Source organism: Cupressus sempervirens, chromosome 3, assembly GCF_028749045.1.
Source record: "Cupressus sempervirens isolate cs-2001-9-10 chromosome 3, ASM2874904v1, whole genome shotgun sequence".
NCBI classification, from domain to species: Eukaryota; Viridiplantae; Streptophyta; class Pinopsida; order Cupressales; family Cupressaceae; genus Cupressus; species Cupressus sempervirens.
In genome coordinates, this window is record NC_143120.1 from 1,047,555,385 (window position 1) to 1,048,132,100 (window position 576,716).

General features: G+C 36.5%; 3 protein-coding genes and 1 pseudogene across 11 annotated transcripts in view; 2 read left to right on the forward strand and 2 right to left on the reverse strand.

The window, feature by feature from the left end:
- Positions 1-1,709, reverse strand: part of LOC149570327 (uncharacterized) — a 56,781-nt gene extending 55,072 nt beyond the window's left edge. Inside the window, exon 1 of the mRNA XM_089817144.1 lies at positions 999-1,709. Coding sequence (XP_089673270.1) covers positions 999-1,709 — 711 coding nt within the window. The remainder of the gene's footprint in view (positions 1-998) is intronic.
- A 38,698-nt stretch (positions 1,710-40,407) lies between these two features.
- Positions 40,408-468,229, forward strand: ATM (Serine/Threonine-kinase ATM-like protein). 9 transcript variants are annotated; one of them, XM_089822957.1, is made up of 80 exons: positions 40,408-40,536; positions 40,753-40,874; positions 40,981-41,089; positions 57,179-57,322; positions 82,989-83,150; positions 83,401-83,596; positions 95,301-95,457; positions 95,542-95,681; positions 95,764-95,869; positions 96,272-96,375; positions 116,327-116,425; positions 116,520-116,576; positions 116,772-116,856; positions 133,411-133,485; positions 140,613-140,654; positions 141,078-141,148; positions 141,399-141,447; positions 141,935-142,006; positions 154,859-155,014; positions 155,142-155,246; positions 155,329-155,528; positions 178,377-179,028; positions 179,267-179,338; positions 179,546-179,719; positions 187,901-188,026; positions 188,125-188,252; positions 195,252-195,408; positions 213,230-213,276; positions 213,365-213,428; positions 213,582-213,656; positions 222,740-222,859; positions 237,756-237,944; positions 256,478-256,599; positions 256,716-256,785; positions 256,900-257,027; positions 257,562-257,703; positions 257,873-258,019; positions 258,141-258,239; positions 258,334-258,380; positions 258,553-258,751; positions 259,044-259,265; positions 284,185-284,256; positions 284,500-284,569; positions 319,942-320,059; positions 320,144-320,267; positions 335,312-335,455; positions 344,848-344,964; positions 364,025-364,072; positions 364,207-364,311; positions 364,601-364,684; positions 388,052-388,369; positions 389,026-389,147; positions 390,279-390,345; positions 390,492-390,566; positions 390,672-390,794; positions 392,131-392,295; positions 392,393-392,497; positions 392,881-393,032; positions 393,197-393,401; positions 393,507-393,554; positions 393,725-393,808; positions 418,334-418,417; positions 422,043-422,123; positions 422,256-422,345; positions 422,543-422,605; positions 422,861-423,001; positions 423,153-423,209; positions 423,292-423,348; positions 436,515-436,609; positions 436,713-436,821; positions 438,242-438,331; positions 463,319-463,398; positions 463,493-463,571; positions 465,151-465,197; positions 465,283-465,382; positions 466,616-466,747; positions 466,961-467,095; positions 467,194-467,259; positions 467,398-467,541; positions 467,654-468,229. In XM_089822957.1, exons 2-80 carry the CDS (start codon positions 40,806-40,808, stop codon positions 467,729-467,731), a joined length of 9,252 nt encoding a protein of 3,083 aa, XP_089679083.1. In that variant the 5' UTR covers positions 40,408-40,536; positions 40,753-40,805; the 3' UTR covers positions 467,732-468,229. The 9 variants fall into 9 exon arrangements, 6 of the variants coding, with proteins under 6 accessions (XP_089679083.1, XP_089679084.1, XP_089679085.1 ...); XM_089822958.1 differs by having other exon boundaries at positions 423,295-423,348; XM_089822959.1 differs by having other exon boundaries at positions 95,776-95,869.
- LOC149570329 (uncharacterized) lies at positions 189,859-191,778 on the forward strand. Its single transcript, XM_089822956.1, has 2 exons — positions 189,859-190,693; positions 190,832-191,778. Exons 1-2 carry the CDS (start codon positions 189,959-189,961, stop codon positions 191,186-191,188), a joined length of 1,092 nt encoding a protein of 363 aa, XP_089679082.1. The 5' UTR covers positions 189,859-189,958; the 3' UTR covers positions 191,189-191,778.
- On the reverse strand, positions 216,323-217,321 carry LOC149570330 (uncharacterized; annotated as a pseudogene).
- Positions 468,230-576,716: the final 108,487 nt, after the last annotated feature.

Below are 576,716 nucleotides of genomic sequence, written 5' to 3' on the forward strand. Positions count from 1 at the left end.
TAAAATAGTTAGGGATAGCAGCTAAAACTGATTTAATCAACAAAATTCTTCCCACCAGTGACAACCATCTAACTTTCCAAGATGCAATTTGACTTTGGATACGCTGAATAACTGAAGACCAATATGAAGATTTATTTGAACCCATGAAAAAAGGAATGCCCAAATAGACTGAAGGTAAGAAATCTTCTTAAAAGCCTAAGACCTGTTTAACTTTGTCAAAAACCAATTTGATAGTATTGAAAAAGTAAATCTTGGATTTCTGAGCATTAACCATCTGACCAGACGTTGTTGAATAAAGGTCAAGTGTATACAAAATTTGGCAAGCCTCCTATACATTTGACAAGCCAAACAAAAGAGTATCATCCGCAAAAAGATGAATGTGTAATGGCTATGTTTGTACCTCAAATGGGAACTCCTTTCCATTTATTAAGCAAGTGTTGATGTGAGATGGTCCTATTGAAAGCTTCAGCCATAATAATAAGTAGAACTAGAGATAAAGGGTCCCCCTATCGAATCCCTTGAGTAGAAGGAAAAAAACCCTCAAGCTTCCCATTAATGATCAATGAAAGTGAAGCTCCTGAAATACAAGCCTTAGTCCATTTGCAACAATTTTTTGAAAAGCCCATTTTGGCAAGTACTTGCAGTAAGAATTTCCAACAAACTCTATCATATGCTTTCATCATGTCCAGTTTGATGACAAAACTTGAAGTCTTGTTTGAATTAATAGAATGAAGAACTTCATGAGCCACAAGAGCCCTTTCCATGGTTTCCCTTCCCGGAACAAATCCACCTTGCTCTGGGGAAATAATACATGGAATAAGATGTTGAATCCTAAGATATATGGCTTTGGTAATAATCTTATAGGATAAGTTGCATAAGGAGATTGGTCTAAAATCTGCAAAAGTTTGGGGATCCCTCAATTTTGGAATGATAGAAATATTTGTAGTGTTAAAATATTTCAGCATAGATTTAGACCTTCTAGATTCTTCCACAACCACCCATAAATCCCAACTAATTATATTCCAACAACTTTGATAAAACAGTGCAGAAAAACCATCTGGCCCAGGAGCTTTGTCAGGCGGAAAAGAAAAGACAACTTTACGTATTTCTTGAATAGTAAAAGGAGCCATCAGAATATCATTATCCTGTTCTATAACCACTGTAGGAATGGAATCAAGGAGTTCATCAACCTGTGATGCAGTAGGGGAAGGGAAAACATCAAGAGCAAGAAGATTCTTGAAAAATTTGACGCCTTCATTCCTGATAAGATTTTCATTAGTCAGGAGGGTCCCAGAGGCATCTTTGATATGAAAAATTGTATTATTAGTTATTTTTTGCTTAGCTGAGTTGTGAAAGAACTTAGTATTTCTATCCCCATCCTGAAGCCATAATTCTCGAGATTTTTGTCTCCAGTACATCTCTTCTCTAGAACACAATTCCTCCCATTGTTCCTGCAAATTCTTTTGAAGAGAATATGTTTCTTCATTCATGCCCTCTTGGATAATCTGGTTATAAACTTCTTCAAGCTGATCTTTGACTATGACCTTTTGATGAAACACATTTTTGAAAATGTTTTGGTTCCAAAATCGAAATCGAGACTTAATATGTTTCAATTTCATTGCAAACTGATGCATTTTATGTCCTTCTAATGGAACTTCATTCCACCATTGTTGAATATTGTGTAAAAAACTTGGATTTCTGAGCCACATGCTTTCAAATTTGAAAGAAGAGTGAAAGCGTTCATCAGAACAATTGTTGTTGCAATTGAGATTTAATGAAATAGGAAAATGATCAGATCCTGGAAAAGTAAGGATGTCTGATGAAATATCTAAACAACTTAGCTGCCAATCTTTAGATAAAAGAAATCTATCTAGATGAGTAGCAATATTTGCAAAACCAAATCTCTTATTAGTCCAGGTAAAAACTCCATTATTTGGATTAACATCCATCAGATTGTTATTACCAACAAAAGCATTAAAATCTTGAAGAGTTTTTAATGGGGGGATAATTCCACCAGTTTTTTCTGATTGATCTAATAGAGCATTGAAATCACCACCAATAACTACTTGTTGTTGATCTTGCAGTTGAAGGGAATGTGTGATAGACTCCCAAAAACAAGCTTTCTCCAAGGTTGATGCAGGTCCATATACATCAATCAGGATAAAAGAAATATCAAATGCAGTTATTTGGATCAATTGCCAATTACTTTCTTATCGAAGAAGCTGAGAGTTAACTGTGAGAGGATTCCAAAAGACTGCTAAGCCTCCAGAAGCACCCAAACCTTGCATATGATATGCTTTCCATTTTTTCCAAGATGCAATGATTTTATCAAAATTATGTTGAGTCAACTTGGTTTTTTGTAATAAAATAATGTCAGCCTGCAAAGAATCAATAACTTGTCTGATTCTTTGTCTCTTGTCAGAGGCATTTAAGCCTCTGACATTCCATGAGATGATCTTCATTGATGACAAGGAGAACACCTAGTTCTCCTTGTCAATCTTCTAACAATAGTAAAACTATCACCCAATGTAGTTTGAATGCCTGCAGTGATTTCTTTCTTAATTTTGGAGCCCTTCTGTCTACCTCTAGCCTTTGGTAATTTAGTAGGAGGAGTTATTGTAGACGGTGTCTGCAAGATAGATAAAGGCTAAACTTTAAAATTATCTTGCATGGGAGAATCTTGAGATTGAGATTGTAGAGGAGACAAAATCATAGATTTCAGCACTAGTTGATAAATATTGGTCTCTAATCCCATGGAATCTCCAACCACTGAATTAATAATTCCTACATCAGAATCTTGAGAAAAATTGTTAAGAACTCTCTGATTGTCAGAATGTTTAATAACAGTCGATTTGTCAAGCATCTAATTAGGAATCAAATTGTTCCAAAATTGAAATTCTCGAAGTATATTATCAATCACAGGTGATTTATAGTCCTCATCCTGCAAGCCTTCTTCTTTTGCAATATCAAAATAATAGAAGTAGTAATCTCAGATAAAATTTGATCACAAATAAAATTCAATATTACAGGAGAAGGATAAATGGAAAGACACCATATGGGCTGCCTTAATATTAACAGTGGAAAACTTCTATTCTGAAAGGTGATCAAACTGAAAGGCTTTGAAGATACACATTGTTGAGGATTTGTCAATGGGTACAAATTTGATCACACACTAGTAAAGGAATCCAATAGAGAAGAAGGGGAATATTCCAACATGAGAGATTTACTATTGCAGTACACACTCTTGAGAAAAGCAAAGAGCCAAAAAAATTGATGGAGAAAGACTAGGAATGAGTTTGACATAACTTGAGCTGCAAGTGTATACTCTTCATAAATAGAGTTATCTATTGGATAATTTGGATCCTTTTGCATGATAACTACGTCAGAGATCTTGCTATTCTTCACTGAAATTTTCATAAGACAAGCCTTAGGATCTAAACAATGGTCTGGATAGACTTGTAACACATTATCTTGACCAATATGGCACATATAGCTGAAATGACCAAGATTATCTTGGAATTTTAGAACCATAGAAGAATCATGTACCTTAACTGATTGTATCCATTTTCCCCATTTAGATATGAGAACTATAGATTGAGGAAAAGATTTGCTACTCAATAAATACACCCTAACTTCCAAATGAGGGCATTCATATGGAATCAAATCATGTTTCAGAAAAATTCCCAACTTGTTAGCTATGATTTCCAATATCTCAGGATCATGGTACTCCAACGGCAAAGAAGGAAAAGAAATCCAATATAGAAATTTTTTGATATGGATATCTTTGGGATTAAAATTTGGTATCCACAACATAGTGTATAATCCGACACCCTGACAAAACCAACCCTTTTGCCTATTTACAGCATCTCTTTCTCCTTTCGAACTAAAGATAGCAATAAAGAAATTGGATTAAGAATCATGATAAAAAATATCTATAAGTCCAGACCAGAGCTTGAAAGCCCAATTTTTAATATCTAAAAAAGGTAATGAATCAGAGGAAAACTTACCTATGAGAGCTTTCTGCTGAAGAGTGGACACTGAATTTTCTAACATTTGGTTTGAAAAATTGACATGCACTTGATGGTGAGATGAGTGCAGATCTTGATCCAAATTTTGATCCACATTGTTCTGGGATTGCTCTTGACTATTATCCTGTAATGTAGATTTATGTACAACTTGTTGATGACCTTGATCTATCTTACCCTGATCATTTTTCCTCCAGATCTTATTTGGTTTGAGGGGGGCTCTATCTGAATTGGAATCTAGCTTTTGTCGAGCCAGACCATTTTGGATCTGAACACCTTGTATTTGAATAGAATGGCCAAGAGGAGCACCTTGACAGATATCAAATACTGGCTATTTTTTGAAATTTTTCCTATTATGATTCCTTTGTGCAAATGTAGATTTATGACGCACCTTTTCTGAATTACTAGGCCACTGAAATGAACAAGCTGTTGAAGGATTATTGAGCAATGGATTATCCCACCAAAGAAAATTTGAAAATTGAGGATGTTGATGATGATGAGATGATTTGCCCTTTTTAAAATAAGGAGAGAGCCCAGGTTTAGCAGCCACTGGATATTGAGATGTCGTTGGCGATCGACGATCATGAAATCTAGGGTTAAGGAAAAACAATTTTGCAGGTTGAACAATTGCTTTCCCTTTGGAGATTGACTTATGGGAAACGTTTAAAACCCTATTTGAATTAATATCTTTGAAAGAACATCTCTGAAGCGTAAAAGGATTTGATTTGGGATCGACTGGCTGCACAACTGGTGTAGCAGAGAAGATATGACTGAAATCATGATCCCCAACCGGTTGAACAAAAGGTGTGGGTGAAAATATGGAAGAGGGTTCCTGGAAAACATAATCAGAACCAGTTTGTCAAGGCCTGTTAAGCTCAAAATCCTTGCTCCTACTCGTGCCCTCGAAACCCTTCCCTATGTGCTAAAAACCCTTCCTCGTGCACTCCATTGCTTCCTCAACACATTACTTCTCTCTTTAGTTATACAAAGTTACCTTCATCTATGATTGCACTATTCAACTTCTCAATTTTAGGCTTCCAAGCCTTTCTACCTATCCTTGTAGCTTCTTCTTTCTTCTATGTTTGTGACTCAGGCTACCTACTATTTTCTTAATTTGACTATTTTCGCCATTAATTCACTATATATCTTACTAAAAAAATTCTAATTCTTGGGTCCTGAACTCCTCCCAATTTTGGAATTTTCTTGTTTTGTTCGTATCTAGATTATCCAAGCCTTATTTATTTGGTATTTCTTCTTGAGTTATCAATTTAGATTCCTTTAAAAATGTCTCCACCTCAATAGGAATATATCTACATTCATCTTCTCTTTTCTCTACTTTTTCTCGCAAAGGTGAATGAGATTTTAATTCCTTTTATTTTAGATTATAAAACTCTTTTATTGTTATTATATCTAATTATTTATCTTCCCCTATTCCTACTAAATAGCTTAAGACTACATTATTATCTAATATTGGTTCACTATTTCCCTTGGTGTTGGTTAAATTTTATTTTGATATATTATCCTCTAAATCTTCATTTTTAAATTCTTTCTTATCCTTTCTCCATGATTCTTTCAAATAACCATATTTTTTCCTTCATCGCTTCTACACTCTCTTCATCTTCTTCTTCAGCGTCTAGATCCTCAAGGAAGTTTTCTTAATCTAAGTCATATTTATCCATAGGAATGGGGGATTTGGGTCAATCCTCTACGCGTACTTTGTTCAGTGTTGTTTCCTTAACTTCTATCAATTGATTTTGAACATCTTTTGTTCTAATTTTACTCTTTTCAAAATTAAAAGTTAACTTTTTCTCCTCTAATCCTTCTATTCCTTGTTGATTTCCAAGCATATTTTCTTTTTCGAAGGGATGTATAAATCTTATTGGCATTTGCCATAACTTATATAACTTTTGATTCTTTTTTGATTTACCCTATTTCATATTAGTTGCCTTGGTATCTATTTTCCTTTCTATTTATCGAGTTTCCTTTTTTGCATTCTCTACTTCTGCATTTTTTGACATTGGATTGATATCTTCTACATTGATCTCTTATTCTTTCACCCTCGATTGTTTTCTCTTTTTTAGGATTTTTGTATCTTATTCTTTTCCCTCTTACCATCTCTATTTTGAAAAATCTTTGGTTTTACCCCTCCCCCCTATATTGTTTTCTTTTGTGCCTTCTTGGGTTGTTAGGTGCTCGGTATTCCTAATATCTGTATTTATACCTTCCTCTTGTTCTAGTGATTTTTACCGTGAGAGATAATGTGATAATGGTAAAGCCTTGGCCATTCTTGGCTCGAGATTAGTTTCAAGAGCAATTGATTTAGGGTTTATATCTTCCTTTCTAATTTCTGATACTATGATTTAATTAATTTTAGTAAAGTGCTCTTTGTGTGTTTTTCCCATTATATTAACTAATCAATTATATCATTTTGGATTAATATCATTTCCTCAACCAAATATCTATGGTAATTCAAATTTTTTCTAATGTTCCTTATGAATAGATTTTTCTTCATACAGTTTTCTCATTGTTGTAGTTTGTTGAGGTTTTCCTTAACTTTGCCAGTCTCAAATTTATTTTCTCCATCCTTATTTAGGTTTGAATCATGTCTTTCTATTTCTATGTTTACCAAAAGCTTGACATCATGTTAGAATATTGTAATTAGCTTCGAAACGTAGAAATTCTCCTATTAAGGACCCTATTCATCTTAAGATTTGATTACAAGGATCTACCTCTTTTTTAAGGCCAACTTGAGGTCCTATAGGTTTCTTCTTAACTTTAGCTTCCACCCTAGTTCCCATAGAGGTAATAATATTCTTAGGAATTTAGAGAGGATACATATCATTATGGGTTGGATTAGGTCTTCTTTTGTTTAGGCAGGAACTATCAGTTCTTCTATGAGGAAGAATATAAAGATTGCTAAATGAATTTCTATCATGTAGTTTGGGTTTGATTTCTTGCAGGGTAGGAATTAAAAAGGTTTCCTTACTTACCTCAAGATTTTTGACAGGCTTGAATTTAAAGGGATCTTTTTTGAGTTAGAGATATGGTTTGATTGGGCGGGGGGAATATTAGGGTTAAAGGAAGAAACTTTTGTATGATTCCTTTTGTTGGAGATTGTGTAACGCCCTACCAAGGAACCCAAAAGAAATTAACCTAAGGTTTCACTAAGTTTGCCAAATTTTTTTAAAGATAATAACATAACAACAATAATAGATATAAAATAGTGGAAGTAATAAAATACACATAAACATATACCATAAAACAGATTACAATTTTTAGGGGTCCCATGACATTGAATCACATTTAAGTTTAATTAATATTAAAACCAATACATATAACACATCCATTAAAGGATAACTACAAGAAGAAATCCATTTAAATAATAGACAGTTGTCTTGAATGCCACTTGGAAATAATCAAAATGCATAATCATCCACTGTACAGGTCACAGGGTATGAAAGGCTAAAAGAATATACATTATAAAATAGATTTCATAATCTCTTTAAGATCAATGAAATAAAATACAATACAATAGGTATTACCATCCATCATAGTACAGAAAAATAGAATGAAAGTAAATGTAGAAAAGGGAACTCTAGCCACAACATTGAACTAATGGATCTTAATGTTAATTTAAGTAAAAAGAACTACCACCCAACCTCATGGTAACCCAAAAAGGGTCCACTCCCACCACAATGAGGAGATTGTCTCAAGTCCCAAATAGGATAACAATCCCAAAAGTCAGCTCCATTAACAACAACATCATCTCTCTTATGGGCTGGATCAAAGATAGAGAAATGCAGGATGATGAGGACGAAAAAGACAGGGAAGAAGCTAGAACGAAGGACAACTCTGCAAAGGACAACACCATTCTTGATCAGGACTAGGGGGACCAAAGGGCACAACAGCTGGAAGCGGAGGAGAATCAACTGGCGTTCGAGGCTGCTCAGGTTATGCAAGAGTTGGAGCGAAAGAACAAGGAATAACTCTCGCCTATTCTTTTGTTTTTCTATGTCTTTTGGCTTTTGTTCTGGCTTTAGGCCATGGTAATACTTGTCTATTTTCCTAGTTTTTTCTCATAACTTTACTTTTTGGCTAGGCTTTATGCTTATTATCAACCTCTGAACTTATACTTTTTTGGTTGGGCTTTCACGCTTATTATCAGCCTTATATGTTTTAACTATTGGGTTTCAGGATCCCTATAAAACCTGTTTATCTAATCAAAAACAATCTCAAAAGTCAAAAGTAATATCTAGGTTGAGGGAAGATCCTAAAAGCAATCTAACTCAAGGTACAAGACACATGTGACATCTAAACCCAAAGTAAAATAAAGACACTTAGGGAATCGACTATGCAAGTGGACAAATGTCATCACATGAGCCAACTCTAACATTACCCTAATAGTCTTTAAATACTTCGCCCCCCTAATGACTCTATGTGGCACTAGTATTCTTTTGTATTGACAAGGCATACTAACTAAGCAAGTTTTTGATATAATTGATTAATTATGTGTTGTCTTTGATGTTACACAAATGTCATAATCATTATCAGTCAATATATGTCGAGCTCAATCAGGCAGTAAAGGCAGTTCTCAGTGTCTACTGATCATTCCTATATTTGCCTACTTCAGAAGGTAGTGTCTACCAAGTTCACTCAGGCATCAAAGGAAAAGTTGTAGAAAGCAAGTGTTAACCAAGCTTACTCAAGTAATGAAGGAAAGTTGAATGGAACCAGTGCTAACCAAGCTCACTCGGTTGCCAACGGATTTTCATAAGTTTGCAGTGTTAACCAAGCTTTTTTTGGTTAATGAAGAAAATCATTTCAGAGTTAGTTTCTACCGAGCAGGGTCGACTAAAAAAGGATTTTCTTATTTTGTTGTATTAAGCTCAATTGATTTATCTATTAATTCCAGCCGACTAAGGTGATGAATATTGATTATTCTAATTTGTATTTGAGCTGAATTGACAGAGTGAAAGACATAAATATAAGGTCAAGTTGCGATTTCAAAGTGCAAGTGTGCAAGTGTGTGAAAGAGAGTGCAAGAGAATGTGCAAATTATGGTGATGTGATTGAAGATCTATTGATGAGCAAAGGAAGCCAATTTGAAGGATAAGTATAATATCCTTGTGAGGTAGCAAAGCCATATTTTATTAGGAAGGATCAAGTACAAGCCATAACAGAGATCTGAAATCAACAAATTGGTTGCAGTAAAATCAGGTCATCTCATTGTTACTTTCTAACCATTGTAGTAGTGATTTGAATCTCTTAATAGAGTTGGCTTAACAACTATTTGCAAATCCTCTAACAAGGTGACAATTCCATTGAATTGTTCTCAAGACCTCTAATCAGGCCACTCCTAATAGGATGATTAAATCCTTTAATAGGATCACACCTAACAGTGTGTTTTGTAACCTTTAACAGGGTTGGCTCCTAACAAGGCTCACTTCAAAAGAGTGAAAATTAGTAACTAGTTACTATTGGTGGTTTTTCCCAAATTGGGTTTCCATGTTAAATCCTGGTGTCAAATGTGTTCATGTTATTTTCTTTATGTGTTTACAACTAAGTTGAAGTAATGGTAATCATAGATAACATCTAAAGGTTTATATGTTAATCATTTACCGAGCTAATCCAATTATTACCAAGTTACAATATTATGTGTGTTTACCAAGCTTCAACAATATTCAGTTATATGTTTGCATTTTGTACTAACATCTAAGGGATCTAGGATTTATTTCTGGAGTAACTAATTCACCCCTCCCCTCTCATTTACTCCTCTTATATTTCCAACAATTGGTATCAGAGCTTTTGGTGCTTGCAGAAAAGGTTTCAAGGACCTAAGCTAAAGATCAAGATGTCTTACAAAAGAGAGATTCCCAAGCTAAATAGAGACAATTTTGCAACATGGCAAGGACTTATGAGATTACATCTGGCTACCATCAGTGATTCAAGTTGCAAGTATCTTGATGTTGAATATAAGACTTCCACTAGAACATTATCAGTTGAAGATATTGTTGAAAAGAAGAATCACAATATCATGATGATTGATATTGCATCTTCTCTCAGTTATGTTGAATTTGATGAGGTAAAAGATTTCAAAATTGCTTTTGAAATGTGGAACAAACTAAAAGATATCTATGGAGGAGATGACAATGTAAGAAGAGCCAAAGCAGAAAGCCTTAAAGGACAATTTGATCAAATGAAAATGAGAGATGATGAAAAAATTGAAAAATATGTGGAAAGGATCAAGGCTAGTGTAAGTGCAATCAAAGCATCTGGAGGAGACATCAAGGAGGAAACTATTATATGTAAAGTACTCATAACTCTTCTTCCCATTTATGTAATTAGAGTATCTATTATTCAAGAAATGAGATGCGATCCAACTAACAAGATAAGGTTGGATGCTCTAGTTGGAAGATTAACAGCTTTTGAATTAGACAATTATGATAACTATGTTCCTGCTTCAAAGAATATTAAATCTACATTTAAATCTAAGCTTTCACTCAAAGAAGAGGGTAAAAAGTCAAAATTCAGTCAATCAGGAAGTGAAGAAAATGGATCATCAGAAGAAAGTTCAGACAGTGATCTTGAAGTTGTTGAAGCCTTGCTTGCAAGGAAGTATTTCAAAGGAAGAGGAAAGTACAAAGGTAAAGTTCCTCTGATCTATTTTTCTTGTGAAGAAATTGGTCACATTGCTACTAGGTGTCCAAATAAAGAAAACAAGGATGAGAAGAAAGGCAATAAGCATAAAAGCAAGAAGGACTCTAAGAACTACAAGAGCTTCAAGGACAAAGGTAAGAAATCTTGTTTCATAATTAAAGATTCTTATAACAATGAAGATGAAATGGTATATATAGCTATGCAAGATGAATCTGATAATGAAGGAGATAAGATGACACTTATCTCTTGTGTTAGCAAAAATGATATATGGATTATTGATAGTGGCTACTCACATCATATGACTGGTGACAAAATAAAATTTGAGCATATGGAATATTATGATGGACTAAAGAGCTTGTATGCGATAATTCCTATTGAGTTGAAGGACTAAAGCATAATCTACTGAGTGTGGCACAACTGAATAACATTGGATTCAAGGTAGAATTCATGAATGGATAGGCCAAGCTACTAGATGGAAAAGGAAATTTGGTTGGATCTGGAAAGCAAACAAAAGGTAATCTATTTTATCTTGATCTCAGTGATTGTTCATGTTTTATTGCTCAAGTAAAGGAAAGCTGGTTATGGCACAAAAGGCTATGTCATGTAAACTTTGATAAGCTGGTTAAGATAAGCAAACATAAAAGAGTATTCCTAGTTTGAAGAAGCCTGACATGGGTCTATGCAAGAATTGCCAAATTGGTAAGATGGGAAAGATAAGCTTCAAGAGCAAAGACTACCAGTTAGAAGAAGTATTGGAAATTGTTCATATATGAATTATGTGGACCTATTGGAATAGAAAGTTATAGTGGAGAAAAGTTTTTCATTCTCTTTGTTGATGACTACTCTAGAATGATGATAGTAATGTATCTAAAAGAAAAATCAGAACCCTTTCAAAAATTCAAATGGTATCTGGCAAGAGTAGAAAAAGAAATTGGAAAGAAGTTGAAATACCTAAGTTCAGACAGAGGTGGTGAATTCATCTCCCATGAATTCAACAATTTCTACATTGAAAGAGAAATCAAAAGACAAGTATCTGCCCCTAGTACACCAGAACATAATGGTATAGCAAAAAGAAGAAATAGATCTATCATGGATTGTGCAAGAACCCTGGTGATTGAAAAGAATGTTGCTCTTGAATATTGGAAGAAAGCTATCAGCACTGCAGTTCATACCTTGAATAGAATTCAGTTAAAGAAAGATTCAAACAAGACACCTTATCAGCTATGGTATGGCTACAAACCTAATGTAAGTTACTTGAAAGCATTTGGCAGAAAATGTTACATATTGAAAGAATCTAGAAAAGAGAAATTTGATGTAAAAGGTGATGAAGGCATATTTATAGGATACTCCTATAGAAATAAAGCATACAGATGTTTGAATTTATCTACTCACAAAATCATAGAAAGTGCACATGTCAAAATTGATGAATTTACAGAAAATAGTGAAGAAGAAAGCAACAAGGAACTTGAAGACTACAGAAGATTCATTTACTATGAACCTAATACCCTTCCTAATCTATCTAAAAGAAAAGAAGCTTCAACTCCCGAGTCCCTAGAAACTCCAATAGCTACCAAGTTACAGACAGCGCAACCCGAGCTAAAAGGACCTGAGTCACAATTAGAGGCGACCAAGCTAGTTTAAACTGAGCCTAATGGACCCAAGTCGTAGACAGAAGGACCCAAGCTTGAAACTAAAATTCAAGAAGAAGATGGTGGAACTAATTCAAAATTAAAAGAGCCTTTGTTAGCAAGATATGTCAGAATCATGCACCTGATCATATCATTGGAGACAAATCAGAAGGAATAATGACAAGAAGAAAATTAAAGGGTACATGTTTACTTGTTGAGTTTGAACCTAGAAGGGTTAAGGATGCTCCAGAAAGTGAAAGTTGGATTGAGGCAATGAAAGAAGAGATAGAACAAATAGAAAAGAACAAAACTTGGACTGTTTTTCCTAGACCCAAGAATAAAAATGTAATTGGTACAAAATGGGTATTTAGAAATAAGTTGAATGAAGATGGAAAAGTATCAAGAAACAAAGCAAGAATAGTATGCAAAGGTTATTCTCAAGAAGAAGGTATTGACTATGGTGAGACTTTTGCTCCAATAGCAAGACTTGAAGGTGTTAGAACTTTACTAGCATATAAAGCACATAAAGGATTTAAAGTATATCAAATGGATGTTAAATCTGCATTCTTGAATGGAATTCTTGATGAAGAAGTCTACATTGAACAACCAGAAGGTTTTGTAGATCCTAGCAAAGGAGACATGGTTTGCAAACTACACAAAGCTTTATATGGCCTCAAGCAAGCTCCCAGAGCATGGTATGAAAGACTCCATAATTACTTGGTACATATTGGTTTTCAAAGGACTAATGATAATAGTAGTCTGTATATGAAGGAAGGACCAGATAAGAAGATTATGTTAGCATAAATATTTGTTGATGACACTCTATTTACAAGAAATGATCATTTATGCAAAGCATTCTCAGAAGAAATGAGCAAAGAATTTGAAATGTCCATGTTTGGTGAAATAAAATTCTTTGTTGGATTGCAAATACAATAGAACAAGAGTGTAATCTACATCACTCAATCTAAGTATATCAAGGAGATATTGCAAAAAATTGGAATGAAAGACTCAAGACCAGTTGGAACACCTACGTCTACTGGACATAAGCTTTCCAAAAATGATGATTCCAAAGAAGTAGATAAGATCACTTACAGATTAATGATTGAAAAATTGCAGTATGTTGTACACGCAAGGCCTGATATTGCTCTAGCAGTTGGAATAGTGGCAAGATTCTCAGCAAATCCCAAAGAAAATCACATTATGGCAATCAAGAGGATCATGAGGTATCTAAAAGGTACTGAAGACTATGGTTTATGGTACAAACTTGGAGGCAATCTGGACTTGAAAGTATTTACTGATGTTGATTGGGCAGGAAGTCTTGATGGCAAAAAAAGCACTAGTGGTGGAGTATTCTTTCTTGGTAAAAGACTAGTATCTTGGACAAGCAAGAAAAAAAATTGTACTTCTCAATCCACAACAGAGGCAGAATATGTAGTAGAAGTAGTCAATTGTTCTAACATTATTTGGTTCAAACAACTATTGGAAGGAATGAAGGTAGAAATAAAAGATCCAGTTGTCATATACTATGATAACAACAATGCAATCAACATATCAAAGAATCCAGTAATGCATTCCAAAATAAAGCACATTGCTATAAAGTATCACTTCTTAAGAGAGTTGGTGTAAGATAAAGAACTCATATTGGAATATGCGAATACAAAGGAATAGATTGTAGACATATTCACCAAGCCATTACCTAAGGATGCATTTATGTATCTAAGAGGTAAGCTAGGGGTCATTCCCCTATCTAAAATTCACTAAATGACATTTAGTGAATGCATCAACTAGAACCTGTTGAAGATCAATTAGTTGATGCAGAATTGGCAAGGGCATATTACAGATGAATCAATAGTTAAGGTACATTGGTATTTACAGAGTTATTGTCTATGGTGTGTGTTGTCGAAGAGGGAGAAGTTTATTGTCATATCTTTGAGAAATTTTTGGAACCAAAATGAAGTTAGAAACAAGAGAGGGAGAAGTTTTCTAAAGATGAAAGAGGGAGGATGTTCTGAATGAACTTGGTAATAGTTGTTGTAGATAGAATTTAGTAAAAGGAAGAGCTCATACTGACAGAGGGAGTTTTCAAATCCAAAATTTCATTATGCTATGACATGTTGTGTTGCCATCAATGCCAAAGAGGGAGATTGTTGGATACAATTGATTAATTGTGTGTTGTCTTTGATGCTACAAAAATGTCATAATCACTATCAGTCAGTATATGCCAAGCTCACTCGGGCAATGAAGACAGTTCTCAGTGTCTACCAAGTGTTTCTATGTTTGCCTAGTTCAGAAGGCAGTGTCTACCGAGTTCACTTAGGTGTCGAAGGAAAAGTTGCAGAAAGCGAGTGTTAACTAAGCTCACTCGGGTAATGAAGGAAAGTTGAATGGAACTAGTGCTAATTGAGCTCACTCGGTTGCCAAAGGATTTTTGTAAGTTTGCAGTATTAACAAAGCTTCTGTTGATTAACAAAGGAAATCATTTCAGAGTTAGTTTCTATCGAGTAGGGTCGGCTAACGAAGGATTTTCTTATTTTGTTATATTAAGCTCAATTGATTTATCTATTGATTCCAGCCAACTAAGGTGATGGATATTGATTATTCTAAGTTGTATTTGAGCCGACTTGACAAAGTGAAAGATATAAGTATAAGGTCAAGTTGTGATTTAAAAGTGCAAGTGTGTAAGTGTGTGTAAGAGAGGGAAAGAGAATGTGTGAATTATGGTGATGTGATTGAAGATCTATTGATGAGCAGAGGAAGCGAATTTGAAGGACAAGTAGAATATCCTTGTGTTGCAACAAAGCCATATTTGATCAGGAAGGATCAAGCACAAGCCAGAACAGAGATCTAAAATTAGCAAATTGGTTGTAGTCAAATCAGGTCATCTCATTGTTACTCTCTAACCATTGTAGTAGTGATCTAAATCTCTTAATAGAGTTGGCTTAATAACTATTTGCAAATCCTCTAACAAGGTGACAATTCCATTGAATTGTTATCAAGACCTCTAACTAGGCCACTCCTAATAGGGTGATTAAATCCTTTAATAGGGTCACACCTAACAATGTGTTTTGTAACATTTAACAGGGTTGGCTCCTAATAGGGCTCAATTCATAGGAGTGAAAATTAGTAACTAGTTGCTATTGGTGTTTTTTCCCAAATTGGGTTTCCACATTAAATCTTGGTGTCAAAGTGTTCATGCTATTTTCTTTATATGTTTGCAACTAAGTTAAAGTAATGGTAATCACAGATAACATCTAAAGGTTTATATGTTAATCAATTACCGAGCTAATCCAGTTAGTACCAAGGTACAACATTCTATGTGTTTACTGAGCTTCAATAGTATTCAGTTATCTATTTGCATTTTGCATTGACATTTAAGGGATCTGAGATTTATTTTTGTAGTAACTGATTCACCCCTCCCCTCTCAATTACTCCTCTTATATTTCCAACAGCAAGGCCCAACCAAGCATCCTCTCGACTCCCATCCTAGTTTGTACTAGCACTCGAGGCATGGGCGAGGAAAGACAAAGACTCTTATTAGTTCATTTTACTCTCATTTAATGTAGTGTTATCACTTATTAAAATAACCTACAATGAGTTACCCATCAGCCTCTTTAGGGCCTCAAACTCCATTGCAAGCCACTTCCCAACATCAAATACAAATAACCTACCCTAGGCTTCAACAAAGTAGAAAGATCTCAAAAGATCACATACCACACATTAGTTCTTAAACAAGCAACTGACAAGTACTGAAATCATTGGTCAAAATACAAGCGTCACTAATATGATCATCGTAACAGGATTGATCCAAGAAAGTATACATAAACCAAATCATGACAACATATGTAATCATCAAAATAATAACTCTTGACCTTTGGTAGACATCCTGAAACTGGTCAACACTCCAAGTCAACCCCAAACCCAACACACAAGAAAGTGTACAACTACTAATGCAGTTTCATAGTTTTGTTTGATTTTGAAAATACATAGTTTGAGTTTACAGTAAGGTTCGAGATTTCTTTTCGTTGAAAGTTTTCGATGTAAGTTTTTTATTTGATAAAGTTCATAAAATCCCCATATAATTGAACCCATATCACTTTTAAATTCGATCACCTAATTATCACTAATACACAAAATCCAACGTCTCTATAAGGATCATAAGTTTAAATAATAATTAACTAGTAATCATTTGACAATATTAAATAAAAACATGAATTTCAATAATCAATTCCCTTTTAGCATCATATTAGCAAATTAATTAATAAATATAATTGTTAAAAGTATATCTTTTAAAAGAAAACACTTAATAAATTAACATACTTTAATAATTAAAAGAACACTATTAATAAAATATATATTAATAATTAAATTAAAATTTAAATGAATTAAATTTTTATATAACTTAAAATTTAAATAATTTAAAATTTAAACAATTAAAGTTTAAATAAAAGAAGAAAATAAAGTAAATGATAGTGTGTTTTAAGGCCCGTCGACCTGCCATTAAAGGGCACTGCCATGGGCAGTATTGCTGCATCAATAACAATACTTGCTATGTGCACATCTGTCTGCTGTCGTGACAGATATAGAGAGGGGGGTGGGGGTATGGTGGTCCCGCCTCAAACAATAAAAATTTATTTATACTTTTGTTTTGTTTTATATAAACAAAAACAAATGTGTCCCCCCCCCCCCCCCCCCCCCCCCATTTTTATAAAAACGTGATAATAAACTCTAATAGAAAAAATAGAAAAAACATTCGAATTTACATTCTAAAATTCAAATTTTAATCCAAAACCCATCTGTTTAAAATTTAAACCAACGAGGTTTTCAAAACTTCATTCCTCAAACACAGATAACTTCGATATGAATATAAATTAAAATTCACAACAGGATTTCATCAATGACATCAAACATATCTACAAATATTTGAGAATGGATCTATCCAAACACAAAGCAAACAGAAGATTGGAAAATGCAAATCTTATTTCATAAATTAATCACAAGATTCTACATGAATCTAATGCTAACACTCAAACATGCAATCCCACGAAGAACGTGAGAAAACCCCTTTCTTGTGAAAACTTCCTTCTTTGAAAATTGCTTCTCCAAAACCTGGTTATTGAAAAATGAGTTCTCAATCTCTGATAAAGAGTTCTCCCCTAAATTGGGGCTTTGATTGTGCAATCATGTGAGGGAACTCGCTAATCAAATTATTTTTAATAGTTTTATTAACTTTTACATTTTCATACACACTTTTTGCAATTTAAAATATCTTTATTAATTAATTTGCTTTCTCACTTCAATTTAATTTTCAAAGTGTTTTTTAATAGAAATATTCATTAACTTAAGTAATAATAATATTTAGCATTTATTTTTAAAATGATCTCCTAAATATATTATTATTAAATTAAATAAATATTATTACGCTCCAAAATTGGAATTATAACTTTATCTTTAAATTTAAGTCTTTTATTTAATTAATTTCTCACTTAATTAAATATAATTAAATATTGAATCTTCTTAATAAAATTCCCATTAAATTTAATCATTAAATATTCTTTTAATTCGATTAAATTATAACAAAAAAATAATCATAGACCCACAAGACAAAAAAGAAAACCCATAATAAAGTACAAAAAAACTAGATCAAAACTCAAGGGTTATAATCACAAATTTATGTCACTTGACAAATTTGAAAGGTGGAAAACTCAGATTCTTGCCCTGCTTTTTAGGAAAAATGGTTTAAGGTTAGAATTTAGACTCAGGAGTTCCCCTCTCTTACCATTGAGATATTGTGATAAGGTACGCTCATCCTGACAATTTAGGGAAGTGGATACCTGGTACCTACAATCTACATAAAATCCATGCATGTACATATACATATATTCTAAACTAAACAAGCAATGATAGGAAGTGGTACATCATGTAGATCCTTACTAGCAAGTGGCTACAACTCCCTCCCTTAACTATATTAGAAACATCATACATAAAATAAAACATAAATGTACACCATACACATGCAAGTATAGGGTAAGTATCCATAGAAAACACGTATAAATAATCCATCTAACTAACATCATGAAATAACTAAAATGAATGTAAGCAATCCTCATCATCAAGGAATAATCATGCATACATGCAATAACTAGTACCAAGTAATCTCATCATATAATCAACTGGGTAAGAAATAATATCCAACAACCTGAAAAGAAAATACTACTAATCATCAAACATAATCATAAAGCTGGCCTAAAAGAGTTCGACAATAATAACTGAAAAGTAAACTAGGGGTAGACACTACAGACTGTTATACATTCCCCTTTTTTTTGCTTTTATGTATTTTCTAAAATCTTAGGGTTTTATACCTAGAAGCACTCTTTTTTCCTATGATGATTACATTGTAGATTTTCCTTTTGTGCATTTTTTCAAGGACAAAGAAGCACTAGAGGATTTATTGGGTATCCTTATTCCTTGCTTAGGTATTTTTTTTTTTCAAAGAAATTATTTTGCTTCTCGATGGGGACTAGCTTATATGCCTTTTGCGAGCAAACTTTGTTGATTTCCAGTGAGGATTGCTCTCACCATTCTTCTTTGCCTACCAAAATAAGATCCAAAATAGTTTACAAAATTTCATATATGTCAGTTGTAGGAATATGGTTTGTGTTTGCATATTTTGTCTTCTCAGAATGTGTTGTAGATTTAGTCTTGTCAAGCAAAGCCATTTTTTATATTTCACAATTTTTTAAATTTTTATTGTTGTCTCTACTTGCCCTCTATTTGAAATTCAATTTGATTCAATGCACTGACTTTTAATTTGTATTTGCTGCAACCTGAATCTGAATAATCCTCCAATGCCCTCTTCATCCTTTCAACTAGGTGATTTTCCTCCATGTTGGTGTCTTTCAAAACCCTGATAGTTCTATAAAATGTGATGAAAATCGCCAATGATCATTACTCAACATATATCTTGTTTAATATTTTTTCTGCCTAACATTTTTGTTTGGTTATTATATGCTAACTAATGTTGTCTATTAAATCATTGCACAAGAAACTGTTCATATTTTTTGCTCTTCATATTCACTTGCTGAGTTGGAGGCTGACTTGGTGTTTCTTTTCCATGCTCGATGTGCAATTACTAAAGAAATATTGAGTGTGAACAAGACCTTATCCTCAATCGTAGAGATGAAGATAGAAAAACCTTCAATTTTGTTAAGGGGCAACAATGTGTTTTTAGAATCAATGAATGTATCTTATGCTTAGTGATTCACCTTGTTTGTGGTTGCCATTATCTACTACTATTTCTAATGTCCCTTTTTGACTTCACTGCTTTGCTCAATTCTTTGCAAAATAATGATCTTGCCTGGAATAAAATCTTTTTGCAATCTACTTTGAAATTTGAAGCTTACAAGGTTTACTTGTGGAACTGTTGTTGCTTCTAAGTGATGAATCTATTGCACTTTTTAGCTTACAACATCAAAGATAATAGTTATTGTAGTTTCATTATACGGATGTGTTTTTTTCCTTTTCAAGGAACTGTAGTTATGGTCTTGTGTTTTGTGTCTTATATTCATGCAAAGTGCTTGAAAGGGACCTAATCTTGAAACTGTAGACTTCTTGGTATTTGTATGGGTAGCTATCCACAATATATTGCAATCTTTTAGGTGGTTGCTCTTTGCTGCTCCATACAAATTTTTGTGTGATGATAGACTGAGAGAAGTTTGCTTCACAATGGCGCTTTATTCGAAAATGTTTCATTCCTGTTCCTCTTTTCGCTCTTGTTGCAGTTTGGTTCAGTACATACACACATAATTTGTTCACTTCTAGGCATTTATATGTATATTTACATTGGTGGTCTATGACTCTGTCCCAAGAGCTTGCATTCATATTCTTCTCCTTGACTGTCAAACTTTTACACATCGTATGATAAGTGATATTTATTAACTTTTGCAGATTTTATCTTCACAATCAATCTAATTTTTATTTTTGCAATGCTCACTCGCAATCACAAAAGACTTAATTGCTAACATGATAGTTACTTTTAAAATTGTTATATTTAGAAGTATAAAATTGAATGTGAAGGGAATTTATTAAATTTATTATTGAAAATATTTTAAATTAAATAATATTTAATACATTTAAGAATAATTTTTATTCTTTTCAATATTGTTTCAAAATGACATTTTGAGTAATACATAGAAAACAAATTGTTAAGTGATTGAAAATAATAATTATTTATAAAGATTAAATATATTAATATTTTCTTCTTCGCCTCTAAAATTTTGTAAAAATGTTAAAAAATATAATTTAGATATTGTCAAATAATTTTACAAGAAGTGATTATTAAAAATTGTAAATTTTTAGTCTATGTGACATTACATTATAAATGTTCTTATTATGCCTTTTAATAATAAGTCAATTGGTAAGGCATCAAATATTTTCTAGGTAAAAAAGACTTATTTATTAAGGAGAAAAAATCTCATATATATTATAATGTGAGAAAAATATATTTTCAACAGTACCATTCTATCTTTAAAAATTATCTAAAAAGTTGCTATTTATCTAAGATAATTCTTCTAAATAACTCTAAATAGAAAGTAACTCAATAAAACTTTTAAAATATTGAACATCAACACACTATTTTAAGAAACACACAACATTTACGAAATTATAAATTATTTATTCTCAATAGAACTTGTAGAAAATTTAAAATATAGATAAAGGAGTAAGCCAGAGAAATGTTGTAATTTGATAAAACTGGGGAATGCCCCTTTTATATATTTGCTATGTAAAGGACTAAGGTCCAAGGCAAGATTAAAGTTCTCCGTTCTTCCCTACCAATTATAACCTTATCTTTATTAATATAGTATATAAAACTTCAACCGTTTACCAATTTAAAAAAACTTGTAAAAAATTAAGAAAATAAAATATAATTATTATTGAACCTACTATAAAAAATTTTACACTCAATATTTATAAAGTATTTGATTAAAAGTTTAGCTTTCAAATTTAAAAAATATTTAATAAATGAAAATTCATCTCTTTGGCCTCATCCATCCAAATGTGGCCTTCCACTAAGACTCCACATTTGATAAACCAAAACTCATCTATTTAACCTCATCATTTCAAGAGTAGGATTCATAATTATTCAATGTCATCATAAGTTGATACTCATCATAAATTATATTCTTGTTGAATTTTCCTAATTAAATGGGTAATCTTCATACGAAATGTATCAAAGACAATTTTATTTGGAATGAAAATCTATAAAATTTGATGAAATGTACACTTTGTATGAAGGATAATTGCTTTCCTAAATATATTGAAATACAATTATCCTATATATATATATATATATATATATATATATATATATATATATATATATATATATATATATACATACATATATATATATATACATACATATATATATATATATACATATATATATACATACATATATGTAGATATATATACATACATATATGTATATATATATACATACATATATGTATATATATATACATATGTATGTATATATATATACATATATGTATGTATATATATCTACATATATGTATGTATATATATATATGTATGTATATATCTATATGTATAGATATATATATATATGTATATATGTATATATGTATGTATACATATATATATGTATATATATATGTATACATATATATATGTATATATATATGTATACATATATATATGTATATATATATATGTATACGTATATATATGTATGTATATATATATGTATACATATATATATATACATATATATATGTATAGATATATACATATATATATATATGTATACATATATATACGTATACATATATATATATATACATACATATATATATGTATACATATATATATGTATACATATATATATATATATCTACATATATATATACATATATATATATGTATATATATCTACATATATATATATATATATATATATATATATATATGTAGATATATATACATATATATGTATATATATGTATATACACATATATATGTATATGTATATACATATATATACATATATGTATATACATATATATACATGTATATACATATATGTATATACATGTATATATATGTATATACATATACATATATATGTGTATATACATATATATATATATACATGTATATACATATATATATGTATATATATGTATATATATGTATGTATATATATATATATTGAAATCTATTGTATCTTCAAGTTTTTTAAATTCGATAAGAATGAGTTTTATATAGAGATAGCCGCCTCCCTAAATATATAGAAATACAAATACATAGTTATAAAATAAACAAGTGCCAACACAATGCTTCTATTTGTCATTAACTATAGTTTAATTAATAGAGTTAAAAAATATAATATATTAAATAAATTTATTAACATCTTAGTATTTGATTAATTTTAACATTTTTGGATGGAACTTTTATAAAACAATAAATCTAATTTTGAATGAAATCATTCAATTTTAAATATTTAAGTATTTAAAATTAATTTTTTAATTAAAAAAAATAAATTAACTTATGTGGATGACAAAATATTTGTAAAGGATATTATTCATTTTAATTTATAATTTAGAAAGATTAAGAAGTTATCATTTTATTTTAAATATTAAATATTTGAAATTAATATATTTTAATATAAAAATCTTTATAATTAATTTGTGTGGAAATATTTTGTTATATAAATATTACTCTTTTAAAAATATAATCATTTAAGCATACTATAGTGACTTGATAATTTTTAACTAATAACTTATTCTTTTTAAATTTCAATTGTTTATGTCTACAGTAGTTCATAACATTAATTATTATCAAATTTAAAATGTTGTCGTGATCCATCTTTGCTAATATAAATAGTTGCTACATTTTAACTATACTATAGTGACTCATAATTGCATTTCTTATTAATAACTATTTTTTTAACCTTTTCACTTGTTTGTTTAATAATAAATACTTTATAGCATTAATAATTATTGAAGTTATTACTATTTTAAAAAAATGGCGAGCAGAAAGCGAACAACGAAACCAGGGAATAGCAAAATCTCGACAAAAAACCCTAAGCCCATCCATTTGAACAAAGCAATTAAAAACTCAGGGTTTTGTCAGCAATATTCAGATGGGTCTGGCTCGGCTCCGCGCTTCCCTCATGACCAGAGCAAGGAAGGAACCCTCGAAACTCATAATTCAAAGATGATCCCTACTTCTAATTTCTATTCACCTCTGGCAGAAAGGCAATTGGAGGAGACGAAAATATTGACAGGGAAACCATGTCTTATCCAAAACAAAATCTTCTCCGTTACAAGTCTAGACAAGCAAATCAAAATTTTCAACTCTACAAAATACGCCAGGGCAAACCGCTACTTGCTTTGCCGAGGGATTGAGGATCCGCCCCTCCCTCATATTACAACTTGGCAATCTCCTTTACTACCCAACTCCTCTCCAGCCACCCTATATTTCGCCGCACCGAAGAGCAAAGGATAACCACCATCCTAACCCTAAGTTTTCCTCTCCTGTCCTTCAACCCACAACTGACTTTAATGACAGGGTTCTCATCATCAGCGATCAAATTAGTGAAGAACAATGGATGGAATGCCAAGAGGTAGGACTATTCGTCTATTGGAATGGCCCTACTTCGGATATTTATAAATTGATCGACTGGCTTGAGGATTACTGTGGCTCCCAAGTATGTATCTCTAAATTTTCTGATAATATGCTCTTCCTTAGCTGTTATGATGACTTAATTAAGAAAGATTTTATTAACAGACCTGAATGTATGTTCAAAGGCCATGCGATTCATTTTTTTGAATGGATCCCTAACTGTAATGAAAATAATCTAGATTTCGCAATACCTTCATGGTATGTTGTTTATTCATTACCTCTAGAATTAAAGTATGAAGGGAAAATTCTGGATATCATCAAATTGGATGATGAAAGATATCAATCTTTCAACATGATGGATGTAACAACGAATCTTAGTAAGACCCTTCCTTTACTTAGAAGAAGAAAACAGAAAATGCTCCAAGAAGATCTATCAGATGAGGAATGCTTTACAAGAGCTGGATCAGACTGGCTTGATTCGTCTCCCTTCAAGGAATATCACAAGGAAAAGCAAAGGACAAAGTGTCACAAACACAGAGTAAAGAGTTCAAAATATATAGAAGACAACTTCCCTTCTTTGGATAAGAATTTAATCAGCAACAAGGATGAATTCATCCAAGAAATGGCTATCAAGGAAATTAATAGCAAGAGCAATCAGTATGTCAATTCTTCCATCAAGCCTAGGTTATTGAGCACCATTGTGGACAACTGGGAAAAGAAGAAGAAAAGAAGGTCAAATAAGAGTAAGAAATACAAAGACAGATCATTAGGGATATCTCAGGGTCAGGAGCATTCTGAAAATAGGTTAGTTATGCCAGAGGACAATCCCATAGTCTAAAAGAGGATTATAGATTCTGCCCATGAAAAGGGCCCAGAGTGCTTAAAAAGTAATGATCCTAACCCAGTCTTGCAACAAATAGATTCCCCAAAGGATTATCAAGGAAGTCAATTAGAGGAGTTTGAAAATTTGATGTTATTCACCACATGTGGGATAAATAGCAATATACAGTTGCATAAGGATCCATCATCGCCATAATCAAATCTGCATTGGGAAACAGACAATAAAGTAGTGTCCTTTGGTAAATCTAAAAGATTTTGGCAGACTCCAGCAGCCATCAGCAGTTCTCCTTTCACTCCAGGCAATAGTCTTCATCAGGAAGACACAGTCAGTGTATCAGCAGTTGAACCCCCAGTCAAGGAATTTCAAGAATTCTTGAACAAGGACTACTTAATAGAACCTGCAAATGCCGAACCAATTACAAAAGAGATAGAAAATCCGGAATTGGAACAACTTGCTGAGGAACTTGCCCAAGTATTTAGTCCAGACAATATTGAGGAATCGTCAATGAACCGAAAGGAAGAACTCATAAAGAGGGTTATCAAATTAGGAGGGGAAAACTACTCAGGTGAAGATCTTCGAAGAGATATATTAAAAATTCAAAGTGAAGATATAGCTTCAACACTCTCTTATCAATCAGGGCTAGCTAAACAGATTCTATCAGAAGTGGAGCTAAAGGACCAGGAACAGTCTCAATTAGAAAAAAATGGCAGTGTGAAAATAGCGGAAGGTAACCTGGATTAGTTAGGTATTTACATGTCTCAAGAAGGACCGAAATTTCCAAATTGCAGCAAAGTAAAAAGCAAAAGAGGGAGAAAATCTCTAAAGATACTTAGAGAAGCAGAGGGCCTCAGCAAGGAACAACAGAAGATTGACCAAATATTCCACAATGGGAAGGGGAAGTGCCTTCCCGATCAGGTATGAAGATCACTACTTGGAATGCTAGGGGTCTTAATGCCCCTAGCAAAAAAAAGTTATTAAAAAATAATCTAAATGTTTTTAACTCTGATATTGTCCTAATTCAAGAATCTAAATTAAATTCTATAGAAATAGATAAGTCAAGTAGGATGCTTGGAGTATGGTGGTCCATGTTTCAGAAATCTTCAAGGGCATCAAGGGGATTAGGAATCCTTTGAGACCCAAGAAAGGTTAGTTTCAATACCCTCAATAGTTCTTATAATTGGATGAGTGCTAAGGTTCAAAGTTTAAAATCAAACCTCAATTTCATTATCATTAATGTGTATGGTCCGATTAATAATACTGAAAAAAAAAACTAATCTGGGAAGAATTAGGTCAATTTTTGAATAGTTATGATAATGAATTCTTCCTATTAGGAGGAGACTTTAATACCATCCTTAACCTCAACGAAAAAATCGGTGGTATTTAGCTGCTATTGCAAGCATCTAAAACATTTAGAGAATGGTGTTCCATTCATAATCTAATTGACATTCCCACTAATAATGGAACTTATACATGGAACAATAGAAGAAAGGACTTTGCCTACATAGCAGAGAAACTCGACAGATTTATGATTAAAGGGGAGCTAGATTCCATCAATCTTGACATTCAGTCCTTAATTTTACCCATAGCTGGTTCAGATCATTTCCTGGTTAAATTTGAATTCATAGAGCCCCTTAAACTGGCCAAAAACCCTTTCAAGTGTGAGAAAATGTGGTTCCTAGATCCAAACTTTCTCAGCAATGTAAGATCCTGGTGGGACCAAGAGAGCTTTACAGGGTCTAAAATGTTTGTCTTCGTCAACAAATAAAAAATGCTTAAAGATAATATCCTTAGGTGGAATAAAGAACATTTTAACAACATTTTCAAAGAAAAATTGGAAATAGAAAACCAACTTAAAAATCTTAACTCAGAAGTGATGAGCAAAGGTATGGATAATAAGAGCTATCTCCTCGAAAAAGAACTGCTAGCCAAACAAGTAGATATTCTATCTAAAGAAGAGATATATTGGAGGCAGAAATCAAGAGAAAGATGGTTGGCAGAAGGTGACCGCAATACTAAATTCTTTCATAACTCCACCATATGTAATAGAGAAAAGAACAGAATCACAAGGGTCAAAGATCAACAAGGAATCTCAACAGAAAAACCAGGAGAAATCGCGGACATCTTTGTTAGTCGTTTCAAAAATTTATTAAATAATCATAAAGGTTCAAATTACTCAGTGCAAACAAGTCTATTGAAAGTCATTCCTAAAATTGTGGATCACCAGGATAACATTAATCTGATCAAACCTATAACCTTAGAAGAAGTTAAGAATGTGGTCTTCAATATGAACCCAGATAAATCCCCGGGTCCTGATGGATTCCAAGCATTCTTTTTCCAAAAATGCTGGGACATTATAGGTGTTGACCTTTGGAAAGCAATTGAGGCATCCAGAAATGGAGGCTCTCTCCTTGCTGAAATTAATTACTCCTTCATTACTTTGATCCCTAATAAGTCTGATCCTAATTCTCCAGGAGATTATAGACCAATAGCTTTATGCAACACAGTCTATAAAATTTTCTCCAAAATTATAGCAAACAGACTCAAAAAGATCCTCCCTACGATTATTTCGAAAGAACAAACTGGTTTCATGCCGGGTAGATCCATTCTAGACGGTATCATCACTATTCAAGAAACTATTCACTCTACAAGGCTCAATAAGGATGCATGTATGCTCATGAAACTAGATATTCAAAAAGCATATGATATGGTAGATTGGAGGTTCTTATGTAAAACATTAGAAGCCTTTGGGTTCTCACACCATTGGATTAATCTAATATTCAAGTTTATTTCAACTCTTAAAATTTCGGTGCTCATCAATGGAACTCCAGAAGGTTTCTTTGATATTTCTAGAGGAATTAGACAAGGGGACCCTCTATCCCCCTCACTGTTCATTATTATGGCAAAAGCATTTGGAAGAGCGGTTCAGGATGCATACTACAATCAGTGAATCTCAGGCATCACAGTCTCTAAAAATTTACCTAATATAACCCACCAACAATTTGCTGATGACACTATTCTACCCAGGAAAAGTACAATTGCAGAAGCTCGATCTCTTAAAAACATTATTAACCTATATATGGAAGCCTTGGGACAGAAGGTCAACAATCTCAAATCCGAAATTTTCTTTATTAATACCAAGAGAGAAATTGAGGAACAAATTTGTAGGTTCATGGGTTTTAAAAGAGGAACCTTCCCTTGCAAATATCTTGGTATAGCCATAGAAAAAGGTACTAAGTTGGGCAAAGTCTGGGATGATACTCTAAGGAATTTAGGTTCGTGGAAGGACAGATGGCTAACTAAGGTAGGCAAATGTACTAAAACTAGAGCAATACTATCAGCCATCCCTACCTACCCGCTTTCTTGCCTCCCTCTTTCTAAGCAAAATCTTAAGAAATTTGAAACTAAGATGAGAAATTTTCTCTAGAACGATAGGGATGGAGATAACAAGTGGGCTCTCATCAAGTGGAAGCACATCAGTAAACCAAAAGATTTAGGGGGATTAGGGGTTAAGAATCTTCAATGGCAAAATGAAGCTTTAGAAGCAAAACTTATTTGGCGTCTCTACAATGAATTTAATTGTAAATGGGCAAAGATACTCTATAATAAATATCTCATCGTAGAGGATTAGCTTTCAATTTTCAGAATTATCTCTCCTCCCAAAGGATCAAAATGTTGGAACTTCATGATCAAATGCCGTTGTCTGATTTGTAAATTTCTAACCTGGGATGTAGGCTCGGGTGATAAAGCCCTTTTCTGGGAGGATTCCTGGGATGGTAATCCTCCTCTCTCTCTCCATTTTGATAACCCAACCCTAATAAACAAATTAACGACCCTTTGGGGCAATAAGGTTAAAGATTACAAGACTCTGTCAGATAGAGAAGGTTCTCCAAAATGGTCTTGGAAATCACTCAAAGGACTAGGTTTTGAAAAAGAGATAAGTGAAAAATTTGATAAGCTGTTGGATGGTAGAAAAGTTAAACAAACTAACAGAGAGGATACTCTAATTTGGGTGGCTTCCAATGATGGGCAATATTCGGTCAGCAATGGCTATAGGACTATTGTCAAAGCTCAGCAAACAGAGTTTGTGGATATCCCATCACAACTATGCTGGGATTCCTCTTGTCTCCCAAAAGCTGGCTTCTTTCTTTGGCTAGCCATTCAAAAGAGGATCCTAACTATGGATAGATTACACATCCTTAGTTTTTAGGGTCCCTCCAGGTGTACCCTATGTCACTGCAATATTGAAAATGCTGATCATCTTTTGTTTAACTGCTCCTATTCTCAAAGTTGTTGGGAATGGCTCAGATGGATGTTGGGCTGGTCTACACCTTTCCCAAAATCATTGACTAAGCTGCTTTTTGGCTGGCCTACGAAAATAGTTAAGGGTGTCTATAGTAAGTTGTGGAACATCTCCCCTTCTATCATTATTTGGGAAATCTGGAAAGAAAGGAATCGACGTATATTTCAAAGCTTGGAACTCGAATCGACAGAGCTCATGATCAAAATTGAAGCTAGTATTGTAGAACTGGTCAACTTCCACTTAAATAAATTTAGGTTAGAAGAAGGTTCCTTTTCAAATTGGGATGGCCTTATGAAAAAATGCTGGTCTAACCTGATCAACCCCCCTCTTATCTATATGAAGAAAAATATAGAGGCTAGGAAAATATGCAAATGGGAGCCACCACCATTTGGATGGGTCAAATTGAATTTCGACAGAGCCGCGCGAGGTAACCCGGGTGTAGCGAGTATTGGCTGTATCATAAACAATGAGGCAGGATCTTGGATAGCTAAAAAATCAATGTCTATCCAACCTACCTCAAATAACATAGCAAAACTAGAGGCCCTTCATCAAGGATTAAGTTATGCCTTAAGCTTAATTTACCAAAATTATCATTGAAGGCGACTCTCAAATTATCCTTAACGCTGTTAGAAAAAGATCCACCCCCAATTGGGTCCTAAAATCACATTTAGTAGAGATTTTGTCCCTTTTGGATAAGCTGGAAGATTATAGGATCTATCATATATTTAGGGAAGGTAATACATTGGCGGATAAACTAGCAAATTTAGGAGCAGACGGAGTCAACTCTCTCCTAGTCAATAATAATTCTCTAACTCATTTTAATAACTGATCAAACTGAGTATATTCTTTAGTATGTTTAGTTTAATTATATCGTCCTAGTAGGATATAGTTATCTTCTTATTTAGTGACTTCACTAAATAAGAAGTTCTGGCCTCATTGTCCTTTAATTATATTCTCTCGGTAGATTTTCATGAGTTTTTCTGAGTGTGTGAAGTATATAGTCTGCAGGTTTTAGGTACTTTCCACATCATTATTTCGTAATCCGCAGTTTGTAGTAAGATTGCAATCTTGTTTAATGATTTCCATCTTAGATGACATTATGCGCCTTAAGTACTTAACTTAGGCCATCTTTGGTTATTTCATTTAGGTATCCCTCTAGTTTGTGTCTAGAAGTTTCCCTTAGATATCCATAAGAGAACTCCTCTGAGATATCTATCCCCAATTTCTTGGTTTAAACATGGAATCCAACATTTATCTATTCCACACCCATGAAAGTCGAACTATGGCGTTCTGTGGATTGGTGAAACCAGAAAGGTGGAACCGTATATTATATCCAGGGGATGAAATGATGCGTTTTGCTATCTGCAAAGCTCTGGGAGAGGAAGTGTTTGACTATCAATATACTTGGAGGACCAACAGTGACATTATCGGGTCCTTTATTGGATGCTTGGTAAGAGCTAAAGTAGAAGCGAATGACATTGTCAAGCTCTGTCGTGACCTATTTGTCCCGTCATGGAGAAAGGGTCTGGAAGAATCCGTGTTTAGCATCGATGAAAAATGGAGGATTCCCCTCCCAGAAAGGTATATAATGTCTTCCTATAGGGCATCTAGACTTAATTACCACTCCTCGCCGCCAGTCCCTGATCATCCGGGATAACCTAGCCTTCTATAGAGAATGGCCCAAAATGGAGGCCAGTCTGCATTTTCTCCTTCGTTGGCGAGGGATCATTTTAGAAGAAAACAAAGATTGGCTCCTCGAATATCTTCACGTATTCAACACCTATATCAAGCTGGGGGTGTCTTTCGACAATCCGAATGATCTCGTGTTCAGTACCCCAAATGCAGAGAAATCAAGTAGGGTGAAGCATGACTACGTGTTTCCTCCCAATTTCTGAGCGGAGCATCCAAATGACATGGCAGATGTGATCATTGTTTTTTGGAAGGAAGGAAAAGCCCTGGTTAGTTAGATTCAAGTTTTTGGTCATATTTAGCCCTATAGATATCTTTAGCGTGTAGTATGACAATGATTTTGTTATTACGCTTAATATAGCTTAGTTGAGTGTCCTTCGATTTTTAGCAGAAATATTTAGTCTGTAAATCGGTATGTTACATATAAAATGTGGGTCTGTAAATTGGTGATAAGTTCTTTGCTGCAAATGATGTGATAATACATTATGAAATATGATATAAGGTTATTTAGATGAAGTTTTGCGTATTTATTAATCTTAAAATGTTGTTAGGATCCTATCTAAATAGAGATGGATTTAATTCCTTACTTGTGATTCAAGTTAATATAGGGCAGTGTGAGGCCCAATGTTCTCTGTTTCTATTTAGTTAATAACTTTCTCAACTGTATATGCGATATTCTATGGTACGAATAATCCATGAAATTCCCATAAATTATACACTCAGAGCTTTAATAAATGTTTAATAACAGCTTTAGTTTTAGCTATAGTTCGTGATAATTCTTATGAGGATATCATGAACCAAATGGTGATTTGTATTTAGAGATTACATAGATCTAGTACTTGGTAATTTTTTAGCTTCCTCAAAATTGAGTATCGATTTCCATCCTTAGGAAACTCTTCAAATTGCATCCTGGGTGCAGTATCATTGCTTGGAATTCTATGTAATTCAATAGTAAGTAGTAAATCTGCAATATGGGTCGAACTCTGTTTCCCAATCAAGACTAATTTTAAGCCGGCCGGTTTTGCCCGGCTGATTTTTTGATAAGCCTTTCTCCTCACTTTGGCCACTGGTGCCAACTCCAGTAATGACTGGTTAGCATGTAGCCTCTCATTATGGGCCCTTTAAATCTATTAATTAATTAAGAAAACCTCCTCTATAAGCTTTAGCTGGGCAATCTCATAGAAAAGGCTCTTCTCTGTTATAGTTGGTTAAGTCAAAATTTTCTTTGAGTTTAGTAATGATTTTAGTAAAGCAATCATGGCTCAGGACTCCTTTCTTAAACTTTTTATGATGTGGAATTTGGCTCATATTGTCAATGATTATGAATACATTCAGATTTTTTCATTATGGTCTAGTAGAGTTAACTGCTATTCCTCTTATAGTTTAGTTCGTTGCCTTTGTTTCTCTTCTTTCCTTCTTAACTATTTTTAGTCAGTGTACATGTTTTAGCTCTTTATGTTGATAGGTATTTCTCGTTAACGACTAACCCTTTGTTCGAATATCTAGCATAAAAAATGGTTGAATGCAGGAAGTAAAATGAGAGATTATAATCAATCCCTTGATCGCTATCCTAGCATCACTCGACATAAATTATGGATTTCTTAAGTTGTAAATTATCAGGGGTATCCCCTATATTACATGTAATTATTAGGAAAATAATTTCACTGGGGCATATGCCCCTTTTGAAGTTGTAATAATTTAGGACATTTGTCCAGGGCAAGACTGGAGGTTTTCTTCTCCGTTCTTTCCTACCAGTGCCCGTTTCAACAGAGATATGCGTTGTAATTACTTTTAAATTAATAATATAGATCAAGGCCTTGGCCGTTTACCGATAAAAAATAAAAATAAAAAAAAAGTATTGAAGTTATTACTATTGTATGCTAAAATATATACAACTCAAAAAAAGGAAGCATGCTAAAATATCAGGTAGTGCTTGCTTAAAATCTGCTCTTATAACACCCCAACTATATGAGCCAATCAAGTTCAAGTAAATTAATTTTAAAAAAATTTAGAAATTAAAAATTTCACAGATAAACATTACAAAAATCAAAATTTTAAATTTTAATAAAATAATATTTATATGTGACAATTGTCATTGAAAGAATTAATCACTAGTTAAATATTGGTGATTGCAATAGTATATTGCCTATGGCAAATACAATAATTGAAATTCCCATAACTAGATAAAATAATAATAATATTAATAATTTTAATTATTACACCGACTGGTTGCAATGTTAAAAATGACGAAGCGAACACAATGAAACCTCAAAATTTACTGTCCATAAACCCTAAACCTCCGAGCATTTTATCAAAATTCTATCACGATAACTCAGTCGTTCTCTCCTAGTAAATTTTGCGAACTGAACCATATTTTTCCTGGCCATTAAATGTCTCCAAACTGATCAGGTAAGCTAAATATTTGCTCAATTTACCAGTTTGTCTAATTTATGTTGCAATATAACATTCAATAAATGTACATCTGCACTGCATTATGATGTACAAAGTTAGAGCATATTCAGTAAAATGAACATATAAACATCCTTAGCATTTAATGGGGAATTTTATAGATTTTATTTTATTCAGATGTTGTAATTTTACTGTTTTATTTTTACTAGCTTATATATATATATATATATATATATATATATATATATATATATATATAAAATGTCGAGAGTCATCCTTCTCAAGGCACCTATTTTAATTTAAACCGTAATGGTTATTTTGTGTTGGATATGATTTGAATTAAAATAGGTGCCTCGAGAAGGATGACTCTCGGCATTATATATATATATATATATATATATATATATATATATATATATATATATATATATATATATATATATATATATATATATATATATATATATATATATATATATATATATATATATATATATAAGCTAGTAGCAATCGCCGTGGATATGAAAGATATGATAATAATTTTAATATTATATATATATTCTAATTTTTTATTTTTGATAAAATTAGTATCGATATATTTGCTTATATTTATATATATATATATATATATATATATATATATATATATATATATATAAATATATATATAAAAGTATATATAAGCTAGTAGCAGTCGCCGTGGATATGAAAGATATGATAATAATTTTAATATTATATATATATTCTAATTTTTTATTTTTGATAAAATTAGTATCGATATATTTGCTTATATTTATATATATATATAGATAAGTATATATATCTAAGTTTAACCCTAACCCTAACTCTAACTCTAACTCTATCTCTAACTTTAATTCTCCCCCTAACCCTAACCTTAACCCTTTATAATCCTAAATCTAATGCTAATTCTAACCCTAACCCTAATTCTAGCCCTAACCCTAAGCCTTATTATAACTCTAATCCTAACTCTAAATCTAACCCTAATTTAAACCCATATTCTAACTCTAACCCTGACTCTAACTCCAACTCTATCTCTAACCCTAACCCTACCCCTACCCCTAATTCTAACCCTAACTCTAACTCTAACTCTAACCCTCACTATAATTGTAACTCTAACTCTAATTATAACCCTAACACTAACCCTAACTCTAACACTAACTCTAACCCTAATCATACTCATAATCCTAATCCTAACACTATATATAATGCTAATACTAACCTTAACACTATATGTAACTCTAACTCTAATACTAACCCTAATTCTAATCGTAAACCCAATCCTAATTCTAACCCTAACTCTAACTCTAAACCTAAATCTAACCCTAACTCCAGCCCTAACCCTAAATCTAACCCTAACCCCAACTCTATCTCCAACTTTAACTCTAACTTGATCCCTAACTCTAACTCTAATTCTAACCCTAACCCTAACCCTAACCCTAGCCTCAATTCTAGCCCCAATTATAACCCTAACACTAACACTAACACTAACACTAAAACTAACACTAATTATAACCCTAACCCTAATGCTAACCCTAACTCTAACCATAACCCTTATGCTAACCATAATCCTAGCCCTAATTCTAACCCTACCTCTAACTCCAACTCTTGTTCGAATTCTAATTCTATCTCTAAATCTAGCCCAAATCCTACCTTTAAATCTAACCCTAACCCTAACCCTAACTTTATTTGTAACCCTAATTCTAGCCCTAACCCTAATTATTACCCTTACCCTAACTCTAGCTCTAACTCAATCTGTAACCCTAATTATATTTGTAACCCTAATTCTAACTCTAACTCTAATTGTAACTCTAATTCTACCCCTAATCTTAACCCAAACCTATATAACCCTAACTCTAACCCTAATTCTAACCCTAACCCCAATTCTAGCTCTAACCCTAACCTAATTCTAACCCTAACTATAACTCTGTTCCTAACTCTAACCTTAACTATAACTCTAACTCTAATTCTTACCCTAACCCTAACCCTAACCCTAATTCTAACCCTAGCTCTAACTCTAATGCTAATTCTAATCCTAACCCTAATTCTTACCCTAAAACTAACTCTAACTCTAACTCTAACCCTAACTCCAACTCTAACTTTATCCCTAATTCTAACCCTAACCCTAATTCTAACCCTAACTCTAACTTTGACTCTTTTTGTAACCCTAACCCCAATATTAACCCTCACCCTAACTTTGACTATAAACCTACCCCTAATCCTAACCCTAACACTATATATAACTCTAACTCTAACACTAACCCTAATTCTAATCCTAACCCTAGCCCTAACTCTAACACTAACCCTAATTCTAATCCTAATCCTAGCCCTAACTCTTACCCTAACCCTAAATCTAATAAGGTAACTTTAACCCTAACCCTAATCTAACCCTGATCACAATTCGATCTCTAACTTTAACTCTAACTCTAACTTGAACCCTAACTCTAACTCTACTTCTAACTCTAACTCTTATGCTAACACTAACACTAACATTAATAGTACCTCTAATTTTAACTCTAACTCTAATTGTAACCCTAACCCTAATGCTAATCCTAACCATAACCCTAACACTAACCCTAACCCTAACCCTAATGCTAACCCTAACCATAACCCTAACACTAACCATAACCCTAACTCTAACACTAATTCTAATCCTAACCTTAATTCTAACCCTAAATATAACCCTAACTCTAACTCTAACTCTAACTCCAACCCTTATTCTAACTCTAATTCTAACTCTATCTCTAACCCTGACCCTAACTCTTATTCTAACCCTAACACTAACCCTAACTATATTTGTAACCCTAATTCTAATCCTCACCCTAATTCTTACCCTTACCCTAACCCTAACTCTATCTCTAATCCTAACTATATTTCTAACCCTAATTCTAACCCTAACCCTAACCCTAATCCCAACTCTAACTCTAATTTTAAACCTAACCCTAACCCTAGCTCTCTTTGTGCCTACTCTCTAGATACACCTCATAATCTCTTTTTCTCTCTCTCTACATAAAACATGCCTCTATAAGAAACATAATATGAGCTCCTTCTTGTCTACATATATGCTCTCTCTCTCTCTCTCTCTTTCTCTCTCTCTTTGGGTGTGTGTATATACATATTATCACTTATAAAAAGAAACATTATTTCTAGATACTTGTACGTATAGGGTTAGGCTAAGGTATATAATTTACTAAATGATTAGTACAATCATATATAGAGTAAGAGTTATAGTTAGGATCCAAGGTTTACAATTTCATTTATATGATACTTACTGTTATGGTTAGGGTTAATAAGTGGTTAAATGTTACACTAAAATAAGGGACAGGGTTAAGGGAAGTATGAGATTTAGGTGTAGTGTTGGAGTATTTGGAGTACAACTATGGTCAAATTTGGGATGTATGTTATACAAATGACTCAAATAGTGGAAAAATTAATTCATGAAAGGGAAGTTATAAGTCCCAACACAACAATTGAGATGATGTTAAAAGTGTGAAAGAATATATAAGAGTCAATTTGATGAAAATTATTTCTCCATGATGATCCCTAACTCTAACCCTAACGCCAACCCCAACTCTATCTCCAACTTTAACTCTAACTTGATCCCTAACTCTAACTCTAATTCTAACCCTAACCCTAACCCTAACCCTAGACTCAATTCTAGTCCCAATTATAACCCTAACACTAACACTAACACTAACACTAAAACTTACACTAATTATAACCCTAACCCTAATGCTAACCCTAACTATAACCATAACCCTTATGCTAACCATAGTCCTAGCCCTAATTCTAACCCTACCTCTAACTCCAACTCTTGTTCTAATTCTAATTCTATCTCTAAATCTAGCTCAAATCCTACCTCTAAATCTAACCCTAACCCTAACCCTAACTTTATTTGTAACCCTAATTCTAGCCCTAACCCTAATTATTACCCTTACCCTAACTCTAGCTCTAACTCAATCTGTAACCCTAATTCTAACCCTAACCCTTATTCTAACTCTAACTCTAACTCTAATTGTAACTCTAATTCTACCCCTAATCTTAACCCAAACCTATATAACCCTAACTCTAACCCTAATTCTAACCTAACCCCAATTCTAACTCTAACCCTAACTATAACCCTAACACTAACCATAACCCTAACTCCAAGACTAATTCTAATCCTAACCTTAATTCTAAACCTAAATATAACCCTAACTCTAACTCTAACTCTAACTCCAACCCTTATTCTAACTCTATCTCTAACCCTAACCCTAACTCTTATTCTAGCCCTAACCCGAACCCTAACTATATTTGTAACCCTAATTCTAACCCTCTCCCTAATTCTTACCCTTACCCTAACCCTAACTCTATCTTTAATCCTAACTATATTTCTAACCCTAATTCTAACCCTAACCCTAATCCCAACTCTAACTCTAATTTTAAACCTAACCCTAACCCTAACTCTCTTTGTGCCTACTCTCTAGATAGACCTCATAATCTCTTTTTCTCTCTCTCTACATAAAACATGCCTCTATAAGAAACATAATATGAGCTCCTTCTTGTCTACATATATGCTCTCTCTCTCTCTCTCTCTCTCTCTCTCTCTCTCTCTCTCTGGGTATATACATATTATCACTTATAAAAAATAAAATATTTCTAGATACTTATACATATAGGGTTAGGCTAAGGTATATAATTTACTAAATGATTAGTACAATCATATATAGAGTAAGAGTTATAGTTAGGATCCAAGGTTTACAATTTCATTTATATGACACTTAGTGATATGGTTAGGGTTAATAAGTGGTTAAATGTTATGCTAAAATAAGGGACAGGGTTAAGGGAAGTATGAGATTTAGGTGTAGTGTTGGAGTATTTGGAGTACAACTATGGTCAAATTTGGGATATATGTTATACAAATGACTCAAATAGTGGAAAAATTAATTCATGAAAGGGAAGTTATAAGTCCCAACACAACAATTTAGATGATGTTAAAAGTGTGAAAGAATATATAAGAGTCAATTTTATGAAAATTATTTCTCCATGATGATGTGAGAACATTATATATTGTTGAATTTTTAATAATGCTAATGCAATTTTTATTGCAATGATTAAGAATTGTAATCAATAAATCTCCCTATCATTAAAGAATCTATTTAGACTTATGATTTTCTTTCTTAATTAATATATTTAGTAGCCACATATATAATCTAATTAAATAATGACAATATAAACTAAATATATGATTTGTTTATTTTAAATTAATCACTAACTTTAATAAAATACAAGTTTTATTGATAAGGTGACCTTCTTGTCCGCATCAACGATTAAATTTAATTATGAAACATTAAAAATATAAATATTTTGAAACATGCAAATATAAAACTATTATGAAACATACAAATCTAAACATGGAAACCAAAAGTATTTTGAAATATGCAAATCTAAAACTAATGTAAAACATGCAAATGTAAAACTAAATTGAAACATGCACATTAAAAATCTAAAAAAGAAATGTATTATCAAATATCTAAATCAAAAAGTGTTTGAATCCTAAATCTAAATCAAACATACAAGGCTAAACTATATGAAACTTTAATCTACTCCTGTTAAAAAACTCTAATTGCTCCAATAATCTCCATCTCTTCCTCCCTGCAAAAACATAAAATGAAAATGAAATGAGGAGCATTTGTTTTATAATTTATGAGAAAACCCTCATATCCCCCAATAGATGTCTTTTGACATTCCATGAATTTGTTTCAAATTCCCCCACTCCTTACAAAAAATAAGCATGAATGTGCATGCAAAAATATATTTAACAAAAAGAAAATGTTTTATATTTAAAATTTTAATTAAGTTATTTCAACCCTATTTTCTTGCGTTCTATTTTTTTGGCCTTATTTTTTCAGGTTCTATTATTTCGGCATCCATTTGGCTTAAATATTATTTTGGCTAGCTATTATTTTGAAAATTTTATAGTTCAATAATGTTAAAATATATATTAAATATATGATTTATCTACTTTAAATAAATCATTAACTTTAATAAACTATAAATTGTATTGATATGGTGGCATTCTCATCCAAATTAATGATAAAATTATGCTTTGAAACATGAAAATATAAATACTTAGAAACATGTAAATGTAAAACTATTGTGAAACATTCAAATCTAAAACATGCAAACCAAAACTATTTTGAAATATGAAAATCTAAAACTAATATGAAACATGCAAATATAAAAGTAATTTGAAACATGCACTTTTAAAATATGTAAATGAAAAGTAATATAAAATATATAAATCAAATAGATTTTGAATATAAATCTAAATTTAAATCAAACATGCAAGACTAAACTATTAAATGCAAGCCTAAATAGTTATGAACAGAATTCTAAAGCTAAATGAAATTAATTAAAATTGAAATCTAAATCAAAGTAGAATATTATAACTAATTTTGAATTTCAATTTACATCTACATCTAAATCTAAATGAAAATGTAAATAAAAAATAGAAATCTCACCTGCAAAAATGTTACTCCAAAACTTCAATATGCTCCTATTCAAAAACTCCAATCTAATCCTCCAATAACCTCCACTTCTTCGTTTTTGCAAAAACATAAAATGAAAATGAAATGATGAGCCTTAGTTTTATAACTTCTGAGAGGCTCCTCATATCCCCCAAGAGACGTCTCTTCACATTCCACGAATTTGTTTCAAATTCTCCCACTCCCCACAAAAAATAATTATGAATGTGCATGCAAAATTATATTTAACAAAAAAAAAAATCATATTGAAATTATTTCGCCCCAATTTTTTCGGGCCCTACTTTTTTGGACCCTATTTTTTCGGGTCCTACTTTTTCGAGCCCTACTTTTTCGAACCCTACTTTTTCGGTCCTATTATTTCAGCCTCCATTTGGCTTCCTATTATTTCAGCCAGCTATTATTTTGTTTGTAACTCTCACCAAATCTTTTTTCCTTACACAAATTATTTCTTGAAATATTCTTTGTGCTGGGGAATTGTTTCTCCCATTGTATTAATCACTAGTTAAATATTGGTGATTGCAATAATATATTGCCTATGGCAAATACTATAATTGAAATTCCCATAACTAGATAAAATAATAATAATATTAATAATTTTAATTATTACACCGACTGGCTGCAATGTTAAAAATGACGAAGCGAACACAATGAAACCTCAAAATTTACTGTCCATAAACCCTAAACCTCCGAGCGTTTTATCAAATTTCTATCACGGTAACTCATTCGTTCTCTCCTAGGAAATTCTGCGAACTGAACCATATTTTTCCCGGCCATTAAATGTCTCCGAACTGATCAGGTAAGCTAAATATTTGCTCAATTTACCAGTTTGTCTAATTTATGTTGCAATATAGTATTCAATAAATGTACATCTGCACTGCATTATGATGTACAAAGTTAGAGCATATTCAGTAAAATGAACATATAAACATCCTTAGCATTTAATGGGGAACTTTACAGATTTTATTTTATTCAGATGTTGTAATTTTACTGTTTTATTTTTATGAATTTCAAGAATTTAAATGTTTTTACTACACGGGAACTGTTGATTGTAGGCATCTGTAAGTCATGGCCACGGTTCAAGACATAGATGACATTGTGACAAAATTAGCGTCGGACAAGGCTAAAACTCGCGAGGTATAGTGTTCTGGTAATAAATTTTCTAAAATTATATTAAAATACCTTGTCTTATATTTCATTAGTGCATGTTGTTTTGTCTAAAAGCAAATTTTGTTCAATGCAGGAAGGAATTAAGGTTTTAAACAGCTACTTGGATGGAGGAAGCTGTAGAAGCTTCTGTTTGCTGCTCGATCAACATACTGTGAAGCTTCGGCCTCAGGAGATACCTCGCAGTAAGTGTTGTATTTGGTTTTTCCTAATATTATTTACATCTCGACCTCTGAGCATGTCTGCCGCAAGTGCCTTATTTATAGTTTTGTTTTATTCCTTGCATCACAACCTTTCCATGTGTGCACCATAATTACTGCACGACAATCCTGAGGCTGTGTCACATTAATTATAATTATAATGCCAGTTTGTGAAAACTGCCACTTCCGATAGGAGTGGTCATGAGATGGCGTTCAATTTTGAATTTTTTTAATGGACTAGAGTTTTTCTGTAACGGCCAAATCAGACTTCAGGAAAATAGTTTTAGTTTTATTAGAAAAACTAAAATCTATTAATTGTCAATGGGCCCTTGGTCTATTGGTGAAGTTGAATGGCTTACAAAGAGCCTACCAGGGATTAAGTCTTGCTGAATGCAAGGCTCTAACATCATAAGGGATGAGGCTGGGATCGTGCCCCAGGTAATTTTGACGATGTGGATGACCCTCAGTCCTTGGCTCTAAGTTGAAGAGGTTTCAGGCACGAGTGGCCCCGTATCGGGTTCCTAAATCGTTTATTTGGTGGCCTTCACTGGTTGGTAGTTTGCAGGCTTCGTACCTTGCTGGGTTGCCTCACAGTTCTGAACGCTACATTAAAAAAAAAACAAAAAACCATTAACCAATATCCCATGCAAATTGCACCTAACGATTTAAAGTGATTACATTATAAAAAATTGAAATGTTAGTATATCTGTAGGCAGTTTGATAACAACTTAAAGGTGGACATTCTGAATGAACTTTTTGAGGAGGCAAGGCTTTAAGAAATGGCGAGTTTTTTACTCAAGAGTCATAATAGAAAAATTGGTATAGAAAAGAATTTGAAAATGAGTAATTTGTGATTTTTTGTCCCTTGATGGCTGGGCCTTGTCGTCATCGTTGAAATTCGTTCATTTGTTTTTTTGTAAAAACCGAGTCTATAATAGAAGTATTTCTACTTCATGAAATATTCTAATAGTTGTATAAAAATTTCCACTTAACCGTGGCCATGCTCTACTACTGACTTGCTAGAATGTTTGAAGGTTCCATAAGGTACTTGAATGCACATTTTATTTTCTGGGGTATATTGTAGAATTATTTATTTCTTGTATTATAAAGCTTCCAATGCCGAGTTATTATAAGTGGTCTTTAAGTGGATATTCAGAACTAGCAATTGCACCTTGCTGTGCTATGGGTACTTCGAAGATATGTGAAAGATCATTCTATAATTATTATTTTGTGTATTTTTATAAAACATTTGTGTAGTACATGATGTCAACTAGTAGGTCATTTTGCAAATTTTTTTGTGCAACAAATGTCTCAATATAGAAGTGATAGCTTCAAATGAATAACGAATCCACAAACATGGATCTAAAAAAACCAAAATAGAACCTTTGAATCATGGTGGAGAGGAATATATAGAGAAGGAGATGGAGGAGCATACTGCCAAACAATAGCTTGAAAAACTCTTGACATAGTTCTCCAAAGATGTCTACTGCTCACTCATGTTCATTGGTATGTTCATTTGTTGATAAATGTTTTGCAATTGTGCTCTTTATCTTGTTTGCAGTTGTTGCCCAATCAATTTACACCAACAAATTAGTTAATTGTCAAAGATAGTCTAATTTTGGTTCTTATACATCTTTCCAACTTCAAAGAAATTATACGATATTCTCTCCTTAATCCATTGGTTTGTTAATTTGTCAAGATTCTCTAATAGATTGATGGTATTGTTGAGGACCTTTCAAATGTGATTTCATATTTCACACCTTGACACTAAGGGGAAAAAGTTATTTATATTTCTTTCTTTTTTTGTGTGTTATGTCAGTAGCTCATCAACGAGCTACTTCTACATATAAATGGTACTAAGGGATGCTTTAAGGGGTTAAATTGTTGGAAGTAGATGCTTTTCTGAGAGGGGTGGGGGGGATGAATTAGAATATAGAGACTTTAAAACTATAAGCCTTTTAATTGGAATTGAAATGCATAGACAACTTTCATCCGCAACAGAATAATACGATCATAAAATTTGAAATGCAAGATATCAAAGCAAATGAATGCAACTCATAAAAGAGAGAGACACAAGATATGTGCTTAGTGGACCCTCAAAATCTTTCAGTTTTCTCATAGGGAAAAAACCACTCCGTTGGAACCTGTCATTTTATTGAGTCACAACTCTTCTTTACATCTGCAGCTGCAACTGCTCAGGGCTACAACCCTTTCTTCTTATCTTTCGGTTTTCTCATAGGGAAAAAACCACTCCGTTGGAACCTGTCATTTTATTGAGTCACAACTCTTCTTTACATCTGCAGCTGCAACTGCTCAGGGCTACAACCCTTTCTTCTTTTGTATTTTGTTTCCAAAATCGCAAATACATATAGCTGTATGCTTTTGAATTTCATATACCTATATGTACAAGTAATTATATAATACAGCTTTCAAAACAATTCAAATATTCCATAGATAAGGAAGAATAGATGTGTCTCTGTTACTTCATACTTATTTTACACGCGCACACCTACGCTCCCTTAAATAGGGATACATTTTTTAATATAACAATGAATCTGTTTCGAATATCAGTTACTTGACTGTAACTGCTACAATTTTTAATCAAAAAACAACCAAAACCCTCTGATAGGGTTAACTTCGAATGAGGAATGTTTTTAAATATTTCAAGTAATGAGTTAAACAAACTGATAATGCTTTATAACAATCGAACCCTTAACAGGGTATAAACCAAAATATGATCTCCATAACTGTAGAGGTTCACAACTGAACTTAAAAAAGAAATTTGTTCATTTCTTCTCTTGAAAAACAGCAAATGCAATTTGAATCACTTCAAACTTTGACAACTTCATAACTAAACAGAATCCATCAGTTAGGATTTGGAGAAATAGTTTAGAAACAATGTTTTGTGAACCAATACTGCTACCCACAAAAAAACATAAACATCTTTGTGTTTAGTTGCTCAGTGTGAATAATTACCGCAAGAACATTGTTAAAAAAAAACCAGAAAAAACCAAACTGTCAACTGAACCAAAACCCTTTTCAGAACAGCAGCTGGCAACAAAAATATCTCCATTTATTTTGCAAGAGGGAATGCGGAACTGCACAATAGACCTCTTATCAAAATAAAATGTTCTTTTGTTGGAACAAAAACCTTTTGCAATTATAACATTTGAATGCTCACACCATTTGTGTGATGTAGGCCGGGAATGAGACACAGAAACAACAAAAAACATTATTTCTTATTCCATGTAGATAGTGCAAAATAACCACAGTGCTGAAAGAAACAAATCTTTTACCTTCATAAGTTTTTACTTCCACGAACACCAAAAGAAACCCTTCAGATTTTCTTTTTACTTTATCTTTGACAAATTTACACATCTCAGAAATATCAGTGCCAAAAGAACCACGATACTTCACAAATCAGCATATCAAAAATCCAGATCAGACCTTGACCATTTTAGCTTTCAAAAGCACACAGAATGACTAGTGCGACAGCCTTAAGGCATCACAGAGAAAAACAATATTTCTTCACAAAATCCTTTCTTTTCTTTTCAAACTTTTAACCCAATTGAATTATTGTGATATTGCTATCAGGATAACTGTGTGATTTTTGAGTCAAACTCATTGACCCATGTTTCATGAGTAGTGATTCAACATGAATCCATCTCTCATGAGAATAAATGGAACACTTAGCACTCATTGGATCTAGGTGATGCTCACAGGGGTGAAGCAAATTGAAATAATTTGAATTGCAACCATATAATGTGACCACATGGAAGCATGGAGTCCATGGAGATGCTCCACAATGTTTATAATTACTTAACCACGAGTATGGTTATATATTGCCAACATTATAATAACACATTTTTTGCTTGTGACTAGTCAACGGAAGTACTTATGCCATCTTAGAACATTTTGCATTAAGGAACAAATAGTGTCAACAGAGTCCCCCATTTGTCCTCGAGGCAAAATTTATTTGTTCGATTTTATACATCACATAATGGTCAAATGAATCATACCTGTATACACAAATAAGTATATATATATATATATATATATATATATATATATATATACATATTTGGCCATATAACAATCACTCATATGCACATAAAAATGTGTGATATACAAAACAATACAAAATGTGCCATGAAGACAATGTCTGATATACCTGTTCACTGCTGTATGATACCTGTTACTGCTGTTGGTTACTACAACATCCCTTGTTACTGAAAACAAGATCAACATCATGAATAGCAATTAACATAGTGTCAACTAAGGTAAAACCCATAGGCGTACATGAAATGGATCTCTTTCTGTGGGAATAGACGTCATTGAGGTATATTGTAACAAACGAATTTTCTTAGCAGAAATGGAAAGAACTAAAATCTATTTTTAAGTAGAAATAGAAATAATACTTCAACTAACTTCCGAAAACATAACTTCTTATAATCCATTTCATGAGATATCAACTGAAATAACGATTAACTAAAATAACCATTTCCTAATCATTGTTTTGCATACAAGTAAAGTAATTTACTGCCATTATTTACTATAATGCAAGAGGAAATAAAAGCATAACAGGGATATAGAAAGAACATACTATAAGTAATTGGTGAGTCTTTAATTGGTTGTGCAAGCCTCAGCTTTTGGATAAGAGGAGAAGCATTGACTTAGGCTTACCTCTCAACTGCGGACGATATCCATCCCCACACAATCTTTTAAAAGGAAAGGCCCTTCCTACCTTGTGACTAGGCTTGGGGTACTACTAGTCCAGCCATCCGAGCAATACTGATGTTTAGAATGTCCGCATAGTTATGGATGGACATGTCTGAATAACTGACACTATTGACATCATGTGATCTTAAGAAGGCAAGCATGCCTTTGACGACCTTGGCCAAGGTTTTTGGATGGGTTTCTATTACTCGATCACCATCGCTCAGCTTGACAACAGGAAAACAAGAAATATGGACATGCATGAGCTATTAAATGATTTCATTTAAATTTAATAAATAATTGTTATGTCACATCTGATTTTGTTTCATGTTATTGCAGATTTCTCTCTCTTACCTCTTCACCCTTTTCCTTGGCCATACAGCTGGGTGAGTCCTAGGTGTTCAAATCTTAGAGTAATCCAACTCTTTCTGCTGAACCTTAGCTGGTGTAAGAATATTACATATTTCAGTATGTCATATCACAGTCTCTATGACTTGAAAAATTATCTAAATGGGCTTGCAAGGAAATATAATTTGATTTTGATATACCTCAGTAAAACAAAGATGTATGAACATGTCATCTACATTTGGTCTTGACTCAATATAGAGATTAGACTCATTGGATATCCATTCGGTTTTGCAATTCAAAAGTAATGTATGGAATTTTCATGGACACATTCCTTTCTGCTGTAAATTCGAAAACAGTTTAAAAACATATAGCAATCTAAAAATGGAAGGCTGACCACATAACCTGGTTTGAAATAGAAGACGTGAGCCTTGTCTTGATTCTAAGCAGCCGGTTCCTTAGACATGAGCAATTCGAATGCAAAACTCAGAGTAGATATGAATTGTGACTGGTCTGGTTCACTTGCAACAAAAGGGTAATATATGGAAATAACGTAGGAGAGCCGAGGTAAAATCATGGGAAAATGAATATATCTTTGTCCTCTCCCGACTTCCATAAATAAGGAGGCATTCAAAAATATTAAAGGCTTCTAAGAAGCTATAATTCTTGAGCAGTTTTAAAAAGAAGAATTGTCTTCTTGCATCATCGATAACATATGCCAAATGTATGTTTCCGCCTCTTATAAGGAACTAAATAAATAAATATGAAAGAGAACTCAAAGGTTACTAATCAAAAGGATAATTTATAAACATTTATATTTACTTGCACATATATATTTTATTAAGATGGCATCATATTTAATGTTTATCCAAGGTTGTACCTATTAAGTATGTATATCTAAATCCATGTTTCACCAGGAAGATTTTTTTATCTTCCTATCCACTCATGGTGTGCACGTATTTAAATGTACATATTTAAATAGATATAAGCTTGTATAAAATAATACTATGGTGTCACCTTACATTTATATCTATGTGCACGTACATAAATATGTATTATATTGAAGTGATGAAAAAAAAAATCAACCATAAGCCATTAAATGTATGTACTTAATTAAGTTGAAAATGATTAATATTTTTAATGTTTGTCTAATAGCTCATGCGTGTCCAATGATTGTATCCTGTTATACAAGTCACTAGATCCTTACCAAGATAGTTAAAGGTCATACTTGTCGACTAGATAAATGGACTAAGGTAGTACCCCATTTCGTAGATCCCATAAAGCAATGCTTCTCCCCTTTGTCTGCTCCTGCAATCACCCGTGCAACAATATTTCAGAATAACACCAGGTTCCATGATAAATCCATAATAATATTTAACATTGATATTAACAAGGAATTTAGTTAATAAGCATAATTCCAAAACCAAGCAATTGCTAACTACTATCATCATCATATGACAAATAACGGATAACGACCATCATCATTAAAAGTTAGACAGAATAATTGACGACAAACAATTTCATAGTATACAATGGTTATATTTAACTACCCTTTTCACATGAATAGGAAAGAAAAATCCATTCAACTCGACGGTTATAATAATTTAAATTAGGTCAAAATTTGGAATTTCATAAAGGATGACTCTATTGACATCTACTTCTCACATCAAATGTATCTTGTAACGAAAACGAGTTGTCATGGAAGCTACGAAGAGATTGTATTAAAGAGGGTGAATACCCTTGTTTTGACCCACTAGAATATGGAGCACTAACAATCTAAATGCATTGTGAAGTTCTCAGATGTTTTCATTAAAGGTGGTGATCGAATGTTAGGGCCGATGATATGAATCTCTCCTTACAAGACATGGATACCATCGAAGAGTGAGATTAGGATAAGCACACCTTATTAGTACAGAATCAAGGACCACAGCAATACACGTACACTTACCTATATATTATAGCAGCGGAACCAAATAAATGCAATGTTCCTTCCAAGTTGCAAGTCAAAACAGAGGGGCTTGATGTAAAGACCCTCACCTGGCCATAACTTGGGCAATTCCAATTTCTTGACAAATTCAGAAGTTCGGCTTTTTGTCATACACTTTGCAAGTGTTCGTTGTCCTTTGTTTCCAGATTGATAATGATGTCTTGAATTTGTATGTTGTCTTGATTTGTTAGTGCTTGGGATATAAATGCATTTAAAAGAAATGCTTGAATGAAATTCTGAAATTAATCATTCAAACTAACCACTGTACTGCATATTTTATTAATGCTGCAAAGTAATATTGAGATCAAACATACATGCAATTTTCCTAGCACTCTCCAGTTGAATATATATATTGGATTATGAATATATATATTGGATGTGCTGCAAGATATTTTATTTGGATTATGAATATATATATTGGATGTGCTGCAAGATATTTTATTTGAATATTTGCATTAAAACTAGAACCTGGTATATAGATTCCACCCACATGAAGTGCTAGGAAAGGATTTGCTGTTCCAAACGCAGCCTGATTATCTGCTGGAACCTCACGTCACCCCTGTTACAAAGACACCAACTTCTGATGCTTTCCGTGGGTATTAATATGCCCTGCGAATGATATTTGTGGCCATGTGAATGTGCTTAGATAGTAGACGCAGCTAATGGTGGACTGTGCCTTCCGAATTTGGAATCGCAGCCTGATTTCTTCCACACGCAGGCTCTTCTAAACTGTTCACAGGTAATGTATGCTTGCAAATCTCAATTCCAATTTCACGTTACATGCACAACAATAACTTCCACATGGATATGCAGGCCGGAAATAATTTAATAGTGCAAGATGATTTACTTGGGATGTGTCACAGGTGTTTAGAATTCAGAATTATATAATGCCAAACCCTTATCCATAAACTCCAAAAATGAACACATGCAGAATTACCAAACCTCTTCTCAGGTACAGACTGAAACAGTAGAGAAGACACGACCAATATTCAGAATACAAATGAATCATTATACCTCAGCAGTGATTTCCAAACGCCACCTTAATCTCAATTCTCTAGATCGAACCCTTGGCCAGATAATTCAAGAAGAAATATATAATTCCAAGATTATTCTCCTTAATCACAGCAAATATAGTAGGAGATGTTGGCCAATTTTATACTTCAACACAATTGCCAAGAATTTCTCAGACGAGACCCTTATACTTCAGCAAGGGCTCACAGGTTAGCAATCAGGAAAGCCACAAAGGTACAAAAGAAAAATACATTTTCAAGTGTGCTTTTCCCAATGAAATGAGCTCTTATTTATAAGCTCTCGTTGGCAGAAGTTTCCATAAAACTCCACTTCAGAAATTGTGGAAGTTCCCAAAAGAACTCAACACTAGAAACTTTCCAACTTGCTTTTTAGAAATATCACTTAAAGTCATTATAATAATATAAACATTATTATAATAACAACTCAATGAAAAATAACTAAATAAGAGCTCAAGCAACTATTAACTTGATCAATTGCAAGTGACGACCAACTGCCAGAGCCATCCACTGCACTGCCAAAAATAACAACTGCCAAAAATAGACTTACTAAAAATAGTAAGTTCACAACTGGGACCCCCAAAACACCCTATCAGCTGATGAGGGTCGCTATGATGAGCTAACTCCATCAATTGCATAGACTTGCCAAAAACGGGGACAATAGACTTGATGGAATACATCTTAGCGTGGTGGCGAGAGAGCATGTGTTTGCTTTGAATTTTTGTGATTGCCAAAAAGCCCGCTAACATTATGATATTTGCTAGAAGGTGAGACCATGGAAGAGTGAGATTAGGATAAGCACACCCGATTAGTACAGTATCAACGACCACAACAATACATGTACACTTACCTATATATTAGAGCAGTAGAACCAAATAAATGCAATGTTCCTTCCAAGTTGCAAGTCAAAACAAAGGGGCTTGATGGAATACATCCTATTGTGGTTGCAAGTGTGGTGGTGAGAGACCATTTGTTTGCATTGAATTTTTGTGATTGCCAAAACATCCGCTAACATTATGATATTTGCTAGAAGGTGATACGGGTTTGTTTGACGATAGACATATCAGTACATATTTATAGGAGTCAAATGGTAAAGAACTAGCATACCAATACAGTCGAGAGTATCAACTGAGGGCATAACATCCTTTAGAAGTAAAGGACACACACAAAAGGCATTGTTTGATATCTAGCATGCATAGACACATAAACAAACTCAAGGAGACCTAGCATATAAACTGCCAATACCGGGGACAGTTGCCCAAAGCCGTTATATGAAACTAGATTTTGTCTTCATAGAAATGGTTCGAACAACACAATTCAATCAAGTTCCACAGTGCCATTGAACTCCTAGGCTTTTCTTCAGGATAATGCTCAAGGTTCTTTAACCTAAGCACGAGAAGCATGGTGGATAGAAGACACTAGGATACTACGATGCTTGATGCAAATCACTAGAAAATAGATGATGAAAGAAGTTCACTTCTTACATATGGTGGAGTTGCTATAGGAATTAGACAAAATAAATCAGGAGACTGCAATGCTTGATTGTTGGATAGCTTAACCTATGGGAAATTACTTAACTCCAATGAGAATGTTTATTGATGGTAGCCACTATGGCCTAATCCATCCAATTATCTGAGCAATCTAGAAGGGTAGTTCAGTTTCGATCATTTTAAAGATCTAGGGTATGTATACAACATTGGTGGAGGAATCACTACAAAGTTTGGCAAATCTATTGTTTTGTGATGTATAATGTTCACTGCCAACATTCAGACCCCTGAATCTCCCAATGGCTATAAAAAATGACAAGAAAATCGAATTTCATGTGAGCATCTCTAGAATGCTGATTGATATCAAGAACACACACACATATGAATCTAGTCTTCCAACATGGTCATGGAGGGGTTGCATATTCAAGTTACAGTGATATACATCATAATCAATCAGTATCATATTAATATTGTAGATATTCTATCTAGGCGGCATAATCCTTTAACTAGCTTTTCCTGCCACCATATACAACAGATGTGCATTATGATTAAATGTTATTCCAAAATATTGTGGACTTTATGAGTACATATTACAATTTGGCATTTGCTTCTGTTACAAGATTCAAGAAGAGTTGGCAGATTAATGGATTTCCAGATGATTGATTGATTAACAGAGGAACAAATGTGTTCCTTATAAAGAATTACAAGGACGTTGTTGCTAAAAGAAACAACGTAGACTGAAGACGGAATTAGAAACAAAACTAGAGATAGGATAGGAAACATTCCTCTCCGGACTGAAGAAAAAAGAGACGGGATAGGAAACATTCCTATCTAGACTGAAAGACGGACTACAGACAAGTAGTTGACTATTATAGAAAGTATAAGATATTATCTTAATACCCTCCCTTAATGGTCAACGTACGAATGTCGGAACATTCTGTGATAACTGAGACCCTCCCTGGATCTACAGAATGCTGAAACCAAGAAGCTTTGCCAGAAGAGTGCTATGACTCAAAATAAGTTGCAATTACAAAACTTTGTTTTTGTGGAAAAAATGGTAAAACCCAGAATCTCATGCAACCTTGCGTATTACAGACAACTTGAAATGATTTTTGAGGAGAAAATCAACAAATCCATAAAAACAAAAACAGATTCAGAAGGCGAAAAATGCAGCTTTGCCTTGATTAGGAAGCTTGATAACTTGTGCTGTTGCTAGGTTCCATAATTGCGACCATTGAATTTGGAATTATGTTCGAGCAGAATATTTGTCAGAGATGCCATGGCACGTTTTTCAATGAAAAACTGTGAAAATCTGTGAAGGCACGTTCTTTGAGGCAAAAGTACGAAAGACCCAGAAGAATCAGAGAATGACCCAGAAGAGAGCTTGAAAAACTCAAAAGGAATTTGCTTTTTTTTTGGATCCACTGGCTCAAAAATCGAGGCACCTAGAAAAACAAATGACAACCTAGTTGAGCTCTCGAAAAACCCACCAAGAATCTGCAAACAAAATATTTTTTCGACCCCAAAAATTAGGGTTTCGAGCAAAATAGCAGTCGACGGCCATGGAGGACGAAAAATGCAGAAATAATGTTGTTTTGAGTAGAAACTGCCGTTTGAAGAGATGACCGATGTTGGAATGAAGTCAGAGCAGTTTGGAGGAGGAAAAAACGACACCTAGAGGTCACTCGAACAAAAGAAAAAACGACACAAAGTTCTCCATTTTCGGGTAAAAAACGACCTTCACTGTTTTCGAGTTGCATGCGAAGAACACCGGCAGAACTTGTCATTTGACCCTCCAAGAAAAAAAACACAATGTACAAAGATGCATGAACTGGAAGTCGTGATTCATTGCAGCAGATACCAATGTTTCTTCTCAAAAAAAAAAACTGCGATTCGTTGGCCAAATAGAAACCCTAGCTGTTGTGTGAACCAGCAATTATGAATCCAGCGTGAGCAGAGAAATAGCCATACAAAAAAGGGACACGATTTTGATAGATGATTTGCAAACAAACCTGAATTTGGGATTTTTCCTATAGGCCGAAAACCCTAGGCAGGTTTCTAAGAACGAGCACCAAGAAATGCACAAAAAAAAATTTCGAAAAATTATGCACTAATAATTTCAAAAGAAATTATAAGTTTTCAAAATAATGTACTAGCTCTAATACCATGTTACAAGATTCAAGAAGAGTTGGCAGATTAATGGATTTCCGGATGATTGATTGATTAACAGAGGAACAAATGTGTTCCTTATAAAGAATTACAAGGACGTTGCTAAAAGAAACAACGTAGACTGAAGACGGAATTAGAAACAAAACTAGAGACAGGATAGGAAACATTCCTATCTGGACTGAAGAAAAAAGAGACGGGATAGGAAACATTCCTATCTAGATTGAAAGACGGACTATAGACAAGTAGTTGACTATTATAGAAAGTATAAGATATTATCTTAATAGCTTCAACTTGAAGGTTGTTGCAGTCAAGAATGGTCTATTAATATTTATAAATTAGAGTTGTAAACTTGGAAGAATATGCCAAAATTAAACAAATATAAAAACTCTATAAAATTGAGTAAGTGGGAATTCAACATTGTGGGAGGGAATAGTAATCAATGGTCCAATCGCATTGTTTGACAAATGCTTATATGGAGATGTTTTTTGATTTGCTGTATATGGACCTTCATTGGAGCAACTTGTATCAAGGATTTTGATGTGCAAATAAGTATTTATTATTCTTTAGTATTACATTTATCTACTCATTGTAGTCTCTCTCTTAATTGGATTTCTATACATATTGTAAGAGTTATTTGCCTTGATCTTTTCCTTCGTCTCCAAGAATGCTCTTATAGGAAAAGAAGAATGTTACATTAGGCATGTTACCAAATATTGTGCAGGACTCATGACAGTAGCTCCAAAGATGTTTTAATGTAGGAGTCATCTGATAAAGTGAGGCTATTGGAGCAAGATATCTTCTATATAAGTATCCTTATTAAACAAGAGGGAGTATGGCACATCCGTTAGAGATAAACTTGGACTTTAAGTGGTTGATTTACTTGGAGGCTCACAAGGGTTCCGCATTAGCATGAATGTCGGGTATAGCTCAAGCGTAAGGATAAATCCACATTTAAGCACATTCATTCATATTATATGAATTAAGGTATGCTTTTGTTACAGAGGGAGTAGAAAGAGGATATGCTTCAGTCAACTTTCAAGGATCTTGGTCGTATTGATTTAGAGGGAGTAGACCATGTCAAGATGGATTCTTCAGTGATCAAGAAACTGTAGCAGTCAAAGGACTATGATTCATGAGATGTAGTTCCATATGTGTAGACTAAAGGTCTTAATGTGAATGCCTAAACCATAGATGGATACTTGGATTACTATTCATTCAAAGGACCTTACATTGAAAATTTATCAATCGATAGTTTCTCCAAGCCTTCTACCAAAGTGAAGTTTGTACATTATTAAAGACAAGCTTGGAGTTATGGACTAGAGCCTTTAGTGAGAGGGAGTCTTAGCATCAATGATTACTTGAGATGTACAATAATGCATCCTTCTCTGTGAGAGAGAAGTTTGAGGTGAAAGCCTTTGTTCCACCCTCTTTTTTATGGTGGATGTCATTTGAGTTACTACATGACTTTGTGGAAACATCATGGAGGGTGACGATCTTTCTTTGATGTTGTTTATGGTTACTACAGTAAGGTGATGATCTTTCATTGATGTTGTTTATGGTTACTATAGTAAGGTGACGATCTTACAATAGTCAAACCTTCTATCATGATGGATGGTTGATATATATGCAGATCATGCTAGATGATATCTTGTAAATCAATATCAACTAAGAGATAGATATCATCTAATAGATATCTATGAGTTGTATTGTATAGATATATCATGGTGGATTCAATATCCATGGACAGGCCATGAATTGTAATGTCCCTATGGTAAGTATCATATGAGTGATACATGTGCACATACCTTATGGACATTTGAGTACTTGGTGAATATCACGAGACTTGATATTTGTAGGCCATTACTCTTAATATCATTAGATAATGATGGATATGTTGTAATAAGATATTCGCAGATATGCCATACCATCTAATGATCTGTATGATGGATATCTTGTAGTAAGATATCCGTGGATATGCCATACACTATGGTGGATATCTTGCTGTAAGATATCCGTGGATATGCCATACATTATGGTGAATATCTCCTGATTGAAGATATTCGCGGACATGCTGATGCAGAGTGGTTAGCAAGAATTGTAGTTTCTAGACTTTGTCTTAGGAAGACCTCCAAATAAGGTTTCTAGGGCCCAAATTTTCCAAGTAGTTATAAAAGGTCCTAAGCCTTCCCAACAAGCAATTTTGACACCTACACAACAAGCAATTTTGACACACACAAGATCCCCCCAATCTCGTAGGGATCAAACTAAACTTCACTCAAAATCTTGCTTTAGGGACTCTTTCCCCAAATTTGAGCCACAAAGGGAAAACTAAGCAAACCCGTACACAAACTTGCTCTGATGCTTTGAATGATTTATTTGATGTTTGAGAATGGAGAAACAACCATTGATGGACTCATACCAACCCACAACTTACAAATCCCTATTTGGGCTAGCCCCAATCAGGTCACTTCAACTAGTTTTTTGGCATTAACTTAAAAAACTTCAAAGTGACCTACCAAAAAAATATAGATTCAGACACCCTTTTGGGAAATTACAAATGACTTCAAGAGATTAGGCCTCAATTCTGTTCCAGCACCCCCAAACTTCTACTTGGCTCACAGACCTAATAGGCCTAATTAGGCTTGGGTTTTCAAAGCAAGTGTAAGAAGATGGGTTCAAAGAATTACTCCAACCACATAGAGGTGTTCTCTTCTCCCCAAATGTTCACAATCCACAATCTATTTGGTAACTTTGATCATTCTCCTTGTCTAACTATTCAATTTCTCCTTTCAGCAGGTCAAAAACATGACAATATTTGACCTAGGGCTTGATGGGAAAGTACTTCCCTGCAAACTCCAGTACTGCGCTCTTGGTATCTGATAATATACATTCCTAACTGGTATTTCCCAGATGGCCGTTGAAATCCAACAATGGAAACACAAGTTAGGCCCCCATCTTTGAAACAAGGTCAGTTTTGCAAGGGTTTCCAACCAGTCTGAGAAGAAAAGTTAATATCTTGCAAACTACATAACCAAATGAATATAAACAAAATGTGAATAAAAACAAATTCACAACTTCAACCTTCCATACCAACTGATTAGTCATCCCAATCTGTACAGTACGGAATTTATATTCCACAACCCATCAAATCCGTACAATGACTTCCCCCCCCCACCCCTCATATGAGAGGTTCTACCTCCTAAATAGACCAAATCCAACGTCTACAACTGTTTTTCAAATAGTTATGACCGTTGGTTTGAAAGTTGCATTTTTCAAGCAACATTGCTATTTTACATCTTTTTTTTTTGCAACTTTTGCAAATTTCTATTTCTGATGGAACTATGACCATGAAATGGTCGAGTCTTATTCAAAACCACACTAAACAACTTAAAAACACCTACTCTACCCAAAATGCTAAGAAAATCCAAGAAAACCCATTTTGACTCAAGTGAGCGCAAGGCTTATAATGCACCTCTGGGATCCTTAGCCTTACAATTTGGGTTACATGTATTACATTGGGTTGATCCATAGGACCTAACCTCTTATTTGCCTAAACAATCTAGAAAATGACTAGGGTGCCCTGCACCACATGCTATACGATCTGATAGCGCATATCTCATGTATCTAGAGGTTACTCAGATATGGCTTGGTGTATGCTATGAGTCTTAGTATATGGAGACACCATGTGCAAATATTTTTCTGTAGTAAACATCTTGAGACATGATGTCAATTCACATACCAAGAAAATATAAGTATGATGAATATCATATGGTTGATATTCCTTGTTGAATTATACTTCTGATGTATGTGTGTGTGTATAAAACAATGTCTAATAATTACTAATCATAAAACTGTATGTGTTAATGAATAGACATGTCCCATAAAGGGACATGTCATTTCTTGTCTCATTCACAATATAAATATAAGAGAGATCGCTGCCTTTGGAACACACGTGTTACAGCGAGTGCTAATACATTTACAGTGATCATAATTTAACAATGCTCAATAGCATTTGTGCTTGTTTATTCTTCTATTTATTGAAGAATATATAACTCCAATTGTTTTAAATAAAAGTGATCTAGGCTAACTCTGTGACTATTCATTTAAACATTTTCTGGTTCATTATTTTTCACAAATGTTTCATTCTTCAAGTTGTACTGTATTTTAAGGCACCCACGCTCTCAAGGGATGTCATCAGTAACAGAAATTTATAGGGACAAACTGGATACTGATTATAAAAGGTTGTGAAGCCCATCACATAACAGAATAGAGCAATTTAATTATTTATGAGTATTCTTAACAACAATTGAGATAACATCTAATTAACATTCTTTTCCTGCAGGTGCTTCATGGCCTTTTCTTCTTGGGGTTCTTTACAAGTGCATTGTAACAGAGGTTTCATTGAGCAAGAAGAGAGGACCCAAGCTTATCTTGGCAAAAACTATTAGAAATTTTGTGCAACATGCAGAAGATGTTAAGCGTTCAGGTAATACATACATTACTTGTTGAATTCTTCATATAAAGATTTACCCTTAAATGTTACATGTAGGTGGCAAAGATGAAAGCATTGATTGACTATTTTGTATTATTAGTACTTTCATGTGACATATTGATGAGATCTCATTTCATGGTGGCAAAGAGAAGAGGAGTGAAGAGGTTATATCTGTTTTATGTTTATGCCATTCACATATTTTGAGAGTGTGAGAAGTTTGGTGGAAGTGCAGAATAGATCTACTTTGATTTTTGACTCTTGTCAAATTAAGTTGATATTGATGTTCCTTATCCTTCCAGAATATTTCTTAGCAATTTTTTTTTGTCCTTTATTGATTCTTCTCTTATGTATTTGCTATTATTTCTTAATCACAGGCTTGAATAACAGCTATATCTAAAATTTGACATAGTGTTCATTATTTCTTCAACAAGTCCTTTATCTTCTAAGACCTTCTGGGGTGATTATAAGACATGGATATTTTATTGATCTTATTTTATAAACTAATCATTATTAACTTTGAACTGAAGAGTAACAAGTTATTTGTTGAGTGCATGCTCTGACTGGGTTTGGGTATAGTCTAAAATGTTCTTCTTAAGTCTGAAGTTCTGCCCAAGGTTGACTGACTATAATGATTTGGTCATACTGGGTGAGATAAGTAACACATCTTCTTATTTTGGAATTTGCTTGTTTTTAGTTGAAATTTTATTATCTTTTCAATGTTCTCTTCTATAAAGTATAATGGTTCTGATGATAATTAGATTCTTAAGAAACTCAGAGAGTATACCATAAGCATTTAGTATAAGAATTATGAATGAATTCGAACAATGGAACCACATATATAAGCAACTTATTATATACTTAAAATGCTTATTTACATCAATATCGCTAGACCAAGGAAAATAGAATGAGAGTGATGGCCATTAGAAAAGTCCACATTTTACCACATATTACTTTGAACCTCTGTTTGAACATTGATCATCCATTTCCCAAGTCATTTGTGTCTCTGTGGTGTATATTGGTTGGATGGATAGAGACAGAGTGCCCAAGCACTAAATGGGTGGACCAAGCAATTTACTAAAAAAGAAATGAGTGCCAATCAAGGACTGTATACTAGAAAACATTTGGGCTCAACTGCTGCATAGAGAGAGATGCTTTCAGTATCTTATTTTGAATACTTACTAGCACAAAAGAGAGTTGTAGTGACTCTATATCCAAAGGGGTCTGGATTGTGTGCCACATTCCACCTATATTTGCATGTCTAGGGCTGGGTGAAGTCTAGGATGTGGATTGTAATGGTGGGAACCCTATAGTTACAAAAATAACACCTCATTGGAGGGGTTATTTAGCTTCTATGTTTGGGTGGTCATATAGGAAAGATGCATTTGTATAGCTTATGCTTAGAGGCTGCTGGCTACTCCATTGCCATATGTAATCACTATTGGTAGTATATAGATACTGTTTCCATTTCCATGTATATGTGTTTTGCACGTGTGCTTCAATTAGCTGTTTAGGCCCACTCAAGTTTCTAGATCAAAGCTTAACTTTGTAATTGTTGAAAGAAAGAATGTACAGAGTTTAAGAAAATTGGATGGATGCTTTCAGAGATTCCAGCTATTGCTTAGAATCATTACACAGATTGCTTGCTCTTCTTGTGATGTGTTAATGTCAAAGTAACGTGAATCGGAATCGTATCGTAATCGGCACAGCCGAATCGAATCGTGAATCGGGGGTGAATCGCCGGTGAATCGGCGATGAATCGGCAAATTTGAAAAAACCTTTTAAATGTAAAGATTTTAACAATTTAAGACTTATTTCATGCACCCTTTATTGAATATAACTTAAAAACACTATAACATCATCAAATAGAATCTAACATACATAAACATGAACATAAAATCCATCACATACGTAACTATGTTATCATTATGTACTAAAATGTAAATTGTATACTAGCTAAGTAAATAAAAATCAAATGATCATAATGATTCAAATCATAGAATCAGTAAGATGAAATCATGAAGATCTATAAGACATCAAATCATAAATGTATGTATAAATCTAAGATGAAGATCCATGAAAGTTTGAAACATATGTCTATTAGTGATTCAGTATCACTATCAATATCTATACAGTGTAAACAAAATATAAAAACAAGGCTCCAGCTCAAGCCTCATCATCCTCATCATCATCCTCTAGCTTTGCTGCAACCTCAACCTCAGCCTCTGAGTATCCAGTTTGCCTATGAGAAAGGCGTGTAAGGTAGGTCCTAGAGGACCACCGAGCCATGTCCCCTGCATGGGCAATGGGCTCATGAATAACGTCGCTAGGGCCTGCGTCTATGCGTACACGTGTGCGTCTACCAATGCCTGAACGTGCTCTAGCTGCCTCCTCTGCCCTGGCCACAGCCTCAGCCTCAGCCTCAGCCTCTACATCCACCTGGTTAACCCACGCGCGGTCTTCCTCAGTGAAGACTGGGTCCACGGTCTCTGTGATCCACTCTGATTCTGGATCAATCTCCTCTAGAATGATCGGAGAGGAGTTAGCGCCCAAAATCTGTCTGATCCTAAGACGAAGGTTGTAATGAACAAAGACAAGATCATTCAACCTCTGCACTGTCAACCTGTTTCTCCTCTTCGAGTGGATGTGCTTGAACATGGACCAACTGCGCTCACATCCAGAAGTGCTGCTCGGCTGACTTAGAATGCGGATGGCAGTTTTTTGAAGGTTTGGGGTTGTGGCCCCAAACATTTGCCACCATCTATTTGAAATAAGGAAAAATATAAAAAACAAAAACAATTAGTCTCATTTACAAATTACAACTCTAAAATTAATGCATTATATAATCAACTTTAAGTTTAGAATCTAGATTCATGAACATTGAATATATTATTTAATTTTTACTTGGCTGTAGTGTTGTCTGAGCATTTATGGCCATCCTACCAGAGAAAAGTGGCCCCTCCTTATTGTTGAACTGGTCTAGCTCAACAATTGCAGCAACGCTATTTTCATCGCTACTCAATCTCTGGATCACTGTGTATAAGCCAATGAGAACCTCCGCATCCGCCTTGAACTCTAGACGGAAACGAAATGCCGGATTCAGATAGTAAGCTGCTGCGTGGATGGGTCAATGGAGCTGATTCAGCCATCTCCTATCAATGATGTCCCAAATAGGGCCATACCTCTCCTGCACTCCTGCATATTGGGCTCTGATGGCCTCCTTGGCCCTATCCATGCCCTCATAAATGTAGCCCATAGAGGGCTTCTCCGCATCAGTAGTTCGTAGTAAAGCTACAAGGGGCTCAGTGACCTACATATAAAGTAAAACAAAAAAATTGAGTCAAAACTTAAATATAAAATAATATAACTTAAAGTAAAAGCAAAATACTAAATGTTAAATTGCAATAAATTTACCTTAAGGATTTCTCTAGCGGGTTTCCAAAAACCATCCTCATCAAATATGCAATCCACCACATCTAACCCTACAGTGGTCGTAGCATAGGAAGAGCAAATCCACTCCTGCCCAACAAACATGCTCCTCAATCCATCCCTTGATGTCAACAAGGACTGCAAGGTGATGAAATTCGAGGCAAACCTCGTGATACCTGGGCGAGCTAACTCTTTGCCTTTTGTGTATTTCCTCATTGTGCTAAGGACAAATGCATGATTATAAATGAATTTGCGTATGTTTTTTGCCCTTTCCACACATGACTTGACAAACTCAAGTTTGCCAATTTCCTCCAACATGAGGTCAATGTAGTGTGCCGCACAAGGGGACCAAAATATGGTGGGGTGCCTCTCCATCAAAAGTTTACCTACAACAATTTTAAGTCAAGTAGAAACTCAAATTTCAAAATTCAAATAAATTTATTTTCAAAACTTGCAAAGTTAAAAGTTTACCTGCTGCAACATAATTTGCTGCATTATCCGTCACCACTTGTATCACATTTTGTTCCCCCACCTCTGCTATAACTTCCTCAATAGCGTCACATAAATATGTGGCATTTTTCACATGTACGGAAGCATCAATAGATTTTATGAACATGGTATATCCTACAAGTAACAAAACAATGAATTATAATATTAAATGGATCATTAACGAATTAGCATTCAACAAATCAAAATTTACAATGTATGTAGGAAAGTAGAATGATCAATCACCTCCACAGGATACAAGAAAATTGAGGAGTGTTCTATTCCTCCTATCGGTCCAACCATCAGTCATGATGGTGCAACCCTTTGCAATCCATTCCTTTCGGTTCTCCTCGAGGTCAACCCTCATGTCCTCTACCATCTCATCTAGGAGGTATCCGCTCAACTCAGCCTCAGTTGGGGCTTTAAACCCCAGACCACAAATAGCAACCGCATCTATCATATTCTGCCAATAAGGAGCCCTGTCACAAATAAAAGTTTAGATGTCAAAGACTCAAATTATAAAACAAGTAGATATAATTAAAGTTTTACTTTTACTTTTAATTTTAACTTTAAAGAAAACAAAGAAAAAAAAATCAATTACCTGGCTGCAATAAATGAAATGTTGCAAAAGTACCAAAATTTGCATATCTCCTTTTTGGCAGCATTGTGAATCTCCTTGTTCAAACCCATGCCCTCAAGTGTGGGTTGGGAACCAGGAGTAGTGCGGGGCACAAAGTAACTATCCATTCTGTTTTTCCGCACTCTAGGCTGCAATAGGTTGGTGTGGGACTCTGTCTCAGTATGTGATCGACTAGCACTAGCACTAGCACGAGCAGAAGAACTAGGATAAAAAGGAGGCCTAGAAGAACCCTCACCCTCTCCAACAAAACTTACGGATGCGGAAGCTGATGCAGATGCAGATGTGGATGCGGCTGCGGATGCGAGAACATGGGAGCCAATACCCCTTAACCCTTCAACTTGCATTTTCCTATTTGCGTTGTCTTTTTCAATTTTTTCTAATGCCATTAAGCAAGTGCGTTTTGCCTCAGGAGTTTGGTGAGTGCAAACTATAACATCGTGTCTAGGTATAGCAGCAATGTGGAATTTCACTCTATAAATACCTCCGGAAATTTTTTTTTTTTTTACAAAACATGCATTTTGTTTGATATTTGGTTCTTCCAGGAAACTCTTCATTATATTTCCAACATTCATCTTTTTTACCCATTGGAATTTGCAAAAAATGAGAGTAAAGGCTGCTGCAATAATTTTTTTTATGTAAAATATCAAAGTTTGAAGCTAATAAAAATTAGAAAACAACAAACCCTAGCCTGCAACTTAGTAAAAATAAAGGACATTCAAGATTTACACTAAAATTCTTGAAAACTATAGAAATTTAACAAAAAACGCATAATACACTAAAAATTTAACAAAAAATGCATAATACACTAACATGCAAGAAAAAAATAAGCACTTACCTCTTGCAAATGAGTTGAGGAGTGTTGATATTGGCTCCTTAATGCTCCCAAAGCAATTGATGGGCTCCCCAAATGGCCTGTTGATCTCTTTGGTGCTCCTCCTTCTTGCCGGTTGGAAACCTATGGCTTTTCTTTTCTCTTCTTCTCTCTCACTTTTCTTCTTTTCTACTCATGCTTAACAAATAGAAGGCCCTCTAGGGTTATAACAAAGAGAATAGGTCAAAAACAAAGTGAAAAAAACAAGTAATTTTAAAAAAAAATTCAACTTCCTTTTTTACATGCCGCGGGCGATTCATGGCTGATTTTTAAAGGCGATTTTGGTGATTTTTACATGAATCGCCTGAATCGGCGATTCATGGCCCAGAAATCGGTGATACCGATTCACGATGCAAAAAAAATCGCCCAGCATGAATCTGGTTGCGGAATCGCCGATTCAGGCGATTTTTGGGCGATTCTCGTTACTATGGTTAATGTTGTGGTCTACATTAGATTCTCCTCTGTGGCAGACTCATATATATGTATAGGTTTGAATAAGAGTTTTGAAGGGCCTGATCCTTCTCTCAATGACACTGTTCTGTTCATACTCCTTTTTCTATAATATGCAATATTCATTCAAAGATGTTTGTTGTAGAATTGAGGAGTAAGGCGACAGAAATATGAAGCACTTCAGGATATTGAAACCAGAACATCATTCTGCCACCCATATCCAAGTATTAATTTGCCAACTATGTAAACACAACAATATTGTACTATAGTCTTCTTGCTATCTCCGCATATACTTCCTTAATCAGCTTGATAAGTCTGAGATATTGTACCAATTATAAATTTGAGTCAGTTAAAGTATGAGTATTCCATCTTCTCTTCTTAATAACCTTTCAAGGATTAATAATGTCTCCCAAACATTGAATTAGTCCTCATGAATCCCGTCTCTGAATCCTCCTATAATATAAGCAGGACTTCATAAGTTTTGCTCAATATGATGAGATATAAGCCATCATACTTTGGTGACTTTCATATCGGCATAATTAATTTTTAGTTTTCAATCACTGTAGTTTAACAACACCAATAAAAAGCCTAATGCTGGTCTTCTGATGGCAATTGTTAAATATTATGGAGTGCTGCACAAAGACAAGTTGCATTCAAATGATTAAACAACAATAATAATTTTCCCAAGAAGAGGTATCACCAATGATATTATTAGTTTCAACGGAATTGAAATCCCATGACATTAATCTTGTGCGGACCTTAGAGATACTATAATTCAAATAAAATATAGTTTTAATTCGCCTTTATGAACCTTGTGTTAGCATGAATGCTGATGGTATTCCTTTGGGGGAGTATCTTAAGCATTGCTAAAGCAGTTGAGGAGATTGACATGTTGCATTCATGATTGTGTTTGTCATTGATGTCAACATAGTATTGTTTCTGTAAAGACTGACAGAGTAGCACATAGAGAATGAGGTTGTACAGATTGTGTATTGCCGATGAGGTCAAGCGCAGTTCAGGATATGTTTTACATTGTCTTGATGGAGTGGACAAGTGCACATGCAGAGAGTCGAAGACATGTGAGAGTTATTCAAGAATTACAGAGGACAGTGTGTAGATAGAGTACTTGAGAAGTGGTTTTTGATGTTTGGATTGTATCTCTTAATAGGGATAGAATCGTGATGGGCAAAGTTAGATAGTAACAGTAGGCAGCCCGAGGATGACATCAGCGAGTGCGAGAGGTTAGAAGTCGCATGTGTGAGAAGTTGTATTTTCTGTGAGCCGACAATGTTTTGTAATTGCGAAAAGATGTAATGATTTGTAATATCTTAATGGGGTCCTATTATAATTAATTGGAAAAGCCTCAAGGCCGACTCAGTAAATTATTTTGAAGACATGGTATAAAAGAAGGTCATTTTCCTTGTGATGTAGTGTGTAAGAGATGTGAGTGAAAGTTGTGCAAGTAATATGCGAAGTTGGTAAATGCATGTAAGTGATCAAAGGGATCAATGTGATGCGAGTTTGAAGATTTGAAGAGGTTTGATCTGGTCAAGAGAACAAAAAAGGAGTTCAAGTTATTCTACATTCTATTATTTTGCATGAAATAATATAGAGACTAGTTAGAGAGTAAATTCGGTGGTCTTGCCCCTAAAGCTGTTTGGATAGTGGATCTATTTGTCTTCTACAACTCCTAACAAGGTTGGAATCTCTTAACAGGGATTCAAAGTCTCCTAATAGGGATTGAAATGTATTGAATGTATATCATTTGCTCCTAATAGAGTCCATCCTCTTACAATGAACTTTTATATTAGTACATCATTTTGTGGGTACCATCCCCACTGGGGTTTTCCCTCTTATCAAGGGTTTCCCTAGTTAACATATCTGATGTTATTCTGTATGTGTATCTTCTTATGGTTGCGGATTATATTGTTCACATGCTTAAGGGTTAGTAAGGTTGATAAAAGCTATATTGATCAAATAACTGATTCACCCCCCTCCCCTCTCTCTGTTATCTTGGTGGACTTTCTTTCTAATAATTGGTATCAGAGCATTAGAAAGTCCTAAGTTCGATGGAGTTAACTATGATAGTTGGAAAGAGAAGATGAAGACACATCTGCTATGTATGGCTCCAAGATATTGGCTAATGACGAAGAATGGAAAGAAGATTGTGGAAGAAAGCAAACTTGAAGAATGCAGTATAGTTGAAAGAGATCTATTTATGTGCAATATGCTTGCTAGAGAAGCATTATTGTCAGCTCTTCCTGAAAAAGAATATAGTTAGGTAAAATCCTTAAAAACATCTCATGCAATTTGGAAAGCTTTAGAATCTACCTTTGAAGGTGTGCATGCTAAGAGAATCAAATTACATAATTGGATATGTTTATTATAAGATGCTAAAATGATGGAAGATGAATCTGTAAGAAGCTATATTGGTAGAATATCAGAGATTGTGTTGGAATTAAGTCTTGCAATGGATCTAAAGATGATGATGAGATTATCTTGAAAACCTTGACACCACCATTCAAACAGACAATGCAAATGATTGAACAAGTGATACCTTGTACTGAGAAGTTTACAAGAGAGACTCTTCTTGGAAGATTGGAAGCAGTAGAAGTAAGCTTGAAGCAGTTTGGAGATTTGCCTAGAGTAGAAACCGCTTTTAGTCATAGTTACACCGCCCTAGGAGATGGGGGGACGGGGGGACAAGTTTTCGAGACAGGGGGATAGAGGGACCTTGATTTGGGGATGGCGAGGGGACGGTGGGGGACGGCGGCGGGGGACCGGGGGGTGGCGAAGGGAGCAGGGGTGTATATAGTATACATATGATACTTAAAATGCTAGTTATGAAAAGATGTACTACAATTATGCAAGATACACAGATGTAAAAAACTTAAACATTGAACATTGCACTGAAGTTTTCATCGAGAACGTCATGATTCATGATCAAATTAGTTATAACAAACAAACAATGAACATTGAACATCATAAAATATTCAAAATAATAAATATTAGTCTATATATTAGTCTTCAGATCAATAGTATGAGTATCTAGATTCTACTATCTAATAGTAATCACTAATCAATGATCATATGAGTCATGACTCATGACATAAAGATGATTACAATTAAGTATCATGTACCATGAATCATGATATCAAAATAAGTATATAATGCAAACAAAAACTACAAGTCTCCAAGAGTCCAAATCAAAATGCCAAATCAATGATCAATGATCATCCCCTGGAGGTTGAAACTCATCGTCACTGGAACTATTAGTCTCTCCAAGATCAAGAGCTGAAAAGGGAACACCAACTAGCCCTGTGGTTGGATCTAAAGCATCCTCATCAATCTGCGATGGCTCCTCAGGCTCTACATCCCATCGTGATGCTGGGCTTTCCTTGTACACACTTGTGGTGCGGTCATTGATACACAACACATTGTGTACAGCCACTAGCTTCTCTGCTATTTGAGAGGTAAGTCTATTCCTCTTAAGAGAGTGGATGAAGCTATATGTAGACCAATTCCTCTCAGAAGCTGAGGAACTAGAAACCTGAGATGAAAAATAATTGGCTAATGTAAGACTCGGAAATTAGAAATTGAACAATAAACAATGAAAAGTTAAAAGTTGAGGAACTAAGTACCTAGGACAGCAAACGAATAGCTAGTGTGGTGGTTGTAGATTTCGGTCCATAAGCTGACCACCACAAAATGGGATCCTCTTGTGCCATAGTCTTGATATCTGCCTTTGTCGCTTGTTTGTAACCCCTAAGAGTAGCAAATTTGGTCCACTCAATGCAAACTTTAGCTGCTGTCTTAGGGTCATACATCCTGTCTATGCACTTGAAGAACCTTTTCTTCACTTGAAAAAATTTAAGAAGTACAAATTATTAGCAAATAGAAAAATCAAGATACTAGTAATGTAAATGATTTTAATTTATAAAATGATAAGAATCTAAGTCTTAAAGTGTTATATAATAATAATATAAATCACCTCATCATCGTGAAGTGGTGTAACTCTACCAGGCCTAGTCATGTACCACCTTGGATTCAATGCATATGCAGCCATGTGTAAGGGTGTGTTAAATTTGTGCCATCTACGCTGAATAATAGGCCGAATGTGATCATTGCAAAAGGCCAATGTGGGGTCCTTCTCTCGCACAACTGCCCTCATCTTCCCAAGCATAGAATCAATGCACTCATACACCTCTCCAAGTGTGGGCGCATCCCCATCTCCATACCTGATCACCTCGAAGACTGGCCTAATAATAGAGACAATGTATTTTGCATCGCTCCAAAATACATCACTCTTAACTATATCCTTCACCCTCATCCCCTGCTCTGACCTGGAACCATCCGACCTATTCCATTCATTTGTCATAACCATTAGTTGCAGTGGCTCCTGCAAATCAAGCATTCTCTCCAAGAGAATGAAATAGGATGCATATCGTGTCTCAACTGGCTTCAGGAACTCCTTGTTGGCGAAGCTCCTAAATAGTGCATGGGAGGTGTGGTGGTTGCAGATATACATCTGCACATCTCTAGCATCACTCACCACTCCCTTTATCCAACTAATCTTCCCCATGTCCTTTAGAGCATTGTTCATAGCATGCACACAACAAGGAGTCCACCAAATATGCCGATATGTGGCCTCAATAAGCCTCCCTGCAGCTCTGCACACATGAGCTGCATCTGTCACTACTTGGACCACATTTTGTGGCCCAATCTCCTCAATGGCTTCCCGAAGAATCTGAAACTGAAAATCAGCATCTTTTCGATGCCCGAACAATCAACTGCCCTAAGAAAGAATGGGCCCTCTGTACATGTGACTATGACATTGATGAGTGGACGGTGTCTAATGTCCGTCCACACATCCATGACAACGTTGCACCCCGATTCCTCCCAAACAGCCCTCATGGTCTCCATGGACTCAACAATCTTGGCATACTCATCATCCAAGATTTTAGTCCTCAATTTGTGCTCACCTGGTGGCACATATGATGGTAATCCCGCCTTCGCTACTTTCTGAAATGCCTCCTTAAAATAAGGAGACTGAGCAATGTGAAGTGGAACGCCATTGGCAAATAACATTCTCCCAATGTATGCATCTAACTTCTCTCTCGTCTTGGCTGCAAACAATTCTGCTATAGGGTTGTTGTCACTAGACTGTGCCCTGCGTTTCCCCTTGCTCATCTCAGCTGCTGCTACACCTATAGAGCTATAAGTAGAGGAAGGTGCGGAGGCTGCCCCTAGCAATGAAGTAGATGAAACTCTATGCTGTGGTCTAGAAGAAGACATGCGTTGGTGTTGTTGCCCCTGTATTTGTTGCTCATGCACCTCCTGTATAGTTTGAATCTATTGCCTACCAGCCAAAGTAGTAGGCACTGGAAGGCCCAAGTCCTCTGGAACTCCCCAAAGCTTGTTGAATTCAATTCTAATCTTCAAGTTTTTGGATTCACCCAAAAACTTACATGGTTGGACACCTTTACCTGTCCAAAAGAGGAAGTGTACATTCACTCTAGTGATGCTACCATACCAATCTTCACCACAAATATTGCATCTCCACTTTCTTGTGCCACCTGTTCCTTGTCCGCTTGTTATTCTAGTGGCAAATTGTTTTAAAGGAGATTTTGGATCAAACTTACCCCTAGCCCACTGTGCCAAAGCTGGGGAGGGGCAATCAGTAGATGGAGTACCAGATAGTATAAAACCAGTACCCATGGAAGTGGAACTAGTTTGGGCCCCTTGTTGATTTGGCCCAACTGGAATCGCAATGTCACTCTCATGGTCACCCCTCGCAACAGTGTCATCATCATCCTCAACCCCAAGCTCAGGCTCAGGCTCATATTCTGATTCACTGCCACTATCTGAAAGAAATTCCATCTCATCATCACTATGAGTATTCATTGTGACACTACATTTCACAAAATGAAAGAACAAAAACTAATAAAGCTAAATTATTGAAATTTATAATTTATAAATCATAATCATAACCATAACAAAATGAAAGAATTTAGAACCAAAGAACAAAAAAATATTGTTTATTAATAATAATAATAATTAATAATTTAATAAACCAAAAAAAAAGGAAAAAAAAAAAAAAAACAGAGTATAAAACGAAAATTAACTTCCAATGGTTCCGTAGGATTTGGGATTTTTTGAGCTGATTTCAGTATGTAAGAATTAACAAAAAAAGTTATTTTTTTAAAAAAAAATTAAAATTTTCGATTCCCCCAAATATAGTTCAAAGAGAGTAGAAGTCATCGGTTTAAACAATCGAAAATAGACATTTCAAAGAGTCCAAAGATAACAGAGGTCATCTAAACAAACAAAAACATTCATAAACATGCATTTCAAAATCATACAAATACGTTAGAAACCCTACCTTTTGCTTTAAAAACTCCAACAAGATTCGATAAACCCAGAACCACCCTCCTCTTCTTCCTCTTGCTCCTAAGCTCTCTTTTTTCACTTGCAAACACTCTCTTCACTCTTGCACAAACCCTTATCTCAGCTCTTCACTCTTCTTCTTCTTGCTGTTGCAAACAATAAGAAATGCAAATGTGAATCAAAATGAAGAATAGAAGGGTTTTAAACAAAGGAGGAGGAATGGATGGGCCCCACAATCCAATACAATAAATAAGATACGCTAAAATATTTTAAAAATGAGTTCAACTTTTTTTTTTAATGTCTTTTTTGCTTGCCGCGGGAGACGTCCAGGCATCCCTCCACAACGAAGGAGACTCCTTGGCATCCCCCCGCACTTGTCTCGGAGACGTCTCACTTTGAGTGGCACCGCCCAAAACATCGAGACGCCGTCCCCCCGTCCCGGGGACGTCCTCGTCTCCAAGACGACCCAGATTTTGGGGGAGGACGCGTTCCCGTGTTACACTGCTTTTAGTGCATTAAGTGTTCTCCCTTCCTTATTAAGAAGTGCAAGCACTGGTGGAGACTATGCTAGTAGCAACAAATCTAGATCTGAGTAGGACAGAAGGATTGAAAAAAGAATTGCCTTACTTGTACGAAGAAAACCAAATGGTAAGAGAATCTTTAAATGTTGGACTTGCAATGAATTTGGTCATTATGCTTCTAAATGTCCTAAAAGAGAGAAAAAAATATAAGAATAATTTCAAGTCTAGAAGGCCTAGAGATTGTTTGTATGCAAATGAAGATGATGAATTTGATAAAAGAGTTCAGAGTGGAAGTGATGATAAGTTAGGATATGTAGTTATAAAAGAAGAAAATCCTGAAATAGAAGTTAGAGAAGAGAAAGCCCTAGTCTCACAGGTTAAAAAGAAAACTGATTGGATCATAGATAGTGGTGTCTACTAATACATATGATGTCTACTTTGTTGATGGATTAAAGCATAATGTACTGAGTGTTGGACAATTGATTGATAAGGGATATTAGTTACAATTCACAAAGAAGACTTGCATTATCATGGATAAAGATGGTAAGTTAATTGGCATCGGTACAAGATCTAGAGGTAATGTTTTTCAGCTAAACCCTACAGAGATGACGTGTTTGGTTGCAAAAGTGGATAATAGTTGGTTGTGGCACAGAAGGTTTTACCGTATAAACTTTGATAATATTGTGTAGGCTAGTAGTACATTTACTGTTAGAGATTTACCTTAAACTGTGAAGCCTACTTATGTTGTGTCCAAAGAATGTGTTTGGCTAAGTAGAAAAAAACTCCTTTCCTAGCAAGTACTTTACTACAACAATGAAATTGGAGATTGTTCATACAAATATGAGTGGTCCTACTAGTACAAGGGGATTCTATGGTGAAAGGTAATTTATGTTGATGACTTTATTAGGACGATGTAGCTATCGTTCCTTAAAGAAAAGTCTGAAGCATTTTAGGAGTTTAAATTGTTTAAGAATAGAGTTGAGAATTAGTCTGGAGTAAAGATTAAATGTGTAAGATCAAATAGAGGTGGAGAATTTACCTCGAATGAGTTTAACGCCTTTTGTGAAGTGAATGGCATTAAGAGACAGCTATCAACACCTAAGTCTTCTGAGCAAAATGGAATTGCTGAAAGAAGAAATAGGTCTGTAATAGAAGCAACGAGAACTATAATATTTGAGAATGATGTATCAAAGACATTTTGGAGAGAAGCAGTCAACACAACAATGTATACAATGAACATAGTATAGATCAAAAAAGGTACGAACAAGAGACCTTATGAACTTTGGTTTGGACATGCACCATCATTGAAGTATTTTAGAATTTTTGAAAGTGTTGCATAAAGAGAGATGATGACAGTGGTAAGTTTGATGTAAGAAGCGATGAAGTTATGTACCTTGGTTATTCATTGAAAAACAAAGCTTATAGATGTTTTAATCAAAGAACTAAGACTATTGTTGAGTGCACAAATTTAAAAGTGGATGAAAAGTTTGGAATTAAAGAATCAATGTTGGATTATAATTCTAATGAAGAAGATAATCCTAAGCCTATCATAGAAAATGTTGAAACTTTCTTTGAAACTAACAATGATTTGTAGAATGATGTTCAAGTTGTGGAACAAAGAGAAGAACCAAGAGTTGAACCTAGAGACAAAGTAAGAGTTGAGTTAGTAACGCCTACACCTAATAGGATTTTGACAAAGAATCACCTTGCTAATCAGATTATTGGAAGCAAAGAAAAAGAAGTTATGACAAGAAACACAATACATGAAGAATTGTGTTTGATTTCTCAAGTTGAACCAAAGAGTGCAGATGAGGCATGCAAGGATGATCATTGGATTCAAACAATTAAGGAAGAACTAGATCAGATTGTGAAGAATGAGACATGGGAATTGGTTCCTAGACCTAAAAATTAGAATGTGTATTTGTTGCATATGACATTGATGAATGTGGTTATAGGCTTTGGGATTTTGGAAATCATAAAATTGTAAGAAGTAGAGATGTCATATTCAATGAGAAAGTGTTGTACAAAGATCTGTTGCAGCAGCATGAGAAGAAACAAAAATGTTGTATTGGAGGATACTTCAAAAGGTGATGTTGTAGTAGTTTCTTATGCTCCACAACAACCACAACAAATACCACACACCCCCAATGAATGTTAGATGGTCAACAAGGCTAAGTAGACCTCTAGGAATATTTTCTCCTTTTTTGTACTCTATTTTATTAACAGATGTTGGTGAACTTGAATGTTTTGATGAAGTTGTGTAGGTGGATACAATGATTCAGTGGGAGTTTGCAATGACAAAAGAAATGGATTCCTTGCTGAAAAATCAGACTTGAGATTTATGTAAGTTGCCTACAGCTAAAAGGACTTTACAGAATAAATGGGTTTATAGGTTGAAGGAAGAGGATGGAGGTAAGAAAACACTTATAGCCAGGTTAGTTGTAAAAGGATTTGCATAGAAAAAGTGTTGCATCCCAAATTTTGCTTAATTTAAAAATGTATCTATAGCCGTTGAGACTTCATGTGAAGTTGGTTGATTGGTAAATTAGTTAAACATTAGGGTTTCATGTGAAATGGAAAAGTTGGTTATTTGTTATAGTATCATGGAAAGTGAAACGGTGGTTAATCTCTATGATGTTTTATGGAAATGATTACTCGTTATAGCAACTCTGATTTTATAATGAGGAATACTTTATTATCGTGGTAATTCTCTTTTTTTGCATGAGTGTGACGAAGAGGGGGAGGAAGCATTGTGTAACATACCATTTTTTACTAATGTTGAAAGAAAAGAACATATCTTAAGATTACAACTGAATATCATAATGGAATGATATGAAACAATTTAGAAAACAATACATCACAAAGAAATGAAACTATCTCTGAATTATACAAGCTATAAATCCAAATTGAAGTAACGACTATTCATTTCATAGGAAAGACAACTAAATTGAAGAGCACATGATTATACTGGGGGGGGGGGGGGGGGTGGTAAATCAGTATAATAAAAACTTTGCCAATTAAAATTTTTTATTCAAACAATTAACTTTAAATGCTGAAGTGAACAATTATGCACATGAACACAATGACACAATGATTTACGTTGGAAACCCCAAGCGGGAGAAAACCACGGCTAAATAATTGCATTTATATAACTTTGATCTTTTACAAATTGGTTTGTAGGCTCCAACCTACTAGAGGTTACGATCTCTATGTTTATGAGCATCGACTCACTGGAAGCTCCAACTCCCACACTTCGTAGGCGCTGACCCTACTGGAAGCACCAACTCCCCACTGTCGTCTTTGTGAGCACCAACCCACTGCACTTGAACTGCTTCACCACCTTTATACTGTTGCTAACTCAACTGATGATGGATATTTCGAGCACAATTTCTCTTCCTTAATCTGATGCTTATATCTATATAGATTCTTTTATTTAGCACATCCACATTCTTCTCTTCCCTTCCTTTGGACTCTGACTTATCACATACATCTTATTTTAATTTCTCATTTATATAAATATATATATTAGATATAAATCTTTATACATATATATATTTATTTTCTGCAGCCCTTTTTAATATTTATTTATTTTAAATATTTTCGCTTCAATGCCTTTCATTTTCTTCTTACATACTTCTCTCAAACTCCACTTCTTATTCCTTATTTTACATTCTGCACTTACTCTTTCTTATTTTCAGCACATTTCTTCAACACGCACACACCCTTCTTATTTCAACAGATTTTACTTCTATATATATTTTCATACTCTCCTGAATGATCATGTCTTTTAATGAAAAGATGTGTCAAATATAATTGCACCTTCTGTTTAATTTATTTTGATTCACCAACATAATAGTATTTTTGTTTTACTTTTTATGAGTATTAATCCTTCTCTGTCAATTGAACTTGTTTTTTTGGTTGATGGTAATGTCATACCCTTAGTTTTCTTTTGTCCATAAAACATCTCCTCTTACGTATTCAGTGTTGTTTAAAAACAATTATACATCTGAATCTTTTGCCATCATCAAACTGCAGATATTAAACATCTTTGAACAGATCACTGTCTCACTGGTGCAAGTCATCACTTATCATATCCATATTATTGTTGTCGCTACGTTCATCATTCCAAAAGGATCTCTGTTCAGCCGTCATCTCTGACTATCATCCACCATAGATATTTTCCACAGTAAGAATTTTGTTATTTGAATATAGATCGATCTAATTACTAATACTGCAAGCTCTAAAATGAATTTCAGATGCACTTATTTTCATCAACTTCCTGTCACTGCTCTTATTTTGAATCACCAATAAATTAAATAAGATAATTATCAGTATAAAGTCTTTATCGTTGACCTTCACAAATGACATCTCCCAGTTATATTTAGATTGCCGCTAATGTTCATGGTTGGGATGACATTCTATTTTCTCTATCTTAGATACTCCCGATGGCTTTATCTTCTCCGATGTGGAGTCCCTCTCAGCACATGTTAATTTGTTTATTTATTATTTGAACCTATTGTCTTCATTACATTCGTATTTTCAAAAATATCTGTCTTTTCTTTCCATACACAATATTGTCTTGGTGCCACATAGACTTCATAATTTGCTTTTTGATGCATACAGTTCACTAATGATAAACTATGTTTATTATTGTTTTAGCACTTTGCTTAACACTTCATTGTTTTAGCTTTTCTCCATTCTTTGCTGATGTAGTTGATCAATGCTACCATCTCTGACTGGAAACCCATGACTGTCTCTGTTTAATACGATGTTGCCAGGTCACTAATTTATAACATCATTTCTTAATACCTGGATTCATATGTTGCTATTGCTGCTATACCCATCAGTTTCTTTGTTTACTTCATATGCTGAGATCATTTTAAAATGGTTGCTGTAGAGGTCACTGCAACTAGACTTAGCATTTCACCGTTCTTGTATATAAGTTTGCAACTAAATCACTGTAAACAATTGTTTGTGCTTGACTCCATTTGATTATGTATGTATTAATACTATTTTGTTCATCCATTTATTGTAGCTGCTTCTTTGTTATATCCTTCTTACATTGGCTGATTCATTAGTTGCTCTGTTTTGACATGGTTTATGCTAACACTGGCAGTTTTATTCATTCTCATGAAATCCTTTGACATCAATGACGATACATTCATCAAAATTAACTACCATAACTGAAAGAAACAAAATCCATTTGACTATATTTACGACTATACACTTTAAGTAATATAAAGGTTACATAGAAGCAAAAGATTTAGGAATTGAAATTGAAATAACTGACAGTGTGTTGCGCAAGCCTCAGCATTTGGTAAAGAGGAGAAGCATTGACATAGGCTTAATCTCCCAATTGCGGACCTTAACATATCCCCACACAATCTCTTACAAAAAAGGTCCTCCCTACCCTAGGTTAGGCTTGGGACACCAGTCCTTCCATGCTGAGCATACTGGTGTTGTGTCGACTAAACAATAGACAAGGCTAAGGAATTCCTTCGTCAACCTTCCCTCTGTCAGTGAGCATTCCCGACCTCTAGTGATCATTTATGGAAAGCATGCCTCTATTCTACCTTGGCCAAGGATTTAGGTGGGTATTAAACAACCCGATCACCACCGCTCGACTTGACAACCGATTATATCTTGGACAACCATGAGCTGACTTGGACTTAACCAATTTCTTCCTTTAATTGATCATATAATCAAGACACTGAATAATAGTTTTATTTTTCTCTTGCAGGATTCCTCTCTTCTTCACCCATTTACATGGCTCTATTGGCCTTGGCTGCAACCTAGGAGATTGCTGATAATCACGAGATTCTTATCAATCAGAATTGTTTGTGAGAGCCATTTCAATTTAATCACAGCTAGTAGATATCAAATACCAAAGAAAATCATAAGATACTTCAAGCCAAAGATACAGCAGATTTTACACAACAGAAAAGTACTATGCGTTAACATTGGCTGAGTACATTTCCAAGGAATGTTAGCAATTCGGTTCCTACGGGCATACACCCGATGCGTATAGATAAGGACTTGTCAGAACATGAGAAAAGAGAGCAGAGCCAATGCTTCTCATAGACGAAATCGAGCTCAAGCTAATAGTGCATTTGGAAATGATGAATAGAAAAAGGAGCTTTCTTAAATTGTAAAGGCATTGCGTACAATGCGAATAATTTGCGAAAAATACATGACCTGAGAAAAGAGAGAAACAATGCAAATCGCTAATGCGGTAGCAACCACTCTGCATGTTATGGCTTGACCTGCGTGGCTCAGTATTGCAGTACTAGTGTGGTATTATAGTCCAGATTTCAGATGGAGAGATAAGACGATACTTGGTTCATAGAGAAATCGTATACTGAAATGAGAGAGACATGATTTTTAATTATGAAAAGTCAAGTCTCATATTGCATAGAATATACAAATAAGAAATGTTGCAAAAAGAAAAAAAAAGAGATGTGCAGTACAAATTGAAAAAGAAGAGGTCACTAGTAAGAGCAGAACGGCGGAAAGAATATAAAAATAAAGAGGAATATTTAAAGAGAAGTCAGATGTAATAAGTGGAGTTAAAGAAAAGTAAGTGGAAGAGGGCAGATTGTTAAATATATATAGAAAGTAAGAAGAGTAAACGAATATTAATAGAGTGTGAGCAATTGAAGAAATGTGCCGTGGTGAATGAAGAATAAAAGGAGTAAAGTACAGTAAAGAAGTATCCATATATATAAATCTGATTTATATAGATGTATAAATATATTAGAGTATTAAAGTAAGAAGTAAAATAAAGAAGAAAATATAATTTGATTTTAAATCTAATTTATATATTTATTATAGAGAAAAATAGAAAAGATGAAAGGAAGATAAAATACATATATTCAGATTTTTTTATATTAGAGAAATAAGTGCAAAAAGAAGAGTATAGATTTTGGTTAGCTTCAAATTGAGATATAGTGCATCCTTCATTAGTTGAGTTAGCAACATCATCAAGGTGGAAGAATGATTTGTATGCAGTGGGTTAGTGCTCATGAAGATAGCAGAGGGGGTTGGAGCTTCCGGTAGGTCAGAGCTTGCGAAGTGTGGGAATCGGAGCTTCCAGTGAATTGGTGCTCATAAACATAGAGGTTGTAGCCTCTAGTATGTTGGAGCTTACAAAATATTGTAAAAGATCAAAGTTTATATTAATAGTTAGGTTGGAGCTTATAAAATAGTAATTTTTTGAGCCTCTCAAAAATGGTTAGGGTTTCATTCGAAACTCTCAGGTTCTTGGTTGTGGTGAAAAGCTAATTGTAGTTTCTTGGTGGGTTTTTCGAGAGCTCAACTGGGTTGTCGTCTGTTTTTTTCTGGGTGCCTCAATTTTTTGTGATTTAGTTTTCGAGCCAACTGATCCAAAATTCGACAACATATTCTTTTTGGATTTTTTGAGCTCTCTTCTAGGTACCTCTTAACTAGTCTATCCTTGATGCTGATGGTGTTGAATAACTGGGTAGTCTGATAGAGGAAGCATAAGCGAAAGCAGTAAAAGAGACACTTTATTTGTAGATCTATAAGCCACGTAGAGAGCCCACTATGTTCTCAAGTGGCTCTTCTTCTTCAACATCAATAGGAGCACCATGAGTTTCAGCTATGGCTGCCCTCATAGCTAATCTTCCCCTCCCTATCCAACTTTTTTTCTTCATTAGGTGCAAGTAGGGCATTATTAAATCTTTTTATTTCTTTGGTTGCTTTGTCATAAGGATTTGAATCATGTTTCCTAATCCTTGCAATGTGGTGTTTGGGGTGGTTTATGCCTCTAGAAATTACTCTTTCACATCTTATTCATATCACCTTCTCTTTCATTTTTAGGTTGGGTGCCTATATATCCAGATGGGCATGATGTTAGTGGCTAGACTTCCTTTGAATTTTCCATGGCTATTTAATGCTTAATTGCTGCCCTACACATAGAAATTCAGTACACATTAATTTTTTTAGAAAAACAATTAAAGAAGGTTAGAAATAGAAACTATGTTAATTAGTTTGAATATTTTTAGACATCATTCAAAGTCGAGCAATAACTAGTTAGTACACAAATTGGTAGGGTTTGTTTTTTGAAAAAAATTACATGTTAAAAAAAAGCGGTAGATTAAAAAAAAAAACTTGTCAAAAATAATGTTGAATTGTCTTCAAATGACTCAAAACCAATTTTAACTACTTAGGAATGAATTTGAATTCATTTACATGCAACAAAACAAAATAGAATGTTTTTAAAAGCATAAAAACAAACTCAAGAAACCTACTTGAGAATGAGATTTTTCAATAGTTTGCAATCAGCTAGTAAGGGATTTGGAAGCCTTTTTTCTCCTGTAGACGAACCCCAAACTGCAGCAAATAACTATTGGCACAATATAAGTGTCATTTTTTTGCATTTAAACCATGTTATTGCTGTACAAACAGGTTTTTAAAACAAAATTCTTTTCTTGGGAAAACTTGGTGGTGAGTTTTCATCTATGAGAAGGATGATGCAGAATCTGAGTTTGATGATGTACTACTGAGTTTCCTCCGGAAGATTAGTAGGAGCGATGATGCAAAATCTGAATTTGATGATGCACTACCTGACTTTTCTCTAGATGATGCTAATCTTCCACTTGTTGCATATCTTGTTCTACCTCTAGTTCCAACTCCAATTATTCCTCCTCTTGATGTTGGCTTATCTACTCTCTGATCTAAATGATGGGCTAAGATAATTAGTGATTTTCATGTTGATGTGCTCATTGAGGGTAGATCTTCTAGAAATAAGGGCAAGCAACCATATATAGTTAACTTTTCTCTCATAGTCAACCTTCATAGCATTTATGAGCCTCAAACATTTAAAGAGGTCAAAGGGGTTTCAAAATGGGAATAGGCTATGGATGCAAAATACTAGAGTCTTATGAGGAATCACACTTGGATTCTCTCTGATCTTCTTCCAGGGAAGAAATCCATTTGCTGCAAATGGGTCTATAAGGTCAAGTATCATGTAGATGTTACCTGAGATAAGTAGAAGGCCAGATTAGTTGCTCGAGGGTTCATACAGCCGGAGGGCATTGATTATTAGGAGGCTTTTGCTCCTACTACCAAGATGATTACAGTCTTCTTCTCTCCATTGCAAGCAATTTGAATTGAAAGTCCATCAGATGGATGTTAAGAGTTCCTTTCTCAACGGTGAGTTACAGGATGAAGTCTACATGATGTAACCTATTGGTTTGAAGGTTGTTAGCAAAGAACACCAAATATGTAGACTCAAGAAAGACTTATGGACACAAATAGGCCCCTTGAATGTGCTACATCAAAATTGATCAATACTTGGTTGCTCATGGTTTCAACGTTGCCCTTCTGACAAAAAATTGTATATCATATGCTTGGGTGATGATATTCTCTTTCTAGTTGACTATGTGGATGACTTGATCATTGTTGGCAATTCAACACATTTGATTGTAGAAATTAAACAAAATTTGTGCAAGGATTTTCATATGACAGATTTGGGGTTTCTCCATTATCGTTTAGGTGTCGAGGTTTGGCTGGCTGATGGTAGCATCTTTATTTCTCAATTTAAGCATGATAGGAACTTACTTGTCATGTTCCATACGCAGGATTGTAAACTTGCTTCCACACCTAAGGAGAAAGGACTGATCTAGTGGGTAGTTTCATCTACCTCACTGCCGCTAGACCTGGTCTTAGTTTTGCAATGAGCTACATTTCACGCTTCATGATAGCCCCAAAGGCTGATCATTGGGTGGGAGCGAAGCGTGTGCTACATTATGTGAAGGGCACCTTTGATTATGGACTTCTTTACACTAGATTTCATGATTCCAGACTTAGTGGGTTCACAGATCTAGATTGGGTAGGTTCAATTGACGATAAGACATCAACTTCTAGATATGTGTTTAGTTTGGGATTTGGTGCAATCACTTGGACTGGTAAGAAGCAACATGCAGTCTCACTCTCCTCCATAAAAGCAGAGTATTACGGAGGTGTTAAGGCAGCTTGTGAGGCAATTTGGCTTAGCAGATACTTGTGGATATGCAATTGTTTCAAGTAGGGCCGACTCCCTTGCTAACTAATACTCCGGGAGCGCTCAAACTTGCCAAGGACCCAGTCTTCCATGAGAAAACCAAACATGTGAACATTCAATGTCATTACATTCGGCAATTGGTTGAAGACGAGACTGTTCACTTGCAGTATATTCCAACAACGGATCAGATTGCAGACATTCTCATCAAGCCTTTTGATTGAGAAAAGTTTTGTTCAATTTAGGGGACAACTTGGTGTTGTGGACAGATTGACCATTAAGGGAGGGTATTAGAATATTATTATACTATTGCTTTAATGGTCATTTATGTAGTATATTCAATTCAAGGGTGGATGGAGACAGGGGTACTTGGGTACTTAGGGTACTGTTATAACTAATTTTCAAAATAGGGGACAAGGGTAGGTACTTGGGTATGTCAAACCTCTTTTTAAAATATAATTTAATATTTATAGAAAATCTCAAAATGTAGGTCATGACAATGGTTTTTCAAAACAAGAACAGTGATAAAGTTTGCAAATGTAATATTATGTTTTGAGTTTCACATTTGCAATATGTTTGTAAACAATGGTAATAATATATGATAAATTTTTAGACAGTTAATTGAGAAGGTAAACTTTAAACATGAACAAGAAGATCGTAAATCATTTAAGTTATAACAATGACATATTGCAAATGATAAACTTCTGACTTGAACAGTGATAATTTATTGTTAATTAGTATTGTATCAAAGTTTCAAACTGATTATGTATTGAATTAAGCTTGATAAACAACAAGCTGATATGCAAACAAAAAACCGAAACAAAAATCAGAAATCTTAATCAAGATCCTTAGCAATGATGCTCTCCATAGAGTACTCGGTACTTGGGGTACGTTTACCCAGTACTTGGGTACATGGGTATGCCCCAGGGGTGTGGGTACACGTACCCATGCAACCTACATTTAATTCTTTGTAGATACGATCTTCTTAAGCTTCTTATTAGAAACTGTCTATTTTGTACATTTACAAATTCTTTAGAATGATCTCTTTGATCATTTGTTAATACAACAAATATTTTACCAATTACTTTGCATAATATTACAGAGATTTTGTATTTTTATATTGAGTCTTTTATCTGTAAGCTTGAAGGTTTTCTTGAAGATTTAATAAAACTCTAGGACATAAATGCTAGATGATTTGGTGATTTGGACGAAAATCCACATCAGCCCCCTTGGTGGCCCTTGGACAGAAATGGTAGAGGATTTGCTGATTTGGATAAAAACCTAGAACAACACCCTTGGTGGATTCGCTTCAAGATTCATAGGTGCATTACATTGTTTAGTTTTGTATGGTGCCATTGTGAGGGTGGATTCTCCTTGATGTTTGACCCTATTTGTAGGCGATTTTGTAGTAGCATCTTCTTCATTTTGGGCAGTGATCGTTTCTCATATTGCAGTGAGTATTTGTGGGTTTGGTTGATATTGATACCCTTGCATGTTTATATCAGAACATTGTTACAAGCTAGAGTTGCCGTTGCATCAAAAAATCGACCTGTTAATGCCCGATACAACCACTAGACTTATAGAACACAGGAGGCGGTTAAGCCATGTCATGAATCTCGAAGGGGACGGCTGGCGGTTAGTCCAACAATTCCCCCCTCAGCGTTATCCGAGGAGATTTGAACTTGTGACCAAGCTCTGATACCACTTGTTACAAGTTAGAGTTTCCCTTGCACCAAAAGATTGACTTGTTAATGCCCGATACAACCACTAGACTTATAGAACATAGGAGGCGGTTAAGCCATGTCAAGAATCTCGAAGGTGAAGGCTGGCGGTTAGTCCAACAAACACCTCTACAGCAGCTTCTCCACTTATGCATTCATCACTCTTCTTGCATGTCATTTAATGTTCTTCCATATGCTACAAAATCATATCTCATAGGGGTTTGATGATATTGAAGTGGAATCATGTTTGTATATTGCACATAAATTATATTCATGTTATAGCATTGTAACAACAATATATTTGATGTAATAGCCGTGCATGTTTTATATCAGAATCATTCTAATAGATTTGTCTTTGAAATCACTTATTTCCTTGGAAATCTATAATATTTCCTTTGCATGTTAGTTTGCAATGAAATGATGCAAAACATGCCAAGATTTGAATAGCCAAATAAGATGCATTAAAACAAGGACCTTCTGTGAAATATTCTTGTTTATTAAGATACATTAAAAAGAAATAAAAAATTATTTTAACTTACATTTTTGAGGTCCAATCTTTTTTCAGTGGTGCTGGGTTGGATGTTGGCTGATTGGAGAAACAATTTAATTGGGTGTGTAACTAGATTACAAATATTTGGAACTTCTGGTGGAAGTTGAAACAGCCAAGATTGATGCAGTATGAGTTATATCATTCAGAATAGCTGCTTATCATTTTTTATTTGTTCAACTGCTATATGTTCGTTACTTTTCAATTTGATTTCAGACTCATCAAGGCTTGGTTAATAATGCGAAGCCAATAATGGATGTGTTAATTGCGTATTTGGGCTTTTTAAAACTGGCTGAATTTTGATTGAGATGGAAAAAATAGCCCAGTAAACTAGTAGTTTAGAGCAGATATATGTGAATCTTCTCCAATGATTCTAAACTTGAAAATTTCTTGTTTTGTGTATTTTAAAGTTCAAACAGTATGTTGGCAATAGGAGCAGATGCATATATGTTATCTGTCCCAAGCTCAGATTTGTTTGAAAATTTTGGAGCATGTCTCTTGATTTGTCAAATCTGTTGTTGTTCTTGAGTACCAGCTTTAATGTTGATTGTAAATGCTAATTGGAAAGACCTTGTACTGGATTTTCCCAGGTAAAACACTCTTACTACTACGAGCAATCAAGGGATTTTTCAATCACATATGGGAAGTCATACGGGACGTACCAAGTTTTCAGTCTGAGTACAGTAACATGCTCAGACAATTATTGGCTGTATCAGAGTATTGTATGCAAATGAGGAAAAAGGTTTACTCAGGTGAAAAACTCCTTTCTTGAGCCTTGTTATATATTTTTTAACAATTTCTAGAATGGATTAATTATAAGAAAATTGTGGTGTCTGTAACTGATTTTCATGTGTATACAAACTGTTTCTGTCACCATTTTAATGTGGTGTCTGTAGCTGAGTTTCATGTCTATTCTAATTGGTGAGGTCACCATTTTAACTGTGGTCGTCTTAGTCCTGATTTGTCTTATGATATGTATGGACTTCACTGCTAGCCCTGCAGGTCTAGTGCTTTTCTACTTGGACAAGGTAAAGAAAGTTGTGTGCAATCCATTAGCTGAGCATTCTGTATCAAAGGAAGAGCTATTTCGCTATACATTGACGCTGCATTCTCTTTTAGAAAACTCTCCTGGTGACTTCCCAGTTGATCTACGGGGAGATCTGATACAGGGATTTATTGAGATATTTTCACATTTAAGGTATGAAGCATAGGAAATGAAATTATTCTCTCTTATTTTTGATGGAGGAGGAAATTATCTCGCAGTATCTCATAGATATAACCTGTTCTAAAACATTTTTTATGCATGCTTACCAAATCTTCCAGGAAACAGGCCAAATTGTTGGCCAAATTGTTGTATGTGTAAGATCATCATATAACATAAATATTATTAGAATAATATTTGCATATATAAATTAGTGCTTGATATTGTATTTTTTTGTAGATTAGATTTGTTTCTAATTTACTCTTCAATATTTGATTGTTTCTTTACGAAATATCAACAGTGTAATTGTCTCTCTCTCTATATATACATTTTCATTCTTTCAATTTATATCAGGCAATTACCGTAACGTGGTATCAGAGCAAGAGTAAAATTTTTGAATTTTTTTATAATCCTAAAAATTTCTTCATTGAATTTTTTTTTTGGTGATTTTTATGAAGGTTTTTAATCGTTAAGATTTTTTCATTAATTTATGAAGAAACTTGTTCAGTTCTGCTTTGTGTGAAAAATCTGAGTTTTGGGTGAATGCTTGTGAGTCTCAGGGTCTGCAAAATTGTGGGTTTTTTGTTCGCTCCCATCTTTTCTACTAATTGAGGGTTTTCGGGCATCTTCCTAGACTTTATTGAGATTGCTTCTGGGATCTCCCTCAATTTTCTTTTGACACTGGTTTTTATTCTAGCGTTTTATGCAACTCTGAGTTGTTCATATGTGGTCTAGCTTGAGGACTCTTTCTGCACATGCCATGGCCTTATGTGAAGATGCGAATTTCACATCTTTTTTGCATACAGCAAAAGAATTCATGGCCATGCCTATGAAAGCAGAGTTTCCTGCCTATGTTTTATTGCATGTGCGTAAGACATTTCTTGTACTTTCTATATTTTCCAATGCTGCTGTCAGCATCTTTGTGCGTTGTTTGTTTTGTGTCGTTTGTGAGCTTGTGATACAGTTTTCACTCTACAAAAGTTATTTGTGGTTAGGGTTTCTAAAATCCTTTTCTTTGTGTTTGGAGTTTGTGTCTGCCTTCTCAAACTAGAATTTGCAGACAATTTTTGGTTATTGAAATTTGTACCTTTGGTTTTGTGCATTCCAGAATTGTCTTTTCACCACTTTTAAGCTTCTTTTGTTTACTTCATTTTTGTGTCTCAAAAAGTGTGAAAGATAGCCTCTTTGACCAACATTATGTTGGAACACAGTTAGAAGCTCAACAGTTGTAACTATAACACTTGGAAGCAATGATTGATGACGATTTTTGAGTATTGGATCCTTGACCAGATTGTTTTGGGGAAGTCTACTCATCCTACAACGACAAGTCAAGATCAAGATAAATTTGGTGAGTGGAATCAAGAAGTCGTGATTCCTATCAAATTGTCAGTCACCAACGATCAGCTGACTTAGGTACCCTCAGGCAACATAGTTGCTGAACTATGGGAATATTTTAAAGGCCTACACGAAACTTTTGATATGAGCCGCATGTTCTTTTTGAAGAACATGCTTTTCTCAATTATAAGGGGATGAGAGGATTCCCAGCAGGAATAAGTCACAAAAAATAATGACGTCCACAATCAGTTGGATGTAATTGTTTATACAATGGAGGAAGAAGACATGGTAGTCTATCAAATTCTTATGAGCACTTTATTGAGACACTTAACATTACTTGAAGTAATGTTGACTTGAAGTTTCTAGATCTCTACACTTAACTTTTATAGTAGGATTGATGGAGGTAGCAATTTGGTAGCGGTGCTAGTTCGTTCTCCATAGGAAAAGCCTCCATAGAAAACTCCTTTGCTCAGGACAAAGGGAATAATTAGTTCTCTTATTAGAAAGGTCCAAGTCAATCCAAAACAACTCTAAGAAGACGAATATTCAATGCATGTATGGCTAGTATTATGGTCACTCGAAGAAAGTCTATTGGCACTATTTCGCTTCTGAATAGAAGCAAGGAGGGTCTCAACAACATGCCAATGTAGAAGAGCACACTCAACAGAACGAGTTTGCTTGCTATGCTTTTATGGAGTATATGCTCAATAGATCACATCAAATCGTATACCTGGTATGTTAACTCAAGTGCTTCTCGACACTTTGGTAAACTAACTACACACCGTTGATCGATTTGGTTATTTTTGGAGAAGAGTATACTGTAGTTTGAAAGGGCAATGTGTAGATTCAATTTGGAGGGAGGAATTCAACTTTCCTCAATGTACACTAGGTTCTATGCATGGATCTCAACATTCTCTTTGTTAGCTAGATTATGAGACACACTGCTTAGTTGAATGTGGTATTCTTAGTTCGCATAGATGTATTGTTGATTGAGAGTCGAGAACTATAGTACTGTGAGTATTGGGGATCATGGTCTATATAGAATCATCAATACTGGTGATTCTCAAGAGCATGCCATGGGAGCCAAAAGATTCTTCCATTAACAATCTCTAGTATCAATGATATGGGCATTTGAACATAAACTATCTCTCAACTAATATGGGAGTATCTAGTTGTTGGCGTGTTAGAGATTCAGACTCATAAACATGAACTTTGCAAAGCTTGTTTGACTACGAAGTAACATCGAACTCCTTCAAATGGCGATGCTTGGTGAGATTCCTAGGAATTACAATTGGTTCATGACAATGTATGTGGGCCAATGAACACACCTTCAGCTATTGGGTCTAGGTATTTTTTGTTATTTGTTAATGCTTTTAGTTGCAAAATGTGGGTGGATTTTCTTAAAGAAAAAATGAACGTGTTTAGCATGTTTCAACTGTTTTAAGGCATTGGTAGAACAAGGGTTAGGTCAACAAATAAAAACTTAGGTCAGACAATGGGTCTTGATTTTGTTCTTCTGATTTCTCCAACTTTTGTGCACATTGTAGTATCAAGCATCATCTTACCACACATTACACTCCTTAGTAGAACAATGTTATTGAGTGGAGAAACCACACAATCTCACGAATATGACATGGTCTACGCTGGAACATAGAAATGTTCCAAATAAATTTTGGGCATAATTAGTCTACACTGTTGTCTATCTTCTTAATAGGTTTCACACAGGCCATTAAGAAGAAGACTCTAGAGCAAGCCTTGTCTAACAGAAAGGGTAAAATTGAGTAGATGAAAGTAAGTTTGTGCTAGTCCTTTAATATGAAATGTTGGGAGTTCTGCATATAGATTTGTGATGATATTATACTATTGCTTAGGTGTTGAGGTTTGGTAAATAGATGAGGATATCTTTATATCTTAGTTGAATGTAATGTCCCCTTCTCCGCGCTAGGCCTATTGGTGCCTTGTTGGTCTATCTTTCCATTTGGATAGGCTAACGACATTAATCTTGAGGATGCCAGCTAGTCATAGGGATCTATTTGGTTTTGTTGGGGAGATATTCAAGTTGTGGAGCTTTTCTATAGTTAAGTCACTTTATTTTATAAAGTTACTTTATGACTTAAAGTCATTTTATAACAAAAATAACTTAAGTGACTAAAAGACAAAAATGACTTTTATCCCACATTGCCTAGTTGTTTGTATTTTCCCTCATATCGAGGTTATAAAAGCAAGGAGCTCCATTGGGATTGACACCATGACATATAATATTATGCAAATGAAAGGTTGCTTAAATGTGACCGGTTGCTCTTGAGGACGAAACCCCTTGAGGCAAATCTGAGAAGTTGGACCTAGCCCCAACATCTCATTGAAGTTTTAAGTTCAGATTCAAGCAGAGGTTTGGCAAGTAAAAGACTGTTTCGATTGACTCCCCACTTAGAAGTAAGTCGGTATTCGAACTCCAGCATTAATAAGATTTGGCAGTAGTTAGAAATTAGGTGTTGAACTTTCAACATGTCTGGGAATTAGTGGTAGAGAACCATTATAGTTGGCGGCTTGTTCCTAAGCTACAAACAACATGGCTCTTCTAGGATATAGCTAGACGTGAGCTTCAGCCGCCAGTTTCGGGCAGGGCTGAACTGTTAGGGATATCTAATCGCATTCACCTCTCCTTCACCACGACAGTCAGTGGTGGTGTATGTACGAGGCGCCGGGATTTCCACACCACTGTTAAAGCCATTTCACTTCGTGGATGATCAATGGAAGGTTGTGAGGGTAGACGACAATAGTCACAGGGACATGGGATATTGGAGACTACAACCCGTGCTTCACATGTCATGCAGTAGTTGAAGGAAAACATAAAGCTCATGTTGGTCATTAATGACCAGTCTGAGATTACGAGGATAGTTTTCCGAGTTGCTCTAGCTCTAGGCACTATATTGTGGGTGTAGTAAGATAACAATAGATTGCGGGAAGTTGTGGGTGGCCGCAGGGAATTGTGGGAGCTCTAAATCATTACATAGGTGCCGACAGAGTACACCAGTAGACATCCTCCACGACAAACAAGGGGACTCTCTCCCATGTGTACCTCCAGCTGTCATTGCTTAGAAGACTCACCGCATCTCTTCAATAATAGGTTCCCATATCTCATCGTTATACCTTTGGACTTAACGTTATTATGGTCATATGCTATATCCAAAACCATTGCACTGTTGTACGGCAAAAAGGGTAGTTAGATAGTTATCGATGCGGACACAGTTGTGTCGTTTCATTGGCACTGTTTCGGACATTATAAATGTCGTGAACACTTATGTATTTTGGCATCATTATCATTGTTTGGAATATCATTATTGTGTATGGAAAGCATTTGATAATGGATAATATTTTGCATTGATTATATGTTTCTTTCTTGTTCACCTACGGTCTGAACATTTGACGCCGTTGCATTTGGTGCATTCTATTGTTGCTGTTTTGATTTTTTTTTTGTTTTAGTGTTGTTTCCAGAACCTGTACGGCCCTGTACAACCTGGAAACCATGTAATATAGTAATGTATAGATAGAATGATGAATCCTCCTTCTCATGCTTTTGGTTTGGTTCAATTTTATAAAGAAATGAATAAGTTATGAGCATTTTGGTGAAAGTGGGTATTTGCAGATTTGAGATTCCCTGAATACAATCATGTTGCAGCATGTAGTACAGACACATTTTGGAGACTCAAGACCTCTAATAATATTCATTGGAAAGCTATGTGAATTATCTTTCATTTCCCTTTGGTTTGAGTTGGTTCTATGGAGATTTGTGAAGGTTATGCATATTTTAGTGGAAACTAGTTTTTAAAGATCTCAATTGGAGTTGCAGTCAGTGATTTGTGCTTGAAAAATTATTTATGATTGGGGAAAAAAAGTGGCTTACATATTATTAAACTAGATTCATAAGGTTTTCACATGGAATTGGTTTGGTATCATTTGGATTCGTTTTGATAAAGATATGGGATGCCCTAGGCAGGATTTGGTGTTTTAATTCTGAATTATGACAGGGATATGGACCAGAATTTGTAGTCTGAAACAATAATTGTTTGAGGAATCAAATGGGGTCCTTAGACCTCAAGATTTGGTGAGGTGATAGTTACTGTAGTTATCTACAAACTTTATTGTTTCCATAAATTTTGGTTTTGAGTTTTAGTGGGTCAAATAACTCAATTCTTGGAAATTGCAAAACCTGGGACAGTATTGAAGTTGTTTTTTAAAGGAAGCAAACAAGTGATATTTGCCTCTTTCAATTATTTCAATGATTAAATGAAGATTGGATCATCGATATCTTAGATGGTTGTTTGGTTTTTAAGATGCTCTGCATCAGATTGCATCAAAGTGGTATTAGAGCTTGAAGATCTTGAGTGTGTGGGTAGAGTGCCGAAGGAGGCAATCTACACCAGGACCTTGAAGATTTGGTTTTGATTTGTTAATGAGTTTTTGGTTGCAGGTGCTCATCCATCTTGTTGCTAAAGGAAGATGTTTTGTTGTGTTGACAGATATGGAAGTTCTGTCAAGGGCCATGGGAAGGTCCAATGGATGCCAAGAGACTAGGGAGAGAGGCAAAGAGGAGGACTCCTAGATGGAGAGTTGGTTTTGGTGAGTTTGAAGCAACATGGTAAAGGTGGTTCTCTGACTGATAAGGCACTGTGGGAGTTGCAGCTATTAATGCTCCACTGACAAGAGTATTTGAGAAGATGATTTTGAGGACAGTGTTGTGTCCTTAAGGGAAAAGATGATGGTGATAAAGGCATGAAGAGGAAAAGGCAAAGGAAGGTAAAGATGAAGATTTTTGTTATAATTTTTTTGCAGGTTATGGCACACCTTTCCAAGAGACTTGGAAAATTTTCAAGGCCGGTAGTATGGTGTAGGAGCACCTAATCCTAGAGGTCACTATGAGATATATAAGGTTTTTGAGTCATTTAAAGTCAATTATATGATGTATTGATTCATTTTGAATCCATTTGTAAAGGTGTTGACAAGAAATGTAAGCATGTGCGCAATTTTGCTCAAGTTGTCAAATAGGTCATGTTTAGGTTTACATGGTCAAATTTGTATAAAAGATCCATGGAAGGGTAAAAGAATTATAAAAGGTCGTAGATATTTCATTTGGATATGCATAGGGAGGTTTGACAAAGTTTTGAAGTCATTTTTTCAAAAATGTAAAAGTTGCATAAAAAGTCGTAAAATGCAACATTGAGGAAGTTGCTAACATTACAAAAATGATGTAGAAAGATAGATGGTTGGTCTTGGGGGTAGTTAAGAAGGTTTTTAACTGTCAAATGGATATAAATACCATTGTATGGTTGGACCAAATCAGATTGGAGAAGAGGAAATATTTTGGTACATTCTTATAAGTGTCTCACAGACGCATGTGGCCGTGGACACCATGTGTCCCATGGGCATGTGGCTGCGGACACCATGTGTCCCGCGGACGCATGTGGCCGTAGACACCATGTGTCCCGCGGAAACAAGGTGTCCCATGGGTGCATGTTTTCGCGGGGAGATGCAATTATAAGTCGTGGTAGTTATAAACTTCTGCCACGAAGAGTCTTTTTTTCTTTGCCAAGGTTAATCAATAGCAAGTAAAGCTGAGGGAGGAACAGAGAAGTTTATGCTGAGGATAGAGAAAGGCAGTCCATGGAAGCAATATTGGTGTTGAGATATAGGAAGAGCACCAGCAGGAAGCCATAAGAAGAGTATCTGCTGAAAGAGAAAAGGAAGAAGCTACGTTACGGGGGAAGGAAACCATATTTCAAAACATAGCGTCCACGGGAAGAAAAGAATATGCACAGGGAAGTAGAAGATAGCAAAGGCATTCAACGTGGGAATCATTGCCGTCGGAGAATCACTACTGCCGAAGACAAAAAGAGATAGAGAAACCCTAACTACTGCTTTTGGTTACATTAAGAGACAAAATAAGAGACCGTTATTATGGAGTCCCCAGGTAGTGGAAAAATCAGTTTGAAGGCAAATATGGAAAAGAATGTGAGAGTGTTGGCTTCTAGAGTCGGAGTTGCAGGACCAACAACATCCAGTAGTAAGAAGCAAAAAGTGAAGGCCGACCTCTCACACCTCTTAGTTTAGTTTGAAGGGTTGAATGGTAGTGAGTGCCAGAAATGGTGGCAAGAGTCTCCAGATACAGATTTAATCAAACAAATTTTGATACGCGTGCAAGTACATTGGGCAATACAACTTTTGGTATTTTCCATTCGGCTGTTTGAATCAATCTTAAGAACTATGATAGAATCGTACAACAAGAATAACAAAACAAGTACATTTGTTTACAAGAAGCACCATATGACAGTCTCTTTCAAATTGCAAGATTTTAGTAGGGTTTTTGGCATTCCTGGCCAAGGAGGTCGTAAAGTGGAGTCCAAGAATCACAAGTTGTCACAAGAACCTAAGGAGTATTGGGTGAAATTGGTGGGTCACGATTTCACACCAGAGGAAATGGAGTCTGTGGTGAATGGTGCCAAGAGCTGAGGACTACGGAGAGATTTCATTCAGGAGGGCCATTGGAGATGCATTATGGATGTAATTAAAAGCAGGTTGATGGGGGCAAGTAGGGCCTCAGATATAGCCTTGCCACAGATTACATTCACGAGCGACATTATGAATGGTACCATGTATGATTGGGCCACGATCCTCGCCAATAGGATGGAGGAGTTTATGACACTACAACATTAGACATTTTTCATGCCACATCATGCCATCGGCTTGTTTTTGGAGGCAGCCCTTCATTAAGTTTTAGTCGACAACTTTGAAGTTCCATTGAGGGGGAAGTTGGCGCCAGGAGAACCCCCAGTATTCTACTAGAGACATTTAGACACGGGTGGAACCGCCGCCGGTAAGAAGAAAGTATTGCAGGGATTGGAGGCATATAGGGACACAAACAGCAGAAGAGAAGAAACCATACAGAGCAGTGGGGCCGATTCTGAGGAAGAGAGTACCTCGGCAGAAGTTGGCAGTGACTCGGCAGTTAGGGGATCCACATTTTTCACCCCTCCCCAGTTGCCAACTTCGGCACACTTGATAGCTAGTACGTCGCTCATTCCTCCGTTTGGCTAGCGACATGTGTCGATAATCATGACTCCACCGACGGCTATGACAAATGTTATGACTCCATAGACGGCCACAATAGATGTTATGACTCCACAGAGTATTTCACCAGATTTAGTTCCACCAGCAACGCCAACCACAGAGATGGTAGAGATGCAAGCACTAGAGCCCGAACCTCAGGTTCGATTGGATGTGATTGGCTCTGACATTGTGGTCACCATATCTTCCTCCTTGTTGGTCGAGGCTCAACCACCCCAACCAGTACCGCTAGCACAACCAACACAGCTAGTTGAGAGCATTGAGCCAACACAGGCAGCGCAGTTCGAGAAGATTGAGGTGATGGACAGAGCTAGTGCATTCCTACGACAATAGTTCCGACTCATTCCTATAGAGGTTGGTCCTTTTATTCAGTCCTCGAGGCATGGAGAGGTATCCCCAGGAGTAGTTGCCATATTGGAGCCACAGGAGGTGGGAGTGCCACAGTTCGAGGATGCGCCCGGAGAGGAGGAGGCGGCATCGGATGTGGACGTGGCTGCTGCGGGAGAGGCAGAGATGGATACTGATGGGGAGTGGAATATTGACGATGTGGGAAAAGAGGATTATGGGTCGGATGAGGATAGATGCAAGGCATACTTCAAAGCTATGCAGGTTGTGATGGAGAAAGGATGCATCATTGCATATCAGGCTTTGACTCGTAGGAAGGAGTTACATTTGATCCGAGCTTATATTCGGGGGGTCTGTCCAGAGCATTTTCACTCCTGCTTTGGGGCCAGGGGATGGCCAGCAATGGAAACACTGGAGATGTTGGCTGATTGGGCTGCAGAGCCTGAGTTGGGACCGTGCAACACTCCTATGGAGAAGTTGGAACACGAGATAGTGGGGGTATATAAAGGCATCTCCTATGCTCATAGGCGTGCAGAAGCTGACAGGGCATCAGAGAGGATCGCACCTGAGAGGTCTATGACAGTTGAAAGGGAAACTAGGGATAAGTTAGCTGCTGAATTAGTTAGCCAGCAGGCAGCATGGGCAGCTGAGTGTGCAACGCTTTTGTGTGATAAGGAGATGGCCGAACAAAGAGTACAGGTAGCTGAGCAAGAATTGCAGATAGCTAAGGCCCAAGCCATGGATGAAGGAGGCAGTGGAGGTTAACACACAGACTCAGAAGGATTTACCTAAGTTGCCGATTCGGGTTCGGGGACGGGTTCGGGTTAGGGGTTCGGGTTCGTGGGTTCGGGCAAATTTTTTTTTCCCCATTTGGGTTCGTGGGTGGGTTCGTGAGTACACACACACACACACATAAAAGAGAAACATGCATAGTTGCAAAACAAAGTCATTTCACAATATGAACAATTGTTGCTTGATCATTGATCAATGCCAAATGCCAAAGGGTTTTGGGTCCCTTCAAAACCTATTTTTACCTGAATCTAAAAACATTAAATACTCGCTCATTAATCTATCTTCATGATTGTAAAGAAAATTATACATTGAATTACTAAATTGCAAAATGAAATTGCAAAACATAGACTAGTTCATCAAATAATACATTTAATTACTAAATTGCAAAATAAAGACTAGCTCATCAAATAATAAAGTTTGAAACATGATGATAGATGACAAATGTTTAGTAGTTTATCAATAATCATAGTATCAAATGCCCTTCAAGGGTCAAATGGATCATTATAAAATGAGGGATCAATGGCTTCATCCCCAACTGCAACTATATCTAGATCTTCATCATTGGAACCCAAACTGGTGCCACTAGTCCCATATGCTGTTATATCATTGTCGTCCTCCTTGACATAAGGGATTAGATGAGTGAAATGTTTTTTATTAAGTTCCTTTGAGAGTTACATAAGAAAACAATTAAAAAAACACACTCTTTAAAGTTGTTTTAGCCCTGGGTTCGTCTGGGTTCGCTCCAGCAAGGACTTGGACGAATCCACAGTCAAAACTAAGGACCTTGCCCAGACCCGCAGCGAACTCCGGGACGAATCCGGACTTTTGCAGACCTGGGACCGAATCCGGGCAGCAGGGGACGAATCCGGCAACATAGGGATTTACGCATCCGCACTGATCAAGTGTATGAGTTGCATCGACAACAGAGCACTTCAGGGACGCAACCTCCTCCCTAGTCTATATATATTTTTTATGTTGTATTTTGTTGTCTCCTATTGTTGTTAGTTTTTGAAGTTGCCAAGAGACAACTTTTCTTTTTGGAGGGGGATAATGCTCGGCAAAAAAGGTAGTTAGACAGTTACCGGTGCAGACATGGTTGTGTCATTTCATTGGCACCATTTCAAACATTATAAATGCCGTGCACACTTGTGTATTTTGGCATCATTATCATTGTTTGGAATATCATTGTCGTGTATGGAAAGCATTTGATAATGAATAGTAGTTTGCATTGATTATATGTTTCTTTCCTGTTCACCTACGGGCTGAACATGCACATCCATTAGGAGGTAGTAACATGGAAGAATGGAATACATGTTTTAATGTGTGTTGGTATGTTCTTTCTTGTACGAAGTTATCTATTTGAATATTCATAATCTGCATATTACCATTGCCATGTTTTGGAAAAAGATTTAAAAGCTGAGTTGGAACATTACATTGAAGTATGCTAGGAGTTTGCTAGAAAAATTTCTGATGCAAGATTGCAAATCTGCATCCATACCTATGCAGAAAGGGTTGAAGTTGTCTACCACTCAGATTGACCTATGGTAGATGAATCTGTGTTCAGGCAACTAGTGTGCATTCTCATGTACCTCAGTTTATCTGTGAGCTATATCTCTTGTTTAATGACATCCTTTGGAGTTCAACACTAGGTTGCAACAAAGTATGTGCTGAGGTATGTGGAGCATTTCTGACTTTAAAATTCTACATGGAAGAAGAAAAGATCCTAGACTCATTGGTTTCATAGACTTAAATCACGTAGCTTTTGTTGATGATGCATGTATATTTTAATGGTCAATGCTGTATATTTAGGTTGATTGGATTTGTTTCTAATTTTGTCTTGAGTATTCGTTTGTTTATTTAGGAAACATCAATGATGCAATTGCCTATATATGTACATATTCTTTCAATAATATCAAGCAATTACTGTAACGAATATATATAGAACTGAAACTTTACTTGTTTCTTTATTATACAACACATACGAACACATGCATTTTCATGAACTGGGGTTTTTAAACCTTTAGTGGTGTTTCCTGTTTTCTACCTGACTAAAATACTAAATACCTAACTTGCTAACTTTGTTTTCATGTTTTTGCTGCTGTTGCAGGGATGAAGGCAAGATTGCAAGAAAGCTTCTTGGTTCTTTAAATTCCTTCCTAGTGAAAGATGGCCCTAATATTGGGTTGTGTGTGCATGAAATTCATGCTGCTGCACAAGACTTCATGGTTCGCTGCTGGCTAACAACACATGACCGCTCATTGAAGGTATATAAAATGTTAGTGTTTTCTATTCATCTTAGTTAATCATAGAATGATAGAGATTATGATTCAAATCAACTTCTCTTGTAGGATGGGCTTTTTCTTTATGCAAGGATACAGCTAAAACTCAGAGGTATTCTTTCTGATGGAGGCACAGCCATTGAACAATTGTTAGACCTTATTGTGAAGGAATTGGACCAGAACAACATCACTGCACTTTCAGCTTTCCGGTATAGATTTGCATTTTGTGAAATCATTGATGCTATGTCTTGCATTGATAGCACATCCTAACATTATTATGTTTAACATTAGAAAACATGACAGCTGGAATTATGATGGAACAAGAGATGAAAAGCTTGGAATTACTACAAGGTCACAGCGTAACTTAATGGAACTTGCAGCCACAGTCTTGTACGAGGTTGTATTGTGGCTAAAGCATCCAACTTATGTTGCTGTTTACATGTTTTGATCTTAGAGGGGTTGGCGGTACATCTAAAAATTTACATGATTTGTCACTTGCATGCAATTATCCTTATTCACAACATAGTATGACTGATCCTGTAAAGAAAATATGCATTTCTAAGAAATTCAAACCTAATGCCTTTTACAATTAAGTACTTTCTGGACAATGTAGCGCTATCATTCTTTCCGTTTGTGTAGCTTTAACATTTGGATTTCCATAAAAAAATTGAATTTTTAATTTCTTTGGAGTCAGATTTGAGCAGTGAAAGGATTCATTGGAGCTCATTTTAAAATTTGTCTGTCATGTAGAGGCATAGAAGAATGATGTTTCTGATAGACTTAACTATCATGCTGGCAGGCTTGTGCCAAAGTTGATCACAGTTCATCTGCACCAAAACGACAAAGGAAGGAGAATATGGATTCAATTGTAAAGGATCGGCTTATTAAAGCAAGATGGCTTTGGTATGTTCTGATCCTTGGTGGATTGGAAGACATTACAAAACTCTTAGGAAAATAAGTGTCATATAAATTGTCATTTATTGACAATTTGTGATTGGATGCCCTAAGCACAGGTTTAAATGTATTTGGTAAGCTTAGTGATGGTATCTTGATTACTTTCTTTGTTTGTTTTTTTGGAAAATCCTGGAGCTGGTTGATATAATTTTTGACAATATTTATTTCGGGAATGGTTCAACCCAAGTTGTAATATCTGGTTGAAAATTATGGCACTCAGAAAAGTTGTTCCAGCTAATCCAAAAAGATCCTTTCACAATCATGCATACCATTGGCTAGCTTCACCTGTTAAGGGTTTCACAAATTTAACTTGTAATGAACTCTTTATATTTGTACCACCATTCTATTACATGTTCTCCATTGAAACTAGCATTTCTAAACTTTTGCCACATATCCAACTTTGATTGAGTTGTAATTCTTTCGCTTAAAAGATAAACATACAAGATAGTACAAACGTCTTTAATTTATCTAGCTTATAGGTGCCAACAGATAACAATTTGAATCTATTTGATTCACTTAAGAGTTATTTTATTTACTATAGAGGGGAGTACATAATTTTTAGTATATGTACATTATTTAAAATTTTATGTGTTTTCATCTATATTTTTAGTTTGGTTTTCTTTGTTTTTTTTAGTTTAAATCTCCATACAACTTGTGGCCATAAAAATGTCAACTGTAGTTATCATTTTCTTCAAAATTAGGGAATCAATTTTTTTTTTTTTTCTTTGACTCACTAGCTTTTTACAAAATTGAACAACCTTTAATTTTAAAGTTAAACAAAATATAGGTTTTTTCTATCTATCTATCTGTCTATCTTTATTTTACGTGCTACTTGTTTTACAAATATATATATATTTTTTCAAGGGGTAGTGTTGGAGCTAGCAACGAATGAGGTCACAAATGAGGGACCTCATCCCCGATTGAAAGATTCAACAATAACATTCCAGCAGGGTCTGAACTTTAGTGACAAGAAGGACAATACCACTAACTTATCCATCATGCTATGCCAATATTGGCTTATTTTGGAAACATTATGTTTATTTTGAACTCTTCTTATTTTGACTTGTAAAGGGTTGTTCATTTTAAGGTAAAATGTTGGAGTTTTTGCTAACATCCTAAACAATTGCTCTACCACTTGCTCTGTCATTGAAGAATACCTTTTGAAATCAATAGTAGATCCTTGATGAATTTTAGCAATTTTCTAGAAATTTGAGAAAATTCAGAAAAAATGTGTTTTGGTTTGGAGGATAGATTTGTGAAAATCCATAAAATGGCAATAAGTTATTCAATATTGATTACATAACTCTGATTATTGCATTTTGGCTTCGTGATACGATTATAGATGTTTAGAATAAAGTTAAGCCGTTTGGAAGATATAGATAGATTTTACAAAATGGGGGTTTCTTCATTACCGAAATTATAGCCATGATATAATACTTGGTAAGATCCACACATATAATAATGACAATAAGACAATGTAGAAGATATATTTCACACAAAACAAGAGTGTTTTAGAGCCAAGATGCTGTAATTCTGATACATTAGTAGTACGACAAACACTTTGAGGCAATGCAACATTGCTCTATACTCTTTATAGAAGAAGCCACGTCATGCTATATTTCCAAGTGATCCCAAACACAATATCATAATCAACACAATACCTTAAAATAATAATCAACTCCTTTCTATAAATATCTTCTTAATAATGAAATGGATGAGTAATTCCAATGAAGGTCTAGTGGTGACCTAATAGTATTAATAATACAAGTTATTGAAATAACCCAGTATAACTTGCCTAAGTATTATAAAATGACAAGTGAAATGTTTGAAGGGGATCAATAAAGATACTTCAGTTTTGGGAATTTAATGAAGTATTGAAAAGTGCAGGAATTCATAATGCCTTTCGTTTTCCTGGGGATATTATAAAATAAAGTTTTAAGTCTCATTTAGATGTGCTTTTTAGGATCCTAATTAGTGCCAACTTTTTTTTTTTGGACGACCTTTTTGCTGGTAATTTTGCCAGATAGATTTCTTGCAGTTGTATTATTTGCAGATTTTTAATGAGCATTGGCAAGTGTTTGTTCTGTGATTAAATTTTCTTTTAGTCAGAATTGAAAGTACAATCGTACTCTAAACAAATAGCAATGTCCTTTCCAAAGTTTTAAATTGACAGAAGGGAAGAACAGTTTATTCATTGAAAAATAAAATACAAGATAGAAGAATCATTTTTGACCTTTCTTCATAATGATTAGTTCTGAAATTATTCACTGTTGCATACAGGAAACTACATCAGCAACAGTAACACTAAACCACATTAAATCTGAAATACCACCATTGTTTCGTCCACATCCACTTTGTGCAAGGCAGATCATTAACGCCATGTTTAGATTAAAGTTCGAGCACACTGTGAAGTATTGTCCAACTGCCCAGGCTACGCTATAACTTCACCTTTTCCTTTCATCCTTTCACCAAATAAAAGATTGACACTGGAAATATAATGACTGTTACATAAAAGCTGTAATGTCCCTATTTTCAGGTTCTCTAGCAGTGTAGTTGGCAGTGACTTTCTGGGTTTGTGCTAGATTGTTTAGATGGGTAATATGATGCTACCAATGAGTTTAGAGGGTTTAGAGGAGTTATGTAAAGCCTTAAGATGTTATTACAAGCTTTCCTTTTGAGTTCCAAGATTTTTGGAGGGAGTGTCTATATTTAGTAAGTCACCCAATTTGGACCGTTTAGCATCTGTCATCATTGGGATCACTCCTATGCAGTCAAACTTCAATTCTGTTGCATTTTGACATTTGTTGTTGATTGGGTGTATAGTTGAGCTATGTTTGATTAATTTTACTAAGGATGCCATTTTAATTAAATGCAATTATCATTGACCTTAGTTTTATAGCTAGTTGTTAAGGAAATGGGAAATTATAAATTATGGGATGCTTAGAAGTGGCTTGAAGAGCTGAAATAAAAGGCTTAATAAAGTGTTTTTAAAAGGGAGATTTTAGAAAGTTCTTGAAAGGCTTATAAATAGGGGAAGTGAAGCCTCATTTGGTATACTGAGTGTATTATTTTTGATATTTCTCTTTGTGGAAACCCTATGTGGTTGTGAAGTTGGACATGGGTCAACTCAAGGTTTATGAAGATAAAACCCCTTATAGGCAACATTCTCTATGTTGTCGCGAGAAACAATCTGGAGAATATTTTGGTGATTTTGTTTTAGAGGTCACAGTTGAACATATTTGTGAAGTTTATTTAAATTTTGAAAGAGGCTTATTGTACATCACCTTGTTAGAGGTTGATGAAATTTGCAAAATATCACTCCTAAAATGGATGCCGAACTCTAGAAAGCTCCATCAATGATAAAGGAGATTATAACAATGTAGTTTCTCACTATAGGTGCCACTAAAATCCTAAGGAAGATACCAGAACCCAAGCTACCAGCTCTAGAAATCTTATGTCCCCTGTAATGGGCACCCTAGAAATGCCCAAGAACTAAACCAACTGCTGATGAAGATTCCAATGCTTTTGCATAAATTTTGAAACCATATAACATGAACAAGAATGTAATATCCCAATACAGGATATTTACTGGTTTCTCATTGAGCAATAAAATCAAAAATTAAACTTGGCAGATAATTTTCAGCAACACCGAAAATAGTAGCAAAACTAACCGGCACTTATCCAGTCTCTTTCAAAAATGGAATACTCAGATTCAATTACAAGAACATGCAATATGAGACAAAAATAAACCAACTGTTCTCCACAAGATAACCATTCGTTATTTCCACAATAACATTCAAGATGTTGAACATATAACCATGAGCTACAAACTGATAAGATGAAACCAGCAAACTCTTATAGTTTCTTAAACAACGTTATTGCCTTAGACAGCAACAATATAGCAACCAACAATTAAAATGTTATTGTATTATACAACAACAATACAATAACTAGTACATAAACCAATCCTAAATACAAATTTACAGTGGGATTGGAATGATAGGATAAAAACCTGTAAGCACGAATGAAACACCTGTAGAGATGTTTCCCGAGACAATGGGTTTGCGTCCACTGCCTGCTAGTAGGAGGGGTTACATCCTCCAACTAGCTGAAAGCTGAAGCTTTCTGAGCCCCCCCAATAGAGGAAACTGAATTGAATAATAAATCAAGCATATCAAAAGAATGAGTCTCATCTCCTTTTATCTTCACAACGGTGACTCGTCAACTTCTCCCTAATAGGTCTTCTTATTCCTCCTCGTCCTCTTGTGACTACATGAGATATTAATTTGACCTTTAATAATAAATCTCCATGTAACATAGTCAAATTTAATATTGAAAATTCGTTCCTTCTTAATAATTCTAATGTCCCCAAAGAAGGGACATTACAAATCTCCTCTCCTTGAGATTGCTTGCCCTTAAGCAATATGTACCAGGATCCCATATAAGTTTGTAGTTAATCCAGTAGCCCAAACTGTCGACAAACCTGGTCAAACTGCAAAGTACGGTACCACTTTGCAAAATACCTGTCAACCGAATTCTTGGATCCCATATTAATCTTAGAAGAAATGTTGCACACTGATCAATATCATGATCACAACAAAATCCTCGTCCAACCATAGATACAATCTGCCAACACCTGGATCCCAAACTCTGCTACTTTGCCCCTTTGCTATGATGAGGTAGAAATATATCCAGGGTCCATGTATAATCCAGTAGAATGTGAAGACCTGACCTAGGCAGATGATGTAAGAAATGAACTGCTCAAAAGCTGAAACTATCATCCCATGGACATCAAAGTTTGTACTGTTAGCATAAACTTGGTGAATTCTCAAACGCATAGGTGCTATGAGTATGAAAGATGCTGAAAATCTACCCACAAACCTCAAAAAAATACTCCATTGAGAATTGTTCAGAGGCAGATGAAGAAAATTCACCCAACTCCTGATTGGAAAGAAATCGGAAAATATGTTGGGACAAACAACAGAAGTTGATTCATCATTCCCTTGCTGAGATCCGATTTCACTGCTAGAATTTGAGCCAGGATCCCAAAGTCTGAAATCAGACTCTTCCTCTTCATGGTAAACAAGAGATGATCCTTCATTTAACATAAAAAGAGGATTGTCAGATTTCCAATCAGCAACAATTTCAAATAAAGGGTTGTCAACAAGCTGAAAGTGTTCTGAAGTTTTGCTACTTAACCGTTTGGGGCAGCTATCCAGGTCATACATCTGCTGAATGTTCTCAAGTTTGGCAATGATTTCCTGGAAGAACTCCTGCCTCATCCTATTCTCATGTTCTCGAGAGTGTTCCATGAGCTTGATTTGATTTTCTACTCACAGTAAAGATAATTGAGTTTCACTCAGTGCCTCCCGAACTTCCTTAAGCGTCCTATTGAGATCCTCAATCTCATCCTTTTCCCTATTTGACTGTGCTGCATAAATCTCAGCAACCTTAAGAATATAATCCCTGTCGGACAACAAATATATGTAATCTGATTTCATAGTCTCGAGGGCTGTTTTGACCTTCTGTAAATCGACCATATGCCAGTCACCTTCCCCTTCCCTTGGGACCTTCCTGTAGAGCTCCTCAACCAACTCGTGAGTACTGTCATACTGCACCAAGGACACCACAACCATGTCTTCACTAACCTTCAATTGATTCTGTAAGGCATGTATTTCATTATCTTCCTGCTGAAATTGTTCATTGTCTTGCAGTGTCATCCCCGGTTGTTCCTCTAACTTTCTGTCATGGATGTAGGAAATATATGGTTCATCTCCTAGAATTTCCAATTTTCTATTACCTCGTGTGCAACCTTCTATATCGACCTACTTGTCAAGGCTAATCTCCCATTCACCAACATAGAAACTTACACCCTGCGTAACATCACCTATGGAATCACGAGGAGGTTGTAAATCAATGGCAGTTGATAGTTCTTCTTTTTCAAGATTGTCAATTTGAAAATCTTGGGCTGCTGAAAATTCCTCATACACATTTTTGTCTTGGTCTTTTGTAAAGAGATCCTAAGCTAATTCAAAATACTTCTTTTTTGCCAAATCGGTCTTATCTTGGAACTTTGGATGGAAATCCATGAAATCACTGAAGGCTAATTCTTTTTGAATCTTTGGAGAGAGTTTTTGGTATTCAGCATACATATCGAGTATCTCTGCAGTCATACTTTGTATCCATCTTTAAAGTGGTGCATTCAGAATCTAATTATCTACCGATGACCCATGTTCAGTTTCTTCAATGGGTAATTTTTTGGAATAATTAATAATCAATTTGGCTTCTTTTAGTGAGATATTTGCAACATCTTTGACATTCACTTGACAATGCATCGGTTCATTGATTCCCTTTTCATGTATTGTCCTTGAGTGGTCCAAAATTGGTTGTGTAGTTGTGTCTGCAGGAAGCTCTACAATTTCAAGTACAGAACTCTGTGGCCTCAATTTTCATTATTTCGCGTATGCATTCCAGAATTAGTGGGACTAGAATTTGGAAGGACTCAATGATTAAGGTGTTAACAAGAGCCCCTTCATCAGAAGACATGCTACTAGCTTCTGAGGTGGTGAGACGAAGCCTTCCATACAATGCTCGGATTGCTAGAAAAGCTGATAACTTAACTTGCCATGAATTTCTAGGTTGAAGAGTACTATGAAATGCTGCAATTATATTCTTTCCCTGCTCAAGAATATCCTGTACCTTGGCAACATTGATACCAAAAGTTATGCGATCCAAGACCTTTTGATGGGTGATGGCGTATCTTGTTCATTTTCACTTGCATTATCATCCTTCCAGGATAGACCAGTGCGATCAGTTTTGTCCGAAGAATTTTTAATGCATATCTCTAATAAGAAAGGCATAACTATATTGAAGAATTCCAGTTTCCCGAATGCCTTAATTATCTTTTCTAAGCAAATAAATGCTGCATCATGGTACGACTTATTTTTCTTGGTGCAGGCAGAAGATATAGCAGTGACAATGGCATCTGGCCCAATGGGGTCATTCAGGGATATTGCATTATGGCATGCTTTACAAATAGCAGCAGTGGCATCCAAAACAACCTTTTGAATGAGTAGACTGATAAATCTTGCAACACCAACCCGTGTGTTTAGTTCCACTCCTGAATGAACAAGATGAACAATGTGAGGAACTAATAGTTCTAAAGTAGGAAGATCAACATATTTTAGACACAGATCAAGAGTCTCCCACATGGGGGAATCTTTTGCAATTGCAACACACAAGTTTTGAAACTTGTCTTTTTGAATACCAACACTTTCTGCATGTAACTCTGCGTAATTCAGCCTCTGATCTTCTAAACGTGAAAGGCTTTCTAACATATAGAAAACCAAATCTGGTAAATGAGGTCGAATTGCATCTTCAGCACCCTTGGAAAGCTTCATGATCATTTTAATTGAAATTTGCTGCACACTTGAAACTTTGCTCATCATACCCTGAGAAAGCATAAATGGCAAAACAATAGCCATTGTTGCACTTGCATCATTTCTGTCTGTTGATGAAGGTACGCTCTGATACCACTTGATAAAGGGCCACACCACTCTAACAACTCACAACCAAGAATGCAACAATATAGAGACCAAGAAAAAAAAATGCTTCACAAATAATTTTATTATACTTGAAAAATCCTTACAACACCCACAAGATGATATGACTTCTTCAACATAAGAGAAATCCTAAATAAGAGTCTTCACACCAAGAGCTTCACCAAGAATTTCTACTTTAAGAGCTACACCTTTAGAGCTTTCACATCTTGAAGTCTTCACGCCTTCTAGCTTCTACTTCTCGAACTTCCTCCTTGAGCTTCTACTCCTCAAGCTTCCCCCTTGAGCTTCTCCAAGCTTGATTAGGAATGTTCATATGCCTTGCTTAAATAGGCACTTACATGACTTATCCACAACCTTCTACACAATATCCACAATCTTCTAAAACTTCCATAACTTTCTAGAATTACAACTAAGCACCACCATGTGGCCCAATTACAAAATTACATTTCCTTTATGGATCACAACAAATATTAAATGCAAGATTTAAGAAACTTTCCACAAGCTTCTAAGATGCCACCTACACACCTCGATTAATGTAATGACAACTTTTTTTTTTATTTTTCTATTTATGCCACCTATGCACCTCGAAAATAAAAATCATCTCTTTCTTTCTTTTCTCCTTTTTATTTTTTTATTATTTCTCCTCTAATTTTCGTCACTTTTCTCTCTCCTCCAGAATTTTTTTTTTTTTTTTTTTTTGCCTTTTTTGCCTTTTTCCCTTTTTCAATTTTTTTTTTTTTTTTCTTCCAATAATTTTCCAATGCAAGATGCTCCTGCATCAGACTCCCCCGGTAGATAGAAAAGTGTGTCCCACACTTGGACGCCAAAAAGAAAATCTACAACCATCTTCATCTTCACCAAAGGTTTCCACCTCAACAGGGACAACAAAACCACCATGCAAATCTTCCACATCTGCATTACTCTATCAAACACTAGAATCTCAACCATCCAATCAACATGCTCATTCCCAGGAACAAACTGAACATAATGCTTCATTAGCAAACTCCCATTCACATCAATAACTAGTGAATCCACACCAGTAGCAACAAACCCCGCATCAGCAACAACAAACTCCATATCAGCACCAACATGTAGATCTCCATCAATACATGCCAAACTCTCAACACCAACAACCTCATTGCTCACAACAAGATGCTCAGCAATACATAACTCACCTCCAACAACTGGATCATCCACGACCGAGTGCTCTGCAACATACAAGTTACCACCAACACCAACTAGATCATCCACAACCAAATGCTCTGCAGTCTCCATGTCAGACTCAACCAACTGATCATGAAAACCAATCTCCATACCAACATCAGAAAGGTTAAGAATATCCTCAGCAACAACCTCTAGTTGCTCTGCAGGTTCTGCATCAGGCTCCACAAACTGATCAGCAAAACCATCCTCTTCCACCTTGACCTTCTTAGCTTTAGCATCCAACCGAGCAAACATCTTAGAAAAATTCCTCTCCACTATATCATGGATTTTTGCAATCATCTTAGGGTCCAATCCTCTTGGAGCCATCTTCCAAGATCTTCGTAAACCCTCTGCAACAAATCCTTCCCATGCTCCTTGTGACAACCAAATTGTTTGCAAGTCAGATCGCAACCTGCCACCTCACACGAACAATCAGGAACCACATCACAAGTCTAGGACAACAGATTTGCAGTCCACAAACTCTGATAAACTTTGCCCAACCAAGGTCCTGGTACAAATTGCCTCACACTTCGACGATCTGCTTGTACACTCAGGAACTCCCGCTCTGATACCATTGATGAAGGTACGCTCTGATACCACTTGATAAAGGGCCACACCACTCTAACAACTGACAACCAAGAATGCAACAATATAGAGACCAAGAAAAAAAAATGCTTCACAAATAATTTTATTATACTTGAAAAATCCTTACAACACCCACAAGATGATATGACTTCTTCAACATAAGAGAAATCCTAAATAAGAGTCTTCACACCAAGAGCTTCACCAAGAATTTCTACTTTAAGAGCTACACCTTTAGAGCTTTCACATCTTGAAGTCTTCACGCCTTCTAGCTTCTACTTCTCAAACTTCCCCCTTGAGCTTCTACTCCTCAAGCTTCCCCCTTGAGCTTCTCCAAGCTTGATTAGGAATGTTCATATGCCTTGCTTAAATAGGCACTTACATGACTTATCCACAACCTTCTACACAATATCCACAATCTTCTAAAACTTCCATAACTTTCTAGAATTACAACTAAGCACCACCATGTGGCCCAATTACAAAATTACATTTCCTTTATGGATCACAACAAATATTAAATGCAAGATTTAAGAAACTTTCCACAAGCTTCTAAGATGCCACCTACACACCTCGATTAATGTAATGACAACTATTTTTTTTTATTTTTCTATTTATGCCACCTATGCACCTCGAAAATAAAAATCATCTCTTTCTTTCTTTTCTCCTTTTTATTTTTTTATTATTTCTCCTCTAATTTTCGTCACTTTTCTCTCTCCTCCAGAATTTTTTTTTTTGCCTTTTTTGCCTTTTTCCCTTTTTCAAATTTTTTTTTTTTTTTTTTCCAATAATTTTCCAATGCAAGATGCTCCTGCATCATCTGTGAGGGATGTATCACATAGCCTTGTACTTAATGAGCTCATTGCTCGGCAGAGACTGTCGCCAGCATTTCAAACAGTTTCTTTTATGTCATCCATAGTACGAAAAGCTGTTATCCAGATTCTCTCGAGGTACTTTCCTACCTGATCAAATTTGCTCCCTTGGAGAAGATCTGCAAGAGCAATACATGAAGACTCACGAGAGCGCCACAGTCTTGACCCACTTTGAGCCAATATATCCTCAATAATGTCATCAAAGAATTCACAAATAGTCTTCTTTGGCTCAGCCACAAGTGATCTCCAGATATGCCCCATTGCATCCTGTAAGGTAAATGGCCGGACACGGCAATAAGAATGTGCACAGAACCTTTTGGAAAATAAGTTGATCAAAAGTAGTGACCCCAACTTCGATAATATCCCCTGCACATTATAGACCTTAGGCATGCTAAATCGCCATCAGGTTGCCACGCTCAACCACATGTCACTTGTCTTGCAATTTGGATCATCAAGCTTGTGGTTACACCTGCCCTGTCAGAAATTTCTCACTGACATGTTTGAGGTGCTCGATAGCATTTGTCCTTTCTTTTCTGTTCAAGAATCTTTCTCACACTATTCTCAAATGTGCGTTACAAATGGTGTTACAAGGAATAATTTAATACCATCAACGATTGTTGTAATGACTCAATCTAGTAAGGAGTTACGTTTCAAAACTTCCAACGAATATAAAAAGAATGGTGAAATTATTGGTGCCTCAACCCGTCGCGTCTTTTCTCTGTTGTTTCGTTTAGAGGATATTAATTTCCGCGACCTGGTATGACAACCCACATATAGCATATGATTGTGAATGTCGTCTGTAGTAACACTTCCCTTCAACCCAAATCCGTTGGAGAAATAGGGTGAATATCGACTAATATATTCAACCCGATAACCTACTGAAGCTTCACATGCATAAAATGATATCGGCCGCTTGACTGAGGTTACTTCCGGAAGTTCCCAGTATTGTGTGGGTGTTTCCAAAACCGCGTACTTCCAGTGCAAATCACGCCGCCTATTAAGACTTAACAACCCTTTCTGCTGGGAGATACTAGACACCGTCCCAGGGTGATAACTTCCCACAAACCCTTGCCAACGTGACGCTAAGTGAGTTCCACCAATTTCTAGCACTGAAATTTGGTTATTCCGGCCTTCTAAGTCTTGTTGACCAAAACGTTGAAGGGTAATATGCAGTCCACAGTATTTGAAGACCTTCAACAGTTTTTCTATAACACGTGCTTCACATTTCCACTTATCAAACTTCTACCTCCTGGACGTCTAAGGCTTCAACTTCAAAAAATGATAAAAAATTCTGCAACTGTTGCTGTGAACAATGATATCTTACCTTTACTGCATCTTTATCCAACCTTGTCGACTTCTGCCCATGCTACCAAATTCAGAAGAGACTTGGGGTGACGTCCAAATCTCTCACAAAATAACTCGAGGGGTTTCGTCCTCTAAGTTTTCAGACCAATCACTTTTAAGTAACCAGAACATGAAGTGCCTTGGTTTCATCAATTTCTCATGTGTTTCCACAGTATGACGGGATAACCTGGCTCTGATACCACTATAATATCCCAATACAGGACATTTACTGGTTTCTCATTGAGCAATAAAATCAGAAATTTAACTTGGCAGATAGTTTCTAGCAACACCGAAAATAGTAGCAAAACTAACCGACACTTATCCAGTCTCTTTTAGAAATGGAATACTCAGATTCAATTACAAGAACATGCAATACAAGACAAAAATAAACCAACTTATCTCCACAAGATAACCATTCGTTATTTCCACAATAACATTCAAGATGTCGAACATATAACCATGAGCTACAAATTGATGAGATCAAACCAACAAACTCTTATAGTTCCTTAAACAACGTTATTGCCTTAGACAACAGCAATATAGCAACCAACAACTAAAATGTTATTGTATTATACAACAACAATACAATAACCAGTACATAAACCAATCCTAAATGCAAATTTACAGTTGGATTGGAATGATAGGATAAAAACCTATAAGCGTGAATGAAACACTTGCAGAGACGTTTCTCGAGACAATGGGTTTGCGTCCATTGCTTGCTAGCACGAGGGGCTACGTCCTCCAACTAGCTAAAAGCTGAAGCTTTCTAAGACTCCCCCAAGAGAGGAAACTGAACTGAATAATAAATCAAGCATATCAAAAGAATGAGTCTCATCTCCTTTTATCTTCGCAATGGCGACTCTTCAACTTCTCCTTGATAGGTCGTCTTGTTCCTCCTCGTCCTCTTGTGACCACACGAGATATTAATTTGACCTTTAATAATAAATCTCTAGGTAACATAGTTAAATTTAATATTGAAAATTCTTTCCTTCTTAATAATTCTAATGTCCCCAAAGAAGGGACATTACAAATAAGGAATTTATGCAAACTAAAGATTAAACCACTGCTGAAATAATATTAGTGCTCAAACTAATAAAATCAAATACATAGCAATGAATTCCAAAGGCCAAACCCCGAGGGAATGACCTCTAGAAAGTCACAAAAGAGGATAGACATCCTCTAATGCCAAGAACAAATCTGTAACTCACAAATCCAAGCGCTTATCAAATGCAATTCGCAATAATCCGATGCTAAACAATGAAGCTCCCACCTCTATTTATACTTTTCCTTCAACCTTCTAGAAGGAAATAAAATATTAATTAATTGCATCTACTAGAAGCTTCCCCCTTCCAATAATTAATGCACTCTCTAGAAACTCCTCCCTTGCAATACAATAATTAATTGTGCTTCTAGAAAATTAAATTACTAGAGGCTTCCCCCTTTCCAATAATTAATGCACTGTCTACAAGCTTCTCCTTGCAATACAATAATTAATTAAATTAATTAAATATAAAGTCACCTTTTAATTTGAATTTATTTAATGACTTTATAAGAAATTAATTTAATCAATTTCTTTTTATTTTTCAACTTAGCCTTTGGAGAATGTAAAGGCTAACAACTCCATTGAGTTGCTTAAAGATGGGGACATTACAGTCCACCCTCCTTGGAATTGCTTGTCTTCAAGCAATCCAGCAACACAATAAACTCCAATCTCCTTCTGGATCCCACATGAAGTAGTATGTGATACGCCTGTGGACATTAGACCAACTGCAAACCAATATGATCAGGATCAACCACATGTCTTGCAACCTAGCACCCAAAACTTGTGCTGATGATGTAGAAGTCAAAATATCATCAGAAGGAAACTTTGTATGAAACCTCTTCTTCCCTTTATCGACCCACATTATATATATTGGATGGAATCCTGATCATCACCAACTTGCCAGCTGGGTGACTCTATACGTACCTTGGTCCCACTTGAGGAATCAACTACCTCCTGCACTGTAGCAACACCATGAGATCTCACTTACAAATCTCCAATAATAATCTTCTCCTTGAGAGAGTCGAAAGTATGAGTGGTAACAACTGCATCAACTAATTTTGCAAGAGCTCTAGGAACCTCAATCTGCTGAAGCTTGGTGCCATTATCCTCTGCTGCCACTGACACAACCACGTGTCCCTGTGAAGTAAGTCCATCGTCAATACTGCAGATAGGACTAGTAGGTGTCGTACTAAATATAGGTACATTTGCATTAGGGACTCCTTTTGCGGAAAACTTAAATTTCCTTCCCTGCAACCTTGATCTCTGCCTTCTAAAAGCATAAACCATATATCTTGCTGCACTTTCAATTGTCTCTGGATCCAAAAAGCTCTCCCTCAATTTCTATTGATGAAGCTCAAGTTTCTCCATACTCTCCCGCAAAGCTTTCAGCTTCACGCTAATTTCATCATTACTCCACTGACTTCTAGAGTGCGTTCTCCTATGTCTGTCCATCGCTAGAAAATACTAGAGTGCTGGTCACTCCAAATGTAATAGAAAATAATATAAATTTCCCACCACACAAGATTGCAGGGAAATCGCTCTAATACCGTTGTAATGGGCTCTGATACCATTGTAATGGGCACCCTGGAAATGCCCAAGAACTGAACCAACTGCTGATGAAGATTCTAATGCTTTTGCATAAATTTTGAAACCATATAACATGAACAAGAAGGAATTTATGCAAACTGAAGATTGAACCACTGTTGAAATAATATTAGTGCTCAAACTAATAAAATTAAATGCATAGCAATGAATTCCAAAGGCCAACCCCAAGGGGATGACATCTAGAAAGTCACGAGAGAGGATAGACGCCCTCTCATGCCAAGAACAAATCTATAACTCACATCCAAGCTCTTGTCAAATGCAATTAACAATAACCCAATGCTAAAAAATGAAGCTCCCACCTCTATTTATACTTTTCTTTCACCCTTCTAGAAGGAAATAAAATATTAATTAATTACATCTACTAGAAGCTTCCCCCTTCCAATAATTAATGCACTCTCTAGAAACTCCTCCCTTGCAATACAATAATTAATTGTGCTTTTAGAAAATTAAATTACTAGAGGCTTCTCCCTTTCCAATAATTAATGCACTGTCTAGAAGCTTCTCCTTGCAATACAATAATTAATTAAATTAATTAAATATAAAGTCACCTTTTAATTTGAATTTATTTAATGACTTTATAAGAAATTAATTTAATCAATTTCTCCTTATTTCTCTACTTAGCCTTTGGAGAACGTAAAGGCTAAGAAATCCACTGAGTTGCTAAAAGATGGGGACATTACATCCCTCCTCAATTTACGACCAGCAAAAGAGATCAATGAGCAACAAACCCTCCTATTATTCTTTTTTTGACTTCAGAAAAGTTTAGATGAGCCAAGTTCGATCTTGGGAAGCACAAGGGTTTTCTAGACAATGAGATACTAAACTTTATTACTATAAATGGTGGTATTCTTAAAAAATCAAAGAAAACACAATGTAAAAGAAACCCAAAAAGATCAGTGTCATGCAACCACTTACTATAAATAGTAGTGTTTTTTGGGCACCAAAGAGAATAAAACTTAAAAAAACTTGACTTATTGGCTCTATGCAAGCAATTACTATAAATAGTAGTGTTTTGCGAGGACTGAAGATAACAAATCTAAAAGAACTCAGAAAGTTTGGTGCCACTCAAGCTCTTCTAATAAATAGCAATTGCTGCCAAAACTTGCTGAAATTGAAAATTGAGCTCACTAAGAACATTGGAACACTCCCATCAAAACTGAAACCTCTGGGAAACCCTAAAAATTGACCCATGCTTGCAGAACAGGATGGCATAAAAATGGGGACATGACATGCGTGGATTATTTTATTCAACTTGTATTTTGGAGAGATTTTTGAGGAGTTGGAAACCCTAGGATGGGAAACTGTAATGGTGTTACTTTCAGTAGTGCAAGATTCTATCATAGTTGGTTGTTGGAGAGTTCACACAAATTTCTAACCAAAGCTTAAACGGTTGATTACAAAATTGGTGAAGTCATTTGCAAAGAGCAGTTTAAGTGTTGGACTCTTGGAAGAATTGTAGGATAAACACTTTGAGACACCAGTATAAAGTTTTGGTGACGGTAAATGAAATGAGGAAGGTAGTGGTTGATTGATTACCCTTTTTGAGTGCCTGGGATAAGTATTCAACAAGATAGTAAATGTTGTATATATTCTTTCATTGTGGAAAGATGTGGGAATGTATGAAGGGTGTCTAAGCTTGTTGTTGTCAGTAAAAACTATACTACAGTCGATGAGATTAGTTAGTGTCCGAAAGGTTGCACGACGGTTGAGTCACCTTTTCGAGATATATATACACATCATCCGAATGGAAGTAAGAATCATCATTGTACTCGTGATTGTATACTCTGCTTATATGAATAAAGTTCTATCTCATTTTGTGTTATATTCTAGTCTTTGAATGCAATAACTATCCGTTTACCCTGTACAATAAACATTTGGCGCCGTTGCCTGTCAAACCTGGTACCAAAGACATGTTCTAAAGATTAATGCTGAACTTGCTCAATAAAGATCGAAATAAAAGAAAAGAAAAGAAAAGAATGATGTGCGCACAACATGGGAAACATTAATCCTTATGCAACCGGCAGAACGAAGGCAAAAATTTCAATAGCTCGCCGACGGGCATCGAAGTGGTGAAGGAGCATTGACAGATGGAGTGCATTCACCTAATTGACCGAGAAGTGTCGAGGACTTGCTAGAAGAGATGCGACAAAGGTTAAATTTGGTTGAAGAGACAAGGGAGTTCCTAAATTTGTATACGCGAAGGGTAGAGAATCTAGATGGAAGAGAAGGAATCCGCACGACTCGAGGTGTCGAAGGAGCACAAGTGTGGGGTGAACTTTTTGTCCTCGATACACTAGACGAATGGATACAAGTTGAGAATTAAACAACCTCGATTCTAGATGACCTTTTCACAACACAGAGTAATGCGTTTGTCCGGAGTAACGTGGTTGTGCAGAACAACGTGAGTATGCAGAACAATGCGGGGTTCGCAAAACAACACGGGTGCCTAGAACAACGCAGGTGCGCAACATCTATAGACACAACAAACAAGGAAAAAGTTAACAATGGTAGGGCCAAAGAAAAAACTACCAAAATTTAATGGCAACAGGACAGTCGATCCAGTTCAACATTGTAAAACATGTGAAACAATATGGACTGCGAATGGCATAACAGACCAAGACGATTGGATCTGACAGTTTCCAGCTACCCTACAAGGTGTTGCAATCGATTGGTTTTTAGAAATTGACTAGAAAAAGCTAACTACATGGGCGGATGTCAAGAAAGAATTTATAGTAGAATTCCGACTACTCAGGGATGACAATGAGATCGTAGCAAAAATTTATAGTACAGAGCAGGGGAAGAATGAAATAGCTCGCATATACACGAGAAGATTGAAGGAGCTTGTAGGGAAGATGGAAAGCCCACCAACAAACAGATTGAAGAAAAGATGGTTTGTCGAAGGACTACAACCAACATTACTAAAAAAGATGAAAATAGTACCTCCGACATCATACATTGATGCATATAACCACGCAATGGACTTAGAGAGTGAACACAAATTTGGGAAAAAGAAGAAAGACAAATCTTCAGATTCAGAAGGCTCATCCTCTGAAAGCAGCGATGAGGAATCGAACAAAAAGGTCCGGGCATTACAGAAAGATATGCTACATATGATGAAAGAATAAAAAAACATGAAAAAGAACCTTGGTTAAAACAAAGAAGGGGAACTATGATGTACGGATTGCAAGAAGGAAGGCCACACAAAGGGCTCTTGCCCCAAGAACCAATTTTGCGATATCTGCCAAATTGCGGGACATTCCACCAAAGAATGCCCGTTCAATATGAAAACAAAAGGACACTAGCAAGTGCTACTAACGAGAGAAGTGTCCACCAAGGGAGCTACGAGAACAAATACAAACAATGACACGACAAATTTAGGAGGGTATCGAAACAACAATTGACTCGGAAGAGGTGGCAACAACAATAACGAGGGCCATAGCTAGATACAATACGATCCAACCAGACGACCATTGATACAATGTGACGCGTTCAACCTATGGGGCCACTTCGCTAGAGATTGTACTACCAAGGGAAAACCACAACTATTGCGTAGATGGTGTGGTCCTAGAGACCACGATGACTTAAAATGCCCTAAGCCTGGGGTGAACCAGTTGACCATGGAAAGATGTGAGGAAGAAATACTAGTAATCACTCGCGCACAAGAGAAAAAGGCAACATACCTAGATCCAGAAGAGGAAAAGAAAAGGATGCAACAGGCAAAAATAGAAATAGAAAAGAGATGGAGGCAGAAAGAACGCAAATGAAGGACGCTGTTGGCACCTCAAGGAGGAACCAGGCATAACAAAACATCATATGATAGGTAATGCAAGTTGAGGTTTGTATGAAACTAAATGACCTTCTTGCAATGCCTCAGTTACAGACAACAATCTTAAACATGACACCATCCCCAAAGGCGGGGGACTAGCCAGGGAAGAATACACACGATGGAAGCGGAACTACCATGGTAGACCCAATGCTACTCGCATTGAACATAGGAAGACACCTTGTAGTAGTTGAGATGGGTATTCTCGGAACCATCCTCACCAACACCATCGTAGATTGAGGGTCAGGCGTAAATGTATTGCTTGAGGAAATATGGAAGAAGTTGGGACAACCTACCTTATGGCTGCCTATATTCCAACTGCTTAGCGCCAATCAACACAGAATCAAACCCTAGGGAACTCTAATGGCACAAACTATAACGACTAGAACACAACCCTTCTTACTCGAATTTGTGGTCATTCTGTTGAAAAAGGAAGGTTACGACGCCATCCTCAGAAGGGGATGGCTAGTACAGGCAAAGGTAAAACATGATTGGAAAAGGGACACGGTTTCCATGGAAAGAGGAGGTTGTAGGCTCATAATTCACCAACACACGTAGGTGGTGGGAGAAGATGTGGCGTCATCAAAGTCTAAAGTTGAAGAAGGAGACGATAAAGGGAAGAAAAGGATGGAACCCAATGAAGGAGTCCTTAAACTAGAAGGAGGATTTGATGATGATGACTTGGACTCGCTGAATGGCCTACTACATTGGCAAATGGAGGACTATGAACTCTTTCCTAGTTGCCACATGTTAGGGGTGGAAGAAGGAAGTAAGGGAGAAGAAAAGAACGAATTTCTGACGGAATAAGAGAAGTCAAAGAAGGGGAGGCGCCGATAGGTGGCTACAATATGACTGAAGTGTCGAATGTGATCCTTCATCTAGCTGTTGGAATATGGCATGAGACATGCTTGAGGTGCATAGTGCATGCTTGGCTTGTGGGTAAGATTTGTGTCAATGCCAACATCTCAGGGCTATGCGTGGCTGTGAGATCAAGATAGCAGCAAATACATCATCTTGGTGTGGGAATATTCTTATTCTCGATCACAACAGATCCGTGAGACCTCGCAGTGGGTTCACGAGGCAGCGATACTCCACCACTAGTGGTACTCAAAGATGGTTCGGGAACCTTGGACGCTTCGAACCGCACCCTTTGGTTTTGGATTTCTTTCGGCCGAGGAAGGACGTGTAGTTTCCCTTGGTATTCTCTTTTGCTTTCCCGTCTTGCTCTTTCTAGGTTACCGTTTGGTGTTCTTGTGTTGGTGGTTTCGTAGTTTGTATGCTTTCAGTCCATTAGACCTTTTTGGTGGTCTCTTGTTGGACATTTATAAATTTATCCTAGCTTATCTTATCTTATTCATAAGCTAACAGTTAGGTGAACGTTTATCCAATTCCCTGCTATGTATATTCTTATTATTAATAGTATTAGTTGCTTGAGTGCATTTTCAGATCCAAGAATGCATGTCGTTTGCTTTATTTATTTATTTGGTTTCTTTTAGCTCTCTCCTTTTTTTTCACCCAGAATCTTGTTGCATGTGAAATAATCAAGGGTTGTAGCATAGTCTCTTTGAACAACGAGCACACTTGGTAATGCATTCAGAACATATCCACCTCTCACAAATATTGCATTGCATAATGAAATAATCAGAATTAATGTGTTTATAACATTACACACTTCTTAAGACTTGCTTTTTAGTTTGTTGAATAATTAGTATTAATATCAACATGATTCCACTATAACATGTTTGTATACCTTTTGGACCCCTTTTATGTGTATGTGATAAATTTATATATCTTCATTCTGTTAGTAACAATTTTAAAATTTGTCAGTTTCTGTGTTCTATTGGAAGCTAAAGATTTCTTCCTTAAACAGGCATGGAGCATTTTGTCTGTTGATTCGCAACCATTCTGCTGACATTCCTAAGCCTATTATACTTGACTGGATAAGTGGCATATCATTGAACTTGGAGAGGTCATAATGATTAACTGTTTTGAAAATGAGTTTTTGCTTTGAAATGGTTTTGAATGTGGAAGATTGTGATGTCGTAAAAGCACATTTTATGCAGGATACTGAGTGATGGTGTTAATGACCATGTATATGATGGGCCTTTGTGGACATTGAGGTAAGTTTTGTATTCACACCAGCTCTTTGTGAATCTTTCTTGTACTCATTTATGGCCTCACAGCGTTTTATCATCAGAAGTGTTTGCAGTTCCTTGAGGGTTTGTTTGGCTGCTGACAATTCTATAACATGGAACTATTTTGTTCTTCAATTGCATTTGTTATTCCAGTCCTAAGTTACTTTCAATGTTGTGCAGAAGCTTGCAGGAACTATGCATTACATGGCCATTCATTTTCCCAAGGGCAAAATCATGTCGTCGGTCAAGTATTATCACTATCGAGGTGATTGTTTATGCACAAATCAATGTCCAAACACGCGAAGTATGGAATGCATTTTACATTTTTGGAGAAGTCAATTTTTTGTTGTTGACATTGGACAATAGTCTTCTTCAATATTTTGTTTCTGTATGCTCTTGTTTCTTGTTCTATCTAAGTTTGTAATACCCGGATTCTTTGTTAATGCATACATGAATACAGGTTTACTTGCTCCATTGTTGTGCACTTTTTGGTTGTGTTTCTTGGTTAGTGCTATGCATAAAGGTGACTAATTTTAGAACAAGTGAATTAGAATTCTCTATCTGTCATGTATCCAGTGTGTGTCTGGTATTGTAGGCAATTAAGTTTGCAAGGACATTCTCCTCTATTTGAGTCCCCTTTCTTCTTGCCACACATTTCCATTGTTGTCAGCACTCCTGAATGCCTTCTACATATGCTGATTTGTAATCATATTGCAGTTTTCATTTTATGTGCACAAAGTGAGAAATATAGCCATAATTCACAATGGGTTAGTATAATTATGTTGAAGTAAATAACAAATCTTTATTTTTTATTGATTCATAGCTGAATATAGAAAACTGCTTATTTTAAGATTGTGTTTCATTCTTCTTGGATTGTTGATAGATTTGGAAAGCTACAATCTTAGATTGTGTTACAGTGGTGTTTTTCGAACCTCAATTTACTATTGCCTTCCGCAAATCATCCATTTTGTCGTTTTATTACTGTCTTTTTAATTTGTGTTCATTCTACTTGGATCATCGTTTGATTTGGTGATCTATAATATTTTTTTTTGATCAGTAAGGGCCGAAGCTGAGATAAATTTTTGCTAATAGTTATTATTATTTGTTAGGATTAATTATCATTATTTATTAAGTTCGAGTAGACTTGAACACAAGACCTCCCACATGAGAGGCTTACAACATACCGTTGTGTTCTAGGCTGTTGCCTTGGTGATCTACAATATGAGATTGTATTATAGTTGTGTTTTTGGAACCTTAATTTGCTATTTCTTTTCACAATTCTTCATTATTTTTTGATTTATGGCAATATTTGAAAACTGCTTATTTTTAGATTATGTTTCATTCTTCCCAGATCATCGATCGGTTTGGTGAGCTATAATCTTAGATTGTACTATTTTGTGTAATGTCAAGAAAGTGTTTAAAAAGGATTAAGTTTTCAGAAGACACGAATCAACAAGTTTGCTGTACTGTCCCCAAGATTTTGGAAGTGATTGAATCAATTTAATTAATTAAGTTGTCCAAAAATTAATTAATTAGTTTATTTTCACAATTAATTAATTAAATTATAAAAGAAAGTGAAGAATAAAATATTAAAATAAGTCACTTATTCTCTAGGCGACCTAATGTATGTTCTGGATGTTTCCTAGAGCTCTTTATAAGGAGGATCGCTGGGTGAAGTTAGGCATTATGGAATGTAGGAATCTCATTATTCTTTTGCTAAAGACATGTAAGTTAGAGGAATGTGCAGTTTCGGTGGTGAGGCTATCCACCCTAGTCTACAATTGGAGATATCACCTTTGATATCTCACAATGTATCTATTGAGTATTTTAATTTTGTGAAGTCTCTTTCATAGACAAAACTGTCAGAGTACTATCACTTGTTTCAGAAAGTAAAGGAAAATGGATTCTTTGCTAGGTGTTATTTTTCTTGAAGTATTATATGAATGCAGATCATTCTAATTTTTCTTGAAGTATTATGTAAATGTAGTTCATTCTTCCAGGGTTATATTTTTTTGAATACATTGTCAAAGTTTGGATGAGTCAATCAACTGAAGTAATATTCATTGTACATTAAAATAATTGCACTCTCTGTCAGGATCTTGACAAGGGACGGTTTGATTAAATAAAATAATTAAGTCGTGGGTTTTAGAGAAGGATAGAGTATTTATGGGTAGTTCACATAGTGTGGTAATACATAGAAGGTTTTTGGCCATTAATGTTTGAAACCATTATACTGCCATTCAATATTGGCATAACATTTCTTGTGGGGTACAATCTTGTTTCTAAGGAATAATATTGTTGTGGACCTTTTCGTAGTGGTACTTATTTAATATATTTCCCCAACGCTGATATGGTCTATGTTGGCAAAAGATTACATTTGAAGTTTTGTCCTACTTGGGCAAATGCAATTATCGAGCTTTAACTTTGGGATATATTGAGCATATAGATAGAAGTCACGAGCGATCATAGGATGACACTAACAGTTTTGGTCAAATAAAGTGTACCTATACCAAACTCTACAATTGTTGAAATATTAATGGGGGGAGCTTGATCCATGGTTCGAGTCTGGTACTTTAATTGTGCAGGATTCTTTGCAAGTCATGGGAACTGGAATAGATAAGTGCTTGAAATAGGTCCTCCTTGTTCAAGTGTGGTACATATGTGCACACGAGCCTTTAGAGGAATTTGATCCATCATGGCCGAATTTTTGTTATGTCCCCATTTTTAGCAGGTCTCTGCAGTTGGCTAGGTCAGCTCATCATCATGGTCCTCGTGAGTTGGCTGTGAGATTTGAGGGTCATAGTTGTGGACTTGCTATTTTTAGTAAGTCTATTTTGGGCAGTTGCCATATTTGGTAGACTAGTTGGTGGTGTTGGCAGTTGGCCACCATCTGCATTGGATGGAGCTATTTAATTGATGGGATTGTATTTATTAAATAATTAAATGAGGCTACATTATTATTAAGGCACAGTAAGTTATTTAATGTTATATAGTGGAATTGTGAAGGTGAAGCTTCTCAAGTGAAAAGTGTGAAGAAGTTGAGTGCCAATTTGTGTTATAAATTTGAGCACATTTGTGAGAGAAAAGCATCCTATTGTCTATTTGCTTTTTATTTTCTTTTGTGAGGGTTTCTGAGTTTGGTGATTTCAATTATCTTGCTGATTTATAAGGGTTTAATCTGAGGTTTCTGAAGATTGAGTTGTGCATTAATCCATTGCTGAAGTATAGTGGAATTGGTAATTGAGTTCTGAGAGATTGTTGTGACTACTTGCACTGTTTCTACTGTGGCTGATAAGCTATTGCTTGCTGAAGAATTTGGCAATTCAAGAGATTGTCATTGTGTGGGACTGCATTGATATTCTGAGCTGTAGATTGATAATAATTATCATTCGAAGTTGGGCACTCAACATTGTAGATTACAGGCATTGCAAATCCCTGATGAAGATGCGTAAGTAATATTGTTTTCAGCATGCAAAGACCCTATATCTGGACGTGATTTACCTGGCTTTGGGGATGCCACATTGTTGGAGGATTGGATGGCAATTAAACCCTGCTAACAGGTCTGCGATTTGGGGTTATAACTGGCCATTACAACCTGTAGTGTGTGTCTTCAATACGACAGCTAGCTGTCTGCCTGAAACATCATTATTAGTGTCACCTAGAGGTTGCATTTGAACCTGCGATTGACTGGTATCAAGCAGCGCCATCACCACAGGCCTGCATTTAAAGAAAATAGCTGTATGTGCATTAGCATATACAATGAGAGACTCCTGCTGGAAATCATGCAACATTACTCAGATAATCAGGTTTATTTCTCAATTGTGATTATTTAATACTGTTACGGCAATAGATTGGAAAACTCAGAAATTGTAAGAATTCAGTTTGGCTTTCTATATGGTTATTTTCCAGTAAATTTCAGTATTTTATATGTTCCAAAATCCAAAAGAAGCATATATATCAAAATACACGAGAATCAGAAAAACACAAAATTCAAAAACAAAAATCTTAGCATTTCACCGGCATAGCCTGTTGAGCCAACTTGGGCTCATTACAATTTTGCATACTTAGGAACCTGAAGATCGTACTGAAGTGGACTTCATTTTGTTTACTGATCTTTATTGACATTCTGGGTTGAATTGAGTGCAAGTACATTCATATAAGCGAGAAGTGGGAAGGAAATCTGAGTGTGAAGTCTGACTCAAGCTGAGGCTTCTGTTTAACTACTGTTCGTGGTTAATGATTCTTTATAATGGTGTAGAGCGCTCGACCCTTGATGTATGGCTTGCCTAATGGGTCGATGGGTGCCTGAAGGTCCTTATAGACAGCAAGGTGCCACGATAATGTGTTAAGAGTTCTCAGCCATCATACAAGATTAGAGTTCAGAGGTTTGCCGTATTGCTGTTATTGACATCACTGCTGGTTCTGATTCTTAGCTGAGTTGCTCAATGTTGTAAATAAGGTCATGTGTTTATATCAAAGTAACGAAAATCGGAATTGTATCGGAATCGGCACGGCCGAATCGAATTGTGAATTGGGGGTGAATCGCCAGTGAATCGGCGATGAATTGGCAAATTTGAAAAACCCTTTAAATGTAGAGATTTTAGCAATTTAAGACTTATTTCATGCACCCTTTATTGAATATAACTTAAACACACTATAACATCATCAAATAGAAGTTAAAACTTAACATACATAAACATGAAACATAAAATCCATCACATACGTAACTATGTTATCATTATGTACTAAAATGTAAATTGTAGGCTAGCTGAAGTAAATAAAAATCAAATGATCATAATAATTCAAATCATAGAATGTATGTAAGATGAAATCATGAAGATCTATAAGACATCAAATCATAAATGTATGTATAAATCTAAGATGAAGATCCATGAAAGTTTGAAACGTATGTCTATCAGTGATTTAGTATCACTATCAATATCTATACAGTGTAAACAAAATATAAAAACAAGGCTCCAGCTCAAGCCTCTTCTTCTCTCTCACTTTTCCTCTCTTCTACTCATGCTTAACAAATAGAAGGCCCTTTAGGGTTATAACAAAGAGAATAGGTCAAAAAGAAAGTAAAAAAAACAAGTTATTTTTTTTAAATTTACAACTCCATACTTTTCTGGCCACAGGGGATTTCTTGCCGATTTTTTCATCCGATTCATGCGATTTTTTTGATGAATCGCCGAAACTGGGGATTCATGCGATTCATCCAAAAAAATCGGGTGTGGCAATTCCCGACTGCAAAAAAATTGCCCACCTTGAATCTTATCGCTGAATCACCGATTCACGCGATTTTCGAGCGATTCTCGTTACTATGGTTTATATATTAACAAATTGATATCTAAATGATATTGTGATAATTAAGAGAGCTCAATCTTTGAATATTACATTTGCCAGTGCGCAGTACAAATTTATTAGCAATCAAATAATAAATTTATGTGTGGTGTGTGCAAAGAGTGAAGAAATCAAAATTGTAGTCAAATGTGTGCAGCTGACAAAGCGATTGAAAAATAAAATGTTTTAAATTTGAGTTTGGTGGTACTCAGCTGTAACATTTCCAAGCTCCCCAAAGAGCCACACTTCCCAAGGTGCATTTGAAGGAGTGATGCAAGTAAAAGTGTATTAAGCCAACAAGAAATCCAATACAGCATTAAAAAAACATGACTAAGTCGTACCATGGTCTTCGACAAAAGGAAATCATCTCCCAGAAATGCTACTGTACATTTCTCAGAGGGGCTGTACTCAGTAAAGGGTGTGCTATGTGGACAAAAAAGGAGGTAAAAGAAAATATTTTGATTGCTGATTGGTTGAAGTCAGCAGTCAATACGGTATCTTATGGTGTGAGTGGCTGTCATTTGGGTGTTTTGCCACCACAGCTTTAATAAGTTCATAAGTCTGTTTTTTACAAACACTGCAGAAATTCAGTCTAAATTATATATTACAGCAGTGTCTGTATTCACAGAGGATTTTATACTCAGACTGGCATTGTCAAGGTCAGTGTCTATTCAAATATATTTCAATTGTTCTTGGGTGTTGGCAAATGATTTTGTAACTATGCTTGTCTCATCAATTCACTTAATGGACAGCAGAAGAACTTTGCAACATTGGATAGACCATTATTGAAAGGATGATCTTCCTCTGCTTACAAAAAGATCAGCTTCCTCAAATGTATATGCTGTATTTAAATTAAGCTATCCTTTCGCAAATAAATAATTATAACCAAAACATAATATAAATGATTAGTAATAGCACAGAGACTATCAATATCTTGGTACAGTAATGAGAAATATGGAATAAATAATTGCACATAGAAAATATATATGAATATTAACAGCACACAGACTCTAACACAGTTTATCACTATCCTTCAAAAATGGTGGTACACAGCCCAGTGTCACTCTGAACAACATAGACTATTCCAGGAGTAAATTCACAAGGAGAGAGAATTTTTTACAAAGTATATATTTCAACTAAAATAAAATATTGAATTTCGGTTACAAACTCTGTTCTTTCCCGGAGATGATAGAGAGCCCCGTTACAATAAAATAATACCCTTTTAAGGAATTTACTAATAGCTGAACACCAAAATAGTTGGGTAATTGTTGTCAGTAAAACTATAGCTGATGGGTAGAGATGTATCCGAAAGGTTGCATGACGGTTGAGTCACCCTTTGGGGAAGTATATGTGCATCGTCCGAATGACTTATGAAGGATCATCATTGTAATTGGATTTGCATATCTGCTTATATGTAAAAAGTCTCTGTTTTGTATTGCATTCTAATCTATTAATGTGATAAGTATCCGTTTATCCTATACGGTAAATATTTGGCGCCATTGCTAGTCGAACCTGGTACAAAAGAGGTTTTATGAAGATTAATGTCGAATCTGCCTGAAGGAAAAACTTCTGAAGTTTAATGGTGATCGAATAGCCAATCTAGTCAGACGTTGTAAAACATGTGAAACAATTTGGACAACAAATGGTGTAATGGATCAGGATGATTGGGTCGAATAGTTTCTGGCAACCCTATGAGGTGTAGCGATTGTTGGTTTTCAGATGTCGATCCACAGAAGTTAACTTCATGGCCGAATGCCAAAAAAGAACTTATAGCAGAATTCCGACTACTTAGGGATGATATTGAGATAGTAGTGGAAATCTACAGTATTAAATAGGGCAAGAATGAAATAATCTGTGTATACGTAAGGAGGCTGAAAGAGCTGGTAGGAAAAATGGAAAGCGAACCAATAGACAGGTTGAAGAAAAAGCGGTCCGTCAAAGGGCTACGACCAACACTAAAGAAGAAGATGAAAAAATTGTACCTCCAACACCATACATCAACGCGTATAATTGCGCAGTGGACTTGGAGAGTGAACAGAAGACGAGCAAAAAAGAAAGATCATCGGATTTGGAAGATTCATCCTCCAGAAGTAGCAGCGATGAGGAATCAAGTAAAAAGTTTCAGGCACTACAAAAGGACATGTTACATATGATGAAGTTCAAAAACATGAAAAAGAATCTTGGCCAAGAAAGAGAAGGGGAACTATGGTGTACGGATTGCAAAGAGGAGGGTCACACAAAGGGCCCTTGTCTGAAGAAACAATTTTGTGATATTTGCCAAATTGCAGGACATTCCACTAAGGAATGCTCATTCAATATGAAAACGAAGGGACACCAACAAGTATTGCTAACAATACAAACAATGACGTAAGCTTAGGAGGGTACCGAAACAACCGATGCGCACGAGGCGGCAACAACAACAACAACAACAATAATGGAGGCCGAAGCCGGATACAGTACGATCTGAGTGGACGACCAATGATACAAAGCCGTTTGTGCAACCTTTGGGGACACTTCGCCAAAGACTATACCACGAAGGGAACACCACAGTTGTGCAGATGGTGTGGCCTTGGAGACCATGAAGATTCGAAATGCCCTAATCAAGGGTTGAACCTGTTAAGTATAGAAACATGTGATGAATAGACATTAGCTATCACTCGCGCACAAGCGAAAACGTATCAAGATCCAAAAGAGGAAAAGAAAAGGTTGCAACAAGCGCGAGTACAACTAGAAAAAGAAATGGGGGCTGAAAAATCAAGGACACTGCCTGCACCTCAAGGAGGTACTTGGCAGAACAAAATATCATACGATAAGTAATGCAAACTGAGGTTCCCATGAAGCTGAATGACCTTACAATGCTTCAGCTACGGATTGCAATCCTGAACATGGCACCATCTCTGACGATGATAGAAGAGCTAGGAAGAGCCGCACAAAGTGGAAGCGGAAGGACCGTGGCAGATCCAATGCTACTTGCGCTCACCACAGGAAGACACCCTGTAGTAGTAGATATGGGTATTCTTGGAGCCATCCTCACGGGCACTATCGTAGATGGAGGATCAGGAGTGAATGGACTATTGGAAGATATATGGAAGAAGTTGGGGCAACCTACGTTATGGCCACCTACATTCAACTGCTCACCATCGATCAGCACGGGATCAAGCCTATAGGGACTCTGATGGCGCAACTCGTAACTATCGGGATATTGCCATTCTTATTGGATTTCATAGTTATACCATTAAAAAGAAAAGGGTACAACGCCATCCTTGAATGGGGCTAACTAGTACAGGCAAAAGTAAAACATGATTGAAAAAGGAATACTTTGTCCATGGAAGGCAGAGGTTGGAGATTTGTAATTGACCTACATACACAGATGGTAGGAGAGGAGGCGACATCGTCAGATTCCGAAGGCGAAGGAGACGATGAAGGGAAAAAAATCAATGGAACCCAATGAAGAAGGTATCCTCAGACTGGAAGGAGGGTCCAACAATGAGGACCTAGATTCAGTAAACGACCTACTTCATTGGCAAATGGAGGACTACGAGCTCTTTTTGAGCTGCCACATGTTAGGGGTTGAGGATGAAAATAAGAGAGGAAAATGAATTTTCGAAGGAATACCAAGAAGTGAAGGAAGGAGAGACACGGATAGACGAAACACCGACACACATTTAGTGAGGAAAAGCCTATTAAATACGAAGAACCCATAGTAAAGACGACGAACTTAGGTGAAGAGGCGAACCCGAAAAATATATTTGTAGGAGACGATTGGAATCCAGTTCTAAAAGCAACAATGTTTAAAATATTTATGAAATATAAGGATGTTTTTGCATGGACATATAAAGACCTAAAAGGTGTACCGCCAGAATTATGCGTCCACCGCATCCCATTGATAGTAGGTGCAGAACCCGAACAGAAGCAACCATACCGGATGAACAAAAATTATGCCGCATGGTTTATAGATGAGATTAATCAGATGCTCGAAGCAGGCATTATTTTTAGGGTACAAACGAGTGAGTGGGTGTGGACTTTCGATGCTTGAATGCAGTAGCAATTAAGGATCCGTTTCCGATATTGTTCACGGATAGTATTTTGGAAGGAGTGGTGGGGCATGAAATTTATTCATTCATGATGGGTTTTATAGATACAATTAGATATCCATCGCGGAAAAAGATAGGCTGAAAATAACCTTCATAGTAGAAGATGGGGTATACACCTACAACATAATGTCATTCGGCCTGTGCAACGCTCCGACAATGTTTCAAAGAATTATTTTTCACATTGTTGACAAGATGTTAGCCAGAAACTTCAAGACATCTTTGGACGATTGGTCAATTTTTAGCATAGAGGACAAGCATCTGACTGCACTCAGAGAATGGATGGAAAGATGTAGACGAACAAGATTGACACTGAACTTGAAGAAGTGCAGATTCATGGTACCGCAGGGGAAACTATTGGGACACATCGTGTGCAAAGCAGGATTAAAGACGGATCTTGACAAACTCTGGGTAATCTTAGAAATGCTACCTTCGACAGATGTGACGGAGGTAAAATCATTCCTCGATCACATAGGATATTATTGAAGGTTCGTTAAGAATTTTGTGAAAATATCTTACCCGCTTGACAAACTAACTTGCAAGAGAAAACCCTACAAATGGGAAATTGAGCAAAATAAAGCTTTTGAGGGACTGAAAACAAGATTAGCCACAACACCTATCCTGGCTTATTTGAACTGGGATAAGGAGTTCCATGTAGATGTCGACGCATCAAATTACGCAATTAGAGCAATGTTGGCATAGACAAGTGATCACGGATTGGATCATCTGGTGTACTTTGCGAGTAGATTACTGTTTAAAGCAGAAAATAGTTATAGTACAACAGAGTGGAAGGCTCTCAGAATGGTGTACGTTGTATAGAAGTTTAGACACTATCTACTGGTGGCTCCATTCATATTTTACATAGATCATCAAGCCCTGTTATATCTTGTAAACAAATCGATCATCCAAGGACGGATAAGCTAATGGCTACTATTGTTGCAAGAATTTACATTTAAAATTGTGGTATGACTTGGGAAAAGCCATGTAAGTGTGAATCATTTATCAAGGATTAAATTGGGAGAAACTTCAGAGGGAGTCAATGATGATTTTCTTGACGCACAACTATTCTAGATCGTCGTACTTCCATCCTAGTACGCAAGTATCGGGGAATATCTTTTGATGGGGCAATTTTCGAGGGAAATGCCGCCAAGCGAAAGGAGGAAACTGGTGCTGAGAAGTCGGATGTTCAAATTGATTAATGGGTTGCTGTATAAGATGAGATTCGATCAAACTTTACAACGATGTGTTCTAGAGGAAGAAATACCAAAGGTATTGAAGGAAGCTCATTAAGGACCCATAGGAGGAAATATGGGGCTAGATACAATTGCACGAAAGATACTTTTGGCAGGGTTATGGTGGCCAACCATACACAACGACGTGAGGGAGTGGGTCTTTGCGTGCGATACATGTCAGAGGGTCGGGAAACCACTAAAGAGGGATTTCATGCCTCTGCACCCTTCACATGCATAGGAATTATTCGAATGTTGGGGGTTGGACTTTTTCGGATCCCTCAAGGTGAGTAAAACTTAGAGATGTAGGTACATTGTAGCAACAATGGAGTACCTTACCAAGTGGGTAGAGGTGCGAGCCCTATGAGACAATTCTATAGTTGGCACGACGAGATTCATATACGAGCAAATCATCACAAGGTACGAAATCCGGCTATAGTTGACAAGCGACCATGGACGACATTTTGTCAATTACATCATTCGGCTACTGACCACAAAATCTAAAATATACCACTCTATCGAGCCCAGAACAAAATCTTGGTTGCAGAAATATACAAGTCCTTCACAGTTGAAGGTCAGGATTGGGAGGAAAAGCTGCCATCGGCATAATGGGCACATTGAACCTTGTACAAAGTCACTATAGGACACACTGCATTCCAACTAATGTATGGTTAGGAAGCTATAGTACACACAGAGTTCATGGTACCAAATTTGCGAATAATGATCAAAAACAAGTTGGGAGATATGGAAAGTCTTAGGGAAAGATTGCACAACCTGAATAAACTTGACGAATGACGATTACAAGCACAATGGGCTATCGAAGTTTCACAGTGTAGACGCAAGGTATGACATGACAAGCATTTAAAACTCAACAAGTTTCAATTGGGCCAACTAGTATTGAAGTACAATGGGCATAATGAAATCAAACTAGGAAAATTCAAAGTGAAATGGGTTGGGCCATATAAAATTCGTGAAGTGGGCGATAACAGAGCAATAAAGCTATGGACACTGGACGAAAAGGAGGTGAAAAATATAGCAAATGGGTCAAAATAAAAAAATCTACCATGAATGAAAGGTTCCTGGAGAAAAAGAGACTCCCTCGAATGAATAACTCAAAGACGGTATAAAAATATAATAAATAATAGTAAACTATACATATATATATATATATATATATATAAAAGAATAATAAATAAATAAAAATAGTTATTATAAATAAAAAATAAAAGAAAAACTACGGAAAGATGAGTAACGAGGAGTAATAAAATACCGTATGACCAAAAACAAGAGGAAGATATCGTACGAGTAAAAGGGTTGTTAATGGGTATCAAAACATATCGTACAACCACGGGAAAGGGAAACATTAAGGATATCATACAACTCGACTTAGGTAACTTGAACACGGGCCACCTTTGCAAGATACTGTACAGCTAAAACAAAAGATCACTAGGGCATAAACTTACGGTACGACTATAGGAAAAGTGTTGTAGGAATACAGAGCAGATTGGGGGTGACCGTACAACTGTACGACAATAATGAAAGCACAATGATGAAACAAGTTTTGGATACCGTACATAAGGATAAACATAAGTAGGAGTTCCATACCGTATGACCAAGGCGACTACCATATGGTCAAGGCAATAACAACACAAAAGCCTTAATACCATACCGTACTGTTAGAAAATAACATGACGTATGGATCACTTGAAAAGAGAAGTATTAAGAGGACCATATGACAAGCATCAATAGGGTTCCACACCGTACAACCCCACAGGAAGATAAAGTGAACAACTAAATTAAATTGTGCACCGTACGGACCTACAACACATAAAAGCCAATCCAAAGAGGTCATACAGCCATACCTAGCACAAGTAAAAGGCATCGTAAAGAGCAGAGGAGAGATAGGGAAGGAGAAATAATCACCGTACGACCTAGGAAAGAGAGAGTAGAGACCACCTGGAGGCACTGTATGGTCTTGGGAGAATTGAAGTGCAGTCGTACGGTTTGACAAGAGAGCACATCCGTACGACCACGCATTAGAGTTCACCTAGGTATAAAATCACCATATGGTGAGAAGGGACAAGGGTAACCTCACTTACAGTACATCACCGAAGATAGTGAGAAAGGTCCGTACAACATTGAGGGCAACGGGGAAGATGAAAACAAAGATAGAAGGAGAAGACTGTGTCGGTATCGTACATGCTAGAATCACATAACGTTAGTACAAAGGCACATTGAGACAACTTCGAGGAAATAGTACAGACGTTATACAAACAATAGCAAGAGCTTCTACAAAAAGTTGTACGGAGGAGTGTGAACAATTGACCTATCTGTTCTCTATCCTCTTCACACAAAAAGACAAAGGAGGTGACAGTTATAAAGTCAGTCGTAAAGAGGGCTTGGAAAAAGAAGTTAGAAGAAGAATCAACAACCAGCGCAACCATGAATAGAAATGTGAAGACCTTGTCTTTAGGAGTGCGTGTGGCAAGCGGCACAAGCCAAGACACAAGTAAAAAGAAGGGCAAGCAAGCAGCATAGCCAATTGCAACCGATCACCTCACAACACAAAATATCTCTTTTGAGGGCTTGAATGGAGCAGAATGTAGAAAATGGTGACAGGAGACACCTGAGAACCATCTTGTGAAAAACAACATTCGAAAAGCATAGGTGGAATGGGCAATACAAATATCGGTATTTTGCATTCGAGATTACGAAGGCTTCCCGCACATGATGATAGAGACTTACGATAGGTTCTCTCAAACCAGTTCGTTCGCCTATCTTGGGCGTGACCTTGTAATTTCATTCAGAGCACCAGATTTCTCACGGGTATTTGGAATACTTGGTCATGCACAGGGTGGGAGGAAAATTGACAAGAAGCCGAAAAAATTAAGTCGAGAGGTGAAGGCGCAACTGATATAGCTGGTATGTGGGGATCTGTTGCAAACAGAGAAATAAGCCCTCATGGACACTGCGAAGGTTAGAGGACTGAAGAAGTCCAATACTCAGGAAGGGCAATGGCGTTGTCTTATGTACTTAGTAAAGAGTCGACTCACAGGATCAAGCTGCACATCAAACATCTCATTTTCGCAGGTTGCGACAATGAATGGGATCCTGAATGGGAGAGTCTATGATTGGGCTGCACTATTGGCAGAAAGAATGTATGAATTCATAACACTGCAGCATAAGACATTCTACATGGCTCACTATGCAGTTGGGTTATTCTTGGAGGCGACAATGCGGATGATTCCTCACTACAGGTTGGAGGCCAAGCTTGGGCCACTCGCGCTAGGCAAGCCCCCTATCATGTAGTGGAGACACCTAGACAAACTTGGCAGCAAGACCACGGTTGGGTAAAAGTGACCAAGACAGGATATAGGAGATATTGATAGTGGTCGGCAGGAGACTTCTTCCGATGATAGTAGGACCGACAGAGAGGAGGAAGAAGATGACGAGTAGGTGGAAGTGATTACGGCAACACCACTACTATTTTTGCAACCTACACTTTCAGCGACAACACATTTGGTTCCGGTGGGTATGGACAACGCATATATCTTAGGGTTTGGACAGTTCCGCAGCCAGGGATGATGACCCCGGTCATCTTAGCGGCTTAGCCCTCGACCATTTGGGAGGCTGCGGCCATAGTTGGGCCAGAGTCATCACTGGCGACAGCTGTATCGGAGGAAGTGATGGAGTTACCAGAGGAGGCAATGGACTTACTTCCTGAGAACTCGGGAACACCACACGTCAGACTGGAGGTAGTAGGATCTAACGTAGTGGTCACCATAGATGATGCATTACTAGCCACCAATGAAGAGGCTGCAATCGAGGACTAAAGTGAGCAGGAGCTGAGTGGGTATTTGGGTAGCAGGTTCAGCATTAGACCGGTAGTATCAACACTTATCACTATCTCAAACATGATAGTACCTGAGGTAACAGATCTTCCAGCCCCAACAGTGAGTCATCATCCTACCGTGGAGCCACCACCACCCCCACCACTGACAGGGAGCACGATTGAGAGGATGTTGGAAGCCATAGAGACAACAATGGCCACAGAACTCACCACATCATTTGACCTTCTGACAACTATAGAGGAGGAGGATATGGAGACATACTTAGCAGATGTATTGACTTGAGGTAGACGAGTAGTACTCTCAGCACAGAGACGCGCCTTGGAGTTTGTCGTACGAGAGTTAGAGCCGTCTTGGCATTTATGAGAGTTTGTTGTCCAACGACGTTCTCTATATGTTTTGAGGTGAGAGGATGGGCGAGCATAGAGACCCCAGAGATGCGAGAGGAGAGAAATACCTAGGAGCCTGTGGTGGAGAGCAAAGTTGAGCAACTGACGCGAGGGATAGTACAGGTGTATCAGGAGGCATACTATGCTTTGTGCAGGAATAAGGTAGATCTGGTAGGATCGGGAGGAGACAACTACTAGATTGGCCTCAGTAGAAGCAAGTTTGGCCACCCAGTAGGCGGCTTGGGAAAAGGAGTGCGCAACACTCATCGCTGAGAAGGTAGCAGTTGTATCTCAGTTGGGGGATGCAAAGAAAGAATCAGATACAAAAGAAGTAGAGCTTCGAAAGATACTTGGCATGATGAAGAGGGCATTGGAACTGCAGATGCAAGTCAAACTGAATTTGGACGCTCATACGCAGTAGGTGCACGAGTTGTGGGTGCAACTAAATGAGCTTAGGGCACAAAAGGTGTCTACCACGCCAGTTGGACCAGGGACACGACCCTCTACTTCTTCATTGTTTTTGATGTAATTAGTAGTTAGTTGTCTCTATTTTGTCATCCAGAGACAACTTTTCTTTTTGGGGGTGATGATGTTGTCGTTAAAACTATAGCCGATGGGTAGAGTTGTATCCAAAAGGTTGCATGACAGTTGAGTCACCCCTTTGGTAAGTATATGTACATCGTCCGAATGACTTATGAAGGATCATCATTGTAATTGGACTTGCATATCTACTTATATGAATAAAGTCTCTGTTCTGTGTTACATTCTAATCTATTAATGCAATAAATATCTGTTTACCCTGTACGGTAAACAATAACTACTTGTAAATTCCCTTTGCCCAAGTGCTTTTTCTATTGTTTTCTCCCGATGCTAATTTGTCCACTCATACCTCTTTTCACTTTCGCGGGCATTTTATTAGTTCTTTACAGAATGAATTCATTTGATAGGTAAAAATTTAATTACTATGTATAATAAATTATATTTAGTTCTTTAAAAGAATTAAATACAAGAGTTCATGCAAAAATAATTTATAAATGTTCAAAATGATAATATCATTATAGTTTATGCAGATCACCTGTTTTACTTGGTAATTGACGAAGCTGAAAGAGTTTCCTAGGGTTCTATCGAACCATAAGGTAACCTTTGGCATTACATTTGTAAACAAAGATTATATCATGTTTATTCGGCTCAATCAAGTCAAATCAGATTTAGCAATACAGAGATAAATTTGAACAATGTTTGCCAAGTGTTGACAAAAATCTCTCTTTAAAAACATTTGAACATTGGCATGGTTAGGTGATGCATACATGATTCAGAATTTTAGCTACAGCTCTTTCTATTTTTTTCAGAAATTCTTCATATATTGTTGTATGCAAACTGTTTAACAAAATGACAATAATTTAAAAGTTAGAAACATTGGACGTTTGGAACAAATAATCCTAGTAGAGGCTCTTACATATAGACCCTGGATAGTTATCCTCCCTAATTGGTGCACGATCTCACATTTCGGATGTAGGAGGTGAGGGGACCATCATTGAGAAACTTGTTAGGTAATATATTGTCCACAAATATACTCTGTAAATTCAGTGAGGCCTCAGAAGCTCTTTTAGTCTGAGCTTCCGACAATGTTACCTGTTTTTCATGCTTTCATCTTCAATGAATTGATCAGAGGTTTCAAAAAGAGATTATCGAGAGCATATATCAATTTCCTTTGACAAATTTTACCTGAATTTGGCTTTTATTTATATAGAGATTCTTAGGATTGGAATATTATTGTACAAATTTTGAAATTCTTTTCATCTTTTATGCCTTTACATTGAGCATAGTTAATCTGTTTGAAGTACGCCTGTGTTCCACAGACTCTTAAAGCTGATTTTTTTTAGAATGCTATCATAACATTCCTAAGAAATGTATTGCAGGCTAAAGATTGTTGGCAGATGATATGGAACAGTTTGATTCACTGGTTACCATCATTCAGCAACATGGGTATAATGGTAAGTTTTTATTTTCTGGTATTGCTATATAATCAAAAGGCTACATCTTAGGTTTTGCAGCTGTTGTTGTAATTGACAAGATTTGATGCAGGAGGTACACTTGGTTTTTGGGGAATTATTCAATTTGCCTGCTGATCACACCAGTGAACTGAGTTTAATCCTAGTAACTTTATTGAATGTACTCATAGTTGCATTCCATTTGCATAGCATAGACAATAGCATTATAAAAGTGTAGAGGGCAACTCATGCGGTATCTCATAAGAAATGTGCTGCAAATCTGTAACCACCACTGTATCAACACATTTTATTCTTTGAAAAAGTGATATCATGCTCTGCTCAAATCTGGGATTTGAAATCAGTAGGATCATCCGTTTGTGATTTTGATTCAACTCATTTACTAACACATTCAACAGTTTTAGAATACCACATTGTATCACAGGTTCTTCATCCCTGAGTGGTGAACTATGCTCTCTCCAGGTATAATGTCTACCTAGAATGAATGTCTTGTCACTGTCTATGTCACTGAATATCAATCACTAAAATATTAACACTAATCAGATTGAGCTCAATTCCTGTAGGCTGACATGAAACCGATTTGATACCACTGTAATAACCCTTAGTTTGGTTATGGCTAATCAACCATAATTTATTCCTCAATTCATTGATTGGGAATTATGTCAAACACTTGGCTAGCTAAGTTTATATTGCTAATGAATTGTAATGTCCCCTTCTCTGCACTAGGCTAATGACATTTATTTTGAGGATGCCAACTAGTCACAAGATTCTATTTGGTTTCGTTGGGGAGATATTTAAGTGGGGGAGCTTCATATAGTTAAGCTACTTTATTTTATAAAGTTGATTTGTAAAGTTACCTCATGACTTAAAGTCATTTTATAATAGATGTAACTTAAGTGACTAAAAGAAGAAAATGACTTTTATCCCACATTACCTAGTTGTGGGTATCTCACCTCATATTGAGGTTGTAAAAGCAAGAGCTACATTGGGATTCACCCCATGAAATATATCAACATATTGTTATGAAAATCGGTTGCTTGAATGTGACTAGCTATCTGAAGGATGAAACCCCTTAAGACATTGGGAGATTGGACGTAGCCCGAGTAGCTCTTAGAGGTGTACAAATAGGTTTAGACATAAGTGGTAGTATAAGGCTCTTGCATCAAGTTGAACCTGTTGGCAGAAGTAAGTGTTACCCGTAGAAGTAATTGTGAGTTCTTGTACTGATTGGAAATACATATTATCTGTTTTGTATGCATTTAGAGTAAGAGGGAGTTTGCGTGGTATCAGGTGTGGGAAGTAATGTTATTGTCATAGACATCAATAGCAAGTCTGGAGGTCGGGTCACCGTCATAGCATATCAGAGGTTGCACTATAATCGGAACTTGTGAGGAGTGGGCAGAAGTGCAGACATGATGACTCCAACAGCAATCGGCGGCGGAGTAGTCATTACTGTCAGCCACACTAGGCAACGTTAGCAGTTGTAATAAACTGCAGACAGTGAGTAACTTCAGCGGCAACCAGTCTGAACCATCATTGCAATCAACACACAAGGCCTCATTAACAGTGAGAATACACAGCCAGCTAAGGACGCCATAAAGTCTAAATCATACAGAGAAGTGAGAAAGCCATAGTCCGAGGCATGACAAACTCCAGGTTCATCTTTACACTTAGTATTTCCTTTTTTTATGCGAGGAACTATACCTGTTATCAATGGGTTTTTGTAATCTGAATGTTTAAGACGTCCATTCACTGGACTTTTCATAATCTGTCTGGTTAATATGCGAAAGTGGTTGACTATATAAAGTGATGCAATTAATGTGATTCATGTGATTATCTTTACACATCTGGTTTTTGCACATGCGGTCACTGTTATAGCAGCAAGAGATTCAACTTGTCATTTGGTTCAATAGTACTCTTTTCATTACTTGTTATATTGCTGAGTGTTTTTGTCATCCCCCCGGCTTCGGATTCTTATAGTTGTATTAGAGCCACAAGACCTGTCAAATTGTGGGTAAGTTAGTAAGTTGCAGGCTGGTTTAAACAAGAAAAATGTTAGATAGGCATGAGTAGGAAACCTTATAAATTTAGTCACATCTGACCTAAACAGGCAGGGTCTTCAAATCAGATTAACATTGAGGACAGTTATACAATTGATGAGGAGCTAACCTTTGTGACAAGCTTACAGGTTGAACAGGGTGAATAGGTTGAATAGGTACAAGTCCTTCAAATGGCACACGAGGGGAATGAATAGGAATGACAAGTGAGAGAAACCTTGCGGGCCATTAGAGATGGACAAAATAACATCGCTACTGCACTTCAACAACTTACAAGTGCTATGCAACAATTAGCTCCGACTCACAGGAGAGCACCAAGTCATCACAGTGGAGGTGGCAGTGTGGCAGAATCACTCCAAGCTGCCTTTGCCGCAACACAGAACATCGACAGGGCACTAATGCCCATTTTTGCTGAGAATAATGTTGAGGAAGAAGTAGCACAACCCGCGACACTTGGCTTACTTCCGAGTAATGTTATGGCTATGTACGATGAATGGGATCTGTTCCCTGATTAGATTAAACAAAACTTGAGCTTTATTCAATACATGAATAAGAAAAGGGAGACAGAAAGACCACAATAGGACAGGAGGCCTAGGGCCTAGAAGAGGGACTTGAAGCACGACATGAACAAGTTATCTCTTCCCACTTTTGATGGCAGTAGTAAGACATCCGCTAGAGCTTGGATATACCTAACACTTAAGCCCATGTTGGAGATAGAAGCCATTAGGTTCGCCACAATGTAGTTAGAGGGAGCAACATATAATTGGTGGCATCATGGGTTGTTCACCCACGATCATGTTCTCATTACATTTTACAAGATTTTCAGCTCTAAGCTGATCACCCGTTTTGATAGGAAGAACATTGAGGTCTACTATAGGGATTTGGCGCAGTTGCGACAGGGTTGATCTCTAGATGACTTCATTGATGAGTTTTAGCGGATCTCGGAAATGGTTTCGGATATGACAAAACAACATAAGGTAATGCTATTCACTGAGGGCTTACAGGACAAATTTTGAGGTTTGGTCAAGGTCCTTAAACTAAACACTTTGGATGATGCCATTGTGATTGCACATGATCTAGATTCACCTTCCTTGATACTACAACCTCCTAAGAAACCTTATAAGGGGTCTACTTCGTTCCAAAAGAACAAGAACCAGCATAAGACTACCCCTCCTAGATTGGACTTTGAGACACAGAATGAACTCAGGAGGAAGAAGCTATGCTTCACTTGTAGGGAGCCATGGACATCCGATCATAGATGCCTTGGCAAAGGTAAAATACGTTATGTCGAGGTCCTGTCGGAAGAGGAGGATGAGCAGTAGGGGGGTAACGATGTTGATGGCAGTGATGAGGAAGAAAGTGAAGAGCAACCTCCTAAAGAGAGGAAGAAGGAATCCACTCCAGAACAGTCTCCTATCATAGCTTCCCTTTCTAGCAATCCCACAGGTCACCTCTTTCGCTTGAAGGGTGTAGTTAGAGGGCAGCGTTTTGTGTGTCTTTTAGATACAGGTGCATCACATAACTTCATAAGCACATGCTGGGTTTCAAAGATGAAGTTTCAGGTTGATGATATACCTGAAGAAAGTGAAGAGCAACCTTTTAAAGATTGGAAGAGGAAATCCACTCCGCAACAGTCTCCTATCATTGCTTCCCTTTCTAGCGATCCCACGGGTCACCCCTTTCACTTGAAGTGTATAGTTAGAGGGCAGTGTATTGTGTGTCTTTTAGATATAGGTGCATCACATAACTTCATAAGCACGCGTTGGGTTTCAAAGAGGAAGTTATAGGTTGATGATATACTCGAGGCTGAAGTTAGAGTGGTAGGAGGCGACAGATTGAGGTGCACAGGGAAAGTGCTAGGGCTATCGATTCACTTTGATGACTTTCTTCTAGAGCCAGATTTTTATATTTTTGATTTGGATGGATTAGACTCCATGTTGGGAAGACAGTGGTTGCAGACTATTAGCAGGTACACAGTTGATCATGATAAGATGCAGCTAGAATTCTTATAGGATGGTCGACAGGTGATTCTCAAGGCCATGCCAGAGAGTGAACCCGGGTTGATTTTAGCTTGAAGGATGGACGCTATTATGAGGCATGATGACATGGATTGGGCAACACATTGTTTCATTTCCTCTAAGGCTACATTAGGTTCAAGACAACAGCTTCATGTTAACATTCAGCCGGTGCTTGATAAGCACAAAGGGGTTTTTGAGGACATACCCCTGGGCATTCCCCCAGATAGAGGGTTTGAGCATATCATTGAGTTGGAGGAGGGCGTGAAACTTGTCATTACCACTCCTTCTCATTATCTCAGGCACTATAAAGAGGAAATAGAAAGGATGGTTAAGAAACTCTTGGACATGGGACACATTAGACCTAGCTCCAACCCCTTTGCTTCTTCGGTAGTTTTGGTGAAGAAGAAGGATGGCACTCTTTACATGTGTTTTGATTACTGTGCTCTCAACAAGAGGACCATTAAGAACATGTACCCTATTCCTCGCATTGATGAGTTACTAGATGAATTACATGGGGCAGTCTATTTCTCGAAGATAGATCTTAGATCTGGATACCATTAGATATGGGTTCATGAGGAGGATGTGCATAAGACAACTTTCCAATGTCACTATGGACACTATGAGTTCTTGGTTATGCCATTTGGGCTCACCAATGGACCAGCCACGTTTCAGTCATGTATGAACCATAATTTTAGAAAACAGTTGCGCTAGAGCGTGTTGGTATCTTTTGATGATATCCTAGTTTTTAGCAGAACTTGGGAGGTGCATTTGCAGCACCTAGATGAGGTACTTAGCATTATGGAGGAGCATTCATTGTTTGCGAAGGAATCAAAGTGTGAGTTTGGATTGATTGAGATTCTTTACCTTGGACATGTGATTGGTGTAGATGGGGTGAAGGTACATTGAGAAAAGATACAAGCAATCCTAGATTGACCACCACCGAGGGACGTGTCGGATTTGAGGGGCTTCCTTGGTCTTTGCTCTTATTACAGGAGATTCGCTAGAGGTTTCTCTTAGACAGTAGCTCCCCTCACCGATCTCACATGGAAGGGGGCATTCAGGTGGACAGATGATGCAGAGGTGACCTTTGATAAGATCAAGAAGGTGATGGACACATGCTTGGTTTTGGCACTTCCCGACTTCTTTCGTCCTTTTGTCTTAGAGTGTGATGCTTCAGGGAGTGGAATTAGCGTAGTTCTGAATTAGAATAGGCATCCAATAGCTTATGAGAGCCGGAATCTCAAGGACAATGAGAGATTGTACTCCACATATGACAAGAAAATGCTAGCCATTATGCACGCTATGGGACCAGGTGAAGGATTTTTGCATCTTCAAACTTTCCCTTGTCCTTGGAGGAATGACACCGATAGGCGCATATTTAGCCTTGCAATGGATTTTTACCTTTGCTGAAAGTTACTCGCCTTTCCTGATTTAGTGCTCTTGGCACTAACCTTTTTCCTAGGTCTCATTGTAGGATTTTAAATCATTTAGTGTGCAGACCCTAGACTTGATTACACAAGTGGTCCCACAATTTTCACTTTGGTTCGTCAAGCAATATTGTTATACACTTTTCATCCTCAGCCCCCTCAAGGGTAAAATCAACAAGGGTTTGGCATAAAATGTGATACTAATAAGAATTGTGTTGTATGAATACAACATACTTATCTCCCTTCCGGTTTTAGCTTCTGCTACTTTCTTCTCTCTCTTTAGATTGTACTTTTTATTAGCTCATACCATTGGACAACAGCGATCACCTCATGCATCTTGACAGTCATTAAAATTCTGCATCTGTTCTTTTGACAAAGATCAGTGGCAAATTTTCTGCCAATACAGAAATCCATTCAGCCGGCCATTTCTCACACATTGAGATTACTATCCATTTTCTACTGACTGGAATATATATATGACAATTTGAATGGTCTCCTCAAAGCAGTGGAATTCGCACGCACCAAGCGAAAAGTTAAACAAAAATTCATGTTTGCTGATAACAAATCTTCAAGGTGATAAGTAGTGTGTGACAATAATTGTGCAGTCAAGCAGGATGAAGCCATTTTCTAGGGCATGGTTATTATAGTTTCCTCAACACAACTGAAGAAATTGAAAATAAATGCTCAAAGCAGAGAAACTAAGGAGAGATGGGTCTTGGACCAATTGGTACTTTCAATGATTCCCAACACCCAAAATAGCAAAACGCTGTTAAGCATAAAAAGAGTGTATTTCAACTACTTCACAAGCTTTCCTAAATAGTGAAATACACAGTTAGGAGGCTAGAGAGAGGGTCCCATAGGATTGGTGCCTGATTAGCGAAATGCGAATATCTCTTGATCCAGACTTCACACTATGGAAGACACTGCCTCACAATTGGAACTGGGCATGAAGATAAGGGTTACTTCCTTGTTCACATGGTTTTGCTTATCATGCTATCTGTTGATTTCTATATTTAATGGTAGCAAGATGACATCTAATTAAACTATTCATTTTCTCAAATAAAGTTTAGCCTTTGTTCTGTCTAGAGTCGTTTAGTTGTCTGTCTTTGTTACCTTTACATTGTTGTTTTGTAGTCATCCTTAAAAAGTGTTTGATATGTACAAATATTATTTTTTATCAATTGAAATGGCAATTTTTCAAAATGAAACAAAATCATCTTCAATTTGGTGTCTTCTTTGCAAGACCTAAATGATGATAGGATCAAGCTGCTATTCTAGAGGTGGCTGTGTATCAGTATTTTCACCCTTAACAAGTTTCTATTTATATGAAATTTGATATTAGGAAACAATATTGATTGTTTTGTTAGGGATCTTATACCTTCAAATGCGATCCCTTGGGTCATATTTTACATGCTCTCTTAAATACCATGTCATCTTTTTTAGCATTGCTGATGATTGCTGACTTTGCCACTTGTCATTGTGTTCTCTTCATATTTTCCGGTTCTTTTCTCAAATATATGTCAAATCTGATATATCATTATTTGTTATTTACATTCGTGATAGTTGTTTACAATGTTACTTCTAATATATTTTTAACTTATGTATGGCAGATAGATGCTACTTTCAAGCTGCTTGGTCATTTAATATCCCAGGTAGCAATTCTGAATGTCTTCTATTTTGGTTTATGAAATTTGTATTACGATCTAATAAAAGATTGTGGGAATCAAATGAAATAATAGCATGGCTATTCTGCTGATAGTGGGTGGACTTAATATCTAGGCCATGTGCTTCTGTGATGGGATTCAGGGTAGGTATAATCACCTCCTGTTCACCAGTGAAGTCATAAATATAGAAAAAATAGATATGCTTGACAGAAATAACTTATATTAATAGCAGTATAACAAGGGAATGTAATGTATTGGCCTTGTTTTGTGTGACCAGTATTGTAGGCCAGGGATGAAGGATGAAAATATAATGAAAATGAAGTGGTCTTCATGGTATAGGTGTCATGGGGTTCTATAATATTAACTTTTCTGGCAAAATCAATGTTTAACATTATCCTGATTACTTTTCAGAATCTTTTGCCTTTATATTCTGTGCCTCCAGACTTTTGGGACTTTCGGCTATTTTCTGAAGAGCCTTCAGGGTATGTCCCTGATATATTCTGGCTGCTTTATGTCTGATTTGTTTTTCATGATATTTTACAACTTAGAAATACTAAAATGGTCAATTGGTAATGTTGTGGTTTAACGTAGCTGCATACAATTGTCCAGTGGGAAAGAAACATAGAGTAATTAATTAATATTGTAAATAATAACTTTTTTAGTTGGTTGTTTATTAGCTGCATGATTTGTTGTTTTGAACTTCAAGTCTCACAGACTCTTAATAAATCACAGGAGCCTTTTGTATTTCACTGCATCATTCTTCTCCTGTGCAAGTTGTCAGGTATGGTTTGTTGATATTAATATTTGCTTAGATATCTGTATTGTTGTTGATTAATATTTGCTGAAAAATCTATATAAAAGAATGAGAGGCACACTTTTCTTACCTGCCATTATTTGTATTTTCCTGAATGCCTTTCTCTAAAATGTGGTATATGTATGAGCTTGTTATCATATGGTGCCTTGAAATTTTTTATTAACTCTTTTGACTATTTCTGAGAGGTGTTTAGCTAATAATCTTAGCACCGTTTTAAGGACCATGTCATATGGTAAATTTTCAAACTTAGAGTGCTGTGCTGAACGCTGGCAAGTTAGATTTTTTTGATTACTGATAATTGTTGTGAGCTTCTAATTAATAACAAGTTTCTTTATATTATTATTGTAATAGAAATCGTTGATTGTCTCAAAGAGAGGCAATAGTAAGAGAAAAACTGAAAATTTTCAGACCTTCCTATATATTTAGAAATGATATGTAATTCATGTTTTGACAGGTTACCCATGGAGATGTTCTGCATCTCCGTAGGAAGCTCTTGAAGTGGATTTCAAAGGTTTTAAACTCTTTGGTAAGTGTTTTTTTGGGTGATAAAATGTTGTCATTCATTTTTTGTTTACAGTTATAGAAGAGAATCATTTTCAATATTAAATTTTCAATTATTATATTTTGTTTATGTTTTTTATTATATTTTCTTTGGCATTGGTGCCTGTTTGGATCTGATTATGTAGAAAGATCCATGATTCTTCTTATGTTTAATTTATAAGTTGCAAGAGTATCTTGCGTTCTAAACATAGCCTCACGAGGATGTGCTTCTTGGTTGGAACCCATACACAAGATAAGGACGTGTGCCTGCTATGCCCCTAACCTGATAACCCGTTTCAGGACATGTGTATGCAGATGATAAATAGCCTCCTTGTTTGGTAGATGTTTGACAGCCTCTGCTTAGTCCAGTTGAAAATGTTTTGTTAATTTGCGACTTCCTCATGCTCGCTCAAACAATTATGCAATGGTTGGCTTGATTAAGTAAAGCTATCTAGATTGAAGTTTCATTTGAGTGGGAGTTTCCTGCAAAGGTAGCTTTGCCATGTGATCTTGGTTATCAGTGGTCGTGTTATGCTCTGTGATCCCTCCATGGTGGTATTTCAAGTGGTATTTGCTTCCACTAATTACTTTTTCACACTCTATGCAAATCGCTGTATTGATTTCGGGTCCTTCAGAGCCATACTTCTAAGCCTTGCTTTTATCCCCTTAGGTCGTGTGCCTACAATTCTCAGATGGACGTGTGTCTACTGAGGCACGGACAGACCTTGTAGCTGTCCTAGTTGTGGACGAATCTCTATTTGTCATTTTAATTAAATTTCAACCTACACATAAAAATTTAAACATCAAATTAATATATTGTATTTTAATAAAGAAATTCAGCGGACAAACTAAATTAGTTTAAATAATTTTAAACATAGTTGAAACATGAAAAACAAAAAAACAAAAAAAGCTGTTAGGGTTTGAATTTTTTAAGAGAATGTTCAATTCTTGAGAAAACTATGAAAAATTCTACAAAAATTGTGTAATGTCCCCTTTATAGGAGACAGGAGATGAGTTGTTGGCTTATCGTCTGAATTCCCATGGGCCAATGGGTTGATAAGGCGACTCACAGGTTGAATTTGAGTGAGGTTCCAGTTTGCCTTCGGTTAAACAGTACCAGGGATCTAAGAGCTTAAGACAAAATTTGGTTTTGAGCCCTAGATTGCATTTTAATGAATAAATGAGGAAAGATATTAATATTTTCTAAGTCTCTTTTATAATAAAATAATAATAACAAAGTTACATGATATATACTTTTTATTAAAATAATAAAAACTTGATATTATAATCACTTTTTAATGACGTCCTAAAGTAATATTATGATAATAAAATAAGAGGGTGACTTTATAAATAAGTCATTAAACAAAGTAAAATATAATAGAGTGGGTAAACTCTAATCAGGGTCTGAATGGCTTGGAGGAGAAGATAAAAGAGCTTTGGGGGGTTCATTTTGAAGGCATCCAGGTTAATGAAATTAAAGGCATTTTTGTGAAGAAAATTCTGTATGACAGGGTTTTCTGCAATCTGAGCCCAAGAACAAAACCTTTTGAGCTTTCCAGGCTGGACATTAGCCCAATGCATTTACAAGACCAAACAATTGCACTTGTACTATGGTTCTTTGCTTCGACATCTTAGTAACTATTTGAAAGCATTTTAAATCACATTTAACATGAACTCAGGGAATCATTATCAGACTGAAACATTGAAACAACAAGTAAAGAGATTGTTTGCAAAGTTTTTGATGAAATTCCTTGATCCTCTAATCAGCATTGTGAGGTCGGAATTGGCAAGGAATCTTTCAAATTGCTAAAAATTTGTGTTAGTTTTTATTTGTTATCCTCTTAAACAATTTAGGGTACATTGGAAGTGCTATTATAGAATTTCTCTAAAATTAGATGCGATAAAGACAAGACAAAATGATTTTAAAAAAAGAAAAAGATGAAAATTTACCCGTGAATCTGATATAGCTCAAAAAATCTCTTCAAATCCACCAAAAATTGCTCTAGATCCCTGCAAATCACTTTCTTTTCCTTAGAACCCTTTTTTCTCCCCAGACAACAGTTTAGAACTCACAAAATGGATTTGTGTTTGGCTGACAGTTCCTATTGGGTGGCTGTGGCTGAGAAATAGCTGGCTTATGGTTGTTTTCTCGGCAATAAGTTGCAGTTTTATCTGTGATAAAGTTCTAACTTTTCGGTGGTCAAGTGTTGGATTTTAGCGCAGTAAAAAGCTTATTGCTGATAAGTGCAATTATGTTCAAAACAATGTATTGAATATAAATATGAATTCCTAATTTTCTTCCACAAGCATACAAATTTATCCATAGAATTCACAAATTTAAGCATTAAGGTCAATCTCAAGCAATAAAAATGGATTTTGAACAAGGATTGATGAGAAAGTCAAGCAAATCTTTTTAAGCCCAAGAAATCACTGAACACTTTGCCAAATCCACAAATATCGACCAAAACAAATCAAACTTCTTGGGGAAGGAGTAATGACATGCAGGAATCTAAAGATCAAACGTCCATAAAAAAATTGTCCAACAAGCCCAAGCTCGAATTTCACAAGTTCTTCTTTAGGAAAAACCCCTAATTTATTACGAAAACAAGCTCATCCAAAATGAGATAAAAGTTTCTTTTTAATAAAATTCCCCAAAGACTATAAACCCCAAAAAAAATATAAAACCATCATATCCATAATATTTTATCAACAATTAAATAGATACAAAAGCCCCCAAGATAACATGTTAAAATACCAATACAATAATGTTCTTAAAAAAAAATAGTCAGCTACGACAATTATGCCCAAGCACATCAACTGGTTACATTGAACACCATGGGCAAATGATGTAATGTTCCCAACTTTAATTAATGTGGGTCCAAGTTATTAATGTTTGTATTTGTGGTTCCGACTGATTTAATATATCTCGAACCCATTTTTATTTTGTTTTTGTAGTTTGTGTCACCGTTAGCTATCTTTGTACACCCTCGGAAAGTTTCCTGACGGGTATTTAAGCACTGCTTGTAGGTAGTCTTTGGGTATGCAATTTGGATTATTTCTTGTATTGCGAATTCTAGTTGGGATTCTTTGTTGTTTGCCATTTCAGAAGTGAAAGATCTTCCCTATTTGGCTCTTTTGGTTTCGGTGAGATCCAACCCTCACCCTATTCTGTCGCCTATAGCACTTCGCTGCAATCTGGCAAATCGGAGCACTATGATCTTGCGAATTAATGAAGTCATGATTATCAATTTCTCTTGTGTTGAATGAATAAGGTATTTCATATGCATTCTGTGTTTTTTCCTTGCATTTTACTGTCCCATCTATTATTTGCAAGTTCCACATTACATCTCGTGTGACATTCACCCTCCTCCTATGCGGTATCCATTGACCGTACGACCCTCTTCAGCCTAACCGTACGACCTCCTTGTATGGCTTCCCACACCCCTTGTATCCATCGTACAACCACATAACTTCTATTGTACAACTATCTTGTTTGCATCGTATGGCCACCATGTTGCCATCGTATGACCACTTTATCTTCCATTGTACGACCTCCAACATCGTCCGTACTCCCCTCCATAACCAAGATTATTGTACGACCCCAGTTCTAGTGTATCCGTACTTCATTGTTACACACACAACATAAATCAGGAACCTTCTACTTGTTTGTCGCATCCCATAGAGGTCAAGAACATTATAGTGGTATCAGAGCAGAAACTGTCAGGAGCATCTCTAGAACCGTTTGGGAAAGTGGTCGCGCAACATAGGTAGTAGTTTTGTAGCACGAGCTGTGACTGCGCAACACGTGAGCATCTCCAAAACTATTCGAGAACATTACCGAAACTGTTCAGGAACATTACAAATGAAAAGGGAAATGATTAAGATACAACCCTGGAATACACCAAACTTCATCCAAACCAAACATACCATCCATGGTTGTATGTTGCCTCATTGCAACTGGTGAGTATAAGCATCTTGGGGAAACCTGTTGTCCAAAAGGCGGAGTGACAATCTTGGCTAACACATAATGACCACATGAAAATCTCCACATATGACCATTGTTGGGGTTATAATATATATCTTTTTGGGCATGCTCATCCCTGCCAATTTAGGGGAAGTCAATGTGTGCTACCTATCCATATTAGTATAATAACCGAAGCACATGTACATATGTAATGCCAAATAACAAAGGGCATAGAGCCATCATGTGGATCTTATGAACGAGTAACTTTGATTTTGTCCCTCTTTGTACGAACACATTAGATTAGATCCATATGACAATAATACAATCCTAACAATAAATAGCCATCAAAACTCATAGCATAAAAGTAAGCATTGTCATGTGTCATACCATATGAAATATGTATACTGATCATCTAACATGAACATGTCCTTCACATCATACATTCAGTAAAATATCTTATCTCTAAGATATAGTCATATCATTAATCCCATGTAATGAAATGCATGTGATAATAAATAAATCTATCCATGAACACAAATGATAGTATACTGGGTGACAAAATTTGAATAATTTAGTTTCGGAGCCAAAACATCATTGTGAAATATAAATGTATCCAATTGCCATCATACAACATCATGACATCCATTGACATGCACATTATGCATATATGAACTCTATAGAATCATGTCAATAATCAACTACTCACATTTGCAATGATATCAGATGGACAAAAGAATAGACCAGGAATCAAAAGTATCACACAAGCATATTTAGAGTCTAGCTTGATCGAAAGAATGAACATATAACAAGGTGCCCACACAGTAGGCACTACATATATGATTTTATACGATTGATATTTGTATTTGAAAACCTCAAAATTTATGAACTTATTGGCTACTGAATTTAGTCCAAACAAACTTGAAATGGATGCTTGTGAAAAGCTTATCATCTCTGCACCATTTCCACCTTACATTTTTCTTATCTATACACTATGCCTTAGGGCAAAAACCTCGAGAAGTTGGCATCAAGGAAGACACACCACTAGTTTTCCAAAGTCCAACATCCAAGTATTGAGCAAAGAAGAATGAGTCTATCTTTTCCTATGCTAGTTCTCAAATAGAGATCATCTAGTGACTATTACATTGACATATCTACTTCCCTCCCAAGCTGTCAATTATCTTGGTCGATAAACTTTTTGGGGCATGTACATTTGCACGTCTTTTTGATGGCCAAGGAAACTGAAAGAGCAAGTTCTCATCAAGCTCTCACTTGGAAGTAGATGGTTAACTGGTTAAATGGCTCATTTATTTTATCATAGAGACTTAGGGTTTTTCTCAAAAAGTTAGGGTTTTACAATACTATGTTATTGGACTTGATTTCACCTTGAATTCAAGTTATAGTAGCAATTACAATTTCAAAGAATTCAATTTTATAAACTTTAACTAGATTTAAGCACACATTGACCACTTATTCGTTGATTAGAGAAAACCCTAGTTTTGTTGTAAACTATGGAGAGAGCTCAAATGAGTTGAAATTTTGAATGCAATGGAAAGTAATTGTTATGGTGATTAAGATTCTGTTTTTACTTTATTCAGACAGTCAAGAATTCTAAGAGTAAGAGTCGCCTTACTATTATTGCTTGCATGCTTGAACACGATTGCAACTGTTTGTTTAGAAGTTTAAATGTGGGCTATTGATTATAGTTGGTGACGAAAAGATTAGTTGTTTTGATTGTTTTGACTAGGTTTCGAAAATGTTTTGCATGCATTGGGAGATGTGGACATATCATAACACAACATCAAGGAATGCTCTTTACCTTGCAACGAATAGTCAGCTCTACGCGTTGACAGTCTGCAGTCTTGCACTTGAAATTGGATCACACCATCTTGATACTGTGGGCTTGTGTTAAGCTTTGCCTTTGCTCGATAGATTGCGGCAGCCCCAGGAGACGTGGCATCATATTGCCGTAGCGCACCATTGAGTCACTTTTATATCTACACTACTTTGCAACCAATTAAATGATGGAACACTGGACAATGTGCTCACTTCACCTTTGAAAGGGATGAGATCCGTGTGACAACCACTTTTTTCGGGTGTTAACTATCAACTAACATATCAAAGAAATGTAGTTATTACTTTATTTTCATATGAAAACAATTATGTTAGTCATGTTCATGTGAATGAGATTTATGGCTAAAAATAGTTAAACAAAATTTCTTAACTAAGAATTGAAAAACACCATCAAAGAATTTACCATGGAATTTAAAATCTACATACCATGGAATTTGAGATCGAAATAAATCTAGGAATGCTTCTGCAACCACCCAGGTTAGTCCACGAATACCACTATAACAATATCAAATGACGACTACCATCCAGTAGCGCTATATCAAAATTAAATGACAGTTACCGTTAAATACCACTATATCAATTAGGGCATCACATACCACTGTATCAATTAGGGTATCGATTACCATTGGATCATTTAGGGCATCAGATACCACTCTATCACTTAGGGCTTCAAATACCATAGTATCATTTAGGGCTTCAGATACCATTGTATCATTCCTTTCCTTCCAATTGCTAAACTGTGGCATTAACATAAGATTAGAAGATAAGCTCATAATCATTATGAAAATCTAAAATAACAATCATATAGATATATTTCATGTTTAGTTAGAAGATCAACCAATCTAACTGGTTACCAATTATATTGACGAAAATAATTGCTTTCATTTAAAGAAATAACTGTAATGATGATACAACCTAATTAATCTTACCTTTTATTTGAACATCATAAAAGTAAAAATACCTGTTTTTCAACAAACGTTTGAAGTATAGCTTATCTTTATCTGATGCATGTTTGACATCTTGTGGAGAGGTGAAACATTGTCAGGGGCTTAACCACCCAACCTCATACCATAACTTATCCCCACACAATCTCTGAGGAGAAAAGCCCTTCCTACTCGGAATAGAGAGGGAACATCTTGTCATCCACTGAGCATCTTGGTATCTAATATCACCACTCGACTTGACAACAAGAATTACAATAACATGATCATGCATGAGCCATTAAATGATATTATTCCAGATTTAATGTATCATATCTGATTTTTTAAATTTTCTATGTCATTGCAAACCCCATCTCACCTCTTTACCTTTTCCATGGCTATACAACCAGTGAATCCCAGGTGCTTGGATCTCAGAGCAATCAGTTCTGTTTGATGATTCTCAACTAATTCATGAACATTATATATATATATATATATATATATGTATATATATATATATATGTATTTATATATATATATATATGTATGTATATATATATATATATGTATGTATATATATATATATGTATATATATATATATTCCAACTTATCACAATCCGTGATTTGGAAAGGACGTTCTTAATGATTGTAGAAATTATTGTTTAATTCTAATCTCCATTGACATAATGATTTATGGATTCATATTATGGTTACTTGGCTCTCACTTGCCATGAACAAATCTAAATTAAGAGAATCAAATCTGTAAAATCAAAAAAGATATCATCATGATAAATACTGTAGCTTACTGCTATGAAATTCGATATTATTACACCCTTTGTTCATGAAAAAGAGATTGTAAAACATTGGATTCGGGTGTTCCACATAACTTGGATAATCTGATCTGGAATGGTTTTTCACATGACCTAATATAAGTTTGGGTCTGTCCTGAAGTATTTGCAATTCGACTTGATATCCAGCTCTCCTTCAGTTGCTGTGTTAGCATAAAAAATGCAGAGATACTTAGTTTTCAGTGATGATCGAATCACATATGGCAGAGTTCTAAGGCGCTGCTTATGAATGGAAAGTGCAGATTGATATAACAGTGGATTCGGCACATGAAATATCTGGAAGTCGGGTGTTATGGAGGGCGGAGAGAAGACTGAAAACGTAGCAGAAGATAGTCAGGTGCATGAAACATATAAAAGTCAGGTGTCTGGATCTTGCTAAATGTTTTTGTATCTGCACTTCTTTGGTTTTCCTTTAGGCGTAACCACAGTGCGTATATGAAACTATCAACTCCAGCAAGGAAGAACAATATATATAACAGACTTGAAGCAAGAAAGAGGCTGCTATAAATTGCAGAGTTTTCGGATGGAGTTTGCAGAGATTTACTGGTGAATGAAGCCGAAACTATGAGCAAAAGAAGACGGAGTTAATGGAGAAGTCGGAATAATAAAGGAAGCCAATCTTTGAGAAAGGTAATTGGGTGTATTTAAAAGGATATCCACCTCTATAAACAGCTTCAAATTAAAAGGAATAGTTGTGACTTCTTGGCTTTCGTAACTTAAAAGATTATTTGTCAATTTATTTTGCCAAGTGTTTAATCGGTTACAATCAAGAAGAAAAATAAAAGGATGGAAGAAAAGTTGGAAAGTTATAATTCGATTATTGTTATAATCTATATTTACATACGTTTATGTAAATATATTAATGTGGTGACATCATTTTATTGTATTATTATAATATAATGGTGCCATTTCATTTTTATATCTATATGTACGTATAAACATACATATTATAATAATATGGTGAAAGATCATTTAAAATCTTTTGAGGTACATTTTAAATTTTAATTAGATTATTTTAATTAAATTATTTATTTAATAGCTCATGCGGTTTCATCGATTGCATCCTGATGTTCAAGTCGCTAGGTCCTTAACCCATTTGCCCAGTGATGGTGATGCTCCTGTGCCCAATTCTTTTTTGACAATGCTTCCACCCCTTTGACGTGCTTCCAACAAAGAAATTCCCCGCAGTTAAATCATATTATTATAACAAGTTATAAATAATCATAACGGCTAACCGCCTTTTCAATTCCATGAATTCATGATAAATAATCAACTAGCATGTTATCTTCACATGAAATTATAACGACTAACCATCTTACCATTTCACAAGATTATAACAAATTAACTCTCAGTTGACTTCATGTGAACCTCAATGGCTATATTTTAAATTAGGTCAAAAATTGGGATGTAACAATCCTCTAGACAAATGTTGCCAATGTGCAAGAACGTGAGTTTGACGGAGAGCAAACCTCTAAGCCTGTGAGTGCACACTATGCCATGTAATTCACCCATCCTTTTCACATCATGACAATTAAGTACTTAAATTTTGTGAAGTCTCTCAGAGATACAACCTTTTAAAGTGTTCGAAAGATCCATTACTATAGACGTTTGAAGTAAGGAAAGAGAACTGAAGAAGATATAATTAACTATGAAACCAACAAATATGTTACAAGCAGATTGTATGAGGTGAACTATGGGAAGAAGAAATAAGATTGATAACTACCAATCATAAAATGTTTGATAAGCACTGGTTAATACTAAGAAGCATTAGATTTATGCATGCATGATGATCATAAGTCATGAACCTACTCAAGAGCACCGGTAGAACAATCGTAATGGTAATACAAATGCCCCATGTATGTACTTGATACCTCTAAAGGATATAGCAACCATATTATGCTAGGATTGAAGACCATTTATGAATAAAGTCTTATCGGGATTTCCAAGCGCTAAACAAGATTACAAGTGGCCAGCAATCGACACCATTAATGAACAACATTGATGGTGATAGTCCCTGAAATTAAATAATGATCTCTATGAAGGGATAAATATCGAACTCAAACAATTAATGATCAACAAATGTTAGAAAGAGTTATTGGATATGATCATAAAATACACTTATCATTAACATTGAAAGATTAAAGGATAGTCTAATCGGTAGTTAGACAAGATAAAATATTTATTGATGATAAAATAATGGATATCTTATAAAATGGCATACCAATGATTTATTGAAGACAAGCCCATTGATATGGGCAACTGCGAGTGTCAAGCATCCTTAATTGATAATCTAAAAGTTGATATTATATTTTGAAGAGTCATATGTAAAGTCAGCAAGGATAAATGATAGGGATTAAGTAGACTACCCAAAGGATGCTAAAGGATATGAGATACAAACTGATCTGAATGTAGTAGGATGTAATTAGCGGACAAGCCTAATTGATAATCACAAAGGTCTTTGCTAGCCGACTTGCCTTGAAGGAAATAAAAATAATTTTTTTGCTGTTTTGGCTGATCTAGAAGGGCGAAGGGTTGAAATAAAGGGTTTTTTAAATGCTTAGGTCGATGGGGTTAGGCGCCCTATTTTAGAGGAAATAAAATAAAATAAACCATTTTGTTCTCACTAAATAGGGCTGAGTCCTCTTGGAACAAGAATTCTCAAAGCAATACAAGTCAAATTTTATTTGTTGATCCAGCCAACTTAGGGAATTTGTGCGCCCCAATTGATGAGGGTGTTTTTAATTTAAAATAAATACTTTCCCCTGCCTTGGTTGACCTCTTTTAGGAGGCATGTCTTTTGGGGAATGACTGTCTGGGAAGGGTATAAATATAGGAGCTTTGGGTTCATTTGTTGGATATTATTCGAATGAAAAACAGATTTTAAAGAGATTTCATAGCAGAATAAAAAAGACTAATTTGCATCAGATGTTAATCAGACTTAAGGACCCCTTGTGAGTAGATTTTTAAGGCTTATTTCAGACATAATGAGCAGACCTAAGGTTGAAATTTGTGAAGGTATTTTCCAGATTTGAGAGCTATTGAAAAACATTATTGCAGATCTGAGCGGAGTTTTCAGAAGCTTAAAGCAGATTTTGTTGAATTCCTTGAAGGGGATCTAAGGCAGATCCAACTACACAATGAACACTTTGCATTTTAAAGGTGCCTTCTATTTTAAGTTTTGCAAGATCTGGTGTTAGAGCCTTATTCGGGAGATTGGAGTCTCTTGTCAAGTTTGTGCTAAGTGGAGGGGATTGATGTCTGGTGAGGTTTGGTGCCTATGAAGTTGTACAAAAGCTCTTTACAAAAGCAATATGTTTCCATGGTTTTCTTGCAAAGGTTTCCATGTAAAATCATGTGCGCATCCCATGTTCTCTTTTGTTGGATCTAAAGTGGTTCAATACTTAATGATTGTAAATATTTTCACTGATTTGAATACTACTAGAGTCCCTTCATTTACCTCCTGTAGATCATCTTCTCCGTTCTCGTTGCTTTACCAACCTTAGAGATCATTTGATCTTTTGGTCCTAATGACTGGCCGCGTCTTGGCTTTGTTGAAGCTTTAAAGCATGAATTATCTTAAATCAAACCAAACTTCTTTAAGACAACAATGCTAGTGTTGCCTCTTAATTTTGATTAAACTAGAACTAGAAATAATGAAAAGAAATGCATAGGCATATGAGATAACATTATCAAAGTATACCTTTATTCTCATGAAGTTCTTGTAGTAGATCAACAATGATCAATCAAAAATCAGTTTGCTTTCATTGACTTGCAAAGTCTTTATAAAGCACACTTGATAATTGCCAAAGAGATACAACTGTTCATAAGTACTAAAAACTAACATCCAACTAGTCAAAGCTAAGTGAATAATGCATGGGCTATACATAATATAAGGCGTGCCAGGATAATTAGAGATGCAGTATATATCTAATATGAAAAACATGTTTTGGGTCTCTAATGGATGCATTATAGGTCAAGGGGATTGCATATGATATCTAGTGAGATAATTGACCATTTTTTTAAGTGGACCTTTCCCAGTGAGGGTGATCTAGAGAAAGAAGCTTGACATGGAGAACAAGTTGAGATAGTCAATCTTGACCTTGACCTCAACAAAGGTGTTGGAGCTGACTACTGAGGCCTTTGTCAAACTAGAATGGGTTTCTAACCTAGTCCAGTGGTTATGGAGCCACGCAGGACGCCGTCAATGGATGATCCTGATGGATGAGATGGCTAAGATGTTCTATGTGTGAATATTTTGCTTTTTTTGTTTTACATGTGGCTTTTACTTCATCCAGTTTGTTTTTTCTGTTTCACTTATGCCTGCTTGGCTGCCTTGTCACAGAACGAATCTTTTGAATTTAAAGAGAAAGCTAAAGTAAATGTAGATGATGGGTAAAAGAGTCAATGCAGAGACAAAACAAACTATACAGTGGTGTTATTATTATTAAATTAAAAAACATCAATTGTATTCATAAGTATATAATTATTAAATTTAATATATTTAAATCAGGTTTTGATTTTAAAATTTATTTCAATCTTACTATTTCTAATTTTATTAATATCCTAAATTTACTCAAGTGTAGTTATCTTATTTAAATTAAAAGGAAATGTGATTTATTATTCAAATTCAATCTTAAGTTATTTCCCACTTATTTAAGTTTGATGAGTTTGTTCCTAAATTGTTCTTTGCTAAATTCAATCACAAACATGAACCTTGTCGCATACCTTATATCTATACTGAAAATGAACCCATTTTACTTGATGTTTATTATGAAAGCATATGTTAAGATATTAAATGCTGAAATGCTTTTCCGTATCACTTGATGAGATTGTGGAGTGAAAGCTATTTATGTGATTGTAAGGAACTTGTAGGAACAGAATATGCTCTGTATGTTATATTTGGAATGGAATTTTCTCATTATACAGAGTCTTTACCATGCTTGCTGTTTTTAAGAAAGCTAATGCTTTGTGTAGAGGTGAGCGATATTTTTGGTGATTGTAAATAACTTTTAGAAATAGTATTTGTTTTGTATGTGATCTCTGGAATGAAAATTTCTTTTATTATCTGAGTCTTGACTATGCTTGCTGTCTGTAATAAGGCAAATACTTCATGTAAAGGGTGAACTGTATTTTAGTTATATACATTTTAGTAAACCTTCCATCTTCTATACGTTAGTTCTCTTAGTATCATATTTACTTCACTTATCAAATCTGTTTACACACAAATATATGTTTGATCTGATTTCATTGACAGGATCAACTTGGGACAAGTAAAGAATTGGCTGTAATGTTTTTTAGTGCGATCTTTTCTGTTTGTGTTGGTCGTGTCCCTTCTTTCTCATTTTCAGAACACGATCCTGTCAAGCTGGTGAAAATGCATATTTTCAGAAAAATGGAAGACTGGGCAGAGGTACATTTTCAGTTCATTTTACAGGATGTAAATATAATTTTGATGAGTTGTTTCCAAATTTGTCCAAAATATGAATGTTGATGCTTATGCAAAGCTTGTTAAGATCAGTAATTCTATATATTTGTAGCTAGATGAGGAAGAGAAAGCCCAAGAAGATCAGTTGCTTGTATTAGACCATTCTGAGCAATTATTAGCAGCTTCTGGGATTCACAATTCCATTCAGATATATGAGGTATGCAAAGTAATGGTACTGTGATTTGAGCATTGTCTTACATATGGGTATTTACTAATTTGATCAGTGATTTATTTCCTAGGAGTCAAATGAGATACTTACCTCGAGCATTCTACTTCCTGAATCATTGAGGGATCCCCTTTTAATTGAGATGGAATCCTGTTTACTTGGAAAGCTATCTTCAGATGTTTCAGAGAAGCAGATATCCCTTACATCATTGCTCAATATTTGTACAGTTATATCAGCTTTGATGTGTGGATCATTACATATGAATTTCTACAGGTATATGAAAATGATAGAGTTGTACTTTAAGCATCTAAATCATCATAGTCATAATTAGGCTTGTTCTCAAATTTTAATTTATAGGATACGGTCTGTTAATATGTTGTTTTCTTATATTTATTGGAATTAGGAATCTGATATCGTGAACATTTAGTGCCTTTTGAAGCAAATCTATACAAACAATGCATTAAGTTTTATGGTACAGTTGACTTTCTTGCCTACAGCCCAAGTCCTTACCTATCTCATCTTCAAGTCAGCCACAATTTCTCCCTGAACCATACAGATCTGTATTGCATAAGAGCTGACTTGATAGCTCACAAAAATACTATGTTCTCCCAAGTTTCTGGGACGGGGACAGGTTTCCCGGACGGCAGTTTTTTTTGCCAATTTTGGGGACGGCGGGGGACGGCAAAAGTGACATTTTAAAAAGTTTTTGTGTGTTAAAAAATTGGGGACGGATGCAAGTCCCCAATGAAGTTTCTGGGACGGGGACGTCCCCGTCCCTGAAACGCTGGTTTTTTGGGGGGGACGCGTCCCCGGGGAACATAGCAAAAATAGCTTGTAGAGGAGCTGGAGGCCATGGCTTCCTTCTTATGCTCAGATTTGAGAGAAGTGGTCTTTCAAGATACAGGCCTAATTTACAGTTAAGATTTACAGAGAATATCCTATTATCACACCAAATGAAAATTGCGAGGCACAAAATTTCAGCAGCAAAAGAAAATGGATGTTATGCCAGGCTTGAAATTTCCTACTTATCAATTTTCTTAATAGTTTTTTTGTTTTTCACAACAAATGAGTTGAATATAAACTCTATCTAATTGATCTCTTAGAATATGGTGGAAAGAGAGTTGGAAACCGACAGGATCTTTGGAAGCTTTATGGTTGGTGTACGTTACAGGGCACATGATGGTGGCATGGTGGATAACCAAATAATGTAGCTGCTAAAGTAATGAGTTATAACATGCAACAAAATACAATACATCTTATAAATTATAAGCCAATTCGCCTGCCTAGAATTTTAGTGAGTATATGCCTAAAGATATCAGAGGCCAAGTACATTTTTATAGGCAAATACTATATGAGAGATGTTGTTACAGTTATGAGCTATCAATTAAACTTTTTCTTGTCTTTGAATGGTTGATGATTTAATTTCTTGTTGATTTACCAAAATGGTTTCAAATATGTGACGCGTGGTGTCTTTGGATGAGCTGCCAACCATCATAATGCTGACATGTGTGGCATTGTTTGTTGTGAGGCCTGCTCGTGAGCCTAACCTGTGCCACAGCCTTGTGCACAGTATATTGACTGTGATCAGTGGATATTGACTGAACCACTGGCTTGCATGCTGATTGGAAAATTGGTGGTCCATATAGATGGCAGTGTTGGGGTTTAGTGCCACATTGTTTGGCTTCAACCTGCTTGGAGCTGTTATGTGACCAAGATTAGAGTACAGACTAAGAGTTGGATCAAATCAGTGATGCCTAAAAGTTTCTTCATCACACCTTCAAAGCACAAAAGAGGTCAAGCTTTCCAAGGATGTCACTAGTTCCTAAAAAACATTGGCTTCTTTGAAGAAAAAATTGGTATCCACAATTTTATCTCAATAAAAGTTTTCCACACCTTTGTGTGGATTGGATAGTTGTTGTCAATGAATATTGGCGAGGCTAGTCTAAGAGTTACCAATGAAGAATAGTTTTCTACTTCCTTCTTCACTAGTGTCCAAGGGGTATAAATCTATGCAAACCTATGCGAAATTGTGTATGTGGACAAACCTCTTTAATCCAATAATAATCAAAGGATTCAATAAAGGTTTATTCAACCACATAACCAAGTATGCAAATACTGATGCAAGTGGAAAGTTCCCTGGCTACAATCAACACAATATATATTGCAATACAATAAAATCTTGATTATATTTGATTCAAATCAACACAAAAAATATAAAAAGTCTGCATCACAATATTTCAAATTTAATTTAAACATTGGCCTTCACATGGTCTCTCATCTTTACAGGAAAATTCTTTTAAATCTACAACATTGTCCTCTTGGTGGTCCTAATGTTTCACTATCATTATATCTTTCCTTTATATTCTCACCCAATTTTTCACACTATTCTTTAGATACCCCAAACTGTTTTCACAAAATTATTCAGTTCAATTCCTCCCTCTTTTTTGCATACACTACTCCAAAATCTGCATACATTCCAATAATTATATGCTAGTCGATGTTTCTCTCTGGGAAGGATGCAATTGTTGATAAGTGTTTAGCATATCCCCTTGGGATCAGTGACATGATTTTAGAGCGTCATGTGAGGTCCTTAAATGGGATAGTAGTGGTTTCCTAGACATATGCATCTTTTGGGAGAAATGGCCAGCTCAACTCCCTTAAAGTAGTATCAGAGTGGGGTCATAGGCATAGGTACAAGACTTAGACTTGTCTCATACTCGGCAAGCTGGTTTTGGACTTGGACTCAAACTCAACGTCCAAACTCGACAAATTGAAAAACCTAAGAAATTCAAAGATTTTCAAGGATTTAAACTATTTTCATGCATCATTTAGTCAACTAACATCAAAGACGCAATAATTGAGATAAATAGAAGCTACTTTGCACATATACTTAAGTTTACATTGATCACATATGTATAAATGCAAATTTCTGAAGGAAATATGTTAAACTAAAATGTGAACTAAACTAGGTGAGGTGTGCTGCAACTTTGGGATTGGAATAGTCAGTATTGCAAGAAAGAGGTTTGATGCCCTAAGTTTTGTTGGAGGTTGGTTTGAGTTTGATAGCCCTTTGATCGTTTAGAGTTACATGAATGAATAGGTTGGAACAAGATAATTGGGCATTATTGTTATAAAATGGGCCAAGCTCGAGATTATAGATGTAACATGCCCAATTCTATATGAAACAATAATTTGCTATTATTGTTTTAATAGAGTCTTATCCATTTGATCTGATTGTAGAATTCCGGCCTCGCGCTTTTACTTCACCAACTCTCCTCGCACCAACCCTAGGGGCCCACTCCAATTATCTCCTCCCCTACCCTGGATGAATGTGAAATAAATAAATAGAAAATGTCTACAATATTCATGGAATATGAAATCCATGGAATCAAAAGTTAAAAATATATATCAAAGTAAAAGCTAGAGCCTAGAATACTAAGGCTCAAAGTAGCTTATATCTTCCTATTTGTATGCCTAAGATAGGTCATTGAAGATTAGGCAACCATCTTCTCTTCCTGTGTCTGAAGCAACAATGGGGAAACTTAACTCTTCTTTTACTCCATTAGTATCAATATTTAAGGAGATAGATATACTAAATCAATTTGAATAAGAGAGAGAGATTTAAATATAAGCAACATGTCGGATTGCTATAAGGCTAAGTTGTCGGTTCGTGGTTCGGTTCCGGGTTCGGGTTCGAGAACCGGTTCGCTGGTTTGACGAAATTTTGGAAAGGGGTTTGGGTTCGTTTGGGTTCGTTAGTACAAAAACATGTAAAAATTATAAATATATATATATATATATATTTTTATGAAGCATGAGTTAAAATTAGAATGTAGCATAGTACCATAAACACATTTAAAACTTTAAAACAGCATAAACAATAACATATCAATGTATCATGGTGAGCATACCATCATATAGTAACATAATTCAATCAACTTCAACATCAAAGATGAAAGATTCAAAACATTTAAAATATCAAGTTCAAGTGTCATTGTTTCACGTTCAATGTTTAACAGTAACTAATAGAATGAAAATCTATTAAAATTCTGAATTTCTAGTTCTAAGTTCTTCATTCTTCATCTTCATCTTCTTCATATTCATCTTCTTCTTCTTCATCTTCTTCTTCATCTCCTCCTTCTTCGCCTACGCTATTACTTGCACCAAGGCCAATGGGATCAGCAGCAGAATCAACAATGGTATTGGCATCAAAGTTATCAAAATCATCAATTGTAAGCGCAGCAGTGGAAGCATCCAAGTCCGCAATCTCTGCATCTACATCCCACTTCTTTGTCTCCCCTTCTTTGTATTCTTGACTCTTGTGTGAAAGAAGGCGCAAGTTGTTATGCACAAATACTAGGTTCTCGGCTTTTTTTGATTGCAACCTATTGCGCTTCACCGAGTGGATGAAAGAATAGGTGCTCCAATTTCTTTCTGATGCAGAAGAACTAGCAACCTATAAAGACAACATAGGGTAGGCAATTAAAAAGGAATTAATTCAATCTTATTAAAAAATTCTTTTGAAGATAAAGTGAGCTAATTTAAAAAAAAATAAAACTTACTTGTGATATAACTTTGATTGCAAGGGGTTGCAATGTTCGGAATTTTTGGCCATGGAGGTACCACCAACCATGAGCATGCTTCTTGAACCGATGATGAAGAGCATCATTACTTAGACCTGTAGCATTGACAAATGCTATGAACTCATCCATGATTACATCTCTTATATCATCATCAGGAAATATTCTTCTAAATGCTGCCTGGTACCCGTCAGACACTTCCATATCTCTGTATGGTGGCAACCTTCCTGGTAGATCACAATATTGTGAGTTATAGTATTTGGGGGTCAAGGCATAGGCAAGCAAATGTAATGGAGTGGTCATTTTGTTCCATCTTTCATCAATAATTTTTTGCATTTGTTTGAAAAAGGTCTCTTGTGGATCTTGCTCCTGCTCATTTATAACTTGCCTGATCTTCTCAATCATTGAGTCTATGCCATCATAGATCTCTCCAAGGCAAGGCCTATCCATGTCAGTGTACCTAAGCATGCTCATAATGGGCTCGATGATCTTAAGGAGATATTCCACACGTTCCCACCATGAGTCAGCCAATAGCCTATCCTTTATTTTGTTTGCCCTTTCAGTGTTCTTTTGCTTCCATACACCCCAATTGTTGCTGATTACCATACCTTGAAGTGCATCTTTCACTTGCACAAGTCGTCTTAAGATGATTATATGTGATGCAAAACGGGTCTCAACAACCTGTGACATAAATTAGAGCAAAAAACAACTATTAGATACATATTTTAGAAAACTAAGAAAAGTATACACATTGGCAATTGCACAAGTAAAATATGAAAAATCAGAAATTGTCAAATATTAAAAATTAAATTACTAATTTGAGTTCAAGTTCATTTACCTTCAATAGCTCCAATTTTGAGTAGTTCCTGAAAAGAGATTGAGTCATGTGGTGGTTTGTGACAAACATTTGTATGTCCTCAGCCTCTTCATACACTGTTTTGATCCACTCAATTTGGTTCCCAATCTTTTGTAGCATAAGATTGAGTGAATGGATTGCACAAGGTGTCCAAAAGATATGTGGATATCATGATTCAACCAACAAACCTGCTGCTCTACAATTCTTTGCGTTGTCTGTTATGACTTGGACAACGTTTCTTGCACCCACTTGTTCAATGGCCTCAATTAAGATATCAACAATAAATGGCCCATCTTTTACTTTGCCTTCACAATCCACCGCTTTCAGAAACATTGCCCCTTTAGGGGACACCGCAAGGACATTGATCAAGGGACGGTTCCTAGAATCCTTCCAGCCATCTGAAACAATTGTCACCCCTGTCTCAACCCATGAGTCCCTTATGGGCTTCAATTGATTTTCAACCCGTTGGACCTCATCATCCAACAAGGTGGTGCGCACTTTCTCATAACCGGGGCCACAATACCCTTTTGGAGCTTCATTGGCACCCCTCAACATGTCCTTCCAAAACGGAGAGCGGACAACATTAAAAGACAACCCATTTGCATAGAGGCATCTTCCCACCTTAATGTCAGCAATATCCCGGGCCTTGTTTTGAAAAGAAGTTTCTATTGGCCCCTTTCTTTTGTGTACAATGGGGACAGATTCAGTGTCAGTGTCCATTGTAGTATTGAAGAAGGGATGGTCTTGTACAATAACATCTGAGGGGGGCTGCATTCCCTTAGCTTTTTTACTTTTATTGCTACTACTACCGAGTTCTATTGCCCTGTGTCCTTCTCTCTCTTCTGCTGCCTCATGCTCTTCAATATATTTTAACACGGTGTGATTTGGTATAGGGACACCATTTTTGCCAGGGCATTTCTTGACTCCTCTTCCAGTATAACCACATAGATGGCCTACCACACGATAATAAGAACTATTTCTTTCTACATCACATCCTCGACATCTCCAACGGAATGCACCACCTCCTGGAGTGGGTTTTACAATGTCTACATACTTCCATAGAGGAGAATCAGAGTTGGTTTCCATTCTTTGTTCGGTGTTGCCTATTGATGAAGAGGTAGATGACATTACTTTCGAACCTTTCCCTATGGCAATAAATTAATAATTAGATATATGTTCATAATCTATATGCAAGAAAATGACGAATTTTGAAATAATGGAAAAGATTCAAGAACTTAGAACATATGAAGATTGAAAGAGAAATGAAAAAAATTTGGAAAAACTAGAACAAAACAATAGTAAATGGAATAAGATCTTACCTCTTGGTCCTTTTCCAGCCATTGCAAGTTTGCAAATGTGTATAAATGATGCACAAACACTTCAGGAACACTAACAAGTCAATCTTCAAACTCCTCCTTGCACAACCGGATGCTTGCTCAAAAACTTATGTGCTCTCCTTCAAGGCAAAACAACCTATTTAGAAACAACAAATGACTATGAGAGAGCAAAAAACCAATTCATAACACCTTTTTAGTGTACGTGGACCCCAAAAATTATTAAAAAATGCAAATAAATAACTTTATTTCCACGTCCGTGGGCGGGTTCTTGGCTGGGTTCGAACCTGGTTCGATTTTCCCAGCCTGGTCCGTTCGGGTTCGAACCAGGATTCGAAAATCGAACCCTGGGCGAACCTTGGTTGAACTGGACCAGAATCTCGAACCGGTTCGAACCAGGTCGAGGTCCGGAGGGGGGGGAGGGGTACCCGTGTAACTTAGCTATAAGGCAAACAACATACTTATATATTGATATGATGCTTAATGATTTTTCTGACTATGATTGGTATCTCATTTGTTCGGAAGTAGAATATTACACATTACTACTGGTCTATATATTCCATAATATAGGAGATATTCAAAATTTAGAATACTCTAGCCTATACTTTCTATTTAGTGATTACTTACCATCTAGAAGCACGTACTCTCCCCTGTTTGTGTTAGAGGTAGTGATTTTAGTGTCTGCATAGATAATGTAGTTATCTAAAACACCGTCGCAGATGTGGTAAGAATGGTAGTACTAATATTTTTAGGCTCATCTATGTCACCCACCTCTCATATCTCCAGGGTGATTGTAGCCATGCATTTGCTTGCAGAGGACACCTCAATGGGGTTTGTGTCATCTTCATGTTATTGTTAGATGACTTCTACTAGCACATCTCCTAACATGGTCGCTTTCATGTCGATTGATAACCTCCTATGAATATGTCCAGGTGGGTTCAATTAAAGATAGTCAACATACCATTCTCCATTGGACTAAGCTGCAAATAATCTCCCCATCCCTTTGCATCCACTTGCACTTGTACTGCATCTCGTATTATATCAAATAATATTGTTTTCCATTTGTATCTCTTGCTTGTGTCTCCCTATGATGAGCTTAACTTGCCATACTACCATGTATGTTGCATTGCCAGCTCCTAAAAGACGACTTTTGATCACTTCAAGATTACACTTCTAGGCTATGATAGAGGAACATTTTTTCATGCCTCGAGAACTACTATTATTCCACATACTTCTCCAATTCTGCTAAGTCTTTTCTACACACTAAGTCTAACAAGTACCCTTTTCGTTCAACGATTATCTTGTTAGGCTTTTTTGGTATCACTACTCTTTTACATGATATATCGAGCACTTCGGTAAATTCGGCTCCCTAAAATGATGTAGTAATGAATTGCTATGCACTATGAGGAATACAAGTTTGGTAAGCATGGTAGTCATAACATGTCACCATTATCCTTAGCACCTGCTCAATATCTCTAATACGGAGTATTGACATTTGTGTCTGATGTTGAGTTGGGGCTTAGATTCCTTCAACCAACTCAATCAAGCACTCACAATTTAATTTTGTCATGCTTCACTGCTAGTTAGCTCAAAACTAGGCCTCTTTCCTAGTAGCCCTCCAAAAGGGTCTTTAGGAGCACAACTTTTAATATTTGTGACAGAAAAACTAAAAATAGATTCAGATTTGCATTTGACTTTAACAAAAGATACTCTAACATTAGGTAGAGTTTCTTTGTATGAAAAGGGTCAAAATTTGATTATCCTCTGTTCTATTTGGCCTAAAAAGTGTAGTAAATCAATCTTTTTGGCCATAAACTTTGTTGAGAAGTGATCTAAAAGATATAAGCGGATTTTTGGATCTCCATCTAGATATAATGAAATAGTCTAAAATGAGATAGAGTCACTTTGTAAGGATTGGGTCAAATCTTGACTTTCGTTACTGGAATTAGGCCAATCTGGCTAGAAGGTTTATAGCAAGTTGAAATTTAGGCATTCAATTGCTTCAAAATGGGCATTCAATTAATGTGAGGGCTTGGTTGGGGTGTCCTACATCCTTTAGCCTTCCACAACTCTTCCATACCTCTCTCAATCGATACATGCAGTTTTATGCTTCTCAGGTATGGAATCTAGCCTGTTACATCGAGATAACATGTCTAGTGCATCATCAAAACATGAGAAAATTTTCTCCACTGCCTTTGCAACATTGGAATCTTGAAATAAATACTATCATAGACCATTCCACCAATTTACAAGGATTTTCATTGTTCGAATGGTTATTTATAGTTTTCTTCTTTGGCATTGTTTACCCTATGAAGGGTTTTAATCTGTCTAGAGGAAAAATGCAATACCTCACTCAAATCTTAATGAAATTGAGTTCCACCAAAAGCAATTGCAAGGTTATTCAAAGTGATTCCCAACTGCTGCCCCAATATTATCTATTTGTACAAACACATGACAAGCAAAGAAACAAGACTGTTATACCCAGATTTGCAGAAGAATAGAGATTATATTGCTTCCATTTGCCAAAAACAAAACAAAACTCAGCAATCCCCTTGGGTCAACATTGCACGAGCCTTTATATGTTGCTCAACCATTTCAGACTGTTCTCAATCAATTTTAAAAGTACAAACTGATTTTAACATCATTATTGACTTTTATGTCAAAATACGCAACATTGACAACTTTCACATTTTGATATATTTTGCATTTTTATGTCCTACAACCAAAGAATCCAAACTTTGACTCCTATCAACCTAAAATGGTCATAAAAGACCCTATTACATGAAATCTAACCAAAATGACCACAATAGCCTCTTGGAGGTATGAAACTCATGGGTGCTCCTACACCATAATCCCTGAGGGAAAACATTCTCAAGTTCCACTTGAGGACAAGTCGGCAATTGTGTGTCAATATTTGAGAACATCATCATCTGTCATCCAAGTGGCATCTTCCTTTGGAAGGCCTTGACAATTAATCAAGAATTTATAGTAGACTTGGTTTCTAGTTCACATGAGTTCCTTGTCCAAAATGCACCCCAGCTTCAATAGTTGGCATGGTGGTAGATCTCTGACCCGATCCTGAATTGAGCTCACTAATGAACCTGTGCTTTCACTTGCAACAACATCCCCTTTGAAAGGGTAAAGGTCAGAAACATTAAAAATAGGAGAAATGACAACATAGGAGGTAGTTCAATCTAATAGGCATTTTCCCAAAAGAATTGTGCACCACTTTGCATGGTCCTATCTTCTTCATATGGAGTTTAGAGTAGTGTCCTCTAGGGAACCTCTTATTCCTCAAATGAGCCAAGTCCTATCTTCTTCATCTAGAGTTCAGAGTAGTGTCCTCTAAGGAACCTCTTTGGTCCAAAGCACCTAAGCATGTAGATACTTCACTAGGGTCATGAAGGATAGGAATAAGTAGGGAGAATAACACATGGCTCTAAAATCCAAAATTGTAAGACCTAGGTATTTATTAGTGCTTTGTAAACCATGAATCACCTTGGGTCACCTTGGGGATTTTGAGCATTTCTTGTTTATTTTGGTAGAATAGATGTTTTAAAGTCATCTTAGGAGGTTTTAGATGAGTCTTGACCATTCCAAGGTCATAGGTTAATAAGCAACTCCAAAATGCAAAAGTTGTCAAGTTACTAATGCAAAAGCTGCATTTTAGTAAGCAATTTTTTAAATGTTGGTTGTAACTTGTTTTGATCGGTTGTGGCTGTTGGGGGAGCAGTATTTGAACATGTTTGGCATCTTTAAAGGTTAGGGACACAAATTGTGATCTTTTGGAGTATTGAAATGAATAAAGTTCTGAGATTTTGCCTTCATATCTGCTGTTCCTTGTGATTGTATGACCGTTTACAGATTGGAGAAGTACTTTACATGGTAGGGTAGAGGAATGAAATAGCTTTCTGTTGCGCTCTGTTTAGTATTGATTGAGGTTTCCTAGCGAAAGTTATACCCATTTTTGTACAGATTGTGCTGAAACCCTCATCATACAAGGGTGGTCATTCAAAATGAAGCCCTAACTTGGGTTTTCACCTGTGGAATCTTACGGCCACTTGGGGAAAACAAGTTAGGGATGTGTACTATAGGACTCTAGAGTTTGGAGGCAGGATCTAATGGTTTACTATTTTTAATGGTCAGCCCTAGGTCAAATATCCCCATGTATTTGATCTCTTGATTTGTAGCAACTTGCATTTGATTGCATGAATGTTATTAGCGACCCATGAAATCAGAGATTTGGTGTAATTTGGAGTATCTGAACACATCCTGGGGATTGAGTTGGTCTTATGTATCCATTGCCATATACTTGCTTTGTAAACTAATCCTAATTAGGCTTATTAGGTCCGTGCGCAAGGTAAGGGTTTGGGAGTGTTGGAGTAGGATCACATCTTGATCTCTTGGAATCTAGTGTAAAGTTCAGAAGGGTATTTGAATCTACATTTTGTTTGATGGGTCACTTGGGAGTTTGAAGAGTTAAGTAGGGAGAACTTGTTGTCTAGACCTAATTGGTCTACTAGCCCAAGTAGAGATCTTGGCATTGTGTGATTGTGGGAATCAAATAAATGATTGATTCACCATATTTGTGCATCTAGGACACCATTCAAGTCATTTGTGGGAGTTAGCAGAAGCGACAAGGTCAAGTTCCTTGAAATACTCAAACTTAGACTTAGTCCGAAAAGACAAAATTGCATTGAGTTCGTGTTTGAACCCTAGGTGATTGGTAGACTTGGAAAGGGTGGAGTTATGTGTTAGGGTAGCCTTGAGACCCTAGAGGCCATTAGAGAAAGTAGAGGGTTTGGAGCCCTACTAGGAGAGGTGGGTGTGGAAGAGTACCTAAACCACTTTTCTTGTTGTGCTCTCTGCATCACTCTTGTTCCTCAAATGAGCCAAAACTAAGTCTCCAACCATGAAGTGTATTTCTCTTCTCTTCAAATCTGTTCTTTTCTTATACTTGTCTACACTGTTTTGGAGAGTGCCCTTGACCTATTTGTGAATGTCTTGCTTAGCTAGAACAAACTCCTCACCCTCTGCACTTCTTTCCATTCCTCTATCTTGCCTCAACTCAAAGGTACTCCCTCAACTCAAAGGTACTCCTGGGCTGCAAACTAAATACAATCTGAAAAGGACATTTTCCTACAGTCTATTCGCAGTCATTATATGCAAACTCTTCTTGTACAAGGATCAGATCCCATTGGGTTGCATGCTCTTTTGTTAGGCATCTAAGAAGGTTTCCAAGGCTTCTATTTAGTATCCTTTTCCTTGGTGTCATTCTTTGCTTCTTTGTTGCTTTGTTCTTTCATGGGCATCGTTTGCTGTCCCTGCTGTGGTTGGTTTCCCCTGTTTGTAAACTTTCAGTCACTTGGACCCTTGTTGGTCTCTTGTTGGACATTAATAAATTAATCATATCTTGGTTTGCCCATCTGGTTTAGGGTGATAGGAAGAGCACAAGCCTAAATTTTGACCCAACTTTTTTACATAAGGTCCTAAAAAAACAACCTACAAAATTGCTATCCTGGTTTGAAACAATGATAAATGATAATCCATGGATCCTTGCCATTTTTTTAAACAAGAGACTTGCTATGTAGGTAGGCATTATTGGTACTCTTACAAGAAATGAAGTGAGGCATCTTAGAAAATTTGTCTACAACCACATAAACAAAGTCAATATCTCTTTGAGTCTTGGGAAAACCCATCACAAAGTCCATGCTTACTAAGACCCAAGGCTTACTGGCAATGGATGGATTTGATACAAATTTGTATTAGTACTATTTTCCTTGGCTCTTAGGCAAATGACACATTGTTCTACAAAGTTACTCACATTTGTTTGCATCCTAGGCCAATTATAGCACATCTTTACATGCTTCAAACTTTTGTGCAAACAAAAGTAACCTGCAAAGCTGCCACAATGCTTCTCTTTGTTCAATTTAGTCCTCACAGAACACTTGGTAATACATAATTGTGCCCCTTTAAACAATAAGCTATCTTTTATCAGAAAATCCATCCACTTTTTATTGCTACTACCGCAAGGCTGCAAACAATTTGCATAGATTTCCTTAAAATCATCATCATCCAAGTACGTACCCTTCATAGAATCAATACCAAAACCTATGTAATTGAACTTCTTGGACCATCAAAGCCTCTCTACTTAGTGCATCTACTACCTTATTATATTCTCCCTTATGCTTGATAGTGAGAGTTAAACTTTGGAGGTATTCTACCCTCCTTACATGTCTATGGCTAAGTTTTTCTTGGCTATGAAGAAATTATTATGCATGATTATAAGTAAACATAATGAATTGTTGAGGCAGTAAATAATGTCTCCATATTTTCAATGACTGTATTGTTGCATGCATCTCAAGGTCATAAGCGGAATCTTTTGTTTTGCTTCGTTAAACCTTTCATTGAAGAAAGGCAATAGGCCAATTTTCATGGCTCAAAACAACACATATAGAAAATCCACTTGCATCACAATCAATGGTGAAAATCCATAGTTAGATTTGTGAAACGAATCTGATTCGGGCACGTGAATCAGATCCGTGGATTCGTGATTTTTTTTCCCCAATTATGATTCATGGAGGATTCATGTATATATATGTGTGTATGTGTGCATTACATATACTAAAAGATGTGAGAAATGTACATAATTCTAAAACTAAATCATTTCAAAGTATGAATCTATGATTTTAAATAATTTCATAGTATGAATCTATGATTTGAGTATGAATATAAGAAAATAATCGAAAAGAAAACTCAAAAAAAAAAAGAATTTCAAATTTAAAAAAAAAAAAAAGAAAACCCGGATGAATCTGGATGAATCCAACCATGGATCCGGATCTGGATCCAACCTCTAGGGCACAAATCTGGTAACTAAGTGAAAACCTAATTAAAATCAGATAACACCAAGATGGGTTGCTCAGCTACTTTTTTTTTTTAAATTCTCAAAATTCCTATTAGCCTTATTGGACCTCTCAAACTTATTCCTTTTCTCACCTTTGATTGTGTCAGTCATTGGAGCATACACATGAGTAGAGTCCTTTATAAATTTCCTATGAAAACTTGCAAGGCCATGAAAACTTACCTCACCCTTAGATTTGGGAGTCGACCAACTTAGGATTGCCTTCACCTTGCTAGGATCAATCTTAAAAGTACCATTAGTCACCACAAAACCAAGATAAATTAACTCTATTTTAAGGAAATTACACTTCTTCAAATTGATCATTAGTTTTTCCTGGTGTAATCTCCTCAAAACCATGTGTAAGTGGTGCAAATGTTCTTGTCTAGTTGTACTAAATGCAAGCATATCATCAAGGTATACAACTACAAATTCACCCATGAAAGATTTGAGTACCTAGTTCATTAGATGCATAAAAGTGCTAAGATTACACGAGGATCTTTGAGTCAAATTCATTGGATCTTTGATAGGATTGATAAGTAGGAGATATTTTTCCATCGCAAGTCAAATTGTGATATTGTTATCAGGATTCGACTGTGTAGTTTTCAATTTAACTTATTGACCCATGTTTCACAAGTGGTGGTTCACACGGACCCATCTATCATGAGAATGAAAGGAACACATGAGAATAAATGGAATACTTAGGACTCATTGGACCTAGGTGATGCTCACAAAGATGAAGTAGTAGGACTTCCTAGGAGGTCACCCATCCTACTACTACTCTAGGTTGAGTGCGCTTAACTACGAAGTTTCTTCCATGGTTAAATCCACTCCTCTTGCAAGCTCATTTGCAAAACCTTAACCAAGTTTTGTGCCTTAAGGTACAACACTTGGTGAAGATTTTGCAAATGACATTGATGTAGTGTATTAAGGGGCTTTCTAATGAATGTTTCATAAGACACCTTGGTGAAGGTTCCTAAGCTTGTTTTCTATTGCAATTCTCAAGCTTGGTGCAGTGTTTTGTGCCAGTATCATGACCTCTTGCTTGTACATTATTTGGAAGGGTCTGCACCATGCCGTTGCTTTACACGTGGTACAGTATGCCTAGATTACAAAGGCCTCTCTGTCTCGTCTTCTTGTTCCACTCCGCATGTCTTGTATAAAACTGACACCAACACTTTGTTTATTGACTCAGGTTGCTTGTTTTCTATTGGGTAATTACAAACTTGACAAGTTTTGGAATATCTTGAACTTTGATGTTATTGTATATCACTTGGCTCACAAAGTGCACCTCTCGGTGCTTGTGATTTGTATTGGTATGGTTAATTGGGTCACAATTTGTTTGTATAGGAACTTCACCAAGAGCAGTGTTATCCGGTAGGGCCCTTGCCTCTACCGATTTTGTGAGGGACTTCATGACCACCACTATGTACGAACATTGGTGCATGCGACTTACTTTGAAAGTTCCCACAAAATTGGGACTCCACCTCTCAAACAACTCTTCACGTTAAGATGGAAATAAGGGCATGAAATTCAATTACAATGGTTTGTTTACCCTTTGACAGGTATCACAATGTAGTACTCAGTCATGAGCATTCGTATTCAAGGTTGGTCACTACAACCCTTTAGTACCTTGCATGGAGTGGGATCGATCCCTATGTAACCTCTTGCCAACCCATTTGTGCGATTCTTTCAGCAACCCTTTGTGTACTATTTGACATTGCAACTTGCCATCGGGTCTAGTTGTGACCTTCGACACCTCTCGATGCCCTTAGTGCTGTTAGGTGAGTCTCCTTCCCACTTTATAAATATTAATCGACGAGGAAGACCTTGGTTTTTCCAATTGACATCTTATCAAATATATGTAGTAATATTCTTCAAATAGTGATAGGGGCATTGCACAACCCTAAGGGCATCTCGTTTTACGTCTGCAAATGTGGCATTAAATTTGTTTTCCTAGGCAACACGATTTGATTGTAGCCTGAGAGATCGTCCATGAATGAGTACATCTCTCGCCTTGCCACTTTTTCCAATATGTTGTCAGTGAAAGGGGTGGGGATGGGGTCCTTAATGGTGATGACTTTAAGGCATTTGAAAAATTTAGGATCATCTATTTCTCTATGCTTGATTCTTTTGAGTTATAAATATAAAAGTGAAAGATGTTTACAATTTTATGTAGAAAAGGATTTTAATGATTAGATATCTTAGTAATATTGATGAGGAATATTAGATGTATTAAATAGAAGAAAATGTTTAAAGGAATTTAGCGGAAGGAAATGATAAATGATTCAATTAAATCAACTATAATATCCATATATAATTAATAGAAAAAATCTGATTAAAATGAGGGCATTTTTGATGTATCTACAAGGACTGTAACATCTGGTTTTCCCGGGGTCTAAATTAACATCTAACAACTCAAAGAATACAGATATTACTTCGTTTCATAGGAAGACAGTTATATCATTCATGTTCATGTGAATAAGATTTACCGTTAAAATCAGCTAGACAAAATTTCTTAACTAAAAACTTGAAATACCATCAAATGAAATTACTACAGAAATTGAAAACCACATACCTCGGAAAAATTGAGATCGAAATCAAACTAGGGATGCTTGTGCAACCACTCGGGATAGTCCACAAATACCTCTATGACAATATCACGCAGCAACTACTATCCAATATTGTTAAATCAAAATCAAATGACAATTATTATTAGATACCACTACGTAAAATTAGGGCATCACTTACCATTGAAATCATTAGGGCATTGATAACCATTAGAATCTTTTAGGGCTTCCGATACCATTGTATCATTTAGGGCTTTCGATACCACTGATTCAAATAGGACTTTCGATACCATGGATTCAATTAGGGCTTCCAATACCACTGATTCAAATAGGGCTTCCAATACCATAGATTCAATTAGGGCTTCCAATACCATTGATTCAAATAAAGCTTTCGATAGCATGGATTCAATTAGGGCTTCCGATACCATGGATTCAACTAGGGCTTCCGATACCGCTGAATCATTTAGGGTTCTAGCTATCACTCAATCAATTAGGACTTTAGATTCCTTTCCTTTCAATTACTTAACTGTGACAGTATCTCAAGATTAGAAATATACTTATATTCGATATTTATATAAATGAAAAGCAATCCATGAATCTATCTCTTATATCTAGGTGTAAAATAATAGTAATAATGAAATAATGAAATTACTCAATTTTTATCTTATCTCTTCATAAATAAAAGTGATAATACTTGTTTCTGATAACAATTGAATGCAAAGCTTATCTCTGTTTGACACACGTTTGACATCTTGGGGAGAGGTGAAACATTGTCATGGGCTTTACCACCTAACCTCAGACCAAATCTTATCCCATCACAATCTCTAACGAGAAAGGCCCTCCCTACCTAGAATAGACAGGGAACATCTTGCCATCCATTGGGCTTCCTGGTAATTAACTCACCATACGACTTGGCAGCAGAAGATTACATTAAACGGAATCATACATGAGCTATTAAATATTTCATATTTAAATGATAAACATTGATTTGTCACAACTGACTACTACTTCAGGTTATTGCAGATTCCTTTCTCTCACCTCATCACCCTTTTCCTCGGTTACACAACTGGGTGAGTCCCAGGTGTTTGGAATTCTTAGAGTAGACGGCTTTGTCAATTATTCAAGAAGATTACATGCATCCAGCATCTCACACTTTATGATTAAAAAAAATATTCCAAAATTTAATTGTTTAATCCTAATATCTATCAGTAAAAAGGCTATGGATCCATACTATGTTTTCTTGGCTTCTCTTGCCATGCACAGGGCTGGATTAAAGAAATTCAAATTTGCATATTCAAACAAGATATCAAACTAGATATCATCATGATGAATGCTGAAACCTGCTGCAACTACTTTATGCTTAGATTCGTTGATTAGTATGCTTATCACAACTGTGACCCGAAAAATAATGTTCTTGAGACTATATGGAAATTATCATTGGATAGTATATTTCATTTCCAATTTATTAGACTTGGAAGAACACCTTTGTAAGGGTTATATCTACATCATTCTGAAGGTTAATGGAAGAGGACTAATAACAAGGAACAAGAAGTATGCAGCGAACTCATATTGCTGCTCTGAGATAAATCTGGAAAAGAAAGAATCTTGTGAATCTATTTGACCATAATAAAATGACATAGGTGTGGCATACATGACTCGATGAAGTGCGGAGTTGTCTGAGACTTATAATGTGATCTAAAACCATTTTCCCATCAGTTGATTGTAGGCGTCACCTTCAGCAGCATATACTTCTGATCTCCTAGCCAGAAATACATGTACGACATAGGTTAAATCGCATTATCTCAATCAAGGTTAAGATTGGATGATTGCAGGGGTGTTGATGGAAATTAAAAACTGGCAATGAGAATAGGGTTTGGCAATATATAGATAAGGAGGTATTAAAGCAATAACAGTATAAACAAATCTGAAAAATGTAAAAGAACGGCTTCCAAAGAATAGTCTAGCCGAGACTAATAAAAAGAAGTCGGGTGCTTAAAAATGATTACCCTCCATCCTAATTCAATTCCATAATATAATAAAGTGGTAGAGATAGTAAAAAAAAATCATGGCCGAGTGGAAGAAGAATAAATCCGACTCCTCTCTAGGTTCACATAAAAGGAACGAGCCGTGACTCCTCACTTCCAACAGTTTCCAAGAAGTCTATTCGAATGCCAATCAAATCGAATTTTTAAAAGAAAATAAAGTTGAAAAATTATACAATTCAAATTGTCAAAAATTAAATCGATTTCCATGCCAAGTGTTAATCGGTTAAAAGTAAGAAATTATAATTCGAAATTTATAATTCAAACATTATTATATTTTGAACATTATTATAATCACTTATTTAAATTATTAAATTACAATAATGCCAAATCATTTTTATATTTAAATGCACGTATATAAATATTTATTAAAATAATATGATGAAAGATAAATTAAAATCCTTTCAAATATGTTTTATATTTTAACTCAATTATTTTAATTAAATTATTTATTTAAATAACTCATGCGGGTCCTGTAGATGTATCTTGTTTCAAGTCGCCAGGTCCTCAACCCATTTCCTCAGTGATAGTGATGCTCCTGCCTAATTCTTTTCTGACAATGCTTCCACCCCTTCGACATGTTTCCTGTAAGGAATTTCTCCGTAATTAAATTATAAATTATTTAATCATAATAATCATAACGGTTAACGTTCATCTCAATTCCATGAATTCGTGATTAACGATCAATTAGCATGTTATCTTCACTTGAAATCATAACGACTAACTATCTTACCATTTCGCTAGATTATAACAAATTAAATTGCCAACTGACTTCATGTGAACCTCAACGGCTATATTTCAATTTAGGTCAAAAATTGGAATGTAACAAGGACTATCAATTGTCTTTTTGATACGTCCATCGCGGACCTAAAATTCTCTGGAATGCCATGATGTAATCTTCAATCAATCCCGTCTGTTTGATTTCAGGTAGCTCTTTGAAGTGTAGTTTGGAGTCATTAATAAACCTTTTTGCGAGTCTTTTTTTGTAAACTTCACATAAGATGGTATCCTTACATGCCCCATGTCGGTCATCCTATGCTACCATGACTCATGGGGTTATATTTGCACATTTGATGGCTTCTTCATTGGTCATAGGGTTTAAATGAAAGTAGGCATCTATCGTTCTTTGATCTGTCAAAGCACGAAATGCTTAACTTGCCCACTTTCCTCTAAAGTTCAGAATAACTCTCTTTGTTTCCTTGTTGGGGTTGATTCTTCATTCTTAGGTCCATATATTCTTTTAAGGACATTTTGGTTTGAAATCTACTATCCAACCAATTTGCAAGTCCACCAATGTTGGTTTTGCCTTCCGAAAATGTTCACTTCGAGAAGTGAAAGTTGGGCTCATTGATCTTGAGCTAGTGGTAGTTGTCTTGCTTTTTGGGCTTCTGTTAATTGGTTGTCCATCTGGCCCTCCTTTACTCAAATTGTTGTTGTTGGTGATGGTTATTTTGGTGTATGTGAGTATATCGAACAATTAAACCATCTTATTTTGTGTGTCTCTTTGTTTTGCCAAGAATTGCTTCATCTTTCTATCAAGGTCTCCCTCTTCGCCCATTTCTTGTTTGTCTTTGGAAGTTTGTCCTAACTCCTTGAGAAAGCCTTGAATTCCTTATTTCTCATTAACTTTATAGGTTGGCAGGATTATAAGCTCTAATACCACTTGTAATGTCCCTTTTTTGGATAACTTGGAATATCGGTGCAATTACTTGAATTTCTCACACACACTCGATCTAATACTTGCCCTTGAATATATATTATGCACAAATCACTTGCTGTTTCTGATTTAATCTATTATTTAAATGGAAAATGATTTGATATATAACATATAGCTATATCGACTAGTAGCAATATCTATTGTATCACAATGCAGTATGCTACAGAGTATGATTTCTCATCACTTATAGTCTAGGTTACCGATGCTGATGCGGGTGCGAGGTGCTGATGCGTGGATGCGCAAATTTGTTTTTTGAGGGATTTTGGATGCGTCCATATATATATATATATATATTTATTTTTAAATATATATATTTTTAATTGAGAGAGAGAGAGAGAGAGAGAGAGAGAGAGAGAGAGAGAGAGAGAGAGAGAGAGAGAGAGATCAACATTGACATAAGAAGAGAGCCCAACTGCAAACAAAATGAGAAGAATGAGCAATGTATGGCCTCTTTTAGGGCTGTTTTAGGATTTAGGAGCAAAAATAGAATTAAAAAAAATCAATTAACACATGCTTTTTAAAGTCACTTAAGTGTCTGGGCATTGAAAAGTCACTGGTACTCTCCAAATGCACCTGAATGTTGTCTGCGCGCTCTTTGGGAGCTCTTCGAAGTATCCCGACCACATCCACAGACGCTGGCCACACTTCTTGAGAGCACCGGTCCAGCATCCAAAAGCACTGGCGCATCCTAACGCACCAGCATCAGCACCCTGGGTTTATGGGAGAGAATTGGTATCTTAGTTGTTGTTGGTTCCAATATGAATATAGATAAGTATATACAGACAGACAGACAGGCAAATAGTAGAGAGCCCAGCTGCAAACAAAATAAGAAGAATGAGCAATGTATGGCCTCTTTTAGGGCTGTTTTAGGATTTAGGAGCAAAAATAGAATTAAAAAAAATCACTTAACACATGCTTGTTAAAGTCACTTAAGTGACTGGGCATTGAAAGAGTGACTTGTGCTCTCTAAATGCAACTGGATGTTGTCTGGGTGCTCTTTGGGAGCTCTTTGAAGCATCCCATTCACATCCATGGACGCTTGTCATGCTTCTTGAGAGCACCAGTGCAGCATCCAAAAGCACTGGTGCATCCTAACGCACCAGCATCAGCACCCTGGGTTTTTGGGAGAGAATCGTCATCTTAGCTTTTGTTGCTTCCGATATGAATATAGATAAGTATATACAATGATACATTTGTGATATAGCGGCGTGTTTATGCAACTGATATGGTCTTCCTTGCAGCAATATATTTTGATGTTTCTAAACTGTAATATTACAGTATGATTATGCAAATGTCAGGATATCATCTTGAGCGATGTTCTGCTGTTTCTGGTCTTTATTGTACGCTTGCAACTACAGTGTTGTCTCTCAAGTGCTGAAATGATCAGATCCAAACTGGATGTAAAAGAGATAAAAAGGTTTCTGAAATGTAGCTGTCTGAAGTGAGATTGAACATCTTCTTATATCTTGCCAAAATGCAATGATAAGTTATATCTCATGTCCATTCATATTTGTCGTCCTTCATAACTTTTACTAATTGCACCTCTTGAGTTTATACTCTTACAGATCTTGTGTAATGATAATCAAATCCTTTCATAATAATTACACTGGTAGTTCTTTTTGTATGTTGCTGTCTTGATGTGCCTTTTAAGATCTTGATTATAATATTTTCCTTAATTTATAGTGGTGGTAATATTCTTAACTAATCAGTGTGGACTAGTGAGTATGATAATATTGATATTGTAGTTAGTTGCCTTCTCTTTTAATCATTATCATATCATAATTGCTATTCCTCAATATCCGTATTGGTTATGATCGCTGTATCAGTATTGCTGCTCAGTCATATTTTGATAGCTACCATAGTGATTATTGTCTCCAACATAAATTTATTGATACTTCTTCTGCTGATCTGCATATCATTGCTTTGACCATCATAGGATATCTGCATGATCAATGATCATTGATTAAATATTGCTTGGCCTTCTGTTGTCTTGGGACTATCCATTACTGAGTCCTCATTCATTGATTGCTGTTCCATAACATTCTACATCGATCTTGCCTTAATAGTAATTGGTTGTTTAACCAGTCACTTCCTCTCATGGTATTAATGTGTATTGATTAGTATTAGTGATTCTTGTGTTCAACTTCTTCGTTGATCTTTTGATCCATTCCTCATTGTGATAGATAATGCAGATTGTAATTGGTCTTGTCATGGGATAGCGATTTCTGATATTTGTGCCTTCCAAATAGCAGTTCTTAATGATGATTAATCCATGTTCGATCTATGATTATCTGATATGATTATTTTCATACACTTATGGACGATTGCTCAGTTCTAGATTCCATGCTGAGCTTTCATAACCTGCTTTGCAATTAGATCATCGATGATTTTGTTACGTTTATTGCTTCACTTGAAGACTAACTTGAAGATGTTATGCTGACTGTCCTTATTAATGGTTGACCAATTGATATATGAAGATGTATATTTGGCATAAAGTTCACCATCTCTCTTGAAGGTGGATCATCAATTGGAACTAAGTGTTTTTTCTCCTAATGCAATTGCGAGAACCATCTTATTTATAAGACCACACTGTTTTTCTCCAACATCCTATTCTTCTATGAACATATATGTACAGAAACTTCTAACTCTTCTTACTAAGTTCTACTGGCTATTGGTATTCAAGGACTGCTACCCCTGGATCACAAAGAACTGAATCGCTTTGGTATTATTGGTCTAAGGATGGAGACATTATATATGGTTTTCGAGTTTCCTATAGCAGATGCACCATTTAGAGTTTTCTTGGCTAGAATTTGAATATTACTTTTTTTGTTAATTTTACTGCCCTAATGCAAAAAGGGGATACAACTTGGTGGTAAGTATATATAGCTATGAAAATTTTAATACAGTGATTGAGAATTTTGTTTGACAAACATGCCATTGTAGGTGATGAACGATGTATAGTTCTGTTTCTGTTTCAGTCATGTAGGTCAAGTGAATGATGGATGATGGGTGTCCTGCTATAATGACTTTTAAATCTTATAAGTCAAATACAGCTATAGGTTGTCTGTTTCTTTTTAACAAAATATTAAGAGTTGTTTCTTGATTCTATGATTTGAACTTGCAGGTCTAAAAGAGTTTGTGACTCCTCTCAGAAAATAATGCTAGAAACTTTGACTAAAGCTTTGGATAAATGTATTAACATGCTTGAGGCCTATGTGCATGCCCTTGAGGAAGACCGAGATTCTACAACTAGCTTTTCTTCTAGTCCATTTTCAGCAATAACACCTTCAACTCTTATTGCTGTACAGAAGTTCATGTCATATCTGTCTTCTTGCAAGTTGGAAAGTGTGGATGGTGTTTCTGTTTGTGGATCTGTTATTCCTTTTCTAGAGCAGTTCCTCCTCTCACTATCTAAGCTATTTGATGCGGCTTCTACTGTTCTACACACAAAAGAGTTTTTCCATAATTCTGTTGAAGGATTGGGCAGTGGAACAAATGATGAGTTGGGCAGTACTTCATGGAGAGAAGGAAGTGATAGAGCCAGAATTGTTGATGAGGAGTTGGACATGGACAAGGACCTGAAACCAGTGCCTGTGGGTGCTCAGAAAGATGGGGATCTCACTTTTGTTGGAGTAAAGAGTGTGCCTGGGATTTGTTTCTCCTCTTTGCGGTGGAAGACAAACATGCTTTCAATAATTTCAAGCTTTTCCCTGGTTCGTCCTGGTCGAACTTGTGATAGTTTGGCAAGTCTTCTTAGAAATGAAATGGATCCCGAGGTTGTTATCTTTTCTCTTCAATCTTTGTACATATAGCTATTTTTAAATCAAAATATTAGGTAACCAAATACTTTTGAGCATTTACAAAATTAAAACCAAAAACATCTGTCAAGCTTAGGTTTTTAAACTTTTTTTCAATTTTAATTATTATATTTTTAATATATGGTATTATGGATAATTAGGAATTTTTTTTGTGCTTATATGTCTGACCTATTTTTAATTTTTTTTTGTCTGCAAGGTTCATCGAGAAATACTTCTCTGTCTTTGTAAATCTATTTCAGAAAGTGCTTGCGAACATGTTCCCTCTGTGGTAAGTTTGTATATCCACTACATATAGTTAGTTCCTGAATAGCTTTTATAAAACAAAGATGTTATAGTGGGTAACAAATAGCTTTATTTATTAATTCAACAATATTGTTTTACTAAACAAAGCTAATGTAAAGGATCATTGTCCATTACTATTTCAGCTTGATAGCTATTTTTAATTGCATGAATAAACATTTGGCTTGTATTTCAGGTGAATGCAATGAATGACATAATTGAAGATTGTCGTTATTGTGAATCTAGCCGTCATTATATGCTTACTGCATTAGACTCTCTACTTCAGAGCTTGCTGTCTCTGAAAGAACGCAGAAATAGTGGAGACATGGAGCTTTTGAAAGAATCCACTAAGGTTAAAATTTCAGGAAAGGTATGCTTGAATTGTCATGGCTCATGACCATATTGATTAGTTGCTAATTCAGATCAGCTGAGATTACTTCCGTCATTGTTTATTTAATTATAATTGTGAAATTTATTCTCTGAAAGGCAAAGTTCAAACATACTAAATGCTTTGAATTTTGTAGAACTAGATACATGGTCAGGTCCAAGAAATTGGCATGTAAAAACTCTTAGATGCATACTCAATAAACTTAAACAATGCATGAGACACATAAATATTGGATTTATCAAAGTCTCTTTTGATTTTGATTTTTTCCATAAATAAATGATGTCATATGTCATTGATAGACTTTTCCCTCCCTTAGTACCAGCATTTTCTAGCCTCAAATTAGATAAAGATAATTTTTATTGATATCCAACAAGTGATCACAACTGGGTCAAAGGGACTGGAGGACCCAAGCAAACGAACCAACAGTAGGAAAACAAAACGTAACCAGAAAACCATGAACAAAAGAAAGAAAAACAAACCAAGACCTCGAGAAATATAGGAAGGATGGGAGGGGGTATGGAGAGCAAAGGTATCTACACTGGATGGAGATGATGGTAGAAAGAGGAGAGACCCAAGATAAGATGAGTACTTCATCTCGTACATGTACAAAAGCTGAACAAAACATTATGAGGCAAGTGTGTAGACAGAAGTGTTAGTTTAAATTAAAGACCTTTTGGAAACAATGCTGCAGTTGAGGGCGACAATACCGAGCACCATAGTGGCACCTACCTATATGACAAAGCACATAGAGGTTTAGGTCAATCCTGTGGTAGACCTAATGCTACTAGCCATGAATAGTGGCCAACACCCTGTCATAGTGGAGATGGGCATCCTTGGAACCTTCCAAATTGACACCATTGTCGGCGGAGGATCTGGGATGAATGCCCTACCTGAAGAAACTAAGGAAACCTATTGTGGCCATGGAACTTCAATTTAATGGGTGTTGACCAACCCGATATCTAGCTCATCGATACTCTTATTGGCGCAACTGGTAACAATTGGCACCCAATCCTTCCTTTTGGACTTTGTAGTGATTCCCATGAAGAAGAAATGGTCCTTCTTGCGAGTATATAGTACAATTCTATGGTATATATTATGAAGTATTGTTTTGTATTTAAAGTTCCTTTTTTCCTCCATTGCCTATACTCCTCACTATACTCCAGTAAATATATGTCTTAAAAAGGCACAAGGAGGTTTAGTGGTGTTTTATTTGCCTCCTTTTTGACAATGGGCCCCCGAACCGACGATGGTGATTGGTCTTGTTGATTAAGTACTATTATAAATATATAGTGATTATAACGATTTGTTAAGGTGTCGGTGTAATATTAACTTATTCTCTATTAATTTAATAATTAAGGTTGTTTATACCTATTTTTCTATTAATGTTAATTATTGTTATGTTTGGTCAACCAATAATATTTTTGACAAATTTATTAATATTTCCTTAAGAAAATATTAATAATCGTTTTGTATAATATTATAATTGTTATGAACAAAGATTAATATTATTGGCTATGAAAATATTGATTAATAACATTATTGCTATTAGATTATTAATATTGTTTCAACTGGTTTTTTTTGATCAGCAATTCTATTTTTATTCATTTCAAAAAAGTGTTAAGGTGTTGGTTTAATATTAATTTATTCTCCACTAATTTAATAATTAAGTTTGTTAATACCTTTTTTTTTTATTATTGTTAATTATTGTCAAATTTATTCTTCACACATTCATTAATATTTCCTAAAGGAAATATTAATTATTGTTTTGTTTAATATTATAATTGTGATGAACAAAGATCAATATAATTGGCTATGGAAATGTTGATTAAGAATATTATTAATATTAAATTATTAATATTGATTCGACTTGTAACAATGACATTTCAAATTGGCAGATTTGTACATTACATCCTTCAATCACTGGAGTCAAAACAACTTATCAAGCATCCATTTGAGCATGAAAGACCAAACATGAGATACTACCAAATTGGGCATGCCACAGAGAAGAAACCCAAACTACACCATCAGCCAAACTACCCAATTACCTCTTCCTGAGAGAAATTGAGAAAAGAACCCCTACCTGCAATGTTGCTAGAGCCCTCAACACCATTGCCGCTAGCTTGAGTGCCACATCTGCAAACATACCTTTTTGTAGGAATGCAACGAAGGAACTGGAATTCGATTATTTCCCTGTGGTGCTGTATATTTCATATGGTTAGTCTTCACCCTCTATTTTCCATCCACCAATTCCCTCTTTACCACCTTTGGATTTTGCATGATCCTTGACAAATCTCTTCAGCCTTTCCATACATCCAACAAATGGACTTGAATTGGGTGGGATGAAGATCGAATTACCAGAAGTTTCAAATTCCTATCACTGCCACCAATGAGTCACTAGGGACAACGAAGCATATGCAGGCCGACAACCAACTTTTCCCTTGCCACTATCTTTGCCAAACCAACAACCCATTTGGCCTCCAAACACTTCTAGGTAACTCGCAACACCTCATCCTTTGAGGAACCCACCATCAATGCCAAATCTAGAAACAATAAGGAAATATCCAGGTTGGTCCTGGGTCCCAAGTCTTTGTTCAAATACTCCTCTCCAAGCAATACATACACATCCTCCCAAAACTTTACATGGTCGAACTTGAAGACATTCTTCATCTGCTGAATTAAGATATCTCCCATGAAACCAGGTAACTGACATGGCGATTCCAACAAAAAGTTAGTCTCCATGGATACACCCATGTGAGCCAAAGACCAACATACTAGAGGGTACAATTGAAACACATCCCTTAACATTTCCCCACTCCATTTTAAAGATCAATGATCCTCTGGAAAGGACTCCCCATCACCTGTTATGATGACAAAATCAACACCATAGTAGATATGGGCTAGATTAAAACCAACCCAAACTTGAGCTCACACTGTCACAACACATCTGTATGTACCTTCTACCGATTAAAACATCCCATTACTATTGCTCTCGCTTCCAACTTCATAACTCGGCCAACTTTCCCTTGAAATGACACTAGATGATCGATTGATGCAATCATTCCCTATTGTAGGCCTTTCCTCTTCCTTACTACCCACAAATTGATAGTCTTCAAACAATTCAAATTTGTCCTCTAATGAACCATTCACCCCGACATTTGATAGTTTATCTGCCATAGTAGTAGCGTCCCTAAGGGCATGGGATACTTGAAAATCAACAAATTCTCCCAATAGGTTTCGAATCCTATATATTTGTTTGTTGAGGTACTACGTATCCATTTCCCCTTTCACTAAGCCATTCACAACAAGTTGCAAATATCCTTAAATTGAAACTTATAAAATTGATCACCAACAATTAAAACAATGAAGCACAACAATAAGAAATCATACACCATATAACACCAATTTTTGTTCTTCAGGAAAATGTTTGATTAGAGGGAAAAACCCTGATGGTTATAGTACCATGAAATAGTGTACTAAAATATAAGTTCCTTGTGAAAGGATGCGATCCTGTTAAGAGTCAAATACAGTGCATTTAGTACAACAGTCTTTGTTAAAGGACAAATCCATGTTAGAAGACTTTGAACCCTTGTTAGAAGGTTCTAATCCTATTAAAGGTTGATGAGAACCAAAAGGCACTCTTCATAAGCATACTGCCCAAAGGATGAAAGGTTAAACTACCTTTACAAATGGATAACGGATCTGACAATATGTATTGATTGGTCTGCAACTTACTTGCCAAAACGATTCCTTTGAAGTCCACTAGGAATGATAGATTCCACTCATATCTTCTCACAAGCATCCAAACAACTTATCTGCTCCGCTTTGATAATCCAACATCAATGCTCACATGTATACATCCCATACATACATCCCAAATGAGGAAAATAACTTTCCCTTATACCCATTACAAATAATTAATTAGGTCGGCGTATTAGGGCTTCCCTAATGTACACTTAATTACATAGGAGTAGGACCATGCTAAGGCATACACGCCTTCTCAACCATCTACACAAACATTATATGAAGTGTCCCATACGCTACACTAAGAAATTATCATTTGCCAATAATATTTCACACGTTACAATGACCCAATCGGCTGCCTGTGAAATCCATCGCACATTACTCAACAATGACCTTCCTGGAGTAAGCCAAATGACTCACTAATTCGAACATATGTGCACGAACAAGTCTTCTCTCATTTTCCATGCTTGCCAACATTAATTCCTGCTCGCCATGAAGATATAGCAAAAATACTGTAAATGTCTCTTATATTTTTTTTGTGCACTGGTCTGCTACGAGTCTTCACAAAGCAAACTATAACTCATCCAAATATCACATAAAGCACATTGAACATAGACATGATGTCTACACTCATTTTTCTACACGTGTAAGCTCACATATCCAAATCTATCAACCGCTGCTTACGTTGAACTGATTAACAACGTATGATATACAAAATCTGAGTCTGTCATGAACCAATGAACATATGTTGACGTTAATGACAAATGCTGTCATTAATACAGAATCTCTGCAACATTTCCAAGTGACAACAATATCTTCTATTTCCAACACGCTTAACCTACCTTTATCTACAAGATCAATGGTGTCAGGATTGGTTAGAAGGTCTTCAAGGTGATATATCGCTGGACGACTACTTAGAGATAAGGGTCTAGTATTCACCTAAGAAGCAACTAAGTCATCCCATGAACTTGTAAAGGGAAAGAAGACTACATGAACCTTTTGAAGAACAAACATTTAAGATTGCAATTTAAAAGTCTCACACCTCCTTTCCTTACATCAAAGGTTAGCAAAGACATTGGAAGTGACTACACGAAAAGGAGAAGGGACCACTCCCATAGGACCAGTCAACACAGAAGATGAACGTCCAGCCTCATAAGAAATAGTCAAATTTTCACATGATTCTATCACAGATAAGAATTCTCGGATCCATGAAGATCACAAGGTTACACTTACCCCACCTCCTAGATCATTTATCGAGGATAATGTATCCAGTGAAATCAGAGGACATAATGGCACCCACTAGTGTTCCCTACATCCTAATAAGTGCATAACATCCTCTACCAATTCAAGAAGTGAGAAAAAATATATAGTTTATCGAGAGAAATCAGAGGACATAATGGCACCCATTAGTGTTCCCTACATCCTATTAAGTGCATAATATCCTCTACCAAGTCAAGAAGTGAGAAAGAAGATATCTCCAATACAAGTAAATCAAGATCTACTTCATGGCTCCCACCAAATCAATTCAAGATAGATAGTGAAGAAAGTATGACATCAAAAATATGTAAAGCTGAAATACAATTGGCAAATAGGAATAGAGGAGTATCTACGAGTCTTGGAACTCCAATTTTTTACAAAGGAGAGGAAGAGACCTCACCATCAAGAAGAGAAGGCATGAGATTCATGCACATCAATGAATAAGGTGAAGGTGACTTGAAAGGTTACCCAAAATCAGAAAATGATTAATCTGAGTTTAGTGGCAAAAGAATTCTTTTTACCCATAACCCTTTGTTTGATGTGGACAAAACATATTACAATTTACATTCTAAGGTGTATGAAGAAGTTAGCTCGATGTTGCTCCAAAATGAAGATAAAAATTAGATTCTAGGATCCTGGTGCATCTTTAATCAAGAGAGCAGTAAGAGCCATTTGGAATAAAATGATAAGACCTAACAATGCAATTCCTAAACATTCCTTATTCAAACTTCCTGAGACTGCAATTCAAAATCAGAATTGATCTTTTGACATCTCGAGAAAAGATACAAAGATTTTGGTTTTTTGGTTGAATAAAATTCCCTTTCCTTCAATGAAATTGGAGTCAATGAGTTTTGAACACGTCTGAGTTTGGGGCTCAGAATTCATCATGAAAAATATGAGATGCTTGTGGGCAAGCATTTTTCAAGAGGGGAAGACTGTAATATTCCCCATTGGAGAGATACAAAATACGGTTAAAACTAAAGATTGAAAGATAAAAAATATTGTTAAAATTAAAGATTGAAATTTATATAAAAAATATCAACTGCATAGACATGGCACTCAGAGGAGAATATATTGGGAACTAGAAAGTCAAAAAATAGACAGCCAACATGTGCTTGATTGCATTACATCTACCACATGGGAGCCATCGTATTTGTAGGATAACATCGAGCACTAAAGCAATGATATAGAACAGTGACTGATTCATTTAAAGCCAGCAATTAAGGAGTTTTTGATAAGAAAGAGCGGTAATGATATAAATAGAGATTCTGAACATTGCGAAGGAGCGATCATTGTATCATCAGCTTAAGTTGCCACAGAATAATCAACACCGCTAAAGATTGAATTTGTCAATGTAATGAGCAAGGAATAAATAAAAGATAACATACACCTAAACAGCAATGAAGTGTATGCAAACATTAGATTAGCAACGGGATAGACAATAATCGCACATGGATTACATGGATGACCAATACAATTAGATATCGATAGCAGGATAACACGACAATCAAGCAAGCATGAATATTGATATGAAACAGCAATCCGGACAGTAACCATTAATCATGAAGAGGCCAATTACAAGAAAGAAAGGAGATTATGCGATGACTAAATTGAGAGAGGAGTTCGACTAACTACAAGGAGCGGTACTAGAAATAAATAATACTGACTATGCAGCAATACTTATGGTTAGTGATAGTGAATTGAATATGAAGAAGTGTGATGTTAAGGATTAATTGGTCATTATCAAATGTCATATATTCTCCAAAAGATGCAACCATTCAGTGTCTGCGATACTTAAGGAAGATTGGAACCATTCATTAGGCAGGTTAGAAGATCTAATAATATTTCCCTTGTAGGGTGCTGGGTTGAGCAATTCAATTGCTATAGCAATCAAACTGTGCAAGTAATTATATTCCGTATCACAGACGACATCATCCAGAACCACATTTTGCCAAGTAAAGATCGGAGACACCTTCATTACCAGAGAATCATAGCATATAAAAGAAAGAGGTATCAGACACAGCCTATATCTCTGCAGTTGAGACAACTCTTCAGCCTGTGTATGCAGTGTGAGTAAAACATTACATCAGAGACAGCCATTCAGGATGTGAAGTATATTTCATTTTGTCATATCAGAAACAACATTCATATTGTCTGCATGCAACCTTCTTTTTGAAGCATATGCATTTGCAATTAAAACATATTCAGCATTTGCATTTGGAATTACCAGTCATTTACATTATAACTTGTGTATGCATTTGAAATTGCTATTCATTTGAATCATTATTCAGTATAAACATTGTTCGTTTCATTGTATAAGTCTGTAAGTGGGATTATTAATCAGAATTATATAGTTGTTCAAGTTTGAATTGTGGAAATTTCGTAGTGTCTCATCTTGGAAAAAGGGGGACATTAAAAAGGCCTAGGATTGCAGGGTAGATTTTAGCAATTTGGAGGAAAAGCGGCAGGCATTGCTGCCATATCCATTGCTGCTTTTGGTGCTTTGTTTTGCTTCTGCATTTCCCCTTTTAAAGCCAGGCCTGAAGCTAATGTTTTGCATATGCAATGGTCTATGTGCCTGACCTGAGGTCTTTCTTGTGGATTTATATTTCTGGAAATCCTTTCTGAGCTATGTCTTCATATGCTTAAGGTTTCAGTACTTGTCAGACGGTTTCAACCACTTCTTCTTGGACCTGCTTCAGCAGGCATTTCCTACATATTGTGATGAGCTTTCAGAGGTTGTATAAGAGTTTTACAATCCTTTGTCCAGAAGCGCTGCAGCAGATTGTGAAATGTTTCTGGCAATTTTCTGGATTACATCCTTGTTTGATCTTTATATGTTTATTTGAGTTTGGTGAAGAAATATTTTCTAGCAAACTCATTTAGTGAAATTTGGAAACAAATCAGGGTTAACTTTTAATAACATAATTCTGCAAGTTTTATTTATATTGAAATGTCTTATATTATATTTGAAAATAGGAATTATATGAAAATTTCAATAAATGTAATATTGGCAGTATTTATTTCTCTTGAATGATTTGTTTAGCATACATTTTTCTTAATTTAGTGAATTACTTCAAGTGCACATTTATCTAAATGAATAATCACTACACTTCTTCGGAGTTTGTTTACATGATATAAACATGGTTGCAATTATTTTTGCAGGAGCTAAAATGTCTTGTAAGTATGGTTAGCACAGTTGCAGACATGGGGTTGTTGATGTGGACTACTCGTGCAAAGCTCATAGACTGTATTTGTGATTTTGTATTTTTTGATCCACATGTAGCTCAGGTGATCCTCTTGTTTATTAATTATGTTATCCTCTTTAATCACGTGATCACAAATAGTCTCTAGATCGGCTATTCATATGATTCTTTTGTTTCTAACAGCCCTTGACAGAGAGGCTCTTCCCAATGCTTAGCGATACTGACTACAGAGTGAGACTTAAAATTTCAAAAAGCTTGAGTGTGCTCTTCCAGACATGGAATGGGCATGAGGAGCTTTTTCAAGATGTTTGGTAAGTCAAGTAGTTTCATCCATCAGGTTCCTTTTTGACAATAAATGAGAAGGATATGTAAATGCAAAAGATAGACATTAGTGTGCCTATTTCAGCATAAATTGTCAAATAGAAATGTGGAACAATATTCAGACCATGGAAATCCATCCATCGTTGTCATTCGGTGTAGATATTCAAGATCTTATTGGGAAAGAGTCAGTTTGTTTGCACTATAGAAATTGATATTAAGAGCTGCACATTATTTTATAACAATTTGTCAGAAGTTTATGGGTTCATGTGGGGCAATCACATATTTGAGTAATGTATGTATTCATCTTTATTTTATAATTTCACGTTACCAGTGAAATAATCACTAACCATATTCCGTTGTATTCCACCTAACAGTGTTATTCATTGAAAACATTCTTTGAAGTGACATCATAAAGTACACTTTGGAGGACATTACATCTTTTTCTATATGCATCATGTTGATAAGACATTTTTGTTTTAAATAGTATGAGTTGGTGGCAAATATCTTAATCTTCTATTTTTTGATAGATAAGTTGTGGTTCTACTTCTAATTATTCCCCAATCCCTAACTGAAGCAAAAATATTATAAATTGTGATATTTTCTACATACCGAATTGGCCTATTTTACTAGAGTAGACATTGGAAAATTCCATTACATTCCTCTTATTATTTGCTCATGCCTCTTTTATAGATTCTGAAATATACTATACTATAAACCTAAGTTACCGGATTCGCACCCTGGAGCTCGGGTCCGGGTCCGGATCCGAGCCCGGGTCCGCGACCGGTCCGGGCAGGGTCCGCATTTTGGCCTGCGGGTCCTCCCGGGTCCGTGCAAGCACGGACCCGGGAGGACCCGCAGGCCAAAATGCGGACCCTGCCCGGACCGGTCGCGGACCCGGGCGGACCCGCGGCAGGTGGGGCCAAAAAGTGGCCCAAAAAAGCAATAAAATAATGTTTTTTTCATTATTTTTTTTGCCAAACCCTAAAGTAAGGCCTATTAGATGCATTTCATTCATCTAATCTCTCATTTGCTTTGTCATTTTGCTCTCTCATTTTGGTGTGGCCATTTTGCAAGTTTGAAGAGAAGGTTGTAGAGATTATTTGTGGAGTTTCAAATCCTTCAAATAATCAGTGTTGAGTGTTCCAGGTATGCATTTGATCCTTCCTTTTGCTTCTTTCATAGTTTGTTTTTAGTTTTTTAAATTTTTTATATTTATTGTTCTAAATTTTTATCAAGTTTTGTATAAGTTTTGAAATATTTTTTTAAATTTGTTTTTATAGATTGCAAGAATCCAAGAATGAGTAGTCAGGGTTCAGTGGGTGGGGTGGGATCCCAAAGATTTAAAATTGATAAAGGCTCTCCTTTGTGGAAGTATACAACAAGAATTGAGCAATGTGCTGGTGGGGGAGGGTATATATGGAAATGCAATTTTTGCCAAAACCAATATAGAAGCTCCTATTTCCGGGTTAAACATCATTTGATAGGTCCACCAGGTCAAGGGATTTCCATGTGTGAGGGGCCCCCAGAGGGAGGTAAAAAAGGGTTGTCAGCTCCTCAAATAGCACGCATGTTAAAAGAACAAGAAGAGGTTGATAGGTTAGTGTCAAAGGTAAAAAAAGATAAGTCAAAGCAAATACCACCAACACCACCCTCTCAAACAATTAGTAAACCACATCCCTTCCTACCTACCCCATCTATGGATGAAGATGAAATAGAAACACCCGCATCCCGCAAGAGAGGCCCATTAGATACGGCATTTGAAAATGACAAGAGAGAAATTGCTGACATAAAGGTTGGGCGTTGCCTCATTACAAATGGTGTTTCATTCAATCTAGTGAGATCCCCTTATTGGAGAGAGATGGTGAAAGCAATAAATGATGCACCTCATGGTTACCAATCCCCTGGATATGAAAAGTTGAGAACCACCATATTGCATAAGGAGAGAAAGAATGTAGAAAACCTCCTCAAACCAATAAGAGATTCTTGGATCCAAACGGGGGTGAGCATTGTCTCTGATGGATGGAAAGATTGCAAAAACCGTCCTTTAATATATGTGATTGCTGTTTGCCCCAAGGGGGCAATGTTTTTGAAGGCGGTTGATTGTGAAGGGCAAGTAAAGGATGCAAATTTTATTGCCCAACTTCTCATTGAATCCATAGAGTCCGTGGGAGTTGACAATGTTGTCCAAGTAATAACGGACAATGCTAAAGTTTGTAAGGCTGCAGGTGCTTTGGTAGAAGCACGATATGAGCATATCTTTTGGACACCATGCACTGTCCACACCTTGAACTTGGTGATGAAAACAATGGGCAGCCAAATTGAATGGATGAAAAATGTGTATGAGGAGGGTGAGCAGATCCAAATGTTTGTGACAAACCACCATATGTCACAAGCAATTTTCAGAACTTTCTCCCGCTTGGAATTATTGAAGGTAAATTTTAAACTTTATTTAGCTTCATTTATCATATTAATTTTTGTGTCATACTTTACAAAATTTAATACATATTCTTAAATTTTTGTGTTATCAACTTATCATATTAACTTACAATTTGAATTAACATGGTAATAGGTTGCTGAAACAAGGTTTGCTTCACACACAATCGTCCTTAGACGACTTGTGAGGGTGAAAGAGGCATTGGGTCAAATGGTTATTAGCAACAAATGGGGTGGATGGAAGCAAGCTGATACAGAAAAGGCCAAAACTGTAAAGGATTTGATCTTGAGTGATAATTTTTGGAATAGGGTGGAATATGCATTAGAACTCACCGAGCCCATCATGTCTATGCTTCGGTATGCCGACACGGATGAGCCTTGTTTGGGAAACATATATGATGCCATGGACTCTATGCTAGAAAGAATGAAATCAGTAAGTTTAAATTTTTATACAATACTTTATCCTTGTTTATTGAGAGATTTTGATTTTTGATTTTAATTAAGTTATTAACACTACATCAAGATAACTTACATGTACATCATTTGACATCCCAGGTCATTCAGAGGAGAGAGCAGCATCCTGATACCTTGTACACTAAGGTGGAGAAAATTGTTCTACATCGTTGGAACAAGATGACTACACCTTTGCACCTCTTGGCATATGCACTTTCTCCTAGATATTATAGCAGTGAGATACTTGCGATTCCTGGTAGAGTGGCACCATATAGAGATCCTGAAGTTGCTGCTGGGTATAAGAGGGCACTTAACAGGCTCTTTAGTGATCCTGATGTGGCATCAAATGTTAGGAGAGAGTTTGTTGATTTTGTCTCAAGCAAAAATGCAGAGCCTGATGCAATCAATGACCAAAGTAAATTGGATGCCATTGGATGGTGGTACTTACATGGGGAAAGTTACCTGTACCTCCAACCTCTTGCCATTAAGATCTTGTCACAAGTATGTATTTAAGTTTTTTTTCCTTTTCTTATGGCTACTTAGCTTGTCGAATTAGCACTCTTAAATTCCTATTGTATTGTAAAATTACTTAGCTAATTTTTTAAAATTTGTTGGTTGTCTCTCTAGGTTGCAAACTCTTCTGCTGCTGAGCGGAATTGGAGTACATACTCCTTTATCCACTCAGTGAAGCGTAACCGGTTGGGTTCAAAGAAAGCAGAGGACTTGGTATTTATTCACAACAACTGGCGCCTCTTATCACGCAAGGATCCAGGATATAAGAAGGGACCAGAGAAGTTGTGGGATGTACTACCTGAGACTTCTAACTTGGATATGACTGTCCAAGATATATCTAGAATTGCCTTGCTAGATGTTGAGGAGGACGAGGAGGAGGATGTGGCTGCATCTGGGGCTAGTGGAACCGGTTTGGGTTCCAATGATGTGGAAAATGTCAATGATATAGATGAGGATGAAGCCATTGATCCCTCATATTTTGATGACCCATTTGACCCTTGAAGGGCATTTGCATCTTTGATAAACTATGTTTAAACATTCGTCATTGACTCATTGAGTCATTTATGATTTATCACTATGTTTCACAGTTTCAAACTTTATTAAGTCATAATTTATTATCTATCAATCTGATGAAGTAGTCTATGTTTTGAAATTCCATTTTGCATTTTAGTAATTCAATGTATGATTTTATTTACAACATTAGCATAGATTAATGAGTGAGTATTTAATGTTTATCTTTGACATTTGGCATTGATCAATAATCAAGTAACATTGATATATTCATACTATGGAATGACTTAGTTTTACTTTTACAACTATATGAGTTTATATTTTTTTTGCATATATATATATATATATATACTAACGAACCCACCCACGAACCCAAATGGGGAAAAAAAAATTGCCCGAACCCACGAACCGAACCCCGAACCCGAACCCGTCCCCGAACCCGAATCGGCAACTTAGCTATAAACCCATGATACTTACTTGAACAACCTTAAACCTCATTGACATACAATTCATAACAAGACAAAACAAAACAAAGTCTAGGTATCAGCACTAGGTTATCTCATTGCGGACTTATATACAGTAAACACTTAGGTAGACCTTAGAATAATTGAAAATTTACAAAGTTAGGTCTCTTCATGTTTCGATTACTGTTGGTGACATCCTTATCCTGAGCTTGGCTGTCACTGATTGAAGATGTACTCTGCACGGATGAACCTGCCTTATCATCATAATGATACAGCTCATTCTTGGTCATTTATGGTGCTCTTTGGCGGGACTAACATGCCTTGAGCATTATCCTTCAACATATCTTAGCCGGTTACAGCTTGAATAACTTTGATTTTCTTTACTAATCAGAAGTTTGGCATTTTGTCAAACCCTTGGCAAGCAAATCAGATATGCAATTCCTGTGATCTCTCAACTAATTCAACTATCATCTCTAAATGTTATGATCAAATGCTCAGAATTTTAATAATTTTCTTGTGTTTTGGGAGAGTTGCAAAGCAAAATAAATAATTATAACTGTAATTATGATTACTGGAAATGATTGTGATCAACATACAGAAATAAGTTGTTGCTTTATTTAAAAGAGACTCAGGAATTACAATTGAAAGAGGGAAACCTGGATGTGATGAATTCCCTACTACGTGCTCTTGAAACTATGAACACCGAACTTGCTAGTTGGCTTTCAGTAAGACACCAAATTGGGATGGCGTTTGATATACCAGATTTCCACCCCACGTGAATGTGCTAATAACCATAGCGGTTGTCTTGAACTTCTGTCAAGTTGCAGAATGATGCCCACAACTGGTGTAATTAAATGCCACAGAATCAGATTAGAGAGTCCACAGTCAATAGGGGTAAAGCTCGCCAAACTTGAGTGTGATGTGGACATTGATTGGCCAACACCAACGCAATCGTGCACATGCCAAACTCCATGATATGTGATGAAATCAAGTGCCAATTCTTCTGTAAGTTCCTTGAGGAGAGAAACGCTGCCTATGCACTTTGATTACCCAACACACCTTGCTCAAGAAGCCCTCTGAATTACAGCAGGTGCCAAATGAAATCTCCAGTATACATGCCCAGGTCAGATTCTAATAGCAGCTAATTGTGGCACTACAACCCAGAAACAAAGTGACTGACGACCAGACCTAGTCAATTCAATACCAAAATGTATTCACGCCCAAACTCAGACTTAATTAATTCAATAAGAAAACGCCAGCTAGCAAGTACAATAGGCTCTCAAAAATCAGAATTTGCTAACTCTCAGCTTCCAACAGTAGAATCAGTCTCACTTTACATCAGCAGTAGATTGATGCTTCAGCTTAACATTCAGTTATCCAATCTCGTTAGACACAAACAATACAGTAGGAGATGTTGGCCAATTCTATACTCCAGCACAATTGCCAAGAACTTCTCAGAATCTTAGACTCAACCCTTATACTTCAGCAAGGGCCACAAAATATCAGACCTCAGAAAAAGCCACAAAGGCAAAAAAACACAAATAAATTATCCAAGCATGCTTTTCTCAACACATGGGTTTGTATTTATAACCTCCAGATTCCCTTTTGTTGCCAAAATGCAACTTTACTCAAGAAGCTTCACCACACAACATTAATTAGAAGCTTCCGTTAGATTCTTTCACTTCACTTGGGTTAACTAATTAATAAATGGTTCTTTCCAATGATAACTCAACTCTCAACTTAAGTGAAATTATAAAGGTAAATTGAATCACTTGCTTCCAAGTGAATGCCCCTGATATGATGTACAGCTCCACATCATTGTTCCAATAAACTTCCATACTTGAAAGTTTTTCCTTTCTGAGGTGCATGTCTTAGCTCCAAGCATGCATTTGATAAATGCGCTTGAATCTGTAGCATTTGAAAATGATCACTCATTTGATGAGATGCATCATCAGTCCCCTACAAGTCCATATTCTGTTTATACAGACATGCAGTTGGTCGCACCACACATGCCTGCGCGTTGTTCTCAAAATATGCTACCATGTATAGGTGTCTTTACAATACCCCCAATAAGCTTTTTGACTAATCTTTGACCCTTCAAAAGTGCCCTTGTCACCCACATGTAAGTAAATATGAAAATCAGATTTTCTTTGACAAGTGCACTTCTTGAGTAGGCTTTTTGATTTTGAGTTTTGACATTGAATCAAATAATTAAACAATTGTACCTTCTTCAATGTTTGCGACAATTGAGTGTGGAAATCAATTTTTGAAGATTGATTACCATCTCTTTCAGTGAAGTATGCTTCTGTGATTGCGAGCTCTTGTTTCGACTTCCTTATATCCAAGTGCATTGTTCATCTCAGCCTTAGGAAATTTCTCCACAATGAAATTCTTTCCTTTCCATGATCTTGCAATAATTATACACATGGTGAAGACAAAGAAAACCTTAAAGAACCTGAAATATGTTTGGTTTTTTGTTTGATTTGCAGTTAGGAAAATTACAATTTTAATTTTTTATTTGCAACTATGAAACTTGTGAATGGATATAACCTCTACAAAGTCAGTTAATTCATTGTATATTGGTTATGTTAGTTCATATTCATATTTTCTGTGCAGTTGTAATTTTGGAGTGAAGCTGGTTACTGCCAATAAAGAGAGAGTTGTCACGGCAAGGGAAGTTTTGGAGGCTGGAATTCAAGCAGAACCATTTATGGAAACAGCTCTGGTGACTCTTGGGCAGCTGGCACTGTCCAGTGAAAGGGTTGAGGAGGAGGTAATATTAAAAATGTTGACCAGGAAAGTAATGTTTACTGCAACAAATCTTGAGCATTTTACTTTTCTTTCTGTTTTTCTTCTCATGTTTTAAGGGATAGATAAATTTTGAACTTGTAAGATGAAATATCATGTGATGTCCCCTATCTAGACTATGATTGAATGATAACATATAATAATAAAATTTAAATAAATAAATGAACCAATAAATGTAATATAATAAATAATTAATATAATAATATAAAATATATATTACTCGTCCAATATATTATTAATATAACAAATATATTGTCATTGCATATATGATAATAATTTATACAATATTATTAATATTATAATATTTATATATAATATAATATAATGTTAATATTATAATCATCATATGAATATCTTATTAGTATTAATATAATAATAATTATATAATAATGTATATGATATTATTAATATTGTATCATTCATATATTATCATATCAATTGATATGAACTTAAAAGAACAATGTAAGCCGATGGCTTTTACTATCACCAACTACCAAAGGTTGAGACCTCTGGGTCACTCATCACCATATAAAGGAGGGAATCATTGCAAACATAACAATATCAAGTTGTAGTAAGCAACTAAGGGAAAAAGATACAGTCAACACAACAAACAATGCCTAGCGAATAAGTATATGATGACATTTCATAGAGGCAACAATGAGTGCAAAGTTATGACAATTACCGTCATTCTGAAAGGATCATAGGCGACTGGGTAGTGATTGATTGAGGTGCTCACAAGCAACCCATTAGCAAAACTATTATATATTAGAAGGCATCTTTTGCAACCATACAATTTAGTTTTGATGCGGAATATGGACTGTATCGTGGAATAATGAATTCAATTTAAAATATTGACATGATCCAAGTTGTGCTTGTGGAGCTTGAGATTGATATAATATCAAATGTCCGTGTGCATGTAAGATTGGCATAATCTCCATAGGAATGGTTGCCTGAGATTGATATAATCTCCATAGTGCTAGCATATGAGAGAATCATATAATCTCCATAGGACTGGCAGACCAAGATTGATATAATCTCTATAGTTTTAGTATATGAGAGATTGAAATAATCTCCATAGGAATGGCTGGCTGAGTTTGATATGATCTCCATAGTGCCAGTAAATGAGAGATTGATATAATATCCGTAGGAATGACTAATTGAGTTTGATATAATCTCCATGCTGCCATTATATACTGATGAATCAACATATGCTAATGTGAAGGGACCTAGATAGAGGATATCTCTTCTGAGGTTAGGATGGTGTCAGATATTGACCTTCCAAGAAACTTTGACGGGGGTGCTCCAGAGGAGATGGTGAAATAACCAACGATGGTTTTAGAATTGACCTTTTGTATTCAAAATCCTGAAGATCCTCGTAAGGTTTAAAATACCTGATTTGGTATTCTCGTAAGCATTTGTTAGAATGAGGAATGTGCTTGCAGCTAGAATATTGTATTTAAATTTGTTTATTCAGTTTGTTGTCTGTAATAATCCTCCAGAATTGTAGACAAAATATAACAAATATATATCATATTAATTATATTATATTAGTATCAATTTAATGAGCTAATATATAACAATCAATAAATAATGTTTGAATAAATAATAATAGTTATTAACAAAATTATTTATAATTAATAAATCAGTTTGGGTACTCTACAGGAATGGCAACTGATTGTTATTGTTTTAAAGCCATTTTTAGGAGAGAAGAAAGCATGCTTGAATAAGAAGTACACACGTTGTTGTGATTCAATACATAATCAAAATCCTTTCATTAGTTCTTAAACTGGTCTAGTCGAGAGCATATGCAGAGATATCTTAAGTTGATCAAACAGGGACGATTGTTTCATTGAGAAAATCGACTACATCATCAATCAGATTAACATTAGTGTGCCTTCATACATATGATTATTTATTATCTGGAAGGAAGAAAGTCAAAGTAGAATTGAAGGCAATTAGGTAGATGCGAATGATGACAAGATATTCCTTAAGCAGCAGAAGAAAGGGCCCAGACATCCTTTGTCTTATACAGCAGAAAAGAAGACCCTAAATGGCTACGTGGAAGTCTAGTGCTGGAATAAGGAAATTGGAGTTGTTGAAGGCAATGATAATCCGTGTCTCATTATGATAATCAACAATTTGTACAGCCGCATAGTCCAATAGGGACGTCAGAGACGGGTTGCGACCACATTGTATACGCACAAATCAACCAATCAGCAGTGGCTATCGGGTATCAGTTGCTCGCGCAGAAACGTTTAATTGGTTGTCTAAGCATTGTACATTCTCTGTTCTAAATTGCCAGTTCACTGCTCAGAATTCCAGCAAACGTGGTGTAAATTGTTACTGAAGATATACAGATGCATATTTAATTAATAACTTAAGTATTTTATGCAATTAATCTTAGCTAAATCAATGTTATTGCATACAGATCCTATTGCATATAATTCCAGATTGTTATTTTTGTGTTTTCACTACAATTCCAGTGGAGTTAGATTAAGATGTTCTCATAAATAATAATTATATGGAATATTTTTTGAGACTCCATTCATAATTGTTTTAAGAACTGGGCTTCTTACATTGGTATCAGAGCTGTCATTCCTGCCAACTTGTGGGGAAAATCACAGAGTCCAGACATATGCAAAAGGAACATTATAATTTTCGTAATACCCGAGCTAGAAAAAACAGGGATCCTAGCAGTTCAATAGAATCATCTAGTCATCCTTACATGTTGACATTGAGGATAGTCATACAGAAACAGATGAAGAAATAATCTTTGAACAAAACAATAACATGGGGGAAGCAGATGATACTAGGATATGCAGAACAATGTTGACCATATGACTAATTTGATAACTCAATTTATGACCCATAATCTTAATCAAAATAAAAATATTGTTTGGAGAAATGGGGGTCAGGAGGATCATTCATTAAATAACCAGCCTAAAGGTTCTACAACATCAAGGCCTTCGATGCCCACCTCCACACCTTGGAATCCACAGCCTGAAAGAGAACCTCCATTATAGAATTACAAGAAGAAATATATCAGGATTGGTTACAGCTAGGGGGGTGAATTTAGGTCATCAATGACTTTCAAAGAATACATGGAGTTAAGGATGAAACATAAGCGTAAGGGACAATGGGGTTACACCAATGAATTGCAAAGAAAAATTGGTAAGATGTCTATCCCTTATTTCGATGGATCAAGAAAAACAATAGCTAGAGCTTGGGTGCAAAAACTTGACACATATTTCTAATTGGATCCTATGATGTAAGATGAAGTAATAAAAAATGCAACCTTACATTTAGAAGGGGTGGCACATGAGTGGTGGCAGCATGGGCAAATAAATTTGGGTCATGATCAGATCAACATATATGCTACTGTCAATGAGAGACTGACGAACAAGTTTGATTCTAAAGATCTTAAACTTCATCTCAAGGATTTAACTCAGGTTAAACAAACAGGGACATAGGAACAATATATTTCTGAATCTGAAAAATTAGCAGTTCTAGTAACTAAGATTATAGAGAGGCAAAAAATTGTGATATTAATAAATGGGTTATCTGATGCTTTCAAAGGTTGGGTCAAATCTCTAAATCATCCTTTACAGACAACCATTAAAAGGGCAAGAGAATTGGAGCCTTCTTCTAAGGGAAAAACTTTTAATAGAGGACCGCCATTAAAATTGGAAAATGACAGAAAAACTTCCACGAATGACATACTTTTCTGAAATAAACTAGATAAAGAGGAATGAAATGAACATAGGAGAAAAAAGTTATGCTTCAATTGTAAAGAAGCTTGGGCATCGGGTCATAGATGTTTGGGAAAAGGGAAAATACATTATACTGAGGTAGTATTGGACAATGAAGACGAGGAAAATATATACCCGAATTTAGAACCTAGCCAGAAGACCATAGAACAGGCTCAAGAAAATACACAAGGGAAAGGTGAAGTAGTATCCATGACAAGGACTCCCAATTACGATATTTCAGAGTGGGAGGGGTTTTACAGGGACAATGAGTTGCTACTATGATAGATAGCGGTGCTACACATAATTTCATTGATACTGCTTTTGTTAAAAAATGTTGCTTACTTATAGAAAAGCATGAAGGATTTGATGTCCAAGTAGCAGGTGGTACTACTTTAGTAAGCACACATAAGTTACCTCACCTATGTATATACAAGGTTCCTCACCTAAGTATTTCTCTTGGTAATTATATAGCAATAGATGATTTTTATGTGGTTGATTTGGCTAACACTAATGCTATTTTGGGACTTCAATGGTTTGAGACTTTGGATAAATATTCGCAAAGTTTCAAGCGCACGGTGTTCTCCTTCAAAATTGATGGGAAAAAGGTAATTCTGAGGGGAATGTCAAATGGTGGACCCAGGATCATGTTTGCTAACAGGATGTAGGCTATATTCCGTCATGGTGATGTTGCTTGTCTCTGCACAATGTTTTATCTCCACCAAGGTAATAGGTTTTGAATCTAAACATTATCAAGATGACTTGTTGCAGATTTTAGATTCACATAGTTTGGTTTTCAGTGATATACCTCCAGGAGTACCTTCGGATACAGGTTTTGAACACACTATTGAATTGGAAGAAGGGGTGAATGTAAAGACCTCAGCTGGCTCCCCACTTGAATATTGATGCACAGTTTATTGTCTTTCCAATAATAATAGTTATCAATTTTTTTGAATGTTTTCTATGGAAATATAAACTGACAAATTGAAGAAATTTGAAATCAGACAATAACTAGGCACATTTCCCTAGCACTTTATTTTGGGAATTCATATGTCAGAATTACATAATATAAAATGGCACCTGAATTGCAAATTCAATTTGTTAAAACGTGACTCCAAATGCCTCCTTATTATTCACTGATCCTTATTTGCTTATGGGACTGCTGATTGCAGACTTGTCATTCCTCCTAATATCCATTTGCTGTTGGCACCTTCATTGCGAACTGCGGGTAAACAAACTAAATTGCAAGCTAAATCACTTTCTGTAGTTGTGACTTTGTCCCCCACAACACTCCAACAACAGGCGTCTCCAGTATGCAGTCTACATCCTTACCCACAGTTGCAGTCTGGTCATTCACATGGCCAACATCAAATGGAGGCCAGGTTAAATATCATGCTAGCTTCACACAGCTGCCACCACTTGAAACGAAAAGGCGAAGTGATGTGTGGGCTCTTTACTGATGTCGTCCCTCCACTTCCAGAAATCTACCACATCTACCAGCATTGGATAATTCGCATGCTTCAATATCAATTCAATTCACCAATATGCAATCTACTGGCTCCCCCAAGCAATCTGATATATTCACCAATATGCAATCTACTGGCTTCCCCAAGCAATTCAATATATTGCAAACTTTATTCTTCGTACCAATCTCCAGGCACAACAAGAACAGTAGAAGATTCCTGCAATTTCGTTATACCATAGCAATGTATTGCGATATTTCTCAAAACAATCCTCAGAGAACTTCTCAGAACCCTCAGCTGGAAAATCAATAAGAAATATATTTTCCAGACTATTCTCCTTAGCTACAGGAATACAATAGAAGAATGTTGGCCAATTGTATACTGTAGTACAATTGCCAAGAACTTTCAGTCGAGCCCTTATATTTCAGCAAAGGCTTACAAGTCAGGAAACATGATAAAGCCACAAAGGCACAAAAACCAAATATAAAATTCAAGCGTGCCTTTCCCAATGAAATGAGCTCTCATTTATAAGCTTTCGTTTGTAGAGTTTCATAAAACTCCACATCAAAAATTGTGGAAGTTTCCCAAAACAACTCAACACTAGAAATCTTTCAACTTGCTTTTTAGAAATATCTCTTAAAGTCATTATTATAATAATATAAACATTATTATAATAATGCAACTCAATGAATAATAAATAAATAAGAGCTCATGCAATTATTAACCTACTTAACTGCAGGTGACGACCAACTGCCAAGCCATCCACTGCACTGCCAAAAATAGCAACTACCCATAATAGACTTACTAAAAGTAGTAAGTAATCAACTGAGACCCCCAAAACACCCTGTCAGCTCACGAGGGTCGATGTGATGAGCTAACACCATCAACTACTCAGACTAGCCAAAAACGGGGACATTACAACAAAGCCAGTCATCACTACTCTATACAGACATCCTAAGGCATTCAGAGCTGAAATAGAAAAGACTATTAATGAGTTGGATATGGGACACATTAGACCTAGCTGAATTCCTTTTTCTTCATCTATAATATTGGTTAAAAAGAAAGATGAGACTCCACGCACGTGTATGTATTATGGATTACTGTGCCCTCAATAAAAAGACCATAAATAACATGAATCCGATTCCCCAAATTGATGAATTGTTAGATGAATTACATGGTGTTGTGCACTTTTCTAAAAAATATTTGAGGTTAGGGTATCATTAGATTAAATTAAGGGAACATGATATTCATAAAACTGCTTTCCGTCGTCATTATGGTCATTATGAATTTTTGGTCATGCTTTCGGATTGACAAATGCTCCGGCAACATTTCAGTCTTTTATGAATCATATTTCTAATAGTCAGTTGAGGAAATTTTGGTTGGTTTTCTTTGATGATATATATTGATTTACAGTAAGTCTTGGGAGGAACATTTGAGACATATTGATGAGATTTTGGGTATAATGGAATCAAAGTCCCTTTATGCAAAAACCTCTAAATGTGAGTTCGGTATGACATAGATTTTATACTTGGGTCACATGATCAGTGCTAAAGGTGTGCAGGTACATCAGGAGAAAATTAGAGCAATTTTCGACTGGCTACATCCACAAAATCTTTCAGATTTAAGGGTTTTTTTTGGCTTATGTAGTTATACAAGAGATTTGTTAGAGGATTTTCACAACTAGGAGCACCATTGATAGATCTGACCAAAAGGGGGGCATTCAGATGGATCGAGGAAGCAAAATAGGTATTTGATAAACTTAAAGAGGTAATGAGCTCTTGCACTTCTAGATTTCAATCAGCCTTTTGTATTAGAATGTGATGCTTCTGGTGAAGGAATAGGAGCAATTTTAATGCAAAATAAACACCCTTTAGCTTATGAAAGCAGGAAACTCAATAGTGTTGGAAAGGTTGTATTCAATAAATGATAAGGAAATGTTAGCAATAATGCATGCATTGGTTAAATGTCGACAATATTTGGTGGGTAAGTAGATTAATGGTTACAATTGGTCATAATAATTTGAAATATTTCTTGAACCAGAAGGATTGGAATGGCAGGCAAGATAAATGGATTAGGAAAACCAAGCTTATAATTTTGAAATCGAATATGTTAAAGGAAAGAACAATGTGGTTGCTGATGCTTTATCTAGGATACCTAAAATTAATGCTATATAAAGGGTAACAGTTGACTGGAAATCTCTTTTATTAGTGGAATACTCTAAGAATGCATTTGCATGTGACTTACTAGATGGGAATACTCAAGATGAGATACAAGATTGGAAATGATATTATTTTCTACAGAGATACGGTTTTGTTGGTACTGGGGTCTAAACGAAAGTGAGAATCATGTAGGCAGTTCATGATTTACCCTTGGTAGAACATCCAAGGTATTTTAAAACATACAGGAAAATCCGTGAACGGTTCTCATGGAAAGGGCTCAAGGGAGATGTGTTGCAGTATGTGAAGGACTGCATTACTTGTCTGCAGAATAAATCTTAACACATATCCAACATGATTATTACAGCTTTTACCTATTCCATAATAGAAGTGGGAAAGTATTTCCATGGATTTCATTACTCGATTACCCTCGGCACAAGGTAGAGACTACATTTTTGTAATAATTGACAGGTTAACAAAATTTGTGCATTTTTGCTATCACTATAGAGTTTACGGCTATTCAGATCGTTGAACTCTTTTCATAGAAATTTTTTGCGTACTTGGTTTAGCAAAGAATATAATTAGTGATCGAGACAGTAGGTTTAAGCATCTTTTGGGAGGAATTGTTCATGTTAACAAGTACAAAGTTGAATCACTACACAAGCTATCACCCACAAATAGATGGTCAGACTGAAATTGTAAACAAATGGGTTGAAGGGTACCTTCACAATTATGTCTCAGGGCACCAAAATGCTTGGGTCCGATGGTTACATTTGGGAGAATATTGTTATAATATGAGATATCATATGTCTATTGCTATGACCCCATTCAAGGCTTTGTATGGGTATGATGCTATACATAGTTTGCAAACTCTGCGAGTACTCTCATTTTTTTTGGCTGGGCGAGTACTCTCAAGTTTAACTCGCGTATTTATAGATGTTAAAAAATGTTAGTAAAAATGTTGATGCAAGGAAAACACTAGATAAGATGCATTTTTCACATGATGTTACTCCTATATAACTACGTGTTTTCTCTATTGAGATGTCAATTTCTAATTTAATACAAACTTGTAATTGAATTCTACAAAAAAAAGTATGTTTCTTTAAGAGATTTTAAATTATAGTACTTACCGAGTTGTCGAGTTTTTCCCGAGTTTTTGTTGAGTTTATGAAGAGTTTTTATCGAGATGAAAATTTTGGGCTTCCCGAGTACTCTTCGAGTCCGAGTTTGCAAACTATGATGCTATATATTTTGTTGATTTTTCTTTTGACCATAGTAATGTACCCAAATCAAAGGATTGGCTTCAGGAATGTCAAGATATTTTAAAGGCGCTAAAGGAAAACTTGCAAACTCTAGAGAATCAACAAAAAATCTATGTTGATAGGAAATGTATAGAGCACAGTCTTGAGGAAGGCAAATTGGTGTACCTTCGATTACAACCATATCATCAGTCTTTGCTCAAACGGAGTGGAGTAGAGAAATTGAAAGCTCGTTTGTATGGACCTTACCAGATGGTCAAGAAGATTGGTGCAATTGCTTATGAACTAAATTTACCAGAGGGCACTCGTATCCATAATATCTTTCATGTTTCTTGTCTCAACAAGGCACTACGCAACCAAATCATAGTCTCTCAGAAGAATTACCACCTTTGAATTTAGAGGGGAAATTAGAACCCATTCCCTAAAAAATTCTGGATATACGCGAAAGGCATTCACATAATTAGTCTATCAAGGAATATCTGATACAATAGAATAATTTCCCGCTGGATGATGCTACATGGGAAGGAGAAAGGTGTTACAATATCCTAATTTACATTTGCTTGTGGGAAAGCAACTTGGGGAAGGGGAGATTTGTAATAATCCTCCAGAATTGTAGAAAAAATATAATAAATATATAGCATATTAGTTATATTGTATTAGTATCAATTTTATGAGCTAATATATTATAGCAAATAAATAATGTTTGAATAAATAATAATAGTTATTAACAAAACTATTGTAAATTAATAAATCAATTTGGGTGATCTACAGGAATGGCAACTGATTATTATTGTTTTAAAGCCATTTTTGGTAGAAAAGAAGGCAGGCTTGAATAAGAAAGAACTACTCACATTGTTGTGACTCAATACATAATCAAAATCCTTTTGTTAGGTTTTAAACTGACCTAGTGGAGAGCATAGGCTGAGATATCTTAAGTTGATAAAACAGGGACAATTGTTTCATTGAGAAAAGCGATTGCTTCATCAATTGCCTTAACATCAGCGTGGCTTGGAGTAGAGTTGAAGTCAATCGGGAAGATGCGAATGATATCAAGGTATTCCTTGTCTTAAGCAACGAAAGAGAGGGCCCAAACATCCTTTGTCTTATATGGCATGAAAGAAGACCCTAGATAGCTACATGGAAGTCCAATGTTGGGGAATAAGGAAATTGGAGTTGTCAAAGGCAATGATATAACGTGTCTCATTCTGATATTCAATGATTGGAACGACATAATCCAGAAGGGATGTTAGAGACATTTGGGTTGTGAACACATTGTATACTCACAAAATTGGGTATTAGTTGCTTTTGTAGGAAGGTTTAATTGGTTGTCTAAGCATTGCACATACGGTATCCTGAATTTTTAGTTCACTACTTGATATTCCAACAGACATGGTGTAAATTGTTACTGAAGAAATACAGGTACATATTTAATTATTAACTTAAGTATTTTATGCAATTAATCATAGCCAAATCAATGTTATCACTACGTACATATCTTATTGCATATAATTCCATATTGTTATTTTTGTGCTTACACTACAATTCTAGTGGAGTTAGATTGAGATGTTCTCATAAATAATAATTAGTGGAATAATTATTGAGACGCCATTCAAAATTGTTTTGAGAACTGAGAATCTTACATTGGTATCAAAGCTATCATTACTGCTAGCCTATGGGGAAAATCAAATAGTCCAGATATATGCAAAAAGGACATTACAATTTCCGTAATACCCGAGTTAGGCAAAACAGGGATCCTAACACTTATATAGAATTATCTAGTTCATCCTTATAGGTTGACATTGAGGATAGTCATACATAAACAAATGAATAAATAATCTTTGAACAAAAGAATAACATGGGGGAAGTAGATGCTACTAGGGATCTTATTGCAACCTTGCTTAGGGGCAAACACGATATGCAGAGCAATGTTAATCATATGACTAATTTGATGACTCAATTTATGACCCATAATCTTAATCAAAGTTAGAATAACACAAGGAGAAATAAGGGTCGAGAGGATCATTCAGTAAATAACCAGCCTCAAGGTTCTACAACCTCAAGGCCTTCCATGCCCACCTTCACACCTAGGAATCCACAACCTGAAAGAGAACCTTCCATTATAGAATTACAAGAAGAAATATATTAGGATTGGTTATAGTCAAGGGATGAATTTAGGTCATCAATGACTTTTTGAGAATAGTTGGATGTCAGGATGAAACATAGGTCTAAGGGACAGGGGGTTACAACAATGAATTGCAAAGAAAAATTGGTAAGATGCGTATGCCTTATTTTGATATATTAGGAAAAACAACAGCTAGAGCTTGGGTGCAAAAACTTGACACATGTTTCCAATTGGATCCTATGATGGAAGATGAAGCAATCAAGTATGCAACCTTACATTTAGAAGGGGTGACACATGAGTAGTGGCACCATGGGCAAATAACTTTGGGTCATTATTTGATGAACACATATGCTACGTTCATTGGGAGACTTATAGACATGTTTGATTGTAAAGATCTTGAACTTTATCTTTAGGATTTAACACAACTTAAATAAACGGGGACAGTGGAACAATATTTTTGAATTTGAAAAGTTAGCAGTCCTAGTAACTGAGATTACAAAGAGACAAAAAACTTTAATATTCATAGATGGTTTATTTGATGCTCTTAAAGGTTGGGTCAAATCTCTAAATCCTCCTTTACAAACAACCCTTAAAAGGGCAAGAGAGTTGGAGCCTTCTTCCAAGGGAAAAACTTTTAACAGAGGACTGCCATCAAAATCAAAAAATCACTGAAAACCTTTCATGAACGACATACCTTTCCGAAATAAACTGGATAAAGGGGAACGAGATCAATTTATGAGAAAAAAGTTATGCTGCAATTGTAAAGAAGCTTGGGCACCGGTCATAGATGGTTGGGAAAAAGGAGAATACATTATATTAAGGTAGTATCGGACAATGACGGTGAGACAAATACAAACTTGAATCCAAAACCTAGCCAGAAGTCCATAGAACAGGCTCAAGAAAATACACAAGGGAAAGGTGAAATAACATCCATGACAGGGACTTTGCATTACAATATTTTAAGAGTAAGAGGGGTTTTATAGGGATGACGAGTTATTATTATGACAAATAGCTGTGCTACACATAATTTCATTGATACTGCTCTTGTTAAAAAATATGGGTTACTTACTGAAAAGCATGAAGGATTTGGTGTTGAAGTAGTAGGTGGTACTACTTTAGTAAGCACACATAAGGTTCCTCACCCAAGGCTTGGTCTTGGTAATTATATAGTAACAAATGATCTTTATGTGGTTGATTTGGCTAACACTAATGTTATTTTGGGAATTCAATAGTTGGAGGCTTTGGATAAATATTCGTAGTGTCTTAAGCGCATGGAGTTTATCTTTCAAAACTAACGGGAAAAAGGTAATTCGTAGGGGAATGTCAAATGGTGGACCCAAGATCGTGTTTGCTAACAGGATGGAGGCCATTTTCCATCATGGTGATGCTGCCTCGTCAACACAATGTTTTATATCCACGAAGGTAACACATTTTGAAGATAAACATTATCAAGAAGACTTGTTGCAGATTTTAGATTCACACAGTTTGGTTTTCGGTGATATACCTCCAAGAGTATCTTTGAATGGAGGATTTGAACACACTATTGAATTGGAAGAAGGGGTTAAGCCTGTTAGCACTACATACAGATATCCTAAGGCATTCAAAGATGAAATAGAAAAGGCTATTAAGGAGTTGTTGGACATGGGACACATTAGACCCAGTTTGAGTCCTTTTGCTTCATTTGTAGTATTGGTTAAAAAGAAAGATGAGACTCTATGCATGTGTATAGATTACCGTGCCCTTAATAAAAAGACCATAAAAAAAGGTATCCGATTCCCCGAATCGATGAATTACATGGTGTTGTTTATTTTTCTAAAATTTATTTGAGGTTAGGGTATAATCAGATTAAATTAAGGGAACATATATTGTGATAAACTAAAAGAGGTAATGAGCTCGGTTCAATTCTTGCACTTCCAGATTTTAAGCGGCCTTTTGTATTAGAATGCCAGTTAGAACTAATTATAACAGTTTGGAATATTTCTTGAACCAGAAAGATTTGAATGACAGGCATCAGAAATGGATCAGTAAGATCCAAGCTTATGATTTTGAAATAGAATATGTTAAAGGAAAGAACAATGTGGTTGCTGATGCTTTATCCAATATACCTGAATTTAATGCTATATCAAGGGTAACAACTAATTGGAAATCTCTTTTATTAGTGTAATAATCTAATAAGGCAATTGGGAAGATGCAAATGATATCAAGATATTCCTTGTCTTAACCGATGGAAGAGAGGGACCAAACATCCGTTGTCTTATACGACAGAAAAGAAGACCCTAAACGGCTACGTGGAAATCTAGCTCCAGGGAATAAGGAACTTGGAGTTGTTGAAGCAATGATATTCCGTCTCTCATTTTGATATCAAGATATTCCTTGTCTTGTTCTAGCTATTACAACATCGAAGGTATGGAAAGTACATTAGATGGATGTAAAAACAACATTTTTGAATGGAAAGATTAAATAAGAGGTATATTTGGAGCAAATTGAAGGATTTGAAACTCATAACCCTAAAGTTTTTGTCTACAGGCTCAAGAAAGCTCTCTATGGGTTTAAACAAGCTCCAAGGGCATGGTATGAAAGAATTTATAAGTATCTCACCAACTTAGGATTCTTCATGAATGACGCTGATCCAAATCTATATTATAAAAGGGATAAAGATGATATGGTAATTTTGATATCGTATGTTGATGATTCACTAATAACAAGTGATGATCATCTTATAGATCAATGTAAGAAAGATCTAATTAGAGAATTTGAGATGAAATATTTAGGACTCCTTCATTATTTCCTAGGACTAGAAGTATGGCAAAATTCTGATATCATACTTAATCAAGGAAAGTATACATTAGACATCAGAGATTTGGAATGTGGAACTGCAAGCCTTTGTCTTCTCTAATGGAGACTAATCTACATAAGCTTAAGGAAGCAGTAGCAAAATTGCCTTCCAAAGATTCTGCTCTTTACAGACAGATGATTGGGTTTCTTATGTACTTGGTAAATACAAGACCTGATATTTGCTATGATGTTAATGCCTAAAGTCAGTTTATGTGTGAGCCAAAGGAGATTCACCTAGTTGCAGTCAAACACATTATGAGATACTTACAAGGCACTCTTAATCTTGGGCTCATGTATGAGAAAGTTGACTTGGATTTACATGGTTACACAGACTCAAATTGGGCTAGAAGTGTTATTGATAGGAAAAGCACTTTGGGATGTTGCTTTAGTTTAGGCTTAGTGATGATATCTTGGATATGTAGAAAATAGGCATCAGTAACACAAAGTTCCATAGAAGCTGAATACATTGCCGCAACAATGGCCTATCGGGAAGCAGTTTGGCTTAGAAAGTTGCTTGTGGGATTATTTGGTCAACCCATGAATCCTACTATTATTCATTGTGATAATCAGAGTTCCATCAAGCTTTTTGTGCATCCAGTTTTTCATGACAGGTCCAAGCATATTGAAATTCTTTACCATTATCTAAGAGATATCGTAGATAGGAATACTGTAAAATTAGAATACATTTGCACTACAGGTTAGACAATAAATATTCTTATCAAACCTCTCTCTTGAGTGAAGATAGAGCACTTCAAGAAAAGACTTGGTATGGTTGAATTGTAATACATTTTTATTCTTTTATTATTAATACTTTTTAATTAAAATTATTATTGTTAGGCTATTGACTGTTATGGGCTTCACCATTTGTATTCATTATTTATTATATTTAAGAGGTGACGATCTTTGAGATAATGAACACTTGTATAAAAGACATTATGATAGATGACGATCTCTTTAGATAATGTGTTGAACAGTAGAGAACTACTGTCAAATCTAGATGAGTTAAAGATCACATTGTGATGTAGACATTTGTATGCCTATGAGTCACAACTTGGATCAAGGAAGAATTTAACTATTCTCTGGAGTTTATCCTGTGAACTGGTAGATCTTAAGTCAGGGTCATATTGTGGTATAGGTCTGCCAGTACCTATGAGTCAGAACTTGGATAAAGGAAAAATTTAATCATTCACCAGATTTTATCTTGTATGTTGCATTTCATGCAGTACTGTTATCACTAGTATGAGTGATAAGTCATATCACAAGATAGTAATATGACATAGTATCAAGTGTTCTATGATACCACATGCTTAGAAGATTCAGATAGATATAGAGTATCAATCTATGCTTATTCAGCTTGATTGATGTTGCTAGATATGTTATCTCTCAGTATGATTATTAAGTTAAGAGGGAGTGTTAATTCTATGTAACTTCAATAACATACTGATCTATACAGAAGATCGTACATGATCAGATAAAGCATGGACATCCTCATGTAGGATTTGCCTATTTATAACCTTTTATGAATTACCTTATTGGCGTGTCATTTAGGAGCATTAAATAATGTTTAGTTTGCATAGTTGTTAAACTTTGTTTGCTATCTAATTTGATCTTATAATAGACGCCGATCTTGGAGGATAATTATGTGTTTATTATAAGGGCCGACCTATAAATATAGGGTAAGTATGAGGATAGTGAGCACACAAAACAAAATAAAGTCTGCTTCTCTACATTACTACCTTATTCGAATTATTGCATAGTAAGAACATTTCTAGAATAGTATTTATACTATTGATAAACACTTCAAGTCTGAACTAAAGAAGACCATCTTCAGCAAGCAAGAAGAAGGTATTATCTCAGTCTGATTTATAGCAGAATTTGCAGAAACTTTACACTATTGACTTGATAAGTGCATTAAATGAATGTGATAATGTGGGGTCCTATTTATTTATTATTTCCCAAAGTCAACATGGGACATTAAAAAGGCATCAATAATGGCCATTAATGGAGTTATGCATTTAATTATGATTAAGGTATTATTTTAATAATAATTAATTATTTAAGGGGAATATAATATTGACTTCACTTGACTTTGTAATTAAAGTGGATTTAATAACATAAAGTCAAAATAGAAAGTTAGATCATTTAGTGACTTTATTATAAGAGGACATCGGTTGATTGTAAAGCCCAACTATTAAGAGGTACATTTAAGTTGGAATGAGCACCAAATTTATGAGATTTATTATAAAGTCTTATTAAAGCCGTTAAAGTGGATTGCAAAAAAGGGAGTTAAAGGCATCTAGGAGTTGAGAGGATATAAAGGGTTTTATAAAGCAAATCAAATTCATTAGGAGATGACTATTTGACTTTGCTTGATTGTTCTTGGTGTTTGTGCAATTATAGCAAGGGTTTTAGCTGTACCAGGGCACTGGAGATTGGCCAATCCTCTTTGTTTAGCAGTTTTGAGGCTGTGAAAGATCAACCAAATTATTGCTTAAGGAAAGGATTGATTCAGAGGTCTTCATTGTGCAGATTTGTGAAACAAATATCAAGGGTTTGTGCATATATGGGATTCTTGTTAGTTGCAGACCCGTGGTTATCATTGGCAGCCATTATTAATCAGGTTTCAAGCATTTATGAGCAGATTTGTGAAGTTTATTCAAGGGTTTCGAGAATATTAATGGAAATTTAAAAGATTACAAGGGTTTAAGTGCAGATTCTTAAAAGGTATTTCCAGAATCGATTGTGGCAGCCATTGCTACTATTACCAGCATTTAATATTTATTACCACCTATTATATACAGGTTCATACATTGCTGTCATACATTTCCAGATTTGACAGTAAATTCTTCGGACCTTCGGGTATGAATGGTTAATGAAAAGCATTATAAATATTTGTATATAATGCTCAATAAGAATCATTGCTGCTTTATTTCATTTGTAGGATATTTTATATTTCAATATTTGCAAATTTTTACAAAAGGGGACACTACAAAAGGGAACATTACATAAAGGGGAATGGTGATTACTACTATCTTAAGAAGAAAGGATCAATGTGGAAATATTATCAATTTCTATAAAACTAGTTTTTCCCTGAGCTTCAGATGCTGGTTCTGATGTTGATGTGGGTGCGGGTGCGGGGTGATGATGCACGATTTTTTATTTATTTAGGGGATTTTGGATGCGTTTGGGTGCGTCCGTATATATGTATATAAGTAGATATGTATGTATGCAAGGAAATGCAAGAAATATACAAAAAAAAAACCATACCATAGTATGATGCTTCACCATTGATAGTTCAACTTCAAATTCACTAATCAAATTCAGTCATTCAAAATCATAAGGATCTCAAAAAAATCCACATTGTCATCATCATCAATTAAATACATGCTAAAGTTGACGTCTAAAAGGCCTTTTGGCCGCGGTTGCTTTCTAGATGGCCCTGGATGCTTCCAGGAAGCACAGCTGCAGAGCATCCACCAAGAACCCACATTCCTAGGATGCACTTCCTGGGAGAATCCATGCAACATCCTAACACACCCAAGCATCCGCACGCATCAGAACCAGCATCTAGCCATTTCAGCAGAGAACTGGTATCTAAGGTTTTCTCATCAGTTATTTCAATTCTGTTAATGTGTCGAAACTATATTTTCATGGGACTGCTTGTCTATCCTACTCCAAATGGGAAGAAATCTGCATTGCTATGATCAGATTCAGTGCCGTGTTCTTCTTGACCAGTGTACACTGTATACAATATAGGCTTCTGGGAGGATAAGAAATGGTGGGGAATGATAATGTATTTGTGATTATCAAATTTTTAATTTGTTTCGGGATGGTTTTGTGTTGGATTCATTGCCAGTTTAATGAGGTTTTTTCCAAGATTATATGTGCTAGTTTGATAGCAATAGACTCGTTTTTGGTTAGCTTGATTGTGATCTAAAACAAGAAATCCTCAATAGTGTAATATTTATATACTTGTTAGGCAAGAGTCTACAACACAATAGTAAATTGTGAACTTCTTATCTGGAGGTCTTGGGTTCCAATCTACTTGAGCTTAGCAAATAATAATTAATTAATCTTTCTTTGGCCTATTACTCGTAAAAAAAATATGCTTGTTTTCTGGGAATTTGGTAGAGAATTTTTATTTTTTGCAGTGCTCCTCACTAAGGTAATATTTAATCTGACTTACATGGTTTTCTTTTCATCAGGCAGTTTTTATGATTTGTGCTGTGGCTGCAATAAATCCTTCACACAGGTATATATTTTTTGTTTCATAAACTGTTTTTTCGTTTTTATATTTACTCCTTGTTTTTAGGCTTTACATTGAGATTGTTTTCTGTTAGGTTATTGATATGTGCAATACTTGATCGTCTTGCTAAACAAATTAACTACGCTACGAGGTTCAAGGTGAGAATTCCAGTGTGAATTTCAATCAGTTTGAGCAATCGTCTTTTTTCTTTCAAAGATACAACTGAGAATTTATGATTGTTAAGGTAAAATTTTGAATTTCCTGCAACAAACATGCAATATAGAGATACAATGATGTGTATTTTTGTGTAGTATCTGGAGCAATTAATGAGGTCAATTCTCTCACGTTGGATAAAAGCACAATTGAACCTAGCAGCTTTAATTGAGGTAATACCAAGGCATATTCTCTACTTCCTGTTCAAATAGAAATGCTATTAAATAATTTCAAACTTCCAAACACATAGTTAATAGTACATCTGATCTATATTAACAACATGGGGATGTAATCCATTTTAAGATTGAAATGATCTTAAGAAATTGCAATACAATTTTTTTGTGTGCCATTCCCTAAAGGTACAACAAGGAGGTGCACACATGCGCCTAAAGCACAGAAGTACTGGACCAATGTTGGAATCCAATGTATGAGTCTCTATTAAAATGTAATATTAAATAAGTCGATGCGCTTCAGTTCATATATTCTCAAAAATTTCAAGATATCAAATATCTTGATGTCAGAAAGAAAATCAAGAGGACGAGACTGCATGGAATCTAACCCATAGCATCCTGCATCCATGATGGCAGTTAAATGTGAATTGGACTTTCATGACTTGAACATCTCCATCTTGAGATAGAATCTTTGTATCTAATTAGTTTGTATCATTAATTTTCAATGGATCTATGTCCTTCATTATGATCCTTATCAGTAGTTATAATAATCAATTTAAAGATAAATAATTTTCTGTTTCCACCTCAAGCAAGTTCAGTCATTGGCTAATTTATATAAAGAGAAGTTCACTTATTTAAGATTGTCAAATGATGCTTACGGAACCTTGTTAACAGAAACAGAGTTCCCTTAAATGTAAGATATTGAGGACTAACAGATCTCATAATAGAAGAGATCTCAAGTAATCCTCTTTAAAGGATAAATTACATTCTATGATTTTAATGTGAACAATACTCTTTGGCAACTAACTTTGTATCACTACGTTTAAACAATAATTTTTCTTCCTTCACTACCTGATTTCCTTTATTCAAAGTTAATCAATTGAAGGACCTGTTGGTTATCAAAATACCTATGAGCCTAGCTTGCTCGATGCTGGGTATCTAACTAATTTTGGCCAGCTTGACAGGATTGACTCCAATCCTCTGCGCTTTTGGTTCCGCTGGACCAAGGCCTGTTTACCTAAATCCTGGATGACAAAACTTAACTCCAAAATGATTTATAGCGGATTACAGCAATCAAAGAAATTTCTTAATTGGCAAGCATCAAGAAAGCATTCTGGACTATTTATCTTCAAACTTCAATTACTTTATTTAAGGTGTTATATGTTGCTGAAACAAAAATAGACGAATTACTAAATGAAATCAGATTGCCAAAGGAAAAGAATAAAAAAAAATGCCAGCATTGGGTTCAAAACTTATGAGTAATTTTATGATCAGTGCTGAATTCTATTTGGGTGATAGAGTCAAATATACATCCCTTATATACAACCTTACAGTATTGTTGATATGATATTTGTTAATTACTTAGCTAGTTTGATGCCACAAATTGTCACCACTTAACATATTCAGATCAGTCTATTATGATTTAACCATCACACGGGCATAATAGATACAAGTAATGAGGACAAGATGATAGCTTATACTATTTGTATTGATCAAATCTGAACAGCAGCGAACAATTTAATGTACTTATCAAATTAATAAATTAGAAACAAATGAACAACTCAACTATAAAGGACGAGTTATGTATGATTCAATTCTAGGGCAAATAAAATTTCTTACTGTTTTATTGCTGGACAAATCGTGATGAAGACACTCAAAATTTTGATGCTCAATCCAACACAACTGAATCCATACAATTTCTGGAAGCAATACTCGAAAAATCAAACTCCCCTTTGCTTTGTTCAAATCTCCAGTCTCTCCCTTAGACAGAAAGATCCCAACAATACTAATAGAAAGTTTATAGATTTCAAAGGAAGCAGTCTCCAAAAAAAATATATTTGTTGGCATTTTACATCTTATATATATAGACAATGAAGGGCATATTTTGAAAGGTTATGTCTTTTATGAAAAGTTGTGTTTTAATATCACACCTTTTCAAAATAAATGACTAACAGTTAGTGTTTATGAAATAATCAAAATACAATCCATTCTTTAACCGGCAGTTTGATTAACGTATTATATCTCTTCATATTTTCCTGCCTTTTACTCATGCATATCTGAACTTTGGCATCTGCATATATCAATTCATCCATGACTCTGCATAAAGTGTCGGTTTCCACAGTTGTGATGGCTCTTTGCTTATTACTCGCGTGCAACGTGAGACCCTCCTCCTGGGCATTTTACTTTTCATCTCTGCGTAACTCATGCGACTGGAACCCCTCACCACATGCCACTGCATAGCTGACTGAGTTGCCTTGTTCAATGTTTTGCTAAAGAAACTAAACTTATTCGAGACTTTGATGCCCTGATTACTTCCACATATATCCTTCAGAAGGAAAATCATTTGTCGTGCCGACCAGTTTAATCAAAATCCTGTGTGTGGGCAGCCTTGATGATATCTGTAAGCATTGTTCTTCATGATTCCCGTGAACAATTTTATCAGGAAAAATATCGCTCCTCCTCTTACTCCCGACTGTGTTATCTGTCCTTCCGCGCGCAAGGAAATCAGACCCAATCATCTTCAAAGCACTTTCGGCATGTGTTCAGACTTTATCAAAAATAAAAGATGAGTTTTGCGCTAGATTCTGTCACGCATTTCCTTCATCGAATTTTGCCATCTCTGTTTATCTCTGGAAACGCTGCAAGTCCATGCTCCACGTGGGTCCTCATTAACCTAGATAGGGTATTCCATTTTCACGAGCATACTTTGCTGCCAGTATTTTTCCTTATATACCACGATCACCAAATCCTCCTGGAACCAGAACGGCAGCTGCACTTTTCAGAGCATTTCATGCAGGTGTATGCACTTCTGGTGTCTCTTTTGCAGTTACATCTTCAAGATCAGAAGACGTGACCTATTCCACAGACAGTTTCAATGAACAAGCAATGCAAGCATGTAATAGAGCATTTAACACAGAAAGGTAGGAGTCCGACGGCCCAGAGTATTTCCCCACCATGGCAATTTTGATAGGCATTGTGAGGTTATCATAGCACTCTGCTCTTTCCGTCCTCTCCTCCAATGCTGGGGACTTAAAAATGCTTAACATATTCAGCTGTTTCAATATTGCCTCGTGAGACTTCTGATTCCTTAGCAACAAAGGCACATGCCAAATGTTTGGTACATCATGAATGTTAAGAACATTCCTTGATGGAACATGGCAAAACTGAGACAACTTCTCCTTTACATTCTCTAGCAAAGGCTGATAACTGCAACAAACAAGGAGGTGTGGTGTCAAGCCTAATGCTCTTAATTCTCGAACACAGTTCTGTGTTGGCTTTGTTTTCTGCTCTCCAACAACAACAATAACAGGCACAAGGCTAACATGGACTAAGCAAAAGTTTTCTGGTCCCACAGAACAGGAAAGTTGACGTAAAGACTCAATAAATGGCACTGATTCAATGTCACCTACTGTTCCTCCCAACTCAATGACACATACATCAGCTGGACCTTCTTTCCCATCCACAGGAGTTTGAGATACACCTTTTATCCAGCCCTGAATGGCATCTGTAATGTGTGGAATTACCTGTACAGTCTTTCCTAGGTAGTCTCACCTCCGTTCTTTTCCAATAACAGACTGATATATCTTTCCAGTGATAATATTGTTGTCCTTAGTCAATGTCACATCTAAAAAGCGTTCATAATTACCAAGGTCCAAATTCACCCCAAAGTATCAGGAAGTTCACCATGCTGCAAGGAGGAGCTCTGTTGAATCTTGGTAGTTTACTGTTTTGTCACCTGGTAAAAGTGCAGTATCCAAGTCTGCAGTACCCTTCTTCTTAACAAATATTCGATAAATGTCAGAAATTTTCTACTGCTTGATGCACAAAAACCATTTTATGGGAACATGCACAATTGTAGAAAAATGCTCATTTGTCATATTCTGAGCAGTTGCACCAATGACTATAACCTCTGCATAACACTAATCCTCAAAATCTGCTTTCATTGGAACAGGACAATCCTTCATTTCTTTTGATTTCAGACCTACTATTTCCATTGTGGCAATTCTCCTAAGAATTTTAATAATAACATCCATGCCAGATCCCTTTAAAGATGTAACATGCTGCATTAACTCCTCCATTTGTGATGTGCTGACCAAAAATCAATAACTTGCTTCTTTTACAAATCAATGCTTCATCAAAATATAAGAAAGAAACCTTTCCACAACATTGTTCACATAAATAGAATAACGAATTTTTGGGCCCCATCAGGACCTACTAATTTGTTATTAGTGTTAGTCATTTTAACATGAGCATTTAATTCTACTTTAGATGTTACATAGTCAAAACAAGTACTGATGATAGTTTAATCAAAATGTGCTACTCATGCTGTGACTTGAAAGAGATGATCTTCAGTTAGTCTGTGGTGTTGTCTCATTGCATGTACTAAGCAAGTTCGGCATGTGGAGTCACTACCTGCAGGCTATATAAATCAGAAGTGATGCATAGAAAAATGTGCACCCTGGCAGAATGGAACAATTGTGGCTGGAAATCAAATGAAGTGAGATAATCCTACACTCTCAAGTAAATGCTGGCAATTGCAAGGACTATACAAATGAAGCAGAGATAATTGGCTTTTATTTGAGTCCATCTTCTAAAATCAGCAAAACTTTCTAGGTGTTCAACCTTCTTCCATTACTTGTTACAATTGTAGTTCTAGGATTTGCCTAGACACTGCAAGTCGAAAGGCGAATCAGTTGAGCTGATTCCTAGAGACTTTGTACTCAGACTCTTTGATACTGGCTAGTCTTGGCAAACTCGTCAAGTCTTGCAAGCTAGACTCAGCCAAGAGTCAGGCAATAGTGAAAAAAGAAGATGTTTTTAAGAAAACAATAAAGCATTTATATAACTTTTAAGTTACTTTTTTAATAAGGACTTACAACCTTTGAGTGCTTGTTTCATTTTTGAGATGCCCCATTTAGGATTCTCCCCATATTTATCTTCAAGTTAGTCTCATTTTCTTAAATAAGTTAAGGAATATATACTTGAAACACTACATTTAACTTTTACGTGTAAGCGCATTTCAATGTGTTTTTCTTTTTGAAAAAGACATTGAAATGTGACTTAAGTTATATTTCATGCATATATTGGCAAGCTATTTGAGTGTGGTTTTAGATCTCTAAAATTACAACACAGATTTTACGTTCTAGAAAATCTTATTATTATTATTTTGATTAGTAATGATAATATTTTATTAATAACAAGATAGAAGATTGCATTTCAAAATTGCCTTTCTATGGCTATGAGAAGACACCCTTACATTACAATCCATCAATACCAAAAACATCCATTTATCCACGAGCAAAAGAACTCCAACCAAGCACAACCAAACTATTTAGATTTAGACCAAAATAGACATTAGGAAGTCCACAACCCATCACCGCTGGAACCATGTGGCTGCTTCCTCTTGGGAGAAATTGGGAAAGCTGTCCCTTTTGCTAGATATCGCCGTAGACACAACGCCACTTGGACTAGCACCACCCGAGCGCTTTGCCAACAAGGACACATCTATCGCTGCAACAACACCATGCCTCTTGGAAGCTACCCCACCACCCAACATCCTACCTATAGAAACACAACCTTCCCTTTGAGTGGACATGGGCAATTGAAGTTTAACCGCCAACCGCCCATTGTCCCCAATTGGGGTTGTGGACTTACAGGGAGTGGTCTTTCTTTTTCTCCCACCAGGTGGTAACCCTTGTGCCTAACATTGCTCCTAAGAGCTCAAAAATTCTAGCAGCCAATTCTACCCTCCTTTGCTTTCAGCAATTGCATGTTTTCTAGATTCACAGAGGATAACACCACCAGTGCTTGAAGTTCTTTGTCAGTTGCACCAATTAACCTCCAAGGTCCCATGCCCATTTGTAGGCCAACCCCAACCTTTGCTCTTGCAATAATGTCGTCCAACCCAATAGCCCATTTGGGCTCCAGACAAGCTCTCGCAACCCTCTGCACTTCCTCCTTGCTTGATCCCACCAACAAGCCAAGGCCCAAGAAAAGGGGTAAAATATCCAGGTTGAAGCATGGGCACCAATCTTTTTGTAGATACTCCTCTCCAAAAATCAAGCAAATAGCTCACTAAAAATCATCATTGCCAAATTTGAAGACATTGCCCAACCTCTTTACTAAGATCACCCCCGTAATGGCCAAAATTCGGCCTTCCGTTTTCTAAAAGAAATTAGCCTCCATCACCCTTCCCTATGACACCAAACAAACTCAACACAAAATCACCTCAATTGTGGAAACACCCTCCATTTAGCGAGCTCTGTGAACTCTCCAGAAGGTCACCACAATCAAGACATAAACACCCCATCATGAATTCACATGGCACAAAAAAGGCACACATGCCTAGGCCAAATGGGCTGTACGATTGCCTGCCTCCAAATTGGTTACCCTGCCCTCATTTAAACTCACAAAACTTCCAAAAAGCATTACAAATATGCCATTCAATCCCTTGAATATTTAAAATCCTAAGTCTGAAACATTAATTAATCTGAAGTCTTGAAAAAGCACGAATTTGTCTTTAAGTGACCTTGCCACCCTAACCTTAGACAACTTGACTGCTAGGTCATTGGTCTCCCTAAACACATGGGTGACCCAAAAATCATCTACTTTCTCTAGCAAGGTTATGCTTTTCTTTATCTATTTATTTAAATACGACACATCCAACTCTCCCTTAGTGATACCATTGAGCACTATTTGTGGATCACCTTCCAAATGAATGTTTCGATAGTGCAACTAAATCCCCATCAATGTTGCCTCAACTACCGCTGGATACTCTACCTAATTCTTGGTACCATTTGCTAAACGCTTAGTCCCTATGGCCAATATCTTACTAACCTCATCTCATGCTATGCCACCATTACCCGAAGGCTTATGGTTGCCTTGATCTGCTCCATCAAAGTTGATTTTAACTCACCCTATCTAGGGAGAACACCGCTTATATTTTCCCCTATCAGACTACAAAGGATTAACCCTTTGCAGCCCATTAACAGGCTTGGAATTCACCAAAGGCAAGCTACGTTGAGCTAGAACATCATGTTGGCTGAAAGGAGTTTTCTGTGGACTAATCCTTGAAGCAACATTCGAAACCAGCTTCGATACTGCCTTCTCCAACCTAATTAAAAATTTGGGAATACATTCTCCGCTATCTTGGAATATCCTTCAATTTCGTTCTTTCCAAAGTTCCCACAAAGTGGTAGGGGGAACAATGAACTGTATTGCAACAAAGGTGGAAGGCCGATGCTGAATAGGCCAAGATTGCAACCACTCTTTCGACTTAACCGGCATTGAGCTTTGCTAGTTTAGCTTCTGCAAGAGAACTGCCAGGCCTCTTGAGCAAACTCACACCCTAAGAAGAGATGGTCGAGAGTGTCCTGTTTATTGCACAATGCACATCTAAACGGGCCTGCACATCCCATTTTTAGTAGCCTGTCCCCTGTTAGGACACGGCCATTTCCAGCCAGCCATGTAAATGTTCTAGCCTTTGAAAGGCACACCACTTTGTGTTTGAGCTCTTTGTTCACACCTTCTTGGTGTCTCCCTTCATTTATCTTCACAAAATTCCCTAAATGATAGCACCTTATCTAATGTGAGGTTCTAGAGCTGCAAAAGGTCTTGCAATGTCTTCGGTTCTAGTCATTGGTGGTTCTATTCGTTCTTCTCTTGGTATCTAATCTCTTGATACAAAAGGGGGTTGAGGTATCCCAGCCTTGGAAGATGCATTATTATTTTCAGAGTGATTGGAGCTAGTGTCTCTCACATGGCTAGGATGACTTTTCAAATCAATGATTGAATTTTCCATACTTTGCAGTGCTTGGACAAGGGGCTGATTTGTTTTTTCCATTTGACTTATCAAAGTTTGGTTTGTCTTTTCCATATAGGATCTCATCTCATTGGTTAAGTCGTTCATTGTGGTTTTCATGGTTGTTCTCCCATAAGTTTGCATATGTTTCTCTCACAGGATGGCAGGATTATGCTCTGATACCACTGTAATGTCTCTTCATTGGATGTCTTCTAATACCAGAATGATAACTTCTAATTCTTGTACTTACCCCCTCTAAGTTTTACACTCAGCTTAAATAATGTGGATTAAATTCAAGCATTATAGCTAATTCAACTAATATCTACATATAATTAATATGTCAATATGGGGCCGTTTATGATGAACAATCTTTTATCACTTAGAGGGATAGAGATTGTTAGTTCTCGATATATAATCAGGAACAATGATGCTGTTTATATAGATAATAGGCCTGGATTTCTTGCAGCGATTAGTCCCCTTATGTCTGGTATAAAAATATAAATAATTGGATGGAACTATATCTCTTAAAATATTATATGGCTGTTGCAGATATGTACTTGTAGGTGTGTAAACTTAACTATGTCCTTGTTGTAAGTTGCCTATTTCATCAATTGCAATTATATTTATAGTCTGTAGTGTAACTTGTAACCAGAAGGTAATTCTTTTCCTTTGGGTGGATTTCTATGAATGGAATGAGAATCTGTTATTTCTCGCTATATATACCTATGTACAGAATGCCTGATATGATCAATTCCAATCAGGAAAATAATAAATCTTTGATTTCTTTGATTGAACTATAGGAATGTCTTATTATATCCATATTCTTGAGTGAAGCATCGTGACGTATGTCCCTACATAATAATTTTGTCCCTAACAAGGTTTATACATAGTAAGCAACAAGTGCCACCCAGCCTGCAACCAGACATGCATCCACTTTGAGACATTTCTGCATCTGGTGCAGGTCTACAGGAGGCGCATCCTGCAACTTAGCTTATTACGAAACATCCAATCATGTTTCTAAATAACAATGGAAGTAACATCAAAACACTAAATTAGTTATTAAAGATGGTAACACAAACACAGACACAAACAAACACACAGACACATTGGTGTTTAAGAATTAACTTAATGTTGCTGGCATATGGAATGTTTGTATGTTTGTTTTTCGTCCTGTACTACATTATTGCAATAATTGAATTTTTATTGTCTCTTATACAGCAATTAAACTCTTTGTTTTCAGAGGCTACTTGTACCTCTTTCATCACTTTCTTTTTGACTGTTTCAGATGAGGGATCTATTCAATGTTAAGGCAGAACCACAAGATTTTATACAATTGTGTTGTCCAATGCTGCTTCCTCCATTAATTTTGAAAGGAAACGAGTCTGATTTAAACTGGATTGCAATGGTAAGGAATATAGTTTGGTATATGCATATCTCTTTTTTTTAAAGCATTTTGACGTGTTCAGCACTTTATTGCCAGATTCATTTCCTCTTAGCAAAGATATTGTGAAGTTTAAAAAAAATTCATCTGGTATTGTATGGATTGTAAAAGCTCTTTTGATAACATGCATTGTAGAAAATGTATTCTCTGTATGGTTTGCAAAATTGGCAGTTCTGTTGAATTCTTCCTTGAGGGATTGGGATTTATACTTGAGGTGAAAACTATCTGACATAGATAAGTGTTCTAGACCACTAAATATTCTACACCATGATTGTGAGTGTAAATTGCTCTTCTAGGGAAAAGTTGATAACTTTAGGCTGCAGGCTTCTCTAATAGAAATATCTGTTATGGAATGTGAAATTCAATTTATGTGTCTCAACTTATGCATTCTTTTCAAAATAGGCGGTCCTTCCAGCTTCTTTCTCAATAGATAGGTCTAGTTATGCTCTTTAATTTTGCATAAATTATCTGTTAAATACTATAAAATGGAGATGAGTGTCCTTTAGAGAACAAAGGATGCTACGTCATGAAGTCTTCAATGTGCTCATTGTTGTTGTAGGGCACGCTTTGTGAGATTAAACCAAAGTCTTCTCAAGTATCTGTTTTGCAATGTGAATACTACAGTTCATCTCAAATGCCATTATTTTCTGACAAGACTACAATTTATCATAGTGCAAAGCATCGTGTAAAAAGAAAGCGCAGATTACAAGGATCTATTGCAGGATATCAATTTAAACATATGGTCTAAATACAGGACTATCATGTAGATATTACCATTTGGCATTCTCCCATCATAACATGCTGCATCTTGGCATGACCCTAGGGCACATGCTACAGAGATGTACTTTGAGGAATTCATATGTTAGGGTGCTAAGTGTAGTGAAATTGAAATCAAACTCCACCTCATGACATATTTGGGTGATATTTTTCACCCCTTGCATTAAAGAACCAACAAAATGTGCATAATGTGTAGTCATATTATGTAACTGTTAAGAAGTGAAGCACTTCTATTCACAAAATGAAACATTCTAATGGCCAACTAGAGATACCTTGATTGCAACAACAGGTTCAATAATTGATGTCTCTAAAGGAAAGTTGAATGCCTTTGTCTAGGATATTGAACAGTTTACATAGCTAATCCATTCAAACTTGCAAACAGGTTTTATTGCTTAATTTTAAGAAGCGCCTTTTATTTAAGAATGTAGGATGACTTCATAAAATGATAAAGATAGGGAAAAAAAGAGTAACTACATTGTCTCTTCTTAAATATAGATAATGGGGTACCAAGCTAAGTGGGTTTGATCCTTAGGGAAATATAATGGCCAAGTGTGCTTGAGTTGGAGTGGTCCTGAGATGGTCAACCTCTTAGGAAGTCATGATGCTTCACTTTTGTGAGCATTACCAAGATGCAATGAATTTAAGGTGGACCATCATGCTCATGAGCGATTGGTTTATGTCAACCATTAAGTTCGGGTCAATGAATTCGACTTAAAAAATGACAGTTGATTCATTATTTAAACATGATAATTTGACATGTTAATATACTTGAGATCCAAGATTACTGAAAGGGGGGGAAGTGGGTGAATCAGTAGTCTATTAGATTCAAAGATTTTACTAAATTATCAATATAGCTCAACCGAAAAAGATCTTAACCACTTAGTCATTCACCAGATGCATTCAATGTTAACTTGTGAAACTATAACTAAAACAACTCATAAAAACATCCACACAAGTAACACAACCACTACTATTTCTCACGTATGAACCCTTGGATAGTGGGAAAAACAATGGTGGATATTAGTACCCACAAATATTTGCACTCTTTTAGAATGCTCTTGTTAAAGGCCTAGCCTTATTAGGAGCTTATAACAATGCCTTGTTAGGATTAGATCCTATTAGGAGTCACCTAGTTAAGGGATTTGTTGCTAGCCTTGTTAGGAGCTTTATCCTATTAGGAGTAACCTCATTGGAGGATCTCTAACTTAAGCTAATTAGCCACCCGGTTAAGGGAATTAATCTTCAAGCCTGTTAAGATACTGCTCATCCTGTTAAGAGTGACCGAGTTAAGGGATTTATTCTTGGAGAAATTGTTAGGAATCGACAAGCAAAGTGATTAGGGTATAGCACTTCTCAATTGGTTGTACAGATCCAATTCAACTCAACTTCTATTTCTACTTACAAGATTTCAACTATTGGCTTGATCGCACACACAATTCATGATCTACACACTTATTACTGCAACATTCTGTCATATAAATACATACTTCAATCTCTAGGGTGGCCAACACCTTAACCAAAACATATTACACTTGAATTTTCCCTCTGGCCTGCCAAAACATTCAGAAAACCCTAATCCATCATTTACTAGATCCATTCATTCACCAAATTGAACTGCACATCGATTCAACAAAGAACATCTGATCTTCTTCACTTTTTCCAATGAACATGCATGATTCAAAGAAATTCGAGCACAACAACCAATGTATGATCAATTCGTTAAAACCTATTGATGTCACATCATTGCCACATCATCACACAACTTTGCATTGGGAAAAATCTACAAGAGTTGATCCAAACATTACCAGTTGAGGATCAAACATAAAGTGTTCCAAGTGTTCTCACACTTTCTCTTGAACATACTTTAATTGGTCCAAAACATGTCTTCTTGTAAACAAAATCATGCATAATCTGAACACTAATGACATAACTGAGTTTGGATCATAAATCTTAAATTACAACTTTTGAATTATCATAGATTTGATAGATCAATCAAATTATTCGTTGTCTGTCACTAATTGTTCAACCCGGTTGCTTTGTCATACTAAAATTCATTGTCAATGACGCAATCATTATTGTGATCTAACTCTAAGACTAAAGCTTTCTCACCTTCTACAGACTCTTCCTTGACAATAAACACACTCGTCCTTGACAACAATAAACACTACTTCCTCGTCATCACTATCCTATGATTCTGCATTAGTCACCCCTTCATCTATCGCAACATAACATTTCTTCTTTCCCATGTCCTTAAATCTTCTTGTCTTATCTATCTCATTAGTATTAGGACATCTATCAACAATGTGGCCAATTTTATTACATCAGAAGCTTTTTAGAGGTAATTTACCTTTATAGTTACTAGTGCCTCTAGGTAATTTCCTTGCAAGTAGAGCTTCAAATTCATCTTCCTTTTTCTCTTCATCGAATAATGAGTTAAGCTCCTAGTGATTACCAACTTCTTTGCCTTTACTTCCTAGAGCCAATGATAAGGAGAATTTGAAAGTTGCTTCAACCATGTGAACACTATTATAGTATTATCATAATGGTTCATTTCAAATGTAGTAAGCTTTCCTGGTTAGTCTATCAATGGAGAATTTATCAAAAGTCCGTAACTCTTGAATTGCAGAAACTCTAATGGCATAAGCAGTTATAAGGTTCTCAACATTTAACTTACCACTTCTTTATCTTCTATGGTTCCACCGGCACTTCTGATTGTAACAACCACTTCTTTCAACCTATGACCATACTGAACAACATTTTCAACTTCTACCATGTTCATGTCATCATATTTTTTCTTTTAAACTATCAACCCTAGCTCATTGAACATGAACATCTCCACCATAGAGTAGCTGAAGCTTTTGCCAAAGATCATGTGTAGTATTAAATCCACAAAAATCAACAAAATCAGTATCAGATAAAGCTTTTACAATGGTATCCAAGGCTTTTATGCTTTCTTTTTCCACCTTCAACTGATCTGCAATACACGTCCTAACAGGTCTGACATATTGGGTCTCAACATGTTTCCAAAACCATAAAATTCTAGGGCACGCACCCAAGGCCCCTATGTTGTCCCATTCCTCTGATATAGATCTCCATTCTATCACACCATATGGATAAATTTTCCTTAGATTTTGGACCTTCTCTCTTAATCATCTTGATCTTTTCCTCAAGTTATTAGGCTTTCCACCAAGAGGACCTAGGCTTTAATACCAATTGTTAATATGCTTAATGTCCAAAGTTATTATGAGAGCTGGGGGAGGGGGGAGGGGGTTGAATTAGTAATGTATTATATTCAAACTTTTTACCAACTTATTAATAAAGATCAACTGAAATAGATCTTAACCACTTAATCATTCACCGCATGCATCCGATGTTAATTTGTGAAACCATGACTAAAGAACTCAAGTAACAAATAGATGCCAATATTTTCATAGGGAAACCCTTGGTCAGAGAGAAAAACTATGGTAGGAATTAGTACACACAAATATTTGCATTCTTGTGAAATGCACCTAGTTAAAGGCCTAGCCCTGTTAGGAGCTTACAATAATGCTTTGTTAGGAGAAGACCCTATTAGGAGTCACTTTGTTAAGGGATTTGCCTTTGGCCTTGTTAGGAGCTTTGCCCTATTAGCAGTAACCTCGTAGGAGCATTTATAACTCAAGCTAATGAGCTACCCGATTAAGGAAATTAATCTTTGGACTTGTTAAGACCCTGCTTTCGCTATTAAGACTGACTTGGTTAAGGTATTTAGATTTGGAGAGCATGTTAGGATATATAAGGAAAGTGATCTAGGTATATCACTTCTCAATTATTTGTACAAATTTAATTCAGCTCAACATTTGCTTCTATTTGCACGAATTGAACTAGTGGCTTGATTGTACACACCATTCATGATGTAGACACTTGCAACCACAATGTTTTGTTATATAAATACATACTTTGACCTCTAGGGTGGCTACAACCTCAACCAAAATGTATTACATTTGAATTTCACCTCAGGCCTATTACAATGTATTAGCAAACCATAATTTGTCATTTACCAAATCCATTCATTCACTAGCTTTGGACCGCGCATTGATTCAACAAAGAACATCTGGGCTTCTATTTTCAAGAATTCAACTACTGGCTTGATCACACACCATTCACAATCTACACAGTTACAACTGCATCATTCTATCATATAAATACATACTTCAAACTTTAGGGCAGCTACTGCCTCAACCAAAATGTATTACATTTGAATTTCACCCGATGCCTACCAAAACATATTACCTAAATCCAAATCCATCATTTACAAGATCCACTCGATCACCAATTTGAATAGCACATCAATTTAACGAGGAACATCTGATCTTCTTTACTTTTTCCAATGGACATGCATGCCTCCAAGAAATTTGATCACAATGATTGATGTCTAACCAATTCATCAAGACTCTTTGATACTACATCATCTCACAACTTTATATTGTGAAGGATATATTGGTGTTGGCACAAATACTATTGGTTGAGGATCAAACACAAACTGCTCTAAGTGTTCTTTGTTTAGCTCATGGCGAACAGGCAAGAAAACATATATTCAATGCAAAATACTATTCATTATCAACTGCTTTTCCGTACATAACAATGATATTTTGAACAATGATAATGATGCCCAAATTCATAAGTGTCCACAATATTTATAATGTTCGAAACGGTGCTAATGAAACGACACAACCATCGCCGCACCAGTAATTGTCTAACTACCTGTTTTGATGGACAACATCATCCCCCCAAAAAAGAAAAGTTGTCTCCAGGCGACTTCAAAATTAACAAAATAGGGTACAACAACATACAACATAGAAAGAATATAAACTAGGGAGGAGTTTGCGTCCCTGAAGAGCTCTACTGTCGGCACAACTCGTACACTTGATCTGTGCGGATGCGTAAATCCTTCTGAGTTTGCGTATTAACCTCCATTGCTTCCTTCAAAAGAAGTGCTGCATCCATAGCCTGGGCCTTAGCTGTTTGTAATTCTTGCTCAGCCACCTGTAGTCTTTGTTCGACCATCTCCTTGTCTCGCAAAAGCGTTGCGCGCTCGGCTGCCCACGTTGCCTGCTGGCTAACCAAGTCAGTAGCTAGCTGCTCTCTAGTCTCCCTCTCAACCATCACAGATCTCTCAGCTGTGATCCTCTTCAATGCCCTGTTCGCCTCTGCACGCCTATGAGCATAATAGACGCCTTTATATAACCCTACTATCTCGTGTGCTAGCTTCTCCATCGGAGTGTTGCATGGTCCCAGCTCAGGCTCTGTGGCCCAATCAACCAACATCTCTGGTGTCTCAACTGTTGGCCATCACCTGTCCTCAAAGCAGGAGTGAAACTGCTTAGGGCAAACCCCTCAAATATAAGCTCAAATCAAATGCAACTCTTTCTTATGAGTCAAAGCCAAGCATGCAACGACGCATCCTTTTTCCATCACAACCCGCAGAGCTCTGAGGTATTCCTTGCATCTATCCTCATCCGACCCATAATCTCTTTTCCCATATCGTCGAGAGTCCACTCCCTGTCGGTATCCATCCCTGGCTCTCCTGTAGTAGCCACGTCCACATCCGGTGACATCTCCTCTTCGGGTGCATCCTCGGACTGTGATACTCCCACTTCTTGTGGCTCTAAAATGGCAGCTAGTCCAGGGGATACCCCTCCATGCCTCGGGGACTGAATGGAAGGACCAACCTCTGTAGGAATGAGTTGGAACTACTGTCATAGGAATGCACTAGCTTTGTCCATCACCTCAATCTTCTCGGGCTAAGTTGGCGTGTATCAGCTGAATGCTCTCATTGGGCTGTGCTGGCTGTACCGGTGAAACTGGTTGGGCTAGTTGGGTGTCAGCCAACAAAGAGGAAGAGACGGTGACCACAGCGTCAGAGCCAATCACATCTAATCGAACTTGAGGTTTAGACTCTAGCGCTGGCAACTCTACTGTCTCTGTGGCTAGCTCTGTTGACTCAACTGAGTCTGACGAAAAACTTTGTGAAGGCATAAATTTTGTTGTGTCCGTCGGTGGAATCACATCTGCCATGGCTGTTCATGGAATAACATCTACTGTGGTCAGCGGTGGAGGCATGACGACTGGTGCATGTCTCTGGCCAAATGGAGGAATGAGTGAAGTGGTGGAAGTCAAGTGCGCTGAAGTTGGCAACTAGGGAAGGGTGAAAAATGTGGACCTGCTGGCCGTCGCGTTGCTACCAACTTCCGCCAAAGTACTTTCTTCTTCGAAATTGGCCCCACTGCTCTCTGTGGTGTCCTCCCTTTCGTTGGTTGTGTTTATGTATGCCTCCAATCCTTGTAATACCTTCTTCTGCCCGGCCACAGTTCCACCTGTGTCTAAATGTCTCCAATAGAATATTGGGGGTTCTCCTGGCGCCAACTTCCCCCTCAGTGGAACTTAAAAATCGTTAAGTGGAACTTGATGAAAGGCGGCCTCCAAAAACAAGCCTATGGCATGATGCGGCATGAAGAATGCTCGATGCTTGAGTGTCATAAACTCCTCCATCCTGTTGGCGAGAACTGAGGCCCAATCTACACGGTACCATTCATGATGCTGTTCATGAATATAATCTACGGCAAAGCTATATCAGAGGCCCGACTTGCCCCCCGTCAATTTGCTTTTAATTACATCCATGATACACCTCCAGTGGCCCTCTCGAATAAAATCTCTCTACAGTCCTCGGCTCTTGGCACCCTTCACCACAAACTCCATTACCTCTGGTGTGAGGTCGCGACCCACTAATTTCACCCAATACTCTATACGTTCTTGTGACAACTTGCGTTTCTTGGTCTCCACTTTCTGGCCTCCTTGGCGAGGAATGCCAAAAACCCTAGTGAAATCCCGCAGTTTGAAAGAGACTGTCATACAATGCTTCTTATACACAAATGTACTGGTTCTGCTGTTCCTATTGTACAATTCTATCATAGTTCGTAAAATCAATTCAAACAGTCGAATGGAAAATACTGAAAGTTGTATTACCCAATGCACTTGTGCTCGTACCAAAATTTGTTTAATTACCTCTATATCTACAGTTTCTTGCCACCATTTCCGACACTCGTTGCCATTCAGTCCTTCAAACTGGACCGTGAGGTGTGATAAATCAGCCTTCACTTTTTACTTCTTACTATTGGATGCTATTGGCCCTGCAACTTAGATTCTAGAAGCCAACACTCGCATTCTTTTCCATATTTGCTTTCAATTGGTTTTTCCGCTGCTTTCTTTTTCTTGCGGATTCCATAATAATGGTTTCTTGCTTTGTCTTTTAATGTACCCAAAAAGAAACTGTTAGGGTTTCTCTCCCTCTTTTTGTCTTCCGTGGCAATGATTCTCCTGTGGCAATGGTTTCCACGCTGAATGCCTTTGTTGTCTTTCACTTGTCTACGGATATTCTTTTCTTCCCATGGATGACGTGCTTGTAATATGCTCCTTTCCGCCAGAACGTGGCTTCTTTTTTTCCTTCAACACTTATTCTTCTTCTGGCTTCCTTACCGACACCAATACTCTTACCACAGACTGCCCTTCTCCACGGTGGATGCTCTACACTTGGCAGCTCTCTTTATTCCCTTCTCTGCGGCTGCAATTTCCTTTACAACCCTCGGCTTATTACCCGACGAAACTTCTTTCAACAAGTGGCTGAATATAGCGGAACTTCTTTTTAACAACAACTGAATGTGGTGGAAATTCTTTTTTTAAAACTAGCTAAATGTGTAGTTTCTAATGATGTGTAGCGAAACCCTTGCCGCGGGACACAAGTGTTTGCGAGACAACTATCCACGGAACACACCATGTTCGTGGAACACTTTGCGTCTGCGGAACACACTCCAATTTTTTTTATTTTAAAATTATTATTATTATTATTTTTATGTCTACCTAAGCCCGAATTGGCAATTATTTCTTACTTCGCCTCCTTGTCGCTCCTAATAAATTTTAACTTTGATCCATTGATGGCCTCAAGAATCTCGCGCTTGTCCAAGGTCCACAGTTTTATGGATTCATTCTTGCTGACTTCCCTGACTTTATATGGTCCTAGCCACTTAACCTTGAACTTGCCAGGTTTTATCTCATTACAACCGTTGTACCGAAGCACGAGTTGGCCTGGTTGGAACCTCGTCCTTTTAAAATGTTTATCGTGCCACGCTTTCCGACGAGTCTGTGCCACTTATGTTGCCCATTGCGCTGTTAATCTACGTTCATCCAATTTGTTCAATTGGTATAGGCGTTTGTGTAGACTCTCCATATCTCCCAATCTATTGTCAATTGCAATTCTTAGGCTCAGGACCATAAATTCAGCCAGCAGCATTGCTTCTTGACCAAACATCAACTAGAATGGCGTTTGTCCCATTGTGACTTTGAATGTGGTAAGGTAGGCCCATAGCGCTGAAGGTAACTTGTCCTCCTAGTCAGCTTGTTCAACGCCACAGGATTTGTATATGATGCCCACCACAATTTTATTTGTGGCCTCTGCCTGGCCATTGGCTCGTGGATAGTAGGGACTTGACAAGGAATGAATTTTTTTGAATTGTGTTGTCAATAATTTGATCACGTGGTTGACGAAGTGACCTTCTATGTCACTCATTAACTGAATAGGTATACCATACTGGGTGATGATTTGTTTGTACAAGAACTCGGCTGTGTTGATTGCAGAATTATCAGGTAGTGCCCGTGCTTCTACCCACTTTGTTAGATACTTCGTGGCTACCATTATGTATTGGCAATGTTGGGCCCTACTTGGCTTAAGGGAACTAATGAAGTCTAATCCCCAATGTTCAAACAATTCCTGGGCATGGGACGAGTTTAATGGCATGAAGTCCCTCTTGAGTCGAGTCGTTTGCTGGCTCTTTGGCATGTGTCGCAGCTCAGCACCTATTCCCGTGCATTGTTGTAAAGTGTGGGCCCCCATAAGCCGACGAGAAGAACCTTCCATGCTGTTGTGTCAGGTCCCATATGGCCACCTGCTGGCCCTTCATGTGCCTCTCTTAGAACACTTTGCACTTCTTCCTCCATTACACATCGTTGTAGTATTTGATTAGGACCCATCTTATAGAGAAGACCATTTATTAGCTGAAAATTCTAGCTTCTTAGAATTAGTTTACGTCGTTTGCCTAGCAGCATTTCTCTCGAAAATTGGGACGTTGACAGATACTCCCCTATAGACTTGTACCATTCCGGGAGAATGGCGATTCTAAACAAGTGTACATCCGAAAAGTCATCATTGACCCCTTCTGGCAGCTCCCTGGACTTGATTCGGGAGAGTTGGTCAGCAATGACATGACTCTTCCCGGGTCTCACAATGATGGTGAAGGTAAATTCTTGAAGTAGCAACAACCGTCTGGTAATTCTGCCTTGGATGATTGGTGTGTTCACTAGGTACATCAACGCCTAGTGATCGACGTAAAAGGTAAATGGTGTGGCCAATAGGTAATGTCTGAACTTTTGTACCGAGTACAGCATCCCAAGAGCCTCCCTTTCAGTGGTACTATAACTCCTCTTGGCTTTTGATAGTAGCTGACTTGGAAAATACACTGGATGATCAAGACCATGATCACCAGTCTACGCCAGCGTGGCACTGATAGCGAAGTTTGATGCGTCCACGTGGACGTGGAATTCCCTGTCCTAGTTTGGATACGCCAGTATGGGCGCTCCCAACAATCTATTCTTCAATTCTGAAAAGGCAGTCTCCTGCTTGGAAGTCTAGATGCATGGTTCTCCTTTTCGTGTCAACTTGTCCAGGGGCAGAGCTATTCGAGCATAGTTCTTTAGAAATCGTCTGTAATACCCAATGTGTTCGAGAAAGGACTTGACTCCTGATACGTTCGTCGGGGCTTCCATTTCTGCTATCACCCTTACTTTATCCGGGTCAATCTTTAGTCCCGTCTTGCAAACAATATGTCCAAGTAGTTTTCCCTAAGGAACCATGAACCAACATTTCTTTGGATTTAATGCCAGCCTCACCCGTCGACACCTCTCCATACATTCTTCAAGTGCCTTTAAGTGGTTGTCTTGTCCAATGAAAATGGACCAATCATTCAGAATGTGCGGAAGTTGGCTACCGACATTTTTTCGAATATGTGCAAAATGATCTGCTGGAACGTGGCAAGTGTGTTACATATTCCGAAGGGCATTCAATTGTATGCATACACTCCATCCTCCACCACAAAATTAGTCTTTAGTTTGTCTTCCTCAGCAATGGAGATTTGGTTATAGCCAAAAAATCCATCAATGAAAGAATACATCTCGTGTCTGGCCACTTCTTCCAGAATCATGTCGGTGAATGGAATTGGAAAGGGATCTTTTATTGTTACCGCCTTGAGGCACCAGAAGTCCACACATATCCAGATTTGGATCCTATCCTTCTTCATCGATATTACAATTGGTGACACCCATTCGCTTGTTTGAACTTTGAATATTATGCTGGCCCCCAGCATGCGCTGTATTTCCTCATCTACGTAGGTGACGTAGTTTTTGTTCATCCAGTACGGGCGTTTCTGCACAAGAATGGCTTTGAGTAGCAACTGGATGCGGTGGACACACATTTCGGTGGGATTCCCTTTAAATCTTTGTAAGTCCATGCGAATACATCCTTTTATTCTAGAATTTTTTTGAATGCTGCGGCCTTCAAGACTGGGTTCCAATCATCTCGCACAAGTATGTTCCTTGGATTCTCTGCATCTCCATGATTAGTAACTTCTACGGAGGGCTCTTTATATCTTATCTCTTTTCCTTCGAAGCAATGGGTAGGACTCTCATTGATCTCTGCATTTCCCTCTCTGTACTCCATGAACTGTGGTGGAAATACCTCCTCATCTTCGGGTTCTTTGACGCCAAGCATGTATGTATGGAAGAGTTCATAGTCTTCCATCTGCTAATGAAAAAGTCCATTCAGTGAACTCGTCTTGTCTTCGGAACACTCCTCCAACTCTAAAACACCTTCATTGTTCGGATCCATTCTTCCCTGATTTGTCTGGTGCTTTTCGTCTAACTTGGATTCCGACGACGATGCCATCTCTTCACTTACCACTTGAGTTCGGAAATCAATCGCAAACTTCCGCCCTCCAATTTTCATTGACAAGATATTCTTCTTCCAGTTGTGATTTACTTTCGCCGCCACTAGCCATCCTCTGCCGAGAATGGCATCATATCCCTTTTTCTTTAATGGGTTTACTACGAAATCCAGCACAAATGGTTGCATGCCTATAGTTACTTGTTGAGCCACTAAGGTCCCTAGGGGTTTTATCCCCTGTTGGTCGGTGCCGAGTAGATTGAATGTAGACGGCCATAGGGTAGGCTTTTCCAATTTCCTCCACGTCTCCTCAGAAAGAACATTTACCCCGGACCCACCATCCACGATGGTGTCCGTCAGGATGGTTTCGAGAATTCCCATCTCGACTACCACTGGATGATGACTGTTGCTTACTGTCAGCAACGTGGGATTTGTCGTGGACCCTCCTAGCACGGTTGGCTGTCTTTTCATCTCCACCGTGTGTGTGTGGGTATTTAGCAATGCTATCCTTAGTTGCAGTACTACTTGTAAGAGGTCTTGAACTCTGATGGGCACCTCCATTTGTAGGATTTGACTGACCAAGTTGTTTTCTCCCTCTGATTGTCGAGGAACATCATCTTTCGTATCCTTCGCAGCCTTCATTGCTTTCTCTATGTCCTCCCGTGCCTCCTGCAACCTTTGCTTCTCCGTGCAGGGGTCAGTATAGGTGGCTTGTTTAACCTAGTTACGGGTAACAACTAGAACCTTTTCTTTGTCGATGTTGATGAGATTTACTTGTTTCGGGCAATTCGCATCTTTGTGGTCCCTTGGACCACACCATCGACATAATTTTTACGGAGTGTCATTCTTCGGACACTCTCTAGCGAAGTGGCCCCATTGGTTGCATGTCCGACATTCGATAATGGGCCTCCCTTTGGAATCATATTGTATTTGATTTCTATTGTCATTCCCGCCCTGTCCTCCTTGCTGGTTGTTTTGGTAGTCGTCGGATGTGGCAGTATTCTTGCCCTGGGTGTCATTGTTTGTGCCAGACGTGGATGGTTTTTCTTGTGTGAACAATATGTGTTGGCTTCTAGTCCTCATGTTGAATGGACATTCCTTTGTAGAATGCCCTAGGACTCTATAGATATCACAGATTGCCTTCTTGGGACACACTCCCTTTGAATGACCCTTCTCTTTGCAGTCTGTGCACCAGATTTCTCCTTCCTCTGTGTGGCTACTTGTTCCCATCACGGATTTGAATTCCTTGTGCATCTGCTCCAAGTCTTTTTGGAGTGCTTGCACTTTCTTGCTGGGCTCCTCCTTGCTATCGGCATTGCTTCCCTCGTCGGAGGATTCATCGCTCTTAGAAGATGATGAAGATTTACTTCTCCTCTTCTTCTTCTTCTTTGTTGTTTTGCTTTCATTTTCTAGATTTAGGGTATGGTCGTATGCATCGGTGTAGGACGTGGGCAGAACTATTTTCATCTTTCTTCCTAATGCTTCGCAGAGGCCTTCTACAAACCATCGTTTCTTTAGTTCGTCCGTTGGTTGAGTACCCATCCGGCTAAGAAGATCTTTAAGCCTTCGATTGTAGGCTCGAACGATGTCCTTCTTCCCTTGTTTGCAATTTTAGATTTCTGCTACGACCTCGTTATCATCTCGGAGCAATCGGAATTCTGCTTGGAATTCTTTCTTTAGATCATCCCATGTGGAGACCTTTGCCTTGTCCATGTCGGAGAACCAATCCACGACTACTCCCCATAAGCTGGTAGGAAATTGGTTTAGCCATTCATCTACATTCGTGATCACGTTGGCGATCCATATCGTTTCACACGTACGACAATGCCGTATGGGATCTTCCTTCCCATCGCTCGTGAACTTCGGGAGTTTTTGCTTTTGAGACATAGTGCTTCTTGCCCGTTGATTACCACAAGATCGTGTCATTGAACTATTAGAAGTTGATCCTGGTGGGTTACTTTGACCACTGTGCAGTGTCGCCTCAACACTTCCTTTCGCCCCGGTGTCCTCTGTCAGCCTCGCCTCTTCTCCACTTCTTCACAAGTTTACTTGTGTAGTGGTGTGTGTGATAAATGTAGAAATTGCTCCTTTGTCTCCTTAAGCACTGCTAATTGATGCCGTGTTTCCTCGAGCAACTCCTTGTTGCTCTGTCCCCTTCGTTCCAGCGAACTGAGACACTCTTCGTTGGTTCTTGTTAACCCCGCACTACCACCACACTAGGTGATTCCTCCAACTGCCCCTCAGTCCGTTCCCCGGTGAATTGTCTTATCCTTCGACGATGTTCGACTTCGCCACACACAATTTCTAATTTGTCGATTTCTTCCTTCCGATTCCTATTCTTATTCAAATTATTCACCAGTCAAATTATTCACTGTCTGTCACTATCTGTTCAACCTGGTTGCTCTGTCAGACTTAAAACCAACACAACTCTTGACCAACTTGTTTTCAGGTTGCACGATGGTAGACAATCCATTATGAGACATCCCTTAGTCATCCATAGCTGCTACACACCGTAGTTCCTATTGCGTCAACCCATTTCAAGATGATTTTCACTCTGCACATACTAGAACAATGCTCTTAGTATAAAGTCAACCAACAACCTTCAAGTTGACATCAATAACAACACAATAACTGATCAGTTGACCAGTAAACATGCACTGCTAAATGTCTTTCACTCAATCTACATCAGTTATGCCAACATGACATGCTGTGGAAATCATCCGCTTGTCAGTAGTACCACAGTTTTAGTTGACATATTTTGATATTTTCTAAGTAATAATTTGTGTATTGTATATAAAATATCTTGGCTAATTTATGTAGATATCATTCTCTGATGCTGTTTGTTTTAGAATCTCTAGTTGAATATGACAGTATGTGGCTTTCATCAGTTACTCTGAAGTAAAAGGGCAGATTTTGATTGGTATCTGTGACCTTGCATTGTCATATTTGAGGCAACATATCTTTAAGCTTCGATGAACTACTTTGTTTTACGTTATCTCTTCGTCATATGCATTCTTATATACTATAAAATTTACGTTCAATTTTTTTTGGATTCAGGTTGCTTCTGAACATGTGGTACCTCTGGTAAAGCGTCATTTTGCATCTATTTTTGCTGCGTGCTTACCTCTACATTGTGGTAACAAGAAAGGTGATCAGGAGAAGGCTGTAGCTGTTCTCCAGGGCTTCATCCTGCGAGTAACAATGATGTCTGAGGATGAGAGAGATGCTCTGATAAAGAAACAGATGGTGAGTAGTGAAACATTTTCAACCTGTTTCAATGTTGTATGGAACATAATTATTTTGCTAAAAGTGGTGGTGATTATTTTAACTTTTAAACCTTCTTTATTGCAATAATATGATCTGGAGAGATTTCATTTATTTTTTATACTGTTGGATAAAAAGAAATGGAACTCTAGCCCCAAAGTTGAAGCATGGAAACTTGATTTTCCCATGGGTCAGGTTGATCTGTGGAGAAAATCCATAAATCAATGGTATAGAATGTCTCATCTTTTGACAGTTCTTCATTTGCAGCCATGCATTCTAGATTATCTTATCCACCTCAAGAACTCTGAAGTAGAGCTTCAATTTTGTCACCAACTCATCAACCATTTTTTGGAACCCTTTTCTTTAACTCAAGATAATATGTTTAAGGTAAGAGATCAGCAAGCGAGCTAGAATGAATTTGAAACATCTTTGATGCAAATCAATAGAAGAACTGATTCATCTTCGGTTTGGATGCTCAGTTCTGCTATTCTTTCCTATATGGAATGACTTTCTCTGTAGCCAAGTAATCATTGCTATCTTGGTTCTATAATGACATTTTTGTTCCAATTGCAGCTGTTGTACAGTTCTTTTAGTGATTTGAATTATCACTTAGGACCTTATCTCCAGTCTATTTGGCCATGCCTTAGTCATCTTAGAGCCACATTGTTCCTGTGTACCTTTTAAATCTGATTCTATGCTTGCCTTACCCAATTTTGTCTTAATAAGGTTAAACGTATGACTTAAGACTCTTCTTTAGTCCAATGCCCTAAGAAGTACAACTAATCACCGTAATCAATTGAATTATGAATATTTTTAAGATTGATTTGGACAAATTTGCAATGGAAGGAAAGGAGAGTGGACAAAGAAACATTGGTATGTAATTGTTGTTAAAAGCAGTGTTACGAGATTCAAACTCGCCTTTGACTTGAAAAGTCAAAATGGTGCTCAGACTCAGACTTGACATGACTTGACAAGGGCTCAGAAAATCGAAACATGGAATTCAAAGATATTTAAGGATTTAAAGATTTTTTCATGCATCTTTTAGTCAATTAACATCAAATGCCCAATAATTGAAATAAATAGAAGCTATTTAACACACATACGCAATTTTGCATACATCGGATAACTATAAAGCGAATTTTTAAGGAAAAAAACTGAATAACGTAACATAAAGATAAACATAGTGACACTGTCAAATGTCTACAATATTCATGGATTATGAAATCCATGGAATCAAAAGTTCCCATGGAATCAAAAGTTCAAAACATATATCAAAATAACAACTAGAGTGTGGAAAACTAAGGTTCATAGTAGAGCCTATGTTGTCCTACAGATACCCTATGATAAGTCATGGAAGACTCTAGAGCCATCCTCTCTCCCTGTGTTTGAGGCTGAACCTCTGGGGCATCCTCATCCTCATCCTCATCTTCATCCTCATCCTCGTCCTCATCCTCACCCACATAATCCTCATCATCAGACTCAGATCCATCACGCCTAGCCTTAGGGTCCTGCACTCGGTCTCCTTGTGCTCTGGCCTCCTTGACTACCATTGCTATTGCCTCTGCCCCTTGATCCACCTGATCAACCCACTCTACGTCTTTATCACTAAAGAGAGGATCAACAATCTTTGTGTTCCACTCTTCATGTGGATCAATGGTCTCTAATACAAGTGGTGATGTATCAGTGCCCTAGATCTATCTATGGGGATGGCAAAGGCGGAGGTTGTAGCGAACAAAGGCAAGATCGCTCATTTTTTGCACAAACAATGGAAATGCAAGTAAAGGATACTTATAAGGAAGCTTATGTTTGCACAACCAATGGAAATTAGCAAACCGGTTTTTGCTAATTTCTCTCTCAAAACCACAATACTCTTCTCTAACTCTTTTCTCTCTATCACAAGCTTTAGCAAAGGATGGAATGACCTTTTTAGGTCAAAATAGATGTTATACAAGGTACAAACAATTTAGTTAACCCTTTTTTGTGTTGCTCTTTGTGAGTCCTGCTGTTGATGAGAATCCAAAGCTAGGGAGTCTATGAGTCAAGATAGTCCCTTCCATTATGACTCTGCCAAGACTCTATTGAGTTTGAGGCCAGAGGTAATTTGCCTCGTTTTGATGGACTCTGGCTTGGACTCAGAGAGTGTGCTTTAACTTGCAAAGTCCCAAAATTATGGTTAAAAGAGAGTTCTTGTGTCCAATGACACTTTGTCAATGTTTGAATTGGGAGGAGAGTAGAAAAGGGGAAAACCATCATACAAGAGATAGACTATACAATATGGCTATGCAAAATTAGACAATAAAAGATAATAGACAAAGTTGGCTTCAGATAAAATGTTAAGATGAGATTTATCATTTGACATTTGACTTTCAATGGACAGTAAAGTGAAAGGGAGACTAATGATAGTAATAATAAACTCCATGGTGTCCAAACAATGACAGCCAATTTTTGTTTTATTGGGTATACAAAAAATCATTGACGATTTCTATGTAGTAGGAATGGGTAAAATAAGTATGGTTTTAGGGGTACAATGGTTCCGTTCCCTTTGAGAATTCCCACATAATATGAGAACCGTCGAGGTGAAATTCTATCATGATGACAAGAAGATTGTACTTTGTGGTATGACAAATGATACCTACTTTCTCAAAAACTAAGGACATGGAGAGTGTCTTAAAAGGAAAAATGAAGTGAAAAACTAATGGTTATATTAGGGGTATATCTACATCGAATAATAAGCTATCTTCATAAAGATATTTAGCTAGTTGTAGACAAGCAACTAATGGATTATTTTGACCGATTTCAAGTATATTATATTTTTGAGAATCTTGTAGTGAAATCCAAGATTTTTTGTGCATAGTTGGACCAACAAGAGGATTGGGTGGAACTAGAGAAGGGATAACTATAGTGGTGAATTTCACTTATCGTGGACCCTAGATTTGGTTAAACAAATTGCACTTTTGGGGTTGCCAACACTTTATAAAAATTGGTCCTATGCTTAGACCAATCGCCAATGATGAAACATAATTATTTTTATTTTTGTAATGACTCTGCCAATGGAATTTAATCTTTCAACACAGTAAATGAATATTTTTGCCTACAATTTTCCCCAGGATTGCCTTATTTGATGGACACTTTTGCCAATTTGTGGCAAATCTTTTAGTTAGGTTATATGTTAAGTACACATACTTGACATGTGTCTCTATTTCAGAGACATTCCAAGTAAGTTTTATTCCTTTTAATCTTTGGCCCAAAATAGATTGATTGAGGACAGGTGTCATTATTTCGGAGACTCTCTAAAACTTGTTGTCCTTTAAATTTTTTGCTTGAAATAGGACTTATACCATTGATTTAGGGTCATCTATCAGTTATTGAAAGGGTTGTGTTTTAGGTGATATAAAACTATGGTTTCTAGTTATTTGTACTTGTAGTTGCAAGTTTATTCAATAATTAAAGATTCGCCAGGGTTTTACATAATTTTCATACAATGGACACAAAATCACCAATAGAAATTAATTTTTTGCCCCTAAAATAATGTTGGAATCACCATAATTTTATACTTTTTTCCAAAAGGGGGTTTCTTAAAGTTATCCCTGAACTAGAGTATAAAATTAATATGTATTCCTTTTTAGGCAGTTCACTTTGTGAGCTAGATATATAGAGATATCTTATCCCATCTACTACGAGATCATAGAGAGGTTTTACTTCATGTTCAGAGAAAGCAAATCCTTGCCAACATTTTTCAAATACACTTATCAGTGGTGCCTTGAGCTTTACCTCTTGGTGACCACGCAGCTTCGTGAACACACTTTGCAGCTCCTATTCCTCAAATCAGCTTATCACTGCCTTTTTCTTGTCTATGTCTCCTGCTTAGGGTGTGAAGCGGCCACCCAATACTCCTATCTCTCGCCACACCAGAGCTGTGAGACCGTGCAATGCACTCATTTGATACTGATACTCCATCTCTAGCGATACTTTGAGATGGATTGGGACTCTTGGTCGCCCCATACTGTACCCTTTAGTGCTGGACTTCTTCCCCCCAAGGAGGGACTTCAAGCTCTTTCCTTGGCAGTTCTCTTTCATTTTCTTGCTTGCTCTTTCTTGGACTCTTGTTATTGGTTGTTTCCTTGTTGTAGGCTTTAAGTCCTTTAGACCCTTTTGGTGGTTTCTTGTTGGACATTAATAATTTGATCTTATCTTATGATAATTCATTTCTTGAGCCAAATATAGATATTGTATGATAGTCCTCTTTTTGAAGTAGAGATCCAGGATAATCATATTGAGAAGGATGTTCATGAGAAAGGGAAAGGTGCCTCACCAAATTGTGATGATTGTTTGAGCTCATTGGTATAGTGCAGACCAGCAATTGATGGTAAGCCATTTGATCTTCTTCTAGATTATGATCTTTTTCATTTAGGGATTAGTTTTTGCTTGATGGGATAGTGGCATTGCTCTCCTTTTGTATTGATTCTAATTTTGTTTGATCTCTTGACATTGGTTATTGTAAGTAGCTGAATTGATATGGCTTTGATAGTATATTTTGGAGGAAATTTATTTATAGGTATACAACTTCTTGTGTGCTAGATTGATGTAGCCTGAGCATTGGTAAAAGTTCGGGCGTCCTTTGTTTCGATTTGCTGGTGTGTCGTGGTGATTGGGTTGATTAGGCTGGACGCTCGTATGTTTTTAGTGGTGGCTCTCTCATTTGGGGTCTATTATTCTGCTATTATTTTCCTTCGACTGTTCTCTCTCTCCCTCTCTCTCCCTCTCTCTCCCCATGATTGTTCCGGCCCTCATTTATCCTCCATAGTTGATTTGTTCCAGCCTCCTCCGTAGCTGATTTCTTCCGGGGTCTTGTCTTGTCTCGTCTCCTCTTCTTATCCTTTTTGTTCTCTGTGTGCGACCTGCATCTCTTTCACATTGCTGGAGGGTAAGATTTTGACTATCTCAGGGTCTAGTTATAGTTCAAAGATGATTGTTAGTGGAGATGTAGGTTCATCACAAACACAGCCAGTGACCTTCTAGAGGCTCTACGACAGGGTTACTAAGCTGGAAATGGACAATCAAATGCTCAGAGAGCAAATACTTTCATTGATTGAGACAATTATGGTACTCAAACATGCCATAGGCTCGAATACTTTTTAGATGAAAGGTTTTTTTTGATACTTTCACTTTTGAGACTGCAAGCTTAAAATCCCATGTGGAATCAATAATCAAGCAGTTTGATGGGTTAGATACCATCAAAGCACAACAATCTGAAATTGCAGCAAAACACTCTTCTTTGATTTATGAAACTAAACAGAAAGTAAAATCATGGGCCTTTGTTTGCAATACGCGGCTGCTACTGCACCTTTATCGAGTTTGGATAAGATTGTTTAGGGGAAGATAGAGGATAAGCACGAGACGTGTTCGTGAGCTCAATCTGCGAGTCTGTGGTCTCCCTCCCACTTCTGATCCTCTCTCTGCTGGACGTTCTTTCCTTATTGATTAGTTTGGTATTTTCGACATCATATTGGATAAATGCTGGATTGGTCAAGGTGACACCCTTTTCATTGGGTTTCTCACCTTTCTAGACAGGCTTCGTGCTCTTAGAGTGAAGAGCAAGTTCTTCTCTCTCCCCTCTATGATTTTTCTAGATAAAGATCTCACGAAGGCATAGGTAACAGAGCTGAACACGCTCGTGGTCTTGAGGCATAGGCCAGACGTGTTGGGAAATTGGCAGTTATCAGGAATCTTAAAGAAGTCATTCGTGATTCCCCCACGAATGGATGAGAAGCGAGGCAGGTGCCCAAGACCAAATGACGTCACATTAGTAGTTGGACAAGAGGCAGGCCTCCACTTTCTCTCTTCTTGTTAACTGCCAGAATGGTAATGGTTCTTTATGGTCATTGCCAGGTCTCTTCCATGATGCGGTGTGGTCCACTGATGTATTGGTCATCATTGAGACCCATGAGAGTCTTGTGGGTCCACTTCCGAGATATGTAGGCTATCAATGGTTAGCTGTTTTTATTGAGGAGGTTTGTGCTTTTGGTGGGGTCCGTGGCTCTGGAGGTGTTGCTTGTTTGATTAGAGATGATATTTTCAGCTTTAGTTCCGTTGTCCACTTTGACACGTATGCCAGATTTATGTGGGTCCCTATTGACCATAAGAGTCAGTGTTAGATATCTTCGTTGCTATATGTTACTTCCCATCGACTTCTTCGCCTTATGCTATTCATGGTATTGAGGATGGGGAGCCATTTGCTGACCTTTATGAGTGTCTCTCAGTTTGCCGCTTTGGGGGACATTATCATTCTCGGGGATTTCAATGCGCAAACCATAGAACTCTAGATTCCTCTTTATGACCTACGTTCTGATTCAATTTGCTCTTGAGAGATTGATCCGACCTGTTTGGGACTTCAGTGTATTTCTAATGATGTTCTTGGGCCGATTTCCTGCTATGGTCCTCATCTACTCCAGCTTTGCAAGTCCTCTAGACTTGTGATTTGAATGGTCTTTCACGCTTTTTGGGTTCTGCGCTCTTTACCTATTGGCCTCACTATGGGGGTGTGAGCATTGTGGACTATGCCCTCACCTCTCCCTCTTTCATCCCCTCTATTCATAGCTTCACCATCTCATGCCTTCCTCTTGCAGACCACACTCTCCTCAGTATTGCTCTTCGCATTTCTCCTCACTCATTGCCTTCTCTCTAGTCTTCTCACCTCTTGCTTGTCGCTACCCGCACCCTTGCTAGTTTCCGCTTCCTTGATGATGAAAAGTGAGCTCTTTTCCTCTCATCTTAAGAGGCTCCTTATTAGCAATGTACAAATTTCTCCATGGATCTCTTGCATGTTAAATTTAATCTTGATTTTGAAGGGTGCAACTCACTTGTTTCCTCTGTAGTGTCCCCAATTTTGGTGAATTAATTAATTAAATTGATTGTTTTTAAATTGTGGAAATTAAATTCAATATTAAAAGGGTGACTTTAGTTCTAAATACTTCAATTAAAAGTGAGTAAAGTAAAGATATGTTATAAAATTCACTTTATTTAATAGACTTCTCTTTCTTATTGCCTTTATGAAAGAAATTCCGGAAGATTCATTAAATTATTACTAGCACTTGCACCAACAAGAGGTGTTGGTGTAAAGGTTTAGTCGATAGAAAGATATATCTTGTATGATGTCTTAGGTCTAAATAATTGCATTGGAGCAATGATATCTTGAGCTATTTTTAATGTGTATAATTTTTTTTTTAATGAGGTATAGGCTAATAGTATTCCCCTTCCTATTTATCGACAAAAAGCCTTAAAACATGATAAGTAAATTTATTCAGGATTTTGCATAATTTTAATGTGTTGACAAGTAGCTTTATCCAAGATTTTACATAGATTTAAATGTATTCTCAGAGTAAGAAAAAAAAGGGCAAATCCTATTGAAGTAGAATTTCTTAACAAATTGAAAAATTGATTTTAGGTGCCTCAAGTTTTTTCCAACTAGAACATTTGGTGATCATGAGAATAACTTCACAATCACCTCACCTTATCTTTGAGAGTCTGTAGGTTTTATGTTAATTTGACTGCTGCTAAAGAAATAATATAGTGTGACAATAATTATAATCTAAAACCTAAAATATGTCAATATAGAAAATAAAATGTGATAAATAATACAAAATTGTTAATGTTAGTAAATTCTACCACGTCTATAATAATAATAGTACTATTAATCATTGCAAATCAGTCTTAACGGATTTTGAATTATTACAAGGAAAAGCTAAGCTGTTGGGGGCAGGTCTATGGTAAATTGCCCGGCAAAAATATAAGTTTCATATAACCCAATTCATTTTCAGAAGGTAGGGGATGCGAGCGATCAGAAGGCTGTAACAAACAAAGACAGCGAACAATATATTGCCCAATAAGCAGCGAAGCAACATACAATAAATCAGTAAATAAGATCACAAACTCAATGTTAAAAGGAAAGGGCGCAGTGATCAGCAGCATACAAAATGCAGGGAAAGACAAGAATAAAGTCAAAGGTTCCATGCTAAGACATTAGGAGGCAGCAGAAGTTATAATAAACTATCTCAGCGACTTCTAAGAAATAATTTTCTGTACATTGTATATAGCAGAGGAAAAAGATATAGTAAGAGGATAAGAGTTATAACAAGATCCGGCAAATAAAAATTACCGCATGAGCAATTTAAAGGTAGGTGGTAAATTGTAATAGAAGAAAGCAATACGGATGTGGTATTGGTAGATATGATCCAAAAGGAGGACTTGGTGAATGTAAAAAGCACTCCTCTCCCATCTGCGACACACAATAGGCAATTACTTACCAATTTTGCGCAGATAGACATCATCTCTGGTTGTGAAGAAAGGAGATTTGACAAGGCCGTTTAAATCACATTCTTAAAAACATAAAAGATTCTGAAAGCTCATCAGATACATTCTCTCTCATCATTGACCTGCCAGTAACTTTTATTTTGTCGCATTTTAACCTTTGTCACTTTCACCATTTTCTACCAGAGACAGTTATATTATCTGTTGGATTTCCTTTTTATAAATAGTGTCCAAGGGATCAGAATGGCAGGTGCATATCACAATGTCTATGTACTTTTGTTATTTTAGTTGGGCACTGTAATTTTTAAATTACACAATCTCTTTTTATTTTCAGTATTTTTGCAATTTCTTTATATATTTGTGTAATTTCACAAGATTTTGCAGGTTAATTTCACATGCTCCCTGCTTAGTACTAATGAATTGAAAATAGTGCATATGTAAGAAAAAAACAAAAATGAATTGCACGAACTCTGACATGCAAACTAGGCGGCTAGGGCAAAATTTGACAAACAATGTTTTATGTTTTGGCGCACAAAATATGCCCTCCCCTTTTACTGCAAATCGACTCCAGACTTGGTTCCTTGCAGTCTTTTTGAACCAGCGAAGAATGAATCTGAGGTTGAGAGTTGGATGACTTTAAAATCCTATGTTCCCCCGAGTTTTCGGGATGTGGATGGCAGGATGGGTTTCTGGGATGACAATTTTTTTGCTGATTGAGGGGGTGGGGTTGGGGGGAACAGGGACGACTATATAAATATAGGGAAAATATAAAATATTGTAATGTCCCCATTTTTGTCAGTATCAGAGTTTCGGGGATTAGCCTATTATTGTGATTCTCGTAGGCTAATTATCGTGGATAGAGGGTCTTTTGAGGCAGTGGCTTGGCTTGAGAGGGTCATATCTTCTCCACAATTGAATAAGCTACATGTTGGTCTTCGTTTGGCTCAGATTGGACTTCATTTGGGCTTAGTTTTGTGTACTTACTATTTGTGCTAAGTTGGGTGTTGATAGAGATGGACCCTTTCTATTTTTGGAAAGTGTACTTGGTCACATGGAGAAATAATAGGTATGACTCCTATTTCAGACGACATACTTAAATGATGAGTATTTGGGAGTTATTATATTTTTCGTGGCCAAATTCTTATTAATTATGAAATGGCTTATTATAAAGTTATAATTTAACTTTATAATGTCACTTAAGTTGAGAGTTGAGTTATCATTGGAAAGTGTCATTTATTAATTAGTTAAGCCAAGTGAGAGAATCTAAAAGAAACTTCTAATTAATGTTGTGTGGTGAAGCTTCTCGAGTGAAGTTACATTTTGGCAACAAAATGGAATTTGGAGGTTATAAATACAAGCCCATTTGTTGAGAAATACATACTTGAATATTTATTTTCTTTTGTTGCCTTTGTTGCTTTTTTGAGGTTCTGATTTCCAAATCCCTTGCTGAGGTATAAGGGTTTGCATTCTGAGTTGTTCCATTGGATCTACAGCTGAAATATTGTAGATTTGAATATGAGATTTTATTCTGGATTGTGTTGCAAATGGATGCTGAGGTTAAACTATTTGCTAATTTCTCCTACTGTTCTAACTGTATCTAAGGAGCGTTTGTTGCCGTGGGTAATCCATTGATCTTTTTGCTACTATGGAGAATTTATTGTTTGGTCTAGAAGGGAATTGGTGATCAATTTTGCAAGGCTGCGTCTGATCTAGAGGGTGCTGCTGCGATCACTTCCAGCATTGACATACTAATTCTGAAACTATCTGTGATAATTGGTGGGCTGCAATTTGCAATTGGGAGGGGCTGAACAATTTCTGAGGTCTGCCTGTAGCGATATCAAGAGAGGTTGGGGTCATGTTCTGAGGATGTCTATCTGCTGTTAATTAAATCATCTCCAGAATTTGCCAGGTTCTATTTACATTGTTGTAATGGACATCATAGTTGGAAATAAATAAATTGCAGCTAGTTGAATTTAATTGTGAAGCAAGTTATTATTTCATTTCAGAATATGTGTTTCCTTTTTGAATGAGAAAAGTTTCATGATGCAAATAAACAAGTACATTAATGGTAATGAAGTGAAGATTGTCATTAGATCTATCTCAATAATATCAAAGTTGGTTAGCAAAGTGTTTAACGAAATGTTAGGCAAATAAATTGGGCTTTGTTAAAGTCATTTCCAGCTAGGGATATTACAAATATATAGAGAAATGTGCATATATATATAGTACATTCATATGAAGACATGGATGAACCATGCCATTTAAACGTCATAGAACCTTAACATACAACATTTCAATAATCGAACTCAATGCTCAATATGCTATAATGCATTCATATTCTTGAATTATTGTCAATGTGCATATAATATTAAAATAATAACATAAAAATTTGAAATATACCCAAGAACATAATTTAGAATTCTTTTCAATAGCAACAGGAATAGTAACCTACCTTCCAAATTGAAACACACTACCATCATTTAATTTTGAAACTACACTTCCAATTCATTGTAAGTGGACTGACATTAATACAAAAAGGTCCTCTATACAATTTTGATCATGATATAGGTTTGTTACAGTAAGACGGTATCTTGATGCGACTTCTCGTATTCACCACATCTTCCACAAAGGACTCAGGTCAACCCAAGACCAACCATGCACTAATGTATTGTTAGAAAATGACATAAGGATGCATGTTCTAGGTCTATAATGTACTTTTTATACTTTCCCATCACCTTGCAAAAAATATGTTAGCATGAACTTGGAAGGAAGGGCCCACCCTAAAATTAAAAATGAAAATGTTTTATAAAAAGAAAAACATTTTGTAATTGTTGAAGTTGTCTTTAAAATCGAGGACACCCATTTGTCCTAGGGACTTCCAAAGCACCCCGAATGGTCCCCAAGACGTATGGACGTTCCCAATTTTTTTTCCGAAGTTCCCAAGTTTCCGAGACATTTCCTATAAATTTTCAGATAAGGGGGAAGGGGGAAAGGGGTAGGATGTCCCATATGTTTACCGTACGGGTAAAATAAATCAATGAATGCATACAGACAATGGAAAGATGAACAGCAAAACTTCTTATTTTATTCACATATGCCAGAACATTACATTATGCTTTTATGATAAGATGAATACAATGCTTCCCAAAGGGGTTATAAATACTTTCCGAAGAACTTTCCCGAAGGAGTCCGTCGGCCACATATAACATGTCACTACATAACAAAAACCTTTCCGAAGGGACTCGTCGGCTACATAACAAAAACCTTTTCGAAGGGACTCATCGGCTGATACACAATTTCCTTTCCGAAGGGACTCGTCGGCTGATACACAATTTCTACCGACGACATCATCCCCCCCAAAATGAAAAGTCGTCTCCTAACGACTATTACAAAATCTCTGAGACAAATCAACAATCAAAATACATTGACTGACTAACTGGTCTTCAACACTGTCACCTTAGCCAATCTGACATTTGACCCTGATAGCCACCTGTGCCACTTTCTGCCTTTCAATTCCGAGTACATTGAACTAAGTGTCGCTGTACTGCCTTCAACTGGATGATCAACTCCTCCCGAGCTCTCCCTGCATCCACTAAGACAGCTTCACGGCCAACACTTACTCCAAGTGTAACACCCCTCTCAAAATGCTTGTTCCGTAGATCTTTCCATCTCTAGCACACTATGCCTGTAGCAGCTCCAGGTTTCATCAACTGGTCACACTTCCCACGACTGATATTCGCAACGACTAGGGGTCCAAGGGGCAACGCCCCCGAGGGGTACTGCCACCCTCTGTTACATTACATCGTTAACCTTGTACGCCAATTCCTTATGCAATAACCTGTAATGTCATTCAAAATCTGAATGCAATAACATTTAGAAGCCGTATGCCCAAACCTTTAGAATCCATACACCACATTATGCAAAAACCTTGCACCACAATATGCAAAATCCGTATGACAGATCCCTTCAAAAAACTTTAGACTGCATTATTGTTATAAAATCTGTACATCACATATTAAAATCCGTACTGTTTAGAGTTCTAGCAAATCCGTACATTGCCTTCACTTCAGCTTCTTCCAAAATCCGTACGCCATACGAATACAGAAACTTGGTGGAATCCGTACAGCACAAAAAATTGTACACTTGACTGGGAAATCCGTACAGGAAAAGCCGTATGCTCTCAGACTTATGCAAAAAAAATCCATAACAAGATGCTAAACCTGGTGAAATCCGTATTGCACAAAAATCGTACTCTTCCTCCAACAACCGTACGGTGAACAGTTAAGAATCCGTAGAGTGGTGAGTATTCAAGAAGTCGTACGTTAGCTGGCTTTAAAATCCGTACGGTAGCTTTTTCGTCACTTTTTTTTTTTTTGAAACAATTATGTACAATATTTACATATATACAATACTTACAGTCTTCTCTCAGTTGTTCTTCCACGGAGGTGCATTATCATGTTAGACATTCAACTTTGACCTCTTCATTACGTCGGTGACTTCCTTTCCGTCTAGGATCCATAGTTTTATTGCTCCATTATCACCCACTTCCCGAAGTTGATACGGCTCGACCCATTTCATTTGAAACTTGCCTGGGTTGATCTCGTTCCATCCGTCATACCTCAATGCCCATTGTCCTGGTTGGAACTTGCTCAATTTCAAGTGTCTATAGTGCCATGGTTTGCACCTGTTCTGTGTCACCTCTGTAGCCCACTCCTGCAACTGTTGCTCATCAAGTTTATTTAAGGTACACGATCTCTCCATCCGGTTTTCCATATCGCCCGGTTTGTTTTTGAAGCTTGGTACCATGGACTCCATCAGCTGCCCCTTCTGGTTGTCAATAACACATCCACTCCGTACTGCTGCAACTTTTATTAAACCCTTCCGCTTTGTTTCCTATGCGGAACGTATGATGTGTCTTCCTTGCTGCTGGCACCTTTCTGCTATATCTGTGGTGTGACGTAATACTTTCTTCCTGCGTGGTCGTACAGTGGAATCTTTCCTCCTTTTGAGTTCGTACTATATGTTCTTTCCTTCAACTTCAATCATACGTGCGTTTCCTTCTTCGGCTTTTCTGTGTTGCTTCGAACATTCATTTCCTCCTTCAGCTTCTCCAAGTTCCTTCGGACATTCATTTCCTTCTTCGGCTTCTCTGTGTTCCTTCGGACATTCATTTCCTTCTTTCTTACCTTCGTCGACTCTTAACATGTTACAGCTCGGAAAGAGTTCGTAGTCCTCTATCTGCCAGTGGTAAAGACCGTTCACTGAATCTAGATCGTCGTCTGTCAATCCTCCTTCCAATCGCAGGACTCCCTCCTGATCTGGTTCCATATTCTGCCTCCTTTCATCCTCTTCTTCTTTGGAATCTGACGATAGAGCTTCTTCCCCGACCATTTGAGTGTGTAGATCGATGACGTACTTCCGCCCTTTGCTTTCAAGTGATAAAGTATTTTTCTTCCAATTGTGCTTCGCCTTGGCTTGTATCAACCACCCCTGACTCAGAATAGCATTGTATCCTCTCCGCTTCAGTGGGATCACGACAAAGTCCAACAAGAACGGTTGTGTTCCAATCGTCACTTGTTGCGCTGTGAGTACTCCCAATGGCTTGATTCCATGTTGATCGGTTGTTAACAACTGGAAGGTAGGCGGCCACAATGTCGGTTGTCCCAACTTTTTCCAAGTATCCTCTGGAAGGACATTGACCCGAGATCCTCCGTCTACGATCGTGTCTGTCAGCACAGTTCTGAGAATGCCCATTTCGACAACCGCCGGATAGTGTCCGGATGAAAGAGCTAACAGCATCGGGTCTTCTGCACTTGTGCTACTCTCCTTGTTTTTGTCCGCTGTACTTGCTCCACTTTCTTGCTCCCTTCCATGTTCTCCTGGGAGTTTAGTAGCGGGAACGATGTTTGTGAGTGCCGATCGGAGCTAATGCACAGTGAGCAACAGATCATTTATCTTGATGGGTACCTCAGCTTGCAATATTTGCTGTACAATGTTCTGTTTTGCGGAGGTACTCGGCGTTTCCTTCAGGTGTGCTGTTTCTATCTGCGTTGCTCTCTGGATCTCTGCCCGTGCTTCCTCTAGTCTCTTTTTTTCCTTCGTCGGATCGGGGTATAGCTTTGCCTGCTTCTGAGTGATTGCCAGAACTTCTTCCTCGTTCGTCCTGACGGTAATCAAGTTTACTCCAGACTTCGGGCATTTAGCATCGTCATGATCGCCAGGTCCACACCATCGGCATAGCAACTTCGGTGTGTTTTCCGTTGTGCACTCTCGGGCGAAGTGACCCCATAGATTGCATGCGTGGTATTGAACTATCGGCCGACCATTCGCATCATACTGAATTCGACTCCTTCCACCATTATTGTTGTTGTTGCTATTGTTGTTGTTTTGACCGTGTCGGTTGTTTCTATATCCACCCGATGTGGCACCTTCCATACTGGTGTTCTCGTTCCCTCCTGACAGGGATGCCTCCTGTGTTAGGAACACTTGCTACGGTGTTCTTGTTTTCAAATTGAAAGGGCATTCCTTTACAGAGTGTCCCATAATCTGGCAAATCTCACAAAATTGGTCTTTCGGGCATGATCCTTTCATATGGCCTTCTTTCTTGCACTCTGTGCACCATAGGTCATTGCCCTTAGGCTCCTTGTTCATGTTTTTGAACTCCTTCATCATCCGTAGAAAGTCCTTCTGAAGAGCACGAACTTTCTTGCTGCTGCCTTCATTGTCGCTGCTATCTTCTTCAGAAGGTTCGTCGTCATTTGAATCGGATGAGCTGGTCTTCTTCTTCTTCTTTGTCTTCTGTTCACTTTTGAGATTCAATGCCCAATTGTATGCTTCAATATATGTCGATGGTGGCACGATCTTCATCTTTTTCTGCAACTTTGAGTGAAGGCCTTCAATGAACCATCTTTTCTGGAGCCCATCTGCCGGCTTATTCTCCATTTTATTGACTAAGTCCTTCAACCTCCTGACAAAGACCCGTACTGTTTCATTCTTCTTCTTCTGCTTGGTATTGAATATCTCATTGACGATCTCATTATCATTGCGCGATATTTGAAATTTTGCACAAAACTCCTTAATGTTATCCCAAGTGTTTAATTTCTACAGATCTGTGTCAGTAAACTAGTCAATCGCAACTCCCCGTAGGGTGGCTGGAAACTGTCGGACCCATTCGTTCGCATCTGTTATGCCATTCGCTCTCCAGATCGTTTCACATGTTTTACAATGTCGAATGGGATTAGTTGCTTCATCACCATCAAATTTAGGCAACTTTTCTTTCAGACCTGCCATTATCATTGTATGTTGGGGGTTTTGTTGTGTACCTGCGTTGTTTTGAGCACCCGCGCTATTCTGCACACTCGCGCTGTTTCCAACACCCGCGTTATTTTGGACATCCGCATTGTTCTGCACACCCGCGCTATTTCCAACACCCACGCTGTTCTGAACACCCGCGCTGTTTGGTGAAGAAGAGGTTTCGTCAACTGAAGCTATCTGTTCCAGAAGTATATCTCGGACGAAGAGGTCACTCCACGCTCGTGCTCCCTCGGCACTCTGAGTTGTGCGAGTTGATCTCCTTCCGTCAGGATTCTGTTCTCGTGGCGTATGCAGGTTTAGAAACTCATCCCTCATTTCTTCCACCAAATCAAGCCGTTGTTGAGTCTCCTTCAACAATCCTTCCGCGCTCTTGTTTCCGTTGGCAATCTTTTGAAATCTCCTTCAACGCTCTGTTTGCTGTGCCAAAATTAAATTTTCCTGCGCGACGCATATGTCATCCTTTTCCTTTAGCTTATCCTTATTCTTGTTCAACTGATTCGGCATTTAATTTCCATTCGCTTGCCTGCGTACCAGGTCAATCGGGCAACGGCGCCAAATGTTTACCGTATGGGTAAAATAAATCAATGAATGCATACAGACAATGGAAAGACGAACAACAGAACTTCTTATTTTATTCACATATGCTAGAACATTACATTATGCTTTTATGATAAGATGAATACAATGCTTCCCGAAGGGGTTATAAATACTTTTCGAAGAACTTTCCTGAAGGAGTCCGTCGGCTGCATACAACATGTCGCTACATAACAAAAACCTTTCCGAAGGGACCCGTCGGCTACATAACAAGAACCTTTCCGAAAGGACTCGTCGGCTGATACACAATTTCTACCGACGACACCATACCCATTCCCCCGTCGCAAGGATGTCCCCATTTTCGAAACTTGGCCTTTTTGGGTGGGGGCATATCCTTGGGTTACGTAGGTAAAATCTAAACAATCCAAACAACAAGAAGCAACATTTAATCCTCCAAAAACTCGAGTTCTTTCCCACCCTTATCCTTAGAACTCACATAAAATCGCTATCTACAAGAAGACCAAAATCGACTCAGTCCAAACATTGTTTGGATTCTAATCCTTTCATTCCTCTATAATATCGGGTTTTGAGATCGCCCTTGCCTAAATTCAAATTAGATCCCATACTTGAACCAGCTAGGAAGGGAGCCCCAACAAGCCAATAGGAAGCAGTCGTCCCTAGTCCAACGACGACTATCATGGAGGAAATCCTTGCTCTAGATCTTCAAGGTTATCAAGTGAAATATACATAGGGACAATGCCAGAAGTACAGATTCTATGCCAGATGGATGAGAACAGGTACAGAGGTAGAATCTATTTTGAGATGGTTGAAAGAATTTTATGGTAAGGAATTAGAAGTAACTATCTTGGAAAATGATTTTCTTTATGTTGAGTGTTGTAGCTCCAGTTTGGAAAAAGAATTTTTATTTAAAAATCACCTAGTTTTCAAAGGCAAATCTTTTAGAGCCCTTGATTAGCTGCCTTTGTTTAATCCAAACAACCTAGGCTCCTTAATAATAGATTGTGCTATTAGTTTGCCTAATCTCCCTATTGAACTAATAACAAAAGAGACTCTTAAATTGATAGGTAACAAGTTGGGGAAATATGTAGGTTTTATAGAAACTAAACTGAGGTTCTTCAGTCCAATTATCATAGTCAGTATGGATGCCAAAATCAGCTTCTCCAATCCTGAATCGGAGCCCTTCTTAAGTTGATGATAATAAGTTAATTAAGTTGAAGAGTCGCATTAGGGAACCACTTGTAAGTTAATCACTTATCTGTTAAGCATTGTGAGGAGGTGCCATCTCTTGCAAAGGGATGGGCATGTCTTAATGGTGTGACCATTCAATGGTGAAGGATATATATATAATATATATAGTGGTTGAAGACCAACATTTCAAGGATCATTCAGAAGTTAACCTTTTTTATATCTTATCCATCAATGGATCACTTCATTGAGTATAAGCCTTTTTTGGCTATCTCAGTTGCATTGATCAAAACCGATTATCAGAAGCATTACCATTGTTGAAAGAAAATATTGCCAAGATTAGACACAGCATCATTACCATTGTTGCAAGAAAATAGATACATATCTGAAACAGAAGCACATCAATATAAGTGATATTATCGTCATTTACATTACATATAATTAAGGACTGAAATCAGAGATAGCAATGGCCTTGCTATATGCAATATTAGGAACATTTGCAAGTTTGTAAAGTTGGATCAGAGGTAGAATTCATTGCTATCTGCAATAGGAAGATACCATAGCACATGCTTCATTGTCAAATTAGAGAAGGCTAATATCTTTAGCATTGAATGCCCAGTTCATCTTGCACAATTATTATCAGTTATATCAGGTTTAGCAGTGAGCAGTTTCCTATCTACATATTGTTCTTTGAATAATGTTATTGTTATCCATATATCTATATCATCAAATTTGCATAATTTTAAGTTCCATAAGTAGTAATTAAAAATAATAACTGAGGTCTGAAGGAAAAATGTCTCTTGCAATCGTGTTTGCAAGGTAATTGTCCCTATTTAACGAGTTAATAAAAAAGAACACACTACATAGTGGAGTGTACACGAATCAATATGAAAAGATGTCAAGCTATAATGTGTGTCTTTTCCCAACAGCTCATCGAATTCAGAATATGATAATTTGATAGTACGATCTGCTTTGTTTTTATTTTGAATTCTGCATCCACTATACATATACTATACTCACATTTTATGACAATTACACCTCACTGCATATTATAAATGCATTAGTTTGGATATTGATATGCATCTTCAAATTTGATTTACAATTTATTTTGATAGAATCAGACAAGTGTCTAATCTCATAGGTCCATTTTGCAGATGGAAATTGTGAGCTCATTGCTTGATCTTTGCCATTCAGGATCTGAGCCTCAGTTTCCTTACTTTTCCAAGGATACCATTGTTTTGGCAATTCAAACTGTTGTTGATGGGTTTTTGGATAGGTATGTATCTTTCATTTATATTGTTATTTAAATTCTCATTATTTGTTTATGTTGCTGGCCTGTTTGACTTTTTTTGGTGTATCTGATCTGTTTGTTGTATTTGTGAGCATTCTCAGTGATCAGATTGCTTCTTACAGTGGTGTTGTAGATAAGATCAACATTTTCCGACCTGATAGAGTATTTATGGTGACTATTTTGTTTAGTTTGTGAATTTTAGGTGCTTTCTAATGTTAAATTATTTTCCTTAGTTTTTTAAATTCTTTTAAATTTATTGACTTCGCTTTCTATTTGTATCTGTAGTTTCTGTTACAGATACATTATCAAATTGATTCAGCTATTCATCCACGGCACCGTTGCCACATGTTAGCTAGACTTGGAGTCCTCATTGATGTGATCAAACACAGAACTTCTATTCCTAGCACTTGTCGGTAAGGGGGTGTATTATTGTATCACTGTTTGAAGTTGTTAAAAAGTTTTAAGATGCTTGTATGTGGTTACAGTGTTCTTTATAGTTTTCTTAACTGGTTCCCGAATTTTGTTTGTGAAGATTTGAAATTTAACTTATCTAATTAATTATATTAGTTAAAAAGTTATCTCATGTAGAGTTTACAGATTTTCTCTCCATTTAATAATTAGGGCAGTGCTATATGTTGGAGTTGAATATCATTGTAGTGAGAATTCGACGACTGTTTTATTCATTTGGGATCATAAATGATAATATAGCATGTGTCATTCCTTCCATAAGTTGTAATGTATGATGTTTTGCTACCATAAGGGTTTAATCTATTGGTGACTGTAAAGGATATCAGGCATCTTGGCCATCAAATAATTTTTGTGTTTTATGATCTCTTTCATATTCTGTGTATTGAAATCACTATTTAGTGACTTTTTTGGTTAGTTTCTATATAGATCATGACAACAATTGTGGTAGTGTAAGTGACAATGTTTGAATGCCTTTGCAGTTATCTATTTCACATTATACTTCAATCGCTAAGATTCCAACAGCTACAAGACCAATGCTGTCATTTGCTGTCATCTTTACTTGACATTTTTCAAAGACTTCCTTTGAAGGACATCTCTCATGTATTGGGTGATCAACTTAAGGTGCATTACAAAACACATTTGTTTTTGGTTTTTTGGCTTTTGTGTGGTTAGTTGAGACAACAATGCTTTCTTTTGATAATTGTTGAAATTATATATTATTGATGGATGGATGATGATAGACCCAACATGTACTCTAATGCTTTGCTTATGGATCTGTCTCTGGCTGCAGTGGATAATACCAAAACTTGTAGCATGCTGTGTTAGTTCTGATTTTAGTAAAGCTGGAGATGGTGGTTTAAATTTATCTGCTTGCTTATTGGCATTGGTTCATCGATTGACAGTGGACGCTGATCATTCATTGCACGATTATATTAGAGTACGTGAGCTTCTTCTTGTGTTTTACTACCTGGGGTAACAGTTATGTCAATATGGATCGTCCCTGCTTTGCTAATAAAATCCTTTGTCTTAATTCTGGTTTTTGAAATATCATTAATCAGGAACTAGATCCTTTTCCTGATTTGGAGTGCTTTGAACGCATAAGGAATTTCCATCAGGAGCTCTGTTTTGGACAGACATCGGCTAATGAGTTTATCAAGGTTGATTCTTAAGATTTGAAGGATTGTGAATATGAAATCAATACGTATTTTTATTCTCTCACTGTTGCATCCTAATTGTTCTATTTTATGCTAGTTTGTTGAACGTATTTCAAGTCTTCCTCAAGAGTTACGTCTCAGGAGGTACATCTTCCTAAGATTTAACTGTCAACTATTAGTAGATTCCTTAAAGGGCTGAAAGTTATTATTTTTATTTTCAAGTAGAAGTCTCTTGTATGTTTTTCTACCAAATCTGCTATATGATTTTTAGCATCCTAAGCACAGCTTATGCTTATTTGGCTCTTCATATTCTCAGTATGCAGAGACTTCACAGTAAATTGCAAGAAAGGGAAATAATTATGTTAAAGAAGGGAACCAATATGGAGTCTCACAAGTATGGAGAATGGCCATGTGACCCTGGTGTGGTCTCAGCTGTGTGGAGGCTAGTTGAATTATGTGATGGTGATGATGATGCTAGCGATATGAGAGAGTTGGCTGCAGATTTTATCGCTAGGGTATGCTGTATCTTATTCCAAGTAACACCCAATTGCAATTGAAGGTTTCAGAAGAGACGGTTTCTAGTAGAGTTGTATGTGGTTTGTGATTGTTTTACATAATAATTTTGAAATCCAATTGCTTATCTTAATAAATGCTAAGCAATAAGCACTTAATGGGAACATCATTTACAAGTAAAACGTAGTTCTATATTGCTAGCTTCTGTTAGTGTAGTGCAACCAACAATATTTTAACATCATATCTGCCAGCTATATGTATTTTGTTCTTATATATATAGTTTTATCCGTGCAGGTTGGTGTTGGTGATCCATATGCTGTTGTTTTCCACTTGCCAAATGATTGCAACAAGAACGTCTCTTGTTTGCTAGATGGAAAAAATGGTGATGCTTATGTAAGCATCAATCCTGATGAGGGTGTCTGTGAAGAACTTGTGAGAGACATCATTACACATCTACAGCAATACTTATTGGATGATTCAGTGAAGATAGTGGATCTCTCAGCAAAATGTCTTCGGGTAGGGTGTTTGAATACCTGATTAGTGTTGAAGTTTACTGCTTTGCATATTGCATTGGTAGTTTTACGTTCACATCTTGCAAATAGTTAGTTGTTATTGCAGAATGAGAACTTTGAGATATAGGGGGCCACTGTGTGTGCAAATCTAATGCATTTTCAAATTAGATGAAAAATTGATTCATTGTGATTACGGTCTGTATCTGTTATTATGGTGGTGAAATTTGTGGAAATGTTTGGTCATCTTCATAGCAGATTGAGTCAATGCATGTTGACCTGCTTCCTCATTGTTATTTTTTTTCTTTTAGTTTTTCTTTTTTTTGCATTTTGACTTATGTCTGTAATTTTCTTACATTTGAACGAACAGATTATAATATAATAAGCATTCCATTGTACAAAAATTAAAAATGTTAGAATGATTTAAAAGTATGTTCTTTTCAATGAATAAGAGTGAAATTATTTTGATTTTGAAGATAGTTACAAATTGCACACTGAAAATCACAGCCTTATTTTGGATATTCTCAATATCATAGCTCAAAAAATTGAACTCTACAAAAACTTACCAAGCCAAAATTTTGACTTTAGACATAAAGTTGGAAATTTAAAAAAATGGGTAAAATAAAATTTAATAATATTCAAACTACAACTCTGTTTTTGTAAGTTTGAAATGAGTGAATGAGGTGGGAGAGGTGGAGTGGGAGGAGATGGAGTTGCAGGTTGAGACTCTAAGGATGAGGTAGAGGATGCTGATTTGAGGCTTCTTTACTAGTTGTGCTTGGAGTTAGGACCATTCTACTTTCATTGTGGTGGTTCTTCGTAGCCTGTTGTGTTGGTCGTCAATTTAGGGGCCTGTATTGTTTTATGAATTGGTAGTTTCATTGAACCTGAAGGCCTTCCTCCTTTTGGCATTGGTGTGGCAGTGCTTGTAGTCTGTAATGTCCCAATTTTTGCAGCAATCAGAGTTTGAGAGATTAACATATTATTGTGATCCTTGTAGGCTAATTATTCTGGATAGAGGGTCTTTTGAAGCAGTGGCTTGATTTGGGAGGGTCTTGTCTTCTCCACAATTTATTAAGTTACGGGTTGTTTTTCGTTTGGCTCAGATTGGACTTTGTTTAGGCTTAGTTTTGTGTACTTACTATTTGTGGTAAGTTAGGTGTTGATTGAGATGGACCCTTTCTATTTTCAGAAAGTGTGTTTGGTCACATGGAGAAATAATAGGTGTGACTCCTATTTCAGACGACATATTTAAATGATGAGTATTTTGGGAGTTATTATATTTTTAGTGGCCAAATTATTATTAAATCTCTAAATGGCTTATTATAAAGTTATAATTTAACTATAGAATATCACTTAATTTGAGGGTTGAGTCATCATTAGAAAGGGCCATTTATTAATTAATTATAGCCTTCCACCCTTGACTTTCACTCCCTCGCGTTGCATACCATGGCTCTTTATGATATTCTTGGGCAGCTTTCCATTCACCCCCCCTCGCCTCCTTTCGTTTGCCTTTTCACCCCTTCCCACAATTACGAGGCTATCGGATCCATGAAATGTAGTAGAGCTGCTGATGAGGAAGGTTTTCAGGCTGAACTTTTCAAGTTCGGTGCCTCAGTTCTGGGTCCCTATCTCTCTATTCTTTTTAATAGAGTGATTCACACTGGGTTTCTGGCTTCCTGGTCTAGGCACTTGATTCATCCCATTCACAAGACTGGGCCTGTCTCTGATCCGGGGAACTACAGAACCATCATGATTGGGCACACTTTTGCCAAACTGTATGCTACTGCTCTTAATACTATGCTATCAGCAGAGCTCGACAGGATTGGTTGTAGGGCTAGAGGACAGGCGGGCTTTCGGACAGATTATCAGACTATGGACCACATCTTCACGCTACGGGCTATTATTGAGGAGGCCAGACACAGATCGAAAAAGGTGTACTGTTGCTTTGTTGATTTTCGCAAAGCTTTTGATTCTGTTCCTAGGGTGGCTCTGTTTGAGAGACTTAGGGAGATCGGTATTTTCGAGATGATACGTATTGCTATTATGAGATTATATGAGACTGTGGTCGGCAGATTTCAGACTCCTATTGGCTTCTCAGATTCGATCCATTGTACTATTGGGGTTAAGCAGGGTTGTCCTCTCTCTCCTACTTTATTTGGGTTATATATTGATGAGCTGGAGGACTTCCTCTTGGAGTCTTCGCTCTCGGGTGACGGTTGTTATCTTCATCAGGTTCTGATCTCGACCCTTCTCTTTGCGGATGATATTGTTCTCCTTGCTTCCTCTCCTGACAGGTTACAAAGACTTCTTGATAGATTGGCTTTATTTTGTGATCAGAGACAGCTGGTGGTTAACTTGGGTAAGACTCGGATCATGGTCTTTAATTGTTTAAAGACCTCTCATCTTCACTTCACATTTCGGGCCCAAGAGATTGAGATTACTTCATCCTATTTGTATCTAGGTGTTATGTTTTCCGGACCGCGTTTTAGCATGAGACCTGCTATTCAGCCCAGAGTGAATAAGGGCATGGGTTCTCTTGCTTTGCTTGAGAAATAGTGCTTCAGACATCATTTTCAGGATACCTCGTCTAAGCTATCTCTCCTAGATTCTCTTGTTCGACCGACTGTTCTTTATGGTTCTGTGGTTTGGGGTCCTTCTCTCCTTAGCTCTGATTGGGCCTCGATTGAGCGGGTCCAAACTTCGTTCTTGCGGCGCATTATCAGATGTCATAGATCTACTCCTCATGGTATCATTCTTGCTGAGTTCAGGGCTCATCCTTTCAGACTTGCGGCCATTTTTGACTTAGTTTGGTTTCTTCATCGCCTTCGTGGGTTTGCTGATATGGTTGGAGACCGTGATCGTTACTCCTATTTAGCTTATTGCTCTTCGATTTCCATGGCGGCTGCTGAGTCTGGTGCTCGTGTGCGGTGTTGGTATGCACAAGTCTCTTCTTTGCTGAGTTCGATTGGGATTGATATTGATCGTCTCCCCCTTTTTCAGTTTTCTTTGGATGCCCCTGCTCATCTTCTCCCTTCTCGGCAGGAGTTGAATGAGCATGTTCGTCTTGATATTTATAGATGTTACATTACTGCTACCTTGGTTAACCCTCCTGGTGGATTACGCCCGCGGATGTCGTTTTATGCGACACTTTTTGGAGATCTCAGATGGGATTATTGCCCGACCTAGCTATCTTTCACGGCGCTGGTCTCATGCCCTGCGGATCTCTTTAGGTTCTTTCAGAGTTGGTTCCCACCGTCTTCAGGCTCAGTTGGATCATCATATTGACAAGGAGGAGCGGACTTGTTTGGTCTGTTCTTTAGGGGAGGTGGAGGATGAGGCTCACTTTCTTTTTCGATGTCCTATTTATTATGAGATCAGAGGGAGGTTCTTTTGTTTGTTCAGATAGTGCTTCTCTCTCTATGATTTCTTCAGCTATTATGATCAGAGATGCCTTGCATTGTATCTGCGTGAGGCCACTATGCTCCGGGATAACATGATTCAGACTCTACTTCCACACCGGCACTCATCTACTCAGCTCATTACTGCCTTTTTTACACCTTTGCATGGTGTGAAAAGGCCCTCTAGCTCTCTTCGGCCTAGTGATCTTTGTAGATGTGTCAGATCCCGTTTTGCTTATAGGCACCAGCGACACTCTTCTGGGACAGGTCGGAGACAGTGTAGTACCTCTACGCATCGACACGTGTATCATTCTATGACTGATTTCTTCTCACCCAAGAAAGACTCCTAGTGCTTTCTGTTGCTTGTATTTGTTTGTTGTTGTTGCTTTTCTTCGGACACCTTTGTGTGCTCCTGCTGGCTTCAGCCCTGCTTTGTTGTAATCTTTCAGTCCCATAGACCTCTTTTTGGTCTTTTGTTGGACATTAATAACATTATCTTATCTTATCTTATCTTATCTTATCTAGATTCGATTGTGTTAAGATTTTTACCATCAAGAAGGTATAGTGCAAGGAGTTGTTATATTTAAAAGTTGAAGCTTTTTACGTGAAAAATGCCTTCATGAAGCCATGTGCTAGAAAAGATTATTTAATAAAAACATTTAGTGGAAGCTTCTAATTAATGGTGTGTTGGTGAAGGCAACTGCATTATAAAAGGTGGCTTCTTGAAGCAAATAGATTATCCAATTATCTCTTTGATATTATTTGTCTTTGAAGGGATTTCTGAATTTACAAATTATCAACTCTATTGCTGAAGTATAATGGTTTTGATATGAGATTGTGACTTCTCTTACTGTGATTTTTCTGACTGAGAAGTGAAATTATTTGTTTTATCCACTGCTGAGGTATAGTGTATTAAAATATTCTGATTTTGGCTGAAGGATTATCTCTGACTTCTAGGTTGATTAATTGCTGCTGAAGTATACTGATTTGGTGTTTAATTGGTGCAATTATTATCCAAGGGTTTTCTGATTCAAACGCCTCGTATTCAGCCTTCATTACTGTTGCTATTGTGGCATGAAGATGAATTGAAGATTGCTGCAAAATGACGTATATTATCTGCACAACATCATATTGTTGGGCAGCGTTGGCAATTAGTATTTGGGACTGTATAAATTCAGCCTGTGATCTCTTATAGGCCGATATGTATTCCTACCTTGGGCTGGATTTTATGGTTCTTACTCTTGGTGTGGAGTTTTCCTTGTCTGAACTACAACAAATCCAACGCCAAGGGCAATCCAGGTTCTCTATTTAATAAGTCAGATTGCTTGCTAACTGTTTGTAAAAATGTCTATTAGCTGTAGATTCACACTTAAAACACGTAAAAATCATATTTATGCATTCAAATGGTTAAAAAGAATTGCATTTGTGTTCCAATTCTTTACCTAGATTTCTTAGTAATCATTTGCAACCATTTAAGCTTCATTTAAAATCATTTCAAGCTAGCAAATACAATCTGAAAATAAAAGACAACGAGATAGAGGGTTCATGCAAAATGTCAAACATCTAAAAAGTGAGGGGAATTCAGCGTTTCTGGAGTTAGAACCGATTGGAGTTCCTACATAGTTCTTTTGACTTGGGGGTTGTGCTATGTTTTGTTTCTGTTGCCCCTGAAGCTTTCAATGTTGCTAAAGAAGATTTCGCTTTGTCAACAGGGTTTGGCCAAAGGGTGTTGTCTTTTTTGTTATGCTTTGGTGTTCAGTTCCTATCTCCCTATGATGTCTTTCTATAAAGGTTGCAAGGCCTCTTTGTTTCTATTATATACTGATCATTTGGCTGCTATTTTTGGTCTTCTTTTGCCTTTATTCTTAGAACTTTGTCTAGAAATGGTCCTCTGTTCCTGGCTTTGCCTTTCTCAAGTTTCACATTTTCCTCCTCTTGAGGGTGTTTCTTGGTTACTTCGAAGCCTATTGCTCTTTGGGCTTTGATGGAGGTTGTTGCTTCTGTTCTTGTCTGCAAGAATTCTCCTTTAGTTGGAGATGAGGCCTTGTTCACTTGCCTCTCTTCTCATTTCCTTCTTTTTGCACCTTTGAGATAGATTTGAATATTATGGGACTTTAGCATACCTCAGATGATGTTTCTAGACTGGTCTCTAGGTATGGTCGCCACCTCCTTTAGTTTTGTGAGTCTTATGGTTTGTTGACCCTGAACGGGTTATCTTTCTTTCCTGGGTCTGATCTTTTTACTTGCTGGCTGCACTATTGTGGTGCAAGTGTTGTAGACTATGTCATCACCTCATCTTCCTTCGTTCCCTCCATTCGTAGTTTCACCATTTCTCGTCTCTCCTTTTTTGACCATGCTCTTCTTAGCATTGTTATCCGCACTTCATCCCATCTGTTGCCTTATTTTATGCCCTCCCCCATCCCGCCTGGCATTGCCTGGCCTCCTACTCGTTTATGCTACCCCAAGGGTGATGGTGAGCTTTTTTCCTACTGTCTTAGGAGACTTCTAACACCAGCTAGTTTCAACGATTCACGTGAGGCCTCTACCATGTTTGATCTACTTGCGTTTGCCATTCAGGTGTCATCTCTCCTTTCTATTCCTCATTACTCCCCTCCCTCTCTCAAGTCTAAGCGTTGGAATACTTGCCCTATGAATCGATGGTTTGATGCCGATTGTAAAGCTTTCCACCACTCTGTTCGCTATGCTTTTGAGAGTCACTCCCTTGTCTTCACCCACCAGCATTTATCTTATCTCTGGTTTCTTTGCCACAAGAAGCGTTCCTTTGCTTGTTCTTAATGCAGATCCCTTTGCTCCACGCTTATTCAGAATCCCCAAATCTTCTGGCATACCCTTTTCCTTAAGTGCTCACCCCCGCCCTCCATCCTTGACTTCCACTCTTTGACCTCCCACACCATTACACTTTATGACATCCTAGGGCAGCCACCCCTTCACTCCATTCCCCCTCCTTTCTGTCATCTGTTCACCTCCTCTAGTATTTTTGAGGCCATTAGATCCATGAGATGTAGTAGAGCTATGGATGAGGATGGTTTCTAGGCAAAACTTTTCAAACTTGGTGCTTCGGTTCTTGGGTCCTACCTTCCTACACTCTTTAATAGAGTAATTTGTACTGGGTTTTCGGAGTCTTGGTTGCGGCATTTGATTTACCCTATTCATAAGTCTGGGTCTGCTTCTGAACTAGGAAACTACATGACTATCATGATCGGGCATACTTTTGCCAAACTTTATGCCATTGCTCTTAACACCATGTTATCTAAAGAGCTTGACAGAAAAGGTTGCAGGGCTAAGGGGTAGGCCGGTTTTCGTGCAAACTATCAGACTATGGATCATGTTTTTATGCTGAGGGCTATTATTGAGGAAGCTAGGCATCGCTCTGAGAAAGTCTACTGCTACTTTGTAGATTTTCGCAAGGCTTTTGATTTTGTTCCTAGGATGGCCTTATTTTAGAGACTAAGCGAGTTTGGGATCTCAGATATGATGTTGACTACTATCATGAGTTTGTATGAGAAGGTGATTCGTAGACTCAGGACCCCGGATGGCTTTTTTGTTCCAATTCAGAGCACCATTGGGGTGAAACAGGGTTGCCCTCTTTCTCCTACTCTGTTCGGATTGTATATTGATGAGCTCAAGAATTTCGTTGTGAACTCCTTGCAACTAAGTGATGGATGCTATTTACATTAGATTTTGATCTCCATTCTCCTTTTCGCAAATGATGATGTTCTCTTGGCCTCCTCTCCTGACACTTTACAAAGGCTTCTTGATGGCTTGGCTTCTTTTTGTAATCAGCGTTAACTCGTGGTCAATCTGGCTAAGACTCGGGTTATGATCTTTAACTGTTTAAAGACCTCTCATCTTCATTTCTTTTTTTAGGGATAGGAGGCTGAAATCACTTCTTCTTATATGTATCTCAAGATTAAGTTTTTGGGACCCTGCTTCAGTTTGAGACTGGCTATTCAGTTCAAGGTTAGCAAGGGCATGGGTTCTTTGGCCCTGCTCAAAAGATAGTGCTTCGGACATCATTTTCAGGACACTTCGTCTAAGCTATCCTTGGACTCCTTGGTTAGATCAACTGTTCTTTATGGCTCGGTGGTTTGGGGACCTTCTCTTCTTCTTGTTGATTGAGCCACTATTGAGCATGTTCAGACATTGCTTTTGCAATGTATTATCAAATGCCACAGACTCATCCCCCACAGCATTGTCTTAGCTGAGTTTGGAGTTCATCCTTTCAAACTTACAGCTATTTTTGACTTGATCTGGTTTCTCCATCAACTTCGTGGATTTTTGGATTCAGATGTCGATCGACATAGATATCCCCATTTGGCATATTGTTCTTCTATTGAGATTATGAGATTTGACACGAGCACTAGATCTCGCTATTGGTATGCCCAGGCCACCCCTCTATTGGGTTTGATCGGGATTGAGATTGATTGTCTTCCTCCATACCAGTTTTTGCTTGATGCTTTGGCTCACCTCCTCCCTTCACGTCAAGAGTTGAACGAGTATGTCAGACATGATATATATAGACAGTACATTGTCACTACCTGGAGTAATCCTCCTAGTGGATTATGTCCTAAGATGGCCTTCTATGCAAAGCATTTTCTTCAAATTTAGAATGGAGTTATCGTGTGTCCTGATTATCTTTATCGGCGCTGGTGTCAAGCCCTGCATTTCTCTTTGGGCTCCTTAAGAGTTGGCTCTCACCGTCTTCAAGTCTAGACTGACCACCATACCGATAGAGATGATCGGATTTGTAGATTGTGTACTTTGGCGGAAGTTGAGATCGAGACCCACTTCATATTTTGCTGTCCTATATACTATGAGATCAAAGGGAGATTTTACTGTTTATTCAGAGACTGTTTTTCTCTTTCAGCATTCTTCAGCTATGTTGATCAACGATGTCTTGCACTTTATTTACGAGAGGCTACCCAACTTCATGAATAGTCCCTACAGTCAGTCACACCTCAGGGCCATACCTCTGACTAGCTCATCACAACCTTTTTCTCCCCTTTGTCTCCTTCACGGGGCGCGAAAAGACCATCTAGTATCACTCCCTCCAGATCGGTTAGACACTGTACCAGTCTTTTTAGGCAACGACACTCCACCTGTGGTTCTTGGCAACGATCTATGACTCTAAATCATTCTTGGTTATATCCTTCTGTGACTGATTTCTTTGTATCAAGGAAGGATCCTTAGTCCTTACCTTGGTTTTCTTAGTTCTCCTTTTGTTTTGTTCTTCCTAGTGACCATTTGGTGCTGTTGGGTTGGCCAGCTTTTTTGTTTGTATGCTCAGTTCCATAAACCCTTTGTAGTTTTCAGTTTGACAATAATATTATTATCTTATCTTATCTTGCCTTTCCTGTATATTTGGAAAGGTTTAGTTGGTGTAACTTCTTTTGTTGGTCTTTTTTATTGTTAGAGAAGTTGAGATTGGGTCTCTTGTTGAGAGGGTTGCTATGGTTTTGTGGGTGAAACTTTTCTTTTTTTGGTTTTTGTCCCTAAGGTTGATTCTAGAGTGGTTTGTTCATGTTTTGGTTTCTTAGTTACTAGAATTGGTTTTAATGGTCTTGAAATGGAGTTGGGTAGACCCTTCTTGTATATGTTGGCGATTTGGCTAAGTAGGACAAGTTGGAATAAATTAAGAGTTGTCATTTATGGCAACATACACTTTGTATAGAGAAGGCATTGTGTACAGAGGAAGATTCTACAACTAGACATGGAAAATTGTCCAAGTACAAGTTAGTTATCTAGTAGAGCAGATAGAGATTTGATCAATGCAATTTATAGAGACATTATTGGAATGTGCGCAGTTGGGTACGGATAGTGCAGAGTGTCAGGATGACATATGCTAGAGCATGGGTCAGTACAGACAGTACGTAATAAGTTATGAATTAATTACCAGTAAAGGCAGTATATAGGCAGAACAAAGTATGACTGAAAAATGTGAATTATGGGTTAAGGAATTATTTTATTTACAAAATAATTACTTTACTAATTAGGGATGACATCTAGATGTTAACCCTAAGTGGGCAAGAAATAGTTTTGTATTTTGCAAATTTTGTAATGAGCAACAGTGACATATCAGATATTGAAGATATCATTAGCAAGCAGGAGGTTTTTGTATCTATCTCATTGTATCAAGGAACTATATTGTATATTGCATGTTTGGGCAGTGGGCTCATCCTGCATACATTTTGTAATTGTACATAACAACTCCTAACATGGTGGAGGCTTTTAATAGGGCCTAGTCTTCTAACAAGGACCGAGACACTATATGTATGTAATAGACTCTTAACAGAGTCAATATCCTTAACTGAATACTTTTGAATAGTGGATCATTTTGTGGGTACCATCTACACTAGGGTTAACCTAGTTAACAAAATATGGTGTTATGAGTTCTTTTTGTGTATGGTGATGTTTACTATTCAACATTAATAGTTTACTTTCTTATGCAAGTTACAAGGCAATTAATAATATCAACTTTTGAGCTAAAGTTTGTAGAATACTGAAATTAATGGTCTCCACATCCTCGTGGATCCATTCTAAATAAAATAGATGTCACCCAAGTCAACAACATGATTTGTCTCTTTTCCTTCCATTTTAATGTGAAGCTAAATGTTGCTTTATAAAACATTTGTAATGTCCCCATTTGTTTCAGTATCAGAGTTTCATGGATTAGCATGTTATTGTGATCCTTGTAGGCCAATTATTGTGGATAGGGGGTCTTTACTATTTAGAGGCAGTGGCTTAGCTTGGGAGGGTCCTATCTTCTCCACAATTTAGTAAGCTACAAGTTGGTCTTCATTTAGCTCAAATGGACTTTGTTTGGGCTTAGTTTTGTGTATTTACTATTTGTGGTAAGTTGGGCGTTGATTGAGATGGACCTTTTTTATTTTTGGAAAGTGCATTTGGTCACATGGAGAAATAATAAGTGTCATTCCTATTTTAGACGACATATTTAAATGATGAGTATTTTGGGAGTTATTATATTTTTAGTGGCTAAATTCTTATTAATCATCTTATTATAATGTTATAATTTAACTATGATTTTACTTGAGGGTCGAGTCATCATTGGAAGGGGCCATTTATTATATGCCTAAGCCAAGTATTAAATATTTAAAGTGATGTTGTGTTGCAAAGTTTCAAGAGTTGACTTCTTTTGGGAAACCTTCATAGTTTCTAAAGTTGAGTTCTTTTGGAAACTTTTGTCAACAAAGCATTATAAGTGTGAACTCATTTCATTGGGAAAAACACTCTTGGATATTTATTTGTGTTAGTTACCTTTGTGGCTTTTTTTGGGGTTCTAAATTTTAATGCCCTTGCTGAGCTATAAGGGCTTTGATGCTTAGAAGTGGTTTGTAATTCACAGTTGAGGTATTGTGAATTAGTTTATGATAATTGTTTTGAATCACTGTTGAAGTATAGTGATTTAATTATATTTTTGGGATATTGGTTGAATCTTCTCTACTATATTCTCCGTGGTTGAGAAGTAATCTACTAGGTGAAGTATTGTGGATTAAATTTTGAGACTTGTTCAAGGCTAAAAGTCTGAGTCTTCTTTATCTATATGTTGTTGCTAAGAAGACGTTGAGGAGTTGGGAGAAATTGGTAGAATCAATTACTGTGTATTACAATTGCGTCAAAGATACTTCTGGCAGGGTTATGGTGGCCAATCGTGCACAATGATGCTAGGGAGTGGGTCATTGCGTGTGATACATGTTAGAGGGTGGGGAAACCACTGAAAAGGGATTTCATGCCTTTGAACCCTTCACATGCACATGAATTATTTGAACGCTAGGGGTTGGACTTTGTTGGACCCCTCAAGGTGAGTAAAACCCGAAGGTTCAGGTATATTGTGGTAGCAATGGAGTACCTTACCAAGTGAGTAGAGGTGCAGGCCCTACCAGACAACTCTACGGTAAGCACGGTGAGATTCATCTACAAGTAGATCATCACAAGGTACCGAATAGTGCTACAATTGACAAGCAATCACGGGGGACATTTTGTCAATCACGTCATCTGACTACTGACCACAGAGTTCAAAATATACTATTCTCTATTGAGCCCATACTATCCTAGAGCAAACGGACAAGCGGAAGCCACGAAGAAAATCTTGGTTGTAGTAATCTACAAGTCCTACACATTTGAAGGTGAGGAGTGGGAGGAAAAGTTGCCGTCGGCATTATGGCCGCACCGTACTTTGTACCAAGTCACCACAGGACACTCTATTCTAGCTAATGTATGGGCAAGAAGCCATGGTACCAACAAAGTTCATGGTACCAAGTTTGCGAATAGCAATTGAAAACAAGTTGGGAGATGTGGAAAGTCTTAGGGAAAGATTGCACAACCTAAATAAACTTGACAAACGTCGGTTACAAGCACAATGGGCTACTGAAGTTTCACAGTACAGACACAAGTTGTGGCACGACAAGCACTTAAAATTGAACAAGTTCTAGCTTCGTCAATTAATCTTAAAATATAATAGCCACAACGAGATCGAACTAGGCAAATTCAAGATAAAGTGGGTTGGGCCATAAAAAATTTGTGAAGTGAGCGATAGTGGAGCAATAAAGCTAGGGATGTTGGACAAAAAGGAGGTAACGGATGCAGTAAATGGGTTGAAATTAAAGATATATCATGAAAGGAATAAGGTCTCGGGAGAAGGAAAAGAAAAGGTGAACACTGTATAGAAAGAAGAAAATCACTGAAGATGCCAATACAAAGAGGAGAAAACATACCGTACAGTCAAGGAGAGCTGCTAACACTCAAGAGTAAAGAGTACTGCACGACCAATTTAAAGTGGCCCAGGGAAAACAAAGTACACTTACCATACGACCAGCCAATATCAGAAAGAAAGAACATATACATACCGTGCGACCTAGGGAATATTATAGAGAGAGAACATATATACTGTACGGGTTAAGGGAAAAGAGCTCTTAGAGGACTAGGGAGACCGCATGGACAAAACAAGAGACCACTTGGAGACACTGTATGGGCAAGACAGAGTAGCACGAGAGCACAAACTAACTATACGGCCATAGATACAACACTAAGGGGAGACCGTACGACCATACAACTTTAATGAAATCACAGAGGTAATACAAGTATTAAACACAGTACGGTAAGGATAGATTGGAATTTACTGTATTGCCTCAGAAGCAAATAGAGAGGATACTGGACGACCTTTGGAGCAACTAGATAGAATACCGTACGACCAAATAGAAGACCATTCGAGGCACCATACGGCTAGGGTAGAGTGAAGGGAAAGTCCATACAAGGAGAAAACTATGACACGACAACTGTATGACAATCGTAAGGCAACTATATGGCACTGACACAACATAAGTAAACACTGTATGGACGTAGAAGTTTGTGTTGCCAACATGCACGAACAGGAACAAAATACCGTACGGGACCAGTAAAGGGATAAAGGAGTGATTGAATACCTTACCACTAGCAACAACAAAACATATCGTATGACCCAACAAATAAAAGACTCCAACAAAGAGATAAGGAACATTGTAATATTCTTTGTTGGATTTGGTAAACATTATGGGTTTTGAACTGATAGGAATTTTATCGAATAGTTGTTAAGAAAACAAGTTCTTAAGCAATTACCACCAAGATACCACTCTACTGTCTTAGCGTACAGATGTGAATTAAAGACATTAATCAATGAGGGCTTGGCTGCAAATAAGTGCAATAACACTTGGCATTTATAACAGTAAATTGAGATAGTATTCCCTATGTTGGAACTAATAATGTTTGCATTACAAATAAACTATGCATCAACATGCAGAAAGTTAATTAGCAAAATCTGGGTGAGTTTGATATAGACTTGATAATGTTATGGTGATGCCCTTGAAGGAACTTGACTATGTTGTCTACAAGTCCTATGTTATTCTCATAAAACTGGTATAGTGAATACTTGGTCGACTTTCCCTATAACTGGTTCCGACTGTACCTCCTATGACTTTCCAATCTTCTATTGCACACAGGTTATACTGACTGACGGCCCAATGATGTTTGCGAAAATCTCCTTACTACCGGCAACAATCCCCAATTCCTTTAGACACAATGCCACACTGCAACGCTTCCAACTCCCCGTGCTTCTTATTCTGATATGTCATAGGTCCTCTATTACTGTGATCGTACGTAGTTCCCACTAAAAGGAGTGACCAACTGACAACTAGTTTTGTCATATTCCAGAACTCTGTTCTTGTGCTAAAACAATATAGTATAAATCCAAACTGAAAGGATGCTGCTCACATGGTCTCTTACCTCTGCTTAGTATGGAGAGCCTCCCTGTTTGACATCCAACCTTGCTTAATCTATTGATATTCCTTGAGTTCTGTCACTCAACCCGTTGTCTTTCTCCAACTTTCCTTATACTTACAATACCTCCAGATTGAACTTTCAGCTCTGTAAATAAAATGTGAGTTACTAGGATTTTGTCTAGTCTCACCAATCTCCCATAAGGGGTTTCGTCCTTTGGGGGAAATCCAGTCACATTGAAGCAACCTGATTCATATTAGAATAATAGCATATATTCGTTTTGTCCTTCCCAAGACTGAGCCACTTATTTATAACCTCAAAGTGAGGGAAGAGTGTTGGAATAAGAGATGTGGGATAAAACACCAATTTCATCTTCTAGTCACTTAAGTCACTATATAAAGTGAAAGTCTTAATAAAACATAAAGTAACTTTATTAAAGTACTTTAGTACATTAAATGATGAACTTAAGATGGATCTTCCCTTGTGACTGGCAGGCATCCTTACTGGTAGTGCCGTTAATCTATCCAGATGTGGAGATAGATTAACCAAGTGCCAAAAGAACTAGCGTAAAAGAGGGGACATGACAGTCCTCCCCTCCTGAGATTGCTTGCCCTCAAGCAATTTGAATGTTGGATGCTGTAAAATAGACTCACCTTCCCAAGTGGCATCTTCATACGGTAAATCCTTCTAGCAGACTAGATATTCTCAGACAGATCTATTTTGCAACTTATTTTCCCTGGTCTCAATCACCTTTGTCGGCTCCAATACAAGTCTACCCTCCTCATCAAGTGGAGGCAAGCCCTTTGACGATGCAACTTGCTGACCAATTGCCTTCTTGAGGCACATTGTGGATTCGATTGTCTCCAAGTAAACCCAACTCATAAGCAACCTCACCAACCCTCTTGGTGATGCAATAAGGTTCGTAAAATCTTGGCTTAAGCTTTTCTAACCCACTTTTCTTCAGGGAGCTTTGTCTATATGGCTGGAGACGAAGATAAACCATGTCACCTATCTTGAAGCTCCGCTTTGTATGATGTCGATCAACATATAACTTCTATTTGGTTTTGTGCCTGTTGAATATTATCTCTAAGAGATCTGAGAATATCGTGCTATCCTGGACCCAATCTTTGGCTAAGGGAGCCCTGTTGTCCTGTAAAGCCAACTCAATGAAAGAGAGAGGTTTGTACCCATAAAGAGCGCAGAAAGGAGTCATCCAAATGGACATATGATATGTGGAGTTATAGCAATACTCCCCCAAATACAACCATTTAACCCAAGCTCTTTGCTGACCTGTGATGTAGTTTCTCAAATACCCTTCCCCCCATTTATTCACTATTTCGGTCTAACCATCCATCTGCAGGTGATAGCTAGTATTGGGTGTCAACTCGGTGCCTGCCAATCTAAAAACCTCCTGCCAAAAGGTGCTGAGAAATCTGCTGTCTCTATCACTCACGATAGTCCTAGGTAATCCGTGAAGATGAAAGACCTCTCGAAAGAACAACTTTGCCGCTTGAGAGGCTGACCAGTCTGTTGCAATAGCAAAAATGTGCGCAAACTTAGTCAATCTGTCTACTATCACAAAAATGCAATCCCTGCCTTAGACCCTTGGCAACCCTGTAATAAATTCCATGGAGATGCTCTCCCACCTCTGAACTGGAATAGGGAGAGGCTGAAGTAAACTTGCTGGGAAGCCCTGTTCTGACTTGTTCTACTAACAAGTCTGACACTCTCTAACATGCTGCAATACATCGTCTTTAAGCCACTTCCATGAGAATCTCTATCTAATCTGCTTGTAGGTTTCGAAAAAACCTGGGTGACCCACTGAAGGTGCATCATGTATAGTGTGCATAATATTCAACTTAAGTTTAGATTCTGGTACTAGGTAGATTCTATTCTTATAATATATGATATCATTTATTACCTTGTACCGATCATCCTAAAGTAGACCATCCATAATCTGACAAGTGTGAGTATTTTTAGAATGCTCAACTAATAGTTTGACCTCCAATCTATTGAAATCTTGAAAATGGCGCAACACTCCATCATTGGGGGTCTCCTAGAAAGTGCATCAGCAACTGTAATATTTTTATTTTTGACATATTTAATATCAAGATCATATGCTTGAACCTTGCTGACCCATTTTTGTTGCCTTTCATTCAACTCATTCTATTCCAAAATATAACCCAGGCTATTATGATCAGTCTTTACTGTGAACTTACTTCCTTCCAAGTACTGTCTAAACTTCGCTAAAGCATGCATTATGGCCAGCATTTCCTTGTCATAAGTAGAATATAATAGTTCGCTGCCCCTAAGTCAAAGCTATGGGATGTCGGTCTTGCATCAAAGCTGCCCTGATTCCGCTCCTCGATGCATCACACTCCAAAACAAAGGGTCTAGAAAAATCACGAACTGCCAAGACCAAACACGTGCTCATCACCTATTTTAGTCTATCAAAGACTGCCTCTGAATCCTATGTCCATCTAAATGCCCCTTTTCATGTCAGATCGGTAAAGGGGGTTGCTACCTAGGAAAACCCTTTAGCGAATCGCCTGTAATAAGAACAATCTCTCAATCTCTCACCTCCTGCCACCCTAACCTCAAGCTCAGGTATGTCATCAATTTGTAAATTCCTTTTGGTAACCAATCGTGAGCTTATGAAGTTATGCGAAGCAGTAGTATCCAAGAGACATATAATATGATGTCCCCTAACAATTCCTTTCAAACGAAAGGGGTGTCTTATGGGATTGCTAGAATGTGATGCTATGAAAGGAGGTTGCCCCTAGGAACTTGCCTTCTTCCTTATAGGTGGTCGATCCTCGTTCTCCTCCTCATCATTGCCCTTAACATCGCTGCCCTCCTGCTTCTCATCCTCCTCCAAAGTACCTCTACATAATGTATCTTGCCCTTGCCAAGGCATCTATGATCCGACAGCCATGGCTCTCTGCACGTGAAGCATAGCTTCTTCCTCCTAAGTTCATTCCGTGTCTCAAAGTCCATCTTGGGAGGTGTAGCCTGATGCTGGTTTTTGTTCTTTTGCAAAGAAGAGGTCCCCTTATAGGTCTTCTTAGGAGGTTGTAATATCGAAGAGGCTGACTTTAGATCATGTGCGATCTTAATAACATCATCTAGAGTGTTTGGTTTAAGTACCTTAAACAAACCTTTATACCTATCCTACAAACCCTCAGTGAACAACATTACCTTTCGTTGTTATGTCATGTCAGGAACCATCAACGAGATCTGCTAAAACTCGTCAATGAAATCATATAGAGATCCGCTCTGTCGTAGTTGTGCCAAATCCCTATAATAGACCTTTATATCTTTCCTATCGAAGCTAGTAATCAGCTTAGAGCTGAAAGTCTCATATGATGTAATGAGACCATGATCCTAGGTAACCAACTCGTGATGCCACCAATAATATGCTGCTCCCTTTAAGTGCATCGTAGCAAACTTGATGGCTTCTGTCTCTGCATAGGTTTAAGAGTTAGGTATGTGTCTAGCTTGTGAATCCAAGCTCTCGCAGATGTCTTACTGCTACCATCAAAAGTAGGGAGAGATAATTTGTTCATAGCATGCTTTAGGTCTCTGTTTGGTGCTCTAGGCCTCCTATCCTGTTGGTGTCTATCTGACTCCCTTTTTTGATTAAGGTATTGGACAAAGGAGATATTTTGTTTAATAAGATTAAGAAACAAATCCCATTCATCATACATTGCCATAACATTGTCCGGTAGTAAATTTGGTGTTGTTGGTGGTGTTGCCTCTTCTTCTGTATTAAACAGTGGCATTAAAGGCCTGCTAGTATTATGTGTGGTAGCTCTAATAGTTCGGGGTGATCCAGCTACACTATTACCTTGAGTGTGATGGCTTGGGGCTCTTCTATTAATAGGGGCTAATTGTTGTATATTAATTGCAAGTTGTTGAAGCGAATCAACGATGTTATTCTGCCCATCTGTAATAGCTTGGAATGTTTCCCTTCCTTCCTTGTCCTGTTCAGTTTCATTATGTGCCATTTGAATGTTGTTTACCTGTTTTGCCTGTTCAAAATGATCAAGTTGTTTAGTTTGTTCAGTTTGTTCACCTGTTCCAAAAATCAATTCCTCATCCACTGAGTAACTATCTTCAATTTCAATATGTTTTGAAGAATCTGCTTGTTCTGGCTATAGATGGTTGAATTTTAATGTCTTTTACTCATTCCCGACTGACATTTTTGGATAAAAATCAGTCTGCAAATATTTTGTTGTTGCAAAAGATGGCAGGTCTTGTGGCTTTGATACTATTGTAATATTCTTTGCTGGATTTGGTAAAAATTATGGGTTTTGAACCAACAGGAATTTTGTTGAATAGTTGTCAAGAAAACAAGTTCTTAAGCAATTACCACCAAGTTACCACTCTATTGTCTCAGCATACATATGTGAATTAAAGACATTAATGAATGAGGGCTTGGCTCCAAATGAGTGCAATAACACTTGGCATTTTTAATAGTAAATTGAGATAGTATTCCCTGTGCTGGAACTAATAATGTTTGCATTACAAATAAATTATGCTTTAACATAAAGAAAGTTAATTAGCAAAATTTGGGTGAGTTTGATACGAAACCGATAATGTTATGGTGATGCCCTTGAAGGAACCCAACTGTGCTGTTTGCAAGTCCTACGTTATTCTCATAAAATTGGTACAGTGAATACTTGGTTGACATTCCCTATAATTGGTTCCGACTGTACCTCTTGTGACTTTCCAATCTTCTGCCGTATATAGGTTATACTAATTGACGACCCAATGATGTTTGTGGAAATCTCCTTGCTATAGGCAACAATCCCCAACTCCTATCGACACAATGCTGCACTGCAACACTTCCAACTTCTCGTGCTTATTATTCTGATATGCCGCGGGTCCTCTATCACTATGATCGTACGTAGTTCCCACTGAAAGGAGTGACCGACTGATAACTAGTTCTGGCATATTCCAAAACTCTGTTCTTGTGCTAAAATAATATGGTTTAAATCTAGACTCAAAGGATGCTGCTCACGTGGTGTCTTACCTTTGCTTAGTATGGAGAGCCTCCTGGTTTGACATCCAACCTTGTTTAATCTTCTGATATTCCTTGAGTTTTGTCACTCTACCTGTTGTCTTTCTCCATCTTTCCTTATACTTGCAATATCTCCAGATCGAACTTTCAGCTCTGTAAATAAAATGTGAGTTACTAGGATTTCATCTAGTCTTACCAATCTCCCATAAGGGGTTTTGTCCTTTGGGGGAAATCCAATCACATTGAAGAAACCTAATTAATATTAGAATAATAGCATATTCATTGTGTCTTTCCCAAGATTGGGCCTCTTATTTATAACCTTGAAGTGAGGGAAGAGTGTTGGAATAAGGGATGTGGGATTAAACACCAATTTCGTCTTCTAGTCACTTAAGTCACTTTATAAAGTGAATGTCTTAATAAAACATAAAGTAACTTTATTAAAGTACTTTAATACATTAAATGACAAACTTAAGACAAATCTTCCCTTGTTACTGAGAGACATCCTTACTAGTAATGTCGTTAATCTATCCGGATGTGGAGATAGATTAACCAGGCACGAAAAGAACTAGCGTGAAAGAGGGGACATGACAAACATCTAACGTATGGTATGTCCATGTCTGAAGGTGTCAAGAGCAAGTCACCGCACAGGTAAGGTAAATGGTGTACCATACCATGCGGTTATAAAAGCTGTGTGTACCTACAGTAACTGTGTTAGTATAAAGGGAAACATGTGCTTGGTTGAAACTCAATATGGGGAGCCGTACCAAGTAGCAACAAGTTGTACGGTAAAGTAGTAGAGGCAACTGGCCTAAGCATTTTTGTTATATTCACACAAAAAGACAAAGGAAGTGATAGTTATGTAGTTATTCGGAAAGAGGGCTTGGAAAAAGAAGTTAGAGCAAGATTCGGCAACCAGCACAATGATGAACAAAAATGTGAAAATCTTGCCATCAGGAGTGTGTTGTAGGAGGCACGAGCATAGGCACAAGTAAAAAGAAAGGCAAGCAAGTAGCACAACCAGCTACACCCAATCACCTCACAGCACATAATATCTCATTTGAGGGCTTGAATGGAGCGGAATGTAGGAAATGGTGGCAGGAGATAGCTGAGAACCATCTTGTGAAAAAAAACATTCGAAAGGCACAGGTGGAATGGGCAATCCAGATGTTGGTATTTTGCATTCGAGATTATGATGGTTTCCTGTGCACGATGATAGAGATGTACAATAGGTTCTCTCGAACTAGTTCATTCACCTATTTTGGGCGCAACCTTGTAATTTCATTCAGAGCACCAGATTTTACACGGGTATTTGGAATACTTGGTCATGCACAAGGTGGCAAGAAAATTGCAACAAGCTGAAAAAATTAAGTTGAGAGGTGAAGGCGCAACTGATACAGCTGGTATGTGGGGATCTGTCACAAACAAAGAAAGAAGCCCTCATGGACACTATGAAGAGTAGAGGATTGAAGAAGTCCAATATTCAAGAAGGGCACTAGCGTTGTCTCATGGACTTAGTAAAGACTCAACTCACAGGATCAAGCTGCACATCGACATCTCATTTTTGTAGGTCGTGATGATGAACGAGATCCTGCATAGGATTGTATGATTGGGCTATACTATTGGTAGAAAGAATGTATGAATTCATGACACTGTAGTGTAAGACATTCTACATGCCACACTATGCAGTTGGGTTATTCTTAGAGGCGACAACGTAGATGATTCCTCATGACAAGCTGGAGGCCAAGCCTGAGCCACTCGCACCGAGCAAACCCCCTATCATTCAATGTAGACACCTAGACACACTTGGCAACTAGACCATGGTCAGGCAGAAGCGACCGAGATAGGATGCAACAGATACTAATAGTGGCCAGCAGTAGACTTTTTCTCATGAGAGTGAGACCGACAGAGAGGAGGAAGAAGATGACTAGGAGGTGGAAGTGATTATGGCGACACCACTACTATTCCCTCAACCTACACTATTTGCGACAACTCATTTGGTTCCGGTGGGTACACACGACACACATATCCTAGGGTTTGGTCAATTCAGGCAACTAGTGATGATGACCTCGGTTATTGTAGCGGTTCGGCCAGCTATTGAGACCCCGACCATTTCGGAGGTCGTAGCCGTAGTGGGGACAGAGTCACATCTGTCACTGAGGACAGCCGTACCAGAGGAAGAGATGGAGTTACAAGAAGGGGTTGTTCGAGAGAGTTTGCCAGCCGTACTAGGGGTACGGGCTGAGATACTTATACTTGATGATGAGGTAGGGACTCAGGAGGGTGATATTGATATAGGCAGAAACAAGTGAGGGATTGAGGATAACCGGTGTTCACTTAGATGTAGTGGGCTCAGACGCGGTGGTTGTAGTAGATGCAACATTGTTAGAAATGCTAGTGTTAGAGGAGCCGAGTAGAGCAAGCAAATCTTAGAAGTTGAGCACATATTTGAGCACGAGATTTAAACACACACCAGCACCACAAGCATCGGGCATTTTTTCACCTGAGCAGGAAGTAACCTCGGAAGGAGATCCTCTAGGCACGCAGACACAGGTAGAGGAGAGTCACCCAATACAGATCAATGAGATACCATACTCTCGACGGATAGCACTGCTAAGCGGATGGTAGAAGCAGTGAAGACAATTATGGGTACCCAACAGCCTACAGTGGGGCCAAAGACATCGATGGGAGAGGATGTGGAGACATTTCTCGTAGATGTGACTTGGGCTTGTCGAGTGGTCATCTATGCATAGACACATGCTTTGGATTCAGTGGTGTAGGAGATGAATCACGTTATATCCTTCATGAGAGTAGGGTGCTCAACTGCCTTCTCAGTCTGTTTTGCGGAGTGTGGGTTGCATAGAGTAGACACTTCATAGATGCGCGAGGATTGGGCCACTACCAAAGAGCTGGTTATGGAGAGCCACATAGAGACTCTGACTCAGGAGGTAGTCCAGATATATCGTGATGCTTATTATGCTCTTCGAAGGAGCCAGGTAGCGGCAGAGAGGGCTTGGGAGGAGTCAGCTACCAGGTTAGTAGTAGTGAAGGCGGATCTAGTTGCAGAGAAGGCAGAGCTTGGAGAGAAATCTAAGATGATGCAGATAGCCTTGGAGATTCAGATGGAGGGCAAAGCAAATTTGGAGATACGGACCAAGCAAGTGCGTGAGCTACGAGCACAACTGAACGAGCTTAGAGCATAGGGGGCATCTACTACACTAGGGACAAATCCCTCTTCTTCTTAGTTGTTTAAATCTTGATGTAATTAGTGGTTGAATTATATTTTGAGTTTTGATGTATAAGTTGTCTCTATTTTGTCGTCTAGAGACGACTTTACTTTTGGGGGGGATGATGTCGTTGGTAAAAACTATAGCCGACGGGTAGAGTTGTATCCGGAAGGTCATGTGATGGGTGAGTCACCCCTTCGGGAAGTATATGTACATCGTCTGAATAGGTTTATGGATCATCATTGTAATGGAATTGCATATTTCTTATATGAATAAAGTCTTTATTTTGTGTTAAATTCTAATCTATTAATGTGATGAGTTTGCATTTACCCTGTATGGTAAACACATACATCGTCAACTTGAGTAAGCAACTATATAAAGGTGGAATTTCATATTTTATGAATAGAGGGAATTGGTGCTACCAGTAGGTCGGTGCCTGTGAAGTGTGGGAGTTGGAGCTTTTAGTGAGTCAGTGCTCATAAACAAAAAGGTTGGAGTCTCTAGTACGTCAGAGTCTACAAATCATTGTAAAAGAATAAGTTTATATATAAAGCAATTATTTGTCGTAGTTTTCTTCCACATTGGGTTTCCACATAAATCTTGTATCATTGTGTCCATGTGCATAATTACTGATTTCAACATTAAAAGTTATTAGAGCATTGTTTGGACAAAATGTGCTAAATTGGCAAAGTTGTTATTATACTAGTTCACACCCCTCTCGGTATAATTGTGTGCTCTTTAGATTCTTCTAGGATCCAAACATCCTATTTTAGTTTTGGATCTTTATTTTGACCCACTATTCTCCCATTTTAAGTTTTGAACCAAAATAGTAGAGAACAAGAAGATATTAAACACAAAATATGCAAGAACGAATGACACAATTGAAGCTTCCCAGCTCACTGTAATATAAAATACTTATAAGATTTTAGAAATAGTCATTTACAAGAATCTTTGTCTGATACAATGCAGCCATATTTTTCTGTAGCTTATTTGTTATTACCTTTTTTGACACATTCATTAAATTGTTATCTAAAAGAGGCAAGAGCTTACAACACAATGGTAAATTGTGAGCCTCTTATCTGAGATGTCTTCGGTTTGACTCTCCACAAACTTAATAAATAATAATAATTAATCACATCACATAATAATAATGAATCTTGGCTTCGGGCTCTTACTGATTAAAAAAAACTAAAATAAAATTGTTATCTAAAAGACAAGCATATAGCTCTTTTAGCTTGCTTATCGAGTTTACTCTAATCTTCATCTAACATGTTACAATATTTTGTTGATTTAAATACTGCAAGCCATTGATCTCTTTTCACTCACACACGTTTGCATATATGTCTACTTTCTTTTAGTGTAATTGTTATGTGGTTTTCTTAAGTTTGATTTTTGGTTCTTTCAAATTTCTTAATTTTGTCACCTTGGTTCTTTTTTGGGGTTTTTTCTTCTTTTTTCCATTTATATATTTTATTCCTTTTTGTCCTTTATCTTTCATATCTTATTTTTATTTCATTGGTTGGTGCACTTTTTCGTTTATTGTTCTTTTATTCTTTGCATGATTGTGCATGCTCTACCCTTCTCTTCTTATAGCTCTTGAGAAAGGTTGAGTCTGCATATCTTTACTATCCTGCACTTTCTCATCTTGATGATGGATCATGTAGTATGATCCAAATGTTGATGGTAAAAAACACACACAATGGAATCCAGAAATTTTTTAATTTTATTTTAGAAATGGATTGTGGAAATCTGATAATGTTAATTAGTTCTTGTTAGTTTTTTTTGAGGGGTCGACAATTGGCCGACGATTGACACATCGACACTAAATATATAGCATTGTACTTATTTTTGGGTAACATGAGTATGACGTGATATTCTTATTGTATTTTTGTTGTGGTTTCTTTGAGATGTATTGTACTGCTGTTATCAATGAAAACATATCTATGAGTCCTCTATACATTGTGCATATATGTATTGTTATGTTTTACTTGCATTTATTTGTGTTCAGAATATTACACTATGGGGCAAATAAGTTCCACAGTTCAAATTTCTAAGCAGTAAAAGTTTTCAAAATCATATCTTGAGATGCTAGCTGTTATTGGATTACCATACATTAGAAACTCAATGAGTACTTCCTTTATAACCCAAAAAGCAAAAGTAAGAAAAGCTGTGCAGGTGTGCCCTTTCATTTTATCAAGCCATGTCCTATAGGATCCCATACCAAATGTTGAAAAATTTGAAGTTTTGATTATGATTGCAATGAACCATTAAATTTTGCAGTCAAATCGTTTTTTGAATTGATTTGAGTTGATGAATTATGCAATAAAATTTATGCAAATTAAAGAGAGCTCAGAATCAAACAACATCCATAATGCGTTAGTACTAACACTTCTACATTTTGAATTGGCCATAAGTTAAGGGCTTTTCCTTCTTGCCCATGCATCGTTCTTGTGCCAAACTCATTTTCCAATTTTGATTTTCGCTCGTTCTGGTGTTTCTCATGTTGTTTCTTAAACTTGTCTTGTGATTTCCTTAATCTCTTCTAAACTTTGAGATGTCTTTGCAAAATTCTATCTATTAACTTCCTAGCCTTATGGACATTTGGACCAATATTTCTACCTCTTTGTGTGACTGTTCCCACACATCCACGGGACCAGGTTGTAAAACCTGAAACCTGTCTCAATAGGTATGAAATCGCTGGGTACACCAACTGCCCGATTTGAGTGCTCAATCTATACTAAACCCTTGTCCTGTGTTCATTGATGCATCTGATTATTAATCTTTCTTAAGCTGGAATATTTTTCCATATGGTTCTACTTTTCTATGGGTTGAGAAATCAAATATGTATATGCAAGAGGTTATATTTTTTGTTTTGTTTACTTGTTTTACTGTTGAATGCCTTAAATCAATAATATGCCTTTTCAGCTTCCCTTTTTTTTTGTTGTTTAGATTTGTGTGTTTCAAGTCAAAAGTTTTGGTATTTTACAGGGTTTACTTTCAACTGAGAAAGGTCAGAAGGCTCTTCGGTCTCTTGGATCTATTGAAAGATCCTATATTGGGGTATGCGTTTCAGTTCTAGCCATTTGAAAAAATATAATTCAAGCTTTTTGAGATTTATGTATTCGTAAAATGATTAATAATTTTTAACATGTAATTTTGATCAACATTAAATTTCTCCAGTCGATGATAATTGATATCAAGAGTCGTCTTTTTGTATTGAATATCTCATGCACATTTCAGATGATGACATTGGTACTTGATCCAGTAAAGGTAATTATGATTTAAATTGTGTATGGTCTATAGGTGCAAACAAGAGGTGTTGATTTGAAGCTTGTAGAAAGCCTATTAGTTGAAATACGATCAAAATTAAGTGGTAAGTATGTCTTAAAGTTGGTTATGCGGCTCCTTATTACTTTTTCTTTTGCAGAATAGATGATCAGTATTATTTGGTCTCTTATGCAATGTCAACAATTTCCTCTCTTCTTGCATTACACATTGCGGCCTACTTAAGGTTTATTGTATTCATTCACATCATTTTCTGTTGTATAACTTATGTTTTTTGTAATAACCCCAACCGGTTATAACTTCAACAAACACCAAATTCTTTTATAATTCAGCTGTTTGACATTTTGTCAAACACTTTGCAAGCAAGCTTTGTTACCACTGTAATGAGCCTTGCTAGCTCTCAAAAATTTGTGATGAAGAATTGATTCCATTTTTTTGTTTTTGATGTTTTGCAATTTTCAATACAACAATATAGCTGCAAAATAAAGGATATTGCAATACCAATTTGAGCTCAAATATTTGGAAATTTAATAGGAATATACAGTAGAAAATTCTAAATTTTAATACCAATTTAGATACTGAGTATTTTACAAAATATCAACAACCCAGTTGATAAAATATTTACTGTTCTCTAAATCAATAATACCCAGAAAAATTAGAAGTTACAGTCCATGAACTTACATGTAGACATGCTTTGAAAACCTCTAAAATGAAGACTAGTAGCAGCAAACGAATTCTCAAACAAACAAATGCAACTACAGACATGTTGCTCCCAAAGTGGATATAGAAAATAATGCTCGACAACATATATAAACGGTGCCCAAGCAACTCCAAATTAACCAACACACAATTTGATATAACAATTCTAGCGAATGCCTTCACAAATTAAAAAACAATCTCCAACAAAAAGAAAAATTAAACGTCTATTTAGCAATAGTTAATACAGTAGGAGAAAAAGGCAATTGTATACCTCAACACAACTGCAAATGCAATTCTGAGAATGAAAACTCAGAATTGAATCTACAATACTTTAGTTGTAGATCCCAAACCCTTATACTTCAGCAAGGGCACAAAATTTCAGAACTTTAGAAGTGTCACAATGACAACAAAGAGAGATAAGATAATCAAATAATTGGATGCTTTTCTCATCAAATGTCCTCATATTTATAATCTCCAAATGACACATGTTTCCCAAATGAACTTCATTGAAGAAGCTTCCCACACAACATTAAAATATAATAAAGTGCCATTAATATAATTTATTAATTGCTTTTGGTTCCAAAAATTACCTTTTCCACCATAATTTAATATTTTGACATGCAAGGCCATTGTTTCTTATTCCCAAGATTTAAAATTTTTTGTTCTGGTTCCAACGAGCTATGATACTGAGGTGACCAACCAACAACACTAATAAAAATAGCAACCTCAACGCATTTAGATGAATAATAATAATAATTCACCCGTCTTGTGAAAATAACTAAAGAAGCATCGAAATCGAAATCTAACAACAATAAAGTGATCATGATGATGAAAGACGATGAATGAACCTGACAGGGTGACTATAAGTAGACGCTCCCTCCAAGATTCTTGGAGCCCAAACTAGAAGCCGGAACTAAAAACTGAGAGCATCACACACAACTCCTCTAACTCAACTAAGCGCATCGGAACCAACAGTTTGATTTACTATAAATAATAAGTCCCTCAAATAGAGCCAAAACACACCATAGACTACTGAAAAGCCTATAACGCCACAATTGAGACCCTCAAATCCCACTGTCAGCTCACAAGGGTTGCAATGGTGAACTGACCAAGCCAACTGCAGGAACCTACTAAAAATGGGGACATTACATTTTTATCATATGAAGTTGTAGCTATTGAGAGAAAATCTGATGAATGAAGTTGCAAATAATATTGCAAAAGATGATACACGCTTCTTCATAATTTTCAATCAAAACATACTACATATATAGAATTCTCATATTCTATTTCTGTAGGAAACTCGTACAAATGACTTTCCTATAAGTAGTGAGTTGATTTTAACAACTCAATCTATGCTACTATTATAATAACTTCTAAATAAACCTAATTATTATCTTATGCATCCTATGATGCAATATTGCTAACACCTATGTCAACACTAATTCCCAACTTCCCACTGCAATGGAAGCATAGGGAGAAAGTACAACTCAATATTTGATGACCACATTCGGTGGCTCACTAGAAATATAAGGTAAGAGTAGAGGTATACACATCTACTCATGTCAAGCAATAGTGGGATTGGTGATGGTACACGATGTATTTTCACCTAAAGATTGAGACAAACACATCTGCTTACAGAACTAGGATAGGAACTAACACATCTATCCAAGGGTTTACATCAAGTTTGGATAAAGAAAAACACAATTATCCAATAGAAAGGTTATGAATAGGGACACACACATCGCCTCCCAACAATTATGATTGGGGACAAACACATCCAATCATAATCACCAACTTCTTTGACTAGGGATAAACACTTCCAATTGCTTACATCATCGTGGGAATGGGAATAAAATCAGCCATTCACTAACAACCAACAATAGTAATTGGGGACAAACACATCCAATTACTTACGTAATAAGTTTGAACACTAAATCCTCATTTCACGTATGGAGGCACCATTATACATCATTGTCCTTTGATAACATATGATATGCTTCTTCCGTTCTCCTCCATGAATCCCCTTGAATAATCCACTATGGAATCTGTGTTCTTTTTAAATTCAACCTATATATTTCTTGATTCTCGATAATCTATTTTCTTCCTTGCATGAAGATGCCCAATTTCTGTATGTTCACAAATGTAATCTTTGATTCAATGTAATTGCTGATATCAATAGTTTGACAGATTAATCTCCCTATTTTTTTGAGATTGAATCATTGATTCTTATTAAATATCAATTGTTTGGGATTGACGCATCCTTTCGTCACACCTTTGAAGTCACAATGAGACACTTAGTTTGATGATTGCTATTACATTTTTTAATTATTGTACTCATACATTATAAGTATAATATCATTATTATTTCAATAATAAATTATAATAATTTTATATTGTCTAGTAGGAATATATGTGTATTTCTATGTCAACAACACTTGGAGATATTATATGAATTACGATGTTGGCTTGAGCTATTGTTGATAATCTATATGGGTTTTTTCTTAAATAGAATATCATTATTATTCTTAACAATAGATTGTTATCTTATGATAATAATTTCTGTTATATGGATTTCTATGATATTGATAATCTATAACTTGTTAATAATCTATCATTTTTTTTTTGTATATTGTTAATTATGTCGTGTCATTTATTCCTTTCTCAAATTTTCGTATTAATTTAATTAATAGCATTCTATTATTTTATTATTTATGTAAATGTAGATTAAATTTCTTTTAGATTAGTAGAATGTAATGTCCTCTTTTTTTGGGACATTAAAATCGATAGGCCAATCCAATAAATGACCTTTGAGGACTTAATATAGGATTATTAAGTCAATTTTAATTAAAGGAGAGTGAATAAGAGATGGGTTGGCATGAGGGATGGTGACAAGAATACAGAAGTTGAAGAGTCACAGGTTGGGTCTTTAAAAGGAGGAGAAGCTCATATCTTTATATGCTTGGTTTTTAATTCAAATTTCAGTTTCTCTCTTGAGAGTAAAGCTTTAGCTTTCATCTAGCTTGAGGACGTAAACTCTCGTGTCGGTAGACAGTGGATGCAAACCCATTGTCCGTGGAGATGTCACACTAGGTGTCTTACATGTGCTTATAGGTTCTTTTTTTAGTATTCCAATCTGACTATAAAAATGTGTTTAAGATGAGATTTGTGAATGCTAGTTATTGTATTACTGATGTATGATGCAGTAACATATTCTAAGGTATTTTATGAGAATGTACTAGTTTATATTGTGGTTTATAATGCATCTTCATATGTTTATGTTCTGAAAACTATTTTGAGATAAAATCGGGCAAATATCCATTTGGAATATTATAGTGGTATCAGAGCTTCGACCTTGCCATCCTGTCCAGTCTAATTAGATACATTTTGGCAGAAGGTGAAGGTCTATCTAAGTTGAAAAGATTATATTCTGGCAAAATCTCTACCTGTTGTCATGAAGGTGACTCACAAAGTTGGATATATATTCCCATGATAAGTCGTGGGCAATGGAAAACTAGCAAACTTTCTAGTAGCTTGGATATGTTGTATGGTATTGGACGCACCAACACAGATTATAGTGGCAAAAATATTTTGAGTCATGTTGCCATCAATACTGAAGTAGAAAATATTGATGGAGTATTGTCATTTCCTAATGTTAAGAATTAATTCAATAAAGCGAAGACATTGAGCAATCATGTTTCTGAAGTCTTGAGGAAATTTACGAGACACGATAAATATTCTTGGCCTTCTTGAGCACATGATATCATTATTAGTGTTTGAGGTCATGAATGAATTTATTTTATTTTATTTTGTGATAACTGGTAGGTTTCGATTTATAATATACTTAGACATTGATAATGTTTTGTGAAGCAAATTAATTTTTCAGTGTCTAACACGAGTAAAGGGTATGAAGAGAATGAGCACACTACAGGTGTTTGATTGTATTCAAGATACCACACAAAATGTTCCATGTTTGGATAATTACGGCAAAAAACATCTGAAGTGGAAGTGTGAAATAACAGTTTCCTAAGTGCGGGTGAACCTGCAGCTAGTTACATCCAAAGAATTCATCGTCTATCATTGGTCGGAGCAGTATACAACAAGTGGAGCAACGTGTCCAAAGGAATATGGAGTCGCTTCAGAAATGCTTTTGAGCAGTAAAGGCAATTGTGTCTAGATGACGGGTGTTTTAGTATATTGCGTAAGGGAAATATTAGAGTACATTTGTTGCTACGGACTGAAATGCTTCATGAAATATTTGAAGCAGTAATGTTCTTCTGAGTTCACTAGTTGGGGAATCGTCGCAGGGGGATTCTAGAACCATAAGATTTGAGAGTTGTTACAGACTTCAAGGTTGGAAGATGAATCTACTCCTAGAGCATTAATATCATCATTGTCGTATTGTGGTCACTAGGAAATTGCCATTACAACTTCATTGACATTTTTAGATGATTGACTTCATTGCATGTGGAAGAGGAGATATTGAATGAGTAGTGGTCAGAATAGTTTTCCTTAAGTTGTCAATATATATTTTGGTCAACCATTGTTCTCGAAAATATTGTGGAATCAATTCCAGGTGTTAGGAATGAGAGTTAGGATAATACTTTCTTCTTCTTGTGGTGAACATCCCTGATAAAGGTTGTCGCAGTAACATAGGAACTTTCATGTGAAGTATTCACGGGTTGATTGAGTCATGAGATTCCAGCTCTCCATGTGAAGGCTTTGTTGTCTCTGTGCTAAGAGAAGTTGAAGTCGTGAGTTTTACCTTCAAACTGGTGCTCTGCACCAACAAGAGTTGAAGAGGATTATACAAACTATTTTAACAAAGCTTGAATATTAATTCCTTGGAGTTACAAAGTAAGAGGCTTGTATTCATCGTATTGAACCGTTACAATCTTGAATAATATATTGTGGAGCACATTACGTCTGCATTTGATGTATTGCATTACATGCACGGGCGGCAATAAATATATATTGATTGTATATTAGAGCATATATATATCCAACTCTGAAAGTTCAGACACTGTTTAGCTAGTGTCCATGATGGAGGGTATAGCATCTCCAGTTGACAATGGCATTATTTTAGGGAATGATTTGCCACAACAAGCTCTAAACAGGTGTATTAATTAAATCATATTTGGACCTGCAGTTGTGGTATTTCTGTATAAGTTGGGCTCAAACAGAATCAGCATTTAGCATTTAAAAAATTCCTTTTTTGTCTTGCAAGGTATTTGATTGTTGCTTACAATCTTCTGAAGTTTTGAGCACTTCAGATTTGGTGATAATGGAACCAGTTAAAAACCATGGAAGATCTGAAAAGCAATGTTTTTCTAGAGGAATTTAACAACACATTCAATGGCCCTTCGCTAAGAAACTTGCGAAAAGAAAAACAATTGGGTTGGCTATATGTACTTGGGTTGCAACTACAACACATGGAGTCCTCAAATGATGTTCTCTACAAATTGGAAGAGATAGAAACATATTTGACCCATGCGGAGCAAGCAGATTGTAAGCTCGCAAATTGGGCTTTACAACCTTCAATGGTTACCTTGGTCCAACCCAAGTTTATCGAACATCGCTAACAGTTGCCTCTTTTCTCAATGAGATTATGCAAATAACATCTCCTAAAACATCCTACAACGATGTGGTGTTGAAGAAAGTTTTGCAGTTGATAGTGAATAATTTGGAGGGATTACATAATGGCAATGACCTTGCTTTTGAGGGTTCAAATTTTGGATATTATTGTAGAGATGAGATTATTTTATATTATGATTGACCTTGATTGCAATGATTTAATTCTTTCGCTGTTAGAATGCTTCTTGTTCGAAATTAGGAGCTACCATTCAAGAAGTATAAAGACTTTTATGCACACTATTATATCTTCAATTCTTGATGTAGATGTTGAAATTTGCAAGAGTTTGTAGTCAACCTTGTTAGCTTTTTGGAGGAAACATAGATATTGCAAAGACCCATTTAAGTTGATGATCTTGTCTGGAGCCTTTGAGCTTGTAGAGGAAGTAATTACGCATAGAATCAGCAGATTTCAAGATGGCATGATAGATAGTGACTTAATCTCCGTGGGTTTACAAGTTAAAGGAACTCCTATGAGGCAGGAAGAAATTTGCTTGACATGTGAGGACATTAGTACATCTGATCATATTTCTGGGAATCATAATAATGAAGAGGAGGCTAAAAAAATTCAGACTAGTGCTGGGAAAAATGTAGATAAGATGATTTCAATTGTGGATAAAGAACATACAAGTTTCTACATTGGTGATTTGGAGGTTAGCATTGACAAACATGTTAATGAGGCTGGTTGTACTCAAAGTAATAGCATGTTGGAATCTTTGTATGATGAGCCTTTGTGTGAAAATGATAACATAGCAACACTTTTGCCCTTGCATGCAAATCAAAAGAACAAGGAAATTGAGGCCTATGATTATGTTTTTGAGAGGTGTGATGAACCATGTGTTTCTTATACGCATGATATTAACTTCGAGGAACAGTCCAAGATGACATTACAAGACGATGAGTTGTATCAACATGACAATAGTGAGATGCATGCATTAAAAAAACAACTGAAGGTTAGTTAAGATATGGTTGTGGCATCTTTGGTACGTTATGACAGCACTCACGGGATGGTGAAGGATCTCTATAGGAAGGCTCAAAAGGGAGTGGAAGGAGATTTGCTTGTTGCTGATTTACAGGTAGTCAAAACAACTCTTGAATCTATGAAATTAGATTATTTATGTTTGCTTTCCGACAGGGATTATATTTTTAATTTTGTTGGAATATATGTTGATCAATTGAGTAAAGGAAAGAATGAGATTATAGAGCTCAACATGGAGCTTAAGTATGCTCATGAGGCATTCGATGATACACGGATTACTCTTCATGAAGTAGAAAACCAAGTTAGGGTCACAAATCATACTAGGGAGCATGAGAGTTTAGAGAGGTAGGAGTTTTTTCAATAAGTAATTAATGAACTTGATAGCATTCAGCAAGCTTACGACTTGAATAGTTGTCCCAAAAGACCAACTACCAAAATTTCAGATCACATTCAGCTTGTAGACAATGCCTTGTTTGAAGTAGATCTTGATTGGACTTCTGATAATCCCCTTTTTGAGATAAATGAGGAAACTCTTCTTGATTGTCATGAAGAGGATGATCTTGATTTCAGAATATTGGATCTAGATATAGTTCCTAGCAGTGAATCTTGGTCACAAGATTGGTGCAGTGAATTGACTATGGTTGCTCATCCTTTGATCAGCCCATATATGGTTCCCGATTCCAACCTATATATGAGTTGGATGGATTTCATACATCAACCATTGAATAGATCTTGGTGGAGGATTGATGAGAGTTATGTTTTGATCATAGGGGATGGTTTTTCTACCTCATTTTTACTCATATCACCTATGTACTTAGGGGTTCTCCAGATTAATGACGACAATATGGTATTTGATGTGCTTATGGTGTTGATTTCAGCATTTGAGCAGCTTGTTCTTTACATCAACAATTTAGGTCGGGTTGTCACCATCTACTGTGATATACATAGCTCCTTGATACATTTCTATCTCATCATATGTGATGCTCATGGCAACATGGTTTGGAATCTTGGCATTAGCATGTTTGATGTATTGTTAGCATGGGAAGATGATGAATGGCTTTGCAGTTCTTATTCCTTCGTTCATATCACAGAGTGCAACGGATTGTTAGAGCATTATTCATGATGTTGATATGGAACCCAAGTATTGTGGCCACATGCTTGCAGTTGTTTGAGGGCAAACAATCTCGAGAGGGGAGGACTGTAATGCCTTCTTTTTCTGGGACATTAAAACTGATACGCCAATCCAATATATGACCTTTGATGACTTAATATAGGATTATTAAGTCAGTTTTAATTAAAGGAGAGTGAATAAGAGATGGGTTGGCATGAGGGGTAGGGACAAGAATATAGAAGCTAAAGAGTCACAGGTTGGGTCTTTAAAAGGAGGAGGAGAAGCTCATTTCTTTATGCTTGGTTTATAATTCAGATTTTAGTTTCTCTCTTGAGAGAGTTATTTGGAAAGCTTCAGCTTTCATCCAATTTGAGGACGTAAACCCTTGTGCTCGTAGACTGTCGACACAAACCCGTTGTTTGTGGAGACGTCAAACCAGGTGTCTCACATGTGCTTACAAGTTATTTTCTTAGTATTCCAATTTGACTAAAATTTTGTTTAAGATGGGATTTGTGAAAGCTAGTTATTGTATTGCTGATGTATGATGCAATAACATATTCTAAGGTATTTTATGAAAATATACTGGTTTATAATGCATCTTCATATGTTTATGTTCTAAAAACTATTTGAGATAAAATCGGGCAAATATCCATTTGGGATATTACATAGAAGGGATGTCTTTTCTATTTCAGAATTTGATGATTACTACTCACAGATTTGTTGTCTGCAGATTTAAATCAGAAAATATGAATCTTGATTATATGCCGAGTATGGATGTACGGCAAATTCAATATTAATAAATACTGAATATTTGCAAGGTCTGAATTAATTTCTGGTTCTGCTCAATCTGCTCTAGATAGCACATTAGTTGATTTCAATATGTTCTAGGCAGATCGGGTGTAGTCATATGTATATTGCATTGAAGGGACATGTCCATGAATGGACAACTGTCCACACTCTGGAGGCATGTTCATTTAGGACATATCTCCTACTATGCACCAATCCATTAGTAATCAAATCTGATCACTAACCAGGGTTATTTATCACCTGTCCTTAACCAATAATAATGCATATGAAATTGCTGATTAGAGAGGAGAAGTCTGATTCAATACCTGCATTTAATCGACATGAAGAACATGAAATGAATACCATTAGTTTCTAATAATCTGCCTGAACAAATTCGACAATATACTTGGGACTTGATCATGATATCAAGATTTAATATATGAAAGATCAACATTATCAAGCAATATATATATATAATCATTTGTGTATCTGATCATAGCTATAATACTTAAAACATTCCCTCTTAGCTAGTGAAGATTAAGGATCTAACCAAGTATATATGTATCGCAGTAAACTTATCTATTGTCAGAAGGGATATCACCTAACTCGTCATATCAATGGATATAATATGCTAAAAAATATCAAGTCACATGACATTCTTCTTATATATCCAAGTTATAGTATGTGCATTGGCTTCAAGTCTCATGATGTCCACAATAACAAATCATGGCATGTCCATAGAAACACTTATCCACCATGATTATCTCATAAAGAACATAATGATCTGCAACTGATAAGTCTCATTATATCTATTAGCATGTTCAAGAGATAGTAACTATGATGACATGTTAGTTCACATGATAGCGAACTAACATTGTAAAGTCATCACCTTATGATGTTAAATACAAGTGTTCATTATTTGAAATATCGTCACCTTTCAATAATGTTCATAGGGAGCCCATAAAGTCATAGTCACACATGACAAAAGACTTTACATATTAAACATATATATATATATATATATATATTAGTACAAATAAACAATTTTGAGATTTAATCTCAACAACTTACATTCATCCACACCAAGTTTCTTTCTGAAGTGTTCTACTTGAACTCTTAAGAGAAGCTTGGTGAGAATGTCTGTTGTTTGATTGCTTGTACTAATTGTTGGATTTTATCCCTGAAATTGGATAAACAATAATAACAGATAATCAGAAAAGATGCAAAAGACACATAAATATTTTGGGAAACCCTTTGAGAATGAAGGGCAAAACTGCCACACAACAAAAGATAATTTTATTGATAATGAATTCAAGTGTATAATGTCTTTCACTAAATGCGATATATATAACTCATAGAGAGACTCTTCACATAAAAACTGAAGGTCTCTTAAGTTTATGAAAATATAATTCTTTATTTTAAATACAACTCTACGTAATTTCATGCCAGACACATGTCATTACATTTAATATTATAATTTAATTATAAATGTCCTTTTCAGTTGAAGGTGACCATAATGATATTAACGCCCATAGATAAAAATCTCTGTCGCAGCTACAAACTCCAACAATCCCTTGTAGCCAGAGAGAGATCTTTAGCTAAACAATCACTCTAGGCTGCAACCAAAATTTCATTAGTACAAATAAACAATTTTGAGATTTTAATCTCAACAACTAACATTCATCAATACCAAGTTTCTTTCTAAAGTGTTCTAATTGAACTCTTAAGAGAAGCTTGGTGAGAATGTTTGTTGTTTGATTGCTTGTACTAATTGTTGGATTTTATCCCTGAAATTGGATAAACAATAATAATTGAATAATCAGAAAAGATGCAAAAGACACAAATATTTTGGGAAAACCCTTCGAGAATGAAGGGAAAAACTGCCACACAACCAAAGATAATTTTATTGATAATGAATTCAAGTGTACAATGTCGTTTGCTAAATGCGATATATATAACTCATAGAGAGACTCTTAACATAACAACTGAAGGTCTCTTAAGTTTATGAAAATATAATTCTTTATTTTAAATACAACTCTACGTAATTTCATGCTAGACACATGTCATTACATTTATATTATAATTTAATTATAAATGTCCTTTTCAGTTGAAGGTGACCATAATGGTATTAACGCCCATAGATAAAGATCTCTGTCGTAGCTACAAACTCCAACAATCCCTTGTAGCCAGAGAGAGATCTTTAGCTAAACAATCACTCTAGGCTGCAACCAAAATTTAATTAGTACAAATAAACAATTTTGAGATTTAATCTCAACAACTTACATTCATCCATACCAAGTTTCTTTCTACTTGAACTCTTAAGAGAAGCTTGGTGAGAATGTCTATTGTTTGATTGCTTGTACTAATTGTTGGATTTTATCTCTGAAATTGGATAAACAATAATAATAGATAATCAGAAAAGATGCAAAAGACACAAATATTTTGGGAAAACCCTTCGAGAATGAAGGGAAAAACTGCCACACAACAAAAGATAATTTTATTGATAATGAATTCAAGTGTACAATGTCTTTCGCTAAATGTGATATATATAACTCATAGAGAGACTCTTCAAATAACAACTGAAGGTCTCTTAAGTTAATGAAAATATAATTCTTTATTTTAAATACAACTCTACGTAATTTCATGCCAGACACATGTCATTACATTTAATATTATAATTTAATTATAAATGTCCTTTTCAGTTGAAGGTGACCATAACGGTATTAACGCCCATAGATAAAGATCTCTGTTGCAGCTACAAACTCCAACAATCCCTTGTAGCCAGAGAGAGATCTTTAGCTAAACAATCACTCTAGGTTGCAACCAAAATTTCACTTTTAAAATCTAATCACATAGATCCGATAAAATTTCATAGAATCACTCAACTTGAAAATCTTGCAAGAAACACAACCAGATTCTCTTGTGACACTAAGAGGACAAATTGCTCATGGAATCACTCAACATGATATCAACTCTCATCACGGATTCTGTCCATGTGATATCGTCATGGATTCTCTTTACATGATGATCACTTCTAGAGTGAAAGAGTTATCATAGCTGATTCTTACAATCTTATTCATTCGCACAGAAATAGAAATAGGCATAAAAAACAATACTTAGTTTCATTCAAGTATCAAACTGTACAAGTACCACAAGCATTACAAGCATATATGAGAATGATGGGGATTCCATAAGCACTCCCTCCTTAATTATGAAGCCTCCCTCTCAAGCTAAAATCTCCCTCTAAAGCTCAACATCTCCTTTTAGAGCTATAATCCTTATCTTGTTACATCCTACAACCAAGAGAGATTAGGATCAATTTATCATAAAGAAATATATTTACATCAATCCCAAAAATATAAATGATTTTCCATGATATGACAACAAGCAATTATTCAAATATAAAACAAGGCTTATCTCATGATTGTCTTTTCAATTTTGATCTTCATAAAAATAATAGGGTACAAAGCCACTACTCAATATTCCAACTTTGCATGTTGCACCTAAATGCTGATCAAGCAGGGCCCTTTTCCCTTAGCAATATTGACTTAATAGTTTCTTTTGGGAAAGATTAACAAACTTTGAATCAGTCCTTGTGAATAGTAATGAAGGTTGCTTCCCAACAATCTTAAAGATTCTCTTGTTCCCAAATCTTTTGAGCAAGCTATAATCCTCCATACTCCACAAAGTAGTATACAAGTTTATAGCCCACTGTGAACTTTACCAAGTTGTAACGTCCCCACTTTAGCAGTTGACCAAGTGTGTGTGTGTTAGCCTAGTTCTACATGGTCCTCAGGGCTAATGAAGGGTTTAAAAGGGATCCTAGTGTATTTTGACCTAGTCATCTCCAGTTTGGGCCAAAATAGAATTGATTTACTCAGTCTCAAGCATGCTTACTATTTTTAGTAAGTCAGCAAAACATAGGGGATGCTAGTTTTGGTGATTGGATTTGATACTCTTCAGCGAGAGCTTTCCAACGAGCTATCACTCGTGCTGTTTGGAGTCTGATAGCTTATATATTTTTATGCCTGAAGTATTATTAAAGTAAAATTTAATCTAGTTGTAAAATATTAAAGTGTTACTTTGATATTTAATTTTATGGGAATGTGTGCAAATCAAAGGGGCACCTAAGGGAGACATAAGTGAATATTTTAATATGTTTTATATTGTACATCTTTTATCCCACATTGGTCATGAGAGTTGAGTCGGCCCTTGGAGGAAGTATAAAGGGGAGCATTGGTGGCTTCATTCGGCAAGGAATATGAGAAGAAAATTGACGTGTGAGTTGCAGATCCATTCTTGGCATTAGAGGATGTCTATCCTCTCTTGTGACATTCTAGACATCATTCCTTTGGGGTTTGGCCTTATTAAAATAACCTTCATGTTTCTTTTTAATGCTCACTATTGTATTTTATTATATCTCTGTAAATATTAGAATGTTTCTAATATTTAGGTGTAGTCTAGAATAGAATATTTCTATTCTATTCGACTCTCCTCTTTGTATATATAGATCAGTTTGATCTCTGATTAATTCATTCAAGTATTCCGCCATTTACATTTGTAACATGGTATCAGAGCTAGGGTTTAAACTCTCTGTGCAAATCGACTGAAAAATTGTGTCTTCAGCTACTGGTGTTCTTTGAAAATTGTGGATTTGTTTTCTGCCAATTTTTTTTCTTGGAAACCCGTGGCGTAGTCTGTAAATCACAAATTTGAAGGTCGTTTTTTTCAAATTTGGAGGTAGTTTTTTCAAATCTGTTCACACCCAGATCTCAAAAAGTGGGATTTTTTGGTTGTTTTTTTCAAAAACAGGTCTGTTTATTCCTGTTGGATATTCTACTCGTGTTTCTGCTACTGGGTTTTGTTGTTTTTTGTTTTTACCTGCAAACATCATTTTTCTGCTTTTTTGACCTCTTTGGCCGCCGACTGTTATTCTGCTCGAAAACCTAGTTTTTTGACTTCGGAAAAAATTTCATATCACATATTCTTGGTGGGTTTTTTGACATCTCAAATGGGTCTTCATTAGAATTTTGTGGGTGCCTCATTTTTTGTGCCTCAATTTTTGAGCCAGCGGATCCGAATTCAGACAACATTTTATTTCTGGGTTTTTCGAGCTCTTTTCTAGGTACTCCAATTTTTTTGGGTCTTTCATTTTCTCACCTCAAAGTTTGTGCCATTTGAAATATTCACATTATAAGCATCTGTATCAGCAGCATCAGAAGTCAGACTCAATTAAACAACAAGCCAATACTGCCCAACACTTAGAGCAGAAATAATCTATCTACCATGCCTTTATGGCCAGCATACCTGCAAATCATGTGAAATCTTCTGCCTGGTACATCGATTCTGGTGCCTTCCGACATTTCACTCATAGGCGTGATTGGTTTGTTGAATTCACTCCCTATTCTGACTCAGTAATCTTTGGAGGCGGCGAAGAATACAATATTGTCGACAAGGGCAATGTTCAAATGCAGTCTGGAGGAAGAAAACTCATGTTTCTCAATGTATGTTATGTTCCTGGCATGAAACATAATCTTCTGTCTGTTAGTCAGATTATGAAGCACTTTCCTCAGTTGGATGTCGTTTTTAGTGGAAATAAGTGTTCGATTATTGATCATGCTTCTCGCACTACCCTTGCTTTCGGTCTTGAGGATCATGGTATTTATAGGCTTGTAGATTCAGGCGATTCCCTTGAGCATGCCTTCATCGCCGAATCATCCGCTCTCAGCAGTCTCTGGCATAAACGATATGGTCATCTGAACATTCAATATCTAGCACAACTTGCTCGGGATAATTTAGTGCATGGCCTACCTAATATTCAGACCCAAAACCATCGCGTTTGCAGAGCTTGCCAAGCAAGGAAGCAACATAGGACACCATTTAAGAATGGTGAATCATGGCGGCCATCTAGAGTACTCTAGCTGGTCCATATTGATGTATGTGGTCCTATGAATACTCCTTCTATTATTGGGAATAAGTATTTTTTACTCTTTGTGGATGATTTCAGTCGCAAAATGTGGGTATATTTTCTTAAGCAAAAATCAGATGCCTTTCTTGTATTTCAACAGTTTAAAGCTCTAGTAGAAAAAGAGTCTGGTTCTTCCATCCGTACTCTTAGGATCGATAATGGGGGCGAATTCTGTTCTTCTGCTTTCTCTGCCTTTTGTACTACTCATGGCATTAGACGTCAGTTCACCACACCGCACACCCCTCAGCAAAATGGTGTTGTAGAACGTCGAAACCGTACCATCACAGAAATGGCTAGGGCTATGCTAGAACATAGAAATGTTCCCAGAAAATATTGGGTAGAAGCAGTATCCACAGCTGTCTACCTTCTTAACCGGTCACCCACTCTTGCAGTTAATCATAAGACTCCTGAGGAAGCTTGGTCTGTGATGGAGCCCACATTTTGGGGCCTCCATTTGATTAATATGCAGTGAACAACCGACACGAGAGAGGATTCCTGTCTCTGAATGGAATTTTGTTGCACAGCATGACACAATTATAATCAGGTCATTTGATGCAAATAAACTTGGTACTAAGGTTGACGGAATAAAAGTGGTGTTGCTGGTGAAAATGTGCTGAGGGGTGTTTTGAAATGAATTAAAAGGTTGAAACCTGTCCAGGCATTGCTGTTAAAATGAGAATGGCGATATACACCTTGATGGAGTCTAAGCTTTTTGCAAAATCTGAGTCTTCATAATTCATTTCACCAGCAGATACATATAAAGTCATAAATTCAATCATCGTATCAGGGTCATGATGTGTAAATTTTGAGGTATTTTGGACTGATTCATATGATAAAGATTAGCAAACTTCAGCTAGTCACCTTCATGACATGTATGAGCTATTCTCTGAGGCTTTTTGGTCCAGTACATGGAGAAGTGCATACTTGCTGAGTATCTGAAAATGTTCCCAAATAACTTCAAGAGTAGGGGTCAAAGAGCAAAATCAAATTTTTTTTTTTTTTTGCCAAAGAGGTGTCTGTTCCAGAAAAGGTAATTGCAAGCACTGAAGTAGGCTTGTCTACATTACCTACAGCACTAGGACCCTTATTTGGGGAGAATGAAGAGGAGTGTCAGGATTATTTGAAGGACTTTGCCTCCGTCATCTGGGCTTTATTCATGAACATTTCTACTACGCCCAGTCATGACTGGTTGGCTTTTACTGCTATCAAGTTTTTGACATTTGGGAAAGCAAAAAAAAAAATATAAATATCTGTATTGCAGGAGAAAGGATTGATGAAGAGCTTGAGTTCAGGAATCCTCTTGAGATCCCCCTCAATATTTCTTCTGTTTCCCTCATGTGTAACTATGTTCTTGAAACAATGGCAAACAGAGTTGATTGTGATGATGTTATGCATGGAAGTGAAAATGTATCTGAACATGCTCTGCCTAAGTTAGCAAAACATTGAGGTATTCAGAATTAGGCGTTGCAATTTGGAAGTTTATTCAATTTGCAGAAATAGTTCAGGACAATATTACATACCCTCTCGTATGCATTATACATGCGGTTGCAGTTGGCATAGAGTTAGAGATGATTCTGAGAAGTCGCTTGAGCAGGGAAACTCCACCAGATACTTAGCAGTTTGATGTTCTGCACGCTCATTTAGTTTTTGTTTGTTTGCAGGTCTGTGTGTTACATGTTGAGAGCAGGCGATGGGAGTGAGCGTAGAACATAAAGACTTCACGTGGACGACAGATCAATGCATCCGGTGTACAATCATGCATATAGAAAAATGCGAAGACTCCTCCAGAATGTTCGTGGAAGGAAAAGAAAGGCCTGTGAGCGTATGAGGAGAGAAAGAACCCATCACGATAAGGGGGCCCGATGAAATACGTAAGGAAGAATCATCAGATCGCCCACGGAAAAAGTTATAAAATATTCATCTTCTTCAAAGGTCTGTGTGCTGTACGGGTTTCACTATGATGAAATACTTCGCCTCAGGAATGGGAAATTATTTTCTCAAACTATAGTCCAGGCCGAAAATGTAATCATGTGTCAAGACAAATCATCGGGTGTTGATTGAAAAAAAAGATTTAACAGTTTATTTAAACACTAAATATTATACCTGTCGGTGATGTAGTTATTAGTCAAGTTGCTTATTAAGATTGCGATTAGTTGGTGTGAAAAGGTGTGCTGTTTTAGCAGGCACTCTTTCACTTTTTATAAATGTAAGGCTTGTGATGTAGCAAAGGACGAAAAGTTCTTTCTTTGAAAGACAGCACATATTATTGAAAACTCCCTACATATTTATTAAAAAGCGTACATATTATCAAATTTCTTCCAAGGAGAATTTTGAGGACTTGAACAAAGCCAAGGAAACATTGATTTTTGAGTTTAAATCTGGATGTCATGGGATTGATATGTATTGAATCGAATATCACAGGCCTGAAGTCTTCAGTACAATTTCTCCCACAAATAAACCAATAAGAGATTTATTTGTTGTAGAGTTAAATTGCATGTATTCTCGTCCTTTATGGTTCATCTATTTATTTGTCTTTAATTTATTAATTTGATTGGAACATTAAATTGTTTGATGCTGTTCAAATTCGATTAATACAAATAATACAGGATATCATCCCATCTCTATTATTTGTATCTACTGCATCCACATGATGGTTAAAAACGTAATAGACTAATTTGAATATGCTGAAATATAACAGTTTGTGGCATCAAATTAATTAAATTATTAGCAAGTATTCCATTAACACTATAAAGTTGTATGTAAGAAGTCTGCATTGACTCTATTACCCAACTAGAATTTCGCATTGGTCGTAACCTTGCTCTTAAATTCTGAACCCATGTTTGGCATTTATTCATCTTTTTCTTTGAGAATTTAATTTCGCTTTGTAACTCATTTTAATTTTATTTTATTTTTCATTTCAGCAAATTACGATCTTAATCAGCAATCCAAATTTGAAGATATTAATCTCAATTTAGAAGTTTTTCCTTGATACTTGCCAATTAAGGAATTTGTTTCCTTTAGTCCGCTATACACATTTTGCATCTGAGTTTTGGATTTGGGTAAACAGGCCTTGGTCTAGCGGAACCTAAAGCGCAGAGGATTTAATCCTGTCACATTGGCCAAAATCAATTAGATACCTAGCATCGAGCAAGCAAGGCTCGTAGGTTTCTAACTTGTGATTTTGATAACCAATAGTCTGGTCGCAAACCTAGGATCAACCATTTGAAAGTTTTTGGCTCTCTGGCATATGTATGGATTCCTGATGCCAAACGCACTAAGTTGGATTCCAAAAGCCAGAAACTTATGTTTACAGGATACAGTCACACACATAAGGCCTACAGACTGATTGATGAAAATACTGATCGTTTAATCTTCAGTCGTGATGTTGTGTTTGATGAGGAACTCAAACCATTTCCGCTCTCAGACTCCCCACCACATTCCAAGATTCAGTCTTCAACAATCTCTGACTTGGGTTCTTCTATTTTATATGAGTCATTTGATGCTACTGATACACCACCTCAGTCACTTCTGGATAATACAACTCTTGCTCTTGCTTCTCATCCAGCTATTCCGACAGCATCTGATATTGGCTCCTCGACTCTTCGGCCAAAATGGTGGGCTCAAACGATTAGTGATCTTTGTCCTGATGAACTCATTGAGGGTAGAACCTCCAGAAATAAGAGCCTTCAACACAACACAGTTAATATAGCTCTTATGGCCAACATCCATAGTATCCCTGAGCCCCAGATATATGCAGAGGCCAAAGGAATTCCAGAATGGGAACAAGCAATGGACGCTGAGCTTCAGAGTCTTCAAAAGAACCACACCTGGGTTCTTTCAGATCTCCCTCCTGGGAAGAAACCCATTAGCTGTAAATGGGTCTATAAGGTCAAGTACCATGCAGATGGTACCTTGGACAAATACAAAGCTAGACTTGTTGCTCGGGGATTCACCCAGCGCGAAGGCATTGATTATGAGGAGACATTTGCTCCGACAGCCAAGATGAGCACTATTCGCATTCTTCTTGCAATTGCAGCTCAGTATGGTTGGAAAGTTCATCAGATGAATGTGAAGAGCGCCTTTCTCAATGGTGAATTACAGGAAGAAGTCTACATGACGCAGCCCCCAGGTTTTAAGGTTGCCGGTTTAGAACACAAAGTATGTAGACTCCAAAAGGCCCTCTATGGTCTTAAACAGGCCCCTAGGGCTTGGTACATAAAGATTGATCATTACTTGGTTGCTCAAGGATTTCAGCGTAGTCCATCAAATAGTAATCTATATATTAAACACTCTGGTAATGATATTCTTTTTCTTGTTCTGTATGTGGATGATTTGATCATTACTGGAAATTCAGAACATTTGATTTCAGAAATCAAACAGGATCTATGCAGAACTTTTGATATGACAGATCTTGGATTGCTTCATTATTGTTTAGGTATTGAAGTTTGGCAGACTGACAACAGTATTTTTTTGTCTCAGTCCAAGTATGCCAGAAGTTTGCTTGATAGGTTTCGAATGCAGGATTGCAAATTTGCCTCCACTCCTATGGAGACTGGTCTGAAATTGTCCGCACAATCTGTTTCTCCTGCTGTAGATGAAACACTCTTCAGGCAGCTAGTAGGTAGTCTCATCTATTTATCTACTACTAGACCTGATCTCAGTTTTTCAGTTAGCTACATCTCACAGTTCATGAAAAATCCTAAGACTGATCATTGGATTGCAGCGAAACGTGTGTTATGCTATGTACATGGTACTTCAGATTATGGTCTTCTTTACACAAGGAGTACTACTCCTCAGCTCAGTGGATTCACCGATTCCGATTGGGCTGGCTCAGTTGATGATAGGAAATCTACTTCTGGCTATGTGTTTAGTATCGGATCTGCAGCAGTTACTTGGACCAGTAAGAAGCAACAGGCACATGCACTCTCCTCTATAGAAGCAAAATATAGAGGAGCTGTCAAGGCAGCTTGTGAAGCAGTTTGGCTCCGGCAGATGCTTCCAGATATGCATATTCCTCAAGCAGCTCCGACTTCTTTGTTTTCAGACAATCAGGGCGTACTCAAACTTGCCAAGAACCCAGTGTTTCATGAATGAACCAAGCACATAGAGCTTCATTGCCATTACATCCGACAATTAGTAGAAGATGGATCTATTCAGTTACGCTATGTCCCTACCTCAGAGCAATCAGCATATATTTTCACAAAACCCCTTGGTTCTGACAAGTTTGTTAAACTCGGGGGATCTATTGGTGTAGTAAATAGATTGAGCATTAAGGAGGGGTATTAAAATAACCTTAATGTTTCTTTTTAATGCTCACTATTGTATCTTATTATATCTCTGTAAATATTAGAATGTTTCTAATGTTTAGGTGTAGTCTAGAATAGAATGTTTCTATTCTATTCGACTGTCCTCTTTGTATATATAGATCAGTTTTTACATTTGTAACAGGCCTTTGGAATTTATTGCTATGAGCTTCATTAACAGGCAGATTGGGTGCATTTCCAGCTATAGGCAGGTTGGTGTTGGCTCATATTCTCCCCACTTCTTGTCCGATGCTTATGCCATTCTGAAGGGAAGATTTTATGAGGATCTTGGACTGATTGAAGACAAATTATACTGTAGCATGACACTATTCACGCCACTGTAGCGTGACACTATTCATGTCACTGTAGCACAACACTATTCATGTTACTATAGCAACAAGATGGGAAGTTATTACTGGAACATTATGTTATAATACTGGAGTAATTAGTGAGTTGAAAAGTCTGCTATGTGTTTGATTTTATTAGTTTGAAAAATAATATTATTTCAGCAGTAGTTCAATCTTCAGTTTACATATCACTATAAATTCCTTCTTTTTCATGTTATGTGATTTCAAATCTATGCAAAGACATAAAAACAAACAAGCATTTTATTTCTGGAGCCATAAAGGGGTTTAAACATTTAATGGAGAAATAAAGAGTTGGATGCAAATTATTTGACTAAATTCTTATAAGTAGTTGGTTTAGTTTTTGGGCATTTCTAGGGTGTCCATTACACAAGTGTAGCCAGTCCTTTTACAACAACTGCATATTCTTGATAATGCCTGAAATCAATATGTTGCTATAGTTATGTCCTGTGAGATCTCATATGATACTAGGGTTTTCCTAACCACCAATCAACTCCAGAAAAAAACTGCAAATCTTGCTGCCTTGAAATTTTTTTACTAATGTTTCAAACCTACTATCATACTGCTCAAAATAATGCACATATTTTGCATTCATGAAGACAGTTCTTGAAATTGCCATATTTTCCAAAATATGAGTGAGCACAATGCTCTACAATAATCAAAAGAAAGAGAATATGAACGATGGGTAAACTAGGAGAATGCCGTCTATAGCAAGAGGCATGAATATGACCTTATTTCCGATCAGACTTCGTCCAAAATAATATAACAGTAATTATCCTGGACAACTCCTCAACTATTCATGTATGGAAATGATTTCCTATCACACATTTGAACGAAGGTGATCCTGTATTCACATTCTTTGACATCAAAGCATTTTAAACATCACCTAAATCTCTCAATTCCCTTTGTTGACTTCAACCATAGTTTAGAATGACGGGCAGACTAGGAGAATGTCATCTATAGCAAGAGGCATGAATATGACCTTATTTCCAATCAGACTTCGCCCAAAATAATATAACAATAATTATCCTTGACAACTCTACTATTCATGCATGGCGATGCTTTCCTATCACACATTTGAACTAAGATGATCCTGTATTTACGTTCTTTGACATCAAAATAGTTTAAACACCGCCTAAATCTCTCGATTACCTTTGTTGACTTCAACGACTATGATATACAGTTGCAGTCCTCATTTTGAGTTATGCCTCCATCTTTCTATCATCTGTGAGATTGAGGATATTTGTTAAACATGCAGTGGCCAAAAGATTTCCAATTGTACTATACTTTGAAGAGGAGAAAGGGAGATATTAGTTACAAGGAATTGAACAATAATGCTCATACCAGCACAACCTGATAGGTCATAAAAATAAGAATATATGAAACAAAGAATTCACAGTTGTCGTCTATGTCACAAGATTCAACAAGAAAATACATCAAGAAATAAACAACAGGTTTTCGACAAAGAGGCAAAATGGCCATGAATCAAATATCCCCCACCGCTAACCCCTATTCGCATCAAACCAGCAATATACTTCGACTATATTTCGATACTTCTGGCAATACTCAATAATCACAGTGTGACCACTATGGGAAGTGTTACACAGATTCCATGAACTTCAATCATCGATGACACTGCAATCCTAAGAGTGTCTTATATATTGGAGATCAAAATAAAACAAAAATTTGCCGGCATCTTTCATATAGAAATTAGATTTGCTAACAAAGGAAACCTACGTGATAAAAAAAGATTAAACATGAATTTCAAATACTCTTGAAACCCTTAGTATTTGACCTATGCTCCCCTAATGACACTGAGAGATGCTCAAGGAAGATTAGAAGACAACTATTAGAAAGCCCAAACACTATCCTCATTAAATCTGAATAAAAGTAACATGAAGCGACGACGCCCCTAGAATATAAAAAATAAATTGATAGATTGTATGATATCATATCCATGAACCCATGGCATAGTATTTACGATTCTCCTCAAGGTTTCAGAAACACGACAAAGGATACAGCCCACAATTATAACTAATAGCCAAACAAAACTATGCCCCAAGAAGAAAAGAAATCAAGCAGCCAAAACAAATATATAGAGAAAATAGCTCTATTATTGATATCAACCTCGCTCTAATACCATGTTGGATTTTACCATAGAAATCAGAAAAACAACAATAACGAATAATTAGAAAAGATGCAAGAGACACAAAAATGTTCTAGGGAAACCCTTCAAGAATAAAGGGAAAAACCTAGCCACACACAACAAAAGATCATTCTATTGATAATGATTTGAAGTCTATAATGTCTTTCGCTAAATGCGATATATATAACTCATAGAGAGACTCTTCACATTACAACCAAAGGTCTCTTAAGTTTCTCAATATATGACTCTACATAATTCCATACCTCAACACATGTCATTACATTTAATATTATAATTTAATTATAAATGTCTTTTTCAAGTGGAGGTGACCATAACAGTATTAGCTCTTGGAGATAAATATCTCCATTACAGCTACAAACTCCAACACTAGTATACTGCAACTGGATCAAATTCCTTTCTACCATCTCTCACATAATGGTAAGGAATCTTTATATGCTTTCATCTGTCATGGAATACTGGATTTATTTGAAAGCTTAATACAACTTTGATTATCGTCGTGGATAGTAGTAGGTGTCAGGGGCTCAACAAATAATCCCACAAGTAATTTTTGAAGCCATACTGCTTCTCTTGCTGCCATAGAGGGTGCAATGTATTCGGCTTTTGTTAAATTTTGTGCCACCAAAGACTATTTCCTGCTTACCCAAGAGATCATAGCTGTTTCCAAACTGAAGCAACATCCTGATGTTCTTTTCCAATTAGTTACACTTTCTACCCAATTTAAATTATTGTATCTATTTCGATCTAGGTCAACATTACCATATTTAAGACCATCTCCAATAATACCTTAAAGGGACCTCAATATATGTTTTGCAGCAGCAAGGTGTATCTCTAGTCATTCACACGTAAACTGGCTTAAAGAATTCACTGCATAACAAATATCCGGTCTAGCATTTACCAGGTACATCAGTGATCCAATTATTTGTCTATAAAGAGTAGGATCTATAAATCTAGAACCTGTTGCCACTTCTTTCAACTTGTGTAAGTTGGTTTCCATGAGTGTAGACATCAATCTACAATTTAACATCCCAAATCTCTTCAAAATATCAATAGTATATTTTCCTTGATTCAAAAGAATACCATCAGATTTATGCCAAACTTCCAATCTAAGGATGTAATGTAAAATGCCCAAGTCCAAGTCCTTCATATTGAATTTTGAGGTCAAATGTTTCTTACATTGGACAATAAGGTGATCTTCCCCTATGATAAGCAAGTCATCAACATATAGGATTAATATTAACATACCACCTTTAATAACTTTAAAATAAAGATTCATGTCTGCATCATTCTTTGATAACCCTAGTCTCATAAGATAGTTGTTGATCCTTCCATATCAGGCTCGAGGAGCCTGTTTAAGTCCATACTGGGCTTTCTTCAATTTGCGCTTTATGTTTCTCTACATTGCCAATTGCAACATGTTTGATTTTGAAGAGCTATTTGGAAGAGACAATAGATTTGTCCTTAGATAGGTACTATACCCCATATATCATTTTTCAAGATGGATTGATACTTTTCTGTCATAGCATCTTTCCATATCTGATGCTCGATTGCTTTTGTAACACTAGTAGGTTTTGAGTTAATGATTTTACTCATTAATGCAACATAACTTGGGAATTTGTTGGGTGTCTTACTCTCTCTAAAGGTTCCTTTGGGTGTTTCAAAATTCTCAACTATTTCAATCATCTTTCTAGCCCAAAGTGGTCTCTTTGTGTTATTAGAATTTTTCTTTTGAAACAACTTGGTTTTCATTTGTTGTTTCTTTTGGGTACTTCCTCTAAATCTCAGGAGCAAGATCTTCCTTCATATCTACAGGTGAATCCTGAATTTGTATCTCATTAGAGCTCATTGCTCTTTTGAAGGCAATGTCTTCTTCAAAGATGACATCTCTTCTTAGTTCTATTTGTCTCTGTCCAAGTATGTATATTCTATAGGGTTTTGAGGTTTAACTACAGCATAAAAATATCCCTTTATTTGTAGGAGGTTCTTATTTAGACCTCTTTTCTCTAGGCACGTGGATGTAGAAAGGGCAACCAAATATTCTTAAATGACTTATGTCAAGTTTTACATCCGTAAAATCTTCTTCAGAAGTTTTGTATCTAGGTGTGAATGGGAACATTTGTTTTGACTATAGACAACTATCCTAGATGCTTCTTCCAAAAATGAGGTTTCTACGTTTTGGTCATACAACATTGCTCTAGCAGCTTCTAGAATAGTTCTATTTTTTCTCTTAGCCACACCATTTTGTTTTGAATTATAGCATACAGTGAGCTCCCTCTTAATCCCAACATTAACACAAAATTCTTGAAAGGTTTTTGAGGTGTATTCCTTCTCATTGTTTGTTCTCGGTTTTTAAATTTCTTCCCTCAAGAGATGTATGTCAGAGCTTTGAACTCCTTGAACCTTTTAAGGATTTTGTCTGACTCTTTACGCTAAAAGAAATATATCCAAATCTTCCTTGAGAAATCATCTACAAATATTACATAATTTAAGAATACTCCCATGGAGGGTACATACTTGGGTCCACATAAGTCATAGTAGACTAATTCTAGCACATTTTTATTAATCAAACTATTTTGGAAAGTCCCTTAAGTGTTTTTCCGTAAGGCACAGCCTTTGCAAGCCTCGATATGAGTTTGATTTAGTTTGGGTAGTTCTATTACCAATTTTTCCGTTAAAGATAAGGCACAAAAATGAATATGTTCTACTCTTTGATGTCAGATTTCATTTGAGTCAGGAGTCTCATGAATAAGGGCTTGATTTGTTTCAGTGCAAAGGTTGTATAGGTATCCTTTCTAATGCCTATAGTTTCAGCTTTCTTTTTTGTGGAGTTCTTTGGCCATGCCATAACTTTCCCATCCATAAAGGTAACTTATACCCATTATTCAAGGGCAGATATGGATACTAAGTTCCTCTTAGATTTTATATATAAATGATAGATGTTATCAAGCAAAATATATATTATCATTTGTATATCTAACCATAGCTTTCATACTTCAACAATTTATTTGTTTGTTTAATCTTATATTTATATTCTATTATTATTAAAAATCCATCTCGAAAATGGGAACATTACAAAGATAGAAGAGATCACTTTCAAAATATTTTCATCAATATATCTATCAATGAATCTTCCTTTCCAAGAAAAACCATCTTGTCAACCGTATAGAACATAATACCACCACTCAACCTCGTGTTAGCTGTTAGGAGAATAAGTTATTATTTCATATCTCAGCTACACAATTATCATGACCATACAAATATTCATCCATCAAAAAAAGAGTAGGTTAAAGCTGTTATATACTAAAATCAACAATCTTGGACTGCAACAGAGAAGCCATTATTATTAATAATTTCCAACTAAACTTAATCCTAAGTATGAAGTTGGCCTAATATAGCCAAACTTGACTGCAGTTCTAGCTCATAGGAATTCACTCATATTAGTTTCATAGAAGTTGTTTTCCTCAGTTATTGAGAAATATACTATTGCCAGTATAAATTCATACATATCATTTCATAACAAACAACCTTTCTCAGCTCATAAGAAAATACATTAAAACCTACAGGCCACCATTTTCACGAAGTTTGGTTTCTTAAAGATTCACAACCGTTTCAAAGATATCTTTTATCAAAGACATCCTAAAACACCTAAGAATCTTTGATAAGAAAATTGAATCAAATTGAGTTAAATAGTAACAACTCCTCTTGCCTTTATTGCATACCACAAAAAAACAGAAGAGGGAGAAAGCTAAGGTTGGATAAATAGTGGGAGTAATTCTAGAGTTCTTTATTCACCTTAGAGAAAATGAACTGAAGAGACCTTTTGGCGAGAGATTTGATCTAGGAATGTAGACTAGTATCATTGATTTTCCTTGCTATGAGCTTTAAACTATTCACTTGCAATACTAGACATAACATAGCTTCATACTAAAAACCAAATGATGGTGAAAACTGTTGGAAATAGAGATGGAGTAACTGAGAGGGGAGGGGTGAATCAGTTACCACAAAAATAAATCCACAGGTCCTTAGATGTCTTAAAATATAGTTGTTGCTGATACTCGGTAATCACACAAATAAATGCTGAAACTTGATAGATGTTCTGTTAACTTATTAAGCATTTAAAGTGATTAACATGCATGCATAAAGAAATAACATGAACACAAGAGACACCAGATTTAACGTGGAAACCCAATTTGGGAAAAACCACCAAGTAACTAGTCACCAATTTTCACTTTTCTGAAGTGAGCCTTGTTAGGAGCCAACCCTGTTAAAGGTTACAAAACACACTGTTAGGTGTGACCCTGTTAGAGGATTTAATCACCTTGTTAGAAGTGGCCTTGTCAGAGGTCTTTAGAACAATTCAACTGAATTGTCACCTTGTTAGAGGATTTACAAAATGGCTGTTAAACCAACTCTGTTAAGAGATTTTGAATCACTGTTACAATCGTTAGAAAGCAACAATGAAGTGATCTAAAATATATGCAACTTATCTTTGCTGAATACAGATCTCTGTTCTGCTTTACTAGATCCTCACTGATCGAATATAACTTTGCAGCTCCATAAGCATAGCTAATCCTTCTTCAACATTCGCTCATATATTCAATATTCGCTCATTCCATATCCATACATTCGCACTCTTATGCATCCAAACTCTTACATCTTATGAATTCACAACTTGACCTTTCATATATACCTTACAGATTGTCAAGTCGGCTCAATTACAAGTTACAACAACTGAAAAACATAAATCAGTCGGCTGCAAACATTGCACAAAACAATTAAACTTAATTCTTTAGAATAATAAAATTTTTCACTGCCCGACCCAGCTCGGTGACCACTGCTCCAGAATAGTTTCCCCAGTGTTAACCAAGTAAAGCTCGGTAATTACTGCAAACCTTGCAACTTCCTTCGGAGATCGAGTTAACTCGGTAAACACTGACCTTCCTTCGTTTACCGAGTTAGCTCGGTAAAAGCTAACTTTCTTTTTGATGACCGAGTCAACTCGGTAGACATTATCTTTCCTTTTGTTAACCTCGGGAGCTCGGTTAACATTAACTTTCTGCTACAGAATCCTTTGATGCCCGAGTGAGCTCAGTAAGAGCTAACTTTCCTTTGTGCTGTTCAGGAACGTTCGGTAGACACTGTAAATTGCTTTGTCTGAGCTCAGTAGACTCTGTCTGATGGCTGATATGACATTTGTGTAACATCAAAGACAATACACAATTAACAATTGTATCCAACAGAAAACAACATTAAACAAGTTATTTAGGTTCAATAACTCTTATTGATGTCATTCTTCGGGCATTTCCCTCATAATATTTCTAGACCAAAAAAATTGTTTAAGGGCCCCTGAATTCTTCAGCCCAACCAAAAATGCTCCATAGAATAAAACATTTTAGACTACATCGTTCTAGAACTAGCCTGTTTGTCACAACATTAAATACAAATAAGTGTTTAAAATTTGAATTCATTCATAGTTAATAAGTAGTAATAGTATTGTTGTAGTCCTTATAACAGTTTCTCGTTTATCATGACAAAAAATGGTGCTATATATTAACAAAAAGCCTAGACATAAACTAAGTGGTAAATATGGAAGTCCGAGTATTTACAAAAAAAGAGAAAAACTAAATATGTCATGGCTGCCATTGCTAGAAACATAACCTGTTAAGGGGACAACCTCCCTTAGATCATCTATTACTTGACCCAAAGCTCTATGATTCACAATGCCCTCCTCGAAATAGATTTCCAACCAATTGTCCTCCATCAAGACAAGGATTTCAAAGAATATCATATGGAATCTCATATTCCTTTCCATAATGTCACGAGGGGCCCAAAAACCCTCCAAATCTTCCAAGAACACTACGAGGTTTGTAGGGATAAGATGGTTTCTTTGTTGTGATGTGGAGCCTAATGAGACTCGGAGGTTAATTTCTCTTAATTGATTCGTCATGGTTTCCCCCCAAATTATTATGGGTGTTTTGATAGTTTCATGAATGAGCATGGTTATACTTGGTGTCATTCTAACCATTGTGTTTATTTTAAGACATTAGATGATGACAACTACATTATTTTACGTTTATATGTTGATGATATGCTTGTAGTTGGGTCTAACATGGATCACATTAAAGGGTTAAAAGAACAGTTAGCACATTCATTTGCTATGAAGGATTTGGGCACAGCAAAACAAATCTTTGGTATGAAAATTTGCAGAGATAGCTAGCACAAAAAGTTGACATTATCATAGGCTGATTACATTAAGGAGGTGTTGTAACGTTTCCTTTATGGAGAAAACTAAAGCTGTTAGCACACCTTTACCTGGTCATTTAAAATTGGCTAAGGAGGTGTGTCCAAGGACCTCTGAAAGGAGGCTAAGATGTTCAAGGTAACTTATGCTTCAGTTGCAGGAAGTTTAATGTATGTTATGGTATGTACTAGGCCAGATATTGCATATGTAGTGGGAGTTGTTAGAAGGTATATGAGTCATTCAGGAATTGAGCATTGGAATGCAGTTAAATGGATTCGCAAATATTTCAGAGGAACATCAAGTAAGTGTTTACATTTTGGGGGCTCTACTACTGATTTACAGGGCTATGTTGAATCATATTTGGTAGGGGATATCGATACTAGGCGGAGTACTACAGGTTATATGTTTACTGTTGGTGGGACAACAGTGAGTTGGATTTCTTGGTTGTAGAAGGTTAATGCTTTGTCCACTACATAGGCAGAGTATGTTACTACTACAGAGCCAGCTAAAGAGATGATATGGCTCTAGTTCTTCCTAGAAAAATTGGGACACACACAAAGGGATAATTATTTGTTTACAGATAGCCAGTGTCATTCATCTTGCAATGAATTTTTCCCTACATTCAAAGACAAAGCACATATTGTTGCAGTAGCATTTCATTTGGTCAATTTTGGATGATGAACAGTTAAAGTTGGAGAAGATACATTCAGATGATAATCCAGTAGATGTGTATACCAAGGAAGTAACAAGGGAGAAGTTGAACTCCTTTTCAACTTCGGTTGGTCTTCTAGACTTAACAAAATAAAAGAACAACAGAGTCCAGGGTGGTTTGATATTGTAGTGGGAGTTATAGGTTCAACAGTGCTATGATTAATCTCCAAGTGGGAGGTTACTGGTGTGGAGTCTGATCAGTCTCCAAGTGGGAGATTGTTGTGATGTGGATCCTAATCAGACTCAGAGGTTAATTTCTCTCATTTTATTCGGTGTGGTTTCCTCTAAATTAATATTATGGCGGTTTGGGGGCAGCGCCCTTTGTGGGGTCCAAGGGTTGCCCCCAAAGCCAAAAATGAATTGACTATTGTAAATGGCGTTGGTGGTTATTTTTCTATTGGACGACTTATTCTAGCCTTGATTTTGTAAGTGGCAAAAAGCTTTTATAAATGGCTTAGGGTTAGGGATTTCATAATGTCTGATGATATTGCAGCTTCTTGCGGTGATATTGAGTTGTAAGGGATTGCGGATTGTAATCACTATATAATAATAATATTGGACTTGTTGTTGGTAGACCTAGCACATGGATTGGGTGAACTACATTAAATCTTTGTGTCTTGTATTCTCTTCTATGCGATTTATTATTTTTTGATATTGGTTATATCTGCATGTAATTGTTATTTTTGTCCGTGGTTAATCTTAACATTCTTAACATAAGAATACCATAGTTATTCACTAAGGGAATAGTGAAGTCATTCCTAATATTAATTAGGACTCTAACCAAGTGCTCCGGTATTTCTACAATAAACAATGGACACGGCTATGCTCTAGACAAATTGTACCTTTTTCTAAAAATTACAAAAACACATCGAATTTGTATGAAAATTTCAGTATGTATTACTGTTGATTTCAATGTTTAGAATCAGAAAACAACACCAAATCTGAAAAAAATTAGTGTGTTTTCGATGATCTAATGATAAAAAGTTGACATATTTTAACTTTCAGGTGTACTTTGTCAAGAGAATAGCCTGCGCCATAAACAATTCCCTACATAGGCCAACTATAATATCCCTATTGTTAAAGATATGCATGGCGATGGCTATAAACATTGCCGAAATGTTGGAGCTGGCCCTATAGCGATCTTTGCTATTAAGTAACTACTCACCTAGTCTATCGTTTATTCTTCACAAAGACAATTTGGTAAATAAGATCAATTGTGATACGAATGTTGAAGACTATTTGCATATTTGATCTCCGGAGTTTGATGGGGGTCTCCATACTACCATATATGTTAAACGAGGGGCCTCAAGCCTATAAATAAAGGGAAGAAATCATTACCACTATAAACATTTACAAAGAGTTAATGCCATGATTGTCATCTTTATGACAATAATGATCTTGAGTAGAGTGGTGAAAAGGGAGGAAAAGACATTGGATCAAAGGTGAAGGATGCCTTAATAATGGAAAGGACAAGAGTGAAACAAAAATGAGATATTGTCGTATCCATCATAATAATGATGATGGAGAGTAGCACCTAAATAAAGACAAATTATGAGATAGGAAAAAAGGGCCATTTAATGTTCCTAGATAATAATTCGTATCGAATTAAAATCATAATTATAACTAAAACCATTGCTACATTAAGATAAAAAATTAAAGGTTTGATGATTCAAAAATGAGGGAATCAGTATATGACGAGATTAAGAGGTTAATATGGAATACCCCATTAAGGATGAGTGCCCTCTAACCTAACTAGGCCAATATATTGATTAGAAGAATAAGTTATTAGGAAGAATGCCTGTCCCATCCGCTCCTTTATTGGCTAACTCATCTGCTTTGCCATTGCCTTGCTTGTAAAATGTTTAATTGTTTAAGTTTTAAAAGACTTACCGAAGTGTAATGCTTTTGTTAATAAAATCCCTAGTTTCCAATTTGGCGTGGATTGTTTCCTCATAGCATTAATGATAATGGCATAATCACCTTCAATCTCCAAGTTTTACATGCCTAGTTTGGAACAAAACCATAGGCCCTCTGAGAGAACTCTAAGTTCAGCCTCATTGTTAGAAGCCTAACTAATTGGCTTTGCTAAGCATGCAATTTCCATCCTTCACTATTGTGGATACAACACCCAATACCTACTAAGTTTGGATTGTCCCTAGAGGCCACATCAAAGTTAAGTTTATGTCATCCTACTGAAGGTGGTTTCCAAACACAATGCTAGATTTTCTGAGCATCCTTTCCTCCTTGACCTATAAAAGTGGAATGTTCAAGCCAAGCCATTGTTTCTCATTTCACCATCCCAAGGGGTCATAGGTTTTTTGATTTTGTTGATCCTTGATAGTTTACCATTTAAAGTCTCACTGATTAACACTTGTATTTTGACAATAAGCTTATCCCAGTCCATTTTTATGTTTTTAAAATTCCTTTTGTTTCTTTCTTTCCATAGTTTCCAGATTAAGATGGAAGCGGAAATTATCCATGGGTAAAAAATGATTATGGATTTGAGGATGGACCATGATTGAAACAAACCTAGGCTAGTTTTAGGTAAAGAAAGTCTAATTCCCAGTCTGTTTAATAACCAAAGCCAACATCTAAATGAATAATCACAACCCAAAAGGATACAGTCTGGATCTTCTTCCAAGTTTTCACATTAGGGACACATATGCTTGGCCCCTCATATCCCATTCTTCTGAATTCGACAGAAGCTGGAATTTGTTTTGAAGAGCTAGCCAAGAAAATACACCTGCTTTGGGGACACAAAGGTCATCCAAGCATAGAAGTTGGGGAATGTTGGTTCTAGGCCAAATCACTTTTTTCATAATTAGCTGTAGCCATCTTTAGAGTTTTAGTTTCCTGATTTGGTGTTGTCCCATACAAGCTCATTGTCTCTTTGGGAAAAGGTGATCTTTCTTTCTTCCGGGATTCTCACAAGAATGCTTATTTCATTGGCCCGAATATCAAACATGGAGAAAGATTTCCATTCGCAGCCTTCTAGAGTGTCGAGATCTATGACTATGTAGTCTTTAACATAGTTACCCATATGGGCTTCCAATACTGATCTTGAAACTTTGAAATTGGCTTATTCAACAATGAATTTATAGTGTCCACATGAGTTAGTCTAGAACTGAGCTTATTTTGTCAAGAATAATAAATTTACAATCTAGCATAAAATTCCATAACCTAGATCCTTTTTGGGGATTCCTTGTTTTGAAAAATCCCACAGAATCTGGAGAATTTAAATATTTATTAGGAATAATCCCTGCCCATTTAAGATGGGGATTTTCAAACATCCTCCTTACTAATTTTGCTCCTAGAGCCATCCCCTTATCCTTAATGTTTCTTATGCCAAAACCCTCCTCTTCACAAGGTCTACAAATTTTATCCCCAGCCATCAGAGAAATATGTTTCTTCCCAGATCCTTGCTAGAAGAAATTCCCTAATAATCTATTCAGGAGCACCCTCTTTTGAGTAGGAAGGATCGTGGCTGAAAGTTGATAGATTGGTATTGCTGAAAGAATAGAGTTTCACATTGTGATTCTACCTGCCGAGGACAACCATCTTACCTTCCTGTATTCAGTTCTCTTTTTTATTTTTCCAAAAAACCATCCCATAAAGAAGACGAACGTTTATTAGTATCCAAAGGAAGCCCTAGATATTTACATGGAAGAGTACCCAATTTATAGTTAAGAGACATGCATATCTCCTTTTCCAATTCCCTGGAGGTGTTAAAGAAGAAAATCTTAGATTTATTATTGTTAATATCATGCCCTGAGGCTAACATTTAGTTATCCAACACAACCATAAAAGATCTATCTTCTTGAATGCTAGCATGGGCATAAATCTACAAATTGTTCATGGGCAGTAGGATCTATATTACTAGTTATGTTAAGGTCTTTAATGTGATGAAGATCTCTCATCTTATTAATAGCCCTACCAAGGTATTCTGACATTAGGATAAATAGGAAGGGAGACATACGGTCCCGTTGCCTAAGGCCTCTAGAAGGTTTTAAGGAACCTTATGGATATCCATTGATGAGGACTGAGAATTTAGCAGTAGAAATACATTCAAAGATGAGATTAATCCGTGTTCTCAAAAAGCCAAAAGGTTCTAGGTACTTACATAAGAAGCACCAGTCAACCTTATCATATGCTTTGCTGATGTCCAACTTAATTAACATCCCTGGCTTGCCACTTTTTTGAAATGAATGAATTGCTTCTTGAGCAAGACTAATACCATCATAAATAGATCTACCTGGCACAAAGCTTGTCTGATATACACTAATAAGGGAAGGGAGAAGTTCTTGAATGTGATTGGCAGATTCTTGGTTAGCAATTTATACATTGTATTTCATAAGGCTCTTAGTCTAAAGTCATTACAGCCTACCCGTGCTTCCAATTTGCCAAGTTGTACTAATACTTGTCCAATGTTTGACTCAGTGAGTAGTCCATTGACTACAACTACGTAGTACTACCCCTGGATGTTGTGGAATTTTACCCAGAATTATAGGAATATATTTTCTAATTTTTGGTCTAAATTTGCTCTTTCTTTCTTTTTTCTTTTTTAACATTTCCTGTTTACAATTATATACTTCAGACAAGCTCTCTGCTATGACTTCCTCATCTTTTATCAACAGTGTATTCTGTCTTAAACACACCTTACATTTGAAACAACTGAATGAGGTTCTCATCAGAGAAAATATATGGACTTAATATCAAATAAAAGTTGAATTTCAGTATGTGTTCTGTTTATACCAGTGTAACACCAGCATTTGCAGACATCAGGACAAATTTTTGGGACAGGTGGACAAAGGGTCTCACCTGGATGGGGGTTGGTGGCTATTGCAAAATAAAAATAGTTGAAGATAGAAAAATTCCAACATGAATCTAAAAACATTCAACATAGTAACATAGTACATACCCAGTTGTAACATTCAAAATTCAAATTAATCATTTTTACATTAAAAAATCAGAATTCAAATAGAAATTAAAATTATCAGCAAATAGAACATTTTGGGCATCGCCATGTTCTGGATGCGTCCTAGTGGTGCTTCGGTTGCAAAATGGTGGAAGTGTGGGTACTCGGATACTCCCAGTACCCATCCCCGGGATGTTCCTGCACCAGGTGCTTTGGGATTTTGGATGGTTGCATGTCCTGTTTTTCATTGGTTTATACCTAATATCTTAGTGGAGCAGTCCATACTTTCCCCAATTTTTTTATCCTGAAGATTGGTTTAAGGATAAATGTGTTCTGCTAATGGGCTTGGCAGCCATACAAATGTTATTTTAGGTAATCATTTTGAGGCATATAGTTAAACATTAAAATAATCAATAATTAATTTATCTCCTGTCAAGCAACACGTTGCAGAGGGTGGGGTTTAGACAATTTTGTTACAAGGATGTGATCAGAAAAGTTGAAATAACGTTTCCACTTAGCATGGTTACTTTATCAAAGCATATAATTAGTCATCAGATATTCTTACAATGATGTTTGATGAATATTTACAGATAAAGTTATTGCTTTAGAAGATGCATGTCTTTGGCAAACTCATGGGAAAACATTTGAAGAGTGGGTCTGCACGCTTGTCTATTCTCTTATCCATCATACTAATGATACAATCCTAAGGTAAGTGGGACATTCAAAGCAGTTTGTCTCTTGGCAATCTAATAAATTTGAAATGTTCTTAGACAATTCTTTCTTTTCTGGCAGGTTGTGTCAAGATATTGTATTGGTTAAAGCACCTCTTGCAGAACTTGTCTTTCCACATGTCCTTGGTAATTTAGCTGGGAGAAGTGATATGAGCACCCATGTTTGCAAGCTGGTTTCTACTCAGGTTAGTACAAGTTAGAACAATCTTGTAATTTTGGGTTATGTTTATTTCTACCGGATTGTTATCAACGTCTACTTCATTGCCTTTTTCTTGAAGGATATAATTAAATGGGCTACTGTATATTCATATGCATTGCACACATATCTATCTACATCTTGTTACGATGTTTTGATTTGTTTTAAGGTCTATTTTAGGTTAATAATACTTCCTATGAGCTTAGTGTTTGATAGTTTAAATCTATTAAATGCATATGTTAGTTTGTATCTAGCTTTGGTGGAATGATCTAGATATTTATTGGTGCCCCATAGTTTTCTGTGTGGATCGTTATTTAAACAAAGAAACTCATCATATGGGGTTCCATGATGCACCCAATCATGTTTTATGTGTAAAATACATATCACAGGCCATTTCTATCAATGCCAATGTTTTCTAAATCTCTCTTCCATCTCACTTTTATTTTTGTTCTAGAAACATTCATTGATCCATAGTTCACAGACTCAGATGTAGAGAATACTCAGGAAGGCCAAAATCTTCAATTCAGCAAAATCTCGGAGGCTTCGGAAGTACTAAAAACTAAAATGTCTTAAAGAAATATCTTTTTGTTTGCATATTCAATTACAAAATGTATTAAATTAAAAATTGACATCTTGACATAGAAAGTGCATGGTTTTATTGCAAAAGCAACGTCTTCATTGAATGATCAATCTTCTATGTAATGTGTAAGAACCTATCAGTGAGTTGAATAAGGTTACTGTTTGGTTTGTGAGATAAATTGTGAAGCTAATCGTATTGCTATTTGAGTCATTAGTGTATGATCTGTTGATTGTATTTCATTGTCATAAACTCTCAGTCATCCTCATAGTAACAAACAAAGGATCTAGAACTAGGGTGTTTATTAAAGCTGTATTGGAGCAATGTATTCTGTCATCCTAGAGGGCACAAAATGAGTGGACAGTGATATGTCTGACCAAGGTGTTGTAATAACCCCAACAGATTATCCAACCTCAAATTTGTAAATGTTTGTGTTTTTGAATGATTTGGTTTTGATTTGCAGTTTTAATAGAAAAATAACTTTTTCAGGGAAGATTTAACAATGAAATTTGCAAATATTAAACTATTGGCAAAGTAAAGGCTGCAATATCATTTAACGATCAATACATTGATATATACGTGTGCAAACAACAATGATCATACCTGGAAGTTAATGTTAAAGACTTTTAGCAGTTCTGGAAATAATCATTAAGTCTGAAAATTTCTGATTAGCAACCAAGGTAGCTGGAAACTACCATGTCCAACTGAAAGGAAGCCTTGTAGCAGCAATTTGTGAGCCTGCAGGTAACAACTGGTAATAATTGCAATGGCCGCCACAACTAATCTGGAAATGCTCTTTCAAACTTATGCCTTGTAAAACCCTTGTTACTGTAGCATTTTACTGTTCATGTGCACCGTAACATCTGCTGTAGCAGCCACAAAATATTAAATGTATGCTTGTAATCTGATTAATGGCTGCAATTAAGAAGTGACAGGTCTGTACTTAATAAACCTTCAATCTTCTTCAAACCATTGGTGTATTTCCTCAAATCTAAGTACAAATAGAACCTTTGTATGAAGCCCTCTCAAGCAATGGTTCAGCTGGTATTCCATAGCTTTAGAATTGCAAAGAAAATGAAGAGTTTTTGATCTCCAATGCACAAATGGTCTGAAATTCTTGGTCTCAATGCTTAATTCATAAGAACACCAAATAGCATAGTCAAAATGATCATCAATAATGACTAGTTTCATTTTATGACCATTTTATAACTTCTCCAAGTAGGTGGACCTCGTAGGGGACATTTACTATACCTTTGAGATCCACTCCAAATTTTTAATGAATATTTTACTAAGTAGCCGAATCGTTACCTTGAAGGCATCATCTTCGGGTACGAGTCAATTCAGACATTGAAACTGGTTTGAATCACCTGCGGGTACGCACAAGGTATTGAATTTGTCATCTGAAACGATTCTGCAATTTTTCGTTTTGTTTCCGCTAGATTCCTTGATGGCGTGGCGGTTCACCATTGACTCCGTGACGATTCCACATCAATTCCGTTTTGGTTGACTTTGGCCGCAGCTAAAAAAAAAAAAACTTTGTCTTTCCCTTTCACGAGATGTTCCTTTTTGTGTTTATTACTTCATGCGGCTGAGGTTTCTTCATGCAACGAAAGTATACACTTTCACATGGGGGGAGCTTTCAGGAATCGGTTTCATTTGTAGACGACTCTCACGTGACGGTAGTTTCTCTTTCACCTGCAACGGCTTCAGAGTCCACACTTTCATTTGCACTTCACAAGCAACTGCTTTCAGGTTTCAGGCTGCAGCTAGACAAAAGGTTTGGAAGTTTAAAGATTATATTTATTAATTTCTTTTTGTTTTTTACAAAGTTTAAAGATTATTATTATTAATTTCTTTTATTTTTTTTATTTTACAAAGTTTAAAGATTATATTAAGAATTTCCTAAGTTTTCTTTACTGAAATTTTATTATTATTTTTCAGTTTATTACTAAAATAGGAAAATACTAATACTAGTATTACTAAATAAAAAATATGTAAATACCAGATTATATATTGCAAAAAAGAGTAAGTTTATTGATTTCCCTTTTTTTTAATGTATAATTTGGTATTACATATTTTTATTTAATATTTAGTAATACTACTATTTTAGTATTAGTATTAGACTATTTGGTTATTAATTATTTTAAATTTTAAATTTTACTCTTGAAATTCAAAATATTTGTTTTAAAATTTTTTCTATATAAATTGCAGGGTGCTGTTGTGCTTTATCATGGCAGGCCCTACATCATTTACTGTCGACCCATCTTCACCATTATGGAGGCATGTGAACATATTAGAGCATGTTCTTGGTGGAGGGATGTGTATTTGGACCTAGGTGTGATGTGCAGTATACAAGTTCGTACAGCCGAGTGAAAGTGCATTTGTGTGCAATTCCTGGAAAAGGAATCAAAGCTTGTCCAGGTTAAGATAAGGTACCTATACCAACTTCTAAAGTAGCAGCATATATTAAGGAACAAGAGGAAGAAAATGCAAGGGTTGAAAGTAGGTATGGTTATCCATTGCTTAAGGCCAAAAGAAGGGGCTAACGGAAGTCACGTGCTTCATCATCTCATAGTCATACTCCTAGTGGTGCTCTTGGTATTGTTGTAGAAAGTCATCCATTTATGAGGAGAAATGAAGATGAGACTAGTAATCCAAAGAGAGCAAGAGGACCATTGGAGATGGCATTTAATAATGATGCTAGAGATATTGTTGATGAAGCGATTGCTAGGTGCCTCTATGCAAGCGGTTTATCATTCAATGTTGTTAGATCACCCTATTGGAAAGAGATGATAAGAAAAATAAATTAAGCTCCAAAGGGGTACACAGGCCCAGTTTATGAGAAGGTCTGTACCACTTTATTGACAAAGGAGGTCAAGCATATAGAAACTTCATTAGCTCCTATTAAGGCCTCATGGAAAGAAATAGGTGTGTCCATTATTTCTGATGGGTGGAAAGATGCAAAATACAGACCCTTAATTAATGTGATTGCAACATCCCTTAAAGGGGAAATGTTTCTAAAAGCTGTTGATTGTAAGGGCTAAGTAAAGGATGCACAATTCATTGCTAACATTCTCATACAATGCATTAATGAAGTAGGCCCTCAAAATGTTGTCCAAATTGTAACACACAATGCAAAGAACTGTAGAGCAGCTAGTATGTTAGTTGAGACACAATTCCCACATATATTTTGGACACCTTGTGTTGTGCATTCGCTCAACCTCATGCTACAAAAGTTGGGTACTAAAATAACTTGGATTAAACAAGTTTATGATAAAGCTTAAGATATCTAAATGTTCATAACAGACCACCATTTCTCACAAGCTATTTTTAGATCATTCTCCTGGCTGAAGCTATTGAAGGTAATTCAAAATTCAAATACTCCATCTTTATGTTTTATTTCAGTGATTTATTTTTGAAAAAATATATTTATACACATTCTTTATTTTTAATTACTTGTTTTTTATTTTCAAATAGGTTGTTGAGACTAGATTTGCATCGAGTACTATTGTCTTGAGATGGCTGGTATGTGTTCGAGAGGCATTTTTTGCTATGGTGATCAGCCAACAATGGACCATATCGATGCAGTCCAATAGTGAGAGGGCAACAAATATCAAGAAAAAGATTTTGGATGAAACTTAATGGAGTCGAGCAAAATACCTTCTTAGTTTCACAAAGCCCATCCTAGGTATGATATGCTTTACTGACATCGATAAGCCATGCTTGGGGGAGGTTTAGGATGAAATAGACTGAATGATTAAGAATATGAGATCTGTCATAAATTCAAAAGAGCAAGATCCTGAAGAAACCTTCTTCAAAGAGGTGCAATCAATATGTTTTGATCGATGGAACAAAATGACCACCCCAATCCATGTTCTTGCCTTCTCATTGAGTCCTAAATATTGTAGTGAAGAGATTCTTGCTTTGCCAACAAGGTTGCCACCATATCATGATGCAGAAGTAGGTGAAGGGTTTAGGAAACCTATTGCTAAACTATTCCCTGATATTGAAATAGAGGATGTAGTTACAAGTGAATTAGCTGATTTTCTTTCATTCGCTGGTCATATTCATGTTGTTGTTTGCGACAAGTATAGGAAGGATGCTCACTCTTGGTGGTACCTTGATGGCCACAAATCACCTAACCTCCAAATTTTGGCAATCAAAGTTTTATCACAAGTAAGTTTATGAATTTGTATATTGTCTCTAAATCTGGTTGTCAATTTGAAAGTAACAAACTCATTTGATTTACTATTCTACATTCCATAACTTTTTTGCCCCTTCCTTGTACTCATCATTTTTGTGAGTAAGAAGGCGCAAGTTTGAATGCACATAGACTAAATCATAAGCTTTGCTTGATGCCAAACGATTGCGGTTCACTGAATGGATGAAGGATTATGTACTCCAATTTCATTCAGCTAAAGATGAACTAGCAACCTAATGAAGCAAAGGAAGATCTCATTGGAGTCTACTGACTTGGATCTTCGTATTGGTGCACCCACTTTACCAATGGAGGATTTAAGCAGCCAACATATTTTTAGTACGAGTAGTAGTGGGATTGAATCATCTAATGTTAATGTTGATGACAATCTTGATATTGATGATGACCCATATGGTTCTGATTAGTGAGATGATCAGTGATTTCTAGTATCATTTCTATTTCAAACAATGACTATTTCATGACACCAGTTCGATCTTTTTGATTTTGAAAACTAAATTTCAAATTGAACTAGTTGTGTTCCAAAATCTGATATTTGTAATGGTTTTGTTTAATTGCTAGCATATGTATTGGTATGTGAACTCTAAATTTAATTTGTTCTTGATATTGATATGTTTTTTAGAAGCACGTGTACATATATATTATAAAAAATTATATGTATATATATATGTGTGTGTGTGTGGACGTACCTGTACCCAACTCCCTAAATTTTTTTGTCATACTAGTGCTTTGTACCCATGTACCTTTGCCTATTTTTGTACCCGATTTGGCTACTTATATATTTTATAACATAAAGTGTACTTTATTATCCACTTATATCTCCCCTTTAAAATAACACTTTAACGCTTAGTACAATGTATACTTTTAAAAGCACTTAATTCTCCCTTTCTAAATCATTTATGATATGCACTTTAATAATTATTAAAGAATAATAATAGTTATAATATTAACTGCATCATCAGTCATTGAAAATCAATTCTGACTTCTCTAGGTAAGGTTAGCCCTTACCCCATTGCATTAACTCTTACCTGGGGTGCCTTACTATAAATAGTAAGGTTGGCTTCTATCAACACATTGGCTTACTATAAATAGGAAGTATTATAAAATGGAACTTGAACACCCTAAATAAGATTCCCTCAAAATATGCCAATTATCTAGAGATGAAAATATTGACAACTACCAATTGAGATGCCAGGTATCTCCAAAATAAGCCACTCTAGACATCATTATTAGCTTATGAGGACCCAATGATAGGCTAAACCATAGTTGTAAAACTTGCCAAAGCCAAAAACTCGCCAAGCCCCCCAAAGGCTTAATCAAGAAAACTCGGCAATTTAAAAAAAAAAAACTCGTGAAAACTCGGGAACCTAAAAAACCTGCTGAAATTTAATTAAAAATACCTTTTTTTGCAAAATTTAATGAGAAGATGCATCTAATAAGTTAGTTAAAAAGAACACAAAATAAACAAGCAAAGTTTAGATGTATATAAATGCTTAGTGGGTACAAAATCACATTCTCATGCGGAATGCTTATGGTGGGAAGCAAAATAGTAAATAGTTCAATCTGTTAAACTAGAAATAAATACTAAATACATCAATACGATCACATCTTCCTCTTTCCAGCTGCACTAGCAGGAAAGCGAGGGGGTCTAGTCCTCGAAGAAGTGCCTCGCACTAGGATTGGGCGTAAGTTGCATGACTATGAAGTTTGTGGCTGAGCCTGTGCCTCCTCACTCTACATCCCTACTGACTGGCTCAGCATACTAGAAGAGGATGTATCTCCTCCTATATGTGGCATTGGTAATGCCTCATCCTCTGAGCTTGAATCATCATCATCCTCGTCCTTAATGTCATCCATTGTGAAATGAAAATTTCTTTCAATACCCCCCTCATGGCCTGCCTCTCAAAATCAGTGATCTCATCCGGTGAAAAAAATAGGCCTAGCTCCTATGCCATCCAATCAGAATAAGGATCTATCTCTTCCAGATCAAGTGGACTAGGCAGTGTTGAACTTTGTGCCCTTTTTATGTGCAACTTAAGATTATAGTGCACATAAACAAGGTCATTAAGCCATCTTTGAGTCATTTTGTTTCTTTTCTTTGTGTGGATGGACTCAAATAGGCTCCAATTGTGCTCACAATGGGATGCTCTACAAGGTTGGCATAGGACAGAAAAAATTCTTTAAATTGGGGGTATTGCCACACCAACTTGCCCACCAACCATTTGCAAAACAAACCATAAGAAGTTATAAAGTAATGAAAAAAGATAATCAGGAAACACAACTTATCAATTTGCAAATTTTTTAAAGTTTGACGCTTTACCTGGTGCTTGAGTAGCTCTTGCTCTCTTTGCTAGCATAGAAGAGAACAAATTACCCCTCTATTCCACATAGACTTGTTGTTCGGTGACAACAAGGCTCTCTCCACTACATTGGATATCATTCTCTCAATGCATTTAGAGAGACCTTCCATGACCTCTCCGTTAGGATCTGAGTAGGAATCATCAGCCCTAAAACAAATAGAAAATGATATGAAGTCTTACTACACAACCTTAAAAAGTAAAGTAAAATAAAGTCTTAGTAAAATCTCAACTTCAAGGACAATCATGGTACCTGAATTTTGGGGTTGAGGTAGTAGCTTGCTGCATGAATGGGTTGGTGGAGCATATTGTTCCACCTTCTATCAATTATTTCCCAAATGGGGTCAAATCTGAGTCTCTCCACATGATAGTGATTTCTAACAGCCTCTTTGGCCTTATCCATGGCCTCATAAAGACCTCCCATTGGGGATTGTTGCCCATCACATATGCGCAAGAATCTAACCAAGGGCATAGACATCTACATTTGAAATTTGAAAAATACAAATTAGTTAATAACATAGTAAGTTATGAATTAATAATGAAACTTGAATCAACTAAAAATATAATATTTTGATTCTTGAAGTTACCTCCACAATCTCCTTAGCCTTTGCAAAAAAAACTATCATCAAAGACTATCCGTGCCACAGCCTCTCCTTTGGGCTTCTTTGAGTAAGATGAAGCAACCCAATCAGCACAGACAAAGATTTGTTTCAGAGCCAATATTTGGTCGAGAATACTTTGCAACATCAAGAACACCGTTGCAAACCTTGTCATAGCGGGTCTAACCAAATCTTTGCCTTTAGTGGTCTTTCTCATCAAACTGAGAAGCCATTGGTGATTATAGATATATTTGGTGACTCGCCTAGCATCTTCCACAACTCGACTCACCAAATCAAGTTTTCCTATGTCCTCCAAAAGAAGGTCAAGGACATGTGCTGCACAAGGTGACCAAAAAAGTGTGGGATGCCTCTCTTGGAGGATTCTACGTAAAAGATTAGTAAAAAATCAATAATTAGTTACAAACTTTCCACATTTACATCAAATCTAAATTGAATAATACCATACCATTACATTCATGATTCATATTGAACATAAAATATTAAATTTACCTGCTGCCACATATGTTGCTGCATTATTTGTGATGATTTGCACCACATTCTTTACTCCCACCTCCATGACAACATTCTCCAACATTAAAGCTAATGTGTGTTCATTTTTCACTTTGTTGGAGGCGTTAATAGATTTCCAAAACACCACATCATCTTTGCAAGCAACCACGAAATTAATAATGGTTCTACTTCTTCCATATGTCCACCCATCAGATAAAATGGTGCAGCCATATTTCTTCCACTCCTTCTTTTGGTCTTTTATCAATACTCTTGCCCTACCAACCGCATGGTCAAACAACCTACAAAATTTAGGTGTAATAAAGTGTTAGTGAAAAATAGAAAATATCATTTAAGATTTAAAATATATCAATGAACTAAAGTGAATCACAATTATTTTCAATTGCTAAATAATAAAATACTAGCCTTCCCCTCAAATCCTTGCGAGCAGGTGGCTTGTATCCTTTGCCCGATATTGAAATTGCATTCACCAAATTCAACCAATAGGGACTATCAGCTGCATACATTGAGATATTGTTGAAAAACCAAAAATCAGCTGCTGCAATATCAATTTGTTCATGCACCTCCTTGTACCATCTAATGCCCTCTAATGATGGTTGTGATCCAGCTGTGTTCCTGGACACAAAATAACTCCCTATCCCTGATGCAGATGGTGATGAAGAACTAGGAAATGTAGAAGTGAAAGAGGCATTTAGTTTGCGGATCCATAGGGCATGAAAAGATCCTGGTATGTTCTCAAGTGCTTCTTCTTCTTCTTGCATATCAAAAGGAGCTCCTTGAGATTCAGCTATGGCTACCATCATAGCTAAATTCACCCTCTCCCTATTTAATATTTTCTCTTCGGCAACTGCAAGTAGGGCATTGATCAATCTTTTTTCTTCTTCAGTTACCTTGAGACAAGGGTTTGAATCATGTTTCTTTACGCCTGCAAGGTGGTATTTGAAGCGGTTTATGCCTCTAGAAATAAGTTTTTCACATGGAATGCATATAATCTTCGCATCATCATTTGGAGCTTCATAGGCATACTTCCATGCCTTAGCTCTTGCATTTCTATGTCGAGTGCCTGGATACCCAGATGGGCATGGTGTTTGTGACCACTCTTTCTGCGGATTTGTCATGCTTTTTAATGTTTAACTACTACCCTACACATAAATTTATAGAAAAATGAATAAACAAAGTTAGATCATAGAGCTTAGAAGTTAGAAACTTGATTTATGAGTATGAACTAGTTAGTAGTTACTAAACAAAGTAAACAAACAACTAGGGTTTGTTTTTAGAAAATCTTACATATTATTCAAAAAAAATTGTCAAACATAGAGCTGAATGGCTTTCAAATGATTCAAACATAGAGTTATAATACTTTTAAATGATTTGAATTCTTTTACAAGCAACAACAAAATCAATAGAGCATTTTTTCAAACTATAAAAAGTTTTCCAGCTATGATAAAAAGAACATACCTGGAAAGCGATTTGTCTTCTAAAACCGAATAGAATCCTCTACAAATCCATTGAAATTTGCCTTGAATCGCTTGCAATCACCTAAGAATGCCTCCAAACCTCCTTCTCTCCACACCTCAAGCCTCTAGAGTGCACAAATGCAAGTGGCGTTGCAAAAAAATGGACTTTTTGCCCTATATTGCCACCACAACGTGCAGTTTTTTAACAATGACTGTCACCGTGAGTATTTAACAATTACTCGCCGATTAATCAACGATTATTTCGCCCCAGCTGAGTACTTGGAATTCGTGAGTTTTTCTGGGAAAAACTCGCCGAGCTAAAAAACTCAGTGAGTGTTGGAAATCTAAAGTTTAAACTACTAAAAAATGATTCTCACAAAATGGGGACATTGCAGGTTTGCTAGCAATGACTCGACATTATAATACATGAAGAAATATGACATTATCAAATACAAGGCTAGAAGAGCAAGCGGCTTTGAAAGAGAAAAATGTAATGCCCCCTTTTTAGCATTCATAGCATGATGTTTTCGTTAGCCTATTTCCCTAGGGTCTCGTAGGCTAGCCAGGACATTAAAGGGGCTTAGAGGCCATTTGGCCTAGATAGTTTTAGTTGCAGGTCTTTCTGAGGGGGTTTTGAGGCAACTTTGGGCATACTTACTATTTATAGTAAGTCATCTTGGACATGGGCGGACATCCAGTGGCAACGGTATGTTGATGGTAATTGTTTAAAATCGACAAGAAGACTTGTTCATCATTGATAAGATTTGTTATGCATTGATAAAGCTATTTTATAAAGTTAAATTTAAATATTTAACTTTATTAATGCATAGACTATATTTTGTGGAAAATATTTAAATTAAAAGAGTCCCCTTAATTTTATAACACATTGGAGACATAAGTTACATAAAGGGAGTTATGTTTTATCCCACGTTGAGAAAACGAAGGATTGAGCTCTTGTGAGAACACTATAAAAGAAAGGGAAGAGCTTCTTTTTAGTATGCTTGGAAATATCAAAGAAATTGGAAAATTTTCTGGAGATTATGTCTCAATAGTTTGGAGGACGAAATCCCTTCAAGCTGGAAATCTTGATGCCATTGAAAGATATGGTCTTGAGATTCAACATAGTAGCAGTCTGAAAAAGCGGAACCGAAAAAGCAAGCTGAAAAAGCAGGTATGAAAAAGCAGTCCGAAAAAAGCGGAACCGAAAAAGCAGGCCGAAAAAGCGGGTACAAAAAAGCAATCCGAAAAAGCAGAATTGGAAAAAGCAGGCCGAAAAAGCAGTTCGAAAAAAGCAAAGCAGAAGGGGCAGCATAGAAGGAAATTATTACAGCCATCTACAACCAAGTTCTTTTGTTAGTATTGTTTTTTAGGGTGTTATAAGCTTTCAGCTGTAAGTGTGCATTATACCAGCATTATCATTTTGTAATCCATGTAAATGCCAAAGTCTTGGCCATATTTCATGAGCATTGTAATTTTCATTGCAATTAAGAAGATAATAGTTGCTGGTGTCATTTAAGCAATTTAATATCATTATTTATCAGCTAGTTAGTTTGCATACCAACTGTTTGTAAAAATGCCAGTTGGCTATAGGTGTTCATTTCTCATGCTTAGATCATATATATGCACTGAATATTGTCAAAATTAGTAGCACACTCATGTTAGGTCATTGTGTAGTCCATTGTAGTCTTCTAGCACAAGATTTTCATTGATGCAAATTGAAGAAAAAGTCATTCGAAGCTAGCTGAAATACTATATCAGTAATACGTCCCTTGCATGTGAATTGTTTGATGAAATTCCTTGAGCTTTCATCAACATTTTTGAGGGCAGATTTTAGGAAGGTCATTACAGTGGTATCAGAGCTTGCTTGCAAAGTGTTTGACGAAATGTCAAACAATTGAAGTATAAATATTTTTGGTGTTTGAAGAAGTTATAACCTATTGGGGTTATTACACAAAAGGAGGTGAACAAAACATGGGCATTATAGGTGAGAGATGAGAACCAGATGGGGAGAGATTTATCAACTTGATAGATGCTATAGTATAGGGGCAATGATAGGCTAAACAAAGAGACAAGAAAAAAAGAAGTTGGTGGCCAAACAAATGGGCATAGATGTTGGTGGTGGAAATAATTAACAAAATGGTGACAACTAACGAGGATGTTGATGATAATTTTGGACATACAACTCGGCTAGTGAGAACAATGAACTCAAGACCACTTATCCCCGCCTTCCCATTGAAGGTTCCCGTATAGCCATAGAATGAGCCTTAGAAAGATTGGGAGAATGGAGGAGCTTGTTTTCAAGCAGCCATCAGTTTTAGGGAGTATATGGATGTTAGGCTCAAGCATTCACCTCGTTCTAGTGACAAGGCACAACATCATGACTTGTAGACGAAAGTGGGCAAGCTTACATTACCTCATATGATGGATCTAGGAAGACCACAACAAGAGCATGGGTACAAAAGGTGGATACTTTTTCCAGCTTAGTCCTATGGTAGAGGAGGAAGCTATTAAGTATGTAGCGATTCATTTGGATAGAATAGCATATGAATGGCATCGTTACCGCTTGATCACCATTTGTCGTGATCAGATTGCTTGTTATGTAGAGTTCATTGAAAGATTGATTGAAAGGTTCAATAAGGAGTAGATCAATAATTGCATTTTAAGGAGTTAACCTAGCTTAGACAATAGGGGCCAAGTGAAATGTATATTGCGAAATATTTGAGGTTTTCAGACCTTGTGACAAATATTTCACAAAGGAGACTTTTGGATTTACTCATGGATGGTTTAGTGGATCCGTTAAAGGGTGAATCAAAGTCCTCAATCCTACTTCTCTGTTGGAGTTGGACAATGAGCAATTGAATGACCTAAAAAGGAGCAATCCTACTTCTCTATGGGGCCTTTTGAATAAGTATGTTTTCAAAGAAAAGTTTAAGCATATTGAGTAGTTTTCGGCTGTAGAATCAACATTAGAAAAATCAGAACAGCAATATGATTAAGGGAGCAACGAGAGAGAAAATACATTCAGAAGAGGAGTCTAGGGATGAGAGGACCATTAACTGCTACACAAAAGGAAATAACTTTCAAAGTGAGGGGTGTAGTATAGGGATAGTTAGTGATCCCTTTGATAGACATAGGAGCTAGTAATTGCTTTATTGATGATAATTTTCCTAAAGAAGAGAGGGTTATAGATAGAAGAACATAGTGGGTTCTAAGTGATAGTATCTAGTGGGCAAAACCTTCTCAATACTCATAATATCTCAAATTTACATATGTGAATGGGTGGCTATGAGTTGTTGATGAATTCTATGTGGTGGACATGGGTTATTATGATGTTATTCTTGGTATGACATGGACGAAATCCTTAGTAGAGTTTACTTATAGTATGGAGAAATTTGAAATGAGTATCAGACATTAGGGAAGGAAAGTGGTATATAGGGCATTATCAAATGGTGGACTTAAAGCAGTATCACTTAAAACAATAGAGTAATTGTTCAAACCAGTGTTAAAAGCCTTGGACTTGGCTTAGACTTGGTAAGTTGGTTTAGGGCTGGAACTTGGACTTGGCATCTAGACTCAGCAAGAACTTGGTAAATTGAAAAAATCCAAGAAATTCAAGGATTTTTAAGTATTTAAAATTGTTTCAATGCATCATTTGATAAATTAACAATGAAGAGGCGAGGGCAAGGGCAGTGGCATGGGCTCGGCATGACTACATGGGAGGTGTGGAAGAGTTTTTAAATAAGTGAATATCTGATTTATATCAGTGTGAGGTTATTCATAGCTGAAGTCATCTTATCCTTATATATATATACTGCAAGAGGACATCATTGCTGTTATCGCAGAGAACATTGGCACAAGTTGGTGATTGTTATGGCTATTATAAGTGTTGGAGCTGAGCTTTGGTTGACAGCATCGTGAATTGCATGACACTCATGGCTCCATATGCTCAGAATTTTATTGTATTACCAAAAGTTGTCTGTAACCCATGTTTGTATGTTCAGATTTACGCATAATACTTCATTGAATGATCAATCTTCTATGTAATGTGTAAGAACTTATCAGAGTGGGTTAAAGAAGATTACTGTTTGATTTCTGAGATACATCGTGAAGCTGATCATATTATTTTTTGAGTCATTGATTATTAGTTGTATGCTCTATTGAAGGTAATTCATTGTCTTAAAGTCTCAGTATCCTCATAGTAAACAATCAAAAAGTCGAGAACAAGGGTGCCTATCAAATGCCAAGGGTCAAAAGTCATGACAGGTTTAAGTTTTTCAGCAGAGATTTTGTATTTAGAAACATAATCTGTATTTTCTTTCATATTTGTAATTTCTCTTCCCATGCACGTCGGTAAAAAACAGGTGCTTTGACATTTGACCCATATTGATAGACTCTGCCAATCCATCCTTCAAGGCTTTTAAATGTCCAACTAGCTGATAAAGTTACCTATATTGATTTGTAGGGTGCAAAATCTAATGTACAAATCCTACAGAGGAAGGTGTTATCCATAAAAGTGTGATATTAGGTACTTAATCTATTTGTTTTAAGCTTCTATGGCAGCCTTATTTTGCCATCCTTAGAAACTCTTTCTGCAACTGCACAACCCCTACGGAAATTGTTGTCCCCAAATCAGATACCAGTATTGCATTGAAGAATTAGATTTTAGAAAAGCAGATAAGACCGAATGTAAGTGTCATTATGGCTTCACGCCTTATGTAATGGATTGTTATGTGGGCACAAGTGACTGAAGTTAGAAATTAATTATGTTCATTATAGTAGTGTGAACCCAGCATAAAGACACAAACAAAAGCAAATATATGTTATTATTTTAGGGTTTTAACATTTTTTGTCATACTATTTTTCATGTATTTATCATTTTAGATCATTCCTGAATTCTTTCAAAATTCCTTATATATTCTTCTGGAATCAAATTATACGCCCTCCTATTTTTAGTTGTTCTATAATTTTATCCATCTCACAGTTTTGAACTGAAACCATCATCCTCAAATATTAGGTTTCTTGTGAAATAATTATTTACTTCTAGTCCTTCAAAGTTCCAAACTATATTATTGACAAGTTTAAAATTCAAATGATTCTAAGGGAATGTATATTTATTTTTCAACACTGTATCTGGAATCTGTTTAATATTTAAGCAAACTTGCTTTTGTTTAGCTCTGTAAGTGCTCATGACTGCATTTTTTACTACCCTTTTATGTTTTTATCTTGTTTTCTTTTGGCTCTCAAGTAATTGTGGTTCTTGAGTAGCTTATTTGAATTGTAATCATTCAATATTCTGTAGGTCAAAGAAAATATTTTTACCGAATCAAATGAAAGCTTAAGATCAATCCAAGTGGTTTTGGATGTAATGAATGAGCTTCGTCTTCGCTATGTTATGGAGAGGGCAAAGTCATCAGAATCCACAAAAAGAAGAGATATGTCAAAGGTAGAATCACGACATTAGACATATAATGTTTTGACCTCTAAACTTTTCATGATATTATAAATGTTTTCTTATCAGGTATACACAAAATGAATCTTATCAATGTTATATGTTTATACCATAGGAAGACAATTAATGTTGATACAAATGGTTTAGGTTTAATGGATTTTTTCTGGCAATTGATTAGTTTGCACTTATTTGAACTCTAGACTAGAGGCATTTGCCACAAGTAACAACATAAATATGCATCTTATGGACCAACATTATGTTCATAAGGTCAACAACTTTCTTACCTGAAGACTAAAACCACGTAAGCTTTTGGAGAATATGTTGAAGCTTATGAACCTTTCATTGCTGGCTGTTTTGTTTGTACTCTTTTATTGGTGGTTGAAAATGGCATCTGTACTAATATAGGCAACATACAATGAAAATTCATGTGAAATGTAACGAATAAGAAAAGTGCTCTGCCCTAACCACAACAATATTTTCATATTTTAAGAACTCCATTGGTTCTACCCCCATTCATCTATCTCTGGTGGATATTTCTTTTTTGCAAATTTGTAGTTTTTTGGGTTTTTTCAGAGTTTATGCTTTTTTCTCGGGCTTTTTCAATATATATAAAACATTGCAATGCATGAGATTTAAATTATCTTTGTAAACAATGCACAAATATCTCCTCTATTTCAATGCTGGAATTGAATCACATTCATTGATCATCTAATATAAATTAGATTAAATTTATTGCAGATACGGAAACCTGGAAATGAAATGCAGCTTGTCTTATTGGCGCCAAAATGAAATGCAGGAAATGTTTGATACAAATTGTCCTTAGGCGCCAATATAGAATGGACTGTTGGCTTTCAAAATCCTGAAATAAGTCTTCCCAAGATCTAATGTCACCTACTGGTGACTCGCATGGCTGTCCCCTGCAGCTGTCACTATGATCATATGTGCTGACTATAAAGGGCTTCTATTAGTATTATTTATGCATTTACCAAACTCTGCAATCAAATTGGAAGGAAAATCTATGAATTCAAACAACAAACTCATCACTAATAAATCCAATCATGGCCTCTATATAAAGCAATTCCCATTGCACTATTTGCTAGTTAATTCACCAATTCAAAGCGCTGAAAGACTTAGAATAATTATCAATTCCTCAAGCTTGAATTATGCAAACAATTGTCACAATGGAAGGGAATATGTGAACACTAGACTTGAGTAATATTGTACACTTAAAGGTATTGATCTTTGGCACTCGGTTTGCCTACATACCACTGTAGAATGGTGTTGGAGAAAGGAATAACAAAACCCTTGAGGAGATGGCTAGTTGCATGATTCATGCCAGATCTCTTGGTTTAGTTTTTTGGGTAGAAGCTGTCAATTGTGCCACACAAATCCAAAATTGAGCTCTGCTCAAGGCTTTGGAAGGTAGCACTGCATTTTAGGTTTGGTGTGGTAAAATCCAATTGTGGGGCAGTTCCATGTTTTTGGTTGTCCAGCTTGGGCACACATACCTCCACAAAAACACAAGGCATTGGAACCAGAGTACGCCTTGCATATTTTTTGGATTGCTTGAAGGTGTTAAGGCATATAGGCTTATGGATCTAGAGGCACGTGAGATATTTATTGAGAGCAGTGTTGACTTTGAGGAAAGCTCTCCTAGCTTGGCCTCTACTCCTCATCCTTCCTTGATAGTGGAAAGTAAATAGAGTGACTCAAATGACAATTTGATCTCAACTTGAACTTGCAGTATTACACCCTCTTAAGGTCCATTTGTAGTTGAGGATACTCCATCTTCTACTAGACCTCGTGGGCTTGCCAAACTCTTGATTCAACAATTTCTTTTGTGGGGGATTGTTTAGACCACATGTTTACATTGTTATAGTTTTGGCTCTTGGCGATTCATTGTAGATGGACACGCTTTGTCTTCCAAATATAGCTTTGTGGATGATTGCTCAACAAACATTGTTAGTTTGTTTGTGGATTAATACATTGCAGATTTGGGAGACATCATTAATGATAATCTTCTTCTCTTTGATCAAGATAATCCTTCTTCATTTGTTGCAAGGGACCCTCTTGTTGATTCTCCACATGATCACTCTTTTGAGTTTGATGTGGTTGTGGATCTTTATGTGCAACATTTGGAGATTCTTTATCTTTATATGAGATATTTGGGTCTTTCGATCATGTTTGACATTCATGCTTGGTTCCTGATTTGTCTTTTTCATGAGTGTGGACTAGTGGACCTGATTTAGAAGATACAACCTTTAACATCAACATAAGGACACTTGAGTAGCTTTTAGGGACAACACACATGTTGAGACTTCTTCCTACATCTACATTTTTGGAATGGGAAGACATCACTCAGACACCTATAGTTTTATTTGTTCCTAAGGGGAGGAATTTTGTTGGTTGTTCATGAACCAACTACTATATTCTTTTGTCTTATAAGCGAGACCTTTTCCTCACATGGGGTTTTGTCCTTACTTTTCTCTTAGAGTTCATTTATTTGATATTTATCGTTGGTTTTATTTTGTATTTTTTTTCCAGGGGGGGGGGAGGGAGTTTTGTACCATTGGGTTGTCTCCTTTTCTCCTTTGGTGAGAAATTTTATTGCATTGCGTTTGTACATATATACCTAACATGGCCTAGTACTCGAGACACAACATGCATTGTTGGCTTGAGTCTGCATCCTCCTAAGTTGCAATTAAGTGGGGGTGTAGGTATAATAAATTATTCACTGAATTATGCTTTACTCAAGCTTGCTTAATATAATACATAACGTAGTAGTTTGGATATGTGAGACTTAGGAATGTAAAGATTCTGCAAATTCCTTATCTTTGAATTAGACTTTTAATCCAGTCTTTAAATGTTGAGAATGGCCTTCTAAGAATTCTGAATATTGATGGAGTTAATTCCTAATCTTATGCAGATCCAATAATGAATATTCGACTTTTGATTGTGAGGAAGTATCTCTGATATTATTTGCAAGATATAGATATTTAGAGGGCAGACTTTTTTGTAGCTGTGTGTCCTTAATCTGCATCTATAACCTCCCTATATATCCTTCCTAGAGGGTATGTCCCTCAAAAAGACATAACCCTTCCTAAACTAGCACTAACTAAACTCCCTCTAAGTCGGCGATTAGAGAAGACAAATTAATAACACCTAACTAACTATGTGTTAGTTTAGTTAAGCATCATACTATTGCTTCCTGAAAAGTCACTGGCTCCTAGGAAGAGTTATATATATAATATATTGCTAGTTTAGAGATATATATAATAAGAAGAGGAACTACTTTTTGCACTATCAGACTTGTAGGTTATCTGGTTAATATTCTTAACACTCCTTGTTAACTTGATAATCCTTCAGAGAGATATTATATCTAGCAACACCAATACAGATGAATAAGCAAGAATTAATACTCTATATCTGTCTGTTTCTTCTTAGTATGTGTTATCATAGAACACATGATACAAAGTCATATTACTAAACCTGTAATATGACAAATCACTGCTACTAGTGATATTATACAGGATGAATTTGAAGAGTAATCTCTTCATTTATCCAAGGTATGATTTCATAGAAACTGGTATTTCTATATCACAACAAGATCCTGAGTTTTAAGATCTACTAGACTACAGGATAAACCTAGAGAATACTAAGATTCTTCCTTTATCCAATTTGTGACCCATGGACATAGCAATGTCAATATCACAATATGATCTAAAACTCATCTAGATCTTACAGTAAAATCTATTGTTTAGAACATTATCTAAGAGATCGTCATCTCTCATAATGCCTTTTATACAAGTGTTCATTAATTTAGAGATTGTCACCTCTTTAGATAATGAATACATATGGTGGAGCCCATAACAGTCAATAGCCTGACAAAATAAAATAATTTTATTAATAATCAAAAGAGTACAAATAGATTACAACTCAACCATACCAAGTCTCCTCTTGAAATGTTCTATCTTCACTTTAGATAGAGGTTTGGTGAGTATGTTTGCTGTCTAATCTGCAGTGCAAATGTATTCCAATTTTACAGAATTCCTGTCTACCATCTCTCTTACATAATGGTAAGGAATTTCAATATGCTTGGACCTATCATGGAAAACTGGATTCACTGAAAGCTTGATGGAATTTTGATTATCACAATGAATAATCATAGGATTCATGGCTTGCCCAAATAATCCCACAAGTAACTTTCTTAGCCAGACTGCTTATCGAGAGGCCATCACTACTGCAATGTATTCGGCTTTTGTGGAGCTCTGAGCTACTGAAGACTGCTTTCTGCAAATCCAACATATCATAGCTGATCCTAAACTGAAACAACATCTTGAAGTACTTTTTCTGTCTTTAACACTTCCACCCCAATCTGAGTCGGTAAATCCATGCAAGTCTAAAGCAACTTTCTCATATTTGAGTCCAAAATTAAGAGTGCCTTGTAGGTATCTCATTATGTGTTTAATCGCAACTAGGTGAATCTCCTTCGGTTCACACATAAACTGACTTAAGGCATTAACTGCATAGCAAATATCCAACCTTGTATTTACTAAGTACATAAGGGACCCAATCATCTATCTGTAGAGAGTAGAATCTATGGAAGGTGATTCTGCTGCTACTTCCTTAAGTTTATGTAGATTAGTTTCCATTGGAGAAGACATAGGTTTGCAATTCCATATTCCAAATCTCTTCAAAATCTCTGGTGTATACTTTCCTTGATTAAGTATGATACTGTCAGAATTTTGTCCTACTTCCAGTCCTAGGAAGTAATGAAGGAGTCCCAAATCTTTCATTTCGAACTCTCTAGTTGGATCTTTCTTGCACTGATCTATGAGATGATCATCACCTGTTATTAGTAAATCATCGACATACAGTATCAGAATTACCATATCATCTTTATTTCTTTGATAATATAAATTTGGATCAGCTTTATTCTTGGAGAATCTTAAGTTGGTGAGGTACTTATCAATTCTTTCATACTAGGCCCTGGGAGCTTGTTTAAGCCCATAGAGGGTTTTCTTGAGCTTGCAAACAAACGCGTTAGGATCATGAGTTTCAAATCCTTCTGGTTGCTCTATATATGCTTCTTCTGAAATCTTTCCATTTAGGAATGTTGTTTTTACATCCATCTGATGCACCTTTCATCCCTTTGATGCGGCAATTGCTAAAACTGCTCTTATAGAGGTATATTTGGCAAGAGGAGCAAAGGTTTCTTCATAATCAATCCCTTCTTTTTGAGAAAATCCTCTGGCTACAAATCTGGCTTTATACTTCTCAATACTATCGTCAGCAGCATGCTTTATTTTAAATATCCATTTGGAAGAATTTATAGATTTTCCTTTAGGTCTTGGAACAATTTCCCAAACATCATTTTTCATAATAGATTGGTATTCTTCTGTCATAGCTTCTTTCCAAGTTGTATGTTTAATAGCATTAGAAGGATTGGTTGGCTCCGTTTTGGATAATCACTCATGTTGGATAAATCACTTTTGCTTTCTCTGATTGTTTCAAAAGGTGCAGCAAAGTCTTGAGCTGCTTCAACTGTTTTAATGGCCCAAAGTGGTCTTTTCTTTGAATCTTCTTCAAGGTTCATATTTTGAATTTTATCTTCGATTTCTTCTAAGTTCTCCTTCTGGGACCTAAATTCACTATTTCTTTCAGAACTAGATAAATGAGAAGGTTCATCAAAACTTATGACTCTTTTGAATGCAAGATTTTCTTCAAAAATTACATCTTTGCTAAGTTCAATATTTTTTTGTCTAGGTATGAAAATCCTATATGCCTTAGATGTTTCACTATACCCTACAAAAATACCTTTCCTCCCAGAGGGTTCTAACTTGGTTCTCTTTTCTTTTGGAACATGGATATATACAGGACACCCAAAAATTCTAAGATGACTTATATTAGGTTTTACTTTAGTAAATACTTCTTCAGGGGTTTTATATTTAAAATAGGAGTGAGGACTTCTGTTTGTAATATATACAGCAGTGCAAGAGGCTTTTGCCCAAAGATAATATTCTAGATTTTGATAAAAAATCATAGCTTTAGCAGCTTCTATAATTGTCCTATTCTTTCTTTCTACTACTCCATTTTGCTCTGGATTATGTAAAGATTCTACAAATTCCTTATTTCTGAATCAGACTTTTAATCCAGTCTTTAAATGCTGAGAATGGTCTTCTAAGAATTCTGAATATTGATGGAGTTAATTCTTAATTTTATGCAGATCCAATAATGAATATTCGACTTTTGATTGTGAGGAAGTATCTCTGATATTATTTGCAGGATATAGATACTTAGAGGGCAGGCTTTGTTGTAGCTGTGTGTCCTTAATCTGCATCTATAAGCTCCCTATATATCCTTCCTAAAGGGTATGTCCCTCAAAAGGACATAACCCTTCCTAAACTAGCACTAACTAAACTCCCTCTAAGTCGGTGATTAGAGAAGACAAATTAATAACACCTAACTAACTATGTGTTAGTTTAGTTAAGCATCATACTATTGCTTCCCGAAAAGTCGCTGGCTCCTAGGAAGAGTTATATATATAATATACTGCCAGTTTAGAGATATATAATAAGAAGAGGAAGTACGGTCTGTACTATCAGACCTATAGGTTATCTGGTTAATATTCTTAACAAGGAAGATGCACATTTCATTCCACGTGGAATAGGAGAAATTCCACTTTAGGTAGGGATGGTAGTTATCACATAACACTTTATGATGTCTCTATGTTTAGTGCACTCATTGCTTTATCATCCTCCACATGTTTGCACATACTTCATTGCATAATGGAGGATGATTTACCTTTGGAGGTATGTAATTCCACCTTGTCTCGGTGGTAAGTTATCTCCTAGTTATCATCCTAACTTATTACCTTGCCTGTATAAGAAAGCACATCTACATTGTACTTTACTACTTAGTTCTGTTCAGCAGTTCATTTATTGCATCATTCATTAGAATACAGTTTAGTCTTTTCTATTTTGTCTCTCTTCCTTTCTTGCTATTCATTGGTATCTAGATTTTGGGTTGTTTCCATACACAAATTATTACACCTTTCCATATCTCACATGAATGCTTGATATAAGCCTTAAGGCATGGTTTCCAAAACATCATACTTTTCACAGAAGTTGTCTTTTATAATTACTCCTTTTGTTTAGATATTCTCTTTGAAGCAAAGGAGCATAATATTCTTTTTTTTCTCTATCATTTTTAATTTAGAAGGCTATTTCATGAAAAATTTACTTTCTGACACTAAAGAGTGCCACAACAAAGAGAGGGTAGTGTTACAGATATTGTTGCCATTGATGACAAAGGAGAGATCAGATTTGATTGATTGAGTCACATTGTTACAGATGGAGTGATGATATTATTGGTGAAGACATTGGCAATGCTGATCATGATGAATATGAATGGACTTGTCATTTGGAGCAATATAATCTTTTAGATGCTGTGAATAACTTTGAATGTTGTTGAAGATCATTCAATCTGCATTCTAAGACAATTATGAACATCATTAACTGCATTTTAACTTCATATGTATGGCAACATTGGTTTATATGAAGAACATATAGTATTTAATTGCTGGCAGACCTACTGATTGGTGGTGCCTATGTTGGAGAATAAATATATTTGACATTTTAATTTGAAGCTTTATTGATGGTAAACTTTTTATTGAGTGGATAAAAACACATTTAACTAAGTTTAAAAGAGGCCAACCTCCCTAGATACACAACACTATGTTGGCCAACCACATTTGGAATTTAAAAAATTAATGTATATACTGGACAACCATGCTGTTATATCTAGAGGAAGGCTATATAAATATAGTTTAATTGCCCAAATTAATAAGGTATTGAGGAGCAGTGATTAAAATATTGTAATAATGAGTAACAATTAACATATAGAGAGCAGTGATTATGGTGAGACAAAAGGCACCAATCTCTTAAGGAAGCTCTTGACATTATGATGGCACTGAGCAAGCATGACAGAGTGTTAAGTAAAAGGCATTTATGTTAGGAAGGAATGCCTCACTTTATAAAATCACTTCCCTTCCTCGAGTTGGATTCAGAAGCACGTGGAGAAATGAGAAAAGACATAAAATATGATTCAATTTAAAGCAGATAAAAGGCAGAATTCAGAGCAGATAGATTTTTTGTAAAGGATTGGCAAATATGCATTGATTATGTCAGAAGACTTAGAAACAAAATATATGAAGAGTGTTGCTGACTTGTAATGGAGGAAGTTGGAACAGATCTATATGAAGGTCATATGCAGATCTTCAAGAAGAATAAAAGTAGAGCTTGAAATACGATTTGTGCAGATTTTTGAAGGAGAGTATTTGTGTGGATCTTATGAAGGAGATTTAAATGATCTTCGATGATTAAATAAGATGGGGATCTGAAGCATCACTTTCTGGAGGTATGTGTGTGGAATATAAATAGATATGACATATATACACCAGCAGATTCGTGTGAAGAAAATATAATAGAAAATCATTCAAAGGCTGATTTCAAAGGAGATCTTGTTGAGTTAGAGGTTGGCATCTCAAATTAAAATGATTGGTGTCTCTTTTTGAGTTTGTGCTCAATTGTAAGGATTGGTGTCTCCGGTGGGTTGATGCTTGCAAATCATTTAAGATGGGATTGGTGCCTATGAAGTTTGTAAGAGAGCATTTAGATATCAATATTTTGTCATTTTTTATCTCGAAACGTTTCCACATAAATATTTTGTTCTTGTTGTGTTGCTTAATCGTTAATGTTGTTTGATTGTTCCTATTGTGATTTATTAAGTTTGAAAGGGTAAAAGATTGTCTTTCACTGATTTTCCCACTCCTCTCTCAGTATAAGCTTGTGCTTATCGGGTGGAATTTTATACATCTAGGAACTTGATTTTGTAATATATATTATGTACTGCAGTAGCCAACTTATGGCTCACAGCTCATTTTTTATTTGGATGGTTCATATGTTAACTTGTGAAAGAACTTTTTAAGGTTATCAGATGGCCTAATGTGTATAAAGGGACATCCTTCATTCTAGAGGAATCATAAATTGTACATCATTCTAGAGAAAAATGGGAAGCCGGGTTCTCATGATGGAAGATAATTTCAAGTGCCTTTTTGAGGAGTGTTTAATGGTTTAATGTTGTCTCATGGGTAGCTTTTATTGTATTTAGGGAATATTGAAAATTAGGGAAAGTTAATACAATATTCATTCCTTGTGCAAGAAAATTTTGTCAGTACTCTGCAAAATTTCTGTGGATTAGGCTTTTTATTCATGACATAACATATATACCCATTATACATTTTCTCTTGCATCCACACACATCCACATACACATCTTGCCATCATCTTTTTTGATAACATACATTCAAATAGTCTTTGAATGCAGAGCCCTTGCCTTCCTTCAAGCAGCGGTTCAAGGTCTTCTCGAAGTTCACAAAAGAAGTTGTTGGATGCATCAAATCCAATAAATTCAAATGTTGACACATTTTATGATTGGGAGAAGGTACTGATTTTAACTTTATGCTGGCCTTTTTCTGAATTGCAAATTTTTTCGTTTCCTCGTAAGCATGAAGCCTAAAAAATAGAAATACTTAGGAAAAACATGTTGGAACTGAATATTTTAAACCTTTTTAAGAAATATATTTCACTTGTCCTTCCTCAAGATGTTTTATTACTAAACAAATTATCTTTATTGCTTTCTTCTATAATATGGTTAGTTATTGAGGGTTTCCATTAGATTATCCTTCATTCTAGACACCTTTGAATTTTGTGTATGCACAATGCACTTTCTAAAATATGGTTGCATATTATGCATCATATTTGCACTAGTGCCGACGCTTGGACTAAGATACTTTTACATGATTACAGTAGGATGGAGTTGTATCTCTTAAAGAAATTAAAGTTATCTACATGTTAAATTTGATTTTCATTAAGTATATTTATGGTTTCAATTTACTGGTATACACATATGAATGAAGTGAAACTCAAATTGAGTTTTTGGAAGAGTCCATAATAGTTGCTGTAAGGTCATTGATTTCATACTAAGGTGATATCTAGTTAATGAAGCATTGGGATATGTAGAAACCTCTTAACAAGAAAAATGAGATTATTAAAATGGGAAAACTTTTCAAATCAGGACACTGTTTTAAATCAGAAACTTTTCAGATGATCATATTTGTAATGTCCCCTGCTAGGTCTAGGCCTGTTTTAACCCATATTTATCATTTATGTCCTAAGCTAAATGGATAAAGATATAATGATTCAGCCTAAAGCATTCAAAGAATTATTCATCCATCTTATTAGATTGTTTGTAAATATTATTAATATTCATACTGACTTTATTACTACTTCAACTCAATGAAGGTTTAGGCATGTAACCAAGGTGCCTAGAGACAAATTACAGTAGGCTCCCTCAAAGTTTTCAGATACAAGCCCTTATCCTATCTTGAAACTATGCCTGCAAGACGTCCATGGTTGCTGATCCCTACCCTATCTTCGGAATATACAGTTGATTGGATTTAGACAAGCCCTTCTGTGGAAACATTATAGCCCCTTTCTTGTCAGGCAGTAATAAGACTGAATATGGTTTTATACATATCTTTGAGTTCTTATTTTAGATTCATTATTCATTTCTCCCTTATGAAGAGTCTCGAAAAATATCTTTATATAATCTCTATGTCCTCTTTGATATCTTCCTTACCACGTAGACTAATATCTCATCTATTACCACTTTATGTATAAAATTCATATAATTCTGATTTTATTACCAGTTCAAGTTTGGTTCCAAGTTCGGGTATGAAGGACCAGTTTGCCATGTCGGAATCACTGTTGCTGTTACACCAAAAGCTCGAGCTATCAATAACGTCACAATAGCCAGAGACAAGGATCCACGGGACGCAGTTAAGCACATGTCACAAATCCATCAATTTATGCTGAACGATACCTTCACCCAGAGGGGACGGAGGCACCAACCTCCCAAAAGGAGTTTGGGTTTGTTAGTAGAAAAACATGTAAAAACACTATAGGCACACATATTTATGACTAGAAGCATGAGTTAAGATTAGAATGTCACATAGTATCATAAAAATATTTAAACAACAAAAACACCATAAAATTGTACTCATAGCATCCTGAATCATGATCATAGCATCATATACTAGAACCTCTCATTTCAAGGTGTTCAGGCCGTAGGTGAATAGGAAAGAAACATGTAATAACTTAACAAAGTAAAATACTATTCATTCATCAAATGCTTTGTGTATATAACAATAATGTTCCATACAATGATGCCAAATACATAAATGAAAGCCACATTTATAATACCCGATATGGAATGACACAACCGTGTTTGCATCGGTAACTACCTAACTACCCGTTTTGCTGGACAACATCACCCCCCCCCCCCGCCAAAAAAAAAAAAGTTGTCTCCTAGGGACTCAAAACTGACAAAATTAGGAGACAACATACAAACATAGAAGCAATCATAGACTAGGGAGGAGGTTGCGTCCCTGAAGTGTTCCGCTGGCGGCGCAACTCATAAACTTGATCAGTGCAAATGCATAAGTTCTTCTGCGTCCACGTGTTAACTTCCACTACCTCCTTCAGGAGAAATGTTGCCTCCATAGCTTGGGCCTAGGCTATCTGTAATCCTTGTTCCGCTGCTTCCTTATCTCGCAAGAGCGCTGCTTGCTCAACTGCCTACTAGCTAACCAATTTAGCAGCTTACTTCTCTCAAGCTTCTATCTCGACTTTCGTAGACCTCACAGCTACAACAATCACTATTTCCCTATCTGCTTCTGCACGTTGAGGAGTATAGTAGATGTCTTTATATGCCCCTACTATCTTGTGTGCAAGCTTCTCCATAACACTGTTGCATGGTCCCAACTCAAGCTCTGTAGCCCAGTCAGCCAACATCTCCGATGTTTTCACAACTGGCCATCCTCTAGCCTCAAAACAAGAGCGAAAACGAAAACGCTTCAGACAGACCCTTCGAATATAGGCTCGAACCAACTGCAACTACTTCCTATGGGTCAAAGCCTGATACCCAACAACTTGTCCTCTCTCCAACACAACCCCCAAAGCTCTGAGGTATGCCTTGCATCTATCCTCATCTGACCCATAATCCTCTTTCTTCATAGTGTTGACATCCTGCTCCATATCTGTATCCATCTTTGCCTCTCTTATGGTTAGCCACGTCGACATCCGGTGTAACTTCCTCATCTCCATGCGCATCCTTGGATTGTGGTTGTTCCACCTCCTGTGGCTCTAATATGACAGCTACTCTTGGGGATACCTCTCCCTGTCTCGAGGACTAAATGGAGGAACCAACCTCTATAGGAATGAGTCAGAACTATTGTCTCAAAAATACACTAGCTCTGTCCATCACCTCAACCTTCTTCGGTTGTGTTGTTTGGTTCATCTCCATACTATCAATCTCTGGCTGAATCAGTTGTGTTGGGTGAACTAGTTGTGTCAACAGAGAGAAAGATAAGGTGACAGTAGCGTCAAAGCCGATCACATCAAGTCGAACCTGAGGTTCAAGCTCTAGCACGTGCATCTCTACTAACTTCGTTGCTGTTACTACTAGTGCAACTGGATCTACTGAAACATTTTGTGGAGTAATAACATCTGTGGATTCTGTCCTGGTCATTGGTTGAGTCATGACAACTAGTGCATGTATTTGGGCAAATGGAAGAATAAGCAGGGTGGTAGTTGTCAAGTGTGCTGAAGTCAACAACTAGGGAGGAGTGAAAAGTGTGGACCCTCCAACTGTCGCATCGTTTGCAGCCTCTGCCGACATACTCTCTTCTTCTGAATTAGTCCCACTACTCTTTGTGGTCTCCTCCCTTCCGTTGTCCGTGTTGCCGTACGCATCCAACCCCTGCAATACCCTTTTTTGACCGGCCACTGTACCACCCGTATCTAAATGCCTCTAGTAGAATACTGAAGATTCTTCTAGCGCCAATTTACCTCTTGGTGGAACTTGAAAGTCGTCGGTTGGAATTTGATGAAGGGTTGCTTCCAGAAACAATCCGATGGCATGATGCAACATATAAAATGTTTGATTTTGCAATGTCATAGACTCCTCCATTCTATCTGCGAGGACTCTGGCCTAATCATACACAGTACCATTCATGATGTCGTTCATGAATGTAATCTGAGGTAGGGCAATATCAGAGGCTCTACTCGCCCTAGTTAACCTACTTTTTATTATATCCATAATACATCTCCGATGGTCCTCTCGAATGAAATCTCTCTATAGTCCTCGACTCTTGGTACGTTTCACAACAGACTCAAATTCCTCTGGTGTGAGGTCATGTCCCTCCAATTTTACCCAATACTCCTTGTGTTCTTGCAGCAACTTGTGATTCTTGGTCACCACTTTGCGACCTCCTTGGCCAGGAATGCCAAGTACCCTACTGAAATCTTGGGCTTTGAAGGAGAATGTCATCTGATGCTTCTTGTAGACAAATGTGTTGGTTCGGTTGGTCCTATTGTAGGTTTCGATCATAGTTCTTAGGATTGTCTCAAACAACCTAATGGAGAACATTGGGAGTTGTATTGCCCAATGGACTTGGGCACGGATTAGAATTTGCTTGATAAGGTCTGTATTTATTGTCTCTTGCCACCATCTCCGACACTCGCTACCATTTAACCCTTCTAATTGAACTGTGAGATGTGACAGGTCGGCCTTTACCTTCTGTTTCTGGCTGCTCGATGCTGTCAGCCTTGCAACTTTGACAACGGAAGCCAACACTTGCATTCTTTTCCATACTATTTTCCTTCAACTGGTCTTTCCACTGTTTTCTTTTTCCTGCCGACTACATCATAATGGTCTCTTGTTTTGTCTTTTATTGTAACAAAACACAAAACGATTAGGTTTTGCTTTCTGATAGTATTGCTCCTTCAAATGGCACTGGCTTCCGCAGAATGCGTCCTTTTGTTTCCTTTCAGCTTATCCGGCTGCTAATGGTTTCCCCCACTTTCCTTTGGCCATGTTGTCTTCACTTCCCTGCAGATGTTCTTCTTATGTCTCCCACAGATGCTCCATCTTTTCTTTCTAGCAATAAATCAAGAAATTTCGAAGTCAAATGGCTAACCTTTGCACTTTTGGAGGCAACAATCTCTATAGCTTGACCTAATTTTCCTTTATTCTTCTTTCCTTTCCGTGTGACGACCTCCCTTCTCCACAGAATCTCCTTGCAAGCGGTCTCCACAAGGTTCTCCTTTCCGTTGAATGTTGATTTCTCCACGAACGACAGATTATACTCTCTGATTTCTCTCCTCAACACTTTATGGCCTTGGTGGAGTTCATAGACAATTCATATCTGCTATTGCTCTCTCTCCGTGCTTGTCCGTGGAAGTTTTAACTCTTGTTGACATGTACGGGAATGTGGCCTTCAAACTGCAGAAGTCTTTCATCTCTAGCCACAACAATCTCCGCGATAACCCAGTGTCCGTGGGACACATGCTATTTGTGGAATATAATGTCCACGTTTACATGTGTCTACGACCACCATGCGTTTGCGGCCTCCACTTGTCCACGGCCGCCACTTGTTCACGGTATCCACCTATCCGCAATCGCCACTCGTCTATGGCCTCCACTTGTCTGTAGGACACTTCTGCATGGCATTTTTTATTTTAATTTTTTTTTTTAAATTTAATTAATTTTTATTTTTTAACTTGCTAAGTGAAATTCACATAGAGTATTATGGCTTGCCTCACCTTCTGGCCGTTTATGATAAATTTTCAGCTTCGATCCATTGATGGCGTCGGGGATTTCACGCCATCCAAGGTCCATAGTTTTATGGAACCATTACTGCCCACATCTTTGATTTTGTACGGTCCAAGCCATTTAACCTTGAATTTCCTCTGGTTTATCTTGTTGCGGTTGTTGTACCGAAGCATGAGTTGGCTTAGCTAAAACCTTGTTCCTTTTAGATGTTTGTCATGCCATGCCTTTCAACGGGTCTGCACCACCTCCGTCGCCTATTGTGCTATTAATCTGCATTCATCCGATTTGTTCGATTGATATAGGCGTTCATGTAAACTCTCCATATCTCCGAGTCTATTTTCATATGCCATCTGCAGGCTTGGTACCATAAATTTGGCTGGTACCATGTCTTCTTGGCCAAACATTAACTAGAACAACATTTGTCCAGTTGTGACTTTGGATGTGGTGCAGTAGGCCCATAGTGTTGAAGGCAACATTTCCTCCTAGTCTGCCTGTTCAACTCCGCATGATTTATATATGATGGCCACAAGGATTTTGTTTGTTGCTTCCACTTGGCCATTAGCTTGTGGGTAATATGGACTTGACAACAAATGAAAAATCTTGAATTTCGTTGTTAGAAATCTGATCATATGATTGACAAAGTGACCCTCTTTGTCACTTGTCAATTGGATAGGCATGCCATACCGTGTGATGGTTTGTTCATACAAGAACTTTGTCGTACTTATTGCAGAGTTGTCGAGTAGTGTCTGTGCCTCTACCCATTTTGTTAAATACTCTGTGGCCACCAACATGTATCAACAACGTCAGGCCCTACTCGCCTTCAGCGGAACCACGAAGTCTAGTCCCCAACGTTCAAAAAACTCCTAGGCGTGGGACGGGTTTAATGGCATGAAGTCTCTCTTGAGTGGTTTGTCAACTCCCTGGCATGTATTGCAGCTCAACACCCATTCCCATGCATCGCTGTAAAGTGTGGGTCACCATAACCCAGCAAGTAGAACCTTTCGTGTTGTTGTGTCGAGTTCCATGTGGCCGCCTGCTAGACCTTCATGTGCTTCCCTCAGATTAGTTTGCACTTCTTCCATTACACATCGCCTTAGCACTTGATTAGGACCCATCTTGTGTAGGAGACCATTTATCAGTTGGAAAGTTCGACTCCTTTAAACTAGCTTTCGTCGTTCGCTTGGCGGCATCTCTCTCGGGAATTGAGATGTCGATAGATATTCCCCGATAGACTAGGATATGGCAATTCTGAAGAAGTGTGCATCTGGAAAATCATCATTGACCCCTTTCGGTGCCTCTCTGGACCTAATTCAGGAGAGCTGGTCCGCAATGACATGACTTCCCAGGACGCACAATGATGGTGAAGGTGAATTCCTGTAGTAGCAACAACCATCTGCTAATCCTGCCTTGGATAATTGGTTTGTTCACCAGGTATATCAACACCTGGTGATCCACGTAAAAGGTAAATGGTGTAGCCAATAGGTAATGTTTGAATTTTTGTATCAAGTACACCATCCTGAGAGCCTCCCTTTTAGTGGTGATGTAATTCATCTTGGCCTTTGAAAGTAGCCAACTTGCAAAATATATTGGGTGATCTAGGCCATGGTCGCTAGTTTGTGCCAATGTTACACCTATAGCAAAGTTTGAAGCATCCACGTGGATGTGGAACTCCTTGTCCCTGTTCGAGTATGCCAAGATGGGCACCCCCAACAATCTATTCTTCAGTTTTGTGAAGGCAGTCTCCTGCTCGGAACTCCAGACATAGGGTTCTTCCTTCCGTGTCAACTTGTCCAAAGGAAGAGCAATTCAAGCGTAATTCTTTATGAACCGTCTATAATATCCAATGTGCCCGAGGAAAGACTTGACTCTAGATACCTCCGTCAAGGCTTCCATTTCCACAATCACCCTTACTTTATCAAAGTCGGTCTTCAACCCTGACTTGCAAACAATGTACCCAAGTAGTTTTCCTTGAGGAACCATGAACTGACATTTTTTTTGGATTCAATGCTAGCCTTGCCGGCGACACCTCTCCATACATTCTTGGAGTGCTTTCAAGTGGTTGTCTTGTCCACTGAAGATGGACCAATCATTCAAAAATGCTCGGAAGTTGCCTACTGACATTTTGTCAAATATTTGCAAAATGATCCTCTGAAACATAGCAAGTGCATTACACAATCCGAAGGGCATTCGGTTGTAATCATACACTCCATCCTCCACCACAAAATGTAATGGACCCCCAGGAATGCCCAAAAGCTGAACCAAGGCTGAAATTATATTAATGTTGTGAATGCTACAATCAATTACAAAGAGATGTATTCCAAAAGCCAAACCCTAAGGGAATGACGTCTAGAATGTTACAACAAAGAATGAAAGTCCTCTATTGCCAAAAAAAGAGTGATTCACACATCCAAGCTCTTATCAAATGCAAGTCATAACCATCCCATGATCAACAATGAGACTTTCAGCCCTATTTATCCTTTTCTTCATCCTTCTAGAAGGCACTAAAACATTAATTAATTGCAAGTGCTAGAAGCTTCCTCCTTCCAATAATTAATGCATACCCTAGAAATTCCTCCCTGGCAATAATTAATTAAATCACGAGAGGCTTTCGTCCTTCCAATAATTAATACATACCCTAGAAGCTACTCTCTTGTAAATAATTAAATTAATTAAATACAAAGTCATCTTTAATTTTTAATTGAATGACTTTGTAAGAAATTAATTTAATTTCTTCTTATCCTCCACTTAGACTTTAGAGAACGTGAAGGCTAAAACATGGGAACATTACAGGTCCGCCCTCCTTGAAATTTCTTGTCCTCAAGCAATCTTAGTCCTGTTTGCTGTAGCACCTGCTCACTCTCCCAAGTAGCATCTTCCTCAGGTAGATATTTCCATTTGACTAAATATTCTTTAATCAACCTGCTTCGCAAAGTCCTTTCCCTAATATCCAGAACAGCCTCAGGAATTAATACAAGCTTTCTCTCCTCATCTAATGGTGGTAATTCTATTGAAGGCACAATTCTTTGTCCAATGGCGTTCTTAAGCCTTGACACATGAAACACATTATGCACCCAACTATCCTCTGGAAGCTCTATCTCATAAGCAACCTCACCCACCTTGCGGATCACTTTGTAGGGGCCATAAAACCTAGGCTTCAACTTCTCTGCTTCGCTTTTCTTGAGTGATGACTGTCTATATGGTTGTAGCCTCAGGTAAACCATATCCCCAACTTCAAAACTACGCTCTATCCGGTGCTGGTCAACATACAATTTTTTCTTATTTGGGCTTGCTGTATATTCTCTTTGAGCACCCTCAAAATATCCTGACTATCCTGCAAGAAGTTTTTTGCTTTGGGCACTCTACTATCTCCCAAAACCAGATCCATGAAACTAGGTGCTTCATAACCATACAGTGCCATGAATGGAGTCATCTTAATGGACATATAATAAGTGGTGTTATAACAATACTCTCCCATATGTAGCCATTTGACCCAAGCCCTCTGTTGTGTAGTCACATAGTTCCTCAGATATCCTTCCACCAATTTATTCACAATCTTTGTCTGCCGATCTGTCTGTGGATGATAACTAATGCTAGGTGTAAGTTCAGTACCACACAACCTAAACAGCTCTTGCCAAAAAGTGCTCATGAATTTACTATCCCTATCACTAACAATGAAAGTAGGTAGCCCATGTAATCTAAATATCTCTCTGAAGAAAAGATCAGCCACCTATGCTGCTGTATAAGTGGATGGAATAGCAAAGAAATGAGCAAACTTTGCCAGTCAGTCAACTATCACATAGATGCAATCTTTCCCTTGTACTCGTGGTAACCTGGTGATGAAGTCCATGGAAATACTTTCCCATTTCCTATTCGGAATAGGCAAAGGTTGTAACAACCCTGTAGGATATGAGTGCTCTCCCTTATTCTGCTGGCAAATTGCACACTCCTTGACATACTTTTCAACATCATCCTTGAGCCCTTTCCGTGTGAACCGCTCATGGATTTGCCTGTAGGTCTTAAAGATCCCTGGATGTCCAGCTGTAGGTGCATCATGAAATGCCTTCAGTATTACTTCCTTAAACTGTGATGAAGGAATCAAATATATCCTGTCTTGAAACTTTATCAATCCATCCATCACCACATAGCGATCATCATGTATGGTGCCTGCAATTACTCTAGAAGCCCAAGTGTCCTTCGCATACTCTTTTGTGATCTTATTTCTCCAAACTCCTGTAACCTCAGCTAGAGCACAAATATGAGGCCTCCTGGATAAGGCATCTGCAACCACATTTTTCTTACCTTTGACAAACTCAATGTCAAAGTCATAAGCCTGCAACTTCATGATCCACTTCTGTTGTCTATCATTCAAATCACGTTGGTTCATGAAGTACTTGATGCTGTTGTGATCGGTTTTGATAACAAACTTTCCCCCAACTAGGTAAGACCTAAACTTGGCCAATGCATGCATTATAGCCAACATCTCCCGATCATAGATGGAATAGCTCCTCTCCACTCCATGGAGCTTCCTACTCTCAAAAACAATGGGATGCTTCTTCTGCATTAGGACCGCTCCAATCCCATCTCTTGATGCATCACAATGAAGCTCAAATGGCTTTGTGAAATCTGGTAGAGCTAGTATTGGACATGATGACATCACCTTCTTGAAATGATCAAAGCTTCTCTGAGCTGCCTCTGTCCATGTGAAAGCCCCTTTCCTGGTAAGGTCTGTCAGGGGTGCAGCAAGCTGTGAAAATCTTTTAACAAATCTCCTATAAAATCCATAGAGACCAAGGAATCCCTTAAGCTGTGTAAGATTCGTTGGAGTAGGCCAATCAACAATAGCCCCAATCTTTTCAAGATCTACCCGAACTCCCTCTGCACTGATAATATGTCCAAGATATAGCAGCTCAGTCATCCCAAACTCGCACTTAGATTCCTTGGCATACAATGATTCTTTTTCCAAAGTAGACAACACCATCTCAAGATGTTGTAAATTCTCCTCCCAAGTATTACTAAAAACTAAAATGTCATCAAAGAAAATCAAAACAAATCTCCTAAGTTGCTCCCTAAATACCCGATTCATGCAAATCTGGAATGTAGTAGGGGCATTGGTTAGCCCAAATGGCATAACAAAAAACTCGAAGTGACCATAGGGACACCGAAAAGCTGTCTTCTCAATGTCCTCCTCCCTCATCCTAATCTGATGATATCCTGACCGTAGATCAATCTTTGTAAAAAAACATGCACCATGTAACTCATCAATCAGCTCATCTATTCGTGGGATGGGATATCTGTTCTTAATGGTCTTCTTGTTTAATACCCTATAATCAATGCACATGCACATTGTCCCATCCTTCTTTACCAACACTACTGCTGAAGCAAAGGGACTCTTACTAGGCCTGATATGCCATATTTCCAGCAACTCCTTAACTGCCTTCTCTATCTCATCCTTATGTTTCTTAGGATGATGATAGGGAGTAATCATGACTGGTTTGGCTCCCTCCTCAAGCTCAATAACATGCTCTATTCCTCTGTTAGGAGGAACCCCATGCGGAATCTTGCCAAATACCTTAGTGTGCCTGTCAAGTATCTCCTGAATCTCTAGTGGATGACTCTTCACCTGTAGCTCTTGTGAAGTTGGCATAGTGAAACATTCTGCTGCCCACTCTATGTTATCATGCCGAAAAAGTCTTTGCATTTTTCTCAAGGAAACTACTCTGCAACTTCCATCTGAAAGTCCCCTAAGTACCACAGTTCTTCCCTTATGCTGAAACTTCATATCCAATTTTTCTAGGTTAAATGTGAACTCTACTAGGGAGGCCATCCATACCATGCCAAGGATGACATCATAGTCTCCCATGTCTACCACATAGAACTCATCTTTCAACTCATAGCCATCTCCAAACTTGATTTGAAGATTAGATATCTTCTGAGTGCATAATAGTTTGTCACCATTAGCTACCATAACCCTAAATCCAACATGCTCCTCAGTTTGTAGACCTCTCTTGGCTACAAATTGTGCGTCTATAAAATTATGTGTAGCCCCAGTGTCAATGAGTGAGATCACTTTCTGCCCTTGGATAGTACCTCTAACCCTAAATGTGATTGCCTTCTGAGCCCTTGTTAATCATGCTAATGACTTCTCATCCTCAGGAATGCTGCTTCCCTTAGTACTGCTATCCTCATCTGAATCGGAGTGCTGATCCTCCCTTTTTGACTATGACTCTTCTGCTGAAAAATATTCCATTTGATTTGCCTTAGCCTTGAGGGGACACTTATGAGATAAATCCCAAGGCTCTCTACAATGAAAACATAACTTCTTCTTTCTTAAATCATTCAAAGTGTCATTATCCAACTTATCTCTTTTGGGCTGAGCATCCTTGTGAAAAGGTTTTTTGTCCTTCTCTTTGTCCTTTTTCATATAAGAATCCTTGTTCTGAAATCTGCTCCTAAATGAAGAAGGTGCTAAGTGATGAGCCTTTTTAGTGGCCTCATGCAACGTACCAGGGTCATGTCCCTTGACCCAACCTCGCAAGGGTTCTGAGAGTCCATCCATAAACAACACTACTAACCTCCTCTCTAAAATATCTGTGACCAACACAGTTAACCTCTGAAACTCACTGATATATGTTTCAATTGATCCCCACTGCTTGAGTTGTGCCAACTCCTTAAACTGTAATTCAGGATCCCTAGTATCAAATCTCTCTATAAGCTTTTCAGTGAACTCCTCATAAGATGTGATCTGGTTATGTCCCAAGGTTACCATGCCATGGTGTCACCACTCATGTGCCGGTCCATCTAAGTGAATAGCTACATATTTTATAGCCTCCTCTTCTGGCATAGGATTCAGCTGCAAGTAAGTATCCATCTTCTGCACCCAAGCTCATGCAGTCATCTTCCCGGAAGCATCATAATATGGTAAAGAAAGTTTCCCCACTTTCTTTCTTAGCTCAAAGTTTTGACTTCTTCCTCCTGATTTGGGAATGTGTCTCATCCTCAAGTCCAAGTAATCTCTGAGAGAGATATCCGCTTGAAACTCCGGCCCACTAGCCTCCCAATCCCTCCTAAACTGATCCTGTAATTCTGCAATCTGTGGTTCATTAATCGGTTGAATTGGTTCTCTGGGTGGGAAGGTGGGTAGAAGGGGTCTCGAGCTAGTTGTTCGAGCTGGCCGTGCAACATGTCTAAAGTTATCAGCCTCATTCCCATTGTTATTATTATCATTAATGTTGTCTCAGCCTCCATTATCATTCCCCTATTATTGTTGTTGCCATTGTTGGCATCACCTGGATTAATATTGATGCCCATTTGTCTAGCCATTAGCTGTATCATTGTATCCATTCGCCTATTATGCTCCCGTTGCATCCGCTGCCCCTCCTCTAATGAACTCAGTAACCTAAGCATTGCATTTTCTTGATCTGGACCGGTGCTCCTATCATCTCGATCATCCATATTGCTGTCTTGTTCAAAGAATGTCTCCTCTGTGTCTGTATGACTGGATTGTATGTCCCTCTGCACGGATGAACTATCTCGTTTGTTATGTGAGTTAGAACTCCTACTTTGTCTTGCTCTGGTATTGTGAAAATTATAAAGCCCTTGTCGCATGCTCAAACATAGATGTTGAAGATCTCCATAGGATCGTAGGACTTATAGCTCTGATACCACTGTAATGGACACCCAAGAATGCCCAAAAGCTGAACCAAGGCTGAAATTATATTAATGTTGTGAATGCTGCAATCAATTACAAAGAGATGTATTCCAAAGGCCAAACCCTAAGGGAATGACGTCTAGAATGTTACAACAGAGAATGAATGTCCTCTATTGCCAAAAAAAGAGTGTGATTCACACATCCAAGCTCTTATCAAATGCAAGTCATAACCATCCCATGATCAGCAATGAGACTTTCAGCCCTATTTATCCTTTTCTTCATCCTTCTAGAAGGAACTAAAACATTAATTAATTGCAAGTGCTAGAAGATTCCTCCTTCCAATAATTAATGCATACCCTAGAAATTCCTCCCTGGCAATAATTCATTAAATCACGAGAGGCTTCCGTCTTTCCAATAATTAATACATACCCTAGAAGCTACTCCTTTGTAAATAATTAAATTAATTAAATACAAAGTCACCTTTAATTTTTAATTGAATGACTTTGTAAGAAATTAATTTAATTTCTTCTTATCCTCCACTTAGACTTTAGAGGACGTGAAGGCTAAAACATGGGAACATTACACAAAAGTAGTTTTTAGTTTATCTTCTTTAGCGATGGAGATTCGGTTATAGCCAGAGAATCCATCCATGAAGGAATACATCTCGTGTCCTGCCACTTCTTCCAGAATTGTGTCGGTGAACGGGATTGGAAAGGGATCTTTTATTGTGACCACATTCAGGCACCAGAAATCCACACATTCGGATTTGGATCCCGTCCTTCATTGATATCACAATTGGTGACACCCACTCACTTGTTTGAACTTTAAATATTATGTTGGCTTCCAGCATTCACTGTATTTCCTCATCTACGTGGGCTGCATAATTCTTGTTCATTCTATACGGTCACTTCCGCACAAGTATGGCTTCGAGTACCAAGGGTATGCGGTGGACACACATGTCTGGCGGGACCCCTTTTAAATCCTTGTAAGTCCACGCAAATACATCTTTATAATCCATAAAGATTTTAAATGATGCGGCCTTCAGTATCGGGTTCCAGTTGTCTCCAACAAGTATGTTCCTTGGATTCTCTGCGTCGCCAAGATTAGTAGCCTCTATTGACAACTCTTTGTATCTTATAGCTTTCCCTTAAAAGTAATGGGCGAGACTCTCGTTGAACTTCGTGTTGCCTTCTTTGTATTCCACGAACTCCAACGGAAATACCTTCTCATCTTTAGGCTTCTCGATGCCAAGCATGTAAGAATGGAAGAGCTCATAATCTTCCATCTGCCAATGGAAAAGTTCATTCAATGAATTGCTATCATCTCCTAAACATTCCTCCAATTCTAAAATGCTTTTGTCGTTCGGATCCATACAGGCTCTTCCCTCATCTGTCCGGTGTTCCCCGTCTGACTCAGTCTCCAACGACGATGCCATTTCTTTACTATTTGAGTTCGAAGATCCATGGCAAACTTCCACCCTCCGCTTTCCACCGACAAAATATTTTTCTTCCAGTTGTGATTCACTTTTGCAGGCGCCAGCCATCCTCTTCCAAGAATGGCGTCATATCTCTTTTTCTTCAAGGGAATCACTACGAAATCAAGCACAAATGGTTGCGTTCCTATGGTTACTTGTTGAGCCACCAGTGTCCCTAGGAGCTTTATCCCCTACTAGTCAGCGCCAAGCAGGTTGAATGTGGACGGCCATAGGGTAGGCTTGCCTAGTTTCTTCCACGTCTCCTCAACAAGAATGTTCACCACGAACCCACCATCCATGATGGTGTCCATCAGGATGGTTCCGAGGATTCCCATTACGAGCACCGCCGGGTGACGGTTGTTGCTTACTGTCAGCAACATGGGATCTGTGGCCGACCCCCCTAGTACAGTTGGTTGTTCCTTCATCTCCGATGGGTTTGTGTGGGCATTCAATAATGTCGTCCTTTGTTGTGGTACCATTTGTAATAAAGTCTTGAAGTCTAACGGGCACCTTCATTTACAGCATCTGATTCACCATGTTGTTCTCTCCCTCCTATCTTCCAAGAATAATATATTTCCTATCTTTTGTAGCCTTTATTGCCCTTTCTACATCTTCTCATGCTTCTAGTAGTCTCTTCTTCGTACGAGGGTTAGGATAGGTTTCCTGTTTGGCTTGGTTGCGGGTGACAACAAGAACTTTCTCCTTGTCAATGTTAAGGAGGTTTACTTGTTTTGGGCAGTTGGTGTCTTCGTGGTTCCCTAGACCACACCGTCAACATGATTTTTGAGGTGTCATTCTTCGGACACTCTCTAGCGAAGTGGTCCCATTGGTTACATGTCGGGCATTGGATTATGGGCTTTCCCTTGGAATCATATTGTATCCGATTCCTGTTGTCATTGTCGCCCTGTCCTCCTTGGCAGTTATTTTTGTAGCCACCCGATGTGGCATTGTTGTTGCCTTGGGTCTCATTATTAGTGCCAGAGGTGGATGGTGTTAAGTATATTTAACCAGATAACCTATAGGTCTGAAGGTGCAAACCGTAGTTCTTCTTACCCTAATATATCATTAGGTTGGCATTAGATTATATATTTTCCTTAGGAGCCGGTGGCTTCTCAAGAAGTAACTTGATAATCCTTAACTAATCTAACACATTGTGTGTGTTAGATGTTATTGCGTTTATCTTTCATATTGCCAACTTATAGGAAGATGAGTCATGCTAGCTTAGGAAGGGACATGTCCCTTTGAGGGACATACCCTTTAGCAAGGCTGTATAGGGAGGTTATCGGTGTAGTTTGAGGACACACAGTAACAATTCAGTCTGCTCCTCTAAGCATCTATATCCTGCGATTACTTTTAGAGATAGTCCCATTCAATCAAAGGTTGATTATTCCTTATTGTATCGGCATTAGGGAAGTTGAGTGCTCTACACACATTACACAATTAAGTCTATTTCTTCAAGCAATATCATCGTATTGATCTATTGCAAAAGTATATAATTTTCTGATCAGAAATATAGGTGTCAACTTCCTCAATATTTAGATTATTAGAAGACCATTCTTAGCAATCAAGGACTGAATAAAAATCTGATTCAAAGGATATAGAATTTGTAGAATCTTTACAAATGGTTGTTCTTGTGTGAACAGTGTTTGTTGACTTCGTGTCTTCATGTGAAATGGGCACTCCTTTGTAGAATGGCCCAAGATTTGACAGATATCGTACATTTCCTTTTTAGGGCACGCTCCCTTTGGGTAACCTTTCTCTTTGCAATCCATACACCATATTTCTCCTTCCTCCATGCGACCACTGACTCCCTTCATGGACTTAAACTGCTTCCTCATTCGCTCCAAGTCCTTTTGGAGGACCTGTACTTTGTTTTTGGGTTCCTCCTCGCTGTCTACACTACTTTCCTCATTAGAGGACTCATCACTCTCGGAGGAGGATGAGGATTTACTTTTCTTCTTCTTCTTTTTCTTTGTTGTCTTGCCCTCACTTTCTATGTTCAGGGCACAGTCATAGGCGTTTGTATATGATGTAGGCGGAACTATCTTCATTTTCCTTCTTAATGCCTCATGTGGTCCTTCAGTAAACCAACATTTCTTTAGTTCATCTGTAGGTTGAGTACCCATTCAGCTAAGAAGATCTTTGAGTCTTCAATTATAGGCTTGAACGATGTCCTTCTTCCCTTGTTTACTATTGTAGATCTCCGCAACAACCTCGTTGTCGTCTCATAGCAGTCAAAATTCTGCTTGAAATTCTTTCTGTAGTTCGTCCCAAGTGGAGTTCTTCGCCTTGTCCATGTCGGAGAACCAATCCACGGCCACTCCTTGTAGGCTAGCTGGAAACTGGTTCAACCACTCATCCGCGTCGGTGACTGAGTTGGCAGTCCATATGGTTTCGCATGTACGACAATGTCGTATGGGGTCTTCCTTCTCGTCGCCTATGAACTTGGGAAGTTTTTTCTTTTGAGACATTGTTTTTCTCGTCCTTTGACCACTGGATCATGTCTTAGAACTATTAGGAGTTGGTCTTAGTGGGTTACTCTGACCACCGTGCAGTGTCCCTCCGATAGTTTCTTGTGCCCCAATGTCTTTTGTCGACCTCACCTCCCTTCCTACTTCTTCACGGGCTCCCTCTCGTAGTAGTGTACGGGATGAATACAAAAACTGTTCCCTTGTCTCCTCGAGCACTGTTAATCTATGTCATGTTTCCTCGAGTAACTCCTCATTGCTCCATACTTGCCATTTTGGCGAACTGTGGCACCGTTCGATAGTTTTGGTGCCTTCTGCACGGTTGCATTCAATCACCGTCAGTGATTCCTCCTACAGCCCCACAGTCCGATCTTCAGCAAGTTGTCTTAGCCACAACCTTTGCTCGGCTTGGATTAAATCTCCCCGTCACAGATAGTAATTTTTCAACATCCTCTCTCAAGTTCCTATTTTCGTTTAAAAGATTGGGCATTTGACATATACCATTATATAAAAACAAAATAGAACACTCTTTTATTTATTTAATCTATATACATCATGTGTCGACTCATGCGACAGTAAAAGACTCCTGAGTGCTCTTCACACCATGGCTCAAAAGCTCGTGGTTCTATTATACGACATTATGCATCTCTCTCCTCATAGAAATTCTTAAGGGTCTCCTGACAACATTCTGCGCGTTCCACTTCTTCCCTGCGTCTCTTCTGTGCAAGGTATGCTTGTGCAATCAGACGTGGCAGTTGGTCTAAAAATTTGTTCGTGGTTGGGCTTGCGTGCATAGCATCCCACACATTGTCTGACATAACCTCGTCCTCCGTGGCTTCTCTCCGTACGGAGGTTTCGAGGCTTATACAGTACAGGATGTGAAAGTTATGGGCTGCCTCGTGCTCACCTTCCAGAATTTCTATTTCATCGTCCTCATTCATTTTCCAGTTGTCTTGTATGGTTATTCCCATTTATCCTCGGCCTTCCATACTACTCTGGATTCAAATTGGCAACAGTGCCAAATGTTCAGCCCGTAGGTGAACAGTAAAGAAACATGTAATAACTTAATAAAATAAAATACTATTCATTTATCAAACGCTTTCTATGCATAACAATAATGTTCCATACAATGATGCCAAATACATAAGTGAAAGCCATATTTATAATACCTGATGCAGTGCTAATGAAACGACACAACTGTGTCCACACCAGTAACTGCCTAACTACCCGTTTTGTTGGACAACACAAGGTGTTGGACTTCATTGTATGGATGGTCACTATGCATGTGTTCTAGTTTGTTTGGTCACTTGGAAGAGTATAGCAAAATAATGTTATGTTTCATTCATGCAATGCTTATGGACATGGAGATTTCTAGGTCAGCACTTGTATTACATTTTATTTTAGTTTATATGAATGAGATTGATGAAGAATTAATGGTGAATTGGTTGATTAAATGTACATTGTTTCAATCATATTTTGTAATTTATTGTGTTCTATGTATGTTTGGCCATTGCGAATGAAAGCTGTAAATCAGAAAACTATTACATTGGCATCCAAAAACTTACAAACAATGTAAAAAAATTAAAAACGATTCTGCATAACACAGATGTTTAATATTTGTTTTTAATTTTTTTTCAAATAGATCACTTTATTAAATTAATTAAATTAATTTAATAATTCTATCTCCAAAATTTACATTTACAGCTTTAAATAGTTTTTAATGTATTCCCCCGATTATTTGAAATTAGCCTACAAGAATTACATAAGCTGATTGGTTCAACTCCAGCTAGTACTCAAAAATGGATATTACAATATTAAGAAATCTGGCTGAATTGGCACTGCCCAAAGTCCTAGAATAGCAGTCAAATTGTTCTTTTCACACCTTTGGTTCATTCTGTCCCATTGGCTCTACATATTTTTGTAGAAGCACTAATAAGAGTTTTCTTTATTTGGCTATATGTGGACAGAAAATAGTGAAAAGTTAAAACGACCCTTTTAGGTATTTTCTTTTCTGCTTTTCTTCCATAGTTCATTTGTTGGTATCTTGTTATGCAAGGACATTTGCCTTTTGGGCTATGACCACTGTATCGTCTCCCTAGTTCCAGCTTAGTCCATGTTACAAAGCTTCCCATTTTCTAGACTTGTTGAGATGTGTGATTAAAAATTTAATAATAGTGCTACATTGTTAAACATGCAAATCTATTTCTCCTGGACTAACTTTATTGTTATGTATGCAAGGTCTACTGGCTACAAATAGACTATCTTCTAGCCGCAAAGGCTGCAATGGTGAGTCTATCCTGTTCAGTTTGTTTCCATATAAACAGGTTGCAGTGCATAATAATTTATTGTACAAGGAAACAATTTTACAAAATTATACATTTGTTCTCATTATTTGCTAATGTGCTAATGTTTTCTGGCAGCAATGTGCTGCTTATTTCACTTCTGTTTTATATGTTGAGCACTGGTGTGAAGAACACTTAAAAAGTCTTACATTAGGTGAACCAGACTTCTCTCACCATGAACGGGTAAATTGTTTACATCCCTTCAGAAAATTGAACAGTGCATTTAAGTTCTCTACAATCCAGTTGAATGAGAAGTTTTTACATAGAAACACAATGGAGATGTTTCTTTCATAATTATAAACGTGATTTATTTTCTCACTTGTTAACTATAGACTATAGTATTGAAATAAAAAACAAATATTGTACAAGCTCAGAAGATTCCAAAACCTATTCTTACATCATAAGAGTCTAAAAAGTGAGACCATCAAAAAACTAATTGAAATGTTTTCTATGTTCTATGTTGTTATCTTAGTTGCCAGCTCATGTGGAAGTACTGCTGAAAGCAACAACAAAAATCAATGAGCCTGATGGCATCTATGGCATTCGATCACAGAAGGTAATATTGTTTTTTTCAACATTTATGAAGCTTAGTTTCTGATTGATTTTATACAAAGATTTAATTACTATTTTCCACAACCTAACTCAAACTATCCCTAAGGTATCTGGCAAAATAACCAATTTAGAAACAGAAGTTTTGAAGCATTTTTTCTACTTTCTTTAAGAGATCAGGTGTAGTCCCACATTTTTATTTACTTCAAATTTGTTGCATAAAGCATTGGTAAGATATCAAGAATTATTCAAAAAAATTGTATGGAACATTCTCATAGTTAAGTAATGATTGCTTCTGTTTAAATGGAGATCTTTGGTTAACGTGAACATATATCCTAAGCAGCCAAATAGGATACGGGTATGTCCACACACAGACATCTATATGTGTGTGTGTGTGTGTGTGTGTTGTGCACTTCTAAAAAACATACCAATATCAATACATGTATATGGCAGGTTATTATAATTATATGTACAGGTAAAAGTTAAAAAAATTATGTTTAAAAATCATATACCATTATGTATGCTAGCAGCTAAACAAAATCATTACGAATTTCAGATTTTGAAACATAACTAATTTAATTTGAAATTCATTTTTCAATATAAAAAATATTTCTATCTCATAAAATTAGAGATAAAGATCTCTATCGCAGCTACAATCTTCAACATGCATGAGATGGAAAACATGACTCCCCTTTGAAGCCAAGGAGTTAGAGTACTTGAATGAAGATAAGAGAAAGCTGGTATGCAAAGGAGATGAACGTGCAACAACGTAATATGGTGGAAGTGGCCAAGAAGTTGTGTAATGAATAATGTGTGCTCCTATCCTTCAAGTTGTGTAGGCTCTCCTTAATGGAGTGCCTTGATACTTGACAAATGTCACAAGAGGAAAATGTCACAAGAGGACTTCTTTGGGAAATTCACCTCTGTGTGGCCTTCAAATTTGCAGTCAGTGCACCACAACTCCTTGCCATCCTAGGTAGCCTCTTTTACATTTTCTCTCCTCTGCTCCATCACCTACATCATGTCTCCTCTCAAGGACTGTAAAGTCTTAGATTCTTCATCAATGCTTTAATCTATACTATCGTCATTGCTGACCTTCTTCCCTCGAGATGTTTTGCTCTCTCTCTCTCATCTCCATTGCCTAGTTGTAAGGCATTAGCGCACAAAGAGTACGGTGCCACCATTGTTTTCTCCCATAGAGCAGGAATGAACCCTTCAATAAACCACCTCTATTTCAGGCTTCAGCCCATTGACTGATTGGTTTTCCAACTTATCGAGAAACTCTCTCAACCTATGATTGTAGATCCATATGTTCTCATTTTTTTCCTATTTCGTGTTATAGATTTCTGCCACTATCTCATTGTCATCTCGTAGCAATTTTGATACTTCTTTGAATGCTCTCATCAAATTGTTCCACGTTGTTCTGTAACCTCTTGGTAAGTCTACCAGTCGATGGCAATTCCACTGAAAGTGGAAAGAAATGCCTTAAACCAATATTCATGGTTATCTTCACCATTGGCTTCCCATATTCTCAAGCAATTCTTACAAGGTGAGGTCCTCTGATCCATCTCTTGTAAATTTAGGGATTTTTTGCTTCTCTAGGGTGTTCACCATCTATCTAGCTCAGTCAACATCATGTGTTGGACCAAAATGGAGTGTCTCTTTCTTTGGATTCTTGTACCTCACTTGTGTTGATGTCAGTTTTTTACCACTACATAACATATAGCAATTGAATACTTGATATGGAATATCAAACACTCAATTACTCTCTTGAAAAGTTAATACTCATGAAGACATGAGAAAAACTCCAATGTTCCTTACACGTGTGGATACTAACTCAGTTATCGATGTGATTTGTTGGTAATCACGTAGGCGGTCTTACGTTGTTCATTCGAGGGTAACTTGGACTTTTGGTGTGATGGTGATGATTTTGTATGAGCGCTAGATAATGTTGATGGTGAGGATGATGGAGGGTGTGTTTAGATGACTTATGCCTTCCTAACCTTCTTAGAATGAAATCCAACTACTCAACTACTTGTTGTTTTACTCTTACTCCTATGAATGGAAAGATTAGCAAAAGGACGGGGATCGAATCTGATGAAAGCTAACCAGCGGCTCTGCCTCCAGAGATGCAATGATTCAAGGGAAAAGACTAGTTTAGCATGCAAGGCTTCCCAACAAGCTGCTAGGATGCTAGTGGCCTAGTTATAGATCCCTATCAAACATTCACTAATATCACCATGCAACTATCCATCTACTCTTACTCTTACTAACTTCTTGAAATCAAATCTACTTTAACAACTTCAAAGGAAATCTAATTCTAACTATTGGAAGTAGAAACCATGCAATAACACCAAATGTTCTTGATCACCATGCAAGTCACAACAATGATACAGAGAAGCGATTATGGTATTATCTTAGCAACAAATTTCACCGACCCTTTACAAATGAGAGCAAATGGCCTTATATAGAGGCCCAAGGTTACAACCAACGGTAGAGATTAAGAGGCAAAACCAACGATCCAAATTGGATCCTAGAAACCCTAATTAAGGTTGCCACCCCATCGGCCAATGAGAAGACGCCACCTCATCAATGGACCAATGAAAAAAAAGGAAAGTGGCAACCAATGAGAAGGTACAAAAAATGTAGCCAATCAGAATCAGACACCTATCCTACCCAAGAAGAAGGAGAATTTGCCACTTGGGTTTACATCAAATGATCTTCTAATATAGTTCTACCCCTTTCTTTCATTTTTTTAGCCAAAGCAATGAACTTGGCTAGCATGTCGTTGACTTCCTTCATGGAAGGGCAAAGTGTATGTTTCATCTTGAGCTCAGTTGAATTCATCATGTTGCTTACTGTTTGCAATGTTTCCTCATGATCCTTCTCATATTCTTTCGCATATTCGATAAAGGCATTGAGGGAGGCAAAGGTGCCCAAATGTTTCTTCTTGATGACAGGTTTCCCCAACTCATCCAATCTTGATCCAAATTCTGTTTGATTGTGTTCTCCTCTTTGATATCTTCAAAATCAAGCGCAGCCCCAACATCGCTCATCATGGTTGAAATGGAAGTGTCAACGCCTAAGCTGTGTTGTGCAATCTCGTTCTGTACCTCTTCAAGTATTCTCAATTTGATAGTCAAGGCAACAAACCAAGACTCCACTGTACTCAATCCTCCTCCATCTATCAACTTGGCTCTTTCCAAATATTCCTCTGGTAGCTCAATTAATGCCTGTAGCCTAGGAATGGCTAAGTCCTTGACTAGAAGGAAATCCTTCCACTCACCTTAAAATGTTTTCAATTTGTCTCTAATAACCACTAATGACCTGAATGTTGAGACATAAGAAGGCAAGAAATTTTGCCCATCTTGGACTATATCATGGATTCAATCCTTGACTTCACATAGCTAAGCCAATATCTCTTCTGTGTTGCTCCCGCTATCTTGTGGAAGGGTTGCCTGATGCAATTGGTGGAAGGGCTAGCAATCTCTCCAATACTTGTTTTCGGCCTCCAACTTTACAATCCTTTCGTTTGCCTTCCTCAACCTTTCTCTAATTGAAACGATGCCTTCCTAGATCTCCTCACATTCCATGTCACCTGTGATTCTTCCCAAGTTATGTTCAACTATCTCATATTCCTGAGCTACAATCTTATCCAATGCCTTGCTAACAGTTGGTATAGCAATTTGAACTTTTCGGTGACCATCATTGTTGCTCCTAATTACCTTTGCTACCGTTTTTGCAATTTGTTTCTGGTTCTCGCTATCACCCTTTTTCATTAATCCTTGGATATCTTCAACTATTTGGGCAGTCACTACCTCGCCTCTTGGCATAAGCATTTGCTTTAACCATAGTGGTGCAGTGCATCTCCCCAAGTCTGGATTTGGTTCGATTAGCAAAGCATCACCAATGGTCTCAGGCACCTGGCTCATTTCCTCAATATCAATTGGCCTATCCTCTTCTTTACTAGTGACTGCCATGTCATCTCCATGTTGGTTCTCCGAGAGAGGAGATTACTCGGTGTTGTCACTGTAACCACTTGATTATGAATTAGAGCTCACCTCTACCGCAGCTCCTTGTCCACTTGTATTATCTCCTTGGCTTCTAGCCTCAATTATGCTCTCCCTTGATGGCGCTGCATTCTGTTTCTTTGTTGGAGGTTCCCGATGGTCTTTACTTTTCTTGACCTCCAAACCTCTCTTCCTATTCTTAACTATTCTTTGTTGCTGGCTACCACCCTCACCTTTTCGTTTGACTGACTCTGTTGGACCTTCCTTTGGTTTCATCTTCTCATAAGTAAGGTATACCCTTTGACTTTGTAATTTCCTTAACTTCCCATTGTATCACGACTCGGTGTATAGATTAACTGTCCTTGTAACTACATCCAAGGAAGGATCTTGATGATCATCCCAATCCACTGGATTCAACTCCATTCCATCCACTGTATCATAATCTTCACTCAGCACATTTTCATCATCTTCTAGTTTTTTGGGAATATCAAGGCCTCTCCATCTGATTGCCTTCATCATGTTCACTAACAATCTTGAGAAAGTTTGCTTTCTCACATGAAAGTCATCCTGGGCATTGGCCCAAAAATCTTCTATAGTAGGAACATGTTTAAATGTATTTTTGTAAGATGCCTTGATAAGATCATTAGGATCAAATCCTTGCCTTGCTCTATACCATGCTAGATGATACCATTCTAATTCTTTCTCCATAGCTACAAAGGCGACAGGATTGGGGCAACTATCATTGTTAATTCCAAATGAGAAGGTAATCCCTGTCTCACCTTTAAGTTTCATCATTTTGTCATAATGCTCAAGTTGCCTAGCCAATTCCATCAAAACTACCTTGTCAAGTGGGTACCTTGGAAGTCTCTTGGGACAAACTGTGCTTCCTGCTACTCAAATATAAGTGAATTGAGGAAATTGGATGAACCAACTCCCATACTTTTAAACTTTTTCTTCTGCTTCAACTGAGAGCCTCTTAGCAGGTATCCCTTGCAATATCCTTACCGTTTTGATGGCAAAGGCATCACAAAACATCTTATAATCCTTAGTGTTGTGCAAATAAAGTTGTGGATAGCACTCATGCACCAAACATTGCCCCGGCCCATTGCCAATTACTCCTAAGGCCTTAAGTCCAGGATTTTCATATAATCTTGCAATCAGATAGAAAAGATAGAACTCTATATAGAATTGCTTTTGATTTTGCATGGTCCTAAGTTGCAATTCTAAATTTTCACTTATAATCCTAGTCCAATTGAATCTTCTCTTTCCATTTTCAATTTCATCAATAAAATAATACATTCAGTTTTCGAATTGCATACCTTGACCTATGCCCATGATTTACTGAGAAGCACAATGAGATCGTCGTACTTTGATTTGAAATCTGACTTAGTGAGCTTTGATGACTTGGTGACACCCTTCTTGCCTTTGTGTAACCAATTCTGCTTTAGGTGAATGAAGAAAGCCTCTTGATTATTGTGAAATGACTTGGTCGCCTGATCCATCATTACCACTGTCATGCTTTTATATTGGGGAATATTAAATACTTCTTTGACCACTTGTCCGTCGATGTTGACCAACACTCTCTTCCCTTCATCAAAAATTATGGACTTGGTAACAATGTCAAACCGGGATGCACACTCCATTACCAATTCTGGACAAGGCAAGGTAGGAGGGAAGGCTGCCGCGTGTACAATTCCGCTTTTGTAGATTTTCTTTGCCATGGGGGATTGCCCTTCCTTCAATCTGTCCTTCAACTATATCATGTTCAATGTACCGATATTGGTATCACTTATTCGCCTCACTTTCAAGAAGAAGGCAGTCTTAGGCATCATGTCTTCCTTGTCTTTTTTGGTATTTGTTCCCTTTGGGTTCTTGCTTGCACTAACATCTACCATCCTAAACACTTATTTATGTGCCTTCATTCTAAATGATATGCACTACACTTATCTATCTCCAATCTTCTTTCTATCAATGGAATCTAGCTTATTTCTGCCTCTCCAAGTCCTATCTCTACACTTATCAATCTCCAACCTTCAACCTAGGGGTGGGACTACCACTTATTTCTGCTTCTTCGTTACCTTAGGATGGATTACACTTATATCTTCCAACTTCAACCTAGGGTGGTTTAGCTTATTTCTGCCCCATCAAGTGTCCTATCATGAAATTTACACTTATCTCTCCAAACTTCAACCTATTAATGGAATAATGAAGTGGTGGATGATGAATGCAAGAAGAATATAAGGGAAACGTACCAAGCAAGAAAAAGGAATAGAATCTGTCTTTAAACCAATCTTCACCGCTAAAAATGAATAGAATTTTACCTTAATTTTGTCTTTACCAATAACCGAACCCTTTTCAAGTTCAAATCAGATTTCAAAAATGTCAAGCCTCCTTGCAAATAATGATGCCCTAGCTAAAATCAGAACTTTGACCTCTTGAAATCATCCATATATTTGCTAAAAATCAGACCTTGGATCATGTATGTCCTTTAACAAATAAAATCGCCCAAATCTAGGGCAGAAATTCGCAGCCTCTAGCAAAATTCAGAACTTTGAGAAATCGCCCAAGCAAGAGAAAAATATTCAGATCTGCTCCCAAATCGCTTAGGGCAGAAATTCGCCCAAATTGGAAGAAGAAAAAGAAACGCCAAGCAAGGAAAATCTGCTCCAACAAGAAAATTGCCTAGGCTAGAAATTGCCTCTTCAAGAAAAATCGCCCAACACATGAGGAGGAGGAAGGTGGAATGAGGAAATGAGAGAGGGAGGAGCCTCGCTTATAACAAATTTTCTTTGTCTCTTCAAGCTGGCTGACTTGCCCTGGAGGAGAACAAAATTAAATTAGCATCTTTATTAATGGCCCAAATTTAAATGCAATGCTAAAATTACTTAGCTTAAAGTGAAATTAACGTATTTAATCGCCGGTTGTGATAAAAAATTGCAAAAATAAGACAAGGAAAACCTAGGAGCTGCCAAAATTTTCATTTAAAAACATTTTAGCAATTAAAATATCATTAAAATTGAATTTAGCAAGCTAGAATTGATTTTCAATTTTAATTTACCAATTTCTTTTAAACATTAAAAAAAATCCCCTAAGCAATATTTCAACCAATTTAATGGAATTTTGCAATGCAATTTTAATTTTTTCCAAAATAAATCATTTTTCTAGCATTCAAAATCGATTTATCCAATTTTTAATTTCACTATCAAAAAATTTCTCTCTTGACCAAAAAAAGTCAAAATTTTCCAAAACAATGAAATCTAAAAAAAATTATTTTGAAAATGCTCGCGCTTATACAATTATTTCAAATTTTCAAAATCCATCTAAGTCCAAAAATTTGCAAATTTATCATGCCGAATATGTTCTAACCATCGAAAAATGTTGTCTTTGAAATTTGTCTGGCCTAAGGATAAAATTACATTTTCCGGAAAATCAAGTTAAGATAGGGTGAAAAAAGAAATCCAACCACATCCCTCCTGGCCCGAAAGCGTCCAAAGTGTAAAATTTTCAAATTGAGAACTTTTGGACAACTCCAAAAAAAATCGCTAAGGCGATCCAAAAAAAGGGGGTCCCCAAAATTTTGGGGCGATGGTGTGAAAACCTCAACAACTTGCCCTTGTACCCACATCCATCTGCGTTGTCCACACTTTCATCACCTCCCTGGTGTTGTTATTCCCTTTTCCATGAATTCTCTTGTTGTTGGGTAAAATCATGTGTTGTCTAAAATATGGTTAATGTTAATCATGTTGTTGGTTGTTAACATGGCTGAGGGGTAGGTAGTTATGGTCGCAACAGTTCACATCGCACCCCTCAGAGATTGTGTACACTCCCTCGGATGGAGAGGACATTGGCATTATCATGATCATTATCATTGGTATCATTGTTGTGATTATCACTTGATGTAAACATAGAATACTATTAATGGAATATCAATCCACATTTGGTGTTGCTGCCTCTATGATCTTGGGAAGCAATAGAGAGTGGATGGCGAACAGAGAGCAATGGGGCAACTGATAGACTACAAAGAGAGTAGTCATTAGGAGCACATCGAGAAGAACCCATAATTATTCGAAGGTGAATAGGAGTTAATAATCAAATTCATCTTACTACTTCAGGCATCCATCAAGACATGCATGGAAAGGGGAGTCGTACGAGATGAAATACCAGAGAGTGTCATGTGGAGTGCCCTTATGGTAAGTCCAACAGTAAACCATTTGATGTGCCATCTACTCTAGTTGTTGGCACAAACATTCCTTGCACTTCAGAAATGACTTTTGGCTGAACGAATTGAATACAATAAAGGGGTTCTTCTATTACATAGTATGTGTTGAAACATATAGCTTCGGTTCAGACAATTGCGCTCATCATATGAGAATATACTCATGTATATATACATGTCAATATGTTTGAATATCGATATGTATATATGCATGAATATAATCCGCATTTACTTATGGTGATCGCAGCATTCAGATCTAATGGTCCATATTATGGTTGAGTAATATTTGATGAATGATCTCAGTAATAATCGTATTTATACTGATTTTTAACGATTGCAATGGACTTAGTTAAAGTCTTGAAGTCATTAGTTTTGTTATGACTAATCACATCGGGTGTGACCATTCCACCGATCGGGTGCATTGGTGAATGGTCATGTCTCCCCATTCACCCATATACCTGTCCAACCTTGTATACATATTGTATGCCACTCGATGTTCTAAACGTAGAAATTGATTAATTTATGTAGATCGAAGACAGTACAAACATTGAATTCAAAGGAACCTTTATATCATATTTGCATTGAGATTATATATATTGTGCAACACTTTGGATTCTTCATTTGCATCGACTGCACCTGAAAGAAATATACATACTTCAGCACTGTTAAAGAAATCTGTAAGTAAACTTTACGTGGTATCAAAGCTTGGCTAAGGAAAGATCACACTAAGTTTATTGAATCAGATTTTTACTTAAGATAACAATCCTCTCTCCTGACAAAAATGACAAACACAATGAGATTCGAACATCACCTTGAAAGTGTTGATAACTTCGAATCTTGAAAACTTTGAGTAATGATGTTATTAAAAGAAAACAAATTGGAATCATTTGTAAGAGAGGACAAAGAGGAACCTAAAGATGATCTTGAGAAATCAGAATGGATCGAGAAAAATGAAAAAGCTATGAAGATAATTGTAGATGTTGTTCAAGATCACATAGTACCTATTGTGGCAAAACATACCACAGTATATTGTATATTTTGAGCTCTTGAAAATGCAGTTATAATCAATAATACAAGCAGAAAACTTGTTCTTAAAAGGCAGATGAATAGTGTAAGCATGAATAAACGAGAAACTATAAATGTTTTCTTTATGAGAAACACAGACTTGAGAGATCAATTATCTACACTTGATAGATTGAAAATCAAGAATTATCCTTAATAGCATTAGGAAGACTTTCAAACTCCTGGGAATCCTTTGTACAAGGTATAATAAGTTCTAGGTCTAAAATCCCTAAATTGGATTGTTTAAGATTAGATTGTCTTCAAGAAGAATCAAGATTAATGATTAAAGGAAAACACAAAACCCTAGATGAAGATGTTCAAGTTCTTAATACAAATGCTCATTAGAAGGGAAAGAAGAAAAACAACAAAAGAAAAAGAAATTTTCATGGAAAAGGACAATCCAAACAGAAGAAAGACTTGTCCAAAATCTAATGCTTCAGATGTGATCTATATGGACATTATGCAATAAATTGTCCTGATAGATCTAAACCTCAAGCATCTTTTGCAAAATATGAGAAGTCAAATAAAGGCAATGAAAATGAGAAATATGCCTTCTATTCAGCATTATCCAACTAGATATCAACAAAAAGGAATACATCGATAATTGATAGCGGGTCTTCTAGACACATCATTGGATATCAGGATAACCTAGAAAGCATGCAAATAGAAACAAATGAAGAAGTTACAATTGGTGACGATTTTGCACACTCCGTAAAAGGAAATTGGGACTTGCACCATAAAATTGAAATTTGGAAATTCTATTCAACTTTCTAGAGTTCTTTATGTACCAGGTATTAAGAAAAATTTAATATCTATATCTACATTTGAAGATAATGGTTTCAGAATCGCATTCATGGGAGGGAAAGTATTAGCATGGCCTAAAAATTCAACCATCAAAAGGGCTCTAACAATAGGAGTAAGACAAGGACTTTTATATGAGCTATGTGCTAAGACAAACCTTGCACTTGTACATGAGACCTCAGATTCAAATGAAATATGGCATAGAAGACTAGGTCATATCAACTTTTGTGCTCTAACTAATCAGAATGCCCAAGTTAAACCATATTCACAACGAATCATGTAAAAGTTGTGCCTTAGGGAAAAACACTAAAAGGCCATTTCCTCATAGTTTGAGCAAAACTAAAGAAGTGTTGGAATTAGTACATTTTGATCTATGTGGGCCCATGTCTATACCTTCTATAGGAGGATTCTTGTACTATTTGATATTTGTTGATGATTTTTCAAGGAAGACATGGATATACTTCCTTAAATGCAAAGAATCTGAAGAGATTATCTCTAAGTTTGAATTCAAAACTATCATTGAGAACTCCTCCGATAAGAACATTAAAATTCTGAGAACAGATAATGGGAAGGAGTATACTTCTGAAATATTTAAAGAGTTTTGCAAACTAACTGGGATTAAGAGGGAGTTCACAGTCCCATACAATCCTCAACAGAATGGGGTTGCTGAAAGGAAGAACATAACCATTGTAGAAGCTGCTCGGGCTATGATTTTTGATCAAAATTTGAGTATGTCCTTTGGGGCTGAAGCATCCAACACTGCAGTCTATATTCAGAGTAGATGTCCTCCCTCACATTTGGACAATAAGACTCCTAAAGAAGCATTTTTTGGAAAGAAACTTGATATCAGTCACGTAAGGATATTTGGATCTCTTGTATATGTTCATGTACCTAAGGATAAGAGGACTAAGTTAGAACCTTCTGGAAGAAAGGGTATTCTCATTGGTTTTAGTGAAATAGTAAAAGGATACAGAGTCTACATACTTGGACAAAAACAAATAGAACTAAGCCGAGATGTCACCTTTGAAGAAGACATTGCTTTTAGAAGAGCCAAAGCATCTGATGAATTAGATACATTTGATGTATCTCCAGAAGAGACTTCAACTAAAACTGAAATCCTTCCAGAGACTCAAGAAGAGAGTCTTGATTACTCTAAAAGGCCACTTTGGGCAAGAAAGTAATACAGGAAGGAGATGGATTTGCAGCCCCTTCAAGAACCTTCCAAGAAAGCAAGAGACCTAGAAAATTAACATATAATGCTTTCTTGTGTAAGAGCTCGAATCTTGAACCTTCTAGTACTTCTGAAGCACTTAAACATCAAGCTTGGAAAGACGCCATGGTGGAAGAATACCACTCTATACTAAAAACTGATGTTTGGGACACAGTTCCGAGACCTAAGGAAAAATCTGTTGTCTTCAAAATGGCTCTTCAAAGTTAAGTATGTTGTAGATGGCAGCATTGAAAAACATAAAGCTCGTTTTGTGGCTAGAGGTTTTTCTCAAAAGGAAGGAATTGACTTTGAAGAAACCTTTGTACCAGTTGCTAGGTACACTTGTGTTAGAGCTGTAATAGCCATTGCAACAGCCAAAGGTTGGAAAATTCATCAAATGGATGTAAAAACTGCTTTTCTTAATGGGAAAATAGAGGAAGAAGTATATCTGGAACAAACAGAAGGATTTGTAACTCATAATATTGCTTCTCATGTTTGTAAATTGAAGAAGGCTCTATATGGACTTAAACAGGCTCCTCGGGCCTGGTATGAAAGGATTGATCTTGGATTCACCAAGAACATGGCTGGTCCAAATCTCTATTCCAAGGTAACTAAAGGTGATAAACTAATTCTAATTCTTTATGTTGATGATCTTCTGATTATAGGGGAAGAACATCTTATCAATCAGTGTAAGAAAGATTTGGCTTCTAAATTCGAAATGAAGGATTTAGGAATTCTTCATTACTTTCTTGGTTTGGAAGTAAGTCAAAAGTTTGCTAATATCTTTCTACATCAAAAGAAGTATACTATTGATATTTTGAAAAGATTTGGAATGTGGGATTGTCGACCTATGTCTACACCTATGGAAACCAACTTTCACAGGCTAAAGGAAGCAAGTGTTGAATCCAGAATAGTTGATCCCGCCTTATACAGATAAATAATTGGGTCCTTGATGTATCTTGTAAATACTCGACCTGATATCTGCTATGTAGTGAATGCATTAAGTCAGTTAATGTGTGAACCTCGTGAGATTCATCTTGTTGCTTTGAAGCATATATTGAGGTATCTTCAAGGTACTATTGGGTATGTACTTAAATATGAGAATACCAGCTTGGAGTAAAATGGATATACTGATTCCAATTGGGCCGGAAGTGTAAATGACCAGAAAAGTACATTAGGACGCTGCTTCAGTTTAGGATTATCCATGATTTCTTGGATCTGCAAAAAGTGAGCTTATGTTGCTCAAATTTCTACTAAGGCAAAAGTATACTGCAGCAGCTATGGGAGCTAGAGAAGCAGTGTGGCTTCGGAAGTTGTTTTCTAACTTGTTTGGTGAACCTATGAAGCCTAGCACTATTCACTGTGATAACCAAAGTTGCATCAAGTTATCTGTGAATCCAGTATTTTATGATAGATCTAAGCATATAGAAATTCCTTACCACTATGTAAGAGACATGGTGGAAAGAAGAGCTATTCAATTAAAATATATTAATATAGGTGATCAAATAGCTGACATTCTCACCAAGGCTCTCCCTAAAGTGAAAGTTGATCATTTCAAAAAGAAACTTGGCTTGTGTAGTCAGCAATTGGTTTGTAGTCGGCATTCGGTGATTTAAGTATTTAATACTTGTGTTAGTGGGTAGTTAAGACGTGGGGAGTGTGTCGGGTGGTTTCTAACCAACCGACCCTTTTATAAGCAGATTGATACTTGGACATTGTACATTCATTTTTTTGGTGATATTAATAAAATAAAAACTGTTCCTCACCTCCATTATGATAACATTGTGGTATTGTATATTGGTGATTCTGAAGGTCATAGTTATGTGATATTTTGTAATTTTTGGTAGTATTTGCTCTCTTCATTTTTGGCATCGTTGCCTAAGTTCGGATCTGGAGGTATTGTGCTAGATAGGAATGACTAATGGGAAGACCATTTGTGCCTTGCATCCAAATTACTAATAGTGACAGAGAGGAGGAAATAACTAGAGAGGATCAGTTGACACGCAACTTGGTGACAGCGTGGGAAGTTGCAGTCGAGCAGTATGTGCAAAGGGAAGCCCGTGAGAGGATGGTTCCTAAGAGCATGGTGCGCGACGAACTCTCCATGCCACCGGCGGTGCATGATCACCCAGGACAGATTCCTTGGCTTTTGGCAAGGAACCTCATACATATTGAGGATGAAAGAGTACAAATCGAGAGGGGAAGAAGGCAAAAAGTTCTTCAATGATTTATTGAGAGGGCGCAGAATCACAAAGTAGAGGAACCCAATAAGCCAAGCTAGGGAGATAGGCACTGAATTACTTCATGCCCCTAATTCCAAATAAATACCGAAGGACAGCACCAGAGGATGAAACTAAGGAAGTCGCCCTAAGAAGAGAGATGTCGTAACTGGAGAACACAAGGGGATTCCCACCGAAGTCAGGAAGGGTGGATTGAACTTACCATTGAGGAACTAGCCAATTTGGTTATTTCAGAAACACCAGAAAGGCAGTTTAGGTGCCAAAAACCAAAAACCCCTAAACGGCAAGAACTTCGTCAAGAGGAGATAAGGAGTCAGGAGTCTAGCCCATTATGAAGTGGTGTTCCATCGGGAGGTAAACTTCCATTAGGAAGTGGAGTTCCATCAGGACGTGGTGTTCCATCTGGAAGGGGTGTTCCAACGGGAAGTGGGGTTCCATCTGGCAGGCGTGTTCCTTGGGGAAGTGGGGTTCCACCCAGTGGTGGTGCTCCCTCAAGAGGAGGGGTTCCATTGGGAAGGCAACAACAAGGAAAGAAACTGGTAGTCGATAAACAAAAATTGCCTAAATTTACGGGGGACGGATCAGAGGACCCTGCTCACCATTGCAATACCTATATTACTATATGGCAAATGAACGGGGAGAATGACAGTAACGAATGGTTGAAGGTATTTCTTGCCACATTAAGAGGGATCACCATAGATTTGTATGCAAATTTGGATGCTGGCAAGAAGAACAATTGGGATAACCTACGTGGAGCATTTGAGGAGGAATTCAAATTGTTAAGAGATGATGATGAAATTGTCACAGAAATCTATAACACCAGGCAAGACAAGAAGGAATCAGTGAAGGCTTATACCAGGCGACTAAAGGAACTCATTAGCAAATTGGACAATAAGCCTGTGGATAGGTTAAAGAAAAGATGGTTTATTGAAGAACTTGTCTCGTCCTTAAGAAAAAAAATGAAGATAGTCCCACCATCCACTTTTGCAGATGCTTGTACATGTGCCATGGACATTGAAAGCAAAAATAAAACCTTGAAGAGGAGATGACATGGAAGCTCTAGTGAGAGTGAGGAAGAGTCGAAAACGATCCAAGCCTTGAGGAAGGACCTCAAACGGCTAATGAAGTAGCTGGAACTAAGGATTAGAAGAAGGAAGGTAAAGACCTGTGGTGTACAGACTGCGAAAAAGAGGGTAATACCAAAGGAGCATGCTCGAGAAAGATGTTTTGTGAGATTTGCCAGATAGGGGGTCATGCAATCAAAGACTGCCTTTATAACCTAAAAATAAGGAACACCCAGATATTGTTTGCTGAAGAACAGTCTACACCACCAGCAACTCCTGCAAAGAACAATAATACAAAAGCTTCACCAGGGGGGTACAGGAATAACTGTAGAGGTAGTGCCAATAGTAGTAATAAAAATAGCAACACCAACACACCCTGACGGGCAATCCAATATGATTTTAGAGGACGACCCATGATCCAATGCTGAAGATGCAACAAATGGGGCCATTTTGCTCGAGAATGTCAAAAGGGAGGGGGACACAATGGAGGAATGCTCTGCAAATGGTGTGGTTTGGGCAACCATTAGGATACGAATTGCCCAAGGCAAAAAGGTATGAACATGTTGGATATTGCAAGATCAGAAAGTGAGGTACTTGCAATAACAAGGATGCAAGCCAAGAAAGCCATGTATCCAGAGGTGACTGTGAAAAAAGCAAGATTTGAGGAGGCAAAGCAGAACATCCAAAATGAGTTGAGAGGGGAAACAATAGCTAAGCCAACCAAGACCTCTAGGGGCAAGGGGGTACCTAACATCATAAGGAAAGTATTAGAAACTACCATTCCGGTCTCCATTGGGGAATTACTGGATACACTACCCCAGTTACAAGTCGCATTGACACAAGGAATGCTGCCAACTCAACAGGATCCCCAAGGGGAACTAGAAACAATAGAACAAGTGGAACCAGATTCAGTAGAGTGGGTAAAAAAAGAAGAAACTTCAGTGGAAAAGGAAGAAAGTACCTTATTTACAATAGGTCTAGGGAGAACACCAGCAGTGGTAGAGATGGAGATCATGGGATACAAACTCTCAAACACGATAATTGATGGAGGCTCTAGGGTGAATGTTCTATCAGAAGATACTTGGAAGGCGATTGGGAAACCTACCTTGTGGCCGCCCAAATTCTAGCTCGTAGGAGCAGATCAGCATGGCATCAAACCGATTGGCAGCTTGATAGGGCAAAAAGTAATAATAGGAACCCAACAATTTGTTTTAGACTTTATGGTTATTACCTTGGAGAAGAAAGGATATGATGCTTTATTAGGGAGAGGATGGCTAGTAGTAGCAAAGGCCAATCACAATTGGAAACGAAACATCCTCTCTATTGAATCGGAAGGAAGGAAGTACACTATAGATCTCAAGAACCAGTCAGTAAGTCAGGACTTGGCATTTGACTCTGAAGAAGAAGAATATGAAGGGATGGAACTTGACGAGGAGGGAGTACTTAGGTTGGGAGAATACTTGGAGGATGACACAGACTCCCTTAAGGGTTTATTCCACTGGCAGATGGGAGATTATGAAGTCTTCCAAGTAGATTGCAACATGTTACAAATACAAGAATTGGAGGAACAGTACTCGGAAGGGTATATGAAGTACAAGTATAGTGTTAGGGATTGTGGACGTACGACGTACATAGTAGGGTGACATATGAGGTGTTTGGACAGGGGAGCAAGGCGACGTACAACCTATCAGACCGTATAGAAGTGGCAGTGTTATAGCCATACGTGGGATCAACCATATGAAGGACAGAAGTGGTGTACCATACAGAACCCAGCATACGGACAAATTTTTAATGTACCCGTATGGAATCCAACGTACAGAGGACAAGGTTGTGGTGCCATACGGAACCCAGCGTACAAAGGGCAAAATTGGTGTTTCGTATGGAACCTAGCGTACAGAGGATTGGCGTACGGAAGACCACCTTCAAACGACGTACAGGTGCCAGTTTTGCAGCATACGAGGGATAGCGTATGGGTGGCATCCAGCCATACGGGAGATTTTTGTACAGACTTGCAGAAAGCTAAGCTATGTACGGTTGTCGTACGACAACAGGGATACAAACATATTAGCGTACGGTCCAATCAAACATACTCTACACAAATTCAGCCAACCAAGGAGACCATTCTACTTGTACGGGAATTGTATGGTTATTTTTTCAGCACGTGGCGAATAGTTCTTTGGGGTGGTCATTGGAGATATCTCAACACACGCTAGCAAATTGGACATATCCCTCCAACATGGTGAAGTTAAGTATGGGGAATCCCAGCCGAGGCCACATTTTTTATTCCAAAGGTACCAAAACTGCTACCTTACAGGCAAGAACTCAGAAGTCAGTCATGGCACAAGGCAAGACTAAACTATCACAGAAGATCACTACTTCCAGTATCAGTTTTGAAAGTGTGCTCGGTAGTGAGTGTAGGGCATGGTGGGAAAAATCAGACGCAGATCATCCTCTCCAGAAGTCGTTGGTCATAGCTGAGGTGGACAAGAGTATCTTTATGCCGATCTTTGATTTACACGAATTTCAACCTATCCTCCAAGATTTGATTACGGGGTATGACGGAGCAGGTCATCAATCTGTCATACAATATGCTTTGCACTAGGTGGTAGTTTCTTATTCTTCCAAAGTACTTAGTAGGGTTTTTGGAATCCTTAATCGAGGGCAAGAGTTGAGCAAAGCCCCTATGACAGGAGAAGACAAGCGGAAATGGCTAAAACTCCTATGCTGCCAGGATCTTACCAATGAGGAATGGGAAGGTATTTTGAAGAATAGTCGGGGGTTGAGAAAGGTTTTCATTGCGAATGAGGAATGGCATTGTGTGGTGGATTTGGTAAAATGTAAGCTCATGGCTAGCAATCGCACCTCTGATATTGCTCTTTGGATGTTGCCAGTGGTGGATGGCCTATCCCAAGGACAAATCTACAACTGGGCTCAACTCCTATCTGGTAGACTGTGGGAATTCCTGCAATTGCGGCATAAAGCTTTCTACATGCCCCATCATGCAGTGGCTTTTTTCTTGGAGGCAGTTCGGCTTCAAGTTAGTAGTGAACATCGTGGGACATTGGTACCAGCAAGTTGAGTGGAATCGTACCGACCAGCGATGACTTATTGGCTACATCTAGACACCTTGGGTGTGGGCTCCCAGGGTTGTGGTGAACCCACCAAAAAGAAGGCACGATAGGTCGTAGTAGTGGAGGAGGATGAGGACCAAGTCAGTTCTAAGGAAACAGAGAGTGATACAGATTCCTCCTCTTTCGATTCCCAAGTAGCCGAGATTCGCCTAAGTCACTTACAGGGCACCCCACGTGAAGTAGTGTTTCTACCACCTACAACAAAGCCCCTTCCTACGAGAGTCACTGTGGTTCCTCAACCGGCTTCTCCACCTGGTGATGTTGTGGTATCCCCAGTTCCTTCTACCGAAGACGCAAGCTTAAAAGCAACAAGTGGCTCAGGACACTTTCCAACATGGGGGGCTTCTAAGCTATCTATTCCAGGGATCAAGCCCCTCCTCTTGCCAGACCCGCCTACTTGCACCAAGGTGATTGATTTAAGAGGCCAAGTTCACTATGTACACAAGGTACGCCTGCAAACACCTCTCAAGCCAAAGGTGGTCCAGCCTGTGGCTCGCGTTGTTCAGTCGGTTGTGGGGGAGCAACCGAAGGACCCTTCCTCTCCGGGTACTCAGGTGACAATGGCAGGAGCAGTTACCATTTTAGAAGAGGCTGACAAGTTGTTGGAAGAAGAGGGTTTTGTGTCATCCCCTGTACCCTCGCAGCTTGAGGAACCAGTGGAGATACAGAATGGACATGAGGAACCTCTGGTTCCAGCTTCTTTTGCGACTCAAGCAAAAGGATTTCTTACGGAGTTACGAGCTATGGAGCATTCTACCTGGGAACTCCTTCGGCATGCTCAGTCCTATAATTTGGAGGGTGTACTTGCCGCAGCTGCAGCATTAGCCTATTTCATGCGAGCTGACTGCTATACGGACTGGGGTCTCTTAGAACAGAGTGGCTACAGTTAGAAAGATAGTGCCACTGCTTGGACTAGCCGTTCTATCATTTCTCAGACCCAAGTTGCTTCCTCTCCTCTCATGGCCTCTTTGGCTGCTATAGAGACTGCTTTTCGGGGCTTTTTTTTGGAAGCCCAGCAGGAGAAACATCTTCATAGGCAATGACAGGTAGAAAAGATTGCTTTGATGGCGGGTTGGCAGTTGGAGCGAGCTAAGTTGGAAGGCAAGCTAGCAGCGGCTGAAGCTAAAAAGATGGATACTTTGTAGGTACTTCAGGGCGTTCGTACAAAACAGAAAACGGTGGAGCGGGACTGTAACACTTGCGAGGCACTCCGAGTCCAGGGATGTCCTCCTATCCTTCTTCTTGAAACATTTCTTAGTTGTATTTAGTCGTCGTCTAGAAGATGACTGTTTTTTTTCGGGGGGATATATGTAGTCAGCAATTGATTTGTAGTTGGCATTCAGTGATTTAAGTATTTAAAACTTGTGTTAGTGGGTAGTTAGGAAGCGGGGAGTGTGTCAGTTGGTTTCTACCCAACCGACCCCTATATAAGCAGATTGATACTTGGACATTGTACATTTGTTTTTTTGGTGATATTAATAAAATAAAAATTGTTCCTCGCCTCCATAATGATAACATTGTGGTATTGTATATTGGTGATTTTGAAGGTAATAGTTGTGTGATATTATGTAATTTCTGGTAGTATTTGCTCTCTACAGCTTGTTTGAAATGTAAGTTTATGAGATTGAGTCTCAACTTTCTAAATTTGAATTATTTAAATAAAGATGTTTAAAGTGTAAACTCTTTTTTGATATGTGTGACTATGATTCATGGGCCTACCCTATGTTCATTATTTAAGGGGATAATCTTTTAATGAAATATTGATTCTGATAATTTAAGGTGACGACTTTATTATTATTAGATTACTATCATGATGAATATCATGTGTCTTGATATTCAAGGAAAAATCATGATAGTTAAAAGAGCATGTTGATGGATATCATGTGACTTGATATCTGTTGAAGATCAATATGTTCAAATTCATAGTGGATATTACGTGACTTAATATCTATGGATGTACCATGATCTTTTATGTGCATATCATGTGACTTGATATCTGTATACACACCATAACTAGAAAGATTATCATGAGACTTGATTTTCTTATATATATCTTGAGGATATTACTTCTTATAATGAGAAGAATTCATATGCACTTTGTCTTCCCTAGCTAAGAGGAATGTTGAAACATATAGTTTCAGTTCAGACAATTGCGCTGATCATATGAGAATATACTCATGTATATATACATGTTGATATGTTTGAATATCGTTATGTATATATGCATGAATATAATCTGCATTTACTTATGGTGATCACAGCATTTAGAACCGACAGTGCATATTATGATTGAGTAATATCTGAGAAATGATCTCAGTAATAATTGTATTTATACTGATTATTAACAATTGCAATGGACTTAGTTAAAGTCTTGAAGTCATTAGTTTTGTTATGACTAATCACATCGGGTGTGACAATTCTACCGATCGGGTGCATTGGTGAATGGTCATGTCTCCATTTGGAGACATGCCCATTCACCAGTCCAGCCTTGGATACATATTGTATGCCACCCGATATTGCAAACATAGAAATTGATTAATGTATGCAAATCGAAGGCAATACAAACATCGAATTTGAAGGAACCTTTATATCATATTTGCATTGAGATTATATATTGAGTAGCACTTTGGATTCTTCATTTGCACTGACTGTACCTGAAAGAAATATATATACTTCAGCACTGTGAAAGAAATATATAAGTAAACTTTACATTTTGTATGCCCTTAGTCAAAAGATAATGAGGTTTGAACAACACAAGGAATAGATACGTGTTTGTCTTCTTAGAAGTTCAAGATGGCTACCAACTCAGCATAGGGAGTTAGAGGCATTGAATAAAAAAGATGAGTTCAGTGAATGAAACCCATCTCCAAAATCTAGTCAGCCTACAATACGAAGAAAAGGCAAAGACGTTGAAGAGCCCAGTCAGATGTAGTATTGAGTCTTGACAACGAAGACAAACGGGTATTTTAACGGGAACTATAATACAAGTCAATCTACATTCAATTCACAGCCAAGCCCATACTAGGAGGGACTGAAGAAGTTACATAGAAGCATCGTCTAGCGTCCTTAGCAATACCACCAAACAATGAGAACCATCGGCTGGTCATCACTCAAACAAGTTTAACCCTAAGAAAAGAAAATACAAATACAATGATCCATATTAATGTCGGTACTCTTACAATTAGACAAAATTAGCTAGAGATCGATGTCTTGATATGACAGGATATCATCAGTCTTATGATAAAGAAAATATATTATGTTCCCTTTGTAACAATTTCAACAAAGGAAATTTTCCTCCTTTTCAAATTGATATAGAAGCTGTAGATCTTTTGGAATTCGAATGCCTATATTCTTCTAGTTGATTGGATTATAAACCCCTTTATTCAGACTGGATATTTAGATCAAATGATTCGTCAATGGTACTAGATAAAGGAACTGATTTTCAAACCATATAGAAAGGAGTATACTACAATTTTGAGTCATTAGAATAAAGACATAAACCCTATTCAATCTATTTAGCAAACATTACAGTAGTATAAGTTTTGAAATATGATAATTATATCATGCAATCTTGACAGGGGACATCACTACTCCGTCTTCAACTATCACTTGGACTTTTTCTTTATGGCGAGCTTTGAGATTCCTGAATGATTCTTTGTAATCATCATCGCCTTTTACTTTGCTCCTTGATTTGAAGAGATTTTCTTACCAATTCTTCTCCTCCATCTCCTTTCTCTCTCCTTTTGCATCTTTTGTTGTTTTTGTTTGGCAATAGGAGCACTAGTTGATGGAATTGGCAAGGGTACATCGACTCTTTATGTCACTCTCTTCATGCTCCCTTCAGTTTCTTTCCTTTTAGTGTTGTAGTTTATATAATTGTAGTATTTGTTGACGATGTTGCTCCCTTTGCTCCTCCTTACACTGTTCTTGTAATTCAATCAAATGGCAAGCCAGAAACCTAGAAAGACTTCTCAAAGATCATAGATGGTAGGCTGCACCGTGAATTCATCTCATACTATTCCTGCAAGGATCACTTTTTTCAAAACCTCCCTCTGCATGTACCGATCAACTGGAACTTTTAAAGTGTGCATCAAATCCTCCATCAACTGATCTTCTCAGGTTTCTTTGTTGTCCGATGTCACTAGCACTTGTTGGTTGAGCATGTGGCCCATTATTCTGCCATCCTTCTTGTTGGCCTTCCTTCAAAATTCTGGGTTCAATTAGGCAACAAGGCCTAATTGTTTACTCCCTTTAGAGTATATATATAGTAATAGAGAAAACAAAATTATAAATAGAATATAGGGAACATGAGAAGTTATATATAACACATTAGTAAATTTGTAGAGATAAATTTTCATTCCATGTGTTTTCTATACAGTGCTAGCTGTTTTCTCGGTACCAACTCCCAACATAAAGCACCCAACGGTTTGTTAAGAGTTCTAACCGTGAGTTCCCTACAACTACCCGAGAACGAAATTATTCAGATTGGCAAAACTATTGCCAAGAGACTTCTTCAATATCGATCACATGTGATTATCATCAAGTAAAGGATGCATATTAGGGAAGACGATAGATGTACGGGTGTGACCTATAATGGGTCATGTTTATTAATGGAAAGAGGTCCCCCTAAGGTTTTGAACCTCTTGGATAAGATACATAACCATCATAGGAATCAATCATGCAACTGTTTAGGTCACTCTTAAAAATTATACATGATTAATAGATGCGGTTACTTCAACTTTGCATGGATTTTGGTATCATCCAAAATATATGGCTTATTTTATTTGCCTCTCATTTTGCCTTCTAACAAGTTTCACCATAACTTTACCAGTGGTAAACATAAATATCTGGTCGGATGACTTTGGAAGTGGTGGGAGATGGTAGCCAAAAGTACCCTATGCTTTGGGACCTCTCCAACATTGCAGATGCATCTCAAGGAGTGGGAGATGCATTTCTGGATTACCATGATTTTTCTTCAAGTGTATTTTTGTATAATCTTCATGACAGCTAATGGACCCTTGCAAATGCTTAGGAATGATAATCCAACCATTGAAGAACCTTCGAAGATCAATCTTTAGTTTCCTTTTTTGATTTCAAAAATCAGAAATGTAACTTAAGCCTTTTGGAATGATATTTTCTTTTTTGGAACGGAAATGAATTAGAATGAAGCTGTTTGGTGTTTTAAATGTTTTAGAAGTGAGTTTTAAGGTTTAAATCACCTAGGTCAAAGTCAAAGGAAGGGAAAAACAAACATTTAATAAAAAAAAACAAGGAACTGATGGATTCACTTTGGGTTCGCCTAGGTTCTTATAAATGAACCAAACCATGTTCTGCCTCATCCTACACACAAACGGTTTGGCTTGGGTCATCATTCAGTTCAAATTGGAGGATATGTTAGCACAGATTCTTATTATATTGAATTTTGTTCTATTTCATGCATTTGTTTCTTTCCTGATTTCTGCATACATGAGCTTTATTTTTGCATTAATTGGTACATTTTTTAGATTCTGCAGTCTTCAATTCCAGTGTTACTAAGAATAAGATTGTTATTTTGAATGGCAATAATTTTCTAGCACAAAATTCAATTAGCTCTGAACATCACATTTTCATTTAACACGTATATGTCTTCTATATTTGTAGTTGGCTTCGCAGATCCTTACTTATGAGCATGAAGGAAACTGGAGCAAAGCTTTTGAGAGTTACGATTTAGTCATAAGAACAAGAGGCCAAGATCTTACAGCTGGAAAATTGAGTGGGAGCTCTCTAAAGCATGCTCGCTCTGGATGTACAGACCAAATTTTGACATTTGGAAATGAATTTTCAGATTGGAATTATCACAAAGGCCTGATTAAGTCATTGCAACAAACTGGCTGCAGCCATGTGCTTGATCTGTATTGTCAGGGATTGGCTGCAAAAGAAGACTTCCTACAGCAGGACTTAGAGTTTATTGAGTTGCAGGTTTGTTTTTCTTATCTATCTTATTGTTATATTGCAAACATATCTACAAATGCTAAAATATTGTTAAGGCATATAGGCCGAGGCTTGTTTTTCTGCAAGGATACTTGTAATTCTTCCTGCAAGAGAATCCTTCTTGAGTGGAAAGAAGAGGATAGCATTATATTTTATTATAAAAGTAGCTGCATTAGAGAAATAATATTACAGAAACAACTAATAGTTTGTGTACATCCCAGCATAAACTTATTACAGTTGAAACGAAAATAAATATTTGCGAGTATTCATGCCATGACTGAACAATCTTTAGAGGAAATGATTGGTTTTAAGTGATGGTCCATTGACGGAAGTTGTAATACAGTATCCTGCCTTATGAGTTATATTGTCAACTAAATGACTTGAAATATGATCAAGTAGTATATAGATCAAGATATAATTATTAAAAGCAAGTTTGAGCACTTTACAAGAATTGCAAGACATGCTGAAAATGCATGATAAATTGATGTCCCTATAACTGATTCATGCAATCAGTATGGTTAGTAATGTTTATAATTGCATGAAATTGCTTGATAATATCATCTGCTTTGTATATATAACTATCTTGTTACTGCATAAACTCCATAATTTTAATTTTTATGAGTATGGTATTGAATTTCATGCAGTATGAGGCAGCCTGGCGAGCAGGAAAATGGGATTTCTTTTGCATTTCTCCTGAGCTAAGCTCTATCCAATCTAGCGACCAAATTAGCAGGAGAAAAATTACTTTCAATGCAAATTTACATAGGTAACTCTCTAGTATGTACAAAGTCATGTATTATGATGAAAAGCAGATGTGTCGTATATATAGAATAGCAATTTTCTTGAACTTCGGCACAATGTGATGCAGATATTTATAAATTAAAATAGCATAGCTGACAAACTAGTTTCCATTACAAAAGTGCCTATAGACTTGTTAAGGACCACTTTTGTTTAAGGCACAAACAAGAAGCTAAGATGCAAGATAATAAGCATAGTTACTAGAAGACAGGGACTGATGTTGGTACAGTAGATGGGGATGACTATGGGTACACCACTTTCAGATGGGAATATGTGGCATTTGCATGTGTGTGTGTGTGTCTGTTTGTGAGGAGTGTGTTTCTGTAAATATTCTTTAACATAAATGCATGTAAAAATTTAAATATTGTGATAAGAAAAGCAAACTGGCTGGGATGTGAGTTTGTAGACAGATCGAATTCAGATTTTTCTAAAAGACGATAAAATTATAAAATAAGTGTTTGGGTCAGATAAGAGTCTAGACCAATTTGATATTTCTGAAAATTCAAATCCAGCAAGGTCTGGGAAATTTATGGGAGGATTTGATGACTATGATGTTAACTTTATAAGGGTGTAAATTTTCATCAAGAGAAATATACGAGTAACATCAACGTTGGTTTATCTTGATGTATTTCTTTGTATCATTATTGTTAGATGAGTACTTAATTATATGCAATAAATAAAATTTTGGGATGGGAAAAGCAAACTAGCCAGGATGTGTGTTTGTAGATAAAGAAGTAAGAAAAAACAAATTATGATAGTGCTCACAACAACCAGAAAAAGAGAAAACAAATTTATACTTCTCTCGAAGACAATAAAATAAATATCTGGGTCATTTGGAAGTGGGGGGTGGGGGGATCTCAGATTGAAGGATCTGCCAGTTCAACATTCAAGAACAGAACTCAGATAGCAAAATCATATAGAAGTAGTCCTTGGGACTAGACCTTATACTCTTGGCAAGATCTGGCAGGATCTGGTAGCTATGATTTTAAGTTCATCGACTTGTAACTTTTCATGAAGAGAGCATACAATGAATAACATTAACTCTTATTTTTTGTGATTTTCCATTGACCATTACTGATACAACGTTACATCCTTAAAGTTGCCTGAGATGTCTAGATGAAGGAGATGCCAGTACATTCCAGATGAAGCTGAAAGAATCCAAGCAGGTTATTATAATTTTTATCTCTCTTATTAGATGAAGACCACATGAGAAGTAAGTTATTAGTTGCAGATATCAGATGCTTGGATTCTCATTAAGAGCCTAGATTTCCATGGTTATATTCATCCATCTTACTTCTGTTAATATGTTTAGGCATTGGTTTCATTCATCTCTCAGACAAGCAGGGAGAGTACTCAGCATATCCATTCTGTCATAGTCAAACTTCAGGTATTTTTAATATGATTGAAAAGCTAATAGTTTAATATTTTAATGGGAATCATTGAAAGTTCTGCATTGCTTCATAAATCACAATCTGTGTTGTCATTTCCACAGATTTTAGACCAGCTTTCCCAGGCATGGGGGATTCGTTGGAGGCATACAAATAATCATATTGGAGGTCACAGTAGAGCAAAGAAAACTCAGTTATCTGGACCTTTGGCTCCATCTGCCGAGCAGGTATTGCTAATATATTAACTAATTGTGTTGTTTCAGGGAATGTTCCATTTGCTACACAAAATGTTACTGTATAATTTGTTACCTAAAGAATCAGCATGGTATGGTCATGACTCATTAACCACCATCTCTAATAATTGTTGTATTTACTGGACCACGTGATTCCATCAATTCACACATATGGCACTGCCCAAATGATCCAACCTTAGTGCATCAGGTGCTTTGTCATTCGTCATCTGATTCCATTATGACAATACTGTAAATATATCTTAACAATAGCTTCATGTGATTGAACTGAGTGGTTTCCCTCAATAGACTTATTGTAAAAGAAAGAAAGAAAGTATATTGTTCTCAAAAGAGAGAGGAAAAGTGAGAAAGATTCTATAAAATAATAATAAAAAGAAAAACATCCACGCATGGGGACCAAAATCCTCAAGTGTGAGTGATTCAAGTCAGCTAGAGGAAGGACTCATCATTATTATTATTTTCATTTGCCTCTTTGGCCATTTATAACAATAGAGAAAGTAGTCCAGATCAACCAGTCCATCGTTTGTTTGCTCAAGACATAACATGTCACAAGATTCAAATTGAACAGAGTTTGGTTCTTTGCCTATGGAGCATAATCTATTAACGTTTCAGCACTAAGAAAATAATTATGATCGATTCCACACAAGATCTGTGTTGATAAATTGCAAATACACATGGTATGAGTTTACAGAACAGACACCTGGATATTTTTTCTGATTTCTGCTGCCCTTTCTTTTCTAATGTTGACTGGGAACATCAATTCTACGCAAATATTCAGAGGGCTTTCTCTTATGGTTCAAGTACGTGAAATTATATGTATTATAGACAAGTAGGATATGTCAACAGCATATAGTTAATCATTTAAGCCCATTCATGCAAGACAGATCCTTGCGAAGCATTCATCTTATAAACTGCTCAATTCTTTTAAACTTTGATATAGAGACCCAGAGTCATAAGACAAAAGGTTAACTTTGACTGACCCATATGGTGGATTCCATCTTAACTGAACATCTACCCATTTTATTTATTTCAGTGCTGAGTATTTGGTAGTGATCTCCTTTCAGTAAATAAACTTAAACCTGCTGGCAAAAAAAATTACAAGTGTTGATTATTTTCAATATGTATTGGCTAAAAGCAATTCCTGGAACTTGGAAAGTAATGTTTTTAAGGTGTCATGCCAAGGCCTCCATTCAAGGAGCAAACATTGCTTTTATGATATTCTATTTATGGTGCTGCTTTGCAACAAATTCTTATTAAAACTTGATAATATATTAATGATCATACTGACCAATAATACTGTATGGGTTTGCAGTTGAACTTGCTCAATGCAGATTGGCAATATATTTTGAAACAGATGCAATTACACTTTACTCTACTGGAACCATTTGTTTCTTTTAGGCGGATATTATTTCAAATATTAGATTGCAAACAGTGCATTCCAGAGCATCTTCTTGAGTTTGCGACCCTTTCCCGTAAGGTGATTATAATAAACAGAATTGTTGGGTTGGATATTTCATATTATTGCTGTTGCATTGATAATATTTATATATATATCATCAACTCTCATTGCTTAGAGTGGAAGATTCAGTCAAGCTGCAACAGCCGTTCATGAATTAAAGCTCATCTGCGCTAAGATGGAAAATCAAAAGGAATTTTCAATAATATGCCCATTAGGAAGGGTAAGTTGCAAAAAGAGGGAACAGAGTTCTATCTGTAGTAGCATTTAGCTAATTCTTTACAGTTAGATCTATAATTCCCTATGAAGTATCATTTAAACCTGCATTTCCTTGAAATTGCAAAGTCAAATGAAAATTTAAGGTTGGTTTTGCCTGCACATCTGAGCTGTCAAGCAAATAGTGTAGAATAGTTCACCAGTTTCTAGATAGATAAAGAAGTTGTTATATAAATGCTGTCTTTATAACTAATCAAAGGCTAACAGAAAATTTAGATATTGTTATCAATAAGACTTCTCAAGAGTTTGTGACTATTAGAGAATTCAGAATTGCAATGCGATTTCTGATGTAAAAAACTAAGGCTACAAATTAATTATTTACACTTCCAGATTGAAGAAGCAAAGCTTTTGCGGGCTCAAGGTCAGATTGATATGGCCATTAATCTTGCAAGATACATTATATCGCATTATGATGTAGGAGATGAATCAGCAGATGTGTATCGTTTGACTGGGAAATGGTTGGCAGAAAGTCAATCCAGCAGGTAATGAAAGATATTATTGCCTGTTAGATATTAATAGAATATCATTGAAGCCAAATAATCCATTTTTTTTGGAAATGTAGGAACGGCTTTTGTTTTTAGATCATTAATTCTGTTGTTATTCCTAAAGATTAAGGAACTATCTTTGTTTTGAATTGTCTTATTAGTTCACGGAATATCTTAGAGCAATACTTGAAGCCTGCAGTTGAGACTGCTGAAGTAAAACATGCTATAAATAAGCAAAAATGGAATGATAGGCAGTGTCGAACACATTTTCGACTTGCGCACTATACCGATGCTCTCTTCCGAAGCTATGAAGAACGGCTTGCTTCTAGCGAATGGCAAAATGCACTTCGACTCAGGAATCACAAGGTAGTTGCGTTAAAGATGAATAAAAGAGCAGAAATTTTAATTATTTCACATTATTCAAATCAAATATTTTCCTGGGCTGAAGTAGAAAGTAAATTACCATTTCAGGCCAAAGAGTTGGAGGCTCTTATGAAAAGATTCAAAAGTTTAACAAAGGTGCATCTTTTCCTTTCACTTGTTAAGATTTTGATTTTCTGATATTGCTTGACCTCATTTTGAAGAAAAATACAACTGTAAAGTCAGCTATTGATTTTATGAATTTTCTCATACTCAGTATTGCTCCTATAAATATGTTTTAACTGAATTCTAATAGTTTTTACATTCAGGGTGAAAAAGTAGACTACGGTGGAAAGATTAATGAGCTCCAGAAACATGTTTTAATGGACACAGAGGAGGCTAAACGATTAGAGGTTCAATTTCTAGTTTTATTTTACACCTATACGAGCAATTAAATGTAGATCATACAGAAGAAATTGTGTATTTCCAGGAGTATCATATGTCTGCTCTAATTTTTAATTTTTATGTGAAAAATAATGTTTAACTATAGAGAGGACTCAGAAGGCATCTATTACTGAATCATTGATATTATGTATCATTAGGTAAACACAAACACATAAAAAATATAATCCCATATTGCAGCATTACATTCATGAACTGCCAATATGCCATATGTACCTTATGTGGTTTAACTCATTTTCAAGATTTCTCTCAAGTTCCTCTTATTTGATATACTTGACAAACAACTATGTACAAAGTTGGCATGATACACGTGTGGAGTGATATATACACATGTAAATACTATAACAACTTTATAAATGGTGAACTTAAAGACTGAATTGCATGAGTTATTTAATTTAATATTGAACAATTTGATTTAATATTAAGAACTTATATGTCATAATAGGCAAGCCTAAATTGATTATTAAGATTATTGTAGGATTCTTTGTTTTCTCCAAACAATCAAGGCAAAACTTTGTTACCCTAACTATGGAACTGATCCAAAATCATTAAATCTTTCATTTTTCAAACATCATATATTTCCTGTTAACTCACTCAAATTTCTGGGTTGTAAAATTGTTTCCACTTAGTTTCTCCCTCATACCATTGAATTCTTCACTTATTCCCATGATTTCTGCCCTTAATAGACCCAGATCTGATTGCAAATACTTGAACTTACATGTAAACATTGTCCAGATTTCATCACAACATTCAGATTCAGATTTTAGAGGCATCGCTTTTAGCTTCGTGTTGAAGAGTGTTTTGCCAGTAGTGGAGCGGAAATTTAGTGGTTGTTGGAATTTAATTCCAAGAGAGGGTCGGATTCTGACCTCCCCATGGAAATCCACATTTATGACACTCAAAATTAGTGGTAAAATCTTGGAAATCATTTCAGAATACTTGGATTTCCTTTCTGAGTTTTAACACTTTTAAATCATGTTAGCCTTCCTTGTAATGGATTGGATGTCAACTTAGCAATCTTGGGAACATTTTGTTTTAATGCAGAAATCGTAAGTGTTGAGGAGATTTCAAGTCAAGGTTGAATTCTGACCTGACCTTGGAAATCTGTGCCAACTCATGGTCAGATTCTTCATTAAAACCTTTCAACAAATGGCAAGTTTCTACTTTTTGATCATGTAAACCCAACTTTCTTACCTTTGTTTGCATAGATTCTTTCATCTTCCAATTCAGATCAGATTTCCTCACTTGATTTTTGTTCCAAGATTGATTTTCCTATGATGTTTCAAAATTAAATCTACTTGAAGAGAACACTGTTAAGGCACTCGCCTCTGAATTCTTTCCTTATTCTAAATTTGCCTGAGTGTGGAATGAAAGTTTGATTGTTGTCAGTGTCAAATCAGGACAACACTTGGCTAATCTTTGAGCATTTTCATCATTTTGGAAATCTTGATCTAGACAAGACTTTGGATTTCACTGTAATGTCCCCATTTTTAACAAGTTCCTACAATTGGCTTGGTCAGTTCATCATCACGACCCTTGTGAGCTGATAGTGGGATTTGAAGGTCTCAATTGTGGAGTTATTAGGCTTTTTAGTGGCCTATCGTGAGTTTGGCGCCATTTTGAGGGACTTACTATTTATACTTATAGTAAGTCAAGAATTGGCTCCGATGAGCTCAGTTGAGTTAGAGGAGTTGAGTAATGCTTTGAGTTTTTATTTTTGGCTTCTGGTTTGGACTCCAAGAACCTTGGAGGAAGCATCCATTTTTAGTAAGTCACGTTGTCAAGTTCGTTCATCATTTTTCTTCATCAGCATCACTTGTGTTGTCATATTTTGATTTTGATACTTCTTCAGTCATTTTCAGTAGACGGGTGAATTATTTTTCAACTAAATATGCTTAGGTTTCTACTTTTGTTGGTATTGTATGTTGGCCACCTTAGTGTCATAGCTTGTTCAATGTTGGTATTGTATGTTGGCCACCTTAGTGTCATAGCTCGTTAGAAACGGGATTAAAAAAAATTAAATCTTGAGCACAAGAAACAATGACCTTGTATGTCAGAATATCAAGATATGGTTGAAAAGGTTGTTTTTGGGAGCCAAAAGGAGATTAAGAAATTATATTATGTGCCTAAGTACAAAGCAAATAGGCTTTTAAGTGAAAGGTGTGTAGTTGAAGTTAAGTTGCACAACAAAAATAATAAAAATGGCTTCCACTATGAGAATTGATCATTCAATTGTCTATTTGCTTTTTATGGTTTGTTGTGAGGGTTTTCTGAGCTATTGAATTTCATTCCCTTGCTGAGGTATAAGGGTTTGATCTGAGGGTTTGAATTTAGAGCTTCCTCTTTATGTTTCTAGTTTCTACTGTGGTTGAGGAGCAATTGTCCTTTGGAGAATTCATTGACTTCTCATACCGTGATTCATGTGGCTAAGAGGACAAGTCTTTGCTGAAGAAATTTGGTGATTCATTATTTTGATTATTATTATATCAATCTGCTTGGTGTTAGCATTTTTTATCACTAGGTAATTTGTATATAAGAATTGGCAGGATTTGATTTAGTATCTTGGGCACTTAGTTGTTCATAGCTAAATGCCATTATACCCTATCATTGGCATTGACTGATTTGACCATAGTTACACTAGCATTGGGGATGCAAGGACGGGGGGACAGGAGCACAAGTTTGCGGGACATGGGGACAAAGGGGCCTTAATTTGGGGGCGACAGTGGGGGACAGAAAAGGGGGGGGGGAGGGAGGGGTGGTGGGGATGGGGGGTATATAGTATATATTATACATATGATACTTAAAATGTTAATTATGAAAAGATATATAACAATATAAGACATAAATATGAAGTATAAGTTCATCAATTCGCTATTGCTAATTTTGTTTTACATTGCATTGAACATTGAACAATGAACTGTGAAAGAGATCTAAGTTCTAACTTCGCAGTTGTATCAAATAACTTAAATAATCGAAGATTGAAGATTCAAATTCAAAACTTAAATGTCATGCATATCTATTATGATATATCATATTATCAATTTTGTAAAAGTATGAATATCATTATCTTATCAATCGTTCAATGGCATCATACACTTAATCACATCAAATAGAAACAACCATGATATGATCAAATAGTATCATTATCTCATCAATCGTTCAATGGCATCATACACTTAATTACATCAAATAGAAACAACCATGATATGATCACAATGTTCAATGTTTCAAACTTCACATATCCAATTCTCAAATACAAACTACAAACTTAGAAAACTATGAAAACTCTTCTTTTTGCTGTTGTTGCAAAAATTAGAAAACTATTGTTGATGCGAGTTTTGTATCACTTACATAACATATTAGGATTTGAATATTCAATATGGGATATCAAACATGCAACTCCTCTCTTGAAAAGTTATTACCTATGAAGACATAAGCAATAGCTCCAATGTTTTTTACACCGTTGGATACTCGCTCAGTTTTATCGATGTGATTTGCTGATAATCATGTAGGCGGCGTTACGCTATTCTTTCGAGGATGACTTGGACTTTCGTGGGATGAAGGTGATGGTGGCTCGGTTTGTGAAATGTGCGAAGGCAGATAATGTTGATGGTGGTGGTGATGAAGGATGTGTCTGCCAATGGTGATGTTGATGGGAAAGTGATGGTGGTGGAAGGTGAGTGGATGTGTTCTAATATTCGACCTACTCTAACTTTCTTCTCTCTAAACTTCAACTACTCAGCTACTCACTATTTTACTCCTACTCTTATGAATGGAAGGTTAGCAAATGGACGGGGATCAAACCTAATGAGAGCTGACCAGCGGCCTCACTTCCATAGGTGCAATGATTCAAAGGAATAATAAACTAGCTTACCACACAAAGCTTCCCAACTAGCCGCTAGGATGCTAGTGGTCTAGTATGATCCCTATCAAACATTTACCAATGCTACCATACAACTATCCATCTGCTTCACTCCTACTTAGCAACTTGAAATGAAACCAACTTTAACAACTTGAAAGAAAATCTAACTAAGTGGAAGTAGAAAACATGCAATAACACCCAATGTTCTTAATCAACATGCAAATCGCAACAATGAAAAAGAGAGCAATTTTGGTATTATCTTCACAACAATTTCTCCAACCCCTTTACAAATGAAAGCAAATGGCCTTTTATAGGGGCCAAAAATACAACGGACGGTGGAGATCAAAACAAGATCAACGATCTAGATCGGATCCTCAAAACCCTAAGTAGGGTTGCCACCCCATTGGCCAATGAGAAGCTGCCACCTCATCAATGGACCAATGAAAAAAGTGCAAAAAGTGGCAACCAATGAGAAGGCACCAAAATGGTGGCCAATCAGAAATAGACACTTGTCCTATTCTAGAAGAAAGGGAAATTGCCACTTGGGCTTACATCAAATGATCTAATATAAATCTTCCCTTTTCTTTCATCTTCTTAGCTAAGGCAATGAACTTAGCTAGCCTTTCGTTAGCTTCCTCCATAGGAGGACAAGGTGTGTGCTTCGCCTTGAGTTCCGCTGACTTCGCCACGCTGCTTGCTGCTTGTAGTATTTTTTTGTGATCCTTCTCATATTCCTTCGCAAATCCAATAAAAGCATTGAGAGAGGAAAGGGTGCCCAAATGCTTCTTCTTGATAGCAACCTTTCCCAACTCATCCAACCTCGATCCAAAATTTGTCTCGTTGTCATCCTCTTTGCCAAGGGGGATTGTCCTTCCTTTAGTCTGTCCATCCGTATCATGTCCACTGTAGTGATATTGGTGTCGGTTATTTTCTTCATTTTTGAGAAGGGAGTTTTGGGCATCATATCCTCTTTGTCTTTCTTAGTGTTTGCCCGCTTGGGATTTTTACTTGCACTAACATCCTCCATGCTTGTCGCCCTATTACGAGATGGTAGAGTGGTGGACTAGAAGGCAAGTAGAACCAAGAGGAGCAATCCTTAGACTGGAATGAAAGAAGGATGCCAGCTTAAGGACCCCTTGCAACTCTAGATGATGAAAATTCACCTTAACCAATAATCTCATAGCGACTTTTCGGAACCTAGGACAAGACCTTAAGAACTTGAAATCCCTTGCAAATCAGAAATTTATTTTGCAATTCACCTCCAAATAAAATTACCCAACCTAGGGCAAAAATCGCAGCCTCTTGAAAAAATCAGAATTTTATCTTTCACAAATTTCAGCTCCCACAAATTTCGCCCTCCACAAATTTCGGCTCCCACAAATTTTGCCTTCACAAATTTCGCCAAGCAAGAAGAGTACAAATCTGCTCTTGCAAAATCACCAACACCTTGAGAAGGAGAAGTGAGAAGTGAGGAAGAAATGGGAGAGAGGCCTCCTCTTATACCCAACTTTCTTATTCCCCCCAAGCTAGCCGACTTGGACCCTGGGAGAAAGAAAAACAATAATTAATGCAAAATTATGGCCCACAATTAAATACTTAGCTGAAATTAATTTTGCCAAAAGGAAAATTGCATTTTAAATTTGCCAATTAACTCCAAATTGCAAAAAGAAATTAAATAATGCCTTGAGGGTGTTAAATATTTTCATTTAATGAGGGTTTAGTAATTAATACGTCATTAAATTTGGATTTTGGCTAACCAAAAACCATTTTTTCAATATTAAATTACCAAATTCATTAAAAACTAAAAAGTTTTCAAGGCAAATTAATCCAATTTTTTGCAACTTCTCTCTAAATTGATTTTGCTATGCCAATAAAAATAAAATAAAATTGCATTTAGAACCAAAAATCGATTTTTTGCAATTTAGCCCCATTTCAACAAAATTAAAATTTTCACCAAAGAAAAATTTGAGATTTTCCAAAACTTAAGTCTAGCAAAAAAATTTCTTTTGAAAGATTTTTTAAATTTACACATTTATATCCAGATTTTCAAAAGAAAACATCTAAGCAAATTTACAATTTTATCCTGCCAAATATTGCTCTTTAAAATTTTGTTCGGCCTAAGGATGAAATTGGTTGCTCTGGAAAATCAAGCGGAGCTGGGTGAAAAAAAGCTAAGTCTCCCCACATTCGTCCTAAAGGTGCCAAGGCATGAAATTTTCAAAACTCAAAAATTTTGGGCAATCCAAAAATTTGCCAAGGCGATAAGAAAAAAACAAGTGGAGGGGGGAGTCCCCAAATTTTTGGGGCGATGGTGTGAAAACCTCACAACAACTATGAAATGTATAGAAATGAGAAATCATAGAGATTTAATGGGATTTCAACCTCTAAATGGGCCCCACATACCCTAGGGTTAGGAAACAATAAAAAACAAAAAAATAAAACTTTCTAAATTTTATTTTTATTTTTTCTTTATTTTATGTGCCAAAAAGAGGGACGGCCAGCCGTCCCCAGCTGGGTTGGGGGATGCGTCCCCATCTCCAAGTCCCCAAGTGGGGACGTAGGGACATCCCCCTCCCGACAGTAGGTTGGTGGCGCCGTTGGGGACGCGAGAATGCCATCCCCCAATCCTAGGTGTGTCCTTGTCTTAGGTGCAGCAGCCAAAAACAGCGGGGACGCATCCCCATGTTACTATGGATTTGACGTACTAAACGCCTAGCTTTCCTTGTGTGGGTGCGATTCTTTCCAGCATTTCAGCTCCTGATTTTATTGTCTTTCTAACACCATTACATTCTGCAATTTAGGGTGCCTCGTCTTGCAATAACTAAACACCACTTCACCTGTTGTTGGTGTGTGTTATTGCTGCCTTGATCATGTCTTTTGTAGCTACATGAGGGGTTCCTCAGTTACATATTTGGCAGCATCTATGGTCCTAGTTTTGCTACAAATATTATTGGCATTGACTGAAGCATTCAGCATAATGGCAAACTACAATCAGGTTCTATTAAATTTACAGTTGCAGCATGTTTGATATTAAAGGTTTGTAAGAGTTATTTATTGTATATTCAGAAATTTATCAGTATTTTCGACTTTCATGCATTACATCCAAAACATTGGGCATATCAGTTTCATGTGAATTTTCATGTCTTAATGCAATAACTTGCAAGTCTTTGATTTGTCAATCCAGTCATATTTTGGTATCAGCTCTGTCAAGGTTTAAGTTTATATATATATATACACACACACACATGGATTTGTAGTGATCCATTTCACTTTGCCAATTGAGATGACCATATGTTAGTGTCTAATGGCTGTAAACCTGTTGTACGGAAACAATGGAATGGTGCTAGGAATGACCGTACAGTATAAGGAAGTGGTGTACGAAAGGTGTCCGTACGGTGGAACAAGGATGTCATACAGTGGGAAGCCATACGAGGTGTCTAAGATGCCTTCCAGAAGGCCGTACGGTGCAGGGGAGGAGGGACACAAAGGTCGAGGCTGTACAGTGAATGCAGAACAAAGCCATACGATGGATACCAAGGGGTCAAACAAGGTCATACGGTGGATACCAGAGGGTTAAGACAAGGTTGTACGATGCAATTTCAGAGAGTTATACAGTGTATGGTGGGTGTAAGGTGCGGGGCTTCTTTCAACGATATTGTACGGGTGAAATTGGTTGTTAGAAAATGATCAAATACAATCAAGATAAAACTCAAACAAGAAATGGAAAGTGAACACAAACATTCAATTAATATTCGCAGTATGATGGTGCTCCAATTTGCCAGATCCGATCAAAGTATTACAAGTGACGGAATAGGGTGAGGGTTGTATCCCACCAAAATTGGAAATAGCCAAGTAGGGAAGATCTTTCACTTCCGAAATGGCAAACAACAGAGAATCCCAACTGGAATTCGCAGTACAAGAAATAATCCAAAAATACATACCTAAAGACTACCTACAAGCCATGCTTAAATACACATCGGGAAACTTTCTGAGGTTGTACAAAGATAGCCAACGGCGACACAAACTATGGAAACAAAAATAAAAATGGGTCCAAGATGTATTAAATCAATCGGCCCAATAACAATAGTTTGATTAATGATTTATTTTATAACGGGAACATTACAATCCTCCCGTCCCAAATTTTGCTTGTCCTCAAGCAAATGCAACGCCGGGTGCTAGAATGTGCTCGCCCTCCCACGTCGCATCGTCCAATGGTAGGTGTTTCCAACACACCAAATATTCCTTCACTATGTGGTTTTGCAGGGTTTTCTCGCATACTTTGATGGTCTTGGTTGGTTCCAATATGAGTTTTCCTTCTTCATTGAGCGGTGGAAGGTCTATGGCTACCATGATGTTCTGCCCCACGGCCTTTTCCAGGCATGAAACATGAATGACATTATGAAAACAGCTTCCCTCCAGAAGTTCCAGCTCATAAGTGACTTTTCTAATGCAGCGAACTATGCGATAGAGGCCATAAAATTGTGGCTTCAATTTTTTTTTTCTCTTTTCCTTCAATGAAGATTGTCGATATGGCTGGAGCCTGAGATAAACCAAGTCCCCTACTTTGAAACTCCTCTCCATTTGATGTTTGTCAGCGTACATCTTTTGTTAATTCTATGCCTATTGCAAGTTCTCTTTTAGGCATCATAGGATGTCCTGTCCCTTCTTAAGCCAATCCCTCGCCCTTGGTGGGCAACTATCTCCCAGCACTGTGTCGATGAAGGAGAGGTGTACAGAGCTTTGGATGGTGTCATCTCGATGGACAAGTGATACGTGGTATTGTAACAATACTCTCCTAGGTGTATCCATTTGACCCACACCTGTTGTTGTGCCGAAACATAGTTTCAAAGTTAACCTTCGAGCCACTTGTTCACAATCTCTATTTGTCCGTTTGTCTGCAGGTGGTAACTCATATTTGGTGACAATTTTGTCCCTGCCAATCGGAATAGTTCTATTTAAAAAATACTGATGAATCACCCATCCCGATCACTAACAATGTTTAGGGGTAACCCGTGCAGACAAAAGACTTCTCTAAACAAAACTCGGCAACTTGTGCGGCCTAAAAATCTGAGGGGACGGCGAAGAAATGTGCATACTTTGTCAACTTGTCAACCACCACAAAAATGCAATCCTTTCCGTTCACATTGGAAGCCCTGTTATGAAATCCATCAAGATACTTTCCCACTTATGTTCTGGAATTGGTAGAGGTTGCAGTAACCTGGTAGGTAGAGTATGTTCGGATTTGTTCTGCTAGTAGACTACACACTCTCTTACATACTACAACACCTCCCCTTTAAGTCCTTTCCATGAAAACCTCTCCCAGAGACTTTTGTATGTTTTGAGAAAGTTCGAGTGTCTTGCCAAGGGTCAGTCGTGTACCTCCTTCAGGATTTTTTGCTTCAATTTAGATTCAGGCACTAGGAATTTCTAACTCTTATAGTAAATGATGTCATCTACCACTTTGTACCGATCATCCTTGGCGATGCCAACCATTAGCTCACAAGCAAATGTGTTTTTGGAATATCCTACCAACAAATGTGCTTTCTAGTCGGCTGAAATCTGGGTTAGTAAGCAGGCGGCGGGTTTTCTAGAAGCATCTGCTACCACATTGTTCTTTCCTTTTATATATTCAATGTCAAAATCAAAGGCCTGAACCTTGCTTACCCATTCATGTTGCCTCTCATTCAAATCTCGTTGCTCCAGAAAATATTTCAAACTATTGTGATCCGTGCAGACTACAAACTTGGCACCTACCAGATACTGTCGGAACTTGGTTAGTGCATGCATGATGGCTAACATCTCTTTGTCATAGATGGAATAGAGGTGTTCTTTTTGCGTAAGCCTCCTACTCTCATAAGCTATGGGGTGTCTATCCTGCATCAATACCACACCGATGCCTTCTCCGATGCGTTGCACTCCAAAATGAACAGTCGAGTGAAGTCAAGTAATGCAAGTACGGGACAAGTGCTCATTGCCTCTTTCAATTTATCAAAAGTGCGTTGTGCCTTTTCATTCCATTGGAAAGACCCTTTCCTTGTCAGGTTCGTTAAGGGTGCGCTAAGCTGAGAGAATCCTTTAACAAACCTTTGGTAATAACTGCATAGTCTGAAAAACCCTTGCAAATTTGTGAGTGATTTTGGGGGAGGCCAGTCAAGGATAGCTTGAATCTTCTCCTGATGAACTTGAACTCCATATTTACTGACAACATGCCCCAAGTACAATATTTCTGTCATATTGAATTCACACTTGGATTGCTTGGCGAACAAGGACTGCTCCTCCATGATCCTTAGGACTTCATCCAGATGCTTTAGGTGCTCCTTTGATGTCCTGCTATAAATAAGATCATTAAAAAGTACCAATAAGTACTTATGCAATTGTTTGTTGAAGAAGCGATTCATGCATGATTGGAATGTAGCAGGTGAATTTGTCAATCCAAACGGTAGGACCAGAAATTCATAATGTTTGTAGTGACAACGGAAGGCCATCTTTTCTACATCTTCCTCCCTCATGTAGATTTGATGGTATCCGGAACAGAGATCTATTTTCGAAAAATAGATCGTGCCATGCAATTCATCCAACAACTCACCTATCCTAGGAATGGGGTATCTATTCTTTATTATTTTTTTGTTCAACGCACAGTAGTCCACACACATGTGCATCGTCTCGTCCTTCTTTTTGACCAATACCACTGATGACGCGAATGGGCTAGAGCTGGGACGGATCCATCCTTTCTCTAGTAGTTCTTGAATTGTCTTTTCGTTCTCACCTTTGAATTTCTTGGGATGATGGTATGGTGTGGTTATGACCGGTTTGGCTCCTGCTTCCAACTCGATAGTATTTTCAAACCCTCAATGCGGTGGTATGGGAATGTCTATAAAAACTTTATCATGGTCGCTCAAAATCTTCTGGAGATCGTTATTCTGGGAAGGTGTTTGTTGCCCTTTTATAGGTTTTGCCTAAACAAAACAATGTGCAGCCCAAGCAATGTCATCACGCCAAAAAATTGCCTCCATCCAATGTGCAGAAACTTCCTTCAGACCTTCATTTGCCATTCCGCGGAGAATAATCTTCTTCCCATCGACAACAAAAGTGAAGTCCATCTGTTTGAATCAAGTGTCTCCATCCACTGTATGCCTAGAATAACCTCCATATCATCAAGGTCCATTATGAAGAAATCCTCAGTCACCGTGTGATGCGCCATTGTGATACTTAGCTGCGGAACAAGGTGTGTGCAAGGCAGGAGAGTCTCCCAGGCAACCTTGACCTAAAATCCTACATGCATCTCAGTAGGTAGACCTCTTCATTTCATCAAAGAGGAATTTATGAAGTTCAGCGTGACTCTGCTATCGAGCATCACCATAACCTTTTGTCCCTAAAGGGTTCCCTATACACGAAACACTGTACACCTCGCGCTACCAGCTAGGGTGATAGTTCCTCTGTGTCGTACCAATGCTGCAATTCTTTCCATATGGTTCAAACTAACCATGTTGGTGTTCTCGTGAGGTTAATTGTCTTCAGTTGGTATTTCTTCTTGTTCGTCCTCATCATTGGACACAACCTCAATGTAATGAATCTTCCCTTTTCTAAGGCATCTATGGCCCTGTTCCCAAGGTCCCTTGCAATTGAAACATAGTTTCTTCCTTTCGAGCTCCTGTCTGGTAGCTTCTTCCAGCTATAGCTTCTTGGGTGGAGGTTTATTATCTCTATCCCTCGAAAATACCGGTGGTTTGGAATGTAACTTCACGAAGATGATGTTGATGATGATGCCATACCTCATGCCTTCTTAATGGCCTCCGACAGGGTGGTAGGATTGAACCCCTTTACCCAACCTTTCAGTGGCTCCATTAGTCTGTCCATGAAGAGCACTACTTGTCTTCTTTCAGAAATGTTCGTGACCAAAACAGAGTTTATGAAATTCTGCAATGTGTTGGTCGATCGATCCAGTTTGTCTCAGCTATGCCAGATCTTTGAAATTGAATTCCAAATCTTTACCATCAAATCGATCTATCAATCTCTTAGTGAATTCCGCATAAGTATTTATTTGATCATGCCCCAGTGTGATGGTGTCGTGATGCCACCATTCATGTACAACTCCCTCGAAGTGCAGTGCCGCAAATTTAATTGCTTCTTCTTCTGGCATGGGATTAAGCTGGAAGTAAGTATCGGCCTTCATTACCCACGCTTGTGTAGATATGGACCCGAATCAGTAAACTTTAAACAAATTTACTTTACTCAACTTTCTTCTGAGATCATCGTTAAAGTATCCTCGGTTTCCAGCTCTCGAATATCTCATTCTCAGATTCACATAATCTTTGTAGGATATATCTTCATCAAAATTCGCATTTTTCCAGTCTTCTCTCAATTGTTCTTGCATCTCTTCAAAGGTTGGTTGTTTCCCTTCGTGTGGTGCCTCCGTCCATGGGGGAAAAGACGGTATGGAAGGTTGAGAGCATACTGGATGAGGGTTTGATTTACCCGACACTGAGTCCACGCTGTGACCATTTTGTTCTCCAGATATTTTATTATATGCCAACTTCTTGAGAGCCTCTTCCATGAGTCACTGAGTATCAGTGATCTGTGCTTGATTTCTAGCAAGTTCTTTCAGTAGTGCTATGAGTTCAACAGCTGTTGGTTTTGGTTCGATAGCCATTCTTTCAACAGAATGTGTTCTTCTCTTCTAGTTATAAACTCTCATTCACTATCCACAAGCTGGCAGGATCGAAGCTCTGATACCACTGTAGTGATCCATTTCACTTCGCTAATTGAGATGACTGTACATCAGTGTTTAATGGCTATAAACCCGCTATATGAAAACAATGGAATGGCGCTAGGAATGGCCGTACGGTATCAGGAATATGGTCGTACAGTATCAAAAAGTGGTGTACAGAAGGTGTCCATACGGTGGAACAAGGATGTTGTACGGTGGGAAGCCATACAAGGTGTCTAAGATGCCTTCTAGAAGGTCGTACGGTGCAAGGGAGGAGGGACACAAAGGCAGAGGTCGTATGGTGAATGGAAAACATAATCGTACGATGGATACCAGGGGGTCAAACAAGGTCGTATGGTGGATACTAGAGGGTCAAGACAAGGCCATACGGTACGATTTTAGAGAGTTATACAATGTGTGGTGGGCGTATGGTATGGGGCTGCTTTCAACGATATTGTACGAGTAAAATTGGTTATTAGAAAATGATCGAATACAATCAAGATAAAACTCGAACAAGAAATGGAAATTGAACACAAACATTCAATTAATATTCGCAGTATGATGGTGTTCCGATTTGCCAGATCCGAGCGAAGTATTACAAGCGACGGAATAGGCTGAGGGTTGAATCCCACCAAAATCAGAAATAGCCAAGTAGGGAAAATCTTTCACTTCCGAAATGACGAACAACAGAGAATCCCAATTGGAATCCGTAGTACAAGAAATATTCCAAAAATGCATACCTAAAGACTACCTACAAGCCGTGCTTAGATACCCGTCAGGAAACTTTTCAAGGTTGTACAAAGATAGCCAACGACAACACAAACTACGGAAACAAAAATAAAAATGGGTCCAAGATATATTAAATCAATCGGCCCAATAACAATAGTTTGATTAATGATTTATTTTATAACGGGAACATTACAGGATTGGTGTCTCAAAAAATAAGAGAAGCTGCTATTAATAAGTAGCTCAAAATACATATCCAAAGAATCTTCTTCAACAATGGAGATCTGGTTATAGCCAAAGAATCCATCCATGAAGGAATACATCTCGTGTCCTGCCACTTCTTCCAGAATTGTGTCAGTGAACGGGATTGGGAAGGGATCTTTTATCATGACCGCATTCAAGCGCCAGAAATCCACACATATCCGGATTTGGATCCCATCATTCTTCATGGATATCACAATGGGCGACACCCACTCGCTTTTTTGGACCTTGAATATTATATCGGCTTCCACCATTCATTGTATTTCCTCATCTATGCGTGTTGCATAGTTCTTGTTCATTCTACATAGTCGCTTCCGCATAGGTATGGCTCCAGGTACCAAGGGTATGTGGTGGACACACATTTTTGGTGGGACCCCTTTTAAATCTTTGTAATTCTAGGCAAATACATCTTTATACTCCATAAAGATTTAAATGTTGCGGCCTTCAATACCAGGTTTCATTCATCACCAACAAGTATGTTCCTCGGATCCTCTGCATCGCCAAGATTAGTAGCCTATACTGATGACTTGTCATAACTTATAGCTTTCCCTTCAAAGCAATGGGCGAGACTCTCGTCGATCTCTCTATTTCCTTCTTTGTATTCCACAAACTCACGTGGAAATACCCCCTTCTCATCTTTAGGCTCCTCGATGCCAAGCATATAAGAATGGAAGAGTTCATAATCTTCCATCTACGAATGGAAAAGTCCATTCAGTGAACTGGTCTCGTCTCCTGAACATTCCTCTAATTCCAAAACACGTTCGTCATTCGGATCCATATGGGCTCTTCCCTCATCTATTTGATGTTCCCCGTCTGACTCGGACTTCGATGACGAGGCCATTTCTTCACTTACTATTTGAGTTTGGAGATCTGGAAAACTTCCGCCCTCCGCTTTCCATCAACAAAATATTTTTCTTCCAATTGTGATTCACTTTGGCTACCACCAGCCATCCTCTTCCGAGAATGGTGTCATATCCCTTTTTCTTCAAGGGAATCACCACGAAATCCAACACAAATGGTTGCGTCCCAATGGTTACCTATTGAGGCACCAAGGTCCCTAGGGGCTTTATTCCTTGTTGGTTGGCGCCGAGCAGGTTGAATGTGGGTGGCCACAGGGTAGGCTTGCCTAGTTTCTTCCATGTCTCCTCGGGGAGAATGTTTACCTTGGATGGGCCATCCACAATGGTGTCCGTCAAGATGGTTTCGAGGATTCCCATCTCGACCACCGTAGGGTCACAGCCATTGCTTATTGTCTATAACATGGGATCTGTGGCCGATCCTCCTAGTATAGTTGGTTGTTCCTTCGTCTCCAATAGGTTTGCGTGGGCATTCAATAATGTCGTCCTTACTTGTGGTACCGTTTGTAATAGGTCTTGAAGTCTAATGAGCACCTCTATTTGTAGCATCTGATTCACCAAGTTGTTCTCCCCCTCCAATCATCCAAGAATAGTATCTTTCATATCTTTCGTAGCCTTCATTGCCCTTTCTATGTCTTCCCGTGCCTCATGTAGTCTCTACTTTTCTGTTCGGGGATCAGGATAGGTGGCCTACTTGGCCTAGTTGCAGGTGACAACAAGAACTTTTTCCTCATCAATGTTAAGGAGGTTTACTTGTTTTGGGTAGTTGGCGTCTTCGTGGTCCCCTGGACCGCACCATCAACATAATTTTTGAGGAATGTCACTCTTTGGACACTCTTTGGCGAAGTGGCCCCATTGGTTACATGCTCGACATTGGATTATGGGCCTTCCCTTGGAATCATACTGTATTTGATTCCTGTTGTCATTGTTGCCTAGTCTTCCTTGACGATTGTTTCTGTAGCTACTAGATGTGGCATTGTTGTTGCCCTGGGTCTCATTATTAGTGCTAGAGGTGGATGGTTGTTCTCGTGTGAACAATATTTGTTGACTTCGTGTCTTCATGTTGAATGGGCACTCCTTCATAGAATGACCTAAGATCTGACAGATATTGCACATTGTCTTCTTAGGGCATGCTCCCTTTGGGTGACCTTTCTCTTTGCAATCCGTATACCATATTTCTCCTTCCTCCATGCAACCAGTGGCTCCCTTCATGGACTTGAACTCCTTCCTCATCTGCTCCAAGTCCTTTTGGAGGGCATGTACTTTCTTGTTGAGTTCCTCCTCATTGTCTGCACTACTTTCCTCGTCAAAGGACTCATCACTCTCAGAGGAGGATGAGGATTTACTTTTCTTCTTCATTTTCTTTGTCATCTTGCCCTCACTTTCTAAGTTTAGGGCATGGTCGTAGGTAACTGTATTTGATGTACGCGAGACTATCTTCATTTTCCTTCTCAATGCCCTGCGGAGTCCTACATACCAATGTTTCTTTAGTTCATTCACAGGTTGAGTACCCATCTGGCTAAGAAGATCTTTGAGCCTTCGATTGTAGGCTCGAATGGTGTCCTCTTGTTTACAATCGTAGATCTCTGTAACAACCTCCTTGTCATCCTGTAGCAGTCGAAATTCTGCTTGAAATTCTTTCTTTAGATCGTCCCAAGTGGAGATCTCCGCCTTGTCCATTTTAGAGAACCAATCCATGACCACTCCCTGTAGGCTGGCTCGAAACTGGTTCAACCACTCATCTGCATCAGTGATCGAGTTGGCAGTCTATATGGTTTTGCATGTATGGCAATGTCATACGGGGTCTTCCTGTCGCTTGTGAACTTCAAGAGCTTTTGCTTTTGAGACATTGTGTTTCTTGTCTTTTGATGACCACTGGATTGTGTCCTAGAACTATTAGGAGTTGGTCCTAGTGGGTTACTCTGACCACCATGCAGTGTCCCTCCGACACTTTCTTGTGCCCCAGCGTCTTTTGTTGACCTTGCCTTGTTTCCTACTTCTTCAAGGGTTCCCTCTTGTAGTGGTGTATGGGATATATACAGAAATTGTTCCCTTGTCTCCTCGAGCATAGTTAATATGTGTCGTGTTTCCTCAAGCAACTCCTCGTGGCTCTGTACTCGTTTCATTGAACTGTGGCACCCTTCGGCAGTTCCTGCACCTTTCGCATGGTTGCCTTCATTCACCCTTGGTGATTCCTCCGACTGCCCCACAGTCCAATCTTCGGTAAGTTTTCTTAGCCACCGCCTTCTCTCAGCTTGGATTAAATCTCCTCGCACAAATTGGAATTCATCGACATCCTCCCTCAATTTCCTATTTTTGTTTAAAAGATTGGGCATTTGACATATACCATTATATAAAAATAAAACAGAACACTATCTATTTATTTAATTTGTATACATCGTGTGTCAACTCATGCAACAATTACAAACTCCTGAGTGCTCTTGGCACCATGGCTCAAAAGCTCATGATTCCGTTTTGTGACACCATGCATCTCTCCCCTCATAGAATATCTTGAGGGTCTCGTGACAGTGTTCCTCTCATTCCACTTCTTCCTTGCGTTTCTTATGTGTCACGTATGCTTTTGTAATTAGACAGGGGAGTTGGTCTACCAATCTGTTCGTGGTTGGGCTTGTGTGCATAGCATCCCACGCATTGTCTAGTGTAACCTCGTTCTTCGCGGCTTCTCTCCATACAAATGTTTCAATGCTCACATGGTATAGGATGTGAAACTTCTGGGCTGCCTCGTGCTCGCCTTCCAGAATTTCTATTTTGTCATCCTCATTCGTTTTCCGGTTATTTCGTATAGTTATTCCCATTTATCCTCGGCCTTCCATACTACTCCGAATTTGAACTGGCAACGGCACCAAATGTTCAGCCCGTAGGTGAACAAGAAAGAAACATATAATAACTTATCAAAGTAAAATACTATTTATTAATCAAATACTTCCATACATAACAGTAATGTTCCATTCAATGATGCCAAATACATAGGTGAAAGCCACATTTATAATATATGGTACGGTGCTAATGAAACGACACAACTGTGCCCGCACCGGTAACTGTCTAACTACCCATTCTGCTGGACAACACATATTCCCTCAGCTAGTTGGTGTGAGCTAGTTGGGCTCACTATATCTACAAGGTGTCTACAAGGCAATTTCACTCCTAAGGCAATCCAAGATTACACCCAGTGCTGAACTTAAGCTGGAAAACCTTATTTACTTCAAAATTCAAGTTGGCAGTGGAACACTAACTTCCACCTAGAGTTGTTGAAACCTCATATCTCATCAACCTTTGGACCCCAAAGTCATTGTGAAATCTAAACTATGCCAACTATTCACTCTACTGCCAAGCAAAAGAGGGTGTCCCCATTCGCGGTGGGGTAATGGTGTGAAAAGGTCAAAACACTATGTTATTCTCATGCTGCTGCATAATATTTGTTGCATTGATTCTGTGTTCTACCTCATATCTTTGTTTTGTTCCACAAAGCTTCTACATTTTTTAACATTGCTCCTATGCTAATACATTTTTTGTGCTATTCTTTCTATAGATCACATAGCTCCCTTTGTAATTCTTGTGCCACCCCATCCATATATCTGACACCTACTACATAGCCTTTATATATATAACAAGGCACATGTAATATATTTTATAGATCTTTGTATTGTTTCTTATATTCATGACTCTCCTTTCTTTTAGGATTTGAAATCTCACAGGTTATAGGGATTTGAAGTCAACTCCCATTTAGTATGTGGTCACAATAATAAAATATTGCTTTTGGCATGAGGACGTTCTCTTCCATAAAATAATAAGCAAAAGATTAATCGGTTACAAAAAAATATATAACTCAAATATTTTGTGAGCAAATAATTTTATGGTAGGAAAATTGCAATGCCTCCTTGTTTAATCTCTTAGATTTTTGGGACACTTTCTTAGACTTCAATTGCAAGAGACTTCTTTTGAAATCTAGGCTTATAAAGCAAAATTAAATATCTTTATACTTTGCGGCAAAAATTACATAATCGACATGTTAGTGAACAGATTGTCCTTCGAGAAAGTACTTGCAAATCTGACCCTGAATGCCCAAATGAAAGAACAAATCGACACCAACAGTTGGATAGGTTATTATTAGATTAATAACCTTCCTCTGAATTTTATCGGGTACAGCTCCCCGTGCAAGATTTACAATGAATTAATTATAGGTACTTTTGACCAAAAAGCACGAAAGGATAACAAGCATCTATCCGTAAACACAGAATAGACGCAAAACCTAAGAACTAAAAAGAAAGGAAACAGAATAAAACAGATTACACAAAGTTAATCTGTCGTACACTGCATTACATAATGTAAACGAAAATGTATCTTCCATCCTCTTGAGACAATTTAAAAAAATCAGAGCTTTAAAAGACGTTTTGAAAAGATGATGCAACAAGAAAACAACAATATTGAAACGTAATTCAGAGAAAACTGAAAATGACGCAAAGTTCATGATCAGTGGAAGGAAAATACACCATAATCAAAGTTCTGATGTAATTAACCCCCAGCCTCCCTTCCCTGACTGCAAAAGATCGCAAAGTATCTTGTACACATTACAACCAAATCATTATTTCAAGAAAAACGGAAACTTCTTTCACAATGTTACATCAACCATTAAAATCCTATCTCTAAATCAGACACACAGTTCTGGAAAAGAGAAATAACCCATGCTCTGCCTCTCACAGCCTCTCAAGAAAAAATGGAATAATTTGCAGAATCTCCTTCCCTTCTGGAGCACAAAGTCTACAGTCGGAAGCAGGAAGAATGGAACCCCCTCACTCACTTGCTGTTGCCTATTTATCTTTTCTCTGTTAGTTTTGATTCCCCTTCCAATAACTGTTTCTTGGAAATCTTTATTATTATAATCATTCCCGTTGAAATCTTTCAATTTTTTTTTCGCATTCCTTTTCCTTGATAGACTTTATCAAAGTTTATGTTTTCCTACCATTCCGATGATTCCTCAAGTTTATTTTTGTAAGATTAAATCATCTTCAGTTATCAAAACTGATTCTTGAAATTCCCCCTCTTGGTATCAGATTATCATCGGCCTTTTCTATCACATGCCTCCACACACAAAATTAAAGGTCAGTTTTTGGCTGGTTATGACCCAAGTGTCAGCTTCTACTACTGTTACGTGGCTTCATGATGAAATACTGTTGCTGTGGGTAATATTATTTTTATATTGATCTTTATCTCCTGCTATCATGAGGGTGGTTGTGAATAGAAGACTGAAGAAGGGGTGAATGCTGGAGCATTAAGGTCAAACACTTGCCATATTTATGACTCAAACACGAGACTTCCAAACCAGCTTTGTTGCCTCCTTTCATTTGATGAGCTCTCTCTATTTCTTCATTCTTGAAACTACATCTTTCACTCTTCGAGGAACTTCGAGCTTCTCTACAGCTATACTGTGGTAACACCCCACAATTAGGACAACCATGCACATTGGGTCCCTTGACATTCCTTCCTCGACAATAGCAAAGACATTCTCAAACATTTCATCTGATGAATTCACGGCACATATAGTCCGAGGAGTACAGAATCTCCATCACATTTGTAATCTAATGAAGTGCTTTCCACTCTCAAATGATAGAACGTATATCTCCTAAAGAAAATTCCTTTTCCTTGCCTGCTTTACTGGCAATACTATTCTTTTCTTGCACCAAAGTAGTAATCACCTCACCCATTACACAACCAGTGTTGCTTAAAACCTTTGCATACAAGCGCAGACTTAAATAAGATTATGCACTGTATCAGGATGGATTCGAATGAAGCATCGACTTCTCTGTGACTTTGGTGATAGAAATGTCACTCGGGCCTGCCACACTCAAACAATTTATCAATGAAGAATTTTCATTGTGTGAAGGTGCGCGGGTTCTGTTCATCTCTACACCATCTCTAGAACCTCCATTTGAACACCATGCCGTTAATATCCTCCTCAGCCACAGGTCTCTTTCCATCTGTAATGTCGGGTGTCCATTATCTTTCTCTGTAACCCCAAGTTCCATACATATCACAGTTGTATGCCGCAGGTGCCATTACTTATTTCACGATGACAGAGCTTGGATTTTGAGTTAGGCTTCCGTCATGTATTCTCACATATACGTGTGCTGAAGATAGCTTATCCACATGGAACCAAATATCCTCCGGAATGCCATTTTTGATGAGCTCTTCATTTTTATGTTTGTCGAGACCCATGTGAACATTGTAATCCCCTGCCTCGGGCCTGGTCTTGAAGCATATGAAACTTCTAGATTATTACCCGATCTCTATGGGTAACTTAACCTGTCCTTGTATTCTGGTATAGCTGATATGGAAAGAAGCTTTACCCTATCGATACCATCTATCTCATCTGTGGTAGTGTATGGTGCTACCCTGCTGCCTCCATGATGTATTACAGCTGTATGGGAAATCTTTAATGCTCTGCCTAAACCATGCTAATGGCTTACATGGGAATATCCCTTTGATGACTTTTGGCTTTTGAGAAAGATCATCTTCCAACTAATCCGGAGCCGATTCCTATCCTTGATGACATTCTGTTATCAAAACATATGAATTCGATAATGACATGTGTCTTTCATGTTTGACTCTGATTTCAATGCAGTAGGCTTTTGAACTAAGCCTTTGAAATGGTGGATTGGCTAACTGCACTGATCCTGTATTGTTTCTGCACCCAAGATACTATGCTTATGGCTTTGAATGAAATCTAGAATGCAATCACCTGAAATCTTACAATGTTTGAACTTCTTCACTGGACCTGCAAGATGAACCATCTGAACTCCTAAAACCAAGCCACTGAATCATTCTGAATTAACAATTCTGCATTTTCAAACCCATTTGAACAGTCGAACCACTTTGAACTACTTCGAACTTCAGTTCAAAGTGGTTCAAACTCTACACTTGAAGTTTTAAAATTGTGTCCATATCAGGTGCTAACACGACACTTGGTATAATGATGATGATCTTGATGGAAATATTGTCATTGATGTCAAAGTCAAGGACATGAGGTGTATAGAAAGTAAACATTAATAATGAAGAAACTAACATCATTAATCTTGTCACATGCCATGGTTATATAAAGATGTCATGATGATTTGCTATTGCAATCAGTATCTTCTATTTATGGTTATTTGCTCAATGTCTCTTATCTTGGATTAAACAATACAAAGGAGATCAACAATAAGGAGTGTTACTCATTGAGGACTATAGCAACATGTAATAGAGGAAATAAGCAACAATGACTAAGATATCATATGTTTACTAAACACACTGAGTCAAAAAGAAGATGCCCAGGATTACACTACAAGTCAAAGAGCAGCTCCACATCATACAGCAATCACACAAAAAAAGTATGGATCGGTACAGACAGATTGAATATAAAAAATAAACACCAACAATATTTGGCATAAGTATTGACAGCAGCAATACTCATCCTTGGACGGATGGCAAGAAGCGGTGAAGTTTAGAAGAATAATTTATTGCAGCAACTTGAGTTGAATGATACATAGTGGCATCAAAAGTCTTCAAGTCAATAATAAAAATAATGAGTATACCATTGTGGAATATAAATAACGTACGCAAGATAGGAAATTTCCTCAAGACAGCGATAGTATCTTGGTGATGAAACGATGATGAGTGGACAAATTCCTCCATCAATGAACACTACGATGAACAAGTATTGTGACAGCATCATTGTCGCTTCCTGCGTAACAGGAGTAGGTAGAGAACATTATTTTAGAAAGTGTAAGGGACATATTCAAATCATAATTAAGGTATATCTTATCTTCTGTATTATTTATATTTATAATGTTTAGCTACTTTCAATTTTTACTTCTATTTTTTTTCAAATATCAGTTTGAACATCTCTGAGTAATTATAAATCACACTTGATTTGTGATTTATTTCCTATCTATTTTTTATTTTTCTTCTTTATTACTGAAGTAATTATGAATTTTGGAACACTTGAATATCTGTGAAAAATCACATGTACTAACTACCCACCAATTTTAAAGCATTTCATGCCCATGTTTATGATGTGCAAATTTGATTTTATAACCCTTGAATATTTAACACAATTATGAAAGATTTTCCACTTTTTAAGTCATGATAACATGGCAACAAAAATCTAATAAAAAAATCTCCGTACATTTCAACATGGCAACAAAAATCTAATAAATTCTCTTTCACAAACCAAGGAAATGTAGCTAAAACATATGACATTCACAAAAATAATTCTTTATTACACATCGTAGCTCTCATTCTATGGTGAGTATTAGAAACTCATTTGGTGTGTAGAAAAAATTATCTTAATTTGTACCACTGCTAGCAACAACAATTACTCTCAAACAATGCACATTTATTTTAATGAAATCAAGGATTTGAATAATCAAACTTTTAATTATTTTAGAAATATTTAGCTATGATTACATAAATTAAACTTTTTTACTTTAAAAAAAAATATCACCAAGAAAATTACATCGTTCAAAGGAAATGTGTTTTTAGTTTCTACATAGAAAATTGGTTTTGCACCTTTGTGAATTTGGAGTTATTATTGTAAATCTGTTGGGTTTTGAATACAAGATTTTTCATATTGTAAATGAATAAATTTATACAGCTGAAGCTTGTTATAGACTTGCTATGATAATGGTTATAATGACTTGTAAATTTTGTAAAGAAGTCTTAGAATCATTGGACAAATTACTTGGAATTCATAAATTCTTGTATTATCGATTTATGCACTTTCTTCATTGTGAAATTGATTACACATAAGAATTAAAGTTGTGCAAGAGTAGATATGATTTAGATATTTGAACAATTTCAATGAATTAATAAGCACCTTTAGTTTATCTTACCTAAATTTGATCCACATTTATTTCAACATAGATTACATCTTGATCTTACCCAATCTTTTCACTTTGATACAATATAATGTCAGTTGTATATCTTTTTGTCGGCATAATTGTTGCACCTCCTTTTGGTGCAATGCTAGTTCTATATTCAATGTTCAAAATGAAAACTTCAATGTTCATGTATATGGTATTGTGTATTGCATATGTTGCAATTTCATTTGGTATAATAATTTATTAGTTCTTATACTCTTATACATCCTTTTATAACTAGCATTTGAAGTAAAGTGTTTTACCGCAAACTCAAACCCTCCACTCCCTTGCTATCCCTAAATTGAAGCGCTTTTTTTCCCCGTCCCCCAGGGCCCATGTTATGCTTGTATTATGAGTGCTAGGTGTATTGTATGCTTTGCATTGTTCAGTTTCATTAAATATGTATTTCAATCATAGTTCCAGGACTCCCCAAGTCCTAGTGAGTTCCAAGCCAAGTGACCCTAGTTGAGTCCTAGGAGCTCGGGACTCTCCAAGAACTCCCTAGGCAAGACTCACTAGAAACTGGTATTTTGCTTAGTCCCAAGTTGTGTGACCCTTGTTGAGTCTACACTAAGTCCATTCGCATTTCCATGATTTAAATGATTCAATAGATAAATATTGACACCCGATTTGAGGTGGCACTCTTTGCTACATGTCATTTGTCATATGACACCTAAGTTTGTTGATGTAGTCAAGATTGATAATACTATCAAACTATGCAATCTTGTAGCCTTTACTTATCATCCCACCAGTGTCTTGAGGCCTTCACATAGAGGCTTGGCATTAATGTGGACGGTATCATAGGCTCTCTATTTGGGCTACCTATTGGCATGCTATCAAGGTGTTAACACAAATTCCCTTCTATTTATTGTAAGATTTCTTCAAATTCAATATAATGAGGCTTACATTTAAGGCTAACATTTTTACACCCAAAAATATCAAGGAAATATTGTTGCCATTCTTTAATACTTTTTTCTCTCTTCGACCACGATTTATATAAGTCTCTTTAAATATTATTTGTGATTAAGATTAGCAAGTTTCAGATCATTTGATTGCTTCTAATTGGACAGTAAAAACTATAAAATCAACAACTACAGGTGTAAATAAATGATATGACGTGCTTTTCTAATTTGTATCAACATTTGCAGGATGATAAGGATTCTTTCCTATTCTTGGCATTGGAGAGCTACCAGCGTTGTTTGATCACTGGAGAGAAGTATGATATGAGAGTGGTATACAATCAACTTTCTAGAAGGATAACAATAAATTCAAATTTCATAGTAATCATTAGATACGCATTCACAATTTGGTATTTGGGTGATAATTTTCAGTTTCTATATAGTTTGATGATGCTTCAATTTGTCTAAGAAATGATTGGACATTTTCAGATTACTCGAAGAATCTAACTAGTTTCATATGTTGTGTGCACAATACCGAACAAGAATGAGTTCATGTACAAACTCTTTTAAGAACAGGATAACACTTCTCTAGAATGTACCATTATTGACTTGGTTATATTCTTCTTTATGGATTCAAAACCTTCAACACTAGTTTTGAAGTAAAATAGGATTTTGTGAAGAATCAAATTCATACACCTATATATTATACCACATAACAAATTCCTACAAATGGCAAAGGTTTGAAACTTACAATTTTCTCTTACCTTTTTTATAACCATGTTTGTAAATTGTAAAAACCATAATTTATTTTCTTAGACATCAAAACCTTTTAATTTTGAAGTAGTAGTGACATTATAAATCTTTTCAAGTCTACTTTTTATAAAATCTGATAAAGATTAGAATGCATTTTGAATCACAGTAACATGACTGTACTCACCTTACTTAGTTTGTATTGAGAAGTTAGAAGTGCTTGGAAAATTTCTCTCTAGGAACTCATTGAGTTTTTAGCAATTACATACCAAGTTTTGACGACTTTTTAGCAAATGTTCCATGGAGTCTTAAAATGGCCAAACAGGGGAACAAAAGACAAATTTGGGTATGCTAAAGGGACAATTTCTCTAAATATAACATTAAAATGTATAAGAAATTGTAATTTATCTTTTATGTAAAGTTAAATGATAAACATAGTGAAATTATTGAGCCAACAATGCATTGAAGATCTTAATGTCAATATATTATCTTTTTCAATATCATGGTCAAATTCAAGCACAATAGGGAAATGCCTTAGTAACATCCTATTTAAGTGACACAGTGGAGTATTGAGTGTTTTGACAAACTGTCAATACGTCAATCCAAGTAGAAAATAACACAAATTTCTTTATATATTGCTCACAACCAAGATTGCATGGGTACTCGTACACACACCCCTAGTACCCATGCCCAAGTACTGGGTACACGTATCACAAGTACCGGGTACTCAATGGAGAGCATCATAGATAAGGACCTTGATTAAGATTTCTGATTTATTTTCGGGGTTTTTGGTTTGCATATCAGCTTGTTGTTCATCAAGCTTAATTCAATACCTAATCAGTTTGAAACTTTGATACGACATTGACTAATAATAATCTTTATCACTGTTCAAGTCAGAAGTTTATCATTTGCACTATGTCATTGTCATACGATTTATAATCTTCTTGTTCATGTTTAAAGTCTTCCTTCTCTATGCATCTAACATTTATCATATATTATAATTACTAACAGATAGCAAATCTGAAACTGAAAACAATACATTACATTCGCAAACTTTATCACTGTTCTTTTGAAAAACCATTGTCATGACTCATAATTTCAGATTTTCTATAAATGTAATATAGTATAATTAAAAATAAAGTTTGACATACCCATGCACCCCTGTCCCCTATGATGAAAAATAGCCATACCCTTACCTATACCAGTACCCCAAGTACCCCGGTCCCCGTGCAACCTTGCTCACAACTTTACTTATTTAATGGAATGAAATTACAGCTATAGGAAAAGAAATTTGAACAAAAATATTACAATAAACTTGAAAATGTCAAAGATTTTCACCACCAAATACTTGTTGGGCAGATTACTCTGTATTGGCCTTCAAACTTCATCAAAAACGTTATTTTTTCATTTCTTTGGTAGTGTCCTCTCAATCCTATTCAGTATGGTGATCATTAGCCTATTTTGTAAATTTTCATAGGCTAATTGCTATTGGTAAGAAGACTCCAAAGATTTTGGCGACTATTTTCTAAGTTTTCATAGGCTAATTGGTATTGGTAAGGAGACTCCAAAGATTTTGGCAAGCACGGGCTCAGTCTTTCTTGGTTTGCATTGATGGTGTTGAGCTCAGTTGGTGTTTGGATTGCAGTTTACTCTTCATTTCTTGGAGAACACATCAATTTTGCAGAAGTCTTGAAGTGGACACCTATTATTGCCCCACTACCTTAGTTACTGTAAGATCTCCTTCCAAATCTGTCCTTAAAATTTTACTTTTGCAAAATTGGCATTTTTTCAAACAGTTGGTAAGCACAATCAAACCTGAGTTTTCTGAGTTCTCGTGCCAAGAAAACATATTAAAAGCACAAAATATTTGGATAGAAATTTTGTTGAGCATTTGTATATCAACAGAAATCTGTAATTTCACATGAATTAGGAAATTATAAATCCCAAATACTTAGCATTTAAGATAACCTCCAATAGCTAACTACTGATTTAGAAGACAGACATTTTGACGAACACTTGGCAGTATTAGAACTGAGAATTATGAGAATAAAATTGGCAAACAGCTAGCAGAAGTTATTGATCCCAATATGATCCTTAAAGTTCAATTGTAAGGCTGTCCACTAAGCACAAATATTGAAGATGATAACAGCTATGAACCACTGGAAAATTTAGAGATTCTAAGCCAAGTAGCTGCTTTTTAATGCCTTGAAAAGGCAGCTATGATCTGAACCTTCGGGTTATAAATTGTGGCACCATGTATTGCATCCTGCCATATGTCTCCCTACACATCCAATGAGAAGATGGCTCATCAAATATCCAGCATATCCGTAGGGCCTGCTTTTACTGTGAATACTGAATACATTCCTGCCCAATGAGGTTCAAGTACCACAAACCATATCCATCGCTTGTTACCAGTGCCTTCAGCTGGAAAGACTATTCATACCAAATCTGGAACTGTCTGGATGTCAAGGAAAAGACTGTTGGAAATGTGTTTTATGTCTGAGTTTTTATCTCCTTGGAAAGGAAGCAATATACTGTGTGCCCAGATCATGCGGCAGGATCCAGGTTGAATTTGGGAAAAAATGGATTATTTTGACTTTTTTGAAGTTTTTCTGCGGTTTATTTTAGTCAATCTAACCCTCTAACCCTAAAATAGACCACTAAAAAGGTCAAATTGGTAAAATATAAGTTGTTTGGACTAAAACATTAATAGATATGGTGGTGCATTTTGCTATGTTGCTTTACTATTGGCATAGTGGTGTATAAACTTATTTGCTGCTGAATACATACACATATACATGCCCACATTTTTTTTTAAACATATTTTTGCATGGACGAATCCAGAACTTATTCGAATCCACTCCCAAAAAAAATTGAACGAATCTCAAGTCTGCATCCGAACCAGCAACTTAGGTAAGTAGACATCAAAGGACGTCCCCTCTCTACAAGAGATATCTATTCCAGTATATTTATGCCTCCTAAATACCCAAAACATATAGTCTGCTCCATTGTGCAAGTATTAGGTAGCAATGTTTCCACTGCATCTAGCAATGTTCTGCTATAGTTAAGATTTCTTACTTTGAATATTTTATCAACTACTGATTTGAAATTACAAGTTCATTTGTTTTTTCCATTTTTCTTCACATGAACAAATTAGAAGGAATATGTTTTCTTTAAACCATCATAAGTTAATAGTATCTTTCTGCAGGTATTTCGACTTGTCTCATTATGGTTCAATTTCTCATCAAATCAGAAAGTAGTTGATTCCATGGTCAACGCAATTAAAAATGTATGGCATGCAACTTTGTATTTTTAGTCTCATTTAATTTAGGAATGGTTTCTCTGTAATAAATAAACTTTAAGAATCATTTATGCATGATAAAATTGATATGCCAAGGATTTATCTTGTATGCATAAGCAGGTTCAATCATATAAATTTCTTCCATTAGTGTATCAAATTGCATCAAGAATGGGCAGTTCAAAGGACAGTCAAGGACCCCATAGTTTTCAGGTACCTTGCACCAGGAATGTCTTTCTAAGATGTTCACATTTTGTATATTTATTAATTTCCAAGGAAGCAAACTAACTGTCACCTACACAGTTATTTTGATTCTACATGATATTACGGGATTTTGACTAAACTTTTGAGTTTATCGTAGATGCAATTGTCGTTGGCTACTTATATCAATTTGTATTCTACATGTGCAGTTTGCTTTGACATCTCTTGTCAAAAAAATGGCACTTGATCATCCATACCATACAATATTTCAGGTAATAACATAGTACACAAAATGTAGAGCTTCTTCAGCTTTTTAGTTTTTTGGTGATTAGAGAATTGCAATTAATTGCTTAGATTTCCTGTAATATTGTCTTTCAAGTCCAATAGCCAACTCATACCAATAGATGTTTTTTCTTTGTCAGTGTCTGACTTGAATTGCTTGTTCTAAAATTTATTGTTTCTAAGTTCAGCATGAACTTTTTTTATTGAGCTCTGATGTCAGGAACTAATCTCTTGTTCATTAACAGCTTCTAGCTTTGGCCAATGGAGACCGTATCAAAGACAAACAAAGAAGTAAGAGTGCATTTATGGTTGACTTGGACAAAAAGCATGCTGCAGAGGACCTTTTGAATGACCTTTCATCTTATCACCAGGGACTTATTCAACAGGTCAACATTTTTCAATGAAGCATAGAGGCACTTAAGTTTTTGTTCTAGTCAGCCTTAAGATTGTGGAGATTGTAGAGAGCTATCTCTTACAATGTACATCGTAATTCAAAATTTGAAGTTGATTCTTATACCCATCCACCACGATCTGCAGATGAGGCAAATGGTAGAGATATATATCAAACTGGCAGAACTTGAAACCAAGAAGGAGGTAAAGATGATATTTTCATTATTACCACCACATAAAACAGTTTTTGCCATTTATTCAGTTTTATGGTACTTTTTGATGATAGCAGGATAAAAAGATAGATCTACCAAGGGATATACGCAGTGTTCGACGACTTGACTTGGTAAGTCGGTTTTGCATCTAAGTGAACCTTTAGGATTTTTCTTTACTGCAGCTAATATTTAGGATTACTTTAGAATGGAAATTATTATCCTTATTGTTGCTATAATTGACGAAGAATCCATGTTATGCATTTCTTCGTCCAACACTTCATTTTTTCTATAGGATGTAAAGTTTATAAAAGCTTTATCTGCTTTTATCTATGATAAGTAAAAAATTGTTTTTTCCAAGTTGCCAGCATGGTTACATGCAATGTCCCCTTCTTCGGTGTTAAGTCTTAAGAATCTTGTTCTGTGATGAGCCTCGATGAATAAACCTGCACATGAGTTAGAAGATTCTATACTAACGTATATTTATAATAATGTAATGACCCTCAGCGGTTGCAACTTATTCAAACGTCAATTTCTTCCACAATTCATTGGTTTGATATTTCATCAAACACTCGGTAGTCAGACTCTGCTAGTTTTCATTGTGTTGTTTCTTGGATTTGCAATATTTATATTTTCAATTAAACAATAAGGTCTGAGATAAATAGAGCACCAATGTATTTCTAGCAATGCTAGGTAATGACAATAACAACTTAAATTGATGAAAATAATAACAACAGCAATTAAAGGAGTTGATTCCAAATACAAATAGAATGCAGAGGAACCTGTTTATTGCTTCAAGCACAATGATTGTAATTTGCAGCTCCAATATAGATGACTGTATTTGTTGATAAAGTTTCCATTGCTGGTTGTGGAGCTTTCGAGCTTGATTTCCAACACCAAAGCTTAATCGCAGTGGTAAATTCCAAATGCAAATCACCAATTACAATCTGCTGGCCTTAAATTATGATCATAGGACTTAGCTGGGCTCTCAGATCTCCTTTTTATGAAAACACAGACCCTTTAAAACTTGCACAGACTCACCCAATACATTCGCAGCCAGTCTGAGTATAACGCAGGCCCCTGATTTGTAATTGCAGGCCCTTACTGATGGCCGTTGGGCATGTAGCAGGCCTCTAACATCAAATTGCAGGCCTCTTAGACTTCAACACAGGCCTCTAGAAACAGTAGACAGGCCTCACAGTATTGAACGTAGCCCAATCCATTTAATTCAAAAGGCACTAACCTGCGGGATAAGTCCACCCAAGTATGCAGAGAGTCCAGGTGACTAAGTGCAGCAATTTCGAAAGCTGAAGCTAATGAATCAAAGTGCACAGCTTGCAGATATCTCCTGCATCCACTTCTCACAATTTCAGGTATTAAACACTGCTTGAAAATGTGCCCAGGTTTGGCGTCTATGAGCCAGTAGGCATTCGGGTGAGTTAGGAACATTGAATGCTAATGTCTCCTCACAAGCAAACATTGTCTTTGAGGATTAATGACCAATATCCTCAGCAGCAGACAAGTCCTTCGAGCCACAGTAATAACAGAAGGACACTCAACTCAATACTATCAAACTCTGATTTTAAATCTGCTATCCCTCAGCAGCAGATGAAATACACCACTCAAGAATCAAACCCACAATACCTCAGCTGTGGATCATAACCCAGCCTCTCAGCTTCGAACCCTTATACTTCAGCAAGGGCAAGAAATCAACAACCTTAGAGACATCACAAAGACAGCAAAAGAAAATAGACAAATTGGATACATTTTTCCTTCACGAGCTCATATTTATAACCCCTAAATAGCACTTTGTTTCCAAAACTTAACTCCAATTAAGAAGCTTCAACAACACATCACTTTATAACATTAAATATAATAAAGTGCCATATAATAAAATAAACTTTAATGCGTAATTAATAAACAAATATTAGCTCAAGCAAATATTAGCCCCATCTGATGCAAGTGGTGACCAATTGCCATGCCCGCTATCTACACTGCCAAATATGGCAACTACTTGAATTAGACTTACTGAAAATAGTAAGTCCACAATTGAGACCCTCAAATCTCGCTGTCATCTCATGCAAGTCACTATGATGAACTGACTCAATCAACTACAGAGACTTGCTAAAATTGGGAGCATTACAAATCATAAAAGAAAATAATGATTATATATTTTGTAATAACCCTGACTTGGTTATAGTTTAAACAACATTAATTTCCTTCACTAATCATGAAGTTGGCATTTTGTTGAACACGTGGCTAACAACCTTAATCTTCAGAGCATATGAATTCTACATGGATAGATGTGTACACTAGATATAATGGATGAATCTGAAACAACACTGATGTTTCTATAGCATTCAACTCTCAATAATCACAAGCAAGTTGAGTATCTCTATTATGCAACAATAAGCAACATTAGAATTTAATGCTTCAGATTTATATTTACTTGGCCAAAACAAATACAAAGAACCTGATTTTGCAATGGCAGATTAATCTTGCCTCCAGCAGCAATTTATCAATATCCACAAGCCTGGAGAACGAACTGATCCACAAAAACATTAACCCTAGGCCTGAGAAATAAATGTATATCCTCCTTGCTCCCACGTGGTTTCCTGTTATGCAACCACAGCCCTTGGAAAGACAAATCGTAGGCTGGAGATATGAAATGCTGGCTCTCAAATGGGAATGGTAGGCAAACATAATAAATCACAGGTCTATAAACTTCAGCACAGACCCTTGAAAACACACCTGCAGCCACTATATTTCTTAATTACAAATCGCAGGACCAAAAAGAAATGCTGCCCACCCTCCCAAGAGATGTATTGGCTTGGTAAACACCAATTGTGTCTGAAATGATTACAACGCTGCCCTCCAGATGGTTAACTGGCAGTATACAATGCCCAGATCATGGCCTCAAATCAACTTGCAGGTTGGCAATAAATTCACAACCATTCACTTTACAAAACTCACAATTAACTCCAGCAAAATTGATCTCCTTAGGCTTAAACACAGACAACGCAGTGGGAGAACTATATAATTCAGATCAAACAATTCACAATACCTCAGCTGTGAATTGCCATGCACTTCTCAGAAACTCAAACTCAACTCTTTTACTTGAGTAAGGGCATCAAATATGAGAACCTTGAAAATGTCACAAAGAAAATAATATTCAATTGGATGCTTTACTCATCAAATGATCTCATATTTATAATCTCCAAATGGCACAAAGTTTCCCAAATGAACTTCACTTAAGAAGCCTCCGACGCACAACATTAAAATATAATAAAGTGTTATTATAATCTAATTTATTAATTGCTTTTGGCTCCAAAAATGACCTTTTCCACCATAACTTAATATTTTGATACATAAGGGCATTGTTTCTTGTTCCCACGGTTTAAAACTTTTTGTCCCGATTCCAACGAGCTATGATACTGAGGTCATCAACAAACAACACCAACAAAAATAGCAACCTCAGCATATTTAGACGAATAATAATAATAATTCACCCATCTTGTGAAAACAGCTGAAGAAGCATTAGAATTGAAATTTGACAACACCATAGTGCTCCTAATGATGAAAGATGATGAATGAACTTGACGAGGTGACTTACCATAAATAGGCGTTCCCTCCAAGATTCTTGGAGCTCAAACCGAAAGCCCGAAATGACCAAGAGCCTCACCCAACTCAACTAAGCTCATTGGAACCAATAGAGCCAAAATACACCATAGGCTGTTGGAAAGCCTATAACCACACAACTGAGACCCTCAAATCCTACTGTCATCTCACAAGGGTCGCGATGGTGAACCTACCTAGCTAACTGCAAGAACCTGCTAAAAATGGGGATATTATAGTCCTCCCTCCCTAAGATTGTTTGTCCCCAAGCAACCCTAGAGCAAACTGAACATCATAGTCCATCTGGATCCCATAGATAGAACTGCATACTATCCTTGTTGTGTACAAGCAACTCCTTTAGCACCAACACCCAAATAACGGACATCAACATCAAAATTATCTGAAAACTGACCCTAGGCGCTAATGAAGGCAACAACTCATTGGAACTCAACCTAACTGAAATACCAACTTTCTCCACACCTGAGTCCCCATCAAATTGACGCTCACACCCAACTACACTGTGGAGATGGTAACAACCATAGGTACCAAAAACACTACCACTAACTCCAAACTCTGCCAAACTATCGAGGGTGTAAATACTGCAAGAGGTCAAACTTGTAGCTATTAATCCCATCTGCAAAAGATTGTGCTAACCCATTCCATAATAGATGACTTGAAACTAGAGCCAACCCACACTGACGTGAAACCAAATCCTCTACTTGTGGGTCAAAAGAAAACTAATGAGCACTCCTCACAGTGTAATGCCGATAAAAACTCCCAATTGCTTTCAAGGGTTCATCAGTATCAAACAGGGAATCAGGAGATGACTCCAATCTTCTCTGAATTACCGATCAGGCAAGATTCGGGGCAATCCTCTTAGCAAACCCAACCTCGAAATCCTTGTGGGGAAGCATAGTAGTCAGTCTCTACAATCTTTCCCACCAACCTCTGAATGGCATGAGAACTTCGGATAAGAGTACCCTCAGACAGTCTGTATGAATCCTCTCGCACATTTGAACTCTCCAAAAGATACTCAATGAAAGACTCTGTACAATAGAAATTATAGGTGGAAACATCAACCTGCTCCCCTGCAACCCACAATTGATCCCCCTGAAAATGTGGCACTGCCAACTGTCCAATGCTATTTGCTATATGAGATGAAGAAATAGATTCACTTCCAACAAAAGGAAGCAAATCATCATTAGAGTTCGGCTCCACTGATATTCTAACCTCATTTGTACCTACTGCACCCATATCCTAGATGGATGTGTCGGCCACATCATCACGTCCCTCATCCCCAACCGTGGAAGCAAACTCACCACCAACCACAATATGCAACTGAATAGGGTCTAGGGCTGGTGTTGACTGAACCTACTCCAACTCCATGGTAACTTCGTCCAACTATGACTAGTGACTCTTGAAGAGCCTATTGAGTACACTGAAGAGAGTCCATAGTCACCTCAAGCTTTTGGGTGGGCTCAACCATAGTTTAAAAACTCGTTATCGGCAATATCTCGACTAGCCCAAAATTTTTGGAAAACTCGGCGAAAAATTCGGCAATAAATCGGCACTTTTATCGAACATTTGAGAATATAAAATTTCCTAAAATATTCTTAAAAACACATACATACACCAAATTTGTAGAATATATAAAAATTTGAAAATTGAGATATCCTATTATCTACCATATATCATTCAAAGTTTTTATTAATTAGTTACGTTAACAAAAAGTACATTTCAGTATTTTACAAAATAAGTTATAGTTTAAACAAAAATTATCAACAATATATAAAAAAATGTCCAAATCGCTCCAAACAGACTCCAAGACCTGAGGTCGAATGTAGATAGTAGATTGAATGGTAGGTTGGAGGTCAAGACTCAAGAGAATATCGAACATTGGAGGTTGTTTGCAGCTTTGTGTCGCCAAGTGAAGACAAATGAGGCTTGAGTTCGTCGGCAATCGTAAAATATCATAAAATAAAAAACCCTAAAATCGCGACGACCTGTCAACAAAAGTAGCGAAGACTTTTCAACGGGTTTTTGGGCAATATTTTGGTTTATTCCGTGATTTTAACCCTATTATGCGTTGTGTTTTTTTGTCATATATCGGTGCCGATATATGACACGATATATTCGGCCACCTCAGATGCCCATGATATATCGCGACTTTGGCGATATATCGCCGTTTTTTAAAACTATGAGCTCAACCACCTTCTCTCTCTAATAATGTCTCATAACAGGTGCTACCCCACTCCAGGAAGTAATCCGTGTCAACAACTAGCTGCAAATATTAGTGCTTCAAGACCCTAACAGCCTCTCAAAGTACATAAATCTCTGCTAGAGAAAGAGTACTATCACTGTGCCATCAAACATAGGAGTACCCCAGTCGGATATAGCTAGCATCTAGCGAATAGCATCATAATGCTCAAGAGTTGAAGAAATGTCACTATCACTCACCTTCAATTGACACGTCATGTGATGCCTCTATAACCCCTTACACATATGCAACCTCCCTGTCTCACTAACTGCACTATGATAGGAAACTGAATCAAAACTGCCCACTACAAGATTGCTCATATGTGTGCTATCGTCCTCGCACAACTCTGCATCCAAGATACAACTACTATATACCTCAATCAACTTCTTATCCAAAGGAATGGAAGCCCTCGCAATATCAATCTCCCCGCATGTTTTAGCTTCTACCTTAATAGTAAGATCCTGTAAACATCAATCTTGGGACTCGTCCAAAACCTCCTCGAAGTCATCACCCAATATCTGACAAGGGGTATCATACCTAGTGCAACTCATAGCATCATCCAACAAATCATCAGAGGTGTCCATATTATCTGCGTCCCCACCACCTGACAGAGCCTCAACTATTGTCACCTAACTCTACACACGTGACTATGTCAGGATGCGAATCAATAATGCTAGAGCATGAACCCACATCTACTGACTCTGTTTAACACCCAAATCACCAACATCATAGTTGGGCAACTCCCTACATGCATCGGTCCTATGTGGGGAAGCAACTGCCTCCTATATTGGATCAACACTATGACAACTCACATATAAATCTCCAATAATTATGCCCTCCTTGAGAGAGCCGAAAGTATCAGCGGTAACAACTACATCGACTGTCTCTGCACTAACTACAGCAATAGCTCTAGGAGCCTCAACCTGTTGAAGCTCAGTGTCATTATCCTTCGCTACCACTGACACAACCACATGTCCCTATGAAATAAGTCCATCATCAACACTACAGATAGGACTAGTAGGTGTCGTACTAAATATAGGTACATCTAAATCATGGACACTTGTCAAGAAAAATTCAAGCTTCCTTCCCTGCAACTTCGATGTCAGCCTTCTAGGGGTGGAAACCATATACATCGCTACCCTCTCAATTGTCTCAGGATTTGACAAGCTCTCTGCCAACCTCTGTTGATGAAGCTTAAGTTTCTCCATACTCTCCCGCAAAGCATTCATTTTTCGTGTTAACTTCCTCATTACTCTACCAGCTTCTAGAACTACCAGTCCTCCTATGTTTGTCCATAGCAAAAAAAATGTTAAAAGGGTGCTGGTCACTCCAAAAGCAATAGCAAATCTGAAAATAAATTCACTTTCCTACCCTATAGGATGGCAAGAAACCGCTCCGATACCACTGTAATAACCCTGACTTGGTTATAGGTTAAACAACATTAATTTCATTCACTAATCACGAATTTGGCATTTTGTTGAACATGTGGCTAACAACCTTAATCTTCAAAGAATATGAATTCTACATGGATAGATGCATACACTAGATATAATGGATGAATCTGAAACAACACTGATGTTTCTATAGTATTCAACTCTCAATAATCACAAGCAAGTTGAGTATCTCTATTATGCAACAATAAGCAACATTACAATTTAATGGTTCAGATTTATATTTACTTGGCTAAAACAAATACAAAGAACCTGATTTTGCAATGGCAGATTAAACTTGCCTCCAGCAGCAATTTATCAATATCCACAAGCCTGGAGAACAAACTGATCCACAAAAACATTAACCATAGACCTGAGAAATAAATGTATATCCTCCTTGCTCCCACATGGTTTCCTGTTATGCAACCACAGCCCCTGGAAAGACAAATCGTAGGCTGGAGATATGAAACGCTGGCTCTCAAATGGGAATGGTAGGCAAAGATAATAAATCCAGGTCTATGAACTTCACTGCAGACCCTTGAAAACACACCTGCGGCCACTATTTTTCTTAATTACAGATTGCAGGACCAAAAAGAAATGCCACCCAACCTCCCAAGAGAGGTGTTGGCTTGGTAAACACCAATTGTGCCTGAAATGATTACAGCGCTGCCCTCCAGATGGTCAAGTGAAAGTATACAATGCCCAGATCGTGGCCTCAAATTAACTTGCAGGTTGGCAATAAATCCACAACCATTCACTTCACAAAACTCACAATTAACTCCAGCAAAATCGATCTCCTTAGATATAGAGAACACAGTGGGAGAATTATATAATTCAGATCAAACAATTCTTAATACCTCAGCTGTGAATTACCATGCACTTCCCAAAAACTCAAACTCAGCCCTTTTACTTGAGCAAGGGCGTCAAATATCAGAACCTCGAAAATGTCACAAAGACAACAAAGAAAATAATATTCAATCAGATGCTTTATTCATCAAATGAGCTCATATTTATAATTTCCAAATGGCACAAAGTTTCCCGAATGAACTTCACTTAAGAAGCTTCTCACACACAACATTAAAATATAATAAAGTCCCATTATAATCTAATTTATTAATTGCTTTTGGCTCCAAAAAGGACCTTTTCCACCATAATTTAATATTCCAACACACAAGGCCACTGTTTCTTATTTCCACAATTTAAAACTTTTCGTCTCAATTCCAACGAGCTATGATACTGAGGTGACTAACAAATAAAACCAACAAAAATAACAACCTCAACGTATTTAGATGAATAATAATAATAATTCACCCATCTTGTGAAAACAATTGAAGAAGCATCAGAATCGAAATCTGACAACACCAAAGTGATCCCGATGATGAAAGATGATGAATGAACTTGATGGGGTGACTTACTATAAATGGACACTCCCTCCAAGATTCTTGGAGCTCAAACCGAGAGCCCGAAATAAAAACCAAGAGCATCACCCAACTCCTCTAACTCAACTGAACCCATCAAAACCAACAGCTATAAATAGTAAGTCCCTCAAACAGAGCCAAAACACACCATAGGTTGCTAGAAAGCCTATAACCACACAACTAAGACCCTCAAATCCTATTGTTAGCTCACAAGCATCGCAATGGTGAACTGACCTGGTCAACTGCAAGAACTTACTAAAAATGGGGGCATTACATATTTCCCAATTAGTCATTAGGGAGAGACCATAATTAGGTTCTTAGCTTTGCAACCTTCCCTTTGGCCTTCCTTGTGCACGTCTTCTCGGTCATTTTCAACACTCCGCTTGTTCCTCAAGTCTCTGGGTCATCAACATAGCGTCAAACTGATCTATATATTCTATTCTACTTTTCTCTTTGTTCAACAAATTTTGTGTTAACTCCTCTCCAAAGGGTTGCCTTGTCATCTTGTGCTCTCATCCCTTTCTTCTGTCTCCCTTTGCCTATTCTCCTCAAACCCTCAGAGGATCTGCTAGCGTCTATTCTCTCATCTGCGACACCAAGAATATATGTGCCAACAATCATGGGAGCTTTCTCATCAATCGATCGATTGTGAGGCTTACTCCAAGAGAATGTCACACTACACTTTTTGGCTCTTGTTCCTATGCAACCTCTCTCCACACACGTGTTTCTATTGATGCTTGGAGCAATGAGATGAAGTCGGATATCAGTGCTCTTTCTCCCTCGAACAACTTCTGAAATGTGTCATCTTCATTGTGGCTACTTCCTTCATTTATGAGTTTTCCTATTATGCTTTCTTTGCCATATACCTACTTTGTCACTCCCATATTATTTAAAGGCAAGAATGGAAAATGTTTACTGCTTTAGGGAACTAGTTTAACACATACAGAACAATTAGAAAAGAAGGTAGTATAATGCAACACAAACAGCATAAGAGAACTCACCAACTTCTTTATTAATCTTGGAGAATGCTTACATTCATATATTCAGACTCAGAATGACAACATTGCTTCTTCATTCGCATTCATGATGCTGATTGGATAGAAGTACATAGAATATATAGTGTTAAAGGGTTGCGACTATGCACTATCATGACCAACCAACTAGTAGAACTGCCTACCCCTTCAGACACACTAATCACATGTTAACAACTAGTTTTAACAACAACACATCTCTTGTGTAGAGTTTACCAACTTGTGTGAACTCTCAATTTTAAAATAAACCTATTGTCATTTGTAATTGCCCCTGTTCTTGAAGGATTGAGACTCTAAAATAATTTCCCTCCTTGAAACCCCATAAAGCTATTTCACCAATTAAAGATTGCTATCTTGTGTAGTTATGGGCATGATAAATTTATTCCACAAAAACATATTATCTCTTCTATTCGCCTGCAGCAACGATGAGATCCATTCTGTATTTGATAGTGATGAGTGCTTGATGTTTTATTTTTATCTGATATGAAAAGTCATTATCTGATATTACTAGTATAGAAGTATTGCCTTTATAGTTACTGCCATATATCATTGCATTCACTGCCTCTGTCCGCACTGTATGATTCTTTCTTATTATATTATGTGAACTGTGTGTATCCCTTTCTGCCTATGAATTGTTTCTGAACTTCAATAATTATTACTACTACTGTGTATGATGTATGATGGCTTGTCTTCACTCCCTTTCGATCATTGGCTGGATTTGGTGATCAGTCAGACATGGTGATTCGATTCACTGGATTAAATGTCATGACCGAGGATTCATCCTTTGTTTCTTGTTCGTATCAAGATACAAATAACATATCTGTTTCTACTTTGCATGCTGGCTGTAGACTCTGTAGATATAATAAAGGTTTCTTTCTTATGAATGCCACTTTATGTGTATACTGCTATAAGCATATATATCAATCTTGATATCTATATACATCAAAATACAAATAACATATCTGTTTCTACTTTGCATGCCGGCTGTAGACTCTGTAGATATAATAAAGGTTTCTTTCTTATGAATGCCACTCTATATGTGTATACTGCTATAAGCATATATATCAATCTTGATATAAATATATATATATATATTCTGCAATTTGTTATCCTGTAAGATATATTGTCTGCTTCCTAATAGAGGAGGTAATTGTTTCTTGAGTGTATTATGAACTGAGCTTTCTATATTGAATTGAGTGTCAAAACAATGTTCCCTGATTATTTCTCGAGGAGATTTACTTAGATATATCTGATTCAATCTGCCTTCAGTCATCCGTCATAATGTGTTCCTTTCCTACAACGCAGTGCCAATTTATATCTGGTTCCTAGATTGTGAAGCGTCATTGTGCCTCTTGAAAACTAATTGGTTTACTAACATCACTAGATTGTAATCACATATAATATTTATTTCATAATTCTTGTTCATCAGAATAGACCACCGTCACTCTTCTTCAGATAATTGATATTGATATCATTTTGCTAAGTGCGGCAAGGTAGGGGCAATATGTGACCACGTGGAGATTGTATCTGAACGACTAAAGTCTTATTATCATTCATTCATGCCTTGGAAGACATCCATACTTTCCATATCTCCGTCACGACCCAATGGGGATTGCCACATTAAATTATACTTGCAGTCAATCACTTATTTGCCTATCTCATTTTTAGAATATGAATATTTGAAATTATTTATAATATACTACAAATTATAATGATTAGAATACATATTATTTTTTATTATTATATTTAATAATAAATTAATTATTTATTTGATTATCTTTATTATTTATTGTTAAATCTTATTTTAAGAATGGGGATATTACATCATTTGTCTTCAATAATTAAACTCACATATTGTTTGTTGCATTACTTACAATCTTCATTACCAGTTCGGATGTGAGTACAAGAACCCGCTATATGGATTTGTGGAAAAATATTTTGGGAGGTTCAGGTGCTTTTGAATTGTGGGTGCGTGTGTGTGTACAAATATACACACACACACACACCAATTTGTAGACTAAATCATTTGATCGTATGATACCTCATCATTAATCAATGCCAAATGCCAAATATACAAAAAAAATTAAAGAAATGTACACTGCAAGATACGCATTCTGGACACATCCAATCTGGATGCACAGGGCAGGGCACACATCTCGCAAAAATTCTTACAATGCAACCAATAATTTTTCACTAGATATTGTCCTCTGAATTTCCTTAATAATTTGTCCTAGGAAAAGGTACTGAGCTGATTTACCATTTTGTTTGTGAATTCATTTTGATTCAAATGATTTTTTCCTTAGATAGGAAATACATTGATCTTATTCAACAATAACCTTGATAAATAATCACAAAATGTTCTTGCTCCATGGAATGAGTCCTCCCAATTCCTGATCCAGAATCATGTGTGAGGAATTCTAGCAAGTGCTATCAATCTAGCTTTGCTAAATCTGGAAGGCTACCTAGACTCCTCACTCTACTCCCCTTGAGAAGGGTTGACCTCAGTCAAAACAAGCTCAATAAAAGTATTTCTACACTTTTTATCAGAATTCTTTTTTGATTAAAAGGTGCCAATAGAAAATGTTACCCTAATGCCCTATGGATGCCATTCCTTCCCGCTTTACAAAAAATGAGGAAATCTCTCCCTTTTTAGTGGAAATCCCATTTTATTGAAACAGGGCAACAAGGAATGGCATTCTGTATCTAGAATGTCCTGGATGTCTCCCACCTTTTGACAAAAAAGTGGCACAATGGATGCATTCTATCCACTTCCTCTGTATCTGAAACCTCCCAAAACTCTAAAGTGGATGTCTAAGCAAACATGTATAAATGAGTCTCAAAGTAATATGTTATCATATGACTTCTACACATAGTTTTTGGAAGTTTGAATCAAGAGAAATGTATTGGAAGAGGGCAAGAAAATAGGAAACTGCCTGTCAAAATGAATAGCTATGCTCTACACTCTTTCCATGTACTTCCGAGGTTGTAGCTAAGAAAACCATAGTCAGGAGAATCAGACATATAGAGTCCAATACAAGAATGTTTGATTCAAACTTGGTGATAAAACTTGATCAAAAGCTATATATACAAGCTAATTTTTTATTCGAATTTGTTTTTGAGTAATAACTGTTTGTTTCCTTTGAGAAGAAATATGACTCATCAAATCTCAGAACTATGGTGAAATACATAATCTAGCAAGTAAGATGCTTATCTAACAGATTAACAAGGAACTTTAGTTATGTTGGAAATTGTAACCTTGTACTTAGTTTCTATGGTAATAAACCCAAACTTGTCTTCAACATTTATATTAAAATTTTAAGAGAATTTTGTAAATATTCAAAAAAAAATTTATGCTGTTTTATGTCTGGATTCCATTTCATTCCTCCTCTTTCAGGAATCAAGAATGAAACCCAACCATGGTTAGTTTTTCGTTTTGAACCATTTTGCAGCTATAATTTTGATGGACAGTGCATGGTATTTTTGTTTTCATAAATTTCCAATTTAAAAACTTGATTACTGATGCTTGTTTAGTACAAAACGCTTGCACAGGTTCCAGTGATAACTGCTACACTTCCAGTTGATCGAAGCTGCCAGTATCCAAAAGAGTCTTTTCCTCACTTCAATGGCTTGTGTGAAAGTGTAACGTATGCAAGACTGTAAACCTGTCCTCCATTTCTTGTAATATTAGAGTTACCCACTTCATTAATAGGTGTTCAACAGGTGATTTCTTGATTTAAATCTATGCAGGGTAATGAATGGAATAAATGCTCCAAAGGTGGTTGAATGTCTTGGCTCTGATGGTTGCAAGTATCGCCAGCTTGCAAAATCCGGCAATGATGATCTTAGACAAGATGCAGTAAGCAGTTATATATTCCATAAACTCAGCAAATGCAATATGTATTCAGATATAATATATCTTGAAAATGTAAATAATATATATCATGGTTTTTCAAATCTCCCTCAAGTAATTTTTATGCCAATAAGTGCGGTTTTCTATAGACTGCTTTTCTGAATCTAATCATTTGTGTTTACATGCATTAAAATTAGATGAATTTTGTAGTTGTTGGGCGATGATTGAATGTCCTTAAACATTGAGAAGGCTTCAAGCAAACATTGCTTAATGGAACTTATTGCTTTGGGAATTGCCTTAGTTAGTTCTCAAATTTTTCATACTTTTTTGTCATTAGAGAGCTATGGCTTACACTATCCCAATCTCACAGCTTTCTAAATTAAAAATGGTAAAGAAAGTTGTAGTTAGAGAGCTATGGCTTACACTATTCCAATCTCCCAGCTTTCTAAGTTAAATATGGTAAAGAAATTTGTAGACAGCATAGTTGGAAAACTCGCCAAATCCAAAAACTCACCGAGCCCCCCAAAAGTTTAATCGGGAAAAACTCGGCCATTTAAAAAAAAAACTCGGGAAAACTCGGGAACCTAAAAATACCTCTAAAATTTAATTCAAAATACATTTTTTTGCAAATTTCAATGAGAAGATGCATCTAATGAGTTCTTTAGATATATATAAATGCATAGTGGGTACAAAATCACATTCTCATGCTGAATGCTGATGGCGGGAAGCATAATAGTAAATAATTTGTGTCAAACTAGAAGTAAAAACATCATTACAATCACATTTTCCTCTTCCTAGCTCTACTAGCATATTGTAACTCTCTATCTTACATAATATATATAGGCTTTTTGCCTTTTTTTTTTAACCAAAAAAAAAAAAAAAAAATTTTTAAAAAAAAAAAAAAAAAATTAAAAAAGGAGTTTTTCTGAAAAACTCGCCGATTTTTTGCAAAAACTCGGCGATTAGTCGGCGATTTTTTCTAGCGATTAAATCTGAGAAAAACTCGCCAGTCCCAAAAACTCAGCGATTAGTAAAAACTCGCCGATTATTCGGCGATTATGCCAACTATGGTAGACAGCATGAGTCTATGCATTGTTGAAAGTACAAATCTAAAGCAAACTTGTGACTTCTAAATCGCTGTTGCTGTCCACACCTTTTGTGTTTAATCTGGCTCGTCTAAGGTCCATATATGTGAAAATGCCAAATATATTTTCACATGTTGAGTTTATCATTGTAAAGGTAATATGGATAAAAGATTCTGAGAAATTATTATCTAAGTGCAACCATTGTACCATTTGCAGATACGATTCTTTTTATTTTCAAGATATGGACTAGCTGTTGCTAAATATCATAAGTGCTTGATTGATGACTGTCTCAATTTTCAATACATAAAATTTTAACTAATTTTATGGGGGATTTTCTGCAGGTAATGGAACAATTTTTTGGTCTGGTAAATACTCTTTTACAGGATCACTCTGACACACGAAAGAGGCGTCTTAAGATCCGCACTTACAAGGTAACTTGCCCCTTTTATACCACATAACCACATTGAGAATTAGACTGCAATAATAGCTTAAGTGTATGTTATTGCCATAAAATTAATGGGATAGTGTATAGAACAAGCATAATTACATGGCTCGTATAAAAATGTCTTTACTCTCAAGCAATGAATTTGAGGTCAAACATGCTAACTGGTCCTTGTTCTTTGCTGAGTAGTAAGAAATAATCTGTTGGGCATGCTTACTGCCAATCTATTTTTCATTTCATTCCATGGGTCCAGTTTTAATCATATCAATCAATCTTTTTTCTTGGGACGAGTAGCAAGAGATAGTCCGTTCAGCATGTTTACTACCATGTCAACTGTCTAATGATGCAGATATTCAAGGAGGACAATAGATATCAAGTAAATATGAGAAGCCAGCAGAAGATGAAAGGTGCTACATAGGAGTGGAAGTGAATGCATGTGCATGCTAGCAAACATATGGATATATAATGAATTAATGGTCAAGACTCAAGGGACTCAGCAATATAATTAGTTTTGTAACTAGCACTTATTACATCAATGCATGGCCTCTGTTCAACACATGTACATACTTATCATTCCCTGGCCACCCAAAAATTTAAAATGCCAAAGTTTTAGGACTGAAGCTATGATAGTTCAGCACCATTACAACAACCCAAAATGAGAGGAAATGTAGTTCTTCCTTTGGAACTGATGCACCTCTTCTTAGCATGTACAACCTGCCCATAACTAGTATGCCCTCTTTGGAGACTTGTTCAAAATTGGACTGTCCAGAACAATAACATGAAGGAATAAAGGAATATCAGAATAAACACGTCAGAATTTAATCGTATTGAAACTTCGCAAAGAGGTAAGGCCTGTTTAGGAGGTACAGCCAACAGGTAAGGCACTAGTATGGCTTGTACAAGGACCTCCAAAGTTGCCCTACAAACAATCTGAAAATCATCTGAGATATATAAGCAAATAACACTATCTATTGTAAATCAAACATGTCCAAAATTTCCATTTTCAACATGGAAGCATAGTTGTGACATTTGGATGAAATCACCGTGTCTAGCTAGGAAATTTTTCTGTCTTTGAAATTGGTATATCTGGAGAGTTTGCCCTCAAGTAATAAGAATTCAAACTCCTTTGGCCAAAGCAAATGTTAAAAGCTAAGTTGGCGGTGATACAAAAGCATCTTGGGTTCTTGGCACTCTTGCATCAACCAAAAACATTTATTTTCATCTATTCCTATTTTCCAATTTGAGAGAATGATAGAGTCGTCATTCATTTTTTAGGGCTTTTGGTTGCTGTTTTGGAATCTTCTTAAGGACCGTCCGTAGTTCTTATCTTCTTGATCGCTCCTCATTTGGTTTAGTTGTATTCACCAATTCAACTACTTGTGTTCACTGGTCTGACTGGTCGTGTTATCACCGGTTTTGTCGTGTTCACCGTTTTTTTAATAGAGGATTGTGGTGGAAGTTTCCGATCAATTAGGTTGAATGGTGTGGATCTGCAGGTAGACCTTTGCATGGCCAACTTGGTGGTTGGTATCTCTCTTTCTGAATTAACTAATTATTGTGATTTTTTGGGATTAGGCCGACTGGTCTAAAATGTTTGTCTTGGAAAATGTAATGTCTTGAATGTCGACCTATAATGGTCAATGTGAATAAGTTGAGGGCTTGCGATCGTGAGAGGCCGGGATGATGATGAGGAAGAGTGAAGGGTAGTTCTTTAGCTGATCATGAAGCAATAAGTGTTCAGAATTCAAACTATTTGTGTATAGCCTAAATTGGGAAGACCTTACAGCTTGGCATGTATGATGTAGCCATCTAAATAAATGATTGATGCTACATTCTCTCTCATTTCAGTGTTATTGCCTTTGTGTGTGTTTAGTTGCAAGGTTGCACATCCCATCTTGGGGTTCTCCCTTGGTACTGCGCCACGTAGTATCAAAGTGGGCTCTTTGCAAGCTCTAGTTTATTTGGTTGTAGGGTGATAGGTTGTGAACTGGCCTACAATTGCAGAGGGTTGTGAAGATGGTTTGTGGCAGGAGAGATACAAATCATTTAGTGATGGATATGGTGAAGCAAATTTTCACAAGGCTTGAAGTTGTTGAAACATCCCAAAGAAGAGGGAAACCTATTGAGGGTGATAGTGAAGATGAGGCAAAAGAATTGCAAGAAGGGGCAGCACCAGCACCTGTTTTGGAACAAGGATAAGAAAGATTCTTGAGAGCTTTGACAAGCATTGATTCCAAGCTTCACTTCAATTGTCTTGAGTATAGTGGCAAATTGGATTTAGATGGATTGATGGACTAATGCACCTAGTACTTTTATGAGGCTGATGAATGAAGTTTTGAAGAAATTCTGGGCAAATTTGAGATTGTGTATTTGGATGACATTATGGTATTCAATAAGGGTAGGCAAAATCATTTGTTACATCTAAGATAGGTATTGCAAAGGTTGAAAGAGAAGTTATTGATTAACTTGAAGGAATGTTCTTTCATGAAAGAGGAGATAGTATATTTGGGGTTTTGTGATCTCGGTTGATAGCTTGAAGATGGATCTTAAAAAGTTTATAGCATTATTGGAGTGGCCTACACCTAAGAGTGTTGGAGAGGTAAGAATTTTTCATGGTCTGGGTAGTTTCTACTGGAAGTTCAGCAGAAATTTCAGTTCTATTTGTAATGCTATGAATGAGACAATGAGAGGAGATAGAAAGGATTTCAAGTGGACAACTAAAGCTAATAAAAGTTTTGCGACATTGAACCAAAAGGTTGTAGAGTTACTTGTTTTACCTTTGCCTAATTTCTCTAAAGTATTGCAAGTTGATTGTGATGTAACTGGTAGTGCAATAGGAGCTGTGTTGCGCCAAGAATGTAGACTAGTTGCTTTCTTTAGTGGAAAGTTGAATGATGCTAAGAGGAAATATTTTGTTTATGATCAAGAGTTCTATGCTATTGTTCAAGCTTTGAAGAAGTGGAGACATTATTTGATGTCAAAGGAATTTGTGTTGTATATCGATCATAAAGCATTATTGTATTTGGGAAGTCAAAGTATATTTAATCAAAGACATATGAAGTGGGTTGAGTACCTACAAATCTTTGCATTTGTGTTGAAACATAAAAGTGGATTGTCCAAAAGAGTTGCAAATGCATTGCACAGAAGATCTTTGTTGACTAAAATGAGAATTTGAGGTTCTTAATTTTGCTCTAGGTGGCCCTACTGGGTACAACCCATGCCTAGTTCTTCATCCTCACTGCCTGTGATGGGTTCTTCTTGATCAAGGTAGTCAGAAGGTATCAATTGAAATCTTGGCTGCGGGGTGGTGAGTGTCGTAGCTGTCATCGCCTTAGGAGTGGCATCATCTGGTTTCTTTGCATGATTGTCTGTGCTAGAGAAACTTGTTTTGTGCTGGCTGGTTTTGGTGCTGATTTAGGTTTTCCTTCTGCCAAGAGAGCAGCCTTAGCCTCTGCTCTTATTTGGGGAGTCCATCTGCGTCTTTGACGCCTAATTGTCTGAAGTGCACTTGCTATGATTTTGTGGTCAGAAGTAATCAATCTCGGCTCAGGGTAGGTGTGCATGAATGGTTGGTTATGCCTTTTGGTTTAACTAATGCACCTAGTACTTTTATGAGGTTGATGAAGTTTTGAAGAAATTCTTGTGCAAATTTGAGATGGTGTATTTCGATGGCATTATGGTATTCAATTAGGATAGGGAAAGTCATCTGTTACATTTGAGATAGGTATTGCAGAGTTTGAAAGAGAAGTTATTGATTAACTTGAAGGAATGTTCTTTCATGAAAGAGGAGATAGTATATAAATTTGGGATTTTGTGACCTTGGCTGATAGTTTGAAGATGGATCCTAAAAAAGTTAAAGCATTATTGGAGTGGCCTACACTTGAGAGTGTTAGAGAGATAAGATTTTTTCATTGTTTGGGTAGTTTCTACCAAAAGTTCAGCAGAAATTTCAGTTCTATTTGTAATGCTATGAATGAGACAATGAGAGGAAATGGAAAGGATTTCAAGTGGACAAATGGAGCTAATAAAAGTTTTGAGACATTGAACCAAAAAGTTGCAGAGTTTCCTGTTTTACCTTTTCCTAATTTCTTTAGGGTATTCCAAGTTGATTGTGATGCAACTAGTAGTGCAATAGGAGTTGTGTTGCGCTAAGAAGGTAGACTAATTTCTTTCTTTAGTGAAAAGTTGAATGATGCTAAGAGGACATATTTTGTTTATGATCAAGAGTTTTGTGCTATTGTTCAAGCTTTGAAGAAGTGGCAACATTATTTGATGCCTAAGGAATTTGTGTTGTATATTGATCATAAAGCATTATAGTATTTGGGAAGTCAAAGTATATTTAATCAAAGACATGAAGTGGGTTGAGTACCTGCAAATCTTTACATTTGTGTTGAAACATAGAAGTGGATTGTCCAACAGAGTTGCAAATGCATTGCGCAGAAGATCTTTGTTGACTAAAATGAGAATTTGAGGTTCTTGGTTTTTCTCTAGGTGGCCCTACTGGGTACACTCCATGCCTAGTCCTTCACCCTCACTTGTCGTGATGAGTTCTTCTCGATCAAGGTAGTCAGAATGTATCAGTTAGAATCTTGGTCACAGGGTGGTGAGTGTCGTAGCTGCCATGGCCTTAGGAGTGAGATCGTCTAGTTTCAATTCTTGCGTGATTGTCTATGCTAGGGCAACTCGTTGTTTTGTGCTGGCTGGTTTTGGTGCTGATTTAGGATTTCCTTCCGCCAAGACAGCAACGTTTAACCTCTACTCTTATTTGGGGAGTCCATCTGCGTCTTTGACACCTAATTCTCTGGAGTGCACTTGTTATGGTTTCATGGTTGGACAAGGGTTCCACTCGAGAGTAGTCAAAGTCTCGACTTGGGTCATTAGCTACCGTACCTTGCTTGGGTCACGAGGACTCTTTTGTTTGGAGTGGATTACAACAAGCATCTTGGAAAAACATTCCAAAAATGCCTGTGTCAGTTCGCTACTAGTTGTGGATAAGCCCAGGTCTAGTGTCGAACCCGTTGCTCTGATACCATATGTAAAAAGCTAAAATTTAATAAAAAAAAGTTTACTAATTTTGAATCAACTGTGTGGCAAGGAAATGGTATAAAAGATGCAGGAACCCAAGAAGACATCGTAGTCATGAGAGCTTAACAAGTTAAATTTTTTTTAAAGTTCATACAAATATAATCACCAAGGATGTTTTCTTCTTTTAGCTAGATTATGGTAAGTTCATTCAAGTATCTTTCTAACACAATGTCCATGTTTAGTAGTTACAAGAGAAATGCTACAAACCATTCTTCCATGGAATTAGTACCTAAGGTGCAAAGAAGTGTTCAATTCAATTTGTAAAAGAGATTTGCAGCTAATGTAATCTTTCCTAAATGTTGTGTGTGCTCCTCTTGCCATAGTTTTACTTAAGTCCTATCTTTTCTACCACCCATATCCTATATGTGTATAATGCCAAGAATTGTGTGTAACTGATTTTTTCTATGTCGAGAGGTAGTGAATGCTTGGAATGCACTCGCAAGTATGATTTTGTTTAACTCTTTACCATCCTTTGAATGTTCAGGGATCCCTAATGATCTTGACCACCCAAGGATATATGTGACTTCTTCCCTCTGTCATCTTCATCGTGCCAGAATTCTTAACCAGTTAAGGCCTAACGGGTTATTTTCTTATTTTTGAATAGGAAGTATTTCCCCGCCTCCGATTTTATACATCTTCCAAGAAAATGTAATGATTGGCGGAATTAATAATGAAATGAGATAATTGCTAAAAGCCTCAAGTCCAATGTTAGAGTTAGTACCAATATAGAATCATTGAGTGATTAAAAGATAGGGTGTGTCAAGTGAGGAATTGATTCAAAGCCAACAATGAAATAGTGAAATGCTCCTGAGAAGAATCGAAGGTGGTTTAAACATTTTTTTTAATAGTATAACGTTTAAGTGTCACTAAGACGTCATCCTAATCCAAGTCAACGAGAGAAAGAGAGAGAGAGAGATTAATTACAAAATTGATAAGGTCATGATAACCAATATTGAATGGATTCATTCTGATTGTGTTTTCTATGATATTGGATCAATCAAAGGAATTAGTCTACACTTTGAAGTTGTTTGATCATTAGGTGGAACGTAGAAGAGAGACTCGAGCGGTCTAATCACCTTGGCTACTAGGTTCAACTTGTCAAGTTCTACCATTCCCAGGGTGTTTGTAACTTGATCATTCAACATCCCCTTTCTCGGTGATACCTTTTCCCCCTTCGGGTTGTTTCACGTTCTTCTTGCATTCAATCACATGATTGGTGAAACCTTGATATCAAGTTATACATAAATAGATTTTGTATGTAACTACATTGTTATATCAATGAGCATCTTGCTATTAGTCGTCAATTTTAATCCACATGATAAACAAGAGGTTTTTCAATCATATTTAAGTTAGAATTACTTAAACAAATTAAGAGTTTTGAGTTAAAGTTATGATACATTCCAAAACCAAAATCCACCTAGGGCAAAGTCTGCAAAACCACAATTAGTCCACATTTACCATCTAGGACACAAAAGTTATACCATTTTAGCATTGTAATCAAAACCATTTAGGGTAATAAAACCACTGTAATCAAAAGCACTTAGGGCAATAAAACCACTGTTAGATTAGGTCTTTCCCACTTAGGGCACATTACAAAACCATTATTGGAAATAGTAATTTTCATCTAGGGCATCCATTAATAAAGGCGTGAGCATAAAAGTGCCAAATAAAAGGGGTGTGACACTTAGGGAGAAATACTTTTTGGCCTCAGTTGTATAAGGATGTTTAGAAAATTGTAAGGAGAGAGTTTGTCAAAGTTGCAAAAGGAGTAAGTTAAAATACTAGATTCTATATAACATTACTTGTTCCTAATAGACCTTGGAAAGACGTTAGCATAGATTGTGTTCTTGTCTTACCTAAGGCACAAAGAGCCAATGATTCTATATTTGTTGTGGTGGATAATTTTTTTTAAATGTCACATTTTATACCATTTAAGAAGACATCGGATGCAGTTCATGTAGCAAACCTTTTCTTTAAGGAAATTGTGCAATTGCATGGGTTACCTAAGAGTGTTGTCTTTGATCAGGATAGCACATTTGTTGGATACTTTTGGAGAGCGCTTTGGAAGAAGTTGGGTACATATTTGAAATTCAATTCTACCTTTTACCCACAAATAGATTGGACAAACTAAGGTTGTGAATACAGCTTGGGTAATTTATTGAGATGGTCTGTTGGAGATGATGGGTGGATATTTTGCAACTGACAGTTTTGGGTAAAATCTAGTTGCAAAATAGGATATCCAACCACAGCATGTGAGACAGTCTCTCCTACCTTAAAGGGAAGGCTCCTCCTTCTCACCGTTCCTTGGATCAACTCAAGGTAAGCAAGAAGTTGAGAGATTTTGTAAGCGGCGTTACCAATATTCTTTCCTTTGATCTTTCAGAAAAGAATCCACTTACCCACGGAGCAAGTAATGGGCAAGATGAAACCTCAAACTACACTTCTATCTAAAGTTGTAAACAATGATACCAATAAACTAACACTAACTCAAAGGCTAGCTAAAAGCATACCAGTTTGGCTCTAAGACCTATTTTGACCTATTCTATAAGAATAACCTCTACCATTGGGGCACAAAGACTTCTAGAAGTAGGGAATTCTAACTATTTTTCGTGAATTTGAGATGGTAATACAAGCTACAGTCAAAGCTCCTAGCCTATGTATTACCACAACCGCTCCCAGTCAAAGCTTCGGCTCTGATTGCTTCTTAAATCATTACGTTCTATTATTGAACACACAGTAATAACATGAATCAAAGACGATAGGCACAAATTACAATCAAAGCTTCTAATTTTCTCTATCACAATTGCTTCCAATCAAAGTTTCGAATCCAATTGCTTCTTTTATTCACTTTTCTCCCAAATTCACACTAAACAATCAAGGTTATGCTTGCACAAATGTGGCAAAGCTTTCTTGCATACAACAAAAGATGATTTTTACAATGAGGGGGCATTCCTTTATATAGGCATAGGAGTTGAGAAAAAGATGGAAGAAAAGGTCGGAGCAACTCAACCAACTTTGACCCGGTCTAACTAAAAGAGAAATTACAGGGTTACATGCAACTCGCATTACATCTTTTCATGCACATGTAACTTGCATTATATGTAATTACACATTTTCATGTAATACATCCTCTTCAATTACAAACATGAAAGAAGAAGAAAGACGGAAGAGAATTGAATGTCCTGAAAGGTCTTGTACTTGGCGATGCTATCTCGGATGATCACATGATCGGGAGTTCCTATACTTTGTGTCACTGCATTCACCTTGATAACCATGGTCTTTCGTCTTTTGATAACCTCTGACTCTCTTTGATGAATTGTTCATTGTCATTTGAAATCTTGATGTGATCAAGCTTTTCTCATTCAATTTGTCGTGAGTTCTTCTTTGTAGATTGGCACATTCTGGATTCTCTAACACTTTGAAAACCTTCTTGACAATGTCCAGATGTGAACTTAGAATAACTTTATATCAGCACCTTTAACTCTCTTTTTTTGAAGTAAGTGCTTTGCGCATGGGATTGCGTGCAAATGACAACTTTTGACTTTAAAAAGTGACTTGGGATTTCAAGATGTCATTACATAAAAAACGATTACATGTAAGTGCAACATGCAATGGAGAATGGAAAGTGAGATGAGATGCGAATGTGGATGGAGGATACACTTTACATGTAAGTGTGGATAATGGATGAAATGCAAAGCATGGAAAGATATGGAAAATGGAAAGCATGTATTTACTCATGGAGACGCGAATGCATATGGAGAGGTGAAAATGAAATGAAGTTTGGGGGAAAATGAACTTTATAGTCGTCTTAGGTGAAAAGGTGAATCAAAGTGCATGGGAAAACATGCATATGACATTTTTAACTTTTCAAAAAGTGACTAAGTTAAAAACGGGGTTTTGAGATGCAATTACATGTAAGGCTTTTCGTGTAATTGTGTGGTGCGAGTGGATGCGGAAAGTGAGATGAGTGAAAATGGAAGTAGAAAATGGGATTACATGCATGTGCAGATGGTGAATGAGATAGAAGACATGTAATCGCATTTGACAGATGATATGTGAAGTGTTGTGACATGGAAGATGGAAATGGAATATGATGTTGTTCTCGCATGAAGTGAAACAAGAACAATTTCTTGGGAAAGAACTTTGTAAATTTTTCAAAGTGGGAAAAATCGGAAAGCAAGCACACAAAACACAAAAACTTCAAAAGAAAAGCATACCTTTGGCAAATGAGTCAAACATCTCAACAAGCAAAGCACTTCAACATGCAAATTTGAATTCGGAGTTTGGGGAAAAACCAAAAACATGAAAATGAACAATTTCTTCATTTTTAAAGGAAAAATGCACTTTCCATGGTATCAATTTCAACAAGTGGCAATCATCAAGCAATAATGTGCATAAAATCAGCAAGATAAGCACAAATTAAATAGCAAGAAAGAATAAGTCCACTTACATGAAGATTAAGTGCCAAAAATGATGGAGGAAAATGCTCCAATGTTGAAAATTTGTTCAAAAACACTTTGAATATTTCAAACTTTGCAAATTCGAATGGGAGAAGGAAGCAAACAAGGCGTTTTAGTGGAGATGCCAAAAACGTGCCCTATCATTGCTCCAAAATTCAACGTTTTTGACATGCACATGCAGTGGGACGTTTTTTGTGAAAAATGTTTTTCTCAAGGTATGAGATCAAAACGTTTTGGTTGTTGAACACCAAAACGTTTACCAATATGCAATTTAAACACCAAAAAAGTTGAAAACGATTCCTCTTGGAGCAAAAACATGAGTTAGAAATGATGCATTTTGGATTTTTTTTCCAAAAACGTGCCCTTGGAGGAAGCTTGAAAAATCGTTTTTTAGCAAGATGAATCCATTTTCAATGTTAGAAAATCCATGGCTAAGCAAAAACGACCCTAGTAGAGAAGATCTCATGAAAAACCATTAATTAAATCTCTCACAATCTTCAAAATTGGGTTCTTGGAGCCTCTTTGCATGTGTTCTTCCAAAATCGGGGTTCTTGAGAGCATAAACATGAGTTTTAGTGCAAATCGGACCTTTTAAGAGGCAATGCATGTTTTAAAATATGCACAAGATGCAAATCAGACCTTTTAGGATGGATTGTATATTTTAAAAACTCCCCATAAGGCAAATCGCACCTTTTGGGATGCATTGCATGTTTTAAAATATGCATTTGATAAAAAATGCACCTTTTGGGATGGATTGCATATTTTAAGCGAAAGCTCATGTTTTGGATGCAATAACAAATTTAAGTCATAAAACTCACCTTTAGATGCAATGGCACCAAAAAGGTCCATTTTTTATGACCTTATGCTTTTAAGTTGAACTTTATATGCAGTGACATGTAAAATGTCCACTTTTGATAACTTAAAGTGATTAAATAGTCATATGTCAATTTAATTTCATTAAAATGTTACTTTAATGGGACATAAACCATATGTACATATCATATTAAAAATATAACATATAAATACCATTTAAAAAGTAATATTTACTAGAGCATTTGATTTAAATGCTAAAAAATCAATTGAACTATATAGTTAATATAGTCACTTAAGTGAAAAATCAAAAAGTAACTCAACTTAAAATTATAACATAAAGTGCACTATAGTTACTTTAAGCGAAAATTTAAAAGATAAAATAACTTAAAAACACAACATAAAGTGAATTTAAGTTATATTTTTCAAAAAGTGAATGTCAAATTAAAAATATAACATGATATTTTCAGTTCGTGTTGTTGCATCTAAAAGGTCCACTTTTGAGGCACTAAAACGGTCATATCTCTTGAAATAAAAAAATGCTCGGGAAACAAGAATGAAATAAAAAAATGGGTGGCGGAAAAAATCAGATCTGTCATGTGGGCAAACCAGTTAGGTAGAAAAAAAGCCTATTATATCAAAGAATTTAATCTCACATGCGAACATGACGACAAAGCGACAAAGAATATTTAGGAGCCGAGATCAAAGGAAAGGCAAAAGTCCTAATTGCTCAATTGAGATCTGGTTCCCACCGTTTGAGATGTGAAATTGGTAGATGGAAGGTCCCTAAGGAAGAGTGGGAGGACAGAATTTGTAGATTCTATAGCGAGGGGGTGGTGGAAACAGAGTGGCACTATTTGAAGGATTGTGTACAACATACGAAGACATTTGTAGCCAATAGAAAGAAACATTAAAGTGAACAACATAAAAGACCTTTTTGAAGGACCAAGACTCCTCAAGGGGGCCATTTTACTTGTGCAGATTCACAACAAAAGAGACAGGTTGGAGAAATCACATCAGACTGACTAGGAGTTTTATGTGGGTCCCTTAGGCTTATGTCCTCATGGACGTCATTAAAAATCTTTCATTCGTTCACTCTTGACTGACAACTCCGATTATGCTCTAAGTTATATCAAATCAAAGGGAAAACCGAAAGCCATGACTTGAGCAAGACCAAAGGACTAAAAACCAACATATGCAAACTCAAAAGCAAAGAAAAGGACAATGAAGGCCTCAAAAATCAAGCATAGGCTCGAAAAATAGAAAAACGAAAAAGACTTGATAAAAGCCTTTAGTAAAAGGATTCATTATATTAATTGGAGTTGATTGGTTGATCAATAATAACCAATTAAATAACAAACTAAACTCAGAGAAATGTGAAACTAAGCTTGAAAAAGTTTCGTATTGTTACCAACATGTTGTGGTGACAAAATGTAGGACAACAGGAGACAAACTTGGAAATTGGGACTTGGTATTGGCACAAGCGGAGTTTGCATACAATAGTTCAATGAATAGGAGCACAGATAAAACACCTGTTTAGATTGTTACAAGCATGTATCTTAAAGGTATATCAGATTTGAGAACACTTGGTCCAAAAGAGAAAATAAGTGTTAAAGGATAAGAATATGCAGATTTCATGAAGACTTCACATGATGAAGTAAAACATAATTTGATGCAGAACAATAAAAAACACAAGGAAACAATAGATAGGTCTAGAAGACACAAAAAACTTGAAGTTGGTTATGAAGTAATGGCTCATTTGAAGAAAGGAAGGTTTCCTATCGGAACATACAAGTTGAGGATGAAGAAGTTTATACCTTACAATATATTGAAGAGGTTTGACAACGGTAATGTGTATGAAGTTGAGTTACCGATTGATATAAATATATCTCTTATCTTCAACATTTTTTATTTGCATGAGTATCATGAGTCAGATGAAAAGGTAGAGGTACAGCAAGAATATCCTAACAAGAAGACAAAAGAAATTGAGCAAGTCCTAGATAAAAAGGATTGGAAAAAGTACCAGAGCTAAAGACTACATGGAATATTTGGTGAAGTGGAAGGACAGACTATTTGAGGCTTCTTCATGGATTTCTTTATCTAAGTTGGATCATTATGATTCAGCTTGGGTTGCACAACATTCCTGATTCAGGAGATTCAATTTTATTAACCCTGGGTGTCTTATGTAGGAGCATCTTGGGCTCTTGGCAATCTTGCATCAACCAAAAACATTTATCTTCATTCTATTCCTATTTTCCAGGTTGAGAGAATGATATAGTAGTCATTCATCTTTGAGGGTTTTTGGTTGCGGTCTTGGAATCTTGTTAAGGACTCTCTATAGTTCTTATCTTCCTAATCGCACCTCATTTGGTTATGTTGTGTTCACCGGTTTGACTTATTGTGGTTTCATCGATTCAGTTGTGTTCACCAGTCTAACTAGTTGTGTTATCATCGATTATGTGATGTTCAGTGGTTTGTTGATTGAGGGTTGTGGTGGAAATTATCGATCGATGAGGTTGAATGGTGTGGACCTCAAGTTAGAGCTTTGTGTGGCTAACTTGGTGGTTGGATCTCTCTTGCTGAATTAACTACTTATTGTAATAATTTGGGATTAACACGTTTGTTGGAATATGTAAAGTCCTGAATGTCGACCTATAATGGTTAATGTGTATAAGTTTAGGGCTTGTGATTGTAAGAGGAAAGGAAGAGCAAAGGGTAGTAGTTTAATTGATCATAAAGCACTAAGCTTTCAGAATTAGAATCATTTGTATATGACCTAAACTGAGGACTTATAGCTCGGCATGTATGATGTACCTATCTAAATAAATGGTTGATCTTGCATTCTCTCTTTCTCATTTTGGTGTTATTGCTTCAATGTGTGTTAAGCTCCAAGGTTGGACATCCCATCTTTGGGTTCTACTCCCTTGGTATTGCACCAGGCGGTTTGGATTCAGATTTATTTTGGGTTAGTCTGTACAAAAACATATATATATTTTTAAATATGTGTGTGTGTGTGTCTAAATACGCAACAACAAATAAGTCTTATGCTAATAGTAAAGCAATATAGCAAAATGCACCACCATATCTATGTTTTAGTTCAATAGGATATTAATTGCATTATTTACCCATACATACAACATGATACACTTTGCTTGGTCACATGCATGGAACATATTTCCAGATCAAGGAGACAATTTGAGAGTGAAAGGAATCGTCAAAAGATAAGTGCATTCATTAGAATGTTTATTTTGTATTTGTTAGAAGATTTCTAAACAAGCCAGATCAAAAGTTAAGATTAAAATTAAGCCCTACATTCAAAGATATCATAGCTTTTCTAAAGAAATTCCTCTATAATTGTCAATGTGGATTTCCAATATAAGCAAGTTTTCTTTTTCATTCTGAAATGCACACATGACATATAAACCATCCTTTTTGGCCTTTCTAGTGGTCATGTTTAGGGTTGAAGAGTCAAATAGACCAAATTAAGACAAAACAATCTTAAAACACAAAAAAATTGAGACCAAATTTGATTCGGGTTCGGTTCCTGGGAAGCAAATTCTTCCAAATTAGCTCCAAATTCTGTTTGGGTTCCTCTGATAGTATTTGTTGTGAATTTGTGTCTCTACAAACAAATTTGGAGCAAATCTAACAAGGATCAGTCTTTGAAGGTTTTTGAAGAGAATCTGGTAACTTAGGTCAAAAATGGTAACTCTTTTCTCTTCACAACTTCTTACATAAGATTTTTGGTGAATAAAATAATATTTTTTGTTTTTGGATTCGTATTTACTTTAATATTGAAAATCATTCTAAAACTGTGCAAAATGACCACCTTTTTCCCTTTTGAGTTTAACATCTTTTTTTTCCACAATTTAAAGTCCACTTATCACTTTAAAATAATTTATTCAATTGTCAATTGAAAGGTTTAAGAAATATTACTTTTGACAACTTAATCGTTTAATTTATTTTTCCCTATTTTGATGTCAAATAGCTCATGGGAAGATATGGAAAATAAGTGAATGACTACAAGTTTTCTTGCGTGCAAGAAAGGGATGATACACAAAATTACAAAATATTGAATTTTGAAAAAATTACAACACTAATGATTAAACTAACAAAAGTAATAAACATTCAAAACAAATAGCTCAAAATTGGTTTTGTTACTTCAATTCAATAGATGTCCTTTCTGCAAGATAGATTCCTCCTCTAGTATTTGCAATTGTTCTTCAAGAAAACACCTAGCAATCTTCCAAAATGCACAAATGACAAACTAATGAAGAGTTTTTTAAAATAGGTCTGTTTTTTTGTGAAACAACCCTTTGTGTAATGTGTCACTCGATTTTAGGCACTTTTTAGTATTTTTCTTTTAAAATGTCAAAAATGCTTTAGAACTTGGGTTTTGACTTATTTTCTTTAAATCAACACTATGGCCAAAAATCTACTTGTGTACGATCAAAAGACTAAGGGTTATTATAGCCATACCACATCTAAGGGACAGTGTAGGTGAGAACAAAGGCTAGGAAAAAGTGAGGGGCTCAATGGGTCGCAGCATTACCTTCACACCAAATAGGCCATCCTAGATGGCACATTTATTCTTGTTGAGTATAGTTCTACAGATTGCAACACTTGAAGTACTATAGGAGGCCACCCCTGTGGCTATCATATGGCAGACAAGGCCTTCCAATACCACAAGTATGAGCACAGTACCATTTGTTGGAAGTATCATGCCAGTTGTGGAGAGCAAACCAAAAAATAGCATGGGTACACTTATTATGCCAGAAAGGAACAATAGGGGGTAGATGCTTCCCTCGACAATTGACCAGTCAAGTTTGATATGGCACTGTCATGTCCCCTTCTCAGTGCTAAATAGATGGGCATAATTTAATCTATCTCCACATCCGGATGGATTAAATATTATTTGACAAGATGTTTACCAGTCACAACAGGAGTTAAAGCGACCTCACTTCAGAACTTCATTAAACTGAGAGGAAAAAATTAAGTCATTTCAATATTATAAGCTATACACTTTATAAAATGTCTTAAAGGCACTACAGGACGAAAATGTGGTTTTATCCCACATTCCTCATGCCAACGTCTTTCCCTCACTTCGAGGTTATAAAAAGGAGAGCCTACATTGGGATTGTCACCGTGAAGAATGATATTAAACATTCAGATAAACTACTGGTTGCTTTAATGTGACTGGATTGTGACTCTGAGGACGAAAACCCTCAAGTCTGGTAAATTTAGGAGCTGGACGAAAACCCAGGCTTCCCCAAATTGCAGCTAAGTGCGGATGGGCAGATTCGGCAAAGAAGTGTTGACTGGCAAGTGCAGAATATTACAGTGGTTGGAAAGAAACTGTGATACACGGGTGATAGTATCCCGAGTTTGTGAAGGAGAACGGCGTATTTGAACAGCCGCAGGGGTCATACGGGTTAACGTAGTGCTAATGAAACTCCAGTCGAGCGGTTGGTAACCGTGGTAGGCCTTCCCAACGTGATTACATCCTGAATCTGCCGCCTGGATGTCTACAGCTGACACCAATATTGCACAATCTGGAGTTAGTCGATTGTGGTATTCTCAAGAAGTCGGAGCAGACTGCGAGCTTATTGGTCTATCCCGCACTCGCGTTACAGGAGTTTTGCTGCTGCTTCAATACTGTGTTCGGGTTTATGGTTGAAGTTCCAATCAAGACGTTTGAACGTGGGTTACCTCCAGTGTTTTCCAACCACGTTACAACGACGGGTCTGTTGCTATATATCCCTACTTTTCATTGATTAATAGACTTGCGATTTAATTTATGGGTGCCAATTGTTGTATGTGGAGATATAATGCAAAACGATGTCTCTGCATACTACCTGTTTCAAAATACAAGGAAACATTTAATGTCTCGCTGTGTGTAGTTTGATTTAGTCTTGGTTTTCAAATTCGGTATGAGACTTTCTAATAGGTTGGATTGCTCAGTTTATTGCTGAAGTATCATCTTCTATTTAAACTTAAACAGTGATTTGGAATTAATTGAATAGCTTGGTTAAAGGGGTCATACGGTGTTTTGGGGTGGCAACTGTTTGATTTAATGTTCAGATACTAAACATACAACATTTTAAGGACAAAATCAAGTGCAGAATAGTACAGTGGTATCAGAGCCACAGACCCTGCCAGCCTGTGGAAAACTTCTATTGCAGATTTATGAATGAGAAAAAAACAGTATACATTCCGTCATCTTCAGCCGGAAAGGACAGAATCTTCAGAACATTTGGTAGTGGAAGACAGTTATTCGGTGGATGAGGATATAAGCTTTGGGCCAGAAATCCAGGTTGAACAAACGACTAGAGTTGAACAGGCTCAGGAACAAGTACAGGACTTTCCTATGGCACGGAATGAGGAAGCAATGGACAGGGAAGTAATGGAGACCATGCGAGCTATCAGGGAAGGACAAAATAACATTACTGCAGCGTTACAACAGCTCACAGGTGCCATGCAGCAGTTAGCTCCTGTTAATAGGAGAGCTCCCAGCCACCATAGTGGGGGTGGTAGCATTGCAGGAACTCCCCGTTCAGTAAGGACTCATACTCGGAATACAGATAGACCCTTGATGCCTGTTTTTGTGGGAAATAACGCCGAAGAAGAAGTGGCTCATCCTGAAACTCCAACCTTGTTAGCTGATAATATTATAACTACTTATGATGAGTGGGATTTACTTCCGGATCGAATAAAACAAAACCTGAATTTCAATCAATATATGAACCAAAAGAGGGAAGCTGAAAAACCCCAACATGACAGGAGGCCCAGGATGCAAAACAGGGATCTTAAACATGCCATGAACAAATTAACACTTCCCACGTTTGATGGCAGTAATAAAACTACAGCAAGGGCGTGGATTCATAAATTGGATACTTACCTAACACTCAAGCCCATGACAGAAACAGAAGCTATCAGATTTGCTACAATGCATCTTGAAGGAGCAGCCTATGATTGGTGGCACCACGGTCTAGTTACTCAAGATCACGGACTCATCACTTCCTATGAGGTTTTCAGCTCAAAGCTGATCACCCGTTTTGACAAGAAAGACATTGAGGTTTATTACAGAGATTTGGCTCAGTTACGACAGAGCGGGGCTTTGGATCATTATATAGATGAGTTTCAGCGGATTTCAGTGATGGTACCTGACATGTCCGAGCAACGCAAAGTGATGTTATTCACAGAAGGATTACAGGACAGGTTTAGAGGCTTGGTCAAAGTCCTAAAACCCAGCACCTTGGATGACGCCATTAAGATTGCTCATGATTTGGACACCCCTACGTTGTCGCAGCCTCCTAAGCAATCCTATAAAGGATCCACTTCTTATAAAGGGAACAAAAAACAGCAAAAACCCAATACCTCCAGGCTGGATTTTGAGTCACGCAATGAATTGAGGAGGAAGAAGTTATGTTTTACTTGCAGGGAGCCTTGGACTCCTGATCACAGATGTTTGGGTAAAGGCAAAATTCACTATGTGGAGATCCATTCTGAAGAGGAGGAAGAGGTAGGAGAACCTCGGGAAGAGGGTAGCAGTGGGGCCAGCGAAGATGAGAAGGATGATGAAGAACAGATGGGTAAAGATAAGAAAAAGAAACAAACCACTCCTGAGCAATCTCCAGTTTTAGCTACCCTTTCTAGTGACCCAGCATGTCATCCCTTCAGGGTGAAAGGGGTTGTTAGAGGCCAGCGTATTATTTGCCTTTTAGACACGGGAGCCTCGCATAATTTCATCAGTACACAGATGGTATCTAGGAGGGGATTACAGACAGTGGCTATACCTGAGTTTGATGTTAAGGTAGCTGGTGGAGATGTTTTGAGGTGCACAAAGAAGGTAGCCGGGCTTCAGATTCAGTTTGATGGTTATCTTCTAGATTCTGATTTTTATGTGGTTGATCTGGATGGGTTGGATGCTATTTTGGGCAGACAGTGGCTGAGTACTCTTCGTAGATATACATTTGATCATGTGACTATGCAGTTGGAGTTTTTACAGGGTGATAAATTGGTGATCCTTAAAGCTATCTCTGATAGTAGTCCCAGGGTGATTTCAGCTCACAGGATGGAGGCTATATTGAGACATGAGGATATAGAGTGGGCTACTCAGTGTTTTATCTCGTCCAAGGAGATTCAGGGCACAGGACAGCGATATCACTGCGACATCCAAACAGTTATAGACAAGCACAGGAGAGTTTTCGAGGATATTCCTCCTGGGATTCCTCCAGATAGGGGATTTGAGCATATTATTGAGCTTGAGGAGGGAGCTAAACCTGTTATTACTACGCCTTATCGTCACCCTAGGCATTACAAAGAGGAAATAGAGAAGACGATAAAGGAGCTATTGGATATGGGGCATATCAGACCCAGCTCTAGTCCCTTTGCATCTTCAGTAGTGTTGGTCAAAAAGAAGGATGGCACCCTTCGGATGTGCATAGATTACTGAGCCCTGAACAAGAGGACTATCAAAAACAGGTATCCGATTCCCTGTATTGATGAGTTGTTAGATGAGCTTCATGGGGCAGTTTATTTTTCCAAGATAGATCTACGCTCAGGGTACCATCAGATTCGGGTCCGGAAAGAAGATGTGCATAAGACAGCGTTCAGATGCCATTACGAACATTATGAGTTCTTGGTGATGCCTTTTGGGCTCACTAACGCACCAGCGACCTTCCAGTCTTGCATGAACCATATTTTTAAGAAACAGCTAAGGAAGTGTGTTCTAGTATTCTTTGATGACATATTGGTTTACAGCAGAACTTGGGAGGAACACGTTCAACATTTGGATGAGATTCTTAGCATCTTAGACGAGAACTTTTTATTTGCGAAGGAATCTAAGTGCGAATTTGGATTGACTGAGATTCTTTACTTGGGTCATGTGATTGGAACTGAGGGGGTTAAGGTGCACCAGGAGAAGATTCGAGCGATATTGGATTGGCCACCACCGAAGGATGTATCAGAATTACGTGGTTTCCTTGGTCTTTGCTCCTATTATAGGCGGTTTGCCAAGGGTTTTTCACAGGTTGCTGCACCCCTTACGGATTTGACACGCAAAGGGGCTTTTTCTTGGACAGAGGAGGCCATGACAGCATTTGATAGGCTGAAACAGGTGATGAGTTCATGCCCAGTGCTAGCACTTCCGGATTTCTCTAAGCCCTTTGTTCTAGAGTGTGATGCGTCGGGAAGCGGAATAGGAGCAGTTTTGATGCAGGACCGGCACCCCATTGCCTATGAGAGCAGGAAACTTCGGGGCAGCGAGATATTGTATTCCACATATGATAAGGAGATGCTAGCCATAATGCATGCATTGGCAAAATTTAGACAATATTTGGTGGGGAGCAAATTTACAGTCAAAACTGATCATAACAGCCTGCGTTACTTCCTTGAACAGAAAGAATTAAATGAAAGACAACAGAAATGGGTCAGCAAGATACAAGTGTATGATTTTGACATTGAATATGTCAAAGGGAAAAATAATACTGTTGCTGACGCCCTTTCTCGTAGACCACCAGCGCGGGATTGTTACATCATTTCTGAAATTTCAGCGGACTGAAAATCACAACTTCTAGTGGAGTATTCCAAAAATGTACACGCTTGTCAGATTATGGATGGCATACTTCAGGATGAGAGGTACAAGGTGCTGAACGATATCATTTACTATAAGAATAGGGTCTACCTAGTACCTGATTCTAAATTAAAGGAGGATATTATGCGCACTTTCCATGATGCACCCACGGCAGGGCACCCAGGATTTCTCAAAACCTACAGGCAAATTAGAGAGAGATTCTCTTGGAAAGGGCTCAAGGATGATATTCTTCAGTATGTTAGAGAGTGCCAGACTTGTCAGCAGAACAAGTCAGAACAGGGATTTCCTGCTGGATTACTTCAGCCTCTTCCCATTCCAGCCCAAAGATGGGAAAGCATTTCTATGGATTTCATCACCGGGTTGCCGAGGGTCCAAGGTAGGGATTGCATCTTCGTAGTTGTGGACAGGTTGACCAAATATGCACTTTTTTTGCGATATCAGCAGATTGGTCAGCTTCTCAGGTGGCTGAATTGTTTTTCCGAGAGATTTTTAGACTCCATGGATTACCCAAAACCATTGTGAGTGACAGGGACAGTAGATTTCTCAGCACTTTTTGGCAGGAGATTTTTAGATTGACTGGTACAGAATTGACTCCGAGCACAAGTTATCATCCACAGACTGATGGCCAGACCGAGATAGTGAACAAGTGGGTGGAAGGTTACTTGGGGAACTACATTGCAGGACAGCAGAGAGCGTGGGTCAAGTGGTTGTATTTGGGGGAATACTGTTATAACTCCACTTATCATATGTCTATTCGGATGACCCCTTTCCGTGCTCTCTATGGTTATGAGCCTCTCTCTTTCATTGATTTGGCATTATCAGATAGCAGAGCACCATTAGCCAGGGATTGGATTGAGGAGCAGCAAGACATCCTCCGAGCTCTCAGAGATAATATTCAGCAGGCGCAGAATCAGCAAAAATTGTACGCTGACCGGCATCGCACCGAAAGGAGTTTCGAGGTTGGGGATAGAGTTTTTCTACGACTGTAGCCTTACAGACAGAGCTCCTTGAAGAAGAGTGGGTCCGAGAAGCTTAAGCCCAGATTTTATGGACCATACACTATCACCAAGAGAGTAGGAGAAGTCGCTTATGAGCTGGAGCTGCCAGGTGACAGCCGGATTCACAATGTTTTTCATGTCTCGTGCCTCAAGAAAGCTGTGGGTCAGCAAATTGTACCTTCTGAGATTCTACCCCCGCTTGATGAAGAGGGTAAGCTTATTCTGGTACCGGAAGAAGTGATTGAAACCAGAGAGAGGAAGTTGCGCAACCGAATCATCAGGGAATATTTGGTCCGTTGGAAAGATTTGCCTTATGAAGACGCCACATGGGAAGGTGAGTCTATATTACAGCATCCATCATTGAGATTGCTTGAGGGCAAGCAATCCCGGGAAGGGAGGACTGTCATGTCCCCTTCTCAGTGCTAAATAGATGGGCATAATTTAATCTATCTCCACATCCGGATGGATTAAATATTATTTGACAGGATGTTTACCAGTCACAACAGGAGTTAAAGCGACCTCACTTCAGAACTTCATTAAACTGAGAGGAAAAAGTTAAGTCATTTCAATATTATAAGCTATACACTTTATAAAATGTCTTAAAGGCACTACAGGACGAAAATGTGGTTTTATCCCACATTCCTCATGCCAACGTCTTTCCCTCACTTCGAGGTTATAAAAAGGAGAGCCTACATTGGGATTGTCACCATGAAGAATGATATTAAACATTCAGATAAACTACTGGTTGCTTTAATGTGACTGGATTGTGACTCTGAGGACGAAAACCCTCAAGTCTGGTAAATTTAGGAGCTGGACGAAAACCCAGGCTTCCCCAAATTGCAGCTAAGTGCGGATGGGCAGATTCGGCAAAGAAGTGTTGACTGGCAAGTGCAGAATATTACAGTGGTTGGAAAGAAACTGTGATACACGGGTGATAGTATCCCGAGTTTGTGAAGGAGAACGGCGTATTTGAACAGCCGCAGGGGTCATACGGGTTTATGTAGTGCTAATGAAACTCCAGTCGGGCGGTTGGTAACCGTGGTAGGCCTTCCCAACGTGATTACATCCTGAATCTGCCGCCTGGATGTCTACAGCTGACACCAATATTGCACAATCTGGAGTTAGTCGATTGTGGTATTCTCAAGAAGTCGGAGCAGACTGCGAGCTTATTGGTCTATCCCGCACCCGCGTTACAGGAGTTTTGCTGCTGCTTCAATACTGTGTTCGGGTTTATGGTTAAAGTTCCAGTCAAGACGTTTGAACGTGGGTTACCTCCAATGTTTTCCAACCACGTTACAACGACGGGTCTGTTGCTATATATCTCTACTTTTCATTGATTAATAGACTTGCGATTTAATTTATGGGTGCCAATTGTTGTATGTGGAGATATAATGCAAAATGATGTCTCTGCATACTACCTGTTTCAAAATACAAGGAAACATTTAATGTCTCGCTGTGTGTAGTTTGATTTAGTCTTGGTTTTCAAATTCGGTATGAGACTTTCTAATAGGTTGGATTGCTCAGTTTATTGCTGAAGTATCATCTTCTATTTAAACTTAAACAGTGATTTGGAATTAATTGAATAGCTTGGTTAAAGGGGTCATACGGTGTTTTGGGGTGGCAACTGTTTGATTTAATGTTCAGATACTAAACATACAACATTTTAAGAACAAAATCAAGTGCAGAATAGTACAGGCACCAAGCATAGCTCCATCTCCATCACCGCATACAGTGGAAGGCACTCATCTGATGGATGAGTTGCAGCAAGGAGAAGGAAGAACAAATTATACAGAGATGGAATTGCATACTTAGAAGGCAATGGAGCATGACAGGAATGAAGAAAGGCCTCTTGAACCACTAGGGGAGAAGGGAAAAATAGAGAAGGCAACAGTTGTTTGGGAGGAGTTGGTGTAGCAGCAGAGATTGACCACACCCAAGAGGGAGTAGAGAACAGTTGGATTAGGAGAGGGCAGCTAGAGCAAGGAAAGAGGTACAATTCAGAGATGGGAACATTTGGCAGTAGTGGTTGGATAACTCAAGAGTATCAAGGTTTTGATGGAGGTTGTGCAGATGGTGAGGGTAGCACACAAGAAGCAGGAGGTAGCAAAGCAAGATCTGTGGCTCCTTCATCAACAGTTTTTTGGCGCACCCATATCGATAAGAATAAACAATGTTTTGTTTAATAAATGGCAATGTAATGGATTATAGTTCTCAGGTCATTGTTAGTTGGTGGTTGGCACTCTTAATCAACTGTTAAGTGCTATATATATTTCTTGCTTGTATCAAGAACTGAAACACAATGATTGTACACATTACATGTTGGTAATAAAGCTAAATCTTATTGCCATATTGATATGATATTCATGAATTACTGTATTGGATATGTTCATTGTTATATTCTTGTTCGCTATGTAAGTTAAAGCACTCACCATAGAGAGTAAACATCCTTGTCTATCAAGCCAACACAAGTTGAACACTTATGCTAATGAGTGTTATCCTAATTTATGGATTGAGTATGTCAATCTCTTTTGTTGGAGTCTATATTAAATAACTTCAAGAATGAGAAACCTTTATAATCATGTTATGAAAGGTGTTAAAAATTGCTCCTACTGTTAAAAACACAATTTTTGGGATATAAAATAGTAAAACTTAATGTTGGGGTTGTTAGGGATTTTTTTTTTCCAAAATAAATATTGTGTAACATTCAAGCTGGCTGTCAAATGCTTAACACATATATCTTTCTAATGTTACAAGATAAAATGTGTCTAATATTTGTCCCAATCAAACATTATTGCCTCAAGAAGTTGGGCCTCCAACATTGAAAATCTAAAATCATTTAGAACGCCTTAAATAGATATAAAGAGTTAGACTTGTTGACCAATTTATGACATGCGTCATGATACATTATAAAACATCTTTGAATGGAGATAATGGAGTCAAAATTAGACACTCAAGTTGGTGAATAGGTTATGATGAACTTATGGTAAGTTGGAGGAATATGCTTTTTCTACCCTGTGGATACATCTTGGGATTTGAGTGTCAAACTTTTAATTAGAGATTTGATGCTTCATTTTAGGTGGTTTTGGTGGTTTCTTAACCAACATTTGATGGTTTCATATATTTCCTCAAACATAACCCTAGATAAAGCTTGGGTTGGATATTATTCCACCCTGTTTATATGTTTTCATAACTCCTCAGATAGACTCTGCATGCTTAAAGCAAATAGTAGAGTCTTTCTTCTACCCTCAAAGATTCTTCCTCATCTAGGAGAGTCTTTCTACCCTCAAAGATCCTTCCTCATCTAGGAGAGTCTTTCTTTCTACCCTTGAAGATTCTTCCTCATCTAGGAGAGTCTTTCTTTCTACACTCGAAGACTCTTCCTCATCTAGGAGAGTCTTATTGTAAGAACCCCCAACGAAGATCAAATTACTTCACTTTTGGGTGTTTGATGTCAGCCTTCTTATATGGCAGTTCTCTGCCCAAAAATTGATAATTCTAGTCAGATTTGACCTTTTGCGAGCTGCTTCAGGAAAAGAGATCAATAAACAATGATTTAATGTCCCTGCAACTAATGTGTAAATATGATTCTATGCAAATGAGTTATAATTTATGATATCAAATTTCTCTGTTCGACCAGGCTGCTCTCCGTTGTGGAAAAATGTACAAAAGACCTGCTGTTGGATTATATGGACAGGGTGCAGATTTATCAAGCTGCAAGATACTTTTGAGCCGATGTATAAATTATGCATCAGTTTTATGAAGCCAGATGCCCAAGAAAATTAGTACATCTGAAGGGACAATGTGATTTCATCATGGCCAAGGATAGAACATTTTGTAGGTGTTGATTACAGTAGTTTCTTAGTATGCATTCCTAGATCTTCTGTTATATTCTTGATTCCTCTGGATCTTAAAAATAACAAGAATAATTATAATCTCAATGTTCATGGGCATATGATTGGATCTGTCTGATGACACAGCTGAAATTTAATTTGATAGTGACATGTACAATTACACATTCTGTGGAGCAGGTAGTCCCATTTACTCCAAGTGCTGGGGTGCTTGAGTGGGTTGATGGTACAGTTCCACTTGGAGAATATCTTATTGGAAGGTATCCAGTCCCTTTTTTTTTTAATTACATCATTTACTGTCAGTTATAGACTATAAAGATCAATTTATTTTCTGAAAATTTGTTCTATTCACAGTACTCGTAATGGAGGAGCACATGGGCGGTATCGGAAAACTGACTGGCCATTTCTTACATGTCGAGACCACATGATGATGGTAATATATGGAATACATATGTTCCAACTATGAAATATTTTATTCTCTTCATTGATTTTTTTTACTTGCACTGACAAAATTCACATTATTCTTTTGATTGATGTTCACTCACAATGACAAAGTTCATAATTTGCTTTGAAAACTTGAGCTTTGAAATACAATATATGGCACAATTAAAATTGACTCGAAACTACATGGTTTAATCCCTAAGTTACCAGATTCTCTCCGGCAACCCTCAAAGTCTGGTTCAATTCTGTACAAAGTCTGGTTCTTGTCAAATTCTCTCCACAGATTCTCTTCCAGAGCTACGAATTTGCTGCAAATTCTGTCATAGGGACCCGGGCAGAATTCACAGCGGATTTTGAAGAATTTTCTATCTAGATCTGGGCTGAATTTGGTCTCGGAACATTTTTTAAGACTTTTTAAAGTGTTTTTTTGTCCTTCCAACCCTATTGTGACCACTAAAAAGACCAAAGAAGTTCTTTATTTGTCATTTATGCATTTGTGTATGAAAGTGAAAATGTGCTTATAAAGGAAATCCAAATTGACAATAGGTGACATCTAAATTGATGATTATAGAGGAATGTCTTTAAAAAGATATGATATCTTTGAATCAGGGACTTCAAATTTTTATCTCAACTTTTGATATAGCCTGGTTAGAAATGCTCTAACCAATACACAATTAAAATTCAGATAACTGCACTTATCTTTTGATAGTTCCTTTCATTCTCAAACTGTCCCCTTGATATGGAAAGATTTTCCATGCAGGTGACCAAGCAAGTGTATCAAGTTGTATGTATGGCTAGATGATGCAATTAATGTCCTATTGAACTGAAACATAGATTTGGTGGTGTATTTTGCTATGTTCCTTTACTATTAGCAGATTCAAGTATGGATTTATTTTTTGTTGCATATATATACACACACATACATATTTGTAAAAACGTATGTTTTTGTACGGATGGACCCAAAATGAATCTGAGCCCAAGCCCAAAACAATTTAGACGAATTTCAAACCAGAATCTCGAACCTGCACCCGTACAATCCGAACCGGCAACTTAGTTTAATCCCGATAAAGTATCAGATAACTTACATTTTGTACATATTTAAAGCATTTTTTAAGGGAAAGATAAATCATCGTCAATGCTTAGTATTCAGAAATAGTTTGTGGATTTAAGTACATATCATTTGGCAAAGGATTTTATATTAGCCTCTATCTATACCTGCATTTTACAGGAAAGGGAATAAAGGGAATAGTTTCCACTTTCTGGTCACACCATTATCTCTTGAAAAGAGGCAACTTGAAATAATATTATATCTGTCATATTCATCTTATTGCATTGCATTTCCTTTTGCTTATCATATCATTGGCGGAGAATCTGATCCATGATATTGAACTCAAAGTAAAACATTTATTTTACTTTAATTTTTCTCAATAACTTCAGGCATGCAGCCAGATATTTTCTGGATGTGATTATAGGTTTATGGATTTCAAAAGGTAGATATTTTGTAGCTTGTAAGCTTGACTCAAATTCAATGTAAATTCTACATTCTGATATCCTTGCTGAATTGGCTGTAGGAAAAGGATAAACGAAAAGCTTTTCAGACCATTTGTAAAAATTTCAGGTGCGTTGCATGCTCTATTAAAGTTTCTCTATTACTAGACAAATACAGAATGTAAAATTTTCTAGCAACTGGATGGTATAAGCAGGCCAGTTATGCACCATTTCTTCTTGGAAAGATTTTCTAGACCAGCCGACTGGTTTGAGAAGAGATTGGCTTATTCAAGGAGTGTCGCAGCTAGCTCCATGGTAACTGATGCATTTTCTCATCTGCTGTAATTCCTAATATAAATTCAATCAATACAATCCAAGTTCATGAAGCAGAAAATAGCAGAGCAAGAATAGCATACAATATTATGATCAACATAATCATAGCAGACAATACTATGATCCAACATACCTTATATTACTACTGGTTTATACAACATGATCATTTTCCAAAACTTTGCTTGGTCCACTGCAAAGCAGGGGTCACGACTACTAACACTTTCTATGTTCTCTTATTTTATTTTTCTTTCACCATGTTGTCTTGGACTTCCTATCCTGTATATCTCTCTGAGGAACATGTAGCTTCAGAAGTTCACTTTATCTTTAATAATTGATCAGCCATTTCAGAAAGAATCTTTTTCATGAGTGTAGATTATGGAAACTCTTTAGGTCCGTTCATCAAGTCACCCTGCCAAGTCAACCCTTTAAGTCCGTTCATCAAGTCACCCCGCCAAGTCAACCCTTTAAGTTCGTTCATCAGGTTACCCCACCAAGTACTCTCACCAAGTCAACTCTTTAAATGCTTTCATCAATTCACCCAACCAAGTCGACTCTTTAAGTTCGTTCATCAAGTCACCAGAACAAGTACTCAAACCCTTGTTACCAATATAGTCTATGATGCTCTTTTAGAATAGTAACACTTTGAAAGGCTTTGCAATGGATCACCATGCTGGCTTACTGACCTACATTAGTACACGGTATTCTCTGTTCACCATTGTAATGAACTATTGTGTGATTTATGTATCGGTATCATGGCAGAGTTGAATTATACAATTTATGACATTAATATGCCTCTTATTGGAGGGATTTAACATTCACACTGTCCGATAAGCTACAGATCCCTGTTGTGGAGGAGCATATAGACTTGAATGTGAGGACATCTGTTAGTTATATTGGTTACCAATGAGTGGGTTTTATAGTGTCTCTGTGGTATATTTTTGTGTATTATAAAGAGTCTATTGTGTCTCTGAATTGATAACGAAGATTCGTCAGCAAGGTGAGAAGAAGTAATAAAATATTTGAGGAAAAGAAATGGGAGAATTATGATAGGAGATAGCTATAGGCAAGTTTGGAGAAGGAATATTGTAGCTGATGAATTTTTTCTTGAAATATCCGTGAAGTGAGATGCAGTTTCTTCAAATTGTATAGCATCTAAACTAATATTAATGTTGATATGGCTTTGCTCATTGAGAGTTGATTGTTTTATATATACAGGTTGGCTACATTGTGGGCCTTGGTGACAGGCACTCAATGAACATTCTTATTGATCAAGCAACTGCAGAAGTTGTTCACATTGACCTGGGTGTGGCCTTCGAGCAGGGTTTAACACTCAAGACCCCTGAGCAGGTCTGTTGCTTGATAGGTTTGGGTCAATTACATTGTATTGTATCGTGTATTTTTCTAACATTTTTGTCACATGTTTCATCAATCAAAATCATCTGTACTTAGTATATCTGTATTATGGATAGGATTTACCAAAAAACCACAAATCAAGTATTGAAGGAAAAACAATTTAATTTTGAAAGTGGATTTTTATTTGGAAATTATTGTCTGTAACAGGTTCCTTTTAGGTTGACAAGTGACATTGTTGACGGTATGGGAGTCACTGGGGTGGAGGGCGTGTTTAGAAGATGTTGTGAGGAAACATTATCTGTGATGAGAACGAATAAAGAAGCTTTACTAACCATCATCGAAGTATTGATGTGTACTTTTTTTCTTTTTTCAAACTCAATCATGCAGCTTAAAAGATACGATTTAAATACTCATTTTTTAGGGGGACAAACTTCTTGCAGGTATTCATACATGACCCTCTTTACAAATGGGCTCTGTCACCTCTGAAAGCACTGCAACGACAGAAGGTGGATCACAATAAAAAGTTTAATTAGGACGTAAAACAACAGTAGACATTTTTTTAAAATCCTCTCATTTTTTTATGCACATGTTATACCACCAACAGATTTCAATGATTAGAACCTGTTCTTTGACAACTGTAACAGGAAAGTGATGATGATTATAGTTCAGATGTGGAGAGTCCTGATGATGAAACTGAAGGGAACAAAGATGCAGCCCGTGCACTGATGCGTGTCAAACAAAAGCTTGACGGTTATGAGGAAGGGGAAATGAGAAGCATACAAGGGCAGGTAAGTCATGCATGTACACAGTGATAGCTATAAATTATCTAAAAAGTTCAAGCTGCAAGTTGATTTCTTTCTCTTACTGTCAATTTGAGCCTAGCTTCATCCCAATTTTCAGGTTCAGCAGTTGATTCAGTATGCTATGGATTCAGAACGTCTGTGCCAGATGTTTCCAGGGTGGGCTGCTTGGCTATGACGTTGTAACAGTAAAAAATATTTATTAATGATATTGTTGATATGCCACCAGTGTACAGCGGTTTTCTATTGAAATGTAAATTTTGAGTAAAAGTGGTGGTTAAATATAATGGAGTCTCTGAAGCAGATGAAGCGGGATGTAGTTGACAATTTTTTAATGAAATTTTGTTATCTTCAAAGCTTGTTTTTATTCTCGGGAGATTTATGTTGATGCTCTAAATGTGAACACCTTTAGAAATTTGTTTGAAGAAAAGATCACAAAGGTAGCAGATTTCCTAACCACGATAAACAGCAGAAGATCCAAGCTGCAAAAAGAGAGGATGGTCTAGGTGGTGGAGACCTGCTTCATTTGGTTTTCACTTGCTTGTTTTGCTTGTTGCCTGTGGGTCCCATAGGCTGTTATGCCTCGTGGACTGTATTAAAATCTGACATTCATTCATAAATGTCAAATACGTTTGTGCTTCAATACTCACTACATAAAGAGAAAACCTTAAATAAATCAGTACGAGTCATTGATATCTCTTTCAAGTTTGGCACAAACTACTAATACTGACTACATAAAGAGAGAACCTTAAATAAATCAATACGAGTAATTCACTCTCTTTCCAGTTATGCACAAACTACTAGATATTGAAGTCCTTATAAGACAGAATTGTTAAGGTTTAGGACTAATTTCTGCATAAATCATATTTAAGAAACTTAAATATTAACTCTTAAATTTCAAAATGAATGAAGGCTCAGTCCAAATAAATCCCTCAACTATTAGAACCTGGGTAGATCAAACAAGTAAAAATTAAAGGAAAGAAGTGTATAAATCAAAGAAATAGTTCAACAAATTATTTTCATTCCATTTGATAAATATGCTCTCCCTTTTTATTGCAAAGAGTAATAGACAAATTCAATGATATCTCATAAGTTATTGTGTTTATATTTTGTTTAAATTATATTAATAAGACTCATTGAACATGCCCTCTAAACTTTTGTAAAGGCTTTGTTTTATTAAAAAATTAGTGATGTTCATTATTAAGGCAAGTATTATAGTTGGAAATGAACTCTACTCTAAACCCTAATGAAAATGAAAATATTTCATTTGTTGTTTTAAAAATATTTAAATGTATGCTCTCATTAAGGTTGCTTTTGCTTGTAATTGGTTGGATAAATATTGATTTTTCATTAAAGTCTATGAAAAAGTTTTTTTTTATTGTGTTCTACAATATCTCAAATTTACTGAAGTAACTTAATTTAATTAATTAATTAAGTGGTCCCAAAAAATTAATAATATTATAAAAGATTTATCTAATTGTTTGATATATTTAGTCATAAAATAAAAAGCGGTCAAAATAATAAAAATAAATAAATAAGTTATGTCAGTCTATTTATTACCTTTAAGGAAACTTCTTGGAGCTCTTTATAAGGCAATGGTTGGCACTGTGGGAAGTCATTGTGGAGTTTATTTACCTTGTGTATTTGTAGTTCTTGTTGATATTCAATTTGTATGCACTTTTGGAAGTGCACGACACTCCTTATTATGTAATTGTAGTTTTTGTGGTTCATAGCCATCCTAGTATGTCATTGGAAATATCATTTTAGATATTTCACCTTGTACTTGATGCCAAATTTGTGATCTCTCCCTTGGAGACAAGTTTGTATTGTTGAACTTCATCAAAAATATATCTTAGGTCTAGAAGTACAATATCCAATTAGCATTCATTCATTCTTGCATCAGTTATATTGTTTAATATACCAAGTTTAGCTATGCATGATTTAGGAATTAAAGGAATTTGTTTGTGTTATCATTGTGCACTCAAAGTGTTGTACGATGATTAGTTCATATGATGTGTGAAGTGAGTGCAAGTGGCATGTGGAGTGAGTGTGGGTGGCGACTGGCATGTGGAGTGAGTATGGGTGGAAATCCCAATGGGGATGGTACCCACAAAATGATCCACCAATCGAAAGTATCTTGTGAAAGAATATTGACCCTGTTAGGAGTCTATCACATTTGTATAGTGTTGATGTCTTTGTTAAAAGGACTAGGCCATGTTAAAAGCCTCAACCCTACTAGTAGTTACTATAATACAAAAGAGTGCAAGATGAGCTCACTGCTCAAACATGCATATACATCTGCAAAATATTATCAATAGAGATTGATACATAAACTTTTTACACTACAAATATTTTCAATATCTTATGTCTTTGTAGTTCCTTCAAAATTGTATACACAACTGCTTTGCTTTGTTCCGCATCAAATTCGCAATAATACCAATCACATGTGCATGTAAACATTATATCAATATATTGCAATGCCACACTTTGCTTAACAAAATGTTTTTCCTTTGTATCAAATTTGTTAGCCCTATTGGCCTTGATCCTTGATACTCTATTAAATCTTGAAATAATCATTTGTCACATGTGGATTAACATCTAGGATGTCATCTCAACATTGTTAAGTAATTGTTTTGGTAATTATTAACAATTCATTAACCAAAATGTCATTATTTTTCTTTCAACTTTGTTATGTCCTACCAATTTGTACTTGGTAATTTGTAATAATATACATTGTACTAGACATAATCTTTAGCACAATTACCCAGAATGTTGTATATACTTATTTTACCTTCTTGTAGGTGCAAATAACCTCAAGTGCCTTTTGTGAAGTGCATTGAATCAAAATGTCAAACTGTTAATTATTTCCCTTTACATTACATTAGCCAACCTTGATACATTACATTAGCCAAATTGTCAACAATTCCCCCCTTTGGCATTTATGGCAACATATGGGAAAAATTAGTGCAGTGTCATTCCAAATTTGTAAAATATGTGAAGTACTTTACATGGCCATTAGAATTTCAAAATTTGTTGATTATTTCTACTTATCATACCATCTTCTACATATATATGTTGTATTCCCCTTTAGGCTATGTTCTATAATGTATCTCCCTTTACAACATATCTAATATTTTCAATTTTTCAAACTATCACTCTCCTCCTTTGATGTCAATGACAAAGATGAGTCCAAAACTTATGTACAAGACAAAATTGTGGTTCTACCTTAGAGTCTTCATGTTAATTTGTTTCCTAATAGACTTATGCAATTAGAGAAGTTTCTATTTAGGTTCTTGAAGTCTTCATCCCATGAACATTTTGTTGAGATAACATGTGTTGTACATGTTGCATAATATTGTTATATTGTATTATTTTATTTTGTTATGTAATGTTGCACTTAGGAGAACCTAGATGGATGTGCAATATCTAAAGATTCTACGGGATATACTTTATGAGTTGTATTGTAACATTGTGATAATGTTTAATGTAATTATTTAATATTGGGAAAAAAATGTTTAATATTAAAGGTGGGGTCAATAGGTTAGTTAGCACATGGTTTATGTAATACCACTTGGTGGTTTGGTGGGAACTTGCTACTATATAAGCAACTATAAAGGTAGTTGTAAAGGTGTGAGAAAAGGAAAGTCAAGCAAGACAAAACTTAGCGCAGGTTAGCCAAGAGAGCATTTGTGAAAGATGGAAGCATGGCATGAGATGTGTGGATTCATGTTTATTCGCATAAATTGTGTGGTTGTGGGTATGGCTTTGAAGGCTTTTATGATTGTATTGCAATTGTTTTTTGTTGAATAATACATCATGATAGATGCTTCTAGAAGTGGGGTTTCTCCCTCAATGAGAGTTTCCCAAAATATATCTTATCACATTTTTTGTTAGTATGTTGTTTATTCTCTTGCATGAGGATTCTAAGTGATTTTAATTTCTTATTTGTTTTAGATTTATTGTGGGTTATGTAGAAATGGTAATAATTTTTGTTACAACTTTCTTTACAAGTGGTATCAAAGCTATGGTTTTATTGTTGTTACCTTAGATTGAATTTATGGGAATGCATTAAATGATGGACGATTTGGCAAGATATATGGGTTTTGTAGGTTGTATATTGCATATCTGAGGGCTTTCAATTCATTGTTATCATGGGATATTAGCATATTTTGGGCATGTGGAATTATTAGTCAAAAGGGTTTTTTGAATGTAACATTTAAATTAAGGTTTCAGGAGGGATTATACAAAAATGACCTACTAGGCAAAAATAGACCCCACCATTAGATTTGAGTTGGTTTTTCCATAAATGTTGATATATGTACTACGCCCAATGCCCTAGTTAGGCCATGTTGATAGAAAACATAAAAGATTTTTAGTTTCAACCTGTGACAGTTGTCAAATTTTATTGCATTGAAATTTCATTAGAAGAAAAGTCGTGAAAATGAAAAAGACTCTCTTGGTAAAACAGCCATAATTTCACTAGGATATCAGATATTGGACTTCTTACAGTCGTTGGAAAGCTAATTTAAAGTACTTTAACTTGGTGTAGGTTTGATTATTTGATTTTGACATTTTGTCAAGTTTTAAGAACCCAACAATTATTTTTTATTTGTTTTGTCATAACTCGAGAATACAGAGTTGAATTTTGGACTTTGAATAGTCAACAAAAAGCTCTTAAAGAGCTATGCACATTGGTTCAAATTTGATGGAAGTTTGGCATGGTTTATTAGGTGATATATTAATCTAAACAATTTATGACATATAGACTATGGTAACATTGTGAGTTTATGACATTGTATGTTTTGGAGTTTTGAGATTTGATGTCATTGTATACTTATCTTTTAGATTGGTCTCGTGATGATATGGTTATCAATGTTTGGTTTGGATATATATAATAACTTGTTAGATCTACAAGTTATGTAGTGTTGTAAGTGGTCTATACTTACAAATTGCATTTATGGCTTGGATATGGATTGTCTTTGCTCATTGATCTTTCATTGTTGATGTATATTCAGATTGGTGGCTTGGATTTGGGTTGTTTTTGCCCTTAGTCACATGATTTGCTAATTTGTCTTCATGCAAAAGGGATGAGATGTTACCACATACAGTCATGGTGGAGGGTTATAGTTGACCATTTTATGCTAACAGATTGGACACTTTGAGAATTAAGTTCTTATGTGATCATGGTGCTATGGATTTTGGCATGACATGAATGAATATATAGGTAATTAATTGGTGCTCATTAGTTTGGTTTCTTGATTTGGTTATGATGGTATATCTTCTTGGTTGAGGATCATGGTTCTTTGGTTTCTTTTGAGGAGCTCATGATTGTATACTTTGAGTTCTTTGAAGATTTGATGCTTTGATTGATTCTCATGGTTAAATGATGGTTTTTTCATCACGATGTCATGGATAGCTTAGATACACAATTTAGTGGGAGCTTGTGATGGTGATAATGTGGCAATGCGAGATTAGTTTCTAGTTCAATCTTTATCTTCTGGATTTGGATATCTTGGTTTCAATTGGTACTGACACTTTGGTTGTGTGTAGACCTAGAGAATCTTCATGTAGGAGATGGATATCATGATGCCATGGGTGACTTCGTACCACAGTTGAGTGGAAATTTTTGGTATTGATATATCTATTGAGTGTTTGTAGATATTGGAGGATGTCTTAGATCTTGTAGCTACAGAAGTGTCTTTGGCATTTCTATAGTGCTCTTGATTCTTCATGGTGTGTAGAGATGGTTCTTCATGATGTATGGAGATGGTTGCATCTTGAGGACTCATGGGGTTCTTTACAAAGGTGTGGTTTATGCTTTCATTATACATGTTATCCTTGGTGTTAGGAAGGTTTCATTGTTATGTGATTGTATACTATTGATACGCATTTAGAGTTTTGACATGTTATGATATGTTCATATGCAACATGTTGTCTCTTCGGTTGAGATGGTTTAGATCATGTTGTCATGTTTATATTTCAGAAGCCATGGTTGGAACTTTGACATTGATCTTAGTTTAGTTTCTTGGTATTGAGTACATTGATTATTTGTTGGATACTTTTTGGTATTGCTATATTGCATTTGGAGTTGGCATGGATTGATTAGTTACAAGTTCTTATGGATGCTTAAAGACGGTGGTGATGTTGATTTCTCTAGTGATTAGAGAAGTATTTTTTGAAAGGGTTGTAGTTTCAACAAGAATTCTAAAGGCATTCACCTGATATAAACTTGAGAGGAGATTATTCTTAGATGATTCTTGTTTGGAGACTTAGATATTTTGATGATAATTCTCATTCCCCACTCTTGGTCTACTTGGTAGTTTACTACTTGAGAGGTATAGCCAACTGACTCTCTCGAGTGCATTATGTTTATACTTATCTTTTGTGGATATGGATCTTGAGCTATGGTACATGACTTAAGCTTGGAGGGTGTAGGATTTGAGCAAATAAGCCAATCAAATCCATAAAGCCTTCGAATCCCTGCATGCAAAAACCTGTCACAGAAGAAAAAGACAAGAAGAGGCAAGGGTTTTGCTAAAAAATGAAGATAGAAGAAAAGTTGCTCTCAAATGAAAAATGCATAAGAGATAATGAAGAAAGTACAATGCTCATCCTTATAAAGGTGAGATAGAAACCCTAAACTAAAAAGCTAGGTTGCACAATATAATTAATAAAATATTAATTATATGCACCTACAAGATAGCTTAAGAAAACTAGAGTAATGGGCAAATTAATTAATTAAATCAAAGTGATTTAATTAATAAGTGCAAACAAATAATTACTCTAACACCCCCCCTTAAGCGAAGCTCAGGAGGTAAGCTAACCTAGCACAGCTATGAAAGCAGAAAAATTGGGTCCCAGCAACAAGGCCTGATCAGGTACCCAATCACAACATAATATCTATAAAGAGGAGAAATAGAGAAAACCACATGGGAAAAACCCTACTCCAAAAAGAGATAGCAAAGAATGTTCCAGAAGAAGGAACAAAGAGATCAGAAGAGAATCACTAAAGCATGAAGAACTGCAAAACTCTGTCAAAATGCTGATCTGTAGAACCTCCATGGAAATAGAAGGCACGAACCGAGCGTGTCTATATGGTAGATGATCCATCTCACCGAAATGCATAGGTAGCCAGCCACTGCAATCGCCTAGTATGTAGGATCAGGTACTAAATACGTAGCTCACACCAACGAACCATCAACCAAAGAAGCATAGAACAACAATATAACCTCCCCTTAAGGCAGGTGAGGTGACAGGCAGCTGAAAAGGTGGGCCAAAAAATCTCCTACAACACAGGAACCTGACACATCGAGAGTGAGGTACAGACACCAATAAAGGCACGTGTCATCGACACTGCATGAGAAAAAAGAGAAAGAGGGCCTATAAGCGGCAAACAACTATCCCCCCCATGGCACTTTATATAATAGTGCGAGTACAACGAATCACAATGATGAAAAGGATCCTGAAACGCAAGAGTGGCACTTTATCTCAGTGCGTTGCATAAAGATGCTTACAATGAATATCAACAATGATCAGAAAAAACATAAGGCTGAAACAACAGAAGGTAGAGCCCAAAAACGAAGCAACTGAAGCAACAAAATCGATCTCCGGACCTGAAACAAACAGGATATCCACCAGAATGCTAAAAAGAAAAAGACTGAATAGGATGTGCCTGGAACAGAATCTGGAACAACAACCAGCATCACTGGAAAGAGCACAGAAAGAGATTTCCAGCGATATAAAGAAGTCCAAAAACGGAGATCGGATGCTCAAGATACGCCTCCCGGAGTGCAAAACAGAACATCCGGCTTTGACTGCCAAAACAGGCAACCAAACTGTAGAAAAACATAAAAAAACCTGTACCATCATCTCCGTCTCGGAACCAGCTTTTCGGCGCATTTTTCGGATCGAAAAAATACGTCTGTATGCACAAGTTACGAAGAAAAAACCAACAGGGCCTCTGAAAATGCATGAAAAATTATTTTTTTAAATAAATAAAAAAATAATTTAAAAAAACTTTTTAAAAAACTCCGTCACTGCTGGCTGAGGCAGAGCGGAGGAGGCGGCGGAGCCGCTGGCGGCGGAGGAGGGCGGGAGGCGCCGCTCCGGCGGAGCTGAGGCGGTGCCGCGGCCGGAGCCGCTGGGCGGTAACCGCCAGCGGTTCCGCTACGGTTAGTAAACTGTCGCGGATTTAAAACGCCGCTGTAAAAAAATTTTGCGAATTTTTTTATTTTTCCGCCTCGATCCGCGTGCCAGGGGCCGTACGGCCCTGTTCAACAAAAAAAATTTGCCTCCCAGATCAAAGTTGTCCAAATCGAACAAATTTTATATCAAAACAGGGGTTTTGACGCCTTCTGAATCCATCCGTGAGGTCTGTTTGGCCTCAAACTGCTCTGAAAATTAGTGACCCCCCTATTTTCTCATAAAAAGCCTGAAAAAATACTAGATCTGATCCGCCAAACCCTTGTTCTCCCTTTTTCTTGAAACATCGAACAAGCTACAGCAGATCTGGCTCTGATACCATGTAGGATTTGAGCAAATAAGCCAATCAAATCCACAAAGCCTTCGAATCCCTGCATGCAAAAACCTGTCACAGAAGAAAAAGACAAGAAGAGGCAAGGGTTTTGCTAAAAAATAAAGATAGAAGAAAAGTAGCTCTCAAATGAAAAATGCATAAGAGATAATGAAGAAAGTACAATGCTCATCCTTATAAAGGTGAGATAGAAACGCTAAACTAAAAAGCTAGGTTGCACAATATAATTAATAAAATATTAATTATATGCACCTACAAGATAGCTTAAGAAAACTAGAGTAATAGGCAAATTAATTAATTAAATCAAAGTGATTTAATTAATAAGTGCAAACAAATAATTACTCTAACAGAGGGTTCATTTGAAAGATGGTTTAGGATTGTTTATCTCCTTTTGCATATTTTATTATGTTGGTTGAGTTGGTTTTATATTAAGCATATTCCTTGGATTGGGAGTGGTTGTTCCTTGGTTTAGGAATGGTTTATTAGTTTGATCTTCTTGTGAGAGGCTTACATCCATGATTAGTTATATGGTATGGTTTGGGTGTCGTTGTGGCTTCTTGGTTCGAGCTTTATGGAGGGGATCTTACTTAACACAATTTATGTCTAGAGGTGTGTGTAGAAGGGCATGATACAGGTTATGATTTTGATCATTTCTCTTTAGCCATAGTCATTTTCTTGGATGTTCAATTTCACTTACATTGGATTTGAGATTGATTGGAGATTTTTATCACTAATTTGTGTTTATGTACACCATGTGAGAGATGACATGGTTATTCCTATATCTTTTTCCTTTATTGGTTGTGGAGAACTTGGAAGAGTTTTGGATACTTTTGATGAGAGTTGTTCTTGTAGGTTATTGGTTTATGTATCGTAGATGTCCTTATACTATGTCTTTGAGATGTTGTGAGTGGATTGGTTATAGATTTGAGATTATCTTTTGCAATGAGAGCTTCTTGGTATATATATCGCAGGTATTGGTCTTGAGGCTTGTGATTGCAAGTTACAAATTGGATATGTTGATGATGTGAGATTCACTTGGTGTGCCTTTGGAGGTATGCATAGTTGGATAGATTAACACTTATTGGAGGTGTTATTTCAGCTATGGATTTTGACAACTATGTATACATGTGATTCCCTTTTGGATCAAGTGTTTGTACTTGGCAATTCACTTGGTACAAGATTTTATGATTCTTATGTGACAGGTTGGGTGGATTTCTCTTTGGATGGCTTTTATGTATGTCTGGTGATAGTGGCATAACAAGAGGTGGGATCATTCATGTTTGAGATTATGTATACTTTGATTTTGTTGTGGGTATTAGGATGGAGCACATGGTGTACTTTGATCCATGATGGTGGATGCGCTATGAGGGATTGTTCCCTTGTTCATTAATGTGACTATGGATTGACCCTACACAATGTGCACAACAAGTGGGAGATTATTGAGATGATGTGTATTGTACACATTGCATAATATTGTTATATTGTATTATTTTATTTTGTTATGTAATGTTGTACCTAGGAGCACCTAGATGGATGTGCAACATGTATACATTCTTATGGGATATATTTGATGAGTTGTATTGTAAGATTGTGATAATAGTTTATGTAATTACTTAATATTGGAGAAAATTAAATGAAATGTTCAATATTAAATGTGGGGTCAATGTGTCAGGTAGCACATAATTTTAGAACATGATTTATGTAATACCACTTGGTGGTTTTGTGGGAGTTTGTTACTATATAAGCAACCACAAGGGTAGTTGTAGAGGTGTGAAAAAAGGAAAGTCAAGAAAAAGACAAGGTTTGACAAGTTAGCCAAGTGAGCATTTGTGAAGGATGGAAACATGACATGAAATGTGTGGATTCATTCTTATTCATACGGATTATTTGGTTGTACGCATGGCTTTGAAAGTTTAAATGGTTGTTTTGTAATGGGTTTTTGCTAAATAATACATTGTGATGAATGCTTTTGAAGACTAAGTCTTCTCTCAATCAAGGTTTCCAAAGATATATTTTGTGTCATAATTTTTGTATGTATGTTGTCTATTCTCATGCATGTGGATTCTAAGTGATTTGAAGTGCTTATTTATTTCAAATCTATTATGGGTTATGTAGAAATGGTAATATTTTTTGTTACAAGTTTCCTTACACATTTCATAGCTTCTACGACACTGATAACTCTACATAAGCCATGAACTACTAGCTCTATTGCATTCAAATCTATATAGGAAAAATTCTCATAAGTTGCCTTTACCTCCAAAAGTGTATCAAGTTACTTCAAAATCACATTTATTTTAGGAATCAAGTGATCTCTAATTAAATTGAATTTCTTCCATATTATTTCCTTGTCATGTTGCAAAATTCTTAGCTCATCACTTTCTTTCCCAACCTTCTTATCAAATTGAGTTATACATCTAAGGGTAATGTACTATATAATTTTTCAATGGATTTTTAAAGTCGTCTTTGTACATTTTTGCGCATTTTACCAAATTCTTCTGCTATCCTCCTAATAGAAAGTGTTAATAACTTAATGTAAATTTAAATGTCCATATTTCCACCAAACATATTTCTAACATACTTTGGCAGGTCTGAAATAAATACTTCAAAAGGTGACTTTGAAGTGGTTGGAGTTTTATTAGATGCCTTAGGAGGTGTCTCCAATATAGTAATATGTCTTTATTTATTATTTCATCTTCCTTTTGAATTGTATCCTCATTCCTATGTTCAATTTCAGTCTATGATGGTTGCATATCCATCATATCTTACTTTTCTTGCCTCTCTTATATGCTTCTACCATTAAGCAAATGTCATCTTTGTACTTTTCCACTAGTGACTTAGGCATTCTTACTCTTTTCCTCGTCTCGATTAGAAATGACTTCATCGTCTAAGTAAGTATGTCATTCATCTTCTCTTTAGAAATTTTCTTAAACAATGAGTAATCAATTTCATGGTGCACTTCCTTGAGTTTCATTTTGACATAAGCATTCCTAGGAATTCCTTCACAATATGAAAGAAAAAATAAGTGATTAAAGACTCAAATCTTAATCTTGCATATTCGTTCTTCTTAATTCTTTCAAGATTGTCAAATAGTTTTTGTTTTATAATGTCACAAAGGTTTGCGTTCACTTTGTCCACACACATTGTGTATGTGGCATGGATAAATCCTATAGATACTTCACCTTCCCTTGAACTAGAATTCGTCTTGTAGGCTAAAATTTTACTCATGAATCTCATATCATTTTGCTTGATCTTGCTAAGTATCATGCCTCTACTATTCTAGATTATTTCAATGTTTTGTTGCCCTAGGTTCTCAAAACCTTCCTAAAAGACTTATCATCCTTGTAAATATTCTTAAACTCTTTGTATAAGTCAATTTCTAAGGTAATATCTCAAACTTACAGTGAATATACGCCCTTACATCTTCCATAAATAGAACTCCTTTTAACACTTGTGAAAATGCTCTAGCGGGATCATCATCCAAAGATAAAATAGGGGATCTCTTGAATTTGTATCTAGGCTTTTCTAAAATATCATAAACTGGAGGGTCCATTTTTCACAATTTATATTCAAATTCACTTCAAGAAATAATCTTGCAAGAAAATAAATACCTTTAAAATTGAAAATTTAGGGTTCTTATGGAAATTTGTTGCATTCGCTTCCAAAATCTTTCAAACCTCCTTTCAATCTCTTTTCCAAGTTTCTCTAAGCTCCAATTGATCAAATGGTGACCAATTTAATTGATTTCAACCCTTAAATCCTTTTAAAATTACCTCTACATTAATTGTGCAAGTATGCATAATCAAAAAGTCATTACTAAATCTAGTAGACCTTCAATTCTTTTGCAACCTCACATGTCTTCATAGCTTTTTATGTTCTCTTAACCATAGAATTCTCATAGTAATTCCAAGCTACTACCAACTGTGTGAAACTTAGCTCAATAAGGGGTCTAATGTATATTTGATGTATTACCCCCTATTTTCCTTATAAAGATTTTTGCTCAAGTTGATAAGGGGGTTATAGTGGTAATTATTGACTTATCTTATTTTCTGATAAATATTTTATCTTTTCTATCCATACCTTAGTGCTTGCAATTGTTCCTTCTCTAACAAATATTTTACTAGGACTTTTAACTTGCTTCCATTTCACTCCTTGCATTGTTGTTCACATTTCTTCTCGGGGTGTTCCCATGTTTTGTGATCTCATGTCAGGAGTTCTAATGTTGATCATCCTACAAAATCTTTTTGTATGTCCCAAATTATTGTAAATTTTACATTCTATAACTCTATTTACATATCTAAGTCCAAATTGATTAGTTTGTAGTATGCAATCTCTAGCAATATATCTAAAATTATTGCACTTATAACATTTGTTGCTCCCAATGGTTAACTACTTGCAAGGTTAGTACTTCCATGCATACCATTGTCAAATCTAGGTTTCCTACATTCATTATATCTATTACCATAAATAAAGTAATTATAACAATAACCCAAAAAGGGTTTAGACTAGTTACCTATGTAGTCCTTCATGTGTCCAAGATGATTACATGCAAAACATCTTCCATTGAACTATCTCTTTTCATCTTTAGGTTTTTTGGTTGACTATGTACTTCTTTATTCAAATCTTCTTGTTGATTACATTGTTGGTTCACTAGATCTTGTTCCTCAATAACTTTAGATCCTCCTTCAACATATGCAATCCATGTTTTGTCTCCAACAAGACTTTTTGCCATAATCTACTTATCAAGCTTCTTGGTGCTTGAATATAACTTCTTAAGATGTTTCTCTATTTGCGTAAGTCCCCCTTTAACAATGATGTTGTACTTCTCAAATTATACATATAGTAACTTTGCAATCTCAAGTTTAGATGTCACCTTAGTGAGTTTGGATTTTAGATATGCATTCTCATATCTCAAATCTGACTGACTTTTCTTCTCTTCTTCCATCAGACTCATCTTCAATTTTTTAATTACAAGCTCATGTTTCAAAATGCCATTATCCTTCTTAAGTCTTGAAATTGCTTCACAATCCTTGATCTAATTATGTGATTTTTTCTTTTTTGGTCTAAAGATTTCAAACTACTCTTTCAATTTAGATATGAAATTGTGAGCATCTTTAAGTTTTATCTTCAACTTATTTCTTTCTTCTATAAATGTATCAAATTCTACAAGGGCTTCCTCAAAATTCTTCTGTAATTGTTCCATATCCATAGTGATCTTACTCAAGTTGCTAGGTCTTCCCTGAGTAACTGTGCTCTAATACTAAATGTTAGAAATAGAGAATACTGAGAGGGAGGTGCATCATTGTTCCATAAACTTTTGCCTAACTATGGATATTATTAACAATTTTTAAAATTGCATAGATGATCAAACTGAAAAGTAAACATAAGCATAACACAATGCAACTTATAACACCATAATTTGTTAACTAGGAAAACCTAGCCAAGAAAAAACCCCAGTGGAGATGATACCCACGAAATGGTCCACTAATCAAAATTATTTTGTGAAAGATATTGACCCTATTATGAGCCTATTACATCTATATAGTGTATATGTCCTTATTAAAGGACTAGGCCTTGTTATAATCCTCAACCCTATTAGGAGTTTTTATTCCAATACAAAAGAGTGCAAGATGAGCTAAATGCTCAAATACTAGGCCTTGTTATAAGCCTCAACCCTATTAGGAGTTTTTATTCCAATACAAAAGAGTGCAAGATGAGCTCAATGCTCAAACATGCATATACATTTGTAATATTATCAGTAGAGATAGATACAAAAACCTTTTACATTGTTGATATCTTCAATATTTGATCTATCTTTGTGGTTTATTCTTCAAAACTATATACACAGCATTAAATTTGCAATTATACCAATCATGTAAAGTGTGCATGTAAACATTATATCAATACAATACAATGTCACACTTCTCTTAACAAAATGTTATACTTTTACACCATATTCCTTAGTCTTATCGGCCTTGTTGCTTGATACTTTGCTAAATCTTTAAATGATCTTTTTCCATATATGGGTTAAAATCTAGGATGTCATCCCAACATTATTAAGTAATTATTTTGGTAAGCCAAAATAATTCCTTAACCAAAATACCATTACATAGCCTTTAACTTTGTTCTATCCTGACAACCCATAATTGGTAAATGTGTTATAACTCACATTATACTTGATATAATCTTTAACGTAATTACACATGTTGTATACACTCCATTTTACCTTCCTACATGTGTATAACCTCAAGTGTCTTCTATGAAGTGTGTTGAATCAAGTTGTCTAGCTGTTAACTATTTTCCTTTACCATACTTAAACAATTTTCTATATTTTTATACTCCAAAAATGTTCTTATATTTTTTTTATCTCAAAATAGGCAATATGTTTCCATAAATGACAACCCTATTATAGTACCTTAGCTAAATTTCCAACAATATTTCTATAAATATAATGGAAGAATTTTAGTGGCACTTGGAATTAAACATTCTTGATAGATGTATTGTTCCAATAATTGATTATTGCAATGGCTAGAGAGAATATGTTGTGATTGGATTGTGAACTTAGAAAATACTCCTAAGATCTCAAAGGGTATAGGACTAAGCATTCTAGAATAAGCTATAAAAATTGGGTGTGGAGTGTGATTCTTCACTTGACACAGAATATCTATCAGACAGTCTAGTCCAACCATTTGGTTGGCCAATATATCAGCTTGGAAACTAAAATTTATAACTTGTGAATTTGGGCATTCTCAAGCAGCAACCAATGACCTATTGGACCTATTGGACTCACTTACTCTATCAATCAGGGATGTAGACTTGGAATGATGTTTACAAATTATATTCTTCAAACCCCCTTTAAAGTGTCAGCACTTAGCTACATGAATGAAATATTTAAACTATCATGTTAAATTTGAAATGAAAGAACTTATTATATTAAAAGTACCAGAATACATAAATGAACCTAATCTATTATGTATGTTATAGGAACAAATGCCAATTCTGTTACTCGCGGTTGCAGGAGCAACAAATTACTAGCTTACTTCTAAACAAAATAGGAAACTAATTTTATCAAAAGAAAGCATTCACTCACCAAGTGGGGCCCCTTAGATGTACGAACAAGGAAACTGTGCACAACTCAAGTACTAGATAAAGAGAGCATCATGTTATTCATATTCAACTCATCAAATTACAATTGATAATTACAAAATCACAAACTTCACTACTTGATGTTGCATTAAAAAGGATTTCCAACTAACTCTAGAAAATTAGAGCAACTGCTTATTTATCCTAATTGACTAAAATAAACTTTCCTATTTTTAAGACTTTCCATGAAGTGGGTTCAATAGAATCTTTAATGAGTTAGAACAAATGTACAGAATCATTAATCATAAAACAAGTCTTCTTGGAATATAGTTTATCATTCTCCTAGATTTAAGTAGGACCACTGATAGTTAAGCTGACTCATTCCCTTTCAACTGTTTGTTGTAATAACTACAGGATTGTGTTGTCCAGTGCTTGATGTCACTCCTAAGGCACAGTTGATGCATTCTTGTGAAGGGTTAGCACAATGTCCAAATTTGAAACATACATTCAAAACATTAATCTATAGAAAAGCATTTAATGTACCAACTATTTATTCTTTACTCACAACACATGGCTATAGGAACATACCCCATTATGCTATAGGAAGGAAACATTATATGCATTCAACATGCACATATCTAATTCCATTAATCATTCAAAAGTTTCAACTTATAATACCATATCCTTAAACCATAAAATATATGAAAGACATAGAAGTTCACAAATCCACATGCCTATACAATCATCATAGCTTAAAAGTTTTTAAGTATAGACAAAGACAAATATAAAAAAGACTATTCAAAACATATTCCATAAAATAGCCCCATCATTCCCCCAACTTAGGACATTGGTGGTCCTCTCACAAGCATATAATTCTTCACTTAGACTTTAATGCGAACTTCAATAGAAGTACTCTCACCAGCTCCCCCATCATCAAAATTCTAGTAGCATTTTTTTTCCCTATGCTTCTACCAAATTCTTTCCTCTATAGCTTTATCATATTCATCAAGATCCTCATTCACACCAAGCAGAAGATGAATGAGAAAAGGTGGCTGAAATTTTAGAGAAAACCAAAAACTTTTCATTTCTCGATCCAAATTGATATGCCTAGAAGCTTGCCTCATTTCCATGATGAGGTTATAAGGTGAGTGAGCTTCTTTTACCTTTAAATTATGAGGGAATCTTATTTACCTTTGCATAATTGATCTCCTAGCTTCCCTTAGTTCCCTAGAAGGAAATTGTTCAAACTTTGCAAAGGCAACTTTGCTCTAAGGATTTTATTTTTGTCTTCCTAATTCAGTATTAGCTACCTTTAACCAATCCATGTAGTAAGTTCTAGGGTCCTTAGCATCATGCCTTAAGAGTAGGGGCATGTTCATCTCTCCTCCCCTATAAGTTCTTTCTTTCTCTTCCCTACTTAGTTCATTTTGTATCCAAGACATAAGGGCCCTAAGCTGAATATCTCCTAGAAACATTAAGGGATTCCACTCCCTATCATATAGAATTGCTAAGTTGTGTAATAGAGCTCACAAAGGAGATTATTAATCATAGGTGGAGAGTGTATGAAGGCATAATAGAATTCATGAGGTTTGTTTAAAGATGGACTAAGTCCTTGAACTATTTTAGTCATTTGGAAATTCAACATTTTCTCTTTAAGAAAAAGGGTATTTACCTAAGCTTGCAGTTGACACTAAAAATAATTAGGTATCATGGTTGTAACTTGGGTGATCCTATCCTTCAACACTATAATCTCATTATCCTTATTTCTTAATTCTTGTTATTGATTGTGAATAGTACTTTCTAATCTCAATTTTTCTTCCCTCCAATTAGCCTTCTCTAATTGGAAATACTAATACAAGCTAAGCCTAGCTGTCAAGGGAGTAAAAAGATTTTATGGAGACACTGGATCTTTCTTTCCTACATCAGTCTATCCTAATGCTACAGAAACTTGTGTCTGGCTTGATTATGCTTCACAAGCTAATAATCCAACCCTTAAGACAATCGTCTTTTCTTGATTTTCAAGTTTTTCCTATTGTGGTTGTTCACATTATTGCTTTTGTGGGGTATTAAATTTTTCTTGCGCAACCTCAAGTGGTTGTGGTTTCTCAACCTCTACTTGTTCTACATCTTGAGCAAGAGTTTCTAACCCTAGACTAGGAGTGTGCATATCTGGTCGATCACTAGACTTTGCATTTTCATCAGAAACTTCAACATTGGTGTCTTCACCACTTGTTATAGGAAGTTCTTCTTGAGCAGCTAAATTATTTCCCTCATAGATGTCTTCATTTACTACTGCCTCTGCTTTATCAGTAACATTTCTAGTGTTCTTTGATGACACATTGACTCTAGTTTGTGTTTCTACATCATCTTGTGACACAGTTGTTTCTCTTTCTTCCCCCAATTCAAGGTCAATTATTTATTTTTCTCTATTTTTAGAAGAATCAAAACTTTTAGTATGAGTTTTATCAATATCAGAAACTGCAAAAGTATCCTAATACTCCTCCTAAGAGGTTCTTTTGGTGAGGTTTTAGGGACCCTTTTCCTTTTCTTACTCGAAGACTCTCCTTCAACCAAAGTTGGAGGTGTCTCCTCAATTTGAACATGTTTCTTCTTTAAGGACTGTTTAGCCGAGACTCTAAGGTCTTAGTCTTTCTATGTTACTTCTAGGTCAAGGTTCATCATGTTATGCGAGTTTTTCTACTTCGTTTCTATCATCCCATTGGTTGAAAGACCTAGTTTTTACTTCAAACTGAGGGGTGTCGGGTTTCTCATAGACTCAACTTTTTCCTTCTTTTTCTTAGAAATAGGGGACTCTTGGGAAACTACGACCTTCTTCTTATGAGGTTTAATTTTTTCAGAGGAAGAGGGTTCTAGGTGTTCAATCATCTTCACTTTACCAGTAGGTGTTCTAATTACCCTACTTACCCCTTCTCCTCTAGGTCCTACAATTTTAGGAGATTCTTCATTGCTTAATCTAAAAAATTCAATGTCATAGTTGTATCCCTCTGCAAATATTTTTCAACCAATAATTTAATTGAACAATGATTGTTGATGTGTGGTAGCTTCAGTTGGATAAGCCTATGTATAGTTATCTATGAGATATAGTTATATGTGTGTTTATTATTATATGAGATAAATTAATATAATAATATATAACTATGATTATATTTTTTATAAATTAATATAATAATAATATATAACTATGGTTATATTTATTATAAATTAATATTATAATAATATTATAACTATTGTTATAATATTAATTATTAATTAACAAATAGACATGTCCCAAGGGACATGTTTATTCATGGCTTATGTTTATTTATATGAGGAGAGTTGCCTTTGAAACACACATACCAAATACAATGTCAGTATTAATACATTTGTAGTTATCCTCAAAAACCAACAATAATGACTGATAGAGTTGGACTTAGCTGTTGTAATGCAACAATCCTCTTATTTAGGAGATTAAACATGAAATTGTGCAGGTTCACTGGCATATTGTCATGATGAAGGCATATGAGGAGTTTGAAATGGAGTCCATGTAGTCATTGATATTGACCCTTGAAAGTAATGTAGTGCATAATATACTCAACACACCATTTGTAATGTAGTCGCTATGAAATCCTCTTTGTACCCTTATTTTTGTCAATGTTCAAGTGTTTATTGGTATGTAAGGTGAACTGGGCTCATACAGACCTAGTGTCAACTTTTTCTTCATATGGATCACCTTCTTAAGATAAACCTGATACTTCTATAATGATATCCTCATTACATTCAACATGAAGTCTTTTGTCTATTGCTATACCATCATGCAGAGAATTTAGTTACTAGAAAGCTACCGCATCATCATATGTTGTCAATTTGAGAAAGTAACTCAGCCAACTCCTAGCTTCAAACCATTCTCGAGCTAGTTGATCTTGAAGGAAAAGCTCATGAATGTTAGGTTCACAAAGAATTATGTCAACCCCCCATTACTATAGTACAAAGAATTTTTAAGCTACGAGTAGACCCATAACATTGAATTCACAATGGAGGCTTGAAATTCAAATTAACACAAACATGCAAATGAAAGTGACTAAAATCACATGGACAAATGACAATAAAGATGACAATTCATACAATGTCACGTCATGATTAAGAATATTTAATTCTCTACAAGTCATTCCATAATTACATTTTTATTCAACTTTTGTACATGCTTAAAATGTCACATCAATCATGTACTTACTCTTTAAAACATGGCATGTCATCATTATTTTTAGTGTGAACATATATGGAAAATAAAATGAAATCAGACAGTACAATGCAATTGAACAATATATGATATAACTCGCCCCCACCCCCCCCCCCCCCAAAACTTAAAATGATGCATGGGTCCCACCATGCCCTTAGTGAAATCTTATACAATTTAGTGCATTAGAATGCAAATCTATAAATTCAATGAATGAAATATATATACGATAATATCATACTTACTTGTCCAACTCAGTAATTTGATTGCATTGCTATCATGGGTTGAGAAGGGTGTGATGGATGGATGAAAATATAGAAGATGATATGCATAATTATTAGATAAGTAGGAAGCTAGGCTAGTTGAGACGGGGCTGGCGGGGTCTTGGCACCACTGATTGCCCCTAGTCTCAGTTCTAGTAATTCCTTTGACCTCAACAATTCCACAAGTGAAAAAAAATTTATGGAACTTTGAAGTAAATTCAAAGAGATGAGTGAATCTAAGTGGAAGACCTAGATTTCGTTGTTGCAGGAGTAGTGGAAGTTCCTTTGAATTCAAATTGTTGTAGGAACTCTTCCCTACTCTGTGGTTTGTTTTAGATTTGAGTCTGTGACCATTGACCATAAGTTTGAACCATACAAGATCTATAGTGCACAATTGCACAGCACCATTATCATACATGACTATTATTTCATATGGGCCTAACCATTTGATTTGTAAGTTGCCAGGATTGTGTTGATACCTTGAATCATAAAGTAGTGCTCATTCACCAACAATAAACTTCTTTTCTTTTATAAACTATTTATACTGTTTATTGTGCTACCTTTGAATAATTCCAGTGTTATGCAAAGAAAAATTCTTGTATTCATCAAGTCCATTAAGCTACACAAATCATTCCTATTGTGCCTCATTGAGATCAATATTCAGCTCCAATTTTATCCTGAGTGTTTTGTGTTCAAATTCAACTGGCATTATAGTTGTTTTCCCATAGACTAATTCAAAGGGAGTGAAGCATTTTGTAGTTTTACATGCTATCTTATATGCCCATAGTGCTTCTTGAAGTCAAGATGCCCAATCTTTCTTATGGATTTCTACTATTTTGGTTAGAATTGCCTCAATCTCCCTATTTGTTATCTCAACCTATCCATTAGATTGAGGGTGGTTAGGGGATGACTTACCATGTCTAATGGTGAATTCATTCATGCGTGCATTGGTGAGATTAGATGTGCATTGATGAGATTAGATGTCATTAAGTTGATTTTTGTACAAATTTCTTTCAAGGTTAGAATGGTAACATCAATATCTAGCAAGTTTTGTTGGTTTTGTTCAATTTCGTCAAAAAATATAGATTTTATTTAGTGGCAAAGTGTTAATTATAATTTTGACATAGGTTTTTTTTTATCAATACAACTTGATTTGTATTTATCGAAATAGAACTTTTCTTGATTTTCTAGAAAGCTAACACACATAGCTTCGATGATCATATTTTAAAAAAAAAAATCTCTCTTTTACTATTTTTCCTGAAGCTTCAAACAAAGATTTTTAAAATGGAAAAAAAAAAAAACTATATTTAATAAAACTAAAAATAAAATATCACAATAAACACAATATATGCTAAAAATATACTCATTTGAAAGCTCATTAAGAGGAAAAAGAAAATGTATATTTATTTTTTGAATATGGACCCATTTGGCCCTTGTTTGAGCCCTTAGAAGGGCAAAATTTAGTAGATATTTTGAATAATTCTTGAAATTTCCTTTTTAAGAGGCTTCACACGAAGCCTATTTTGGGGACTTCACTCAAGGCTTCGAGAAAAGTTCCTAAGGTGGTTAACCACCAATCCCATAGGGGCATCTAGAAAATCCCTCTAGGCCATGCAATACAAGTCAAATCTTTAAATGAAGCCCTAAAGGTTTTGTGAAAAGCCATAAAACTTTCGTACAAAGCCCTTAGGGATTTACTCAAAGCCCTTCTGAGCTAATGGGTCACATAGACTTCACACAGCCATAGGCTTTATGTGAAGCCTATTTGGCTTTGCAAGAAGTCAGCAGCCACATGGCTTCGTATGAAGGCATGTGCAGACTTCGTGCAAAGCAAAAACTTCATGTGAAGCCTAGGCTTCGAATGAATCCTTTAAAATTTATCGCGCTCACTTTTCATCCAATTTTTTTATGATGAAAAGGAGGTAACCATTACTATGGCCTGACCCCTGGTCTAGTGTAGTACATGGAACTAGCAATCCAAGAGAAATTGAATCTCTTTTCTGCCAACAATCTTCTTTGTTTGGGGGAGAAATGTGTTGGTGTTCTCCTTGTAGCAAGGTAGTTAGAAATGTTAGCATACCATGGATTGTGTGCTATCAAAGAATATAGGTGCTCATCTGAAAAATTGTCATCAATGGTTGTATGATCATTAGGAACTTGCAATCTTGACAGAAAATCCTCCACCACGTTAGCTCTTACTAGTTTGTCTATCACCTTGATGTCAAACTCTTGCATGAGAAACAACTAGAGAGCTACCCTTCCTAAAATGGAGGGCTTATTCATTAGGTAATTTATGGCTACATGATCAGTGTGTAAAAAAATCTCATAGCTAGTGATATAGTGTTTGAACTTGTTAAGTGCATAGATTATGGCTAGTAACTCTTCTTCTGTGATAGAGTAGTTTAATTCTTCTCATTGCAAATTCTTATTGATGTATTATATAGCATGCTCAACTATTCCTTCTTTGTGTCCTAGTACAACACCTATGGAATAGTCTAAAGCATCAGTATGAATATGAAATGGTTGGAGATCTTGCAATATAGGTTCCTTAGTCAATACTTCTTTCAACTACCAGAATGATTTGTCACATGAGAATTCAAAATGTTTATTCAAAAAAACATACAATGGGGCTTCTATTTGATTGAAATACTTTGTAAATTTTCTATAATACCCAACATGTCCAAGAAAACATCTAACATCTTTTTGTTTCTCTTGAGTAGACAAAGTGTTGATCACTTCTATCTTTTGGGGATCAACTTGAGTATTTCTTGATGAAATGTAGTGGCCCAAGAAAACTCCCTCTTCCATTATCATGTAACATTTCTCACTATTCAAAGAGAGGTTATGTTCTTGGAATCCTTTTAGGACCCTTACCAAATTAGATTTAACCTCTTCAAAATTACATCCATATATAGTGAAATCATCCATATAAATTTCCATGAAGTCAATAGACATATCAAAAAAGATACTTATCATAGACCGTTGAAAAGTAGAAAGTGCATTACACAAGCCAAAAGGTAGTACTGAGTAAGAAAATGTGCCCCAAGGACATGTAAAGGTTTTCTTATCTTGAACTTCTAATACTATTTGAATCTAGTTATATCCTTTGAATCCATCTAAGAAGTAAAAATACTTCTTACCAATCAAATTGTAAAGAACCTGATCAACGAAAGGTAAAGACAAGAGGTCTTTCTTAGTGGTTGCTTTAAGTTCCCTATAGTCCACACATACTCTCCACTTACCTCCCTTCTTAGGAGCCATGACCAAAGGTGAAACCACTTGCTATTAGAAATGGGAGAGATAAACCCAACACTCAACAATTTTTGTAATTTGGTCTTCAAAATATCTCTTGATGTTGGATTAAATATTCTTTTTGGCTACTGTAAAGGTTTACATTCAGGTCTAATGTAAATTCTATGAGTATGGAGCCTTGGGTAAATCCCCTTCATTTCTGTATAGTTCTAAGAAAATACTTGTTGATCTTCTTATAGCAACTTAAGTAGACTCTCTAAGTTGGCAGGGGGAAGACTTTTTCTACCATCTAGCTCTTTACCTAGACTTATTCATCTTTAGCCACCTCATCTAACATGGCTACCTCAGAAAAATTAGATGACTAAATCTCATGGGGCAGTAAGGTATGAAGGTAGCTAGTGGTTGTAGGAAAATGAGTTGCATATTTAGGAGGAAGCATTATTTCTAGGGAGTATTTTTTGTTACCACATAGAGGAGAATCTTCACCATAGTCATTAGATAGGATGGTTGTGAGGACATCATCATATTCCTAAGAGATCATAAATGGGTTTATATTAATTACCATTAATTGATTCAATGAATTCGCATCGGGTTCATTATCTCCTAAATCAGGGAACACAACTTTATCATCTTGCAAAAGTAGTTTAGCAGGAGAGTATAAGGCCAATTTTTTAATGTTTGAACCATTATAAATAGTCTTCTTTCCAAAATGGCAGGCTATGTAGGCATCTACAATGGCTAACCAAGCTCTTCCTAGAATAATAGGGTAACCTCCCAAGGTGGATTTGGGTGATAAGATAACAATATCTACTAGATATTCCAAAGAATCCAATGTAATAGTAACATCCTCAATCATACCATCAAGTTTGACGGTAGAGTTATCTACAAGGTAGAGTATGGTAGGGGCCTATCATATTCCAATGATGTTTAAGTATAGAAGTGCTTCTTTGTCCATTACATTAATGGATGCTCCTAGATCTATCAAGGTATTCTAGACTTGAACTCCATTGATATGGACTATGACAACTGAACTTTCAAGGTTAGAATATTTATGGATTGTGGACTTATTCAACATGAGAGTAGATAGCTAATCCATGACATGAACAAACTAGGGGTCCTTTCTTTTCCTACCCATCTACTTTATACAAGCTTCCTTAATAGATTTGGTATATGATGGAATTTTCTTGAGGGAATCTAACAAAGGTATCTTCATAGTCATTTTATTGAAAAGATTAAAAAATTCTCCAATAGTAGGGTTCTCAACAAGAACATAGGGTTGAGAAAGTATATGTGGAAATAGTGGAGGCTTGGCTAGAGGAGCTAGTTGTGAAGTGGGAATAGTATTTTCCTCATCAAGTGTCTTTTTAGTGGTAATTTTAGTGATTATATGTCCTTTAGGAGTTGGAAGAGTATTTCCATACCTTAGGTGTATATCATTGATGGAATAAGTTTGTTTTTTATTAAGAGTACACTTTCTTTTGAGTTGGCATGTTATTTGAATTTGGCATTGGTTGAGAAGGAAACTAAAATTTCTTAGGTGGATTAGGGTTGGTTGTAGGAGGAGGAGGAGGCATTAGGACTTACTATTAGGGTTTCTACAAGGCACCATATTGTTGGTTAGTTTGTCAATATGGTGACTATTTCATTTTACCTTGTAGGGATTGCCATTGGTTAGGTGAAGGCTAATGCCATCGTTGGTTATTCCAAAGAGGTTTAGGTTGATTAGGCCAAGAATTGTTCCAATAATTTGGATTTCATAGACCAGTATTTTGGAAATTTGAGTTTTACCATTGATTATTAAAATCACCAAAAGTTTGGAGAGGGTCTTGAGGCATACCTTGTCCCAGGTTCCATGGTCTTCATTGAGAAACTTATAACACATTTCCATTATCATCAATTTCTTTGATCTCATTTGGCATATTTTGGGGTTGACTCTCCATGCTAGCAATCACCTTACATTTGCAATTCATCTTCTTCTCCCAACAGTGAAAGAAAAACTTAGCTACCATAGATTCACCTCTTCATGCTTCATCCTGGCTTGCATAGTGTCCCATTGGGTAGAAACATTATTGATAATTTATTTCTTCAAGTCAGAAAAAATATTCGAAAGATCCAACTTTGACACTCTATTTCCACTAGTCTTTAAAGGATTGGAACGAATTTCTCTCCCTTTCTTCACATTGGTCCTTAAGTAATTTATGCAATACCTCATGAAATCTGTCCTTAAGTAATTTGTGTAATATCTCCACCAACCATAAGGTCCAAGGCTTCCATACAGGTGCCGCTAACACCCATTAAGAAAAGATTCTTTTGAGATGCTTCATTGAGTTGATGCTCAGTGTTCCTTTGCAAATTATAGAGGAATCTTGAAACATAATATTCCAAAGTCTTGTCATCTTTTTTGTTGCATATTAAATATATCATCTCCTCCAATGTCACTACCTTTATAATTATCCTTGTATTTTGCAAGGAACAAATTATCCATTGTATCCAAAGCTACTGTAGCATTAGCTCCCAACCCCATGACCCATTTTAGAGTTACCTCTTTCAAAGTAGAGGGAAACAACTTTAGCCTATGAGCATGAGTTGTGTATGCATAGCTCCTACAGAGGATGCAAACTCAAAGAGAAAGGTCTTAGTGTCCTTAATGATCAATCCATAGAACTTGGGGAGTCTAGAAGCATGAATTGTTTTCAGATTATTATTGTCATGAAGGTAAATGATGAGAAATGGAAAAGTAGGTTGTGTCATCCTTGATGGTGGTGGTTGATTTCCTTGCTGGTAAATGGAAATGGCTAAGGGGTTATCTTCATATTCAATCTCAACAAAGATGTCATTCAGATGTATGGATCCTACTAAAGATGGATGTGAAGGAAACTCTTCATGGGCATCAACAAAGGCTCAAGTTGTACGCCTCTTTTAAATGGATCAAATGGTGGTTCTTCTTCAAACTTTGGTTTAGGCTTAATATCTTCTTTTATCTCAAGAGGGTTATTTGGAAGAAATATCCAAAAATGATCCCTTCTTCTCTGCATGCAAACAAATGAATACTAAGATTGCCTCATGTGAAACTATGAACAACTAACTATGCTAAGAACTTTCAAAAATGACCCTTAGGAAAGGTTTAATGACACCATCCCTTGCAACAACACCAAAAATGATTGGCCAATATATCATCTTGGAAACTAAACTTTATAACTTGTGAATTTTGGCATTCTCAAGAAGCGACCAATGACCTATTAGAATCACTTACTATATTGACCAGGGACATAGACTTGAAATAATGTTTTCAAAGTATATGCTTTAAACCCCTTTTAAAGTGTCATCACTGAGCTACAGGAGTGAAATGTTTAAACTATCATGTTGAATTTAATATGAAAGTAGTTATTCTGTTGAAAGTACCACAATATGGAAATGAGCCTACTTAATTGCATATGTTGTAGGAACAACCGCCAGTCTTGTTGCTTGTGGATGTAGGAGAAAAAATTTACTAGCTTACTAAAAAAATAGAAAACTAATCCTACCAAAAGAGATAATTGACTCACCAAGTGAGCCCCCTTGGTTGAGTGAATGGGGAAACTATGCAGAACTCAAATAATGGATAAAGAGAGCATCATGTTATTCATATTCAACTCATAAAAGTACAACTAAGAATTAGAAAATCACAAACTTAATTGCTTGATGTTGCATTAAAAAGAATTTTTGAATAACTCTAGAAATTAGAGAAACTACTTATTTATCCTATCTAACTGAAACAAACTTTCCTAATCCTAAGACATTCGCATGGAGTGGGGTTCAATTGAATCTTCCAAGAGTTATAACAAATGTAGGGAATCATTAATCATAAAACAAGTCTTCCTAGAATATAGCTCATCATGCTCATAGATCTAAGTAGGAGAATTGACAGTTAAGTTGACTTGTTCCCTTTCAACTATTTGTTGTAATCAGTGCAGGAATGTGTTATGAAGTACTTGATGTCACTCCCCAGGTACATTTGACTCATTCCTATGAAGGGTTAGCATAATTTTCAACTTTGAAATATACATTCAAAACATTAATCCATAGAAAAGAATTTAATGTACCAACTAACTAATATTTACATGCACCCCATTATACTACAAGAAGAAAACATCATATTCATTCAGTATGCACATACTTAATTCCATTAATCAACCAAAATTTCCAACTTATAATACCATATCTATAAACCATAAAGTATATGAAAGACATAGAAGTCACATATCCACATACCTATATAGTCATCATAGCTTTAAAGCTTTTAAGTACAAACATAGAAAAATATCAAAAAGACTATGAAATGTATCAAAACAGAAGCCATAAAATAGTCCCATCACCATCTATAAAATATTATCTTCCCACATCAATATATGGCATCATTCACCTTTAGGTTGTGACCTTAGTACCCTTAACTTGCTAAAAACTCAACAAATGGTATGCTAACAATGGTGCCCAACATGTATCCTCTTGATATTCAAGTCAAACTTCTTCAATGCTTGACTTCATTTTCTAACATGTGGATGGGATGTCGTTGAATCATTACCACCACTTAGTCTATTTCTAGGATATTCATCCTAAACCTGATGCCTCCAACAATATCCACAATCTCATTTTAATTTTTGAGCCACTAGCCATGCACTTGTAATTGTTGTCTTCTCCGCACAAAATATTATATTTAGTGAAGGAATGACACAATTCAAACAGATGGACATGAAGAATACTATGACTTCTCTATATGTTATTAAAATTGGTATCCCAACAACCTTAACCAATTAGTCCAGAAAATTTATCTAGTGAAATGGTAATTAATCTCATATTTGAGATAGTAATATAAAATCATAAAATCTTCCATCCTTTTTCCTTATCAGATTGCCTTTTTAAGGGAACTAATTCTCATAAGGAATTGTGTTACTAATCAACCTCTTCTAATTAGTTATTAATATTAGTTTATATTAGAGCACTAATAATTAATAAAAAAAGGGTTTATTAGGAAGGCTTATAATTATTTAATATGAGTTTATATTATAATACTAATAATAAATAATTAACATTATTTATTGAGTTGTTATTTTAGAGCATTAGATGTCCTTTCATCCTACGATTATATGTCCTCAAAAAATTAAATTTATAAAAAAATTATCCTTTACAGTAAAGTACCTAGATCCTACAATAATCTTATGAATTCTTTATGAATTATTCACACCATTCTGATATGTCTAGAATATGCTTTATTGTAGAATATTTTGTTAATAGTGCTAACTCTTGAATCCCAAATTTGAACATTATCTTTAGCATCGATCATCAAGAGGATAAGGGAAACATCATTGATAAAAAAGGGAGTGTCTCTAATGTGGAGGAAGCAATGGTTTCCCAAAAAACCCACTCTCTTACCCTTGTAGGCACAAGGATACATTGTATGGCTCAATACATTAACAACATACTTTTATCATTACTAGGCTCTATAACATGAAGCATGCTCTTCAAAAAGGAAACTCTCACCTTTGAACACTGATCCTTCAATATGTCTCATCCTATAGCTAACATTCATCCTCAACTCCTTGGGTTCACAAACCTTTCATGATGGTAATTACCTTTATGCTTCTAAATGAGCTTGGATGACAACTCTTTCCATCGTAGGACAATTTTTTGTATTACTACCCTTAGGGAATGAGGGAACCTTTATCCAAGGATAAGACCCTTATCTTGATTGTGAACACCAACAAAAAATGGATCATAAAATGAAATGTCCCTTTTCTAATTTTTTATGATATTTCCAACCTCTTATCAGATTTTCAAGATCAAACAACTAATATCACAAAGATCCACCAAATTTTTCAAGAAACCCCAAATCGGGTATGCCAGAAATTGTGCCAAAAGCTTCACAGCTTCACCTATTATTAATAAATCTGAAAGTGGACTTTTTTTCAGAAATTTCAGCAGCATAACAGCTTGCAAAATGACATTTCTAGATCCGTATAGCCTTTACACAACAGTTCTCAAATGTAGGACAAAAACTATGCTCATTGGGCTCTTGAAATTAACACAAAAATGCCCGAAAACACCACAAAAACACTAATAATCTATCTCAAAAGTTTAATCACATCCCAATACATATATTCAGCTCTATTTTAACACCTTAAAGTCTGAAATACAGCAGCAACCCAAACTGATATGAAATACTCAATTGAAAACACCAAACTCATACAAAAAACACACCCGAAAACCCACAAATATGCACTGTTCAGCACAAAGGCAAACTCTGTATGAGCATGCACATGGAATGGCTTCAAACTCCCATCCTTAGCCTTCTTGGAAACCTACAAACTCCCGTTCTTGGGTCTCCCTGGAAACCTGCAAACTCCCGTTCTTGGGTCTCCTTCTCCACAGGTTTGGCAGCCTCTGAAGAACAACAAAGAATGAGCAAAAATCAAGTTCTGGAATCAGCCCAAAATGCCTCCAAACCCCTTAAAAGAGGGCATAACTGTAACTCACGTCCAAGAGAGGTTAATGAAACATATTTTAATAATAATTTTCATTTATTAGTCCAACGATTTCCAAAGATTAACCCCCTTTTTTTGAAACTTCACTTTCTTGGGCCTGTCTGCCTTAGCAAAGATTATTATTTTTTAATTATTTGAAAAGGGGACATGACAAGTCCTCCCCTCCCAAAAATTGCTTGTCCTCAAGTAATGGCTGAACAATAAACCAATCAATCCACCTGGATCCCAAATGTAGTCATGAACTATACTATTATCAATTAACACAGGCTCCTGCAATATCCTCTGCAATATAACCAAGAGGAATTTGTAATCAAACTGACAATTACTGCTCAACCAAACTCCAAAGTCACAACTTCCACAGTCAGAAACCCATGAGACACAAACTCTTAGAACATCAAAACCCAAGTAAAGTGGACTGCCAACACAGTAAATACCATCAATGCATTCCACTGGCCTATACGGAACGTACAATCCAACTCTGCAACAATGGTGAATGCTCCCGAATGAAACTGTACCAAGTATGGAGAATCCACACACTATACAATGCCTACAGTCAACACAACTCTGTAGATCACCGATCACTATCTCATAACCATAACTACCATGCACCCCTGATGGTTGAAAGCCATCACAAGATAAATAGCAAGAATTGGAACCCAAACCAAATTTTCCTGCCATCAACTCCTCAACACAAGGATCAAATGCTAACTGATCTACATACCTTGCAATATAATGTTGATAAAAAAAACCAACCTTAGTCAACAACTCACCAGGAACAAGTGATACAACCCACTATGATTGATCACCAGCTAAGTCAAGAGATGTCATAGCCAAAGGAGTAGAATCAATAACAACACTCGCTGAAGCATCACTCTTAAACTCCTGCTCTAAGTCATGTATTATCAAGCTATCAACTATAGAACCTATCGCCATGTCATGCCCATCACAACCCTCATCCTGAGGTGTCAAACTATCCCATAACTGACGACAAGCACTAGGAACCAAAGTACATCTTTGTATCATCATCTCATCAACATGGTCATCAAAGGTAAATTGATGAGTGTACCTCATAGTGTAATGCCGATAGAATGCGCCAATCTCAGTCAGTGGCTCAGACTGTAATCCAAATGAAACTAACTGCAATTGATCATTAACCATGTTGGAACTAACTACTACCTCCGAAGATATCACCAAGGGAGTAGTATTACTAGCAGGAACCATGCCAACTGCCGACTCACCAACATCACACATGATCTTTGATACATCTCTAGTCTCCGTGCCTTCAATACTAGAGACCACCACCCTGTCAGGCATACAACAATCTGCTACAACACCCAACTCAACTAAACCTGACTCTAGTGGGAATGAACTTGATATGCCAATGTTAGTATCAAGGATGGATGCATCCCCATCTCTACTGTCTCTGACAATCTCGGCCATGGACATCCTCGGATCACAAAACACCATAGCTTGTGACTGTATAGAATTAGGTAAAGACTGTAGTCACTCTAACTCCATGGTCACCTTAGCCAAATGAAACTGTGACTCCTTCAGAGCCAACTGTGTACTCTCAAGAATCTCAGAAGTCACCTCAAGCTGCTCAGTAAGCTCACTCACCTCATCTTCCTTGGCCAACAATGCATCATATGTTGTACTGCCCCACTCCATAAGATAATCTCTGTCGGCTACCAACTGCATATAATTCTGTCTCAAAATTTGAATAGCCTCCCATAAAGAGTGGATCTCTGTGAAGGAAAGATAACTGCCTTCCTGTTCATCACTAGTAGGAGAACCCCATCCATAAACTGCTAACAACTGACGAGCAGCATCAAAATGCTGGCAAGTGATAGCAATGTCTTGGTCACTAACTCTCAATTGATTAGACACATGATGGCACTGGCTTGACTGTCTCCTACAAACCTCCTCTGATGCATTGTCTAAAGGAGTATCCTCAAAGTCACTAGTCTCTAGAGTATTACAATCCATATCCTGTGAATCAAATCTAAAGCTCATATCAACATATGGAGTATCAAAAACATTAGCACTACTGTCCAACTCCTCTGTACCCAAGGAAACTAAGTCTTCAAAACTACCCACTACATCCTCTTGGATGTCATCAATGCCAATATGAACCTGGGACTCATCTGTACACACTGCCAAATATGAAATATCATCAACACATTCCAGCAAGTATGGTCGACTGGATATATGAACAAAGCCCAACACCGGTGTATAAAAACTAATACCAACATCAGATAAGCTCCTGGCACAAGAAAAGACAACACCGTGCAATCTACTAATCAAATCCATGATAGCACCCAAACAATCACTGTTACCAAAATGTGTTAAAGATCTCCAGTCAGCTGAATCCCAAATGCCAATATAACAATCTTGAGTCCATATCTGTAAACTAGAATCAGTTGGTAACTCAAGAAAAATCCTCACTTGAGTAATATGACCAATACCAACTAACTCCACATACCTGTCATGATGAGATAATGAAGTCACAATACTGTCTTTATTCACTTTTAGCTGGCGGGATAAATCATGTGAAACACTACTAGCCTCAACCTCATGTGACGAAGCATCTAACTGTGCCTGGTACTCTCTCTCAGAAAAGTCATGAATGCTCAATGTCTGCTCATCTCTACCAGGTATCTCACCATCATGCAAAACAACATCCTCATAATCATCATCCTTGAGGTCAAATCTATCTATCACTCTTTGACTAAAATCATCAAATGTAGTTACCTGATCATGACCTTGAGTAGTCATTCCATGATACCACCAATCATAGGCTGCATCTTCCAAGTTTAGACTTGCAATTTGAACAGCATCACTCTCCTTCGTGGGGTTAAGTGTGAAGAAGGTCTGTAATTTTTGTAGCCATGCTCTACCTGAAATTTTATTTGTTCCATCAAAAGTAGGTGCTATAAACTTACTTATTTTATTTTTGAGCTCTCTTCCACTTATATCATGCTCCCTTCTGTACTCTTTCTTGGGCATCAAAATGTTCATCATATCCACATATTCTCTAAAAGGAACCGAACTATGAAAGTCATCATCTAAGCCATTGTAAGTAGCTCTTAATGTAATCAAGTTACCTGTAACCTCTTCCACAGGATTAATGGCTGGATTTGGTACTGGTGGCTCATCTGCAGGCAATAAAATAGTTTTGGTTGATTTAGATGGTGTGGATTTCAGATTTCTTGGCTCCTCTGAAGTGCTCCCTTTCTCATTAATAGATGCAACTCCTTGTAGTTTTTCTGTCAATATTCACAAAGCCTCTCTAGTTTCTACCAAACTATCCACTGTTTGCTTCTGAGTATTTTGGATGTCTTGGAAGAATTTCTTTGCCATCTCATCTGGATCAGCCATACTTTTCCCTTCCTTGGATTTTGTACTTTTACTTTCAACTGGAGGTTTGATCAAAATTTCTTTATTCTTTTCTTGCTGCAAATATCTTTTTTCTCTTTCACTTAGTTGCATGCAACCATAAATTTTGACATGCAGCTGATTAGAAGCAACATGCAACCACCAAATTCACCAAGAACTAACATGCAAATGATTAGAAGTAGAATGCAACCATAAATTTTGACATCCAGCTGATTCGAAGCAACATGCAACCATAAATTATGACATGCAAGATTTGGGTAGTTATCAAAACTGACATGCAAGATCTGGGTAGTTGTCAAAACTGACATGCAAGATCTGGGTAATTGTCAAAATTGACATGCAAACTCCTACAAACCCTCAGGCTGGCAAGATCATGGCTCTAATACCACTGAAATGTCCCTTTTCTAATTTTTTATGATATTTCCAACCTCTTATCATATTTTCAAGATCAAACAACTAATATCACAAAGATCCACCAAATTTCTCAAGAAACCCCAAATCGGGTATGCCAGAAATTGTGCCAAAAGCTTCACAGCTTCACCTATTATTAATAAATCTGAAAGTGGACTTTTTTTCAGAAATTTCAGCAGCATAACGGCTTGCAAAATGACATTTCCAGATCCATATAGCCTTTACACAACAGTTCTCAAATGTAGGACAAAAACTATGCTCATCGGGCTCCCGAAATTAACACAAAAATGCCCGAAAACACCACAAAAACACTAATAATCTATCTCAAAAGTTTAATCACATCCCAATACATATATTTAGCTCTATTTTAACACCTTAAAGTCTTAAATACAGCAGCAACCCAAAATGATATGAAATACTCAACTAAAAACACCAAACTCATACAAAAAACACACCCGAAAACCCACAAATATGCACTGTTCAACACAAAGGCAAACTCTGTATGAGCATGCACATGGAATGGCTTCAAACTCCCATCCTTAACCTTCCTAGAAACCTAAAAACTCCCGTTCTTGGGTCTCCCTGGAAACCTGTAAACTCCCGTTCTTGGGTCTCCTTCTCCACAGGTTTGGCAGCCTCTGAAGAACAACAAAGAATGAGCAAAAATCAAGTTCTAGAATCAGCCCAAAATGCCTCCAAACCCCTTAAAAGAGGGCATAACTGTAACTCACGTCCAAGAGAGGTTAATGAAACATATTTTAATAATAATTTTCATTTATTAGTCCAACGGTTTCCAAAGATTAACCCCCTTTTTCTGAAACTTCACTTTCTTGGGCCTGCCTGCCTTAGCAAAGATTATTATTTTTTAATTATTTGAAAAGGGGACATGACATAAAAATAATTTGTCACTTCTTGACAACAAAACATGGCATAGAATATGAGGTATTAACATGGCGGTCCAAGAACATTAACCAATGGTAATGAGGCATGCAATTGTCATGAACATCCAATAGACTTCTACCCAAACAGTCTTAAATGGAAGGAACAATTAACTTGACTGTGACAACTTGTAAGATGGATAGTTAAATAGGTTTATCCCTTTAGAATGGTGTAGGACATTAATTCATGGATTAGACAAAGAATGAAAGTTCAAATTGGATCCACACTTTACTTTGAGTCACAAAATTACAAGAAATAATTTGGAAATGGTAAGCCAACTATGGAGTAAACATATCACAATCTAGGATAAAAAATGTGAATGTTAATTGCAACCCAAATTTGAGCAGTAAATATATTTCTTTAGAATATGGAGGCTCTTTCAATAGTCATCTCACAACCTTCACACTGATCACATATCAATTGCAAATGGAAATTAAAACCAAATAGCCAAAATGTTATTGTCATTACATTAACTAGTCATGACTCATATTAAAGCATTAGGCTTCAAAAACATCACAAAACCTTATAAAATTGTTAGAGAGGGATTAATTGAGTCTCATATAATCCTTTTCAACCTTCCAATCATTAGAACCCCTAATGAGATTGGTTATTATCAAACAAAATGAAGATTGCAATTACACTTAACAATAAAATGCATGATATTGTTGCTAGGGATCGCGAGATCTTACAACATACACCATCATTTTTTTTCAAACTTATTGAAATAGATAGATAGATCAAATTTCTAATAAAATTTAGATGATGATTTTTTTTTATTGATGGAATATGTAGATATAAGAAATTCTTTGAGAAATCCTTTGAAAGTGAGGGTTTGTTGATCATTTTGACAAAAAATAATTGATCTCCCTCAATAGTCAATGGAAAAACTTAAAACCTGAACCAAATAAAAGAGGATTCATTGTACTTCTCTCCTCATTTGGATCTTAATAAAAATTAAATCCTAAGAAAGCATGGTGTGTGAATGAACAACAAAGTTCTAGGAAAATCATAGCGTGTTTGCAATATTTTTATTAAAATCTTCACTCCAACTTCTCTAGATGTTTTCCCTCAACCCAAAGAGGATTATTTGAACCTTTATGAAGTGATTTTAACTAAATCTAGTCAAATTATACCTAATCATACATTGATTCCATAATTTTTGACTTATTTTGTAAAGTTGCACAAATTTGTCAAGCAACTTTAGTGCAACTTTCATTATTTGGCTCCAATTGACTTTATAATGTTCCTAAGACCTTATGAACATGTAAAAAATTCTATTAGACCTTATTTTGACATTATTACCCCTATTTGACTTGTTGGACACCTTTTTTCAACCTTGGACCTTATAGGCCAAATGGTTACATTATGATTCATAGGTCTTACATTTGCAATCCAAAACATGTAAAATAATATAACCTAACTACAAAATGAAACAAAAGGCCTTTCTAAGGCCTTATTAAAATATTTCAACATCATTGGCCTTATTGGCCTCTTTGGATCCTTGATGCTTTTGCATCATACCCCTCCTAAAAAAATCTCTTATCACAAGACAAAGAGTTGTGGATCTAACTCCCTCTCCTTTTAGAGATTCTTCTTGTTGGCCTCTTGGAACTCTGAGAACATCTTGGAGGGTCCTATCCACTTACTTCATCCTTGCACTTGCATTTTATTTTTCTCAACTTGTTTTATTGTCTTAGTGGTTGCTAACTACCATCCTTGGATATAACTTCTTCCTTCAAACCTACATACATATCCATCTTGGGAGGTTCCTTGACCTCTTTCTTCCATATAATTGGTTTCATTTTCCCTCCTTTATTGATTGGCTTTAGCCCTTAACCAAAACTTCCTTCTTGTCCATTTCTTTGTTCACTATCACTTTTGATCAAAGTGTCTTTTTTGGTTCTTCTTGATCTTGGATGATTTTATTTCCATCATCTTTATTGATTATGGGACACAACATTTCCCCTAGAAAAATGGCTTCTTCCTTGGAAATTTGCACAACTTCTTTGTATCTATCAAAATTGTTGTGTTATTCCCTTGCATTTCTTCATCCTTCTCCTCTAGAGAATTACATATAAAAAAATTACATCCTTTTTTTATGGTGTAGGTGTTATAAAAACCATCAAAAATAACCCTTTTGTCAAATTTGTATGGCCTCCTTAGAAGTAAATGTCAACATTCCATGGGTAAAGTATCACACAAAACTCTATCTGTGTATTCACCAATATGGAAATCAACATAGGCTTTCACATCTACCAAAATCTCTTGGTTGTCACTCAACCAAGATGACTTGTATGGTGTTGGATGAGGGATTCTTTAGCTTAAGTTTATCTACCATCTCATTTGATACTATTTTATTAGTAGAACCAGAATCCATGATTACCTTGCTCTTGTTGTTGATTTTGAAAAGTTCTCTCCTTTGTGTGATGTCCTCTTCCTTGGGTTTGTTTGCTAGTGCCCTCCTTAGAAATAAAATCTCTAAACCAACCTCTAAAGCAAGATTGACTGGGCTAGGGGAGTTTACACTCCCCTCTTCTTCTTCTTGTCCCAATTGTACTCTTCTTTCACCACTAGTATAATGTGCCAACTTTCTCAGGAAACCTATAAGATATCTGGCCAATATTTTTACACGTGAAGAACTTCCTTGTGAAGAAACCTCTTCCTCCACCTCTAGATCCTCTAAATCCTCTTCTAGAATTAGTAATTTGTTCTTTTCCTTTTTCTTGTGTTGTTTTTTTTTATTCTTGGGTCTGCCTTGCACCTCTACCCCTTTTATTATTTCATCTTCCTCCTCCATGTCTCTCTTTCCTCCTCTTCAACTTATCCTTAGCCTTTATGGACATCATGTAGCATTCCTCAACATTCCTAGGTTTAGAGAGACTAAGTTTGTCTTGTATATTGGACCTTAGTCCTCCTATGACCTTTCCACCTTTTCATCCACATCCTCTGTTGGAATGAGTATATGGGAAACAAGATACTAAGCAGGGGGGGGGGGGAGGATCAGGATCTTGAACTTTTAACTTCAAACCTAATTTCATTAATTCATAACTAACTCATCTCATAGATCTATCATTAAAACTACAATGTTGAAACATAAATGGAATACATCACATCCATAAAGAGTTCAACACATAACACAATAATTTGGTAACCCAAAAACACTTCAAGATGAAGATAAAACTGGGGTGGGGAGGAAACCCACATATTTTCACTTTTGCAACAATAAATTTAACCTATTAGGGTTACAATGTTTGACCATAATATATGATCTACCCTATGAGGGGTCTTCCCTATTAAAATCTTAAGAGACTATTAGGTCTCGCCTTGTTAAAGGATTTTACACTCACAATGAAGAAGGAATCTGTTAGGAGGTTTACATAGATCTGTTAAGGCCACTATATTAAGAGATTTACCATGTCTCAATTAACAATAACTGATTCAGTACTTGATCCTCAGTTTTCTATACAACCTAATCTTGGGTCTCCTCTTTACATCTTTGATCAGATCTCCTAATTTGATAACTCTATTCAGTCCTTCATTGCTCTAATTTCTCTCTATCTACTCTTTCCTTGAAACTTCTCCTTCACTCCTTTACATGTGCATACACTCTTACACATTTCAACACACTAATTCTAGGGTTAGCATCCTCCTTTACTAGATGTTCAGTGAAGGTTCTAGATATTAATTGATGGCTTACACTTCATCATCTTTTGTCATTTCTATCCCATTTTTTGATTGGTTGAATTAAATTCCTTGGGATCATTACCTTTTGTAATGATGTGTAATTAATATGTTAGTTAGCTCTAAAAATGTTAAATATCATAGAAAAGTCATCCAAAATGGTTTAAATTTTGCGACACTTGAATGGTCTGACGCTCAATCATGTATAAACCTATGTATTATTACTCGGCTTCTATATACTTTTTTTTACAGCTCTTGATATCTTGTCAATATGCTCAAAATCAACTATATTGCTCAGCTCGTTCATCTACTCAGTCTCTACTAAATACTCAACAATTGCTATCTTGCTCAATATAAGCTTTCTATGCTCGGCCTTTACTAGATAACTCAGTTGCAATGATGACCTTGTAATCTTTCCTAGTAAATGACTAAATATTTAGACACTAATAGATAACATTGGCTGAGATATCAACATCCTCTTCATGTGTTTCCCTAATATCTAGTTTATGAAACTTGTTAGTATATGTTTGGACATTCATGTCCTTTTGTCTCCAACTTTTGAGACTTATATAGTTGCATCTTGTATTCATTTGGTAGAAAATTATCCCTCATATTATCCACCATCTTGTATCATGATTTGATCTTGGGTTCCATTTCTTTCATCTATCTACTTGCACACAATCTCTTTGTAAGAGAGTGTGTCCTTTCAACCTTGACTTCCCAATCTTTACCTTTTGGTTCTCTTCCACCTCTTCACATTCAAATTAGTTCTCCAATGCTCCAAACCAGTCTATGAGTTCTTCCCCATCTAATTTTCCACCATACATGGGAAAATTTGTCTTGGGTTTACTCTTGCCAACTCTAACTACTTTGATGATATTTTCTATCCTTGCATCTTCTAGGCTCAACCCTTCCACCTCTTGAGGTGCTTCCTCTTCTTTACCCACTTTCACTTTCTGGTCACTCTCTTCATTGGCATTCATTCTACTTCTACTACCTCTGGCCTTAATGGATTTTATCCCCTCCCCTAAGGCCCTTAACTCCCTTGCAACTATTTTACTCACCCTTAGAAGCTTCTTGACTCTAGCCTCTCTTTCTATGCCTTCTTAACCTTCAATTTCTAACTTGCAAGAACCTACTTCATTTCTCTTATGTCCATTAATGTAGATGAAGTAGTGGTTTCCCAAAAAACCCACTCTCTTAGCCTCATAGATATAAGGATCAACTTTATGATTCAAAACATCAATAACATGCCTTGATCATTCATGAGATATGTTAGCCAATTTTGGAATAGGATAGTTAAAAGTTCAAGGCATGATTTTTGATATTGGGAATTACTTTAAGGGAGGGATTTAGAATCTCTATTTTGTCCTTGTTTTCTTTTCTCCTATTTTTTTTCTTTTCCTCATTTTTAATCCTTAGTTTAATCCTTTATGTTTGCAATGTTGCAATTGAAATAGGTTGGTGTTACTTTTAAGTTGCAATGTCACGATCTTTTTCTAGGTGCCATATCTCTAGTTTAATTTTATTTTCTTTTGGTCATGATGATGTGATGTAATTTTCTAAAAGGATATGCATAATACCTCCATGGTTAGTAATGATGGATTAGATAAGCCAATGATTCCATGATGGATCATCTTGAGGCAAGATCGCTAGGGCTATGAAGATTCACAAATATGGCAAGTGGGATGATATGGGAAAAGGTATGTAATAAAAAAAATTTATGGTGAAGATAGTGCTTGTCTAATCATGCAGGCCCCTTATTTGATAACCCTATGTGGTTGTAGCATTATGACATGACTAAATTGAAGGTGGAGAAACAATAATCAATGGAAAAGATGAATTTTGATACTCCTTTACGATTTCAAATTCTTAGCATTGATATTAAGTGGAACATAGGGATTAACCATGCGTGGCATCACAGGGTTATGAATGTAGTCTGAGATGATAATGGTGAGGTAGAAAAATGTTATGTATTATGAAAAAAAATTCATGTTGGGTCTCGTGACTTAAGGGCATGAGGTTAACAAAGGGTAATGAAGTAGTGAAAGGGACAATTTAATAGTTGTTTTCTATTTTGTCAAGTGTTCTAAAAGCTATAGAGGAGAAAGGTGTGATGTTGTGGTACTGTTAGGATAAACCATAGACAGAAATAACAATTACGTGCAAATATAATTAATATCAAAAAATAATAAATCACATAGAAGAGAACACAAGACACCAAGATTTAACATGGTTCACCCAATTCCTAGGCTACGTCCACCAAATAACAAGTCCAATATTATTATGATTATTATGATCCAGTGATTACAACCTGATTACAATTTGTAATCCCTTATAGCTCAATATTTCTACAGGAAGAAATTTTTGTATCAAACCTTTTGAAAATCCCTAACCCGAAGCCCTTTTATACACATTTTTTTTTGCTTTAGGGTTAAAATTAGTTACAACATATCGACCTAACACCCACTAAGGAATTATGGAGTATGTACAATACTTCCTTGATCAATCACCACAAGCTAACAATCTACCACTTGGGGACTGATCGGGCTCCACACTAGACAATAATCTCCCACTTGGAGACTGATCACATAACTATGTTGCTACTCCATGAGGCTCCCACTAGATCAAACCACTCTTGACTATATTGTTCTTTTATTCAATTTAGTCTAGAAGACTAGTCGTAGATCAAGAGGAGTTTAGCTTCTCCCTTTTCACTGCCTTTGTAAACATATCCACTAGATTTTCATCTATGTGTATCTTGTTTAGCTTTATATGTCCATCATCCAAAACTAACCAAATGAAATGGTACCACAACTATATGTGTTTTTTCTTTGATTGCAAAGAAGAATTCTTTGCAAGATGAATGACACTCTAACTATCTAATAACAAATAATTATCCTTCTGAGGGTGTCCCAGTTCTTTCAAGAAGAACTAGATCCATATCATCTCCTTGGTTTCCTCTATAATAGCAATAAACTCTTCCTTTTTAGTGGATAAAGTGTTCACTTTTTGTAACCTAGAAACCCAACTCATTGTTGTCCTACCAACAATAAATACATAACCTGTAGTACTTTGTCTGGTACCAATATCCCATGCCAAATCTGAGTTTACATAGCCCTATAAATCAATAGTAGAGCCCCCAAAATGTAAACACTTACTGGATGTTTCTCTCAAATATTTGAGAATCCATTTAGTTGCATTCCAATGCTCAAGCTCTAGATGACTCATATACCTTCTAACGACTCCCACTGCATGTGCAATATCTAGCCTTGTACATACTATAGCATCTATCAAGCTTTCTATAACTAAAGCATAAGGTACCTTGGACATCTTATCATCCTCTTCTTGTGTCTTTGGACACATCTCCTTAGTCAACTTGAAATGACCAAGTAAAGGTATGCTAAAAAAATTAGCATTCTCCATACAGAATAGTTGCAACACCTTCACAATATAATCAGCCTGAGATAAAGTCAATTTTTTGTTCTTCCTATCTCTACAAATTTTTATACCAAGGATTTGTTTCTCTGCCCCCAAATCCTTCATAGAAAATGAATGTGCTAACTGGCATTTCAACCCCTTAATGTGGTCCATGTTAGACCCAACTACAAGCATATCATCAATATATAAACATAAAATAATGTAGTAATTGTCATCATCCAACCTCTTAAAATAAACACATTGATCTGAATGACACCTATTGTATCCATTCTCATGCATAAAACTGCCAAATTTCAGATACCATTGTCGAGGTGCTTACTTCAAGCCATATAAAATTTTCTTCAATCTACACACTAAGTTCTCCTCACCTTTGACCTCAAATCCCTTTGGATGTGTCATATATATCTCTTCATCCAAATCACCATGAAAAAGGTTGTTTTAATATCAAACTCCTCCAAATGCAAATATTCAGTAGTCACAATACTTAAAACAGTATGGATAGAAGTCATTTTACCAACATGAGAAGATATCTCATCAAAATCAATACCTTTTTCCATGCAAATTATTTTACAACTAACCTAGCTTTAAATATTTTCTTACCTCCATACTCTTCTTTCAACCTGTAAACCCATTTATTTTGTAAAGCCCATTTGCCTACAATCAACTTGCATAAATCCCAACTCTTATTTTTTAGCAAGGAGTCCATTTTGTCAGCCATTGCAAACTCCTATTGAATCTTAGTATCCACCAGTACAACTTCATCATAACATTCAGGTTCACCAATAATTGTTAGTAAAATAGAGTACAAGGAGGGAGAAAATGTTTCTAGAGGTATACTTAGCCTTGTTGACCATCTAACACTTACTAGGGTGTGTGGTATTTGTTGTTGCAATAGTTGTAAATCATGAGGAAATATTGTAACATCATCTTTTGGAGTATCATCTAGCACTACATAATCATCTTCTTTTTTCTCATGGTGTTGCAACAGATCTTTGTACAACACCTTCTCAATGAATATGGCATCTTTGCTTCTTACAATTTTATGATTTTCAAAATCCGAAAGCCTATATAAAGTTAGTTTGTTTATAAGTAGATTTAGTTAATTTAAAGATAAATTATCTTAAATAAATTTGTGAATTCATTAAACTAAATTATGTTTGATTTTTTTTTATCGATACTAAATTATGTTTGAATTGCCTCTTAGTTATAAATAGATTTATTTTAGTGAATTAGTTTTTTTGTTAGAATTATAAATAATTTAAACAATAATGTAGTATGATTAAAATGAATTATAGTTATAATTAATGCTAACATTTTTATATGATCAAAAGAGAGCTTATGTATTGACATGTTGTTTAGTTAAATTGGACGGTAGTAACACTTGATTTATTTATCTTATATATCTAAGATTGAGTTTGTGTTTTATCTAGTTGGGAGTATTCTTTTGTTTTATTTGGTTATGTCCAATGGTAATTACGTCGACTTTAGAAGTGGTACACCAAGGGCTTGAGTTTTGTTGTCAATGTTTTAGAAGTGGTACACTAATAGAGCAAAAGGATTTTCCCTAAATACCACTCTTCTAAAAGATAATGACCTCAAGGTTGTCACAATTATGGTAAGATGGTTTAACCATTATGTGGTCAAACACTCTAATGCTACTATAAGGTATTGGACCACAATGATTAAAATTTGGAGAAAAGTCTTTAAGATTGTGGGGAAAGAGAGGGCCAAAGATATGAGAAGGAAGGGGACATAATTGTATAACACCATAGTTGAAACTGAAGACAACCTGCAGTCTAATCCACATGATTTCTCTAACAAACAAGCTATAGCAGAAGCTAGAGATGCACAGAGAAGAATCCAACATATTAAGATCTAGGGGACCAAGGCTAGAGAAAAACTTAATTTGATTGAGCATGGAGATAAAGGATCTAAATACTTCTTCTAGATTCTTAAAAATAAGGAAGCTAGAGAGAAATTGGAGCTATCAAAGAAGAAGATAACTTGATTACTAAACCCAGAGAGATTGTAAAAGCTTTTGCTTAATTTTATTACAATCTATTTACATCAGAAGAAAAAAAGGTGGATATGGAGTATGAAAGGGTTAGAATTAGAAAACTAATCCCATAAAAGGTGTCAGATAAAGACAAAACTAGACTAAGTGCTCCCATCTCTAAAGCTAAGATTATTCATGCCATATCCCAAATGAATAATGACAAGGCCCTGGGACTAGGTGGAATTCCTATGGAATTATATAAGACTCACATAGAATGTATTTGGCATGACTTATTTATGTTATATCAAGAAGGGGTAGAACATGGATCATTGGGTGCTAATATTAATTCAGGACTTGTCAAACTTATACCTAAGAATGGTGACAAGACCCTGATAAAGAACTGGAGACTCATCACACTCTTCAACATTTCATACAAAATCCCTACAAAGATTCTTGCCCTTCAGCTCAAAGAGGTTTTACCATATATTATTAACTTCACAAAATTTGGATTTGTCAAAGGTAGATATATTTTGGAAAACCTAATTCCCTATTGGGAAACTATGGAATGGGCCAAAGGTTTTGGGAAACATGTTGGCATGTTTCTGATAAACTTTGAGAAGGCATACGATAGAATTGAGTGGAAATTCATATAATTGATGATAGAATGTTTGGGATTCCCCAAGACATTCATCAAAATAGTGTCCACCCTAATGGCAAAAGCCTATGCTACTATAGAAGTTAACGGCATTAGATCATAATCTTTTTGGCTTACAAGATCTATAAGACAAGGATGCCCACTTTCCCATTCTATGTTTGTAATTGCAATTGATAGTCTGCATTACATCCTCAAAGAAAATATTCTATTACCCAAGGTTAGAGAAATTAAGTTACCTAACACAAAAGAAATCATCAATGTGCAATTTGTAGATGACACCTCTCTTCTCATTGAACTGACAGAGGAGAACATTAATAATCTATCAAACAATTTGGAATATTATGTAAAGCCTTGGGAAGCAAAGTGATGTTGGTAAAGTCCGCAATGTTGGAATGGGAGGAGAAACCTCCACCATGGTATTGTAAATTTGGCTTCTCTTGTGGTGGCCCTACACACATTGTGAGATATCTAGGAATACCATTTTCAATCACACCAAATCTAAGTACAATGCGAGAATGGAATAAAGAGGAGATAGTTAATAAACTCAAAAAATGGAATAACAATTACTTATCTCTAGTTTGAAGAGTAAAAGTTTGCCATAATTTATTATCAACATACACCATATATTAACTCCTATGCCTTGTTATTCAACCAAAATCATATTTTCTACATTCAAAAAATTCTTAGGGATTTCTTGTGGTCTGATGGAAAAGGTAATAAGAAGAGATGTGTAGTTAAATGGAAGTGGTGCACAATGAGGAAAGAAGTAGCTGGGAGGAGGTTGAAGGATTTAAGGTTGCAAGGAATTGTGCTAGTAGCTAAATGGATTGCTAGGTATATAAAGGGAATGAACCCTAGAATATTTTGATCAGACATTACATTGCAAGAGGTATCCTTATAGTGGAAAAACATGGAAAGGGATGAATATTCATGTCTTTCTCTCAAGTAAATGGAAGATTAAAGTTGAAGGCTCTATCTTTTTCAAAACTCTATGGAAAGCTTGGGAAAAAGTGGGTGGTAGGGTCTTATTTGATAGATAACCAAGCCAAACTATGTGGAGAAAGATCCCCATGGTGGAATCTAGAAAGGAAAGGAAGACCCCTTTCTCTCATGCAAGGTTGTTCAACAAAAATATGGGATAGGATGGGCATTCACTCTTTTGGAAACCTAAGTTTAGATAACCAAGTGATATCCTAGGAGAACCTTGCCTCTAATTTTTAGCTCCCTTAGTCTCAAAAAAGAACTTATGCTTAAAGAAGCTTGGCCAAAAGTCAAACTTCCTCAACTTTTTGGTAATGAGATTGATAGGCTTCCCCTCCTTGCCTAGCCCAATGACACCAAATGCTTCTCCACAAAAGCTAAATACCTATACTATATGCTATCAAATAAAGATGAATTTTTTTAGTATATTAATGTCAAGTGGAACCATAATTTAGATCATAAAACTTGGACTAAACATCTTTCTTCTATTTGGCACCGCAAAGTGGAACTTAAGATTCAATTTTTTATATGGAAATTTCTTCTTCATAAGCTCCCTCTAAACAATGTTGATGGTTTTCCCTTCACCCACTCCTTCTTCTCCAAGCTTGAGACCATGTCTCACCTATTTTCAGAATGTGACTTCAGTAAAGAGATCTGGAACTAGTTTGACATTCATATCAAACCTGAGCTCCTCTCTTTCCTTGCAATTACTAGAAACATCCTTGGACTTCCCAAATACTTGAATGTATTATGGGCTATCTTTTCCTCTTATTTGATTTGGTCTATTTGGTTAATTAGGAATGATGATGTATTTAAAGATAGGAGTAGAATCCTCACTGATTCTCTATAGAGACTTATTAAGAATAAAAATTTTGTGCAAGTCACTATCAGATATAAAGTGAAAGATAAACAAGCAATGAAGATAACCAATGCATGTGCTAAGATACTGAAAGATGGAGGACTACAGTTTGATATAATGGCTAAGACATATGAACCAGACACCTTTGAGGGTACCCTCAAGGAAATGATAGAGAAAATCAAGTTGAGAAAAATAATTGAAAAGTTAGAGGGACATGGGGATATCCGAGTGCAAGAAACAACAATAACACTATGATAGGACCATGCTTCAACAAAACTAGGTTAGGCATAATGGTAAATAGAATTGTTGAAAGTTGTGATTCCCCGAATATGATATTATTTACTAAAAACAAAGAAGAATTCAATGAGGGGATAACTCCATGCATCTTGACTAGTGCACCTCCTTGTGCACCAGCATTACCCTAGAAACATCTCATGAGAGATTCAAATACAGTGATCAAAGATGGAGCCTAAAGGCTCAAGTGGTCAAATGGGTTGTTACCATGGATGACTTGGATAGAAATTTAAGTTGATGGATTTTATGAAACAAGCCATTAGTCTCTTCTTCAATGAACAATCTATAATTTTTTGAGTTTTTTGTAGTATGCTATGATGTTTAATGAAGATCTATATGGACCAATATTAGTTACTTACTCATTCCTCCCTTTTTTGTTAGATAGGTGGTAATTTGATATTAAAATGACTTTTCCTTTTATTTAATAGAAAAAAATTATGAGTCATAATTTTCTTATGTGAAACTATTATTTTACTTATTATGAAAATAACTATTCTAATATTTTATGAATAAACACATCTTTATGACCCAAAATAAATATTAGAAAAGCAATTTGATTTATTGAAGTTTTTGGTATTTGTTTCAAGTCTTGTGATGTTTATTTCATATTGGTTTTATGAGAATTATATAGTTGGCAACTAGGACATACACCAGGGGCTTGTGTGATTCTCTTATGATGTTTATTTGTTTTGGATGTTGTAAATAGATTATGTATTAAAATGTAAGTTAAATTTATGACGTATACTTTGTGATGCATTTATGTTACTTGGGTCGGAAGAACCAACTTGTTTTCAAGTTGTCTATTAAGGAACCAAGATTGATCATTATGGGTGTTGTGGTATGGGACAAAATAGTGACTTGTATATTTAGGAGAGGTTGTATAGGTGCATGTCTTGGGAGTGGCTTGCAGTGGGCATCTGGGACCCAAAGTGGTCAGTGCTAGGGTAACCTATTGTAGGTTATGTAATAAGTGATAATCTAGTAATTAATATTTTGGGGAAACACACTAAAAAGATAAGTTAGAGATCTTTTCCCTACCCATGCCTTGAGTGTTTATATAGACTAAGGATGGGAATAGGATGATACCTAGCGAAAGCTATGAGTAGTTTTCCTTGTCTTCTTGAGAGGGTATTCTGGTTCCAAATGTGTTATGTTGAGGGTCCAAGGTTCAGAACAACTAGTCCAAGGTAACTCAAGGCTTGAGGTTCTAGGGTCTATTAAGAGATCAGTCCAGGGTAACTCAATTAGTTTGACCATGTGATGATGCTCCCTAGTGTTAGTGTAAATAATTAATTACTATTTACACTTTACTTAAGTTTACTTAGGTTGATGCATTATTTTATTATTATTTATCATGTAGACACCTAGGAGTATGTGTACTCACATGAGTTGTCTTGTTGACAACATAGGAGTCAGCAACTCATTTTAGCACATGGTGTCTACAACACAGGAGTTTTCATATTCAACTAAGTTGTCATGTAGACAACACAGTTGTTCACACTCTAATTAAGCACATGGTGTCTACAATATCCTTTTATGTGACACACCTATGTAAGCTTATCCTCTCATCATCGCACAAACTTCTATGCTCAATGGAGGATAATCCACTCTTGGTGGACATGTGCTTAGTTGTGAGGTTTATCATTTTGCCAACTCCTAGTCATTCTAGAGGCCTTTACATACATGCACTTCTAGTCTACATGTACATTAATTTATTCTCATAATGTTATTATGATCATACATCATTTGGTCCATGTTGTGATTTGTTCTTGAGCTTCTTGATCTTGGTGTCATTTTTTCCAAAGGAAAATTCTTACATGGTATCAGAGCCATAGGAGTGTCATTTCATAGCCATTGAAGACCATTTTTGCTTCACCTCTCAGAGGACCTCGATTAAAATCTAGAGAATCTACAGTTATTGGGAGCATCTAGAGCCAACATGGACCTCACCATTGTGTCTAGAGCATTGATTCAGTGAATTTTGACTATAAATTTTCCTACCCTAGGCCATAGTCAAATTTGAGGCAAAAATATTTTTGCAAACTGGCACCCGAAGGCGTAATTTGCAAAATTGGTATGATCTTTTTATATCTATGAATTTTTTTTTGGATCTGTATTTATTACATTTGTGTCTCTATAATTTTTTTTTAGATTTGCATATTCTGCATTTTTTCAGATCTGCAATTATTAATTTTTTTTGAATTTTTTTTGGCCTATTAGGCTTGTAAAGAGCATTTATTGCAGGTAACTAGGCGATCAATTCCTGGTGCTCATGGCCAGAATTTCCTCATAATCCATTGCACACATCATTATCAGTGGCAACACAAAAAAAATCAGCTTCAACATCAAAAAGTGGCCTTCAAGCTGATCTAGTAGCTCATTATTTTTAAACACAACTTGGCACCGAAATTTGGTGCATGTGGGATTAAACCCACATACACTGCCAGCTATTCTTCCTTGCTGACCTTCGATCACTAGTGGCTACAATCTCCCCAGTGTCGAATGATCACTAGTGACTTTCCCACTACTAGCCTACTATTTTATGGCAATGTCAAACTTTCACTAAGCCTAGCCATGTCAGCCACTCCATCTACTCACTTGTCTACCACCTCAGCTACCAGCATTACCACTCAGTCAGTGATACGTATCTGCCACATAGCCCACAACCTCAACCATCATACAAGCCATGTCATCATCCGTACCTCCATGCAGACCTATTGACATCATATGTTCATAAAATTATGTATAGTATGTACTACTATGCCAGTCGGACAAGTCTTTTTTCATTGATGTCATCATTTTCTGAGGTTAAATTTGATGATCGTTTGACCATCACTAGTAGGCCAGATTGCACTACCATGACGGCCATTTGGATATCAATTTTAACACAGCATTTTGCTAAGTAGACTCCTCACCATATGCAATTTTGATTTGATAGGCCAAATTTGGGAGGCCATATCTTAGTCATCGAGACTCCAAACTAGGTTCAATTTTTTTTTTGGCTAGAATTTCGTAAATTTTTCAATGGTGCTATTATTTTCTTGTTTTGGTGCACGGATTTGTCAGAAAATTCAATTTTTGGTGATTGTACCTGTCTAATCCTACATTTTGCAACCTCAAATGCTCCATATAGGCTCATTTGAACACATTTTAGGTTCCATTTTTTTTTAAGTGAATAATTTTTTGTCTACTTTCTAGATTTGCAATCAAATTATAGGCTTGTGTGGATAGAAATACCACTTTCAAAAATAGGTCCTCTTTTGCATTGTATTGCTTTGATCAACTTCAAAATTGTTGTACATCTGAGCTACAATGCTTAGTATTAGATTTGAATTCCAAGAGGAGGTTGTAAACAACAAAATTAGAAGTCCACTTAGGCATAAATTGAAAAGTGGCTATTGTAAATGCACTAAGTATAAAGTGCCAAAATCATTCATTTTGGGGGAGCTGGGGGGGTTGATTGATAAAAAGGGAGGTGTCTCTTGGTGTTGTGTTCCTCTTTTCTTACTGTTATCTTTCTTTCCTTGCATCATGGGAAACCTTAAGAATCCAAAATTAACACCACATAACTATGCCACATGGTCAGTTAAAAATTGGTGTGAATTAATGAATGAAGAAGTTTCTCAATATGCAGATGGTTCTTTTCCTATACCAATAGGTGATCAAATATGTCAAAGTGAACTTTTTTCTTAGGAAACAACAAATAGGAAAGCCCTAGGACTCATTAGGTTAGGGGTTGATGACAAGATCCTCTATTAGATCATAAAATATGATACCTCCAAAGAAACTTGGGATGTGTGAAGAACCTCCTTATAGCAATATCGTGAGAATGCTCAAAATAACAGAATACAAAGTGATAGCAGAACTCAGAATGAATCTACTGATCGCAGGCCACTTCGAGGGGGTAACCTCCTTTGAGCAAGCTCAATACAATAAATTCGTCCATGCCCATCAAGGGCCTCAACCTATTCTTATATACTGGGTACGATCTAGAAAAGTAATACTACCTATGCATGTGAGATAATAAAATATACTCACGGGACGACTTACAAAGCATATGCGTCCAACAACACTACTCTAATAAACAGAAGGAACACACAGGTTCCTAACATCCCCTCTCCCTTAGAAAAAAGCTTTGTCCTCAAAGCTTAAGGTGTGGAAATTGTTGTTGAATCTGAAGAAGGGGTTCCCAGGTAGCATCCTCTGGTTGCATGCCATGCCACTGAATCAAGACCTCAGAGATGGAGCGAGAGCGAAGCTGGCGAGTGCACTGGTCAATGATTGCCACCGGCTCCAGGATAATGGATCCTTCCGTATCCATTTCAGGGAGAGTAGTTTGTGCTCTGACAGTGGTACCCAGAACTTTCTTTAGACAAGAAACATGAAAGATCGGATGAATGCGGGAAGAAGGAGGAAGTTTCAGTTTATAAGCAACTGAACCAATCTTCTGCAGAACCTTATAAGGCCCATAAAATTTTGGGGCCATCTTATGACGCCCTTTCAGCTTTAGGGAGGATTGTTTGTATGGCTGTAGACGAAGAAAAACCATATCCCCAACTTGAAATGAGCACTCAGAACGGTGTTGATCTGTTTGCTGTTTCATCCGATTACGGGCCATGTGAAGATTATCCTGTAAGGTACGAAGAATCTGATCCCTGCTGCGGAGAACTATGTCAACTGCTTGGACTGGTGAGCTGTTGGGAGTGTAGGGAAGGAGCACTGGAGGTGCCTGACCATAGACTGCTTCATATGGAGTCATTTTAGAGGCAGTGTGGTAAGAGGTATTGTACCACCATTCAGCTAAAGGGAGCCACTTGGCCCACTGACGTTGCTGTTCGGAAGTGAAGCAACGAAGATAAGTTTCCAAGCATTTATTGACAATTTTAGTTTGACCATCAGTTTGTGGGTGATAGCCCGAACTCATCTTCAGTTTGGTGCCAGTTTTCTGAAACAGTTCAGTCCAAAAATTACTGGTAAAAGTTGCATCACGATCAGAGACAATGGAAGAAGGGAGTCCATGAAGATGAAATATCTGATCCATGAAGATTTGTGCAACAGAGGAGGCAGTATAGGGGTGGCTGAGGGCACAAAAATGACTATATTTTGAGAGATGATCAACCACAACCAAGATCACTGTCTTGCCACCGAATTTAGGAAGCCCTTCAATGAAATCCATAGAAATATCAGTCCAAATCCGTGTAGGGATGGGCAATGGTTCGAGCAAGCCAGGAAGGAGGGTCGTTTCACCCTTGTGGCGTTGGCAAGTATCACATTCAGCCACCATCTGTTGAATCGTCTGTTTCATCCCTTTCCAAAAGAAGTTTCTCCGTGCTCGCTCATAAGTTTTGAGGAAGCCTGAGTGCCCTGCTGAAGGAGAAGCATGGAGTTCATAAAAAATAGCCTGATGTAGAGCTGGGTTCTGAGGAAGCACTAGCCGACCCTTGTATCGAAGAGAAGCACCATCCCAAGAGTAATGTGGTATAGCAGAAGGATTATTGGCTAGCTGGTGAATGATTTGAGATAAAGAAGAGTCACTGTCATAGCCCTGCTGAACAGACGCTAACCAATTGGGAATGGGCATAGAAATAGCGGAAAGGGAAGCTTGATTATCAAATGTGCGAGAAAGAGCATCTGCCACAATATTCTCCTTACCCTTCTTGTAGGTGATCTCATAATCATACCCCATGAGTTTTTTGACCCATTTCTGTTGTGTAGGAGAGGATACCCGTTGTTCCAGGAAGTATTTCAGACTTTGGTGATCGGTTCTGATGCAAAAATGACTCCCTAAGAGGTATGGTCGCCACTTCTGTACAGCATGCAAAATAGCCATCATTTCTTTTTCATAAGTAGAGAGGGCTAGATTCTTACCAGAGAGTGCTTTGCTAGTGAACGCAATAGGATGGTCATCTTGCAGGAGAACAGCACCCAATCCATTGCCGCAAGCATCACTCTCAATAGTGAAGGGTTTGGAAAAATCTGGCATCGCGAGAACAGGTGTACTGCACATAGCCTGTTTCAGTTGTTCAAATGCAGTCTCAGCAACAGGGGTCCAGGAGAAGGCATCCTTTTTTAACAGAGCTGTCAATGGTGCTGCAATTTTTCCGTAATCTTTGACAAACTTGCGGTAGTAGCCAGTCAACCCCAAAAAACCCCGAAGGCTCTTGAGAGTTTTAGGATGCGGCCAAGTTTTCATGGCATCTATTTTTGTAGGATCCACCCGCACTCCATGGTGTGCAACAATATGCCCGAGATACTCCACTTCCTCCTGGCCAAACACACATTTAGATAGTTTTGCACAGAGTTGATGATCAGAGAGAAGTTGCAAGACAAGCTCCAGATGATGGAGATGCTCAGCCCAAGTTTTGCTATATATGAGGATATCATCAAAGAAGACCAGAATGAATTTCCGGAGGTATGGTCGAAATATGTTATTCATCACTGCCTGAAATGTTGAAGGAGCATTCGTGAGGCCAAAGGGCATGACTAAAAATTCATAGTGACCATCATGTGTGCGGAAGGCAGTTTTAGGTATATCCTCCTCATTAACCCGAATTTGATGATACCCAGAACGAAGATCTAACTTGGAGAAAAAATGAGCCCCATGAAGTTCATCAAGAAGTTCATCAACAACTGGAATGGGAAACTTGTCCTTTATAGTGAGATGATTAAGTGCTCGGAAATCAATGCAGAGTCGCCATGACCCATCTTTTTTGCGAACAAGCAGAACTGGAGAAGAAAAGGAACTGGTACTAGGGCGAATAATACCTTGCTTCAGTAAGTCACGGACAAGTATCTCAATTTCGGTCTTCTGATGAAATGGGTAGCGGTAGGGCCTGATGTTGGGCGAAACACTGCCAGGAAGGAGCTGAATACGGTGGTCCTCTGGACGAGAAGGAGGTAATCCCACAGGTTCAGCAAATATACCAGAATACTTGTCCAAAATGTGTTGGAGATCGGCAGGAGTGCTAGAGACTGCTGATGGATGCATCTGAATGGAATGGAGCTGAGCGATGACACCATGTGAATTCTTCTTAAGAAGTTTTTCCATACGGTGTGAATTGATGATGCTGAGAGACCCTGGTTGTAAGCCTTTCAAAGTGTGTTGGTGCCCCTCGGCTGAAAACTGCATCCAAAGTTCAGCAAAATCCCAGAGAATGGGGCCGAGAGTGCGTAACCATTGGGCACCCAAAACCACATCACAGCCACCTAAGGGTAAGGCAAACATGTCAGAGTGCATGTTATAATCTCCAATAGAGAGACGCACATTGCGACATTTCCCTTTACAAGGTAAAGTGCCCCCATTGGCAATCATGACTTCAAAGCTAGAGCAGGGATGGATAAAGCAATCAGCCTGTTTGGCTATTCGTGGATCAATGAAGTTATGAGTGCTACCAGAATCAATGAGTATAGTAAGAGGGATCTTCTTGAAGAAACCCTGGACCCGCATGGTTTGTGGAGTAGTGACTCCTGCCAAAGCATGGACAGATATCTCTGGTGGAGCTTCTGGTGAAGGAGGTTCAGGCTGGTGAGGCTCAACCTCAGCATCCACTGTTTCCTGAGCATCTACATATTCTTCCAGTTCCGGTGGAGAATCCACATCCAAGAGATAGAGCTTTTGCTGAACACATCTATGGCCCCGAGACCATTTCTCATCACAATTATAACAAAGCCCTTTGTCTCGCCTGACTCGCATCTCTGTTTCAGACAAGTGCTTGATCGGAGTAGTTCTGGGAGCTGGTATGACTGGAGGGTTGTGAGAACCTGTATTTCTGAATGGAACAAAATTAGATCTGGAGCGTTGTAGAGCACTAATCTTGTCTTTCGCTAACTTAGCCAACCCAAGGGCTTCCATCATTGTAGTAGGTCGAAACATTTTGACTTTTGAGCGAAGTGCATCCTTCAGACCACTGACAAAACAACTACGGAAGAATTCATCAGACAAGCCCTCTGTGTGATTAGCTAATTTTTCAAACTCCGTCTGGTATTCTCTTACAGTGCCTGTTTGATGCAGTTTAGTGAGTGCTCCTGTGAAATCATCAAAGGAACTAGGGCCAAAGCACTCCAAAATGAGGGTGCACAATTCTCTCCACATTGGGCCTACATTAGCCTTGATGTACCAACGAAACCATTGAAGAGCTTCATGTTCCAAATGAAAAGATGCAAGGGGGACTTTGTGGTTATCCAAAGTATTATGCAAGCTGAAATACTGCTCTGCCCTATAGATCCATCCAGTCGGATCAGAACCATCGAAGCGTGGAAAATCAAGCTTTGGTCCACGGAAATTGCCAGAAGAGGACCCAGTATCTCCTGAATGGTTTCGGCTCAGGGCTGACTGCTAAAAGTTAAGACCCAAAATTTTGTCATCCAGATCTTGAAGTTTGGTTTTGAGGGATGCAATTTCCTCTTCCATGATTTTTGCTCCTGTACGCGTAAAAACCTATATAGGAAAGTGATTGAAGAGGATGTATACAAGATTGAAGATGAGCTTATCTCCCTAGATCCTAAGAGCTTTGATTCTATACAAGATTTTACCATTAAGGTGAATGAGTTGAGAACAAAACTTAATGATTGTGGTAGTCCCATTAAGGATGACAGGTTGATTTATCTAATTCATAATAAACTTCCATCTAAATACTCCACATTTGTCTCTTATTTCAACACCACAAAGACTACCTTAGGGGCTTTCTCTAAGAAAATCACTTTTGATGACTATGCTCAGTTGTTAGAGGATGAACAAGCTAAGTTGGTAACAATGGGGATCCTCAAGTCTTCAAAGTCTAAGGCATTGGTGGCTAACAATGAGAGTTCTAAAAATTCAGCTAGTAAAAGTTCAAACAAAGGCAAGGGAAAAAAGAAGATGTGGAAAGATAACAAACAAGGGGACACAAAAAATTCAACACCAAATTCAAATCAACAAGGCAAGTCTTCCCCTAATACCAACAAAAAGGGGGACACTAATTAGGACAAGAAGTGTGCCTATTGCAAGAGAACTGGTCATGATGAACATTTGTGTTATCACAAGCAAATTGATGAGTTGAAAAACATCGTGAAGAAGCACAATGTTCCATTGCCTAATTCTTATAAGGAAAAAGGGTCTTCATCTTTAGATTCTAAGAGAAAAGGGCAAGCTTTACTCACAAACATTGTTAGTCAGGAAGAATGGATTATTGACTCAGGTGCCACACATCACATCGGTGCTTCAAAGAGAGATTTTTCTTCCATTATGCATTCAAAGGTACCTCACATATTTGTAGGGTATAATAATAAAGTAGAAGTTGAAGGAAAAGGTGAAGTTGAGATGGATAATGGAGCATTCAAGGATGTTCTCTATGTTCCTAATCTTACCTCCAACCTTCTTTTAGTCTACCAAATCACTCACTATGGAGGTGGAAACAAGGTTGAATTTCTTCCAAATTCAATGGTAGTAAAAAGCATCAAAGATGACTCTATGGTTACAATAGGTGAAGCTAATCATTTTTCAAGGTTTTACACTTTTTCTTCCTTTGTGCCTAAATCTAATGCACAAGCCTTCTTAATGCATTCAAATATAGAAAGAAAATTATGGCATGAGAGGTTTGGACATCTCAACTACAGGTATCTTCAACAACTTAGCAACAAGAACATGGTTCATCGTCTACCTCAAGTCTATTTTTCAGATGGTGTTTGCTCAAGTTGCACACTTGGGAAACATCCAAAACAAATTTGACAAGGGGAAGTCTTGGAGAGCACAATGTGTTCTTGAACTAGTTCATAGTGATGTGGCGAGCCCATTTCCAATACCATCATTTGGAAAGTCTCACTATACACTCACCTTTATTGATGACTACTCTTGCTATACTTGGGTATTCTTTATGGCTCATAAGATTGATGTGTTTGAATGATTTCTTAGCTTCAAGGCTCAAGTGGAAAAGCACTTAGAGAAAGCCATCAAACTCCTTCGAACAAATAATGGAGGAGAGTACATGAACTCTAGACTTATAGACTTTTGTGCTCAAGAGGGAATTGACCTTCAACATTTAGTACCATATATACCATAGCAAAAAGGTGTTACTAAAAGGAAGAACAAAACCATCAAGGAGATGACAACTTGCATGCTACTACATAAGTCTCTTGATCAAGTCTTTTGGGCTGAAGCAATGAGTTGTGTGAACTACATTCAGAATAGGAGTCCTCATAAAGTTTTGGATGGAGTAACTCCTTTTGAAGCTTGGACTGGAAGGAAACCTTCTCTAAAGCACTTTAGAGTCTTTGGTTGTCCAGCATGGGCATGAATACCTCCACAAAAATGCAAGGCATTGGAACCTCAAAGTAAACCTTACATCTTTGTTGGTTATGCAAACTCTCATAAAGCCTACGAGTTAATGGATCTAGAGACAAATGACATATTATATGAGAGGAGTGTACACTTTGAAGAAAATTTTCCCAGCTTTACTTCTTCAACTCCTCATTCCTCCTTCATTGAAGAGAGTGACAGGGATGATAGTGACTTGGAAGATGTTTTTCCATGACCCAAATAGAGGCATCAACCAATTGAGGTTGAGGATATCCCTTCTACATCTTCTTTGACTAGACCTAAATGGGCTCAATAGGCATTGGATGCAGTAGGACCATTGGCAAGGAATCCTTCAAATACTAGGAGGACAAGATCACAACACAACTCACTCCCTCATGCTTATATTGTAGTTGCTTTTAATCCATAATCATTCAAAGAAGCTTCAGGAATTCTTGAATGGGATAAAGCAATGGAGGAAGAATATAATTATATTATGAGAAATGATACATGGGACTATTGGTTCAGTGTAAGTGGATCTATCAAACCAAGTTTGCAGTGGATGGAAGTGTCGATAAACATAAGGCTACACTTTTTGCAAATTTTTTCTCTTAGGTACTTGGCATTGGTTACTCTGAGACCTTTGCAAAAATGAACTCCATTCATTTGACACTAGCTATAGCAATAGCTTAGAGATGGGTTGTTCATCAGATGGATGTGAAAAGTGCATTTTTGAATGGTGATCTTCATGAGGATATTTATATGGAGCAGCCACAAGGGTTCATTTAGGATTCTACCTTGGTTTTCAAGTTGAAAAATTCTATCTATGGACTAAAACAAGCTCCAAGAGCTTGGTATGCCAAAATGAATTCTTTCCTTCTCTTCGCATGGTTCACCAAATGTCATTCCAATCCAATATCTACATTCTTCAGAGTGATGATTCTCATTTTTTACTTGTACTTTATGTTGATGACTTGATCATTATAGGGAGTACCACACCCATCATTGATAGTGTCAAGGCTACTTTGCAGGATAGATTTTCAATTACAGACTTGGGTCTACTTCATTATTTCCTTGGTATTGAGATACATCAATCTTCATCAAGGATCACATTATCACAACCCAAGTATGCTCTTGATCTACTTGCTCGATTTCACATGAGTAATTGTAAGGCTACATCTACTACATTCCTTTTAGGTGTTAAGTTAGAAGCAAAGTGTTCCACTCCACTTGTTGATGCTACTTTGTATATACAATTGGTTAAAAGTCTCATCTACTTAACACATACACACCTTGACATATCATTTGCAATTGGCATGGTTTTTTGATTCATGCAAGAGCCACATGAACTTCATTGGAAGGTAGCCAAACACATCCTACACTATATCTAAGGTATGTTAGTGTAGTTTCTTATTTCCTAATAGGTTATTTATTTTTCCCTATATTGCTAGGTTTTTCCTAAACTTCTAACAATCTCGCTTAGGTAAATAAAGCATGTCTTATTAGGTGAATGGTTGCGAGTTGTCACCTTCCTACGTGTGAGCATCCATTAGCCATCTTGGGAATATACTTTGCTATCTTTAGTCTAATAGATAGTTGTTCCTCATTGGTTGATGTTGCCACCTCCTCCCTCTTCCTAGCCTATATAAACATGCTACCCGGCTTGTATTCGCATCTCTTGTTTTTGCATCCTCTTAATGCTATTTTGCTTCTAGCATTTGCATTACTCTCTTGGAGACTAGCTCTGTGTTGCTATTTTGATTTTGTATCATTTGCATTCATAGTTTAGATATCTATTCTTTGCACTAGTTTTCTAGGGTATTAATCTTTTCATATTCTAACATGGTATCAGAGCCATTCTATGTGCAAGAATAGATTTTAGTTTCCTTATTTGAGAGATTCAGGGGAATAAATCTTATTATAGGTTTTTGAAAAACTTAGTATGCTCTTCTCTTGGATCTTTGGATGATCTTGAGAATTAAAAAAGTGTAATGAACCCTTTTTATAAGTTCCTCAAATCGCTCTTAGTTTCTACTTAAAGGTCTTATGAATGGCTCTAAGTATTTGTTCTATACTTGAAATTATATTTATTACCAAGAATATTTAATTTCTTGAGTTATATATATGATAACTTTGTGTAAATGATAACTTTGTAGAGGATAAAGGAAATTTGAAGTTAGATTCTCTTCTAATTATATTTCCTCTTATATTCCTCCCTTATTAATTTATGTCCTTGCTTTATTGATAAATCAACCAACCTAATATTCTTCTTATTAATAATGCTTTAATATCTCTCCCCTATTGATAGGATTGGAATAATAATGAATTCCTTCATTGAGCACAAAGACCAATATCAATGCATGGTCAGTACATGGTTCTGTGCTAAGAGGGTGGCAGACATGGTTTTGATACCCTGTACTCCTCTTTCAACGTATATTAACTGTATATCAACAATTAAGAGAATTCATATCTTTTCCCATGCCTAGGCCTGATGAAAAAGGAGGTGATACTAATATAAGTCCTTGGTGAATGTGAAAAGGCCTTCAGTGAATTGCACTTAAGTTTGAAATGAATAAACCAAGTTTATATGCCATAAAATGCCCTGCGATGCATTCAATGTTCTAGTACATTTTTGGGCTTTCATTGTATTTTCTCCATGCTTTGTCGACCCTGTCCTCACTCTTATAAATACTTGTTTGGAAGGGCATGATTGATGTGACATGGCCCCTGATTTCTTTTAACATACGTTGTTTACGTATTTATGAAGTGTCACAGCTTGAATATGGATGAGTATAGTTTATAAGAAATATATTTAATTTGAAAAGTATTTAATATATTTGATAAATCAATCAATTTTATAATTAAATCAATCTCAATTAATTGTATTAATATTAAATGATATATGTATATATATTATATAATTAAGGTATTTAACCAATTATGTTTATATTTATTATGAATAATATCAATTTATGTTATTATTAAATAGTTAAGTAGAATAAATAGGCTAGAAATAATTATCCTTTGTGAATAATCAAAGATAGTATATATTTAAATTTATTATAATATATGTTATTTAAATATTATTGTTAAAATATTCTATAAGAATAGGGAAATATAGATGTATTAATATACGTATATACAAGGGCATGATATTACTACATTTAATATAATTACGTAATATTGGAAAATCATTCTAATCGATGAAATGATGACTTGTTTATTTTCAAATATCAACTCATTTAATATTAGAATGGAGGTCGATGAATAATAATCTACAAATGATGTGATAGATGTCCCTTCTCTTGCAGACAAAGACATATTAATATGTTAACTTAATGACAAATTATATCATTATTATTAATAATTAATTTATCATTAAATCTTATAAATATGGGGACATGATAGTCCACCCCTCTCGAATTCACTTGCCCTCAAGCAATAAACATTTTCATATTTGTTTCACCTTATATAACGAAATTGATTACTAGGTCTCATTCAAACTTTTACTTGTAATATTACTTCATTCTATTCTATAAAGAGCCACACTTGTAGTATGCATTTGAATGCAAAGTATACATATGAATGTATGAAGACACAAAGGAAACATGAGGCATACACATTGATGCATGAAGACATGAAGTAGACACGATGTAGACACATCCTACATAACCTTGATTAGATCCTAAAATTAACAATGTGCGATGACTATACTTCTTCATTAGGCTTATGAACCTTGCAACCAAAAAATAAGCATCAGTACATGCATATACATATAAACTTCAAAGAAATTCGAATAATAATAAGTTAATCCAAGTCAATTCCATACTAAGCCCAAGAGCGGACTTTGGCCCCCTTGGCCCCAGTAGCAAGTGTTAGGCATACACACGAGGTGGTATGCTTAGTGGATTGCTTGTTTGGCTAGAAAGGTTCTTATAAAAAGGTGACATTATTATCTTTCCCTTAACTAGCACTACAATAGGGTGTCTTAACAAACCTCCCTTAATTGCAGACTCCATAGGAAAGTTAAATATGGTATAGTTTCTATATAGTCTTTCCCTTAACTAGTACTACAATGAGGCGTCTTATAGACCTTCCTTGATTGTAGACTCCATAGAAAAGCTACTTGAAATACCTAAATCATTTCTCAAATAATCAATTTTACACCTTTATGATTACATTAATTAAGAAAACTTACAATTTCATATTTTTAACTATGGTTGAACTTCCTCGAAGCTCTATTGGCTTCCCTCTCTGTTCATTGACTAAATGTTATTGATGTTCCCTTGATCATATCTCATCTTCTTCGATGTTGTCCCTTCTAATTTTGGGTCGAGTATTTCCTCTATTCTATGAACTTGACTTTTCTTCCCACATTTATGTCCTGGTTCCCATGATTCCTTGTATTTGAAGCATAATTTCTTCCTTCTTAAGTCTTCTCATTATTTTCAAACTTTCTCATCTTGGCATAGGTGACCCTTTTCAAAGTCCTCACCATAGTGAAAACATTTTCTTTTTGGGAGTTCTTGGTTGTGCTTTTCATTCATATCGTGGAATGGTTTGCTATGGTTGCTTGAAGGTCTACAACTTGATGATTAAATTTCTAATCTCAAAGTTGTTTCAATGGCATCGTCAAGAGATGTTGGTTTAAGAGCACTGACCAACCCTCTTAGTGAATCTTTTAATCCTTCCATAAACAAGTAAGTGAGTTTTTCATCATCTACTCCTGTAACTCTGACTGAGAGTTTTTGGAATTATGTTATATAACCTTTGATTGATCCTTGTTGCTTGATTTGAGTCAGCTTTCTAAAGTCTTCTTTAGGGTGCTTTCTATCAAACCTTTTAATGAGTTTTTGAGAGAATTCTTCATAAGAAGTAATATTTTGGTGTCCTTGAGTAACAAGGTCATGATGCCACCAATCATGTGTCGTGCCTTCTAAGTGAAGGATCACAAATTGAAGTGCATCCTCTTCTATCATTGGGCTAAGGGTAAGATAAGTGTTCAATTTTTGTAGCCAAGCGTGTGTAGTGGTCTTTTCTTATCCATCAAAATTTGGAAGTGTTACTTTATTTACTTTTCTTTTAAGATCTTGATTTTGCGGTCTTCTTTCTCTTCTAGGAGTTTCTTGCCTATTGGCTTCACAAAATTCTCTAAATGTTACTAGCTCTCTGATTTCTAGTTTGAGGCTAGCATAAGCTCTTGCATTCTCAATAGCATTATTGGTTGTTTGTCCCTCCCCTTCCATCGAGGGGTCCTCTTGAGGTAAGAAAGAGGGTTTGGGCACCCATATGATGAAGCTTCATTATTATCTAAGTGGTTTGAACTTACGTCTCTTCCATTGGCATTATGGTTTCTTAGATTGTTTATGGAATTTCCCATGTTTTGCAACACTTGAAGGAGTACTTGGTTTGATTTCTCTATCTGCTCTACTAGAGTTTGGTTCATTTGTACCATAATGTTCCTAAGTTTGTTAGATGTTTGTTCGCTCATCTTTGCTCCTTTCTTCATTTACTAATTTTACAGGATAGCAGGAACTTGGCTCTGATACCACTTGTAATGAACCCTTTTTATAAGTTCCTCAAATTGTTCTTAGTTTCTAATTAAAGATCTTATGAATGGCTCTAAGTATTTGTTCTATACTTGAAATTATATTTATTACCAAGAATATCTAATTTCTTGAGTTATATATATATATATATATATGATAACTTTGTGTAAATGACAACTTTGTAGAGGATAAAGGAAATTTGAAGTTAGATTCTCTTCTAATTATATTTCCTCTTATATTCCTCCCTTATTAATTTATGTCCCTGCTTTATTGATAAATCAGCCAACCTAATATTCTTCTTATTAATAATGCTTTAATATCTCTCCCCTATTGATAGGATTGGAATAATAATGAATTCCTTCATTGAGCGCAAAGACCAATATCAATGCATGGTCAGTACATGGTTCTGCACTGAGAGGGTGGCAATCATGGTTTTGATGTCCCGTACTCCTCTTTCAACATATATTAACTGTATATCAACAATTAACAAAATTCATATCTTTTCCCATGCCTAGGCCTAATGAAAAAGGAGGTGATACTAATATAAGTCCTTGGTGAATGTGAAAAGGCCTTCAGTGAATTGCACTTAAGTTTGAAATGAATAAACCAAGTTTATATGTCATAAAATGTCCTGCAATGCATTCAATGTTCTAGTACATTTTTGGACTTTCGTTGTATTTTCTCCATGCTTTGTCAACCCTGTCGTCTCTTATAAATACCTATTTGGAAGGGCACGATTGATGTGACGTGGCCCCTGATTGCTTTTAACATATGTTGTTTACGTATTTATGAAGTGTCATAGCTTGAATATGGGTGAGTATAGTTTATAAGAGATATATTTAATTTGAAAAGTATTTAATATATTTGATAAATCAATCAATTTTATAATTAAATCAATCTCAATTAATTGTATTAATATTAAATGATATATGTATATATATTATATAATTAAGGTATTTAACCAATTATGTTTATATTTCTTATGAATAATATCAATTTATGTTATTATTAAATAGTTAAGTAGAATAAATAGGCTATAAATAATTATCCTTTGTGAATAATCAAAGATAGTATATATTTAAATTTATTATAATATGTTATTTAAATATTATTGTTAAAATATGCTATAAGAATAGGGAAATATAGATGTATTAATATACGTATATACAAGGGCATGATATTACTACATTTAATATAATTACGTAATATTGAAAAATCATTCTAATCGATGAAATGATGACTTGTTTATTTTTGAATATCAACTCATTTAATATTAGAATGGAGGTTGATGAATAATAATCTACAAATGATATGATAGATGTCCCTTCTCTTGCAGACAAGGACATATTAATATGTTAACTTAATGATAAATTATATCATTATTATTATTAATTAATTTATCATTAAATCTTATAAATATGGGGACATGACAAAAAGTTTGAATAAAATGTTTTTAATCTCTGGCGTTTGCACATGTGTTTTATGAAATCTGGGTGATTGCAGCATTTCTAGTTATACTGGCAACATTTCTGGTTGTTCCTTGAGAAAGTCATATTTTGGCTTTCATTTCACCAAGATTGGAGATCATCATACAAGTTGTGAAATTGGGTTTTTAATCTCAAATCTGACAACCAACTTGCATATTTGGTGTTTTCAATCAGTATTGCAGGTTCTATCATGCCATTGATTGACTTAGCTAGTTGATTCAACCTTTCATGATGTCTTTTGGTTGTTGGGGTCATTTTTTGGTTATTGGGGCTATTTTTTGTTAATAAAGGCATCTGATTTACACTACAACTACATCATTTGTATATCATAAAAAAAATGCTTTCTGGGTTTTGTTCACAACCCCGAAAAACCATCTAGGTATTTTTTAGTTTTTGCATGCAATCTGTATATTTTTTAGAATCAAGCACAAAAAGATACAGTCGTAACCCTCTTCATTGGTAGTCACAAATTTGAACGCAATTTTTAGATGCCTCAGTCTTGCTCATACAGACTCTGATTTTGATGATTCTTATTATGATCTTGGCTATTTTTTTGTGCTCTATCCACTAGTGTAGTCTTTTTTTTATTTCAATGCATAAATTTTTCAAAAATTGCAGATTCTTATTTGTGACTTTGCACAGTTCTCGTTTTGGAAACTTTGAAGGATCATAACTTTCTCATACAACCTTGTATCGAGTTGATTCTTTTTTTGAGTAGATCGCAGTGGTGCTATTTTTTCTTTGAGTATTCTGCCCAAGTTTCAGTTTCAGCATATGATCTTCATGAAGATTTTGTAATGCATTGAAATCAAGACCACTTAATATTTCTTACTAGTGGTAGTTGTAAATGCACTAAAATAAAGTGCCAACTCATATTTCTTTGGGCATTGTCGTGGTTGGATTCTCTTCTTTTTAGCATTTCTTTATCATGGATCAAACAAATATGTCCATCCTAACTCTATACAATTACTTTGAGTGGAAATCACGAATGACAATTCACTTAAGGAAAGTTGGATTAAATAGGATAACTATGGGACTTGAAACTAAATCTGATAAAGATGAAGATAAGCCTAAGTGGTTTAACAAATGTGGTGAGGCATATGGAACATTGTGTTTGTCTATTTCTCCTGACTTGCTATTTCACATTGAGTCTTTGGATACACCAAATAAAATATGGACAGAGCTAGAAACACTATTTGGCACACAAGATTCAATGAGGGGTCATATGTTGGAAAATAAACTAATTCATTTAAGTCTAGGAAATTTCAACACAATCCCAAATTTATTCACTAAATTTAAATCACTAAGGCTGCAGTTAAAACAATGTGGAATTGAAAAGAAAGATGAACAATTGATTGTTAGTATTCTCTCTAAGCTAAGTTCAGAATATTCTATGTTTGTCTCTACCTGCTATGCTACTAAGGGTGCACTTGGTACTCAATTCACCATGCCATCTTTAGATGATTTTGTTGTCAATCTCACTCAAGAATAGGACAAGCTAATCCGGATGGGAACTCTTAAGTCCTCTAAGTCACATACCTTGGCTACCAAGTAGGGCACAAAATAACAAAAAGGAAAAAGTGGTAACAACAATAGTAAGGATGAGAAAACAAAATAATAGTGAGGAAAAGAAGGGTCAGATACCGGTTGCTTCAAAAGAAACTATTGATACCCCATCTTCCAAGGGCGATAAACCTAAGAAAGAAAAGGTCAAATGTGCCTATTGTAAAAGACCCAGTCATGATGAACATAAATGTTTGAAGAAACAAATTGATCACTTGACATACATTCTTGAGGAGAATAATATTGGTGTTCCTAAGTCTATCAAACACAGTTATAATGAATGATCTAACAAGGCAAAAGAAAATAGCAAGGGGAAAGGAAAGGGCAAGGCCCTTGTTACAGTTGCTTCCTCACCATCCACTTGGGTTCTTGATTTGGGTTCTTTGCACATGGCTTCATCTAAGGAAGAACTTGCATCCTTGGAGCCATGTACTATGACTTCAATTTTGATGGGTGATGACACTCCTGTTGAGGTGTGTGGGAGAGGGTCTGTTGATGTGGGGGATGGCACATTCCATGATGTTCTTTGTGTAACCTTATTATCAACTAATCTCCTATCAGTATACCAGATCACTCACATAGGCTCAGGCAAGTGGGTTGAGTTTACTCCTGATTCAATGGAGATACGTGAGTTGCATAGCAATTCTACAGTTGTAGTTGGGAGAGCAGATCATCAGTCATGACTCTATCTATTTTCTCACTTTTTTCCTAATCCTCCTTCAACTATTTTTCTCACTCACTCTGATGATGTGATTAAATTATGGCATGAGCAGTTTGGCCATCTTAATTTCCACTATTTGCATTAGCTCAACTAGCAGAACATGGTCACAGGGTTGCCTTCAGTTCAGTTCTCAGGCGATGTTTTCCAAGGTTGCATTCTTGGTAATCATCCTAAGGAAAATTTTGACAAAAGTAAGGCATTTAGAGCTTCACAGATACTAGAGTTAGTTCACAGTGATTTGGTTGGTCCATTTCAGCATCCTTCTTTTAGTAGGGCCTGATATGTCCTCACATTCATTGATGACTTTTCTCAATATACTTATGTGTACTTTCTCAAATAGAAGTCAGAGGTATTTGATCAGTTTCAGGACTTCAAAATTTTTTGTAGAGAAGCAATCTTGGAAAGCCATCAAATTTTTACACATAGACAATGGTGATGAGTATGTCAACCATTAGTTTGAAAGATTTTGCACTTCAAAGGGGATTGATTTGCATCATTCAATTCCATACAATCCTCAGTAGAATAGTGTTGTAGAATTGAAGAATAGATCCTTGAAGGAAATGGCAAACTATATGATTCATCTAGATCTCTTGCACCACAATATTGGGCAAAGGTCATTAACTATGCTTGTTATATCTAGAACCATGTTCCTCATCGAGCCTTGAACGGAGTTACTCCTTTTGAAGCTTAGAGTGTTTGGAAACCATCAGTTAAGAACTTTCAATTTTTTGGCTCTCCTACATGGGCCCACATTCCTACAAAGAAATGTTAGGCCTTGGATCTGTAGAGCAGACCTTGCATATTTGTAAGTTATCCTAATAGTATGAGGGGTTATTGGTTGCTCCACCCTACTACACATGAGTTATTCATTGAGAGGAGTGTTCAAGTTGAGGAGGGATCTTCAAGCTCACTTGTTATCACTTCTCCAACTCCTTCTACTTTGACATTGGAGTCACTTGGAATATATGATAGATCTTCTGATGAGTTAGATTCACCTGAGTAGTCTTCTACCTCCATTCTGATGTAGAGATTGATTCAAAGAAGTCACCTCCTTCCTCTCCTAGTCATCATTTAGAGGTTAATGGTTCCCCTCTAGATTCTTCATCTTCTGGTCCACTTTGGGCTAGACAGACCTTGCAGTCTGTAGGTGATTGGGTTGGGGATCCATCAAACACTAGGTGGACTCGTTCACAATTCTAGGATGCTCCACAAGTATTCATTGCTACCACCTCAAATCCACAGTCCTTTCATGAGGCTCATGGTATTCCTGAGTGGCATACAACTATGTAGGAATATTATAGATCCTTGATGAGGAACCACACTTGTGATCTTGTCCCTCTTCCTAATGGAAGAAAACTTGTTCGATGTAAGTGGATCTATCAGACAAAATTTGTAGTAGATGGGTTAGTTGATAAATACAAGGCTCATTTGGTCACCAAAGGATTCTCCCAGGTTCTTGGGATTGACTACTCTGAAACTTTTATGCCAGTTGCCTGAATGAATTCCATTCAACTTGTTCTTTCCATTGTTGCAGCTAATCATTGGTAAGTACATCAGATGGATGTGAAGAGTGCTTTTCTACACAGTGACCTTCATGAGGAGATCTACATGGAGAAGCCATATGGTTTCCTTTAGGATTCTTCACTTGTGTTCCATCATTAGAAGTTTCTCTATGACCTCAAACAGGCTTCTCAGGCCTGGTATGCCAAGATGGACTCCTTCCTTCTATCAGTTGGGTTCACTCAGTGCCATTCTGATCCTAATGTCTACATTCTACAACAGGGTGATTCACTTCTATTTTTGGTTTTGTATGTTGATGACTTGTTGATCACAGGAAGTTCTTCACCCACTATTAAGGTTGTCAAAGTTTCCCTTCAAGACAATTTTTTGATGATTGACTTGGGCTTGTTACATTACTTTCTTAGGATTGAGATCTTTCAGTCTCCTTCTAGGATCACCATCACACAGTCCAAGTATGCTCTAGATTTACTCTTGAGGTTTCATATGGCTGACTATAAGCCTACTATGACTCCCTTCCTTTCTAGAGTCAAACTTGAGGCTCAGTGTTCTTCTCCACTTGTTGATGGCACTTTGTACCGCCAACTTGTTGGGAGTCTCATTTATCTAACTCATATGAGACCCAACATCTCATATGTTGTAGGCATGGTCTCTCAATTCATGTAGGAGCCTCATGAGCTATACTAGAAAGTAGCCAAGTAGATCCTTCACTACATTCAAGGTTCTCACAATTGTGGAATTCACTACATAGTAGGTATTGAGCTTATTTTGGTGAGCTACATAGATTCAGATTGGGCGGGTGATTCTTAGGATCACAAGTCTACTTCAAGTTACAACTTCTCACTTGGTTCAGGTCCTATTTTTTGGTCGAGAAAAAAGCAATAAATGCCACCATTGAGGCTATTTGGCTTCAAAATCTTCTCACTAATTTTGGTATCCAGATTAGATGGCCATCAATCATATTTTGTGACAACTAGAGTGCCATTCAAATCTCATGGAATTCAGTCCATCATCAGTGAACCAAACACATAGAGATCCACATGCACTAGATCCGAAAGCTCATCCATGGTCACATCATTGACCTTCACTATTGTTTGACTTTCGAGCAAGTTGTTGATATCTTCACCAAACCCTTTACTGAGAGCAAGTTCCTTCATTTGCAAGCTCTGTTGGGGGTGTGGGATGCTTTATCTTTTGGGGGGGCCTCTTCCTCTCACTCAGAGTCCTAACTTTTCTTTTTTTTGGGGGGAGGGTGGGGGTCTCTTTTCTCTCTCTTTTGGGGGAATTTTATGTACATGGGTACCTCATCAAGCTTGACTTGCTTGGACCCATTTCTACATTCACCTAAGCTTTTCTTGTGTAGGGGGGGGGTGTTAGTGTAGTTTTTAATTTCCTAGTAGGTTATTTATTTTTCCCTATATTGCTAGGTTTTTCCTACACTTTTAATAATCTTTCTTAGGTTAATAAAACATGTCTTATTAGGTGAATGGTTGTGAGGTGTCACCTTTCTACATGTGAGCATCCATTAGCTATCTTGGGAAGATACTTTGCTATCTTTAGTTTGATAGATGGTTGCTCCTCATTGGTCAGTGTTGCCACCTCCTCCCTCTTCCTAGTCTATATAAGCATGCTACCTAGCTTGTATTTGCATCTCTTGTTTTTGCATCCTCTTAATGTTATTTTTCTTCTAGCATTTGCATTACTCTCTTGGAGGCTAACTCAGTGTTTCTATTTTGATTTTGTATCATTTGCATTCATAGTTTAGATATCTATTTTTTGCACTATTTTTTTGGGTTATTAATCTTTTCAAATTCTAACAGGGTACACATACATATGGGATATGATATGCAGCTAGTACTGGACTATAGTTAGTGGGTAAATCTCAAAACATCCAGTTCAACATTAGTGGACAAAACACATTGAGGTTAATATGCACTAATCAAAGAACTGATTCATGAGCAGGTCATTGCACTGCAGTATTGTCCTACAAAGCAATAGATTGTCGACATCTTCACCAAGCCCTTCACTAAGGTCAAGTATCTTCATTTGCGAGATCTCTTGGGGGTGTGGGATTTTTCACCATGGGGGTCACATGACTCTTCTCTTCTTTATTTTACATATCTCTCTTTTTGGGGGAGGGTTTTTCCCATGAGGTTTTCCCTCTTTCTCCATTTTCAAAGAGATTTCATTGCATTGCATTGTATGTATAGCATTGCATTTGTACATGGGTACCTAAAATAGCCTAGTAGTCGGGACCCATTGTGCATTGTCATCATAGCTTTTGTGAGCTTAAGTGCATTCCCCTAAGTTGCACTTAAGGAAGGTGCTAGTGTAAATAATTAATTACTGTTTACACTTTACTTAAGTTTACTTAGTTTAATGCATTATTTTATTATTATTTATCATGTAGACACCTAGGAATACACATACTCATATGAGTTGTCTTGTTGACAACATAGGAGTTTGCATATTCAACTGAGTTTTCATGTAGATAATATAGTCATTTGAACTCCAATTAAGCACATGGTGTCTACAACATCTTTTTATGTGACACACCTATCTAAGCTTATCCTCTCATCATCACACAAACTTATGTGCTCAATGGAGAATAATTCACTCTTGGTGGACATGTTCTTAGTTGTGAGGCTTATCATTTTGCTAACTCCTAGTCATTCTAGAGGCCTTTATATATAGGCACTTCTAGTGTACATGTACATTAATTCATTCTCATATTGTTATTATGATCATATATTATTTGGTCCATATTGTGCTTTGTTCTTGAGCTTCTTGATCTCAGTGTCATTTTTCCCTAAGGAAAATTCTTACACCTAGAATGTAGTCTAAGTCTCCTCTACATATTTTGTGAGTGCCTCTAGTAGTGTACTTATTGTTGGATTTAATTTTTTTTGGTGTATTTATTTATGGATGTAATCATTTTTTTAAATGTATTTAATGTCAGTATTTACTTTCATTGATGGTGATTGGTGATTTGTGGTTGCTATACTTTTGGCACGTGGCTTTTGTCTTGAGGTGGATATCTTTCATGGACTTAGCTTGTAATTTTGGTGATTTGATCTATTATTGGTTTATGTATGATGCCTTTTTATGTAGTGTTGGTATCTAATTTGTTGAGAATGGATTGAAGAAGCTAATCAAATAGGGAGATTGTAAAGAGAGATTGTTGAGAACATACAAGTATGCCTCAATCATTGTTTTCTCACTGATGTCAAACCTGCTATTTTTTGGTAAGATAACTGGTTATATGTTTTAAGTACTATCACTTAGATGATTGATAAAGAGGATTTGATCAAAAGATGTAAAAAAAGCACCTAGAGGAAAGGTTGAGTTATAATTATATAAAGAAGTACAAGAATTAGTTCAGACAATGATGACATGATGTATTGATAATCTACTTAAGGTTACAAAGGGTGGTTACACTAAGAAATTTTAGAAGAACAAGTTACACAAAGTAAGTCTACCAAGCTTGACCAAGTGGATAGAAGGTGCTGAGCAAAGTTAGTGGAAGCCAAGCAGAAAATTAGCTGAAGCTAAGTAAAAGTTCATTCTAGTATATATCGAGAAAAAATAGTAATTGTCAAGTAAAGTTTAGTTGATGTCAAGCACTAATAAACTTTAGTTCATACTAAGTAATTTCACAATGGATGTTGAGCAACATAGTATGTGTCGAGCATCAAAAGCAAGATAATGCTAAGTTGCTCCATTATTTAAAAGATTGTGAATGTGATGAATCTAAGTTGACAAGTTTGTTTTCTTGGATTATGTGAACCAAGTAGAAGATAAGATTGATGAGTTGGTGGCACAGACTTCAAGATAAACCATTTTTAGGTGAATTCAAAGAAGATTCTAGGAGAAGTTTCTAGAAGAGAGATAGAATGTGGGATAGATTTATTGTATCCTACCTAATCCATTTTAACCCTAAATAGGATGATGGAAAATGAGTGGAAAAATATCTTAATTTCTTGTTTATAGGAATGGTTGGTCATGAAGCAAATAGAGTTAGGTGAGAGAACCTAAGGAAGACAAGGAATCAAGGGCTCTACTTCATCAAGTGACTTAAGAGAAGAGTCTACATTGGTATTCTAAGCAAGGAAGCTTAAGAAGATGAATGCTTGAAGGGTGAACAAGCTATTAGAGTTGTAAAGTACGAAGGCCAAGTAGAATTGAGGACTGAATAGTGATTTATAATCTACAAATGAAGTTGTAAGTTGTATCAAATCAAGCCTTATTGTTACTTTATAACAATTGTATTAGTCTAGGGTAAATCCTTTGGATTAAGGTTGACCTAATAGTCATTTGTAAATCCTTTAATCAGGTAACATTCCAAGTGAATGGTCTAAAGTCCTCTAACAAGGCTCACTCTTAATAGGGGGATTGAAATCCTTTTAGAGGGTCACATTTAACAGTGTGTATTGTAACCTTTAATAGGGTTGACCTTTCACAAGGCATCACTTTAGAAGAGTGAAGAAGGAGTAGCATGTTACTGGTGGTTTTTCCTAAATTGGGTTTCCACATAAATCATTGTGTCAAAGTATGTTGATGAATCTATTATGTTTCATGTCTACATTTCTGCAAGTTGATTTGACAGTAGCCTACCAGTTTTAAGTGATTGCATAATCTTATGGATGCATGCATGATGAATAATGGGTTCACTAAGCTGTGAAAAGTTTTAGTTATACATCTGGACCTTGGATAACTGATTCCCCCCCCCCCCCCCTCTCTCAGTTATTCTAAAAGTATTCCAACTTTGGTGATTTGATCTATTCTTGGTTTATGTATGATGCCTTGTTATGCAGTGTTGGTATCTAATTGAGTGTTCTTTCTATTTGGATTATCTGATCTTCTTAAGTAGGATGTGTTACCTTTGACGTATTCTTAGCTATTAGTATTCCTTGTGTAGTAATGTTTAGTGATTGATTAGCCATATGTGGATCATTCATTATCTTTCTTTCCTAGTGGGAGTGGAAGCTTGACTAGGTGACCAAGCAGTCGAGAGGTAGTGTCTTCTTACAATTTGGGTCCCCCTCAGACTTATAGATGTTAAATGTTCATTATGGAAGTTGTACCTTTATTCCTACCTTGGATACTTCCATTCAATTGATTTATTTATGTTAACATGTATTCTGATGTATTATATATATTCTCACATACCCTACAACATTTGCAGTGGATGTTAATTATTGGATATATTTTCATTACATTAGTTATGCATTTTCTCATGATATTATGTATCTATTATTTCTTTATGATCACAAACATTGTATTTGAGACTTAAACTAATTAATATAAACTTCTTAACGTAACTCAACGTGAAGGAACACCTGAGGAATCGAAACTGTATTTGTAATTACTTATGTGTTCTTGATGTGTATGTTTATATTTCTTTCACATTAATGTCATCTTTATGTTGTTTAAACTTTTTTTAAAAAGTTCAATAAACATTGTTAAAAGTTAGGTTTATTTTTCTTGGTTTCCCTAGCGAGGTGTTACATTTTAGGCTTTTGATGGTTCTATATAAATATGAATATTTATTTAAATTTTCTACACAAGATTTAAAGAATAATTTCCATTTTAGAGAAGAAAGACATTCGGAAGTGCATTTTTTAAATTTTGTGGAATTGTAAAAGACCATTTTCAAGGGAAATCAATGAGAAATGAAAGGAAAAAGGTAAATAAGAGTACACAAAAGTATTCACCTAAACTAATGAAAGACTACATGGAGAATCATTGCAAGATATCATAGTAGGAAAGTAGCTACACATCTCTCTCTCTCTCTCTCTCTCTCTCTCTCTCTCTCTCTCTCTCTCTCTCTCTCTCTCACAGAACCTAATGCTACATAGACTTAAGTGTATGTGTATAGTAACATTTTTAAATTGTTAAATTTCTTTTTGATATGTTTTGATTCTATGTATATGTTCTAGATATTTCTAATGTTATACATGTATTGTTAGATGTTAAAATATTAACCAAATACCCCATGGTATGGCTTATTATGAGATGTAACACCCTAAGGTCCCCTAAAAAGACCTATTTTGACATAAGAGGACTTATTATGACATATAAATATTACTAGGATCTATAATGAGATAATACCTCTTAAGATGAGTGACTATAACATAAGATCACTTATTATGATCTATTATAACATGAGATCCCTTATTGTGACCTATTACAAGATGAGACCCCTTAAGAGTCCTTGTTATGACACAAACTCCCTTAAGACCCCTTTGTAGGGCCTATTATGACATAATAGGGTCTATTGTGACCTATTAGGACATATTCTAACATAATAGGACCTACTATGACATAAGACTCCTATCGATGACCTATTATAAGGGAATACCCCTTAGGGGTCCCTATTATGACATAAATCCCCTTAAGATCCCTTAGTAGGGCCTATGATGACATAATGGGGCAAATATTGACATAATAAGACTTATAATGACATAATAGGACCTATAATGACATAATAGGACCTATTTTGACATAATAACACCTATTGTGACATAAGACACCTTATGGTCACCTATTACAAGATAAGACTCTTCAAGAGTCCCTATTGTAATATAAATCCCCTCAAGATCCCTTATTAGGGCCTTTTTGGCATAGGAACACCTAATCAAACATATGTACACATGAATGCTAAAGAAGCCAAGGAAGACATAAAACCATCAACTATGGTTAATTGAGACATTTTGAAACCTATAATGGATTTTTGTGATGATACAAATAGTGTAATGGGTTAAAGTCCTATAGGACTTGAAGGACCTTAGGACCTAAACGGTTATAACAAGAGCCAATTTTGTTCATAGGAAGTCAAGATAGAAAAAAATATCTTATATTAGTTGAACAAGTCTTATGAGGATTAAAGATTAAGGTTTGATAAGTTAGAACACTCAAAAAATTGATTAAGTTTGAGTTTTGAATCCATTTTTTTAATAATAATGACTAGTAAGTCTAGGAGGGAAATCTGTTTAAGGGTCTAAATGAATTTGTAGTGATTTATAACTAATTGGGATCAGCTAATAAACTATTTAAACATCCTTTAAAGCTTGAGAAAAACCTGGTAATAGTGTTTTGGAGTTTGGAAGAAGACAATTGTACAAATTGTAAACGATTTAGCAATAAAAATGACATTACTTTTTTGTAATTTCTTTATGCACTCACATGGTTGATTGAGCTCTCCAATCAAATTAGGTACTTGGATGATACTGTGAAGAAGGTAACATCCATCTACAACCTTATGCAAGAGTAAGATGAGTGTTATTGCACATTTTTCACAATTTTGGTTGACAATTTAAGGAATTTAAATTATTTTTACTAGTTTTTAGTCCTTAATATTCATGGCCATTATGTGAATGTTGTAGTGATGCTCCTCATAACATGTGTTATATGGAACTAACCATTAATATTTAGAAATGTTGAATGTTCAAGGTGATCACCGTGAGTAACGTGGTTGACAAAACACTAATTTGGGTGCTAATGTATAGGAGAAAGACAACTACCTAAATAAGGATATGTTTTTATGATTGAAATAGATCTATTATATTATTTTAAATGTGAAAAAAAATTCCATTGATTGAAATTTTACTTGGAAGTTAAAGATTGATCAATCCCTAGTTTGACAAGAGTTTCTAGGGGCAATTTGGGGCTTTTTATAGTTGCATAGCTTATAAGACCAAATTGATCACAAATTCATTTGATTGGAGGAAAATCAAAACTCTATTGAGAGATTCAAGGTCATGTATTGAATGTTTCATATAATTTCTTTGTAAAATTGGGGTAAATAGGCCTAAAAATTATGATAGTCATTATTTTGGCAAAGTTGGTCCAAAACCACCAACAATTGAATTTGGGGTATGTTAAAATATGGAAAAATGAGTGCTATAATACATGATTTAATCTAAGGTTATTTTGTAAAGCTTGGGAGAAAAAAATAAAAAAATACTCACTAGAGACTTAATAGGACAATAGTTTGAGCTTTCTTACAAGACAAGAATTTGGAACTTTGAAATTTGGTTGTTTAGTGTTGAGCTGTCATTTTGTATGATGCTTAATGGAAAGAATGCTTTCAAACTCCTCTCTTGAAAAGTCAATCTTGGGGATCAACTCCAAGGTTTCAGGTGATCTTGTGACCTACTGGAATCTGCTCAGTTGAAGATAAATATGAATGTTCATGAGGAGCCCTTTGTTGGCTCTGATAACTTCAGATAAGATGTAAAATCTATTCATTGCTTCAAAAGAATAAAACAAACAAAAAGAACTATGTTTTTGTATTTTTTTGTTTTATGATGAATGCAATCTAACAATGCAACTAATATGAATTCCTAATTTAACAAGGGGTTGGTAAAGCAAATAACATGAAAGAGAAATTCCTAAGGTACATAAGCTACAAAAATAACACATCTACGAGTTAAGTCTTTAAAGAAATTGGTGGGTAACCAATGAAAGTAGGAGTAGTGCTTCCTTAATTCCACAGATGAAATTTTTGATGGGAATTTAGCAACCATAAGATGTTTCACTTTTAATCAAATTGCAAGGCCACAAAAAGTGCACTCATGCGAGACAACAAGCTATGTAGGAAAAAAATGGGTGATCTCTTCTCGAACTAGATACGTCAACAAATTTCATAAAACTATAGCAAACACCAGAATTAAAAGATCACACAACCAAAAATAATGCAATAAACTTTTGGGTCAATCACATTCCATAACCATACATTTAGAAAATATAACATAGTTAGGCAAGAATCACTACACTCCAAATGTGAGCACCAGAAGCATATATTATTGCAAAATAATAGTGGCTTTGATTACATATTACAATCTCGTATTTATAAGAAATCATCTCCTCAATTTGTGTTGAGAGTGAGATATATCTTTGTGCAATCATATGCTTCTAAATTAATAAAACAAATCTAATTATGTACAAACTGACTCTCTAATTGGTGCTTAATAGGACACCATCTATTTTTATATCATTAATTGGATGCATGAGCCTTTACATGTCTTTAAAACAAAGAATAGATGAGAAAATAAGAAAGAGAGAGAGACTTCAATTGATGTAAGAGTGTCTGGAAGTACCAAAAATAGAAGCTTTATCTTCACTAGGCATCTATCAAAGTTAAACTACTGTCAGAATGTGTTTCTGATGCATGGAAAGCTCTAATTTTGGAACAGGTAGTTAACTATCAGTGCACCTCTGGAGAAATGTACCTCTTCAAAATCTTTCAAAACATTTCTCAATAAAAATGCACTAGCACACCTTAGAGGCCAAAAATTACAAAATTTGTGGTCAAAATTGAAATTTTGGCTTTTGGATTTTGTTCCCCTTTATACCAGAGCTATGTCTAGGTATTTGCCCTTGAATTTCTCAATTATCTCAGTGACCTATACTACATCCAATAAATCTAAGGCATTATATTTATCCTTCACTTTCTACCTATAGTTATCCACCTCTATATGGGTTTCAACAAAATCCCTAAGTTTTATATCAAGCTCTAACAAATCTTCCTCTATTCTAAATGCCTACCAAATATCCTCATCATTAGAAACCTCATCAAAAGTTTTCCAAAATTTATGAACTACTACCTCTACAAGTATTAACTTTTCCTATGCGTCATCCTCAAAGATGTCTAGACATGCATCACTATAATGTCTCTCAACTTCCAAAATTTGTTCTTGGGCTTGGTCCTTGAGCTTGTGGATCTATGTTTGAAATGATTCCATTACTTTATTACTATCTACTATCTTCTCAATCCAATCATCTATCCTATCTAGCTCCTCAGTTGTATATACATCCATTAACATTTGATACCTTTGGCCTTTGATTGCCTGTAATATCTATAGATCCTTTCCCCAGGTATGCACCTCATCCATTAAGCCAAAATCTTGCTTCAAAATTGCTACCAACTTATCCACATTCTCCTAAATAACATGTAATAACTTAATATTCCCTTGGATAATTAGTATGCCTTTCTCCTCAAAACTTTCCATCCATTGTTGACAAGCATTCAAAAATGGGTCTAGTTATATTGCTCCCCTATCCCTTCTCTGAATTGTTGCATTTATAGTTTCTTTGGGGTTAATGGTATCCAAAGGGCCAACCACTTTGCTCACATATCCCTTAAGGATCACATTTTTTCACTAAAGTGTTATCAATTCCACCCCATCCTATTCTAGGCTCCTGAAAACTTCCTTCATTCCTGTCATAACCATCAACTTTACAATTTCCAAGGTTGGCTTCCCAAGAATAACCTCCTAGATCTTATGATCCCTAGGAGTGAGTTCTTCAAAATTTTATTCTTGAGGAGGGATAGCCACATGAGCAAAAAGGTCCTGATTCTGATCACTCATGACAAAGGATAGTGCTCGTGCATCCTTTGGAGGTGAATTAGGTTTCCTCAGAACTTCTATCAATTCTAGTCTATCCTCCTCTTCAGTAGTGAACTAATGCTTCTTGTTTATTATTACTTCTTTTCTAAGGGACCTTGGAATATTTTGCATCAAGGATTTTCCTTTAGAGGATGAAGGATTTTTTTCTACAATGCCTTTCCCCTTATCACTCCTTTATGGAGTGTTCTCCTTCTATGAGGGATCCACACTGGGAGTCTCTATTTATATGGAGTCCATAGTCCTCACCTCTATGTCCTAAGAAGTTTGTTGTGGTTGTTCACTTTCCCATCCTTCTTCTGACACTTCCTTGATGGATACTTTTTGTGGCTCTTCTTGATGTTCTATTTGGACTTGTACAATTTTTGTACTTGGAGGAAGAGGGGTAGCCAATCCCTTGTCAACACAAAATGTGACCTGCAATTGGGATGCGAGAACCATTTCAAGTCCTTGTGATTCAGGGGGCATCTAACTCCAATCCTCCTATTGAAGTTGATTGGTTAGTATTTCTCTAATCTTGCCCCCAACCAACTCATTATCCATAGGCATAAATTTAAAATATGACATCTTAAAGACATGAGTGCCCTCCACATCCTACTCATCTATCCACTATTGCATTTCATCCTTTGATGTAGTGGTCTGCATGGGTTCATTAGGGATAGATGAGGGTGTCATCATGGAACTTCTTCATTGTTCCTACTCTATGGCTCTAGCTAACTGAGTCCTCTAACTCAAAGGTAGATCATCCTCTTCATCCTCATCACCCTCTTCTTTTGCCTCTTCCAAAATAGGTTTGGTAATTGATGGGAAAGGGATTACTTTCTTGATCACCTTTTGTCTCCTCTTCACTAGAGTCTTAATTTTCCTTCTTTTAGGCATGGAGGGGGAGGCTTGCTCTATTTTTCAAGGTAGGGATATCTCTTATACCTTAATTTTTGTTTCTCCTTGGCTTGGTGTAGCTGGTGGTAGTAGGAGGGATCCTCCAGGGCTTGTGAGGCCTCTACATTCTTCGGCCCTTGTATGTTTTCCTCTTCGTGTTGTGGAGGTGTCAATATTCTCCCTCTTTATGTTTGTCTTGTTGAGGATAATTCCTCTTCCTCTTGCCCTTACCTTTACCCTTTTGAGCTCTATAATAACCAATCGACCTATCAAGTTGGTGCACTATATCTGGCCTTACTATCGACTGAGCCATAAATGTAGGGATGATGACCTTTTTCCCTCTACCTTTAGCTGGATGGTCTTGTGCATGGAAGATTATTGTTTCAGGAATTGGATCAAGTTTGAGTGGCTTCTTGATCCAATCCTACGTCATTATAACATGCCTCGCCCTATGGTTAATATATGAGTTTTCTTCTCTATCAACCTCGATGTTTATAATAGGTCATTCACCAATCTTGTCCCTATTGAACTAAGGATCAAGTAACTCCTCTAATCTTGTTGCAGTATCTTTAATGGAATCTTTATCTTCAAGGCCTTTTCTACCAAATAAAAATTCATCCTACAATAATCCTTGATATGGACATCATAGTCATTTGTCACATTCATCCAATGATCTTCAATAGCTTCTTCATGTTGGAATGCTTTGCCTGCTAATTATTGCACTCTACCAATATTATCAAAGTATGGCTGAGGAGAATTATACTCTTCCAAGGGATATTGATCCCATTCACACTCAAAAGATAGAATTTCTTGTCTTTGATCCACATGAAAAGGTTCTATATTCATAGGTCATGTCCAACATATCTTATGTTGCTTTCAAACTCTGTCATATGGAGAGAAGAGTTATCAAGAGATATCCAAGAGGATGAGTCTATCATTGGGATATCTAGGGAGTTTCTTAGGGTTAATAGTTGTACCCACTATTCTCAAATACATAAACATATGGAACTAGATGTAATAAGCCCTGACCAATGATATTTGTGCAATTGCATCATCTAACATTCTCTTTGCATAATCTCCTCCTATGAATTAGATTATGGAAAATATGAAGGCATCATTTACAATTATGTACTCTTTGATTTTCTTTGAAAGCCTCTTCCTTACCAACTGAGGGTACACAATATATGGCCATGCATTCACATCTTGCATGCTACCCCTCTTGTATAGCCCTGGATAATCTATTTCTCTTATAGCTAACAAGTACACCAAGCAAGGTGTCATATAGAATTTTTTGTTATTCTTTGCCACCACCAACTACTCACACAAATTTTGACTGAGAGTAGAAGCCCAGTCTAGTGGCATCTCAACTTTCTTTATCATCTCAATAAAGTGCACCATGAAAATGCTTATGTGTCTGGTTGCCAACAAACCCATTACTCTACTCAAGAGTATGATTGAGTACCCAATGTCCTCCTTCATGTATCCTCAAGTCATGTCCACTTTGCCAGTTTTCTGTCCTAGAGGAGTCTTCTCTATGAGTTATGATGATTGAATGATCTCAAAAGCCTCTACAATATGTTTGTGCTACCACCTCTCTACTTGCTCATAGGTTAGCTTGATGAATTGATCTACCCTTGGGAGATGGAACACTTTCTCAATCTTCTTGGGTCAGACATCTAGAACAATCTCTCCCATTATGCTCTTTACAACCCTCTCCTTGGGGACAAAATGTTTTGCAAGTGTCATAATATGTTTTGAAGACTGCACTGATATCAAGTGTGATGCTACATTGATGAGCCCTGACTGGATAAGTGTGGAGATCATTTGGGAACTCTCAGTGGGTTTGTTGCATATCTTCAAAAATTCTCCCAAATCTATGTGTCCCAAATCTATATCTCTAATCTCTGAGTTGTCATCCTGAAATCTTGATTTTGTGGAAACACCTTGGAACTTGAACACTACTAGTTTCGTTACCATTTTCTTGCCAAAGGAAGATGAGGAAGATGTCATTGTATTTGCACAAAAGGATTTCCATTAGTTCATATTTGAGGGAAAAATAAATTAATGACACCCTATTGATGGCATGATTAAAACCTTAAATGTTAAATGCTTCAAAAATATGAAAAACCCTCTTAACCCTTAGAAAGCCACATGGTGCACCTATTTTATGAAAAAAATCCCAAATTATGGGGTGTGCATTGATGCACCTCATGTTTAACTTAGGCACTTTATGTTTTTGGGGGTGGGCACTAGTGCACCTAATTAGGTGCGCTAGTGCACACCTTCAAAAATGGTGTTTTAGTGTTTGTTTTTAAGGTTTTAAAGTGTTTTTTTATGTTTTTAAATGGTTTTATGTTTGTAAAGGTGTGTAGTAGCACACCTAATTAGGTGCACTACTATGCACCTTTGGGTTTATAACATTTGTGTTTTATGTGTCTTCGCAAAAAAGAATGGAAGGAAGCACACCTAGGAGTTTATGTAGCTGTGGTAAGGAGGTCTTGATGGATGTGATAATGAAACAAGTGAGGAGCTCTCAGGGGGTTAGGGTTAGATAGACCCCAACTCCATGGTGTTGCATAGGTCTACAGCTGTGCTAGTACATACCAAAACAAAAACTTTCTTCCTTAGCATTTGGCGCATCAACATACCTAATTAGGTGCACTGGTGTGCTTTTTTTTTCAAAAGAATAATTTTCTCCCAAAACTTTGTTTCTTGACAACTAGGCTTTCCAGTCAAGATCCAAACATGAACTAGGGCACTAGAAAAGACCTCAAAATGACTTGGATCCTGAACTAGGGATCCAAAAAGTCAAAAATAAAGTAGGGGGTCCCCATTTCTGATCAAAATGGGGCATGTGTTGTGGAACCACAACATTTAGGTTGGATTGAATGAGGAGATTTGGTTAAAATACTTGGTAGCCACTAGGAAGGTTGGGTTCATTTTTTTGTCCATTCAAGCCATTCAGTATTTTAAGAAGACATTGTGAAATAACCAAACACTTAAAGCACTTATACAAACAATTAACCTAAGAATCTTAAAGGACCATTACTCCCTATAATAGTGGCATCAAAGCTTGGGAGTAGAGTATTAAGGGAGGAAAACTACAAAATAAAAAGCAAATGACACCTAAGAATAGACTAGCCTAGGAATTAGAGGAACTAAGACAAGAGTTAGAAAAGGAAAAAAGGGAGAACATGGAACTATAAGAAATTAAGGAGATAGAAGATATGATTTTAAGGAGGGAGATTAAATTTATTGGAAAGGATTGTTATTTTAGAAAAGGAGAGGGAAAAAATATGAATGAGACACCAAAATAATAATGAGGAAGAAGGAGAACATGAAGGAACAAGGCAAGGACAAGTGGAACATGAACAAGAAGGACATGACATTGAAGAGAGGAGTTTTTTAGACTAGTAAAGGCGGTACAAGGGACAAGTGCAATAGGAAATTTAGTTCTACCTATCTATCAAGGCAATACAAATAGTGAAGAAGTGCTTTGTTGGATAGACGCAGTAGAGAATCATTTTGATTTTAAGAATGTCAGGGAAGATAGAAAAGTGAAGTTGGCTAAGTCAAGGTTAATGGGTCACTTGGTGGACAATTATGAAAAGTGAAAGGTTGGAAAGAGAAATTGGAAAGATTGAAAATTGGGAGAGAATGAAAGAAATGGTGAAGGAGAAATTCTTATCACAATACAAAAAAAGAGGATGGGACCACACCTAAAGTAGAGAGATATGGATGTCATGACATGTGTTGAATAATCTCATAAGTTGAGCATTAGAGGGAGATTAGAGGACAAGGAAGAAAAAGTGGAAAGATATATTGATGAGCTTAGGTTTAATCTCCAAGATGAAATGGTATTGAATCTACCTCACACATTAGGTGAATGTTTTAAGTTGACAATTTGAGCAAAATAAAAGTTGAAAAAAGAGAGGAATAATAGTAGAGGGGTAAGTTCAAATAGAGGAAGGAGTGGTAGAATAAATAATGTATGGGATGATAAGGAAAAAGGGTCTACTTCATAACCTAGAGGATATTATCTATACATAGGAGAAGGAAGATTGAATCAAGGTAGGGGAAATTTTACAATCAGGTGCTACCATCACAATGAGGTAGGATACACATCTTTTAGATGTCCTAAATAAGAGAAACAAGATAAGGGTAAACAAGTAGAGAAGAGAGTGTGGTGCAAGAAGAAGAGGAAAAAAAGATGGAATTAGCTAATGAATGAGGTGAAGCTCTCATGATATAAAGAGGACCAACATATCAAGTGTCTAATCTAAGTGTATTCTTTTTCAAAATAGATTATAAGATCCAAGTTAAAGTATGCAAACTAATTATCATTGATTTTGGTGCATGCAATAACTTAGTTCTTATAAAGTTGTTAGTAATTTACATTACTATGTGACACGAATAATCAATGATCATAACATGTTGGTTCATAAGAAATTTGTCATTTTTTTGCATATGAAGATAGTATTATGTGTCATGTTATGAATATGCCTTGTGGATGCCTAATCTTGGGCAGGCCTTGGCAATATACCAACAAGACTATACATGATGGTTTTACAAATTCTTATTTTTTTCACAAAGGGAATATGACATACAATATGAAGTCATTGATTGATGATGCATGAGAGCACACAATCATGTGCTTTTGGGATAATTTATAGGTGAAAAAGAAGATTGATAAAATGCAAGATACTAGTTAGACAAAACATCGAAGAATCAAATTTGAGAGTAGTCCTAGACAAGGTGTTGTTGGAAACTTGAATAGCATTACAATAGGAGACATTTGATGTCCTATTGTGTTATAATGGTCTATACATCATAAAATAGTGATACAACAACAAGGAAGCTCTCCTAATATCAGATGGGTTGTTACCATGGACAACAGCTTGGATAGAAATTTAAGTTGACAAATGTTATAAAACAAAGTGTTAGTAGCTTTCTATACCAATTGGTCCATAAAGATATGTATGAACTAGTTCCAAAACTTCTTTCGAATTGAAAGTATAACTCCTAAAACTTCTTTTACTCACCTTTCCAATTTGGAATTGTTTATACAACCATCTTAGGTTTCTTCAGATTTGGCATGCCTCTTACTCTTTTGTTCTTGCTTATGGTAACCAGGTTATCAAAGTTAACATGACACATCCTTTTATGCCATAGCCAACTTTCCTCTATTTATGCCAATAAACATGTATTTTTGGTAAGATCTAGATTTAAAAAGTTACCTTTTTCTATTTACCAATCCGAACCAAGTTTCTTTTACCATCTAATATCTTAGCTTTTCCATTCATGAATTTACCTTAAATTATATATTGTTTAGTCACACCACACTAAGTAGATTGTGTCTTAGTCCTTCAAGATAATATGCATTGTCACATTTTATTCCTTCAATTAATGCTATGAATCCTTTTTCTTTTACATAACATGGTTCACTATTTTTAAACCTGGCACTTCCACCATCATAGTATTTTAAATGTTCAAACTTAGTTTTTTCACCAGTCATGTGATGGGAGCAACCACTATCTATTATCCATGTATCATTTTTGCTAACATGGGAAATAAGTGCCATCTTTTCATTTTCCTCATTATTAGATTCATCCTTAATAGCAATATAGACTACTATTTCTTCATTGTCATCACTATCAAAATCTTTAGCTATGTAACAAGATTTATTACCTTTACATTTTTAGTCCTTTTAGTTTTTGAAGTCTTTATTTACTTTTAACCTCTTATTTCTCTCATCTTTATCTTCTTTTTTTGGACATCTTGCAGTAATATTACCAACCTCTTCACATGAGAAACAAATCAATGGAACTTTTCCTTTAAATTTACCTTTCCCTTTTGGTAATCCTATTGCAAGTAGGGCTTCAATGACTTCAAGTTCATCATCTGTATCATCTTCTTCTTCACTATAACCTATTTTCCTTTTGAGTTTCCTCCTTTTCTACCAAGAGTTAGTTTGGCTTTGAATGCAGATCCAATGTTGCTAGGATTAGGAGCATAGTTATCAAAGTTTTTCAATTCAAAAGGAGTCAATTTTCCTACAAGTGCATCCAAGGTTATATCAATTTTTGGATTGCATCTCATCTCTTGAATTGCTAAAACTCTAATTGCATAAATAGGAAGAAGAGTTCTTAATACTTTGTTGGCCACTATTTCATCAGTTATTTTTCCTCCTGCAGCTCGGATTGCACTCACACTTTCTTTGATTCTTACACTATATTGGATAATGTTTTTACCTCCTTTCATTCTCATTTTATCAAACTTGCATTTTAAACTTTTTGCCTTGGCTCTTTGCACATTTTTATCACTTCCATAAACTTTCTACTATTTTTCCTACATGTCAAACACAATTGGACATTCTTTAACTTCATCAAATTCAGAATAGTTGAGAGAGGAAGCTATATCAATTTTCATTATATTGTGACATTTTTCCTCCTTCATCTTTTTCCATACACATAGGTTTAAGTGGTGGCACATATCTATTTTTCAAGTAGAATATACTAGTATCTCCAATGCTTGATAGGTGTAGCTTCATCAATACTTGCCATGCTGAAAAGTTTTCTCTGTTAAGCTTGAGAATATCTCCTTTTGTATGACATCTTGATCTTTAACTCGGGTCTTTGAAATCATTCCTGCAAGCACCAAAATCTCTTATACCAATTGTTGGAAATGAAGAGAGTAACTAAGAGGGGAGGGGTGAACCAGTTACTACAAAATAATTCCCAATCCCTAGATGTCAAATAAAACTTTTCACTAATAATGCAATTCTTTATCCAACTCAGTTAAAATTAAGTTTTTGTTGTAATTTAGTTAATTAAGTAGTCTTAAGCTTGTCAACCTATTTTAACCTTTATTAACTTAGTTGCAGAAACATAAAGCATAAAGCAAATAACATGAACACGATGACACCAAGATTTAATGTGGAAACCCAATTTGGAAAGACCACTAATCAACTACTTACAGTATTTTCACTCTTATGAATTGAGTCCTATTAAGAGCCAACCTGTTAAAGGTTAAAATACATACTATTAATTATGACCTTGTTAGAGGATTTAGTTCACCCTATTAGAAGTGGCCTAGTTAGATGGCTTCAAACACTTCAATTTTTAAATATGTCACCTTTGTAGAGGATTTACAATCTAACTGTTGAGTCAACTCCATTAGGAGATTCCTTCATTGCTAAAATGGTTAGAATGTAATAGTAATATGACCTAATTTATGGAGGAACTTCTTTTGTATATCTAGATCTTTATTTGGCTTGACCTTTGGATACTTGATGATCATAATATTCTTTATTGATTATCTTCTACACTTGCCTGGTCTTCCCTTTTTCTTGGATCACATATCTATCTTGTTTCACTTACATTATTTTCATCACACTTCTTGTTCTCTCTTATATACCATACCTTTTCATATATTCATCAAACATCCAACTAGTCAACCTTAATTAGTCAATTAATTAACAAGTGTAATCTGTTGATACTTGATTAATACTCAGATTTAACCACTCGGTTAACATTGTTGATGTAAGATCCCGTTGAAGCCTGAATACTTGATTAACATTGAAGTTCCTTCATTTCCTGGTTGTGCTTAGTTAATACTAATATTTGCTCGATTAATACTGACTGTGCTCGGTTAATACTAACATTTCTCGATTAATACTAACATTTTCTTGGTTAATCTTGATGACTTAGGAGTTTCTTGTAGACCACATTCTTGCAAAAAATTATTGGTGTACAAAGTACAACATCTATAATGATAAATCTCATAATAAATCCAGAATTTGACATGGACCCTAAAATAACATGTATTACATGCAACATTAATCTTAACATAAAATATTTTTTTCATTTCAAGAATACTAATCTTAATTTGAGGAAACCCTTGAACAAACCTTTCATAAAATTGTGTTTAAGTCATATATAAATAATTTTTTGGGCATGGCTCAAAATTTCTAATTCCAATTTTCCTTCTAACAATATCTATTTGGTTGGGTGAAACTCTTTTATTGTCATTCTAAATTTTATCAATTAACATTCTTAGTGTATCAACAACCATCTTTTACTTGCATGGGACTCAACTTGAGAATGGCCAAAGAGAATTATCATAGGGATTTTGTAATGTACCCCAAAATAGGGTTGGTTTGGGACAAGTAATACCTACAAATAAAGGTTAGAATCATAACAATAGCAAAACTAAGTATATTATTCTATCCTCTAGTTTAACCCCAATCTTAAGGACGTCTCTAGATCAGGCTTCCTACATCATAGCTATCTTTCCATCTTCCCATGAGTGTAGCCCTTAAGATTCTTCTTGGATGAGACATCCCTATCTAAGGCCAATCACATATGCATATGTTGATATCGTCAAAATACTATGACACATGGTGATTATGTATTAGTTCTCATCCATGACAGTCAAATGGAGATCTTAGCATCTCACATACCCCATGCTTTGAGTCCCATTATTCTCCATGGTGTCATTCCAATGGACTAGCACAATACTATCCATGATCCCATGTTCTTCATATAAGAATTATATTGGACTACATTCACATTATTCAATAAAGATCAAATTGTATCCATATATAAATCGATAATAACATATTATTTAAATGGATTTTATTTCTAAGTATAATATTTTAATAATAAATACATATTTATACATATATATAATTTATCATAACTTCTATATATCATTTATAAGATAAGAGAAACATTATGAAAAAATAAATAATAAAACATAACTTTACATATGCTAATAAAATATACCTTTACTCCCAAAGCCTCTATCTTTCTATCTATCTCCTCATTCTTATTAATACATGTCCATGTGGGATGTATAATGGTGACCTTAATCTTTTATGGATTTATCATTTATTATTGCCAACCATCCTCCTTAGAATTTATGTCATGGAAGTAGTATGCTCGATTCCCTTTTTACTGCCTTCTCATTTGGTTGAGTTGACATAGGATGGCATTCCCCATATGGGATAATCTTCCTATTTAATTTGACTATGACCATTCATAGGTATCATCTTTACCTACTAACCCTTCCATGTGGCTTGCAAACTTAGTGTTTGATTCTAAACTTTATTTGATGCCCTATATACTTACAATTCACATTGTCACAATGGTAGTACAAGCTCTCCTAAAATCCTTTGATACTACTGCCTATTTTATAATCCCCAAGTCCAATACTGATTCAAATCATTTGATTCTATGCAAGATATCTTCTTCTTTTTTATCATTTTCCTCCCATAATGTGTATCACCTTACACCCATAACATGTATCACCTTATATCTATTCTTTTTAAATATGACTTGTCTTGTATACTTTTTTGTATCCTCTCAATATTTTTTCTCCTTATTAATATAAGCCAAGGAGGAAAATATGGATCATGACCACCCAAATCGATCATATTAATTACTTTGTCTAAATTTATTAAAGAAATAGTAAATTTACATATTAATTAAGCATATGTGTATATATTGATTATTACTAACTACATATATTAGTTGTCATTTAATATATTTCTATATGTGAGCTAACATTATTTGTACATTTGCCTTTGGTAGATTGTGAGCCTATTTATTAAATACATATTACTATTTATTTATTAAATATTCAATATGTGTTTAACTCAATTAAACAATTATTTAATTATTTAATCTATTGTTGGATTCTAAGACTGGGACATTGCAGTCCTACCCTCTTGATATTGCTTGTCCTCAAGCAACTTCAATTTTCATTTGATTTTCAAGATCACAATTAATCCACAACTCTTCTTCAATTTCAAAATTTGAATGATATAATCAATATTTTGATGTTGCTATTAGGATTTAACTATGTAGTTTTTTAGTCAAACTCACTGACCCATGTTTCATGAGTAGTGATTCAACATGAATTTATCTCTCATGAGAATAAATGACACACTTAGAACTCATTGGATCTAGGAGATGCTCATAGAGATGAAGCATGGGGGCTTCCCAGGATGTCACCCATCCCAATACTACTCCGGCTTGAGCACGGTTAACTAGAGAGTTTCCTCCATGGTTAAACTCACTCTGCTTATATCCAGAGTAGTGTTGAATCACTACTCATGAAACATGGGTCAATGATTTTGACTCAAAAACTACATAGTTAAATGTTGCTAGCAATATCACAATTTGACTTAATGTAGTAATGATCTCCTACTTAACGATATAATCAAGAATTTGAAAGATGAAATCAAGTGTATTTGATTGGTTGGATATCAACAAACTTTATCTCTTGTTACACAACTTTGTGCAGTTTGAATTTAACAATATAATTAATAGTTAAAGGACTAAATGTTATGAGTGAAGTCACTTTAAATATTTATTGTACACTCAGAACATGCACTAGTCTAAACCCTTCTATCCAAGGTATTCCATGAGTTAGAATGTGGTAGCTTAGAGCTCCCTATCCATGGAGTGCAAAGGTGCATAAACAAGTATGAAATGAGTTCTCAACTAATCTTTAGAGATGAAAACCTTGCTAGTAAACCATGCAATGGGAGGTTCTTAAGACAAGAGCAAGATTCCAAGTGTCCAAAATAACTCTCAATCATGCAATGCAAGATTGAAGCTAAGCTAGAAGGATATGATCAATGCAACTAGATTAATCAAAATGAGAGTGTTACTAAGCCAAGCTAGTTAAACTAGGTGATTTAAGCAATTGCAAAAGTAAGCTACTTGCAATATGAATCTAAGCAAATATGCAATGTAAATGAGAGAATTAAGACAAGAAGTTAGAATTCTCCACAAAGCTCTAAGAGATCTATTGAGAAACCTGTAACATAATAATACTCAAGAATGTGGATCCTTTGAGAAGGGGAGAGATCTTTCTTTTAAAGGTGTATGAACAGTGGAGATCAAGATCAAGGGATGGATGATCAAGGGTGGAGCTTGAAAGTGGGAGTGATCCATGTGCACAAGAATTTCCACCAATTGTGATAAAGAGTTGACTTTTGAGAGGGTTTCAAATGTGTGGAGGAGAATTAAAGTTATTTATAAAAAGAAGATTCCTCCCACCTAGAAAATTATGCATTCATGTGTAGACAAAAATGCCTTTTATTTTATTTCTAAAATAGGAATAATGTTTTTGTGTGTACAACTTAGGATAAGAGATGAGTGAGTCATTTTATTTAATTAAAAGGGGGACATGTTCTTTTAAGCACATATGGACTTAGGATAAAATAGTCAAACTATAGGTTATAATCAAATTCAATGATGCTTAGCAATTTGGTCTAGGTAAATTATTTATTAATTTAGCCAAAATGTTGAGAAGGGGGCTAATAGTCTAGATGACCATTTTTATGTGATTATATTTTCCCCTCTTTGACTAATGTGTGATCAATCTAGAAACACATTACATCAAAGAATACAAAAGCCAAGTAGGCAGCAATAGATAGAGATCTAATTCTAAAGAATGAAATGCAAAAAGAGATAGCAAGTCCTAAATGTACAACCTGTTAGCGATAGTACTAAAAACTAGGGAAGAGATGGTATTAGAACTCAAGAAGAGTACTAACACCAAGTAAAGTAGATAGATCAAGAGAAAATGAAAAGATCAAACATGTGCTCCTGAGAAATATATAGTTGTAGCAAGCGATGATAAAGTATTTCTGCCCCCTCAGGATTGAAATCGAAATGAGGTAAAGGAAATACAAAAATGAGTTAGATATGAGAAAATCAATATATAGCAAGCTCCATGATGACCAATATGAGATTAGAACCAAAGAGCGACCATAAAGCAGTGATAGAATGCCCCAATTTGACTAGAGTTGACCAAGAAGGATAAAGTATGCAAATTAGGTCAAATCAAGTAGAAAGATGATTTAGAAATGGTGCAGACACGGAGAAATGAAGATGCCCTAGAGAAGAATCAAAGATTAGACCTCAAAAAATCAGCTAACTACATAGAAGGTAGAATTTTGAAATATGATTTTGACTATCAAGATGAACTTGGATTTTGATTTTGATCCTAAAAATGAATCTAGGACATCTAAATTAGCCAAGGGCACAATTTTTGCAAAATTCTAAGGAGTTTGAAAAATGAGTCAAAATGAGGTTGAAGGGCTATATAAGGGGTCCAAGTGTCATTTTCAATTCATTTTTCTTTTGTGTTTTTGAGATCTTTTGAGTGATTTAGAGAGATAATATGGCTTTAGCAGGTGTTCTAACCCATAGACACCATTTTGAGTGTAGCCAGTTGCACAACCAACCACCTGAGTATGAGGCCTAGGTAAGTGTTTGAAATTTTATCACTTTTTGGAGCATTTATTGCACTTTTGTTGCATTTTAATGTTTTTGAAAAGAAATATCGCGTGATACTTAAAAACTATCACACGATATTTTAAGAAATATCATGCAATATTTCTATCAAACATAAAGTTTCACATGGCTACATAATGTGTATCACATCAACTATACCCAAATCTCATATTACATGGTGTGAAATATCACCCGAATGAAAAGTCTCACTCGAGTATTATAATAAGTATAACACGATACTTAATTAGCATAAAGTATCACTTTCACATAGTGAAAAGTGTTGCAGTCTATTTTTGAGATTTTTTTGCATTTTTGAGTACTATCTTCTATCATTTTGCTTGGTTGATGATGTTCATAGCATATCCTGATGTTTGTGATGTTAGTTTGACTTGGTTTTGTAGATTATTTTTTTAGCTCTTCACATTGTATCCCCCAAAGTGGTGGGGTTGTGCATCCTTCAACATCTAGATGATGATGAGAGGGTTGTTGTATCGAGTACAGGGTTGAAGTGGGTGACATGCATGCCCCATATATGGGCGAACCATAGATTTTTGAGTGATTTAGCTAAGTAGTGGAACAACAAGCACAACACTTTCCATTTTCCAACTAGCAAGACTACCATTAGTTTGGAGGATGTATATCGAATCCTTCGTATTCCATGCTATGGAGATCTAGTGAATTTTTACGTTTGGTTCCTCATTTTTTGTTAAGTTTTTGCTATCCATATGAGTCATATTGATGTGAGTTTTGCATGCCACATGTTTATTATGATCAAACCTTGATAGAGGAGAGATTAGCAATATAACATATATTTTGAGATGTAACCATCTTGGATTGCCACTTGAGTTGGGAGAGGCTCATATATGAGTATGGAGATGAGTATCCATTACCGTTCCTTTTGTGCTCACTAGTTGCTCAGGCTCTGGTCATTGATAGGGCCAAAAGGGCTTCCCACTAGGATGGGACATACTGGTAGCATATTTTCTTGGGTTACCTTGGAGGATATCATGGGGACTTGCTATTCTTGTAGATATGTATAGGGAGCTTCATGAGATAGCCTACTGAGAGGGGTAGACATGGGCATGTGGTACAATGGTGGCCCAAGTATGGGTGTGGGAACATATTGTGGTGATTTGACCATGGCCACAACTGTGAGAGTGCAATGAGCCCTTCATTTTTAGGTATACAGAGTTCATTCCATAGAGTCACATTGGAGATGTGAGTTACTACCAACATCTCTTTGATGACCTCACTTTCTTTTGTCTAGCGGTCATACCATGAGTGTCACAAGTGGTCTAACATGTGGAAGCTTGATTATATGCACTATAGTCGGCCACTAGTCGAGAGACATTCAAAGATAGTGGAGCATTTTATCATTAGCCAATTATGACATTAGTTTGGCCAATGACAGGGGATTTTAGTGGAGACTACCACTTATGCATGGTTCCATGAGGAGGAGGCATGGGGTTGGCTACCCATGTTAGATTAATTAGGTTGCCTTGAGGGATACAAATAATTTGATGCAAGAGCATTAGGACTACCATCCAGATGTGGTAGATGTGGGAGAAAACCTGGCACATTTGTATGAGATTCAGAGGCATCCTTTCACTAGATTCACATGACTAGATGCCCCACCTGTGGTAGCAGAATAGGGGGCAAATGGAGGAGACAGAGGTGGAGGTGGAGGCAAGAGTGGTAGGAACATGGAGGTTAAGAGTAGTTCCTAATGTAGTGGGAGGAAAGGGAGGTAGGCCTAAGCCAAGAGAGGAGGAGGAGGAGGAGGAGGAGAAAGAGTGTCCATTGAGGTCCAAGAGAGTGGAGCAGGTAGAGGCACAACAAGAGCAACCTATCAAAGGAGATGGAGAGGGGGATAACCTAGATGCTAGGATCCAAGCTTTGGAGGTAGAGCTACATGGGTTGATTATGACCATAGTGTTTAGAGGATAGTAGCTAGTGGATGCACGAGTAGAGGCTAATAGGTGAGAGCGGTCTCTGAGGTATGATTTAGCAAAGTCCCAACAGTAGGTGGAATGATAGATAACCAAGATGGTCTACTACCATGACCTATACATTTTTGTAGTTTTAGTGGACTGACAGATACCTATATACTTGGAGAGGTCTAGTAGATTGGATTAGCTGCCATTGAGGGCATCAATGGCTCCTCCCCAAGTACAACCTACTCATGAGGGGGGAAGCCAGTCTTAGGTCTAGGCTGATGTCTTTATGACACTTTTGTTGTACCATATGTATTTTGAGACATTCATCTATATTTTGGATCCCATATTATATTATGACATGTTTGATATATATGAGATACTAGATTTGATTGATATCTTTGTGTACTTGCCTCATTTTATGAATGTTGCATATGGAGTTTCAACAATTTTGAGTTTATGTTTCCATTTGATGTTTTAGTTTTATCCTCATGTTTATGTGTTCATGGATCTCTCTCATGTATAGTTTTTATCTCATGTGTATGATGATTTAGACTCATGTTTTGAAAATGTAATACTTGGATAGATCAGGTGTAATTTTTAGATTAACCCCTTGTGATGATAGGATAGCAAAGAGATGAAGTGAAAGATCGAGAAGATGAAAAGACATGATTGAGATGAAAGTGAAAAAGATATGAAAGTAATTAGATGAAATTTCTAAGAAAAGATGAAGAGAGAGCTCTCCCCATATGAAAAAATGAAAGACTAAGCTAAAATGAGCCAATAATGCAAACTAATATGCAAAATGGTTTACTTGCAAGGGATGCAAAGCATTTAGACTTCAATTTCATTATTGAGCATTTGTTAGGGATATCAAAAGATCATAAAATGTTCACTAGTATAACTATGAGGATATGAATATGATCTATATCAGATAGGTATGTGGGAATTCAACCTAAGCATCAAAGACATGTAGGTCAAGATGAATAATGCGGTTACATTCCCTAGGTTTAATATAGCAAGATTACACCTATATCAAGGCATAAGTGCCAAGAAAAATCTTGAGTGTGGTCTTGCAAAATCAAAAAAGGATGATATGTTGTAGGTCTAGAATGTCAAGTACGACAAGCATGAATGCTCTAAACACCTTAGACTAATAAAGTATACCCACAAGCATAAAGCAAGAAAACATTCCTCATGCCCCTAGTTTTCTAGTCCATGACATCCTCAAAAGACTATTAGGGAAGGAACACTTAGTGAAGAAAACATCATAAACAACACACAAAGAAGATAAATTTCATTGTAGCTTAGTAAGTTTAGACTAATAAAGTATACCCACATGCATAAAGCAAGAAAACATGCCCCATGCCCCTAGTCTTCTAGTCCATGATGTCCTCAAAAGACTATTAGGGAGGGAACACTCAGTGAAGAAAACATCACAAACAACACATAGAGAAGATAAATTTCATCATAGCTCAGTAAGTTCAAAGTTTAAGTGTGTGTGTGTTTAAGTCACATGGTCATTTTCTTCAGACTTGAATCTGTTGGTGAGAAATATCATAGGATCATGGATTGTAGTTAGAGTATCGAGAAGTGTTGAGAAACACTTGATGTCAATGGGGGAAGTGTTGAGAAAAATTATTTATGAGTTTCCAAAGAAACCCTAATGCACAAGGAGATCCTGATGAGATAAGAAGTCATGCTCCCTAGATGAGGACAAAGAGACAATTCCAAGCTAGGAAGTGTATTGAATGAGTGAAAGGGTGAGACTGATAGACATAGGTGCACAGGTCTCAAGTAGCATTTGTTTCCAAGTTTTCGCTGTAATCACCTAAAAATGGTTACCTAGACCATAAACCCCCTTCTAGCATTTATTGCTAATGTTACCAAGTGTTTGATCACAAAAATAAAGTAAAATCAATTTATTTGATTTTAACCTATAATTTGACCATCATATTCTAAAAACACATTTGATTAAAAGAATTTTCTCCCTTTTATTTCAAATATAATTCTCAAAAATCCATCCACACATTTCTTATTTCATAAATAAAAGAAATGCATTTTTTGTCTACAAATGAGCCTCTATTTTGACAAAATATTTTGTCTACACATGAAGGTGTAATTTTCCACGTGTAGAGCCTTCTATTTTGACAAAATATTTTGTCTACACATGAAAGTGTAATTTTCCATTTGTAGAGCCTTCTATTTTGACAAAATATTTTGTCTACACATGAAAGTGTAATTTTCCATGTGTTGAGAAGCCTCCCATTTGACAAAACAAAATTATTTTCTACAAAAATGCATAATTTTCTATGAGTGGAGCCTTTTATTTTGACTAAAGATATTTTAATGTCAAAAATTAGGCAAGGATTATTCTCCACCCTTGATTAACCATTTCTTGTCTTTTGATCTCAACCATCCAATTTTCTTTAAAAAGAGGGCTCTCCTCTCATATGAAGACACTCTTGAACATTGTTATGCTGCAAGTTTTCTTGGATCTTTTGAAGAACTTCTCATTTCTTGTCTCATTCTTTCATCCACTTCATATTAGTCTTAAGATCATATTGCATGTTAGTGTAGTTTCTTTGCAAATAGTTAGATCACATAGCTTAATAGTTGGATTTGTAACATTCCCATCTCATTTTAGATAGCTTGCATTGCACATCTCATCCTAATATAGTTTCATTTTTGCATTGCATAATCCAAGAGTTCTTTGACACTAGCACTCTTGCTCTTGTCTAAAGAATCACCCATTTTGTGGTTTACTAGCAAGGACTACATTTCTAAAGCTTAGCTGAGAGCTCTTATATGCTCATTTGTATGCCCCTTGCACTCCATGACTAGGGAGCTCTAAGTCGGCATTCGAGCTTTCCAATCTATGGAGAATCTCGGATAGAATGGTTTAGAGAAGTGCACCTTTTCTAGTGTACATTTTTGGCACCCACCGTGGGGCTAGAACAAATTTCTAGCTCCATTTTCTTGCTTGTATTTTGAATAAAATATCATTTTTTATTTTCTTTTACAGAAAATTCTTGGATCTAAGTGGTTTTGTAGGTTTCTTACTTTGTCTTTAACGCTAACCTTTGTGCAGATTCATCTGAAGGCTAAAAACCTTGTTTTGAAAGATTCAAGCATATCTCCCAAACTACTTTGATTTCAAATCTAAAATTTTTTTTGCAGGTCGATGGTGCCTCACAGAGGTCTCAGCTCAATTTTTAGATCATTTTGACTCAATTTGTGTTAGTTATAAAATTTTCTTTTTTTTTCATAAAAACACATTTCTAATCGCAAATCAGCACTTTTTTTGGAAAAACTTATAGTTTTAGAAAGCTCTCTAAATTTTAAATAGAGTTGGTTCTTTGTGTTTTGACTTTAGAGGTCATATTAGGGATCAATAATTCAATTTTTAAAAACTGGTATGTTTTGACAAAATGACTCCCTAGGGCACAAATTAAAAGATCTTTTTAAAAATTTTGCATTTTTGGAAAGCTTCTAATTTTTGATAGGGGTTACTTTTCAGTATTTTGAGTTTTGGATCCAAATTCATATCATGTAGATCCAATCTTTATGACTAAGTCAAAAATCAATTGAAAAAAAAAGGCATTTAATGAATAGTTTGCATTTCATTTTTAACAATGAATCAATGCATAATGCGGGCTTTCATTTGGGTTACTTGCTGATTATCATCACTCTTAAAAATTATATTTTCAGATCTACCCTTAGTTTTGCATGAGTTAACATTTATTGCATTCATGAGTTTTTTGCTTTGTTCATTGCGAGCTAGCGATCAAACGTAAATGAAAGGTACAACAAAGAAAAGACGCGTTGCCAAGATTATCAGGTATTTTGTTTGAACTCTACAACATTTGGATTTGGGATTAAAATTAAACCTCTCATGTGTTTGGCTTGAGTGTTTTACTTGCTTTCATAGAACACATTTCAATTGATGCTCTTAATGGGAAATGAATGAACATAGGTTTGCTTTCATACAAGTTTGTGTAAGAGAATGCTTGTGTTTAAACCTTAAGTAATTCTTGGTCCCAATATCAAATATCTCATTAAGTGATTGAGGGCATGGATTCATTCCTTGTTTACATAGGGAGTTAAATGCACCACTTTGTGGACTCACTCTATGTTTCCTTGGAAAGTTAAATATTTCATTGTTCGACCCTTTTTCATTTGTGAGTAGTATTGATTAGCAGTCTTAGATTACTTGTGATTGATCTAGATTGCTATCTTGGGTTATTGGACTCACTAATCTGCCGACCCCTCTTTTCCACCCCATGGTTGCAAGATCAGCCCCACATTAAGGGGGAGGGGTCTACAATAAAGAAGTGTTAATTGCTCCACTAGGCAACCCTTTTGTGCTTTTTGGAACTCACTTGTTTTCTAAGGTGTGGACTCACTTTGAGTTGATGTGAGGAGTTAAATGTTCCACTTTTGGACTCACTTTGAGTTGGTGTGAAGAGTTAAATGTTCCACTTTTGGACTCACTTTGAGTTTGTGTGAAGGGTTAAATGTTCCACTTTTGGACTCACTTCACATTCTCTTGAAGGGTTAAATGTTCCACTTTTGGACTCGCTTCACATTATCTTAAAGGGTTAAATGTTCCACTTTTGGACTCACTTCGCATTTACTTGAAGAGTTAAGTGTTCCACCTTTAGTGCTCTAAATACTTTTGATAGTGAATTACTTAGTTTTTATTTCTAGGAGGCCTGCTTGGGGATTTCATCACCCCTTGGGATGACCTCAACTCCTGTGTTCCGACAGAGTATAAATATCGAGAGGTGAATCCATAGACACCTCTCTTGGGAATTGAGTTTGATATCACTCTTGGCTAAGCCTCAAAGAACTTTATACTTTTGAGAAGTGAAGGAGGAGATTTGGGTTACTGTCTCCCCCTGGCTGTGTGATTTTGGATTCTTTCCATCTACGAATTTGGGCCTCACATACCTTGCGTATATCGAGGAATCCTTTTAGAAAGCCACGTATATCCTTGTAGATAGCTTGATAAGGTGTTTTTGTGTTCTAAATGCCTACTAAAACATTGTCAAGAACATACACAAGTAGAACCTTTAAGGAGTAGAAATACTAAGTCACTATACTTGTTCATGTGCAAGGTTGCTTTGCCCCTTGCTCATTGTTTGAAGACTGTTTGCTTGAAATCCCTGATTGCTATCTTGTTTGGTTGGTTCATGATAAAGAATCTATCAATGCTATGCTTGGTCTTGATATAAAAACAAAACAACCTGCTGAAAAAAGAAAGATCGTTCACAATATCATCCTACAAACTATTGCTTGGCTACTAAGTGTAGCCCTTCTATCGAGAAAAGTATCGCACCTTGTGCAAAATTCTATCACGCGATACTTTGTGCTGAGCTTTTGCTACACGACCTCTAGGAAAGTATCACCCAGGGTATTTTGGGTAAACACAAAGTTTGCAATTAGATTTTTCTTTGGTCTACGAAGTGTAAAATTGGTCACCCTTGATCCTAGCTACGTATCAGTGTGTGAAGAATTTGTCCTAGGTTGAAAAGATGGGTTGAGTACATCAAATGTAAGTCTTGAAACATCCTTGATGAATCACCTATCAAAATTTAGTTATTGTTCTACTCTAGCTATTCGCCATTGAGCTTCTCACTTGCCCACTTGGCTTGAGTCACCAGTGCTATAAGATCTTGAGCACTATTTGACAAGTCATCTATCACACTTTGACAAGTGACTAGTCCTCATTGTAAAAGCTTCAAATTCGGCTCACTTTTCTTGTCCTACTAAACAAAGACAACTCTTTACATGCTGGTCACAACTAGACATCAAGTTGGTAATGATAACCACACACCTTTTGTTTTCCATCAATTAGAAACACCACCCAAACGACCTCACAAGAAACCTTGTGATCACAATCTTGAATCTGCCCAAACACAAACGGTCAACGTTCGACACAACCCACTTTATAGTTTTGAGAATCCATTTGGTACATCTTCTGAGACATCCAATGGTACCAGTAGTATAGCCACTATGGTGCACCCTGATGAAATCAAACGTCACTTAGAAGAACAAGCATGTGAAACACAAAGAACCTTGGATGCCATATACACTACCGAAAGAGAAAACCAACATGTTAGCACTAACAATCAAGCACGCTGTGAAGGACATAATGGAAATTGTCCACACAATCCTTTTGGGAATGATGATGGCAACCATAGTCCCCCAAGGACTCCTAGAGCCACCATGGGTGCATGTTCTTCACCGCCTAAGTCTTCTCATCATGATAGTGATGAATAAATAACTAGCGAAGACATGATTAGGTTCCAACAAGATGGAATTGCCCAAAAACTAATGCTTAGGGACTTAGAAGAGAATGGAGATCAATACTTCTGCTACATGGTAGCAAAGTGATGGAAGCTACCCCAAGGTTTTGACGTAGAATGTATAATTCATAAACGGGAACCCACTAAAACTGAAATCTTGAGAGAACAAGTGCAAGAAATGATGAAAAATTTTGCACAACTACAAACATCAAAAGAGCCACCTAAGACTTCTTTCATTGATTCAATATGTGCTCTACCACTTGCTAGGAGTTTATGCATGCAGCCATTTCCTAGGGATATAGAAGTTCCAAAGTATGACAAATATGATGGAAATGGAAATTCTCACGATCATGTGAGACATTTCTATGCTCTTAGCATGGACTTTATGCATGAAGACACCTTTCTTATGCATCTATTCCCTAGAAGTTTGAGAGCACAAGCCATGGAATGGTTTACCAAATTGAGTCCCCCTCTTAAAACATTTGATGAACTTGCACAACGCTTTATCCAACAATATTCATACAACATCCATCATCATGTGACTGTGTTGGACTTATGCCAAATCAAGCAAAAATTAGGGAAACCTTTTGCCATCTACCTCCAACGATGGAGATCTCTATACTTATGATACCCTTGGCAAGTTCCTGAAGCTGAAAAAATTGACATTTTTATCAACACACTCATACCTGAGCTATATTTTGATCTCAGAAAGCAACTATTCACATCCTTCAACACCATGGTTGAGAGTGCATATCGCATTGAGGATATTGCTATCAAGAAAGGGGACATTGTCATAAACAAGGATAAAATTAACAATGGAAATGGCAAAGACAAAGGAAAACCTTGGAATAAAAACAAGTATGTTGTCAATGACAGAGTAGTGGACACTCCTAAGACTAAGTAGCCTGCATTTAATCTTTCCAATGCCATCTATGCAACGAAACAACAAGAAGTTTCAAAGTCACAAACCTTTGACAAAGGCTCTAAATTTGCAAGGAAGCGACGTGTTTACACACCTATGGTTGAACCTTATGAAGTGATTTTAAAAAATTTGATTGCAAACAAGTTGGTTACCTTGCCAGACAACTCACATCCTTATGATCCACCAGTAAGACCTCCATGGTGGAGAGAAGATCATATTTGCAGCTATCACCAAAGTAAAGGGCATAACATAGAAAATTGCTTCAAGCTCAAAGATGTGGTTCAAGACCTCATTGAAGCTGGCAAAGTTGTCACAGATGGCCTTATTAAAAATGCTCATCATAAGGCTTTCAAACAACCATTACCTAAATATGAAAAGGGTGAGACCTCAAAAGGAGCTACCAAAAAGAATCATGATGCCAAAATTAGTTATGCTTACGCTGACACTGATAATGTTATAGGCATGCTTGAGCCCATTGAATACATATGTAGAGAAAGCTCCAATGACAAATATGATCTTCTCTCCAAATTATGATGCTAAGGATGAACGACCAAAAGTGGTCTTAAGGACATGATCTACTCCTCAAGACCATATTGGTACTAGACCCAAGGTGGTGCTTCGAGTGGTTGAGTCTTTGTCTTCTCATAGTGAACCACTTAATGTTGTTACTAGGGGGCAATCCAAGGTTTTCCTAAAAGTTTCTCATGACCCTAAAAATGCTTCATCATCTAAACAACCTATTACTTCCATGATCTCCAACTATGATCTTGTTAGCCAACTACAATGCATGCCAGCACAAATTTTCATTTTTGAGTTGCTAGAGTTATCTCCTTTGCACAAGGATATCCTGGAGAAAGCTTTACGCTCTGCCAACGTCCTCATAGACATTGATGTAGAATGGTTCCAAGCTATGGTAAATCACATTTCATCACCTCACCACCTTACATTCTCTGAAGAAGATGATCGAGCTCTTAGTCATCCACATAACCTGGCTCTCCACATTGAAGTACAAATCTTCCGTACTCGCATCTGCTGAGTCCTAATAGACAATGGTGAAGGGTTAAATATTATCTCATTCTAGGTAATCCAATAGTTGGGCATGTCAAAATTTTCCATTGACCCTAGGCGAAAGATCACCATCAAAGCCTATGATGAGGTTGAACGCCCTTTTAAGGGTTTAATTTTGCTACCAATCCGAGTGGGCCCAATGGAAAAGGATGTTGTCTTCCAGGTCCTAGACATACCTCTTGCATATAACTTGTTGTTGGGATGACCATGGATTCACGACATGCAAGCAATGCCCTCTACGTACCATCAATGCATCAAATTCTCATTTAATGGTACTGAGATAATTGTCCCTGGTGACAACTTGATGTCAATCAACACATTAAGCACTACTGAAACATTAGTCCCCCACAACTGCTCTTCTCATGAGCCAGCATCATCTTTCACAAAGTATGAACAAAAGCTAAAAATGATGAGCCTTGGTATGGGCGAGTACACTTTGGACTCTATTGTTGCCTTACCAGTTTCTCCTCAGTCCTATGGTAAACCAACTACTGCAAAAAAGCCTTTTGCTTTTGCTATGACACTTTTTGGCACTTTTGTACAATCTTCAGTACCTCTAGAAGCAGAAAAGGAAGAATAGGCCATTAAAGACTGGATCTACAGAGAAGAGGAAGATGAGGAAGTTACAGTGACTACTCCTATTTCTCCCAAAAGATATGGAAAAGGCTATACATTTTTGACAAAAATGGGCTATTAGGGCCATGGATCCTTAACTGGTTGTAAGAATGCTCTAGTTGAACCTTTAAGTCATGCTCAAGGTCATGATACTCGAGACACTATTAGTCTAGGCTTTGGTCTAGACAATGATATACCAACATGCGGTCAAAGACTATCCACATCTAGTGAATCAGAGGATGATGACCCTCCCATGATTGCTACTACTTCACAAGATGAAGACTTTGTACCTCTCACTTCCCTCCTTTGGGGAGAAGAAATATCGACCACTGATAACGATGAGGAAGCCTCCACTTCCCAACAATAGGAACCAACAAAATATACTCCTAAGGACATGAACAGAGGACGAATCAGAAAAAGTATTGCTCATCTCATAGCTAGGGATCAGAGTATAGATTCTCATGAGTGTGAGTGGGAAAGTCTGTCAAATGCATCTTGCAAGTTAGGGGTGGATGTAATTCATGCCTATACAACCCAACCAAATGTAGTTGAATGGTCTAGTATAGGGTCGGATGAATTTGACTCACACCATGTCTCAATGGAACACGCTAGTCCCTCTAGGACTATTCCTGAGCTGGACTCCTTTGCGACATTCTCTATAGGCTCTACTTCACAAGTCACCAAAGATGACTCCTTCAGTATTAATCACATTGAAACTTCCTCCTCACTCTCACTAATTCACCCATATCTCATAAATTGGTCTCTCCAAAATCAAAGACCTAAAATACGGTCTTTCCAGAATGACTATGAGATCGCTTGTTACCTGAATTTCATTGAACCTGTCACTTCTTCCACCAGTGAACCTGAGGTTAACATGACAAAATCATATATCAAGTACCTTAGTCAAAAAATTAAAGGAAAAAATAAGCGGTCAGATGGCTAAAACCACATTGTGGTAGTGTCTAATCCTAAAAAAAGTAAAAATAAAGACGTATCTAAGGGTGAAAACCTCCCTGAGGCACCTACAGATGAGGTACTTGGTAGTCTGCCAAGCTATTTTCAGGATAGATCTTTAGTTCTAATTGAACCTACACAGCCTATCAACTTGGGTACAGAAGAATGTCCTCAAATTATTCATGTAGCTCAATCCTTGTCAGACAAAGAAAAGACACAGTTTTCTTAATTCTTCCAAGACAAGAAGGTCAACTTTGCATGGACATACTCTGATATGCTAGGGCTTGATACAAATCTCATCATGCATCACTTATCAATCTCACCCAATGTCAAGCCTATCAAATAGAAGTTAAGAAAAATGCATCCACATGTGGCCCTACTGGTCAAGGCTGAGTTGGAAAAATTATTGAGTGAAAACTTCATTAGGGCCATTGATTATGCAAAGTGGATTTCCAACATTGTGCCTATCTCTAAACATGACAAATCCATCTGAGTTTGTACTAATTTCAGAGATCTCAACAAAGCATGCCCCAAGGATGACTTTCCACTACCAAACATCAATATGATAGTGGACATGACTGCGGGTTATGAGATGTACTCTCTCATGGATTGATTTTCTAGGTATAACCAAATCAAGATAGCCCTAGCAGACCAAGAAAAGATAGCTTTTACATGTGCATGGGGTACCTTTTGTTGGAATGCCATGCCTTTTGGGCTTTAAAATGTCGGTGCTACATATCAAAGAGCAATGACAACCATCTTTCATGATATGATGCATAAAAACATGGAAGACTATGTTGATGACACACTGGCTAAATCTAAAAAATGAGACACGCATCTTGGAGACCTTAGTCTGATATTGGACCATATGGAACAATTTCAACTTAGGCTAAATCCAAAAAAATGTGCCTTTGGTGTAACTTCTAGTAAATTACTAGGTTATATCATTTCAGCAAAAGGCATTGAGGTTGATCCTGAAAAAATCCAAGCTATCATGGATATGCCTCCACCAAAGAATATTAGCCAACTTAGAAGTTTGCAAGGGCGTCTCCAATCTATAAGAAGATTTATCTCTCAATTGGCTGATAAGGCTCAAGCTTTCAATAAAAATCTACATAAATGATCTACCCATGTTTGGAACAATGATTGTCAACAGAATTTAGATCAAATCAAAGGCTACTTGGCAAAACCTCCAGTTTTGATGCCACCCATCCCAAGAAAACCTTTGATTTTGTATATTTGAGCTACAAATTCTTCTTTAGGAGCACTCTTAGCCCAAAGTGATGAGACGGGTAAAGAAAGAGCCATATACTATATCAGTCAAACTTTGGTAGCCTATGAATTAAACTATACAAGTATAGAGAAGGCATGCCTTGTAGTATTTGCCTCTCAAAAACTCTGACATTATATGTTGGCACATACAGTTCACTTGATTGCTAAGATAGATCCTTTGAAATATTTGTTAAAAAAAGCTGCACTTACTAGTCGTCTCGCTAAATGGATGATGATTCTTTCTGAATTTGACATTCAGTATGTCGAATGTAAGGCAATCAAAGGGCAGGCCATAGCTGACCAGTTGGCTAACTTTCCACTTGAAGATATGACACCTATGCATATTGAACTTCCAAATGCCTCGATCATGTACATTATAGAGAGAACATGGAAGATGTTTTTTGATGGATCTCATACACAGAATGGAGTTGGAGCAGGGGTTTTGTTTGTTTTCCCTCATGGCTATACAATCCCAAAGTCCTACAAACTCTTGTTCCCATGCACAAACAATATGGTAGAATATGAAGCATTAACAAATGGGATCAAAATGGCTCTTGAATGGTGGATAATAGAGCTACACATCTACGGTGATTCTCAACTTGTTGTGAACCAAGTAAATAATGAATATCAAACAAAGGATGACAAGTTGATCCCTTACAAAAAGTTGATAGATGCTCTAAGGAATTATTTTACCTTTGTAACATTCCAACAGATTCCTAGAGTAGAAAATAAGGTTGCTGATGCTATGGCCACCTTAGCATCTATCCTCCAACTGCAAGAACATGAATCATGCTTTGAGTTCCTAGTGGAAGAATTATGTCATCCCACCTATGATTCCTTAGATAACCAGGTGATCTACACTATTGTAGGTCACGATTCCTCCCACTACGCAGCCATCTTCTCCTACCTACGTGATCAGGTTATCCCTGAAACCCTCACACGCAACCAAAAATGCCAACTCCTCCGTAATGCTTCACATTACACTCTGGTCTCTGGTGACTTGTATAGAAAGGGTCTAGATGGAACATTGCTTAGGTTTTTAGAGCTAGAAGATTCTAAAAAGGCACTTGCCAAAGTCCATGAAGGCATTTGTGGGGCACATTCTAATGGCCTTGTACTTGCTCGCAAACTGCTTAGGACGGGTTATTATTGGCCCACCATGCAAGCTGATGCTGTTCACTATGTGAAGTCCTGTCAAAAATGTCAGCTCCATGGAAACTTGATACATGCTCCTGGGTGAGAATTAATCCCTTCTGTGACATATTGGCCATTTCAACAATGGGCCTTTGACTTGGTAGGAAAGATTCATCCAAACTCATCCAGAGGTCATAAATTCATCATCATAGCGACAAAATATTTCACTAAATGGGTTGAAGTTGTACCATTTTCTACTGCTACAGGAAAACATGTTGCACTATTTATACTAAATCACATCATTTGTCAATAGGGTATCCCATCCTCTATTGTTACGGATAATGGAGGACAGTTCAAGAATAAGGACCTAAAGCAGTTGTGCAAAAAGTTTTGAATCAAGCAACATTGGTCCTCTATTTACTATCCCCAAGGGAATGGCCAAGCTGAGGCCTCCAACAAAACATTGTTGAAAATATTGCATCGTACAGTTCATAAGTCTGGGAGAGATTGGCATCTACAGATAAATCTAGCACTTTGGGCCTATAGAACTACCATCTGTACTCCTACAGGGGCCACACCTTTTTCTTTAGTCTATGGCTCTGAGGTTGTTCTCCCATTAGAAGTAGAGATCCCCTCCTTGCGAGTCTCTTTACATGGGTTGATAACTAATGAAGACCATCAAGCTATGTAGATACATGAGTTAGAGACTCTTGATGAGCGCCATAAGGTATCTTTTGACCACATGATAGCTTATCAGAAGCACATGTCTACTCAGTATAACAAGAAGGTTCATCCACGTGAGTTTCAAGTTGGTGACCTCATGCTTAGAGAAAATCCAAAAAATCAATAGAATAGGGAGCAAAAAGGGAAGTTTGAACCTAATTGGTTAGGCCCATACATTATCACAGCAGCATTTGGGTCTGGGGCTTATCAGTTGTCTACTCTCGAAGGTGAAGAACTCGCAGAACCTATTAATGTTCTACACTTAAAGAAGTTCTATGCTCTAAAGCTTACTGATCAACTATCTTGTACATATCTATGATCTTGAAAAATATCCTAAAAATTGCAAAAGGTGTTAAAAAAAAAAAAAAAAAATGGTACAAAAGAAATAAGAAAGCCACCTTTGATTTAAAAAAGGGCAAGAAATAGCACTTTTGGACTTCCCTAAACAACACAAGGCCTTCAATGCTGAAAGGGCTACAGTTGAATAGTTGATTTTCTGTCTTTGAGACAAATTTTGGTTCTTTGTGGCTTTCCATTGCAATTAATAGAAAATAGCTATAAGAGAAAGCGGTAGCATTTACAGTTGAATTATTCAGAGGTATTTGGTGCAAAAGTATTTGTTTATCTAGAGTTGAGAAGCTTATAGCCTAGACTAGAGGAGTCTATTAGGCTAGTATTTGATCTAGAATTAATTTTACAGATACCCAATTGATAAACACTTTGGGTTTTAAGTTCTACTATGCCAATCAGTGGTTGCTCAGCATTAGAAATGGATGGAAGTAGGGGTAGCTAGAGAGAAGGTTGTGGCTCAGAGGAACCATGGAGTCTGATTATGTATTGAGATACCATAGACATGAATTGCAAGAAAATCAATACACATCTGCGCTATCCACTTTGGTCAATGATCTCCAATGTTTATTTTAGCAGTTAGTCAACCCGCTTGGCATCATAATTCCCTCCATTGCCTCTTTAGGTACCTCACATGGTCCTAATTACCCTATATTCCACCAAATCTCACTCACATCCTCTGTTTTACCCCTATAGATCCAAAAAATATCAAAAAAATTCAAAAATTTCTTTTAAATGCCAAAAAAATTCAAAAATTGCCTCAAAATGTCAAAAAAATTCAAAAAGGGGGTAATAATTGCCCAAAAATATCAAAAAAATTCCGCAAAAAGCCCAATACAGTCAAAAGGAGGTAACAATTGCCAAACATGGTGGTAAAAGCTCGAAACATTTACCACCCCAAAATTCCTCTCAATTTTTGATATTAAGAAGAAGTGTGGTAATGTCCTGAAACATAATTCTAGGCTTAGGAAAATCTAGCACAACTCGGATAGCGGAAGAGATGCCGCAAAGCTGAATGTCACCTTTCTTCCATGTAGCCATTATTAATGTGAATCAAGAAGGATTTTTAGTCTTATTTAAGTTGCATTGGCCATGATTAGTCTAACCACCTTCAACCAATATATCAATGCCATCTTAAAAGCCTCGATATCCATCTGATTCTTTCATCTTCATACAACTGGGGGCACAGAATAAGTAGGCGTAAGCGTAAGAGCTTGGCTCCCCTTTTAGTACCTTTTTAGGCCCAAGTGCCTTTTTAGGCCCAAGCGCCTTTTTCAAGGCCCATCAAGTGCTTTTTTAGGCCCAAGTGCCTTTTTCAAGGCCCATCAATTGCCTTTTTAGGCCCAGATGCCTTTCTCAAAGCCTATCAAGTCCTTTTTAGGCCTAAGCACCTTTTTCAAGGCCCATCAAGTGCCTTTTCGGCCCAAAGCACTTTTTTTTCAAAGGCCCAAGTGTCCTTTTTGGACCCCTTTAGCACCTTTTTAAGCCCAAGCACCTTTTTCAAGGCCATCAAGTGCCTTTTTAGGCCCAAGGGCCTTTTTCAAGGCCCATCAATTGCCTTTTTAGGCCCAAGTGCCTTTCTCAAAGCCTATCAAGTCCTTTTTAGGCTCAAGTGCCTTTTTCAAGCCTCATCTGGGTCAAAGCGCCTTTTCCAAGGCCCTATTTTATCTTTTTCTAGGCCCCAAGTGTCCTTTTTGGGTCAAAGCACCTTTTTCAAGGCCCTATTTGGTCTTTCTTGAGGCCCAAGTGTCCTTTTGGGCCCCCAAAATGCCTTTTCATAAACCTTGAGAATGTTTGTCTCGGTGCACACTTAGAAAAACATCCCAATGTTGGCCTTGTAATCATCTATAAGGGCTATTAGTAAACACAAAATTACGCTTTACACACTACAACTCTCTGAATGTTATGCAAGTTTGTAGACATTCAGTTCCCCGCATACAAGTAAAGGTTTTCCCTACTCTTCCGATTGTATTATTCACACTTTTATGGAAATTACCTTTACAATAATCTTCAAAAAAAAAAAAAAAAAATTCCAAAAACATTCACATATTCTTCAAAAATTCCAAAAACATCCATATATTCATAAAAAAGCTTACAAAACATTTAAAACATTTTCAATAAAATCACAAGAACATCCACCTACAGCATGAGATCGCCGCAATCTACTTGAACAAATACTTCCTACCACACGATACACAAAGTCACAACATCAGTACAATGCTCGTCAATATCCTCCTCATGGAGGTGGGGCATTTGGGTTTTGGGTTTCCCATTGGGGGTACTCCTGTTTGTGCAGTCCCAGATGATGAAGCTCCTGGTGTCAGTTTTGCACCTTCCCAAATTGTATCCATCGAAATCGGGATATGGCCGCGTCTGAACAAAGTATTCATCTGAGTAATAAACATCCTATCTGAGAAGGATATTCCTCTCCTGTGCTCTGGAGGGGTTGCCTGATGGTACAATCCCATGTAGTATGCTGCCTCTCGTGCTAGCTTCTCCAACTTCTCCCTCACTTCATTCATGTCTGCTTGCAATTTTGTTGCCCCAACTACTATCGTTTCCTATTGAGCAATGTCTCATTCTATCTTATATGTATTCACAGTCATCTTCCATGATTCCTTCTCATGCTTTACTTCATGCAT

Excerpts from the sequence above, each read along its gene's own strand:
- ATM (XM_089822957.1), top strand. The coding sequence starts at position 40,806 with ATGGCCACGGTTCAAGACATAGATGACATTGTGACAAAATTAGCGTCG. Across the intron at positions 392,498-392,880 it reads TAATATGCCCATTAGGAAGG|ATTGAAGAAGCAAAGCTTTT; the intron begins GTAAGTTGCAAA and ends TTACACTTCCAG. Across the intron at positions 422,606-422,860 it reads CATACCATACAATATTTCAG|CTTCTAGCTTTGGCCAATGG; the intron begins GTAATAACATAG and ends GTTCATTAACAG.
- LOC149570329 (XM_089822956.1), top strand. The coding sequence starts at position 189,959 with ATGGATGAAGATGAAATAGAAACACCCGCATCCCGCAAGAGAGGCCCA. Across the intron at positions 190,694-190,831 it reads CCCGCTTGGAATTATTGAAG|GTTGCTGAAACAAGGTTTGC; the intron begins GTAAATTTTAAA and ends ACATGGTAATAG.